Below are 576,716 nucleotides of genomic sequence, written 5' to 3' on the forward strand. Positions count from 1 at the left end.
CAGTATATCACAGCTTAATCCTTCTGGGATTGTTTAGGTTCTCCTCTGAGGGGTTCTCCAGCGAGTCTCTTTCTGGTTCTGCCAAGGCAAAGGAATGCTTGTCCCTGCCTCCTTGGCTTGGTTTTGCCTGTTTCAGCTTCTGACACAAAACGGCCCTCCTCACCCAGAGGTGTGATCAGATGTGAAGAAGAGAACTTTTCCACAGTAATTGCATTATTTGAGGGTTTAAAAGTCCCAAATCTCTGATAAATACAGCACTGAGAGCAAAAGCATCTGGTTATAGTGACATTGCTGCTCTAATACATGATCTTACTGGGTTAAAAACTGAGACCCTTAGATATTTCAACAACCTCTCACTAAGTTCAATGCAACTCTAACAAGAAGAAAGTACAGTGAGGACTGCAGAACACAAAAGTTCAATGTTATAAAATAATTGTACCAGAAAACCTCTTGCTGTGGGAGAAACTGTTGCCCCTCTTCTCCTGAGACAGGAGAAGGATGAGGTTTGGCACCTGTCCTTGTCCAGACTTCATCCCAGCTCTGGGTATGGATTGCTGTTCCTCCCTTAAAAGCCCCTCCATGAAAGAGGACCATTACAACCCACCCCAGAATAATTCAACCCAGTAAAATGGAGGGCAGTCTGCTACAAACACACAAAATAAAGGAAAGGAGATACCAGGCCTCCAGAGCTAATAGATATTAAATTTAAAAAATGCTGCACAAAGACCTTGCTCCTGTCCAGCAGCACAGCTTCAAGATGGATATTTCTGCAGCTATAACTTCCCTGACCAAGTGTTGTCCTGCTGAGAAGACAGAAGTGGCCCCATGGCATAGATTTTGCTATGTGACCTGTGCTGATACAACCTCAGGGTTGTCTTGACTGTTTCCTATGGATTCACAGTGCAGGTGAAAGAGTGCATTCTGAAGTACAGCAGCTCATCCTCTCTATTTGTATGCAATTTGAGGGACTTAGATTCTGGTCTGGCAAACACCATGTAATTTCTGGGTGAAGAAAGTATGAGCAGCACCTCAGAGAAGCTGAGGAGCATAAAAAAAAACCCAGCTTTTTTGTAGAGATGCCACGTGGTTTCTGACTCTTAGACAACATCATATTTGTAAAGCAAAAGCCAAATTTTAGAAAAATCTGAATTTGGAAGGCTAGGAAAGGTGTCAAGTAACACATGCAAACTGTAATCTGAAAATATATGATGAAAGGACTGTGAATAAAGATGATGCTGGAGGTGTTAAACAGGGATCTGATTATTTGTCTTTGCAGGTGACTATTTGTGTTACCGTACTTTTTTAAGTTGCTTCTGGACTTTTCCAATTCTGTTCCTCCAGTTTCAGCTGTCCTTTGCTATCCTGATACTGGACAACACACTAATGCCCCCTGATGTGCCAAATGTGGAGAGAGCCAGTTGCATATGCCATGCTTTACTGGAGGGGATAAAACCCTTGAAAAGCAGCAAAAATAGTAAATCTTTTAACCTTTTCTTCTTGCCTCTTTCTCTCTCTCTTGTGTGTAAAAGGCAGAATTAACACCTGGGAAAACATAGAGTCAATGGATGTGAAACTCCTGTTCTTAGCAAATGATGTAGAGTAGCTGCAAGACTTTTGGCACCTCTCTATGATGAAGCTTTCAGGAGAATTTTCTGCTGAGGGACCTGAACTATTGGAATTACACGTGCTGCATGCTCAATTTGCACACTTGCAGAAAAATTTTGTATTAGGCAATTGTAAAATGCACGTGTTTCAACCGTTTCTCTAACACTAGTATAAGTAAAAGCAGTGACAAAAGGGCTGCAGAGGATGACCCACAGGGGCTGGGGATTAGCAAAAGAACACATGAGAACCATGAGAGGTGTATATGCCTGTATTTTCTGTAATGCTCACAGCAACTGCCTAGTAAGTAACTGGCTGCTCCTAGAATGACTAACTGTGTAACTACTTAAGGACTTCTTTCTGCTGGGTTTTATGAAAGATTAAAACAAACCACATAGTTTAGAATAGAAACGTTCACTCTCTGCTGTCAGCTGCAGCAGACTATTTCAGCACATTTCTGAGTTTAAGCACACACACACTTCTGTTGAATGAGATGTAGCACTTAAAAGTGCATGCTCACATTAACTGCTTTGCTGAAGTGGGTTCTCCATCTGTCCATACAGAGCTGCACATCCAAAGTCTTTGCAACTTCACTTTGCAGCCATTAGCTTTGGCCCCATGGGAAGCTATTTATAAATATCTCAATTAATTAAATCAGATCTGTACAGCAGAAAAAGGAATCAACTAAATGTGGTCACTATGGCAACAAATATTTCCTGGATGTAGTTTTGCTTCTAATCAGCAATGGCTTCCCCATGTTCCTAACAATGGCAAAAGTTGTGGAGCTTTTCTTGTTTGATTGTATTGAATGTGTTCCTACGGAATAGGATAGTAAATCTAATGCCCAAGGACTTAAGACAAAGGTTTCTTTACAGTAATATTTTGCACTAGTTTGAAAATTATTAGGAACTTGGAACAGGGATCCACTGTTTTTTCTTCTTCTTACCACCTTTCTGCCCCTTCTCTCTACAGTGAAAAATTCTATGGGCTCTGACTCTGAATTCAGATATTAAAAGTGACTCCTTTACCATAACATCAGCTGAAAGCAAGGCTTTAAGAATTATGTCACAAAACAACCTGTTGCTTTCATTGGACAGTTTTGGCTGACCCCTGTGTCCGCACTAAACAGAAATAGAAAATAAAAGGTTCTGATAACCTGCCAGTCCCATCTGCAAAATAAGCTCCTGGCCATGTCAATCACAAAAATGAGGACTTACGTGCAGTACGTGGTGGAAATGTCCAAGTCATGTCTGTGCACGGTTTCTGAACTTGCTGGAAGTGTCCACAACCTCCTTGAAGTTTTGCAAATGTCATGCTTTGGGGATTGAGTCCTATGTGGGTTGTAGATATCTCAGAGGGTTTTGTGTGCTTGTCTCCACTTGGATGGAACTAAATGATACCAAGGGACTGTCTGTGTGCTTTTTTTTTTTTTTTTTCTTCTCTTGACTAAGTACACCAACATTTTTTAAATGGTTTCAAACACCAATTTTGCCCACTGCCAAATGAGAGGGCATTTCCAGGACAAGTCTACATTTCCTCTCTGGTTTTACTTCCTTTTCTTTTTTTTTTAAACAGTGGCCCCAAGGGTATGTGGTCACAGTGCCTGTCTGTCCAGGTATTTCTCCTTTCCCTTAATGACTAGTAAATTCATTGAGTGCCAACCAAATGCAGCAAAGGAGGTCAGTTGTCCAAGATGGTTAAATTTATACAAGTTTCACAAAAACAGTTCTTTCGCAGAGAAAAGAGACCCTTTCCATGTCCTGACAGTTAGAAAGGTTAGTTCACAATCTTGCTGGCTGTGCAAGAATCCACATTAGCTCTGGGGAAAGGGGTGAAAAAGTACATACATTTATGATAGTCCAAGTCATGGGAGAGCCTCCAGTGAGAGCTGACACCTATTTAAGACACTAATATCAATAAGGGCTCTGTATGAAAAATTTGTAATTCCCAGCATGCCTGACCTTGACAATCTCATGTGAGCGATGAGTTAGTTAATATTGATCTTTTAGTACCTCTTCACAGTTACCTATGCCTATTTAGATGTGTGGGTTTAGACTGCAACCACACTCCAACGCAGATCTATTTACTTATAATAATTATCATGTGATATTTTAGAAAATAGAAGATAAATCTGTTCATGCAAGAGAGGCATTTGGTTTCTTAAGATCAAGCCACACTCTTCTTCCACACAACCAAAACTGCAGAAGAGCCATGTAGAGATACCAGAGCAAAGGAAATCCATTCATAGAATCATAGAATTGGCTGGGTTGGAAGGGACCTCAGAGATCATCAAGTCCAACCCCTGAACCACCGTTGTGGTTGCTAGACCATGGCACTGAGTGCCACATCTGTCTCTTTTTAAATAGCTCCAGGGACAGAGAATCCACTACTTCCCTGGGCAGCCCATTCCAATGTCTGATCACCCTCTCCGTAAAGAAATTCTTTCTAATATCTAACCTAAACCTCCCCTGGCACAACTTAAGACCGTGCCCTCTTGTCTTGTTGAAAGTCATCTGGCAAAAGAGCCCAACCCCCACCTGGCTACACCCTCCTTTCAGGGAGTTGTAGAGAGCGATGAGGTCTCCCCTGAGCCTCCTCTTCTCCAGGCTGAACACACCCAGCTTCCTCAGCCTCTCCTCATAGGGTCAAATTTTGGGTTGTGGGTGGCAAAATTTTGGTGTGGTTTTTTTTTTTTGTTTGTTTGGCTGGTTAGTTTGGTTTGGAGTTTTGGTTTTTTTGTTTGGTTGGTTTGGTTTGTTTCTGGCTTTGGGCTTTTTTTTTTTTTTTTGTATCAATGCAAGAAATTCATGCTAGCAAAAGAACTCTAGTGGAAATAAGGTGTTTAGAAAGTCAGTAACAAAATGCTGGAACTGACACAACTACTCTCCTTCTAATCTTTAGCTTTCAGAGCCTTCCTGACACAAGTCACCTTCTGGGGACAGTAGAGAGAGCAAAGGAAACTAATGACCTCTCACCTACATTGGCACCCACAGCAGCAGTACCAGTGCCTCAGTCCAGGCTGCCCGGGAGCTTACAGCTGGACTCCTACCATTACATTATCTTATTACTGATACAGTTTTTAAAAAGAAAGTATTTCCAGTAGAATTAAATGCTACTAGACTTGTCCTACATTAAAGAATAAGCTCCCAGTGAGCTTTCCCCCAGTGAGTAAGTTGTTTCTAAATATCTCAAGTAATCTGTGGTTGGATTAAGAGGGTACCCCCACCCACAATACAGCTGTTTATTCAGGGGGTGACAACTGCCATGTGGGGTTATCTGACATTTGTTTTCTAATGCACATCTTCTCTTATTAGAAAAGAATAATGAAAATGTAAAAAATGCAAAGGAATCCTGGCAACAGAAGAATATCTAGTAAGAAACCACTTAATGAAAAACACATATAGTGCCCTGCATTGTGTCAATGACCACAAACACACACACATATATATATGGTAATTCTTCTAGTCCTCATTTGCCTAACAGCATGGAAACTGCCAGCATTTTAAGAACTGCTATCAGATAACTTGAAATTACATTAGACAGACTCTGCAAACAGCAAGCAGGCTCTTGTAACAGTATTCTCGAATCCAATCCTATGAAGTGTGGCATGGTTTTGCTATGCATAGATTTTAAGACAGCTACACACGACCTGAGTCTTTAAACTTCCGTGGTGAGAGAAGTTACACAGCATATTGCAGAGATGGAGGTCTGAGAAACTTCACACGATGAGGACTGATCTGACAATTTAATTTATACCCTTGCCAGTACAGGAGATTGTTTTTCCCTGCTTTTGTCTTCTTTTACTTTGCTCTCAATTCTCAACCAGACAGGTAAGAATACTGTTGGATGGTGCCTGGATTTCACTTTTGGGACTCTCTTCCTGACACTTCCAGGGTCATGGCAGTACAGAGAAAGCTCAAGCCAGAACCCCCTTTGCTACACACTAATGCAACACAGTCACGGGCAGTATGGATCTGAACTGCAGATACTCTGAAATCTCAAAAACACTTATGTATGTACTGAACTCATTATAAGGAATTTTATTATTTTCAAGGGGCTTTCTCATATGTTTAAGAAGATGTGTATTAGATGGGATGCCAGCACAGGCAAAACCACTGAAACTGATGCAGCATGCTCTCACAGAAAGGGAAGAGACAGAACAAACCTCCAAGACAAACTCTATACTTTCACCACACAACCAGACATCCTTTCACAAAGATTTCCTCCCCTTAAATAAGATTATGAAAATATTTTACCACCCCCCTGGATGTAATATCAAGATTTAAACAATTCTTTGCACTCACTGGCATTTCGCATGAACTTCTAATCTGGTTGCATTTAGCTTCTCTAGTTTTTTCAAGCTAACTGTTCCCCTCCCCTGTTTTAATAAAACCCAATTAACAAGCTTGAGAGTCAAACATGAACAAAAATCTCCCATTCCCTCTAAAGTATGGCATTCATGAAGATATCATGAATAAGTAAACATTCTCTAGTGTTCTGTTTCTTTTGTCTAGCTTATTGGTGTTGAGAAACCTTCTTCTTCATTTATTTATGTTGGTATTTTATTTCCTTATTGAGTTTCAAAGATGAACAGAGAAAAATAAATGCCAAGGAAATAGCTGATAGGCTGAAATGAGCAAAGTTTTCCCCAGTGAAGTTAAAAAAAAAATATATATATATTTTAATACCAAGGGTTTTTTTTTTCTTATTTCACTTAATACACCTGCTTTCAATATGGAATGCATGACATTCTTTGTATGACAGTAGCCAGCAATCCAGTATAGCAAAATCTATTTGATCAATGTGCAGGAATCCAATTTCTTCTTGTAATTCTGATTTAATGATATCGCTTTCTAGGCCCCCAAATGACTGTTGTAGTGTGAAGTTAGGCAGTCTTTCCTAGTCCAGGCTTATTCAAACGGCAGAATATGTACACATCAGACAACAAGTCATTTTTGCACAGACTTCACCAAGGTCCCAGGCAAACTTCTGCAACTGATCCAATATTTCTTATGTTTTTCCAAGTTCTCTGGGGAGTCAATGCACTGCAACATACTTATAGTCCCCACTTGGAAGTCAAAGTGATAGATCTGTTCAGAAAGTGGACTGATTCTTGCTTACCTGACCTTGCTAAACCCTTTAACAGATCTTAGAAAAAATATCAAATGTCAGAAAAAATATTGTTTAGACTCTAGTTCTCAAAGGTAATGAATTGGTACACCTCAGTGAAAATTAACATAGTTTGACAAATGCTGTTTGGGTAGGCAGGATGCTTACCTTAAGACTGAAGAGACAGTCTACATTTTGTGTCTTAGAAAATCCAAGCACTATGCCTAAGCCTTTTATGCAATTAATATGAAATTTTAATTGTTTCATGTTGACAGGGTCTGTTTTTCAAAGCCAGGAGAATTCTTTGGCAGAATTCAATCTAATGATCTTTATACATGGCTAACCAAAGGGCAATGTGGTATTGTTTCTGCAGCACTAAGTGTTAACATACTCACAGCAGTAGTATCTTAGCAAAGGCCCATTCCAGAGGTGAAAATGGAGGTATTAGAGTATGACACATTTTCTGTGTCCTACTTCATAATCTCACACCTTAGATGAACTGTGAAATTTAAGACTAAGGGACAAACATCATAAACCAGACAAACAGTACTATTTTTATTTGCATGACAAAGTCAGAAGGGTTTTTTCACTTCTTTTTAAAGGCAAAAGTGATGTCATTTCCAACCAAGGACAATAAAGGCTATAAGAATGCTAAAAAACCTCACATTACCTTACTGGGCTGCAGTAATGAGTGTGTAGATGTGACACTGACAAAACTCCCACTGCTCAAGCAGTAACATGCTCACATCTCCCCACAACCTGCTGCATTGTTTTAAGGTTGTAGCCCTCAAGGCTAGGATTCTTGTAATCTTAAGTTGTGCCAGGGGAAGTTTAGGTTAGGGAGGGTGATCAAGCATTGGCATGGGCTGCCCAGGGAAGTAGTGGATTCTCCGTCCCTGGAGAAATCTAAAAGAGATTGGATGTGGCACTCAGTGCCATGGTCTGGCAACCACAGCAGTAGTGGATCAAGGGTTGGACTTGATGATCTCTGAGGTCCCTTCCAACCCAGCCAGTTCTATGATTCTATGATTGTAAGTTAAGCAGAATTTTTGACAGAATTTGACTTTTAAATTTGTGGGACAAATATAGAAAGCAATGGTGAATCAATGCAAGCAGAGCTCCTCCCTTCTGAGTCACTTCTGCTCAGATACGGTAGGAAGGTGGGAGAAGTGCTGTACACCTGGAGATGTCACCTTACCAAGAGAATGCACTGCAGATGATCCTGACCTTTTGGTGCAGTGTGAAGGAAGCCTCCTTGATTTGTCTCAGCTGGAAGAAAAAGAAAGAAATCCCAGCCTGAAAAAATCCCTCTGAACCAGAGAAGAGCAACTGCTCTGATAGTCCTTGAGGAATGCTGCATCACAGTGGAGAGAGAGCTGTACCAAAGCAGTGGGTGGTGGGACTCTTGTGCAGGCTAATAAATCTCTCCAGGATCCTTCTGGAATGAAGGCACCTAACTACCATCACATTTTGCTACTTTTTTTTTAATAGAACACATCTAAACCAACAAGTGGAACCGTCTAAAAGCTATTGTTGTCTTGGAACTATTTGCAGTTGAAGAAACTAAAACTGCAAAGTAAACTGGATTTTAAGAAGCTCAGACTAAAAATACTTTGCAGCAACATATGGTATCTTTGTATCAGAAAACATGGTTGAACTAGTAAACAGGCTACATACCTCTACAATACAACTCACTAGTTCACTGTGGGTGAGACTGGCAACACACTGTCTACCCTAAGGGAAAAGCATGTAAATAGGATGGCCTCTAGCTAAAGTCCATCTTCCCTTCTAAATGCTCTCTTCCATCACTTGCAAAGGAAGCTTCAAGATCTAGTCTCAGTGTCCATGTCACATTATGATGGACTCCTCCAAGTCAAAAGACTATGGGTGAAGAAGACAGGGCACAAATATAATTAACCATTTCTTCCTCCCTGTGCCTCTGTGATCCAGATACCTTCAAGGAAAAGGAGAGGACAGTTCTGTAAAGCATTTCTCCCTCTCTTTCTCTGCTTGCTCTGAGACTATCAGACATGTCCCTGGGTGAGGACTGAGGAACATTTTGGACTCTCTTTTAATTGCTTCAGTGGTTAGATGAAAGGGAATTTGCTGAAAAACTCTGTTTCCCCAGTACAAACAATGCAGGGATAACAAAGTCCTTCGAAAAAAATACAAAAAACCAAAAAAACCAACAAAAATTGTCAGGTTGAACTTGGCAAATGAAGATGTGGTATTTCCTGGCTATACATTAGGACCTCTCAGTTCTCTGACAGCAATGTGCAAGTCATTCCTCTGGAGGGCTGAGAGTGCACGGAGGCACCAAGAAGGCAATTCCTGAATCCAGAGCTGAGGTACTAGGATATTCATGTGACATGCAATTAGTTTCTCACTAAGGACCTTCCTCAGCAGCAGTTCTACAACACGACTTAAGAACTGGAGTGTGTTTGAATGAGTCCTTCTCTGCATGTCTATCCATCTTTCCACTTTTTTTTTCTTTTCTACTAACCCAGTTCTTCTAACACATGAGCACAGTGCTATGAGGCTAATGTCAAGCATACAGCTTGTCGACTGGGAATTCAATCCCTTTACTGGCTTCTATCTTTCTCCAGCATCCCCATATTTCTGTTTCTGGTTTTTTTTCTGGCTTATCTTGACTGAAGGACTGACATCATTTGGTTTAGTTTCTTTGCCTTTACCAGAGGTCCACCAATTTAGACTGGCTGAGATTTTTTTCTTAACAATACGTACCAGTTCTGGTACATATTCTTTGTACCAATACTTCTTAGTTTGCATACAAAATATAAGCAAGCAATGAGTTATGTGTTTGTATCAGTCCAGGCTATGTGTTTATCAGGCAGATTTAAGCACCGTTTTTTCCATCAGGTATCACAGTGGGAGTGGGTGTGAAACATTTTAAAGATGTATAGGAATATGGTTAGCCCAGAGTCATCCAGTTATTACACCATACAAACCAACATCAATGGGATTTAGCAGAGTTGATAGATGTCTCTTTCATAGTTACCGGTGACTAGAACAGGTAAGTATGAGAGTCTAGTGTTTCATCTTCCAGTTTCAAAGCTTCAGCTAGTGTAAAAATCCATATTTATTCCTTCCCCTGCACAACTGCCTTGCCTGTTCACATAAAGAACTGCTGTTCTCCTGACTCTTAGCATATTGCATGGTGGCTATGGCAGCTTTGTGATTTTGCAGGTTCAGCCTCTGGCATCAGTGCTCCCTCCATTACAGCATCACAGGACAACTTCAGTTCATGCCAGACACACATTCTACCTGCTGACCTCTTCTAGCACTATGAAGCACAATTCAGTATAGCACTCATGATTTAGTATTCATTAGCCCTTTCTCCTTTCTTTTCTACTGCTTCTTTCCCATGTATTCCCCTACCAACAGCATGTGCTCTCTGTAACCTCCATGCATGCATTCAGCCTTCTGGGTACACTTATCATTCACCCCTGCTTCACCTGACGTGTCTTTTACTTTCCTATATAGAGGGAGTATGTCTTGCATTCACAGTTTCATAATTTTGTTTGCTAAATCACTGAAATTCTGTGTCACCTCCTCCACTGGCCTTTAGAGGGAAAAACATTCTAGTCAGAGAGACCTTAGTGGTCTACATGTGGTGATTTGAGCACAGGAAGGTTACAGTAGTCAAAGATCATGCAGATTGGTGCTCAGATACGATAGCAAAGTGGACTTTGGAAAACAGTAATATTATTTTCAGGGGAAAAAATCCCACAAAACTATGACGCGATCTGTTACAGTGGGACACACTATCAGAAGAGAGGTGGTGGCAACTTTGCCAACTAGGAAATTTTTAGCAGAAATCGACAATTCAAGAACTAATCATAGATGAAAACTGTACATCAGCAAGAAGAGTGAGAAGATGATGAGGCTTTTAAGTTTCTCAAATTGTGATCTGTTTCAGAACATGAGTGTACTGCCTACTACTGTACTTCATGCTTTCTCAGGCAGACTATTGCTCACATAACATACACTGAGCAGAGCAGAGGTTAGATATTCTTCTCATGTCTGTAAAAGGATGTGGTTGGTGGAAGTGCACAGATTAGCAGACAAAGCTGTGCCTAATATTATTAGCCAAATGGTTTCATTCATGGAGTTTTGGCATTACAGAACTTCAACAGAAATGTCTCACTGACCAAACCAATGACCTTATTGGCTAACAGAAAAATAATTGGTTTGGTTTTTAACTCTGTATACAAACCATGGAATTTCAGGCCCCAGGCATCCCAATAACAGTTTTAGGAAAAAAAAAAAACAAACCAAAAAACCCCCCCAAAAAAGTGTGTATATATGTATATGTATATATGAGTATACAGAGAAATTCCAACTGTGTGTAACTGATGGTGTAGTGAATGCTCTGAAGACCACTATTACTTACTGAAACAAAGCACTAGCAAGAATGAATGGTGAGCAACATAATCAGGGGTCTTTGTTAACATAATCAAGGGTCTTTGTTGTTTTCAGAAACCTAATGAATGAACACATGACATCTACTGGTTTCTGACATGACAGGCATATGGTGCTCATAAATAAATAAAAAGCATGATGATATAGTTACACTGATCCCAGTAAGTGGTAACATTTGGTAAGCTGGCAAGTTGTCTACTCTGTCTTACCTTGACAGAAAAACCACAAAATTTCTGAATGAAAACAATTAATTGTAACTGATAGCTTATGGGGCTTCCTCCACTTAAGTCATGCTACCAGGTTCCAAGAGAAACATGAGATCACTGTCTAATATATATATTTCAGATATGTATTTTTAAAGCATTACAATTACATAGGAGGTAACAGTTACACAGGAATAACAATTCTGGCATATCTGGGAGAGACTCACAGTGATATAGAAGAGTTCAGTAGAACCTGGGTTCTTACATTCTACTTTGCTTCAAAGCTGAGATCCTGAAAATGCCAAAATAACCATCTACAAGACTGATATGTTTTACAGTGACCTACTGGTTGTGGTACCTACCAGGACATGGGTGACTCAGGTTCAATTTCCAGAAGTCTTTATGGGTTGAGGAATCCCAGTTTCACATCTCTGCTCTACCTGAACTGTCACACTTTCACCAGTGGCATCATTACTGCAAAATTTGCAGGATATAGGAAAAAATTTCTTACGTACAAAGCCACAACCAGATCTCTATTAATAAGTAATTCTGGTGACCCACCCCAAATCACAAAATACATATTACCTCAAGCAATTGGGATAATGACATCAGTGAAGTTGTCTAGCGACCTCCTTGCAGGACAATAGATGTTCTACAGTCCATGTCTTCAAACCTTCTAACCCAGTAGTCTGAATGCAAACTTAAACATCCAGCATAGCCAGGTAAATGCTATCAAACCAACAGATAAATCTAAACTTGTTCTCATCTGAAAATTCATCCAGCTTCATCACTTTCCTGTGGTGCCTACAGGTTCCATTGATGAACCTAGTTCTTCCAACTTCACTGCACCAACCTCCTACCCCCAACTCCAGCACAAAGACACAAGCCCTAATCAGGCCAGAACAGATCTAACATGAGGTGCTTGTGGTCACCTCCTTAGGATTAAGACTAGCACATAATTTGGAGTTTACATACTAAGTGCCAAGTCCTTCACTTGGGCCACAACAGCTTCATGCAATGCTACAGGCTTGGGGAAGAGTGGCTGGAAAGCTGCCCAGAGGAAAAGGACCTGGGGGTGTTGGTCGACAGCTGCCTGAACATGAGCCAGCAGTGTGCCCAGGTGGCCAAGAAGGCCAATGACATCCTGGCTTGTATCAGAAACTGTTGGGCCAGCAGGACTAGGGGTGTGACTGTCTCCCTGTACTCAGAACTGGTGAGGCTGCACCTTGATTACCATGCTGAAGAGAGTCCAAAGAAGGGCAAAAAAGCTGGTGAAGGGTCTGGAGACCAAGTCTTATGAAGAAGGAGAAATGGTGCAAGGATACCTTCAGAAGTTAACTACAATAAAGACATTAAGGTGTGGGAGAGAGTCCAGAGAAGGGCAATGAAGCTGGTGAAGAGTCTAGAGCACAGTCCTATGAAGAGCATCTGAGGGAACTGAGGTTGTTTAGCCTGGGGAAAAGGTGAGGTGAGGTTAGACCTTATTGCTCTCTGCAACCATCTGAAAGAAGGTTGTAATGAGGTAGGGATCAATCTCTTCTCCCTCACAACAAGCAACAGGACAAGAGGAAATGGACTCAAGTATTCCAGGGAAGATTTAGATTGGATATTAGAAGTAAATTTTTCACTGAAAGGAAAGGATTATCAAAGACTGGAACGAGCTGTCCTGGGAAGTGGTTGAATGACCATCCCTGGAGGTGTTTAAAATACATGTAGATGTGGTACTTGGTAGAATTAATGCTTGGGCTTGATGATCTTAAAGGTCTTTTCCAACTAAAACTATTCTATGATTCAATGATTTTACAGTTTAAGAGAGAAGAATACAATATATTCCTGAATATTAAAGTGTTCAAATGGTCTTTGATTCATTTTCACATGATAGAGGTCATGTCTTTGTAGATAAACCTAGAGTTACAGTGATGATTAAGACTGAGAAACAGTCAGAAAATATTTTTATTTCTGAGGGCTGGTGAAGTAAGATACAGACAGGTGCTGGTAGCACCAAGTCGGCCCCAGTTTGATTATAAGATAGAAAACATTATTTATCAAAGTGTTAGTGCTGTTAGTTAATGCTGTAGTGCAAGTTAGGTGTATAGCTGTGAGAGCTACCTCTCCTAGTATAAAGCAACATCTGGCTGCAGGCAGGTTTGTGCCTTATGAGAGAAGGACCAGAAAAGGCTTGTTCATTACAGGAACCTGTGAAGGTTGCAGAAAAAGTAAGCAAAAGTAATGATAGGTTTGTTGTTGTGTTTAGAGCTGTGACAGAAGGACTCAAGCTAGAGCAAGGGCTACCTGATGAAGTCCAAAAAGTTTGTCCTTTGTTGAGATAAAGATGTGGGAAGTTAGGTTTTGTTTCTGAATCCTGGAAGACCTGCTGTTACTGTTAGACCAAAAGGCTAGGGTTTGGGTTTAGGTCTGCCAGAGTCATCAATCTGCTACTTGGGCTCAAATTTTTATTGGGCCATGTGTCTGGGATGAACAAGGTGAATTCCTAAATGCAGTTGCAATTAGCTCTGGGATAGCCAAATGTTGCTTTTCTGACCCTAATACAGGAGTTTATGTAATGACTGAAGAAACAGGCTAATTTACCATTCCTGCAGATGACACAAGGCATGCAGGAGCACTGGGCACAGCAAGGGAAAGGAAACGAGATGGGATGGGATGTTTGAGTTTAGGTGAAGTTCATGTTTCAGGTCCATAATGGGGCTGAGAAGTTAAATGTACTCATAAGCATTTTGTATGTTGCAGGGCTCTTCTGAACACTAACACCTTCATTTGTGCTAATATTTAAGTTCAGGTCACTGGGGCGGAGTTTAAGATTACAATTAACCCTTGGAACAAAAGGGCTGGAGTGTCAGGTTTAACACAACACAATGTTCCAGACCAACTTGAGAGCCCAGCTGTGAGAGATTTAGGTGCAATTAGCTGTTCTAACTGTATTCAGGACAAGGTTAAGGACTTGTCATAGCTTGAGCTGAAAAGCAACATTTACACTTGGATGCTGCTAGGGTTGCTAGGCCTCAACCTGACTTAATTCTAACATAAAACAAATTATTTCATCTGTAGAGCCTGAAGTAAGGTTTAGTGACAGCATGGCCTAGTATTGTACAGGCCATTAGAACTAGGACAACTGCTGAAAAAAATCACACAGGCTCAGAGGGCAACCAGACTACAAGCTTAGGGCTAAGTGTCTAACATTTGGTACCAAGTTTACATACAAAGGCTATGCAAAGTTTGGTACCAAGGCTACAATGTTTGATACTAAGTTTAGGGCCCTATGGCTGGTACCCAAGGGGCTGAACAGCTTTGTAAAAGTCCCTCCTGAAACTGATGTATTGCTTTTCTTTCTGATGGGAGAAGGAACTTCACAGGAAAAAGTCAAATGGAGGAAGCAGGATAGAGGAAAAAGAGACACCAGTACTTATCAAAACGTTGGGACCACAAGGGAATGGTTTAAAAGTCTATACACATGTGCACATCTGTTTTCCCCAATCTTTAACCTTCCTCCCATCCTTCCTGTCTCCCTGTGAGTCTCCCTTCCCCCCAACTCCCACAGTTCTCTGCCACTCCATGTCACACAGATGTTCCTTTTAGTTCCTCTTCATCCTTCCCAATCCCAGCATAGGGCAGAGACAGCAAGAGAAGAGAAAACAAGGCAAGCAAGAAGCTTTACATTTTTTTTGTTTTTTCATCCTGTGTCCAGACCAGTAACAAGAACCACAACAACCATCACAACCACAGCAGGAATAATGAATGGCAGCGCTGCGGCACCACATCTTTACTAGTCGGAGAAGGAGGTAGGTGAGGGTGGTAGGGGCTTCACCACAAGGCTTTGGGGAGGGGAAATAATCGAGGACCTCCAGCTCCGGGTGAGCCGGCTCTGTCCGCGGGCTCTCCGGCTGGAGATCCCACAGGACCCTGCCTGCCGGCACCTTCTATTTGCAGAAGCCGGGACACTTTTGAGGCAGACCCTTTGCCTGGGGACTGGAGGGGCCGGCTCCCGCCGCACGGTGGGGGCATCCAGCTGTTGTCGACAGCTGTATGCCAGCTCCGGCCGGGCCGCGGCCGAGCGAGGGGTCCGCCCCGCCGGCGTCCCCGCCCCTGCGAGGAGGAGGAGGAACCGAGAGTGCCCGACCCGGTGGCTTTTAGGGGGGAGGCCACTCAGTTGTTAGCGCCCAGGCCCTGCGCTACTCTTCCAGTTGCTGCATCTGCTCGTTTCCAGCGCTACGGCCGCCAGGCTGGCTGCTGCCCACCCTGCCCTCCTCCTTTTACCGGTACCTACCTCAAAACCTCCGGAGGCTGCGGGGCTCCGCTCTTGAAGGAGGAGGAAGCTGGGCTTGCAAAGGCAAAAGGGAATTGCATTCTAACTGGGTGGCGGGGGGGAAGAAGCGGGGCGGGGGGGGCAGAGAAGAGGAGAAAAAAAAATAAATAAAAAGACAAAAAAAAAAAAAGAGCGAGGCTGAGCCTGGCAGCGGGTCTCGGCGCCCAGGACCCGCACGCCCCGGCGGCCAGGCGTGGGTGCAGAGCGCGGCGCGGCGCGCAGGGCCCGGCGGAAGATGCACACGACGCAGAAGGACACCACGTACACCAAGATCTTCGTCGGGGGCTTGCCCTACCACACCACCGACTCTAGCCTGCGCAAGTACTTCGAGGTGTTCGGGGACATCGAGGAGGCGGTGGTCATCACCGACCGGCAGACGGGCAAGTCCCGGGGATACGGCTTTGTAAGTGCCGGAGCGCGGAAAAGGGACGAGGGGAGGACGGGGGAGGACGGCGGGGAGGCAGAGGAGGCGGACGGAGAGGGGGCAGGTGGGTGGCTGCGGGGCATGGCGGGGAAACTTCTGCGGGGGCCTCTATGAGGAGCCGGACAGCGCCGGGCTCGGAAGAAGGTATCGGGCATTTGGCTTTTTTTCTTTTTTTTTTTTTTCCCTTTTTTTTTTTCTTTTTCCTCGCTGGGGAGTTTAGAGAGAGGCGGGGGGGAGGGGGAGTACTGAAAAAGGAGATTGAGGGGGGAATTGCCTTATTTCTCGCAGCGCCTCCAGCGCGCCTGTTGCTCCCTGATACGGCCGCGCAGGGGGTTATCTGCCGGCGGCGGAGCTCGGTCCGCGCCCTCCGCCCTGAGCCCGCCGCGGCTCCCCGCGGAGCGCTGCGCTCCGCTCCGCTCCCCTCCGCTCCCCTCCGCCAGGGGGGCGGGCGGGCGGGGGTCGGGGAGGGGGCTCCCTTGTTCCCCAGACTGCCTCCCCCCAGAGCCGCTCGACCGGGGTGTCGGTGCCGCGGGAGAGAGGCTTCCCCTTCGCCGCGGAGAGGGATCTAATGCTCAGCCTTGCCCCTTAAGGTCACCATGGCTGACAGAGCTGCTGCTGAAAGGGCTTGTAAAGACCCCAACCCCATCATCGATGGCAGGAAAGCCAACGTGAACCTGGCGTACCTGGGTGCCAAGCCGAGGATAATGCAGCCAGGTGAGTAAGCGGCCCTGGAGGGCTTTTTTTTCTCTGTACCTCGTGTTTTTGAAGAGATTAAAACTTTAAAAAACGGTAGCGCTGCTGGGAACTTTCCTGAAGTACTCTCAGTGTTTGAGCGTGCTTTTGTCTTTTTAAATGGTTTTTAAATGCAGTGCGTAGTAAGTTTCTGCCCGTTTTTTACATGTGCCTTATTTAGGGGGAAAAAATTAAAAAAAGGCAAAAAAAAAACAAACCCCAAAGCAGTCATAGATAAAATATCTGCAGTTCCCCAGGAAGACCTACACAGCTCAGACACTTCATTGGTTATTCCTACTGCTGGGAATGTGGTGGCGCTGACCATTTACAGTATCATTGCAGGGAAAGATTGGCCTAGGAATTAATCGCTTCCAGTGTGTGCAGCCTTATTAATACAAACAGTATCTTAATGCAAACTTCTCAAGCAGATGGGAGCTATTATGCAGACTTTAAAGTGAAATGGCTCTCCCCAAGACCACATCTCAGCCAATCACACCTCTTAGCTGCTTCACAAACTGCTGCTTTGCAGCAAGAGAGACAGGAGAGCAGTGTGCGTGAACGTCTGTGCTCTAAAGACACAGTTCAGAAGCTGCTCTGAATTCCCATGTGCTCAGCCTGAGGATGACTTGTGGAAGTAATGAAGGGCCCATCAAGGAAAGAAGGGGTTTTATGCTTGGGCATTTGAGGAACAGAAATGAATTTAGGATTTTACTCCTATGCTAAACCCTCATGAGTAGAGCTGGCTTGGAATTTAAGTATGTATAAGGTGCACAAATATACTGGTGAGTAGAAAGTACCATAGAGTCCTTTAGAGGCTAAAGTTAGGGCCCAGAATGGAGCACAAAATAAAACGCGAACAACAACCTTGTATGAACAGACCCGGTGAACAAAAATTCTTGTTTAGAAAAAGTATTCTGAGCATCTCTATGAAATCGTGGGCTTCACCATTTTAAGTTCTGTATGCTTGTATGTCTGTGCATGTATATGTGGATTGGTATATTTTACTTTCCAATTTGTGGTTCTACAGCCTTTCAGACGTTGTTACTGGAGGTTGTTATTGAAGGCTGTTACCCTGCTTTTGTAACCTTCTGGATATAGCATAAATAAGTGTATATAGCATAAATAAATGTATATAGCATAAATAAGTGTCCAAAAGAACACCCATGCAGATAATGTGATGTGGTTTTTGTTGATAGGTTTTGCCTTCGGTGTCCAGCAGCTTCATCCAGCTCTCATACAGAGGCCTTTTGGGTAAGTCTGCTCAATGGGACCTCAAACAGGGGAGGAAAAATCTCTTTTTTTAAAATAAGGAAAAAATATGATCTTGAAGGCCTCTTGCAGTAGCAGCCTTGTAAACTCACCAGCAATGATGTTCTCAGACTTAAAAACGTATGCCCATAAATGCGCTCACCTTGTCGGTCATGTTCTAATGCCGCAGCTGAGTCAAGTTGTGTGGGATGTGTCCCCTCCACCTAAGCGGTCCAGTCCCGTATGATCCTATGATAAAACAAGGAGGTATGACTTGATGCAAGATTGCTGTGCCCCATTTCTCTTTTTTCATCTTGACTCAATGTTATTTATCTCTTTCTAATCTGACAGGGATCGTTTACAGTTAAGATAACTGATCAGAAGGATATGATGATAAGAGGTGGAATAGTTCTGTTTGGAATTAAACTCTGTAACCAGTAGACTCAAACACAAACAAGCTAAAATGGTGATTAACGATGCATGTATGTTTTTTTCATATAGTCAATAGACCTCCGTGTGCTTTTTTTATTTTTCTATTTATTACAGTAATGAAGTGGTGTTCATAGCTAAACTGTGTGCTTTTATTTAATTGAAAGAGCTGTAGTGAAATTTTTGGGGGGTCTTTTTAATTTTGTTTTTGTTGTTGAGGAGTGACTTTGCCATGGGGAGCAAAGGGCCTTTGTTTTTTTCCTTGCTTTCAAGCTATAGCCTGTGACTTTTTTAACCGTATTTTGTAGTGAGTGCTAAATTGTGTGACTTCTTGATTTTTAAGTAAATCAACGTATTGCTTGCATGTTCATAATTTTTGGGGGGTTTGTTCTTGGGAGGGGTGTGGAGCTCCTTATTAACAATGTGCGTCCATTTGGGCTTTCTAATTTGAGATACTTTGTTTCTTCAATCTGTCTTTAATAGGTAGCTCATTTCCCTTTTACTTTAGTGTACGATTCCTAAGTAGATCTAACTCTTGCTTCTTACAGGCATATAATTAGGAGGTGAAGTCTGCTTTAAACTTTCCATACAGTGTCACTTTGCTAATACACACTGACTGAGAAACTCATTGCAAAATAATGCATTTTGCTAATTAATGAGTAAGCTAACAATTAAGTAGGGAAAATGTGTCACAAACTTATTTTTTTCTTTGACTAGAATAACTACAGACTATTGTAACTAGCTGAAATTAAGCAATAATAGCTTATCAGCAGTTCAGTTTGTCAAAAGGATAGGAAACAGTTCCTATCTTCAAAAGTACAGGGAAAGGTGTTCCTACGAATTTTACGCACTTTAAAAAGATAATGTTGATTCTTCTGAGACCTGTGGGGAGGTTGTGGATAACTTTTTATCTCTTTTCTTTTTTTTTCCCTCCTTCTGATTATCCTCTACTGCTTTTTGTTTGAGTTCCTTGAAGTCAGAGGCAACAGTATATACACAGTCGAACTATCAGTTTAAGATGCCTGTGCTAAGGTAGACAGGAGGTGGGAGTGTGTTGTCTCCAGAGCTGTTCAAGCACTTGTTGCAAACAGAAACCAGTGGACTGCCACTAGGATCAGCCATGGAGTTTGCTGAGCACAACAGAAAAGGAGAACCTTTCGTTGTCTGTCTCTAAAGGACTGTGCAAATGTAGGGCTCTTTCTTGCTTTCCTTACCCAGAGCCAACAACAGATCATGCAAATTGTGTTTAGGTCAGGGAAATTCTTCTAGCAGGCTGAATAAGGTTTTATTTCTAATGCAATGTACATCAGTCTAAAGAAAGGGGATGTTAGTCACAGGGTCATGTATATATAAATTAATAATTTTTATTCCTTGCCTTTTGCCTTTCTTGTACAAAGATTACTAATCCTGCTTCCTTCTCAGGATTTCCAACAACCTGTATCTCTTCTAAAGAATGTAGTTCAGATTACGAAGAACAGCATTCATTAGGGTGAATATACATCTTCATTCATTATATTCCTTTGCAATAAGAAATACTGTTACGTGAATCTATTTTTATTGAAGAATTCACTTTTAAAGGATATCACATGGATTGCACTGAAATACGTGGTCACATTAAAGCTGTTCTTCCTCCTGTGCAGTTGCACTTTTTAAAAATACACTTTACTAATATTCTGTGCAAAATGGGTTTTAGTGGCAACTCACTGCCAATACTCTGCTAATCCATACACAAAAGCTCCCAAAGTTCTCTGATTTTTTTTATTTTTTTTCCTACCAGAGAGAAATAATTGAGGTACTGACATATTCTGGTATGATCAGTGTTTTGATGTGGTTCCCCACCTATCCAGCAAGAAACTGGAAAATAACAGATTATGTTACATTACTTTTTATTAAGAAGATGCAGAAGTACAATATTACGAATTAAGTACAACATTATTGTGGTGGAGGGAGCCAGAAACTAGATTAGCTTCAATGCATGAAGCTTTTTAAATGCTGGAAAGTTTTCTTTATTTAGTGCTGAAGAGATCAATTCATCCACCAAATTACATTTCTTCCTGTTCTACATTCAGCATCTGTCTTACTGTTGGTGTGTTTTGTAGAAGGCTGTTTGATCACAGGACTGGTTATCTATACTGCTATGTTTTCAAGATTGTTTATTGAAATACTGTCTCTAAATTCAGTAAGAGTTTATGGAGGGGGAAGGTCACCTTGTCTCCTGTATTGGCTTTTCTCATTTTGCTTATGTGTTTTTTACTTTAATATTGGTGGGGAAATATGGAGCTCTACAGAAATACTGGTGTAGGATACGACTCATTCTGGGAGAGATTTTTTTTTCCCCTTTATTTGCTGTCCAAAACCTTTACCTTGATCAGAATTATAACATGCCCAGTGTTTTTAGTAAGACCAGAATAAATTCAAAGTTATTAAGTTTATTATCAAATGGTTAGCTGATACTACTTACCTGGTGTTATCTTCCAAGAGCTGGACAATTTTGCCTTTCTTAAGAGAGAAGGAAAAGCCCTCTCTTGAGCTTAGGATCAAAAGACCCATATAATAATATGGAAAGGGGAATGAAGGTGGAACAATCAGAAGTTAACCTGCAGAATGCTAGGTGTCCTTTTAATGGTACCAGGCACAAATCTAAAAGGAATCATATTTAGGGTCTTTATATCTTTATGTTTACATAACCTATTTCTTCTGTAAGGAAAGCTGCACTGATGAAAATCTACTCTACAGTTACGCTTACAAAACCAGGTGATGCCATGCAAGGGCCAAAGCAAAACATTTTGTTCAAAGTTAAATATCTGCTTTCATAAGAATTTTATTGTTCAGAGTCACCAGTGTACTACTACTGCTGAATTTCTGTATTCCATAGCTCTCTGCATTAGTCTGAAAAATCCTTTCTTTCCTTTGAAACAATTAGCTTTCAATGTATTTTTGTTTATAGGATTATTTTTCAGGTCTTGTTTAAACACAAATGTTCTGTTTTAACAACAGTGAAGGTTGTAATGCACATGGCAAGAGTGTATGTCATTCAGTGTTGAATATTCCCATTTATTGCAGAAGCATAAAGCAATAAATATGTGTTCCAAAATAAAGTCTACTGCCAGGAAAGAGACCTTAAAGCATGTATAATGCTCACACTCTTAATTTCCAAAGTAAAAGAGGAACTTTTATTTAAGTTAAGGATATCCAGCATAACCAGGAATTGCATTTTCATCTTTTACCCTGACAGAGCAATAAAAGCAGTTGGGTTCTGAATGGCTGAGATCTACATGTGCTGGCTTCTGCAGTAGGGAGAAATTTACTTTGGCCATATAAAGCCATTTTACTCAACTCAAAACAGTTGTAGCATGACAGACGATCAAAAATAGCCCTGCTGCAGCTTATGCTGTCAATCATCATGTGTGAAATGGCATGGTGGTGAGGAGCCTGCACAGGGTTTATGTTTATCGTAGGGTAAGATGTGGCAAACAGATAATGTTTCATAACTTCACCACCTGTTAGTTTCTTGGCTTAAATAAAACAAGTCACAGGAGTTTAAGTGGAAGCACATGTATCTTTCTGTCTTGTTCAAGGATATGGCTGAGTGTCCTCCTGTCTTCAGAAAATCCCAGTAACATCAGTTCCAAGTCAACACAAGCAGCTAGACACGCTTGCTTACTGTCTCTTCTGTTCAAATTACTCTGTTTCACAAATGCCGTATGTAAAGATGCATTTGATGCGGTGTTAAAGTGACACTTAGTGATGCAGAAGAGGCTCTCGGTGACTTCAAATTTGGTTTTATCCCTCTTTCCATAATTCTTATAAAACACGGTGTTATCTTGTACTTGATCAGTGACCAGTACCAAATGCTTGTTTATGCTCATCCATTTTGTACGGAGAGCTCAGGTAATGGTGTGTATTGAAATGCACAGAGCCAGCTTAAGTATGCCTCAAATGCACTTCTGGCTAATCACTTCATAAATTAGGTGAGTGTTAAAAACCCAACTTACGGTTTTGTTTCATGTTTTCTTTCTTCCCAATTCCTATTTATTACTTTTTTTTTCTTTAATCTCTTTCTCTTTCCTTTTTTCTTTTTCATGTCTCCCTTCACATATCAGGAAGTGAATTTCATTGACATGTTGGGTTTTTATGATTGTGGTGTTCATGTCTTAAACATGGCAACTGAACATTTCTCTCTGCTAATACTCCTTTCAATCAATTGAGCTCTTTTATTCCTAAAAAAACCTAAACAAAACAACCTTGGCTGTTCTAAAGCCTGACTATAATTTATTTTAAACTATATTTTGCTGTGAAACTAGTGAACAGTGTCCCTTCTGATTGAAATGTTTCCTTGTTGATCACTTAAGTAAATCTTGAAGTTGTTTAAAGAATGAAACAAAAAATTAAACCCTTTCCATTACATCTTTAGATTTGTAGAAAAGAGGACAGTTTTTACTTTTGCAATTTGCAGATGTGTTTATAGTACGCTAAAAGGTTGATGCAGTGTTTAGAGTTGTCTGTGATGGTAAAGTTTAGTACAAAATTATAGTAAGCCTGCACAAGCAATTTTTCATGGATTTATAAAGATTCACTGACTAGAAAGGAGTTGCATATATGAATGACTACCCTGTGGAAATCCAGATGCAAGACAGGGTTATGAATGGAAAATGAGAATGATGCTGATACTGAGTATAGTAGTTTTTAATTCATGTTATATGGTAAAATACAACTATAAAATGAACTTGTATGTACACTTGAATGCTAAGACAATGATATGACCACTTGTCAAAACGAAAGAGCTAAGTAAACAAGCCAAGGAGGTGAGCTTTGTGACTTGGAGAAGATGGAGAAGTGCATACTGATCTGTTCAGAACGGTTATTTCTTAAGCTGTAAATTTGTTTTTTTTAACTTTTCTTAAGCACGAGTTCTATTTAGACTTAATCCTATGCCCACCCCCCAAAAAAACTCTATGCTGTATGTCTTGCATAGAAATAAACAAGCTGGCACAAAACAGGACATCAGTGGCCTGATAATCAAACAGGTTTGACCCTTGTGTCCTTACGAACTTTATAGAAGTGTGATGCACATGTACTTAGGAGTCACTGTTATGGATTTTAATAGCATCTATGTAGCTTCCCCTCAATGGCCTCTTGTGACGGAGTGAGCTGCACTATCGTTCGTTTGGAAAGTGTGATTCTTGCTGTGTTTACCACACTTGTGAACTTTATTTAAACTCCTTTGTCGCCTGTGTTGGTTTTTTTTCTTATTTTTAATAAGGGTGACTGAGGTTGCAGAGAAATTAATGTGTGCTGAGTCTGCATAGCAACTTAAGTAGGGTTGCCACAATACACTCTTCTCCCCTTCCCTGAGAAGACTTTACGTAAAGTCAGGGTTCAACCATTTTATTGCCTTATTGGCTACTGCCAAACTCATCATAATGATGCTGTCAGACTGCTCGGTTACTAATAATAAAAGAATTGCAGGAAATCATTTTACTATGAGTCGAGTAGTTAAGCGAGAAGCAGGGTAATAAAAGTCACTTACAGGTGTTTTGAAAACGAAACACTGTGGTTTCCAGATGTAATAATCAAGCTTGCTCCTTTAGAGTCACCTTAAAACTGACATCAGTAATCCTGGTCCTTCTAAAGGCTTTAATGGCATTAAACATAATATCCTCAAGCCACGTTGAACGCCGCTCTTCAACTCAGCAACGATGCTGTGCGTTGGAGCGATGCCTCTCTCCGGGCCAGCGAACCGACAAGCGCCCCGTTCACTCCAGTTATTGTGGCAACCCTATGCACATAACAACAACTAAATTGAGTTTGTTGTAGTTCGGAGTTATGGATGTGACGCTGAGGCGCCGACTCGCCTGCCAACTCTAACTCCTTCTCCCGTCTTTCAACAGGATACCCGCTCACTATGTCTATCCACAGGCTTTTGTGCAGCCGGGAGTGGTAATCCCCCACGTCCAGCCCGCGGCGGCCGCTGCCTCCACAACACCCTACATCGATTACACCGGAGCTGCCTACGCCCAGTACTCGGCGGCCGCTGCCGCCGCCGCCTACGAGCAGTACCCCTACGCCGCCTCGCCGGCCACCGCTGCCGGGTACGTGGCGGCGGGGGGCTATGGCTATGCGGTACAGCAGCCCATCACCGCGGCAGCCCCCGGGACGGCGGCGGCGGCGGCTGCTGCTGCCGCGGCTGCTTTTGGCCAGTACCAGCCCCAACAGCTGCAGACAGACCGTATGCAATAGCAGATGGACCTCTGAAGGAAGCTCTTTCTTTCTCTTCCTCTTTTCGGCCTTCCAGTAGAAGTAGCTAATCAGAGACAATTGATGTTAACTAAGGAGCTTTAAGGAAAGCGATGCTATTGCGAAACTAAAGATTTTTATTCCGCTGTCTTCATACAGTACGCATCCAAATCGTGTTGTTAGAGGGGAGGGGGTAGTGCAGCGTGGCTAGTTTCAAGTATCGAGCTAGAAGAAAATGGGGGAAAAAATACTGTACTGTCATGAAAGAGTGGCAGGGGTAGCGATGGGACTTGGTATTTTCAAACAAACAAGAACCAAAAAACGCAAAGGTGTACTTTTTACAGTATCAGGGAAACAAAACTGCCTTTTGTAAGTAAGAAAATGGTATTTGAAAAGTTTGAACCAGGGAAAAAACTGAGTCAGCAATATGTAATAATGATCTTTATCCAGTTGAAAAGGAAGCAAGCTTAAAGCACTGATTGTCCTTTCTAGCTTTCAGAAGTTGTCTTCGTGAGATAGTACCTTCTCACTGTCTCACTAATGGGCATCGAACAACCCAAGGAAGATGGCCGGCTAGTAAGATGGCGGACAGGCACCAAAGTTATTTTCTTCTCTGTCCTCTGGATGAGTGGAACTATGGAGCAAGTGATGTGGAAGTAAGGGGTGCAACAGCTGTAGAGACAATCAATAACACAGACAGTTCTGGACAGAACACATCACTCGTGCTCATGTGATGAGCTTGTCACATCCTAATCCCTCGCCCCATCCTGTTTCACTTTTGGGAAACTTTAACTGCTGGTGTCAGCTATTCTGATTCTAAAATAGGATCAGCCCTTTACTACGACAGCCTTCTCTTTCTATTTATTGCATCTATTCGTAACTTGTGAATAAAGGCAGGAAGAAAATTAATGAATTAAAACCTTTAAGAACTGTTTTAAGGGAATTTTCTTTTCTGAAACAATTTGTACAATTTTAGTATCTATTTCAGGATTATATTTAAAGTATTTATTAGCGAACATACAGTATGCAAGGCAACTTTTGTTACCAAGACGGCAGTTCTTGAAGGGTTAATGGTATGTGATTTATACTGTGCCTTAATTGTTATGATATTTAAAAAGAAATATTTATTTTGAAAGTTTTACTATGCTGCGCTCTAAAGAAAGCAACTTTAGATGTGACACTGTAAAATTATGTATTCATCTCATGGCATAAATTATTTAGTAGTCTTAGATGTAGCATATTAAATATTAACCTAATTAACTAAGGATGTTGACTTGGATTTATTTAATTCGGTATGTGCACTGTATGAGGGTACTCTTAAATTAACACTTTTTTTAGGTTTTTACATAAAATATTGCTAGTTCATTCTTTTCCCATTAGTTTTTCATGTAGACCTCTCAAATACATTACTACCGTTTTCTCACTCATCTGTATGTAGACTGACGATATCTCCCTATGCTAGAAAATGCTGCTTTACATTGTCCTGTGAAACTACAATACTTGCAATTTTTATTCTTGATTGAAATGGAATTTAATATTTTACACTGTATTGGATTTTTTTATACTTGAACAATTTCATACAAGGGAAGACAGGATAGCATTTTTATGGACTTTATCCAATGTCACTGGATTTATTTTAAGTATTCTGAAAACTAGCCAGTGTTATAATGTAGACATGACTCTCCTGTGCATATTATTTATTCAATATGTATATTGCTTTACAACATTTCAGATCTCTTAAACCTATTCACTTGTATTAAACAATAAAAAAAATGTCACGTCTCATCTAGTGATTTTTTTGCTCAGATTGTCTTAGATCTTGTTTAGTTAAAACTTGGGAGAGCTGGGCAACCTTATATGTATTTTTTCTCATCTGGGGGGTGAATAGCAACATATGGACTGACCTTAAAAACACAAACTGTATGAACTGTATTACGTGGAGGAAATTCTACAGAGAAGATGAAGCAGATCCATCCTGAGAGCTATGAAATAATTCAGAGCAGAAGGGACTTTGTGAGGACCCAGGTTACTTATAGCTTTGTCCAGTCAGATCTTAAAATCCTCCATGTGGAGACTGCACAACCCCTCAGCATTTGCCATCTCACTCCTTAATTATCCCCACAGTATTTTTTTTCCTTATATCTACCCAGAGCCTCCTCTGTTCATTTGAACCCTTCGTCTCTCATGCTTTGGCAGAGAGCCCAGCCCTATCTTTTCAGTAACCTCCTCATAGGAACTGGAAAGTTGCTGCTGTCTTGTGTAGGCTGAATAAACCCCACAGCCTCAACCTCTCCTCACAAGTGTCATGCTTCAGCCCCCAGCCATCCTGTTGGGTCTCCAATGGAATCATTCAAGTTTATCAACAGCTTTCATGTACTGGGAATGTCAAGACTGGACTCACCACGGCAGCTGTGGTCTAATGTGTGCTGAGTAAAAGGGGATCAATTCCCTCGATCCGCCATCTGTGCGCCTGTTGATGCAGTCAGATGTACTTTCACTGCTGCCACAGTTTGCCACTGACAAATGCAGTGGCAAAGAGGCTACCCCAACCCTCCTTTGTCCTCTTCAGCAGAGCTGCTATGAGACCAGCTATTCCCTGGTCTATGGAGGGAGTTAGTCCATCTGAGATAAAGAACTATTTGTCCTCACTGAATTTTATGAGGTTCCTGTGTGAGGTTCCTCGTCCTCTAGCAAGTGAAAACTGCTCCAAATGGCAGACTTGATCTCAAACTTATCAGCTACAGGGATGTCTGTGTTCATGGAGGCATTTAAAAGACTTTTGGACATGGCGCTTAGGGATATGGCTTAGTGGTGAACTTTGTAGTGTGAGCTTTATGGCTGGACTCCATGATCCTAGGGTCTTTTCCAACCTAAATGATTCTCTGATTGTGTAACTGCACTGCCCATTTAGTATCATCAGTCTGCAGACCTGATACTGCTGTGTCCTGTCGCTTCCTCCAGGTCATTGATAAAGTTATCAGCCAGGACAGATCCCTGAAACACTCCACTGTACCCAGCCTCTGGACAGAGCATGAGCCTTTTGGACCAATAACCCAGTCAGTTTTTTGCCTGTCTAGACTGAGCAATCTGAAACTGGATATAAGTATTCCATGGGAGACAACATGGAAAGTCTTGCTAAACTCAAGGTAGCCAACATCATCCACAGAAGTGACCTTTTACAATGCTAAAGAGAGCAGAAGTGAAATTAAAGTGGTAGAGGAAACATTTCTTTGTCTTGGAGTCTGACTTCATTTTACCATGGATGATTATGAGACTCAGTTGTTCAGAATGGGTACACTCACATTCTGGACTGATGCTGTCATGTTCTGCTCTTGCAGTGCTCATAGCCTGGCTGCTGAGAACTGTTTCCAAACTTCCTTTTGCAATTTGACCTTAAGATCTATGACCTTGCAGAGTGCAATGTAGTGTTTTTTCTGCTAAGAAGCATATAAACACCCAGCAGAGCGTGAGTAAGAAACAGTTAACAAATGCCATTTTCTACTCTCTTCTCCCATTTCCCTGCCCCAGAGAGAGTCTGCCTACAGGATGTGGTACCAAGAAGAAATTAGAAACAGAAGTCAGTCTTGAGTGGAAGACAGAGGATGCAGATGGCTTGGGAAGGCATGAAGCACAGTAACCTATTATTTGATATAGAAAGAAGGAGGTGCCTTTGCCTTTGCCTATATTTTATGCCCCTGACAATGTACTTGGGCCTCCCCCTGTCCTTGGGCCTTTCCCTGGAGGTGACAGACACGCCAGGGTGCAGCATGAAGGCCCTGGAGGGACTCTGTGCTGTGGCAAGCCACAACAGGAAGAGAATAAAAGTTTATGATTCAGTTTATAAAGGTCAACTGCATGCTGTCTCCATAACTTGACAGATAAAATTACTTCAGCAAAAATGTACAGCAAGTTCCACTAGCAAAGCTACCTTTGGGCATACAACATGAACACTAACCCTTATTCTTGCTACATAAGTAGCTGAACAGACCTTTGTATATAAAATACACCAAAATAACACCTCACCTACTTGAAACACAAATAGTTCATATTACCAGGACCAAAATCTAAAAACTGAGGCGTAGCAGAACGTCATTTTGAAATATGTGAATTCTCAGCAGAAATGTTAGCATTTTACTTCAGAAATGGCAAATAGGTAAGCAGCAAGAAATTGCACACAATAAAATTTCCAGTTGTGTTTCCAAAACCTTCCAAAGACATTTTGCACTGAAAAGTGACAAGTGCTGAGTTCCTTGCTGAGACCAGAAAGAGGGAGAAGTTGAAACTACAAACCCCATCATTAAAGAACGTGTAGATTTAAAAAGGTGTAAAGCCTTGAAAGTTTACACTGACAAGCTGGCTGTTGTAATTTTGTTGTAATTTTTCCTAACATTTTTATTTTCCTATTTCCTAGTGAAGAAACTTTGGCATTAGTAGCGTTCATTATAGCGAATTTTTACTGAATTTTTCAAACTTGGGGAAAGACTATGGTAGGATTAAAACATCATGCAACCATTCAAAGTAGTTCTTAATCTTGTTCATCAGATGATGAACCATTAAAAACTGAAAAATTCCTTAATTATGCTCAGTGCTTGATGAGAAAAAACATTCCATTCTGAACCTATGTTTCAGTTTTAAATAGCATGCACGTATGCTTTGAATTGTCTTCAGTTTCAATTTAATTTCCAGATTTTGGGCATGAATAAATATGTAAGCAGTATATTCAGGTTGCAAAGCATATTATTTTTGTTTTGTATTTTCCTTTGTGCTTGAGCTTCAAACCATACTTCCTCAAACTAGCAATAAACTAGGCTCTGGGCAAAGTCTAACTGTAAAAAGCTCAGGCCCATAGAAAAATTTTTATTAAAAATTTATGAGCAAGCAAAACTGAGGATTATGATGGAATTCGGCCTTGTAACTATCACCAAAATATACAATGCTGTGAACGGGACACAGTAAGAAGAGTAGGATAATGCAAGAGAAAGAAAACCACTCAGCTTTACACTACATTTAATACTACCATAAGGAGTACATATTGATTATTGCCTATTGGTTAGCAAGACTATTACAAGATGCATGCTAGAAGTTTACATCCAGCTGTTATTTATATATCCCAGAATACAAGGCGGGCATGATCTTTTAAGGTAGTTTACTACACTCATGCTACCACATTATCAGGTATAAGTATCCCAAGGAACACGTTACTTACCATGTTACATATTACATTTAACACACCAAGAAAATATCTAACAGTAGAAGCAATTAAAGATTTTTAAGGACTTTGAAAAGCACATGGTTATGTGTGAATTTACAAAAGGCTGAAGATTGGGCTTTGGGATTTGTTTGCAGATTCCTTTTTCCTCCAAAGCCCAGTCTGCAATTATAAGAAAAAATAAGGTTGGTCTAGTTTCAAAGAGTAAAGAAAAAATACAGCTACGAGTGTTCAAATATGTGAATATGTACATAGAACAGTTAGCAGCTTTCTTCAATGAAAAGAAAATTAGATCTGGAGTATTTTCCATTTCCATTTGCCAACATTGCTGAGAGAAGCTATGCATTTGAGATAGCTTACATTAACAGTATCTTTTATATATGCAAAATTAGGGATTAGGGAGGAGCCCAGCAAAGCCTGTTTCATCATCAAGCATCCAAAAATCAAAAGATACAGATTATCTGATTTAATTGGTGAGAGATCTCTGAGAGGTACATGCTTTAGCTCAGTACCCACATGTTAATCCTTGAAACAGACTTCACTGTGCCTGCTGCTTCTTCACCCCTCTCTAGATGTGGTTATTGTGGGTGATGTGCTCCCCACTTTTATACAGGTCAAGGGCTCTTTCAGGTGTCCACTCACTTCCTACACAAGTTTAAACAGGGTGAAATGTTTCAGCTACACTAACACCAGTCTTTCTTCTCAAGCTTAAAAAAATCTGGAAAAACCTTTAGAAAAAAGTTCTTCCTATCCACAAATCACCTGCTTCTGAATTTGTTGATTCCATCTGAACCAGAGCACAGATGTTAAAATACCAAAACTGACAGAGGTAAATCATAAGCAAAGCTCAAGTGAATCCACCAACTGTCTTTCAGCTGTTAAAAGAGCTTTGTCACTGCACTTGCAAAGGACATGAATCATTCTTTACCACACACTTGAATAACAGAACACATTTTTATTCAGCACTGCAGATAAGGAATTTTGACACTGTGAAAAACTTTGAGAGCTTTTTTTTTTTTTTTTGGGGGGGTCCAGATTTGTATTGAAGATTTTGTCACTTAACACTCGAAACACTGCAGTAAACAAAATTCCCTCCCAGAAAAAAATCAGGTAACTTAAAAATAGAGCATTTCTGTTTGTATCATTTAAAACAAAGAAAAAACAAATTAAATCCCCACATTTTTCACAAAGCAAAATATCCCTGCACTTATAAATATTAAGTTTTTTTCCTGACATGAACCACTACAATTGAATGATTTTCCATAGAAACACATCAGTATACTTCCCAGCTGCTTCAAAGGCAGAACCAATTACTTGTTCAAGTCTGTAGATGCCATACAGTTGCCAAAAATGGGGATTCCTTGGCTATTTCTTGTAACATCTGGAATCCATCTGCTTATTTGTTCACTAGTAATATTTCCGAATGCAGATAGAAACAATGAAAGTGCAGAGACAAATCTTGGTTGCACCGAGGATAGTGAGACAATTTGGGAATGTTCTATGCAGACAAGTAAACATGGGCAAGAGGAACAAGAAAAGCATAACCAAGTTGAAGCATAAGGTTTTTTCCTAGGTACATCCAAAGGTTATTTAAGTGATGGCCAGTCTTAATTATAATGTAATTTCTTCACATGGCCCAAGAAATGAAGGACCTTGGAAGTGGGTCATTCCCTTTGCCTATGATCTCTTCCTCCCTGTGGACAAGGTTAAGTAGCCCATTAGTGCAATAAGTCCACAATTTTTTTTTTCAACATGCCATTATGGGGTAGAGTGCATTCCTTAGCACAAGTGTGTGATGAAGCCTATATAAGGCAAATGTGGTCTTCATAAACCCAGTCTTGAGTATCACAGCATGCAAGTTTAAGCATCACTCTCTCCTGATTTTCATCACTCTGGCTTTCTTCCATTAGTGAACTACTTTATCAAGTAAGCTCTTTTCTCATTTTCTGTAAAGTGCATCCTTCCACTAACCTAAGTACCACCAGAATTTATATTTCACGTGAGAGGACAACGATCTCTAGGCTTTATTCTTCTGTAAATGTCACCGGTTCCACAGACACTACTGTATCTCGAAACTGGTTTTCCTCTGACCTTATCAAGAACAGTAATTTTCCTTCCTATTCTAACAGCACATGGGATCTTGCCAAAAGAAATCAGATTCTAATGTAAAGCTCAGAGAGCAGGGACTGAGTGTGAAAATAAGTGTGCCCATCAGATTTCAGAGAGGGACCATGTCAGAAGGGAGCTGACACGGCTGCAGTAGCTCAGCTGAGCAAGCACTGGAGAAGGACACACCACAGCTGAAAGGCTTTCTTGTGTGAATGCTTTGGTTCTGCTTAATAAAGGCAAGGAAAAGGACAAAGCAAGCAGCACTGTAGGGTCTTTCACTGGAAGAAAGTTGTGGTGCCCACTGTGACTTCAAAGAACGAAGCTGACTTCAAAGATCTTGTATCTTGTCTTCAGTGTAATGCAAACCATATGGAGAGCCTTGGTCTGATCCTGACGATGGCAGTGGTGCTTGGCAGCAATTCTCTACAAATACAGCTTGGCAGAGTACAGTGTGAAGGAGCCTGAAGGAATCTGACTTCCCTAAACTCAGGGAATGGCAGTACTAGGGACACCCAGACACTGTCTCTCCTCTGTCTTCTACTGCATTTAAGATACCATTTATTTGGAATCTGGCTGCAATCTATTAATGATATTTTACTATTTCATTTCTAACTGCCACAGCCATTGCTGCAGAGACAGAAGAATAGCAAGCTTTGGGTACAATTTGATGAGCTTCATACTCAGGGATTGAGGCCAGGGCCCAGATTGAAAACAGAAGATCTGCACAAATTTTTACCCTGAGAGAACTGCTGAAGGCCAGAGGAGTTTGCTCAAAATGGGTCAGAAGTACAGTCTGCTTGGTGGTGGCGGAAGTGCTATTACTTACAATCATCAAAAGGTTTTCATGGATTCTTGACATTTACTGTGGTATTTAATGCTCGTATGACATAGTATCATTGTCTGGAGTTTAAAAACTAAGAGCAGATCTTCCAGGTCTTAACTGGCTGAGGAGTGTAGTCATTGCCTATTCAGTGACTTCTGAGGACAAAGTCATACGTATGCCAACAAGAAAACTAATTGTTTCTCAGTGGGATATTGTTAAATCTAGGCAGGGTTACCTGCAAAGTCTCAGGTTCTGTATGTCATATAGGTAAAAGATTTAATGGTACTAACTTTCAATTCCTAAATCAGTGATAATCTCAAGAAAATAACTATTTCATTTCGCTGTTCACAGATCCTAGTATTTAGAGGATTACCTGTGTTTGCAAGAACATTTGGCTACCCCAGAGAAAAACTCATGAAGGCCTTGAGGCTGAGCAGAGCGAGCTGCACATAAATGCTCCAAACAGCCCTTTGCTTTACTGGGTATTAACACTGACTTGCTCCAAAATGTGTAGTATGGGAACACACTCCAACACCTGTGAGTGTTGAGTGGAAAGATAATTTTGCTGTTCAGTGTATTTGTGCTAGAAAGAAGAAAAGTGTAGGTAAATGTTCATGTTTGGTTCTTCTTCTGATAATCATAGAATCATAGACTTGTCTGGGTTGGAAGGGACCTCAGAGATCATCAAGTCCAACCCTTGATCCACTACCGCTGTGGTTACCAGACCATGGCACTGAGTGCCACATCCAGTCTCTTTTTAAATATCTCCAGGGATGGAGAATCCACTACTTCCCTGGGCAGCCCATTCCAGTGCCTGATCACCCTCTCCGTAAAGAAATTCTTTCTAATGTCCAACCTAAACCTCCCCTGGCACAACTTGAGACCATGCCCTAATGACTTGGTGTAGAGAAGAGGGGAAAAGAAACATTGAAGTGATGTTCAGCTTATTCCCCAAAATCTAAAATCTAAAAAAAATAGTATCAGTGGTGAAATCTCTTGTGCCATCTTCATTCTTGAGAAGTGGTAGAACACACACCACCTTGGGATTAGTTTTCCCTATGCCAGATATTTGTAACTTCCCCTGGCAAATGTCCTAGCTCTCTTTGTCTCATGTGGTGTTTGATCAGACTTGATTGTAAATCTTTTGACCTGACTCCATAATTTTTGTTATTTAAAATATTGACTAACTACTACATAATGAGTTATATTTCAATAATAATAATAACAATAGTAATAATAATAATTCGAATGTTTTTCATTAAATGCTTAGTATCTTTTAACCTGCATTTTTAAACCCTCACCCCCTCTCAATTTGCTCTAGTATTTTTCCATTCTCTGAGTCTACTTCTGTGCCCTCCAAAAATGCTGCTGCTGCTCTTCCCGGACATAACAGTGTAGGTCAGGCAGCATGAAAGCAACCAAAAATTTGCTGTCTGATTAGGGTTTTGTTGTGGTTGAAAAATAGTAATTCATTATGTTCATTCTCTCTTTCACTTCCCTAGTATCCTTCTCTGCCTGCTATTTTTCCTTCTCTCAGGCTTCAAGCTGAGACTGTGCTCTCTAATATTTTCTAGTTCATTGAAGGTCATTAGCAAACACCTTCAGAGTAGGCAGACAGCATGTTTGCTCTTTTCAAGTTGCTGTATTTCAGGTTTTGATGGTACAGAATATATTAAGATCTGCACTCTTCTTTTTACATAAGCTCTTTTTTCCTTATGAACGACAGAAAAGTAACATATACTGTCTCTTTGTTTTCACAGCTGAAAAACAGCGGAGCTACAAGTTCAAAGGTAAAAACATTTTTTGTTATACAGATATTAGCATATGTCTTTACATCACTGATACACACATCCAGGCTAGATTCAAATATGTGATCAGATGAAAGTAAATATAAGCTGTAGGTATAAGGAAATAAATGCAAAAATACAGGTGCAGTTGTAATGCATAAAGCCTTGAAAATCTGTCCCTCTGTGCATTTTTAGAGTTTACTTTCCAAAACCACCACGTTGTTATTACAAGATTATGTTAGACCCTGCCAAATTCTAGAGACTGCCAACTCCTCCAGCTAGCCCTCTGGAATACAAAGCCATCTAAAACTAATAGGTCCTACCCAGAATGAGATTTAGAACAACTAAAAACAACAGCTACAAGTGCATTTTCTTAACAGAGAATGGTATTCCACCAAGGGGTTTTCATATTCAGAATGATAAGCAGGGAAAGTCTTGATAATTTCAGAAAATGGAAAAATAAACTGTTAAAGTAGTGGCTTAAGAGACTGCTAACAAGTGAACTGGATTGTTCAGAGGTACCTCTTTTCTGTGGAGGAAACAACCAAAACCCAAAAAGATCAAGGAGGCGGTGGCACCAGAAAAGGACTCTTGCAGATTGTGCAGAAAGAGGTCATTTGTGAAAACAAGAGGAACTTATGAACACAGAGAGGAAAAAAAAAAAAAAAGTAATTTAGTCATTCAAGAGTGTTAGCAGAATTTGCATATCCATCCATTTCACAGGCTTTGAAAATTTGTTTTTCTCCAGCTGTTTTTCTTATCATTTTGTCATGTTTTCTCATCACACACAGCCACTTAGCTCTCAGACACTCTTGCTAGAAGACTGCTTCGATCTTTCAGCTGCTCTCAGGTCTTCCCTTTTAAATCTCCCAGCTGCCTCTCTTACTCCTAGTAACACTATGAGCCTACCCCATCTTGTGTGTTTTGGGTTTTTTCAGTAATTTCCAGCTGCCACATTTGTTGCTCTAGATAATTTTAATTCTCTGTCAGAATATGGAGTATTTCTGTGGGCTCATGGAATGACAGCAGTTTTCCAAAGCCTCTTTCTGCCCTAATTACAATGTCATTCAAGTCCTTTCACGATTTTCTTGTACCAAACTGAAAAATTATTTTTGCTCCTGGCTTTGAAGGAAGGTAAGGGGAGGACAACAGCATGGTGCTAAATCACCAAGGTAGCAAAAATACAACGATCTGTGATAAGATAATCAAATTTCACCTCTTGCTTTTTCACAGATCTCATGCATCTTGTTCCCTAAGGACTGCTCAATCTCCCACACTGTGCAAAAGCTCCAAAATTTAGAAAAAAATTCAGCTATTTTCAGCTTACAATTTGGAATCAGTAGCCCAACAGCATCCCCAGGTCTTTACACTCTTGAAGACTGCAGCCTTTGGAACTGACAAGAAGTTTTATGTATGTTTAAGAAACCTATGTTAGTATGTGTGAATCCTTTGATTTTCATGATCAAGAAGAAAGCTTTATATAGAAATTCTTCTTAACTGTCTGAGTTACAGTTTAGAGACACACCTGGTGGTTATACTTATGCATTCTTTTGCACTTTAAGAGCACGTAATGCTTTCCTGTTACTTTGGCTGTGTAAAAAATTGCCCTGAACTTGTGTGGTTGTAGGAAAATCTGACTGTCATCTAATAAAATACACTCAAAATTAAATGTCAAAGCTATTGTCCTCCCTTCTATCAATATTTTGGTAAAACTAAAATCAAATGCGGCCTTGTGAAGTCTTAAAAGTTGCAGAATTAACTGGATTTTCTACAAGCTCCTTTTTAACAGTGCCACTTCAATAAACATACTTGAAAGTTCAGATAATAATACTAATTTTAAAAAAACACAAAGACCTTATCTGCATGCCATCTGAGTTTCTGTCTGATTCATCCAGGGCTGTTCCTTTTTATTCAAGACCTTTCCTTATTCTGACAGAACCTCAGATTTACCCACTGGAGAGGCCTGGGTGAGGAACCTTCTCTGGAACAGGTGCCCACTGTCCACAGATAAGCAATGACAAAATGTGTTGGCATCCAGAACTTGCTTTGAAATAGGTCATGAACTCAGAAAATCCTTTTATAAACATTTCATCAGGCTCCAGAAAAGGAAATACGTTTGGGACTGCCTGAGAAAGGAACCATCCTCTACCACTGTTGAGGAAGGCTCCTTTGCTTATCCTCTTCCTCTCTCTGAAACTCCTGGCACAGGGAGAGGAAGAAGGACCTCTGGAGCTTCCTGATCATTCTAAAACTTGTAGAAGGAAAAAGGAACTGTACCTTGAAGTTCTGAAGAACACCACAACGAGCTTGCAGTTTGAAGTTAAGAAGGGATTTGGTCACAAGTTTTAAACAGAATCACAGACAATCTTACACTGCCTGAAAACTGTTTACCTCTCAAAGGGTCTAATGGCCTTTTCCACAGCACAGTGAAGTAATTAAAAGCTCTCCAGATACCTTCAGAGAACTCTGGACTCAGAGTCTCATGATTTCCTCTGCAGACTACATGAGTTTAATAAGGTGCATTAGCAGGTGTTTTCAAACACCCCTTAAGTCAGGACACCTGTGGAATCTTTGCAACACAGGAGATTGTTACCAGACCTAAATCACAGACTGAAATCCCAGGCTTCTCCCCAGTTTGATTTCTGGTGCTTCCAAAAAACTCTGACAAAAGAGAAAGAATTTGCAAGTCAGCTCATCAAAAAAACCAGAACAAAAAAAGAACCAAATTCTTCAATTAACTAGATCATCATCTAGCACACACAGTTCTTCATACCTGCCAAGTACTATCAAAACTCTAAAACAAACCCTATTAGTAAGAAATGTTGTTATTTGGAACAGGCTAGGCTGGGGTTGCCTAGTTCCAAAGAAATCAAATATGTTGACCATGACACAGCACTCTGAACTTTCCACATGAGATCACCAGATATCTTTGAGGGTGAGAAATGAGAATGGGATTATATATTCAGTATACAAAATACAGAATCACTTTCTATATCTAGGCTTGCATCAAGATAAATGGCAAGAATAGATTCAAGTATTTTTCCTCTTATAAAAATAAAAAGACAACAAGATATATGTCCTCTCTTTACTGCAAAGCACTATCTGATGATGCTAAATGCTGTAATTCTCTATTGTGTATTTTACCAGTGTTGAACACTGTAGTCTGGTGCAAAGCAGAACTTGTTTCCACTAGAGAAAACTGACAGACATTTTTACAAGTCTAATTTGACTCTAGGAAAATTAATTTCCCTTGTGTTGCTCTGTGGGTCAAGAGACTTGAGTTATTGTGAGAAGGAGCCTCTTTCTGCTGCTTGTAAAAGGATGCAAGGGGGACTACCTCACCTGAGGTAAAACTTGCTTTATGTAGATTCTTCACTCTAGCTTTGGCTCTCTGATTAAAACTGAACTAAATCCTTATGATAGTTTATAGAGAAAACCATAAAGTAACACAGCAACACAATAATTTATTAATGTATTGTATCAACAGCAATTATACTCTCCTGCTAACTCACAGAACAATCACTATTATCTTGAAAGATTTAAACTTAACTATTCTATCAAATATAGGCAGTAAGAAATAACAGTGCGCATAGCCTGTGTTTATTTGACATCACTGGAGGAAAATGTTCAGAATATGTTTCAAGAAGTTTCTATTTCAGAAAATTCAATGATTTTGTGAAAATTTGTATTTGAAAGTATCAAAATACCTATTGCAAAAAGTGGCTTCTCTAGTTTATTGAAGAAGTAAAAAATAAGCTAAGAAGAAAAAAAAATGAAAGAACATATTTCACTACATTTTTAATTGTCTGCAATAGTTTTCTCTAGAAAAAGTAATTATACCACAGTTCTGTTACATAGTCAATTTCAATGAGTTCTACAAGGGAGGTAAACGAGGACTTGTATGTGCTTGGAGAGAAGGACTGTAGTTTTGTTTTGGTTAACTTTCAAGCTCATCTTTCAATAAATCTAGTGTCAGCATCTAGTTAAACAGAGCTGACACAGCGTGGATGCTGTACAATGTTTATATTACATAAGATATATATTTCCATATAGCTTTTGCAAATGAACATTTGTAACTCCAAAAGCCACAGACTGTAAGTCAAGAACATATGTCACAGACTTGAACCCCCACCATCAAACACTAAGGTATGAAAGAATGGGAGAATTAACCAAATAAAGCAAACAATTTCACAGAACTGCATATGAATTTTATCTCACATATGGTATGGAATACCAAACATGTATGTAATACATTCATTTATGCACACAACATGTCTTTTTGGCATATTGGTTATCTTCTTTTAATCATCAAATTCTTTTAGAGTTGAGATAAAGTTGCCTGTTTCCCTTACACACAGGTAGATGAATAAAGTTGTCCAAAAGTTTTTTCTACCTAGCCTCAACATTCCTACTGTCCTTTTTGCACAGTATATCAGTTTGGTTTGATGACTTTTGCTCACTGCAGTGTGAATATATGCGAATGCATCTGTGTATGGATTGAGAGTCAGACAAAACGCAGAATGTAAAAGCTGGTAAAACACCAAGTAACTAACACAGCTGTGGTAGCACAAAGCTGCAAACCCAAACACCTCAGATAACTGTGTGCAGGAGGGGAATTTCAAAACTCCTTATCAGGTGGCCAGGTTTTGTCCTTGTGTAGCTTTCACTGAGTTTTCACATGCTTTTGTGGCTGTTCATTGAAAAAAAAACATACTGCTATAAATAATACTGAAAAGAGGAGCAGATTATACGAGTTCTTTCAAAATACTTGAGCTAGAATCATCACAGTTTTAACGGCTATTTTTAGCTGGCAAAGGCATGGGAACAATACAGACTGACTGTTGGTTAGACAAAAGACAGGTCAGACAAAAAAAGGTAAGAGGCTTTTTATGAACAAGAAGCCACAGAAAATCCATGTTTTTAAAAGATGGGTTAATTCAGAAGCTGTAAAACAGTGTAAAAGGATGTGGCCTATAAGCAAAATGACTGATAAAAAGTTTCAGTTCTTCATAAAGCTGCACTAGAAATTCAGAGCTGATCAGGAATCATGCTGTAAAATCAAACATTCCTTGAATTACTGAAACACAGTAATTCGTGTTAAATTTGTGTTTAATTTGCATAAATTTGAGCATTCTGTTACGCATCACCACTAGTCTATCATCACCTCTTTTCTGGACAGCCCCACAACTGTACTGTCACTGCATACAACCCACAGAGACACCCAAATGTTTGCTGCTACAACACATGCATAGAGCTGGTAATGGCCAATCCCATTTCACCCTGCACAACACCAGCCAAAGTAGCCAGTGGTGCTGCCAGACTGAAAATATCTCATTATGTCCTTCTGATAACAGCAAAGGACACAAATCCCACAAATTCACATCTGTCTTCTGAAACAGATGGAACTTGATGAGAAAAGTATCATAAAACAGTTGTATCACAAAACCTGATTTGAGTCAGTCAAGCCAACCGAATCATAGAACAACAGTCTACTGACATACAGTCCCCTGCTGGTTTTTTGCCACAGATGAGAACAATCTATCTTTATTCACTTACACACATTCATTTACACATACCTAGCTACTGATACATAGGTTTGACGACAAGGGATTCCTTAGAGCACATAAATCCTAGGTGAATGTATTTGTGCTAAGCTCGACACTTCAGAGCAAACTGACCACAGAACCTGCAGCAGTGACAGGTATCACTGGGACTCTCAAGTCCAAGTTATTCTTACGAAGTCCAGTGCAAAGTTCAGCCCCTAAGCTTTTGATCCACAGGATTTGGTCTGTGACTCACATAGGAATTTGACATATTCATACTTTACTCTGTTGTAAGCACCTTGACTGAGGCTTGTGAGGTTGCTAAAAAAATTGAGAGTGCTATCTTTTACTCAGATCAGTCCATGACTGATCTATCCCAGGTCCATGCAGCCTCAGAACTCCCACTTCCCAATGCCATACCAGTGCCCAGCATCAGAATAATATTAGAGAGTCCTGGAGGGCATGACTGGACAATGACCTGACAATATTCAGGATAGAAGCACCTGTCAACTGGCATTTATTTTTGTTACAGTAGTCACATAAATAAAGTTTTAAGTCATTAGCAGCATACGCATCCCTAGTTTCAGATTATATTTCAGTGAAATAACTGCATGAATGCTGGGTTGGATGTGTCATGGCCATAAATCAGCAGATCTCTGCAGCTTCCTGTACAGGTCTGGAGACCTAGAAGAACAGAAACTCTGACCTGAAACATTTCATATGTAAAAAATAAAAGGTGAGAATAATAATAAATAATTAATAAAATAAATAATAATAAAACATTAACAGAAAAATTCACGGGTCTCCAAAGACACATTACTGATTAATAGAGTTCTTGCACCAAACAGGTACCATAATCTAAGATGTAAACAAACACAGATAAAGGAAAGCCAGGGAAAATATGCTACCAGAGAAGTTTCATACAGTAAAATCTTCAGCTTCTATAGTCTTTCCAGTATGAATGTCTTTTTATCTCACGAAGAGCTGATTGAAGGAAGAGGATAGAAAGACCATGTATTTGTTCTGGCCCAAATTTAATCTTCACCTAAAACTGCCCAAGCCATTGTCAAAGCAAAACTGCAACTCCAAGCCACTCCCAATTGTCAAAACATTTCTATTACTATGTTTAAAATAACAGCTAAAGGCCTGTACCCCAAAAGTGCTTTCCTAAAATAAAGGAAATAGTGCTTAAAAGCTCTTTGGCATAGGAAATAATGAGGTAGTTATAATGAGCTGGCAGTAACGAGGTTATTTTTTGATCCCAGCACTGAAGCTAATTCAAACCATTGGAAGATCATTCCCTAATGGCCTTCCAACTTTGAGAGAACAAAAGACCAGCAAGCAGGAAAAGAGGAGACTTAGATTTGTGCAGAACCAAATCCTATGAATGACTCTAGGAAATCTGCACTAAAATTGTAAAAAAAAAAAAAAATGAGGTAATGTAGAGGGAGCCACAGGATGAATTTTAAGTGCTTCTAATTCTTAAATTTACTTCCATTGTACAGAAGTCACTCTCACTTAGTATGAAACTCCATTCAACACACGAATAGTGCCTGAAACAACAAAAAGCAGCAGCTTGGCCAAGTTTTCTAACAGATCTGTGGATAAGACCACAAAGCTTTAGTCTACAGGGAAAAGCAGTTGACTTGGCAAGTCTGTCTGTGGCATGCTGACCTTTTTTCAGAAAAGGTCACCGCAGAGTCAGGTTCCTGAACTTCCCAGGGATTCTGCAGCTCTGAAGCTAGGGATCTTTTAGACTGTAGAATCGTGATAGCCTAAAGCAACATGAATTATTAAGACTTTTTTTTTTTTTTTTTTTAATTCCCACAAAACCTTTTCAGAAGTCTCGGAGCAAACGGGTGTTATCAGTCCACATTTTTGTTGTTCAGCAATTGTGACCATTGCTGAGAACCTCAGAAAGTGCACATAAAAAACAGCTGCACTTCAGTAAAAGGCTGATGGTTTCTGGGTTTATGTGAGGAGGTCTGATTGTCTGTTGTCTGCTCTAAGCACAATGACAAGAGTTTAGCTTACAGTGCTATTAAGTTAGCTCTTTTTGTTCTATTCAATGCACTTGGAAAAAAAAAAAAAAGTGTGTGAATTTTTTCCGCCAGTTATTTTTAGTGGAAGAAAAATGCAGTATGCACCTTGGACCACAGGAATCAAGTTCTAAGCCCTGGCAGATTATAATAAGCTGATCCACTAAACAAATAGAAACCTTTGAGTGCCACAGCATTAAGATGCAAAATAATGACAGACTGAAAAAGGTTTAACACCCATATGAGGTTAAATCTTAAATCAAGTGTGCAAAGCATTTCAGCTTTTCAGGGCGTGGCTCACATGGAATGATCAAACCAGTTTTTAAAGAGGCAAAAAAACCCGTAATTAATAGTGATGATCTTAAAGAATCATAGAATAACTCAGATACAGAGTTGTAGATGAAATAAATCATCACATTATTATTAATTCCAAAGGAGAGAGAGCTTCTAACATTGTTGAAATTTGTGACCAATCTGTTATATGAAATTATGTTAAATTTTCTAAAATACATGCTTATTTTATGTACTTTATACACTTCATGTATTTATCTTTTGTTTTAGTTTTTTAGGGTACATTATACAAATGGTTTAAACAAGGCAGGAAAAAAAATGAAAAAAAAAAGGACTATTGATGAAATTAAAAATAATATTGGAAAAAAATATTCAGGGGAATGGATAGGATGATCTCTAGAAGTCCCTGCCAACATGAAGAATTCTGTGGTTCTGTGACAGATACTTATACATATTATATATATTACGTAACATGATATATATCATATACAATATTTACTACATAATACATAATTGCTATACATTTACATTAAATATTCTATATACATGTAAATAAAACTATCCTGATTATGTGCTTTAAATAAGGTTACAAACTAAAGAATTAACGAAGAAAAGCAACAAGAGAGAAAAAGGAGTATTTCTACATTCTTGACCAGATATTTTAATGGCACACTCTCCAATTCAATGTGTGTAACAACACCAGAAGAAACTCTTATGACTAGAGGTACTGGAATCCCTTACACAAAATAGATCACTTACATGTGTACATAGATACACATGACAAACCATGCTAATCTAATACTGATTCATCTGTACTTCTCATTCTGGGGCCAGTCATACCTTTCCAGCTATTCTGAAATCCATTAGCACTGCAGAAGGGGGGCTGGAAACGCATTCCGAGCAAACAAAGATTTTAAAAAAAGAAAGACTGCAGTTGCTTTTCAACCAAGAACTAGCACCAGGCAGAAATCTACTGTTGCTGTACAGAAACCAATTAATTGTGCCCCGTGCAGGTGGAGCGTGGGAGCTGGAATCCACAGTCAGTGAAGGAGGTTGCCAGGCAAGACACACACAGACACCCACACAGCAGCTGCTGCTGCTGCTCCTGTCAATAGCCACATCATCTGAAGGAGAAGAGCTTTCTGCAAAGGTGAGCTGATTCAGCTGCACACAGGTTTAAGGGCATTTTTCCTGTCATTTTCTGCTAATTATTTGCTGGATGACAGCAATCTCCTATTAAATAAAGGAAACATCTCAGTTGACTTCAGCTGGAACAGGAGCAGATGCTCAAAGACTGCCACCTGCCCTCTCAAATGAATCTCTAAACTGGTGTGGACTTCAGTTATCTTTGAAAAGGTGGGCATTTAAACCTGAGGCTCCCCGCAAGCAAAACTGGACTACAAACAGCAGGTGTTTTGCTCAGAAAGATTCCTGTGTGTGTGCTTCCTATTGCAAAAAACAGCTCCAGGAAACTACAGATGCAGATCATTGCTGCCCATCTCCTATTTAATGTTCATATTGAAAAGTACTTTTTAAAGAGATGTAAACACCTCTGAGGATCTGAGCCTTTGCTCATCATCCTTTCCCTTGTCAGTATCAGAAAACATGAATATAAATGTATGCGTATTTTCACTCAGATATGAAAGTAATTGGTCTAATGCCTGTTATTTGTTGGCATCCAGCCAAAAATCAGAAATGTAGCATGGCAGCTTGGAATCTAGGTTTTAGTTGTACTCCTGAATATGAAGGTTTGCATTTCAGAAAATTAAGACATTAAAAATGTTGTGATTAATGTCTTAAAACTGACTTCCAAAATAACAACTTGAGGGTGGAAAATGGTAATGAAAAACAGCAAAATAACTTGTAAAAGCAAATAAATAACTGACCCTTCTGCTCTACTTTCATTATCTGAACAGTAAATGACCATACAAGACATACAATCTTTTGGCTGCAGACCTGTATCACACAAAAAATCAGAACAAATCAACCTCAAACAACTCCCATGTGTGGAGCACATCAGGTTCCCTATCAAATTTGTTCAAAAAGACTAAAAGAAGGGTTGAAGGAAGATCTGCTATGAATACCATGAAAATTCCTTAAAAAGTAAGACTTCAGAATCATTTCAACCTCCTAGACATCATCACATTAACACTGGTGAATAAATAGTGATGAATGACTGAGGAAGAGGAGATTGTATGTGCTGTACACCACAACAGCTGATGTAGCTCAGCCTGTGTTTCCAAGAAAATTAATGTGGGGACCCTCTTCTGTTTCCCAAAAGATTTTAATCCAGTGTTCCTCCAACACAATTTCATTTTCCTTTTGTTAAGTGCTATAAAAAAGAACTCTCATCAATTCATTCCTTGCTCTTAGAAAAATGCAACCCCTGAAGTCCCTCCCTTGTAGTCTCTAATCTTGTGTGTACATAGATCATAAAAATCATAGAATGGTTTGGGTTGGAAGGGCCCTTTTTAGCTCATCTGATGCAGCCCCCACCTGCAGTGAGCAGGGACATGTTCAACTAAATAAGGTTGCTCAGAGCCCCATTCAACATGACCTTGAATGATAGATAGGGCATCTACCACCTCTCTGGGTAACCTGTTCCAGCATTTCACCACCCTCATTGTAAACATTTTCTTCACTAAATCTAGTCTAAATCCACCCTTTTTTAGTTTAAAACCATTACCCCCTGCCCTATAGTAATATGCCCTGCTAAAATGTTTGTCCCTATCTTTCTTGTAAACCTCCTTTAAGATCACAGAAGCCATAGACAATCCACTCACCTATCCTGAGGCAACCAGCCACAGAAAAGCACAACAGGTTTGGTTGATTATTAGAGGCTGAATGAAACTGGTGACTGGAAGAGTCCAGTACTGGTCAGCTCTGCTACAAGTAACAACCTTTTATATGCTGTGCCAAAGATGTGCATCCTTAATACTGGTTTGACTTTGTAAATATATTCTTCATGGTTGATACACAACTATTTTGTTTATTAACATTTAACGTTTTATAAACAACATAAGACACACAGGTTTGTAACAACATTTTATACCAGCTGCAATGCCTGTGTCTGTTTTATACTGGGAAAATGAGTTGGAGCTGCTCATAACAAAGATTTGGAGATATCCCAGTTCAGCAGCTGTGTTGTACAGGCATATGAACTCCTACAGACTGGCAGGTCAAGAGGGACCTGAACCTCACTGGGATGCTGAAAGATTTCTCACTGATCTGACATCAACTGTGGAACAGTAGTCTAATGAAAGACCTTAAAAATGCTTATGGGCCACAGATTCTCTATGAAGGTGTTTCTATGGTCTTTCCTTTCCATCTAAAATATTTATTTTATATTTCAACCTAATAGGTTGTAAAGGAATTTGGATAAAAAGCTCTTTTATGAATTATTAGTTAGTTCATTTGCAAATATTATAACTTGCATCGTAGTTACTATTGAAATTATATTGTACTCTATGTATTTCTTTTTCCCTTCAAATCCTACTTCTATTGTCAGCCATATTAGGTCAAAGTCAAATACCAAATCTTTGTTATATTTCTTTCTTTTCTTTTTTTCATATTCTGTAATAAGTAATTTACCTTTCTGGAAATCTGTTTACAACCAGTAGTGGTTTTTCAGAGCTACTGATATAACTGAACCAGAATCTAAACTGAAGTTCTTATTTATATCAACACTTCATATATTTTTAATGTTCATGGTCTAATTCATAAATCAGCCTCAGAGTGTTGTTTTCCTTTCCCTTCCTTTATGAAGACACGAGAATGGCACATCTGATGGGGAATTAGAAGAGAACTCCAAGATGAATTATTCAGGAGAGCAAACAACATTCTTTTCTAAAGAAAGTGATCGCTTTTAGAAATACAGTGCATCATGCACAGAGCCTGTGTAAATACAGGAAAGCAACAAAATAAGAATGAAATAAATTACTGGGTTTGAAATAAAAATATTATTTCTGATACCTAAATCACTGGTCTGTATTAATTCAAGGAAAACATTAATCCAGATATGTAGGGGAAGTACTGACCCTGTTAGTGCCAAAACACACACAGACTTAAGAGGAACCACGATTTCACCCCATCAGTGTGAAATATTTATAGTTCCTTCTAATCCATTTTAGGCATTAAGTTTAAATATTCTTTCTTAATTTTCTTTGCTGCTCCTTCCATTTTTGGAAAAAAAAAACCAAACAAACCAACCAACCAACCGACCAACAAACATAAAACCAAAAACAAACAAGCAAACAAACAAACAAAAAAATAAAAGGAAGAGAGGAAGATAATCTGGCTGCTCCAGTGGCTGACTTTATTTATCCTAAAACCCTTACACTTACAAAGTTCTTATAAAAGAACCTTTCTTTATTCAACAGAAGATATGAGAAAAATATGTATTGAGAAGGACAAATTTCAGGAAAGGGGGCTGGGTCTTAAAAAGCTCTCAAAATATTGTAAAATAAAAAGATGCAGTTCCATTTGCTGTGGAGAGTATGAAAGGTAGAGCAAATGACTGTACTGAGATCCGTGCTGCTGTGCCTAACAGCTCCTTGTACCTAATCCTGGTAGTGATAATTTGTAAAATAATAATTTAGGCTGACAAAACTGCATATTAATTTAAGTAAAGTACTGTACCTAAGGATCGTTGCCAGCAGTCTCATTTTGCAGAAGGATATAAAATTGAGGTATCCTCACTCTTCAAGTCCTTGGCTGAGGCTTAGGCTGAAGGACCAGAAGAAAATCCACAGCACTGTTGCCCCTGGCATTTCAGTTCTCTATTAGAAAAGCATAAAACACTTCAGTAACTTTCAAGAAATAAGTAAAAGATTCTAAAGATTCACATTTTTTTGGTCTCTAGTCTGTATTAGAGTAGTAAATGCATTTACATAAGATGTCTGTCAATAGCTAAATAGATCCTTACAGGATAAGCCTGAGCATGGTGAATATGACAAGGTAAAGGTTTTTATTTTCTGCCTGAGTAAATGACCTAATGAGGACTTTCCCCTCACCCATCCAGCACAAAGGAGGCTGGAGATGGACAAAACCAGCTAGGTAGAGCATCAACAGAAGTGGGTAGCAAATGCCACTCATTAGCAAATTAACTGTTGTGAAGGAACAGAGGAATTCTGTCTCTAAGGAGGTTTCTGTGACTTACTTGGCCTGCAATGACTGCAGCTGGGGTTATGCTACTTATGAACCACTGTCTGGATAAGAGCTCAGTCTCATTAAGTGCTTGGAACAACTCTAAATAAGTAACTGTCAGACTATGCATTGGTCAACTGCCCAAGCTGTGATGTGATTATATCCTACAACTGTTATCCTTGTAAAAAATTAACATGTCATCAGTTCATGTGGCTTTACCACAAATTTTGCACAATTTTGTGTTTTTCTTAAAGCAACATTTCCTAAAATTGGGTGATTGTGTAATTGTTTCAAACAAAAAATCAGTTTCTAGCCCAGTGATTTGTATAGTAAACCTTGAATTTATTACTTGATTATTACCCAAAACCTCAGAAATGGCAACCAAAAGAATCTCAGATATACCCAGGTTTCCAGAAGAAACTAATCATATTATCTGTCTGTCTGGATTTTTCAGTACTTCTGATGCACCAACTGGCTGGCCTTCCTTATGCAACAAAAATATTGACCTCAGGAAATCATTAGTAAATCATCCCAGGAAAAAAGTTTAGAGCTGGCTCTATGCTTTCTACCTCCAGGGGCTGAAAAAATATTTGCAATTTGGATTTATTGGGGAAAAAAGTAACCCATGGCAGAACCTCCTCTGTAATAAGCAAAGTGGCTCTTATGGAACCCTGGACAAGGGATTTTAACTGTTAGTAGAGCAGTACATGAAAAGGATTGATGCATTTTACTGATGTAGGTGCAGAAAGTCTTAGCAAACTCTGATCATGACATTGATGTTACACATTGTGATGAAAGAAACAGCAGCAGACAACAAAGAAAAAAGTGTCTTCTAGTAATAGAAAGCTGAAGCCACCACAAAACAGTTTCTAACACGAGATTTTCTTGCCTCCCCCATTTGCACACCGTGGAGGTGACCGGAGTTCCTAAGTATGCTGGGACCTTTGGAATGAGTCAGAGAAGCTGTGGAATGAAAAAGACTGCAGAACATTTTTATTAGTTTCTGACCCTTGGCAGTATATCAGTATGCTTCCATTTTCCTCAGGCACAGCTGGATTACAAAGCACTGACAAGGTCAAGAGTACAGACATTTAACCAGCTGCAATTATCCTACTAAGATGCTTCACAGCTCACATCTGGGGCTGGAATGGTGGCTAAGCATCACTGGAAAGCTCTTCTAGAACTCTATCAAAGCAGAACTTGATATTCAACTACTGAGCTGGAAGCAGCACCTCACTTTGTTTAGTTGCACCAATTTGTAACTTGAGGACACTGATAGTCTCTTAATGGATGATCTGCAACCTAGACTGAAAGGAAGATCAAGAAAGAGCTAAGAAGCTCAAACAGAAATGCTAATCCTTCTAAAACAGGGAAATAACACTGATCAATGAGTGAGAATTCATCTTTCCTTTTGACTACTGCTTCCACAGGTTTCATACCTTCAAAAAGAGTAGTTCAAGGTGACAAGGTAACACCACACTCACATACCTCATCTTCCTCTGATTCTCACTTAAATCACCCCCACTATAAGTTTCTTGCAAATTTCTGCCCAAATTCACTCAAAACCCGTATCAAAAACCAGTACTGTGTAAAACAGGATTTTCAGGAAAAAATACAGCAGAAGCCTGTGTCTCATGATAATGAATAGATAGGGCAATGTAAATACTTCCCAGAACTGGGGCCCAAGCCTACAATATTCACTGAGTAGCTTTCCCAAAAGAAGAGCTCCACAGAACTGAATTAAACCACAAAACTATGATTAGTAAGGGCAGTCACAAAGATTAGCATTTGTGAGATCAGGGCATTTTCCCCTTGGATTCAGCAAAGCCCTTAAACTTATACTGAATTATAAACAAGTGAGTAATTCCATCCCTATGCGACAAGCTGCTTAAATACAACTGGGATGCCTAAGTGCTCTGCTACACAGGGATGCCATTACTCACATACTTAATGATAAGCACGTGCTTATTATTTAACTTTTTATGTTGCCATGGCTAAAGAGAAGCATACAACTAATTAATGCACAATTATGAAATGAGAGTCCACACCCCTTGAGCTTACTGCATAAAGGAGAGTACAGAGAAGAGGTAAAAAAGCAGTAGTGACATCTATGAAACTAAATGTAATATGAATCTCCCTTAATCTTATTTTACAGGGGATCAAACTGAATTATGTCAGTTTCAGCCTTTTTCACACTAGTTTAAAAGAGAATAGTCCACTTCCTTGACAAAAATCTTTGCTTCTCTTCCCAAATGTCCTGACACTTGAAAAACTTCTCTTCACAAATCCATTCAGTTATTTAGCTATATGCTATTCTTAAAATTCTGTAGACTAAACAGCAGATATGTTAAGCAAAAGGCTATTTGGCATGTCCTGAATCCACTCCTAGCAATTCACATATCCAAGATTTTCAAGATATTCCTATTTATTTTCACATCAATAAGTGCTTGTGCAATTTTAGTTCATATTAATATTTTCTGCATTCCCCCAGGAAAAACAGACTTCAAGAAATCAAGGAAACGAGCAACAGTATTTGTGGTTTTCTCCAAACTTACCTAAGAATGATTTAGATGCAACTTGTATCAATAGGGAAATTTTACAATCACTAAAAATCAACATATATTGGGAAGATAAGCATTAACATTTTTAACAGCTGTCTGTGAAAAAATGTGTATGCAAATAAAAGACAATAATATTTTCTTCTAAGTAGGCTACAGTGCTGTCATTCTATAGAAATTTTCATAGTCTAGTTCTACAGCCTCTCATGTGTACTTTGGGATCCCTGCACAGCTTCAGAAATACATTATTCTATAAAACAGAATAATACATGCCAGCCTTGGCACAGATTGTCTGCAGCAGCAAAGCCAAAAAGTAAAATGAAAAAAATGAATTATGAAGTTATATTAAATGCCATACACAGTGCTTCGTGAGCTATTATATTTTATTTAATTGAGTAATTTCCCACAAGAGGCCAATTACTCTACATTTTGCATTAAGAAGAGGTCCTCAAAATTTCATGAGGTCTATAGCATAAATTAGAATTGTAAAGTTTAATGTTTTGATCCTGTAGTGACCCTGCCCCCACTAAAAAATACATAAATAAAACCCCTTAACTTTTAATGTTGCAATTACTGAGCTTTCTGCATGTAAATCTAAGCCAATATATGAAAGCATTTTTAATCTGAGGGCAAAGTACTCAGCCCCAAAGCCTAATCTTCTAGTTATCCCTTGCTCAGAGTTCCACTTGATGCCAGTGCCAATAATCTTCAAAATTTATTTTTTAATTGCTGTCTAAGCCTTCTTTTTCTTTTATGGGATGAAACAATAATGTCATCTTAGTCAGTATTTTTTTCACATAAAATATTTGCAAAGTCCAAAATTTGCACATCTCTCATTCCTTTCTTCTCTTTAGGGGGCTGTGTTGTTCAGCCTTAATTAATAACTACAAAGGTCTTTCCAGAGCTATCTTTAAGATTACCTTTATGTACACTGAAACTGCAAGGCTCTCTAATGTTTTCAGGTGTTACATCTGACTTTGTTGCTTGCCACTGGGTTTCCTCTGTATTATGAGATCAGTTTACAATTACTGGATCTCTCTTCTTTCCCTTCTAACTAAATTTTTTACTTTTTGTTGTTCCCTTTACCTTAGTCCTAGCCCTTGAAGTTTGCCAGCATTCTCCTGGGGAAAGCAAAAAAGAACTTGTTTATGAAGAACGGAATGGAAGTCCGGAGTATGTGTGGAACTTGTTTTAGACACGGAGGCCATCTGCCAGTTTGGTAGCCTCAGAATACTTTCCATGGAAAGGAAATTCTCAGTGAGTTTTCCCTCTTTTCCCTGTGTCTGTGATGTAAAAGGATGATATGGAGTGCTTTAATGTGCTCTTACACTAAGACCTTGAAAAACTTTATATAAGTTAGCTACATTATATTTTTCCTGAAACTGACATTCTACAGTAATTCAGTTGCATTTAGCATCCTAAACCTTCCACTTACCATGCTGAGACTGCACAGGTGTTGGAATTTCTTTTCTAAGTTGCATGGAATATGGACTTTGAGCTTTATCTTATTGTAGCAGTTTCACAGTATCTTAAACTTCTGTGGTTTTTTTCCAGAAATAGGTCTTCTGGGCTTGTTTTTTGCTTCTTTCAAGTACTTTCTGTCTTCTGTGCATTTTTGCAATCAGGTCTTCCAATTCCATACTACTCTTTTCCCTTTTGGAAGGTCTGGCAAGACTCTCTGGTTTAAAACCTTTGGTGTTGACTTCATCTGGCTGTTTATCCATGCCAAGGAGAAGAAGTTCTTTTCATTGTGCACAAGAAGGTGTATCACTGAATTTCTGCAATTTTCGATACCAATTGCATAGTCTGTGTTAGTGCGTTTGGATCCCAGACTGATTCTTGTGAGTCAGCTTACTTCTGCTTAACGTTGTCTCTGGGCATGTGAGGCCTGCGACCTGCTATCAAAAAATACAAGTTTCCTCAGCCTCCATTAAACTGCTGCACAATTAAAACAAATTCTTGTGTTCCATATGTTATAGTGTTGTCGTCAAACTATCAGAAATGGAATAAAGTCTGCTAAAATAAGCTATATATTTGATAGGGAAATAGTTTCAAGTCAACCACGTGGTTGACTTGAAAATACACGTGGTCTTTTTTATTCTCTCTGAACAATTAATTATTTTTCAAGAACAAACTGTTCCTTTAGAGGTGGTGAATTCACGGTTGTCTCCCAAGGCTTTGGCACAGAAAAACAGCTCTTCTGATATCTAAAGGTGAAGCAGATTTCATCTGGATGGCCAGCTGTCCCTTGGGACCATGTGGTGATGAGCACCACGTAACCGGACAACATTTGGCCAGGGGTACAGAGCAGTGTGAAGCCCACAGGGCCTGACAAAGGAGGCCTAGGCACGAGGGTTTGCCTCCTGTAAAAAAACTAAGTCCTGATTTTGTGGCCATACTTACTGCAGGCTGTAGCCCCACTGCGGGCACATCTCATTTTAGTCTGTCCCAGAGTAGTTAACGAAGTATCCTGGTGTCCCTGAGGCTGCCCTCAGCCTCCCCCTGCCATGCAAGGAGTTTGCTGGTTCCTACAGGGGCCACGCTCCCCTCTCCCAGCCCGGGCTGGGCCCGTGTGGTGGGGGCTGCTTGCTTCCCGAGCCGAGCCTGAAGGGCAAGCAGGGCCACCACACCTTTGGCCCTGGGTGCCCCGACCCTGGGTGCCTGCGCTCTCTCTCCCCTGCCCCTCCGCCAGGCTCCACCACCACGGCCATCTCCATCTCCTCCCAGGCTCCGGAGCTGCCGCATCACGGCCGAGAGACACCTCTGCTCCCTCTGCCTCTCCCTCTCTCTTCATTTTCACACTCCACCCACTTTTTGCTTTCTTTCTCCATCTCTGCCACCGTGCCTCTCTCTTTCTGGACTTGTCTTTATTTGGCACTCCCGGAAGCTACAGGGCATTTCTCTGCCTGCCTGCCCGGGCAGCTGATGTGACTGACTGACACCGGCTCCCGCTGAGGAGGAGGAGGAGGAAGAGGAGGAGAAGGAGGAGGAGAAGAAGGTAGAGCAGCAGCGAGGCGAGGGGAGGGGGGGGAGCGAGTGACCGGCCACGGATTTTCATTGCAGAGAGGAGGGGGGGAGGAAAAAAAAAAAAAAAAGAGAGACTACACGGGTCATCAAAACAGGTAACTCAAGAGCAGGCAGCGGGAGGGGCGGGATGCAAGTAGCGGCCTGAACCCCCCCAGCCCCTGGCAGGCTGGGGCGGGCCCGGCCAGGGCTCTGTGTGAACTGGGGGCTCTCCCGCCGGCGGTGGCACCGAGGGGAGGAGTGGGGAAGCGGTCGCGGTGGCGGCGGCAGCAGCAGCAGCAGCAGCAGCGGACATCTTGGGGCCGGGGGGTGGCGATGAGGGAAAGTCTTGGTGTTCGGGCCGGGGGCTGCGGCAGAATTGGTTAAGCGGGCAGTGCCCTGGGCACCATCTAGGCCAGGGCCCCCAGTGCTGACGGCCCGGGGTCCGCTCTGCATCCCCTCTGTCACCCGTGCCGGGCTGCGCCTCCCCCTCCCGTCCTCCTCCCTGGGTGATAAGCGCTAAGAGCCGCGGGGAGGGGGCGGGGCGGCGGGGGTGGGGAGGGGGTGTCAGGTAATCGGAATGGGGGGAAAAACCCGAGCTAAATACCACGGCAGATGAGGGATCCTTCTGTGGGGCTGAGCCCGGACCTCCTCCGCCAAGTTCCCGGTCGGCGCCGGCGACAGCCGTGCACGGTTCCGAATGGTACCGCCGGCTGTGCTCCAGTCCGGGTCCCGGGCAGGCCGGCTTTCCGTCAGGGTATTGGAAATGCCCTCTGTTTGTCAATGCAGAGCTGACTCTTGTCAAGCGATGCCAGTCTTGAACTCTCCTAATCAGCGTAAGGTGATCTAATGTTGAGGGAGGCGGCTGTGGAGCTGGAGCTGGGAGGTGGTGCTGGTGGGTGACTGGGCTCGGGTCCTTGGAGCCAGAGGTGTGTGTGTGGTGAGGGTGACTGAACAGCCTACAGGTTCCAGAGAAAAGGGTTAAACAGCATTCTAGGGCGAGAGAGCTGAAGACGGAATCTGTCCCTTTGTATAAAAATATGTGAAGGATTCTGCAAATACGAGACAGCTTTCCAAGGGGGCAGGGGGAAGGTAGGGATTGAAGAACTGAAGCTGAGATGCTGCCTTGTGCAGTAACTTGACATGGGGAAGGAGCGCTCCCCCAGAGACACAAAGACGAGGAGAACCTGCCATGACCCCACCTAAAAATGTGAAACCCTCCTTTTGCTTCGAGGGTTGCTGTAGATCTGTGTCTTCGTGTTACAGGATCAACAGCGAGGATTTTTAGCAAGTAAAATACAGGTTTAATAACGCATGCAGGCAGTCTTAAAAACAAAGAGTATCTGGGGAAGAAAGCTTTCTTTATATGCACTGCTTAAAATGTGGTTGACTTCCAATGATGGAAAATCTTTCCATAAAAAAACCTGCAGAGGCCAGTCCATTAGGAAATAGTTGAAAGGAGTCTGTTTAGCAGGGTGGGATTGATACTGTGAATTTGTATCGATTTATTCCTAAACTAGGCAAAAGTGGCAATGGTTCATGGACTGCCATGTTTCATTGTGCTGTCAATCTATAGTCAGGAAACCAGTCCTACTTCAGAAATGTAACTTTACAAATTATTTAGAATAGCAAAATTCTACCTATCTCATAGATAAAATGAGTTGGAGTTCAGTACAGTACTCTCAAAGCTGGCCTTTTAATACATTACCGCAAGTCAGATGTGCTAATTTTGTCCTAGCATTTCCTTTAAATTTTTCATTATGGAAATGATAACAAACTTTTTTTTCTGATTCTATGCATTTTCAACGCAAGAACTTTGTAATACTGCTTGATTCTATTTTGAGCAAGTTTGCACAAGAACAAAGGCAACCCACCTTCTGTGGTAAAGCTGGGCACATACAACAGTGTGGCCCTTTTAGGTCTTGGGCCCAACAAAAGTCCTCTTCTTCAGAATATTCCTACAATTCCTGTGCATCTTTCCCTTCAAATGAATGCTGCTCAGATGTGGGAGGTGAACAGATACAACTTTAGATGTAATCAATAAAATATATTTCCTCAATCAAATAAAAACTAAGAGGATGTGCATTATTTACTATTACAGTAGAACCAAGCTATGACATCTTTTTATTGTTCTTTGTCAGCTATGGTGTTCACTTCAGTGAAAAATGCTGTTTGATAAACCATAAGGAGCAAGAGTACTAAGATTACATACATTAAACTCCCCCATCACTAGATTTTACTAATACCAGAGTATAATTTTTATTAACAGTTTCAAATACCTTGAGGACCCTAAGTTAGGGGAAAAAAAAGACAAAGAATTAACATTCCCCCCAAGACTAAAATGCATGGAAATCTGAATTAGGAGGTATTGGAAAATAGTAGAGTGAAGCAAGGAGGGCTGTAAAGAAGATCAGTTGTGTTTGGCTCCTAGTCTTGACATTGACTTGCAGCATTATCTGGCTCAAGTCAGACAGTCTTTCCATGTTCCTTTCAGTCTGTGGCCTGTCAGTGAGAGTAACGATGCAAGAGGTTTGAACTCTACAGAGAAAAATTGTGACCTGCCAGATATGTTAAAGAAATATTCTTTGTGGCTCTTCACAAGTTTGAACATCCTTTACAACAGCAGTTAACTCAGTAATTGTAACTGCTGCCTGCTAGAACATCTGACTACATGAAAGAGAATATTCTTTACTTATTGTGCTTATTTGGGTAAAACAAAAAAAAAACCACCTCCAACAAAACAGGTACAAATTATTGCAGTTATTCAGACAGATGCTTTACTATGAACTCATTAAAAGATTTTGCTGCATTAAGCATCTCTAATATATGAAAATAATATTGATTAATTTCTCTGAAATTTAAGTGCATCTTTTGCAATAGAGAACTTGTAATTTTCCTGAGGTTTGGAGTCAGTTCCAATTGCTTGCCTGTTTTTGAAAAATGACTCTTTTTTTGACTGATAATCTTTTACTGACTCTTCAAATTAGAAATGCTTTGAGCTCTAAAGGCTCAGCTGTTCTTTGAGAATGCCACTATAGAGCTATACTAGAGTATCAACACCTTTCCTAAGCAGTGTGTATTGAAATGGCAAAAGCACAGGTAAGCATAGCTGCAGCTATGGCACAGATTCTGCTCATTTAGCTAGCTCAGCAAGGGTATGGGCTTCTTAAACCTCTGTGATCTTTGTCACCATGTTAGCAAGACCTTATGGCATAGACATGGCCTTAGTCCCTACACATTATGGCTACTGTTGTCTCCATTTTACCTGCGTATGTAAGGTATTCTGACTATGTAAAATTCCAGGGACTTACTGTTACCAAAACCAGGTCCCGTTGAGACTACTTTCCTGAGCATATGTTAATGGAAATTGCTGTGTCTGACCCACAATTTTTCAGAGGACAGCAGGCTAAAGAAATTGCTTTTAAAATCCAAAATACCAGTAGTAGTAGTAGTAGTAGTATGCCGGGAATCAAGGACCTAATGCTTTTGCAGAATGTATTAAAAAAAACCAACAGGTAAATGCTCAAATACATAATTGAGTAGCTTCATATTTTTCCAAGAAGACATGTTCAGATTCTATGCAGTAAGGTTACATTTTTTGTTAGTTTAATTAATTAATTTTTGGAAGAAATTAAGAGAATGATTCACGTTTCCATGTGTAATCCATCATTGTTTAGAGAGAAGAAACTGGAGAATAATTCACCTAGCAGCTCCAGGTCCTCTAAAACAACCATCATAGAAAAGGTGAACTTTATCAAAAAGATAAGGTTTTTGATCTTTATGGTACCTCACACAGAGACAGAGGAGGAATAAATAGCCACGTATTTCAGATCTTGCAAGTGAGCAAGGTTGCATAGATTATAATTAAAACTCAGGACCTCTAAGTAGCAACCAAATTATATCAAGAAGCAGAAAGGTCTTTTTAAGAGTAGGCAGCCCATTTCATTCTGATTCAGAAGCAAAGGTACAACCTATTGCAGTGCTAGCACTATTAAAGAATCAGTGGGCTGAATTTTATGATGGGAAATGAGCCAAAGCATTGAGTCGTCGTGGTCAGTAAAGATCACAAACAATCTGTGGGGCAAAAGGAGTGCTCAAATGGCAAGAAGTTTGCTTCAGCTCTCCTAGCTACCATCATGCTGGAAGAAGTGCCACAGGCTGCAGACTGAGCAGGGCAGCCTTGATGAGCCTGACACCACCAGACACAGAGTGCTGAGACCATAATTAGCAGCAGGATGTTCTGGTGAGGGTATAAATGCTAGCTAACTTGGCTAAAATCAATCCCAGCTATTCAAACACTGGTGTAATATGGATACGGATGAAAAGTTGGGTGTGCAAGTGTTGTGAAAGGCCACTTTCACAGCAAACAAGCCTGCTGCTAACCTTGGCACTGAATAAATCTACAGAGTCATCTTTGCAGAAGTAATTTAATAGTGTTTTTAGAGATTGAAGCACTGTTAATAGTTTCCTCTTTTGTTTTTCTTCTTCTATATATTCAGAAGCACTGAAACACTCTATAAGGGGTTCTCCTTTGTGGAGTTTACCCTTTCCAACAGTGCAAAGTCAATTTAGTTGGAACCATAGCATAAAGAATCTTACTGTTCAGTTATTATGAGCCGAACCGAAACGCTTCAATAAAATCAATGCCTGCATGCACTGTTTTCTTGGTTCAGCAAGGCAGCCTGGTTACATACTGTAATTTTTCTCATGAAAGGTAATTAAGTGGCTTGTAAAACCTTTAGGATGCTTACATGCAAAGCACCACGCTGATACATAGGAAATGAGGTGGCTAAGAACATGATGTTTCTGTTGATTGCAGTGATATGAAAATTCTTCATTGGAGGGAGAGAAGAAAATAAAACCAAGACAAAAGACTGAGCAGTGGTGACATAAAAAGGGAGCATAAAAAGAACAGGAGAATGCACTCAGAAACTGGGTTGCCTTGGTTATTTTAAGTCAATCATGCTTACACAGACTGTCAAGTCTTGACTGCTTCAGTATATCATTAAATAATGAATATGTTCTTTGTGATCTCAAAATTGATAAGACAGCCAAAATTATTCAGCAAGGGATAGGAGCTCCTTACAGAACTTACATATAATTAGAAAGTGAACTGATATTCCAGGAAATACTAAGCACATACATGAACACTTGACATATTTTATAGAATTCATATTAAACGATGAGAGTCCTAACCACAGTCTAGGCTGTTACTACATTGACTTGTAAACACACAGCTTGATGTGTGCACCCCTTTCTCACCCCTAATTATGGGACTAAACTAGGATGTAATTAGAAGTCTTAAATTCTTGAACAGTCGTAGGGGTATTTGTCAAAAAATGCCTCCATCTTTCCCTGCATGTTTTTGTTTAATTGGAGCCAGCCAAGACTTCAAACCAACTTACCAGTCAAAGTGACACACCACTCCTCAAAAACAAAGACATTTTTGTATTTCTGCTATTCCAGGTGTAACACTTACCTATTTTAACAAACAAGCAAGTAAACAAATGAATAGTCCAAATTCTAATGCTGGTTGATAAACAAGACTGTGTCTTTTACTAGGATTTTTTTTTTCCCCTCTATGCTTAAAGGAGAGATTGTAGGAAGGTTGTGCAGTCTTCCAGAGGAGGTTGTAGCAGATACAAGGACAAACAAGAGAAGGTGGTCAGCAAAGGCTCTCAGTTGAACCTGGGATAGTTTTCCTCACACAGAGCTTTACTGAGAGGTCTTCTGCTTTAATCCAGCTTGACATCAGTTGGACAAGCCTCTGCTTACATTCCTCTCATACAACTAATGGGAAACAAACTACAAACCATACAAGGTAATGTTTGTGCCTTGTCTACCAACACATACTTTCTTCTAACCAATACTTGTTTGCATTCTCCACCCAAAATCCTTGATGGTAGTAACCCAAACAGCTTCAGGGGCTCCTTGTTTACCACTCACTGAGTACCAGGCTTCTTCTGACCTCTGCCTGGAGAGAGCAACCCCTGAGGCTCCAGGCCAGTGGGGTTTTCATTGCCTGGAGTAGAATGGGGTGCAGCAGGAATTCAGGTCCGATGCCAAAAATGGCAAAAAGCCTGCCCAGTCAACACAGTTTAGAGTTCATACATACATTTGAATGGTGATACTGGATGACTAGCCATTTCAGGTTCAAGCTCACTGTGGGTTTTGTTTTTTTTTCCAGAAGTGCCATAAAATGCTTTTGTAATTTGAGGGGATGTTCATGAATGCATATGCATTTCTTCTCCCTTGATATATATATATATATTGAGATATATTGTACAGAACTTTTAGAGGACATAGTTCTTTGGAGCTATAAAATGTTTATGACTGTCTCTCTGATAGTACCAGCTATCACTCTAGGCTTTTGTATATTTTATTTCACATCTCAGTAGCAATTTATTGAAAGACTGTGAGAGAAAGCACCTGTGCAGGTTTCTATGCTTTCAATAAGACTGATTTTTCAAGCAGTGTAAGAATGTTAGATACAATTAAAATGCCACATGGCTGCCTGTATTCTCTTTTATGCATAGGCACCATTTTTGAGAGAGTGAGAAAGGAGAATAGGAAGGAGAACAATACAAAGAAGAAGTAAGGTCTGACCTGTAGCATCCCACATGATGAGCTCGAGTGAGACCTGGCTTAATTTTTCAGATGCAAAGTTATACTGGTACTAAGGGCAAAAAACCCCAACCAAACAAATAAATGAATGAGTCAGTTATTTTTCTCCTAAATTAAGAGTGCTAGGAAGTAAACAAATGGTGGAATTTTATACTACCCCTTGCTGATGTTTGTCAGAATAATACAATATTTTACAGGGTGGCATCATTCTTGTCTTCAAACCTGCTATTTTCACATGCCTGATAAGTCATGATGTGATTATTTTTTTCCTCTTATGCTACTATATTGCTTTTCTCTGCAGAGTCATTACATACTCTTTCTTCTTGAATTGTTCACAGAATTGTTCTTGTTGGAAAAGACCTCTAAGATGACCAAGTCCAACCATCAATCTGACTGTACCAACCATTATCCTAACTCAGCCAAGTCCAGTGCTTAAACCATGTCCCTAAGCACCACATTTACATGTCTTTTAAACACCTCCCTGGATGGTGATTCAACCACCTCCCTGGGCAGACTCTTTCAGTGGTTCATTACACTTTCAGTGAAGAACTTTCTTCCAATACCTAATCTAAACCACCCCTGGCACAACTTGAGGCTGTTTACTCTTGTCCTGTTACTTGTTACTAGGGAGAAGGGACCAACTACCTTTCTACAACCTCCTTTCATGTAGTAGAGAGTGATAAGGTCTCCCCTTAGATGTCTTTTCTCTGAACTGAATAACCCCACTTCTCTCAGACTCTCTTCATAGAACCTCTTCTCCAGACCCTTCACCATCTTTGTTGCCCTTCTGTGGACTTGCTTCAGCACCTCAATGTCCTTTTTTGTTGTGAGGAGCCCAAAACTTAATACAATATTAAAAGTGCAGCCTCAACACTGCACCCTCACCTGGGGGACAGTCAGTTCCCTAGTCCTGCTTACTACACATTTTCTGACACAGGCCAGGATGCTGTTGGCCTTCTTGGCCACCTGGGCACACTGCTGGCTCATGTTTAGCCAGGTATCAACCAACACCCTCAGGTCTTTTTCCTCTGGGCAGCCTTCCAGACATTTTTTCCTCAATCCTGTCATGTTGCATGGGGTTGTTGTGGCCCAAGTGCAGGACTCTACACGTCATTTTGTGTACATAAAGATACATGTTCTTCTATTGTAAGTCACATACAGTGATAACAGAAATAGTACCTGTATGTTTTGTCTTTAGATTGGCTGCTATTTGGGATGAGTATGTCAGGGAATTTTAGTCTACAGACAATTTTTTTACCCTTGATAATAGAAAAATGGTGCTTTGAGACAGCTGTCAATCTGAGGAGAAAAGCAGTGTTATTGTCCCAAGGCTTGTATGTAAAAAGAGATCTGCTTTTTGGTCTTTAGCATGCCTTGTTCTACCTGGTTTTGATTTCACTTCTCTCGGAGAAGAAATGACAGATGGTAGTATTACTACATACCTTTAGAGCTCCCAAAAAAAGGTATCAGTAGCAGTAAACATGGCAGATCTGTGGATTGTCCCCCTTCCCCCCCTCCTTTTTTTTTCTTTTTCTTTCTTTCCTTTCTTTTTTGGGCACAAGAGACAGGTAACAATGTCAACATTTAAATTATTGCTAGTAGATGTGGGTCAGCACCCTACCTGACTCTTAGTTGACCTTATTTTCAATGAAGGACAGTGTAACTCTCCACCAAGATCGCAACTGGATACAGGGACTGTGTGGGAGTTGAAGCATTGTTGCTTTTACAGGTAGTCAGCATCAGCTGTAGGAAAAGACAGATCATTAACTCTCATAATCCACTTTAAGATCAAAGCTTTAATTAAAATCCTAGTAGAGGTAAGACAGAGAATCCATGTTGGTGTAAAAATGTGCTTTAGTGGAGTGGAAGCATCCCATAGACCTATTTACAACCTCTTTTCATTAACATGCAAAGATTGCATTTGGCACTGTAAGTAGACCAGTCTTATTATTTATTTATAATATAATCTCTGGCGCTGTATCAAGCAGACAGTATCTTCACAGAGTCAAGCTGCACCATTTGTGTTCTGACTCCTTTTGGGCTGTGGCTTTGCAGCGTCAGTTTGACCACAAAGAGCACACGTGGAATGGTAAGTAATTAGGTGAACAGCTGAATATAGGCCAGGAAAATGCTGAAGGTTGTTGTAATATGAGCCAAATATGTGAATCCCTAAATATAGGCAAAGGTGTCACTGTTAAGATTGAGAACAGATGAAGAGAGTTGTCATGCTGTTGGTCAGTGGATCTTCACTTCAGAATAATAACATTAGTTCCAGTCTTGTTTGTAAAATAGATACCTAGTCAATTTATGGTAAAGTGTAAATATGTGGTTATTTTAGTTACAAATTATTTGGTCTTGTAGTTTTATATGCAAGAATGGCAGAAGTACGTTTTTGCTTTACTCATATATGACAGGAGTATCTGTGTCTATACTTACGTGCATGCATATACCTAACTATAAATACAAATACAATGTAGTCATAAATACATAAATATATGAATAAAAAAGGATATATGTTCTATATAAACATAATGATTAAATAGATCATATGTGTAACATTGCTTATAACAAAAAATGAAAACCTGGCATCACTAATTTTATGGTAAAAATTGTTCCTACTTCTGTCTAAAAAGCCTATAACAATATATTATTTCGTGATTGCCTTTCTGGTGGTAGCTGCTTTTAGAAGAACAACATTGGAGTTTTTCAGCAAATGGGAATAGAATAAAGCTGTGAAGAATATGGTGAGCAAAAGACTATGTTGCAGCTGGAAAGTGTAGCACAGAAATGTCCATAGAATTATTGAGTTGGGTTATTACTTTGAGCTTCTGCTATTATAATCCATATTCTTAGCATAATCCATGATACTATAATCCATATTCTTAGTTTACAGAGGGCAGTTTGTTTGATAGAAACATCACAGTTTTGATCCATCTCTGTTCTATTGTGAGATTCCTCAGACTTCAAGTCGAACACATTGGGTTTGTAGTCAAACAACTGGGTCCTTTCACAGGCAAAATCAGGCTTACAAGCCCCAAAAGTGTAAGCAAAGAGATCCTCTCTGAATTTTGACAGTGTTTATATGGACACTAATTCCATCCTCTTTTGGGGGTTTGCTTTTTTATTTATTGTAAATGGGAAAAACCCATAAACGCCAGACAAAATTTTCTCATGAGAAGGGTTCTCAGGAGGGTTTCTCACTGTAAAATTTTCTGCTTCGCTTTTAGGGCAAATGCAAAACTCAATAGGGTGAAGGTCCCACCTTGTTTGACAGGCAGCGAGACTCAGCACAAGAGCTCTGCATGGTTTTCCACAGTCCTAGTGGCTAATAATTTCTGGCACTTCAATTTTAAAAATGCTATTATTTTTTTTTATTTGTAAGAATGATTGATTTTAATTTCTAAATCAACCCCCTTCTTTTCATGCTACTTTGCTTTTTAATTATAACATTGAGGCATTCTCACCTGGGTATGGGAACACTGAAGCAGCATTGTTTGTTTTGGTTGCTGGTGTTGCATAGCATTGCACAGTTTATTGGAATCTATTATTATGCTTTGGTATCTCTGAAATGCTAACACTTATCAGGCCGTTCATTAGGAATTAATACATTTACACATATATTTCAGGGATGCATAGACTTCCTAGCCTACAAGCCATACAGCAATCAGTGTCTTGTGGCAGAGTGCCACAGGGTAGGGACCCCAGAGAACTGGGCCCCTCAGTTCAGGAAGGATATCGGGGTCCTGGAGCAGGTCCAAAGGAGGGCAACCAGGCTGGTGAAGGGACTCGAGCACAGACCCTATGAGGAGAGGCTGAGGGAGCTGGGTGTGTTCAGCCTGGAGAAGAGGAGGCTCAGGGGAGACCTCATCACTCTCTACAACTCCCTGAAAGGAGGCTGTAGCCAGGGGGGGGGTTGGGCTCTTTTGCCAGACAACTTTCAACAAGACAAGAGGGCACGGTCTCAAGTTGTGCCGGGGGAGGTTTAGGTTAGATATTAGAAAGAATTTCTTTACGGAGAGAGTGAGCATTGGAATGGGCTGCCCAGGGAAGTAGTGGATTCTCCTTCCCTGGAGATATTTAAAAAGAGACTGGATGTGTCACTCAGTGCCATGGTCTAGCAACCGCAACGGTGGTTCAAGGGTTGGACTTGATGATCTCTGAGGTCCCTTCCAACCCAGCCAATTCTATGATTCTATAAAAACCCACAAAACTGCTGCATACCAGGTTTACTCAGATGCCCCTATTTCTACACACCCAGGAGCAGGGCAGGGGGTGTAACCCTGCTGTGGGAAATGAGCTGAAACTGTTCCCAAGGATCACGTTTATCAAGAGCCATAGGTCACTTCTCTGCCCCCCTTTACTGTGTGTGTCGTGTAGCAGAACAAAATACAACCTTCAGTGAGGAACAGGCACATAAAATTTGTTATATTAAATGACAGGGAATTTAAACATAGCTTTATCTTTGCTTATATAACAGTTTCTCAGTCTGTAATGTATATAGCACTGTGTTCCCTGAGACATTGGCCAGTGTTCAAAATTGTCAATGCCTACACTTCCTCATATGTAAGAAAGCAGATAATCACGTTGCAGGGAAAGGAAGTAATGAGTGAGTTGTTAAAAAGTTAACCTATTTTTGTTGCATTTTAAATGAAAAGCACTGTAGCTGTAGTGCACAAGTAGGCATGTGTATTACTTTTTTCTTTCCAAAGGTTAATTGCACTTGATTTTAAATACCTATTCACATCAGGTACTTTGGTAAGAAAATATTTAACTGATGTGAAATCATAGAAGAAGAACAAACAGGAGACTTGACTTCTTGTGTAGTCTTAATAATAAGGTGTCTGAGTCTTACTATAAAACATAGAAGACTGAGGCAAATATCAGAATGTACTTTTTTAAAAGTCAGGAGTTATACATCTAAAGCCTGGCTGTCAGTCAGGTTAACTGGGTTTGTACTTTGCCTCTGTAACTGGTTGATGCAAATCACTGCAGGCATAAGTTTTTACCAATTACATTTAAAAATCTTTCAGTCATCTGACTGGGAGTATACACATATATTTGTCATGAATTGTCCACATACAGATTGTCCAAAGCTAGACTACCAGTGGCTTGAATCTGCTGTTTAGGATGAAGCAGCAGGGCTGAGTACTGATAATGTGCCCTGTCGACATAGATGCAAGTTACCACGTCAGGTGCTCCACTGCAGCTTCTGTATGCCAGGAAGACAGTGCTTGAAAAGAAAGAGTTTTACCATAGGAGCTGAAACAAGATAAAGCCACTTGATGAACAAAACTGTGACACGAAGTAAAGCGTGGGCTTTACTCAGAGGGCTCTAACACTGTTTTTCTCGTTAATGATTTTTTCAGAATGGCAGAGACTCATGGGTTGATGGAGAGGCTGGAGAAAGCAGTGACTCGGCTTGAATCATTATTTTCAGATTCACACAAATCTGGTGGAATGGAGTGTGATGCCATCAATGGAGTCAATGGAAGTAAGTCTGGTTTTGTGAAGTACCATCTGTCCATTATTAAAAAACTGCAATTAGTTCATGTGTTTGTCTTCTAAGAGGGAGTGCAGTCCCTCTCTTGATGAATTCTGTACCAAAAAGAAAGCAATATTTTAAGAAGTAATCTAGGCATGTCATGGGACAAACTGAGTTGTACACATAATTCTAAATATAGTCTAGAAAACTCAGTATTTGACTAGTCTCTTAAAGATACTGTTCATATTTCAAACTTCAATGCGCTTTCCATTTTAGCATTAATATTTTTGTAGATAACTTACCAGATGAAAATATCTGCTCAAGACAAATTAGAGGAAATTAAACATCCCCAAAATTTATAGCACAAATATTCCTGAACAAGTCAGCAATATAAACACTCAAGTTTATTTGACATCTCCCTGAATTGCACAGTACAGACCTACTTCATTTATTTTTTTAATATCCTTAATCAAACATGATTTTTTTCATAAGCATTTGCTCACTAAGGGCTACCACAAACCCTGGCCACTTTCCGTTATCTTTCAAGTTCTCACTTCTTAAGTGGATCTTCAAAGCACTACATTGGAGAACAGACCAAAAAAGTTTTTTTCATTTATTCACATCATATCACCAAATTGTGTTTTTTAACTTTTTTTGTTGTTGTTCCTGAAATTTACAGGGTAAATAACCTTATAAATTCAGCAGTCCTAATGCTGACTGAATAGGGGTGCCCTTTCCTCTCTGCAGAGCTTATTTTTTAACCCTGATGGGTATCCCCTTATTATCTTCATGCCCTTTGCTTTCTGTATTCCTTGTCCCTTTCCTATATTCTCCAGAATAAGAGCACATCCCGGCATGCATGTGTTGCTGTACAGAAGCTGCAGAACAAGCAGAGAGTTGCAGGCAGCTTCCTTACTGACACAGAAGCAGTTCAGTGTATGTCAGATGCTTTATTATCTCTGTCTGCTATCCCTTACCCAACAACACGTGCAAAGAACCTTCCCCACAGTCACGTATGCCATGGGCCTGTCCACTGGCAGCTGCTGTGGAGCAGCTGACTGAGCAGCATGTTTCTGTGGCAGGAGGGGAGCATTTTCCAGCAGGCTTCCACAGCAGATGAGTTACCCAGACACAGGAGGCTCAGTAAGAAAATGCATACAGTCCAGAGAAAAAAAACCTAGTCAGTTAGGAAACTGCAGCATAGTCATGGAGGAGCACAAGCTGTGTGCAGACTGACAAATAGATCAGTCACTACTAGGAAGTATACATTTTTAAAAAGTGCAGGCTTCAATCCTAGGAGGAATCAGTTTAGGTGAATTTCTATTAATCCAGAGTTCAGTATTGCAGAAACAGGGCTGCTTTCAGAACAGGAGATGAACTCACCACCAGGTACTTCCATGAAAATTGCCATATCCTTGCCCTAGCCTAAGAGGTCAGTCTGGTGAAAAGATTCACCCTCCAGGAAAGCAGAGCCTTAAACCCCAGCAGATCCCTACTGACAAACCTTGTTGGAGTGAGGTTATAAAACAAATCCACTAGGAGACTGCTGTAAGAAGCTGAGATGAGCATCATCATGGGGCACATGGTTGTTGGGAAAGTTTTTGGAAGAAAACAGGCATGTGAGCAATCATGACTATTAAGCATTAGCCAGAGTGAGCTAAGGGCCTTGAGACCCAGCTGCAAGGTTACTGAAAGATCAGCTATGGGCAAAAGATAAGGGAGCTGGCAGCAGAAAAGAAGAATAACAGGATGGGAAAGCATCACATAGACAGCACATGAACAGTTGCATTTAACCAGTTAGATAGTGCACTGCGGCATATGAAGAATGTGTTGTACCAATCAGCAATATGCTTATGTTATCAGCCTGACTGTGTATAAAAGGGTTACTTTCTACTCTCAATAAAGGGCAATACTTTGATTATATTAATCTGCGTGTTGTCCACTGATTCTCCCACACATGGTAGCTTGTCCCATGTCTACAGGTTGAGACTCGGGAGACTCGGGAATCAATATTTCATGATGCAGTTAGGAAAGACTGTACCTGTCTTGAGTTTGGGCAACTGTACTCACATAGTGACACCAACTTAATTCAGTGTGCCTGTGTCTCTGTGCTTTTGTAGAGATTCACATAACCCACACAGCAGCTGCAGAGCTGACAGTCTTACTGATCTCTACTTCTTTTTCTCCTTTAAAAACTGACATTTGAGAGTGTGACCTTTTTAAAGTCTCCAGTGAAAATGGAGATAAATTGCTTTCTTCTAGTATTACCTTCTCCCCTGTAAGACCATTCCATAATTATTGTAATTATTATAAAAAATAACCTTGACTTTTCAGTTCATACTTGTTCAGAAACAGCAAAATGATCAGGAGGATGGTAGAACTGTACCTTTACTGTTTTCCTAAATGGCATTACAATGGCAGGATTGCAAACAAATAATTTAGTTGCTCTGCACAGCTCACAGCAAATTCTAGTAAATACTCCTGGGAGTTAGCTGTATTGAATGGTAAAAAATAGCAGAGTTGCTTTCTAGTTTTGCATAGTACAATTGCCATTTGGTGAACTATTTAAAACTGCTGCAAAGTGGAAGGTTACAATGATTCTCTTGGACACAAGCACAGAATTTGACAAAGGACATAAATGGACTTTGGAAAGCATCACCACAACTGCAACCTTTTGTACACTAGGTCATTTGAGGGGTTTACACATAAACACTTAGAATGGAAGAAAGCCCAGAAATTCCTCAGAATTAAAGGTGAGTGACATAAAGAGAACAAAAGGAGCCTTGAAATCCCGCCTAGCTAACAACTTTTTGTTTTGTTTTTCCACACAGGCTGTTGCAAACTCCAATTGCTAGAGCCTTTCTTCTTCTTTTTTTTTTTTTTTCTGTCAAGGAGTCAGATGACTCTTGTGGAATAAAGAGGCTTTCAAGGTTATGAATTTGGACACAATTGTCATACAGTGCCAAAAAGTGAAAGCAGACTCTCTGGGGAAAGCCTGGTACCTCTTCAGAGCATTCTTCAGGCTTCATTAATGAGGGAGATAGGCTGGGAAGAATTTTAACTTTGGTCTCTCAGATCCTACAGATGCCATAAATTCACATGTTTGTTGCTTATGCTGGACCTGGCAAAGGTTCTGAGGCATAGACAAGACATGAGGATATGTCACGGAGTAAAGGGAGGTCTGGAAAGCATCCAAACCTCTTGCTGTTTTAAAAGGTACCACATAAAATCATTTAGAAGCCAGGTGCATAAGAAACTGAGCATCATCTGCATTTTCTGGTTGTCCACTTCATCATGAAATTTCTCTGTATACCATCTAGTAAATACCATTTTTATTACTCTGATAGAATGTACAGTCAATGAGATGTGTCATATAGAGGGTTCATTTGAGCTTTCAATATCCAGTGACAGTTTTGCAAGGTCAGACAACAAAATAAAGAGATTACAAAGCTACATCTCAATGCATAAATCCTCTGACAACCCATTCTTAGGACTGTATCTTACTGGAATTGCTTGCTATTAAAAGCCACCAAACAATACAAAGATCTTCAGGGAATGGGCGGGTGGTATAAAAATATTTGTTCAGTACAATGGAGATTTTTCCTAGAGGATAGTATTTAATATATGTACAAGCACTGAATTTTTTTAAGACAGTTATGCTTACCAGGCCACTAGGCCTTTAAAGGGCTGAGAAATCTTTATTTTAGCACCTGTTATTTTAAGACAAAAGAAGCTTTCCACTATACTGTGCAGAGCAAATCATCTTTGTGTTCCTAGCCAAGTTCTACCAAGGGCAAGGTTTTTTCTTTCTAGCTAGGAAAAAAATCATTGTACATATTTTTTTACTGATTTAAAAAATGAATGAGTACAGCAGACATTAAGTTACAGCAATTTCCTCTTTTTATGTTTTTTCTCCTCTGTCTGCTACAAAGGAATGTCCTATGCATGATGTACTTTATGAACCCATTATAATGGAATGCTCTTCTATAGGCATAGCACCATATGTTGAAGCTTTTGATCGGCTGCTGAATGGAAGTGTTGCTGAGTTTCTCAGGTACAGCAAGATCCTTGAAGGTGATGTGAAGACACATGTGAGTATTTACTCAAATTTTGTCCCCACGAGATAAGCATACAAGTCTTGGAATGTCTTGTGTGGTCAGTCTTGATTGCTGAGTAGAAGAGAATCTTAATTACAGTATTCTGAATTATTAGGTCTTGTAATAACCTGGTGTAACACACTGGGAATGGTTGGTTCAGGAAGGGTGAAAGGCTGTATGGATTTGTAAGAAGAGAATGCTCCCCTTCAACAGCACCAAGGGTTGAAGACCATAGTATGCAAAATACATAAATATTGGAATTGTTCTGTTGGGTGGTAAGCCCTTTGCAGGACAGGAACACAACTAAGAGCATGAGTCAACAAATAGTAGCAAACAATAGCTAGGTTCAAGCAATGATAACTTCTTGTGGTTGTCATCTAGGCACATGTGTCATCATTACAATTAATGTAAGGATTTTGTTGGTTTGATTATTTTTTTTTATTACTTACATGTCATTCATTTGGAACACATAGCCAGCTAAAAAATTATTATGTCAGACATTGCCAACTGAAAAATTGTTATGTCAGACATTTAAATGATCATTTTTTACTACATACCTCACATCAAAGAAGTACTATGCAGTGATTTTCATGATGAGATTACTTTGTAACCTTGTAATATCTGTGATCAGAACTTGTTTCTTTCCTGCTCTTTTTTAAGCCTGTCTTCTCTAGAGATGGCAGTGTTAGGATGGCAAAGGATGGACTTGTCTTACCTACACTGTGCCAATATAGATTTTGCAAAAAAAACTTACAGTAAAGAGCCAGGAGCAGTTTGGGCTGGATCTGAAGACTTTTTATAGTAGAATTATGCCATCCAGCCTTTCTCCATGTGCATGTTTCCAAATTCACTGCAGCTGCTGCTCTACATAACAAACACTGTAGTTAGAAAAACACTGTAGTCCTACAGCTACTGGGCCTTAGGCGGCGAGGCCAGTGTGAGTATTTTGCAGGATAGCCAAAGTAACCAGTCTGCTCACAGAGCAAGAGCCCTGGGATTGTTCTGTGAGCTGTTTTTTCTCTGTGGTGCTATATGTTGTTGGTAGGGTGGGGTTTCTGACCTAGTTAGGCCTAGAAAACTGGAGGGAGTAAGGAGATCAAGCAGTTCTAGAGGACCTCCGTGTTTCTAAGGAAATGCTGCACTTCGTTCTTATTTGAAAAAAACTTTTCACCTCAGCAGCTATATTATAGGTTACAATATGTGGGATTTGTCCTTAAAAGCAGTTAGGGAAAACTTAATAAACACAGTGTAAATTATCAAGTTTACTGAGCCAGTATTGCTCCCTGGAAAGGATTGGTTCTATCTCTGTTCACAATTTTCATGAGACACCATTATTTTTTCAGTTGATTTCTCAGCAGGCTAGGTCTGAGAGACACAGAAATACCCTTAGTACCAACACAGAGGTAAAAGATAGCTTTTAACATTCTGAATTACTAAAACCTTGTAAATATACAGGAGCTGTAAATGGTTAAATCCGTAAGTGTATTAATGTATGCATTTTTCACTATTTGATACTCATAACGAGTACAAATAAAAGATTGTTAATAATTTATCTGCCAAGTTTGTGGATAGTCCGCAGCATATTGTTGATGACAGTGTAATGCAAGCTGTGATATGGATTATTTGTTAGGACTATGAGATTTGACATAAAAGTCTTTCCCTTACCTAAAGAAACCAGTCATTCTGATTGCAGCCTCCTAAATATTCTGAAATCTTAGATGCTGAATTTACAACATGAAGCAGACTGTGGTTGCCTTATGCTCATGCTTATCACTGAAGCAACATCTGTGCTTTACCTTAACAAGTGGAACAAGGAGTGTTTTTCTTCTGGATGTCTTATAGACCATGTGTCCTTGGCATTATACTTGCAGCTGCTGTCTGTTTTACATAATGAGCTGAAGGGAAGGTTGTATTTTATTTCAAAAAACACCTGTTGCCTTGAAAAAACTCACATACCTGACTGACCAGAATGGTAATATGAGAAAAAGAGAGACTTCATATTATGCTAAAGAAAGGAGGGATTTGACATGTTGTGTTTTGTGCTGATTGCTGTAAAGATTGTGTGGTTTGTGTTTTTGGTGAAAGGAAGAATACAGCTATAGCTAATATCTGTTGGAGAGCCCCCTCCTATTTTTTCAGCATGCTGTACAGCTGTACTCTAAATAGTCTATTGAAAGATAACAAAATAAAAAATAGAATAGCTAGCTCCTGCTTCTCTGCTCTGCTCACAGCAGCACGATGGATTATACAAAGATTAGTTTTATCAAAGAAGTGCTCTGCTTTGACTCAATCTTGAGAGCAGCATATTTCTCCCTCAAAGTACAGTACATGCAGCAGTGAATTTCTGAGGTCAACTGCATTAATGAAACCGCTTTTTAGAAGACAGAGAGAATGGCTAGGGTTTTGGTTTTGTCTGTTTAAAATCTGGTAATAATATGGATATTTTTATGAAATATAAAGTTCCCTACAGGCACTGATTTTATTAAAAGCCTTTCTGCTGCCCATATCATAACTATAGAGCAGGTGAAGTCAGTGAACAAGTGAGTATGGCCAGGACTGCTGCCAAACAGCTGTCTTTGGCCTGACATACCAGTGTCTTGGAGGCTGTCACCAACTATTACAGGTTGTAACAGCCCTGAAGCTGATTCACCATGTGTGCCAACACTGAACTGAAGAATTCTTCTGTCAGAATAAGGGAAAGTCAAAAGCAGTATAAAATAGACTGTGGGTGTACAGCATAGGCAGTTCTCTTATGCCCAGCAAATATGATAGCACTGGCTGATTGTTGGATCACTGAGACGTAAGTCCCATCACTTTGTCTAGATGTGTCCATGACTACAGAAGACATGGCTGAGGATGACAAAGAGCTGCCTGTGGAAGACACAGTCTGCTTTCAGGTTGTGTCTCAGTGATGAAGCTGGTCAAGCAGGTTTTATGCACTCTTTGCGATGTCAAAGCAAAGCAAACAAGATTTTAGAAAGCCAAGAAATAGGTTTTTGTGATTTGTTTTTTATGAGCTTCTTCACATTGTTTTTGTTTATGTGATATCTCAAATGGTGGAATACTTTGGCTTCAGTTTGAATAATGTACCAGATGGGACAGAATGATAAGAAGAGAATGTACTAGTTCTGCAAGAGAAGGACAGATAACATAAAATTTCCATATTTCAGTATTTTATGCAATACAGAGCAGAGCAGAATTACAGCCTTCCTGTCAAACACATAAACTAATACTTGCCTTTTTTAATTGTTAATTTGTAAAAATCTTTTAACCTCCCAACCCCACCAGTTGAAAGGACAGATTGTTTGAGCGATTCAGTTCTGTTCCCTCTTCTCTCATCCAAGCTTGGAAAGCAAAACTACAAAAATATAGATACCTTTTTCCTCCTCTCTTCCATCAACTTCCAGATGCTGAAAAGCAGAGCTCAGACAGACAACCAACTACATTGTGGGTTTGGAGCTTCAGAAATAAAAAAAGCCTGTTGGTTAGCTTGCTGCTTATCGAGAGAGAATCAAAAACAGTTCATTACATGTATGACTACTTGAAGAAGATAGCACAAAGCAGCAATTCACAGCACCTTACCAAATATGCAGTTCTCTGTGTGCATGCAGTGATTTTTTATCATCATAAGCAGGGGAATTCACCCCATAAGCATGGTTTATATGCATATACCCAGGGAGTTTCTTTTCTTTATCTATTACATGAAAGCAATGGCATTCCCTTCTCCTTCCATGCATAGTCCATGTAAATCCAGGCAGACAGCTAAAAGCTGGAGTTATCGTTCATGAGGTACATATGCACTTTGCAAACTGCAGCTCTACTTCTGCCTGTCAGTGAAGTTAAAAAAATCCTATCTTCCTCATTTTTATCAAAGCGTGGTTTTTACACGTTATATAGCTGTATCTCATCTTTTGTTGTCAGAGATGTTGAAGAATTAGTCAATGACTTTCATGGCTCTGAACTTTGAGCAGGATGTGCTCCTGTCTGCAACACACCAAACAACACTTTTTTGCACTTTATCTTACCTAATCTAAACCCAGACTATTGAGCCCATTATTTGACTGATTCCTCATTAACAAGGCAATTTGCTTACAGGGCAACAGAATGCACAAGTATACTCTCATGTTCATCCTTTGTGTCCAGAGGCTGTGCTGTTTTAGGCATTGTGTTGAAAGTTGAATTAGAGCTCAGAGAGGAGGATGATGTCAACATATCCAAAGAGAAGCTTGCTGTCAGGCTGCATTCTGTGATAGGTATTTTCTGCTACATGAAATAAACACCAAATCAAGCAGCTATCACAGGACTGGAAAAAAGAGAGTCCATAAAAAAGAATACAAAGGCAAACATTTTTTATAGCATACAAAATGCACTCTGCTGAATGAAAGAGTGTAGTGTAGAAAACAGCACTGCTATCAACTGAAAAAGCTACCTTGGCTTGATACTGTGGTACTAATTCATCTATATTTCTCAGCCTGTACTACAAGGTACTTCATAACATAAACAATAAATAATGTTTAATAGGATAAGAAAGATGGAAATGCAATATACACAATGTAGCCAAGTGGCTAATCCAGAAGTTTCATTTTTAGGAGCTTTACAACTTTTGATTTTTCTTTTCCAAAGGACAACTTCACTTGTGGCCTAGGAATAGATATGACTTTCAAAATAAGCAGGATTTATTTGGTCTGGGGCAATGGTGGTTGAAGCTGTCTGACTATAAAACACCTGGTTGGGAATAAAGGCTCCTGACTGAGCTTGAAGAACCAATCCATTGCAAGTCCAGAACAACACCCCCTGAAAGAGAGGGAGTTTTTCCATTACTTTTGATGGGAGATGGATCAAGCTGTTGGTTTCTTTTCATAAACATTGCAGTAAATACTGCTTGCAGCTCTTATTATTTAAGAAGGTAAGGAAGAGATAAAAGTTGAACAGACTCAATTGAAAAAAAACATGCCATGGTGGCCAATACAACATTGACTTGTGCATTACACAAAAAACATGCATCTGTAAATTTAAGGTGGTAGTGGTGGGAATATGTAATGAGTATGTTCCATGTGGTATTCCCTTAGTCAGGAACACAAGAAATCAGAAACAAAACAGTCTAGGCTGTCAACAGTTCTTCATAACCTGTTTTCATGGGGCTTCTTTGCATATGGAGTAGTTCCTGACTAAACCCAGAAGTTGCTATGCTGATTTCAAAGTTGTACAGTTGATCAAGGGCCATATTTAGGGTAAAGGTCTAAAACTGCCCCCTAAAAAGCAGTGATTATATCTGTACTGTGAGATTTTCTGATCTCCAGAGGATGCCAGGAAAAAGGTATCAAAATTCTTTTAATGGGAAACCTTATATGCAACAGGAAACCAAAGAAAACTAAATCATGCTTGCCCATGAAAATGTTAAAAGATAACTTGCTTGTATGAAAAAAATTCTAGTTATGCAGGGCTTTTTAACTGAATAGATTAATTCAAAACAATATCCATTGTTCAGACTAGATTTAAGATCCATGTTTTACCAATTATTTTATTAATGATTGGAGCAATTAATCAAGGCATACATTATATTTTTAGCCATTTGAAGTCTAAATCAGAACTGATCATATGCTCTAACCCATGCTAATTTTGCTATACTCAGACTTGATGGTCTTCGTGGTCTTTTCCAACCTTAATGATTCCATTATATTATGACTCTAAAAAAGCCCTTTAAGAGCAAATTCTAGTTACTGACAAGAAACTTGTTTTTCTTTGTGGTTTTTCAGGAGAAGCAGTGTATTAGCCTAAAGACATATGTGTCTCACAGGTTGAAAACCTCTTTATCAGCCAAAGCAAAAATCATAAGGTGATAGAAATAAGGTGATAAAATTAGCTAAATGATGGGTAGCTTTAGTGTGTGGACCAGCTGCACTTGCAGCCTCAAACGTAGTGTCAGAGGATCTCAGTGAGACTGCTGCAAAGTCATGGCACGGGATTCTTGCCAGTGGGAGCCAGGGAGAAACTTAGAGGGCAGATTGGAGACACAGAGTAGGCACAGATCCAGGGTCTGTGAGGAACCCTTGATACTGGTATCAGACCTTTTTCTCTGACTCAAAACAGTCCAGAATTGAGAGGACATAGGTGACAGTCATCTCAACCACTTGGCCTTCAAGCAGTGAGGTCTGTGGTTCTAACAACAGTAATTTTCACTGAACTACTGGCAAATTAAACTACTTTGATCCATTAGGAGAACCAAGACAGAGGACCAAAGAGACAGTATCCCTGCTTTTCTCATCAGCATAAACCTCATGTGACTGAAAACTGTCTTTGCTGGCATCTGTGCCCATGGTTCTTATTTCTCTTGCAAGGAATTATGATTTTTCATGTTGCAGTAGCAACAGTATTTAAGTAGCATTTATTTCATGCTGAGAAATCCATTAATGTTAATTTTTTTTTCATTTTTTCTTTTTTGGGACACACGTATCCCATGCTTCATTGATGTCATTTGTTGCTACAGGCTATGAGCAAGTCTTTTATTAATTTTCAGTCTCATTCTTTCCCAAAAGCATGTGCACTCTTTTCACGCACCCTGCCTCTCCATCCCTGACTTGCTTTTATTTTGCTAGTTGGTGTTTGCAACTGTTTTGAGCGTATAGAAATGCTGGGCTTGGAAACTGAGAAAGCTGTTCATTATAGTCAGCAAAAAAACAAACAATGAGCTCAGAATCTGGCTCTTCAGTCAGTTTCTAGTAAAAAGGAGTTCAGTGAATAATGAGAATTAAGCCACAAGGGAAACCAATGTGCGGTTTGAATGTTGTTTTAAATAAGCTGGAAGTGCTGTCAGGAGTGATGAGGGTAGAATGTGGTCACAAGTGTATATTGCCTCTTTTTATTCAGTTTGAATTGTATAATCAATATGGTCAGATATCTGAATATTGAAGAGTCCATTAGGATATCCCTGTCACTGTCACTGCTAACTTCTCTTAGTCTACTGACATCCATAAATTGAACTACATCTTTTCATAATTAATATGAACTGCAAAGCAGTGGTGATTCTGCTTTTTTTTTCCCGTGAGTTTAATTGTATGTTTTATTCTAAATCTCAGAGCTATAATAAAAAGAGTGGTTTAGGATCTTGCTATAGATCTTTGAGGCTGTTGTTTTAATACATACTCTGTTTAAAAAACCCCCTTAGGGCCAATCTGCTTTTCAGCCATCCTCTGCATGTAGATAACTACCTTGCCTTTGAGAGGGGCTGGGGCCTCCTCTCCAAGTAAATGTGGGGTCTTGGAACTTAGCAGTTCTGAACAGGAAAGCATGGTTCAGGTAAGAAGAAACCTTAATTATCTTCATACATACATATATCAACTTTAAGCTTTGAACTTCCTTCCATGTTAGCACATTTTGATTGGGCTCTGGGATTCTTCTAAGGTAATGAAAGTGGAAGTGAAGTTACAAGGTGACAGATCCTGGAACATTCAGCCTTTGAGTTGCTTTCAAGGAGCTCAGTGAGCGCTACTGCAGAATGAGGTGGGCAATGTCAGTGGTTGGCCTGAAGTGTGTGCAAGGCCATTTAAACCCAAGAATGTATTTACCCAAGCTCTCTCTCTAAAGACACCGCAGTTTTTCAGAAATTAGTGGTCCAGACTTTTATTTCAGGGAATTTGGCATTTGTCAGACACAGAAAGCCAAGGAATCAGCTCCTCAGTAGGGTGCCCAGTGAACACCTGGCACCATACTTCAACGAGTGCTTTAACAGTAATTTACTGCCATAGCATCTGAAGTTCATAGAGCTGGTATTTGTTAAACCAGGGACACATGAATGACATCCTAAAGCCTGTGAAATCCTAAAGCCTTTTCTGAAATCTCCCCATCAAGTGTTTGTACCTTCACTAAGAAGTGCTGCTGCGGGAGTAGTGAGGTATACAGAGTGGGAGTGCTAAGCAGCAGACCTCAAGGGCCAGCAGGGCCTCTCAGAGAGTGTCTGCAGCCAGTGGAGGCAAAAGCATGTTTGTACAGATGCCAGTGAGACCTCCAAGTCCCTGAGATCTCTGTGGTTGTCTGATGTGCTGGTTCACAGTGTCTGTTCCATGTAGGAAATGTAGGTTTGCCTTTCCTCAGGGAAACGATGTCTCTCCACAAATAATTCCTCGACACAGTCAACCAGGCTCTCCAAAGAATTCTGAACTCAGATGTCCATGGAGAAAAAAGAAAAAAAAAGTAACCTGAATTTTAAAAAGGGTTGATCTTGATAATAGCAGAAGTTTGGACTTCATCTATTCACTACATTGTGTGTGGTTCTTACTTACATAAAGAATTATTGCATGCTTCCAGAGTAACAAAATGTAGCTCCAAGTAATAGCAGCACCTAGAAGCTTTGGAAGTGGTGAAACTTATGTACAGCATTTTCTACTCTTTAATAAAATCCTGAGATGAGCTGGGTTTGCTTTTCCATCTCTCCTTGAGAAACCTGCTTGCCTTTGCAGGTTAGTAAGGGTGAAGAGCAAAAAGAGCTCCCTGAGGGAAATTGTAGCTAACTTCCAAAGATGTCTGTTGGGGTGCTTTATACCTAGTCTCCCTAATACAATTTTTTTTTTAAATTACAAATTGGTCATGGGATAACATTTGACATGTGATATAAAGAATATTCCCATAACATCATTAGTTAAATTAATTTCCCCAGGAAAACTGAATCCTTTTCTAATTTGTCTTTCTTTTATAGTGTTGGCCTCTCACCTCAGGAGTACTGGGGTACTGCAATGTGCCAGTAAGACCTTTTATTGCTACTGCTGTGGATTCCTTTAAATGCAGATTCAAGATTGTATGTTTTACAGCGAGATGGCTTTGAAATATCCAGCAGATGACAAACTCTTTTGCAGAAAAGACAGCAGTCTGCTCTGATAAATAGTATACTTGAACTTTTGAACATTTTCAAAACTGTTCAGAAAAGAAAGGTACTAAAAACAAGCAAACAAAAGCTTTAGTCTGTAGATAAACCACAGCTTCAGTGATGTGTGGACTATTTTTGCACACAATTCTCAGTATCTTTCTATGCTGAACCTTCTGGAATCCCAAACTAACAATACACTATATCTATTTTTGGAACTTCCATTTAATATTTGACACGAACAGAGGTCCAGAGAGTTTCAGACTTTTGCCTGTTGCAGAAGAGATTTATAAAGAATCTGGAAGACAAAAAACCAGCCTGAGCTGCATCAGCTAGTGAAGAGCTTTGGTCTCGGCTTGCTTTTCTTTGGTGGATGTTATTGAGATGTTTGGGGAGAATATGACCTCCTACTGCTTCACTTGGCAATAATCAGTAGCCACAATGGCCCTCCAGCCAAATATTTGTATCTGTTTGAAACAGTGACAATTGAACAAAAAAACTGTTTCTGCTACCAAGATTAATAATAAATTATTTTAGAAGGCTGACATTTAAACAGTATTTACGTGGCAAAGTTAAGAGTCCCTTGAGTCCCTGATCAGCCAGATCAGCTCATGTGACTCAAAAGTGGGGGAGCTCAGAGGAAATTCTGGAACACTGGGGCAAATCTTATTGGTGCAAGGGATGCAGAACCTGTGTTCTTCAAACAAGGCAATAATTTTGTTATCAATATAAAAGCAACTATCATGGCTTTAAATGTCCCTTCAAAATTCCCCTGTACAGTAGATCCGTACAGTTCATATTTTATACAGAGAAATAAAATGGCAGCAATGATTTACCCCAAACAATATTATCATCAGCACTGAAAGATCTTTAAGACCAATATGGTTTGAGCTCCACCAGAGGTAAGAGCACTGAGTGGTTTAAGTCATAGTTAAGCTTACTAAAAGGTAAACTTAATGAACGTAGACACAAATGCTGTTCTGACACAACAGTTAAGTAATACTGGATAGCATTGTGCACAGTTACATCACACAGTATTTAATGTACTGGAAAATATAAACAGCTAGAGAGACCAGCACTGATCTAACCTTAGATTGGTACTGGACAGCAAGTAACAATGCTGAGAAATTTTAGCAGAAATTCCCTAATATAGCCATGGAAGCTGAAAAACACTGACAAAAAATAAAAAAAAACCCAACCAACTCTTAATAGAGGACAGCTGATTGGTGGTAGTCAAATGTATCTGAAAATAGAAAAGAAAATATCTGGAGTGGTGTCTGGCTACATCAAAATCAATGATGGCAAATCCCCCATTGACTTCAATTTTGACTAGAATTTCAGACCTGTTTTCTGTATGGGCCAGTAGGAGAAAGGTGACATTTTTCTCATTCCTCTTTTTCCAGTATAAGAAGTACTCTGGATAACTTCCACTGACTCTTCAGTATTTGTCCCAGTTTTAAAAAAATCTGTCAGCCAATTACCTGTACAAAATTAATACTGTGTCTTCAGCTGGTCTGGATAGTTTCTGTGGCAGGCCCATCCTTAAACGAGACTCCATTCTTTTTTCATTTTTTGGTTCTCCCTTCGAGCCACCAGCCACTTTGCCATTCCACATTGAAGAGGTTCTTGAGAGAAGACTGCAAAAGACAGACTGTTTCTCTTCCCCTGGTAGTACCATCCTTTTTAAAGAAAGACTGAGGTCTTTGCTTATAACAGAGAGCTCCTTCTGTAGTTGACATTTGCTATCAGTCATTATGTCTTTTGCTAGACCCAAAGGACCTGGAATTATTTCTGCAGAGACTATGATTACAACTCTGGGCCACAAAATCCCAGTTCTTTTCCTTTATGTCCTCTTCCCTATTTTGTTCAGAATAAAGTCATTAGGCATATTTTAGAAATCCAAACTGGATATAGGTGTTTATTTTGATTTGCAAATTATGTTAGAATGTATTTATATACAGTGTATATATGATGTGTATTATTGTCCAACAACAGAAGCCTAGTGAATTCTGATTCACTACATTAAGCTTTTCAATGCTATGACTCTATGAAAATGTCATTGAATATAATAGCATTTGACAAACTTGATATTTTAAGATCAACAGGGTAATTTTCTTGACTAAATTTCATTAAGAAATTATGTTTGTTTCTCTTACTTCTCTTTAGGTTTTAGTTTGGGTTTTTTTCAAAAAACTGAATTTACTTGTAACTTGATATAGGAATTTGTGTACCTGCTTATTCTTGTAGGTTGCCAAACTGTTGACACATAAATAATATTTTTATTACCAGAGTGATTGACAGATTAGATTGACTAAAACATTTAAGATGAGAAAGAGGCATATCCTAAAGTCACATCTGCTCTAAAGAACAGATTTTTGCCAAAGCAAACTGCTAGTTTAAGCTTCAGGTTCAGTGGATCTATGTCTACTCAGTTTGAAACAGTGCAAATAGAGGGGGAATAAATACTCAGACTACTTCAAGCAGGTCATGAGACATCTCTCACTGAGCCTCTAGCAATTTTTCAAGCAGTGGCTTCTAGGAAACATCAAAATTGTTGGGATTGTATTGTGCCAGGGAAGGTTAAACCACTTGCTGTTAAAAAGATGTTTTCTGTGTATGATTCCTTGATTAACTTCTGCCAGCCTAAGTGCACAGAGCTCTGCCTATGCAGTTACTGCCATGGTGACAGAGGTGTCACTCACTATAGCCATAGGTTTCAACAGGCATAGATTTAGGTTGATATTGCATAGTGTCACTCTCTGACTCTTCCACCCATACCAGTCACCTAAGTCAGCTATCAAACACACCTGAGGTAAAGAATTAAGACACCTTATTCCCCACATTTTGGGGGGAACTGAGATGGGTGAATAGAATGCCACTGTCCTGGCATTCGGGTCCACAGTCACAGGTGTCTCCTTCAGCCTCTAGTGCAAACTGCTCAAAGCAAGGTAGGAAATGCTCTGAGGAACTTGTTTCTTTCAAAATGTCACCTCAGCTGAGGAATCTGTCTGATTGTTACTCTGCCCACGCATAGTCCCAGGAATGCCAAAAGGATTACCCAGACATTTTAGATGTCAATTATCTGTTGCTGCAAAATGAGCCCATTTCTACATGCGGATAGATGTGTGCAAATTTGTGGTCTAGTCTACTCTGATAAATTTGCTCATGTTTCCCATGCATTTTTGATACTCAGGCTTCATTACTGTCATTCATTATAACTGAAAGACTTTCAGCTGATTTGTTCTGTGGCAATCTTTTGTCTGAGCTGCACAAATTGTTGAGAAAAATCCCCCTCAGTCCATTTTCACTCATTAGTCTTCCCTGGATACGGGGGTCTAATGAAAGTATCGCCTCCCTATAAAAAATAGTCCTGTCTGCTTAGTTACACAGCCTGTCTGCTAAATAGAAGGAGGTAGCAGTGAAGTGTCACATTTCAAAGACTACAAGAAAGAACTGGAATGGTGATAGACTGAACTAATACATTCTTAATGAGAAGAAGCTTTTCTATTACTTTGATGGGATGCATTGAAAGAAGTACCACCTGCTTTGAAACAGTAAAGCTCAGCCATTTTTAATGCCATTGGAGAAAGAAGTAAGTAACAGTGGCAGAAGTCTTATAAAATTCTGCCTGTAAAATGCAAAATCTGTGTCAGCATGATCCTTTTGATTAAGATGAAAACTCAAAGGTGAGAAATGCGAGTGCTCTGATCCTTACACAACTATAAGCTCATAGGGCTGGATAAATTTTGGGCATACAGCATAAGCCTTGCAATCAGTATTTAGTCCACTGACCACCGAACATTTCCAACATCCTATAATAAATCCAGTATAATAAGAAAATTTAAAAACCCCACGCTTTTAAAGCACCAGAGGTAACTGAAAGAGTGTTGCCAATGGGTTGGGTGCTCTCAATAGCAGTATATTTCCTAAAGACAGTTCCCAGACATTTTGAGAAAGTAGCTTTTGCCACACTCTGAAGTAGAGGAGAAGGTGTAATAAATATAAAAGAGTAATACGTGTCTGGAGAAGTACACCCTGATTCCACATCCAACAATAGTTTTAATGTTGGTCAGATGAGCAAGACACATGTATGAAGCATACTCAAAGAATGTCAGTCTTTTAGGAACGTCAGTGTACATCATCTGACAGTCTGTCTCCAGCTCTGACCAAATTCCAGTGCTTCAGAAGAAAGAGGTGAAAAATCATAGAAGAAACCAGGTGTAATTTTCTTCTCTGAAAGGAGAAAAACATTTTCCTGAGCCTCCATGAGTGACCAGTGAGAAGCCAAGAGCATGGATTTAATGCAGTGTAAACAAAGCACCAAACAGACATATTTTTCAAACCTAATTGATACTACCAGCTCTGTGTTTGCTCAAGAATACACAAAACAATTTTCTATATCTAAGAGCACTTTGCTCATGTTTTATGATCTGTTTGATTGCCTCTGACTTAAAATACTGTAGTTCTTTGTAGGAATTTGTAGGATGCCTTCTGAACTTCAGTTTTTGGATAGACAGAAATCTTATTTTAAATTTGAGGCTATGATCACACATGACCCAGTTTACAGACCAGTGATCACGTGCCAACCTTTCCATTTTATTCTTTTTCTGTTCTTTACATTCCATATAAGAACATCATCGTATTCCTCAGCCCTTGTGTTGCTAAGCAAAACAAGTGGAACTCTAAAACAATTTGTCTTTGCATGACAGCTACTCGTTGCTCTAAAATAGGTTTTCTGTGCATCAGTTCTGATTTATGCTCATCTTTATTTAACACAGATGACTACTGCTTTACACAGAATTCCAGAGGACGTCCTCTCCAATGGTACTAACACTTGTGTAGCTCTACTAAATATATTTTGCCACATCCATTATAGAACTTGATAAGCTTTTTCGCACAAAGCTTCCTTCCTGTCTTCATTTATACTTGCATTTTCCAGTCTTCAGCATTTCAAATTAATCAGTTCCATGTTTACACCAAAAATAATGCATTTATTTAAAGGGGTAAGGGGGAAGGAATGCTAGATTTTATCCTATTCATATTCCCTATCCCAACAAAGTTGCCTTACACTTCTGAAGTGATGAGTGCCCTCTTCTTGGGCGTATTCACACGATCCATTATTACATGCTTCTGTCATCTAGTACTATCTCCAAATGATACATGTTTAAAATCTTTTCTACCTGTGCTTCCATCTGCCAGGGTCTCCAGTACTCAAAAAATAATATTAACCCAATGACTTTGTCACACTAAGCTACATATATTTGACTTCCCTTTCAAATTATGTAATTCCCATTGATTTGATCATCTTTCTTCTTAGCTGTCCTTTCAATATCTTCCTGTACATCAACTTCCTTGAAACTGGGGAAAAGTATTTATTCAAGAACAGGTAAACTGTAGATCAAGAATATTGTAGGTATGCCCAACTTACCCTTCTAGTCACTGCTGTGGCTTCACTTAATCACTTTATTTCTTTATTATTCCAGTAGCGGGAAAAAATATACCTTTTATTTACTTCCCTGTGTAATACACAGTTTGACAAGGCCTTTATCCATCATTCATTTGCTTCTGTATTTATGCTGCCTGAAAAAAGTCATCCTTGATAATCCAAGGCCTCTTCTGACTCTTTGGGTGTGTTGTACCTGTCTCAAGTGTCTTTTTTTAGTTATTTGTTCATTCAGAGACTCTAGCCCTTTCCTGTAGTTTGTCCCTCCTACTCAGCATGCATAGATTATTTCCGTTCTTGACGTAAATACATCCTTTCCTGCATTCAAATCATTAAGTTCCTCCAGCCACTCATCTTCATTCACTAATATTTCCATTTTCTAAAAGTATGCCAGTCTAAAATACCAACCCTTAGCTATAGATTTATTTTGTCCCTCTTGCAATTTAAAAAGAATCTAAAACTATTCATAATAACTTCTTCCTAGTACATTAGTTTTTGGTCAGCTGTTCTGTGAAATCCCCATCACACAAAAACCCTAAGCTTAAAATAACATACATTTGGTTGTTTTTTGAATTTCTGTACTGAAAAGTCAGTCTTCTGAAAAGTCTGCGAATATCTAAACCGTGCTATTATTCATTATGTCTGTGTCTGAAAAATTTGTCTCCTGTGCTCACATTGTTTCCCTTATTATTTATTTCTTTATCTATTTATAGAGGTGATTACCCTCTTCCAAATCTCAGCCTGTCAGACCATAATATCCCCTTCTCCCCAAATACTGCCTCTTTTACCATCTTCCTTACAGTAATTTTCCTCCTAACAGATTAAGTTTTATTTATGCTGTTTTACTTTGCTACAGTTTCAGATTTCCCTACTTCCACGTATTTTAAGTTGCATCCACATAGGCCTGTATATAAAATTTCCTGGGTTTCTTTTTAGACTGAAGAAAAAGGAAAAAGAACATGAGCTTCCCCAGCCTTTCACAAAGTGATTATAAATGTCCTTATTCATATTTGAGTAATGTAACAGCATTTAGCTTGGTTTGGTTTTCATTTAGCAATATACATTGACTATTAGTAGTTCTTTTCTGTACCAGTGTTGCTTTCTCTTAGTCACTACTCATCCACTTGAATGTAGTATAGGTGTCACTGACATAGTGATTAGATTCCAATCACATCATTCATAATGTACAGAAAATGTGTAGAGTTCAAAAAAAAACCAAAAAAGACCAAAAGTTGGAACAATATGGAACACAGGGGAGCGTAGAAATATACCTCCCATCCACACAGTGGATATCCATGCTGTCAGATGCAGCTTTAACCTAAATTCTAGAGCTCTATGGGGGAAAGCTGCCAAAGAATCTTCAGCCACCATCTCTCACAGCCATCAATTTAAGGGTCTGCTCTCAGGGGAAAGACAAGGAATAACCCTCAGCAAATATCTAAAGCTCAGTTCTTAAACATCATTACAGCCTAAGTTGTGGTCAAATAGAAAGCTTGTAGGTTGTCATTCTCAGTGGTAATAAGTTGTTATCATGCACTTGAGTATAAATGTCACCATTAAAATGCCTAAACATTCTCTGAAATACTGAATTCCAATCCTCCTGTGACTAATCTTATAAACAGTAACCAAAAAACTGCATATCAACTCAATTTTTTTCCTAGCTGAAGAAGACAGGAAACCTAATCTGAGATTTCAAAAAAATTTACAGCTAAATATGTAGTGCACTAGCTTTCTTCCTGTCAGCATCTCTGTGATTTAGAAAACAACAAGAAACAGCAAGATTTGAGCTGTCATACTTGACTTCGAGCTGCCAAGAAGAAATATTGGAGGTTACAGGCTAAGGTTTAATTTATATTCTTCTTTTTCTTACAGGCAGAAATGGTACGTGCTGCTTTCCAAGCACAGAGATCTTTCCTGGTGCTGGCATCTCAATGTCAAGAGCCTCAAGAGGTAAGAAAAGTGACCTACAGTTTCAAGAGGCAGTGTATTAAAAAGACAGTGTTCCCCCTTGTTATCAATCCCTGCTTTTCCTTTTTATTTGTTACTTTATTTATATAGTGCACTTAGAGGCTTACTGTTCGTTTTATTAGTAAGGTGCTGTAATAATCAGAAAGCCATGGTTAAAAGTTAGGAACTTTTTCTGTACCAATATATATAAGATGATTGAAGAAACCAGAAGAGGTCTCCACATTACAGTTCTAAGTGGGATCAGTGTTTCTCTGGAAGCTGGAAGTGCCATGGAATGGGTTTTTGCTAGCCCATCAGGGGTGCTGTATGACAGACTTTGAAATTATAGTGTAAGTTAATGAGAGAAAAATCAATCCTGGCCATTGACTCATTATTCACCAAGTAGAGATTCGGGTTAGGCCAGTGCCGTCAGGAAGGCAAAGCATCTTGTCAAGGAAATGAGAAAGACAATTTATATCAAGTTGATGTTAGTGGCAACTCTTTAAATCCACCCTTCACAACTAGAAAGCTTAGGGAAGCTGTGGAGTTGTTATGAATCCTATTTGTAGTTTCTAGAGAGTACAAGGTTTGGGGCAATAGCACACTGTCATTCTTGGGAATAGCTATCATGTTGCCTTCTGTGGGACCATCCTTGAACCTTCCTTCTTGAGATGTGCAAAGAATGAAGATCTCACTTTCACAGCCTCTCAGTGGCCTTCAGTCCTGTTTTCTTCCACTAGCTCCCTGTTCCATAGTTCACGAAGCTCCATATTTTCTAGTCTCTGAACTAGCATAAATTATTGAAATGTTGCTGTCACTATTGTTTTTAGATGCACAAATTAAAAGTTTTTCTAATTAGTACATTTTATTGGCAAAGATATTCAAGAAGAAAAAAAAAGTACAGATATTCCAAGCAAGACTTTGTAGAGTTCCAAGCACGAAGGGATCAGCTGTTTTTCCAGCTGTCCCTGATCTCAAAAGAATAAAAGTGGGTCATGATTGTCAGAGAACAGGGAAAATTCCCATGGGTACAGGCCTCAAGCAGTCATTTATATTGGCTGTGAATACTGTTGCATCCAGTGGCCCACAAACTCTTCATGCTCATAAGTATTCCCCAGTGAGCATTTTCTGATGGCCTATAAGGTAATGCAATGTTCTTAAGTGTTGGTATTGTCCCAGGTTTGGTAAGAGTAAAAGCTCTGGCTCATTGTTGGGCCTCCTGTGCTCATGTTCTATCAGTGTTGTTTGCTCAGCTTTTCAAGTGAGAATGACCATGGCTTCTCTATACTTTTACCTTCACAGCTTTTGGACCTCAAGTCAAGGCTTTGAGATTTTTTTCAGCTGTGAAGTTTAGAAACCTTCCATTTTAAAAATGGCAATAAAATCAAGGGGAAGGAACAAAAAGAAGAAACGTAAAAAGAGATTCTTTAGCAATCTAGAATGACAGTTACAGAACCATTAGAGATCAGTACTGGGCCCAGTCCTACTGAGCATCTTTATTGCTGACATGGATGAGGGGATCGAGCCTGCCCTTGGTAAATTTTCAGATGACACCAGACTGGGTGGGAGTGTTGATCTGCCAGAGGACAGGAAGATGCTGCAGAGGGACCTGAACAGGCTAGATCGATGGGCCAAGGCCAACAGTGTGAGGTTCAACAGGACCAAGTACAGGGTCCCAGACTTTGGCCCAATCAGACTGGGAGAAGAGAGGCTGGAGAGCATCCCAGCAGAGAGGGAGCTGGGAGTGCTGGTCCACTATCGATTGAACATGAGCCAGCAGTGTGCCCAGGTAGCCCGGAAGGCTGATGGCATCCTGGCTTGTATCAGGAATAATGTGGCCAACAGGACCAGGGCTGGAATTCTCTCTCTGTCTGCTCAGCACTGATGAGGCCTCACCTCAAGTACTGAGTCCAGTTCTGAGCCCCTCACTTCAAGAAGGAGCTTGAGGTGCTGGAGTGGATCCAGAAGAGAGCACCAAGGCTGTGAGGGGACTGAGGGGAGAGTCTTACAAGGAGAGGCTGAGGGAGCTGGGGTTGTTTGGCCTGGAGGAGAGGAGACACAGGGGGGACCTTCTCACCCTCCACAGCTGCCTGAAGGGAGGCTGCAGTCAGGGGGGGTTCGGGCTCTTCTCCCAGGCAGGAGAGGGCAGCCTGAAGCTGCACCAGGGGAGGTTTAGATTGGATATCAGGAAGCACTTCCTCATGGAGAAGGTGATCATGGATTGGAATTGGACTGCCCAGGGAAGTGGTTGAGTCAGCATCCCTGGAGGTGTCTAAGGAAGGGCTGGATGTGGCACTTAGTGCCACGGTATGGCCACTGTGGTGGTGTTAGGTCATAAGCTGGACTTGATGATCTCAGAGGTCTTTTCCAGCCTCAATAACTCTGTGATTAGGAAAAGCAACAAATAAAAAAGCACTAGATTTTTTATATCTCTGTCATGGGAGGTGGGCAAAGTCTTCTTGTAAAGCCACATTGGTTAACCATTTTGAAAAAACTGGTTATCACCAGCTTACCCAGGAGAAGGAAAGAAGCAGGGGTCCTCCCCACCACACCCCAGGACCTCATTGATGTGATGTCATCTGGGCTCTGGTTGTATTTCTAGCCTAAAGCCACAGGGTCAGTGTGGAATCCAAACAGGAAAGCTGATCATTAGTGTATCAGAATGCAAAGAGCAGAGAAAAACAAATGAAGATGACAGCATATCTATAAATCCAAGAGAAAAGAGAGTAATTCTGTCATTCAGCTGTCTAGACTGTTTGCTTTATAATGTAAAGCTGTGAATGAGCCAGCGAGTTGCAATTATGGCATAGCAGCTTTGTAGACATTCAGAGACAGCGGTGTGGAGACTGAGGGGATTTACTGAGTTCCTGTCATGTTGGGATGTCATACATGGTGCCTTTAAAAAAAAAAAAAAAAGAGGGAGGGGAAAATGCCCTGGAAAAATAAACTAGCTCAGCTCTTGCAGCTTACAAACTAATGAATAAGGAATTCAAACAAAAAGAAAGCTCCTATATGTATAATAATCCTTAGCTGTGTTTTTGCTCCACAGAGAAATGTAGATTGTACAAAAAGCAGTATTTTTCCCCTCTATGTAAATGTTGAAGCCTTAGTATTCATTTAGCTCTCAACTCCTGCTATGAGTCACTAGCAAATATTTTTGAACAGTTAAGCTTGCTGAAGTTGGTTTTGCAGACTTTTGCTTCTTATTAATAATGTTGATAGTTTTTCACTTGTAATCTGTTGCAAGTGCACAGCCTTTATTATCTGTACATGTGAAAATAGGAGCCAAGAAGGTAATTCCAGCTGGCATACCAATCTAGCATCAACTGCAATAAATTACTTCACGGAGACTTCTGTTACTTTTTATGGTCATGTTCTATATTTGTATGTGCAGTGGAAGAGATCACATGACAAAACCACCAGTTGATATTCCTGTTTGTGTATGTCCCAGCTAATGGCTGCTGGATACAGGCTCATTCAGCAAGATGGGATTCTTCAGTCACCCACTTATTAGAAATTATTTTCTAACACCAAACTTCAGACATTAACACAAAAAAAATTCCCATTATAAATTGGTCACTATATATGAAATAGTACAGAGAAGATGGAGAAGGGAAAATAAATTGGAATATTGCTATATTAAATTTATTTTAATATTATTTATTTTAAACAACTTCTGTGAGAAGTTGTTTTAAAATGTATTTTGAGACCATATGTTTACATGTTCCTTGGGTAGATAGGTTTTAACATAAACCTTCAGAAAGTATTATGAAATTGTTTGGATCTGAATTTTCTATTCCCTGTCGTCTAAGCCAAATACAATTCTAACTGAAACATTATTATTTTTATGTATAATAATTTTTAAAGTTATTAGTGGTCCTGAGCAAGTTTATCCAATCAACATTTCTTTAAAAAAATTATGATCATGAATACTAAAGTACAAGATCACAGCTTAAAGTCACTGCTCTGAATTCTTTGTGAATGGTTGCTTAACATACTGCCTCCTCTTTTTGAGTGATTTAATTTCACTTTAAGAGTTCAAACAATTTTAAGAGTTGTCTTGAGGGCATGAATGATCTATTGTTCCCATACTGGGGACTAGTTAGTGAGATAAGTTTATCTGTGAATCAATATAAACATACCCAGGATGAGCATACTCATGGAAAGAAGTACTACAAACAGATTTAAATGACAGATGCAGTTCAGACTATAAATGATTATGTAATTTCCCATTTAAAAAATATGCTGAGTTCATATGACTGCCAGAGCTCATGGATTTAATTACTAACATTGTGCAGATAAACATTCCAGTTAAATACCCAGCTTAAATGTCCAGATTCAGCACACAGGTGGGAGAAGAGGGATGGAAGAAAGTGGGAGGCTAAGGAGAGCTTTCCCTTTTTTTCCTAGAAGAGGGAAAAAATACCTCTGAAACCCAGTGAACACTATTTGAATTTAGAGCCATGAGAATAAATCCAGGGGGTTTAAGGTTTCTATAGTCAAGCAAAAAATCTGTGGTAGGGGCAGAATAGTTGGGGCAATTTATTTGAAAAAAGGACTCCTCAGAATTTCTATATAGAAATGAAGGATGAACATTTACATTTCTCTGCTCTCTGTCAGTGTAAGATTGCTCAGTTTTTTCCTCTTCTATTTTTAAAGTACTTCAATAACAGGACTCCTGGGACTTGTTATTCTGCATACTATCAGGATTTGTTTTTCAATTAACTTGCTTATCTCTTTCCATTTCCCACTACTCTTCCTCATTCTTCCTGGGACCACCCTTACTTTTTTTCCAAAAACACAACCTAAATTTATACCTTACTTATGCAAATGAGTTTTAGCCAAGTTTTGCTGCCATCCTACTGAGTTTGTTGACTGCTGCAAACCTGCACCTCTGCATCTAGAAATAGATTCAGGAAGAATTTGGTTCAGTCCTTTTAAGGTTCTCAGGTCCCAAACTTACAGAAGGTGCCAAGAATGACATGGACAGAGCCTGAGAGCCCTGAGCTCCAAAAGGAACCCCCTCCCCCTCCTGTTTGCTTAAATCTTGGCAAGCTGTTGACATATTTCTGTTATCTGCAAGCCTACAACTGCCTGGGACATGTGGCCACAGCAGCAGCGAGGGACCGACTGACAGTTCTCAGTCCCCAGCCTGATGCCTTACAGTGCTTGCAGGCTCCTTTTATGCTGCTGTTTCAAACTCTTACTCAGTTTCAGACCCACAGAGCCCTCTTGACACCTGTTATCTCCTAATTTTGTCTCAGAGGTGCTCGACTACATTTAACCAGCCTCGAGCTCATTATATTTTCTGGTCATGGAATCATTGAATCATATAGGTTGGAAAAGACCCTTAAGATCATCAGGCCCAATCATAAACTTAACACTGCTGAGTCCACCACTAAACTATGTCCCTAAGCGCCACATCTACACCTCTTTTAAATACCTCCAGGGATGGTGACTCAACCACTTCTCTGGGCAGCCTGTTGTAATGCTTGATAACCCTTTCTGGTGAATCAATTTTTCCTAATATCAAATCTAAAACTTCCCTGGCACAACTTGAGACCATTTCCTCTCCTTGTTTCACTTGTTACCTGGGAAAAGACACCAAACACTCTCCACCAAACACAGGTAGTTGTAGGTAGTGATAGGGTCTCCCCTCAGACTCCTTTTCTCCCGCCTGAACAACCCAGTTCCCAAGATGCTCCTCATATGACTTGTGCTCTAGAGCCTTCACCAGCTTTATTGTCCTTCTTTTGACATGTTTCAGCACCCCTATGTCTTTCTTGTAGTTAATATCTGAAGGTGTCCTTGTGCCATTTCTCTTTCCTCACTTGTGTATGCCAAAACTCCCAGGTGAATTGCCCCTGCAGTGAAAAGATGGATGCATTTGAGATTCAGTTCTGCTCCAGGGGCAATGCACTCAGCTGTAAGAAGGCTCAGAGACACGCAGGAATTTGGGGAATACAAAAGAGCCGTGATCAGTGCTACGTTATCCAGCTTGCTGAAAGTAGAAATAGAGAAATGCACATTATTCCACACCTCTAGATTAGCTCACATCAACACCACCAGGCTCATATACTATCTTGTCTAGCTCCTTATCTGACATACCTGCTAAACTATGGATACTACAGACTCTTACTGAATTCTGCGGTGTCCTAAAATAATGTCATAAAATTGCCAGACAAGCTTTCAATCCATGTAGCAATGTTCATATTCAAACCACAGCATGTGAGATCCCACTAAGCTATGCCATAGGACCCTCCCTTTCCCATTAAGTATAATATTCTTTATTTCTGCAATACACAAATCCAAATCAGTGCACTCCTTTCACTGTGCTATTCGATTGTTTCCCAGGATTTTGGGATAGTGTCTGATCTTCTAAAAGGGAAAGCACTGGGGATATAGCTGACTGAAAAGCAGGTCTTTTGAGTTCACAAGTTTTTTGTTTTTTTTTCTAATTTTACTTTGGTCTAAATCAGATGGCAACCAATGATTTTGAGTTCTGAAAGTTATGCAGACTCAGGACTGCCTACTGAACTTGGCAGATCTGAGGAGATCTCAGGTGAAACCTATGAATGTCTAAGGCTGGAAGCCAGTATCATCTAACATGCTGCTCCTGGCACACAGCCCACGTGAAACCTAACTGGCCTTAGCAAAGGCTCATCAGATCTCAGATGTTGTGAATTAAACAGTTGTGGCTCAACAGAATACCATTTTCTGACAGAATGTTGCTACCTGGAGTGCCCTGGTACCTAGTCTGACTGACGTGGACTACAATCACAGCAGCAAATGTTGAGGAGTAGTGAATCAAAAGGCTGAAAACAGTTTATTTGTGTAGTTGTTGATTAGGTGTGGGATGTTGCCTATGTGTCTAAAGCAGGAGAACCCTTCCTTGTTGAGTATACTGCCCATGTAGAGCTACAGGAGACAGGAAAACAATATATAGCTCATTCAAGTCCATTTAAAAAACAGTCAGGGTCCTGGCCAAAAGTGCTGAGCATGATTCCACATTGCTGTAAACTGATACATGCCATTTGTATCAGACCTTGGATTTCTCCACGGGTTAGAAGCTGTTTGTCTTTCACCTTCCTTTCCATTTGGCCTTGCTCAGAGTTTACATTTCAAAACAAACCCAGAGATGGCCAAGCTAGTGAGTGATTTGTCGTGTGAAGTTACAGTTTGGTCTTCCCTTTTTTCCCCCACAAAATTGCTACATCTAATGTTGGCTGTTAGATTGAGAATTTATGTGCTATCTCAGAGGAATAAAAGCCAAATACCAATTAAGTCACTTTGGAAGCACACAAATGTGTCTAAGCTTCTGTGCTGATGAAGCTGACCAGGCATTTCTGCAGATTTGCCTCTCTGTGTCATAGCCCTCCTGTTGCACAGCAGTGAGTTAAAGTGGCAAAAACCCTGTTTTTACTGTTGACAAACGTATCAAACATTTATTACACCAACAGGTTGAGGATTTACAGAAAGAGAGAGACAAAACTAAAAAAGAGAGACCAGAATAAAATAGTGTCTATCTGTAGTTAGCTAGGAGAAGACCTTTGAATGCTGAATATATCAGAGGGTTATGAATGTATTAATCACACAGAAAGATCTCACTGATGGTCTCTACTGCAAATCAGAAAATGCTTGCAGAGTTGGATCAAGTTTCAACAGGTTAAACTGAAATTTTAAGAGCACAACTGTGGTACCAAATGCAAAACACCTTCTGCAAGGAGAGATGGAGATTGGCTGTTTTAAAAGGACAGTTTGATAGCTGCCAACAAAAGCTGGTAATTTTTCACAATGGAATAATGGAAAGGGGGAAAAAAAAAGCATTTCAGGAATCCAGATGCAGCACTGGAAGGCTTGAAGTTACCTGATAGCTTAGATTCACCTTTGGGGAAAAAAAATTTTAAAATCTGCTTATTTAAAGATGTTATTCCTCAGCCTTATCCAAGCACCGATTCCATTCACATCCCTGATAAAAAGCTGCAACAGAAAAGACAGGCCTTTCTTCCAACACATATATGCAAAAAAAGGATGTAATTTTTAAAGTGTTCTTTACAGGTTTTCTTTTACAAAATATGGGAAATTATAATTAATTTTAAACAATTTTAGTTCTCGAATCAAGGCAGTCATAGCAGAAGTGTATCTCACTGGCAGTCACTGAAGCTACCACTATCCTATTCCTATAGATACAGGATGAGATTCTGCTCATCTTGAATTGTAAAGATAGGCATGTTGTGTGAAGTGTCATCCTAGGGTCTCTTTACTGTAAATGGCAGCACCTTGAGAGTGCAGTTTTCACATCTATTACTGTCTTACAATATATAGTCTTCTAACATATTAATAGGTGGAAAGAATTCCTCAGGGACCTCCTCTCTCTTCATTTACTACAGAACAAACCAAGTCTAAGCTGAGAGCAGATGCTCACCTTGTAAATTGTTAGCACTGAGTGCAGCAGATGCTATGCATGACATCTTTCATCCCTTGAAAGGATGAAATGTGGGATGGGACTGTACTAGGCTGTTTGCAGAGATAATGACTGTATGCGCATTAGTGTTTTAGTTCACGGTGAGGCTATATTTTTCCTCTGCATCAGCCCCAGTTACTGTGCTGTGATTTACATGGTAGAGCAGTCGTAGGGTGAAAACATTAATTATCTTACTGATGAAGCTAAACGGAAGATACATTCCCAGAAAGCATCTAAACCATGATGTGGATCCAAAGTAGTCCTCCCCCGAAAAAAACCCCACAACAAATGTGCATAGCGTGAATGTTAGGTCCACAGCACCAACTGTTTTGCTTTACAGAACCGTTCCTATAAAGATGAACTATTTGCCAACATATACAAAAGCAGTGATCCAAATCAACTCCATGCTTCAAAGTGGCCTGTGAAAAATACAGTGTAAGATGGACATTTTGAACTGAGAGAAGAAAACAGCAGAAATGTAGACTGTTGAATAAAGGTTGTAGTCATGCTGTTCTGGGTGCAGCTGATTAAAACTAAGGGGCTGCTGATCCCAAGTGATCTCAGCTTTCTTTTACTCCTATGCCAAAGGTTGCCACTCCCTCAGCATAACTTAGAAGGGTTTTTGTTCCCTCACCATGTTTTTTTCATAATAGGTCAGGTTGATTTAAACACTGTACTTATCTTGCCACCCATCAACATAAAAATTCTTTAGTAAACAATCTTACCCCTCAAAACCATGTAAGATTAGCTTAGAAATACATAAGATCTTTTAAAACTGTATTTTTATTTACCTGCTGAGTTTTGTGCCTGTGTGATTCATGCTGGCAGGTTTCTGGACAATAGCCCTGAGAAAATAGATGTTTTCTCAAACTAAAGCTGCAATTTTCAAATAATCACTGGCTTAGGCAGCCAAAGTTTAAGCAAGACACAGTTTAGTGTGACTTCACAGGCAAGCTGCAAAAATCATAAACCCCAAAAGTTTGGTCATTCTCCTGAATTAAATCCATGTCCCTCAGTCCTGTTAAAGCTGTCATTTGGGGAACTTCTCATCTGAGTAGCACAAAAATGTGAAGGAGAAGAAAGTCTGTTTAGTGAGGTGTGTGGGAACACTGGTATGCCAGGCCATTCTGTGAGACTGGGCTGAGACTGTTCAGCCTCTGAACCCAAAGCCTAAGGCAGTTCTTGTTGCATGCTCTAACTTTTTTGGAGTGTTTTGGCAGTAGTCTCACTATTCTTAATTTTCTAATATGAATTATTAGACATGGATCAAAGGTGGCTGATTGTTTAGGTATTAATATTTTAAAAGACCATCTGGTTTTGATAATGATTTTAAAAGGATAAAGGCATACTGGGAATTACCTTCAGTGTTTCTAAGTTGTGCCACTGTTGCATTTTTAAACATTTAAGCAAAACTGATATTACAATAGTAATGGTGTTTATACAGAGACTCTTAAATTTCTGTTAAACAACTGTGCTGTGTCTTAAATGGCAAGAAATTTTATCTAGCACATGCCAAAGGCATGCTGAAGATTTTTCCAGCAGCTCTGATTCATCTTGAATTCATTTTTTCTTAGAGATACAGTATAGACAATCATTTTATTAACAACCAGCTGTTTTAATATTCATTGCAATAAAGAGATTATTCTCCTAGAACCCTCAGCACAACTGTTTCTGTCCTGTAGAGCCAAACAAGACTGATTACTGCCAGAATTAATGAGCCTTTCTGTACCCATATGGCATTTACACTATAATTCATCTGCAGTTTTAATCACTAACTAAATTTTAGAACTGACTGTGGCGAGACAGGACTCAATTAAGTGATTCCTTTGCAGGGCTGTATTCCTTTGTGTCCAACCTTCACACAGAACTTTGGACATAAGATGCTTGCTCAAACACCTACACACCAACACACACACACACATTTTGTGGGGCCAGCCAGCAGCCACTGCACAACAGGGTAAGTGCCCCATGAAGTAAAATAAGGTCCCTTTGCAGTCCCCATAACATCTCACATGAGGCAGGTCTGAGCAAAGCCTCACACCCTTTGTGGCTCCTTCTGGTGTCACTGCAGTGCCGTGTAAATGATTACTTACTTCAAGCTAATTTCCTTAGCAATCTATGTTTCACCTTTAAAACACCCACAGGGCACTCCTGTGAAATAAATCCACCACATTTTTGTAAATAGTTGATTTACTGGACAAGTGAAGTCATGTGTTCTGAAGGATAGAAATTCCGTGATAGAAAACCCTCAGAAAAGTGGTTGGGAGTTTTTCTAGTAGGAGTAGAGGGGCCCTATGGTATCGTTCAGGAAAATGTTTGGCCCTAATTTTGCCTTCTTATCTGTACATAGCGAAGTGTGCTAACAAATAAAACAGCTGTATTAGCAAAATTTCAAATATAGGAAGTTGAAGCAGAGGGAGGTAACACAGCTTTCCTGAAATCTTATGATAATTTAGTGGGAGAACTGCAGAGAACCCCCATTTACAGACTCCCAACTTCTATGCCCTTTCCACAGAAACGTGCTGCCTCCCAGTGCTGCCTAGATATACCAGGCATCTGTGGAGATGTATTTTTAGCCCTAATACTCTCTTTTGCTGGAACTGGGCCATAAAGATTCACAGTAAGCTAAGGAGTGTAAATATCCCTTAGACTTTATGGGAGGAAAACTGGCATATTATCAAAGCAAAACAAGCACTTTCTTAAATTTCAATTCGTACTTGAAAGATTTCCCTGCAAAATAAGAAAACCTACCAGCTGCAGCATGTTGTAAACAAGCAAAAATTAGAAAGAAAAATTCCTGTAGACTATCATGTTAGGGCAACACAATCAGATTTTAAGTCCTACAAATCATGGAGGTTTCAGGGCTTTTTCAGACTTAATAACATACACTGGTCATCAAGCCATCAACAGGAAATCTTTTCATCTCCCAGTAATTCTGTCAATATTTTTTTTCTTCCAACCCACTTTATTGTAGGAGAACACCAGATATCCCCACACATTACAGATGCATTGGCCTTTTTCAAAATTACCATTAAATAGTAAATCTGCATAGTTGGATCAAAATTGTTTTAAGAATGCAGAACCTCTTTTTGTCATAGATTTGGGAAGATGCTTATTTTAAGATGACATAAGACTCTTGTAGAAGCGTTAAAAGAAGGACATTACAGATGACAGAGGTCAAGCAGCACATACACACACATTATTTTGTGTGTGTCATGACAGCAGTAATCCTCAAGAACATGAAGACTAGTTCTCTCCAGCAGGCACTTAATTCCATAAACAAGTAGTCCTGAGAAAAGGTAAGAAAAAACAAGACAGCCTGACTGATTTCTGAGGGAAGTGCCAGGGATAATCAGAACGGTGCACTCTCTTTGGTGGGACACAGTATGGGTTCTGCAGGCACACTTCTGCAATAACAAATTGGATTGTTTTTACAGAAACATTTTCTGTAGCTGCAAGGTACAGCAGTTGATTTGCTTGTAGACTAATGACTCCTTGTCCCACACTGTGCTGTTTCTGAGTGGAAGAATTTTTTCCCAGAAAATGAGTGCTCTACATGAGTTTTTCAGAGACACTGGGCCAGTGTGATTAGCATTCACTTTGCACAGAAAAGAGCTTGGATGGCTTCTACATTCATTCTGCTTTTCTCTTCACGCACTATTCCCTCCTCTCAACAATCATTCCCTTGGATACCATTTGTTTCTGATTAACACAGGAGAATTTCCCCAAACCATGTCTTGCAGGCAGTGTGTTTCCCAGGAAATCCTCCCACATGACTTGCAGCCAAAGGAAATTACAACATTAAAACATACCAATAGGGAAAGCTAAAACTGAGATTGCCTTCAGTGTATTACTTTCTCAGTCTTGTTGCCAGATGATAAAAGGCTACTAACGTAAGAAGTGCTTTTGTGTTTCTTACACTCAAGCCAGTGCAAAGACTCTCAAAAAGTGATATCCAGAGATATCACATGAAAAACACAAGCATTCTGCTAACTCTCAGCTGTGAGGTCCCTGTGAGTCTTAACCTGGGCAGCATGTAAAAAAAGATGCCAGTGCTGAGAACTGCTTTTGCTTCAACACATTATTAATACTAATGTCTGTATATTTTGCCACTGCAACCAGAGAAGGGTAATTAAATTGTTACTTTAATGTAGAGAGTACACTGACCTTTCTGACTGTTAAATCAATGTTAAACCACAGGGTTTAACAATGGGATCACCTGTTGGAACAGCAGTATAGTTTGGGTTTTTTTTTCTTTTTTCAGAATGAGGTGGCAATGCTTCTCAAGCCAATATCAGAGAAGATTCAGGAAATCCAGAACTTCAGAGAAAGGAACAGAGGAAGTAATATGTTCAACCACCTCTCAGCTGTCAGTGAGAGCATTCCAGCCCTTGGGTGGATAGCAGTGGTGAGTGACACGCAGGATGGATGACTGGGAGGACTGTCAATGTGTTTCTGGATGGTGTGGCCCAGAATAGTTCTAAATCCTGCAGAGTTCTGCAGTCTCATTTGCATCATTTTTCAGTGTACTACACCCCAGGAGGTGTTTTGTAAAATACCTAATGCATCAGGAAAGGTGTCTGACTAATGTTTTACTTTCTTTCTCCTGTTGTTTCCTGCTACTGTGGGTTGATGGTCGTAGTCTCCTAAACCAGGCCCCTATGTCAAGGAGATGAATGATGCTGCTACCTTTTATACTAACAGGGTATTAAAGGACTACAAGAACAGGTATGTTGCCAAGCCCCAGTATCTGCTAGCCAGACAACAGGGCATTAGCCATACTAATAGGGTTCACAATTCCATTACAGAAATAATTTTGTGAACTAAAAAGCACTTGATAAAATCTGCTTATAGTAGTGTGTTATCCTCATCTTTGACCTGCATGATGTTGCAGCATGCTGAATAACAACAGCAGAAGCAGTGCTGGTTTTCACTCTCCACAAATTTGGGGAGTATATTTAATTTTCTTTCATCCCAGCATCAGAAGCTATCATGCAAGGGCAAACTTAAGTATCAACAAGTAGCTATCTAGCTGCTCCGCATCCTTGTCTCATTTGTGCACTCCTACTGTGGTTGTTCTTGCTCTTCACTGAAAAATATGCATTTAGGCTGCAGATGTGTACAACCGAGCATCTAATTCTGTAGCTCCCAATATTACTTTTTTCTGTACCATTGCATTCTGTACCAAAGAGCTCAATACATTCACAGAAAACTTCCATGAATGACATCTGTAAGCTGACAGAGAAGGGGAAAAAATACAGGTCCTTCCTATAACCTCTTTAAAAAGTCATGTGTAATTCCTGTTGATTTGGTACTTTTGGAGGCCAGATTTTTACTATTTTTATAACCCAATGCTGAACAGTATTTGCTGTTGAGTTTTTCCTCTTTAGTGAGTAAAATTTAATACATATTAAAACCTTTCATATATTTATTTATTGCATATGTATGAATATATATTACATGCTTTTGCATTACGTATTATATAGTCCTTTTAAAAAAATTATTATTATTTTTTATTATGTATTATTCCTGAAGCCTCAGTTTACCTACTGAAGGTAGTGTCTGCTGGGGGTAATTGAAACTTTTTACAGTGTCACATAATGGTATAGACAGGGTACATTATCTAGGTATTTAATTCTTCCCCTAATAAGGAATTCTTTTCCTGTTTTTCACTGAATCAGATCACAGTATCCTTCAAAGTAGTAGAAAGCTCTCCCTTGACTTCAGCAGGCTTTGGATTAAACCTGTTGATCCAGATCCTCAGAAGTATTAAGCATCAAACTCAGAAGGAAATAAATAGGAGGTAGACACACAAATCCTTTTAAGCATCCTGTGCACGGTCACCACTCTCAGTAATATTTATTTATAACTAAAGACTCCATGTTACAAGCAGTTTTCCTCTCTACATATTTCCTGTTTTCCCTCTACCGTCCCAGTGAAAGACTAAGCCTTCCAAATAATAATTCCAGAGGCAATTTGTACTTTAAAAATTCTTGCTATATAAATATTTTTATTCTGATGATATAACATGATCCAGTATTACCCTGGCTACATTTGAGCTTGGAAGCTAAAATACCTGACAGAACCCATGGATATTTAAACTTTTCTAAAATTTAGCAGCCTGAACCTGAATCTGGGTAGCTGCTGCACAGCCCCATATAACTTCAGTGCTTCTTCAGTTGACTTTAAGCCTGAGCTGGATGATGACACAGCCTTCCAGCAGGAAGCACTCTGTGCTGGAGAAATCCTTTGACCTGGTTTGTCCTTTGATCTCAAAGGACAAAGGATCTCAAAGCTTTCTAGTATGGTAGGCCTCAGTATTTTCTGCAGTGGTCTGGCTGGCTGCCATCTGACTGATTTGTCCATGGCTGTAAGGCAGGTATTGGGTTTTACCTGCTTTAAGCAAGAGCAGCAATGCTTGCAGGGTTTAGGTGCATTCATACATGTAAATATGTCTCTGTTTTTACAGTGACACACGTCATGTTGATTGGGTGAAGTCATATCTGAACATCTGGTCTGAGCTTCAAGCTTATATCAAAGAGCATCATACCACAGGTCTCACCTGGAGTAAAACTGTAAGTACTCTTTCCTTCTTCGTGAAGAATCGTAAAATACCTGTAACCAATTTCACTTCTAATGCAGGTCATAAGCTCTGGGAAAATAAATACTTAGACCAGGAACAGAGGTCATAGTCCATGGACTTCCCAACCAAGCCAATAAAAGTTTGAAAGACAGGTGGAGATGTGTCAGGCCACCATGGTACTGGTTTGGAAGAAGAGGGAAGAATTATTTGGGATTATTATAGCCATAACCACCAGCTGCAAATAGTGAGGAGAGGCAGACATGATTCTCCAAGCCTGCTACATTATAAGGTAGGAATAAAAGCAAACCCAGAAAATTTGGAGGACATGTCAGACTAAAGGAAAATTGGGGAAACATAACAGGGAAAGGAGAATGGTGGAAAGAATCTGTGCAGTGAGATATTTAATAACAGAATAAAGAAACAAAAACGATACATACCAAATTATTACTTCATGGATAGTTATCTTTACAAAAACATTATTTTATACATATGAAAATAATTTCTGAAATAGGTATAGGTAGAGAGATTAAATATAACAGTATTCCTATTTATGCTGTGTCTATTCCTATAAACATTTTCTGTGTTACATCCAAGATGCATAGAAACATTATGGCAATGAATACTGGTCTGTAAGAGGGGTATAAATACGAAGAACTAATTTTGAGTTGGGTATAAATGATGCAATGTACTATATTACTCTAACAATATGCTCATGTTATCGTCAGGTCAGGAGAATTGCTGAAATATATCAAAAGTATAATCAACCAGCTTTTTGCTGTTACAATCTCCTAAACTTACTAATGCATTCACATATTAGCACATGCAGTCTTTCACACCAGTTGATAATTTCTTCTGTATAGGCAAATATTTTTTTTTTAATTGAATGACTATTCAGGAGATTGATGTAGGTCAACAAATAATTTAATTTTCAGACCAAACCATTGTAAGAACAGAGGAAAGTGAAGCAGACCTTTTGGATGGAATGTATTTTAACATGGTATAAGGGTTGGAACACCTCTCTACTAGGAAAGACTGAAAGCCTTGGGGTTGGTCAGCCTGGAGAAAAGAAGGCTTTGGGGAGACCTTATTGCTCCTTTCAATATATAAAGGGGTTCTGTAAGAAAGATGGAGGAAGACAGAAGGGCCTGTAGTGACAGGACAAGGGGCAGCAGTTTTACTTCATGTGATTGTAAGGGAATTAGAACCTGGTAAGTTAGCAGGTTGTTTAAATAGCTTGTTGTTTAAATGTGGTTGAATATTTCCATGAAGCTTGGTACCAAATGCAGTCAAGGAAGCAATGAATTCCTCAAGTGATAGTTTCATTTTTGTTGCATATTTTAAGGTGAGAATGAAAGTCACGGATTCATGCTGTATGAAGTTAAGCATAAAGGTCTGCAGAATCAAGGCCTAGACAGAAATACAAGAAATATAAAAGCTGTAGATATATTCCAGACACGGTTGTTAATCATTGCACACAGCAGTTTCCACTTACATGCTTGAAAGGAAAAAAGGAAAAAAGGAAAAAGCAGTCATTTAGCAAGGCATTAAGAAATTTGCACATTAATGAAAGGGACATGTTGATGCAGAAACGCTGAGAGAAAGAGAGGGAGCTCTTGGTCTGTTTAAGTACACATTTAAAACTACATACCAATAATTTACCCTTAATATCTGCAGAAGTCAACAAAGCAATCCTTGAAGCTTTCTTTACAGAGCTATAAAGTAATATATTTGAATATTTCTATTTGATATATTTTGTAATATATTTGAATATTTCTAAGAATCAGGGGAAACATTAACCATGGCTTCTCTCAGAGCTGTATTCTCATAGCTTGACCTGCAGCAAAACCCTAGGAGCATCAGCCTAGATCAGACTATGCTTAGGTTTGAAAAAAATGAGGGGACAAGTTTTTTAGTGTGCAGTTGGCCTCTTCACCTGTGGATACTGTAGATACACACTGTGGTGTGCACATTTCTGGTGACACTCCATGGCAGTATCTCAAAGCTGTGCCATTTCAAGCCCCCCTCTACCTTTCTATCAAGCTGCATAGGGCATCTGCAGCCAACCTTGGAACAGATCACCAGTGCACACAGTAAAGTGTTCCTGTCTCTGGCACTAAGGACACAGGCGGATACTTTAGAGGGAAGAGGGAGAAATGTCTTCATAAGTTACAAGAAAGACACTAGAACAGGTGTAAAAGGTTGAAATAGTGGCTAAGCAGTCAGATCTGACAGTTACCGGTACCAGCTTTATAATAAATTTCTGATAAAAACAGATGCTGATGCTTACAGATTTCTTTATCTAACACAGTTCTCCTTATTCATTTTGGCTCTTTTGCCAAGATGTGTGACAATATTACAGTATTTCCTTACATGTGTAATTTTGTAGTTCATTTTTTTAAGTGTGAAGTGTGAGCCTTTTCTGGCACATGTACCTGTTGTGAGTATAAGTTCACTGTACTCACTGCATCTCAATTTAGCCATCTTGTCAAAGGGAACAATAGCAATTACCAACGTAATGGAGAACTGCAAGTTTCAATCTGCTACCAGGTCTGGCATTCTCAGATGTCAATGAGCCTTATGCAAAAGCTGTTATTACAATGAAATGTTTTAGATGCCCAGTGTAGCATTTTACCCATGCAGCTGCTTGCTACAGCTTTCTGACTTTCACATTAAGTCTACAGCTGTAACAGTAACCTATGTATTTTTTCAGTTTTTTACTGGTAAACAGTAAGTGCCCTTTTAAGTGTCCTTTCTCTCTCTCTCTCTATTTTTTTTTTCACCTAAGTAAGGCATTTTATTGAAGCATGGGTCTTTCTTCCCTCTACCTTTTTTTTTTAAGTGATGCAAGGAAAGGAACAGCTGTAATATAAGCTCACAAGAAATAATAATAAAATTTGTTTGCTAGAATGACTGCATGAGTAAGTTGGGGGAAGTGAAACTTCTGCTCCTGTTTCTTCAGGTTAACTTTGCAGTAAGAAAACAAGTGGTAATAATGACAGATTATGATAGCTTTCTGTACATTCAGTAAGCATTAAGAAACAAATCTTGCTCAAGGATAATTGTCTTAAATGTTTCCCTCAATTCCAGGTGGATTAGCAGTTAAGTTCTTTGTATACTGCAATCATTTAGGATTAATTCGGCAGCAGGATTATTTGCAAACAGGAAGTATTTACAAGCTAGCAGTGAATTACATGACAGTGTTTAGTTTCTAATACCAAATATATAATTAGATAGTACTCTAAAAACATTCTTTAAAGGCTGAAAGTCTCCACAGGCTCCACACTGAGAGGAACCATTGTAATTCCTACATTAACCTGACTGAGCACAATTACAGTAGTTTCAGTACAGACTCTGGCCATTTCATTCTTGTCTAAAGTATTAATCTCCAGACATTTTCATATAAAATGGCCCTGCCTCTCTTGTACTGTCAGAACATTTTCCTGTAATACATCGTCTCTCTACAGACTGAGGAGAACAAGCTACAAAAGACCAGCTTCTGAAGGAAAAAGCCTCCTATTATCCTTCCAGTATCTCCCCTATGCTGTGTTTAGCTTGACCCCCTTATCAAGCCAACATCATCTGGGCCACTTCACTAGAGCTAAAGGTCAAAACTGCAGCACCAAATTCCAGCTATAGCCACAAATGCAATCCCAGAGGCCTCATTCAGATAGAAGTACAGTCAGCATAGAAACACTGATTCAAATGCTGGTATCTTGGGTAAGATGTAGACATTTTCAGAATCCTGAATTTTTCTCAATTATAGCCTTTCCTCTTCTTTTCTGTCCCCCTTCCATTCCTTTCTTTCCCATTTGTTTTCCCTATTTCCTCGTCGAAAAAATTTGCATACTTTATCTCAACTGTTTCTTCCTCAGAGGACAACCAGCATTCAGGTTTTTTGTACACTGTCAGTTTAGAAATCAGCCACCCTGGCAACTCTGCAATAGTTGCCTCACTGGTGGAGACTTCCTCGATCACATCCACATCCCTTTGAAAGAAAGTGGGTTTACTCCCTTACTCCATCAATGGATGACAATATTTGCTTTTACTAGATATCAGTGGTGTCCTTTTAACATCAGAGACCAAACACCGTTCAGACATCTTAAGGAACAACCTGGGAGAATCTTGTTTGATAACGGGTATCAAACACAACCTGACCTGTGACATAATGCAACCTAGGTCAAGTGGAAAGGGGAAAGGAAAAAGAAAATATAAGTATGTAAATGGAAAAAGTATGTAAAATTGAGAGAAAAGGGAAAGGCACATATATTAAATCTTTGTTATATTGCTAAAGGGATTGGTCATCTTTTTGACAGAGTGCTTATATAAGTTAAAGATGGTTTAATGTGCTCATGGGAGCACTTGTTGATGAATACATTAGCACATAGCTCTCGAGTTATTTAGAAAACCTTGTCTGTGTAAAAGATTTCTGGTTGGGTAGCTGGAAAGATGTAAATACCATTTTAAATTCTGAGCAGGTGATAAGTGGCAGAAGGGGTTTCATAGTTTGAAAACTCAACAAATAATTCTGATGAGACCAGGTAACAAGAAAAGGGGCTGGCCTGGTTCTTGCTGTTTTGTGTCTTAACTTACAAAGATTACAGGCCCTGTAAGTCAGCTGTTTCATCTAGGAAATTGCAGCTCTTGGGGCAGCATAACCCTTTGCAGACAGGTGGCTTAAATACAGTAGGTAATAGAACTGTTGTGCTAAGCTACTTTTACACAAAAAGCACCTTAACAAGAGCTCTGTGCCTCTGAGTCACAGGCCACCTGTTCCCAGAGGCTGATACATGATATTTTGAGCTTCGTGATTCCTGGCTTTGGCTGTGCGTATGTATGGAGAGAACAATACAGAATGTTGATATCATTTTAGGTGTGAAACTAGGATTACTATAAAGGAGGAGGGGGAGACAACAGAGATATCTCTCTTTTTTTGAGAAGAATTTAGTCCATATTGGGATCTGCTACCATGAAAAGAAGGCTTTTCAATAAACTGAGAAAGGGTTTTTGTGCCTCTATCTAAGCCACCTGTTCCCTCAGCTGCAAATAGATACTCAACTCCTTTAATATTAACAACTAATAGGTACTATATATTGTACACAGCCATATATAGTTTATTTATATGCATTATATATGTGTTTATAATATGTTTGTCCTGAGTGAAAGTGACCACTACAGCTACAAGGAGTTTACATCCATTTAAATGCTCCACAGCAGGCAGGCACCATAAGAACTTTGTTCCCCTCAGTTTCCAGGTGCACTGGATCAACCTGAAGCTAGATAAACACAGAGGAACATCAAGCATGTTTGGACAGGGTCTGGCATATAAGCCCCTAATACCCCTAGAGATCCAAGCCTCTGACTAGAGGCTCTTTGCTGCTACTGAACTACAAATATAGTAACAGTGACATGGAAGGCTTACCCAGGGAATTGTTCAGCAAGAATAGCTCAGGAAATAGTGACATCTGTGATAAGACATAAAAAGAAGTTCTTACAGTTGTTGAGTTAGCTGGGTTTAACCTAAACTCATGTCAAGCTGCATATGGCCACTAAAATTACTGACAGCGTGGCATCCAGAACATGTGTGTTGGGTATGAACAGCATTTTGTTTTTCAAACAAAACCAACTATAGCCCTGTGCTCCAGAAGTCTTTAAGAGAAATGTGCTGTAGCAAGGCCCAGCTTCTCAGAAGCAAAAGCCTTTAATCATCTCTACTGTATTTTCAAGGAAATTAAATGATATTCAACATAGATTAATTTTAAGCAGGCAGCTACCTCAACATAAACAGTCATTTCTTTGTTCCAGTGAGCCAGCTAGACAGGCAGCAAGGAGAAGACTACCTCACCCTTCTGCCACTCCTAGAAGATAAAGGTAGAAGCACAACATACTTGGAGGCTGTACTGCAATCCTGCAAACCCTTGCCGAGTGATAATATACATTTATCAGACCCAGATCCATGAGCAGCTTCAGGCACTGTCAGTAAAGGAAGCTGCTGAACCCCAGTCAATGAGAGCCCCTTGGGCCTCTCCACAGATGGCTTTGGGCTATCCAGCAAGGAGCAAACCCTGACCTCTTCCTATCACCTCATTCAGAGCATGGTTTAGTGAGGGATTGAAGACAATTCCTGGAATGTTCCATGTCCTAGAGCTGATATTAAATGGCTGCAGGGTCCACATCTCCTGTTATCAACAGGACCTTACCCAGAGAATTACATTTTCTCCCCATTTCAGAAAGCTCCAGGAAAAAGTTTTAAAATACATCAAGTTCACTATGATACAAAGGTGGCAGGTTAAAAGTTAATGGCCTATTTCACAAAGTAAGACTGAAGCCATCTATTCCCCTGGTAATTTCTACTGGGACTTACTTGCAAATGATGGAAAAATGACCACACCAACATGTTAATAGCAGCAGTCAGCTACCAGGACTATTTGGTGTTACATCTATAGACATCACAGCACTGAGGACAGCAGCTGTTACTAAGGCAGACAGCTGAAATAAGAGGCAGCAAGGCAGCTTGCAAATAACTGCCTTTGCTAGTCAAAATGGCTCTTAATACTCTTTGTGTAAAGATACACTGTTAACATCTGCTTGAAGTTAATCTGAAGAGTTGTTTGCAAACAGCAATGCTGGTAAGCACCTGCTGCTATAGGGTAGATGAACTTTTGCAGGCATATAACATGATATTAATTCCCAGCAGCTCTCACAGACACCACCCTGTACAGAACAGAAATGAATGTGAAGAGTACTGTAGTTGGAATTGGATAGGACTATAGCAAGCATGGCCAGACACCAGAACAGTTTAAGAGTCTGATTCAGAAATATTCTAGAGCCTCAGGGTCTGAGTTGGCTTGGAAGGGTGACTAAGGAAAGCAAACCAGTTGCCAGTGATTTAGGCTGGAAACTGGGAGGCCTATGTATTAATACAAGTCAAAAGTATTCAAAACAGAAAGTTCCTGGAACCACTTCTCTAGGCTGGCTTCAAATCTGTCCTTTGCATCAGAACGTTTGAGTGCAGCACAGGTCCCATGTTTCTGGCATGCAGAGAATGCAAGAAGTGCAGAGTCTTTCCTACATTTACAGTTTGCTTTTGCACTTTCTGTTTCCTTGTTAGAGCTTCCCTCAGCCACTCTTCCTACAAAGAATTTCACCATGCATGAATGTTTGTTTGAATTCAGTAAGGTAAATTAAAATGGCAAAGAAGACAAGAAGCAGAGTGAGACTGAATCCCTCTTTACTCCAAGTCTCTGTACGCCTTCACAGTAATGAAACTTGTCTTTTATATGCTCTTCTATTTCAGTGGGGGATTATCCTACTGGAATGTGTCTGCCCATCATCTGCAGTGGAGCAGTTAATCTCTCCCTGTACTTTAGTGACCATTTTTCCTTTGACTTGTCCTTTAATTTTTGTATGTCCTAACTTACAATTGTAATTGTTTGCATTTTTCAGAATGGCCACAGATGGTCAGATATAGTTGAAAATATCATGATGCTTTGTTAGCTTATGTAGCTCTAACTCATGTCACAAACTAGATGAGAATTTCTCGTGTAGGTGAGAAGTTAACAACAGAGGTCTGGTCATCTCTTATTTCTGCGACTGCACAAAATTTAGAGAAAAAGTGAGAGGGGTGAATAAGACCCAGGTGTCCTCCAGGACCTTTTGAGGGTTCCTGTGTTCCTAATTAGGTCTAACTCATAATCTGTTGAACTTTGTGGAGATAACCACTGACTTTTTGGACGGACCAGTCTTGTAAACAGAAGAAAAGGCAGATGGGCAGCATGAGTGCTAGGCATAAATTTTTTTCCTACCCTTGAAAGCCAGTCAAAGGACTATCATGTCTTCACTCCTCAGGTCAAGGATTGAGATTTTTGACTAAACTTGTCTTTCATCAGTACAGCTCTAGAAGGGAAAGATGCTTCTGCGTGACCTGTGAATGCCATCCCTTTGACACCTCAGGCAAAGAGACTTGGCAGAGTGACCCAACACTGTGTGTTGGAGGCAGAATACCCAGATAACTTCTACATCTTTTTCACTCTGATGCATCTTTGCAGCCTTTGCAGAATTTCATTAGTATTAATTACAAATGAACATGCACAGCACTGTATTTATGCAGGTGGAAGCAATAAGGCATATTTTAGAAATGTGCCAATCTGGAATTTGAGAAACTGGTTTTTAACCTCAGATTACAAGTTATTAAAGCACTACTACTATTAATCTCCTGCTATAAAGCATACATTATTCATAACTGCCTGTTCACACTGCACTGTGAATGGTCAGTGCCATCTCTGGGTATCTGAATACTTTTAAAATGCAGTGCTCATAATTCTGGATAACCAGGACACAGTAGATTCAGTTGTGATGGTTGCAGGCAACAGACAGGAAAGATCTCTGTTGCACCTCAGTCAGCAACAGCTGATCCCCTTACAGTCGTTTTTTAAATTATAATAATTCACAGTTGTGCTGACTCTGCTGCAGGTAACATTACTGGCATGAGCAGAGGCAGGAAGACAGGCAATGTAAATTGAGAGTCCAGTGAAGAAGTTGTTCCCAGCCTAAAAAAATAACCTGTAACTACCAGGTATGTAGACAGACATGTACACCTTGACAATGAATGATAATCAGTTCCAAAAGGGGATTCTTTTCCTTTGTTTACATTTGATCAAAAAGATTTAATAGTATAGAAAAGAGCTCACTCCCTTAATAGATCTTGGATCCTTTCAGAAGCAGTCAAATTGTACCCCTACAGTTTCATTAGCCACCTAAATACTGAGCATTCAACCAGTCGTTTTTGTGTAATGCAATTTTAATATCACCAATGTGGCATATAATTGTGCTATGTATTTATCACTAATATATTCCATAAATTGCTCCTTTAAATGCAACAGCCCCTATATGTTGAAGTTGCGTGTGCCAATAGGTGGGGTGTACATTAAGAGGTTAACTAATGTTACCATTCCTCCTTATTCTAATTAAGGTCATAATGACTAAAAGTTTTGAATGCAGTTACTCAAATGCAGCAAGCTTCTTATTTTGAAAAAAGTATGACTGAGGAGCAAGAAAAAGAGCATAAGCTCCTCAGTCCTGCTCTCATCAGTTTGAGATTACAAGCTAGAATAAGTTTACTTTTTAAAAAATAGCTACATTTTTCACTGGCGAGACCCATGAACCAGACAGATACCTTGCTGTTTCAGTTCAGCAAAAAGAGTTGGCAACCTAATTTGTTTAAAATATCCTCTGAATCCAGCTAAGCAGTTTCTGTTGTCAGTATTGATTACCAGGGATGCATTTTTAACAACTTGTAGCTCTTAAGAAAGGTAGTCTATTAAAGGAGCTGTAACTCTGTAAGTCCCTGTCATTTTCCCATTATATCAGCCCACTTAATAAGTATTGGTGCAATGCACAATGTCTGTATAGCTAGCTAAAATAATCAGAACCAATCTCATTTTTCATAATGTCTCTTTTAAAATAGCCTGCTTTGCTGCAGAGAGTTGGGATCAGAGTGACACTCAGTGGCAAGATAGAAGAACTTGTTTTCAGTTTCTCAGATTATAACATCTATTATTAGGATAAAATTTTAATCAGATCATTATTGGTTCTTTCTGTCTGATGATATTCTATGTAAGTATTAACTGAGAACAAAACATGCACTTTTTGTTATGCGTATTGAGAGAAAGATTGGATTACTTACTTTACCAAGGTCCTACTCAGTTACAATTTGTGTTGTGATGACCTGTAATTGAAGAAAAAGAGAAAAGAATTTGAGAGTTTGAACTAAAAATTCAAACATTGAATTTCATAAAGAAGAGAGAGCTGAATCACCATAGTTTTACATTCTGATGTAACTTGAATCTTTGCAGATTACTTGAACATTCTGAAGAGTAGCATGTGTATCTGACAGTCCTCCCAGTTATTTGCATTAGATCAAAACATTTTCTATGTGTCTCTGAATGCACACCAGTATATGGCTAACTGAATTTGGTATCTGAAAAAAAGGGAGACATTTCCCCTTTTCTGTTAAACACTGGAATAACTTATGGAATCTACCATTTAAGATTCTTAGCATCAGTCTTGACAAGTTGATTGATAATGATCAATATGAAATATTTAATAGAAATATCTTAGGTGCAGTAAGGTAGCAGTGCAGAATCTCAGACTTGTCAGTCTACAGACTGGGGGAAGAGAGGCTGGAGAGCATCCCAGCAGAGAGGGACCTGGGAATACTGGTCTGTCGGGAAGAGTGCAGTGAACAACACGCAGATTAATATAATCAAAGTATAGCCCGTTATTGAGAGTAGCTGTAGCCCTTTTATACACAGGCTGATAACATAATAAAAGCATATTGCTGATTGGTACAGCACATTCTTCATATGCTGCAGTGCACTAACTGGTTAAATGCAACTGTTCATGTGCTGTCTATGTGATGCTTTCCCATCCTGTTATTCTTCCTTTCTGCTGCCAGCTCCCTTATCTTTTGCCCATAGCTGATCTTTCAGTAACCTTGCAGCTGGGTCTCAAGACCCTTAGCTCACTCTGGCTAAAGCTAAATAGTCAGGATTGCTCACATGCCTGTTTTCTTCCAAAAACTCTCCCAACACTGGTCCACTATCGATTGAACATGAGCCAGCAGTGTGCCCAGGTGGCCTGGAAGGCTGATGGCATCCTGGTTTGTATCAGGAATAATGTGGCCAGCAGGACTAGGGGTGGAATTCTCTCTCTGTCTGCTCAGCACTGATGAGGCCTCACCTCAAGTACTGAGTCCAGTTCTGGGCCCTCCACTTCAAGAAGGAGCTTGAGGTGCTGGAGCGGGTCCAGAGGAGAGCACCGAGGCTGTGAGGGGACTGAGGGGAGAGTCTTACAAGGAGTGGCTGAGGGAGCTGGGGTTGTTTGGCCTGGAGGAGAGGAGACACAGGGGGGACCTTCTCACTCTCCACAGCTGCCTGAAGGGAGGCTGCAGTCAGGGGGGGGTCGGGCTCTTCTCCCAGGCAGGAGAGGGCAGCCTGAAGCTGCACCAGGGGAGGTTTAGGTTGGATATCAGGAAGCACTTCCTCATGGAGAGGGTGATCATGGATTGAAATGGACTGCCCAGGGAAGTGGTGGAGTCAGCATCCCTGGAGGTGTCTAAGGAAGGGCTGAATATGGCACTCAGTGCCATGGTATGGCCACTGTGGTGGTATTAGGTCATAAGCTGGACTTGATGATCTCAGAGGTCTTTTCCAGCCTCAATAATTCTGTGATTGTTTCCAGCATTGCCTGCTTTGATGCAAGGAAAGGTTCACAGTTCTACGTTTGATTATGGTACCAGTAATTCTTCCTGAGCCTGTGGTTACCTGGACTCACTCAAACTGTCAGTATTCAAGGATGTCAATAAATAAAGAGTTATCAAAATGCTATGTTCCTTGAAACACTGTATGTTAAATAATTTCCATCTATCTCAAACAGGGTCCTGTCGCATCACCCATGTCTATGCGATCTGTTCTTACAAGTGGGTCATGCCTCTCCCCACCACCGCCACCACCACCACCACCACCTGGACCTCCCCCCATCTTTGATACAGAGTCCATAAAGGATGAAGGAACTGCATCTCGCTCAGCACTGTTTGCACAGCTTAACCAGGGAGAGGCAATTACCAAAGGTCAGGGGGAAAATAATCAAATTTTGGTCCATGAGTCAGACTATGTCAAGAGCTGATATATGTATTAACCTAAATTCCACTACATTTTTATTCCATGTTTAATCAGCTTAGATCTTTCTGAAGCTTACAGTGCCTCTGATAGAGGAGATTCCATACCAAAGCCTCCTTTAGAAGCAACAATATATTCAGCATACCTGAAATCCACACCATCTACTTAGAGATTTCCATTTAACTTTAAGGCAGCCAAGCTGGGCATCTTCAGTCCCCAGTAGGTGGTGAACTTTTTAAAGTTGCAATTGCAATAAACATTTATCCCCCTTTCTGATTTACATTCAGGCTACCAACCTGTGACAAACTATTGGGTGAAAAGGTATGGATCATAGGTCAGTGTGGAGTACAACATTAAATCTTTTTGTATAAATACTGGACAGCTGTAATTAAAGTGGATGCCTGTGAGTTTAAATACAAATGATTGATACATCTGCCCTTAACACTGCAAGGATAGGTCAAATATTGTCATAAATTAGAAAAAAGAATCACATTTTTATGTATGGAAAAATATTATGTAACAAGCTCTCAGAGCTTGCTACAGATGGAAGGGGACCAGAAGACTTTGTGGCATTTGTTGAGCCCATTCACAGTAAAAGATTATATATGAATTTCTAAAAATATGTAGGCAGTTACACTGTAGGTGGTTGCCCAGGCAGACCTTGAGGAAATGAAAAATGTAGATTCGCAGAATATTTTAACACCATAAAAAATGAAACTTTCCTGCTTAAATATGAACACCCTTAGTAGTGGAAAACAGTCTCTCTTTCATAAACATCCTTTTCTTTTACTTTTTTCTTTCCTTTTTTTTTTTTTTTAAGGGCTTCGGCATGTCTCTGATGACCAGAAGACTCACAAGAACCCAAGTCTACGCAACCAAGGTCCCCCTGTTCGTTCTCCAACAAAAAGCCATACTCCAAGTCCCACCTCTCCCAAGAACTCCCCACAGCAGAGCCATGCCCCTGTCTTGGAGCTAGAGGGAAAGAAGTGGAGAGTGGTGAGTTTCACTTGCTCTGCCTTGCTACCATTTTGCTACAGCTATTACTATTTTCTTGCATCTCAAGTTAATTCATTTATCTCTGAGAAATACATAGTAATGATATATTAAAATCATGTATTCATATGAAGAGGAATGTCAGAAGCAACGTATAAATTCCTTGCAAAATCTGAAAATTGAGAACTCCAGTTAAAATCCCTCCTTGCAGACTGTTTGTGCAATTGAGATATAACAGTGTTAACACAGAACACTTTCTCCAGCTTTGTTAACCAATGGAATTACACATTTATTTTTCATCACCCATTCCATGCAAGCATGTCTCCCATGCTTAAAAGTAGAGAAGTGCTTTCCTTTTGCTCAGTCTACAGATGGAAAAGATGCATTTGCTTGAAGTTTGGGAGTTAATTTATGTAGGCAAATACCAGATAGTATGAGTGAAAATATACATGAATGCATTGGTTAAAAGAGGGAGGAAGCAATATGCAATTTAGTAATGCAGAAGTTTATATACTCAGTCATTACTATGAAGCTGAGTTTGCACAAGGTGCAGTCACAATTTGCCTGTGCCTGGAATTTCCTTGTGGATCCCTAGACTTTCTTTGACATTCCTAGAGTGTAAATATCTTTTTGTGCTTCATAATGAAAGGAAGTTTCTTCACCTGTTAGTCCTTACTGTACATGGTAATGCCTGCACCTGTTCATAGTGCACTGTATAGACCATTCTGTGGCATCTGGGGTTAACAAAAACTTGCTCTGTTGTTCAAGGTGCCAGTCTGAACTGGATGGGAGCCATAAGACAGTTTTGTAACTGCAGTTTTAAATTATTGTGAGCATAATGTTTCTGCTACAAAATTAATGGGTTTTGTCAGGGGCTATGCCAAGTTCTTCAGTTCTGCAGCTCTAAAACAAACATGTCACCTAGGGGTGAATTAGGTGAAAGCAGGTTAGATTTTTAAGCTACAGGAAGGATATTGGTCTGTTGTATCTGAAGATGTAATGACTTGAGGATAAGTTGTACCAAACTCTTGACTGTTAGCTAGTTAAAAACAACTGATTAAATAAGCTTTCTTTTGAAACAGGAATATCAAGAGGATAAGAATGATCTGGTCATTAACAACACTGAACTCAAGCAAGTAGCCTACATTTTTAAGTGTAACAAATCTACACTTCAAATTAAAGGAAAAATCAATTCAATTACTATTGGTGAGTGAATAGCTCAGCTGTTCTTTAAATGCCAGTTTTGAAAAAACTGACTTATGTGATCAATAACAGATCTGAATCATTCCATTCACATTAATGGACTGATCATGTGAGTAAAGCTGCTTAGCTGTGCAGTGGAAGACTGGGAATGTTCATCGTTAATGTAGCAGGTGTGCATTTATTTGCTTATATCTTACCTTTCGTGTTTATTATTGCTTTTATTTTAGACAACTGTAAAAAGTTTGGCCTTGTGTTTGACAACGTTGTGGGAATCGTGGAAGTGATCAATTCCAGGGATATTCAGATTCAGGTAAACATCTATTTGAGAAGCAAAGATAGAGATAGAAGAGAAGCAGGACAACAAAAATAAAATAAAAAATCCCAAGGTGTAGCTACAAGAGATTTAAAAAACTTCCAGAAGCACAAAAAAAAGGAAAAAAGTGTGATTGTTGCATCCAAGTGGATCTCTGTATTCACTAAAATCTGCTGATGTATTTAGAAAATGCCCATTAAAACTACAGAGCATCACTGAACAAACCTGACCTGGTCCAGTCCCTTCTGGTTTCAGTGAAGCTGAAAGATCTATACACTCTAAGGACTTGCTTTTGGCCCTAATTTTCTTGCTTTCATGATTAACAGCTCTTGAAACCTCAGCAGTGCTTGTGGAAAAATTTCTGGCAGTTAGCTAATTGATTTCTAAACCCAGAGGACAGCTACTTCTTTTTTTTTTTTTTTTTTGTCAATGGCAATGTTCAAACAGACTGTCAAAGGACAACTAAATGACATAAAGTGAAAGTAGGTGTAGGGGTGTCAAAAATCTCCCCTGCCAGCAATGTGGCACATGGCATGAGTAAGTGATGTGATCACTTGCCTACAAAAGTTTTCTTAGATAAATTGTAAGCAGAGCTTCATCAGAAATCACCTTCCTTGTTCTTCTTGTGAGAAGAAAACACATGTATTTTAAATCTGTATGTTGCCATCTCTGTTGGCATACTTACCCTGTTCAAAATAAAGACAGTCTGCTTGACATTTACAGCATTTGACTCATCTCATTCTAAAGAGGTCTACCTGTACATGCTGTAGCAGTTGGTTGTGTCCAATTTAGATGACCTAGTCTCAAGAAAGTACTTTATGATATACTATTTTAAGCTAAAAAGAAAGGAAATGGAAATTAAATTGTACCAAATCTTTAAGCAAGGTGAGCTCATTTCCTTGAAGGGCTTTGCCTGCTGTATGACATTAAATGTAGGCAGTTCTGCTCTGTGCTTCAGAAATACTGGTCACAGCCACCAGAGGGGATAACAGCAAGATTGATTTTTATATTTTGAACCTTATGCAAGTGACTGACATTGCTACCAGCTGTGCACCATCTTCTGAGCTGTAAAGAGCAGTTTTCTTCATGATCTCTAGATGTCTTCTTGTGGTAGAGCTAGTTAGTTAAGGAAAAAGATCCCAGACATTTATGTGACTGGGTTTTTAAATAACAAGATGATTTACATCATTACTTCTGGAGCTATTCATTAAAGATGAAAAAAATAAGCTGTAATTCACCGTAATGTGCAGTAAATCCACAGCTTGTTAGTACTGAAATAAAGGGGAAATATCTTTTGTAAGTATCAAAATTCTTTTGATTAAGCAGTTTCTATGAATAGTGTACAATGCTTTTTGACACAAAGCTGAAAGTAGTTCCACTTAAGAAGGTAGAGTCTGGCTATACACAAGATGCTGCTTGAAAACAGGCAGCTTCTGCAGAGTATGCCAAGTGCAGAGCACTGCAGTTTTCTCACGATTTTAAGACCTGAGCTTATAATTTTCAAATACATGATATGTTAATGGAACAAATGTCAGTAATTAATCCTACAGGTTTTGCTATAAATAGTTACTTCAGTGCCATATTGCTTGGCTCTCTTTCCTTCCAGTGGTTTGGGTTTTTTTTCTTGCTAGATGTTTGCAAATTTTATTAAACACGTGCTCCTTTTGTTCTCTATTGAATGAGATCCCATTAAAAAAAAAAGAAATACAATTTTAAGAGGTGTTAATCACTACATAGATGAGGCTTCAGGATCAGAGTGGGATGTAAGAGTGCACAAACTTTTTCTTTGTTTGCCATCACATTTAAAGAACAGAAGGTGAAAATGTATTTTTAACTTGTGTGATAGGAGGCACTCTTTCATTAACAAATAGGTATTTTTCACATGCTGTTACTATTTCTTTTCCTTTTGATGCTTTGTCCATAGTATATTGCTGTCCCTGCTAGAGAGGGGAGCAGGATTAGGAATTTTTACTGACAACCAGCAAGTCAGACAGGCAGCCATGAAGAAATCTTTTGCTCTCTAGAACTGCAAATAAGAAAAGATTTCCCTTTCTCCCTAAGTAAATGTCGTGCTTGCTTTTTAAAGTGACATCAGAAATACCTTTAGAGATTTAATTAAATATATCTCATTACTGTTTTAGAACTGTATCATAGAATCATAGAATTGGCTGGGTTGGAAGGGACCTCAGAGATCATCGAGTCCAACCCTTGAACCACCATTGCGGTTGCTAGACCATGGCACTGAGTGCTTGCCTGACTGAGTAGCTTGCCTGACTGTAGTTTCTCTTTCCTATTGCAAGATGTAAAACATGGAAGAGCACTGAAGTCTTCAGAATATGTTCTATAACTCTTGTTGAGTAGTATTGTACATTGGGATCTTCCATTTGCCTTTACTGGGTTGGAGTTGAAATGTCTGATTTCTTAACCACTGATGAACAAAGTGAACATCACCTAAATATCAGCACAAAAGTGTCACTGGAATTAGAAAGAATCAGGGAATCCCTTTCATCAGGCTCTATATTAAAAGCTTGCTCTATAAGTTTGCTATTTTGTATGGGTCTTTTAACACCACCAAGAATTTTCACAGTGCCTAACAAATCAAATATAAGCATCATGCAGGCAGATGATGCACGGATAAGGTATTGTGGCCAAAATTAGACCTGGCAGGCAATGAGGATTTTATTAACAGTATCTTTGTGTGCATTTTAAGAGTTGATATTAAACAGATTTTATTTTGCAGGTGATGGGTAAAGTGCCAACCATTTCTATTAACAAAACAGAAGGCTGCCACATCTACCTCAGTGAGGAATCTTTAGATTGTGAGATCGTGAGTGCCAAATCATCTGAGATGAACATCCTCATCCCTCAAGAGGGTGATTATGTGAGTGAGATATTTTTAAAGCTTTCTTCTGTCTTCCCCACTAGTCTTGGTAGCTAATAGCATTTAAACTGCTAGGAAAGAAACTAATGTACCACATAGATTGCATCACAAAAAAATGATCCAAACCCATTTCATTTCTTTGTACCTGTATCTCAGCCATCAGTGCAGGAAGAACTCTATTTTCTGGAGTACAAGTAATTTCAAAGACCAGACATGTGGTTATTTCTTTCCATTTTGATAGATAATAGCTTAATCTCCTATCCATTCAGCTTTCTTTTTTGATATATAAACATAATCTCTAAAGAAACTCCGCTCACACAAGAGCAATCAAGTCTGAAGATGATGATGCTAAAACTGAGATAAATATAATGCTACTACAAATGAAATAATACAGCATAATATAATTTTTTTCTAAAGCTGTTGATACATGGGCAGCATCTGTGTTTTCAACGTATGTCCTTAAAAGCCACTTAAACATGCACCTTTTCCCAGCTCATTTTCTATTCTAGTAAGATATTCATACTATGGCCACCACCATTTCTAGTAAAGTTATGCTCTTCACACACTAGCAAGGGGTCGTGCAGACTAAGCATAATCTTAATAGCTTCCTAGTTTCCTCAACAGAGCACTATTGAAATTGCACTGAATGGTCATAGACAGTTCTTAAATTTCTCATAAGTCTTTTAGGCTGGAATTTTGTATGGTAGAGGGGTTTAGGCTTTACAAAAGAAAATGTAACAAGAGGATTATCATGCTTCACCTTTCCAAAAGTCACTGCTGGATGCCCAGCTTCTGATTTACTAAAAAGGGAAAGATGTTCAGCAGATGAGTAAAAAGAAAAAAAGATCAGTCTCACCTCAGCTCAACACATCATCTGAAATTAGGGGTTATCAAAACACCCATTTGAGGTCTGAACAAAAAAAAGGCCCTTCCCTTCACATCTTTTTTTGCTTACTAGAAACAAAGGCCCAACATCTCCCATCCTTTCACTGAATATATGAAATGGAAGGAGACTTTCTTTGATGTTCTGCTTTGTTTTGTATACCCCACAAGGAATGCTGCATCTTTTGAAGTGTATCACACTTAAAATAATAGTGTTTTTGTAAAAAGAATTTATTATTCTAATATTGCTTTTGTTCTTAAAATTAGTCTCCTTGCTAAATCTCCACATCTAAATCCTTCCTACTCTCTTCCAACCCAGACACTGATAGAATCTAAAGTAATTTCTGACATGAAGCTTATTTACTTAGCCATTCCAAATAATAGTGTGAGAGGGATTACTGCAAAGTAGTAGCATACCAAGGCTATTTGAAACTGGTTAGCAATAAGGGGTTTTCCTGTGTGGCATTGTAAAATAGCTTCCTAGGGTAATGAAGAAGGCTTCTCTCTAATCCTGGCATGTCTGAGCTATCAATGCATTCTCAGTCATGTAGCACTAATAGTATTCCACCAGTTTTCATGAGGTATCCACTGTTTATTTAACCATCATTGTTGCATTTGTTTCTTACCAGAAAGAATTTCCAGTTCCTGAACAGTTCAAGACAGCATGGGATGGATCTAAATTGGTCACTGAACCTGCAGAGATTGTGGGCTGACTTCCTCATGCCATACAGCACTTGCTGACCATGACCAGACCACAGCCAGCATAAACAAAGCAGTAATGTAAAGAACTAGAGGTAGCAGTAGTTCACACTGCTGTCATAGACCCTCAAGTGTTAGCTCTGCATGCTAGGAACAATAACACATCTGGCACGCTTTTGTTAGGCATCCCAGTATTTTTCACATTTCCACAGTGTGACTTCACTCACAATTTTAATTCTACATGATGTCATGTGAATATAACAGATTTAAGCCCCCACCCTCCAGTCACTTCACTGGTTTGAAATACTGTATACATTAAGCCAAAATACTGCATGATACACTTTGTTACCATCTTGCTTCAGTGCATTCCTTTTTCTGTTTCTGCTAATCAAGAACAGCATTAAGACTTTAAGATGTTTATTTTTACCTGTTAAGCACTTCCTCTATAATGCAGTAAAAATGTACCCCTAGAAAGTATGCAGTTCCTTGTAGTTCTGTGACAATCGTAATAGGTTTTGTTTTGTTTTGTTTCAAACAAGCAAAAGGACAACTTTCAGCAATGCATTTTACTAACAAAAGATTTTAAAAATTGATATTTTAATCGAACACTTTTCTAATATGTATATTTAGAAGATCCTGATGTTTTCTTGTGAGAGAAGATTTTATTATGGTCCACAGACTTGATGTTGCCCTTATTTCTTGCCAATTAGTAATTCTTTCTAAGCTAAACCCTTGCAGCAAATCACTTGAAGGCTTTTTGCTCCTTTTTTTTTTTGTGAGACAATCTCTCACTCTTTAAAATTTCACATTGTGTCTTGCATCCTAATTAGAAAAACAAGGGAGACCTTAATGTCCATTTCTTTACTAATAACATTAATTTAAAATATTGCTATTGTAGCTCATATTAATTTAAAATATCCTCCTGTTTCTCCCCCACATTTGTAGGACTTACTTAGTTTCAAATACTTCGACAAAGTAAAGCCATAGATTTATGTCATTCTAATTCTAAGCCCAAATAAAGGGGTTATTTCCTATCTAGCCCTTTGACCCTACTTTGTAGTCCCTATTTTACCTGCTTTTTAACAAAAGTGGAGTGTTGTATACATTTGTACTATTTCAGCCCACAGTACTAATAAAATGTTAAAAATTTTAAGTCAGTTTGTTTTCCATCACTTGTAATACTTTGTAACAGTGAAATCACCGTGAGATACTTGCAGAGCTAGTTATAAGCTAAATTTTGTGCCTAATTAAACCTTGAAAGTACATTAATTCTTGAGGGCTTTTAAGCATATCTTTGATTGTAAACCCTATAGAATACAACCAGTAGTGCTCATTCCGTAAGGTTTTGCTATCTGATGTTTAATCTATGTGTACAATGTGTTTGCTTTAATACCTACCATTTTTTTTCAACAGTAAACTTCTTTATGAAATAAAAAGGAAAATGTACTTGTTTAAATACAAAGACTTTCAGAGCTTGCTCCAAGTGCAGTGTTTGTCCTCTATGCATTCTCCTTCTTAAAAGCTGTTTCATAAGCTTAATTGAGAAAAAGTAGCTCCTCCTCTCATTTCATTAAATATTATCACTTTTGCTGCCATAGCCCACCTGACATTGAATAGTGGGCACTCTGCATGCTAGCAGGTAAACCTGAAGTTTCTTGCATTTGACTTAAGTGACAGTGAGAGAACTGAGCTTTTCATGATTCTCACTTCCAAGAGCACCTGTATCTTCCAGGGATTATGTCTAGGGAAATGATGGTGGCCTGGTGCAAGTTTATGTTTGCCTTCTATGTTTAGCTTTTCCCACTGTTTTCCTATATGGCTTTGGGTGTGCCCCTCCTATGTCAACAAACAACAAGTGTCTTATTTTATTTGGATGTGCTTCACATCTGAAAAATGGGCATTGCATACTTGTCATGGTAAAAGGATTTTTGAAGGATTGCTTAATCCTTAAATCACAATTCCTTCCTAACATTCATGTTTCTGAAATAACCAAGACCCAAGTACTTTTTTACTAGTTTCTCAACAGGAAGAAGTCTAATGCAGTAACTGCATGCCTGAAAGTCTGAACACAGAGTAGAATTTGTATGAGGGGAGAAGTTTAAAACGTAAGGAAGAAGTTCCTGCAGACCCAAGGTAATTGCTTCAGCTGGAGAAAAGGCAAGTAAGTCCATGCATTATTGGACAGCAGTACAACAGAACAGGAGAGAGACTTTTCTGAATATGCACAAACAGATGTTATCCGATGCTCTTTAGTCAGCCACATGACAAAAAATCTCTAACCAGCTTTTGCCAGTTCTGGTCCTCGGAAAAAATGTGTCATAAGTTTCCAGTAGATCTGGCAGTTCTTTTGCTACAACTTCTCTTTAGCCTCAAAACTATAGAGGAGTTATAAATAAACAAAATAAATCCGAAGTCCTGATTCTACCCTACATGAATTTCTTTACAATTAAAGTTAAGAACTAATTTCCTGAAAAATTGAGTATACCTTGAGATAAAAATTGTCAACAAGCTGCAGAATTATGACTTGATAAGTCACCTCAACGACGATCAGTTATGTCTACCCAGGCTTCAGCAGCAAGTTTGATCTGTTGACTGCAGCAAGGAATGAACTGCTAAATGCTGAGCATCCCTCAGGTCCAATTTATCATTTCTTTTTACTGCATGCCATTGCACAAGATATCCCCCATGATTTCAGTTCTACTAAAATTGTGCACTAAAATTGTGGTTATGCTGTAAATCAGTGCAGCTGTCATAACAGAAAACAGTGCTTTAGGTGCATATATTGATAGGGAACGAAAGCGTATGGTCTAATCAGCCAGTTCATTTTTATAAATTTGCATGGGTCATATATTCACCAATATAGATGCTGTGAATCGGACAATAAAGTACATGTAAAAGAAGATTTTTTTACTAGGTGTCCAAATGTAAAAAGCCTTTTCCTATGAAGGAAGGTTCTGTTTCTTAAATAGAACCTCTGTAAAAGTACTCAGAAGTAATGTGTACAAGTACCTCACAAAGTTCAGCAAGAGGAAAGGCAAAGTCTTGCCCCTGGGGCACAACCACCCCATATACCAGTAAATGCTGGGGGCTGTCCAACTGGAAAGCAGTCCTGGTGGTCACCAAGTTGACCATGAGCTGGTCAAAAGCCAAAAAAAGGTTGACAATGTCCTGGGCAGCATAAGGAGGAGCATTGCCTGCAGGTCAAAGGAGGTGACCATTCCCTTCAACTCAGTACCAGTGAGGCCACAGCTGGAATGCCGGGTGCAGTGCTGGGCTCCTCAGTGCAAGAGTGACATGGGCTTACTGAAGAAAGACCAGTGAAGGCTCATGGAGATGATTAAGTGACTGGAGCAACTCTCCCAGGAGGAAAGGCTGGGATGGTTGGGGCTGTTCAGCCTGGAGAAGGCTCAGAGAAGTTCTGTAATGTCTATAAATACCTGAAGGGAGAAGAGGATAGAGCCAGGCTCTCTCCTCAGCAGTGCCCAGTGACAGAACTAGAGGCAAGGGGCACAAACTGAAACACAGGACTTTCTCTCTGAACATCAGGAAACATTTTTTCACTATGCAGGTGGCCAAGCACTGGCGTGGGTTGCCCAGAGAGGTGATGGGGTCTCCCTCCTGGGAGGAGCCATCTGGATGTGGTCCTGGGCAACCGGCTGCAAACAGCCCTGCTCAGGGGGCTTGGACCATGTGGCCTCCGGACCAACCCTGCCAACCTCAGCCCTTTTATTGATTCTGTGATACTTCCTTAGTTAATCAGAATATTGTTTACCGAGCATTGATAAGGTCTAATTAGTAATCATCAAACGCCTGGAGGCAGTGACTGCAGGTGTCCACCAGGTGGCAGGAGACAGCGGAGGTCTCGGTCCTCCCCATCTTTGTCTTCCCGGCATCGCTGGGAGACAGAGGGTGCGGAGGATGCGAGTGCTGTTTGTCAAGAACTGTCAAGAAACCCGGATCTCTAGAAGTCATTCTGAGAACAGCGAGAGATTACTTCGGTTTTGAAATTACCATCCTGGTAAAAAAAAGAAAGGCTCGACTGGGATGAACAGGAAAGAAGAAAACACAATTACATGTTACCAATGGTTAATTTTATCTTCTTGGTTTTTGTTTTTTCTTTTTAACACTGCAAAGCATATCTCCATTAAAAGCATTTTACAATTACCATTTTACAAAAACTATCGGATTATCTCAAAAGTAATGTTTAACAGAGCTATTGAAGATAAAGGGGTACTAAATTTCAAGGCTGCATTTGAAAAGAAGAAATCTTTTCAATGTCCATGAGAACAGGGCACTTGCTAAGGCTTCCCTGTCCCACATTTATTATCCAGACAAACCATTCTTGTTACTGTTTTCTGAGCCTTCAATGTATGTGGATCTGCATTAGTTCCTGCAGTGTTACTGTACAAAATGCATTTTCATAAACCCGTGCATCACATTTCTTTCCCATAGATCAAGATTTGTCCATTTTAAATCCTCCAGGGGGTCCAACTCTATATGCATCCTTGGGGCACCCTCCTGACAAGCTATGTGACTCTAAAATGTGGAAGCAGCTGCCACTTTTTTCACAGGCAAATGTTCATTCAATTACACAACATTCTGTCAAGCAGTATAGTTACCAATATACAAGAGAGATTCAGTTCCCCTGCTCCAGCAGGGGATCTGGGCCCACTGCTGTGAAAATACTGCCCAGCAGTAGCTGCTGCCCTCAGGTTTCTATAAACAGGCCCCTGACATAAGAAGCAGTTATTAGATAAAAATCATAAATAACCTTCTCCAAGCAACATTGTGACTACCAGAAAGCAAGAACCAACTCCCTCTTTATGGTTGAAGTAATCCTGACAAATCTTTTTGGGTGCCAAATTTTTGTAGAAGAGAGAACACTCTCTAGTCCACCACCCAAAACTTGGTGGTGATCTTCTGGACTTAACTCTGCTTCCCTAAGTCATGCAGCAATGCCAAGAACCCTACCAGATCACCACTGACCACCAAAGATTCTTCTCCAAATCCCTAGTCCCAGTGCTGCTCCAACAGAGGAACACTCCTATTTTCTCTCTAGGAATACTAAAGAATGTGTTAGAGAATTCGGTAACTAGTAAGGCTTCTGAATGCCACTCTGCTGAGTGAAGTTGTTTTCTGGTTGCTCTTCATTCCAACTAGGTCAAGGTAAAAAGCCAGTAAAAGCATTTACACACAACTCCCCAGACAGTATCCCTAGTGGTAAACAGGCAACAACCACACTAAAAATCTTTGTATTCTAAGATAAAAGTGGAAAAGCTCATTTTTCTCCAGCTGATTTGCTATGGTATTTTATCAACTGTGATCACTAGGGTTCTGTTTTCTGTCTGTATTACAACTGAATTTCCATCTATTCAAAAATGTCTCTGAGGGGACCATGATAGCTTTTAAAGCCAACCTCTCCTTCAAAATCCTCAAGTGGATTAATCAGATTAGTTTCAGTCTAAAAGGCTAAATTGATTTAATTTGGGAGGCAGTTGGGCCATTTTTCTACACAGATATATCTCAGTGCTTTAATTTATACTTCCGTAAATGGGTTCTGGCTCAAGTTCCATGCTCTGTACTTGCCCCAGCAAGGTGTAAAGTTCTCACTCTATGGTGACTCAGTGTGTATGTTTCAGTAATGAAGAAACTATTTAATCAAAATCTGCTTTGAATTTCACTCTGTACATAAACATGCATACATGATACAAATGTGTAAATATCATTAATAGATGTAGGCTGTCAGGCACACCAATAATTAACCACTCTGGAATCACAAGATGTTATTGTTGATTAATGTCCAACAACTCTCATCCAAAGACATTTTAAAAGAGCTCCTATTGCTAGCACACTTCAGCATGATGCAGGAGATGTGATCTGCATCCCTCAAGAAGAGAGCTGAACTTTTTTGTACATCCAGAAGTAACTGTACATCCCATTGTACTTTAGCAATTCCTTGGTTTAAAATAATGTTTAAAAACCTGCCCTGAAAACTTGATGCTAGAATGTGTATCAAAAGTGAGCAAAGATACATCTCTGTAGCTCTGAACAACAGCTGGATTTACACCCCCCTCAAGAGTGACAGATCGGGCCATTCAGCATTATCTATACTTACAGAGCTTAAAATGGGATTCCAGAATCCCCTTAAAGCTTAACTATCACAATACCAGCTTTTAGGTGCTTACCCCCGTCTTTTGATCTAGTTCAAAACATTTCCTCTTGCCTAAATCTTCTAAAGAAGAGGATATTTAACTGCCAAGGCATTCCGCTACTTATTTTCATCAACTCATACAATGAACTACCCAAGATTATCTCCCCTCCTGACTCTGCTCACAAGAGAAAGCCAGATAAAGTATGGAGGAATCAGTGATGCAGAAGATCCTAAGTTCCCCCATATCATACAGCAATGATGGTCTTGTTGACCCTTTGTCACCAAATTAGGCTGTGAGTTCCCCACAGCTGGCAAGGACAGTTGTTAAAGCATCTCTATCATATGCATCGCAGAGTAGATTAACCTGAATGCTTGCAAAATTTGCAGTTTATTTTTTTCAGGAAGAAAAATGAAATACCAATTACTAAAAAGTTTGGGAATAAAGAAATGTTAACATTGTCTCCGTTACCTGTTACTCCCCTTCTCTCTGCTGTCAGTGACTCCATTTTAGCTCTTAACACTCAGCATAATTACATAGTGAGTTACAACTTGCTATGCCCATAATATGCTGATGGTGACCCTAAAATTTGTGTGTGGCTGGCAGCATTGTATGACACCTGCAAGGTCTTGTAATTGTACCTTTGGATCTGACCTGGCTTGTAAAACCTGTAGCCACATACTCATCCAAAAACAAAAAAACAAAAAAAACAAAACAACAACAACAACAACAACAACAACAACAACAACAACAAAAAAAAAAAAAAAAAAAAAAAAAAAAAAAAAAAAAAAAGAAAGAAAGAAAGAAAGAAAAAAGGCCTGATGCCATTCTCCTGAAGGAGAATTTTTTGGTGAAAATCCAATTAAAAAAAATACTAAGTAGACTTCAGCAGATGAAGGAAGAAGGAAAGTATTATAAAAGAAGCTCTGTTATGTTACTTTCACTGTCAGTTTTCCAAGCCAGTTTCCTTCCTTCCCTCCTTCCTTGTCCTTCCTAATCATGCTACAATGTGCAGTTTCCCGAATCATTTACCCATACCGGTTTCACACAGGTCTGTGTTTCAAAACACATGCCACTGTAATTAGAATCCTATCTATGTAACAAGTGCCAGCACCTAGTATAATTGCATTTAATTAAGATGGTATGGGTTATTTGCAAAGCACTTTTGTCACTCCACCTCAGCTTATCTGTACGAGAGACTCACACTGCAGACTGCTTCAGTTCTTCAGACACTTAGAGTTACATGGAAAAATACGTTTAGTTTTAGTTTCTGCTTTAATCTTTTAGTCTGTTTTAGTGTTTATTCAGAGAGAGGGGGAAACTTCCGGGTTTTTTCAGCTGTGCTATTTTCTGTGTTACAACTGGGTAACGCTCCACTTTTACAGTATGTATTAATAGCTCTTTCAGTACGGAGATATGTGAACAACTGTGTTATACATAACTCGTGGGGGTGAAGTGCTTAATAGTGCATAGGAACCTTAAAAATTAATTTGAAGAACCGCGTTTAAACTTGCTGTAGGGCTCCTAGCACTTTGCTCAGCACTATTTGCACGGGAAGAACATGAACCTGACGGGGGAAAACACGGAAAGCGGGAGACAGAAAACAACATCTCTTGAGAAAAATCAAAGTGTAGAAGGGCAGAAGAGAAGGAGCAGCTCGGCACCTTTTCTCCCTCAAAACAATTTCAACCCCCTTCCTATTAGCAACTTCATCCCAGAGGGCGGCTCACACCTGGGAGCGAGCGAGCGGGCGGGCCTGGGCCTAAGTCTGGCCGGGCCGGGCCGAGTGCCGCCGTTCTCCCCGACACCGCCCCGGCAGCTGCGTGTAGAACCGGAGAACCCTGGTGTTTATAGCAAGGAAAAATTACGTGCCTCCTATGCCTGCACGGCTGCCGGGAGACCCCTCAGTAGCTCGGCCAAGCACCGTACGCACCAGCTCTAAGCCGCCATCGCTCCCTCACCTCAGGGGTTGGCGGTCACCTCCTCAACACTTGGACCCGCCCGCGGCTTGGAACCGCGTCCCCGCCTCAGCCCTGGGCGATACCATCTCACGGGGGAGGAGAAGGGGGATGATGAAGGAAGCCCCGCTCTTTTCCGTCACAACGACAGGAAAGGGGTTGCTGGAGAGTGGTACGCTCCTGGTCAGTCGGGGTGCTCGAAGGATTCTGCCCGGTGTTCGCCCGCTTCCTCTGCTTCCCGCCCCCCTCTGCTTTCCTCCTCCCACCCCCCCCGCCCCGGTACATGGTAGAGGCGAGGCGTCTCCCCCGCGCATGCGCGGTGGGCGCAACCGCTCAGTGTCAGCAGGGTTGGAGGAGATGGCGGAGCCCGGTCCGGAGCCGGGTACAGGGCGGACCGGCACCGGGACCGGGGCGGCGATGATGGCGGAGGGCGACAGCGAGAAGAGCGACAGCGTCACCCGAGGGGAGGCCGCCGCTACCGCCACCACCACCTCAGCCGCCACCCCCACCACCGCCGGCGCTGCGTCGTCACCGCCGTGCTCCCCTCCGGCGGCCGTTGGGGGTGAGGGCGGCGGGGCGAAGCCGCTGAGCGCGGCGGAGTACGCGCGGCGCGTTCACCAGTGGTTGTGGGACTCGTACTGCGGGTACCTGGGCTGGCAGGGCTGCCTCCCCGCCCTCCTCGCCTCTGCCGCCGCTGCCGCCTCCGCCGCCGGTCCCGCTCGCCCCGCCGCCTCGCCGCCATTCCCTTCTTCATCACCGCCGGGGGCGGCTGCAGCCGCCGCCGCCTACTATAGCCCCTTCTACCTCTTCGCTCCGGCACCTGCCCACACGGCCACCACCGCTCCAGGGACCCGCGCCCCCACCAGCGCTCCCGTCGCCGCTTGGCCGGGGACGGCGGGCAGGTTGGCCCCTCTGCCCAGGGCGGCCTCCAGCAGCAGCGCTGCCAGCACCAGCGGCACCCCCAGGGAGACGGGGCGGCCGGCAGGTAAGTGGGGGCAGAGCAGGCGGGCAGCAGGACGCTGGGCTGAGCCGCTTCGCATGGGGGAGGAAGGGAGCGGCCCGCCGGGCCCACGGCACCAGTGGGGAAGCGGCTGGCGGCGCCGGGAGCCTCCGGTTTGTCGGAGGCTGTTGTGCGGGGTAAGCAGAGGGGTTGGGAACGGAGCCGTCGGCTTCTCCCTCCCCCCCTTCCCCTTCGCCCCTTCTCGGCAGCGGTTTCGGCTTCCGCCGGGCCCCTCCGACGCCGTTGTAGGAAACGGTGTCTGGAGGAGGAAGCTGAGGGTTTGCGACGTTGTGGGTCGCTACATTCTTCAAACCCGGGCCTGTAGCTGTGCCCTGTGAAAGGGGGTCAGCCCTAATACCGAGTTGGTAAATCCAGAACGTAATCCGTAAGCGGGTTTGAGAGGGTTGACGTGGGTGTACAGCTTAGTACTTGGAAGATGTTTTCATGGCTTTTTTCCAGCGGGACTTGGTTCTGGTGGCCACAGCTTTAAAAGTAGCCTGTTAGATGATGAGAGATGGAGTTAACTTTATCATTTTTGGTGGGCTCTTGGTGCTCAAATAAAATCATTTAATGAAATTGAAGCAGAGAAGTAAAAACGTGCTTGCATTCAACAGGCTTGCAGCGGGAGCTGGGATAAACAAATGCCAGTTTCTGCAGGCAGTGCATAACCTTGCTTCTGTTTATGTTTGTTCGAGAGTAAGACGAACTTCCTCTGGTCACATGGGAGGTTAAAACCTGGAACACAAACATTTATTTCCTCACAAATCTGGGAGTGCCTAAGTGACATTCCCCGAATGTTTGGTAGCAACTTGAGTAATGGTAGGAAGCCGCGGAGCAGAACACTGACTGCTGAAAGACTTTGGAGAAAAGCCAGAGTTCCTGTCTTTCTGTAGGGCAAAGTACAGCATTACGGGTCTGTAACATTTATGAGCTCAGCGGCCGAGTGTGAGGGGAGAATGTTTTTAGTTGCTTTTTCTTTGAACAGATGTTTTTAAACGAGGTTATAACACAAGATAGTGTTTTCTTTAATTGTGCCCTGCTTCTGAGTAATCTGTTGCTTATAAACAGATATTGCCAGTCACCGAAAATTATAATATGTCCAAAGGCTACACTGAAATGATTCTTGGCTTTTAACGTAGTTCTTCAGGAACTAAATCTATTAAAGCTAATGTAGGGCAAGACTAGCATTCCTGCTGCAGAACACGGAACACCTGGCCTTCTTAAGGGAGAGAACTCTGTGTACGACGTAGTGCTATGATACAATTATAAACTAAGGCCGTTGTTGTGCTGGTACTTTGGCTCCGTGTTGCACAGAGATGTATCTGGAACAGCTGAAGTGATTATAGCTCCTTCTTTCCTGCTGCAGATTATTACCCATGCAGCAAGCTTGGCAGGGCAGGTCATGTATCCTGGCCCGATGCCACAGCAGTTTACAAGCCCAGTGTGGTTATGTAAGCTGAAATAAGTGAGAGCTTCTGTTAATGTTGCATATTTTAAACTGCAGCGTCAAAAAATGGAACGGGTAACTGGCTCTTGCAGTTCAGTCTGTGTGCAGGTGTGTTTCAGAGCACCAGTATTAACAGCACTCTGGGCAGTAACAAGCTCTTTATGGGTGGTCATCAAGATTTAAGATGCTTCCTCCCCTCTCTCTTTCTGGCCTTACAGCAGGAGATTACTTAGTGCTCCTCTGCTGGGAACAATAGGGCAAAAAGTGCATCTGAGCCTCGGTTGCCATGTGGCAGACTGGTACAAACCATCTTTATTGCAGGCTTAATGGAAGATGCTAGGCTTTGAGCTGAGATAAATGTGTGTTGCATTTGGCTGTCTCTATCATGGAAATAGGAACCTCTGGCAAAATAGTGGATTTCTGTTGTGAAGAATATCTCAAATCACTGCAAATCTGCCAGAACATAAGGGTTTCCAAGATTTCTTAACATAACAGAGCTTAAATGTTAATTTCTTAGCCCCACTTACCTTCATCCATATTCAGTCATTGAATCTAATGAATGTAATTTATATTGGGCCATTAATGTCAGTGTGTTCATTTTAAGAGAGCAAAAGAATGCTTTTATCTGGTGCTGTATGCTTGAACCAGGATTGCGTGACTGGCTGTGCTCCCTTCTGCTTTAAAGAATCTTTAATTAGAATTTAATTGACAACTTGGGCATGTTTTGGAGATGTGACTGGAGACAAAATAGACTGTGTTTTACTATGAAAGCTGATATATCTGATTTTCCTTTTATCTGAACACTCAGATTTGCTGAAATCTGCTCTCTATGAAGCTATTTTAAATGAAAGAACACAAAATTTGATCCATCTTAAATGTATTCCTGTTCTTCAGCAGGGTGTAATCCTAATTATGAAGTGACTCAGAGTTCTGAAGGTTTAGTTTAATAAGGATATTATATCTTTAAACAATTCAGTGTATTTGAATTTACTCATACATTTTCTGGAATTTTCTTGAAGATGTGAACTGCAATCAAGATCTTGATTATGTTCTTGCAATGAGGTTAATGTGAAACGTTCTTGAGATGGTAGTTTTAAATGTGTGTTAGTGCAGTAAAATCTGGGTAATGTTAACTGTTTCTCTTACAGGTCGAGAGTTCATTATCCCTTCATTGGCACACAGGTTCATAGCAGAGATGGTGGATTTTTTTATTCTGTTCTTTATAAAGGCAACCATTGTTTTAAGTATTATGCATCTCAGTGGAATAAAGTAAGTTGAACAATTCAAAGCTTTGTTATATACAGCCTTAAGCTCTTAATGCTTTTCGAGGCATTGATTATATATATATATATATAAATATGCTTATGTGTATGATGTCAGTCGTCAAAAGCTGATGGAGAAGCATCACAAGGTTAACCTTTTCAATACTTTGTGATTTTTGGATCAGCTTATGGAAAAAAAGACTTTGGTTAAGTGTTTACACAGGCTCACAAACTCCTCACTGAGGATAGATTAGACTTGTAGTCTTACTTGGGGCAGGAATAATAAGATTTTTAAAAAGTCCTTTAGGATTTTCAAAGATAAAAATGGTACTGACATTTGTTTTTTCAAGTAGCCTTTAAAAATGTACTGGATCTGGCTGGGATGGATTTGATTTTCATTGTAGCATCTCCTGTGGTGCTGTGCTTTGTATTTGTGACTAAAACAATGCTAGCCTACAGCACAAAAATTCAGATCCTGCATGCGAGATAGGAATATACTTCTTAAAATACAGCCAGGTTGTGAGGAATGTGATCATGCTGCAGTCATTACAGAGTTTCTTTAAAAGTATAATTAATTGTGTCTATCAACTCTACACTAGACAGAGATTCGTCATGTTGTTCTGTAGCTCATTTAACTCCTCTGGTCTTGGGTTTGTATAATTAAATATTTTGGTCTGATTAGGAAATGAGATCTTGGTGCATAGTCAATAATTCCATTATGTTATAAATATATTTCTGAATCCAGGTTTTATGCTAAAAAGCCTTTCAAATGTTGACTGACTGTAAACTGATACAATACACATAACATCTTTCAGATACTTTAAGCTGCTTCTTGAAAGGTGTGTGGAAGAGGGTTAAACACAAAAGGATAAATATGCCAGTGTAAATAATCAGTGTTTTGTATGCTAAACTCTTCAGTTCTGTTTAGTTGTCGAACCCTCCAGCTCTAGCCTGAGAGTTTTATTTCTGTTTTTAGTAGGCTGATAATTGATACAAAATGAAGTACTGGAAAGATGGGGAACAATTATATGGCTTCTGTAAAATGGTGATGGAGAGGGAATCTCTGTCAGTTAATTTACAGTGTATATTAAACATTACTATTTTTGCAAGAGCCAGTAAGTTGCTTACAAGTAACTTTTCACAGCTTTCTGTGTTGGTTTTTTTTTTTGCTTATGGGACATGGTGTGCTAGAGGCTAGACTGAGGAGTTGTCAGGAAAAAAATGCCTCCTTGCAGGCTCAGAACAGGGCTGAGGTTGTACTGAATAGAAATGCAGGTTGCACCATGCTTTATTCCAGTCAAGAGGAGGCCAAGCAGTACAAATACAGATAGACTGTTGAGAAGAATGACTGCACATTTCTGTGAGTAGCTGTTCTCATTGAGATGGCTGAGTGAAAAATCCTTGCCTGAATACATGATGCAAGTATGGCCATTCCAGGTAGAGAATGCTGAATCTGTGGTTTATCTTGTGAAAAAATGCAGGTGACTGCAAATTGATGCTTTGTTAGTGCAAACAGTTGAAGGTTGCAGTTGTTTTAAGTTAAAAACTTCCTCTTGTATGTCAGGGTGCAAGGTCTCCCATGCTTGCTTAGGGGAGACTTGCACTTTCTCCCTTTGCTGCTTTTCCTTTTTCGTTGCCGCCTCCTCTGTAAGGCAGAGGCTTGGATGCCTTCCATTTCTACGGAGTGAGATGATCACACACAGAATCCCTTATTAATATGCCCAGAAGTGTGAGAATTTTCAGAACAATTCCACAGCTCATTACCTAGGGACACCATTGTGCAAAACTGGTAATAAAGAGTAATCGTAATGAAAAAGTCAAAACAAACTAGGCAGCAACTTGGAAGGGAACCCAGTGTTCTGAATTTCAGTGGCTTGTTTAGTATCAGAGAAGCCAAGGAGCTTTTGTTCTTTTACTAAGACCAGAGCTGAAGGAGTAAAATTCTAGTTCTAAAGTGGTAACCTTGGCAATGGGAGAAGGATGGTTTTAAAGTTCAGTCTCATTTTGTACAGGGACATCTCTAAATTTGCCATGCATTACATCATAGAAGAAATAGATGAAGATACATCCATGGAAGATCTGCAGAAAATGGTGATAGTAGCGCTCATCTACAGGCTACTAGTCTGCTTCTATGAGGTAATTACTCATTAACATTAGCTTCTGTAATTAGTAGTTGTTAGTTGTTTTAATGCATATTTTAAATAATTCTGTTACCATTGGCCTATAAAATCAGTCTTCTTGACAGTATTGTGGATTCTGTTGAAGCTTCTGACTTTCACGCAGTTCCGATGAAAACCATGTTTGCTGGACCAGTTGACAACACGATGTGTGGAACTGATATAACTTTTCTTTTGCAGATAATCTGTATTTGGGGAGCAGGTGGAGCAACCCCTGGGAAATTCTTGCTTGGACTGCGAGTTGTGACTTGTGATACATCTGTACTAATTGCACCCAGCCGTGTGCTAGTCATTCCCTCTTCCAACGTCAGCATGACAACGTAAGTGCTCTGAGCTCAGACTTTGCTTTCGGGTTGGTAGTCTAGAAAGTATGTGATTTGGAAGGAAACACACCAATTTTTTTATTAGGCTAATAAAATAATAATTAGATTGCAAGATACAAGTTGGATTCTGTCATCCAAGAATAAACCAGCAATTAATCATGTCAGTATTTTTCTTTGATGGTAAAATAAGCTCCTGTAAACTCTGGGGATTGAGTTTTGTGCTGTGCAAAACCGAGGTGCTAAACTCAGAAGTACACTACCTGCTAATCTGGGCAGAAAAGGGAAAATAAGACATGTTGTTCTGTTCTCATTTCAGGTCCACAATACGAGCTTTGATCAAGAATTTTTCTATTGCTTCATTTTTTCCTGCATTCATTACACTGCTGTTTTTCCAGCATAACAGAACAGCCTATGACATTGTAGCAGGGACTATTGTGGTAAGAAGAAACGGAATCAGATGATACTGAGATTTCCAGACTGGTTTTGAACATCCCTCTCCCATCCCAGTGAACGAAGATCTACTCCAAAACTGAAATTGAGTTGTCTATCAGAATCTTTTGCCCAAATTAAATGGGAACTAATTTAGAAGGTGAATGTTTTGCTCCAGTGTGATGCCAGCAGCTACTTTCCCAGGTATTGGAGTTTTCATAAATGCCAAAGAAGTCTGGGAGAACCTGTGTGTATTAAATCTGCAAGTATTAACCTCAGATTGACAATAAAGAAGGTGGCTGTATTAACTGCACAAAGGAGCTTCTTTCTTCATCACCCTGTGGAAAGCAGATACCTAGAAATACTCTACCTTAAAAGAAATGTTGCTCCTATGGTTTTGGATGTTGGCAGGTAACTCAGTCCTAAGTTTTCAAAAAAGCTGCCAAAGTCATATGATAAAACTCCGAAGGGAACATAACTACTGTATTAAGACAGGCAAATCATGTTTACTAAATTGCCATGTGTGTAGAGATATGAGCAGTGTTTATAATGTTCTTTTATTATTGCTTCACAGATCACACTCCCTCACCTAAGTATTTTCTCAGAACACTGATGTGAAAAGTATTTTGCATGATTGTTTTAAGCATTGTCACTTACTGCACATGTCAAAACTAATAAAGAGGTGACAAAGCAGCTGCTTTTTCTCTGGGAAGGGTATGTTACACTGCAGTGTTAGTGAAGTGGGGTGTGTAAATAATTTTGGAGCTATAAGCAGTACAGATCATGCTAAGGAAAGAACTTTTTTCCTTCTGTTTCAAGTGAAAGCATTTGTCTATTTCTTGCATATAATACCAAGCAGAACAACTGAATGTGTTCCAGGAGCATGCAGAAAACATTAACTGAAATGTGTTATGGGTGTAAATCTACAGAAATACAAATACTGGTTGTTTTCACTTTGTAATTCTGGCTAACTATTTGTATATTCAGAATAACTTATATACTGAATAAAGAAGCCTAATATTTTGCATGATTAAATAGCTTTAATTTGTTTATTTTCATGTTACTAGTATCTTGGGAAAGGAATATAAGCGTTACTGTTTTATTAAAATTTAAGTATGAGTTTGGAATTCTTCTAGCGCCCAGTTTTTGTGTGCTACTCCCTTAGTTTTAATTTGCCACTTGGCTGAATTTGCCACTACTTTAAATTTCAAACAATGGCCTGGTTGCAAGTAGAAATGTTTGAAAGCTTGGTTCTCTTATCTTTCTCGTCTCTCTTGTCTGATTTCATCAGTAATATGTTAATATTCTGCAATATTTTAATTTGAAAAAGAATGGTGTTCTGTGTATAAATATAAGCACCTGTGTGTGCATTCCCATCTTCATTTACAGTGATATTTCAGAACCAGATCCACTGCATTAATAGTGGGAGAACATTTTCCAATCAGTAACCTCTCTCAGTTACCTCACTACCTCTTTAGATTGTGACTTTCAGGTATTTCTGAAGAAAATATGCTTTCTGCTTATGCTGAGTTTTATCTTTATCAAAATACCTCATCATTTTGAGGGTTACTGTTGCTTTACACCAATGATCTATTATTATGAAAAAATAAGACTTTAGCATCTTCAATGTACAGTTAGCATTAGAGCAGTGTCGCTGACAAGTCTCACTGAAATAATGCCTAAGCAATAAATAGCAGTAAGGTGGACTGAATAAAGCACCTGCTGGAGGTTGTTCAGACCACTTGAAGATGTTTAGTTGAAACAGAAGCTCAGAGATACCACTTAAATGCTCTTTCAGAGAACTGCACTGTTGACTTAAGCTTAAAGTTGAGGCATGGCAATGAGCCTGACAGAAGCTAAGGCTGTTGGAATTAACTTAAATCCCTTGTAGGGTGAGCATTGCCTTTTTTAACAATACCATCCATTTTTTTTACAATTTCACTATGAATATAAAAGAACTTTTGTTCAATGTACTGTAGCAGTGACCTAGAAACCTAGGATTAGGATAGGGAGAGGAAGGGAAAAGCAACACTGCTGGTGTTTTTTTGCTACCAATTCAGGTTTAAGGGAAAGTACCCTGTTGGAGACATCCACCCCTTCCACAGAAGGTGAAGAAAAAAAGTGACAGATAAACACAGAGCCTGTCCATTAAAAAATGTATACATTATGCTGCTGTAAATGCTAGCTCTTAGTGTGTCTTTTTTACACAGTTTTTTTCCCAGTTGTAGGCTGAGTACTTGGCAGCTGACAGAGCTAAGGGAAAAAAAAAAAGTTAAATTTGTTGCACTTTTCAGATACAGACATTGGAAAATACATAACTGCATGTAATCCTTCCACAGCTGCAGTGGCAGGACATGACTGTGTGAAGGGCAGCTTACGTGTGTGGTTTTAAAGTCCAATTGTTGAGGGTTTTTTTGTTTACAGAAACAGCAACTGGAGCTCTCCCCATGAAAGAATTCCACACAACCAGAAGTTTTTCCTCCCACCAAGCCTTGTCCATGCTTAGAAAAGTATCTGGTGGGATAATGCCAGCACCTGTAACTGTACCAGTACCAAGAGCATGGGGATGAACAGCGGAAGTATCAGTGAAAAACCCCAGCAACACCTCTAGAGGCATTTAAAGCTGACATGTTGCACAATTGTAGCTGTAGAACCATAAACTGAACGCTTAGGGGTAGTTCAGCTGTGGTCCTCAGACAAACAAGAGCATTTCTTCTCATTTCACTAGGATGATGTCTGCTGTTCTCCAAGATGCTCCTCAAATTGCTACAAGCAAATAAAACCCAAATTACTCACAGTTGGGTGGACCTTTTCCTCCTCATTTAGAAGGGTTGTTAATGGTTTGTAACATTACCTTTTTCTTTTAAAAAATGGTATAAAAATTAACTGCAACTGGGGCCAGATAGACCAAGTAAAGCTCTCCTTCCTGACAAGGAACCTCTAAGTATTTTAAAATCCTCTAAAGTCAGAATTTCTGTCAAAAAGCAGAGGCTGGAGAAAGCACGTGACATCAAGTGCATCACCTTGTACAGTTAGGGATGCCTTTATCGAGAGTTAAAACTGCCAGACAATATTCCATATTTTTTATTGATGGCATTTATCCCATGGTTTAACATGTTAATTATACTGTAATAAACATGGCTTTAATATTAAACTTTTCCTTATTATCCAAAGTCACCACAGTCCATTTCAGTAAATATAAAAATATATACTTAATACTTTGTACAATACTGGTTTTTGGTCCAAACAAAAATGGATCAGAAAAGCCAATAAACTTACTTTAAGAATTCCCAATTTTAAAGATTTTCTAAATGGATTTAGGCAACTTTGAATAATGGGATTTACATAAAATCTGAGACAATACTAAACAAAAATGGCCATAACACACAAAATTAAGATTTAAATTTCACAGATTTGTTATGCCAAAAAAGTACACAGAGAAACAAAATTGTATTTACACGTTTCATAATAAAATAACAAAGGCGAGACAGGTGATAAAGGGCCGTAAGAATGAAAATATAGAAATAGCATATAATTATTAAATGAAGAACTACAGATCTAACAAGTCCTTAGCATGAATCATCCTTTAATCAGTCTTCCTCTATCAGAAAATTGTAGCGCACGATACACCCAAACTCACTCACTTCACACATACACCAGCACAAACTCAGCATAGGAATCATTCGTTATCAACACTCTCTACTCTATACAGCATCCCTCGCTGATATAATTACAATTTCGAGGCGTCAGGAAACGCGGATGAGCGCACATAGTGGTGCAGATGAGGAGGTATTGTACAAGCCATTCACTGTGCAGGCTCTACTCACGGCTACAGCCAGACCACGCCGAGTCAGTGAAACAAGTAACTTGCTGGAGTCTAAAATAGTTTTGCTTGAGAACGGCCTTGTTGCCAACTCTATTCGTTACAAAAAAAAAAAAAAAAAAAAAAAAAAAAAGAAAAAATTCTAACCGGGGGAGAGAGAAGGGAAGGAAAGGGCAGCAGAGTTTTATAATCCTTTAGGCAGCTCTGACTTCAGCTAACCCAGCATGAGGTACGATCCCAACAACTGAACAATGCAGGGTAGTAGCTGCTTCAGAAGTTGCTTTACCGATGGGGTGATTATTTTCTACGTCTAACTGCAATCTTTATCTTCCGACCAGAAACTGAAGATCCAGAGGCAGAGAAAGCATTTTTCCCATTAGTCCTATCAAAAGAAATTAGTAGTTCAGAGTTTAGGACAGTGTAGCTGAAAATTCAGTAGCAGCACTGAGTAGATACTCCAGAACAACTGTTTCATAGTCTTGTCTCACTAGTTATCAGCTGGCCAACAAATGGCATATGATGAACAGGAGGAAGAGAGTTCCAGAAAGCAAAAGCAATTACGTCTCTCTTATTCAGAAGGTAAGCAGCAGCATAATGGCCAGATACAGATCTTACCTTTCAAGAACAAGACAATTTCACTTAGGTTGATGTGCGATATTTCTGACAGCTGGGCTCCTTTAAAGAGACTGTTGCTTAGTTAGCCAGTCAGGCTAATGCACGGAAGGACGCCCAATTTAGTTTCAAACTCCAAGGTTCATCTGACCACCTCATGATTTAACAGCAGCAGAGGCTGAACACCGTCCACTGATATTACCCAAAGCTCAAGGGAAATTCTGATACGGTCTCTTACCCCATTGTTAATGTAGAAGGCTGGTTGAACGGAAATCCTGAAGAGCCAGAAGGCTGTGCCGGTGCTGCTGGTGCAGGAGAATTTGCAACAAAAGTAAATACTCCGGGGTTATTTGGAAAGTTGAAATTAGAAGTATTACTTCCAAACCGGAATACGGAACCTGGCAAGATGGGGTGGAAGCAGAAGTAAGAAAGTTGAAATTTGAGTTCATCCTTTTCAGAAAAATACTCATGGTCTTCCCACTATTTTTAAGGATTTTCTTTTTCACAGGTATGTGACAAAATTGGGGGGAGGAGGCTGCCCCACAAGTGCCAGAGCACTACAGGAGCAGTGTATAGAAGTTATTCACTGTAATGGAGAATCATAAAAGGATTCTTAAAGTAACATTGCTGGCACACTGATAATGAATTGGGTGCAAACACGTATTCAGTTTCTACCTGTGTATATTGAAGCTTATTAATAAAGTCTTAAATTATACTACTGAATCATGTAAACTTTTTTATTTAAGCAAGCTTTCTTGTGTTACTGCAGTCGATCTGGAGAGTCCTTTAATTAATGCTCATTTACTGTGCTAACATAGTACCTCATCGTAAAAAATATTTACCACTGAAGTAACTGACAAGCAACACAGACGGTCCAGTGAGTTTTTATCTTTAAATTGTTGCCAGATTAATAAAAGATTGAGTAATATGGTGTGCCATCTGAGCTATTGGTTATTACAAAAATTACAAACAGAGGCTATTTTCTTAAATTCTGGAGAGGAACAAAGGACACTTTTCTTTTGAAGTATTTGATGCAATGACAGAAAACACCTACATTCCAGCAGTCCATTTTTTTAGTAATGACTACTGTGGAACAGGTTTTTCTTACAATTAAATTAGAAGGATTGTTTTCTGCCCCCTTCCCACAGTATTTTAGACCTCAATAGTAAAAAGAACCTTATTTGAAGTCTTGACCCATAAATTCTTAGAAATAACACTGACGATACTCTTACACAGCAAAGCCCCCAGTCCAAGTTGCCAATGCCTGTTAATTAGATGCCTAAGAACTAACTTATCCAAAACCAGTAGTTATTGCAGCGCTTCTGCCATTCTGGTTTGTAAAATCTTCCCAGTGAATACTCTGTGTTTTTTAACACTTCTTTTAATCACTACATTTAAAGAAAATAAACACTCAAGAAAATAAAACATACGTGTGCAAGGCAGAAATCCTTTCTCCGTAAAATTAAGAATAAAATAAAAACGTCATCCTTGAGACTTAAAAGGGGAGAGGATGCTTGACACTCACCAGCACTGGGGGTACCAGAGCCAAACCCTGGCTGTTGAGTTGCTTGCTGTCCGAACACAGAGGGCTGGGTGCTGCTGGTCACAGAGCCGAAGGCGGGAGGAGCAGGCTGAGCACCAGCTGAAAACAACGGTGTTGACAGCGATCCAAAACTTGGAGCACTTGGCTGGCTGGACCCTTGGCTCTGGCCAAACGCTGGTGGCTGACTGGCACCAAATGCTGGGCCGGCAGCAGGCGCTGAAGGCCCAGAGCCAAACAGAAACGTAGACGACAACCCTAGGGAAGAGACAAGAAATGTCGGTATACACAGGGTTTTTTTTTCCCCCAAAAAAAAGAATTAATGCAGATATGTTCTAAAACCTCCTTTCCTCCCCACCAAGTCTGGCAGCTGAATACTACTCCTGATTTCAAACTAATTGTGTGAGCATGCAGAACAAAGAGTACGTGAGGCACAACAGGAACTGCACCTTTTCTTTCAAGAAACATAAAAAATACCAAATTACCTGAGTCAGACACAGTTAAATCTCAAACACACTGGTTGTCTAAACTCATATTACTGCATTAACATTAATGTTTTATAAACAGATTCCCACAAATAGTATGTTTTAATTTTTATTTACTAAAAGCTGTTTGTACTGCAGAGAATATTCACTCAAATTGTGGTTTTCAGAAGTGCAAAATACAGCTCCCCATCTATTAAGATCAGAAGAAGATGAATCTTTCCTGTCAGCAACTGCAACCCTCCCGGCCCAAGTGTTCAGCATTCTGGAGGCCAAACCAAGTTTGCAGTGATCTCTCTGAACTCAAAAACTTGGTTTAGCAGAGTAATGCTGTATTCAACATCAACAGACAACCTGCTTATTTGCTTGGCTGCTTTGGTGCTGCATGGCCAGAGGCAATGAAACAAAAACAAGCGACTGAACAGTGGCTCTGAACCTACACAGCAGATCTGCTGTGCAAAAGGGAACATTTTAAAAAGCACTACTGAAGCAACTGAAGCAGTCTTCGTGCAATAGGAAATGCTCTCTATTGCACCACAACTTGGAAAAGTTGAGTGTTTTTCTTTCCATCAACCAATATATGGTAAAAGTTAATACAGGCTTCTGCATTAAAAAACCAAAAAGACCCTGAAAGTTATTGATCTGTAAGCAGGTTAGATTGATCTGCTGGTTGTTATAATTTAGAGGACAGTTTTCTCTGCTTGTGCAAATTTAATTTCTGTGAGTGACAAGCAATCAGATTAAACTAGATGAAATCTCTCCTTTGCAGGTTCAATTTTATTTCCAGCATACTGTTAAGTTAGCAGGGATACAGATGATTTGGCAGATTTAGACTTGTGTCATACTGCTAAATTCATGAAGTTGAATAGTGACATTAAACATGAAGAAACTTCAGATTCTTATCTCTGTCCTTTCTCTAAACTGCTAGAAAATTAACTAACACAGGCCACAATGCATATTAGAAACCAACCCCTAAGCAGAAGCTGTTACACGTAGAGGCACTGTGTTTATATGTACTTTTGAAAGAAAGATTTTGCTCATCTTGACATTGTTTATAACACTTGAGAGTTTTAGGTATGACAGAGAAAAATCGGGAAAGCTGTAATTCATTGACATCTAACTGTAAGCACTGGACTGATATCGAGAGAAAATAAACTATCATTCTCATGGTGAAAAGTTCCCATACAAATTGAAATCCAGTAAGGGTTACCCTTTGCATAAAACAATGCTGTTGCCAGTTCATTCCTAAACTCCTTCCCAGACTGTCTAAGAAAAACTGAGCCCCAATTTATATTGTTGAATATAATGCTAAATGTATTTCTCTACTTCCATGCGTTTGGCCTAAACATTCTCCAAAGTAAAATGGTTAAGAAACTGTATTTCCTTGGGCCACTATGTAATGGCAAAACCAGAAGAGCATCTATTTTAAATGTACCTGTTGAACTTGATGTAGTTGTGGCTCCAAAGGTAAAGCCTGAATTTGCTGCATTGGTACTACTGGCTCCTGAACCAAAGACAAATGAAGCAATAGCTGTGCCAGTGCTGGAAGATGTGGTTGCTGGTTTGTTTTCTTGAGAGAAGCCAAATGACTGAGATGCTGCAGGTTCTGCAGAATTGCCAAAAACAGAACTGCTCACAGTGTTGCTGGGTTGTCCAAACACAAAGGGAGTGGGAACTGGCTGAGGATTTGAGGAAGAGATGGCACTGCCAAACACACTGCTGCTGTTGGCTGAAGTGGTGGGCACAGCTGTGCTGGAAGAACTTGAGCTCAAGAAGCTGAAGGATGGCTTTGCTGCTCCTTGATCTGAAAGGGAGAGCAGTACACATAAATCACCACAGAAATGCCAAATGATACACAGCAAGTGCACTCCTGTTTAAATCACTGTACAAAGAGCAGTCCTGAATGACACCCCAGCTACTATCCCAGATACTGCTGCTTGTGTAAGATCCAAATTTAATGTGCTAATTGGTGACATCCAGAATTAAAGGAATAGAATTGTTAAGAACAAGGACACCATTGCAGTCTAGCTTTCACTGGTTATTGGTTACAAACACTCAACACTGGCTGCTGTTACCTCAACCAGTATTAAGCAGTATTTCTGAACTCTTCAAACAAAAATATATGTCAGATATTCTCAGAAGAACATCAATCACCTGCAACAGTTTTATGGCTTTCCTCAATGGAGTATTGAAGAACAGTTACATTTGTACCTTGTTCAAAAAATACAGCCCTCTGCTTACAGCTTTCAGTCAAGCAAGGCTTTCTATTCACCAGCTTATCTCTTCCAGTTTATGTTCACTGTACTTAAGCACCTGCAAGGCCTGCTTTCAGGAGCAACAGAGAACAACCCACCATTAAAAACACTGTTATAGAGTACTAAATGCAGTTCCACAGACTTTGAATAAAGCCATCTTTTAAAGTCAGTTGTTGCTCTGCTTTCCCTGTGCTGCTGGTCTAAATTTTCATTACTAATTTGTGATATGGTTTTCAACTTCACAATTTTATTCTGTTTTTTTACCCAGAGCTATGGCCCCTTTTCATCTACACTGCTTTTTAAGGGACTACACCATTCCTCAGAATCCTTGTTAAAATCTCCCTTGTTGCACAAAGTACTTTATCAACTTTCCATGACTAAACCAAACTCCACAACTTTACCTGTCAGGTAAAAAACAAAACAAAACAAACCAAATTCAACCTCAAAACATACCCACATCCATCTCCCCTCCTCCAACAACTACAATACTCTTTAAAACTTGTTTGTTCAGTAGCAGTTCAACCTAAGAATACTGTGTAATCTTGCTCTCTAAAACATTAATATTAAGCCATACAAACAGAATATAACCATCAGAATTTTTCCATGTGGTGATGACCACTGAAGAACTTCAATCTTTCATACCAGACTTTCAAGAAATCAATGAACAGAAAACTGTTTAGTATCTCTGAAGTTATTTTGATACCTTTGTGGCAGTAGAGAAATGGTGATAAACCCTGCAGCATAGCTACAAGTTTGTGCGAGTAAGATACTCTCTGATCCCCTTTCACTGAAAAACAGTGTTTGTATGAGGCCTCTGTGTGGCATCACACTACAGATTACCAGCTGTGCAGCTGCCAAGACCACGAAGCATCTGTGTTCATACAGGTACCTCAAGGTGTGGTGATTTTTTTCTGTCTAAATCTAATGTTAAAACTCACTGAAACCTAAAAAGGATTTAAGAATTTGCTGTGTACTGTCAACACACCAACAACCAGAACTAAAAAAAAGAAAAAAAAAAGAAAAAAAAAGAGAGAGGCTTCAGGAAGCAATTAACCCTTTTCTAAAGCTCTAAAATGTATGAATGTATCAAACCCCATAGATTTTATCCATTATGGCTTTGGAGGGAGGTATTATTTGCTTGACAAAAGCAGACAGGCTAAGACAAAGGATGTTCCATTTACCTGCAGTACTGGTTTGTGCCCCAAATGCAAAAGATGGCTTTGCCTGCTCAGTTTCCTTCTCTGATGGTTTAACGAAACTAAAATTGAACGTAGGTTTTGCTGTACTCTCCTCTTTGGTATGTTCAGCTGTCCCAGCTGAAAAGACAGGTTGTGCCTTTAACTCTTCATTGTCAGCTTTCTTTCCAAATGCTAATGGAGCAGCAGAAGTGACAGAGTCCTGTTTTTCTTCTGTCCTTCCCAAAACAAACTGTGAGGCAGGTGTAGACTCTGTACTGCCAAAAGAGAAGCCTCCCTTTGTTGAAAGAGTTTCATTCTTTTTCTCCTCTGGCTTCTTAAATGCAAGAGCAGGTGATGCTGCCTCCTTTTCTGCCACAGTTCCAAAAGTGAAGCCACTGACTCCAGTTTTATTCTCATTGGTAGCCATGGAAGAAGCAGAACTTGTGCCAAAACCAAAGCCTCCCAGAACTGGTTCCTCTTTCTTTTCCTGCTGTCCCAGGCTTGATGTCCCAAACTGAAATGTTGAAGGAGCCTGACTGCTCGCAGATGGAAGTCCAAAGGTAAAACTGTTACTTTTACCTTCTTTTTTACTGTCGTCTGATTTAGAGTCTGAGGAAGAAACTCCAAATTTGAAGTCCCCTGAAGTAGTAGGAAACTTGAATCCCCCAGTCACAGTGTTGGAGGACGCAGATTCGGACGCAATGCCGAACTTGAAGCTCCCTTGTTCTCCAAATTTAAAACTTCCTGTGTTACCCAATGTATGAGAAGATTCAGAAGATGATGACTGGACACCAAATGTAAATGATGGCATTGCAGCATTTGTGGACACAGTAGCAGTACCAAAACCTGCAGAAATAAGCAATAACATTAATTTTGCAATATATGATGCAATTCATGTAGGTTTTAGCTATACTATTCTAGTCCTGAACTTCCCAGTCAAAACTATTTAAAAACAAAGCAAAACAAAACAAAACAACCAAACACAACCCCCCCAAAACACCCAACCCAAACCACAAAACAAAAACCACAAAACAAACAGGAAAAGCTCACACTTCCTCTCTACATATGCCATTTTCGCAATGGTTTTCTTCTAAACATCACCTGCCTTTGCAAAGTGTACTGCTAGCTTCTTTCAGTATCATGCTTTTAGTCTAAACTCCAAATGAACACCACCTATGACTTGTAAAGAACTATGTTACTATTACAAGCTTTTCTGGAAAAAGCATAGTATTTTTTTCTGGTAAAAGGGTGTGGAAACATGGACACATCACCACACTGAAGCGATAGTCCGAGAGAAAAAATTAACAATTTTTGCCGTAACTCAAAGGAAAAATAATTGTACTTTTAAAAAAAAAAAAAAAAAAAAAAGTGTGAATTGCAGTATGCACACTTTTGTTTTTCTCACTAAGTATTACCTTTGAGCTCTGCTTTGGTGCCTGGCTTTGCACTTTCACAGGCTATACATTTTGTGGCTTCTGCTTTGTTTTGGACCAAGCAGACCTCACAATCCCAGCTTCCTTCAGGCTTCTTGAATTTATCTAAATCCAGAAATCCTCCAGAAGAAGCGGAAAATGCAGAAACACTGCTACTGGTCACAGGCACTGAACTCCCTGAGAAATAAGCAAGATAGTTAGTCATCCTGCTTAAATGGTTGAAGTGAACATCAGCTTTTTAAGAAACACTTAAAAATTACAAAGCAGACAAGTGTAACAGTTAAAAAAATCAAACTATAAATGAATTTCAGTCAAACTCAGTCCAGGAATGTAAACAATAGAAGCATCTTGATTATTCCTTGTAATCTAGATATGATTTTAAGCACAAACTGAACAACTGACATTTAAAAAGCAACTGCAGTTCATACCATAGAGCAACATAACCTATTTCAGATGTAAATCAAAGGTACTGTACTCAACCAGGTCTATTGAAAGAACTCCTGGTGTCACGAGTAACTCATACTCAAAGTTAGCACCTCTAATGATAACTGTCAAGCAACTCAAAACTACACCATGACAAAAAAACCCAAAACAAAACACAATTAAAAAAAACTCAGAAAGACTTCCAAACCCACGACTCTGTGTTCACTGCACAAGCTACACTTTTTAAGAGCAGTAAAAACCTCCACAAAGTGGCCTGAAAGACAATGCTCGCCTTTCGATTTTTCTCTCCTGTAAAGTTCACTCGATGCTGCGCACCAACAGAAAACTTCAGCTCTCTAAGTGTGAGGACTCAAGTGGACATCCAGAAGGCATAAGAGCATCACATAATTCATAAAATCATACAATGTCAAGTTTGAAGTGACCTCAAGGATCATCTGGTCCAACCTCTCTAATACTATAATTTATATGAGATGTCTCAGCACCCTGTCGAGATGAGACTTAAAATGTTCTGAAGTGGGTGAATTCACCGCTTCCCTGGGAGACCAATTCAAATGTCTGACTGTCCTCATAGTGAAAAATTTACCTTGTGTCCAATTGGAAACTCCCCAGGAGCAACTTGTGCACGCTTGACTCCTTGTCATGTTTATCTAAACTTTTAAACCACTGACTGTGGCATTTAAGAGAGATAATGTCTCAAATTCAAAACAGCCGACAGGAATGCGTCTTCTCTTCCACGGCACATCCAGAAAATTTTTATCCTCCCATTTTACTTGCCTCATTCTTCCCTTGACAGATGTAATGTAACTGTGCAATTTTCTGTACTGTGATAGTCATGGCAAACCTCCTACATTTCAAAAATTCCTTCTTGCAATGGCTAGAGACTCAGACAAAAGTACAAGGTGATCACTCAGAGGCTGAAAGTCCACGAGAATAAGCTTCCTCTGATATGCATTATTTTAGCTAGAGAAATTAAAAATTATTACAAAAGGATGATTACAAAAGGAAGCCAATCTAGTCCATCCTGGATTCTCCCACACCCCCAGATACATTCACAAAGGTACTTCTTGATGTGACGGTATATTGAATCACACAAACAGCTAATGAAAATTAACCCTAAAATAATTATTTGTAGTTTAAAAGCAATACACTTGCCACACTCAAAATCAATTACAGCACATATAATGGGAAAAGAAAACAGTGCTGCACTGAAAATTGTGCCCCAAGAACAAGGTCAACCCATGTTCAGAAAGGCTACCACTAGCTTTCACAGGCAAACTTGAAAGTAAGATTTTGTTTCAGCTTAAGACAACTAGTTAACAACTACAATGTATTGAAATCTGGCTTCGTATTCCTGCTCAATTCCACACAAATGCTAAGTGGATAAGTTCTTGGCCATGTTCTGTAAATACCATTTCTACTTATGTTTTGAAAGAGAAAGAAACCCAGTAGTTTTTAACTACACAGAGCTCACGTTTTTCCCCAATGACAATGAGTAAACTGATTTCAAGTTAATTAAGGCATCCAGTTTAGCCACCTTTCCTCATCAGCTGCAAAGCAGGTTATATTTGCTTCAATTCAGCCTTGCACTAATACAGTTCACAATCAGTTTTGTTCATGTGATAGGCTGGAATCTGCACTGAGACCTCTAAAGTGCCTGTAACCATTTCTGCAGACAGGCACTAATCCATCCTGTCTGGCACACAGCCATGGCTGCTGAAAACATTTTGATATACAGCATATTTTATTCCGTAAAGAATACACAGAGGCTGAGATTGAAACAAAAGAAAAGAGAAGAACACACCTGGTTTATCGGATTGACAAGCTACACATTTGCTGTCTTCTGCCTTATTTGACACAAGGCACACTGTGCAGTCCCAAGAGCCTTTTGGCTTTTTGAATTTGTCTCCAAACCCCAGAGTAACTGTTGTGTCAGTGCTGCTGGAGGAGGATGTCACTGTCACCGAGTTGTCTGTGACCACTGGCAATGTCAGAGCAGGTGTTACTCCTGTGCCAGGCTTTGGTGTCTCACATGCTATACATTTTGTAGCTTCAGGTTTGTTCTGGACCAGGCAGGTATCACAATCCCATGTGTTGGGTGCTGTTTTAAATTTGTCTTCAAAGCCAAATGTCCCTGCAGTAGTGACTGCTGCCTTAGAGGTGACACATTGACTTGAGCTTATTGTCTGTTTTGTACTCTCAACTGTTGGCACTTTAGCAGCTTGACACGTTACACATTTTGCATCTGTGGTTTTGTTTTGTAGACATGGGTCGTAGGTGTCAGACTGCCAAAACGAGGATGCTTGTTTAGAGTTGTCTTTACCAGCAGAAAAACTACTTATTGCAGGCCTTGTATAAACCACTGTGCTTGTAGCAGGCTGTGCAGACGTAGAGGAGAGCGTCTTCACAGATGTAAAGCCTACAAAAAAAAAAAAAAACAAAACAGGAAGAGATAAAGCAATACCCTCACTACATGTAAGTTACTTATAATACTAAACGGTTATAAATTTAAACCGTGTCACTGGGTACAACTATAAGCCCTGACTAACTGCACAGGAAGTCCCTGGAAATCTAAAAGGATGAAATTTCATATGCTGCACAGGGACACAACAGAACATTTATTTAAAGCTTGATTTAACTCTTAATTTCCTATAAGGCTTTAAATACCAATCTTTACTGCTAGATACAAGTGGGAACAGTACTGAAGACTGTCAGCCACAGACTAGAAACAATCAAATTTCATTTTAAGACACCATGCCCACTTGAATCAAATTTCTACAGCTATTTCTGCCACAGTAGATGACTCACATTTACTTTAGTAGTTGTAGAGCTGTTGGTCCTAGGACCAATGCACGTGGTATTCTCCAACAAAGTACTTAGTAAGTAATAAAAATGAAGACAACAAAACAAGAGCTATCTATAACTCTTACACAAAATTCACTAGACAGACGCCAACTCTTTATTTAAAGGTGCCAATTTTAAAAGAAAACAAAAACTACTAACACAGCAATACTGAAGAAGATGCTACAGCAATAAACCTTAAGTAGAAGCACAAATTATTTGTGAAGCTAAAATGAGGTGGGTTTTTTACTTTAAATTATTATTACATTGTTTAGTTCTGTTATTTTCAGTTTTTGTGTTTGGTTTATATCTGAAGTGGAGTCTTTGAAGAGTGAAGATTTAGAACATACTTTTCTTACGCTGACAATGAAAATTGGTGTCACTTCACTTATAGTCCACTTCACTTATAAGTCCTTCCTTAAACAAAACAGTGTATTTACTCCCACTTAGCTCTTCCCAATCAAAAAGGCACTGTCTTTCTAAGTAGTACATAGACACGTGTCACTTTGTTAATGAAGTCCTGATGCAACTGAAGGTTTTTAGAAGTTCACATTCAATAGTCCTTTTCTTTAAAAAACCCAGCCATGTACACACACTATTAAAGAGTTGAAAACAACTGCAATTGCTTAAAAATAGCAACTAGAAAAGGGTTTCTAAAGTGAAATAACCCACTTCTGCTAACAGTTGACATCTGAATCCATAGTAACTGTTATCACTTAGAGCCAAAAGATCTATGGCTTTTGAAATACCTTTAGGAATGAAACCGTCTTCACTAACCTTAATTTCCAGAGATGGTGAAGGTGGGAGACAAATGCTTGTAAAGCATTTAATTTCCAATTCCATAAATTTTATTTCAAATTAAACACTGATTAGTTGACTAATTCTCTTTATATTTCATTTACTATTACATCCCAACATATGAAAGAGAAGCAACGCATCTGGTTTCAAGTTGAAGTTTTCCTTTCATCATTAAAAGCCACTCAGAATAGTACAGGAGGTACACCCAAGAGATACTGAGTCTAACATAATGCTCTCCTATGTTTGTGTTTATAGCTAATGTTGAATTAATTGTGATAAAATGGGGGGTTTTGTTGCTGCTGTGCTGTTTTGTTTTAAAATCAATGCAGTTACATGATAGTGTATTCTTTCAGTAATGTCTTAAAAGGAGATAATTATCTCACCAGGGCTTTTTAGAATGTCTAACACACTTCCTTCCTTTAAGACCTTCGCAGGTTTGGGGGCTCCATCATACTCTTCTTTTTCTTCCTTCTTATTGCTGGTGCTGTTTACAGTGGTGGTATCTTTAGAAACAAACACAAACAAAAAACCTTTTATAAAGAAACCTACTTAAAATACAATCACGGTTCCTAGAAAAAAAGAATTTTCTACTGCAATACTTCATATAAGAATCTTCAAAATTCTGCCTAGTTTGTAACAGTTTATAATTAGAATTTAGTTCAGAGCAGACCTGTCACTCAAAACATATTTTTCCTGAAATGGCTAATATGATCAGAAAGGACAGATTTACTACTTAACACACAAAAATGATAATCAGCACTTCAGATCTGAAATGCTAGAAGATCCTCACCTTGAGTAAGTAAGGATGTCACTGGTGTGTCACTGGATCTGGAAACCTCTGCTGATTTTACAACAGGAACACTAAATGTAAACCCAATCTGCTGTGGAAAAGAGAGATTTTTCAGAGGCTGAAACTGAAGAAAACCTTAATTATATTTTACACAACAAAATAAAAATCTGAAAACCAGTCTTAAAACTTTTGGTATACGTGCTTCCGGACAAAGTGTAAGCCAGAAATCTCCATATTTGATTTCCACATAATCAGGGCCAATTCTGCTTTATTTTGCAATATTCTACTAAAGACTTGAGAACAGGTTGAGCTTCATCCATCTTACTTACAGATAACGGAGGTAGCACTTCTGCCTCAGTAGATTTCACAATTGGAGATGAAAATCTGAACACAGGACTGCCAGCATTACTTACTGATTGTACCTGTATTTTCAAAAGAAGTAAGAAAAACATCCTTGTGAAACAATAGCAGCTACCTCAATTCACTTACAGATGTTCTGCAGTGAAGTTCTGACATCTCATGTTTGGTATTTATTTCTAACAAACAGGTAAGAGTTATAACAGAAAACAAAGCTTTCAAGTGAGGATATAGTACAACATCATCGAAACAAAATCCCACACACTAAGAAAAAAAAAAAACCTGGGATGCTACTTAGATCTAAATATATTAAATATATGGAAAAGTAGACCAGGCAGATTAAGAACCTTAAACTAAGACAGTTGTAGTCAGAGCGTTAGCAAATACCTCAGTGTGTTAAAGCAGTTATCTGCTTCAAAACATACAAAAATATTTCAAGTACTCTAGAACAGATGAACATTTCTCTTACTGCAATAATGTTCCTATTTTTGCATGCTAGACTCATACTCTACACTAGGCTTATATGACCATTAATGCTACCCCCTAATTTAGTAACCTAACTTGACATAAATACCCAACAAAATTTACATAGCTTTTGAAGCAGTCATACAACTATGTTAACCAAAAATCTGCAAGGTGTAAGATGGACAGAGGCTGAATCGTATCTTTATGCCTCCCCTCCAATTCAGAATAAAACCCCAATTTATTCAACAGGACACAAACTAATGTTGCTTAGCTTCATGAGCACCACAGAGGAAGTTAACATGCAACAAAGCAGATATATACTCATTCTTAAAAAGTGTATTCACCATGTAGAAAAACAAAAATTACCTTGCTCATTGTTGTTATTGAAACAGTGCTGGGTGACGATGAAACAGGACTACTGGGAAGAAAACTAAAGTTGAACGAAGGCAGCGATGCAGTACTGATGGGTAAGGGTACTTTTGGTAGTACTGGTTCCTCCACTTCCTAGGTGTAAATTTTAATTGTTGTAAATTTTAATTGTTTGCATTCTTTAAAAAAGCTGTACATTTTAGTTTCGCTTTTACAAGATGTTGCTCTCCTAGCCTGCCCCATCCTCAATTTCTTAAACAGAGAAATCTATAGATTAAGGCAAAGAAAGTTTTCAAAAAGAATCTTAAACTCCCCACCTCAGTCTGCCAGGCCATTTTCATAGAATCATAGAATTGGCTGGGTTGGAAGGGACCTCAGAGATCATCGAGTCCAACCCTTGATCCACTACCGCTGCAGTTACCAGACCATGGCACCGAGTGCCACATCCAGTCTCTTTTTAAATATCTCCAGGGACAGAGAATCCACTACTTCCCTGGGCAGCCCATTCCAATGCCTGATCACCCTCTCCATAAAGAAATTCTTTCTAATATCCAACCTAAACTTCCCCTGGCACAACTTAAGACCATGCCCTCTTGTCTTGCTGAGAGTTGCCTGGGAAATGAGACCAACCCCCACCTGGCTACCCCCTCCTTTCAGGGAGTTGTAGAGAGTGATGAGGTCTCCCCTGAGCCTCCTCTTCTCCAGGCTGAACAGCCCCAGCTCCCTCAGCCTCTCCTCATAGGGTCTGTGCTCGAGTCCCTTCACCAGCCTGGTTGCCCTCCTTTGGACCTGCTCCAGGACCTCGATATCCTTCCTAAACTAAGGGGCTCAGAACTGGACACAGTATGGACACATTTTGATTTATGGCAGACCAGTTTCCATGTGATTATATATTCATCACCTGCCCAGTTGGTATCTGTGCAGAGCAGAGGCACATGGCAGATTTACTTCTGTTTTCTGTTAAAAACTCTAGTGTTTAAAGTCCTAGAGAAACATCATCCTTTCTAATTATCCTCCCATTCCTTCAGTTGAGAGTACACTCTCAAGACAAATGGGAAAGTATTCCTCTTGAAAAATAGGGGAGAACAGCTGCACCAGTTTATGAAGTCACTACTGCAGTGAACTTAAAACAACATAATGTTTAAAGAAGTATGTAGGTTCCTTAAAAGAAACAAAAACCCCCCAAAAATCAAATCACAAGATGCTAAAAAAACAGAAAAGCCTGACTAGTAGCATGGAAGCTCACTTTGGTAAATCTAGTCTGCATTGTGCATCAGGCTGCAAATTTAAAACCCTGAAACCAGTGTGCCTTAAAAACTTCTGGTCTTACCACTGCCTTTAAAACTATTTGAATATCAAGGTTAGATGATGTAGGGTTTTCATGGGACTGGCCAATCTAATCATAATTTGCACAATAGTACCGAGATCCACCCAGAAGTGACTAAGCAGAAATTTTAAGTTTCTACTACAGAAATTTAATGTATCTTACAGCTTACACCTATTTCGCATTTTTGATTTGAAGAGTCTATTGCACTTCAATACTCAGATCATTTGTACTATAGAAACATTTGCCAGTATTTATTATTCATTTTGCATCAGCCAGAAGACTGATTTAAAACTTTTATATTTAATATACACTGGTAGGCAGCTTACATAACATCCAATCAGAAAAATAATCTTCAAGATAATCGTAATAGTAATATTACATGGACTTTCCCCACTAAAACAAGAAATCAAACTCATTGTGAGAGAGTTTTAAGTGCCAGAAATTGTGAATGATTATTAGCAGACACGCGGAACCTCATCTACTGCTTCAGAGTCTTGGCCTGTATCTTTCTACATTACTTAAACATGAAATAACAAATTAAACTTTGTTTACTTACTTGGCACTTTTTTCAAACATAATTCTTTTATAAAAACTCTACAAACTGCCACCAAAATTCATCCATTCAATTGCTAATGAGAAACTTTATACTATAAAGCAACTCCAAGAAAGCAGACTAAAAATTTCAAAAATATGAAACCAAAGTTGAGGCACTTGAATAGAAAAATTGGAGACTACCCTGAAACCCACAGCAAAACACCCCACAAAACTGAAGTAACATTATTATAAATCATTATGAGACAATAAACTGGAATACTTAAGCAGTGACTGCAGTAATCTCAGTGAGAGCAATTAACCTAAGAGTCCCTTACCTGTTTTTCTTGTCCAGGTTTTGATATATAGTGTACTCCTCTTTCTCTTCTCATCTTGCCACCACCACCACCCACTGCTTCTCCAGAGGACAGACCATTGGATGCAGGAGTACTGAATTTAGGGTAGGTCAAATTGCTGGCACAGAATAACAGTAAAAAGGTTGAGAAAATAAAAAAAATTAAAGGAAAAATAATCAACTTAGCAATTTTTTCAAGATATTTATATCCACTATTAGTGCTACAACTGTCACCAAACTGGAATCAGAAAAAGACTGTTCCACGAGCTGCTCAATGCTGGTTAATATCCAAAGTTCTAAACAGCAAATCTGCATTAATAAGAACAGCAGTGAGATGGACACACATAAGAAGCAGTCACAGTAACCATTAAGGAATGATGACTAAGCCAAAAGACCTGAAATAGAACAACTGTCTTAAATAGTTATTTTCTAATGTTTTCTTTTAATAGCCCAGACAGTAGAAATTTTGACTGCCAGTTCTCTAATCCTGTGATGAGGATGTATCTTTGCAGGGATATAAAACAACTAAAAACATACACAATAAAAGAGAGCATGTGAGTGTGCATGCATGTGCACAAAACGCTGCCTGCAGCTCTTATGGAATAGAGAGGCTTAAACTTAGTAAAAGTAGTAGAAAAATACAGTAAAAGCTTCAGAAACACCAGCAGAAGTGTTTGGGTGTGCCAACATTCCAAGACTTTTCAGACATGAATACAGATCCCTTTTGTAAGACACACAAAAGCATTTCTCTAAACATTACAGCAGCCTAGATCCAAACCAGAAAAGATTTCCTAATCCAAGTGGGAAGGGAAAAGAAGAAAAAACAACAAAAACACCTCAAAACAAAACAACAAACAAACCCCCTAACCACACCTCAAAACAGAATCGAACTAGGGAATAACAACAACAAAAAGCTGTGTGGCATGATAATGAAGTATCCCTGAAAAAACCCCTTACTGTATCAAAGTTTATCCTGTAGCCAAGCAGTCACTCATTACAAAACTACATTTGATCACACTGGAAGACACCAGGTCAAGTTTCCAGGAGACTGAATCTCATTATTGGTCTGAACTTGCCAGATACTTGCTAACAGTCTGCTCAGCACTGTAACTACTGAAATGAAGCCAGATCCTTAAGGCCATATGCTCAAACTTTCCTCTAATCCAAACTGACAATCAATTCAAATTCTGAGAGAAATCTTATGTCAAAACAGAGTGTTATTCATACAAATTACAGGCTGCCTACAATAGCCCATACTCCTCTTCCATTAACACTGTCAGATTTTAAGGGGCAAAGTTTCCTGTCTACAAGCGCATCAGTCCTATCTACAAATTCTGACACAGGTTTAAAAACTAAGTAGACTTTGGTAGGCTGGACAGAGATGTGCCAAAGTACTGCAGGTAAGCTGCATGAAGGAAATCTGGCCAGCTGCCTCTTATCAGTGCTCTGTTCCTGCTCCACACACAACAAAGACTGGTTTATGGAAGTTTTTTTTTAAGAAATCCATCTCTCTAGAGACAAAAGTAGGACATGGTAGTAAAACTTGTGAAGCAAATAAAAATCAGTTTTCTACATCTCCCTTCTACACGGAAAAAAAAGTTCTAATAAAGGGAAAACACTTTCAAAACTTGTAATTAAAATCTAACACCTGTTTGCACCTATGCCAAAACCTTGGAGCCAGTATCTTACAACCTTGAAAAACTGGTTGCTATGGAGTCAAACTACAAGACTCCAAAACAAAGGGCTAGTTTGCGAATTTTTTGCAAACCAAAAAATGCCCAAGGGCTCCTGTTTTTCGTGCAAACTCACAGAGCAGAATAGAGACTTCTCCATTAATCTTCCTCCACGTTTTTGCTTTTTTTGAAAAAAATTAAAACCCAAATATACTCCTGATCTATAGACCACTTCACTCTATAAATAATCCTTCAGGAAGAGTAATTCCAAAGCTTTCAGATTCAAGGCAATCAAATAAAGAGCTGAAACCAACAGCTAACAGCTAACCCCCTAATGAAAATCAAGATGTACAAATGGTTAAACTCTCCCATAATACAATTTTTCACTGTATTTTCTATTCCCTTTACTGAATGTTACTGCCCTTCCAGAAGAAGACAGATGTGAAGACTGTAGTGGCAAAGAAGAGTGCTTTCTTCTTTCAAACTTTAATATATTTGTCATACCTTTCAGATGTTTTTAGTCTCTGCTCTGCAGGAAAATTCTTCTCTTTCAAACCCTGCAAGTTAAGTTTGATTAATTTCAATATTTATCTGAATATATTTATATACTATACACAAAGCAAACAACTACTCATATTTTGTGCTGGGCTTGTTAATTTATACCACTAAATATAGTTCATCTACTTAATCTTGTTCCTAAACACTATGGCTACCCACTTTGATCTACAGCCTAAAAAAAAAAAAAGCCCAGATTTAACACACAGTATTAACATGTTCCATCACTGACAGCTTTGTGTACAAGAGCATATGAAAAGGAAAATGTTATTTCTCTAGTTTAATGTTCTTTCACTGAGCACTGTATGACCCAAGAGCACAGTCATGTTCTGAAAATAAGCCATTTACTGCTCCAAAAATGCAATTAAACCCATGAAATCTCAAAGTATTTCTCTCACAATGGCTCCCACTGTCTTGTTACTTCAAACATACTATTGGTACTCTTTGCCCAGAGCAAGCCCTTGAGTAGAATAACTTGTAAGGGACATTCCAAGCTTGTAAAAAGCAGGCAGATAAGGGACAAGAAAAATTACTTACTTTGTGCTTTGTATCTACCCTCAGGTGAATTTTGCTGGAATCAGTAGCTGGAGAGAGAGATGGTTTAAAGTACTGGGTCCGACTTGCTGACAGAGAGATTGACTTTGGTGTCATGAGTTTCTGGACAGGTGGATGCTGTGATTCCATCTTTGAAAGGGAAGCAGCAGTCAATTTATCTTTGCACACACAGAGATTTCCACAGCATTTATTGATGAAAAAAAGATACAGAACTATAAATCTCCGACCAGCCTCAGCACCAAGTGTTTGAAAGTATTGAAAGCATTTAGCTTGCAGAGGGAACCATCAAAAAATAATAATTTGAAATAAAAAAAAAGCTACAGAAGTAGCCAAAGCTTGAGAATCCTATTTAAAAATTTGGCAGTTAGCTTCATAGATAAAATAATACATGTTACTATAATAAAAATAATATGCTCCCCTGTTTTCCTCTCCTCTGCCCTCATGGCAATGATTTTTTTACTGGCTTAATCCCTTAATTTAACATTCAAAGTGTTAAGCAGCTAATTATACAGGCTTCTGGGTTTAGTTTTTTCTGTATTTTCCTCCCTTGAAGTTACACTTAAAAAAAAAAAAGTTGGAAAATAATTTAAAATAGTCTAATTCATGAAATGATGTTCTCGTATTTTGATTTGAAATACGTGCACTTAGAAGTACTGGTTTGACTTTCCTCATCAAAGCAGTTTCACAAACAACAGTTAATTTTTAATAGAAAGCAACGTACATTCTGCAAAACTGGCCTAATTGAAATGTGAAACAAGACCCAAAAAGGCTACAAGATCTACCAAAGGCTCCATCTGTGGTCCTAAGGATCACAAGAATCAGACTTAGGATGCATGCTATTATTTAAATTAGTATTAACAGAAAACAAGTGTTTACAATGCAGCTTAAATTTCACAGTATCTCCCCAACTGCTAATAAAATTGGATAGTAATAAAATTCATGCTGTACTACCTAAAAAACAAATCAAAGTAATTATTTCTAAAAACTATTTGAATAATTTTGTAACAATGAGTAAAATTTCTGAGTGAAGGATATCCCATTATTGGTTTTACATATAAACAGAATAAAACTAGAATTGGAAGAGTATTTGAGTTAGGAGGGACTGACAATCATCCTTCAGTCCAGCTGCCTAATCACTTTAGGGCCTTACACAAAGTTGAAGTATTGCACTAAGGGCATTGTCTAAATGCCTCCAACACTGACAGACTTGAGGCATTGCTCACCTCTCTAGGAAGCCTCTGCCAGGTTTTGGCCACCCTCTCAGTAAAGACAAGCTTCCTAATGCCAAGTCTGAACCTCCTCTGACTGATGCAGCCGGGAGCCATTCCCACGCATCCTGTCACTGGATCCCAGGGAGAAGAGCTCAGCACCTCCCTCTCCGCTTCCCCTCTGAAGAAAGCTGTGGAGAGCAGTGAGGTCACCCCCCAGACTTCTTATCCCCAAACAAGGAAACCCAGTGTCCTAAGCCACTCCTGACAGGACATGCCTTCCAGCCCCCCACCAGCTTTGGTGGCCCTGCTAAAGGTTGTCTGCATCTTCCTTGTAACCCTCCTCTAACTTCTTTCTAATATGCAATCTAAATCTCCCCTCTTACAGTTTAAAGGCATTATCCCTTGTCCTATCACTCCATACCCTTCTAAAAAGTCCCTCCCCAGCTCTCCTGTAGCCCCTTCAGATACTGAAAGGCCACTATAAGAATCATAGCATCATAGAAATGGCTGGGTTGGAAGGGACCTCAGAGATCATCAAGTCCAACCCTTGAACCACCGTTGCGGTTACCAGACCATGGCACTGAGTGCCACATCCAGTCTCTTTTTAAATATCTCCAGGGACGGAGAATCCACTACTTCCCTGGGCAGCCCATTCCAATGTCTGATCACTCTCTCCGTAAAGAAATTCTTTCTAATATCCAACCTAAACTTCCCCTGGCACAACTTAAGACCGTGCCCTCTTGTCTTGCTGAGAGTTGCCTGGGAAAAGAGACCAACCCCCACCTGGCTACAACCTCCTTTCAGGGAGTTGTAGAGAGTGATGAGGTCTCCCCTGAGCCTCCTCTTCTCCAGGCTGAACAGCCCCAGCTCCCTCAGCCTCTCCTCACAGGGTCTGTGCTCGAGTCCCTTCACCAGCCTGGTTGCCCTCCTTTGGACCTGCTCCAGGACCTCGATATCCTTCCTAAACTGAGGGGCCCAGAACTGGACACAGCACTCGAGGTGTGGCCTCCTTGGTCTCCTTGGAGACTTCATGCTGAACAAACCCAACCCTATCAGCCTGCCTTCACAGGAGAGGTGCTCCAGCCTTCTGATCACCATCGCCCTCGTCCAGACACACTCAAATAGCTCCACATCTTCCTTGTGCTGAGGACTCTTAGAAATGGAGTCAGTACTCAAGGTGGGGTCTCGTGACAGTGGAGCAGAGGGGCAGAATCACCTCCCTTGACCTGCTGGTCACCCTCCTTTTTGATGCAGAATAGTTGGCTTTCTGAAATTGCTGGCTCATGTCCAGCTTTCCATTCAGAAGTATTCCCAGGTAATTTTCATTTTCAGGGCTGCTTTCAATACCTTCATCCTCCATCCTGTACCAGTACCAGGGGGTGCCCTGATCCAGGTGTAAGACCATGTACTTCCCCTTGTTAAACCTCAGGAGGTTCACACAGACCCACTTCTCAAGCTTCTCCAGATCTCTCTGGATGGCACACCATCCTTCAGGCATGTCAACCACAACACTCAGTTTGGTGCCATCTGCAAATCTGCTGAGGCTTCACTCAATCTCACTGTCACTGATGAAGATATAGCAGTTGTTCAATTTCATGCCACTGATTGATTAATTCTCCATTCTATCAAGATCCCTCTGCAAGGCCTCTCACCCCTCGAGACTGTCACCAGCAGCTTCCTGCTTAGTAGCATCAGCAAACTTGCTAGTGGTGCAGTCAAATCCTGCCTCAAGATCATTGATAAAAATACTGAACAGAACTGGCCGTAGAATTGAGCCCTGAGGAACACTGCTGCTCACCAGCCAGATGTAGCCCCATTCACTGCAAGCCTTTGCACCCTGCCATTCAGTCAGTTCTTTACCCAGCACACTGTGTATGTAGCTGTTCATCCCACAGCTGGACAGCCTGTCCAGAAAGATGCTAGAAGGGACAGTATCAAAAGCCTTACTAAAATTCAGAAAAATAAATCTGCCACCTTCCCTTCATCCACTAAGCAGGTTACCCTACCACAGAATGGTAAGAAATCACTTAGACGAGAAAGTACAATGAAAAAAATAAAACTCAAGCAGTTAGATGTTTAATACACTAAGAGCTAGTCTTTCTGGTGCAGATCCACAAAATAAGAAAAATACCACCAAAAATATCTGCAACAGTTTTGCCTGAGCACTCAAGTGTTCTTTCAAACCTATATTTGCTTTAGCAGGAAAACACACATGGTCCACTACTTGGCACACACAATCCTCTCTCCCCTTCTCCTGAAGGACTACCCTTCCCCTGCCAAACTTTATGAATTCTAGTGTTATGAATAGACAATTCCTCTACTTTTACCCTGTGGCAGCTGTGCCGAACATTCGCCTGCTGACTGACGTCAGGCTCTACGCTGCAAATCTGATCTGCAGATCTTCCTTAATGCTTCAGCACAGGTGTAGCTCCACGATTTAACTGAGAGTCCATACCAGCTTTGTTTTCAATTATTTGGATAGTATTTACAGTAAATAAATTACATGCTTTACTCAACATTCTTGTAATTTAGCATATGGTGAAAGATGATACAGGAGACCAAGATGCTTGTAAGCTCTGAAGTAACTGTAAAATTAATTATACTTCTAATCAACAGATTAGCATAGAAACTTCTTGAGACTTTCTGTCCATTTTCTCATTAAAACAGCAGACAAAAAGTTTTCATGGAAGAAAAAACACACTCTTGTTCATTAAGTTGCCTAATCTTAAAAGGGTTTTTATGGGGTTTACAATCTAATAAACTCAATGCATTCCAAATTAAAGTGATTAAAAACATTACTAGTTTTATTTTTTAAAAACAAAAATTAAAGAAATAAAGACTCATCACAGCATTGTTACCAATTCAATGCTACCTCCAATTAGGAATTTAGGAGCAACAACATTTAACATTTTGCCTCCTCCTTACTTAGAGCAGTAATTAAAAAAAAAAACCCCAAGTATTTTTTTTCTGCTCAAAAGGAATATGGAACTCTGCACAAGGTCTGTATGCTCACTAAATCAATAATTTTCTATTTCTAACCATTTCCGCATGAGAAAGTTCTCCTAAACAGACAGATTTAACATGCAACTTAACCCTAAGTTGCAGGACAAATTTCCACACAACCAAGAGAGCTACAATTCATATAATGCTAATATTAACTTGAATTCATGTGCATGTCATCACTGAGGGTTGTGACATTTCTTCTAATAGCTACAGAGCATAGGAAGTTATTTATCTCAGACTAAGATGCTACTGGTTCTTACCTGTTTTCGTTTGGATTCGAAGCTTGTAATATTCAGCATACTCCTGTCCACAGGCTGGGGGGAGAAAAGAAGCCTAAATATTAGAGACTGACTTTTTTTTCCTAAGAGGGGGTTTCATCCAAGAAAAACGTGGGGGGGTTGCAATCAACTTACAGAAGACAGTGGACTAGAAACAGAAGACGGAATCCTTTTAGCATCCTGTGGAAAAAAAACATGGCAATAAATTAAACTGGACATTACAAAAGTAAGAATTTCATCCTATACTGGAACAATTACTTTTTTCTTTTAACTTTTTTAATAAAACAGATTAAAAATTGTGCCACCTACCGCCAAAGGACTTGACATCTTCTCCAATGACTGCAAGATGCGTCGTGCTGTGGAACTTGTCACACCATAGGACTGCACACTTGCTTGTTTAGCTTTCATTTGTCTTCTTACTGGTGGCTGAAAAATTAGCATTGCAAACGTTATGATGCTTGATCCTGAATTAAGCAAGCATGTATTTTATGCCCTATGGCTACACTGGTGATATAACCAATACTCTCATGATGACAGAAAAAATGCACTCACTGGGCATTCAAGCCATTCACTCTTCTGACTTTATAGAAGTTTATGTGGGGCACAACACAGTTTGCACACAGGAAAAAGAAAAAAACCCAAACTTATATGTAAAAGGTCATAAAAGGGAAGATTTTACACCTGCAGGGTGGCTAAAGTAGTAACAAGGAAAACAGAACTGAAGCAAAGGCTTGTGCTGTGGAAAGTACTTTCAGTAACAAAACAGACCTCAAGAGTTTCATGATGGTGTAAGCATACCATCTTAAAACCAGTTCACACAATCACCATCAGAAATTCCTAGTTTTACATCTCGTCTTCTTCCCTCCCTCAAGATTAAATTTGACAGCAGATCTTTTTACTCTGCTTTAAAAAGATAAAGATCTGATTTTAACTGAACCAAATCTAACCCTGTATTATTTATACTGAAAAAGTCAACTTCTGTTAGCACCACATGACTGAATATAATTCAAAAACTTCTTTCAGTGTGACCTTTTGGGGTTTTTTTTAAATTATGTTAAAACCCTTCATGTAACCACATCACGGTTACCACGTTGCTGTGTGAAGACAGGAAGCAGACCATTCAGCACACTAACAACATAGGTCAGACTTGCTGTAACACACAGTATCCAGCAACAAGCAAGCTAGTCTCTCTTTCAGAAGCCTAGTATTTTGGTTCCTCTTCTCAGAATGACCTACATTAATTTTGTAAAAAGTAAAAACGGATGACCAAAGAGGGCTTCTCCTTTACAGGAAGTTTTGAGTGGTCTTAAGTTTGATTTAACACCAAGTCAGAACAAGTCATGGGTTTTAAAGGATTCCTCTAAATCAGGAACTTGTAGGTCTCTTGTATCATGGTAGAGACAGACTGTCAGAATAGGCCCAGCAAACTATTATTTCAAGTGCCTTAAATAAAGTTCCTTTTGAATTCTGACTTTTTTCTCAAATAAAGGCCATTTTGATTTAAACACATTCCAAACAAAAAATATTTTACTGACGTCTTTTCAGACTCAGATTTGGATTAAACTTTTAGCTATTGAGAGTTGCTAGCAGTTCATTTTAGAACATTAAAACTCTCAGGGACAAATAACTTTTTTTCAAGAACTATCTGAATGATACCAAAAAAAAGATACTAGAAAGCATTTTATTTTTTAACTTGAGATCACATTTAGGACTGCATGCCTCTCTCTAGATAACAGAAAAGCAAAATGATCAGCAAAGCTGACTCTTGCATACTTCTGTTGTGAAGACTGCAGCTTTATACAATATACCATAGCAGGAGTGTAGGCATGCTTAATATCATCCCAACAAGTATCAGAAAGGTAGCTTTGCTAGTATAAACATAAGTTTTCAAGTTACACCATCATTACTTTTATTTACATGCTATTTTAACATAATAAGTGTTAGAGGCCAGGTTGGATGGGGCTTTGGGAAAACTGGTCTAAAGGAAGGTGTCCCTTCCTGTGGCAGGAGGCTTGGAACTAAGTGATCTTAAGGTCCCTCCCAACCCAAACCATTCTATGATTCATTAACAAAGTCACAGCCAGACAATAACAGAAAATTGAATTTTTTTAAAGACTCAGCAACAGAGGAAATCCCAACTACAAACACCTAGCCAGAACCTAGGTTGCTGCTGTCACTCTTGTGCATTATGGCGAGTATTTCTGGATAAACTGTTAAAAGAGAACAGAAACTATTCTGAAAAGTAGGAACTGTTGCCACATTTTCATCTCCCTGCTCACAGTTCTTTTCTTAGTGCTACTCCCTCTGTACTTCAATCACACTTTGCCTCACAGCACACCCCTATTCTCATACCTGATACGGAGCAATTCGTGCTTTTGTCTCCCTCGCTGCTGCAGCTGCACCACCGTAAGTGGTCTTTCCAGGGTAGAATGGAGAATCCCCAAGCTGGCTTGTCTTGAAGACAGAAGTGCTTCCAAGTGACTACAGAAAGGTATTATGGTAAGCTGTTAGTAAAATGGCTACACATTCAAATGGATGAAAATTAACACTGTGCAGTACTTACAGGAGAGGGAGTTCCAAAAGCAGATAAATTGAATGCAGGTTTTTTAGAGCTAGCCGCAGGTTGCTGTGAGAGGGAATGAGACCTTTCAGCCTCCGCGGACCAGAGCAGTGGTGCTGAAGTATTTTTTGACACTGTGATATCTGCCAAAATGACACATGCTACATGTAAATTGCCTTGTGTACATGGAGAACTTTTAATATTAAAGATTATGCTAAATCCAGAGTCTTCAGTACAGAAAATAAGTCTTACAGAAGGAAAAAATTCCCCTAACACTAACTAACTGCTCCAGCACTCTAACTTTCAGATTTCTTCAAACAGATCAATTTCACATACAAGATGAAAACCAAGTATCAAGTCTGAACTTGAAATCTGTTCCTAGAACTGCAAATACACTACCTTTCAGGAATCTTTCAAAAGCATGTACAAGTTAATAGTATGCTTCCAATGCAGAGCATTTTCTTTTTTCTTCTTTCATGGTAAAATAAAATGGAACTGAGTAAGCACTGGTGCATTTATATTGATACAAAGTTTTTCCTATGCCAGTTGAGGGTTGGAGGCCATCACAGGTCAGAATTGCTCAACTTTTAAACCTGAAAAACCTCCTGAAGCCTGAACTAACAGCATTAATGACTTGTTTCCATGTATGTTTTATGGAGACACTCGAAAGTTCTGTATTACTAAATCCTGGCAACATCTACTCTGAATTGTAAAAGTATGTTCTGCAAAAAACTTGCTGAGCATGCCTCGATCCCTCTTTGTAAGGGGACCAGAAAAAGCGGAGAGCCTGCTGTTTGCCCTTCTCACAAGACAACATAGGTCCTCATCTACAATGCTATTTTTTTCTTTTTAACTTTTACATACAAAATACCACAAAAGAAACTGTATTATTGACAACTGATGCCTTCTACCTAGAAAAGCCAAAAAAGCAGCCCAAAACTTGTTCAGTCAGAACAGTTCCTTTATTGACTCCTGGTGAAAAATCACATTTCTCTTTGTCACCTTTTTAACCAGCTGTCAGATATTTCATGTCATTCTTCCTTGTAGGCATTCAACATGGATGCAAAGCTATAGTGAGTCATCTTCAGTTCCTACTATCCCAATTCAAAATTTACAGATAACTTAGCTAAAAGTGTGTTTACAAGCATTGACTCCATGTAACATCAGGGCCTCATAAAAATATTCACAAGCATAGTTGTATTAAAAAGGTGATAGGATTATATACTTATAAAATACAAAAATTAATTTTAATTCTAACATCTAAAGCTGACACTCACTTACTTTATTTACTAAGGTGATGCGGAATATTAAAGTACTTTGTGTTACCAAAAAAAAATCAGTTAGAGAACATGAAAGTTACCTTTATCAGATGCTCTAGAGGAGAAGCCACTGGTTGTTGAGATGTTATCATCATCATGCTGAGAGGTAGAATCTTTTATTTCTTTGACAAGCGACAGTCCAGGACTGCCAATGCCAAGTGAAGATGTAGAGGGCTGACAATGTGGTACTGTGGAATCCAACACGGTACAGTTCAAATGGCTCCGATGAAGAGACGGCCTTGTTAACACATCTGAGAAGTTCAATGAAGATCTACTCGTGGATGGTTCTAAACAAGAACAAGTATACAATTAGCCTTCCTATAGGCAAGCTCACTGAAGCCAAAACTTGTTTTCTATCAACAGTCATACTATTGCCAAGTTCTATGCACAAAAATAGAGAAGCCTAATTTAACTTCTTCTTCACCCAGCTAAGGTTTCATCTAACTGCCTGATTACAGCAGCAGCACTGCTTGCAATTCTCATGTCACATTAAGAAGTAGTTAATGACGAGGTTTTACAACACCAAATTCTAAGCCCATGCTCAAGTGCTCCAACACTGGGTCTTTCACTAAATCCAACATACAAATTCCTTCTTCTGCACATAAAGCTTACAATCAGCTTTCCAAAACTTGAGGTTATGTGGCAAGTTACAGGCAACTCTGCAGTTGTAAAAAAGAATATTTAACATGAAAGTGTGTATTCGCAGAGATTTGTTGAGATTTTGTTTATTGTGGGGTCACCATCCCCCGTTCCAAATTCATAACAGGTTATGCTACAAGCAAAACATTATCTCCTATCAGTCAAGTTTTCAGATTTTGGCACAAAGGACAAGCAAGCTTCATGGCCTCAGTGGCATTTTCTTCTCGTGAACAAGAGGGTCTGTATACATTGCCAGAGTCCTGAAAAAGGTGGTCTGACAGCTCAACTTGATACACAAACAGAACAACCATTAATTGGTATCTTGCCAAATACCCATTTAAGTCCACAGTCTCTACTGGGAACATGATCTGGAGTCATCATCTTCTTGATAACTGCACCTAAGCTTAAACTAGCTAGTTCAGTTTCCATAACCAGAGCAGTACTAGTAATTAGCTCTCCAAAGCACTCATAGGTTTTTAGGACCATCTTGTTTGAGGTAAGGAAGGTGTTATCAGGCTGAAAGTTGGACAAGCAAAGGAATAGAGACTCTAGCACATTACTACCTCAGAGCTCAAGAAATAGGCTTTCTAAAATTATGAGTGCAATAATTTAAAAAACTCCACCTTATTATTAACTAAAGAAAGAAAAATTGCCCTACAGCATCCACAGGCTGCAACACAAGTTACTAAAAGTTCTAGGGTGTCCATCTGCTCCTGATTTTCTTCAAACTAGAAAGCTTGCTGTGCAGCTGTTCTCACTGAAAGGTCCTTTCATACTGTTCTTCAGGAAAGCCAGCACATGTTCCTCATTCATGAAGACCTCCTCTATTTCTTTATCCAGACTTACTAAAGCTACAGCCACACAGAAAGCAATACAGCTCCTTATTTACAACTAGATGACACTGGTGACAAAGGTATTTCCTCATTACTTTTTATACTGCCAACAGAAGCAACTAACTTTCCACATAGATGGTTATGTATGTGTGCTTAGATAAAACTTCTCTCCTTTTTTAAAATGAATTTCCACAAAAAAATCCTAGTTTAAGAGAAAATCATATGCACATTTACAGAGAACTACAGAGACAGATGTAAAACAGATCAATCTTTTACAGTACAGTGGAGCTGCAAACATCTTTTCCAAGGGTCTAAAGGTATTCAAAGACCCCATGCTATCAATGCCCACACCTTAATGTTACCAAGTATTTTAAAAAGAATGACGGCATAAACCAAGTTCCCCAGTTCTCCATAAAACTAACAAAGAACTTACTAAACTGACTAACAAGCCCAAGGGGAAGAAAAAAAAAAACATAAAAAAATCAGGACATGAAAAGGAATTTTCCTCTGGCACTCTAACATATGGTCTTTTGTTTTGAGGACAACAAAACAAATTAATGTTTTTATTACCCGAGGCAATTAGATAGAGTTTAATTCCAGACCTTCTAAAAAGAAAATGTAGCCCAGCACATTTGCAGGTGAGTATTATCAATATTTTGCACCTGGCTAATTGACTACCTTAAGTTTGCTGATGACTTCTAAGAGCTGTAGGACAACCTAGCAATTTACAACATTTACAATTTACAAAACAATTTACATTTACAAAACAACATTTACAATTTAGAGATAAGACAATTTCACAAACAGTTGTTGGGGTATTTTTGTGGTTTTGGTTTGGGTTTGGTTTTTTTTGTTTGAATGGGGTTTTTCTTGGGTTTGTTTTGTGAAGGGGCTTTTTGTTGGTTTTTATTTGTTTTGGAGTTTTTTTGTGTGGTTGGCTTTGTGGGTTTTTTGAAATTCTGTCAAAATGCTTCTTTCAGTTTTCCCTGAAAATTTAGATTCAAAACGAGAAATCTGTGAATAAATACAGATGGCCAGAGTACTAAATGATTTTTCACATACCTTCTAAATTAATTCTTGCTGCTTCAGGCGTGACTCTCCCATCAATCACTATGGTATCTTCATTTGCATAATCATGGTGATAGTTTACTGGATTTTCTTCCCGATTTGTAGATTCATTTGTATCTACACAATCATCTTCACTTTTATTGAAATACTTCTGTAGCCATCCTGGTACAATGTTTTTCATTGATTCTGTCACTCTGCTAATTATTCCCTGCTTGAAAGAAAAAAAGCACTTGTTAATGACAGAAAAGTGAGTCAACAGCATACACTGGGATGCAACCTTGTGCAGACCCTGAAGACAGACATTAGATAGGAAATGCTCAGGACAAGGATAAGAGGGGTTGGACTCTTGACGTAGGATGTCTCTGTTTCTGAGACACGCATGACAAAACTTGATCCAACACTGACTGAGTACTAACCTATCAGTTTTTGCACTTCCCAGTGACCTTGGTAATGTTAAAAATTCTGAAATTTCAGACCAAGCTCATCAGAGGAAGTTAAAAAGTCATCTGGAAATTCTATTTCTACATAACTTCTAATGTATGTACTTTTTTTTTTAGGACCTCCCTCGGTGTCTTCACTTGAAAAACAACAAAAACCAGAAGCTCAGCAGTTATCAATAGTGACAGTGATGATCGTAACAGCTGCAAAAATCAGTGCTCTTAAATATTTCTTATTTTTTGAATTCCAAACTGTAGTAACAATGCATATCAGAAAACCCCACCATTACGCTCTGAACAATCAGGATATCTTGAAAGAAGTCCTGGAAAAAACAGCTATTGATGAATACCAGATGTCTCACTGCAGTACTGTTAAATAGATCCATTTTGATCAAATTTCATTTCACAGTATGTTAAAAGTTTTCATCTCCAAAACCATAATATTCTGCAATTACTGAACACATAAAACTCATTTCCAATTTGGCAATTACCAACTATTTGCAATGCTTATATCCTCCATATGAGAAAATATTTGTTTATCATTTTGTTTTAAGAAGTCACTCCCCATCATGCCCACAAAACTTCAGCACACCTTCCTGCCATACCTCAACCCTGCACAGCAGATGGCTTACACCATGGAGCTCGCTCCTTCCCTCTCAATCTGACACTCACTACAGCCACAGAACCAGCTGCTAAACTCTGCAAGCAAATGTGAAAGCTAACTCAGCAATTTCAGCACTTTGGAAACTGAAGAGTAGAAACAGATTTTTGTAAACTCCACTGTCAGTTGCTAACACACATACCAAAGGCTCCAGCAAGGTATTCTGATGTTTTTCTGGGTTGAGGCAACAAAATTTTCGAGTAAAATTTTTTCAGGTGTAGAAAATCAAGAGTATTCTTAGAACATGTAATAGTTACAGTTTAGCTAACGATTGTGAAACAAGAACTCTGATGTATTCAAATTTCTTTAAAAATCTAGCACAAAAAAAGAAGTCCGTATAACTTCTTCAAATTTTTCATATGCAATATGCAAACACCAACTTACAGGAGTTATAAAACAAATTAGATATCACTCAGTCTGGAGCTAAGAGAGGGATGAGGAAAGAGGACAAAGAGAACGTAAAAAACAAAAAGCCCTTTTCACAGAAAGAAAATAGTCTTATTTTACAATTTTGAAATGCTTCATAATGATCTGTAATTTAATCTTGTACTTTAATCTTGCAGCCAGGATAAATATCCAGGGACAGTTTAAACCAGACAGAATACAACATAATAAACACATCCATCGTAATAGCCACACTAAGATGGACACAAGCATGGCACGCTCAAGATGTTGCTGCTATTCTACATAAATACTGAACCTCAGCTTTTCAACAAGAGCTACAAACTGCATGCAACACCAGAGATCACTAACACACTTCGGTACACGGTATCAGCAAAGAGGCAATCCCTACTTTACCTCCAGGCTCTTATTTCCACCTTTCCCTGTGACAAACAGTCCACCTTTTGGGGGAGCAAATATCTTGCTGCTATGAACAAAAGCATATTCGGAGCTCACAGGCATTAAAGTTTGCCAAAACGAGCAAATGGTCAGGACAGAAACTGAATCCAAGGCAATGCCCTTTCCATAAAGCTAAGTACTACTGCATTCAGTATTGCTGGAGAGTTTTCCTATCAGAGAATCTGTATTATTTTAGGCCTGTGTGGTTCTGTTGCTGAGGAAATCCTCCCAGGACTGAAAGCTATCAGAGACTCACAATGGAAGAAGTTGTAGGCATCCAAAAGAGTAAACACCCAGCCATTAGTAATCCAAATGAGTAACTGGAGGATCTAGCTAGACTAATAATTAACCAAGATGACATTTTACCATCAATATCTAAAACCTGACTGGTTTGACCCTTTCTTGCATACAAGCAGCCTTGCTAGCATTCTCTGCATCATCTGGACTTCAAGACTAAGCTGGGTAACACATGGTAACCTCCCAACCCTATTCAGGAGCTGCAACTAAATCAGCACAGCCTTCCCATAGCGTGTACTAATAGTCTGCTCCATCTGGCTTAGGCACAGTAGAAGACAACCACAGTTTTATGCTCCACAATACTGCTGGCTTAGTGACAAAGCAAAACACATGGAAATACACCTCCATTTGCTATCTGCAAAATGAAAATATTCATTAAAGGCACTGTGAAAGAACTATTATGAATCATCACAGACCTTAATATAAGAACCCATCTGCCCGCTTAAAGTAAGCCACACATCCCAGGTATGCCCATTCACACACACACACACCACAAAAAAAGAAAAGCTGAAAGCCAACCCATAAAGCACCATGGCTGCATCCCTGTTCCAGTCAGACAGCTGAGGTACCAATGACCAGCTACACTTCTAAAAATGCACACTCCATAGTCTTGCCAGGACATTTCAGCAAAATGTCATGCCTTACGCTGTAATTAATGCTGGCATTTAATCTTAACATAACTTTTAGTTTTCTTATTCTTCAACTTCAGCACATTGAACACTTTCTCCCTGCACATGTAATACAAGCTCGTCCTGTCAGGAGCAGAGCACTTCCTCTGCTTCTCCTGTGCCACCAGCCCTGTATTTTGTTCATCCCAGGTTCCCTGGTGCTATTATCTCCCCATACAGGCATCATTAATCCATCTAATAGGCTGACAGGGATACCACACATCTCATTCCTGCCATGAGATCTTCAGAGGTGAGATACAAAAGATGTGCCACAAGGCAACTCTAGCAGGCCTATTCCCCCAGCAAAGTCTGAATGGAATGCTCAGATCCCAAACTCCTCATGCCACAATCATGTGTCCGTCCCTTCCTAAACACCTTTATTCACTACAGCTCCACCAAACAAAACACTGCATAAAACCACTTCTAGTTCCCAACACCACATTGGGAGTGGAGGAAGCAGCACTGGCACACAGCTTGAACACTCATGCCTGCTTATTTCTACAGGCCTCAAAGCCACCAAACCTAGTATCATGAAAGGGCAGAAGATGCCAAGGGGCAATCCCAACAGCGTGTAGCAGCATTTTAGTCAGTCAATGTGTTTTAGTCCTTAACTGACTGATTTCAGCAGCTTGAGAGCTGCCGTCAGTACCAACAGTTGTCTGCTCATCTTAAATGCACTCACACTCTATGCTTATCCTAAAATATCAGCAAAAACGCAGAATAAACATTTTAAAATCCACTGCAAAAATCCAGTAGCTTAGGAATAGATATTTACAATAGTTTTACAAGTTCTGTGCATCACCCGAGGTATCTGCTGCTCTGCCAGATATATCCAAGTCTATGCATACAAACATTACAGCAACTCATACAATTACAGCTACTCAAGGCATAATAATACTTTGAGATGCAACTCTAGGCAAATGTTATGTAGTTAGAAAATTACTAAACAGTAAGCAAACAGCTATTTAAAATACCATTTCTTCAAAGGATTTCTGTAAAGAAAGAAAAGTAGGCTATGGTCACAGCTCAACTTCCAAATTTAAAACCAGGCTATTTCTCTGCCCAAAATATTTATGGAATGGGACAGTTTTCCCAGTTCATAAGGGTTTTTTCACAAAATACAGGGAGGAACACTCAGCAAAGACACACTACTGGAAAATTTAATTTTGTAACTGAGTTGACTTCAGTCTGACAGGCTTAAGCAAATCCCACTGAACAGCACAGGTTATATACTAACATCAATTTGTCAGAGATGTAAAATACACAACTGGATAAAAAAGTTTCCACTTGACTGTATGCACACCTCTGAAAAGCATCAAGTTTTTACCTGCAGGCCTCTCAGAGATTTTTTTGCTTCCTATTTCAGAGTTCAAGCTATTAAAACATATAAATCAGTAAATCTTCAAAAAGAATACCTGCACCTAATGGTGAAGTTTGCTGAGCTAGATAACCACTTCCAACTGCTGTAAAGTGCCCTTCTCCATCCCCCATGTTTACCTCATGACAGCTCTGGTTAGTAGCAGGCTAGACTCCTTACCATGTGAATTCATTAATCTGGCAAAAAGTACATGTTTCTCTACTGGTCTAATGAGTTCAACTGGTTCAGTGGACCAGAAATGGCCCAAGAAAGGAAGCAAGATCTCAGGACAACCAGGACACAAAGAAGAAGAAACAAAACTCTTTCCTTTCAATCAACCTATGTCTACAGTGCCACGGAAGAGAGTGTCCCTTTCTGCTCTTCACCTCACCCTTTCCTTCTGCTGCCACTAGCACATACACAGACACCTGACAAACTGTATCGCTGCTCTATCAAATAGACCTTGCCAAATATTCATCTGTAGGCTGTGACAGTGAGAATAGTGAATACAACCCTTCAGGAGCATCAGGTCACTGGTCCAGCTCACCATGAAACTGCATGGATGCTGACACAAAGGCAAGAATAAAGATGGGAACATGACTTGCTTGTCTCTTGCAGCAGCAGATACTCAGACTGGCTTAAACCAACTCTGCTTTTGCTATTTAGGGAGTGGTTTCAATTTGGATGTAGGACAGCAGTTTGATATTTCATTTAGAAAAAGTGATAATAAAACTTATGATTTAATATGAACAATATGTTACAAGAATGTAATTAATTATGTAACATTTGAAAAACAACAATTTTATTTACAGCAACTGGACTAGTTCAGATTTATTTCTAAAAATCATGAAGGGATTACAATTCCAGAGGCCAGAGTATTTACTTATTGCCTGAAGGGAGCCTTATTTTCCTGAGTCTAGTTGGCTTTAGAAAAAACATCCCAGGGAAATTCAGGTGCTGTTTTACATTTTGGCACTGCTTTCACATCTGTCTCCATCATTATCACTTTGATCTGGGTGCAAAAAGCCAGCACATGAGTTGACAGATAAATGAGTGTTTACTCCACCAGGTGAAATCCTTGTGATGCTGAATGGTTTTACCTGAAGCTTTGTCCACACCTTGTCAACATTACAATGCAGAGCATGAAGTACAAGTATCCTTTCTTCCTTCCTTTTAGGAAGAACTACATTAGACTCTAGTTAATCATCATCAGTGATAGGTACTGCAAATCAGCATACACACAGTGCTACACTTTGAAACAGAAACCTGCATTAAAACAAAACAAAACAATCCGAGAGTAAGGAGACTGCTTTCAGTTACAACTTTGGGAGTAGCTTTAAAAGAGCTCATTCTTAATCTAAGAAAGGACTCTAAGCACAGATATTATTTAACTGAAAGACTTCTATGCATTTATGCAGTGTGCCTGCAGCTAAGTTTCATAGACAGTATGTAGAATTAAATTAAATTAAATGCTCCTTTTCTTGTAAGGGAACACTATAGTCTAAGATGATTATTTTTAGTTAAAAAAATAACTAAACCAACATGGCATCAGGATAACAAATTGATATAACCACATGGACAAGTTCAAAGTTTTCAGAACTAAGAATGATAAAGAACTACATTTTCCATAGCACCAGGTGGTCTTTACATGGCCATTAGTACTAATTATCAGATTTGGCAAAGTATAGGAACATTTATTTTGTATTTAGGATTTAAATATATAGTTTAAGCATTATTTATAAGTATTCTCTATACAGCAAGACCAAATTCATTGCAATATTTCAACATCACCAAACATAACTGATAACAGAAAAGGCAATCTTCCTTCTTTCTGCATATACAGTAAATTAGATTTATGGACACAAAATCTTTCAAGGTATTATACTCTGTACTACTAATTTGCTACCTTCTATAACATACTAGACTCCCAGCAATAAATTTATCATTTTCAGTGCCACTTCTCCTAAAAGCATTCACAAACAAACGTGGTTATCTATGGCACATAGTAGGAAGGACATGTTATGTACATAAAATACAAGCAAGAGCAGGCAGAATTCTGCAACAACTCCTGAAGCAATGGCTAAATGCCATTCAAGGACAACTCAGAACTTGCTAGTGTCCATCCCCATGCCTAATGCTTTCTAGTGCAGACAAGGCTTCAGAGATAACTTGAAGCTTATTTCACAGAATGAAGTACCTACAAAATTTCTTTGCTGCCACTGTGGAGTGGCACTCCAAAGTAAATCACAGTCTTCAAACAAGATTTGAATTAAATTTTCAAATTAAGTGTGGTGCTAGCAAAAGAGAGCAAGGTACTCTCATGCTCCCTCTGAAATCTTCTCTATGCATACTTATCTACAAACTGAGCTAACACTATAATGTGCTAGTGGGTTTGCTTTACAATAAGTCAATCCTGCTGCACACTTAATGTTACCTACCTCACAATCTTAAAATGAATACAGTTAAAATGAAGATACCAAAGAACCATCTTAAGTTACTCTGTGCTCATCTTTTACCAAAACTTAAAAGGCTTGCAGACATTTAGACACAGACATTGCCTAGAAATTAAACCTCATAATTCATCTAAACCAGAAGACCCATCAATTACTTCAAATAGGACACATTTAATCTTGCTGCATACACTTCCTGACTAGATTTTAAAATGTAAGAATCTGTGCCTAGTAGAAACTACAACAATGACTCTTGGACACAGCTGCTTTAGCTGCTATTGTTATATTCTTTCACAATTTCAGTTAATATTCTGCAACTGTAAAGCCAAGGTGGGGTCACCTCAGCTGCAGGGCAGTAATCTTCAGTCATAAGCTGCAGTAGTGTCATTCTGGCCTTTGAACACACTACTAGTTTTTCATCTCCAATTTAATATTTTGTTATCATAAATATTAAACTGCCTTACTAGATCTGTAATCCAGTCTCAAAGAAAACATCATTTGAACAATTTAACTCTTTGCTGGGTCAACTTTAGTCTTGGATGTCACTGGAGCTTGAGCTTTAATAGGAAAGGAGACATAAGACTCATCTGCTTCAAAAAGCACACTTTGATTAAAATACAATCATAACTAAAGGTAAAGTCTGAGAGCTTCAAGCCCACCCACAGAACTCTTTCCAACAGCAGGGCTATGGAAACAACAAGAAACTACCTCAGCAAGGAACAGCAATATTTTCTACTGGTACAGGTACTCACAAACTAGCGTGTGCTAAACCTGCAACTGTAGGGCTTCAGTGCATATTGGTGTCCATGCATCTGTGGACACCATGTACATGGTGGACATATGGATGTCCACGTCCACTTTTTCCCAGCAAAGGTGAACAGAAAGATTAACATATGCTTACTTTAAAAAAACTGGTGGTCACAAATATGTCAAACAAAAGGCACAGTAATTAAATGCAACATGCAATTTGTGAGTTGCAGAAACCCAAAGGAACTCCCTCCCCTGAGAAATATTCGTACTGCTGCCCCAATATGAATGCTTTAGTTCTTTTGCATTTTTTAGACAAACGGAAGAAAAAAAAATGTCTGTTCTTGTCAAAAGAAGGGGGATGTATTTCTAAACTCGCCAACAAAAACAAAGTAAAGCAAATCTCATGATTAAGGAAGGATCTTTCAATTAGTATTTTCTTAAGAGTAATCTAGAAAACCACAATGACAAATACTGTATCAGCAAGATCCAAAACTACTTATACTACAGGCAAAGCCAACCTAGCTCATTCTTCCTTACCTTCATTCAATTTTAAAATGTCCAAGACAAATACTGTATCAGCAAGATCCAAAACTACTTATACTACAGGCAAAGCCAACCTAGCTCGTTCTTCCTTACCTTCATTCAATTTTAAAATGGTGCAAGTGGCTTTATGGGGTTCACAAAGTACTGACTCTGCCCCTTCCACTAACAATGGGACTACAATGATCTCCCAAAGATACCGACAAAGGCAGCGATAAGTAACTGTTAGTAACATTACCTTCAAGTGGCTCAATTATTGGCAAAATTAGTGTCACTTTGGCTTAAAAGCTGTATTTATATTGTACCTCAAATTAGACAATCTTAATAGCCAGATAAGACCTGTTTAGGCATTAGGAGAAAAAGCAGTACTATGAACAAAAATAAAATGAAACATGGAATGTAGTGGCAAGAAGGGAAGATACCTGGCATGAGAGGGGGGGAAGAAAGAAACAGCTTCAAATTTAGGGCTGCTGTATATGAAACTGTGGAGATAAGTAATTTAATACCACAAAATGTAATCATAATAATAATAGTGATAATGACAATAATGATATCTGCCTAATGGCTAGAATTCTTCATTCAAAAATGTTGCAGGTATTCAATAATTCTTCAGTACCAAAGATGTACATTGTACGCTACAAAAAGCAGAGGAGAGTTTTATTACATTGTCTTAGCAGTACATCTCAAGAAACATGTACTGAAGGACATTTACTCCTCCTTTCTCATGCTTTTTTAGATATTCTAAATATCTAGGTATTTAGATTCTACGTATTGTAGATGCACAGTAACTACACAATACTGGACTGATTACACAGAACATCAAAAGATAGCAAAAAACCCACAGAGTTTTTGCAATTTAACAGCACAAAAATGGAAAAGCATACCACGATACTAAAAAAAAAAAAAAAGGAACACATTTACAAATCTGGCAACAGCAGCCCTAGAGAAAAGCATCTTAGCTATTCTCTTCTTGACAGCAACCTTTCAATTTATGTAGATAAAATGCAACAGTGGAGGCATTATTTTGTCCCTCAAAAAGCAGCACAGCCCTGAAGACAGAATTAAAGGATGAACCAATGAAAGGATTACCAACCTAGAGAAATGCTGACATTCAGGTTGAAACCATGTCTGTGTGGTCCAACCACAACACTGACAGAACCGCATACACATAGAGGCTGCATGGCATCCAAAGGTCACCTACTCCAACCTCCTGCTCAGAGAAGAGCAAAGAGCAGCAGGTTGCCTGTGGCTGTATCCACCTGGGTTTTGACCACTTCCAGGGATGGAAGCCATTCTGGACAGCTCTTACAACATGTTAGCTATCCTCACAGTTAAGATTTTTCCTAGTATGAAATTAGAATTTCCCTTTTTTGCAACTGGAGTGCCAATGTTCTGTTTCTATAAACCTCCCAGAAATGTCCTGCTCCACCTTCTCTATACCATCATTAGGTATTTGCTCTTAAGAACACACCTATCTGCCATCAATTTTGTCACCCTCCACTAGACTTGCTCCAATATGTCAATTTTTTTTTTTTTTTTTAACTGGTGAGGCAAAGTTGGACACAACACTACAAATGCAATCTTGGAAGTGTTGCATAAAGGGGAAATACCACCTCCCTTGACACCCTTCCCACAATATTACTAATACTCTCCAGTATGCAGTTGACCACCTTCAGCTCAAGGACATGCCTCTGACTCAGATTCAAGTTGCTGTCCAACTGGTACCTGGGGTTGTTTTGTCCCAGATGAAGAACTTCTGTTTGTTATGAGGAACCTTAGGAGGTTCCTGGCAGCCCATTCCAGTGAAGGGCCCCAATGGCAACCCTCCCATTCAGCATTATGAGGCTGACATTCTCTCAGGCTTGGTATCATCTGGGAACCTGCTGAGGATGCACACCATTCCTCTGTCCCAGGTAGACATAAAGACATAAAATAGTATCAGCCCCAGTATCAACCCCTGAGGGGTGCTATTAGCAACCAGCTGCCACTGGAACATTGTACTGCTTGCTGATCATAACCCTTTGAGGTCAATGGTCCTGTTAATTCCCCAGACACTTTACCATACAACTGACAACCCCATAATTCACCAGTTGGACTACAGGGATAACAACAAGACGACGTTGAGACTCTTGCTAAAGTCCAGGTAAGCAACATCCACTGCCTGCCCCGTGTCCACTGAGCCGATCATCCCAATGTTATGACTTTGTTACACGATGCTATGGTAGCATGCATCTGCCCTGATCTGAAATAGCTCTGCTCAAACCTTTTCAAGCAAGCCAAATAGATTTTGAACTCTGTCCACTTGCAGTGCTTAGAATCAGCAGCAGCTCAGTTCCTTCATGGCAGGGGAGCAAGAACCGGTTTTAATTACTGACTGACGGAATAAATAACTCAGAGGAAGTGATGTGCTGCCAGCAACCAAAGGCAATTTGCAGTGTCCCAGCTAACACAGTCAATTATTTCATCTGCTTTTTTCTTCTAAGACACCACTCACTAATATTGCTTTTCTCCAATACTTCACTGCCTCCGAGGCTGTCATGACAACACTTTGAAAGACAAAACCCAGAATGTTAATAAAATGCTATAGCATCATGATCTACAATTCATCTTACAACTGACAGTACTGTTAGCCTAAATAAGAGAAAACTGACAACTTATCACAGTTTAGAAAGTTCTTCCCAACCAGGATACATTTTTGTTTACAGTAGCAGGAGAAAGCCTAGTACCACATTTAAACATGTTTCACTAATACAATTTGATATTGCTGAGACAGTGACAAATCCTGATGTTAACTCCTATCCTATTATTTTAAAATAAATCTTTAAATACACATTTAACTTTTCTTCAACTCTACTCATACTCTTTGTGCAAACTTACTGCTAAACCGAAACAAGAAGAGGGATGCATACAAATATAAATACACCACCTAAGCAGGCTTCAAGGTGCAATCCTACTGATAGGAGTTAAACCAATATAATTATACTTACAAAGGTCTCTATGAACATTAACATTTTTCTTAAATTAGTATTTTCCTGCTTTGGTTTTATGAAACGCACATTACTCAATATAATACGCATTAGCATGAGAGTTTCAAAATTTCCTCCCAAAATAAACCTGGTTTTATAAGATTCTTTCTGCCCACTGCCTGCAGTCACTGCCCACCACAAAAACCCCATGCACCTATCAAATAGTTTACAACTGTTCCACCTTTAAAACAGTGGCAGACAATAACGTCATGAGCTAGGTACTGCTGCATATAGTTTAAGTGCCCAATCCTGCAGGTATTCTGCCTGGGAAGAATCCTAACATGATGTGTCAAGTGATTTTGTGAAACTCTCCAATCCAGAGGGGCTTTCATGACCAGGACAATGTGCCTTTCGATAGCCTTTTGGTCCCCTCTTTCTGGTAATATCCTAACTATTTAATCACAAGACTAACTACAAACATGCAGAAACTTAACGCTAGTTTCATCAAGGAAAAGATTTTTCGACTATTTTCTTGTATATCAGTGTAGCACATCTATGTTATAAATATGCACTGGCACGTACACATGTAAGAAAAAACACAAACATATTGTTCCCCAACAGAAATTTCAATCTACAAATATTATCTCTAATATAAAACAGCTCTAAGCTGAAACTCAGCATAAACCTACAGGTTTAAGGGAAGGTTATCCAGACTCTTCAGATAACTGGTTATTTCTCATGCTTAAATATGCTTATATGACTTTGAAAGTACAGAAGAAACAAAGTTCTCTGACACATTCATTGAAATGGTTACTTATTAAATAAAAAGAAAAAATCAACACAATTACTTTGGTCTCTTCTCCTATAAGTGACATTTAGAATCTCTGAAATTTCTGCATCACCTGGATGAGAACAGAATTATTTCAGGCTAAGCCAGTACACTTGCACCCACAAAAGCCTAAGGCTAAACATACAACTAACAGCAAGGACATGCGGATCCTATAAACTGTTTAATAAGTCAACAGGGTGAACACTCATCCCTTTAACACATCCACACTTGTAATTCTAATCATCAGTCTACCTAAGTGACTGGGACAAACCAGCCTTTAGAAGCACTGGGGCAACATCCGGAAGATGAAACACAGATGTTTGACACAACAGCTCCCTCACTTGCATGTGCTTAGCTCTCAAGTCGTAATTTTAACCCAAGCACCTAAGCTCCTTACAACAGTAGAGGAGGCTGGATATTCCAGGATGAGATGGCCAAGTAAATAGGTAGCATGCTAAGCGTGGTGTAATCTAAAGTCAACGCCTTCATTGTGGAGCTGTCAGTATTTTGCTACTAGGGAAGCACAGTCAGTGGGGACACACACACACACCTTAGTGCTACTCCCAGAATGCCCAGTATAGAGATAAAAGAGGCTCTTTTCTTTCTGATGATTCCCACCCCACCAAGCCCCATGGTGGGTGAGCCTATGCCAGTTTTAGTCAGCAGTGCTGCTACTATTTGTTTAATACTGTAACTGCTGACAGTGCACTTTTTATAAGGCAGGGTGATAGCTCAGGAGGGGAAATACTACAGTTTAGTTCCTTCACTGGTGAAGGAATCTGTACCCATACCTCCATCTTCCAGACCACACAAGCTGCAAATCAATCTTCTCTTCCAGCTGGTGTCTGCTGTCCTCTCCTATTCGAGGCCGGTTTAAAAAAAGGCTCAATTTAAAAAAAACCAAAACCCACACACAAACATAGTGAAGCATGGCTTTAAAGTTTAATGATCAGGCACTTGTGGAGAAAAGGGCAGGAAATACTAGGCTTTGTGTGTGTGCTCCACGGAACATCTAACAGAACTAATAACTTCTGAAATCAAGGGTCAGAGCCTGCATGTCTCCAGTCTTTGAGGGCAGCGTCTTCTTCTACATTCTCTTTCTGGCTCAGTGAATCATGCATTCTTTTTCTGGATAGTAACACAGATTCAGTGAGAACTGAAGACTACAAACAGCTTGGCAACTGTGATATTTGCCCGGAAAGTGGAAGATGTAGGTTGCTCCCTCCAGGCAAAAAAGGAATCTGAAGCAGGGTCTACCGCATTCTGAAGAAATGCTTTAGCTGACAATCGTTTAAAAGCAGCAGTACCTTCTCTTCCAACTGTCTTCTAAAGCTGTCGCTGCACTTTACAGAAGACTGACTCTGCAGCACACGTTGGGCGTGACTGGAGATTCTCACCTGACTGAACTCCCCAGGAGACTATGGCAAAATAATAACAATCATGAACCAGGCATCAGGCTAATCACCTCTCACACTGGTGGGAAAAAGTTCAGATATCCTACGGACTTGAGAGCTTTTAGCTATAGTGTGTGCAGGGCTTAGGCACCTACAGAGCTTGATGATTAGAGACTGAGGGTTTTCAGGAACGCAGTTTTGACTGCAAGCACCTAGAACAGTTCTGTTAAAGTATTTCTTTTAACCTACTATTGCTAATACAGGAGAAGAGGGAACAGAATCAGGGGTATAACCTCACATCAAGATGGCAACAAGCACTTTTCATGTCTTTGCAAACTCCTTACTGAAAGACAGTAAACATCAAACCACTGAATACTTCTGCAGAGTGGAGTTTATACTGAAAATAAGAACACTTGTAAATTAATTCTAGTTTAATTTACCTATCTGCCAAGAGCTCATCTTTTTATGTAATGCAAGTTCGTCAGCTGCATAGGGTTAAAAACCTATCCATTATAACAAATGCACACCTAATATTCATCACTTTCTCTATTTGTTTACTCATTACAAATTTTTTCCCCAATATATGACTGTTAACTTGATCTATGTGTTTGATTTCCAGCATCCATTCTCTGGGCAGAATCCGACAGATATCCCCAAGAACATTTATACTCTGGCACATTGTATAAATAAGCCAACTGGAAAATTCACAGATATTACAGACAATAGAAGAGTCAGAAAACCATCTACGCTAATTATTTTAAATCCATGTGTAAGGTTTGAGTTATGTATCAACACATGCAACATGGTCATTTCAACATCATGCTATCATCCACGTTAAGAGCTTTCATCCTTTGCTAAGTGGAATGATCCTTTGTATGAGGCATCACCATGCTAGCTTTACAAGAACAACACTGCTCATCAGTATACTACCAAAAAAAATCCTCAGTATAGTAATTCCCAAAAAATAAAAACCAATTGAGCAACAACGCTTGCACAACATTCCCAATTGTGCACATAATATTCAATCCCCTGACTTATGTTATTGATTTAATATGTAAGGATTTTGGCTGAACAGTCAACCTCCGGTTCATAAATATATGTGGAAGGCATTTCCAGAGCACTGTCCCTGGGTGTCTTCAAATTTCTTAGCAACCAGTAATGAGGAAAGATCTCTAATCCTTTCCCTCCAGCCACTCTAGACAGCAGGAGATTTTTGGGTTGCAATTTACAAACTGTTTTTTGTTATCCATCTACTCTATCCTATAATAAAAAAGGGAGGAAAAACGCCTCATGAATTACATTTCCCTTGAACTGCCTCAGCACATTTAGGCATAGACAAGAGACTGAAGAAAGTACCAGATGCCGACCAAAGGGTTCTGCGTGCAGCATCCCACAAAACAATCTAAGATGCCCAACTACACAGCACCCTCACGAACTCATTTGCAATCTGAAACTTGTCAAGAAAGGCAATTATCAGAAGCGATGCTCTCAAATCTTAACAGTAACTACACTCGGTAACCCAGCATCAGTTTAACCGGGGGGACTCATTCTGAGGGGGGCCATGAAGGCAGCAAGCACAGATTATTCTCGTCGGTGCCCGCCCCCGGTTCGGTAAGGAATCGGACAGCCCAGAGACAAAACGCTTACCCCGCAGAGAGGGAGCCAGCCCAGCCTAGCCCAGCCCAGCCCAGGCACACGGCTGAGGAAGGAGCACCCACTCCTTCCCAGCCGCCGCCTCCTCCCGCCTTTGCTCCCGGCCGAGCGAGACCATCTCTCCCGGCCCGCCGGAAGACAAAAGGGAGGCAGAATCCCGCCGCGGCCCGGGGCTGCCGGCGGAGCGGGAGCGGGACAAGCGCCCGGAAATCCCACAATCCCCGCGGCCCCGGCGGGAAACCCTTCCCCGCCCCCCACCCCGAGCCGCTCCACCGGGAAACCCCGGCCCAAACCCTCGCACGTGGGGGGGGCAAGAGAGGGGAGAAGGGGAGAGGGGGGGAAAGGGGCGGACCTGCCGCACGGGGCCGCCTCTCGCCGCCGCAGGGGGCGCCAGGGGAGAGGAGGGGGCAGAAAGGTAGGGGCCTCCTTCCCTCCCTCCCTCACGGGGTGACCCGCAGCCTCCCGCCGCAACTCACCTGCTTGCCCCTCGCATACGGAGGCTTCGCGGTGCCCAGGTGGTACCGCCGGGTCCGGATCTTGCCGCCGCCGCCGCCGACCCCGCCGCCGCCCGAGGCCATGATGGGATCCGGCCCGTCCGCTGCCCCTTTACGCCCCCCACCGCTGCCCCGGCCCCGCCGCGTTCGCGCCGGGCCCGGCCCCGGCCGCCTCGTGTGGCCGCGCTCCTTCGCTGCGGCCCGGCCGCGCTCCCCGCCCTCGCTGCGCTGTCACCGTCGTCACCGGGATGCGCCCGGCCCGGCTCGGCCCGGCCCTCCCCGGTCTCCCCGCCGCTCGCTCCCGCCCGCCACGCGCCGCGCGGCCTGGCGCGGGGGCTCCGCGTTCTGCCCCTCCCCTCCCTCCCTTCCCCGCCGCGACACCTCCTCCCCCCCCGACACACACACACACCCTCCCCCCACCCCTCTCTCCCTGCGCGCGCGGGTGCGCTCGCTCACCGCCCTCCCTCGCGGGGGCACGCGCGCGGGGCCGCTTTCCCCTCTCTCTCTCTTTCTCTCGGCCGCCTCTGCGCTGCCGCGCGCGCCACCCGCCCTCTCCTTCTCCGCGCTCCCCTCCCCCCCCCTTTCACCGGGCGCCCGCCGGCCTCGCGCTGCCGGCCTCGCGCTGCCTGCCCGCTCGCGGCCGAGCCCCCTCTGCTACACCCCCCCCCCCCCCTCCTCCTCCTCCTTCTCCTCCGGCAGACTGACCAACCACACACCGCCCGCCCTCGCGTCACTAAACCGCGACCGAGACGTCAGAAACGCGGCGACCGCCCGGCAGCCCCCGCGCGGCCGGGCACCGCCCGCACGAGGGAATCCCGGAGAGCTGCGGGACCGCAAAGCGAGCGCCGCCGTATCCCGGTCCCCATTCCCGTCCCCATCCCGTCCTCCAGGGCCGGGAAAAGCCTTGCTGGGACACGCAAAGAAGGGGTAAGGGGCACGGGACACAGTTGCCCCCCCTTCGTGAAGCCGCGCCGGCTGTCGGAGCGTCGCGCCGTGGTGAACACCGCAAGCGGCAGCACGGGCTGGAGACGGGCCCCTCCGCCTTCCGCCCTCTCTCCGCCGGTCCTGGCGGAGCGACCTCCCCCGGATACAGTCTGCCTGCTGTGTGTCGGACGTAGCGACTGCCCCACGCACACCTCCGGAACCCCGAGGGACGGGAGTTCCCTTCCTGCCGGGGGAGCTCCCGGTGGCGGCTGCGGAGCGCTGGAAGAGCGGCTGGGCAGGCAGGCGGTGCTCCCGCGGAAGCCGCCTTGCGTTGGGTTTGTGTCAGCGGTGGAAACTACAAACTGCGGGTTTACAGCCGCTTTCCTCGGCAGGCTTACAAGCAGGTGATAAAAAAGCTTGAACTCACCCGCTGCTTCCTGGAAAGTGTCTATTAGGAATTCTTAAAACTTGTAATATGGAAGTATTTTGGTTTTTCTTCTAGTAAAAGTAAAGCTGAGAAAAACCCACGGCTTTACATCTGCCCTAGGAATGATGCAGCAGAGCAGAAAACCACTACCAGCTTCTCTGTAGCCCTCAGTAAAAATGTTCACCCTAAAAAGCCCACAATGTACTGAAAAAAATCACTGACATAAATGAGACAGAGGCACCCGGCGGTGTCAGGGCTCTGATGTCATGCCCACCCACTCCACAAGGTGTGTGTGTCAGAGCACATGCTTATCAAACTCAGGCAGACCAGCAAGGGCAACTCTGAATGCCCTGAATTAAAAATAAACAGTAACAGAGGAAAAGTGCTTTTAATTTTTGCAGGGATTTTTGTCCTGCCAAGTCTGTTCATACCTTTTTTTTTTTTACCTGACTGCAGCTTCTCAGACATCCTACATGACTTGCTCAATTTCTTAGTCTTGATTTCATGGACACTGAAAGGAGACAACCATTTCCAAAATCCCAGCAGAGCAGGATTCTACAGGTATCTCCCCTCATGAACTGCAGCTCCAGAACTCCCATCTCTTCCTTTCCTACCCTACCACCATAAATACAATTTTACATCTAGTTGGATGGCTGCCAGTGATAATCCCTTCCAGGCTGTGGGACACATTTCTTTAGAAGTGACCTGCAAGAACTAGCTCATCTTATGTAAACTGCTGAGGTTACAGCTGCAGAAGCTGTCAAAAGAACTAATCAACATAATAATAATCAATTTTTAAAAAACTGTTTTAGCCTGGATTTTTAACTCATTGTCCAGGAAACAGTTATCATGCTAAATTCCAACAGAGGGGAAGAGAAGCAAGGAAGAGCAAGATTTACAAAAGGATATCAGCTGTGCCTGTTGATAACTCACACTTACCAGTAGGTAGTACCCCAATTTCAACTGGGGCAACTGGCTAAAATCACTCTTGCACAGGACAAGAGACAAGTTTAAAACATTCCCTTTTTGATGCATGCAAAATGTATTAAGGCAACCTGTTAGCACGATTTTCACATACGTGTCAAAGGCAGCTACACTATGTTTGCTCTGTAAATTCAACTTCTGCTTTATTTGTTTTACTTCCATTTTAATTATTGAGAACAATTCACATGGTGACATGCCTTTAATGACACTCATGACTCAAATACTTCTTGATGTAGTCAAACAATGTCTACTGACATGAGTCACTCAAGTTAAATGGATGTTACTAAAAATGAGACAAAACAAAAGGCAAATATATTTCTCTCCAGCAGAATGATAGGGGTCATCACCATTTGATCAATCTTCCCTGTGAGTTATATCTCAAGTTACTTTGAGGTAGCACTAGAAAGAAGCTGTTGGTCCAAGAGCATCCCTGCAAAAAGAAACATTCACGGCTTAAGTACCATTTAACCCTTTTTTTTTTTTTTTCCATCTTAAGTACTCTTTACACCCTTTTTGCCTGTTTCTTTTTCCCTGATCACTGACCACAGGATTAGCTGCCCCTCAAACCATTATACTAAAGCCTTTCTGGTCAGAGAAATGAGAAAAAACAAACCCACTACTGTGCTTGAAGAAATCAGCAGGTTGATGAGTAAAGGCACTATCTATTGCAGTTAGGTGCAATGAAGAGTTTACAGAAACAATACTAGATACTCTTGACAAAAAACCTTCAAGCTTAAAAAAAAAAAAAAAAATCAAGCAAATACACTTCACCTGGGTAAAACAAACCATCTTTTTTTTTTTTTTGAGTGCTCCTACTGCAATCAGCTCTCCATAGAACTGAGGGTAAGCACCTGTGTGATCAGGTCTGCATGCAAACTAGGTCATGAAGGCCAGCAGCTGAAGCATACTCAGTAAAAACAAAAAACCAAAAAAAAAAAAAAAAAAAAAAAACAAACTGAGTAGTGCATTCTAGCAGTTCTGCTGCACTCTACTGTATTTGGGGTTCCTGGGTAACAGAAATAACATGAAATTCTGCATTCAGTGTGCCTTTGCAGTAAAAAACACGCAGTGCACAGATCATCTTGATCCCATGTATGCACTCCTAACGGGAGAGAAGATGCTAGTAAGGCTCAGGAGGCAGAAAATGAGGTCAGAGAGCTGCTTTAGAAGAGTCACATGGCTGCAGCCAACACATTCTCTTCCTCACCTTTCGTGTATGTTGACTGGAAGAAAGTAATACCCCCAACATTTATCTCAGGTTTGGAGAATTAACAGCCCAAACCCCCTCTTCCACTGTCTGACATAAACAGTGTCTTCATATGGGTACTTCGCAGTCCAAAACAGAAGACACAGGTGTATCTGAAAATAGTCTGTCATGCAGAGTGCAGGGACTTTTAACAGGCAAAATCTGCATAAGTGGGGTGGCTGATGACTGACCTTTGGGGTTTTATAGACTGTGGTGATACAGGAAGTAAAAAAAACCCAACAAGTTGCCACAAGTTACTTGCTGTAACTGAAGTGCAGTGCTAGGTGATGCTATGCAAGCTGCTTCAAAAGACCTGGAATGTGTCTTGCTGCTTTTGGTGATGGTACTGTCTACATAAAAAATCCTTTACTCAGGAGACCAGTTTGTACCACCAAGCTCCAGCACAACTAGGGACTACAACTGAAGTGGGATCAAGCCCAGTGCAGTTTCAAAGCTTTAATCCCCCCATTCAAATTCAAGGGGCCCACATCTGCTACCTTGAGTTTCCCCTCCCTACTGTAGTCCTCTTCCAAGCATCACTTTTCCATCCAGCTTCTCTATTATTCCACTTTTGTCATATTCTCATTAATAAATTCCCTACTATCACCCTCTGAAGACTCACCAGTTCACACAAGGAAAACCATTCACCCAAGAAATCCAGGTTCTTAGCTACCTTGCAACTAGCTCTCTGCAGAGAAGGGAAACAGTTGCTGAAACTATGATGCCACTCCCCCTGCATAGGTGCTGTCTCCTTTTTTGCTTTGTCTCTTCCTACATGTACATCTACAGAAAATCCAGGAAGAATTCCTAAATATTCTTCCTTAACAACTTCCTAAAAAATTCTATAAACAAAAGCCTTTTCGGTTTTAGAGCACCTGCATTCCAGAAGCAGAACTTTGAAAATATTCCTAACTGAAATTAAACTGTAGGAACTCTGCAATTCAGATTTTGTTTTAAATTTAACAGCATGCAGGTTGTGACCACTGTTTTAGTTAGTTACAGTGTCATTAAGAAGTCTGAGAACTTTATCCCCCTCTGCCATTAGAACAACTGTGGTTTAGCTTGTTCCCAAAACACACATGGTAGCACCACTGCCTTGACTACCTTTAGTAGCTTCTAGAACTATGAGCTATGGTAATTTCTGCTACCTTTTTTCTTGGAAGAGGATTCTTCTGTTTCCAGTCTAACTTACTTTATCATTATGCAGTAAGTAGTAAATACTTTTGCATATGCATAGACTTAAAATAGTCCCTATCACTGGAAAATACTTAATACCCTTCAAGATGACAACCCTTGAGAGAAAGCCACTCAGAAGTTGCTAGCTTAGCAGAGCTTTCTTCATTGCCATTTCCCCTCATCTCCCAAATACTGAAAAATCATCATCCTACTGAAGTTTTATAATCTCATCACTACAAAACAACTGAGCCCAGGGACCGAACAAAATAGACTTTTAGGATGGGGTGCCACTTTGTAAAGAATAGTTACTAGGATAGTACTTTGTTCTTATTTCATCTCCTTCAAACCAGAGTTATTTTCAGGTTTTTGAGCATGCACTATTATTACAGCAGTTGGTGCTGCCAAGTGTCAGTTGAGAAGACTGACAATAAAAAGGGCAGAAATAAAATTATCAACAGGGATCATCCTTAATCTTTGGAATGTCTGCAGATATGGCAGCTGAAAGTTTGCCCTTCTGAATGTTTGATACTGTATTGATAAAGCAATTCTAACTGACCTAACAGATCAAAGTAGTACAGTTAACACCAGCAGACAGCAGAAAAAGACTGGGCCCAAGTGTTCCTGTTGTACATCCTGGAGCATCTCCCAAAACATGTTATCAAAGCAAATGTGATAATTCCCCAGGAAACTGAGAAATAAGTGACAACTAGGTTTTGCTAGTGTCCTGATGCCCATACTCAAAACAGGTGAAGTATGCCTACTGCCTCCAGCTAAATTCCACAAGCCAGAAGAGAATGAGCTTCACATATATAAGTAAAATCCCTTGCTGGCAGGTTTGCAGAAACAAAATTTTATTTACACAGGCAAGTCTGTCTTAAGACCCCATTGAACTCTTTACATTTCTAGAATATTTACATGATTTCAAGATGCTCCAAGAATTGAGTGATGAACAAAAAAACAAAAATTACAGAACTGTCAAAAGCATAGCAAAAAAACCCAACCTATCATTGTGCTTTAAAACTTATGATCTAGGGGGTAATGTAGAAGAAATGTAATTTTAGCACCTTGGTCATTACGGTCATGCTATATAAGACACTTAAATAGCAGAGGGGATATCAGAAGTGACCGTATCCAGAGGCTGCCAGTGACAATTCATGAGGGAATCATAGAGTTCTTCACTTGTCTCCATAAATTGTCTGTTCATTTCATCAACATCAAAGTAAAGCTGTGGATCTGAAAATAAAAGCTTGGTAAGTACAAGCATCAAACCTAAGAAGACATGCACATAAAAACCTGCAGCAAATGCCTAATAAAATGGTTCAGATTAATTTAATAGATTTAATAATTAACTCAATAATATGCTTATTCACCTAGAATTTTAAAAAACGTGACAAGCCCGGTTTCTTTTGGCATTCATGTATTAGAATGCTAGAACTATACTGGTATATCAAGACTGATGACAGATTTGATGGTAATTAACCATGAAACTTGTCCCAAAATCCATTTAATTAATTCCTACTAAGGAGCATGTTACATAGGATAGATTTTCTGAACACCAACACAAGACACCTCTGTGCAAGAAACTATCTGCAAACATGTTGGGCCAAACAATCAAGTTTTGTACCAAATCTTTTATTGTAAGCAAAATCCTTGTTTTAGGGCCTGCAATATAAACTTTGAGGTTCAGAGTTTGGCAAAACAAAGCCTTTGCCTATTAATGAGTTCAATATAGAATATGCTTAGCAGAATCACCACAAAGATGTGACAAATTCTGTATTAGACCGTTTTGGAAGAACTGAAAGTTACAAGCAACCTACTGTAAAGTGTTGAAAAGGTCCCAGTTCTACTTTACACCTTGTACACTGTGAGCTTTAAAATCCTACCTCAGCTACAACCCATAGAGGTCCTACTACTTCCAAGACATTCTTCATCCAATAGTCACTGGCCTGCATTTCTAAAGGACACAAGTATTGCTAAAGTCAAGTTGTAGTGACAATCATAATTACCTTCAGTTAGTAGGTCATCGCTGATTTCAGTCATTGCTGCAGTTTCCTAAAAATAAACAAAAAAAAATCTTTTAAGTTTAATCACTACCGATTTTATAAAGCATCACAAATCCAAAATGCTTTTATCCCAAGCTATTAATTGCTCTCACAACTACAAAATAGATTTGGGGGGGAGGAGAATTATTCCACTTGGATTTTTGGTGTGTTTGTTGGAGGTTGTTTTTTGTTAAAGAAAAACATAGTACAGTTCAGGTTGAAAGAGACTTCTGCATGTTGTTATCAGTAAATTGGCTGATCCAAGGTAACACCATTTTTAATTTGCTTTAAGCAAAGTACATCAGAAAAACAGCAAGAGAGAAAACCTATACAACTGCATGCTCAGACCTGTTGGTTGGCATACATGAGTGATGGTGTTTAAGTCTCCATTTCTATAGATGTACTATTTAGGCATTTATAGAGATACCTCTGAATGAAGCTGTTATTCTACACACTAAGCAGAAAGCATTATTCCAGTTTTGTAATTTCTCTGCTCTTAGACAATTTGTTCAACTGGTGATTTTTTTAATTTTTTTTTTTTTGAAAGAAAGGTGGTAGAATCTTTACCTCAAAAACAGCTGGAGCCATAACAGCATCTCCTAAAGAGCAGTCTCCAACAGCTTGCATGCTATCATAGTGAGCATAGGAGCTGTAGTTGTAGTCAGCATAAGGATCGTAATTCCACTGTGAGGAGGAGGAAGATGAGGAGGAGGAATAGTAGTTCTGATAATCTTGGTAATAATCATTATAATTGTAGGACTGGTACCGCTGGAATTCTGCTTTCAGTCTGCAACAGGAGAAGTTATATCAAGCTAGAGTTTGAGAACAATGAACTCTAAACACACTTCTGAAGTTACACTAATTACCAGCTCATGCATTTCAAAGTTTAAAAGGAAGCTTTTCTGAACAGTTGCCTAAGCAACTGTCACAGAACATGACTGACAGTTAATAAAGAACCACATGGTGTCACCTTCACCAAAACCAAGAGTCATTATCTCCATGGATTAACTTGAGCCAGACACTTATCTATATTCATTTTGAGTATTTTTAGTGCTGTATAAGCAAGCTGCTGATAAACCTTTGTGCTCTGTTAAAAACAGATTTATCAACACCAGAGATATTTATTAAGTACAGCTGCATTCAGTCTTAATTAGCCTCTTTTGTTTGGTTCATACTAAATCTTACTATTTCCAGAGACAAAGGGGCAAAGTCAAGATTATCTGCTTCCGAAGCAAACTGGCAGGCAGCGTCAGATGTTCCTATCTGCCTCCATCTGCTCAACTTTAGTCCATCAATAGTTGCCAAACTATGTCAGGTGAAGTCAGCACTGCCATTATCCACTATGAAGCAAAAGCAGCAGGAAAATGACAAAATTCATTAGCTCTTAAGGGTAGAGGTCCTGATGATTATCTTCACTACTTTCCCTCTATTTTGTCAGGGACAATTTAATACAAATGAGAATAATCAATGCACAAGTGTTGTCTGTTCTAGACCAGAAACATACTACATAAAATACATTCAGATAACCCAGCTGCATATTCTAGAAAATTCTCTACACTGAAGAAATTTCCTCACTGATTATGTTGGGCAGACCTCCTGTATTTGCAGAGTACAATTTGTATCTCCACCTCACTACAGAAAGTCAGATCTAGTTTTTGGCAAGAACACAAACTGAAGGAGCTCAGGTGTTTCCAACATAAATGACTTGGTGACAAACTACTCAAATGGCTGGAAAATTTGGTGCTAGTATTCACACCAGTCAGAGATAGTAGATTAACAACATGTATTTTAATACCTACATTATATTAGTTTAATTACTATGCAGCTACACATACATTCTAATAAAGAAATTCTGTTCTCTTGCTACTTTACTAAAGAAATTACTGGATTATGTCCTAAACTTCTGCTTCTAACTCCTCTCCTATACGCATCTTCTTAAGACAGAGAAGTCTGAAAATAATGCCAAGATTCCTGTTGATAGCAGAAGTGAAGAAATTAATTGTTCCTTTGTGACCTTTTCTTACTTTCAAAAAAGAGAGAACACTTTTGGATAGTACTCTCTTGGGTAGGAGCATTTCCATTCTAAAGCAGAGGCAACATCTACAGAATTATCCAAGGAACAAGAAACTAAAGATACCCTTTTCACTACATAACAGAACACACAAGCTAACTTCATTAATACACTGGAATGGTTTCCCTGTATCCTGGATCGGAGTTTATCAAATTTGGTATCAAGTCTCCAACTGTTCAGAGACTTGAATTGCTTTAAATAACTGAAAGAACTGAGCCAGCAGAGTTAAAAAGCCTCCCAAAGTCAATTAACTTTAAAGTCCCTGCTGCCCTGATCACTTGAAAAGCAGGCAGTACTCAAAACAAACCATTCCAAAGCAACATCTCTTCTGTCTTCTGCTCCCCCCTATATAATTTATTTTTGTACTTAGCAGCTCCTTCCTCAGCCTACTGTAAAACTAGTGACATGCTACCTTGTCTAAACTAGAGGGAAAGCTCTAGAAGAAATGCTCCCTAGCATCCAAAGCCAGCTGTTGTCTTTTAAGCCCAAACCTGGAAGGTACTTATGAATGCATTCAGCTTTGCTACTGTTAAGAATTAAGGCTGGTTACAACAGCAGCTCAGCTCAAGTTACACAACCTTGCTAGATCTAAGAGATTCCCCCAGCAATCCTGAAACAGGATGATGAATCCATGGAGCTGAAAGATAATACTTCTGTATTTTAGGTTTTGTTGTGTGTACATAGTGTGTACAGCCATTATAGCAATGGACACAAACTTTACAAAAGCAGAACTATACAATTCTGATTATTTACAATTACTGTATCAATGCACAACTCATTTGTTACCTTTTAGAAATTCCTATGCTCAGCCGGATTCGTTTTCCCCCGAGGCCTGGTGCATTCTGGCAGTCTTGCAGTGCCCTCATCTGATCACCTTGCTCACCAAATCTGACAAAGGCATACCCTCTACAATTTTCAAAAAGGAGTAAATAAATACCAGTATGACTAATAGTAAAAAGCTAATTAATTAAATTTATCTTCTACAAAACCAGAAAATAGTTGCTACTGTGGCTTCTATTACCTAAGCAACTTCTCTGGCACATGCATACACACAAGATGTTGTTGACAAATTTAAAGCTTTGGCCAGAAGCAAAAACCTTGTTGATCACTAGAATTAGGATGTAAGTGGCTGAAAGCCAAAAGAACAATACATTTTAATTGGTATCTGTGTAAGTAAATAGCTTTCATGTTTCTGCATTTACAGCAGCTGATTTATCAGTTAGTAGTAACCCACTCCTAACCACTCTAATACCACTAACATTCTTTCCATACTTGCTTTCTCTAAAATTTCTTGCACTAGTGTATTACAGCCAGCATTTCCTGAAGAGGAAACTTGCTCATCCCTGCCTGGCCAGTGCAGCTTCTGATACGCTTTGTTTTCTAGTACATTCAGTCTCCCAACCCCTAAGATTTGCCAGGCCTTGTACTTTTCTCCCACATATAAACAAGAATTATTTTGTCTTCTGTACTGCAGATGACTAAGTAGACACACTGTTTATGTAAGCACAGCAGCACAGATTCACATTGCACAGCTCTCTTCTCCCACCACCTCATTCCTTTCACACGGATTTACATGTGGGTAAATTGAAGCTTATCACATTAACTGCTTAAACTAACCAAGGAATTCTGGAAATGCAAGGATCTATGCTACTAAAAAAAAGCTAATGCTAAGAGATTACTCTTTCTTCCTGCCACTCAAGAAAATGCAGGAACAGTTCCAATGCAACTTCTTAAATATTACTTATATTAGCGAACACATTGACAGCATTATACATTTTCACATGCATTACCTGGAATATCCCAGTAGATCTGTTGCTATTTTGCAGTCAATACATGAGGGGTATCTCTTTAGGAAATAGTCAAAGAGCTGGAAATCATCCACTTCTGGAGTAAGCTCCCCAACAAATATTGAATAATCCGGTCTTTAAAAGGATAAGAGAAAAACTGTCAAGTTCAAGAAAGGTGGGTGACTGCAGTCTTAAGGTACCAACATGCAAACAGGCAGTTACCACTGGACAAATGATCAAACTCTGAATGGAGTATTAACTGCAAAACTGTGCTGAGTAATGTACAGAATTGCAATCCCATCAATCCAACATAAAGCTCTCAGTTTTTCTGGGTCCATTTTACTGCTTTCACCAAAAAAAAGCAGCATTTCAAAGACCCATCTTATTAAAAAACTATTAGAAAGTTGTTTAAAGAAGATACTATTTCTCTGAACAGGGAGGATGAGGCACAAAAATAGCAAGAAAAACTACTAACTCAAGTTACAGCCATGATTCCAAAGAACTATGACTATTTTGCTACCACTTCTCAGTATTTATGTGAGGGACAGATTACAAAAAAGACTTTATGACTCTAGTGCCAGTGTATTTCCATTCACAGCACTCAGTGCACAGTCATCAAATGTGCCATTTCACGATTTTAAAAATAAGTGATGGCATTCACTTGGCACTATCAATTTTAATAAAAAAAAGGTCAAAGTTCCTTATTTCAAAAGGTCCTTACCTGACTGAAATATTTGTGCTACTAGGAACAAACTCTATTCTTCCTGGTTTTATTTTGTTCTTTTTCTTCCGTTTCTTCTGTGGTGTTCTCCACCAGCTGTAGGCCTGGAGACATTCTCTTTTTTTCGCCATTAAGTCCTGTTGGGAGAAAAAAAAAATCACCTTTATAGTATTTAGCCTCATTTACATTCCTCCCTCCCACTCCCCATCACCACAGGTGATTTCCCCATATTCACCTTGCCCTTGAAAGAAGCCTGGGGTCCCATTTCTCCCTCCGCCTCCCATGAGGGAAAGCAGCCTCTGGGGAAAACGCCTGGCAAAAATAACAGAGCCAAAGGATTGTATGAACAGCCATATTCCCCTGACTTGTCAAGCTGGCTAACGGATTGACAGCTTCCTCTGGGAATCAGGGAAAAAGCAGACAGCCCTTTGATGTTGGCCAATCCTAAATGTTAATTAGCTTCAGGACTGGACTGTGTTCCACTGGTGCTCCAGGCTCAAAAACCCCTGCAGCAGCACAGGCTTGAGTGACGAAGTGGCAGGGAAACCATTACTCTTGCCTAGAAGGGGTCTCAGCTGTCTCTCATCTCCCCTCACCTAGGAATTCTTCTTGTGAGATGCCTCTCCTCACTACCCAGCTGTGAATCACTCTCCCAGGCCAGGAACAACATGGAAGGAGGCCGATTAATGGAACGTAAGGAGAAACAGACCAGGAATAGGCACCAGCTTGGCTGAGGGAAAACTCAAACCCAGACGCAAGGCCAGGAAGAGGCATAAAAAAAAGTGCCTCTTTAAAAAAAAAAAAAAAGAAAAAAGAAAAAAAAAAGGAAGAAGGAAAGAGCAAGCAAAACCCCAAAACCCACAGTTTTAAAAGGAAGTGGGGCAATTACACGAAAGCGCAGGGAAACAACAGCTGTGTTAACACAGGCTGCCTCCCTTGCTTAAGATTTTGAAGAAGATTTCCAAAAATAAGAATGGTTGTTTTGCAGCATTTTTTACTTACGCAGGCTTTAAGGTTCTTCCTCTAGAACACCTCTACATATATCTTATATAGAGGCTTTTATGCGCAAGGTCCTTCAGAAGAACTTGCGCTCAAGTCATCCAAACTGCAAACCTTTAACGTTATGCGCCCAACCTGCTTCAGTTGATAATGATTACGTGTCCAGAGGACAGCCAATTGAAATGCCAGATTACAGGAAGAAGTTGTAGGTCTAAAAGAACACCCACCTCAGAGCAAGCTAGCTATTTCAGCTTTACATTTACTAGGAATTCTGAGTATGGTTCTGGAATCCACGTAGGCATTGCAAGCCTGAATTTCTGACCAGATCTTACCTGGCTTGCCATGGCTCAAATTATCTTCCGCCTTTCCCGGAGAACACAGCTGCACAGGTTCAGTCTACTGCGATCCTTCCGCTGAAAATGTGAAAGAGGAACAAAAAATTGAAGGATCTTGAACTTGGAATTGATTACTTTCCAAGACTTTACCCCACCTCATGTTTTTAATGTTGTTAATCCAGAATTTAAATCTCTCAAGTCCTGACTTGCCACTGTTAAAGCAGTGGAGATAAAAAGGATTATAGGCCAACAGGGTTATGCTTAGAAGTCATCTTCACTTTCTTAAACTGTAATAGTCCACAAAGTTTTCCCACTGCCCAAAGCACTAGAAAGCTGGAGAGCTTTTAAGTCGCCTACACCTTACCCTTATTTCTGAAATACCTACATATAATGCAGTAATTCAGTAAATGCATGTACTATAATGTTTAAAATCTCAACAAAGACTTCAATATGTTATATACAACTCCTTCCCCCCCTTTCAGGCACAGTAGAAGTTGCTTTATTTGTACCACAACTTATACAGCTGAAAACAAGCAGTGGCACTTTTTATGCACTGAAGAGCAAAAAAATAAGAAAGAGGGGGCACAGTATAGGTTTATGTGATCTTTCTCTGCACCTTAAGATGTGTTTTCTCTCAGTTGCCTCATGCATATACACATACATATTTCACTTGCTACCAGGGAGTTTGCAACGTAAATTACATTCTACTTCCGTAACATAACCATTGGATACCCTTCACTGAGAAGGAACATGTCTATTTCTTGATTTCAACACTTTTACATTCCCCCCCCAATATAAGCAGCACAAAAAAAATTTTTATTTGCAAAATAGTTTGCATCTACTTCCACACACAGTTTGGAAGCAACTACTGATTTTTCACATCCAGTATTGCTCCTTTTATGCAGATACTTGGCTGCTGGTTTTTTAATTTGTATTTCCATCCAAGAACTTATGTCATGCTTTACAGAGTGGCTGGTCAAATACATGTTCACATAATACAATAATTACAGCGTCTGTAGTGCATTAATGGCTTGCTCACACAGGGAAGCAGTTCAGAGCACTACTTCTGAAAACTGATTAGGCTAACCTGACACAGGATAGCCATATACCATGTAATAACATCCATGCATGGTGTTACTCAGGATAACCATACATTCCATCCCATAATCATTCTGAAGCCAAGAAAATAGTCAAGCACAAACAAGCCCTTATATACAGCCATATACCAGTAAGGTATCCTTTACTAAATCTGTGTTCACAATAAAGAATTACCACCAATTTTTTCCTGATAAAGGATGTTATTATTAATAAAAAATATCCAAACACTGATGTTCCTCTAACTCAAGCATCACTTTTATTAAAAAGAACAAACTCCCCCATGCTGTAAACACTGAATTACTGATTACTGAATTCACAGCTGTATAAGATGTTTTGTTTTTTTTTTAACTTACCACTCTTAATTCACGTGGACTCAACCGAAGGTGGCAGGCAATACAAAGCTGTTTGATTGCAAAACACAGCAAAAGGCAAGTGACGCAATCGTTTCTCACAGTCACCAGACTTTTTTCACAGAATTGTTTTTGCACTCTTTCCCTGTCTGATCTTGACTGTTGCCTCTCGATCGTTTCACTAAAAAACAAAAATATTTAAAAAGCAATTAAACCAGCTTGCATTAACATCGTATTTCTTACATCTACCTCAACTGTAGAATCATAGAATTGGCTGGGTTGGAAGGGGCCTCAGAGATCATCGAGTCCAACCCTTGAACCACCGTTGCAGTTGCTAGAGTTATAGACTGCTTGCTACTTAAGGTTTAACATGAATTATTCAAGTGCATCCTTAATTTTATTACACATGCGTTTTACCACCCCATTTAATCTGCGTTTTGATTATGATACTTGCACCGGTGAAAAGGTGGGCGACGCTATTTAGGAACAAAATCGCTGATAGGAACACAGCTCACTCAAGCTGCGATGACAAGCCGCCCTCTTTCTCCATTCATTTCGCTCACATGAAGAGCTGGCTCAGGGCTGCGGGATGGGGAAACCTCCCAGTGGGCCTCAGGCCGGCGTGGTGACCCCCGCCGAGCCCAGGCCCGAGCCACACGGTGCCGTGACGCATTTTGATAAGCCACAGGGCACGACGGGAAGAGCCACGGTGCCCGGCAAGAAGTGCGCCCCGCCCGGCCGCGGCCCTCTGCAGCGGCCACACTGGCGCCGAGGCGGCGCTTCCCGTTTACTGCGCTACGCGGCAGAAAAAACGAAAAGCGGGGAAAAAATAATGTAAAAATCCCTCTAAACACAGAAACAAAGGCAGTGGGGCGCCGCGGCTTCCTCCGACGGATCCCGGAGGTGGGGGGAGCCAGTTCACCGGGCGCTTCGGCCCAACGGCCGCCAGGCCTCCCCGCCCCGCTGCCCGTGAGGCGGCGGCTCCAAGGCCCCAGAGGGAAAGGAGTCGTCCCTCCCTCCTTCCCTTCACCCCACTCCCTCATCCCGTTGCGCAGTAGATCGGTTCGCGCTCCCTTGCCCGCTGATGGCCCCCGCACCCGGGCCCTCCGTCCCCGCCGCCGCCCCTCTCCTCCCCCGCCCCGATCCCAGCACTAACGCCTCTCATCCTCCGCGTCGCCATCGGCAGCAGCACCAACCCCGCTTCCGCCCCGACAGGACCTCCCGCCCGGGCTGCCCCGCGTAGAGCCTGACCCGCGGAACCCGTACCCCTGCCGCCTTTCCGGGCTTTCTCCCTCCACGGCCGCTATCGGAGGCCGCCGGCAATTCCCCAAGGGAGCGCTGCCGACCACCAGCCGCCGGCCTACCCGGGCGCGACGCGTCCCGAGACGGGCGCAGGCAGCACGCAGGACGGGCGGTGGCGGAGGGCGGCAGGGCCCCGTGCTGGCGCCACGCGTGGCGGATGGAGCTGGTGGCCGGCTGCTACGAGCAGGTTCTCTTCGGGTTCGCTGCGCGGCCCGAACAGGTACGGGATGAGGGCGGAGGAGGGGGAAGGGGGGAAGGAGAACGACGCACACCGTGGCCCTAAGCCTCTGCTGCCACCCCCCGCCCCGAGGGAACGGTATCACGGGAGCGCGCCCCGCTACTCACCGCCTCCTCTCTCCGCGGCCGCGGGGCCTGGCGCCGGGTGGGGTTTTAAAGGAGCGCGGGGGCGGGGCAGCTCCGGCAGCTGCAGGCTCGGCCCCTCGCTCCCAGCGCGGGGTGTGGGAGCAGCCCACGGACACCTCGGCGCTCGGCCCCGCTCCCCCTTCTCGGCCTTTCGGCGCGGAGCTGAATAGCGGGGCAGGGGAGGGATGGCGCTACGTCTTGGGGAGGGAGGGAGGGAGGGGTGGACAGGGCCAAGGTGGAAGGCGTGTCTCCGGTCTGAAATGGTGGAAAAAAGGAGAGTTTGCCCCTGCTGTCCGTGGGATTGATCTTTGTGCGAATGTTTTACGCATGCAGCTTCGTCTAAGCACAGCACTAACTACGACAGGCGATTTGCACGCTTAAATGTCTCAAACTAATCTAACATTAACTCAATAACATCCCATTACACTTAGTATATTTATATTTAGTAGTATTATGTGTAATTCCATCACATTTTTCATAAATACCTTTTCAGGTTTTGCTCCTTTAAAAAAAAAAAAATTTAGGGGATGATGAAGTTGAAGCTCACTATAGTAAGCTCTAGAAAGACCTGTTTATTTTGTATTTCATTGACAGTCCTGGACGGTCGTCCCTGATTTTACACATCATGCCCATTCTGCCTCGTTGTCAGCTGTAGCAGTGAATAACAGATACGTGGTCACTGGGAGCAGGGATGAGACAATCCATATCTATGATATGAAAAAGAAGACAGAACATGGGGCACTGCTGCAGCACAATGGTAAGGAAGTATTTCTTCTTCTTAAAAATCTTCCATGGTAGAATCTTACAGCTGTAAAACCAGCCCTTACAAGAAGAAAACAGTAATTTTTTTTTTCAGTAAGTCTTCAGTAGCGATGGTGTTGCAGCCATGATGGTCTGACAAGCAAGGTAAGGTTTTGAGCATGAACATCCACAAATCAATTCTGGAATTAGCCCACAAATATAGCTTCCTGCTTCCAGTTGTTTTTTGTTTTAACTCTTTCAGAGTTATGACCTACAAATGGCTTGTTAGCCATTTTTGGTTTAGAGGACAGTTTATCTAGACTATATCTACTCCCAACAATCATCTTTCCACGTGTCTGTCTTCTGTCACAGATGTGCATGAGCCACAGCTCATGTCTCTGTATGGGAGCAGGCTGCTCAGTTTGGGTTGTTTGTATCTCAGCCCTGGTTGTCCTTTTTCTCCTAAAACTGAGCAGTACATGGAGCTAAGACTGAATGTAGTACCTGTGTTCAGCTCACATATGGTAACTGTGGTACTTATGGGAAGCAGCACATGCAGTAAATTCAGCTGTGCATCAAGAGCAGGGCTTTGACAGAGGGGCATTCAGTACCAATGAAGGGAGTTTTGTGTCACCTGTGCCACAGTGGCTAAGGATTGTTGTTTCAAGGAACAGACCAGATGGAGTTCAGATGTGTATGGCCATAGGGGGGGCTGATAGAGCATTCGGGTTGAATATAACCCGAAAGTTGCCAGGGTGGGGCTTGTCAAGAAATACTTAGGAAGTAATTCAGATTTGCCCCAAGGCAGAGTACTAGCTCCCATGATTTGATGCTAGGAGCTTGTCTGGTAATTAATATGTTATCTCTGAAAAAAATGTTCAGGGTGTAAAACACTGTTAATAGCTCTCATTTGGATTTTGTAGGCACAATAACTTGTCTGGAGTTCTATGGGACTGCACATCTACTGAGTGGCGCTGAGGATGGACTGATTTGTATCTGGAACACAAAAAGATGGGAATGTCTGCAATCCATTAGGGCACATAAGTGAGCTTATATATATATATATATATATATATATATGTGAGTTTTCATTATTATTTTCTTTATGAATAGTATATGTGGCTAATATATTTGTGTTGGCTTTTTTTATTTTAAATCAGGGGGCACGTGACATCTCTTTCTATTCACCCTTCTGGAAAATTAGCTTTGTCAGTAGGAACAGATAAAACATTAAGGTGAGTCAGAACTGATTAATAAATACTGGAAACCACAGTTCATTTATTCTTAACAAATTGTTACAATTTTGTGTAGGCACTAGGGTGTGCAACACTGACAAAACATATTTGAACATCAAATGGTTCAATGATCCATAGGTTTGTCTTTTCAACTTCTAGGTACTAGTGGTATTTTAAAGTCTTTTAAAAACAGTCCTTGCTGTTCCCAGCCTCCTGTTATGCTCTCTTTATTGTTGCTTGTACATGTATAAATACATGTGCATTTTGAAACATAATTTATTTACATTTCTGAAAGCTGTCACGTTTTGCTCAGTGTGAGAAAAGTAATTTTTCACTTGTACATGTTGCTGTACATATGTGTTTCAACTATAGAAAATGATATTTTTAACAGGACAAAGTGATATTTGCCTCCTTCTGGGCGCTGCATTCTGAATAGTGGTTTATAAAATAAATATCAGCAATTCAGCCTTTACCGTGTGCAAGCGATGTAAAAAGTCATCACTTTCTTTTGCATTAAGGAAGCAAGAGATGCTTAAGAGCTTCCTTTGGATGCCTCATGTCAGCAGACAGGACTGCAGTTTCACTGTCCTGTTTTTTCACTGGAATGCATATTAACTATTGTCTTTCAGAACTTGGAATCTTGTGGAAGGACGATCAGCCTTCATCAAGAACTTGAAGCAAAGTGAGTTTATCAGTCTAAATCCACTACAAAGTGAAATTAGATAGTTTTCATTTTTTTGTTGATTAATTCAGTTTACTTTTTTAAGGAAAAAGTAGACTGAAATAATCAAAAAAGTCAGTCGCAAGCAGCTTTCAAACTATTTTTGCATATGCAGGCAAGCGTACGCAGCCATGTGTCCTTTATAAAAATAACAAATTACCAAAAGGAAAATATATTTACACTGAAGTAATATTATTTCCTTGAAATTTGATGTCAGTATATAGAAATAAATGCGCTTTTTTGGTTTTTATTTTTCTACTTCCTACACTTCTGATAATCAAAGATAAACATTTAGGAGCATAATTTTACTTGGTTTTTATAGGTTACTTGATTTATTTCCTGAATTTTTCTCAGGTTTAGGTAGAAAAAAGTGTCTAGCAGCTTCTAAAGATTCTTCCTTTTAGATTCTCAAACAATATAGAATGCAGTGTGTTCATGTGTGTACAAATTTATCAATATATACAGATGCCCATATAATTAAATGGTCCCCCAAGGGAGAGAAGTATGTGACTGTGATAACAAACAAAGTGGATATCTACAAACTTGACACAGCTTCAATCATTGGCACTATCACAACAGAGAAGAGAATTTCTTCACTTAGATTCATTACAGTAAGTACAAAAAAGAAGGGTGCTGGGAAAGCAACTCATTTGAAACACATCAAATTAATCACTCTTGCATTTCTTTTTTCCCATTCCCAGGATTCTATCCTTGCCATTGCTGGAGATGATGAAATGGTAAGGCTCTATAGCTGTGACTCTCAGAAATGCCTGTCTGAATTTAAAGCCCATGAAAACAGGTATTTTATATTTGTTTACTATTTAAGTATTTATGGTAATGCTGAGTACTCTGTAAAGTTCAACGACTTGTAATGCTCAACGTATTTTAGAAAGTAAATTTAGGTTCTAATAGAAAGTAAATTTATTATGTACTAAGTTCCTAATTTTGGGACAGTATGAGCACAAGTACTCTGCTTTCCATGCATGTTACAAAAACAGCAGGACATAGAATTAGAAATACTACAGTTCTAAATTTATGATCTAAGAGCAGTATAAAATATTTAGCCTAGAGATGAGAAGGCTCCAGGGAGACCTTATAGAGCATCCTTCCAGTACTTAAAGGGGGCCTACAGGAAAGATGGGTGGTACTTTTTATCAGGGAGTATAGTGATAGAATGAGGGTATGAACAGTTTTAAACTGAAAGAGATTTAGATTAGATGTTAGGAAGAAATTCTTTACTCTGAGGGTGGTAAGACACTGGAATAGGTTTCCCGGGAAAGTTGTGGCAGCCCCTCCATGGAAGTGTTGCAGGTCAGATTGGATGGGACTTTGAGCAACTTGGTCTAGTGGGAGGTGTCCCTGCCCACGGCAGGGGTGATCTTTAAGGTCCCTTCCCATCCAAACCATTCTATGATTGTAAATATGAGATCATTTTAGATGATGTCTAAATACATCTTAAATTTAAGATCTTCATATACTGGCATGGATCTGTCTTAACCTTTCTTTCAGGACAAAGGTCTTCTTTCACCATTTCCTTCCTTAAAGCTTTTGTTTTAATCAGAACTGTAGTGGGGTCTGTAGCACTTCTCAGACAGGACACAAAAGTGGTTTTACAGGGTTCCCATTGCTCCTCTACAAAACTTGATTGTCCTCAGCAACCAGATTTGGTAGTAGGACCCCTGGTCACGATTTTGGTCACTCCTTGACTGTTGCCCCCTTGGCAGTCGTGAGTCTGAATTACCCAGCAGGGCTATTTTGGTTGGAAGACCTGAAATAGAACCCCTACCTATACTGATTTTAATTCATCTAATTTTGCATTAGCTAAAATGTCACTGATATGCTTAATAGTGTGTACTTAGAATTATTAAATTGTTCTCAACCAAATCCTAACAATCCTAGCAAAGGCAAGTGTTAACTACTATAAATTACAGCACTCAAACCAGATGACTGTCCCAAGATTCTGCCCATCATTTTTGGGTTTTCAGTTCAAAATTACTTTTAGACTGTTTCCTATTCATCCATGTACTGTTCTGAAGTGAACTGCCATGCTATGTAGTAACAAAATATTACATTTTCTTCACAGAATAAAAGATATTTATGGTTTTGAGAGAGAAGGACAACATGTTATTGTTACTGCATCCAGTGACGGTTACATTAAAATGTGGAACCTGGACCTTAATAAGGTTGGCCTAGTAAAGTGCTTGTTGCATTTATGGAAAAATAACCGATAGTTCTGTTATAAAGATTAATTCTAAATCAGTGAGGAAATTTTACTTGTAATCTGGATGTCTTCATCATCTTCCATGTTATGTTCAATTGCGATGTGTATGTCTGTGCACGTATTTTTATGCACTAGTGTATTTTTGCATCTTTGTAATTTGTTTTTAAACAAACTATAAAATCTGATCATATTATGGAGATTTCATCTCCTCTTAATGTAAAGTCATGCTTCAGACCTACCAGACCAGACATATATCTAATGGGTTATATCTCTTCTAAGAATTGCTGATGATTTTTGTAATATTGATGACACAAACTCTATGGTTTGGGGGGAGAGTGGTTATTCACATAGGGGTAAAAAGTTATCCTTTTGAAAAATTCAAACACATTAATGTACTAGGTACTGTTATTGCCTGTATTTTCAAAGAGTTCTGAGTGGAACAGCTCAACAAGGAAGCATGTCTTACTTTAAAGTTTCCCATGTGTATTGTTTGCTCTGGGGTTTGCTCTTTTAAAAACATATTAGATTTTTTTTTTAACTTAATCCCTAGAAATTAGGGATCTACTGTATTCCACTATAACTTCCTCCCACTACTATGATGCAATCACTTAATTAAAATCAGTTTAGTTATACAAAAAATAACTTTTATTTTGGAGAAGTGTCTGAAATCATTAACAATTTTGCTGGATTGTCTGTGTCTTACCTAGTTAAAAATTATCCTAGTAACTTAGCGCTAAAGTATCCCTCTATAACCTGATCCCACTGATCTTGCTTATCAAGATATGTTCTAAAACTGTTGATAGTTCTTTGTATAACTGTCTGTGAGGAATGGTATCAGGAACAGGACTGTAACAACAGGACCATTATGCAGTATACAGTCTCTAGTTCTAAACATTTTTTAGGCACCAGATACTAAGTGGAAGGTGGGCAGTAAGACACTTTCTCACTTGAAATACTTCAGTAAACTTAAAAATAAATAAAATAATGAATAATTATCTTCTTATCTATTATCTCCAGATTAAAGATGTGCCATCTCTACTGTGTGAAGTCAACACCAAAGCCAGGTTAACATGTCTTGCAGTATGGCTTAACCAGGCTTCAGAAACAAAAGAAAATTCTGATAAAGCTGCACCATCACCTCAAGGTAATAGAACTGTGTGGTTTTGGTTGTTAATGTGACTGTGAAATAGAGTATACTAAGTGGGAGGTTTTTACTTCATGCATTAGAGAAAGTTTTGGTATCTTGAAGAACTGGGGATACACTACAACACTAGCAAGTGATGCAGATACCCTTACCAATCTGATAGTGTCTCAAGCCTGCACATGTGTTAAAAGACATAAGCCTCTTTTCAGTACTGTTACATGAAAGTTTTGTTTATTTTTGCTGGACTAACATACCAAGGAAGCCACTGTGCAGCTTTTGAGGCTGGTAAGAAAAGAACAAAGTTTGATAGAAGGGCGTATCTTAATGTTCCTATAAACAAAATGAGGCCTTGGGCCAGTGTAGTTGGGCAGGCTTCCAAAGTCTGACTCAATTGGGGTATTTTGCTATTGTTTTCCTGTATTGTAATCTATTTACATACTTGATCTTTAGATATTTTTGTATTACAGGCAAAACTAGCTTAAATGACACATTCCACTGTATATAAAAGAAATTAATTTATAATCCCATTTTTAAAACTATATTCAAATCAGTCTCTGTGCCCTTTTAGACTACAAAGACTGGGCAGAAATATCAGTGTAAATAATTTCTTGCTTCTTTTCAGCAGGTGAAAATGATTTTTCATCAATAGTCAGGAAAAAAAAGGTTTGTTGGAATGATAAAAGTGATAAAGCACCAAAAAGAAGAACAATTTCAGAGAAGCAAAAATTGAAAGTTCCTCTACAAAAAGAAGAAAAAGAAGATAAAAGTGATAAAACACCAAAAAGAAAGAAAACAATTACTCCAGAGAAGCAAAAATTAGAAGCTCCACTGCAAAAGAAGAAAAAGAAATTGAACAGGTCAGCATGAAGGCAGCTACTTTCTCTCCTGTATAAAAAGTAAAAACTGGTGTTGCTCCAGTTTTTATGAAGACACAAACTTCTCACAGGATATGTACCTTGGAACTGACCTGTTGTTTAAAAGTAAAGAATATTTTTACCCTAATAAATTAACTGTAAGTAGCAAAAGAGATGGCAACTTTTCTTAAGTGAATTAGGTGAAAATAAATACATATTATGTAATGTTTTTATTTTTTTATTAACAATAGCATACACTTTTTAATTAGCTCTGAAAAAAGCTAGGTAAACAAATAAAGCAGCTGCTCGTATCACAGTATACATTTTTGTCTCACTTAAATGCATTTTAAAAATGTGTACTGTTCCATTTTAGTGTTGGAAAAGTTAACTGTTCATTTGACTCAAAATATGACCTGCTTTTTTCATGCATAACCTTTTCTACTGGAAGAAGGAACATGTTAAAATTACTTAAAGTACTATGTATTCTGTTCATACACTCACAAAAAATGGTACTTTCTAGTTCTTGACATGGAGTTTATATATTGAGTTTATAATCAAAATGTTTGGGTTTTTTACTGTGTCCATCCTTTGTGCATTTAATTAATTTTAAAGTCTTTGCACCCAGTCTTTTTACGATTGAAATCTTTTGTGCAGAATATGATACATATTTTTAGGTGGGAGAGTTGGTATCAATAAGATTTTGCTTCCTCTTCCCCAAAGTGTTTTTCCAAGTCCTTCATCTGAGCTGTATTGTTAAAAATTATCTAACGTTTGCAATGTTTGTGCACTTAAAACCCTGTTCCCACTGACTGAGGAGGTCAGGAATTTGCTTTTTGTTTATTAGAAGTCTTACTGCCAATACACAGTGGAAAAAACAAAGTTGAGCTAGAGAAAACAGGGTCAAGTAGCTGTAATACATGTAATTACCAGAGTAATTAATATTTTTTCTGTTTTCGATGAGTAATTGGGAGTTATGTTTCATTCTGGTTCTTTGTAGTAATTCTCTGTTTCACCTTACTTGTGGAGCAAGAGAAAAGGTAGAGAAAAACAGAAAAAAGACAGTCATACCTGGACAGATTTATCTTCTGTAACTGTTTCTTTTATTTAGAGAAATGATTGCAACCCCTTGTCCAGTACAGTTGATTAATATGAGCTCAATTTAATTCAGCATTAAAGAGATCTCAGTTGTACTGGAGTTGGAACATACACAGCTTTTAACTTTAACAATACCCTGAATGTGTGTGTACACAAAAATGGGAAAATAATACAGAACTTTAAATGGTTTTTAGACTAAATGGCAGGAAAGGTAGCAAATCAGATTTTTAACTAATAACTAGGCTCCTGTAGTAAATATAGGATTTACAAAGTGTAAGCTTAAATAAGGGAACTCTGTACTTTCACTTGTGAAGTATTATGTCTTTTTGAGTGCCTATGTCTGTTCTTGACAAAACGGCTGCCACTAAGAAAATGGGTTTTACTGATTTAATTTTTAAATACATTAGCTTATGGCCACAGACATCACAATTACAGAAGCAAACTTTCACCAAAAAAAATCCAGTCTACCAGAATTAAAAGGCAAAAATTCCACAAAATTTTGCTTTTAAGGTTTGGACTTGCAAGTAAATATTAGACATTTGTAAAAAATCAACTTCCTGTGCAGTAACAAGGAATTATGCATCTCATGAGACTTGGAGCAATTCTTGAACTTCAGACAGAGAAGACGAGTCCTAACAGTATTTAAGGTGAAATACAAAAACAGCCCTGAGAACTCAGCTTTTCTGTACCTTGAGTGAACGCTCAGCTGGTAACCAGCAACAGGCAAAGTTTTTGTTGTTTCCTTGGAACATCTTCATCACATTTTCCATTCTAGTTTTCAGGGAACTGCTTAAAATGACATAGCGGAGGCAGCAGTGCAGAGAGAGATGTCAGCAGTGGGAAAGCTCGCTCTATGTCAGGAAGGGAGGGTGTTTGTGACACTGGTAGAGCAGATGGAGCCAGGGCTTCTGTCAAAAACTCTGACTCTATGTTTAAAACTTTTTATTGAGAGAGATACAAGTAAAGGCACCGTGCTGCAGCACACTGGGCAGCCGGGGAGCCGTAGCCCCACCGCCGGCTCGCAAGTTCGATAAAGTAAAACCGGTTCTTTTATACTTTTCATAAGCCCCTTCCCCTTAGTCTTTTAATCAGTTCATCATTGGTTTTCGTTTTGCGGCCTTTCTCAGCATTGGTTCTTGCTTCGCGGGCTTCGTTCTGTTGCTGAGGGGAATGGCTTCATGTATCGCGGGCTTCGTTCTGTTGCTGAGGGGAATGGCTTCATGTATCGCGGGCTTCGTTCTGTTGCTGAGGGGAATGGCTTCATGTATCGCGGGCTTCGTTCTGTTGCTGAGGGGAATGGTCACGTGACGTCCCTGTTTCGCGGGCCCCTGCGGTCAGCCCCTCCTCCTCTTTTTCTGGCTTTTCTTCCTTACAAGTACGCTTAAACATACACCCCAAAATAACAGGGTACAACATGCTATCTCAACAAACTGACCAAACAAACATTATTACATTGAAAGATACACTCAACAAAACAATAAACTACAATTTTAAACCCTTATTTTGTGACACCCGTAGAGCAGATGGAGCCATGGCTTCAAGAAACAACATCTGAATGAGCAGGGCGCATACCTCAGCTAAGCCCCAGGTGAGTTCAGCAGCTCCAGCAGCTGGGGTTTTCTTCCACTCCTCCTTCATCCCCTCCAGAGGAATGCCAGTGCTGGATTACAAAGCAGAACACAGTGAAATTTGAACTTCGTAACGGCATTAATAGAAAAGGGAACCCCATCCAGTGCAGCTTGGATCTTTGGTTGTGGCATTTTTCAGGGAGATACCTATTTGAACCACTTAAGGCCAGCAAGAGAACTAAACAGCTCTCCCGTTATCTGACCATTCAGTTAATACATAAAGATGGGAAAATTTGCAATTCAGCTAGAGAAAGCTGCATTCTACACAAAGCACAGGCCTCTTGATGGTTTGTGTTCTGTTACTATTAGGAACTGAAGCCCCTCAGACCTGGTTGGAGGAGCACTGCTTCTTTTTAGGTGGTTAAATATCCGTGTGAGGTAAGTGCCCAGCCAACTGGACTAAGTCAGGAAGCACCATTTACATTAAGAAAGCCAGTTTTAGCACTGAAAAAGAGTTTGTCTTTGTAGACAGTTGTAAACATCTCTCTTCGTTCTTTACACAGTAAAAAGAAAAATGCAAAATATTCTTTACGTTTTCCATCTCCTGCTGTTGTGTAACTTCTACAGAAGTTTCCTTCCTCCGTTTCAATAGCTGTGCTTGTAATTTGAAGATGACAGAAATCTTCTACATCTTCCTCTAAAAAGGTTATGCTGCCATTACCCATCGTTGGCTACTCAGATGTGCCTCATGCCACCCCAAAACCCAATGCCAAATTCTCAGGCGTACCACATCCCCCCACTTTTGGTAAAGCACTGGGGTGGGCTGAGTGCAGTTAGGAAGGAGCTGTGCTCCTCACTGAACAAATGAACAAAACCCCAGCGGCACCCAAGCCTTCTCCCTTCTCGGCTCCCAGGATCGCTGGGGCACCCTCGATACCCCTCGGCGGGGCCGGGGGATGTCCCAGCAACTCTGCAGGGAGGTGGGAAGGCACCCACGCTTCCTCCTCCAAAACCCGGCGCAGGGAGACGGCACCTTACTCTACCTTTTGTGGGTTTTTGTTGTTTTTATTTGAGCTAGGCATTTTGTGGTTTGTTCGTGTTGGTTTTTTTGTTTTGTTTTGTTTTTTTTTTGTGGTGTTTTTTGTTTTTTGTTTTTTTTTTCCCCTCTGCCGTCAGAACAGCCGGAAAAAGGAAGCTTTGGGCGGTGCGTTGTTCCCTCCCCTTCCCTTCCTTTCCGCAGGCTGCTCCGCCCCGGGCCGCAGAGGATCGGGGCTGCCCGGAGGTGAGTGGTGCCCGCCTTCCCTCCCTACGGGGCTTGGCCGGGCCGCTGGTGCTGTGTTCACATCAAATGGGTTTTGATCTCTAGGATGGGGTTTAGGCTTTAGGCAGGCCTTTCTTGTGGGGAAAAACAGACAAACAAACCACATCACAACTCTGCAAAATGCCTTTTTAAAATTATTTATTAAAAATTAAGAGATAACGACTCTCACCCCAATTTCTCTTTCAGCGTTCATCATGACCGTGGACTGGCTCGGCTTTGGCTACGCTGCCCTGGTGGCATCAGGAGGGATTATTGGCTATGTAAAAGCAGGTACCGCTCAAGAAGGCGCTTGTATTACCCTCCCGCAGCCCCCTCTCCTGCCTCTCAATAACTTATTGTGAGCTGGGCAGCTTTTTACGAAACCCTTCTGTCTCGAAGTTCTTGCTGATGTAAAGTCTGTGCTATGTGGTGATAACCTGCAGCTCTTGGGGCGTGGTGGGTTTTGGGTTGAGCTGGTGCTTTGGGCTGATAAGCTTACAATCTGCTTTGTGGTGGATGCTGGTATCTTGCTACTGCTTTGTGCTCTTCGGGTGAACAGGCATAAGTTTGCCACAGAAAGGCTTTTCCCTTGCTATTTTAGATACAAAACATTTATAGAATGCTTATATCGTAAAGTGACACAAACCACTATTTTTTTCCTTAGAGATTTATTCTTTAATGTTTGCCCAGAACAATATATTGGAAGCTGCAGACAGTTTTCATAAGGTTCCCCTCTGCAAGTATTGCTGAACAATGCAAATCAGTCCTTAAACTTCTTCCTTTTCTGGGCTCTGCATCATAAGCTTACCCTCTGACCTGCTGCTTTCATTTCCTGACACTTTTCTGAATTTGCTCTCCTCTGGACACATCCCTGCTGCAGGGGATTTTCTTTCAGCTTTGAAAATCCCTAAGCCATTTTAATGTTTGTGATGTGAAGATGCATTGTTAAAGGCAGTAAGAATCTTACCAGTGCACTTGACTACATAGATGCTAATGCCTATTCCAGTATGTTTTATATTGGTTTGTTTTTTTGTTTTGGCTGGTAAGTGGAGCTTAAGGCTGGAGGGATAATACTGGGAACTTAAGTAACTTGCTGCATCTCTACTTTTCCAATGCCACTGTGAAATAGTAGGTGTATTTTTTTATCCTCTGGCCCCATGTGGAAGGACATGGTCATGCTGAGGTAAGGAAATCCAGGTCAAAGGATTTTTTGAAGGGGGAACAGGCACTTGTGACTTGCAGGGAAGTGAAGTAAAAAAAAAAAAAAAAAAAGGATCCCTATTAATAACTTGGAGAAACTGAAAGAAAATGGAACTTTAATCCATAAAGCTAAGATGGTGATTTGTTCTTTTACAACCAGGCCTATTTACCCACATAATACAGTGGCCAGAAGTGGTGTTTTGGGAGGGACATGAGAACAAGGCAAGCTAAGAGTGATTGATTTTTCTCTCGTCATTAACTAAGTTCTCTGGGCCCCAGTGTTTTGAGACTCAGGAACTTACTGAGCCAGAGGTGGTGTGGTTTTCCTACTACATTGCTTCTTAAACAATGCCTTGAGGTAAAATCTCAGGATATCATGGCAATTTGTGGGCCCCCAGGCTTGTGGAAATAATTGTAGCTACCACATGGTCATTGCTAAACTGTTCTGTGCAGAGCAGCTACTTACTAGGATGTGCATCTTTTCCTTCTACGTGTACAGGAATATCTGATGCTTCCTGTCTTCTATATCCCTTGCTTTTAATACCAAAAGTGGGATGTAAAGTAATGTTTCAGCTGCCCCATTGATGACTTGAAAATTAATACTTTCTAGTAGCAATATGCAGTCCTCATGTGACACTGAGAGATCTTTATCCCTGTAGCTTTGTGATATTGAATCTTTTATAGATTACCTGAATAACAAAATATATAAAGAGTCACCCTCAGTAGCATTAAGTCTCCAATTCTTCATTAGCCTTATTGAGGGTGTTCAACACTCACAGTGGTCATGCCACTTTAGTACTTGATGTAATGTATAAATCACCAATTCAGATGTGCTACTCTTTATCTTCTGTTAGTTTGGGATTGTAAGTTATACTGAGGATTTGACCAAAAGTTTAGGCAAATGCAGGGAGCCTTATTCCAAAGTCTGCAGTTAGCTCTGGGTCAGATCTCAGGTGTACTTGAGAGAGATGACCTCTCTTATTTGACTCCACTCTCTTCTTCGACAACTCTTTATTTGTCTGAATGCCCTTCTGCCCCACTCAGTGCATTTGTCATTGTTCTGATCTTAAATCCTTACTGTTTAATCCCTCTACTGCCTCTCAAGACATTCTGATATAACTGTGCTGAAACAACACATTTCAATTTGCACAGAGAAAACACCAATTGTTTTGCTTCTCTTGCTTTTCTTTTTCCATCATAAATATATTAATGGTTTTGCTGTCAAACAATTAAATACTAATGCTACTTGTATCTTATGCAAGAGTATTTGAATGTGTTTCTTGGTGCAGATCAGCTTTAGTGTCTTAAAAGAGGTTAAAAAACCTGTCTAATCTTCTCTGTGACAATGAATGCCCCTTATTTTTTGTTATCATTAGTGTTTTACAAAACAGAAGCCCAGCAAGTTTCATTCTGAGCTTCTAATGAATGCTTTGTCTTTTACTTGTTCAGGTAGTGTGCCATCCTTAGCTGCTGGCCTTTTCTTTGGGAGTTTGGCTGGACTGGGTGCCTATGAGATCACACAGAATCCAAATAATGTTTGGATTTCTCTGAGTAAGTAGTCTAAAATTTTAATTGGAAGGGATAATATTTACTCTAAAGTAACTGGATACTAAAAAGTACCTAAAAGTCTTTGCAGAAAAGTTATTCCCCTGGCTCAATGAAACTGCCAAGTTCTTGTCTCGTTGTCAGGTGGTGAGGGTGGATAGCTTTAACTCTCTGGTCTTAGTGGAAGGCTGTGTGGGGCTGAAATGAATTGATAATGCAATTACATAGCAGACTTACCTTTCAAAGTCTTTTGAAAGCATAAATTAGTTAATTCTCTGAACTGTGTCCAGTTCTGGGCCCCTCAGTTCAGGAAGGATATCGAGGTCCTGGAGCAGGTCCAAAGGAGGGCAACCAGGCTGGTGAAGGGACTCGAGCACAGACCCTATGAGGAGAGGCTGAGGGAGCTGGGGGTGTTCAGCCTGGAGAAGAGGAGGCTCAGAGGAGACCTCATCACTCTCTACAACTCCCTGAAAGGAGGGGGTAGCCAGGGGGGGGTTGGTCTCTTTTGCCAGGCAACTTTCAACAAGACAAGAGGGCATGGTCTCAAGCTGTGCCAGGGGAAGTTCAGGTTGGATATTAGAAAGAATTTATTTATGGAGAGAGTGATCAGGCATTGGAATGGGCTGCCCAGGGAAGTAGTGGATTCTCCATCCCTGGAGATATTTAAAAAGAGACTGGATGTGGTACTCAGTGCCATGGTCTAGCAACCACAATGGTGGTTCAAGGGTTGGACTTGATGATCTCTGAGGTCCCTTCCAACCCAGCCAGTTCTATGATTCTATGATTCTACATGAAGATGCTCACTCCCTTTTATGAGCGATGGGGGAACTGTGTGCTCAGGTATAATGATTTGTCTGTGCACAGGGAAGGAGTGAGTTCCAGAGCATGTAGCAGAGGTTATTTGTAGTGTCTAAAGAAGCACATTTTAGCAAAGAAATTTGAGGAACATGTGCAGCAGCATATAGAGTGCATTGTGTGCTAGAACTTGATTTAGAATATTTATGTTTCAAATACTGAGGCATTAAAAAATGTACAGAATTGATTGATTCTCTTTGTCCATCACATGAGATAACCTTGTTTCACTTTTTACTTCATGTTAGTACTTCTCTCTGTTCTATTAGACTTGAGTTTCAGCATCTCTCACACATGCATCTCTGACTGGATTTTAAAATCTCTCATTTAAGTTACATCTGGAACACTGACTGCTGTCATGGGAACAAGATTTTACAACTCTGGAAAATTCATGCCTGCAGGGCTAATTGCAGGTGTCAGGTACAACATAATATTTTATTCTTATTTTTTACCTTCTGTGTGATTTCTTACTTGTTTAGTTAAACTGAGATGGAGTGAATAATATTTTGTATATAATTTTTTGTTTCTATACACCAGTTACCTGGAAGTATTTGAAAATTAATTGGCAAGTTGTCACTATTGTTTCATTCTGTGTTTTTCCTCGTATACAGTTTGCTAATGGTTGGAAGATTAGCACTGAAGATGCTGGAAAAGCCTCATGATAACTAACTGTTCGTTTTGCAATTTAATATCTGGATAAGAAAACCTAATAATGAAGTTGCATGAATGCAGAAGCAAGAAGATGGAACCATTTTCTATATCAAGAGAATATTTTCCATATTTTATATGAAGTGAGGTAGAATGTTTGGACATACAGTTTACAAGGTGCCATTTTTTTATATGATCTTGTAGAGCTATCATTGTGTAGTGAGAAGCTGGTCTTGGGTTTTCAGTGTATTTTAACACTCCCACTTTTTATATTCCAAATATACTGCTGGTATGTGTGAAGCAGAGGGGACCTGTAATTAAAAAAGTATCCATAAAGAGGCATCAGGAGTAATTGGCTAAGTACAACAGTGTATCTTGTACCTTACATACTGAGTAGTATAGTATGCTTTACCTGTTACATTCTGAGTTGATTCACTATGTCTGTAAAACATCTTACCTTTCCATTGTGAAATAACGTGAAAATACTGCTTTTCTACAAGTAAAATCCATTACAAACCTTTATTTGGCATGTTTTTGTGTAATTTCTGTGAGTGTGGGTGTGTAAGGTTTTGTGGTTTGGTTTTTTTTTATCTTCTAGTTTTATTCTCAGGGCAAGGCTTTGCAGTGACCTGTTATCCAAGTGCTGGTTTTTGATGATATTTAAAAATCACATTTAAAATGGAGGGGCAGAAGATTAAATTAGGAAGGAGCCTTCATTAACACTGCATTAAAGGAGTTGGAAAGGAACTCATTCTGTGGATTAATTAAGGGAGAACTGTAGTAGGCTTGATGAACTGTGATCTGTCTGAAGGGCCATATAACCAGAATAAAGTGGCTTAACATTAACACTATGTCATTCTCATCACACAGGCTTATTTGACAGCAGAATGGATCAGCATTTTTTTTTTTTTCAACATTTAGGGGAATGGCTGTGCCTCTCCAAATCTGTCTTTCCTAGGAAACCTTGGAGCCAGGAGAATTCCCGGTTCTGCTGTGGTGCCTGAGGAATGTAGTGTGGAAGAAGTATCAGTGGCATCTGGCACCCTTGCTGACCTGCCAATCCTTATTACTTTTCCTGCACTCAGGCTCTGCTGGTGCAGGCACACCTAACACAGGCTTAGGAAGGCAGAGGCAAGAATGTGAGAAAGGAAATTCTTTAGCAACTAATGCTTTAGCAATAGGCAATTATTCATATATTAGGATTCTAACAGTGTAACTTGTAGTGAAATGAGGCAACCAGGTGCCACTAATTGCCAGGGAGTGGGCATGAGCTTTTGTTAAGCCCACCTGTGCCTGATTAGGGTGGGCCCCAACTGCGCTCTAACAAAAAAAAACAAACAAAAACAGGGTGAGGCTTGAGTGGCTACCTTTTATTGGCCCCCTAATCCTGCTCATGCACAGTTGGGGCCCACCTTAATCAGGCACAGGTGGGCTTAACAAAAGCTCATGCCCACTCCCTGGCAATTAGTGGCACCTGGTTGCCTCATTTCACTACAATAACTTGTATTTTAAAGTGATATTTTATGTAGTGACTTTGAAGATTTTATTTTGCAAGCTCTATACCAGTGATCCTATTACAACTTTGTCAACTGTGTAACCTAATTATGGCAAAACACATTGAAATTAACTGGTATCTTATCCACAGTACTTGCCATTTCATAGTCCCTAAAGGAGTTTTTAACTATTAGTAATTATGTACAGAGCTGCATAATTGCTTCATTTCATTGGTTACTTCAAAGCTTGTATTTCTGGTCTGGAAATGCCATTTAACAGTATTGAGCCATAGTGACAGTTCTGTTGTAATGAATCAATGGAAACACATGTAGTGGTAAATTATAAATTGTCATAGAAAAAGTAGTAATAACAAGCAGATCTATAGATAGTGGGCCAATTGTGCTGTGTGTTATTAATTCTCTTAGCAAAAGCTATAAAAACTATAAAATTAAGTTCAGATTTTTGGATATATTTCATCTTGTAAGCTCTCTGTTTCCAGGTACTTTTTCTGTAAATAACCTGATCCATAGAGGATGGATCTGCAAGGAGCAACACTAAAAGCATGCAAAAGCATGTTTGAAATTCTAGTCTCACTTAAATCATAGTCACTTTTGACCATTCTTTAAGCAAAATCCAACTGGAGTTTTGTTTTACCTTTATATATTTCAAGTTGCACTATGTAATTGAACAGAAGTTTCGGTCCCTGATATATAATTTTGTAGAACCATTAAATTATTAAATACATTCATATCCTTTCTCCAGATTTGCTATGCTTTGGGGCTTATTTTCAGATAATCCTACAAGTTTTCTTTCCTATTTTATTGTGTAGATTTTGGTGGGTTTTTTCCCACTGAGGGTGCTCTCTATGTAAATTGAGATTATTACTTTTGCATTGAATTCACTGTGGCCTCACCATGGCTTCAGTGAAACTTGATGCTGAGTCAGCTTGTGTATGGGTATGATGTTTGGAAAGTGATTTAGTAATTTTCAGGAAGTGAACTGTTAAAATAATTGCCAGATTAAAGCTACACTGTTCAAAGCACATTCTGTAAATAAAACATATTTAATGTTATGTTATCAGCTGTCTGCACGAGCTGAAATGAGTACTGATTTTTTAACGAGGCACAGGAACAAGAAACTACTTTGACAGTGCACAGACTGGGTCACCAGGATTCAACAACTCAGAGTTTCATCATGCCTCCAGAACTCAACAGTACAGTCATGTCAGAAGAGAGTCTTAGTTACTGAATTCTCATTTCCCAGAGCAAAGACCCAGGTCCTCCACTCTAATAAGTGTTGCTGTCACATCTACAGTACCTGGTGGAAGGTGGATAGCGGTAGGGATATAGAAGCATACCTGTCTTTGTAATAGCAATTGCATACCTGAAGTCCTAGAAAAGCAGCATTTTTGGGCTCTCTTCAGTTCCTACTCTGGATGTGTTCAAGCTCCCTTTCTAGGAGAGGGCTCTGTACCTCAGGCCATGGGGTATCCCAGACTGCAGCAGAGAGCACAAAGTTCCTGGGACCCTGTGAGAGCATGAGCAACTTTATTAATTGTCTTCTAAAGCTAAATAGTAATTGGCAAAAATACAGAAACATCCTGAAGCTGAGTTTTTTTCACCATTCCAGGTTTTTTTTTGTGGCCTCCCAATTGCTCACGCTGAGGCAGCACCAGGCATGTTCAGTCTGGGACCCAAAGTTAAAAAACCACAGAATTAGTGGAGGTGTGAGTGAAGATTTTGGGGGGTCTCAAAATCTTGTACTCTTGTTAGACTTGGTTTTGCTTTATAAAGTCTTTACAGGTACAGCCCAGAAACCTCCAATACAGCAGTAGTGAACTGAGGCTCAACTGCAGCATTGAGTTGAGGGGAGGAAAAGGGGTCTTGTCACTCACCCATCCATACATGTCACAATCTAAGCTGCTCTTTCAATCAACGCGACATTCAAAGGTAGCAAAATCTCCTTAATTTAGTACAAATCCATAGTGTAGTGTAAGAATATAAGTGACATTACCCCACGAGACCAGGCAACTCCCTTTTACAGACTATCAAAGAAGATTGAGAGGAGGGTGGAATATGTCTCAAGTGAAATGGTTCAGCGGGGAGGTAGTGATGGGCTGTCCTACTTTATCCTTGCTCTAATACAGTCCATGACTGCTTTTAATGCAGAGCGTATCCCCGAGCTCCTGTTCTGCTGCAGCCTTCAAAGTGCAATTTGCCATGTGCCAGTTCTGTCACTCATTGTGCTGGCTGAGGGTCAGTCTAGCTGAAGCTAATATGGCCTGGAGTACTATGCAGTTATCCTTTTGTGGTGTTAAAATTGCTGGCTTCTTGGCATTATAGTTATGCTTTCTGACGGCATGACTTAATCACCTGGAAAAATGGGAGGGGGAAAAAAGGTCAGGAGAACCTCCAGGTGGTTGTGACAAAAGGAGGAAACTCTTTGTTCCTCCAGAATCCCTGCAAGTAGAAATAGCAAAACCTTGCATCAATGATAGCGTGGAGTTGTCTGCACACATCTCCTCCCCTGATTCCTTGAAATGCCACACTGGTGCAGACCAAAATGCTCATGCTTTAGTGACATTTCCCCAGCCCAGTGCACAAGTGACTCTGGGTGTTTCTTTTAGTCTTCTTGTGCCTCTTGTACAAAACTTTAAAAGAGAGAGAAAATTTTCTATATACCTTCCTTGTCTGTCTTGCACATTGCTGTCTTAGTGTGTGGCACAACATTTTCCCTCTCCCAGAAGCAAGAACTGGTAGGTCTGATACTATTTTACTGCTGGTAGATGATACAGCCTGTCTGTGTTTTAATTTGATGCTCTTTTAAAGAAAAAAATGTTTAATGAAAAAAATTGTGGCTTTGGTAATGAAATCGTGGGTCTGTTTCCCCTCCATAATTTCATTAAAGATCAGCATTTGGACAGTATTTTGGTTCTCTCTTGTAAGTATCATAACAAAATTGAATTGAGTTTTAGTACTAATACTTAGAATTGTAGAATATCCCAATTTTGAAGGGACCCATGAGGACTCCACACAGGGAGATCTGAAAGTGAAAACATGTATCTAAGAGTGTTGTAAAAAATGCTTATTGAGCACCAAGAGGCTTGGGGCCATGATCATTTCCCTGGAAATTATTCCAGTGCTTGATCACCCCCACAATGAAGAAAACTTTTTTTTTCTTTTTTCTTTTTTTCTTTTCCTTTTCTTTTTTTTTCTTTTTTTCTTTTTTTCTTCTTTTTTCTTTTTCTTCTTTCTTTTTTCTTTTCTTTTTTCTCCTTTTTTCTTTTCCTTTTTTTTCTTTTTCCTTTTTTCCTTTCAATTCTTTTCTCTTTTTTTCTTTTTTTCCCTCTTTTTCCCATCCTCCCTTTTCCCCCTTACTTTCCCCCTTTTGTCTCTTCTCTCTCCTTTCTTCTCTCTTCTCTTTCCTTTCTCCCTCCTTTCTGTTTATCTTTTTTTTCCTCTCGTTTTTTCCCTCTCCTGCCTTCTCCCTTTTCGAAATTTAATTTTTAGTTTTCACTTATTTTTTTACATTTTTAATATATTGTGGGGGTTTTTTCGCCCTGATTTTTTTTCTTTCTTTATTTTGTTTTTCCCTTTTTTTTTTTTTTTTTTTTTTTTTTTTTTTTTTTTTGTTTGTTTGGTTAGTTGGTTGGTAATGGCTGCCTGAGCTGGCAATGCGGAGGGCTTGGTTGGGGCTCCCCGGGATGCGAAGCCGGGAGAGGGCGGCAGCGCTGCTCCGATGCGGCTGCCGATCCACCCGGCAAGCCGGCAGCCGGGGGAGGAAGAGCCTCACCCAGAGAGATGGGACCCAAGGATAAATAACAATAAACAGTGCTTAGTTACTGCTGATGTTGTCATTATCTGACCTGAAACACCAAGTACGTTCCTTTGCTCACTCAGCCGAGTATGAGCATCTGCTTTATTATCTCTGAATAAATGGAAGGGAATGAAAGGAGGTGATCCTGGGGCAAAAGGCTTCTCTCGGCAAGTATACTACACAATTCCATACTAATGCTGCTAAGGGGATGGTAATAATCACATAAAGAATGAAAATAACCTCCTGCCACTATGCCTGCACTCCCTGAAGGAAATGGCTTTTTATCTGTACTAGAAGATCAGCCCAGCCTTTCACATGTGTGTGTTCACAGCAAGGAAAAAAAAATCTGGATGTTCAGTCAGCCCGAATCATGAGTGGAGGGGATTTAGCAAGACAGGCCTCCTTCTCTAAGCACTTTTAAGAAACACATGAACAACGTGGTTTTTCTAAACTGTTGCAGTAAATATATAATCAAGGAGAGGATGTTGGATACATTTCTTTGGAGGCTGTGCTCTTTCAGCAGTGGTTTAACAATAGGAAATGGCTGGACTCAAATTATCTGTTCTTACCTGAAGGCATCCCATTGGTGGGAGAGTTATTGGATATGGTGAAATTCCTTCTTGCTCCTCTGCTCTTCAGTAAACCTGCTTGCAGCCTCCTCTGGGGATAGGCCAAGTATTGCTCTATTAGTATGCAGCACCACAGCCAGCAGGGCAGAAAAATACACAGGAGGAGGAGAGAAAGTAGATGAAAAGCAGCAGGAGCAAAGTAGATGCTTTTAAATTCTGGATAGACATTTACCCCACTAAGATTCCTGGTGGTCTGGGGGGTCATGACAAGATGTAAAATATTCTGAGGTGAGTGCAAGTTTGGTCCACTTACTCAACTTCTGTTTCTGAAACAAAAATGAAGGTTAAACTGCAGGTAGGGAAAATATTTAGCGATGGGGCTAAGGACCCAAAAATCATGACAATGGGCATAGACGGACAACCTCAACTCCTCTGAAAGCATCCAGGTCCATAAAGCTGCTGTGAAAATTCTCTCTCTGATTCTCTCAGCAGTTCCATATCTACCCTGGTGTTTAAGTGTGCTGGATGCTCCATTCTGCACTACATTTATCTTACAGCAACACCTTCAGTTCCCAGACACTACCTCACCCAGCATCCCCGCAGCATTTACATCAGCTGAGGGACTGTTGCCAGGTTTTCTCCTCCATGCACCACAACTGCCTCATCCCTGCCAAGCCATAAGGACTTTCTGTTCTACTTACTTTCATAAATATAATCTATATAAATTTCTTTTTCTATAAATTCATTTATTTATGTGAAGAACATATAAGATAGTTTAGCAGCCAGTTCCTCAAGCAGCAGAGAGTCCCTGACCAACACAGACCCACCTTCAGCCACATCCTTCTCACAGCCAGGTGTGCATTTAACAATCATATTCACACATCTGCACAGCAACAGATCTTGAGTACCATGAGTGCACAGGAGTTCTACTTACACTTATTAAAAGCTTTATGTTTATTTATGCACTTTCTTGGTATTTATCAGTATATAACAATTATTTCTGTATATCCCATTCCCATACTCTTAAGCTAGCGGCAGCAGCTCACAATTATTCCTCTTCCTCTTATTGCTCAGCCATCAGAGTATCAGCTTCTCTAGGGAATGCTGTGTTACAAGGAAGGAGAAAACAGACATGGATTCTGTTAGAAGTATTTGATTTATAGAATATATCCCACAGGATGCCTTTCAGGACCAGGACTTTTCTCAAGAGTATTGTTTATATGGGAGCGTTAACTGTACGGTGTCACTTGGCTTGCTTTAAACATCATTCTCTGTAATGATTGAGCAAAATTCTTCCTAAAAGAGGATGCTCAAAGCATTCAAATCCTTCCCTATTAACCATAAACCAGGTGTGGTGCATATGTTAAAAATGCAGCAGGAATGAGAAGAGTTAATTATTGAAACAACCATGTTAAATAACACCTAATTAGTACTAATCTCCATTTATCCTTCTGGTTTTTTGTTTGTTTGTTTGTTTGTTTTTTGTTTGTTTGTTTTTTTCCACCAGAAGCAGCAGGTATACACAGAAGAAGAGGTTTGAAGGAAGAAGAAAGGCAGGAGAGATCAGCCTACTATTAATTGCATCTTGTTTAGCTGGGTCACTGCAGTTGGCTTCATTCAAATCTTTAATTGACATCTTAATTTAAAAATCAAGATGGCAACACCGTGCACAACTTGTGCTTGCTCAGAGTCATGCTATCTTCATTAGTGTCTCATTCTTTATCAAACATGTATTTTCTAGGCAGATAAACATTTAAACTCAGCTGTGACATTGCCCAGAGTTAAATTCAATCTTGTATTGCCATGCCATGCCTAGTTCCAACTTTGCTGATCTTGACAAAAAAAACCTCTCATAAATGCAAGTATTTCCCTACAGAAGTCAATGTAAGGAGGAGGTATTTTAGTGTTAGTTTCTCCTGAGGCTGCTCTAAAGTTTATGGAAGAGGAGGAAAACTGAAGCAATAAGCTTTCCTTCAGGTGGCTCTGGAAGCAATATTGATTCAGGCCTAGTTTAATCACCATGCCCGAGTAAACTTTTATTCACTAATCCACTCAGAATTGTTTTGTAAAGGAGATGCACTTACAGGATCTTCTCCCTGAAGACACAGGGCTCCTATGCACCCTTCACTCAACTGTTGCGAATGAATGGGTGCAAACTGGAGAAGGATGGGATGGGAGGTTTTTCACCCTGCAGAGGCCCAAGGATGGAAAACAGTCTGGAGTTCAGATCTCTACTGACTGATTTAAAAATTATTCTTCATGCATTTATTTCCATATTCAGAAAGAAAGAAGCACAGTTTTGCACCAGGGTAATTCCAAGGAGATAACTGAGAAAACCTGAACTGAAAGAATTAGCCTTTGGAAAGGGACTTGTTAAGATCATGGTGTGGCTGAGGAAAGATGCCTTTTTTGTGCAAGCCTTAACCTTCCTCTAAGGCAGTTTCAGAGAAGGGAATAGGGCTATACAGCATTTATTTACAATGCTCTGATATTCTGTTTGTGCAGGTGGTTGCCAGGGATGCTTTTGGGTGAGAAACTGGCAAATGTTGAGATACTGAACCCTGGAGAGAGAGAACATATCTGGTCTTGTGAATGAAGAGCGTCGTCTCATATGGGGACTTGAAGAGAAATAAGCTACTTTTTTTTTGGTTGGAGTGTATTTTTAGAAATGATAAAGTGCTCTAGAAATATGACTGTGGATGGAACTACTGACCCCTCCTTGCTCCTCATTTCAAAAGCCTTCCTCATATAAACCTACAACAAAGTGCAGAAGTGCCAGCAAGCTGTCTCTAGCAATAAATGAAATTCAGGTGACAAAATCAATTACGATTTCTTACTTCAGAACTGTAAAATGACATAATGGGTGCAGCACAGTGGAGTCACTGTAATGCATTAGAAACTTAAGCAAAAGATGATGTGAGGAAAAAGTAGAAATGGCTTTGTTCATGTGATGCACTTAATCAGAAATAAATACCAAAATTTAATCCAATGTAGCTGAAGTGGAATCTGACTGTTGGATAAAATGGGCTGAATTTGGTAATGGAGATTGTACCTCATCTCCCCCCATTCCTGCCCCTGTCCTTTAAATAACTCTTGCCCTGGTTTATGTAGACAGACCTCTTTCCCAAAGAAGCATCAAAGTGATAGCTTGCAGAAAAATTAGTCGCATGCTCTTTGAATATTTATACTTCTTATATCTGTAGTTTGGTGACTGGCCAGATACATAACTAAGACTACATATGTGTGTAAGGTTGTGCACAGCTGGAGCCCTGCCCAGTAAATAGTCAGGCAAAGGACCCCTTCTCACCTCAAAGTGGGAGGGGTGAGGTGAGCTTGACATCAAACCCCTTGATGTGGTGCCAGGGGGGGTTGCAGAGGCAGAGTTTGCTCCATCAATGCCAGTCTCACACATCACATGTTGGTTCCTGCATGCAGCAGTTCAGAATCCTTACGTATTGGTAATTGCTCCCCTGGACAAAGTGTCAGCCCTAAAACCTTCCCAGAGCAATGATAGGAGGGGGCTGGATAGAGGGGTACCAATGGCTGGCTGCACCATACTGCTTCTTGGGGTGCACCACTGTCCCTCGTGTCACCCTGGTCACTTCAGCCACCCCTACTCAGGACAGTTGATTTTTTGGTCCATACTCAGAAAAAATATAGTGGATTCAGCCCCTCACAGGGAGGAGGTACAGCCAACAGCAGGCTGCTCTTGCCAGAGCAATTAACTAAAGTTAATTATATTAATACAGAGCAATTAGCATTCCCATCATCTTAAAACCTGATGTTGCATGGCCTGTCCTTGGCCAGGATGTCTCAGACTTCCCTTGGGAAAACAGGACCAAGTGTGTTGCCTCTGCCAGAGTGATTCAAACTGATGTGTTTGAATCACCATCTCCCTTAGGGGAGAGGAAGGAAAAGATGCTGATTTAGACCAGGCCACTGCATAGGTGAAATCACTCTGGTAGCCTTCCTGAAGACCATAGAGCATTCAGTCCTGAAGCAATGTGATTTTTTTGAGGTGCTTCTGGCAGTGATCATGTTGCTAAATACTCCCCAGCTGTTTTCTGTTGGGGAAACAGTTCAGAAATATACAGGTTGTGAGCAATCCTGACTTACTTCAATTTAGGCCACATTGGGTTAATGGTTATTGAGGCCTAGTTAGAGGCTTTCTAAGAATGAGCTACTGGGAAAGAGATAACTTAATTGGCAACAGAAGAGGAAAATAATTATGTGAGAAGAATCTTTCCGTGAGAATGGAATGTGTAATTGGAATACAAAGCCACCTGCATGATAAGATGGTGTAAACAAGGCTTCTCTATATAAAGTGAGTGCAAGTTGCTAATAAACAATTTCATACAATCATATTGATGTGCACATGGAATCCTTAAGCCTCCGCAGATTGTTTTCCCACAGTTTTCCCTCATTATTTTTGCCATCATTGTGAATACCTGTGTAATTCAAGGCAGTCACACTTCCACACTTTGCTCCTCAAAAGGGCTCTGCTACAGACGATGGAGGTGGGTGTCTGTGTGTATGTGTGGAACAGTACTATGCAAAATGCAGCCCTCCAGCAGCCCAATGAGGCAGAATTATGTTGTGTTCTCCAGGCTCAGCCTGGCTGTGTCACCCCCTCCAGACTGCTGGGAATGGCTGCTGAGCAAGACTCACCCAATGGTGAAACATGAGTGGACTGCAGTGACTACAAATATATGTCTCTTTTTGATGGTATAGGTGGGCTTACTGCTGTCTCCCCTTGTTGGCTTGAAGTGTTTCTCCAGAGTTTCCCATAGGGAGCAAAAATGCAAAAGATTTCATAAAAATGGAAGGGAGGGAGGTAAAGGAGCAAGGGATAAAAGCCACCCTGGCCGGCTGCTTCAGCCCTGCAGTGGAGACCTTCCCTGAAATAGGCACCAGCTAAACCAGCCAACTAAAGTCATGAAGTTCTGTGTTCGTGCTGAGCCTTTCCTTTTTAAACATTTGCTGGGCTCTTGGGGGGAAGGGGAATGAAGAGAGATGCTGGAGCTGCATCTGCCTGGCTCTCAAAGGAAGGCACTGATCTAAGCATTTTCAATGCAGTTTGTTTGTATTTTCCCTCGTGACTGTGTTATATATACAAGGCTATACCTATATTTTAAGGAAATTTATCTCTGATGAGAACTAGAAAAGCATTTACTTAACAAATGCCTGCTTCTCAAGTATATCTCTGATGTAAGGCAGCGCGGAACCATATATATTTAAACTTGGAAGCTGTTTTTCTATGTACAATTAACATAGATTTCTAATGTATGTGGTGTCACTTCATTTGCTAGCTGCAAACTGATTCATAACTTCAAGGGAAATTTCAGTGCTGTCTATTGAACTGTGACAGAGACAAAGGAAATTTTAGAGGACAAATGAAGGATGCACTTGAAAACCAGGGCTGTTAATTGGTACTCTGCTCTGTATTGATCTTGCTCTTCTGCTTCTGAGTTTAACTGAGATTCTGCAACCCCAATCCAGACAGATTGCCTTTAAGTAGTGTTTGTCTGTATTAACCCAGCAGTATTAAACCCCCTGTGGTTCTGATATCCACCTTTGGAAACACCTTTCCTTTTCCTTTTTCCACCAGAGGTGCCCATCCAGCAAACATTCTGTTATTCCATACCCTGCCCTAAAATCACAGGAATTTGCCCATCCAACTGGTCCATTAAAAACTGCCCAGCATATCCCTGAAAGAAACACCCATATGGCTTGCGAAGCATCGCTTAGTCTTTTTGCACTTTCATGTTTCATTCTGCAGAAATGCTGACAGTGTTGTAGCTTCAAGTTTCTCCACACTAATTGCTGTGATATTTTTCAGTCTTTTCCTGCCAACCAAGCTGCTGGCTTTTGATCAGAAATCACATGTGTGCTAGAAAGAAGTGGATTGCTGTCAGCTGGCTCCCGTCTGTTTTGACATGGAGGGAAGGGTGAAGAGCACCACACGGGGCTTCTGCAACCGGGGAGAGTAAAGGTATAAGATACAGAAGTTATATGAAAATAGGTGGTAAACCCCCAACAAACAAACCCAGGGGCCCCTGTTTATACGATACTGGATTTGATTGGAGTTGAAATTTTTTCTATCCCTGGACTCATGGCTGAGCTGAGACTGACCATAGACTGCCCACCTTCCTGCTCCTCAGTGTCCCCCTCTGTGAGCTGGAGATAAAGATGCCAGGTTGTTTATAAAGTGCTTTGGGGACCTGTTGATGAAAAGCAGTAGGCATTATGTGAATACAAAGTGCTTGATTTGCCATCTTATAGAGCCACCCCTATGGGTGGAGTGGAAAGGCACTAATATATATGTAACAAATAGGTGAAGAAGCAGTCAGAGGTAAGTGAAGATAAACACAGCTCCCACTAGCTTGTCTGAAAAGAAGTGTCTCACACAGCCTGTTGGAACACAGCCTGCACACCAGATGACTTACATTTATGGGGATGTGTAGAGGGGCTATTCAACAGGGATGGCCAAGCTCTTCTGCAGATGAAGGAAGATCCATGCCGAGGGCTGTCATGTTTTCCCCTAGGAGATTCTGGTACAAAGATGTCCACCCATGCAACATGATGCTTTCTCAGCAGCCCCCCCAGGTTTCTGGAAAGCCATGAGTGTGTTGTGTGTGTATTGCACAGATGGTGTTTGCGAGCTGGGAACAGGCAGTGCCACCAGTAAATGTCAGACCTACAGTGTGGCCACACAGTGATGCCATGCCCACACGTGGGAACAGCTGAGCTTGTGGAGCACCCAGTGCATACCCAGTCAATTTCTCCCCTCCAGGGAAACTCATGGTTTCTAGGTATAGCTCTCATGCAGAAGCACCACCTGGTCTGTCAGATGTCCCTTGCCGTCTGGCAAGACAATCCTGGATAAAGGTAAAAACCTCCCTCAAATGCTGATTTGGCCTGGTATCCCTGCAAAGGCAACAGGAGACATCCAGACACCGTGAGGGACCGTATCTACTTTTATCCTGCTGTACTTCCATGGTGTTGGTAGCCTCAGGACTCACTTCTCTCCAAGGGAAAGTTGTTTATGTGTATATGAGCTTCCCACCTGGAAAACACTATTCTGGGCTTCACAGAGGAAGAGCTGAAGGGGTTTTGCCTCATGGCTGAACATCTGCTGGGGGGTTAGGAAACTTCTGGGCTTCATGAGCTTTTCTGCAGTGGAGAGGCCCAAAAGGCTGCCCCATTTAGGCAGGGTCACAGTCATGGGGACTCACAGTGACCCCAGGAGAGATGACAAATCCCTCATGCACCACTTCCAGACTGCCCCAACCTAACCCCTTTCTGAAGGGGCATGAACCCTGGTCCCCTGTTTGCCCTTCAGGAGCCTCTGCTGCTTCAATGAGCTGGGCTTTGGTTTCACTGGGAAGGGAGGAGAGCGGTCACCAAGTGTGGGGTTATCTCCATCTCCTTTGCTCTTCTCCAGACACAGGTGTTGAGTGGAGGTCATTTCTGATCAAAGGAAGAGGAGTACACAAGGGAGGGGAGGTTACCAAAATGCTCTCCAGTCCTGCTCATTGGCAGCAAACATTAAAATCACCTTCTTCCTAGGAGAATGGCAGGGAGTCCAGCTTTGTTAGGAAGGGAGCTATGGCAGGACTTGTGTGAAAAGGCAGGATGGCATGAAAAATTTCCAGACAGATGACAACAAGCTGAGTGGTGTTATCAATAAGCCAGAGGGACAGAATGTCATCCAAAAGGACCTGAACAAACTGGAGAGGTGGGCACAGGTGAACCTCATGAAGTTCAACAAGATCCAAGTGCAAGGTCCTGCACCTGGGTGGGAACAATCTGTACTATCAGTACAGGCTTGGGGATGAGGTTTTAGAAAGCAGACCTGCAGAAAAGGACTTGGGGATACTGGTGGATGAAATGTTGGACATGAGCCAACAGTGTGTACTTGCATCCCAGAAGGCCAATTGCATCCTGGGCTGCACCAAAAGAAGCGTGGCCAGCAGATCCAGAGGTGGTTCTGCCACTTTATTCCTCTCTGGTAAGACCTCACCTGGAGTATTGCATTCAGCTCTGGAACCCTCAGTACAGGAAGGACATGGATCTGAGGGAGTGGGTCCACAGCAGGGCTGTGAAAATGATCAGGGGGCTGGAACACCTCTCCTACAAAGACAGTCTGAGGGAGCTGGGATTGTTCAGCCTGGAGAAGAGAAGGCTCCCAGGAGACCTCATAGTGACCTTCCAGTACCTGAAGGGGCCTACAGGAAGGCTGGAGATGGACTGTGCATGGGCTTGTAAGGATAGGATGAGGGGCAATGGTTTTAAATTGGAGAAGAGTAGATTTAGATTGGATGTTAGGAAAAAATTCTTTACCATGAGGGTAGTGGGAAACTGGAACAGATTGCCCAGGAGGGTTGTTGAGACCTCATCCCTGAAGATACTCAGTGTGAAGCTTGATGAGGCTCTGAGCAACCTGATCTAGCTGAGGGTGTCCCTGCTTACTGCAGGGGGGTTGGACTGGATGACCTTTAAAGGTCCCTTCCAACCCAAATTATTCTGTGGTTCTATGACAGTTACAAGCATAGAAGCTGGCAAGATCACAGTTTGCCATGCAAGCTGCAATTTGATTAATGTGGCAGCTGTTTGATGGAAAATTAGGAGAGTTTTGAGAGTCATGAGAGGAAATTAGGCCATCTTTAAAGCTCTTTAAAAACTCAGTGCTACTCTTCCCCTGGAGGCTTATGAGCATACAGGCAACTTCTGTATTTAATCAATCAAGCAAACACAACACAGAAGCTAAAAATATTTCCAAGGTGCAGCAAGATGCAATCTTTATGCAATAAGAGACCAGAAATCTTTGTTTCTGGAAATCTTGACCTCAGCGTCTTGGTTTGCATAGTCCAAATCCTTCATTGTGTGATTCTATCCAGCGTTGAGGTCTATGGCAGAAACATTCCAGCATTAAGATCAGAGCACAATCTGACTGGCAGCTCTGGAAGTCTCCTTGACCTTCAAGGGATCTCTAAGTAGTTTGCACTGTCTGCCCAGAATTAATCCTAGTTGCCTCCAATGTCTCAGTAACCAATGTGTCTGAACTATGTGGAAATGAAGGTCCCATGGTATGAATTATCTATTTTCCCTGGTGAAAACAGGGTGGTTCTAATAAATAAATTCCAAAAAAAACCCGGAGAAACTTCTTTCCTGGGAATGATCAACATAAGCTGGAAGTGTGACAAATCTAATTCAGAAGGAGTAAACTTGGAGTCGGTCAGCAGTGCTGAGGATGCATGGGAAGCTTCTTGTTATTCAAAGTTTCACTGGGATTTTAATTCTTTAAAACTGTGCTTTTCTACCAGATGTGGGAATGCAAAATTAATGCAGATGCAGTAACCATGGTCCAGTGGAGAGTTTTGGGGCTAGAATTCAGAAGATCTGGTTTCTGGTTTGGGATGTGCAGACTGTGACATGGGAAAATAGTCTGTGCTAGATTTAGTAGAGTTTAATATTTTTGGCACTCACAAAATCCATCTTTATTCGTCTGTGCTCCCAACCTTTCTGTGCACTTAGCTTTCCAATGGTTGAATCCCTAGGGTAAAAACTTTTTAACTTCCAGTCTGAAAACTACCAACAGTCTATAAGATATCAGAAGGTGATCTGTGGAAGCATCACAATTTAAAAGCAAAATTAATTTGTGACCAATGACAACATGAACAGACAGACTGGGAAAAATATAAGTACTGAACCTCTCTAATTACAACTGACTGCAAAGCCACTGTGCTGACTACACAAAATAGCCCTTTGATTTGTTGCCCAGCTTCCAGGATGGAAGTTGCTTTGTATTTGAGAAGCATCATTTTCAACACGCAGCTTTTTGTTGCTGTCTATGCAGCCAAACACACATGGCTCTGATAAGGCTGAGCTGGATGTCTTGTGTTTATACGGCACCATGGTGCTCAAACTGGTGCTTCCCAATCTGTTCTGCATCTGAAATCAAAGTTCATCTCACCTTTCCCCCAGCAAATTTGGAGGTGATTGGCATTTCTCCTCTTATGCACAAATTCTGCAGTTAAGGCATTAGTTCAAGTTGTAGAAGAATTAAATTCAAACTTCATCCCAATTGCCCTGAGGGAAAGTGAAAACTCATCTCCCACCTTTTGGGAAGTTGTTCTTGCATTCAGTCTCCTGGCAGCCCTCAGCCTCTCTCTCCCAGTGGAGCCCTCCAACCCCCTACAGAGTAATTCCATTTTTCCTAAGCCAAGGATGACCTTAAAGCTCACAAGAGAGGGCTCTTGTTTGCAAGGAGGAGAGGTGACCTGAAGTACAGTCCTTGTTCAAATTAACAGCTCAGTGGTTTAGCATTGTGTTTGCTAACAAAGTTTTAAAGAAAGGCAGAGCACAGAAATGGGTAGCCAAGGCAATAAGTAAACTCCTGGAACAAGTGATGAACAAGGCTTTTTCACTTGGATCCTTTATTGCAAGTGAGGAAAGTGTATTTCCTTTATTTCAGTTTATTAACTTTTTTAGTTTGGTCGGTGACTTGTTCATTGGAAAGGAGAAATTAATTACGGGTTAAAAAAAAATGGAAATTTCTTTTTCCTACCCACTACCCTATGAATTAGGTGAGACAACGTGTCTGACAACTACTTGTTCTAGGCTTCTTAAGCACTTGTTAACAGTTTATTTAATGAACTACACTTTTCTTTGTTTAATAATGCAGTTAACTTTACATACAAAATGTGTTTTGACACCTGCTTCTTCTTCATTCACATCCAAATTATTTAATGTGACTTTATTTAATAATGAAAATCACTGCTGCCTTTTTGTGTATGATTATATCCTAATTTTTATCCAAAGGCAATTCAATAGAACTCCTAAGGAAAAAAAAAAAGTAATTACTTATGAAATACAGAAGCACCTGAGGGAACTGGAGTTGCTTCATCTGGAGGAAAGGAGTCTCAGGGGAGACCTTATAACTCTAAAACTATCTGAAAGGAGATTGTAGTGGGATGGGTGTTTTTCTCTTCTCCCAAGTAACAAGCAATAGAATAAGAGGAAATGGTCTCAAGTTGTGCCAGGGAAAGTTTATGTTGGATATTAAGAAAAATGTATCCACAGAATGAGTTGTCAGGCACTGGAACAGGCTGTGCTGGGAAGTGGTGAGATTATAATCCCTGGAAATATTTAAAAGATGTGTAGATGCAGTGTGTAGGGAGGTGGTTTAGTGGTGGACTTGGTTGCACCCACTTAATGGTTGGACTTGATGATCTTAATGTCTTCTCCAACGAAAAAGATTCTATGATTTTCTAGTATAATAAAAGGTAAACATTAAGTATTTGAATAAAAATATCAGTTGCTTAAGTATTTGAATATATACACATCACATGCTAAGTTAGCAAAACATGAAAGTATAAACTATAGCAAAGGGCTCCAGGTGCTACGGAAGAAATCTCAGTGGTTACCAACTACTAGGAACCAATTGTTCTTTGGAAAAATCATTAAATAGAAATACAAAACAGGAATAAAATTGGGAACCTTTATTCAAGGTCACTTGCTTTTTCCTTTAATGACAACTAAGATAGATTGCTTAAATCCCACACATATGAATAGCTCCACCCAAATGATTTTTCACAATAGGAGGTAGCCAGTTTACACGCTTCTGTGGTCACAAAAGAGAGGAGGAAGGCATGCTGCTAACAATATCACTGCTGGCTGCTATTCTGGTTCGTCTTCACTCACTCCCAGCCCTCCCTCACGTATGGCTTCCAGGAAATACATCTTTGCCTCATTCTTCTCCCTTGTGACTTTCTGAGGAGTGAGGCACTTTTCTGCCTGGCCTTTCCCCTCTCCAAACACCCATCTCTCTGCCCAGCCACCTGCTCTGGGCCCATTTGCATTGCCCACAGATCTCTCAGGATGGAGAGGTGCCATCAGGTAGGTCTCACCAGAAATGCCCTAGATTTCAATGGAGCAGCAAGTGGAGAGCCATGAGGTTTCTAGGTTAGGCAAGGAACAGCAACCTGCTGCATCTGAAGGGAGAAAAGAGAGCTGGAGTTTGACATTCTGTGAACTCAGGAGATGAAAAGCTAAGCACCCTTGGTGTATCAGTTCAGCTCAGAGAAAAGATGCTATTTACTATGGTCTTTATTACTTGAGATTTGTCTGCTCCTTCCCTCTTTTCAGCATGATGCTCAGACTCACTCCTGTGTTACACATCCTACCCACGTTTTGTAGTAAATCAACCCAGCCCAGATGCTGTGGTAACTCCTCTGGATGTCTTCGGGAGAGTTTCAAAATCCATCCCCACCACTCACTGCAATTGCATCATCTTGCAGGAAGAGGACTTTAGGAAGGATATCGAGGTCCTGAGCAGGTCCAAAGGAGGGCAACTAGGCTGGTGAAGGGACTCCAGCACAGATCCTATGAGGAGAGGCTGAGGGAGCTGGGGCTGTTCAGCCTGGAGAAGAGGCGGCTCAGGGGAGACCTCATCACTCTCTACAACTCCCTGAAAGGAGGGTGTAGCCAGGGGGGGGTTGGTCACTTCTCCCAGGAAGCTCTCAGTAAGACAAGAGGGCACGGTCTTAAGTTGTGCCAGGGGAGGTTTAGGTTGGATATTAGAAAGAATTTCTTTACGGAGAGGGTGATCAGGCATTGGAATGGGCTGCCCAGGGAAGTAGTGGATTCTCCATCCCTGGAGATATTTAAAAAGAGACTGGATGTGGCACTCAGTGCCATGGTCTGGTAACTGCAGTGGTAGTGGTTCAAGGGTTGGACTTGATGATCTCTGAGGTCTCTTCCAAGCCAGCCAATTCTATGATCCTATGACTCTATGATTCTATGATTCTATGATTCTATGATTCTATGATTCTATGCCTTGGGCTCTGTGGCAGCCCAGTCCTTCTGCCTGCTATAGGTGCAGGTTACCATGGTACCTGATCCCAACTATTGCCTCTAAATTCTGAGACAGTTTAGCATTGGGGGTTTTTTGTTTGTTTGTTTGTTTTGTTGTTGTTTTATTCCTTCAAAGTAAATAAATCAAATACTACTGCCATGATCTGCTGCCCAGGGGATAAAAAGAAATAGGGGGTGACATTGGGGACTGCTGAAAATTGTTAGCTACCAGTTAGCTCTACTGTCAGTCTGGTGTGGGGGACCAATTTAAGGCAGTTTTGTCTGCCTTGACTGAAAGGCATAACTGAAGGATTGTAGAGCCTTGTGATCATGCTTAATTGGAGAGTTTACCACAGAGAAGAGGAGGATTTGCACCCAGGTGAGACTGCTTTGAATATTAGGCTTGGGGTATTTGCTGTAGGAAATTAGTTAATATTTCCCACTCCCTAATTGTCATGAAAATGAGTTACCATTTAATTCTGGGCTATTTTTTATGCCACATGAATGGCACAGTAATTCCTTGCTCAAATATCTGAAATAATAAAAGCAATGCAAAGATGAAAACATCACATTCCGGCACTCATGTCACAGAGCTTCTCCTTCCCTTGACTGGGGATCTGAAATGTACATTATTTCAAGTGTGAAATGAATGCAAAAAAAGGCAAGCACCTTTTCAGGATGTGCATCATTTCATTACAAGTGCTTCATCCTTAATTTTGACTTCTCTTTCATCCTTGTCCAATCACTTTTACTAAAATGAAAACCATTTCTCTGTGGAATCAAATCTGTTTAAGTCTAAAGTCTGAGGGTAAGCTCTCTAACCCTGGATTTGTAAAATGGTTTGCAAATGTGATTAAAGCCAGTCTAGCTTTTCATGGTAAATAATAAAGAATTATGTATCTGACAAAGATATTCAACTGAATGCTGCCCATGATTGCATTGCTGTGTTTATGACCCTCCTTTGTCTTATCTATTGTTAAAACAATAGGAGCACAGTCATACAGTTTACAGTGTCCCACATATACTCTATGTGGGACACAGCCTGATGTGCATTGCATTAGATTTGTGATTCTATAATGTCCTTAATAAAGCTGCCCTACTTTCTTTGTTTCTATGTTTTTCTAATATTAGAAGTGCTGAGTGCTATAGCATAGCCTGATTAATATTAAAAGAAATATTCCTCTATTACTAAGCAATCCTCATTCACCCACTTTCTGTCATTTGTCCTACATTGAAAGACAATGTGTCCTTAAACACCGTGAAGGCATGTATGCAGCTGGAACACACCATCCTGTGCATTATAGGTGAGATGTGTAGCAACTGCAGCTCCCTGCTGCAGCTCTCACTCTGATGAAAAATCACATATTCCTTTCATGGGGGCTCATTTAATAAAGCACAGTTGCTGCATCAGTTCCTAAAAGTACCCATGTTAGTCCTAATGATTAATGCCTGAAGCGTGATGATGATAATATGGTTCGCTGAGCTGTTTGACTACTTTTGAAGAAACATTCTTCTCTTACATAAAGTCCCTTTGAAAAAGTGTATTTTCATTTCAAAAGATTAAGCCTTGCTTAAATATTAACAGGTATTTCTGGTGTGGAAAGTATCTGTTTATCTTGAGCTGGGAGTCAGTCTCTAGATGTTATGATTTCAAAGAATGTCTCAGAAACGTAGCCTCATGAACACCAGTGACCAGCTGCCTGTCTTGGCATGCAGATTTTGTGACAACAAGTTGCTCTCTCCTGTTTATCTCACTGGTGATGATTTCACCACCTGATGGATACCAGGAATTGTTGACTTTTACTCTGTTGCTTCGGGTATACCAGGGGAGGATGTGTTCTGACTGTTGGCACACAGAGGGCAAGGCAGAAAGAGGAAGGGGAAGCAATTAAGTCTCATTTCCAGAAGGAAGTCTTCAGCTTTGAAAAAGCCAAGAAATACCTTTGGCTCTTAGGAGAGAGAGAATTAAAAAACCATATGATTGTTTCTTTGTTATAAGGAAACCAGTGCTGCAAGCTTCCATTCCCCTGAAGCACTTAATAGCATGTCTTTCCCTGTGTTGATGGGTACATGAGGGGTGTCAGGGATGGACTGGCTTCCCTGTTTCCTTCCTGTGGATGACAGTCCTCACCTTCTTCTCTGTGGACAACATACAGTTCAGTACTCACCTGGATTGAAGAAAGAACTTTCAGAAAGAACCAAAAGTAATGGGTTTACTGTTGCAGATACAGGAGAATTTGCAAACAGCCAGTAGTCTAGAAACTGGAGTGGACTAAATTTACCCTTTGTGAAATTAAACAACACATGGTTGACTATTTTTAATTTACTGAATCAAGGTCACATTGCAGGTAATACAGGCCAGGCTTCAACACCTTCACATCAGTATGCTTGGCAAATCTAAAGCATGAGATTTGTTACATTCTCAAAGAACATTATTTTAAGGGAGCAATAGCTGTGCAGAGGCACATATCTGAAAGAGAACTGCACTAACCCTCTCTGTGTACTGACATAGACCTAATTAAGGCTTTTTTTCTCCTTGTTTTTTTGTTTTCTTTTCTTCTTTTCTTTTATCAACATATCAAAAAGGAAGGCTTGTTGACTTGCATTTCATCTATTTGTTCACATGAAAAATAATCACAGTACCAATCCAGACCTTTAAATGTATGTGCCATAAATTAAAAACTGAAGTGGAAGGAAATGAAAAAGGTTCTCTAGCTTGGATCATAGGATCACACTTGAGGTTGGCAGGGACTTCTGCAGGCAATGCAGTAAATACCTCTGTCTCAGTACCTTTCCCTCCAGTAGCCTAACAGGAAATAGTCAGGTGGCATTTCAGTGTGTCCATAAAGCTAACAGATCTGGTTTTGGACAGATCATGTGAAAAGCATTAGGCTCTTTACTGAGTATCATAACAAAAATTGTGTGTAAAGACTTGCCGTGGGCCACAAGCCTGCATTAGATCAGAGCACTCTCCAGAGTCTGGGTTCACCCATTCCCAGGAAACAGATTCTGTTGGGATTCAGAATCTTCTTAGCACACACAAGACATGGGCTTGTTTCAACAGGTAGAGAGAAATTATTGTCTGCCCTGCCTGAATCACTGTGCCTTTGTCAAACAGCAGCAGGTTTTCCATTGTGAAATGTAGTTGATTTGCAGTACCCAGGAAGGCTGTTTAAAAATTATTTATGCAATAGATGTATTTTCCTTTAAATCCTATTCCATAACTGTCTCCATTAAGGTTTGTTGCAAGTCCCAGCTACTTTCAGAGAGAGGACCCTTGAGAAGGAAGGCAATTGACTCCAGCACAGAGCAATATTGTGCTGTATTCCCACATTACAGAGGGGTTCCTACCAAACGGAACCCTTTGAAAAACCCATGCTGCACAAGTAGGCTTAGAAGTCTGGAAATCACAAGTGCTCACTTTTATGCACTCCTGCATAAGTAATAAAGTAATGATTCTCTGTTGTTTTCATCATAAAGCAACTTTTCAGCTGCCCTGCAAGCAATGAGAAATGTGCAAGCAATAGCAAGTCTATTGCTAAAATAATAACCATTTTGGCAGTGTATTACAGCTATTTGCACAGCACTTAACAAGTGTGACATGACACAAACTACTGCTTCAGCTCAAAACCATTTTTTAGAATTAAGAATTTCTATATGACTTATTCATACTATTACTTTTTTTTCCTCAGCAAAGTATCAATATGAGAATCCCCTTCTCCACGGGGCTACTTACATATTTCAGCAACTATGGATTTGCTAAGGTGACTTATAAAGCTTTAGTTACTTCTGCCCACTCCGTTGCATATGTCCAGGGTCTCTGGATGCTTGGCAAGAGCCCAGGCAGAGCAGCAAATAGCAAAGGTATAGGTGTGGAAAGCTAAATTTACTGTGGGCTGGAATCCTGCCTCCTGTGCAGATCCAATACCTGGTGTTGTGCTCTGGGTATGTCTCAGGTAAGTCTGATTTGCTGAAGGCATGTCAGGGGTTTCATCAGCAGGTGTGTATGTAGCATGATCTCAAGATTCAGTGCCCGTCTTGTGTGCTGTCTGGTGCATATTCCCATGTTTCTGTTGGGGGGGAATTACTAATGTCAAGTTTAAGGATGCATTACACCTTCACAGGGCATGGTTATACCCATGCAGCTATGCACCCATTCCTTCCTTTCATTAAGGGATCCCATGTCCATCTTTGCTAAAAAGATTCTCTATCTGCTTTCTCACCTAATGGAATTGCAACTGATGGGAGCTAAGGAAAGCCAGCTAGCCCCAAAATGTGTCTACCAGCTGAATGCCTCATTTCAGATGTCTAGTTGCTCTCAAGCACACCCAAAATGCAGACCTGACAGAACATTGCACTTGTTTTCTCTGAGCCTTGTTTCTCCACTTGTGATGTGGGAATACATACACTTGTCTTACTTCTTTGGATGTCCATACAAACAGTGGAAATTGTACCTAGTTAGGTCCTTCTGCATGCCTTAGTGAACAGAGAGGACAACCAATGCCTTCAGAGGGGTCTTGTTAGTGATGCGGTTTCTTGAAGCCTCATTGGTTTCCTTACAGCCCATCCACACTTGGCATGCATACACCTTCTAAAGAAAGGCTCTGGAAACTGGGAAAGAATAACTCAGAAAATGTACTGAACAGACTTGGAGAGCCCAGGTATGGTCACAATTCCCATTGACCAGAATGAAGAACATCTAAATAGATCATGAAACCTTTGCTAGCACACGTGGGTTTTTATTCTCTAGTTCTCTGTGTTGCACTTTGGACCATTTACTACTACAAATGTTAAAGCAGTTTCTGCCTTTAGATCCCAGAGCAAGAACTTCTGTGGGTTGTCTCAGTGGAAATTCATTCAGAGACACTAAAATGAAGCGTGTGGCTTCTCACAAGAACAAATTCCTGTCAGCCTGAGAAACTGCCAGTTGTATGGCATTAGATGTGAAAAAGGACTTGAGCAACTCAGCTCATACCTCCTTTCTTGTGCTGCAAACTGAAGCTGTGGATGAGTCAGTAGAGCTGAGTGGGAGTACCAGACAGGCCTGAATCACCACTTTTTCCTTGTCTCTGCGTTATTTCCACGCAAATAATTTCACGTCTCAAAGCCACAGAAGAAGCTGCAAAGTGGTGACTGCAAACCTCATACTTCAGAGGAAGACAACTTGCTAAATGAAATTCACATCTGCTTCATGTTTGAAGACACTTATTTATGTAAAAGGAAATGAGCTAATTAATCATAAAATGCTGGAACTTGAGAAATATTTTGAGGGATAGTAAGCTCCATTTCAAGGTTTCACCGAAGCTACATATTATTCCATTGTTGTTCAGACTGTATGAGAGATGTGAGAAATGCAGCTGTGGAGTCTGACAGAATAGATGTTTAAAAAGTCAAGAAAACATATTTGCTTTTAAGTACAGAGAAGCAAGACAGAAACAGTGTGGAATCCTGGTAATCTATCAGATGGATCTTCATCTTTCTGTTGAGTTCAGTAGGCTTTATATAGAAACCTCTGCAATATGTGGGAAGCCACCTTCACACATTTGGAGAGTAAATTGAGGACTTCTATCTACTAAGTGTTATCTGTATCTGGAAGACCACCAACTTTCTTTGTTTTACTTGCCAACAGATAAGTATACCAATGTCATGTATTCTTGATTCCTCCTTCTATACCTGTTATATATCCTTTCATATCTACTACTTTCAACTAAGTAGCAACTTTAAAACTAAATACAAAGCTAAGTCAAATAAATAAAAAGTACAAAAATAAAAGATTTCTGACTTTTATAGTCTCAACATTTATTTAAGAGGAAACCAATACAGTTCTACAGGAAGAACTTCATACAATATATGGAGTCCAACTGAGAAGACAGTTTCAAACCTCTGAAAACAATTCTTATCAACATTCTGTAGAAGAGCTATTAAGATTTCTCACATGAAATCGGGATGTACCTATATGTACTTTATACAGTATGGTGACATGGAGCTGTAAAATTAAACTGAAATATGTTAAAAGGGCAACATTTTGACTGCAACAATTCTATTACTTTCCTGCTAGCTGCTTTCATTTACAGAATGTAGAAACAGAAAAAAGGACAAGTGAGACATTTATGACTTTTTTTTCACATCCAACTTTGCACTAACAACATATTTCAAGCTAAGGAAAACCTCAAGAAGGAACAAAACTATTGCTTTTGTGAGAGAAATATTTGTGTGTGTATTTTTCTTGAATGAAGCTTTGGCAACATTAAGAACAAAATGCCAGCTCTCTTCATGAATCAAGTAGGCTTAGAAGTGGAAAAATCCAAAATAGAGAACACTGGAAACTTCGCAGTTCAGTGCACACAGCCCAGGGAACCTTGGTCTTGGTTAGACATATCTTCAAAGTGAAGCACTTCACTGCTGCCTTAACCTTTTTTTGCTTTGCACAAAAAGCCTTGCCCAGATTTGATAGTGCTTCAAGTCAGGAGTAACTGGCAGCAGTAATGATGTGGATTTGAGCACAGATTCCACCTGTGCTCATATTTGCAGTCACCTACCATGAGGACACGGTCTGCATTACTGAAAGGTTGGTTGTCCTTCACTGGCTTCCCCCCAGCCCTTTTCTGGCTGCTCACAAGGATAGGAGAGAGTAGCACAGGGACTGTTAGCTGAGAGTCACACCTTACTCCAGTATGAACCATTATGGGGCATATCCCCTGAAGTCCATGCAACCAGTAGGGGGGAACGCAACAGTACTGCAGATGCAACAATTCACATTTGGGGTTTCAGCTTGTTCAGAGACTGACTTGGCTAAATGGAGAGCTCAGAGCCAGGTGCCATTTGCTCAACTTAACTCTTCAAAGCTATGTTAACCTAACTGGAGAAAAAAAATTACATTTTAAAAAATAAAACAAGGAAAACTTGCTCTAGGAAAACAAAGGAAGTAGCAGAATCTAATAATTTCATTCCCTACCCTCCAACTCCCATTTTCTGTGCTTTATGGTAAAATTCTCAAAACAATGACCTTACATAGGTCTTCCTAAAGTGGCTTGTGCTTACTAAAATAGAAAAAGCTAAATAGTGATTAAATAGGCACACAGCATCTATTTATCTTCTACCTTCACATAATTACCCTGTTCCAGCAACCTGGCTACTTTCTCAGTGTTTATTATTATGCACAGACAAGAAATAACAAAGATGTCACAAAATGCTCATTCTCAAAATACCCTGCATAAGCAGGTTTGAATGTCTGAGGGAGAGCCCCAGTACAATCTTTGTATTTTAAAGGAAGGCAATACCGTTGTGGTTTTTTGTCAAATGGATCTGTTTCATGTTTCAGTTGTCAGAAGCCAAAGAGTATCCATTTCTTACGTTTCAGTATTAATAGTACATAGAAAGCAAAACATGTTTAACTTGCGGCGATCCTTCCAGACTCTGTGCTTTCTGTAATACTGAAGTGTTTTCTGTGAGGTGGTGGCAGGAAAAAATAACCCACCTCTCCTACAGAGCATGGGAAAGGAGTACTGGCTCCCTAAACTGATTTTCTGAGCACTGGAGGACGTTTGCAACACTATCCTTGGCACATTTCCAGGAGTTTAATATAGGAAAGGTTTCTAATTTCTTTTGTCTTTTCTTTCCTTTTCCTGTTCCCTTTCCTCTCGTCTCATTCCTTCCTCACGTACTTTCCTTACCCTTCTCTTCCTTTCTCCCAGGTACTGATGAAAAAGACAATACATGGAAAACCAGCATCCATATATTGGAATCGGGAAGTTTTGCAATTTTTTTTTTACGAATGAGGTGGACAGCACTGTAACTGTTTGGCATTCATTGGAGCTCCCCTGCTTCCAGACCTGCCGAATTGTGCAGAGCCAGGGCAGAGGTTCACCTCTGTAAAAATATGCTCTTGCATGAACCCATATGAAACCAAAGGGTGATGTGTCCTTGGCTGCTCCTGGGCCCATTGGGCAGCCCCTGGGTGTGCAGGAGCACTGCTCTGGAGGCCTATGGCTCAGCCTGAACAAGGAAAAAGGTGGGAAAAGCAGAAGCACTGCAGTGGAGCTGGGGTGTTTGCTCTTCCACAGGGCCGTGTTTCACTGTACAGTTCTTCCAACATGAACCAAGGTCCCAGTAAAGCTGGAGAGAGCTGGTGTTTGTTAGGGGTGCAAACAAGTGACTCCCCAGAACAGGATGGCTGGTAGGGCCTTGGCTGGGCGTTCAGGCTGGGTGGGTGTGGTGAGAGGCAGAGGTTGGGGTGCCGGTGTTCGATGCTGTGCATGGCAGGTGCCAGGGTTCCAAGCAGCTCCCTTCGTGCTTTTGAAAATCAAATTTCCAGCAAAATGTCGCAGGAGCAGACGGGCTGGAGGCCAATGGACACAACCAGCTCAGTTGATCTTGGGGATCTCCTGTGCATGTCCCTCATGGCACCACGGTCCCACTTCGGCCCTCCTGCGGGAGATGAGGCGCAAGGTCTCCCGAGCCAGCCGATACCTCGAAACCGAACCGTTAGGCAATGGGTACACCCCGGACCCTCGGATAACACCTGCGGTGCCGCTGGGGGTATCCCCAGGGCTGCTGCGGATACGACTCGCCCTCCCCAGGGCACACCGGGCGGGCACCCGGGGACTCCCAGGGGGCGCCCCGCCGCACCGCCCGCCGGTGCCGGTAACGGGGCGGTGCCGGGGCGGACCCTTGGCGGTCGGCGGCCAATGGTGCAGCGGGGGCAGTGCTGCCCGTGCAGGAACACCCGGGAGGTGACAGCGAGACCCCGCCTACCCCACGGCGAGCGGGCGCCGGCGGCGAATATGGCAGAGGAGCGGAGCTGAGCCCCTGCGCTGCCGCTGCCGCCGCCCCCCGCACTTGTTGGCCGCCTCTGCCGGGGGAGGGCGGTTAATCCCTGCCCGCCCCGCGGCCGTTAAGGGAAGGCGGTTAATCCCTGCCCGCCCTGTGGCCGTTAAGGGAGGGCAGCGCCGGCGCCTTCGCGGAGGAGTGTGTGATGGTGCGGGCATGGCGGAGCAGCCAGCGGCCGCGGCGCTGCTGAGGCAAGGGGCGGCTGGTCCCGGCCCCGGCGGCGGCGGCAGCAGCGGCAGCAGCAGCCGGCGGCGGCTGCCTCCTTCTCCTTGCCGCCCGGCGGCCGCCTCCCCCCGCCCCGGCCGGCTCTGAGGGAAGTAGGGAGCCGCCTCGGCGTGCCGTGCCGTACCGTGCCGCCCGCCCGCCTCGCCTCGCCCCCCGCCGCCTTGCCGCCGCCATGCTGCCCGGGGTGGGGGTGTTCGGCACCGGCCTGACGGCGCGGGTGATCGTGCCGCTGCTGAAGGCGGAGGGCTTCGCCGTGAAAGCGCTGTGGGGCCGCACGCCCGAGGAGGCGGAGGAGCTGGCCAAGGAGATGAGCGTCCCTTTCTACACCAGCCGCATCGACGAGGTGCTGCTGCACCAGGACGTCGACCTGGTCTGCGTCAACTTGCCGCCGCCTCTCACCCGGCAGGTCGCCGTCAAGACCCTGGGTGAGTGGAGGTGACCGGGGGAGGTGGGGGACGGCCCCGCTGCGGGGTCGGGCTCGCTTGGGTTTGGCTCTCGCCTGGGGCTGAATGAGAGGAACCCCCACCTTAGCGCGGAGTTTTCCCCTTGATTTGCTTTTTCCCCCACCCCTTTCATTTGGAGAGGGGCTCGCCGAGTCGCGGGTGCCCCGGAGCTCCCCGTGGTAGCAGGCCGAGGAGCGGCGGGGGGATGGCGATGCGGCATCCCGGTGTGGCATCCCGCATCCCCGGTCCCCGCCGGTGCGTTCACTGGCAGCAGGCATCCGCCCCTCCGGGATGCACGGGCAAGTCTGGGCAGTGCCGTGCCGGGCCTGACACCCAGCCGAGGGGAGTGGGCAGGTGTCATCGGTGTCGCGGTAAAAAGGAGGAAGCCAGGGTAAAAAAAGAAGAAAAGAATAATCCTGCATTTCTCTGGTGGTTTCCATACACGCCCGCAAGGGCAGTGGGGAGCCGAGCATCGCTCCCCCTTTGCGGACACCCCAGCTGCTCGAGGGGTTCGGTGTTCGGCTCTGCCTCCGGCTCCGGGTCCCCAGCTGCAGACCAGAGAGGGCGGCAGGAAGCGGTGACAGCAGGGGAAACGTTTTTACACCCGAAGCTTAATGAAGATCACGTACAAAGGGAAGGAGGGACTGAGAAAGTAGGCATGCACTGTTGTAAGCTTCTCTGGTTTCAAGAGTGCAGAAATGGGCCGCATCTTGCCTTCTCTTAAGTGAAGGTAAAGTCTGGGCTCTGTGCTTGCACCTCCGTGCTCTCCCATCCGTAACTCTGATGGATTTTAGTGGGAGTACCCGCAGAAGTAAGGAAGTCTTATTTTTTTTTTCTCCCTACAAGTGTAAATGGGAAAAGGTAAAAGTGAAGGGGAAGTGCTGTGTGTCATCTTTGTTGGAGAGTGCGCTGAGGTTATCAAGTCCGGGTGTCAGGTTTGGCTCTGGGGCTGCAGCTATGTAGGCTGATTGCTATCGCTTTCAGCCTCGTAAATGTGTGTGGCATGTGTCTGGCATGTCGTAGTGTTACATTGCTACTGGCATACTCATTAGTTACCTTTCTAATGCTGCTAATACCGCAGCTAGCTAGTGTTTTCAACTTATGAAATTAAACAATTAAGGTAATTATGGCAGTATCCAAGCAAACCTTGAGTATAGTTTTAGCATTTTTCTGAAAATAATGCTCACTGTTCCTTTCTGTACGTGGAAATGCTTGTCTTTCATAATACACTTTTGACTTTTTCCTTAACGTACAACACTTGCACCAGAGTACAACACTTGCACCTGACTTGTTTGCCGGGACGATGTGCAAATGGATTCCTAATGTAGTAATGCATATCCCACGGAACAAATAAAAGACAGTATCAGGGTAGCAAGGTTTCACATTTGACGCACATGAATTTGGTGACAATTGTGTCAGTTTTCCTGTGACAGTCTTTCCTGCAGGTGTTGCTCTTGGAAATGTCCCAGCTTGCCTGTGCTTCTGAAGGTAGGGGTCCCACAAGGCTTCAGTCAGACATAAGGCATCTGGTGTAAGAACAGGATTTCTTCTGAAAAAAAAGGAACAAAGTTGGTATGAATTTTTTTAGAGGGCTTAAAGTAATACAGGGTTTTGGCCCTATGTGGATATTTGCAGCCAAAGAAGAAAAAAAAATCTGTTCCTGAACATGTGCTGAATTTATGAATGATGCAGACAATTGATGTAGCTGAGATGTTACTGATAACAGTGAATTGCTGATTCAATCTGCTAGCAACAAACTAGAAGAAAACTGAGGTGTTTTCTCCCTATTCATTGGTACTGTACCATTCTCATCTCTCTTTCACTTATAGTTTATTTAGTTTCCTCCTATTCCCCAATGTTACTTTTTTAAATTTTGAAGTAGTGGTAAAATGTGTGAAAACATACCATGCGGTCATTAGAGAGGGATTAAACATGCTACAAGGTGATAATAGTCAACAGGATAGAATGTTTTTGGGTTTTGTTTTTTTTTTTAGTGTCTTGCTTGAATAATACTTAAAGTATTATTATACTTTAGTCTCTGGTATGTGGGGGCAATATTGTATAGATTAAAGAAAGCAGAAGCTTGAAAAACATTCCTTACCATGATAAGGAAAGGATATGCAAGGGAAGTTTTTTCAGCTTGTTTTTTTTTTTTTTGGGGGGGGGGGGGAGGTTTCCTCTTGAGATTTCACACAAGAAACACTACACAGCAGCTACTCATGGAATAGACAGGGATACTAGAGGTTTTTACTCTTAGATGGAAGCTCCAGAAGGACAAAACCCAATGCCATTCATTATGGCAGAAAAGGTTGAGAATGACATGGGTTATTTGTTAATACACCCAGGTCTGGCTTCTATAAGAGGGGAGGTATATCTAGCCTGGGAAGAGCAGGGACCAACTTCTCTTTTGTATCTGTGTTTTATTTTAAATAGGCTTGTTGCCCAAAGCTGTGTTTTCATTTGGGGAAATTTTGTTATTAGAAAGAGCCCAGGGAACCAGTTGGTGGTGTTTCTGTCACCCATCTAGGGTGACCCTCTGAATTTGCAGTGCATTCAAATCCACTCTGGCCTATTTCTGATGCAGGCTCCGGAAATGAAGGTGGGGTGAAACAGGTGTCCCTGCAGCTGTGTTTAACTCAGACCATGCAGTGGGAAAAACTTGGTTGCTTTGTTTTCACTGGTACATCTGACCTGTAGATGTATTGTTCCTTTAAGCATATTTTTGGCACAGTGGCCCATAACCCCCTATTAAAAAAAAAAAGTGTGAGTACACTCCCCAGCTGAGGAAATCACTGTAAGAAACTGTAGTTTCGTAGAAGCTGGGGAGGAGGGGGGGTAGGGGCAGAGAAAATGTGAGAAATAAAACCTTAAACTTCCCCTGTTAAACAGGATCTTGATTAGGGTCTTACTCTGTATATCACTTTTATTAGAAACTGGATTGATGTTGGCAAATCTCTGGAACAGACCAAGTCCAAGAGAACATTGGAAACTAGGCTAGTTTGGATGATGACTGAAAACACAAATAGAAGTGATAGTGTTTTATGTGAACTGTGTTGATGGCCTCACTACAGCTTGAAAGGAATCAAATTCCCAGTTTGCTCCTGCAAAATGGAGCTGATGGACCCTTTTGCTTTTCTGCCTCTCATCTATCCTGCTCACTTAGGAGCTCTCTTGTTTATTGCTGTTTGTTCTCAGTCCCTGTACTTGAGGCTGCTGGGCACTGGCATAATGCAAAACTAATGTCCTGACCTTCCAGCTGCTTGGTGGTCAAGAAGGATTGGTGGTTGAATGTTTGGGTAAGCATAGGGAATAGTCCTAGTGTTGAATAAGGGTGTTTGGCATGTTTGCTAGAAGTGGCCTGCTTTTCTCCTGCCTACATTCATTAGGAATACCGTTCATATCCCAGTCCTAATGAGATGTGGGAGGTGTGTTTGCATTCAGTGACAAAATATGTCACCAGAGTGCCTATTTGTGCTCAGCATCAGAAGTGTTACTGGTACAGATAATATAATATGGCCATCCACCTGGTTCAAAGCTGTCAAGTCATGACCTTCCACAATATAATCCCTCTTCCTCCTTCAGTTCAATATGACATTTTTCAGATCGTGACTAAAATAGTTACCCTGTGTGACTAAATAGCTGTAACATCAGGGGAAATGATTTACTGCAGGTGGTGCTGAGAAGTCTGTGATGACATTTCATCTGGAAGTTGAAGGGGAAAACACAAATATCTCTGAGTTTCTGGTCCTGTTGGTGCTTGAGTCAAGACAACTTGGCTAAAGAGAATTTATTCCTGAGGTTCATGTAAGTGTATCTGGGGAGCAAATGTTTTGGTTTTGGGAAGAGTCAAGTACCAGATGTTTTCAAAGTGTGTCTCTGGAGATGTTGCCCTTAGTTCTATTTACAGTAGTTTTGCTTACTCTGCCATCTTAAGTTAAGGTCAGGAACACTGAGCTATATGGTGAACATTGACTGTGCATGTTTTCAACCATATCTATACAGTATTAATTTAAAAAAATGTTTATATTGTAGTAGCACATGGTAGGAGTCCATTCTGCCTGGGGACTGTACGCACTAAGATTCCCCAGCCCTCCAGAGATTGTTCCTTTTTAAGGAGCACTTAAGTTCGTTGGCTGACTGGTGCTTCTTCTATACTTGACTGTCCTCATGAGGGAGTATCTTTATTTAGAGAGAAACAAATGTTACTGCTCAGATTCTTGCCTTCCCACCCCTTCCCAGGCCGTACCGGTATCATGCAGGCATGCGGTATAAACCCCTTGTCCTGAATATGTTTATAAGAACTCCTTTTTGAAGTACTGGAAATGTTATCACTGGATCTGCCTCTGAAGTGGAAGGAACATCAGCTGCAGTGAAGTAATTCACAGAACTGATGCAATCTCGTAATTAATTTCTACATTCTGCTGCACCCATGCAAATCAGGCAGAGCTTACATGGTTGTAGCAGTGGATAGTACTTGGTCTAGAGTTTGTAAAAGGGTTAAGATCCTTTGGGATGAGATGCTCTATTAAGAGAAAACATTATCATGATTATTTATTATTAATAGCAGTATAATATCTGTCCTGCAATAGTGAGTTTAAATTTGACCTAACAGCAGTGACTTTCAGCAGAATACAGTATTGTACTTGGAAGGCAGATGACTTTGCAGCATATTAATGTGAATTATGGTCATCTTAGAGCAAAAGAAAAAGTGAAGTGCTGTCTGTCTTCAATCAGCAGAATTAGAAAAGGGCTATGGTGCCTTTTTTGGCATGTATTAGAAAGTCAGTCTAAAGAGCCTCCTGGTAAATGGTTGCAAGACTTGTTCCTATTTGAGTGATGATGATATACCACAGAAAATGGCACCTAGCTCTTCCATTGACCTCTTCAGTGCTGCAGACCTTTAATTCCACTGTTCTTCCTGTAAAGCTACAGAGTTACTGTGGGATTTGGCCTCTGAGACAGCTAAGATAAAGAGCACTATTCAGGTTCCTAAAACAAACCCCTTGTTTTTTTTGTTCTTGCTTTCAAATCAAAGGCATATCTTCATTTTCCCCTGTTGTCTTGCTCTGTGTGAAAGTAACCACCAGTTCTGTTGCTGCAGTAGTAGAGTAAGTTGGAGGCCCAGTACGGGCCAAGTATGAACCTGGTATACTGGAATGCTGAGCTCATGCACTGATGACACACCCACATTTGCTTAGACTAAGGAAGAGCCAGTTGAGATTTGAGATTAAAGTGTTTATATTGAACAGTGTTAGGTATGGAGACCACCATTGTGATCCTGTTGGCTCAGTTTGTGTTGCTGCACTGTTTTAAAATGGAGTGTCTGGCTTCAGGGAGTTCAAAAGGCTACAAAGAAGAGTTGCAGTGTTGCTGCCTTGAGACCAGCATCGACAGCTGAAGCCTAGTGGGATGAACCTCTGGAGGACTGCTGTGAGTCCAGACTTGTGCACACTCAGCTGGGTGCTGTAGCGATGTGGAAAGCAGCAGCACTGTCAGTTTAGAAAGTCAAGGTCCTTCAGCTTTCTGCTCCTCTATCAGTAGTTACTGTGCTGTGTAGGTGGGTTGGCTGAAACAAATGCATGCCCAAGTCCTTTGCTGCTCTACTTCTCCCTGTGATTTAAACAGAAAAATGAGATGCCAGAGCATGGACACCCTTCTTCCAGCTGCTTGGCTGCTGAGGGCTTGGACCTTTGACAGTAAGCAGCAAAGGACATAAGGGCGATGCTGGCCTCAGCCACTGCCAATGTTTTATCTATCAACCTTTATTAGGCAGAGCCTATAGTAAGAATGGTGATATTTGGTTGAGAAGTCTGACTTTCATTTAGATACATGAGTCAGAGGGGGCTTTTGTTTTGGTTTAAATATTTAAGTCCTTAAGGCCTCTCTCTGTTTCCCTGCACTATTCTTTCAGCACTCTTCTGGTCTTGCATCGGTATTAGTAATGGTAGCAAATACAACTATTTTTCCTATCCACTGTGGTACTGGAAGAACTCTGCTCTTCAAAAATTAGTGCATTTTAGTGCCATTCCCATCTCTGGTCCTTTCAGGGCCTCCTTGTCAGTGTTAACAGTAACGCTGTGGCATTACCAATACCATAATATCTTGATCTGGTGTTGAAAAGAGCTGAAAGAGGTAAGTAGGTCTCTTAGGTGTGGCTTCTGATATGGGTGATGAAATTATGACTAATGTGTCAACTCTAAAAGGGATGGAAATTGTAAAATCATCTCCCATGAACAAAACAAGGATTACTGCATTGCTGCTAGAGGTGTAGGCACGCATGTCTTGCCTTGTGGCTGTGTGCTAGTGTTTTTAAATAATAGGTGAGTTAAGGAAGAATTTGTAGATAATTGTGAAGAAAGTAAAATAGGTTGGGCAGATTGCTAAGCTGTTGCCTCTTTTTCCAATTTTTTTTCTTAATGCCCTCTCATATCCAAGACTGACATTACATGATAAAGAAATTTGCTATATGATTCCAGACATGAATAGTTGAGTACAGCCTCTGACACAAACAATATTAGCACAGCCAATATTGGTGTTATCTACAGGCTACTGCAGTGCAATAACACCCTTCACTATTAATATCAGTTTGCCACAGTTATCCGGAGTTGCTATGAATTGTTCTGGTTTCCTCAAACCACCCAACTACTTTTTGTTTGTTATTATTATAATAAAACTCTTAGCTCACAAGAGAGAGCTGACAAAGTCAGGGACTTAATTTACAAGGTCAGCATGCATGCAATTAACAAAAAAACATTTCAAGTCTTAAGTCTTAATTTTAAACAAATTGATTTAAATTATTATATAATTAAACAGGAACAATCCCTTGTGTAGGTTCCCTAACCTAATTTAAATTATTTAGATTTAATTTAATCTATGTGCTTGGTTTGCACATAGATTTTTGTACCAATGTGATTACAGCTGATTTCTGTAATAATTGCTGCATGGCCATTAGAAATCCAGCTGGTGTTACTTGTGGTGCAGATGCCTGGCACAGAGAATGTTTTGGATTAGAAGGAACCTTAAAGATCATCCAGTTCCAACCCCCTTGCCATGGGGAAGAGCACCTCCCCCTGGACCAGGTTGCTCGAAGCCCCATCCAACCTGGCCTTCAACACTTCCAGGAATGGGAAGTGTTCCATCCACAGCTTCCCTGGGCAGCCTGTGCCAGTGTCTCACCACCTTCACAGTGAAGAATTTCCTCTTAACATCTAACATAAATCTACTCTCTTCCAGTTTGAAACCCTCATCCTATCACTAGATGCCCTTCTAAGAAGTCCCTCCCTGGCTTTCCTGTCTTCTGGAAGGCTACTGCCCTTGTAGCCCTCTGAACCACCCCAGCTCTGAACAGCCCCACCTCTTAATAGAGTTGCATAGTGGTATCTGAATTTGGTACAGGTTATTACCTCTGGTGTGCAGGCATAGATTTTCAGATGCATATATATTTAGAACATTCAGCTGGTATGTATGTGTCCATGTCACCAGTGTAGTTCAGCTCCAGATGTGTTGCTACAGCTGTACTCTGTATAAAGGTGATTGATGTATTAATTTAGGTGGCTTATTGTTGAGGAGTCCTGTTTGGCTTTTGGATCACTGAAACCTTCGAGCAGAAGTCCCAAAAAGATCTGAAGAGTTTTCCTGTGCTTCTTCAGGAGCTGTCTATGCTAAAAATGTAGTGGTGAAGAGCAGAGAAGGGTGGGCCTTGCTGCACTGCATAGCTGACCTGAACACCAGTGTCAGACATGCATCTGGCAAGTGTAAGCATAATTATCCTTGAGAGCTTTGGATGCCTCTTATAGCTGCACTTCCAGATGGTGGAACTGGCGTCCAGGATAGTGTAAACAGCAGGTCTGTATTAATACACAGGTCTGACGTACAGGATAGCAGGAACTTTAAGGGATTGTGTAGAATGAGAATTTACCCTGTCTTCTCCTTTGGAAAGAGATAACATCCTTAATTTTAGCCCAGTCAGGGCTAGTGATGAAAACTGCTATTTATGAAGCCTAACTCCTAAATATGATCATGGTAAAGAGCACAGAAAATGAGAATATGGTGTGAGGAACTTGGTTGGTAGAAGTATAAGAATAAACAATGATTTAACACAGGAGTAAAATTACTTTTATCATTTGCTACAGTGCTAGAGTTTGTCCTCAGGGTGAAAACCGCTGCCTTCAGTTCTGTTGGATCAGCAACACAGCTTCAGTGAAGCAGATGGTGTAGAAAAAAAGGTAGCAACTTTGTTTTGCATTCTGATGTTTCCATGGCTTTTATCAGCAATAAAGACCCTTGTTTTGGCACTTCCTTGCAGTGAATGTTTGGCAGTCTTCAGCTATTCCATCTGGCCATTTTTTGCCAGGAAATGACCAGAAGGGAGGTCATGGTTGAATTAAATACTGTCTCTAGCATACTGAGCTTCACATGGCTAATGAGAAGCCCTAATATAGAGAGCTTTTCAAAATCCAAGTGGAGTCAAGCTAGGAGAAAGAACTGTAAAATAACAGTTAACCTTACAGTGCTGGAGTGATGTTGCTTAAAAATGTTAATGTGAAACCAAAAGCTAGACTGGGAACTCAGAATTCTTCCTTGGTGTCTATACATATGCATCATTTGTATGTATAAAAATTAAAAAATAAACAAAGCAAAACACAACATTAAGGTGAAAATTATATAAATTCAAAATTGCTGGAAGTTCCTCCCCTTCCTTTACTTCCTCAGCCCATGAAAGACAATGCAACTTTTCTGTGGTGATAGGAAAGGGGAAAGAGAATAGCTCAGAGAACATATGAAACAGTTGCAGCCAAGCTCATGCATGTTACAGTAAAGTGCAGAAATGTGCCTAAAAGATGCGTGTAAAAGCTTGGGTTCTTCTATCGCTTGCTCCACTTCAAATGCAAATAAACCTCTACTGGATCAAAGGAAATAGTTGAAATTTATGATGTTGTTACTGAGAACACATTGTGGCTTGAAAGAAAAGCTAACTGCACCACAGGGAGAGGAGTCTGGCCTTGGAGATCTGTGTCTTCCTGGCAAAAGCTTCTCTGTCAATTTAGGAAATGATTGGTGGGAGTCTTGGGACACAGTACTGCAAACCTTTGCTTGCTTCAGTAGTCTCCTTGAAGACCAAATCCCTGATTTCATACAGGGAGTATTTGTCAGGCACTGTAATTCATGTAAGTAGGAATCTACTTGCCAACTGCCTTTGTACCAGCTCATCAAAAGATCCGAAGGTATAGCTACATCTGTGCAATTCCACATCTCAATAAAGTTGTTATGGCCGCTTGTCTGCAGGAATGAAAAATAAAGTAGAAAATATTTGGAGCAGAGGTACTTAAAAAGGTTTAGCCATAATCTGTGAGAAGCTGTGGCTAAATGGGCAAAACAGCTTGTAGAACTCTTGTGACTTGCTGCTAGCTTTGGAGGAACTTGACAATTTAGCGTTGTGAAAGATGCTTCATGGTTACACATTATGAGATGCCCTCGTTTCTGGGGCAGAGCACCAAGCACCACTCCCTGAGACTGGTTTGTGGAAACAAGGTAAGTCTCATCCAAATACATGAGCAGGTGTTCTCAATTCTGTATCTGTGATTAACAGAAGGGACTCATTATTTGTGTTGCTGAAGAATTCTGTTTAAAAATCTGTGTCGTGAGACGCTTGGTTTGCAGGGGTGATGTCTTTGCTAAGCTAGCCAAAATAAATTTGCACATGGTATATGGCTATTGGCATTGCTTGAGAGAGCCATGGACCTGAATTGTAATTCTGGCTATGATTTTTACTGGACCTCACCATCTAACCGTTAGGAAAAAAATACTAAGATGCATTGTATGTAAAATGAGGGAAATCTGTGTTCACAAGCCATCTCACTTCTATTTCATACATACTGATCTGTTTGTTTGTGAGATTTGATGTTAGCTAGCAGACTTACTTATGCCTTTTAACTATAGTGTTGTCTCAAAGCTCTCCATATAAAATTAATTGTGTTGGTACTGTGGTTGTCATTGTTTGAAATTACAAATTTATTCACGTAGGCGAAGGTGATCCTTCACAGGGCTTGATGTGCATGGATATTTTTGCAGCTGCTGAGACCATACCTGCTACCATCTGTGTGCAGAGAGATGTGACCTCTTGTGTGTCAGGTGGGGGCACCCCTTGGGGTGTGTTTGATGAAACTCCTATCCTCTCTCAGCAAGAGTGGCATGTTGAAAATAGGCTTGAGCTCTCATTTTCCATAATGTAGACTGTGCATCTTAATTAGATTGCATTCATTTGCCTTCCTGAAGCTGGTTTCATCTTTCATGATTCTCAAAAGTATGGACTAGGGAGTATGGAGGGGTTAAGAGATTTGCTGAAGCTCATGTGGGACACTGATGACAGGGACAGGAGCTGGGTCATGTCTGCTCTGTCACCACAGCACACACACACTGTGGCTGAACTCTGTGGAGTGGATAGTGATCCCAGAAAATGTGTGAGCTGCTAGAAGAGGACTGATCTGTCACTCTGGCTGGGGCTTTTCCCTGGATGGTTGTGCAGGTGGTCTAGAACCATGATGAGAAGAGAGAAGTGGGGACAGTGCTGGTAAACCAAATTCCCAGTGGAAAGTAAGCTCTACACTCCTCTTGTTGATGTCTCTTTTTAATGTGTACAGGGCAGTTTGTGAAAGAATTGCAAGGCTGCTAGAGGGTTTCCCTCTCTGGGAAAGATTCATGGGTGGGATTGAGTGATTCACAGCTGTGTTGAGTTTGAGGATTGTATCTGCACTGAATATTGATTATTAATGCCAGTAATCATATTTCCAGTGTTGGAGCTTTATTTAACAGATGCTACAAAAAAATCTGATTAAGCTAGCTTGCTATGAGCAGTGAAGGCTCAGTAGATAGGGGACTTGTGTGTTTTTTTAAATATAATATGCAATTTTTCTTTACTATTAGAATGCCCTCTGCATAGTGGGAAACCCCTTTTTTTCACAGATGGGCAGGCCTTTCTGGAAGACAGATAATAGCATACATGTATGTACTTTTTGGTTGCAAATACAAGCCTTGAGCATCACCTTAAGCCAATGTGAACAAGTTCAGCTTTTCAGCTGCTGTTAGAAGGTTCTCAAGTGTAAAAAAAACACTTACTTGCAGGTCTGGGCATTTTTTTCATCCCTGTAGAGTGCTTTTTAGGGCCTCTTGGTTTGGGCACAATCATGGAAGAGCACAGGGTGAAAGCAAGTAGGGTTCTGGTGGCTGCTGCAGTAGTGTGTGCTGTCTCAGCACAATTATACTTACAGGGAATTTGCACGAGAGGGAATTGCACTATATGGGGACACATGAAAGGTCTTTTCCTTTCTGACTACATCTGCATTTTAGTGCATTTCTCCAGGCTGGTGAGCTGGTGAGGTATTTAAAAGCATTTCTTTCACTTGGTGTTCAAAAGCAAATTATGGGGTGTTGCTCTAACTGCTGAATTGGATTTTGGCAAATCATTAAAGGTTTCCTTGAAGATGCTTAAGTGTAACATAACAAGTGTGATATTAACCATCCTTGTGAGCTCTTGAGAACAAGGAGTAGATTTTGAGGTTTTTTGCTTACTTTGGGGAGTAATTTCTCTTGAATTTCCTTTTGGTAAAGGGGACACATCAAAGAATTAACAGCACAGGAGATATCTCTATTGTAAGGATAATTTAATAGCATAGAAGTATGACATGATTTTTAATTTTTTTTACTCCTAAGGTGTGCATTTTAACAAGGCCCTGACAGGACATGGATTTGGCCCTTTATCTTTGAGGACCATGTGTTTCCAAAGGACTCTTAGCAGACAGCTGTTGCACTAATAAAGTTTCCTGGCTGGAAGTGTCAGATGTTTGGACTGCAGCTCTGGACCAGGGCAAGGATGATGTGTATTTCCAGGTTTTTATAATGGTCTGTTTGGTTGGAATATACTAACCTAAATTTTGTGTGGATTATGTGGTGCTTACAGCTGGGGACTCTGAGTGTTAGATCCAAGCAGATTATGTGGGTTATACTCTTGTGATTGCAGTGAGTATAAATATATTTATATTTTTTTATCTGCGTATCAAAAATCTCTGCAACAAACTTTGGATGAGCTTGTGCTTTGGGAGTAGGCTTGCGAAGTTGCTATAATCATTAATGGGGAGAAAACCAGGAGTATCATATTCTTTAAGACCTGTCAGTAAATTAAAAACGTATGAATTTGCAATTGAGTATTGTTAAAGGTATACATATCTTTAGTAATACCATTTCAATCTCTGTGTTTTTATTTCTGTTTTATTCCTGGGCTTGCCTAGCACTGTGAAGCTTGTTAGGGCCTGAAACTTGTATTAGGGAAATGAAAATTGTGGGTAATTGTGCTGCTTCAGTTTGCTCGCAGCAAGCAGTGGGTGTTTTTTTTCTTGAAAAAAATGAAAATAAAAATAGAGCCACAAAGAAAGAGAAGTCAGAAAATTAACATCAGACTAAGCCTCTGTAGCTATGATTGAAAAGTGGTGTACCGTGAGCCTCTCTTCTGATTTAATGCAGCTGTGCTGTCCCAGTCTCTAAACCTGTAATTACAAGATTGAGAGATGGATTGATGTGGATTGTAGTAAGGATATTAATTAAAATACTGTGGATGATGTGGTGAACAGTATGCCTTATGTGCTTTAAATAAAGGAAATAGAGAATAATTAATTCAAAATGCCATGAGTTGTCAACATTGGGTCTTATTTCTTCTACTCTTGAATGTTCAAGAAATTGTAAATTTCTTCATGGGGTTCAAGATAGTGAAAATATAGGGCTATAGGTCAAGTTATTTATGGTCAGATGTTAATTTTTATAGGATTAAACCACTTTCAGCTGGCATTTTGCTTTTCAGACATGCAAGCCAGAAACAAGACCTTTGTTGAGTAATCTTGGATATACCTCTGGATTTACTAGAATTTAATCATCAGTGTTCATGCCTGTGTCTCCCTGTGCACTCAGGCACAGAAATATTGAGGCAGTCAGTCGTCTTCATTCCTCCCTGGGATTAAATTATGCAGAAATGGAGCAGGTTAAAAACACTTTAGGCAGGTGGGGTTGGAAGTCCATTTGTCCCTGGTTCCTATTTTCACAGATCCTCCAGCCCTTAACACAGCTGCAAAAATCCTTTTGTCCTGTACTTTTTCATCTCTCCCAGGAGAAGTTTTACAGTGATGGGAAAATTCTCAGTGCTGTTGATGGCTGCAGGTGTCAGAACCCATTAATTTGAAGGACATCACCAGTGGGGAATTACCAGGGGTAGCATTAGGTTGCAGGGTTCTTCCAGGAAGTGTGGTGTTGTTTCAGGTTACAGGAGGAAGATGTGGATTGATGCGCAATAAATCCTTGCGTGCCCCCGGTGAGTTGCACACTGTTGTCATTGTGGACTTCCTCAGTACAGCAGTTTGTGTTTTGGTGTAAATGTAGAAAGGAGGTTATCTTCCTGGCCAGGACACCTGGGCATCTCACCCTCTCTGTTGGTGAAAAACAGTGGAATAGGCAGTGTCCTGTGTGCAGGGTCATTAGCCATTATTGCAGAGATGACTTTGACTTGGTGGGAGGCACATGGGAAAACTCAAGCAGATTTGCTTTGGAGGTCAATTGCTAAAAATCCACAGGCCTTGAAGAACTCACTATCTCTAAAATTTTTAGCCTTTCAAAATATTCCAAATTTGGCCCATAAGAATTTGAGCAGTAAAAGAGTATGTCAGGGCTCCCAGGCATGACTCTGAAGGATCTTCCACGTGCCTAAAACTGAGAGACTTGAAATTCTTCTGGTTTGATACTGGCAGAAACTCATCTCTTTAAAGCTTGTTTCTGTTAAGTAGTTATTGTTTCGTCCAAAACTCACAAAGAAAGTGGTCTACTGAACACAGTGTTACAAGAAACGGAAAGCCAAACCCATTTGGTTGCATTGTCTCAGCAAGAACTTCTGCGAGACTGAAAAAAGTGACCAAGATTTTTCAACTATTTTTTGGTTTTCCTGTGTAGCTTTATGGCTGATGCCTTGCTGCCAAGTTTCATATTGGAGCAGTTTTAAGATTAAGCTGTAAATACTAAAAGGTGGGATAAAAAGATGATGGAAGTGTGCAGTAGACCATAGCTGTGCTGTGCTGCTGCTGCCATCTGCAAAGCAGCAAGCTTCAGGCAAAACAGACAATACTGTATAGCTCTCTGTGTGACTGATTTTCTTATGTTCATTTGCTTGTGTTTGGCTTGTTAGCATCATTTGGAAGCAGAGGTAAAGGAGACCTATGGGCTGTTCAGTGGTTAATTCCAGGATTAGGGGTAGAAAGCACCTAAGCTGTGCCTCAACCCCCTCTTTGCAGGAGCCAGATGCTTGTTGTAGGGTCCTTGACTGTAACAGCACTGTATTAAGCCATGCCCAGCTTTGTGCAAAGTCTGATGCTGAAAAGGTGTAGTGTTCTTTGCTATTTCTTGTCTTTGAAAATGCACGCTCAAAAACACCAGATAACACTTGCCTGGGAGAGGAAATGATAAGAGGGGAGAGGCTGCTCTAGGGAGGGAGGCCTGAGTATGAGACACCTCCCTTGATAGAGAAGGCAAAAAATAGACAAACACAGAAAGTGGAGAAGTGTGCGTGATGCTGACAAATTTGGCCTGAGGAAATCAGCTGAATAAAGGCCAGCAGGGAAGGGGATGGTTGAGAAGCCAGAGTAGGAGAGGGGGGGCATGTTTAATACAGCAGTCTGTGCTACTGTGACTCAACTTGCAAAAAAACCCCCAAACCCAACCAAACGAACCAAACCAAACAAACAAAAAACCAAAGAAACAAAAAAAAAAACCAGCTCTTAAGCCCCCCCCAAAAGCCCACAACTAAACCAAACCAAAAGAACTGGAAGGGGAAAGAGGGTGTAGCTGCGTGGCTGTGGCTATGAGTCTCAAACTCCCTGTCTGCTCTCTCTTTTGCCAGTGGTGGGCTGTGTTCTCCATCTCCCTTCTGTGGGTTTCTTCCCTGGACAGGACTGGGTGGTGGTTGCCCTCAGGACGTGCTACAGGGGCTGCTGCAATGGTGGTGGTGGAGTCCCTGGCAGTGAGATGCAGCTGGGAGGAATGGGCTGAGGAAGGACTTTTAAGTAAGGTTGGCATTGCATTTGGAAAAGGTGAACCAGGAGGGATGGTGGAGGGGAGTGGAGGGAAGACATCATTGACTTTAGTGGGAGCTACAGTATCTCCAGCACTAAGATGCCATGAATTTAAGAATGGTCCTTGGAGGCAAAAGTGCTAGCTGTGTACTTTGGTGGGAGAAAAGGGTAGTGTGTGTCCTCTGCAGTTTTTTCAAGTGAGTTTAAACTTTCCAGAGAAATACACTGTCAAGATGTTCTCCCTGTGGAGATGAATGTCACAGATCAAGACTTTTGAGAAGTAAGCAACCTGTTTGGCACTGCTGAATCCACAGTGAGTTACCAAGCACTATTCTTATCAGGCAGGAAATGCTTTGGGCAGCAAATGTAGCAGCTTACTGAGAATATTGCTGTAGTGGTGAAGGATGGAAAGTTGGCTTACTTTTAGAAGAAGAGGAAGGCAAAGAGAAGTTTGTCACAGTTACAGGTTTTTGTTTATTAAACGAAGGTGAATAATAATTGTTCAGCATCAATAAGCCATGGGATATTTGATAAGATCCTTGTTTAGTAACTTCTGAAGTTTCTGCCAAGCACAGTAATGTCTGTGTAAAGTGACCTGTGATGTGTCTGCATGTCACATAGTCTCACATTCTTTCAAGTATGTGAGCTATCTTCTTCCAAAGTTGATTGCTGAAATGCACTATAGACAGGGAGCCAGTGTCACCTTAGCCTGAAGGCAGCTTGTGTGTAGAAAATGGCTAAAAGTCTGTTAAAAATCTGGACTGTTTTTGGCGAGGGCCTCCATGACAGCATTTTCCTGCTGTGCTCTGGGGAGGGGGTGGTGCTGGTAAGAGCTTTGTCAGGGCTTGGTCTTGGTTGTAGAACTTGAGTCTGTCACAACCCTGCCATCTGCCTTATTTTGCTGATACCACCCAGCTCCTGTTAGTGATGGTCTATAAAGACAGGTATTAACCCCACCTGCACTTTGATGCTGTCTGGCTTTGGCTGTAGTTCACCTGTAGTGTATTTCAGTTGTGCAGCAAGCCTTATGGTTAGGTGGCACAGGCAAAAATTTGTTGTCCAATTTGACTGGAATTAAATTCCCCAGTGGTAAAGAGATGCTGTCAACAGTATCCCTGCGGCCTTCATTATTGTTGAGATACAAGGTGAACTTTATTAACATAATACCTGAGGACACTGCTGTAGCTCCAGGAGTGTCCAGCCAGTGGCTTGTAGGTGGCAGGTTGCATATGGGCATCTTCAGACTGATCTGTGGCTTTGCTGGACCCAGGTAGAGAGGGAGAGTGAACTGAGTGGCACATTATCTGCTCAGCCTTGTTTCTCTTGGGTTAGACAAGGTTTAAAATTATGCTTTGGCTACAAAAGCAGGGCTTTGTGTCTGGAGGGGAAGGAGAGGGTAGGAAGAAGGATACTTAGGTCCCAATGAATCCTACTTGAAGGTCTTGTTTATTATCAGTCTCCAAAATAGGAAAGCATGACAGAAATCCTCTGCTTTCTCTCTTCCCAGGGCAATACTGCAAGAGGAGATTTAAAGGTATGATTTGAACCAAAATATAGCAACAGAACCAAAGCTGTGGGGATATGAGTGATGCTTTGTCTTAAGAGGGATTAGAGGTACAGTACAGCAGGGTTAATCTACCTGAAGTCTGTGAGTTAACTGTCTGTTAACTGCACATACATGTGTTCCTCTAAGTGCAAACAATCCAAAAGGGGGAAAAATACAACTAATTAGCATTTCAGGCTTAACTTCATTTGTACACTGCTGTAGATGCTACAAATGGAGGACCAAGGCACAAGACAGTACTTTTTAGTTATGTTCTAAAGAAAATATTGGGGTCCTTGGATTGAAAAATATTGAGAGCCTTTCACTTGCAAACTGTAGCTAATTGCTGTCCATTTCTTACCCAGTTCAGAGCCCACACTGGCATATGTTTCTGAACTTAGAGCTTGAAACACAGATCTAAGGGAGCTGTCACCATGGCTTGCTTGACTTGGCCCAATGAACAGCCTAGCCTTTTCCTAACATGGCTATGTCTAGAGCTTGCATGGCTTTGCATAGTTGAGCTATGTTTTCCTTCTCCTGGCTTCTTTTCGTACAAGTTTTTCTCATGTGAGATATTTTGGATTCGATGAGGTTTCCAAGGAGGAGCTGACATTACATTGCAAGGTTTGCTTCTGCTATTGCATTGGTTTACTGACATCATATCCCCTGAGGTCAGACCTCTGGGCTGAGAGCCAGTATTTAAAAAGATTTTTTTGCAGGGTGGAGGAATATTTTGTAATTTTACCCCCTATGAGTTCACCCTCTCCTTTTTGCACTCCTTGTTCGTTATGTCAGATTTCACCTCTACAACTTGAAAGAAAAAGTTGTTTTAGCCCTTTTATAATATTTCAGGCTTAACCATCTGCTTAGAAGGTGTTGATGGTGCTACATGCAGCTTGATCTCCTCCTGACTAATTTCTGAATTGCTGGTACATCCCTGTGTGTTGTTAAGCCATCTTTGAACCTCACTGTGTCACAGCGGTATACATGAGGAGTAAATCCACTGAAGTCAGTCAAGTAGTACCAGTGGGAAACTGGAGTGACCAGAAAATCATGTCTCCTTTCTTCTGGATTATGTATAGCAGAGAGTGAAAGATTCAAGTGAGCAGAGAGAATTTCAAAAGCAGCTTTTTGATTTGCCTATCAAAGCGTCTGTCCAAGTGTACTGAAAATAATTTTAGAGACCAGGAGCTGATTTGAAGTGGGTTGGAGGTGCATAAACAGATGGTGCATTATTCATGAGCTATTTGAGCATTTGTCCTCCTCCAGATGACTAGGATGTTCAGAAATGTGCTTACTTGCTTTACCTGGTTGACTAGCTTTTTGGGATGGCTGCTGGTATAATCAGACTGATTTGCACTGTGACTGACAAGCAGTTTAGAGGAAGCCCATACGAACTTACTTATGACTTGTTAATGTTATGTTTGCCAGACAGTAGTCAATGGGAGTGAAAATATGAGGCATGCAAAAGCAGCACAAAAGGGAAAGGCTGCCTAGGCTCAGGGGAACCTGTGCACTTACCCCATGGGCTTATACACATCTCAACCTTGTACCCACTGTATCTCTCTTGTGGAAAACAGAAACAATGGTAATTTTTATTAGAAACTGTTGATTATGGCCCCTTTCAGTGTATTTCTGAATCATAAGTGTAGAAAGCATACCTCACTCAGCAGGAATTCAGCAAATCCAGTAACAGGCTTATGACGCTGGATCTGGTGTGAGATGTTTTAGCTCAGCTGACTGTAACCTGGCCCTCGGATGAAGGGCTGTCCTTGTTCATACCAACAGCTATGATGTTAATGTGAGATGTTTGTGGAAGAGCTGGGTGTTGTATGTGGTTTCTTCTTGAGGCGTTTTGTCACAAGGAAGTTAAGTATACACTCAAACATAGACTTGGAGCAGTTGAGGTGGCCACAAAAGAGATCTTGGTCTGTGGCCATTACTTTTTCTGTCATGCTGTGTTTTTTGTTCCTTCAAGCTCCATTTCTGGCTGCTTCCTTGGTAGCTGTCCTCCTCTTTGATTTTAATCCAGCAGCAATGCTAAAATGACATTTTTATCCTTTCCCGTTCTCCACTGCTTATTTTACTGTCTATGCACTGAAGCTACAACAGTTGTAATGTTCATGTACCATGAGCAAAAAGTACTAAAAATACTATGATCAGACAGAATAGATTAATGTTGGCACTTAAATATATTCTACCAAGTATTATTTAGTGTCACATGTGTGACCTGGTATTTTAGCTGGCACACATGTGCAATAATGTTCTCAGTCCCAGGATTGCCCTTTCTTGCAATAGTCACAGTTTGTTACAAAGAAGTAAGAGTGTTTAGCAAGACAGCTGTTAAAATCATGGCATACTGGAAGAACTGGTTGTGTATCATCTTTGGTTAGAATAAGATGCTGTGGATTTGTCATAAAAAAAGGTATTAAGGTTTGGGTTTGTCTCTTACGCACAAACTCTTTCATTGCATCATACGTTCATACCTATTTGAGACAGACAAAGTTGTTATGGTCACCTAGGCAATGTCCTGCACAAAGCAGAGTTTCCCCTACAGTGTATTTTTGTGATATATCTAATATTAAATATTTTCTGGGGTAGGGATTCTGCAACCTTCCTCAGAAGGCTGTGGTTCACACTAAGGTCTCTGCTGGAAGATGTACTTTTGTACTCGGGCTATGTTGTCCCTTCTTAACTCAATGACATTATTTCTGTACAAGTCCAACTTTTAATACCTTAATGAATTCTCTTTAATCCTTTACATCCCATTCTTTAGACTCCCTTCTACTTTTATTAGACATTTCTCCATTATTATGCCATAACTCTCTTTTAGTGTGATTGCTGAGATTATCAGTTTACTAATGGCTTGCATAATCTTTTGGACTGTGTTCAGATGTCATTAAAATGGGTTGGCGGGTTAGACCATCAGGATAGAAAAGCTTGAACTTAGATAATCACCCTTATTGATTTCCAATTTAAGTCATATCCCAGTGGTGTAGTACAACCAGAAAAGCTGATTTTATGGTGCTTTGATTGCAGTCCATCTTCTTGTGTGTGGTGAAAAACAACCCATCAGAGGATCTCAACTGCTTAAAGCCTGGAAAGACAAAGCTAAACATGTCAGTGGTCCCTGTTGTAGAGCTGGATGGATCAGAGAAAATTGGAATGTGTTTTTGCAGACCTGGAAGCACTGAGTTACAAAGGAGCTGTGTTTTCACTCTCTACTGCTATAAGCAGCCAGCAGGATGTGATGTGCTCTCACTCTGCACTGTATGAAGGCATTCTGCCTGATGATGTTGGATCTGGTATGCCACTGATCACAGCCATGTCAGATAGGTAGACAGTAGCTGTGATTTTTCTTTTTTTAGCTCGTCAGTGAGCAACTCAGTTTATTCATTGCAAGCCTGCCAGCAGCTCTTGCCATTCAGATGAGTGGTGTTTTAGCAGCATCTGAGAGCTGGTGGAAAATGATGATTATCAGATGCAGCCAGTTAAAAACTAGCATCCACTTTGCAGGAACATTTGTTCTGCATCCTGGGCTGAAGCTGAAATTTTGCAGCATCAAGGCAGAGCAGTCTCACCAGTGAGGGATATAGTGGCCTTTTGGAAAACTTACTTAAATAATGGACACACTGAGAAGACCTGTAATAAGAAACTGATGGCTTTTGCTATGCAGGAAATCCAGGGTTTGACACGACCCCTTGAATGTGGAGATCTTGTTAGTGAACATTTTGAGGTTGTTACAAAAATACAGCTAGAGTGGATGAGGTTATGTTAAGCATTAGTATGGCAGCAGGCCCTGGGGATGTACAGGTGTACTCTGCAGGCTGTATTAATAAATTATAAACTGTATGGAAGATTGTGCCTGAGGAGCTACCTGCTGTGGGGGGAGATTCCCTCGGAAGAACCCCCTTGGATGCTCTGCCAGGCTTTGTGGAAGAGCCTCTCCTGTCTCTCTAAGAGGCTGTAGGACACCAATCTCATAACTTCAATTAAATTATCCATCCCGTGTCAATGACCTCAGCTGGCAACTGCCTTCCTCTCATAAAGGTGGCTGAGGGTTCAGTGAGCATGGACATTGATACCCCAGTGCTTTTGGGTGTTTGGCCCCTTCAGGACTGGATGCACTGATGTGAGTGCTGTGGAAAAAATTGTAGCTGCTATTTCATTTAGGAGCAAGATACAAGTCTCTGGGGATATGAGTATCATGCTTCCACTGGCCTTAAATTCACAGAACTGCAAAATGCAGTTGTTGTATTATGAGACCCAAATGTACCACATGAAGTATGTGTGGCACAGAAAACCATCTGCTTCATACAGGAGCTCATGTATAATTCAATTTTTTGTAAATATGTCAGCTTAATGCCTCTCTGGCACCTATCAAGAAGGCTCTGTTTCCCTTGGGTTAGTCAGACCTGACAGCTTTTCAAACTGGACTCTGAATTTTGTGACAAAGGGTGCTGAACTCTGAACATCAGTGACTAACAACTACTGTTGAATTCAGAAAAAAAAATATTCTTGCAATCAATGCAGTTTTTTGGTAGTTATTGTCAATTTAAAATCTTCATCCTTATTATGATGGAGAAACCCTTTACTTTTTTAGTAGAGTGGGATTACATCTAGGTATGTACACAAATACCAAGCTTTGATTATCCTTCCCTACAGCACAACACATACCATTTCTTTGGGTTGGTGGGTTGAAGTTGTTAGCCATCTGATTGTTAGACATTTATTTATAGTTTAATTACTATGTATATTTTCCTTCAGACTTACACGCAGGCTTCTGAATAGGAGTCGCTTGCTATTATGTGAGAGTGCACAAGGCAGAGTATTGTGCCATGCCACAAGATGCTTGGTGACTGATATGATACATGTCTGCTTTTCATTAAATGAATTGCCTGTGTTCTGTGGACAAATTCAGCTGCATTTATGTAAAGCCCACGAGAGTGTGTGATCTTGTGTGTTTAGCACTTGCAAGCACACCTTTTAAGTGAGAGCACTGGTCTTTTAAGTAGTTTGTAGAAAGCAGCAGCTTGGTTCAGTCACTGCTACTCAAAGGAGAAAAAAGTAATTCCCAAATGTACCTCAGGCACTATGAAAACAATGTTAAGTAACATGTTTTACTCTGGCTCAGTCAGACGCTGAGAACTTTGAGAGCTGTTGCATGGTAAATTGCTAAAACACCCCAGTCTGCGGGATGCTAATGGAGCCTGGGCTGGAGCCAAGGTCTGTAGAAGTCTAAGAGTTGTCCAGTGAATTTAGCCAACTTTGGACTGGGTTCTTGAATGAGATTTTCAGAAGCAGTCAGTAGTGCTCAACTCCACTGACCCTAATTCCTTTGGGAGTGGAGAATACAGGGCTGAGTTTTTCTGGCCTGCTGGATTTAACACTGTCTTTTAGGAGTTTAAGTGCACTGAGGGGAGGAAAAATGATCCCAGAATCGTAGCAGTTGGAAGGAATGTCTAGAGATGATCTAGTCCAACCCCCTTGCTATAGCAGGATTGCCTAGAGCACATTAGACAGGATTGCATCCAGGTGGGTTTTTAATGTCTCCAGAGAAGAATCTGCATTTTCAAGTTAGATACAGTATGTATTCTCTCAAGAGTTGGTTTTACAAGTGACTTAAACTCACTTTGTCATGCGACCAATATGGATATTTTTCCTGCACGCAGATGAAAGGTGGCAGTGAAAGGTGGCAGAGTCTGTGTTGCTGAGCACAGCTTTTTGGCTGGAGCTTGGAAGCATCTTGGGGAAATTTCATGGTTGTCTATGAGCAGTGAGCTAGGGCAAGAGATTGTAACATCTGGAAGCCCTCTCAAGTCACATCTCTCCTTAAGATCCTTTTCCTGGGCTCTGATTGCTGCTGCTGTCTTCAGACTGCCATTTATCACACTGTAACAGCCGGTGGAAGTTATATGGCAGCCTTTGGGCCCTGCTGTAGACTTTCATGGTAGTTCATTATTCTCTCTTTAATTCCTGTAATTCCTCTAATTGGGAAACAAAACAAAGCCTATCTGTAATAAAAACAACAGCAAGTCTTCCTGCAAATACAGCACAAAAGCTGGCTGGTCTTTCCCACTGAGGCTATCTGAATCAAGCAGCCTTTCCCCTATCACCTTCAAAGCCCTTTATTTAAGGAAGGACAGTGATTACTCAGCCCTTAAGGATAATGGCTATTTACTTTTGGAAACAATGGACTTGATGAACCACAGAAAATGACCGAATTTTTAGAAGTGCCCCATGGAGCAAACTAACTGGGTTTAGGATGGAAGTTTGTCCATGAACTTCATTAAAGTGACCTTTTGTTCTGAGAGAAGGTTTTTTGTTTTGTTTTTTGTTTTTAATCTTGAGGGCTGATGTGGCCTCAAGCAAGGAAATGTCAGGCTAGAAAACAATACTAGCCTTTAAAGTAATGACCACAGAATAAAGAAATATTTAAAACCTTCTAATTATTACAGATTCTTTGCCTTTCTTGACAGCTTGTTGTGATCACTTTGCATATGCTAAACCTATAGTTTTACTCTGTCTGCAGTAGGATTTTTAGCATGTGTTCATCTACATGTGGAAGATGGTTCCTGTTTCATGGAATCACAGAAGGATTTGGGTTAGAAGGAACATCTGAAGATCACCTAGTTCAGCTCTCCTGAAATTGGCAGGGACATCTTATGCTAGATGCACTTTCTCAAAGTCCCATCCCACCTGACCGTGAACACATACAGAGAGGGGTCATCCACATTTAGGTATTTAGACCTGTCTACTTAGGTTACAGTGTAGTTGAAATGTGCTGAACTTGTGTAGGCAAGGATAAGGGAAAGGTGTTACTGTGCTACCTAGCATATTCTTGAAAAACAGAATAATGCCTGGACTTGCTGTGGGAGCTGGCTTGATTTATAAACCGGATGTGGTGAGATAGCAGAACCCTTCCTGTCTCAATTCTCTTGATAGCCTTCCAACCTATGGGCCTCTGGAGCTTTAAAGATGTGTATAATCTCTACAGCCTGGACTGAAACAGTGGCTACTGCTCAGTTGTAAGCAATTCTAGAATTTGTGTTGGTTTATTTCTCAGGTTTGGAGATTCATTGTGTTTGGCCTCTCAAAAGAGGGCTGAATGGGGTACTTATGTACATGATGGTAGCTGTGAAATAATCACAGCAACATATGAAACTAAAGAAATACTAAAACCAAACTATGCAATGGCAAGAAGAATCACACGAGTAGCTCAGAATCAGAACTGGTAAAAAAAGCCAACACAAAATGAACAGTTTTGAGCCTGTGTAAGTGGTACTTTGTAGACAAGCGACTTGCAAAAAAACCTTATTGAAAAGCCCCATAAAAATCAGAGTAATCTACATTTTACATACATTTGATAAAATGGGGTGGCTAGAACTCTGGGTTTGACAATTTAGGTTTTCAAGTTTCCGCTTGCCCCCACATGCTTTCTTCCTATGGAGAACTGTCAGAGGCAGACATGGAATCATGGAATAATTTGGGTTGGAAGGAACCTCTAAAGGTTATCTAGTCCAACCTCCATGCAGTAAGAAGGGACATAGTCAGCTAGATCAGATAGCTCAGAACCTTGTCATGCCTCATTGTGAATATCTACAGGGATGAGGCCTCAGTTACTCCCTGGGCAATCTGTTCCATTTTCCCACTATCCTCATGGTAAAGAATTTCTTCCTAACATCCAATCTAAATCTACTCTTTGCTAGTTTGAAACCATTGCCCCTCATCCTGTCCTTACAGTCCCTTGCACAGTCCATCTCCAGCCTTCCTGTAGGCCCCTTCAGGTACTGGAAGGTCACTATGAGGTCTCCTGGGAGCCTTCTCTTCTCCAGACTGAACAACCCCAGCTCCCTCAGACTGTCTTTGTAGGAATTTTGCTTTCCTAAAATTAAGAGTCCTGACTATGCTTCTCATCTGTCTTATATCCCTTAGGAAAGTAAACTGCATTAGTGCAGCTAGTGCATTAGTTATGCATAATCACTGCAGCCCAGGCTACCTTCAAATTTAATATCCTTGATATTTAGTGTTCTTTCAACTGACTTTTGAAATCCTGGTTCAAGTGGATCATTTTTTTACATTCAGTTCATCTTCAAGACTGGGAGTTGGCTTGGTGACTACATCTGCCAGCTCTCTCAGGACTGGCATAGACACGCCAGCGTTGCCTTCTGTTGGGCCTCTACTGTAGTCTGCAAACCATAGCAATGATCTAATGTGAAATTTGTGATTTCTGTTTGAAACCAAAGTCTCTGTCAGTGCCAATATTGAGCTCTGGAGGATGGCTTGCAAGTGGATATTTTGTTCTTGTACTCTTTGCTTGCTAGCAGTTTTTGCTCAAAATGCCCAATGATTTTACTGGTACAGTGTGAGGGTGTGAATCTCATTTTTGCTACTGCAATTCCTCTCTCTGTAAAAATACTTCAAAAAACTCCTATACAAGTATATAAATGCATTAAAACTGTTTTAGACTTAATAGAATGAAGGCTCTTAAGAATCAGACTTATATTTCTGAAGGGGATCTTTTATTGGCAATAAATAATAATATATTATTGGCAATAAATAAAAATATTTTTCAATTTATAAGGTATTTGTTATTCATTTAGCATTGCAATCTTAACTGTCAGCTCTGGTGTAGAGTCAGGGTTGCCATTCAGTGCTTGTGGCTGGAATGAGTGAACTTTTCCCACTTCTGCTGCTCTTTGCCTTCCAGGAGACAAATGGGAGACTTTGGCAAAACCATATATGTTTTCTTTGTAGCTCAACTTTAGATAATTTCAGCATGGACAGCCATTTTTACTGTTGAATAGTTCAAATGGAATTGGGTGATCCAGCTTGTTTTCCTACAGTGAGTAGACTTTTAATATATGCGTGGTGTCTCTCACATGCTAATGAACTTCAGCAAGTAAATTCTTACTCTTTCCTGGTTAAACACAAGAATTAGATGTTTAGTAACTATATATTGACAGTTTCATTTCACACACAGCTTCCTCAGGGCTTCATGTTAAATTGAAGGAGTAATTCTAAACTACAATAGGCCTAATTTGATTGACCAAAACCCAGTAACTTTGTCATCTCTCTGTAGAAAATATGAATATGCATTTGTATGTGTATATAAAAAAGGAAGAGCATTGCCCTTTAAGAATTTTATGCACCTTTTGAGTAGATTTTAACTGTTTTACTGCAAATACTTTATTTTATTGACAGTGTACAGTTATGGTCATTGAAGGTGACCTGAGGTCTATAGAAACTTGCAGTATATTCTATTTGATCAACTGATGAAGTTGGGGTAAAACCAAGCTTTCACATGCATGCAATTTTAAAATTTAATTTGTATGCTTCAGGAGCCTTAATAAGTGAGACAGGCACACTGAAACTTCAGCAGACTTTCTGTTCTTTAGGTTTATTTTGCATTCTGGCCAGTGAACCATGCTAAAGCTCTTTCCACTTCACTGGTGCATGCTAGAAAAGTGTAATTGAGAGCTTATATAGTTTTGAGCAGACACTGCAGTAAAATTCGCTTCTGACCCTTTTTGCCATTCAGGCTTTTGCCATTCAGGCTGCTAAGTCACCTAAAAGTCTGGATTAAAAATCTTGCACAGTCAGAGCTGGTTAATCTATGCTTGTTTTATATCTGGGCAAGCTGAAAGTTCTCATTTTGTTATGTTTTTGACTCCTGTGCCATCTCCTTGCTTTAGGACCTTCTTGTTCTGTAGATTTGATGACATTTAAATGTGGCTCCATCCTTTCAACATGTGCAGAAGGTAAAGAAGATTTCCTTCAGGCAGGAGAAATGGCTCTCATATCTCAACTATTCTGGACTATAGCAGCAGAGGGCCCAGGCTTTTGAGTATGGAGGTTTGGAGCACAACAGTAACAGGAGCAAAAATAGGGTGAGGATCATAGTTTTCTGCCCTGGCAGCTCAAAACTGTCCCCAGATACAAAGATGTTTAATTGCATACCCTTAACCTACCCCAGGTTGGCAGCAATGAAGCTGGAGAAGCACAGAGATCAGCACGCCCTGTGCAAAGTCACCCAGCATCCTTTGGTGTGTGACAGTCTGTGCTGCTGTGATTTTGTTGCTGCTAGGATAAAAACTCGAGTGTGTCAGTATGTGTAGCAGTCATATTTGCCTTGCAGTGTAGATATGGCCTTGGAGAACTGTGGTCCTGGCTCCACAGGTGTGAGGGAAGCACAAAGACTCCAGTATCTGTTACAATTGTTCCTCTTTAAAATGGGGATAAAATTTAAGGTAGTTTAAAGGTGGGAATCCTGAGGCAGACTTTCTTGATTATTTTCATGCAGGGTGGTGATTCTATATGATGATATCATAAATGAGTTTATGACTCTATGGGCTAAACTGAGGATTGAGTTTTAAAGCTATTGTGAAACCTGAAATAGTTACACTAGCAGAAACAATACTGGTGCAGCTGTAGAGTTATAAAGATGGTTTACAACAGTGTGGTTTCTTCCTGAAAAGAGTGGAATAACATTATAAAATAAAGCATTGTACAGAGGTAACTCTTTTTACAGCACACAGACTGGGGAATCTGTGAGTCCTTGGGAAAGGTTTTAGAGTGACTCCAGAGTTTATACAGGTGGCTACTAAGAAACTAAATCAGAATACTTGTATTCTAAAATATTTATCTTGCTTTTAAATTTCAGATTTACACTTAGGTAGCAAAACCAGCAAAAGTAGTGGTGTGTTTTGTTTGTTCTTTTTTGCTTTTGGCTCTTTTGGTACACAGACTGCTTGTATCCAGAACAAGTGAAGAGGCACGTGGCCATATATTAGTACATACTGTGTATGTACTACTCATACATCATGGGCTCATCTATGGCCCATGAGCAGGACTCCACTGTGCTGGGCACTGTATTGGCGCAGAGCAAAGAAACTGATTCTGTCTGAAGAGCTTTACATCTCAATAGAAATTAATATATAACAGATGGATATGGATGGTACATGGGAGGGTATAGAGAAGACAATGGCATATTTTTTCATGACACATCTGTTCTCATATGAGTGGCACCAAAAGTTGACACAGCTGAAAATGGAGGATATGAGCAGTAGCAGTAGGAAAGATAGGATCAAGGAAAGCAGAAATGCTTGTTGGAAAATCTGATAATTGGGTGATAGCAAAAAGCTTCACAGGATGATCAGAAGAAGGAATTGATTCCTCAGTAACAAGTGAGGAATGATAGATAGCATAAGGGTAAGTGATAGAAAGCCTTGAAACCAAAGATAAGTTTGCAAGGATATGTGGAGATACCTGGTGTGAATATGGTGGTGCATGAGGTGATAGTGACAGGCTTGGACTGTGATCTTTGCACTCTGAGTGAGAGATAACAAGCTTCTGTTTATTGGGACTTGGAGAAATGGTGGCAGAGTCACTGAGATGTTTGGTGATAGATGCCTGAGAAAAGAAGAACTGCACAGAAATCAAATAAAAAGTAGGTGCAGGACATCTTGTCTACCTCTCTTTGTTAACAGGCTACAATTAATTAAATTTAAAGTGGGTTTTCTGTTAATTACTGCTCTGATTGCAGAAAGCTCTGTTTGGGAACAATTCCATTTTTCTATTTAGCTTAACTCATCTCAACTGGAACTGCAAAGAAGCATGTTTCTTGTCTGGAAGTGTCCTGCAGAGCTGAGGAACATCAGGAAAAGCTACTAAGAGAAACTCTGATTCAGCAATACCTTCAATGTAATCCAAATGTAGAGACCTGAATGAAGAGCGTATCCAAGATCATGGCTGGAGATTGAGGACCGAATTGTGTTGTTGCCAGGGTGAAAAGCAAGAGGTGGTGGAAACTGGTGGAAAAAGGAAACATCCCTTTGTGCCATGTTGTGGTTGAGCTGAAGATGAGATTTTGTGGGTGTGCTGTCTGAAAGGCAGGCCAAGAATTCAGGAGTGCTGAAAACGAGAAGCTTGGGTATAGTCATACATCTGTGTGTCATCAGTTCACATACTGCTGAAGCTGTTTGCTGGTAAGATTAGCCAGGGGAAATGTGTATGAGTATTTTATCAATGAGAACCTGAGTGTTGTATGTAAGTGGACCACAGAACATGGGAGAAAGTATTAAGGACTATATGAGTAAAGTAGGAGAAATCAGGTTTGGACAGAATTTTAAAAATTGTGGCTTTTACATATCCCAAGAGAGAACCTGAGCAATTGTATTAATACTGTTGTAGCACTGCAAGGTCTCATTAGTGATGCTGAATGCTATATGATTAATACTGTTACACTGTTTGTGTAATAAAGAATATAAGCAATCAGTGGTTATATTAGCATTCTAATCTTGGCAAACAATTGAATTAACATGGTGCGTGACACTTGTATACGATGCTTATTTTCTCAGTGCAAGCACTGCTGCTCAGTTATGGAAGAGTGCTATTTCTTTCTCCTTAATTATGTGAAAGATTTCAACAATGATATAAGTAAGTTTAATATTGTAGATTATTTATTTATCTTGCCTCCTAAACTCAGTATTTTGGGCAGGGAATTCAACAATCAAACTTATGGTTCTGATTATATTGCAGATGCCTCTCAACTAGCTAAAATTCTTGAGTTGCCAAAACTTGAAAGAAATGGGGCAAAGAGCAAGGAAAGCCTTTTCCTTAAGACTGAAACATATGTACCTTTTTCACAGTGTAAACCCCTGAACATTTTTACTGATTGCATTTCCTTAACAAAAGGCTGCTATTTTAGTGTAAAACCCATATTTTATGCTGAAGTACTACATAAGTTTTGAAAAAACAATTTTCTACCATCCTATGAGTTGAAGTACAAGCTTGGCTCTGTTTCTTTTTCCAAATTAAGCAGTACAGTGTTGCTGGTACCTCTGATGCTGTCTGGAGGTAGGGCATGTATCTTTATACGGGACTGTCATAGATGGATACTGCATGAGATGCAGAAACAAGACTTGGGTTTTTCTTGGAGGCTGGGGACCATATAGGACATGAAGGGACACAGGCATCCCAGTAAGAAATTGGGAGGCTGGCACTGGGAGCTGTTCTGTGACAGCAGAAATACAGGACTGTGTTGGGCTGTGACAGGAACCGTTAATGCTCACCATCTACCTGGAGAACCCAGGGCCATGTGGCTGAGATTGCTCTATCTGATTACTGAGGACTCCTCAAATGTATGGCAGCTTGAGGATTTTTTGGTAGATGATCCAGATTTCCTATGTATCCTGAAATTTATACAATTTTGGGGGCATATGCAGCGGTTTCACGCCAGCCATTTTTTCCATGTTGGAAGCAAATCCACCTCCTTCTGGAATGACTGAGGGGAAAAAAAATCCAAACAACCACTGCTAAGGAAATAATTCTGTGATCTTCTCCCGCCTCTTCTCCAGTCTTGAATTTAGGCATCTCACCTGCTCCTGTTACCAATGGAAGTTTCTGCATTTAAGAACTGAGCAATGTAGCATCATTTTGTTACCCTATGATTTCATTAAATAATACATTTTCCAAGAACTGAATAATCAGTTAGTCAAGTAGAAACTATAAATATGGGATGGTTCACTGTTCTGCTTAGGTGTTCTGTGCAAAACAGGTGTAAAACTGCTGCCATTTTTACAAGATAGCACTTTGTGCTCTGCTTGATCTATGTCCTGGTACATATAGCAGTACAGTATATATTATAATCCAGTTGTTAAAGACTAATGTGGATGAGTTCCAGAAACACAGGCTCATATTTGGAGATCTGCATAGTACATCAAAGCCCTTAGATGATGACTTGCATGAGAAACCCCTCTTTTTAGATGATCCTGCATTTACTGCTGGATTTCACCTTGGCTTTTCAAGAATGATCAGAATCTGTTAGGTGTATTAATACTGAATTAGGAATGCTAATGCCAGGTTACTTTACTGCTTCTTCTGATGAGCTTGGCATAACTCAGTGTGATCACAGCCTCTCATAGGTATGATATTTTGACTCTTATTGTCCTTCCTCTTTGTAATAATGTTTGTCATGTTCTTCCTCAGTCTGCTATGCCAAACAGACTGGTCATAGTTATAGTCCTTCTGGCTATTTTCTCTCAGAACACACAGAGTTGTGTTCTAGTTTATTTTTATTTTTTAAAGGTAAAATGAAAGGGAAGAGGTTGAATGCCTTCCTTTTACTGTAGATGTGCTCTTGTCTGGGGGAAGAGGTTTATAGTCCTTTAGAGAAATGTTCAGACTGAATTCTTAAGATTTGTTCCTTGTTGTGCTGCTGGATCTTCTCTGACTTTGGAAACCTTACAGAAAGTGCCTCTGAAGAACTGATTATTACAGAAATCCCTCACTGGTCAAGAAGCAGAAGAGAGCTTTGGGAAGACCATTATTGGTTCATAAAAAAAGAATAATTTCAACAAGCAATAATTAGAGGAATGAAATTTCACTCTTCACTTACCACCCTTGCATATTTATTCTACGGCAGTTGTTGGCTATTTCCCATGTAATTCTGTCACTGGTTTACCATTAATAACGCAGTTTAAATCCATTGTTAACAAACTGGTCAGGTCATTAAATTTTAGCATCCATTGCTCAGCCTTGCTTTATAGCGCTGAGGTAACTTCCTCTTAGTCAAGTTTTTGTGAAACTTTGGCTGTGATTCCCGTAGACTACAGTGGTGGCACCACGTTATGTCCCAGGATTCTCTGAGTCATGGTAAGATTTCAGGAAACTGCAATATAAATAGAGCTCTCCAAATGAGACCTTTACATCATCATCATGTGTTTCCAGTTGGGGGATAAATACTTCCTCATTCCAGTGGTGGTATCACTTTTCCAGACCCTCTCTAAAACTAAATATAGTCACAGAAAGTATCTCGGCATGCACACACTAAAATGGTTGAGTCATTTAAGACCTTGGAGAATCAGAGAGGATGTGCTGTGTCATACATCACTGATGGTAAAATGGGATAGCTTAATTGTAATTGGTAAAAAAAGGAGGTCTGGTCTTGAAATTAAAGTATAAGTTGGAAGGTCAGTAGTTCTGGTACATATGAGTGGATGTGCAGAGATGACTGTCTGTTTGTCTGTCTTTTGATCCTTAGACTTAAATTCTGCCCATCACCAGGACATCTAGGGACCTTCCACCCGGAGGAAGTTGCAGAGTCCCCAGGCAGCTTTGTAGCATTTCTGGTAACTTCCAATTATACAAGCTGAGCTCCACAGGCAGTTGTGTTCCCTTTTGCAGGGAATAGTAGTAAGAAGGGGGATCCTTTGGGCCTGATTTCCATGATTGCTGACCATGTGCATGCATTTCATAGAACAACTAGGGATGGAAGGGACCTTAAATAGCATCTAGTTCCAACCCCCTGCCATGGGCCCTTCCAACCTTGAACACTTCCAGGGAAGGGGCAGCCACAATATCCTGGACAGCCTGTTCCAGCATCTCATCACCCACACAGGAAAGAACTTATTTCTAATGTCTAACCTAAATCTATATTCTTCCAGGTTAAAGCCATTGCTCCTTGTCCTGTCACTACACACCCTTGCAAAAAGTCCCTCCACGGCTTTCTTGTAGCCCCCCTTCAGGTACTGGAAAACTATGAGGTTTTCCCTAAGTCTTCTTCAGGCTGAAAAACCCCAACTCTCTCTGCCTGTTTTCACAGGAGAGGTGCTCCAGACCTCTGGTCATCTTCATGGCCTTCTCTGCACTTGCTTCAACAGCTCCGTGTCCTTCTTGTGTTGGGAGCTCCAGAACTGGACACAGTACTCCAAGTGGGGCCTCATGAGAGGAAAATACAGGATGAGAATCACCTCCTTCAGCCTGCTGGCCACGCTTATGATGCAGCCCAGGATACAGTTGTCTTTCTGGGCTGCAAGTACACATTGCCAGCTCACATTGAGCTTCTCATCCAACAGCACCAGTGAGTTCTGTTTCTCAGGGCTGTTCTCAGTCCTTTTTGTGCACAACCTGCATTTATTCTTGTAATTGCCCCACCCATGAGCAGGACCTTTCACTTGGCCTCATTGACCTTCATGAGGCTGGCATGGGTCCACCTCTAAAGCCTGTCAGGGTCCCTTTGGATGGCCTCTCTTTCCTCCAATGTGTTGGCCACACCAAACAGATGGTCAGCAAATTTGCTGCAGGTGCACTCAATTACACTGTCTGTGTTACTGACAAAGATGTTAAACAGCACCAGTCCTAGTGCTGACCTTTGAGGAACATCACTGGTCTCCATTTGTATGTCAAGCTGTTGACCACTACTCTTTGATTGTGATCATCCAGTTATTTCCTTATCCACCAAGTGATCCATCCATTAAATCCATATATTTTGAGACCGGGCTATCACGCGGGACACTGTTGAATGCTTTGCACAGATCCAGGGAGATAATGTCAAGTTCTCTCCCCTTGTCCACAGATACTGTGACTCCTTTGTAAAAAGTCACCAGATCTTTTAGGTGTGATTTGTCCTCGGTGAAGCCATTTGCCCTTGGTGAAGAAGAAAACAGTCAAAACACCTGAAACAGCTGTGCTGCAGGCTTCCATAGGGGGTTCTCGAGTTCAGAATAGTCCAAAATCAATGTCTGCTTTTGGAAGTATTGACTTTTTTTAACATTAGCTTCCCATACCCTTTAAAAAAAAAAGGTATCAGGTAGGAGCAAGTGGGTCCTGTACAAAAATAAGCATTCAGGTCCTGTACAAAAATCATCAGCATTGATTAGATCAAAAGAACTAAAGCAGGGGATCGTGTCAATGAATCATCATTGTAACACAACCCTACCAGAATTTTAAGTGCTCATCCCCCTGCTTTAATTCTTTTGTCATTGACAGTGAAGGAGTCTTGCTAGCTGGTTTGATAATGCAATCCAGTCTCAGAAGGCAAAGAATAACCACTGTACCCAGGTTTTGTTTTAAAATTAAGAGATGGTTCCCTTCCAGTCTTCAGACACAGAAATGAAAAAGCAAAAAAAAAATCATTGTTTAGGCCTGAATTTGCCAGATGGCCAGGCAAGCTGATAACCTTGAGAGATGAGAGCTCTGCAGTACTGACCGCACCACCACCATAACATGGGGAGAAACGCCTTGCTCCACACCAGTCTTTCTAACTTTCCCTTGCCATCACCAGTAATTGAGGATAGGGGCAAAGATAATATTTTGCCTGTGAGAGGAGGAGAAAGTAAAAAAAGAATTTCAAATTCCAGCACATAATTGTAAGGCTAAAGTCATTACTGTGCTAATTTGTATCTTGATACACAGAATGTTTTCCTACTCTGCTTTTCCATAAATACTGGTGTTTCAGCTACCAGGGGAAAAAAAAAAAAAAGCATGTTAGGTGAGCTGAGAGTAGGTTTCTATGTCATATGCTTTCCAGACAAGACTACCAAAGCCTCTTTTCATATATGGTTCCCACAGACTTCTAATGATTTTTGGATGATATTTTGAGAGGATATATCTCCCTTTTTAAAAAACCCTACGAAATCTGAAACTTCAAGAGGAAAACTTGGGGGGGGTGGTGGGAGAGAGGAGGGTTGGTGAGAGGAAAGGGTATAACTCAATTCATCTGTAAACCTCGAAGACAACGTATTTTCCTTCCAGCCTGTTTTCCAGTTGTCTCACAAGGTGGAATCTAGAGACTCTAAATGAGTTGTGCCTGGGAGTACAGAGTGGGGTACAACACCAAAAACTATTTTTCTAATCAGAAGAACTGGAGAAAACCACTGCCCTGAGTATATCAGTGGATTGTACACTGACTTAATTGTCAGCTTCTGAAGTTTCACATCTTAGCTTGCAAATGTAAGGACAATTGTAAAAACAAGTGGCAGGGGATGATTAAGTTGTTTTCAGCAGGAACTGAATGCATCCTGCAATTACACTTCACACTTTAGTGAACAGTATTCACTATGAATCCTGCTCATAATTCACTTGGATTTGGCAAATACATATTTTGTAAAACATATACTTTAATTTACAAGGGATTTTCTGATCTGATTACTTTTTTTACAACAGACAGCAGGAGCTCATTCACCAATTTCTGAAATGCTGGCTTTTCAGTGCTGAAAGGTGCTTCTTGTCAAGCAGCACAAAGAAGTGCTGCCCATGCTAGCTGAGCCAAGGAAGGGAGTTGTACACTTGCTGTCATTATGGGGAAGTTCATGGGTAGGTAAATGTTAATTTTCCAAACCAGAACTTGGCACGGTAAAACTAATTTATTCTTCCTATGGAACAGAAAGACTGTAGAGTTGTTACTGAGTATAGTGATTTATACTCAGCAGGAAACAAATTTGGAAAAAGCAAACACAGTAGTGCCTTTGCCTACGGTTTCCACTTCTTACTTGAAGAAGCCTTACCAGTATTTATGTGTTATCTGGGTGTTGAAGTGAAAACATCCTCCTCCTCAGCCTTCAGGTTGCCCTGCAGTGATTGGTCTTTGCACTGCTTGAAAAGCTCTATTGTGTGTGAGGCATCAGCTTAGCACTTCAGATGCAGAGAGCCTGGAAAACAAACAACAAAAGCTTCTTGTGAATTGCCAAGAAACACTCTGCTAGAGTAACTAAACAGGGAAATTACCGTTAGTGTAAATTCAGCATTGATTGTTCAGCTCCTCTCGCAGGAAAGAAATTTTTATTGTTTCCTTGCCAGTGTCCTGACCTTTGACTCAGGTAGTGCTGTAACTGACTGGCTGCATTATGCTTATGTCTGATCTGTGTCCAGAGAGGTTTTGGGGAGGTTTGTGTTCATTTATTCTGTCTTGTAAGCACAGCCTGATTTATCTTAACAGCTTCTGTGTTTTAGTGTGTTGCATTCCCCCCTGTATGTACCTTTCTGTTTTCAAGACATCACTAGTGAAAGAACACAGCATCTGGCATGAGCTCAGGGAACATGAATATTTAGGACTCTCATAGTTAGCCCTGTTTCTTTTGGTGTTTGTTCTTTGGAGGCTTTTTTGGGATGTGGGGACTGCAGAACGTAGAAGCACATGATATGGTCAGCCCTGGATTATGGTGTCTTTTGTAAAAAAGTCTTTTTAGCCTTTAGTGGCACTCATTCTCTTGCCTCCTCTGGTTGTAAGGAGCAGGGAGATTTGCCACACACCAGGCCAGATTCAGAGCAGTGATCTAAACAAGTTTGTTATTTATTTTCCTGTAGCGTCTGTAGGCTTCTTTCAAGGCCAGAACAACTGTATTTGAAGTATGTAAATATATATATATGTGTACATATATTCCTTTCTCTGAGAGCTTATGACAATACTGGATGCAAAGACAGGCCAGGAGAAAATGTAAGTTAAAAAAAAAAAAGTAAATTTTAAGTAAATTTTAGCACAGGAACACGTATCCTGATACTGGAAGAAAGAAATAGCAGGAAACTTTCCAGCCATTCCTGTGGCATAGTTTTGCCATTATAGTATTTTTGGGGTAGCACATTCAGAAGAACCTGTGAGGATGGTAATTACTTACCACCTCATATGTGTGCAGACAGTATGTGCTGAATTATCAGGAGATAATCTTCTGCCTGTATTTCCAACTAGAGCAGCCTTAGTGTGAGCACTATATGTTTCCAGCAAGAGACTTTTATGAGCAAACCACAGAACAAAACAGCTAAAGAACCCCTTTCTCCATTCAGCTTTTGGGGAAAATCTTTTGTTCAAACAAAAGAAACAAAGCCAGTAGTGCCTGGAAGGATACTGGCTTCCTGCTGAGATGTAGATCACTTTTGATGCCATCTGGAAGATGTATTCTGGGAATGAAAATGAATGACTTGAGGAGCTGTGAGATGGGAAGAGTGGCTGGTGACAGCCTTTACATGGGGTGAGGGAGTGGTGGCTCTCTTTACACCCTGACAGTTCTCCAAGGGGAAGGGTCTCATCCTGTTAATGGAGAGGCACAAACTCCTTGGAATTGGGTCAAGTTGTAAAAAACAAGTTAAAGGCTTGCCCTTGGCTGATGGTTTTGGGTGACCATCTTGCACTGTGTTAGCACATGGCAGCCTAATGTGAACTTTTAGTTTAAATATAGAGCAAGAAAGTAACTCCTGCCTCAGATAGCTCACAGTCTTTATTTGTCACATTTTTGTGTTGGTTTTAAGATGGCTTTCTTGGTGATGTTGCTGTGTGAAAACCCTGCACAAGCTTTTGGGAAACAGGCTGATAATGCATGCAGCTGCCTCAGATGCAGGAACAGCAAGTGGGAGGAACAGAAAGGGAGAAAAATTTGTTTAAAAAAAATTTTTTTTTTTCCTTCCCCTCCCTTTTTGGGGAGTTCAAAGCCTATATGGGGGTAGGTGACAGCCTGAAGTCCAGTTAGGGTTTTGCATGCTGTGTAAACACACCAAGAGGCTGGTGCCAGCACAGAAGGGTACAGTTGTGGTAATAGAGAGGTCATGGGTGTAGTAAATGGGACAAGCAGTGGAAAGTCTTTGCTCTTCTGCCTTGCTCACTAGTTAGGATAAAACTAACTTAAGACCAGCTATGTTTGCTAAAAAGGGGCCTCCTATGGATATATTTTGGAAACCCTGATGTTTCTCTGCCTGGAGCAAAAAAAAACCCAAACTTTTAAATGTAAATGTATACCCAGTTCTTTTCACTTCATTCTCTGGTAATAGCTGGCTAATTTTTTTACTATCGATACTAAGCTACAAGCAGGCCTTGACTCTAGTGAAATCAGGAGAAAATGAGAAGGAAGACTTAAAGTTGATTTTTTTCCCTAATATTTAAGCTGAAGTTTACTTGACTTGGTCTTTTGGAGCCAATTGGACTCCTGCTAACCTATTTCTGTGCCCTTAACAGTGTGCTAAAAGATGAGATGCAGGTGAATGATAGCTAAACCAAGAAAAGAGAGAAACTAAGTTGTTCTTATCACTGATGTCAGTCATCACTAGATGGCTACTAAACATAAGGTAGCTCCCTTACAGGATGGAAAATGTTAGGTTTCTACAGTACATGTACAAATGCTTTGCATGCCAGTTAATTATTACAGTTGAAAAACCACAGTGATGGAGTCAGCAAAAGAACTAGTCCTTCACATCCTCTGACATCTGTTGAAGTCCTTTCTCAATGTCCTTCTGCTCTTACTGTTCAGAGCATGTGAGCTCTAGGCCTGGCAGGCATGTCTGTAATTAATGTTTCCGACTTCATCCTGATGCTGGTTGCAGTGCCATGGAGAACACGTGTTCCCATGAAGCTGGGCTGTCATGAGGACTGCTCAAGGGTAGTGCTGAACTTTCACCAGGCTACTGCAGTATAGGCTGGTCTCTGTGCAGAATAATAAAAGCAAGCCTTGTTGGAGAAGCAATGGAGCTGGGATTCCTAGGGTAGGCTGAAAGAAGGAAGAGCATCAGCCTGTTGGGACACCCACAAAGGGAGTTTATCAGGATTCTTAATGCTTTGAAATAACTAGAAATTTATGGTTCTCTAAAAGAGTACTCATCTGCTGGGGAGTTCATTCCCCTGGGACAGAGTAAAGGGAGAAAATGTTTATAGTCTTCTTTTGGTAAGCTTCATGAATGTTGTCTGCTTCCTTTTTTTGAATGCCCATCACCAGAAGCTTTTAGAACCCCTAGAATTGCAAGCGAGGTAATGTGGAAATCAATCCCAAATTAAGTGCCCCAAACTACCAGTCATCTAGCAATCAGGCAGAAAAAGACAAATACCTAACTGGGTCACAGCAACATTCATATCTGGCCATGAATTCTTCTCCAGCAGTGCCCAAAGCATGTGCTGATGAGGGAGAGCACAAGAGCCTGGCCCCTGTCTGCAGTCTGCTCCCTTGCACTCTTCTGTATCCACCACTCCTGTGTTAGGAGGACAATCCTTGCCTCTTCCTTGTATTGTTTGCTTATGGGTTTATTGCCTTTGGATTTGTCTAATCCCTCTTTGAACTTGCTAGTACTGTGACAGATGTTACAGGTCATCACTGTGGCAATGAAGTCCACAAATCTACTGCAGTCTCAGAAGAAATGTACCATCTTTTATAAATTTTAAATGATTTCCTGCTAGTTTCAGTGACTGCCTCCCTCATCTAATAGAGCTGAATTTAGTGCAAATCAGTTCTCTAAGTTCTTTATCTGCTGTCTTCATAATTTTGTAAATCTTGATCATAACTCCTGTTAGACTTATTCCTTTTGAGCTGAAGACCCCCAGTCTCTATAGCCTGTCTTGGTAAAGAAACTCCTCTGTCCCCTTAGTTATTGCAGTTGCCTTTCTATGTACCTTTTCTATAGCCACTTTGTCCTTGAATTACAGAAACCAGAAATTCCCCCAGCACATGGGAAGCCTGTAGGCTTCTTGGAGATGAAACTTGAAAATGGAACCAAAGCCCTGTAGCATTTACTGTGCAGAAGAACTATCACAGCTGCCTGTCCAAATATTTACTGGGCACAGAGCTGGAAATATATTTGTAAGACACTAAAATAAAAACATCAGTTCTTAATATATGTGCAATTTCATATTGCAAATATGAATGGCACCTTACAGAAGAACAGAGATAGAGTGAGTTGAAATAACAGCACTACCATACACTTTATGGACAAAATGGTTTAACACATGATCCCAACCCTGCAAGCATTTCCAGCTGTAGTGTTGCTAAGTACAATCACATGAAGTTGCCTGGACTGCTTGTGGTAGTAAGCAGCATTGTTGGTTCTGAACCTACTGTGGTTGACTGTGGATGTACATAAGAACATATATTGTTAAGGGCTTTTTTTAAGCCTTATTGTATTCTGTCAATATAATTGCCAGTGCCTTAAAAAGGCAGAGTAAAGGTTTACTTAATTGTGTGGGAGGATTGCAGGAATTTCCCCCTTGTGTACAAAATTGATAGCTAGACTGAGATAATGCTTTATGCAGTTTAAGACTAGGAATAGATCTGAAGGTCCCTAAACTTGACCATTCAGGTGATGCATTTCATAGTGAAAATTTATTTTTGCCAAGTTTTGTTGTGTCATTTTTCACTGCAGATGGAGAGTTAATCCTGAATGGGTGACTTCATGTGGTAAGGGCACTTTTTTGGTCTTGCTCACTGGAAGAGTGAAGGGATATCCCATATTCTTGCTCTGTGGTCAGTTTTGTGTGAATTTTAACCCCCACATCCTCTGAATGTTGCTCTTGTACTTTAAATCTTGTTATTTGTGTCTGGATTTTGGTACATGGTTTCCTTAAGACCTTAGGGACCATGGCTCTTGCCAGAGATAAGCTGTGAATCTTTACCCTATTGACCTATGCTCCAAGGATACCCATGGCTTTTTATTGGTAGTTATAAATAATTGAGTGTATCAAGTTTGATTTACTAATTGGCAAAGAAAAACTGGGAGCTTTACGTGTGAGAGGCGTTGAATTACTTGTTGGCATTCTCAGTCCTTTGTTTATAGGGAGAAGTGCCAGTATACATCAATATTTAGTTTGAATTTCAAAATTTTCTATTAAGGTAACAGGAGAAGTAATTTACAGTCAACTTTTTGTCTAATAAACTTTGTCTTAAGAATCTGATTTCCAGTTAAAAAGAGCAGCACATTTTCTAGGATAAATATGGTCTATTTTGGCACCTCTTTCATTAATTTTTCTGCCTTTTCCAACTTCATTATGAATGGTAATCCATCCAAAAAACTGCAATGGTTTTACTGTGCAGCTGCACTCCATGTGTAAGCAGTTTGGCTGCCTTCCCAAAATGGCACATTTCGACCATGGCCGTCATAAAAGCTGCTACCAAGGATTCTAACCATACTGATAGACTTGTGTTTGGATCAGCTTTATTGTATTTTGAAGTCAGGTCATATTCAAGAATATTCCTGGCCCCTGGCTACATGGTATAGTAACACTGAAATCTTATCTCTTGGGATATCAGCTGTCATTTTTGAGTCATTGAGAAATGAGTTTGATGATACCAACCCAGTCCTTGGTGAAACATTTGCTCATAGGACCATCTGCCCCTTTAATAGAGTTGTCATTTCAGCATTGCTCCAATTTCTTCAGCAGCTGCCCATTGATGGTAAAGTCAGATGTGGAGATGTCACAGAGGAGAACAGCAGAGCCTGACTGCAGCTCTGTCATTGCCTTCAGCTCATTCTGCCAGTACATCATCTCCCTAATTAATGAAATCCCCATTGCTTTCTCTAGCTGATCCACCCTTCAGATTTCTTCTTGAATTGTTTCCAGCCAGAGAAGGCAAGTCATGCAGTATCTCAGACCAGATGCCTTTTTCATGGCCTCTGCTTATAGTGAGCATCTTTCTGTGCCTGCTAAGATGGGTTTTTAGCTTGGCTTGGCTAACTCAGATTAAAACATTCACAAAGATACAGGAATTTAATGTTTCACATGGATTTGCATTTGTAAGTCCTCTTTTTAGACTTGATCTTGAAGTGATAATCTGTTTATTATTAGGCTTGCCAGACATCTGCCTTTCAGCTGTCCAAGTGAATTTTTTACAGAACTACTGCAAATCTGAGCTGCCCTGTTAGTAGCACCCCAACTGTACTGAGCCCCACCGTGACTCCTCCAGGGCATAAGGGACTGGTACCAATGCTGTGTGCTTTGGGGCATAGGCATCTTGTAGGCATTTTTATAACCAGTCCTGGTGTGTGTGACCTTCAGCAGCACTTCTCTTACAGATGTCCTCTGTTACCAGGCACAAATGTGCCAAATGAGGTGTTATGAAATAATGCAGAGTAGGAATGGCCGTTCCAATAGTTTGCACATTAGCCTCAGATGTGGGAAGTGCCAAGGAAGTGTGGAAGAAGCCAAGGAACTTTTCTGTCCTGCTACTGATTTTCTGCCTCCTTTATAGTGGATACCTGTTTCAATTAACTTTAGACGATCTCTGTTTAGGTGTCTGGTCTAGGAGTTATATATCTAGTCTCAAATGGCTACCAGGGCTCTGTAGGTGGTGGAAAGACAGGCACCATCCTAAATTAAATAAGGTAAAGAGCTTCCCGGTAGTTTAGTAGACAGTATGTATTTGTCTGAGTCCAGAGAAATTCCAGATTATTAGTTTAGACTAGGTGCATAACTTTGTGATGGCAGAAAGGGTCAGAAACTAATGCAAGGCTTGTAGACTCTTTGTGCCTCTTTTCCCAGGCTATACAAGTCATTAATGATTATCTGATGCTTCATAGGATGTAGTAGTTGGCAATGATGAAAGTGTCCAGAGATTTTGTAAGTGACTAAGTTATTCAGTAGGGAAACTTGTCCCCTTGTAGGCAAAGGTGACTCAAATGAAGTGACAGTGGGTTCTATTGAGTGGGAAATAAAAAGAGAACCTTTGTCCTCTTCCCAAACAGGTGGCTTTATAAAAATGATCAAGTCAAAAGCATAAGCACATTTTGTGGCAATCTTGACTCCATTTTCTGCTCCCCTTCAGTTGGAGTCTTTCACAGATTTCTGTATGTATACTGCCTGATCACAAATCCCATGCTTCCACCCAAGTTTGTGAGTAACTACATTTTTTTTCTTTTTTTTTTAAATCTCCTCTCTTCTGTAGTTCTTCTCTGACTTGAGTGCTGTCTTTGAGGACATAGAATAAATTACAGCAGGTCTGTTGATTCTTTGGTTTAGGTGCCGGTGGACTCAAGCTACCATTTCCCGTGACTTCTCAGAAGTTTTTGTTTGGTTTCTCTGTTTCTGCTTTTATGGTTTTAGCACTCACTGTTAACAAAATAGTTGTTAGGCAACAGTGCTGCATGCATTCTACCCTTTTGGGATAATAGTAATTCTTCTTGTGAAAGGATCTCTTACCTCCATTTTCTGGAGTTTTGTGAAAAATGCACTGTTGTCTTTCTGTCTTTGGGAAGTGTGATCAAGTTCATTGGGCGCAGCCACCAGGGAGCTGGTTGTCTCCGTGGTTAGCACTGTCCATGTGAGCAGGGAGCGAGTTGCTGTGTAGTACTCTGCAAACTTAATGTGCCCCACACAGTGGTGGGAGTCTTGAGGTTCTTGGTCTGCCTCGTGTTTGATCTCATTTAGTCCCGTGAGGTACTGATAAAGATGTACCTGCAGGTGGTTTAGCTCAGTACCTGCTCCTGAAAAGGAGTATTGAAGGCATTACAGCATTGTCTGATAGGTTTTGGCTATGTGTTTCATGACACCTGATTACCTGGAAGGGCTTTGAGGAAGCTGTGGTGCATGATGACTCGTGGGCCAGTTAAGAACTTCTTAGTCACAACTACTTGGTTTTTCCTTCTAAATCAGATTCATGTTGGTTTAGCTGACAATGACCCACCAGAGCCAGATGCTATATTCACTCACACCTCTGAGGCACTGTTTGGAAACAATCTCAGTGGTCTGGAGAAAAACTGTCTCTTTCTTTTAGTGTGAGATCCGGTGTGGAATGATAAATGTTTTTTTGCTTATTCTAACCTCATCTACATCCATAACAAAAAATATTTTTTAACAAGTTTTCTGTTTGGTTGTAAAAGCCACCCAAGATCTCAGACTTTTGTATCTGCACACCCCAGCAGGGCATGACTCATGGGCAATAGGAACTGCTGGAAACATTTTCCCACTCCTTTGTGTCTATGCTGATTGAGGGAACTGCTGAATGAAGTTAAGACGTCAAGTGCTTTTCCATAGAAACCTGCTATGCTGGCTTTCAGTTGTGCTGTTCTTAATCCCATTAGTTGTACTGCTTTCCTCACTGTGGACAGGAGATGTGACAATTCTTATTTACTCTGAAATACATTCTTAGTGGCATATCTCTACTATCATGAGGAGGAGGGAAAAGTGTTTTCCCTTTTAGGTGGACATGCTTCTGTTGCAAGAGCTGTTTTTAAAGAGCCTGGCAGATGTTATGGCACTTGCACAGCTGGAGTTGTTTTGAAGCTACCTGTAATGCTTGTCAGACCTTGTCCTGGTGTCTGCTGGTTGTTTTGCACTTTATCTTCTAGAAAACTTCCCCTTGCCAGACAAAACCCTGTGGCACACAGGGTAAGTAGGCAATGTGGTGAGTTGAAGAAAGCTCTGTGTTTTTTAGCTTGTTCCCTGTTGCATTTCACCCATAGATGCACACTAACATACATTATAAAGGGACACCTTAGACTACTTAATTCATTGAAGTTGTAGATTATGACCTGGTCTGATCTCAGACAGTGTACCTGTACCACCATGCCATATTCTCTGTTTCACTGTATTTTGTTATAACAGCACTGGGTCTTCCTTTATCTGAGGTGGGGAGCTGGTGAACCTGAACTCAGAGCTCTGAGATTTCTTCCCATTTCTCTGACTGAATGCTCCCAGGATCTCATGTTTTGGCATTTGGCCATAAACCCTCTGTGGCCTGCTATGACCCTGTGACTGCATAAATCAGCCCTAGAGTTTGGCTTCTGATCATAATTTTTTTTGTTTATTGTTTATTGTATTCCTAATGCAGTGATGTGTAAGGAGACAAGTGTTTCAGAAAGAGGATTTAGGTCAAGCTGAAAAAAGTTACTATTAAATGTCATTGATTTTGTTTTATATAACTAGGACTCGTCTTTTTTTTAAGTCCTTGTTTAAATATTTAGTGACACTTTTTCCTTTATAACTCAAGGGTCAGTGTCTTTATTAGCTGATTGTGTGGGTTCCCTTGCCAGCACACAGAAGTTGCCAATTTTTTCTTTTCATCTTACTGGGCTTGGCTTTACAGTATGTCTGTCCACAGCATTTGAGTATCATATCCAGATGATGGTCCAGTTCCTTTCAGCCAGGAAAGTCAGTGCTCACTGACTTTGTCTAACAAGCTTTTCTTTGGTGGCTGGGATACTCTTAAGCTGTTCTTGCATTTCTCAGGATGGGTCAGCAAAAGGCCAATGTGCTAGCAAAGTTTTGTTTCCTGTGTATGTAGCTTGTCTTCTCTGCTGGGCACCTTGTGCATGGATCAGCATCTCTGCAGTCAGAATATAAATCATTTTGTAGTCGGAACAACTGCATTTTGTAGAGTGAGAGTGTAGTATCAGCCCCCACTCCTACTCTGCTCCTTTTTTGTTTTGAGCTGATATATATATATATACTTTATCATCATGGCACACTGTGTTTGTCATACATTTTACCTTCAAGGTAAAGGCTTGCATTACTCAACAGTCAGGGGCAGTTTTGATGTATCCTTGAGCTGGATTCAGTTCTGTGAAAAGTAGAATCAATGAAACCTGATTTTTGCTTTTTTTTTTTCCTTTATGGAACTATTGAAATATTTTATCCCCAATGTTCCCAATAGGATTTGTAAGTGAAAAAACAAATTAACAACATTCTCACCCCCCAAAAAAAACCCGAAACCAAAAAGCTCCCCAAAAACCTTACAACATTTACTGTAAAGTTCACTTCCCTGTAAGTTGAAACCATTTCTAGGATGAAGCATTGCAGCTGTAGATGTGTGCAGAGGCAGTTCAGGATGCTGTGTCCTGTCTCCAGTTGCAGCTATAGAGGTGGAATTACAGCTTCAGCAGTGGACCTAGCCAACTTGACTGTTTCTAATACTCCAACATGAGAAATGCTCCATTGTTATGATTTATAATAAGAGATCTGAGTTTCATGTGGCTAAAACAGAAGCATACCAGTGATACCTAATTGTATGCCATGATAAAAACATTGATAGGCTCTGGCTTCCAACACAAACTGGTGTTTGATGAAGCACCTTCTCATGGTGGGTAGGGGGCACCTAGGTGTTCCTCCCAGGTCCATGCCTACACAGCTCTCCTCTGGGCCCTTTCAGAGGCATTGAGGTGGCAGAGTGACTGCAGACTTTATGTGCTCTGCTTGATAATGTAGCGTAAAGGGTTTGTCCACTTTCTAGAGCCACATGCATTTGTATGCACCAAAGCGATGAATGAAAAAGGCTTTAGGTTGTCTCAGATGGTTGCACAGAAACCATGCACAGCCAAAATTCACATTTGTGTGCATCAGGTTTTCTCCCTGTCATTGCTGTGTTTTGATCCCTCTGTGAAATGACAGTGGAGAGAGGCACATAAGGACAAGCAGTTTTTGCAGAGGAAAGTGAAGAGAACAAGCTGGGGGTGATTTTGTGTAGAAAATTAAATTAAGCCTTAGTGATGCAATGGGAACAGGATCTTGCCCAAGGAGGGGTAAGCCAGCCCCTCCTGCCCCCCTGCCTCATGAAGCTGGGACTCATGTTCTCCCCAAGTATATTTTGAATGTATGATTCAGAATTGGTCTCCCTCGTGAGCTTCAGTGGAAATGTCAGGTAAGTTACAGTGGTTAATTGTGACAGAGGAATAGCCACAAATTGGACAGACACTGCCCAGCTTCTCCTTGCTAAAACTATCTGATACTAATGAAGTGTTCCACAGGGAGTCAAAGCCCAGTGCTGAAGATGGGACTTCAATGCATAGTTCCTTTAAGGGAAATAAACAGTGCTTCCAGAGCGGATCCAGTCCCCTAAAGGGGCTTCAGATTAATGTCTGAGAAACCTTAGCTGAACTCAGTTGGTGAGAAGTTGTCTCCAGCCATTCAGGGAGACAGTCAACACCATTTAAGTTTTAATTGGGTATGGTATTCCTCTTCTCTTCCTTTCATAACCAGCATTTGGGCTCCTGCACTTAGAGCCTGGCTGTGATGTTCTGTTCGCGTTTTGGGGCTGACACAGCTATTTGGCACTCAGACCCAGGCGTCAGCCTGCATGGAAACATTCTTGCAGCAAAGCAATGCCAGGCTGTCTGTGCTTGACTTACTAATACGATCACAGTTTTGTAAGGCAGGCGTACCCTGCTCTCCTCATGCTACTATTCTCCAAGGTCTTTTCCAGACAGTTATGGCAACCACAGGTGACTTTGTGTCCTGTAGGGTCACTTCAGCAGTGAGTGTTGAAAGATGGTCTGATGCCTTTGCTGTTCCGGCTCAGGAGACAGTGGAGTTGAAGCTCTAACCAGCCATATGTCCCATCACATGCTTTCACACCTGAGTGAAAAGGTCTTTCTTGGTGGTGAGAGAGAGATCTGAGATTAAAACTCTTTACAGTATGTAAGGCTATGTCAGCCTGAAGAAGAGGCGGCTCAGGGGAGACCTCATCACTCTCTACAACTCCCTGAAAGGAGGGGGTAGCCGGGGGGGGGTTGGGCTCTTTTGCCAGACGACTTTCAACAAGACAAGAGGGCACGGTCTCAAGTTGTGCCAGGGGAAGTTTAGGTTGGATATTAGAAAGAATTTCTTTACGGAGAGGGTGATCAGACATTGGAATGGGCTGCCCAGGGAAGTAGTGGATTCTCCATCCCTGGAGATATTTAAAAAGAGACTGGATGTGGCACTCAGTGCCATGGTCTAGCAACCGCAACAGTGGTTCAAGGGTTGGACTCGATGATCTCTGAGGTCCCTTCCAACCCATCCAATTATATGATTCTATGATTCTAATGAGGGTATCTATTGCTGCTCCATGGGGATGCTGAACTTTCAACATCCTCCTGGTATTAGTGGATCACACTCGCTTCCCACCTATTAGGTAGGTACCTGATCAGAAGGCTTTTTCTGTCATACTTCTGGGCAGTAGAAATTGCAGTGGCTCCACTTGTGCATAAGAGCATCTCTGTATAAAGCAGGGGGGAACAAGGCACAGTCCTTGTAGAGATCTCTCCTGTAGCTATAGTCAATAAAGAAATGATTTTTCTAAGTTCACTTGGGATATATTGAAGTAGAAGCCACCAACATTGCCTGGTATATTCACTGCAGAGAAAGCGGTGACATACATCTTCCATACTATTTAGGCTGGAGGAAATAAACTGGTTACATCTAGTAAGTAGAAAAGAAACCTAACAGAGGCTGTTTTCATACAGTTAGATGGGGAGAACTGGACAGCAGAGCTCTGTTTGCACTCTGCATTTCTGCAGCCACCCTCTATCCTCTAACTGGGATCCCCTCCAAAAGTGCAGTGCTTGGCAGAACAGTATAAACAAGTGAATAAAAATCACGTAACTTTTAAATTCTGCTAAGCTAAGGTAGCAACAATGTGGCTGTTTACATATCTGCATGGGTGTAGTCATTAATCACACTGCATGAGGTTCATTTGTTTTCTCCTAGGAAGGGCTGTTTCACACTAATAATTGCTTCCCTATGAGAGCTGAAGGTGCTCTGCTCTGTCCTTGTCACTGGGAAAGGATGTGCTGGAAAGCTAAGCCTGTGGTAGATACTTCATGTGAAACATGGGTCTTGCTTGCCTCCTTTTATCTTTTATTCAGCAATACGTGAAATTATCTGAAGCTTTTTGGAAGAAAAAAAAATCCTACTTAAGTTACAGATTGTAAAATAAAGCTTTCCTTTCCTCTTGTAGATCCTTTCTTCCTTTTCTATACTCTGTGTAATATTGTCACCTTTTTTCCCTGACTTTGTACAGTAACGCCAGAAGCCAGAGAACCAGCTTCTTTCTTGCATTTTTCCCTTCTCTGAAATAGGTGTTTTGTTGCCTACCCTCAATTTTTTCTTACCTAGGGAGTAGATGAATGAAGATGTGTTGCAGCCTGGTATTTTGTCTGGATGTATTTGCTTGTTGTTCTTTGGAGGATTATTTGGATTGCAACAAAACCTCTTCAGTAATGCAGTGAACATGCACACTGGGAATATTTGCTTTCTGTAAATAAAGGAATGCATTAGAGTATTTTCTGAAATAAACATAAAAGAGCAAGAAATGAGCTTGGCATTGACATTGCTTCCCTTCAGCAGAGCGTGATGACCAAGTGACCAGATTTCTGTGTTTTGTCACAGTGAGAGAACCATATGAGGAAAGGATGAGAGGGCTGGGTCTGTTCAGCTTGGAGAAGGCTGAGGGGGATCTCATAAATGCTTATAAAAAGAGTGCATGTCAGGATGATGGGACCAGACTCTTTTTAGTGGTGTCCAGTGACAGGACAAGGGCCAATGGTCACAAATTGGAACACTGAGATTCAATGAAAATATAAGGAAAAACTTATTTACTGTAAGGGTGACAGAGCATGGGAGTAGGCTGCCCAGAGAGGTGGTGGAGTGTATCTCTGGAGACATCACTCACCTGGATGCTGTCCTGTGCAACAAACTCTAGGTGAACCTGCTCTGGCAGGGCAATTGGACTAGATGATCTCCAGAGGTCCTTCCAACCCCTAATATTCTGCAGTTCTGAAATTTTAGATGAGCCAAACCAACGCTGACAACAGAAGTTCCAAACCATACATCTGGAGAACAAAATACTATCTATAGACTTAGGGACAGTTTTGTTGAGAGTGAACAATGTAATCTTTTTCCAAAGAGATCCTTTTTATCCAAAGGATAGCCCAACTGAATGTGACTCAGAAAGGAACCATCAAAATTTCTTTGAAGCCCAGCCTCTTTTTGGTGTCACAGAGCCAACTGAAACCTGCTGTATTGTAAAAAACACTGGCTCCAGCACAGGCATGTTCTTTGTTCATACTTGAGTATTGTAGTATTAAAAATCATATTAAAGGAAGCCACACCTATAGCATAACAGTGAAGTTAAGGCTTGCCAAGCTAAAGAAATGCATGCTGTTATGATGACATCCTATAAAACTGGAAAACTCCTCTGTTAAATGTGCTACTGTGCTGCAAAATGGAGCTTGCATCACAGAGGCTGTTCCAGCGTGTTGCCACATTATTCTCTCCTGTCAGGCCTCAAGAACAAATACTGGCTGCATAATTTAGAAAAAGAATTTTTGAAACTAAACAATTTTGTGATGAACAAAAACTTATTTAAAGAATCTAAATATCCAGTCAGCATACAAAACACATGCAGTATTTTTGCAGCGCATGTAATAAATCAAGCAGCCTCCTGTCTCGTGGTTCTCTGAACTTCTGGAGATGTGATTAGCTAACTCCTGGAGCAGGTTAGTCTCTTTGTTCAGATCCACCAAGGTGGCAGTGCAAGTGATGCAAGCAGCACTTGACACAGATAGTGCTGTACAAAGGTTTGCTGGCTCTGTTCCTGTGGCAAAGGATCATCCCTGTAATGGATCTGATGATGCATCTGTATTTGATAGAAAGAGGGGGCATCCAAACTGAAAGCATAGATTTAGATTAGATATTAGGAAGGAATTCTTTACTGTGGGGGTGGTAAAACACAGACACAGATTGCCCAGGGAAGTTGTGGCTGCCCCATCCCTGGAAGTGTTCAAGGCCAGGTTGGGTGGGGCTTGGAGCAACCTGGTCTAAGTGGAGGTGTCCCTGCCCATGGCAGAGGAGTTGGAACTAGATGATCCCTTTCCAATCCAAACTATTCTGTGAGCTTGCTCATATGTTCTCAGATCATCTTTAAGAAAATGGGAGACCTATATGCATACACTTGCTTAAAGAAGGGGAAAAAGGGAACACGTACATACTGTTTTGCATTGATGTGCACTTGGAAAGTAAGGATTCGTTAATAGCTCAGGTGCCCATGTCCTAGAAAACTATTTTTGACTTGTTTGGGTGTTTCCCTTAACTTCTGCCTCAGGGGAAAAGCCAGCTATTGTCATGTCCCTGACAGAAACATGGAAGTTTGTGGGGCAGTGCTGTGTTTGGTATGATATGCCTACGACTGCCACAGAAATGCCGCTTCAGTGTATCCTGCTTCTACTTTTAGAATGTTTGCTCATAGGCTGGTAAACCTGGAAAAACAAAATGTTCATGATTAGGATAACCCATATTGTGCCTGGGTATGGCACCCAGCTTGTCCCTTGAACCTGGGGTCAGATGTTGAACTCTGCTTTTGCCCCATCCATCCTGCTGGGAGGATTATGGGAGGATGTTACTGATCTTGCCAAGACTGGTTTTGATGGCTGTGATGCTTCATGACTGGCATCTGGAGGAAGGGGGAGCCTCTCATTTCACTCTGGCTGCCACACTTTTAGCAGGTGTAGCAATGCATACTCAGCCATCGCTGGGCTGAATTTGGTCTTGGAGGGGAAACACATTGCTGACATTACTGCAGCGGTTCCCCTGAGCAGCCAAGTGCCCTAGAGTGTTGTGTTCCAACCAGGCTCACCTCACCAAAAAAACTGCAAATAGTTGTTTTGGCATCCTCCCTCTTGGTGCACTGAGTCATGGGAGTGAGCTTCTGCTCACTCACAGTGAGTTGGCTGTGGAGAAATCAGCCTCTTGCTGTGTTTGGCACTCTGTTAATTTCTAGTTAGGTGGGGTAAATATTAACCCTTAGCTGAAGACAGAGTAATAAAAGTGCATTGCAAATAATTCCTTGCATCTAGTGGCTAGCCCTCCAGAGGCTTTGCACGACTGACTGGCATCTCTTCACCCAGTCCTGTTGTTGCTGATGTGTATAACCATGGCAGGGCAGTGTTCTGGCCATGTTTTTCTAGGGAGTTTTTGTCTCAGGACCCTCCCAACATCTCTCTATGTGCTGGTGTACAGGAAAATAGCTAGCGATGAATCTAGCCTAAAGCTGGTACTTCCCTCTGCCTGCATGGCACCCATAGTCAAGCATGTGAAGGCAGGAGAACAAGAATTTGGAAGTTTTGCTACATGCAAAATCTCTGGGAAATCTCTGCCCCTAGGCAGTTAACCAACACTTCTGCTGCAGAAATTCGGTTTTTCCCTTACAGCTGATCATCAGTTGCTTTTAATGCAGAAAGTTGAGAACTTTCAACAATCTGCAATGTGCAAATATGGCTTTTTAAAAAGAAAAGCAGAAATGGATGGCAAAGTTGGATGGCAAAGCTAGAAGGATTGCATAACTCCTGCAGGTGTTGAAAGGTTACTAGGTGAGGAAGAGGCCAGATACGATTTCTGCTTTTGCCACTTTCGTAATATCTGTACCAAGGGAAATCACCAGATGGCTCTTTTCTCTTTTCAGAGGGAGGATGGCACCTGCTTAGCTTTGTGTCAAGTGCCTTGAGTTATCTGTGGTCCATAAATGACTCATGGCTGCTTTCAGTAATACTGTGGTTACCTGTTGGTTACCCTTGTTCCTATTCTGAAATACTCTTGACTCTTGATTTTTTTTGTGACAGTTTCAGGTAAAAACTTGCAGTTAAAGTCAAAGTAGGCAATGACAGTACTGAAGGATGAGATCTGCATTTTAGGGAGCCTTCTGTTTGGCATATGGGGATTCTCAGTTTCAGTTTAAATAGGCTGGAGTCATAAATGAAAGGGAAAATAAGAAGGTGCTTTTAGTAAATTTCCCTAACCTAAGCAGCAACAACCATATGAATTTGGAATCAGTCCATTGACAGGACCTCCCTAAATGGCAACCCTCTGTAACTAGCCAAGAGGAGTCCTTACAGCTTCTGATCCTCAGCTGAAATGCAAAGCTCTTGTCTAAATCCACTCTCACACAGACACATTTGTGTTTCTAACTGGAAACTTAATCCTGACTGAAGCACATCACAGATAATACAGACCTCCCAAGGAACTGCTTATCTGACCTGCATGGAAATTAGTCCTGGTGTAAGATGTGGGAGATGCTGTTTTACATGCAGAGATGCAGTGGTGTGGCTCTCTTGTGGCTGGTTATGCTGGAGTAAAGGTGACCTGTAGAAATGAGCCAAACTACTCTAAAGTACCTTTTATCAAGAAAACCATGTGTGTGCTTGGGGTGGGAATGGTATGTTTTTTAATGACTCATTATGAAATAATAATGAACTGTATGTAGACATGGCCTAAAAAAATTAAGAGTTCCAGACTAGCTTTCCATATGAACTTACTGAACTGTCTTTTGGGTTAATAAAACCTTTTAAAATTAAATTATTTTAAAGATACAAGCTTGTTGTGATGAAACCACTTGAGATATTGTACAATCTGTCTGCATAGCTATGCAAATTGGAGTAATTTCCATTTGACATATGCAGTGTAATTATTGAAAGCTTTTTTCCAAATTTATTTTTTTATGTCTGCTGTAGTTAATTCACAATCTCCTTTTAACATTGGCAGTTATAATTATTTGCCAAGAGCAATTCCTTGCTAACAAAAATCCAGTTTTCTTTAGCCTGCAGCTTTTCTTTTGATTTCATGATGAGGTACTATTAATCAGAGGAACCAGTGCTGGCCTCTGAGTATCCAGCAGGGCAGAAAAACACTGCAGTCAGAGAACAGAAATGCAAGTAATTATCCTAAGCTTCTTTGTAGCATCCCAGTCCTGGCGCCTCCTGAGTTGCTGTGTTTGAGTGAAGAGGTGCACTGTAAGAAGATCAGAGTTAACATCTCAGTAAGAATTACAGTGAAAACTGTCTGGGTCCACTGTGAGATTTCTCCTCCTGAGTTTTTGCTTGTGTTTTTTCTGTAGAGCCTGTGAGTAGAAAATAGTGTGTATTGAGGGAAAACTGTTGTTGTGTTGCAAAAATGTTTCTAGGGCTATTCTGCATAGGAATTTGAGCCAAACCTGTGACTGAAAAGTGATGCAGTTGAACAGTTTTAGGCTTCTAGCTGCATACTGTCATTCAGAAATTAAGCAATTATTCTCTTGAAAATGCCTTGTCCTTTCTACCCTCGTTTTTCTCAGGGATCAGTGTGTTACACAGCTTCTGAGAGGAAAAGCAAGTGCAAGCACTTTCTAAGAATTGCTGACCTACTTTGCAAGTATTTTATTCTTCCTTGAATCAGATGTGTACCTGCAAGAGTGTACGTGGATAAAAATTACGTCTGTTTCACCCACTGTGGCATAGGTCAAGTGCAGGAGAGCTCTCTCCCCTTTTAAGTTTCCACCCTGGAATAGTACTTCAGGTTCTCCTGGGGCTTCAAATGGATGAGGTCCAAATATAGCCTTGAAGCGAGCTCGGAGCAACGTAAGGTACAGAAACCTGGGTTGTCATGCTTCTCCAACAGCAGAAGGTCTGTCTTAAGGTGGCACAATGAAAGGAATTACCCATGTTAACCCATTTTTCTGGTCCAGCATGTACATGGCAAAACAAAGCCCACTGGAAATAGGGCTCGTTTTCCATTGAGTGCTTGTGGAGCATCTGCCACTACACGGTCCTGAGTTTACCATACAAATACAACACAACCAGGCATGTTTGATGAACATATAGTGATGAACACATCAAGTTGGGCTACCACGGTTGGCTAGATTCCCCCCTCCTGAACATGATGGGGAAATGTTCCAGTGTTGATGTGCTTTACAGCAGATTTTCAGTGCTGGGAAAGACTTCCCAGCCTTCATTAGAACAAATCATGGACAAGCACAGTGAAATATGGCTTCAGCTGCTACTGTATCATAGAATCATAGAATTGGCTGGGTTGGAAGGGACCTCAGAGATCATCAACTCCAACCCTCGATCCACTACCGCTGCAGTTACCAGACCATGGCACTGAATACCACATCCAGTCTCTTTTAAAATATCTCCAGGGATGGAGAATCCACTGCTTCCCTGGGCAGCCCATTCCAATGCCTGATCACCCTCTCCATAAAGAAATTCTTTCTAATATCCAACCTAAACCTCCCCTGGCACAACTTGAGACCGTGCCCTCTTGTCTTGCTGAGAGTTGCCTGGGAGAAGAGACCAACCCACACCTGGCTACCCCCTCCTTTCAGGGAGTTGTAGAGAGTGATGAGGTCTCCTCTGAGCCTCCTCTTCTCCAGGCTGATGTCTTGTCCAGGGCACACTTTGCCAGCATTAGCATGAATGGTGTTTTCCAAGAAAGCCTTTTGAGAGGATTAGTCTGCGGGTTGACTGCAGACAGGGCAATCTGGCATCCAGGCAAATTGCACTCGCTGAGTTATTGCTATATGAGTCAGCTGGCTGGGCTGCTGCAGAGTCCTTGGCTCTTTTGTGTTCTGTAGTCTGGGGAGTGATTAATCAAGCATCCATCTTTCTTATGGACCCAAGGTTGGAGGCAGGGAAGCACAATGTCAGTGTCTCAGATAGTTAGAATTGCTGATTCACTTTCATCCATTCTCACTGTTACTCTTCAGAATGGGTTTATGGTTCCTTTTTTTTGTGGTACTTAGATCTTGCTGACAGAAATGAAATACTACATGAAAAAGTAGACCAATTCTAAGGCTACTGTTGTGGAGGGGGGCAGGGGGCTTTCTAATTTGTTTAGAAGCTTCTCAAAGAACCTTAGAACTATGAAGTACTGTTGGATGAGAAGTTAATAAAAGTTAGTTTAAACCAAAGTTTGCTTGTGATCCATTCACTGTAGTTTCATTGAAAAATGTTGCTCGAAGGGCCATTGTGACAGGGAATTACAACTCAGGTAACTTTGACCTGAAGCTTGCTAAGGCCTGATGCCAGCTGCCTGGAAAACTCCGTTATTAAAATTCTTAATAACTTCAAATAAGAGCAGGGATGGAGCGAAGGAACCAGACCCAGTAATGGCTAGGGTTAGAGCTGAGCTACTCAGCATGGATTCAGAGTGGTGGGGGTCTTCTATGAAAATGTATTTTGTCATGACAGCATCCCAACAAAGGGATTTCATTATGATCAGCATTTTAATTAAACTGGTTTGATTTTCTTACGTGGGCAAAGCTTCTTCACCTGTGTGTTCTGTGGTTCTTTGCTGTTCTTGGCAAGATGTAGAAACCAGCACTGGCTTGAGCAGAGGACTTAGACTGGGAAGAGGAAATCAGAGACCAAGAATAAAGTCATGGTCTCATCTGTAAATAGTCTTAGACAAGTTTGGAAAAATACTGTCCTGCAGACTGACTGTTGTGTATATGCTTTTGTAATCTCCCAAATCCTGGTGAAATGGCACACCAGAAATGAGCGGATAGAAAAAGCAGCCTTGTGTCCCTTGGGTGAAGTTGAGAGGTTGTTCCAGCTGACCTGTTCCATCTTGACATCCTTTGCTTCCTTGCCTTTTCTCTTTCTCTGCTGCAGCCCTGAGAGTGGAGCAGTCCTGTCAGTCTCTCCAGTCCTGATGCTGCTCCTACTCTGAGCAGAGAGGGGATGTGCTGACAGGAGTGTGAGACCACTAAGAGGATGTTCTCCCCAAGATGCATTGTGCAACCTGGTGTTTGTCCTTCCCTGTACAACCACATGGCTCCAGAAATTTCAGTTCCACTGCTAGGCTCAGCCTTAAGGGCTCCAGTAGGGCTTGCCCAAAAATTTTATATTGACATTTCTAGTTTCTGCATCTGTATGTTTGAAAGAGAAGATATGATTTATGGTGCAAGCCTGTACATGCAGATGCACACAGGGACACATAGAGTGTGCATACAAGCACTACCAAATGAAAGGAGCAACACTGCTCACCTGCACATGCCATTTACTTATATTTATGTATCCAGACCAAGTTCCTTTTGCTGCGTATGTGTACATTTGTCTGCATGTGCTTATATACTGAAGTAAAAATTGTGTGTGTTTAATTATCATTGCTCTTTTTCACTATGCTATTGCATCCCAGCCCATAGTTGGATGCTTTGCTGTCAGTAATTAGTACAGTATTTGAGAAGGTAGGTAGTGATTTTAAAATTTATTTTAACTGCTTTTATCAGAAAATTAGGTCAAATGCATGCTCTGTTCATCTAACACTGCAGGGCTGACACATATTTTCTTCAACACAGAGATCCATCAAACTTCACTAGGCAGGAGAATAAGTAACTGAAAATATTGCAGAGAAATAAGGTAAGAAAAAATGTTTGGAGCAGAGTATGGGTTAAGTAGGTGGCAAAGCTGATGCCTCATATAATCATAATGTAGAAAACATCAAAGTAGAAACTGCATCTCACACAAAAAGATGGTATCACTGAATGTTTACTGAAGAAAAACAGTCCTGAAATATAAAGTGCAGGAAGAGTACAGGTTTGCTGCTCTACACAGTGATGCTATGTCAGACACAGATAGGGATCTGACACTGCAACTTGTACAGTTGGGTTTCTTTTAAGATTTGGATTTCCTGCCACTTTCACTGCAACTTGGCTGGCAAGATGTACTTTGTCAATGTTGATAAAGCTTTATGAATCCCACACAAATCTGCCAAAATAACAGCTACACTAAATACTTACTGCCATTAATCTGATGTTTATCTTTTGTCAGGGTTTTTTTGTACTTGATTATAGCTTGCTAGTTTTAATGGGAGTAGAAAGGGTAGGCAAGAGAAACATAAAGAAAATTAACTCTAATTATCAGCTGTTAATTTATCTGACTCAGTAAGCATAAACAATTCTGTGATGGGAAGGCGAGCTGAAAAAAATGAACTGCCTGATTTCCTAAGTCTTTACAACAGCTGGGCATTTAGTTGTTGTCACCTAACACAAAAAGAAATATTTAAATACAGATAATAATGCCTTAGGAGAATAGAGATTGACTGTAGGCTGTGATTGCCCTGTGATTTCATTACCATGGAAAAGAAAGGTATAACACTGGACTAATGGCATGCATTTTGCTCTAGAAGTTGAGTAGAAGGATTTGGATTAATTGGAAAAAATAAAGCCCCAAATACAGAGATTTTCACTGAGTTTTATTTAGTCCTAAAACTATTAAAATTCCATTGAAATTAATGTGTTTGCTTGAATGAGGTCTAAGTAGAATGGTTTTCTTCTCTGAGTTTATCTGAGTACATTGTGTGAGTCTTTAGAGTTATATTTTTTATTGCACAGGGAAGTGCTCATCAGGGATGTGACCCTACAGCTTTGATGGGGATTTGAAGGTGCAAAAACTGAATAGAAAATTGGGAAAGCCAGCGTGGTTTATCCCATACACTTTTTCCCAAATGCATATGAGAGCATGGAAAGCATCCAAGTAGGGCTCGGAGAATTTAAGTCTGAGCATGTTTCAGATGCCTGAACAGATAATCTCAAGCTGGGATCCCTGGAACATTTCCTTGTGGTGTGCAGGTAGCTGGTTTGTCAGGATGTCTTTGCACCATTTCTAGATTTCCCAGCATGGGTTTTAAAACACTTTAAAGAGTACTAAGTGCTTAATTTTTTCAGTCTCCAGTGTTGTTATTTGCATAAATGCCTACAGAGGAGAGATCAGAATGACATGCCAGGTGGGCTATAAACCAAGCATCAAACTCTATCCAATGTTAGGAAAGGCCTAGAGAATTTTTCTTTGCCTTGCAAACTGTTCTGGCACAAATAATAATGCGAGACGTAGTTGCATCCCTTGCTCTCGAGCACATTTCCTATCATTTCAGTGATGCAGGTGCTTTATACACCCAAATCAAAAGCCCCAGCTAGCCAAACTGACAGAATAAGCAATCAAAAATTCATATGTACTTATAAGCAAAATTACTGTCAAGTCAGCACATTGTCAAAATAATATTCTCCATATGAAGAGGTCGTATGAAGATATCATAAAATTTCTCAAGTTGAAAGGGACCTGTAAGGATCATCAAATCCAACTCCCTGCTCTTTACAAGACTACCTAAAACTTTGTGAAGCAACCCTGAGTCTAATGCCAAGCACAGAAGGATTGTATCTGCTTTGGAATGCCTTGAATACTGCTGCAGCAGCATTTATACCTACAGCAGCAGTAACAGATGCACAGACATGGCCCCAGTCCATAACCTTAATGACTACCTCCATGCAAATGAAAGTTAGTGGCAATAGTAATACATAATAAAAATTGATACCATCATTACAGTCTTTCATCCTGATGAACCATCCTGGTTCTGCTTAAATGGCACCTATTTACCTGCAGGCATTGTTACAATCTCATGGAGTCAGCAGTGGTATTTTCCCAACCTAGCCACCACACTTCAGTAGCTATCGAGGAAGAACCTAGCATCAATTTTTTATTTCAAGACAAACCAGTTCCTTGTTTTTCTGTGTCCTTTAGTGGTTTTTAGAGACCACTAACTCAGCTGAAATCACATCTGTAAACTCACAGCTCATGTTAACCTTCTTAATTATTAAGCCTGCTTGCCATTCTAGCACTGTTTGTGTGAGCTGCGTGTGTCTCATCTGCTGGGTGACACCTCACCTGCTGATGGAGATGCCACTCGTATGTCACTAGCAGCAGGGTGGCTTTGCAGGCTTGCTTTTCATTGTGCTGGTGGTCACTTGAATCAACTTTAGCCTACGGTTACAGGGCAGCCACGACAGAGGCAGTCACAGCTGGTTTTCTGTGTATTTGAATGTTTACGTTTTGGGTTTTTTTTTCAATGCAGTTGTGTGCAAAAGAGCTTACATCAGTGAGGATAAACTACCCTAAAAACTGGAAAAACGGAGTGGTACACCAGGGCCAGAAGTAGGTGTGTGAGCTGAGCCCCTCACTTTGGTGATGGTGTGCACTGTTTGTGGTGTGCATGTTCACTGCATGGAAATTTTTGTCTGCTATTTGTGAAGTGCCTGTTTTCCCAGTTGACTATCAAATGTTAACAGTGTGTGTATTCCTTTACTTCGTAATATTTTGGTGCAGAGGAAGAGATGCAGGGCTAGTAAAACCTGTATAAGCCATTTTATTTGCTGTGGCCAAATGTGCTGTTGCTTGTCAGCAGGGTGGTATGTTACTCCCTGTGTGCATTCGCTGTCTGGTTCAGCTGTGAAGGAAAATATGTTCCTTCAGTCACCGTTACTTTCCTTCACATTTACAGTGGACTTGGAATACACACATGCCCTGTTATAGGAATCAGTTCATAAGAGATGACTCATTATGCTATATAGTAAATTGATTTTTTGCAACAGCTCTACGTATCTGTGATTAACAGAGATTGCCTTGGCCAGTGTTAGAGCTGTGACTAATGCCAATCTTGTTAGGCATCCAGATTTATCTCCTTATTAAAAGTTTTGTTAAATTAGGATTCCTCATAGAAACATTGTTTTGCCACCAGGACATAAATACATTTCTCATGCCATGAATATGATAAATACAACCATTGCTCTTACTGTTACTATAATTACTGTATCACAATATTGACAGCAACATCATAGCAGACACCTCTGTATACTAATAACAAATCCTTGTCCTATATGAAAAGATTTTCCAGTGACCTGAATGATTGTTTTTATGAGGTGGCTGAGAAAGAGCTCCTCATTTCCCAGAGCAGAGCAGACTTCTATCAGGTTTTCCACTCCTGCTAGAAGTATACATATCCATATTTATCTAGACCATTTTCTGAGGCATTCAAAAGCTTTTAATCACTATGCAATTTATGATGCATGCATCTCCACGTATAGTGCATCAGAAAATAGTATCAGATCCACCAAATAACCTGTCCCACTGTTCTGTTCCTCTATTCTGAGTCCTCAGTACAAGAAGGACATGGATCTGATGGAGTGGGTCCAGAGGAGGGCTGTGAAAATGAGCAGGGGGCTGGAACACCTCTCCTATGAAGACAGTCTGAGGGAGCTGGGGTTGTTCAGCCTGGAGAAGAGAAGGCTCCAGAGAGACTTAATAGTGACCTTCCAGTACCTGAAGGGGCCTACAGGAAGGCTGGAGATGGACTGTTTGCAAGGGCCTGTAAGGACAGGTCAGGGGACAATGGTTTTATATTATAGAAGAGTAGATTTAGATTGAATGTTAGGAAGAAATTCTTTACCATTAGGGTAGTGGAAAAGGAACAGATTGCCCAGGACGGTTCTTGAGACCTCATCCCTGAAGATGTTCAGTGTGAAGCTTGATGAGGCTCTGAGCAACCTGATCCAGCTGAGGGTGTCCCTGCTTACTGAAGGGTGGTTGGACTGGATGACCTTTGGAGGTCCCTTCCAACCCAATTCTGTGATTCTATATTGGGCACCACCAATAGCAATGTAGATGCTTTTTTATCATCCCTCCCTCCTGTCCTGTGTCTAGGTGCTCATGTTTTTCTTTTTGCTCTCTTTTTCTTCTCCATTTTCTTTTTTTTTTCTGCAGAAAAGACACGAGCAGAGCTCACACAAATGTTGGACTGAAGCCTTTTCGGATGGGCCTCTGTAGACTGGGGATGTTGCTGATACCTTTGGGACTTGTGTGCAGCTCTCGGGGTGACAGAAATTCCTCTGGGCTGCCCCTTCCAGTGTCCTCCTTTCCACCTTGCAGCATTCTTCCCTTCCTGTTTCCTCTTCTCTCCCCTGTTTCTTCAGCCACCTTTGTGCTTTCCTCTGCTGCAGCCCCTGCTACTCCTTGTTCCTCTGGAATGATTCCAGGAACCCTCGTGGCTGCCATGGATCCCCTAGGGACCCTGAGAGGAGAACAAGGCTGTGGGCTTTGCCTGGGTCCTCTGGATGCCCAGGCTGCCAGTCCCTTCCCACTGCCCCTACACCCAGATAAGCTTCATATTAATGAGCACGGTATCCCTCTAGGCCTTGGAGTGGTGGTGTGGTGAGACAGACAAGCAAAAGAAGCCTTTTTGTTAAGACAACTGTTGGGAAAAGATGCCTGGAGCCATGGCATTGCCTGCTGCTAAAATCAAGCCACTTAAGTATCCTTATAGTTATCATCTGCAGCTTAGCAGAGAAGGGGCCTTTTGCAGAGCTGTAATTAAGAAGGGGTACTGCTCACTAGCTAATACTGTGCTGATTGAAGCACAGATCAAAAAAATAATGATTTATGGTGCTTAAGATTTCTGGCTTATCGTGCACATAGCAGGCGAAGCTGAATATACAATTGCTGTATCTCTGAGAGCCTGAAGAGGCACCCCAGCTATCAAAGCTTAAGATAAATGAACAGTGGCTGGATGAGCTACTGCCTTCAAATTCTCTATTTGCATACAAATTCTGAGAGTCATCCTCAGTGTTTTGTGTCTCTCCTTGGTACACATCTGCTAGGAGAACAAAATAATACCAAGCTGGTTTGTTCCAGCTCTGTACAAAAAGAACCATGACTGTGAGGTTATCATTAAGACAGTTCTGAAACAGAAAAAATAGTGGTTTTTTCTGTCTTGCAAAAATAGTGTTTTTTGCTTTCTCACAAAAATCTGCTCTTTGCTCTGTGGTTCTCCTCTGAAGTCAATAGTTCAGCACAGTTACAGCTCAGATCACTTATATTTTCTTCTGAATTTCTTAGGCAGTGATAAATTTGGAAGGGATGGAGAACTTCTTCATTACTAACCTCTGTTTTTGTTCAGTCTTCAAGTATTGCCATGAGTCAGTGTAGATAACTGGGATTTTTTTAGGTTCCGGCTAGATCACAGCTTCTTAATGTTGTATTGTTTGCAAATTTGAAATAAATTGATACAAGGGAATGGTTCAAATACCTGTGAAGATTTCTGAATTCATTATTACTGCAGGAAAAAGCAATTCTCTCTGGTTTTGCATATAGGCATACATGAGAATTCATTGAAGTAGAAAGAAATTTTCTGAATATCCAGCTGGGTTTCAGTAGTACTGTCTGCTAACATGATTAGTAGTGCAAAGAGATTTCTGTCTAGTATGGGAATGTGTGAAATACACAGTTCTAATGATACTGAAGTTAGAGATCACATCTTCACCTGTAAGGAACCATGTGCAGGCTCCTGGTGCCTAAAATAGTTTCTGAGGTTGTTTCTGGCCAAAATAATGTGTATTAATAATACAGCATATATCAGTGCAACATGTCTTAGAAGCTGTGAGTAGAACTGAGTGCCAAAGATGATTTCCCCTCTGATTCTGCACAGAATTCAAAGGCAGCAATAGCTGCTGTAATGGTCAAAATCTGAGAAGAAAATCTTGCCCATATTTATTCTTTGTAACGTTATTAACCATAATGTAGATTGTCACCATTTGGAAGATAATTTTGTATTAGCTTATTTAAAAAAAAAAAAAAAAAAAAAAGTTTAAGAAGATACTGTTATCTGATGTGTTTAAATCTGATATTTTAAAATATTCCATTCAAAATAACCTAGTAAGCGTGCTCTTTCACCCCTCCTCTATTTGCTGAAGCTCTCAGGCTATTCCTTGAGTGTTGACAGTTTCTTTTTAGCTTTAGAAATGTATTATTTTGCTCACTAATTTAGCTTTGTGCACCAAAACCTTCTTTTGCTCTTTTCTCACTTCCCTCCTGACCAAGGTAGTGATTGCTAATTAACGAAGCTTTCTGGTGCCAATGAAGGTTTTGATTATATGCCCAGACTCCAAATAGAGCCCTTTTTTATTTTCTTGTGAATAGGAGGAAAACACTGTATTGGGCTCTCATGTCCTGAGCCAAATAGATAGAGGACCAGTCTTGCTCCAGTAATTTTTTTTAATATTTTTTTTTTCTGTAAAAATGTTTTTGTCCCAATTTGAAAAGAGCAGATGTGAAAAAGTCTGACACTGCAGATTGCAGAATCGATTAAGCCTGTGCCTGTTACATCCACTCTACCCTCCCTGTGCTGTGGGCCCAGGAGTTTTACTCATTTTTAGACTGCAGTACAAGGATGTTACAGGGACAAAGAAACTTTGGCTGCTGGTAGGTGAAGAGCTGGATAGAGCCTTATGTAAAATGAAGAGCTGCAAACTCCAGGCATTTCAAAATCTTACTCTAGCTTCTTATCTTCCCCTGTGTTTACATGAAAAATAATTGCAGTACTGTTACCCTAGACTGTATCTACATGTCATTCACTTCTAGGCTGTTTGGCTTTCAAAGTTATTTCCATACCACAGGGCTTCCTTTTTCTAAAATGAAGGCTGAGGTTTGCAAATAAATCACATGACTTCCTAACAAAAATAGTTACTGTGAGATGGGTGACAAGCTATTAGATCATAGTTATAATTTTACTTTCTAGCATAGGGTGCTAGAGAAATCTTCCAACAAATGGTAGCACCAATGACAGCACAAAAAATTTCTTTTTATTTGCTCTGCTGCTTCTAGAGAGCAAACTAGACCAACTTTTTTAGAAAAGATCAATGTTTTAAAATAACCTTCTTAAAATAAATGCAGAGTGCTATCTGAAGCTGTTGAGGTTTGGCTTGGGGGATATATGTACCCTAGGAGATGGAAAATAGTCAAGGTGGACCATTCAGCCCTTAACCTTCCTTGTAGGACATTGAGAGTAGGAAGACACTAGTATTAGTTATGGTGTTGTGATGTGGACCTGCACTGAAAACTTTGGTTCATTCTGAACAGGAACGAAGCAGTTGGTGTCTTTCAGTCTTTAGCAACCAAACCTAGAATTCAAATTTTCTCACGTCCTTTTGCTCAAACTCATGCCCATTCACCTTTTCAAGGACTGATAGAGTGAGCTGTATACCTAAGAAATTGCCCTAGGAATCCGGTCTGGCATCTTCCAGCTCTACTATTATTTGTTTTTTCCTGTTTTCCTGCTGGAGGGAGATGACAGAAAGGTTCAGGAAAGCAGACCTGTTGGGGTCTAATGTGGTTGCCACCCCATGGTCCCATGGCTGTGGGCACAGGTGGCTCATCAACACTATGGCTCAGTGCTTGCTAATGCAGGTTCATTGTGGTTCTGGTCTTGTGTGCCTGGATCAGTGGGTTAGAGTGGGTCTGAGGGTGAAGCTCTTCATGACAGCTGTGGGTGGCATTCACAGAGTTAGCTTGCATTTCTGAGGGCTCTGCTGGGAGATGCATTGCTTGACTTCAGCTTTGGACTTGGGCTGTCTGGGAATGAGCCCTCCCTTATTCCATGCCAGGTCAGAGAAATCCCACATCCCATCACTTAACACCTGTTTGTCACCCCTTTGTCTCTTTCTGAAGCACAGCCAAGCAGAGAGTCTGGGGTGAAGGCTGTGCAGACTCCTCAAAAAAATGACATGTACTTAAATTATTTTGCTTCTTCATTTTACGTAAGAACTCAAGAAATCAATGTTCAGAAGTTGTCTGCTTGAAAACTGCAGCATTGCAAACCAGATTTCCTGATGCATGTGGGAAGGGTGTGTATCCTCTCATACTTAGTTGCTTATGACCAGGGACAAGCACACTGCACTTTCTTGCTGAAGAGGACTGCACTTCCCTGCTTATGTAATTAATGAAGCTTTTTCTGTCTGATGTGTTATGATTTTCAAAGATGTATGAAGTGCCAAAACACAATGATAGAATGACAAGTGGTAATGGTTCATCCTTTATATTAGAGAGTCTTGTCCCAAAGTGGACAGGATTAAACCCTAACCTTGAGCCAGGAAAAAGAGGTCAGTTCCCAGAGAATCCCCCTGCCGCACCTTAAGTCAGAACATACCTTTTTATGTGACTGTTGGTGACGGGAAGGACACTTTTCCTCACACAGTGCCCTCTGCACTGCCTGTTGCCACTCAGAGGGGAGGCACCTTTTTTCTTTCTCCTTTTGAGAAGGGAGCAGAGGATAGAGAGCAGAAAACCATGGTGTGTTGATCCTCCTGTTTCTTAATCTAATCACATGAACACACTGGAGTATTTCTTTATATGAAATTAAACAGACCTTTCATGTTCTCTCCCTGCCTCAAGAAAGCTAATGTGGCTGCTTGTAGATTGGCAGCTCCAGAGAAGACAAAGACCTGTAGTATTCATGGACTCAAGTGCTGAGTACTCCCATGATGAAAGAAGCTGCACAAGCTTTAACAGGCTATAAAAGCTTTCTGGGCACCAAGCAAAAATCTGTTTAAATCCCTGATAGGAATGAGAACACAGCATGTATTATCGGCATATGCACAGGGATGGGAAGGCTCTTAAAACATTTGTATTTTGGATTTGGTGTAATTAAAAGGTTTTAACCTTTTCAAAACAGATGAAATACTGGAAGGAGTAAGTAGTAGATTTCATTTTTCCCCATCTCCATACAAATGTTTAGGGCTCTTCCCTTTTCTCTGCATGTGTCTGACTTGCACTGATCCTAATGGCAATTTTTGTTGAATGTAAAGGAAGTAAAAATTTATAGGGTTCTCTTTCATATTTATAATCATCATATGGTACTCAGATTGTAACAATCCCAAGTGTTCCCTGCCCCACACAGGGAAGGACTGACCCCCCACTAAGCCCAGGATGCAATTCCTAGCAAAACGGATCCTTTTCCTCACAAGCACAGAAGTAGAGCTGTGTATCTTGAGAGATTAGTGTCTGTACAGACCCCAGCTAAAATGTGATGGGTGCCTGAGAGGCAGAATGATGCAAGCTGAATTGGAGCAGAAGATGATGCTTGCGGATCAGTAGGGAATGGGTCGGATGATGACATGGCATGCATGGGTTCTTTGGAGGGGGAAGTGACTATTTCAGAAAGATTTGACTATCAGGAAGTTTTATGTAAGATTTTCCTTATGTTCATAGCTGATTTGCTAGGCTAAAATCTCTCTGCAGAGTCTGTATAGTAGAAGGAGGACTATCACATTAGTGGTATGTATCAAGTGGCATAGTTGGAGCTACTAGAGGAATATAGGGCAAGTGGATGAATGCTTCCTCCATTATCGAACATGCAGAAAAAAATTATTCAGGAGCAGGAACAGAAGTGCTGTAAAGTTGAAAATGTCAACCCAGTCACAAGTAGCAGTCTGTAAAGATGAGAAGGAAAAGTGAGAAGGGAAGATTGTGGACACTCAGTAGGGGATTCTTGCCTCATATAGAAGGAAAATAGTATGTTTCTACTGAGCTGATTGAGTAGAAGGTGAATAGGAGCAAGTTGAAGGGAGATCGTTCCCTTCTTGGCTGTTAACTAGATGTGACTGCCACTTCAGTGGTAGCAGCCCTCCCTCCAGTTTCAGCTACTCAAATAGCAGCAGACAAAGACTGGGAATAGGCAGTGTGGATAAGCTGGTTATTTGAATGCTTGGACTGTGACCCCCTTCTTCTTCCAGTCAGGCTGTTAAATATTCATGTAAGGGCTCACACCAATCCCTGCCATCTGTCTGTATTTATATTATCCATCCAAACAGTTCCAAAACAGGTAAAATTTCATCCTCATAACAACAGGTCTTCAAAGAAAAAGGGATTTCTCACCTATCTGAAAGAAAAAGGAATCACAACACAAAGTGATTTAGCAAGTAATCAGATCTATTAATCTGTACTCCAGCAGACAGGATCCAGACTCAGGTCTTTTAAGTGCCAGGACCAGCTATAGCCCCAGACTTTCAAGGCAAAGATCCTATTTAGTGATATAAAGTTTTGTATATCTCACCTAATATTGCTGATACACACCCTTTCCACATGCACCAGCATTAAGCATTAAAAAATATCTCTACTAAACTAAAAAGGAAACTGAGAGACTGTCACTACATGTGTGTATGGGTACAGATTAAAAGTATTTGACAAGTAGAAATCAATAATAAGCCCGTTATTTAAGCATCTCAGCCTGCACTGCATAGAGGTTCACACCTTGATGGCCAGATAAAACAGGAGTGTCATGCAAGCTTCAGTAAACAGTGTGCCCATATGGGCAATCCAGCGAGGGAACAGATTGTCATAGCTATGTTTGACCTGTTTTAGAGCAATCGTGTCTCTCCCTTGGCACCATGGATGCAGTCTTGACATTTCAGTAGAAATGCTTTAAAAAAAAAAAAAATCAGTTCCATTGTTACAATAGCATGGCATTTTATGAGCGAGAAGCAATTTCTACATTTTAAGTCAAGTAGCAAGCCCAGTACTTCTCCCTCTCTCCAGTCAGAGCCTTTTAAACAGCCTGAACAGGAAAGCTGAAGGGACAAGACCATTGAGAAGATGAGCCCAGACTTTTCAGTGTTCTGTTAAGTTAATGTGTATGTGCTGTCCTGCTGTTAAGATGCTTCAGGGATTTGCATTCGAAGCTCAGGTTCAGCTCTCAGAAGCCTCTCTATAGGCAATTTATCACAGAAGAAATGTCTGTGAGGTGGGTGAGTAGGAGTGATTGGTTTTGTACCTGCTCCCAGAAAGTGGCAAATGTGGGGTAGCAGCAGACCACCTTACTTTAGCTTACTTTCTAATCTGTCTAGGCCCTCTAGGTGCATTTTGAAAATAAAAAGGGATAAATTTTCACTGTGGTGTTCAAGAAACTCTTACATGCACTTTGGAAACATGCCAGAGGGGATCTTTGTGCTTTTAACACCATATTGAAATGTTTTCTACTTTCAAGGGTCTTCCTCTTTGCCTTAGTCTTTAAGGATAGCCCTGAGGCTTCATCTTACTGAATTGATGTATTTTTGTTTATGGTTTGGTTTTTTTAAACTGTTTTTCAGGCATTGGAAAAAATGTCATCTGTGACCGAACTGCAACTCCCCTGGATGCTTTTAGGATGATGACGGCGGCTCATTATTACCCAAAGCTCATGAGCATTATGGGGAACGTTTTACGCTTCCTGCCCGCTTTTGTGAAGATGAAGCAGCTGATCCAGGAGGGTTATGTAGGGGAGCTGCTGGTGTGCGAGGTGCAGGTTCACAGTGGAAGCCTTCTGGGCAAGAAGTACAATTGGAGCTGTGATGACCTGATGGGAGGTGGGGGTTTGCACTCGGTCGGCACCTACATCATTGACCTCCTGACCTTCCTCACCAGCCAGAAGGCCGTGAAAGTGCATGGGCTGCTCAAGACCTTTGTGAAGCAGACAGACCACATCAAGGGGATACGGCAGATCACCAGCGATGACTTCTGCACGTTTCAGATGGTCCTGGAGGGTGGTGTGTGCTGCACGGTGACGCTCAACTTCAATGTCCCGGGAGAGTTCAAACAAGACATTATTGTGGTGGGTTCAGCAGGACGGCTGATTGTAATAGGCACTGATCTCTACGGACAGAGCAACAGCTCTCCTCAGAGGGAGCTTTTGCTAAAGGACTCCACACCAGTCAGCAACTCCTTACTTCCAGAGAAGGCCTTCAGCGACATCCCATCCCCCTACCTCCGGGGCACCATTAAGATGGTTCAAGCTGTCCGGCAGGCGTTTGAGGATCAGGATGACAGGAGGACCTGGGACGGGAGGCCCCTCACAATGGCAGCCACTTTTGATGACTGTCTGTATGCCCTGTGTGTGGTAGACACCATTAAAAAGTCAAACCAGTTGGGGGAATGGCAGAACATTTCAATCATGACTGAAGAGCCAGAGCTGAGCCCAGCATACTTAATCAGTGAAGCCATGCGGAAGAGCAGAATGTCTCTGTACTGCTAGCTTCTAGGAAAGAATAGGAACCAGACAGCTCTTAAAGGAAATGGTAATTCAGCCCCTGTGAAGGGCCTGGGAGTCTTAGAAAGAGCAGAGGATACAGGACAAGGAAATACAGTGTTTGGATCAACTACATCTGATGGTGGCTAATATGCCAAAGTGGTAAGGTCCTTAGAAATGCCCAAAACAGAGGAGACTTAAGAGCTGACGTAACCCAACTGTTTTAATAAAAGTATTAGCTGGCTGATTGGAAAGATATATCACAGACTCATCTCCTGCTTGCAGGTGCTTTTGATTATCCAATTGTGTTTACTGTGAAAGGTTGGGAAGATCCTTTTGGATTTTCCTTTCCTACCAGAGGGCTGTGAAGGTACTGTCATGTCATTAAATTTTCTGTATTATCTGACATGAATGGTTCCTACCATGACAGCTGACACCACCATGCTGTAGTACTACACCTCAAACCAACACACCAAACAACAGGACTTGTTGTGAAAGTGTCATGTGAGATGGAAAAATCTTGGCAGCTCACTTTTTATATAGTTTGCTAGGAACTTCTCTGTGTTGGTTTAGCTAGTTGTTTTTGTAGATTTTTTTTTGTTGTTGTTACATTTTGGTTTGTTTTATTTAAAGCACAATTCAGTAGGAAAATGTGTGGCTTATAAAACAAAGCAGTCCTCAACCACAGTCCTGGTATTGGCAGAGGGAGGGTATTCTGTGAGATAGTCTTCAGTGATAACTGCACAGATTTGCTGATTAAAATAGGTTGTGCAAAACCTACATGGATGGCATGTGGCATGACACAGTACTGATGGTGGGTTTTATTACAGAGCTGAACTCAGGTTAGTCTTATGAAGGCTTACACATGATTTCTTGTGTCTGGGACTGACTTTTGAGTGAATTCATCCTGCATTTTGTTTTTAGGTGGAAACAGTAGAAATCCAACCCCAAACCATATGATACTAAAGACATGTGGTTTTCTTTTAAACCTTTGTGAACCTACACTTGAGAGATACACACTGATGATTAATTTCATATAGCTCAGCCCAGAGGCTTTCACCTCCACCAAGTGGTGAGTGTGAAAACCAAAAGAGATGAGAAATTTTCCTGTCCATTTCCAGGGGAAAAAAATTACACAAAACTTCCACCTCTTCACTTCTTAAAGTGGCCATTAGCTGGTACTGTAGTAATCATTCCCTGTCATCAGTGCAGGGGTGGACAAACTCTTTTGATATGTTTGCCCTGTTCTTCTTTTTAATATTTTAGATTGCAGTCTTGAAATAATATATTCTTTCAAGAATTCAGTCTTGAAAGAATATAGTGAAAGGCACATAAATGATCCCAGTAAACAGGGATACTGATTTTCTGTCTAAAGCTGCTCCAGTGCTTACATGTTTACAGAGCTAGGTCCTCAGATAGGAAAGAAGTAGAACACAAGCATATAGCACTAGATTAGATTAATCTTGAGAAAACCTATTCAGGGTCTTTTGTTAATTTTGACTAGTGGAAAGAAGAGAACATTTGGACAAGCAGTAAAGTAGAAGAGAAAGCATGACCCTCTTTGTCAAGGCATTAGTGTTGCCATTTTAGGTTAGAAAGAGAACTGTCAGAATAATTTAGATTTCTTTAAAAAGCACTTAGAGTTTTGCTATTTTTAGGAGCACTAAGGATTTCTCTAGGGTTTCTTCTACAAATGACTGTCTGATTGCTGTATGCTCTTGCCTGTCCTATGCCCAGTTTTAAAGCTTTGTGTTTTTGAACAGAATGACAGCAATAGTTTGTTTCATCTCCTCTGACTTCAGCCGGGTGAAGTCAGGTGTTTTATCCTGATCAGCTGTGCAAGTCAGTACAGAGAGAGCTCCAAAGGCTGACTCAGTTAACCCTAAGTTAATATAGAAGGAGGTGCCTACTGGAAATTCCCATCCTCCCTGTTTGCAGAGAGTCTTGGTTTCTAAATTTTTAGGTGTCTAAACTTAGGAACCCAGAACTTACTGATTTGTTCTTAAAATTAGATGAGCTTATGTGTGACCTCTCATGAAATACTTCCTAAAGTGTAATAGTGTGGCTGATGAAGGAATAATGAAATACTACAAAACTGCACCCAGGTGGAGAATTGTTTCTATCCATGTTGTTCAGCAAGTTCTAGCAACTCTCTCTGGGCCTGACCAGTTCTGCTAAGACCTCAGGCAAGCTTTTTTCGATCCTTCTTGGAAGCAGCCCTTGACAAGTTTGGCTGTTTTTTCTAAAAACAGATTTCTCTGAAAACTCTTGAGGTGTTGTATCTATGCCAACAGAAATTTCCCATTATAATTGTCATGGTATACTATGCTACCCAGTTCCTGCCCTGAAAAATACACAGAGAAATACAGAAGTGAGAATTTGATCAAGAAATCATCTCTCTCTTCTGAAAAATGGAATTAGCCCCAAGGGGATCAAAAGAGTTTTCATATAGTAAGGCAAAAGCCATTTATTGAAAATAGTGGCTAGTTCAAGTCATGAATGCAAGCCTGGTAGATAATTAACCACATCTAGTTAAACATCTTCCAAAACTGGAACTAAACATGGGCCAAAATGTTTGTGACTCCTACTTCTAAGTGGTTTGGCCATTGTGCTGGAATTGTTTTCCATGTTTTTGCACTTCATTTTGGTTCACAAATGTTGACAGTTTTTCCTATCTGTATTTTCTCTTTTAAATGTGTTTTTCTGGGTTTTGTGATGCCAGCTGGCAGAAGAGATGCTGAATCCTGTTCCCCATCCCTGCAATGAACAGTCAGTCCCCAGGCGAGACACAGTGCATAGGGATGGTACCACAGAGCTCAACCTTTCTGCCCCAGACCTAAACGTTTAGGTGACAGGCATCATCCATCATCTCTGCAGCCTTATTGATGCAGACAGTGCTGCTTAACAGAAAAGAAAATCTGATGTATTGGTTACATAGCCATTTGATGCTACTATTAGTACTGGCTTGCAAATGTGTTGAATCCTGTACAGCTCTTTGTGAGACCACAGCGTTGGCCCCAGAGAGGCATCAAGAATGAGCAGGGCCAGGGTGGGACCTCCTCTTCTGACAGCAAGAAAGATCTTATGCCAGATTTAGGTGAAATTGTTACCTAACTGGGATGACAGCAGTAACTGCATACACTTGGGATGGTATGACAGTTTTTCCATTCTCTAGGAGGTGAAGGTGCTGTATAGTCAAGTGTAAAGATCCTAAACTTCCATCTAGCTTCAAGGAGTAAGGGATTCAGTTTACTTATAGAATGTGTATTACTATTCTGATAAATTGTTACTTTTCAATCTGGAATCTTTGGTGGCAGCATCAAGCCCTCTGCTCTTTTGGTACAGCTGGCTTTAAGAGTTTGGGCAGCAGATAGCAGAGATGAACTTGATTAAAATACAAAATGGTACCACTCCAGGAAATATAAATTTGGAATTGCACTTTTAATGCTGTTCTTTAATGCTGTGCCACAAGGTTTGAGATGAATGCTGCTAGAATTGGTGAAGCCTAATAGCCAAACTGTGGCTACTGCTGGAATTTACAGTAGCCCCCAAATGAGCTTGTTCATACATTAGGTAAGAAATGTTCATTCTTCTTCCCTGGGGCTGCTTTTGGAGAGGCTCTTTCCTTTGCCATCAACCTGTGCACATAGGATACTGAACAATATGGTCTATTGCCAAAGACAAGAGGAGCCAAAGGGTGAGCACAGGTAAAATGCTTTGCTGCTCAGCAGGGATCTGGGATGGTCATCTGAAAAGTGGTATCTTATTTCCCATGGGAATTGCATTGGGCTCCACACCAGGGGTAGGGAGACCCTACTCTGCGCAGCAGGAGGGCAAAACTGAAGTCCTTCTGTGTGCCCAAAGGGGAGTGGTGACTGCAGCAGCAGAGAGTGACAAGAAGGTTTATCTGTAATCTGCCACCTATACACTTGCACCAACAGTTAACATTTACTGGTAGCACAGAGAGTGAGGGCTGTGCCTGGCTGAGGGTGTTAGCAGCAGCCTTCTTCTGCCTCTGTGTTTGGGAGCCTGAAAAGAGACCCTGGGGAAAGCAGCATCCATCCTGTACTCCTGCTGGATCTGTGTGGATCCTTATTGCCGAACTCAGTGAAGTTCTACATGGAGGCAAAAGAACTCTGCAGGAGCTTAGGGTTTCCTATATTTAATATGCATGTGTTAAATCTGTAGTACTTAAGCTGTGTAGTTGAAAATACCAAGTTGAGGTTATATGTCCTTAACCGTGCAGCCAATATGGCAGAGAACTGGGGCATACATAGGCAAATTTAGGCTCAGGATGGGCTGCTGTAGAGTTCATCCTTTGCTTTGGCTGAAAGCATGAGAAATTCCTGCCCAGCCAGCACAGAGCAATCAGAGGCACTCTCCACTTTGTACTTAGTGTTTCCTTCTTTCGAATAGCTTTTGAATCAGTGACTGTACAAGTGAACAGCTGTCCTGGAAGTTCAGCCACTCAAAAAAGAAGGCTGGGACAACTGAATTTCTCTGTTACCTTGTTTATTTCTGTGTCCATACAAATGTGGAAAAGACCCAGAGAATTTTAAATTATTAATTTCTCTTAGAAAAATTAAAAAAGGAATAAAAGAGCAGATTTTATTTAATGGCTAAAGGTATACACAGTATCTTGATGATGTCATTGCAGGGATCCCAAAAGTACTTGATGATGGAATTTCTAATTGCTGGGAATTTTTAGATTTGACTTATTCAGTATAGAATTTAAAAAATTATGAAGTCTCTTCACTGATAAGTCCTGTATTTACGAGAGCTTAAAAGCACCAAGCAGACTTCACGTTAATATGCAAGACATTGGTGTGATGTTCTAGTGGCCCAGAAGTATGAAACTTAGCATTGGACTGTGTGACCTCTACAGTGCTCTCTAGATATTTAGAAATAGTTGTGAAATGGCAGGACTGTTCAGGACAGCAGTTTCTTGCTGTTGTTGTTGAAGTTGTTATTTGTGGGGAGCAAAGTGTGTAAATTTTAGAGACAAAGTATGACTGAATAATAATTGGCAGTCTCATCTGCTTTAAAATTTCCTCTTCTGAGCTGCTGGGTGAAGCCTGTCCAATAAAAATAATTTCCCCTTAAACAATAACTGCTTGCTTCCATTTGCTCATGAAAAGGAGAAATTTTAAGTAAATGGGACTGTACATAATGCTGCATTCATGAACTGATGTCATAACCTCATGACTTACTGAGTGTATGAAGCCAGACCCCAAGCAAGTAATGACTTTTTCAAAGCTGCCAAATCAAAGCCCTGGGGTTTGGGAATGAAGGGTATCAGCTTAGGTCAAACTAAGATTGCTTTTATTCAGCATTTTCAGTTAAATGAATAAACAGAATGGCTATGGTCAATCCAAAATTGAATGCAAAAGATGGTTGTAGAAGGTCATTTATGTTTTCTCCTTTGGGATTAAGTTCCACTTTTAAGGAATGCTGTTTTGAAATGAAAAGCTTTTTAAAATGTATCTTTTATTATGTTTTGGCACGTGTGATATTAACTGTTTGGGTGTGGGTCTTTTTTGTTTGTTTGTTTTTTGTTTATTTTTAAGTTTGTACTTTAAAAAATCCCATCCATTAGGTTCAGGCCGTTCAGTGAATTCAGCTGTCCTTTGGCAAGGTTGGCTCTGACCCTGCAGCGTCACGCAGTGACCCCATTTCTAGCATCTGAATCTGGCTGTCTGGGTTTCATTTGTGTCTCCTTGTGGCACTGGGAAAACTGGTTCATTACACAGACTTGGCAACAGATAATCAAGTTAATTTTTGCAGCAGTGCCAGCCATCATCTTTAAAAGCACTTAACTCTATTAACTTGTTTACCATGGTTATTTATGGCCTTCCAGCCATGTGCTGTCCATTACTTCCTTTTCTTTTTACACCAGCCATCAGACTCGCTTTGCTCCCCTTTCTATTTTTCATTCCATGGCAAGCCACAAGGCGAGTCTCTTATTTCCCACTGAGCTCATGCCCAGTCTGTGTGACACATGGCATAAAGGGTGGTGAACCTACAACTTGAAGTAGTTTTAAACACGGATTTATTACAAAATATGTTAACACTGCAGCTACTCGAGGATGTGGCATACGGAATGCCCAGCCAGGGCAGGAATCAGAGCTCCCTGCTATGCCATGCTTCACAAGTGACACTCACTGTTTCTCTGTACTAGTTTTTCTTTTATTTGATTTTGAAAATGAGAATATGTTCAGTTTGTTGCTGTGTCAATATTAAGTATATATTTATTGTTTTTCAGACATACATACATATATAAAAATGCTATATATATATATAATGTCAACGCATGGACATATGTACAGTAGATATTTTAAAGAGCTATTTATCAAGAAAAGTAAGTGTTATAAGTAAACAGAGTTTATATTTTATATATTATGTAGATAGGAAAAAAGGGGTTAAATTATAGTAGGACTTTTTTGGGGGGTGGGGGGCCTGGAGAAACGGACAAGGACTGGTTCTAGCATTTTAAATAGCCAAACTACTTTGTACGGAAGCTGCCTGCTGTGCCTCTCGGCTGCAATATCTGTTTGCTTCTTCTTCTGGAAGATGATGTGCATTGTTACTTTTACATTGCTTGGGAATGTAGTTAGTTTATTCTCAGCCAACTGGTATGTGCTGCTTAAAACATGGTTTCCTGCTGTTCTGCATATTTGCATTGATGGAGTAAAAGGATCTTAACTGGCAAATAAAGACGTAAAAGGATGTGATCTCAGCTGTCTGTTGTTTTTCCCCAGACTTGTGTTTTAGGGGGGTAATAACAATCGGCTTTGCCTGGTTTCTGGCCTGCCTGTTGAACACGAGTGTAAAATACCATGGGCTTTGTGCGTGGGGGCAGGGATAAGTGATGGAAAGAAGGATGTTTAACATTCGGCTGTTTGGAGGTTTAATGTTATGACAAGGACTGTACTAAGGGCTGCTGGAGTGATGTGTCTTAAGGAGACAGGTGGTTTTATTGCCAAAACAGGTGTGTCCAGTGGTATATCAATATGGGGCATTGGACATCCCTGCTGAGCACATCCTGGAGATCCTTTCTCCCGGATTTTGTTTTTCTCCTGGTTCCTTTTTCTCCTCCTTTCTCCAGCACAGCCTCCCCATCTCCCCACCAGTGCTTTTCCGGTGCTCAGCCTCCAGTTATCTCCCCATGCCTACTTGGTCCTTGCTCCAATCCACCAGGAGCTGTCAAATATTTGCACTTAGCCCATGCTCCTTGTATGAGGGTGTTTCATCAACGAGTTTGTTATTCCAACCCCTCTGATGCTAGAGAAAACCTCACTTGAGTATGAAGCAGAAGATAGTAGAAAGCAGTGGGAAATTCTAGGCTCTGAGTAAAGATTTACTGCCTCTGTGATGGATTTGTAAAAAGGACAGAGCATTTTCTAAGTTGCTTTTTCTATTACACAGCAAAGCACACAAAAAGATGTTGTATTTGCCTCATGCTCACTTATTTCCCAGGCACTGTGAAGGTGCAGTAAATCTGAGGCACAAATCTGTGAAGGGATGGGTAATCATCATCACTTACAACACACCCTCCCCCTCAGATCATGCTGTCTTGTGAAGTGACATTTGCAGAGTGAGTATATCATTCACTGCATCCCAGAAATTCAGCATGTTAGCAATTTTTACATGCTCTGAAGATGTACCAATGTATATATAAACATAAAGTACATTTTAATCAGTTTTAATACACATTATTTTCTTAGGCTGAAGAAGAGTAAAGCACAAGGCAAGGAAAAATCAATGCCCAGGTCTTCAGGAATTACATTTTAATGTTTGCCTTGCACTCATGAGCAAATGTAGTATAACCTTGCTCATGTGTCCAAATCACTGTCTCCAGCTAATCAATTAGGCACTAAAATAAAACAGGGCCATGTTTTATGGTATATCTTTTCCCATCAACTTCATAGTAAAATGAGGTCTACTTACATTTAATAGGTTAAAACACAGAAATCTCCGGAAAACAGCACCTTGGGGAGCAGTTACAGTGAAAGAGTATCAGAGAGACAGTGGGATTAGTAGTACACAGGTACAGCACACAATATATTCCTATACAGGTAAGTACAAATGCAAGAGTGTAAACATTGCACATTAATGAGGCTGCATAAATACTAAGGTAAATATTTTCAAACATGGTTTAGCATACTGAGACACTTAATGTGTACATTTTTGAACCCAAAACAAACTGCAAAAATGGGGGCAAGGGAGGAAAAACCTCTTGACATTTTCCATAAATTTGGAAGAGACAAGGCTTCCACAGCTCTCCTGGCTTGTTCTGCTGTTTTCTGGAGCCCTATTGATTAGCTGCTATGTACTAAAAACAATGGGTGGCTTGTAGCCATAAATATTAATCAGAAGAATGTTAAATGCATTGCATTGTTCTCTTCAGGAATCAAGAGCTTGCTGGGGTAGGGGTTATTAAGAAGTGTTGCTGTGCCAAAGAGAAGGCGCACTTAATGCTTTTGTTACTGATTCCTGTCAGGCAGTGGAGAGCTGCGGAGCTCTTTGTGTCGCTGCCGGGCCAGTGGAAAACTCACATTTCAGAGTGTCCATACAGGAGGCAGCAAACAAGAGGGCTTTTTGCCCCAGCTAATACTCCAGAGCAGCTCAAATAGGGTGAGATGGTGTGGCTCTTCCTAGAGCAGCCTTTCCTGGGGTTGGAGGCTGGGAGAATGGCTGCCACAGCCCAGCAGCACCCCGTTGCCTCTTGTTTGCCCTGCTCAGGCCCACATGCCTGTGCTGGTCACAGTTGCAACCATCATGCTGCATGGAAGGAGGAAATTTCCATCCCATGTCCCCAGCAGGCAGCCCTCAGTCACCAGGCCTGTCACCTGTCCCACGGCCCCAAGTCTAGTGCCCACTAATACTCATCTCCTGCATATGTTGCCTTTTGTTGTGTATTTTCCACTTGAGAGTGCTCAACTAGTGAGTTTAGCACCACAAACCTTGGTGTGGCACCTTATCTCTGCTTTAAAATTAATAATAGGATCTCCCTGAGCAGCTGCTGAGGGATGAGGCAGGGCTGCTGGCAAGTGCAGGTCACCAGTCCTTACTCATGTCCCCAGCTGCTTGTTCCTTCTTATCCCAGGTACTGCCACTGGGGAACATGTGCAACCATCTGGTGATCATGAATTTAGCTTAAAATTAACAACACTGGGTATTTACCAGGTTAGTTTTCAGACAGATCAGTTCCCTCATCTGAGTAATTGTTGACAGCAATTTATGCCAAACCACTTTAGCAGCAGAATGTAAATAGAAACCAGGTCTGCTGACTGCCAGAAATGTGCTTTTTTTCATTAGATCAAAGAGTTGGTAGACTAACTGCAGAATAATAAACAGGACCAAAGGAAAAGGGAAAGGATAGAGGAAAACTATTTTAGGTTCTGTATTTCCATACAAAGGAGTATACATGTAAGTAAATGTTTCTTAGGAAATGGGAGGTGCCCTCCTCCAGACGTGGAAGAGACATATATACTGATTCTTAGAGAAGCCTTTCAGAGTCTGCTCCAATCTGTTTTAATAACTTCGTTTTGCAGTTAATCACATCTTGCAAGTTAAAGACTTTTACAGAAACACATCCAGGCAATGATGACATCCTCTGAATGTAACCAGCACTGTCACTTTGTGCAAATAAAGTATGCAGCTCAGCCAACCCTGGAAAATCTCAGACCTGCATTTCAGGCTTTGAAAATGCAGAAGTAGTTGGAAATGCAGCTTGACTTGTAGCAAAATGCATTTTCTTTGGTGGCTTTTCCCTTTAAATTGTTAGATTTTTTTTTTAAACAGTTCTTTTCAGCAGTGCTAGTTGTTGTATGTTCTGGCAGTATTTGGATGAAAATAGGCCTTACACTTCTGACAGAACAAGAAGCATATCCACAAGATATAGGAATGTCCCTAGGTGCTGACAACTGACTGTCTATCCTATTAAGTTGATACAGACATCCCAAACGTGTTTTTTGGCTTAGATCAACTTCTATTCTTCTCTATCAACTCACTGGCACAGTTAGGAAGTTAGCACGCAGCAGACTATTCCCACTAAGTAAGCTTCTTGCAGCCACCTTCTTCTGTGGCTTAATGAAGTTAATAACAGGGCCATGGCCATTCCATGCCAATTGGCCTTAGCTGCATCTGCTGCTATGGATGTAGCTGAGAGCTGAGGACTGATCAGCAGAGGGTGTTGGTATAGCAAAACTACTGTGCTAAAAATGTGTCTCTACCTGTCCCAGTGGGAGGAAATTCAGATATAAACAGTGCCAAGCTGTTTCAGAACAACATTTTTTGTTAAAATGGACTATTTTCCCATTCATACTTCTATGCATTTTACTCGCAGGTCCCTGGAGAAACCACAGCAGAAACAGCTTCCTGGGGGATGCTCTGCCCTTCCAGCCACAGCCCTTGCTAGCTGTGAGTAATTGTTATTTATGCCTACAACAGGAACAGGGCCTCTATGGAGAATAAGGGACTGAGTCTCTTGCTGATTAGACAAAGCTCAGCTCTCCACTCACATTTGGAAAGCTTTGTCTGTACTGCTTCACATGTATAAGGGGCTTCATAAAGATCAATAAATCACCCTAAAATGATTGTTCTCATTTCACAGCTGGCAACATAGAGGTAGAGGTGATGTTGGTCAGATTGTTCTCCAATGAATTGCTCTTTTCTCTGAATTTGTACTTGGATTATGAGATTTGACCTCTTCCAGTGGCTGAAACTCAAAATCATATAATCATAGCATGGTTTTGGCTGGAAAAGACCTTAAGGATCATCTAGTTTCAGCCCCCCTGCCACGGACAGAGACACCTTTCACTAGACCAGGTTGCTCAAAGCCCCATCCAACTTGGTACTGAATACTTATAGGGTTGAAACATCCACAGCTTTCCTGGATGACCTGTGCCAGTGTCTCACCACCCTCACACTGAAGAATTTCTTCCTAATATGTAATCTAAATCACCCGCTTCCCACTTTAAACCATTACTCCTATCACTACACGCTCTTGTGAAAAGTCCCCAGCTTTCCTGTAGGTTTCAGGTACTGTAAGGCTGCTCTTAGGTCTCCCCAGAACCTTCTCTTCTCCAGGCTGAACAACCCTAACTTTCTCAGCCTGTTCTCATAGGAGAAGTGCTCCAGCCCTCTGATCATTTTTGTGGCAACTGTCAGAGGGCAGGTGACAGGAATTTCTTGTTCCAAACCAGTTACAAGCTCAGGTCTTTATAGAGTTTCAGCTTACTTGGAAACACTCTTAAAATTTTAATAAATTAATGTATTTTAAAATTTATTTACATCTTCTAATTTTTTAAAAGCAATTTTTGGTAAGATTTTTCTCCTTTTGTAGACCGAGTGGTCTAAACTAGCATTTTAAAATGCTTTCAAAACTGCAGTGTTGGAAGATTTGAAATGACATGCTGTTATTTTAATATATAGAATGATATTTGTATTTATACCAATATCTCAATTACTTTACAAGGAAGGTAAGTAGCATTATCTTCACATTGTCTGTTGGAAAACTAGAGACAGAATGGCAAAAGATGCTGCTCAAGGCCATGCAGAGCAAGTCCAGGACAGCCAGATACCAAATCCTGCTGCTTTAATTTCTAGTTCCCTTTAAGTAGTTCTTAAACCTAATTCTCATTCATTACAATTAATATAATTAGTCATATATAATTAGTGCCTAATATGCTGCTGTGGTTTGTGAATGCCAAATAAGCCAGTGTTGTCTGCATAGTTAATTTTTTCTATTTGGAAAAGTGCTAGCAACACCAGAGCCAGTACCACCACCTCTAAGTAATTACATTTTGTGTAATTCCATCAATGGAGGGGAAGGCTGGAGACACCACACTTGCCATGCATTGATTTTAAAACCAAAATGAAAAAATTAGCATCAGATATGTTTTCTGACCAGAAAAACATTAAAATAACCGATTAGCTTGAAAAAGTCCAAGTCAGTCAGCACAGAATCTGCCACTGTATTGTGAGTTTTGAGAAAGGAGGCTAGAGGAGTGTATTTGCCTGCAGCCTGTAGTTCACACTGCTCAGTTTGGCAAGGATTTCTGATCCAAAACCCTTCAGAGAACACTTCTTTCAGTTCTCACTGGCAAATTGTCAATTGTGATGGCTGCAAATCATTACCTGAAGTAGATTATAATCATCCTAGTGTAATTTGGAAATTTATGGGGTAAATTATACTGTGATTTTTACAGCTTTCCACTATTCTGCACAACAACCAGAAAGCAGGGCATTGATGGTACCTTTAATAATCATTAATGGGAATGCAGACCTAGAAGGCTGACAGAAAATCACAATCAGGAGGGAGGTGTCCTATCATAAGATAAACATCAGTTCACCATTCCAGTTTAACAGCTTGTCTTCATGTATTAGAACAAGCCTCCAAACCATATAATTCAGAGTCATTAATTAGTTGCTGCTCAATCCCTTAAATGAATGCACTAGCAAAGCCCTCTGAATTCCTCTGAGATCAAAGCCTGCTTGTGTACAAGACTCTCCTCCCCTTTTCTATGTCTTTCTGAAATGAGGTGATTAAGTGACTAATTATTATTTGGAGGTATAAGTGCTGTGTCTGTTGTGTTGCTTTGGTTGGATCTGATGCTCTCACCTTTATATTCATGTTCCCAGTGCAGCTGCTGGGCGAGGCTCTTGCCTTTTGAGCCTAGGGAGCAGGTTGGAGCTGCAAACGTGTCCATGGAGAAATGTGCAAGCAGCCAGCCCGATGGAACACTTGGAGCAAGTCCTGGCTGAGAAGAGTGTCAATGGTGAGCCATGCCTGCTCAGCTTCTGCAGTCCTGGCTGTTGAAATGGTACCTTGAAACTCTGGCTCAGCTGGGCAGCCTTTAGCAAATGTCTGGTTCAGATATGCCCAGGAACTGAAACGAACCTTCCCCGTCTCCACCTCAGGATACAGGAGTCAAGAGGAGTAAAATCCTTTGCAACTCCACCTTCAGTCCACTGCACTGTGCAGTTGGCCCATGTTGTAGAGAGTGATGAAGTCTCCCCTGAGCCTCCTCTTCTCCAGGCTGAACAGCCCCAGCTCCCTCAGCCTCTCCTCATAGGGTCTGTGCTCGAGTCCCTTCACCAGCCTGGTTGCCCTCCTTTGGACCTGCTCCAGGACCTCGATATCCTTCCTGAACTGAGGGGCCCAGAACTGGACACAGTACTCGAGGTGTGGCCTCACCAGTGCTGAGTACAGGGGCTGTTCAGGGGCTAAACATATATAGTGATCATAATAACTATACCTCATCCATATACCAAATCTCTTGATAAGGAACTTTAAAGGACACAATAATAGTTCAGGCTGGAAAAAAAATTGTAAAATCATCCAGTCCAACCATTAACCTAGCATTTTGCCAAGGCCACCACTAAACCATGCTCCTAACCAATCTTTGTCTCATTGTCACCTCAATGTCCCTCATCAGGTAAAGAATAATAAAACGGAGATAAGTTTATTCAGGACTTATTATTTTATTTTGGGGGTTTTTTTTTTTGTTAATATTGTTAATAATTAATTCTTTTATATTGCCCCTAATGTGCCATGCTCCTGACAGCACAGTGCATGTTTCTGATGCTATTTTAAAACTCACAACCCTTTTTCAGACAAAACCATTACTTTTATCCTTAACAAAGCCACTAATCATGTTGCTAGAAAAGTAATTAGGACAGGCACAGTTGATACAGAGGTTAAGCAACAAATCAAAGTTATATCCAGAGTCCATAGTACATTATCCTAAAAAATCACTTAAACAATTCTTAAATTCTATTTCTTCTACATTCAGAGCAAGCAACTGCAATTTGGTATTTGCTTCATACCTGTCTTGCAGTTTCTGTATATCCTGCAGACAAACCCATGTCACCTTTGCTCTCATTCTCCAGCAGGATGAGAAAACAGAGAAGTAGGACACATCTGAACTCAGCTTTCCAAGTTCATTTGCTCCTTTCAATGTTTTCAGCCCCATGAGCCTTTTCCCCGCTGCCATCTGGGGACATGTACTTACGATTTTACAGACAGTGTTTGGCTTGCTTGGAGACAGACCTGCACGTTTTCCTGCCATGCTAAAATGAAAGGCCAAATTCTCTTCTGCTGCCAAAGAGTTGTACGTTATTTTGATTACCCTAGAGTGTTTTGGGGTTTTTCCATCCATCTCACTTCAACAGGGGATTAAGCTTTGAACATTTATAGCTCGAACATTTGCATTCTTCTTTCAGATAGAATATAAACAGCAGAGTGATGCTATTTGGCCAGGAAAATGGGGCCAAGCTCTTCTAGATCCACTGATATTCATAATGAAAATGTTATGTGAACGTATAAGTAAATTGTCCTTTCCATTAACACAGCCCTACTCACCACCTGGGACTATTCATGCTTCAGAAGAAACAGGAGATGGTATCTTAGAAAAGCTGAAATGACCAAATTTGTAACTCCTTTCCTGAATATCAATAATTTTCTACTGTGATAGGAACAAGGGATGGTGCATTACCAAGCTGAAAATAAATGCTCATTTTGATACATTGAGTGCATCTTAAGTCAGTTCAGTGCAAATGATACCCATCTGAAAACCACATATATGTTACAACATGTATTATATTACCATGCGAATATGGACCTACATGCTGCGTAAAATCAACATTCCACTGCTTTGTGTTTTGATCTTCTTCTGGTAAATTCTCTCAACAAGGTGTGCTTCCAATTAGCATCTCTAATTCCACTGATAGATCAGTCATAGAGGAAAGAACAAAAGATTTTCAGAGACCTGTAATATTCAGCAGGACATCATGTCCATAAAATTATTCCACCTTTAGTAGCAAAGGCATTGCTTTTCATGAACAACCACAGACACAGTTCATATTTTGGAATAAAAAACATTACCAATGCCTGTTTGGCTTCCTTCTCATGTGTCTGTGCATTTCAGTGAGTAATTTACTTGTGTGATATAAACACATCATTACAGAATGCAAACACAGGAATATTCAAAGTCACAGACAGAAATAAGAGATGCAGTGTGCTAGCAGGTTATAATTAGATTGGCTCTGCTATCTGAGATAATCCCAAGCCAATTCCAAACCTGTTTCTCTTCTTTATGTGCTACCTTTTCTGATATTATTGCAGTTTAAAAAATTCAGTGTTTAGGTTATCATGGTTTAGACATACACCTAGGAAGGTATTGTTGATTAATGATGTATTAGTCAATCAGATGCATTATAAACAGAGTCCTTCACTTGCCTGATTCACACCTGCAGCTATTAATGATGAGATTCTTCTTTCATTTACAGTAGCAACAAAGAAATTCCATCTATAGGAATTAAAATCCTTGATATACCAGGCAAAGAAAAATAAGGTCCTTATTTGGTTTACAACGGTGAAAAATTTCTTAAATAAAATATTTAAGTAACAAGTCACCTGTGTGCATTGCAACACCAATTTACAGCACGTTAAGTCATTAGCCACTTGGAGTGCAGTTGGATGTGGAAGGGCAGTTATAAAGAAATATGCATGTTAAGTAAGGAAGTCCAATTTGGTGTAGGGATGTCTTCAGGGCTGCAGGTTAGCCATCTTTCTTTCACTGTATATGTGTCTCCAGGTAATAATCATTGTAATCATTAGCAGTTCATGCCCAGTCTATGCTTGTAATTTCATTTACATTTTGATTAGTCTCAAATTATATCCTTTAATTCATTTCCCACTACCTCAAATATAATCCTTTTTACAACCAATTCAGGTTGGGATCCCACTATAAACTATCATCTATATATTAGAAATTGTCTACAGACACCACTATGAAAACCTGTGTGTATAAGTAGCATGATTAAGAAGCTTTTTAAATGTTGGGTTGAGAAACTTAACAAGGGGGAGTGCATTAATTTTACTGGTTTTCGGGGTAGGTTTTGGTTTTATGTTAGATTTTTACGCAGCTAAATCAGTCAGCACCTCAATAGCAAAGCAACAAGGCCAAAAATGAACAATTACAAATCATAGAATCATAGAAAGTTAGGGGCTGGAAGGGACCTTGAAAGATCATTGAGTCCAACCGCACTGCCAGAGCAGGGTCCCCTACAGGAGGTCACACAGGAACGCATCCAGGTAGGCTTTGAGTATCTCCAGGGAAAGAGACTCCACAGCCTCCCTGGGCAGCCTGTGCCATTGCTCTGTCACCCTCACAGTGGAAAATTTCTTCCTTATATTTATATGGAACCGCCTGTGCTTCAATTTATAAATGTTGTCCCCTGTCCTATTATTAGTCACTCCTGAGAAAAGCTTGTCTCTGTCCTCCTGGCACTCGCCCCTTACATATTTATAAACCTTGATGAGGTCACCCCTCTATCAAAAATTATAGAGCTTTTATTGAATTTCAGTAGCTGTCTTCTGAACCGTGTGAGACTGGTTAGCTCACAACACCACCAACCAGATCTCATACGTAGGCAAGTGCCATCTATGGATAAAAGATGTATTTGAGTTGAAGAAGGCACACATTGCAAAAAATGGCAACAGTCTGCCACCTGCTGCTGTATAGAATTACTTCAAGAATCGTACTCGCTAGGCCTTGCACTGACTCAACAAAAATGCTCCCATATGACCTGGGTTTAACAAAAGCTCATCCATTCTGCAACAGCGTGCTTTTCAAAGAGCACGGGGCAAGATTAAAATAGTGGGATGTTTTCTCTGAAAAAAAGGCCACTTGACCCAGGAATCTGTCTTGAGGTTGCTAACCCAGGTGGTTTGATGTTCTTATTTGTTTCTGCTGCTGTGACGAAGCCACGTTCCTATTAGAAGCAGCTGCCTAGCTCTAGCAACTGCACAGTTAGAAGGCAGGCAAGATCACAAAGTTGTGAATAGTTGTGAATAAAAACATCGCCACCAACTAGAAATAAGACTCCAAATAAAACCGCACTATTAGTTTTGACATGGTTTGGGCAGCAGGGGTTGATTTTGTCTTGCACAGTGAGATTTATGTCCTTTACCTGCTGTGGGTGGCGACTCTAATACTTTGCTCGCATGTAGAAAAGTAAATCTTTGTTTTGAAGAATGTAGCTTCCTAAAGATCACTGCAAGTAAAACCTCCCTAGCTGTGACGGTGGAAGGGCCAGAATGCTAAGTATCATACCAATTACAGTAAATAATGCAGTGCAGGGAGCGTAATTATTTGCTGTTTGATATTGCTGCAGTGTTAACCTTATTCCCTTACTGTCCAGTATTACTGGAGGGTCTTGCACGGCACAGCTTTTTGTGGGCCACTCCTCCGCGAGTCATTTCATCCTATACAATTCCAGCCAGTTCCGCCACACTGCCCAGCCCTCTGGCGTCACCTTGAGACAGCCCGAGGAGAGACACTGTCCTTTCCCTCTATGCACCGTACCCCGAGCTGCCCTACGGAACACGGGGAGGAGCACGGACTGGCAGACAGCTCCGAAAACTAAGCGGCCGCCTGTTTGATCTAAGTGGCGGGGGTTGAAGTGGAGGATAACAACGGGAAGGGTGGGATCACCGTGGAATCCACGGAGGCACCGCCCGACCCTGCAACCACCGCCACCTTCCCGAGGAGACCCCGCCCGCCCCGTCCATTGAGCACGCGGCCCGACCGCTGGCCGGGCCCCATCCCGTGACGCAGCAGCTGCCGGGGCGGGTCCCGCCCTGCGCATGCGCCCGGCTTGGAGCTCCAGGGTGGCTGCCGCGCGCCCCGCCTTCCCGCCTGCCGTAGGTGCTGGGGGTTCTGGTGCGGTTCCGGTGGGGTTCCGGTGCTCGTGGTGTGGGCGGCGGGATGCTGTGTATGGGAGTAGTCCCAAGAGGTTAATTGAAAGGAGGAAGATTATTAGTGATGATAGGATAAGAGCTGTGTCCGTCACCGGTCCTCTTCTCATCTCTCCCCGAGCCCGTCTCCAGGCCCTTGGCTCCCGCCTCGGTTGTGGTGCGAGCACCCCCGGCCCGGCCTGGCCTGGCCCGGCCCGCAGTCCCGGCCGCCTCCTCCCATCTCGGGCGGTGCCCCAGAGGCCTCCTCTGCCCCCAGCGTGTGTGAGCGGGCAGGCAGGGAAGCCGTGAGGGATGGTCTGTGAGGGATGCCCCGTCTCAGCCCCGGCTTGCTTATAAGAGGCTGGGGGCAGGGTCCATGGCCGGCAGGTTGCGGCTTGGTTTCCGAGGGTGGTGGTGTCGGTGGGCCTGTGCCCCAAAACGGGTTCATCTTTTTTTCGGAAATGTAACACAAGAGCACTGTTGCAGCTCCAAGGGCCGGAACGGTGGTGAGGCCGCTGTGCGGGCCTTTGTATTTGAAGACAGATTTATTTGTGCTCTTACTATGCAGAACGCTGTCAATGAACTGGCTTGGAATTCATTTGCCCCTTTGTTGTTCCCAGTTTTTTGATACTGCGTGTAAAGGTTGGGACATTTTCACGTTTGCCTAACGTGAAAATACATATTCTGAATCTGAAAGGGGGGGAAAGAGGGTTCTTGCTTTTCTCCACTGAGTAAATCTTTCGTACTGCTGGTAGAGTGATGGTTCAAAATGGTTAAAAAAGTATTCCTTTCTTATCGATAGTGCTCTAATTTTTCAAATAATATTTGCTGGTTTTTGTCTGTGACTGCAGCCTTCCCCAAGTGGTATGGGCTGTTATCTAAATATTAACTTCAGATTTAAAAAATTGCAAATATTTCAAATGTTGCTGAATATAATGTGCTTTTAGACATTGCTCAGTGTAGACAGTAAATACTTTGATCATGGCACCCTTAAATGCACAGTGCGGGAATATCAGTCATTTTTGTAAGCATGCAGCGTAACTGGAATGTCTCACAAGAAATAAAAATATTTTTTTCTGTGGTTTTGAGATAGTAGTTGCCTGAGTTGAGAAAGCATTAGTTAAGTTCTTTTCTTCTTTATGTTTTTCTGTCTGATCTTGGCCCTGATACTACAAAGTGCTAAAAATGGACACACAGATGGGCCTGGTGGATGGGGTGGTACTGATTTAAATATGTGCATTCTTTGCAAAAGTGTGCCCTTTGTTAATGTCTGCAAATGCTTTGCTCCTGTTGTTTGCTCCTTGCTGTGTTTCAGCAAGGAGAAGAAAAATTTGACTGGAAAAGCTTTTCCGTGCGTAATTCTCACATTGCTTCTTCCTCAGGTTATTTTTCTCCCAAGTTTTGCTGCTGTCACTGGACTTAAGATGTGTTTATTTTTAGTTTTTGAGTTACAAAACAGAACTTTTTCATATTTCCAAGCCTCTAAAGGAGAGAAAATTGCTATTTTTAAGGCTGAACTGAAGTATCAGTTACATTTATTACAAAACAGTACTATCTGCAATTACCATTGACTCCAGGATAAGTATGAGACATTAATTAATTTCTTTTTCTAGTACTGCAATGACAAGGTCAAGACTGTGGTTGTTACAACATCATATATTTAATAACAACATGAACATTTGAATTAAATGCAAATCTGCATGTGATCTTCAACTTCAGAACAAACTCACCTAGCCTTATTCTTTCCTGTCACCTCTGCTGCTCAGGCCAGCATTGCTGTGCCTTTCTGCTGATTACCTTGTCTGGTGAGTATGAATCCTGATTTTAGTTATGGGTAACAGCTGTACTTGATTAGAGTTTCTGTAGCCAAAAATTCTGTCAGACTCTTCCTTGGGTTTTTTATATTGACTTTGAAATATGTTGTATCACATAAAAGACTTAAGTGTATCTCCAACTTTTTTTCAAATATTATTTTAAACTTTTTGAAAAGTTTTGTCATTTCCTACAGGAATAAAAAAATCCAGGTATTTTGCTTAGAAATTGGATATCTTTAGACCTTGTGTAGAGCCATATATTTTTATCATTGTTAGCGTGTGATGAAAAAAACATGCAAGATTTTTATATTCTGAGTTTTTTTGTACTACAGAGACATAAGCAGTCAACTTTTATCAGTGTGTAAAAGTACTTGACTTGAACACAGTAGGAATGTATTCTTGTAACTCTTAAAGGGAATTATTGTTTCTCCAAAAGGAAACAGTCATGGCTGATGACTCGCAGAGGAACTTTCGCTCAGTATATTATGAAAAAGTGGGCTTTCGTGGAGTTGAAGAGAAGAAATCACTGGAAATTCTGTTAAAAGATGACCGATTGGGCAAGTTGATTTCATTGTTTCCTCTGTTACTTTGGTGATTTGGGAATAGTGGAAAATGTTTAGTTGCTTTGCTTAGTGCTCATTTAAATAAGTTTTGCATCATTTACCATTAGTCTCTCAGTTATTACAGGCAGTCCTTTGAGCTTCAAAGATTTGAAAATCTGATGTTAAAAACAATGAAGATGTGGCTGCTGGCTTATTTCTTTCCTTTTTTCTCTTATTCTCTGTGCCCAAGAAACTGGAAGTTTTTAAATGATAACAGTTTTTATCTGGAAATATATCATCTCCTGCTGTTCATTCCATCTAACCTCTAAACAATGAAGATTTTGTTATTGCAGTTGGTCCCTGAGCTGTGCCACATCTCTTAGCAGAACAGAACATAAATATTGTCACTTTAACAAAGCCATTAATAGTTTTGACATGCCAACACAGTTTACAGAATGTCTGTAAAAATGGTACAGTTTACTTCTGGTGAAATCTAGGGTAGTTTTACTGTAAATCAAGCCAACGTATCTGTTTTTCAAAATGGTTGCAGGTTATAGGGCAAATTATTTTCTCAAATTTTTAAGTGGTGAAAGCATTTGTTGGTAAGATGACGTGAGAATTTTGATCTGCAGCTAAGAATTTGTCATACTTAGGTAGATCAGAGACTCAAACCTGTTGATAATTATATTTAGATGTACCTAATCTCTCCTCTTTGTTTCTCTACAGATATCGAGAAGCTTTGCACATTTAGTCAAAGGTTTCCTTTGCCATCCATGTATCGTATACTGGTGTGGAAGGTGCTTTTAGGTATGAAACATAGTATCTGTGATCCTCTGTATAAGTTATTTTTGTTGGTGTAATTTTTGTTTGTTTGTTTTGTTTTTTTCTTTAGGCAGTTAATGAAATGGATTATTCCAAACTACTTTGCCCACGGATACATGTTTAACATGCAATGCATGACAATTATAAAACAATATTCTATCCATAGTTTTTGAGTTTTTTTCTTAATTTTTTTTCTTTTTCCATTTTTCTACAATTTAAAAATTGTAGTTTCATATTTCTGATTATTTGGATTTGTAGCCTTTTTTGGGGGGAGAGGCTGTAAATGAACAGTGTGCATAATGTGCAAGATCTAATTATAAAACTTGAAAATCTTGGCAGTTGATCTAACAGAGTAATCTTGTTTAGTAAAAGCCTCTGCTGTTAGAATACTAATATTATGATGAAAAAATTGTCGAACCTTGTGTGAAGTAGCCAGCATCCTTCAGAATATTATTAGCAGGAAATATTCTGTAGAAGGTTTATATGAGTGACTCAGTACAAGATCACCTGGAGTACTGTGTCCAGTTCTGAAGCTCTCAACATTCAAAGGACGTAGAGGAAGTCCAGAGGAGGGGCCACAAAGACAATCAGAGGGCTGGAGCACCTCTCCTGTGAAGACAGGCTGAGAGAGTTGGGATTGTTCAGTCTGGAGAACAGAAAGCTTCCTGGAGACCTTATAATGGCCTTTCAGTACCTGGAAGGGATCTACAGGAAAGCTGGGGGGGGGACTTTTTACAAGGGCGTGGAGTGACAGGACAAGAAACTATAAGAGGGGAGATTTGGATTAGACATTAGGAAGAAGTTCTTCGCTGTCAGTGTGGTGAGACAGTGGCACAGGTTGCTCAGAGGAGTTGTGGATGTCACATTCCTGGCAGTGCTCAAGGCCAGGTTGGGTGGGGCTTTGAGCAACCTGGTCTAGTGGGAGGTGTCCCTGTCCATGCAGGGGGGTTGGAACTTGATGATCTTAAAGATCGCTTCCAGCCCAAACCATTCTATGATCTTTCAGCCAAAATTCTAGTAACAAAATGTGGTCTCTTGGCAAACCTGTAGCTCAATGTAGGGCCAGTTTGTCCATTTCAGATGGGATGATGTGTGAGTTGTATGATAACACATAACACCTGAGTTAACTGTCTGGAAAAATTACTTCGTTTTTGTAAAGGATTTTGTGTTTTAAACCCAGATGATTTATTTGAAGTACACATTCTGCCATTCAGTATATTCCCTGGGTGGATAGAGGTACAAGGACTTCTCTTCCACTGCATTTCAGGTGCTAACACTCGTTGGAAAGGCTAATACTCAGAATAGCAAAATATCTCTCCCTAAATGATTGTAGCAATGGTACAGTCTATTTCTGGTGGGAGATGTTTACATAATGTTAATAGTTTCACAGAAGAATTAGATCAGACTAAGGTTCAATCAGCTAGGTTCTGTGCTGTCACAGGTTACACGTTAGCAGTATCTCTGTAAACTTCCTGTTCAGGTATGCTTCATGATGGTTTCTAGAAATCCCTGTGTTATTTAAGCTTCACTTCTGTCTGCCTAAGGTAGTCTGTTGTGTTGGAGAAAGGCAGTTGTAGTATGTACATATAAAATCACAATGTTCACTCCCATTTTTGCATAATCTGGAAGTGTCTTGCTCTGTCCCAGGTTTGCAGCTGGAAAATAAAAGATAATTTTCTGTCTGTTGTACTTGTTACTAAAACTCAACCATTCCATGGTTTAACGCTTGGCAGGAATATTTTTTTCTTTGAATAGGAGATAAACGAAGCAGGTAGCCTGTTTCAGAACTGATTTTTAAAGGATGCTTTGTTCTCACAAGTTTTTACAATGAAAATGATTCTGTTTCACGAGTGATACAGAAGAGGCATACTTCTGTTTCAGTGTCTGTAAGAACTTATGTTTGTTGAAGCCTGTGACAGTTTTGTTGAGAACATTGGTGCAAGGCAAGATTGAAATTTGAGGGAGGAAGGATCAAGTAGGTTTCACATCTTGTCTGGAGTTTGTAAATAGTTTAATTTTCTGTACTTCTCTGCTTTGATACTTTTTTTCCATTTTTTTTTTCCTTCTGGGGAACTAGAAAAAATATTTGTATTGCACTAAGAAAGTAAAAAACATTACGTTGCAAAGTATTTGGGTGGTAATCTTAAATTTTGATCTATAACTAATTCAACTTATTTGGTTGATTTTACTTCTGAATGTTGTTTTAGAGAAGATTAATCTCTATGGTAGAGTGAGTGAAGAATTTTCTGGCAGAGATCTAATAGTGAATTAAATAATCCTGTAATGTACATCATCTTTGCATTAGTTAATTGCATGTATACTCTGGTTGTCTAAGTGTAGAATTTGAGAATGTGAACATCTAATGTATGTAAATCATTCTGCATAGACTTTCTTTTCAAAATAAATGGAAGCAGGGTACAAATATGCAACCAGTATTAAAAACTACAAATATGTGTAAGCAAGTAAGATTCACAAATTACAAAGTAAAGAATGATTGTTGGAATGTGAGAGTAAATTATTGTGTTATAATGACATTTCTTATCAGCATAATGATGTGGTATACCAAAGAGTGTTCATTTGCTGAAAATCTTGCAGAAGAGCTTGAGAAACCAGTCTAAGGGTAGATTTTGCCTATACTCAGTTAACATTTGAAATTTGTTTTTATAAATCTAATGCTAAAGTGCTCTTTTTGTTTATTGACTTGCAGTTTTATGGGATTTTCTCCATGTATTCTTTCACCAAGTTTATAAGCAAACTGTAATACCAGGTCCTATGTTTCTGTTGGCTGGAGTTGCAGTGGGAATCACATTAAGGCAAAGCTCTTGGAAAGAGAGTTTAGTTGCTGTTTTTGCTCTTCAGAGATGTTTATATTTTTTGTTTTATTTTATTGTATTTTATTATTATTTTTTTTTTAGGAATTATTCCTCCTCACCATGAATCTCATGCTTTGGTGATGAAGTACCGGAAGGAGCAGTACTGGGATTTACACCACGCTCTTTGTGTAATTCGTTTTATTAATGATTCTACCCCACAGGTAGATGTTTTTCTCCGCATACATCAACTGGAATCAGGAAAATTGCCTCGAAACTCAGCTTTTCCATTGGTCAGTTGTCATTTGAACAGTCTTTTAAATACAGTATTTTTTTTAACTTCGAATTATAAACCTGTGAGAAGTTGAACTGCAAGTAGCCCCCTAAATGCACATAGACAGATGAAGTTAAATGAATAGAATACAATTGCTAGTATAAGACATTTCAGTCAAGATGATTTTTCTTCCCATAAGTACTTATGTAAGATTTTATGCTTTAAAATATCTTTTGTGTGTTTTGCCTGCTAGGCTTCAAGCCTTTCGTGCTCTAGTAACCTTCAGTTTCTTTATGGCACTGAAATAAAAATGACGTAATCTTACTGGAGCTCGTAGATTCTTAAATGTCCTGGAACAAGTATAATTCAGAGCCAGTACAAGCAGTAATTTATTGAATATGGCATAAAATTTTAAAGTATTTGTTTTTAAAGCTAAACTTTAATGTACTGACCTTCTTTTCCTGTTAGTCTGAATTGATACAGGCTTCTGTCAGGTAATGCATGTACTCTGTAGTGTAGTGTGCTCATATACAGCCAGATGAATCTGGTTTGATGTTGTCTATCATGTGATGTTAAAAATAATGTGTGAATCTTACATATAAAGATCTATAATCTATGTAATGATCTATGAAAGACAAAGTGATGAGAAGAGACATGGGACTTTCTGAAGTGGACTCGGTCCAGTATTTAATGCTGAGTTATCCATGTTCGCTCTAGTCCAGCTTACTTGTTTATTTTTTTATCTGTAATAACAAAATCTGACATCAGAACTTTTAAAAGTTAAAAATAATTAAAAAAAAGTTGAAGTTAACATGGAAAACCTGTAATATTTTTGGACTGGAGGATTGTACCCAGCATTCTCTTGTCAGGGTGAGTGGTTTTGTGCTCTTACTGTTGCCTAGGAATGTGGCCATCCTACCCTGCAAGTTTCCTATGGAGAGATTTCCTTGATCTTGGCAAATAACCCAGTGGGCTGAAAATTGATTCTTTCTAGAGCAGTATAGCTTTCTCAGCAAGTGTCAGTGCATCCCAGAGCACTTGCTGTTCTCAATACTGTGATGGGGTTTAATAGAGATGGTGTTTAGCAGATTCAGATACTGGTTGTGTAACTTATGTTTGTATTGCTGCAGAAAGCATTTGTTCTCTTTTTCTGCTAGCCTGTTAGCAGAAATGACCTTCTAGTGTGGTCATTGGTCCCCTTAAACTTACAAGAGTTTACTGCTTTATAGGAATGCATGTGTTCTGTTGTGGAGCAGAGGGGGAGGGTAAAAGATGGTGTTGGATGGGTGTAAATATTTTGAAATGTTTGAGTCGTTTAGCAGACTTCTGGGTTTTGTACCTTTTTTGTGTCTGAAAGGAGATCTTAAAGTGGAATGGTTAAGTAGGGATATTTTTGTATTGCAGCAGAGGCATATCCTGGTATTATTTAGAGTATCCACATGTTTTGCATGAGCTGTAATCTGTGCAAAAGCTGGTGATACTGTAGCTTACTGCTGCTGTTGCATTTGGATGTGTATCTTGCTTGTTAACCTGCATCCTGATGTAGTCAGTACTGCTTGCCTAAGGAAGACTCTAGGTAACAGGGCAAATATTGAGGCTTTCCTTATCCATCCTTATTCATCTTCCCAGTTTGAAGGCTTCTTGAGCTGGCTGTTGGTGTGAGATCTAGTTGATTTAGATTGGCTCTCCTCCATCTATACTTGTAGCATTCCTGCAATTAACTGTGGTTTAGGCATATCTGTACTTTAGTTGAGAAAGTCTGTCCTCTGGAGAAAAGGTGATGACATGCCCATCACATGCTAAATATATTGTGGATAAGAAGTTACTTGTCACCTGGAAAAGATATTTGTCTCTAGGATGATGTTTAGCTCAAACCAAATTATTTTCTGTGTGTTGAAAGTAGACATACAGCTCATGTCTGCTTTTTTTTTTCCCCCAGTAACTGCAACATCCATGACAAAGGTGTTTGAGGAGCCTGTTTGGCCCTTTAGCAAGGTATAGGACGAAAGATCCTGCTGCGATGCAGTACAAATATGGGGGCATGGATTATTGCCACCTTGTTAGGATGTACTATTATCTCATTTGAGAACTTTGAATCAGAGTTGTTCCAAACTCCTCTTTTATGTTTTAGTTTTAGAAGCAAGACAAGTCTTGATATTCCTGGTTTAATAGGTATCTGTCACCATAATGCAGCTGCTGCCCAGTGTTTTACATATGAATGTCAGAACAGCTTTTTGTGTTTCTTGATTCCATTTTGTGTTACTAAATTACAGAGAAAATGAATATAGTGATAATTTAGATCAGATAGTCCAGTGCTTCTGTGAAGTGCACTTTTTTGATTTGTTTTCCAGGAGCCTGAAGATGAAGTGTTCCTTGCTATTGCTAAAGCAATGGAGGAAATGGTGGAGGATCCTATAGAATGCTATTGGCTTGTCAGTTGCTTTGTTAATCAGCTGAACAGCAAGCACAAAGATTCATTACAACAATTGGTAAGAAAAAATACAGCCTTTTTTTTTTTTTATGAGGGGAGCTATAAAAGAGAGAGGAGGAAATCATAAAAAGCATCAATATACAGAAACAACTGGAGCATCAGAGGTGACTCCCTTGGATTCTGTTCCACCAACTGTTTTAAGAAAATGGGAAGAGTGCTTTTTGTATTTTGATTGTACCAGCCTGTAGGACACATTGTGAAGTTAGAAATTGTTTTTGTTAATTACATAGTAGTTTTCTATTATATCTTAGGTGTGTTTTTTGTTTTTTTTTAAACATAGCTAAAACTTACGTTGTATCTAGTTGAATCGTATTCCTCATAAATTGGTCACTTCAGAATTTTCTTTATTTTAAACAATTAAAGATGTCACAAATACCAGAAAGTCTTCCTGTATGTCTGCTACTTTCTCTGCTACATCTCTGGCATCCAAATGCTGCTTGTTGGATGACAAAGCAAATTGCTTTGCTTTATAAATGGAGTGAGTGAGGTACTTTGTCTTCAGAAAAACAATATGTTTCAAATTAAGCTATAGTAAAAAGTGGATTAGAGTTATTTTGGCACTGATCGTTTAAATGCATTCAGAGAATATTAATTTTGAGCTTCTGTCTTCCTGGTTTATATAATTAAAATTTGATTGTGAAGAACTTGCATACTTAGACTATTTCCTTCATTATAAAAAAGCTTTTGCAATTCTTCAAATACACTGAAGAGATAAGAAACCTTTTAGTTAACAATATCCACTGAGATGACAGTATCTGGGTACCTGGTTTTTAGCAATCACTGAATGAAAATTTGTTGGAGAAAATTATGCACGTCCCTTGTTACTCTTTGGAACTAAGAAATACATTTTAAACCTCCCTCTTATGGCTGGAAGTGATACGTGAAATTATACCAACTCCTGTAATTCCCTTTGAAGGACAGGGGAGCATTTTTAAATAAAGCATGTCCTCTCATAACATAGAGATAGTGCAAAGTGTCTCCCTCCCTAAGTTTTTATTTTAGTACAAACATGGTACCGAGACTACAGATGGTAGAATATGGACAAATGAAGTGGGTTTTGTCCTTTGACAGCTGGAGTTGTTAGCTGTTTACCTAGTTATGACAGAAACCACAAAGGTACTCATGAATTTATGAAAATGTAGGTTATGTTACATTAGATTTTAAACAAAATGGGAATTATTATTTTCAGCTCTGTTTTATGGTGTTCTATTGGCTTTTCTAAATACTTCAAAGCTTCAAACAGGAAATCAATGTCCAGCTTTTAATTTATTGAACAGGGTTTACTCGCAGAAATAATTTTCTGGGTTTTGCTGCATTGTGTGTAGATTTATTTTTTTTAATGTGTGCTAAGGCAATTAGATTTGAGATGAATGAAACTCTAATTTACTTGTAAAGGGTAGCAGTAATTAGTGCTAGTTTAATCTCTGCATTGCCTAAAGCTCTCAAAGACCTTCTTTCATTAGAGAATACTGTGCATTTTCTAAATTCTGTTAGTGGTCAGCAATTTAAGATATCTGGCTTTTTTTTTTTTTTAGTAAAGTATGCAATTAACTAATTGCAACACTTGTGTTTTGGAACATCACACTTTTAGTTAAAATGATACAAATTCATTCTTTTAGCATGCTATTTTGTTTCAAGGTTTGGGTTTTTTTTAAAATTATTTTTAAGACTTACAACTGTGTGTTAATAATGGAGTGTGCTCTGATGTGAGTTATCTAAAATTTAAAAATTCTTTTCTCAGCCAAAAATTCTGGAGCAGTATTTGAGCATTGAAGATAACAGACTCCTGATGCATCTGAAAGCATGTACTGCAATGAGCAAGCTCCCTTATGATCTTTGGTTCAAGAAGTGTTTTGCAGGCTGTTTACCTGAGTCTAGTTTACAGAGGCAAGTTCCCTTTTTTATTTCTCTTTGTAATAACATTGTAATTGTAGCTTTTTGTCATCACTAACAGGCAAAGGGATTGCATAGACAATACAATTAATTTGTTTTCAACCACAAGAAAAATTTGATAAGTTACAAGGTTCAGTGAAAATTTTACACCAGCACCTCCAGGACTTCAGTGGCTAGTTTAGGAAACTAGTGTGCAAACAGAGAGCTTTGTAAAATGCTTTGTTAAAAATCACAGAACCATAGAATGGTTTGGGTTGGAGGAGACCTTAAAAATCATCTAATTCCAACCCCCCTGCATGGACAGGGACACCTTCCATGAGACCAGGTTGCTCAAAGACCCACCCAAGCTGGCCTTGAAAATTTTTAGGAATGGGATATCTGCAGCTCCTCTGGGCAATGTGTGTTGGTGTCTCACCACATTCACAGTGCAGAATTTTGTAGTGAAATGAGGCAATCAGGTGCCACTAATTCCCAGGGAGTGGCACGAGCTTGTGTTAAGCCCACCTGTGCCTAATTAGGTTTATTGGCCCCCTAATCCTGCTCATGTGCAGTGGGGGCCCACCCTAATTAGGCACAGGTGGGCTTAACACAAACTCATGCCTACTACCTGAGAATTAGTGGCACCTGGTTGCCTCATTTCACTACAGAATTTCTTCCTAATGTCTATATAAATCTCTCCTCTTAAAGTTTAAAGCCATTCCCCCTTGTCCATATAAAAAGTCCCTCCCCAGCTTTCCTATAGGCCCTTCAGATACTGGAAGGGCACTATAAGGTCTCCCCAGAGCCTTCTCCATGCTGAACAACCCCAGCTGTCTCATAGGAGAGGTGCTCCAGTTCTCTGATTGTCTTTGAGGTCATTCTCTGGACTTCCTCCAAGGCTTCCACATCCCTCCTGTGTTGGGGGCTCCAGAACTGGATGCAGTAAGCCAAGTGGGGTCTCACAAGGGCAGAGTAGAGAGGGAGAATAGCCTCACTTGATCTGTTGGCCATGCTTCTTTTGATACAGCCCCAGGATACCATTGGTTTTCTGGACTGCAAGTGCACATGGGTGGCTCATGCTGAGGTTCCCATGAAACAGCACCCTGAAGTCCTCTCCTCCATCCTTCATCCACCCAGTTGTGCTTGAATCACAGAATTACTGAGGCTGGAAAAGACCTCTTGAGCTCATCAGGTCCAGCCTGTAAGAGACTGTGCAAGCCCAGGTTCAGGACTTTGCACTTGGTCTAGCTGATCTTCATGAAGTTCAAGAAGCATGGGCCCACCTCAAGCCTATCAAGGTCCTTCATGCTTTATGGTGGTAAAGATGGTCATAATCTGAATAGTGACAGAAATCTTGCTTGTTTATTTGGTGCTTTGTGTTTCAGGAGTGAAAGTGGGGAACAGCTGTTCCCCACAGCTTTTAAAAAATACTTTAAAAAAAAAAGTATAATTTGCTAATTTACACTTATGAAAAAAGGGTTTTTCAGATAACAAGCTTTAAGATTAGGAATCATGCTCTCCAGTCTTGCAGTACTGTGGACTGAAATTTTGTATTTTCTAATGCTAGCAAGGAATATGGCTGAGAAAACATATTTTGAACCAAAATGGAAGGGGTTGGTGGTAGACCTGTAACTGTTATGCTGTGTACATCAGGGCAATTGTTACGTGGCAAGGTCTTCTCATCAAACACCCATAAAGTAGTAACCTCTGCATAGTGGTTGTGTGTGATGTAGTGGCTAAAAGATTTTACTACTTTTACAGCTACAAAAATTATGCAAGCCTTTATAAAGTGTTTGTTACATTTTTTAAAGCAATTGAATTCTTGTTCTTTGCCTGCATCACTTTCATATTTGCATTTTTAGGTTACTTTCAGCAGACAAAAATGAACCTTGTTTCAATGTTCATTTGTTTGAACTTAATGCAGTTTGTCATTAGAGGTGACTGCTCTACCTGGGACTAGTCAGTCTTTTCAGGCCTTCTTTGTGGTATTCTGAGATGTGAAATATCCTCAGGAACCTCAATACATGTCTTCTAGGAGATAGTTCTGTTTAGAACTTATCTGATTGGTGACCTTGCTACAAGGTCGTATGGCTATGAACTAGATCTGAAAGAGGAATTGGCATCAGAACAGTTTTGCTGTTGGAAGGTAGAGGGTTTTTTAAAATTTCTGTTTAAAATTGAACATTTTATGGAGCTGTGTCATCTTGATAGTGTAAAAGAAAAAATCTAGAGGAAGATTTTTGATTTCCATATTTCATCTTGTCAAAATCTTTGTTTTCAGTCTTCTACAATGTGGAAATTAGTTAATTTATATAAAATATTTTGTCTAGTTACTGTACTATTTAGCATTTTCATATACTGTTTAATCTTACTGAAGCAGAATATTTTGATGATCTGAAATTTAAAAAAATTTTTTTTAATGGAAAGGTTGAAATACTGTCTTTTTTTATCACTTTGGAGTAAAAATGAATCTGTGTTAATACTTCTGATGGCACAGCAGGTTCCCAACAATTCTTGTAGGAACACAGTAGAAGTGCCTTTTTCCTTGCCAGTTTAGGTTTCTGAATTACTCAATTGTAATCATAACAGCCTCATTTGCTGAGGAATTAACGTGCTTTATGGGCAATGTGTGACATATAAACTTCACGCTTAGATATGGATTTTAGAATCTAGAAGCTCTAATGCTAAAATGTCTGAAACAGATCCCAATGGCAGTGTGAGAACTGCCGAACATCAAAAACTGCTTACCAATTCTCCTGTGAGTTTTACTTACTTTCCTGTCAAGTGCAAGATTATTTGAGCTTAGTCTTTCATTATTTAATTTAACTTACAATTTCATACTGTATTTCTTTGAGAGGTTGATTGCTTTCTATAAATAGTAGCCTGCTCTGCCAGGCAGCTAAATTTAAATTTAATGGTTTTCAGTTTTTTTCTCTAATGTGTACAAGATTTCTATATGCTTTGCAGAAATTTTATCCAATAATGGTGAGATGAAGTTGCATAATACCAGCTTTACTCCTGACAGGCATTGTCATTCAGTATAAATACTACTTTATATCACATTTTTCCTAGCTTATCACAGGTAAAATTTATACACCAGCTTAATTTAAATGGGCTTAGAAAAATGTATATAGACAGTTTTAATGTAGAAACTTTTCCTTGGACCTTATTTAGTGCCTTTTCTTGCCCTAATCCACTTGACATATTATGCAACAAGCTTCTTGACAAACTTCTGAATGGTGCCACCCTGGTGAAAGAGAGACAGGCTGGTCATTTGGAAGGCACTGCATCCTCAGGGCTTTGTATCCCACCTGGAATGTAGACAGGGTGATTCCTGGAACATGAACAAGCCTGTATGCTAAAGAGGGACAAAGCGGCTTACTTGTCTCTGAAACAGGGAGAAAACTGAATCACACCTTTGTTTTATACTCACTATTTGTTGCCTTATTTGCTCAATATCTGCAACAACATTACATGGAAATCTGTAAGCACCATGCATGTGGAGCTTTCAAATGGAGCTGTGTGGGTCCTCAGCTGGAGAGCCCTGCTGTTAGCAAAGCTTTGTGACACGTCTGTGGCTTCAGCTCCACAGGCAAAATGGCACTTTGGCTGCCAGTTTATTCCAGCAATGTCACCCTAGATGATCCAGCTTCAACAGAAGTAATGCAACTTTGCAGATATAATTGTGAATAAGTCAGGCATTTCTCTGTGGCTCAATGTTGCCAAGCACGTATCATACCCCTGACTAACACTGTTTGTATTGTGCACTGAAGACTTGGCATTAGCAGGACTGATAGCCAGTGGGGTGGTGTTAGGTTATTAGCCTCTGGTAGCTTGTTTGTGCCATAGTATTTGATAGCTCCCTTGACCCTCATCATGTCCCTCCATGTCCAGTTAGCATTGGAAGGATACCCATAGGTGCAGGCAGAGGACTGAGTGTTGGTTGGCTTTAAACGTCTCTGGCTGGGATGACTGGAGCACCACAACCAGGCAATGAGGTTGAGGGTGCTTACCCTGCAGCCTAGGGAAAAAAAACTGTGAGAATAATGATAATATTTCAAAAAAAGAGAAAGCAGCAATGCTGTGATGCTTTTTTTTGTACAACTACACTGTCATGGTTGAGGAGCCTGAGAAAACTGCCTTGAGAACGCTGTGCCTTAGCAGACATAAAGACTAAGTCATATCTTGTCTAGAGAAAAAGCTCAGTGAAAAGTAAATGGCTTCATTTGCATAATCATTGGCACACTCTTTACCTTCCTGTTTATTTTTCCTTGTGGTTGTTACTCTTATTTCACTGTTCAAGAAATACCTACAGTGGTGTTCCTGTGGTTAATAGAATACTGTTATATTTCAGAGGATGATAGGCACAAAAAAACCCCTAAGACTTTAGTACATACTTTTCAGCATTCCTGAGTAGGGCTGCTGGCACTGTTGCATGACATATCTGTTAGAATTTTCCTGTCTCTAGGGGTATTAAAAACATTGTAAAAATTGCAATCTCTGACAGTATACTTCATCTCAAGTGTTTGTTGTTTCTGAAAAAGTGAAAGTAGAATACTTACTGCATCTCTAGTGATGATAATGTGTATGGTGACTGCTGTATTGGAATAGAATCATCAAAATACTAGTTTCCTTGAAACTGCTATGTTTTTTTCCATTCTCAGTAAACAATTTTCTGACAGTTTATGTTACTATTCCGGGCTTTACTTGTATAGACAAGGTGCTGACCACTGGTCTGTTTATCACAATGTCACACAGTAATTCCCCTATTGCTGTCACTGGTGGAGCTGCACTGAGAGTAACAATAGCTAGAAATGTTAAGGGGAAAAACACCACAGCAGACACAGATGGTTAGTGCTGACAACTCATTCACTTTACTATGCTCTCTCTTCCCAAATTTGTTAGACACCAGTGATTTAGATACTGCATCTGTTTGGCCATTGTTGAAACATTTGGTCTGGAATCAGACTAAATAGTAATGCATGAAAACAGAGTGTTTCCTGAGCATGAAATGTCACCTTCTGTAATGTAATGATGGAGACTGGAGTTGAGAGACTTGGAAGCAGAATAACAGAAGACAGGGTATTTTATATTATGCTTAGTAAGTTTATATTCAAGCTAACAGGAGCTTTAATGTGAATTTTACAATTTCCTGTTTTTTAGGTCTGCTTTTCTCTGTCATTCATAATTACAGTTCTGATGTTCATGAAACACATGGAGAGCTCTTCTTGTATTCTAACCAGATATATTTGTGAAGGAAAATGTGCTAGAGATAAAGAGGGATGACCTGTTGAGTGTGGAACAGGAGTGTGATCTCAGTTTTCTCATAGCCTCACATCAAGCTTCTAGACCTGACTTCAACATCAGTGTAATATTTACAATGATCACTTGTCCTCAAGTGCTTGAACCAAGAAGGGGAAGAAGTAAGATTTTCATCCTGGATTAATTATTATTCCTGCCCATATGGGAACTATACTTGTTTTTTAATCATAGTGAACTAGGGAAATAGAACTAAAATGCAAAGGGAAAAGAAATTGACAGTGTTTTATTTCCAACTGTCTGTGGGCTTTTTGTTTGTTTCCTTCTTTTTTAAGAACAGTCCTGAGGATTTTCCACATTCTTTTCCTCATTTCTTCACTGTGTGTTTACATCTGTATTTTTTGATGAATGGAGAGGTTGTGAAGATACTGTCAGAAGAGTTATGTGAATAGAAGGTTAAGAAACCCCCAAAGAACTGAGTCATGGTAGCACCATGGGAAACCAGCGACTATTCCATGTTAGGAGTTATAAAAGCTTTACAAAAAGAATCACAGAAAGGTTGAGATTGTCTCTCGCCTCTGAAGGTCATTTTGTCCAACCATTTCCTCTACTCAGGCAGGGGTCACTTAGAGCTGGTTGCCTGGGACTGTCCAGACAGCTTTTGAAGTCTCTGAAGAAGGGGACTCTGCCACCTCTCTGAGCAGCCTGTGCTGGTGGTCAGTCACTCATACAGTGAGAGAGTATTTCCTGATGTTCAGAGGGAACCTCCTGTGTTTCACTTTGTGCCTGTTGCTTGTGGTCCTTTCACTGGACAGTCCTGAAAAGAGCCTGGCTGTTGTCTTTGCATTCTCCCTTCAGGTATTTGTACACATACATGAGATTCCCCCCCTGAAGTTGTCTCTTCTCCAGGCTGAACAGCCCCAGCTCTCGTGTAGGAGACATGCTCCAGTAATCTTCATGGCTCTTTGTTGGACTTTCACTTCTTAAATCCTTGGTTAAAGCTCTTCAACTCAGCTGTCAGTTCACATTATGCCTTGGCTTTGTTCCTGTGGCATTTCAGCCTCAAGGGCAAGTTCTTCTGAGAGAGATCATAAAAATTGTGTTGTCTTTGGAAGAATCACAGTCATAGATCCAAGTTTGTAGGTGGGCTGCAGATGTTTTCTAGTTAGTGTTACTGTATTCAGAGATTATGGAGGATATTATGTGATCTTTGTCCCCCAGGTTTTTATTTGGAAGGAGAGATGCTTTTAGCAAGTGCCCAGAAGGAGCAATAACAGCAGTCCTCAGAAAGGCTTTCTGACACAGCTCCTAAAATTCAAGGACTAAAAATAATGCAAGACCATAAAGGCTGCTGTCTGACAGATGGCTTCAAACTGGTTTTGGATAATCTTTTAACCCAAGTCTGTTGAGTTGAGCCTGAGGTAAAGCTGCTGGATGAGGGATGATTTCAAAATGGTGCAGGCTGTTTTAGTAGTGTTTTGTAGAATCCCTGTTAATATTCATCAGAGTTCTGTTGCTGAAGTACTTGCAGCATTTGGAGACCTGCCCTTCAGGTTTTGTTAAAACTGAGGTTCAGGTATTATTTCATACAAGTGATAGGAGTGCTTCTGTAATTCTGAGAGAGTCTGTGCACAGTTGGATGGACTGAAAGACTTCATAGTTGTTCCTTGTGCCTAATTTGAACATCATGATTATGTGCTGCTGATATATTTATATTTATATTATACAGCAATGAGCTGGAATATTTAGCTTCTTGAGATCTAGTAGTTCAGTATTTATATCCTTTTGAATTTTCATCTACTTAAGTGCTTGAAAAGTGTCTTCTTTAGGCATGCTAATAATAAAGTTTGTTTCCTTTTTTTGCACTAGGAAGAATTCTCACCTTTACACTGTAGGATAATTTTGTTCAAGCTACTAAAACAAAATTTGTTTTTTGTATTTGAGCTTGTAAACAGTTCCATTGCTAAACAAGAACACACTAGTGCATTACTGCTTGCCATTATTCTGTTCTGTATAGATCTATGAGTTGATAAATTATCTTTTATTTACATAGACTGTTCTAGGAGATTAGGTACAGAAGCATTACAGTAATGTTTAATGATTCCTTATGGTTTTTAATTTATTTTTTTTTTTAGAGTTTGGGACAAAGTTATTAGTGGGTCCTGCAAGATTCTTGTTTTTGTTGCTGTGGAGATACTATTGACTTTTAAAATGAAGCTAATAGCATTGAATACTGCAGAGAAAATCACACAGTTTTTGGAAAATGTAAGTACTCTATTGTGCTTTGTGTTACTTTTTGTGGCTTATAAAAGTGTGTTTCAGCCTTGCAGTCATTTACCTTTTGCAAACAAACTATAAGATATTACATTATTTACTGAAAATAGTGTAGGAGTGCCAAGGTGTCGAAAGAATGCACATGGATGAGAATAATAGGTTTTTTCTACCAGGAGGTAAGGCTTTCATAGAAGGAAAAGATTTTTAGTCTTTGGAGTATATGTGTAATCTGTTTGTACAGATTTGACAGTATTCCCTGTGATAACTAAAGGATTGTTCTATAAAAGTAAGTGCAGATGAGGTCAGGTTAAGTTAAAATTTGATGAGGCTCTGTTTCTGGCACCTTCTTCGCTCCATGCCTGATTGAATCTATAGACTTAAGTTTTCTATTGATGTAAGAATGGGGTCATGAACCTGACCCTGAACTTCCCTTCTACTTGTACTAATAGGGTACTATTTGTAGTAATGAGCATCACAACCGGGTTGTGAGATCCCAGTGTAGCCTAGGTTAGATTAGATGAGATCCTTTTTGGTTATGGATGGCCAGTATGAGTTCTGCCTGATGTCAGGTGAGAATTGAGATGCCTGAGTGGTCATCTTTACTGTTTTATAATGGAAAGCTTTTTGTCTAAAACCTGGAGCTAATATGGTTGCATTTAGGCCTGAGGGATGGTTGGATGGTTGGGTAGGGAGATGGGATTCTGGTTTAATTTTCTGTTTGCTTTTTATAAAGACAGAAAATCTGAAATGGAAAAAGAGTATTTATTTGAAACAAAATAGTCAAAAGAAAGTACTCTGAGAAGGCATCTTGCCCTTATCTTTTGTAGATCCCTCAAGATAACACTGATGCTATTGTCAGCAAAGCTGTTGATCTGTGGCGCACTCACTGTGGGACTCCAGTACACTCAGTCTGAGCACTTGCTTCACTTACGACAACTTGGGAATAAAAGATAGTAAAAAAGACATTTTACCACTCTCCCTCCATTGTTATGTGATGTTCTTCTTTTCATCTTCTGTTTAAAGATGCCGTTGAATGAAATAATAGCATGGTGACTGATATGTAAATATTTTTCAATAAATACAGATGGAATGGAGATACCTAGTGGCAGTGTGATCATGTCCAGACTGTTTCTTGGCCAACCAGCTACAGTGTTCTTATGGCACAGTGTGCTCTCTCGCTTTTGAGGAAGTAAATCTAACACCTGAAGCAAGGTAAATAGACTTACTTGCAATTTAAAAATGTTTTATATACCAGCTTATACTTGATATAAGTAATTACTACTTGGAGGTGTTTTTAAGGTGCATTTTCTAAGTGCTGGTCTGCTGGAACTCTCTGGTGAACAAACATGCCTTTACTAGAAAAATAAATATTTATAATATGTATACAAATATTATATATATATAAGAATATATATATTATTAATTTTTATATATTATATATAAATATATATTTTTATACATTATAAATATGTATATATAATATTTATATAAATATTAATACTGGAAATTTTCAGGTAAATGGTCTAGAAGAGGCATCACAAATTTGAAGTAGAGGACATCACAATGAGGAGGGGTGATATGCTTTTCTGAAATGTCTTAAAATACTTTATATGTCAGCCAGCTCTTTATGGCTGTATTTCCTTCCTTGATGTTCATGGAAGGTGCTCTAGAGAGGTGGATCTGTCCAGTCCTAAAATGTGACTTTGGCCAATAATAAACAATGACTCTGAGTGCTTGACTCGAAGTTGTAGTAATTTGATTCTTATTTGGTTTACATTTCAGAATAAATTTAGCCTAGAAATGTAATTCATAGTGTAAATAGAAGTAGAGTAACTAGCCCAAGATAGAGGTTTGCAGGAGAACTAATATTTTTCATAGAGAAGGGTAAAATTGTATTTCTCCATCTTGCATAGACAAGAGAATTGTACATAAAAACGTGTTGCTTGAATTGATGCTTTTACTAAGCTAAATGCCAGTATGTTTCTTGTGCTTGAAAGAGTGTGTTTAGCTTGCACTTACTGCAGTGCAGACTTGAAATGCTTAGAAACTTGTTTTGTTTTAAATTAGGTCAGGTTTACCTTCTGACACATTATCTGGGAAAGCTTGGGAATTAGTTTTGGTTACACCTAAAAACCTGGGTAGGTATGTGGTCTGTGCTAGATTCTGAGCTGCTGCTGTCAGTGTTCCTGAAATGCCTGAGTTTACCCAGTTTAAAAAAAAAAGCATGTTTGTGTCTGCTTTGAAAGCCACTCCTGTGTCTCCATGGTCATATAATCGTTTAGTTCCCTTCAGATAGGGTGATGTGAGTAGGAAAGAGCACATATATATTCTGTGAGTAGCAGCACTGCATTCTGGAACAGTGCACAAGTTTTTCAAGTAGTGGCCACACATCCCATCTGAGAGATTGCCCAGTTGAATGTTTTTCCTTCAGGCTACAGAGGGTATTGACAGAACCCAGAGTTATATATGCATTATTCAGGCCTTTACACTGCAAATTCCTTGCCTGTTAAAAAACCAAGCACTTGGTGTTTAGCAGCTTCAGTCCAAAAAGGGAATCAATAACTCATGTTCTGTGAAGAGAGATTTGCTGAATAAGGATTAGAAGTGCCAGTTAGTGTTATTGCATCCAGACTTGCCAGGGAGTGTTTCTCCAATCAATATTTGACTGAAGGCTCAAAGTTCTTTCTTTTTTTTTTTTTTTTTTTTTAGTTTTAATTTAAAAAAAGCCTTTCACCATCAGTAGGCAAGCCCTTTAGCTGCAGAGATGAGAGACAGAGATTTACTTTTGTGAAGGATCACAGAAGGGTTGATGTTATCAGGAACTTTTTGAGGTCAACTTATGAAGCAGAGCCACTTGGAGCCAGTTGCCCAGGCCCATCTTCAGATGGCTTTTGAAGGTTTCCTAGGAGTGAGACTGCACTGCTTCTCTAGGTGGCCTGTCCAGTGCTCCATTACCCTCACAATAAAAACCTTTATGTTTCCACATGAGCAATGGTAATTTTGCTTAAACATTTCAGCTTATGTAAGGTGGATCTTTAAATGCTGTTTCACCTCAGTGTCAGCTGAGGTTCGTGTGCAGCTTTTTCACCTTCCTCTTAGAAGAAAGAACAAGAGTGCTCCTTTAAATGGAGTGCATTATTTATTCTGGGATGTGCTGAAGGAGGGGAGCTCTCCAGAGAGTAGATAATGGTTTAGCTCCATGCTTCTTTCACTGACATATGTGTGTATCTTAATAGATCCGTTTCCAAGCTTTCACTGTGGCTTTATGAGAGATTCAGTTTACACAGAAAACTGAGTTCCCAAAAGGCTGGAAGTATGGACCTGGGTAACTTATGCTTGGTTAAGTTTTGGTGATGTCTGCTCAGTTGAGCGCAGTGCTTTAGCTCAGAGATGTAATTCCCAAGAGAGCAGGAGGGCAGCTTTGTGAGCTGTTGCTGTCCCCAGCATCTGATGATCTGAGGAAAGATACCTTTGAAGTCCCAATCCAGAGCAGAGGCCACCATTTTGGAAGCCTTGCCCTATACCTCCAGCAGCTGTAATCAGCCTGGAGTTTGGCATATGTGGCCAACAGTTGCTTTTTGACCTCTTAAAGTAAAACACTGCAGTAGTTGTGTCCAGCTGGGCACTTTAGTGGGGCAGTCCAAATTTGTTCATCTACTATGGACTACTAGTTCCTTACACAGATTGTTTTGAACCTGTACATGGTTGAGCCTCCTACTGAAATCTCTGGTTAATTAATGTGGGGTTGGGATTACCTTTCTTATTTGTGTTTTGTTAGCTCTGTGGGGTTGGGATTACCTTTCTTATTTGTGTTCTGTTAGCTTTATGCCATTCAAAGGAGTGTCTTAACAAGTCATCTGATGGTCATTTTTACTGAGAAGTTTGAAAATGACACTACATTATTTCTCCTTGACTATCAGAGTACGTAACTGCTTGCTGCATGTTTGTTTCTTCAGACAGAACTAGCTGCTAGGAGTATTTTTTAGGCTTTGGGTTTTTTCTTCTTTTTTTTCCCCTGGAGACAATGCTGAAACATTCACTTTTGATAGTAAAAGCCTCCACTTGCCAAATATGTTCATGGGCTTTGCAAACAAGAAAAATAAGCTTAATTTGGTCCAGTTCTCCCCTCAGGCAGTAATTTATCTTCAGAGAAGTTCAGAGCAGTGCCACATGTCCGTGCTCTCCCATGTTGTGTGCACCAGTTCTTTTCTAGCTGATGTCCAAATGTGATGGAAACTCCAGATAAGAAAAGTAATGGCAGATGGCAGAAGATGATGCTTGGAAAATGGTAAGGAATTTGAACTCTAGAAAAAAAACATGAGAGTAAGGAAGAAAAAGCAGGATAGTGTGGAGTGAAACTCAGCTGAAATACAGTATCTCAGAGACAATCCAGAGCAAGTTGAAGATGATGTCTTTCTGAACACCAAAGCTCCTAACCACTCAGCACAAATGTACAGAACAGCCCAGGCTTGTTCACTCTTTCACTCAGGGAAGAATTTCACACTCTTGTTTCAGACTTTGTTGTCTGGAAGCCTTGTTCCAAGGAGTGAGAATGTGGAATGGGTTGAGGAAGATGATGACAGAGCAGTCTCACCCCATCCCTGCACTGAGGGCACTGACTTGTAGCCAGGTACTGCCAAGCAGCAGAGCAACTTTGTGCAACCATGGCTGGATGTCTGCATGCCCCTGTGCCTGCATGCACACTGCTCTGTGGGTGCTGGCAGGCTCATGTTTGGCAGCGTGGGGCTTCCAGTGCCTTTGCAGGATTTGCTCAGTTGCCTCAGCATGTTTCCCTGTGCCTTCTGTCCCTGTGCCCCCCACCACCCAAAAAAATAATGTTGATGTGCACTGGCTGTTATTTTGGACTGCAGATCAGCTCCCAGGCATGTGTGCATGATGTAAAATAAATCCATATGTATGGATTTAGTTTTTTGCATTCTAATCTGGTTGCTAAACAGCTAAGCCTATCTCCTACCTCTCAGAGTTAATGTATCCATGTATGCAAAATTTAGACACTCAGCAAATAGATATTACAATACTACTCTGCCCTTGTAAGGTCACATTTGGAGTACTGTGTTCAGTTCTGGGCTTCCCAGCACAGGAAAGACAAGGAACTAGAGAGAGTCTAGTTGAGGGCTGTGAAGATGATTAGGGGACTGGAGCATGTGAGAAAAAGCTGAGAGATCTGTGTCTTTTTAGCTTGGAGAAAACTTAGGGTGATTCTTATCAGTGCTTATAAATACCTAAAAGGCAGGTGGCAAGAGGATGGGGCCACTCTTCAGTGATGTGTCAAGATAAGGGGCAAAGGGTACAAATTGTAAGTTCCATCTGAACATGAGGAAAAATTTATTGTGTGGGTTGACAGAGAGTACTTGAACAGGCTATCCAAAGAGGTTGTGGAGTCTCTGTCTCTGGGGACCTCTAAGTAAACCTGCTTGAGCTGAGGGTGGACTATATGATCTCCAGAGTTCCTTTCCAACCCTGACATTCTTTGGTTTGACTCTGAGTGCTGTATTTTATATCCCATTATTATCAGGGAACATGGGAAGAGAGCGACTGCAGGGTGCACTGGGTTGTGAGTTGTTTCTGTGGGCCTACTCTGTTCGGTTCTGTACTCAGTTTTTTCTGAAGTGGTTTGAAGCAGCTGGTAAAGATAGCATCAATTGCTGAGCTGGTTGCCAGAGGCTCCCTGTTTAATGGAGAATTGATTTTTTTTTATTTATTTTTTTTTTAACCTCCTCTTTGTTTCCTGCCTAAAGACAACATCAGATTGCAATTTGATTGTTAGTAATTACAAGGACTTCAGTGAAGACACACCTCACCAACATCTTTCTTTTTAAAGGGGAGAAAGTACCCATATATAACCAAAACACTATAATGCCACTAGGGAAGCTGTAGCTTGTTGTGGGTGAGAGGGATCATCAGCCAAAAACTAGGATGGGGGTTTTTACTACATTTATTTATCCAAACCTCACTGGATAGCTACAAACTGTGGCTACCAGAATGGAAATCTATACAAACACACACCAGTAAGAATTGTCAGGAGGTCAGTGAAAATTTACCCAAATGAAAACTAAACAAAAAAGCCTGCCACTGGAGTTTCGGTCATGGTGTGTCTCAGGATCAGCAATGCAAAGGAGCAGAATTTGGTCAGTTAAAGTATATGGATCTTTCTTTTTTGTGTAATTGAAGTCTCTTGTTGGCATCAGGGGAGGGGAGCAGTTCCCACCTGCCAGTCACAATGGGAGTGCTGGGTGCAAGTGGTTTCTTTGGGGTCAGACTTTTTGCACCAATGTGAAAACTGATCAGCTGAAGCAGAGCTGATACCATCCATGCCTTTCGCAGAAGGTACACACTTACTCTTGTGAAGAAGGTTTTGGGGTTTTTTTTGGTCCCTTTTTTCCCCTACACAGAAGCTGCTGTTTGTTGCAACCTGAAATTCTGTGCAACCACTGTAACTTCTCAAGGTAAAAAAAAAGGAATGATAATAATAAAAAAAAGATGTAAAGGTGCTATGAAAGGTGCTTTCCTGGATGTGCAGGAAAGTCTCATTTGCTGAACAGGAGCAGCACTTGCTGGTACTATGCAGGGGCAGCTTAACTACATGGTGTTGCATCCTGGACAGAGATTTGTCAGGAGGGAAAAGAACTGGGCACTGCAACATACTGACTTGGGCAGGAGGTGGTTTGTGTGTGTGTGTGTGTGTGTGTGTGTGTGTGTGTGGTGTCAGACTTGTTCTTTATTAGCTTGGTGCTGGGTACAACTCCAGCAGTTGAGGTGCCAATCATCTGTTGCTACCTTCACTGGACCAGCTGACAGAGCAGAGTGGCTCAGCTGGTACCACAACCCATCCATCTGCTCTGGGAAGGGCATGGGCACTCTGTCACTGCAGCTGCACTGAGTTGGGCGGGCAGCAGGAGGGATGGTATCCTCAACTGCATCCATTTGCTACACTGTCAGTCACTGGGACAGAGGGGGATAAAACACACAGGCACAGGGAACACTTTTTTTTTAAATGAATTTTTTTAAGAAACTGCATACATCAGAGACAAACAATAATTTAAGTACCATGCAGTTTCAGTATGTACAAAACCTAGGACATAGATATCCAGTTTAATTTTTTTTCTAGTTATTTACATCATTTTCATACAGCCATAATCTGTTAAATTACAATACTGGAAGAGCACATGATTGACAGCCACCACACTCACTCCTATACAAAGACAAACTATATACATACACTTGGATATCAACTGGAAAATGCAACTGGTGCAGGAGTAACTGGGACACATGGGAACACAGGTAATGTGCCCGTCACTTCCTCTTTCTTTACAGAAGTTGTTCCAATCTTGAGCAGACTGAACACCTGGGAAAAATCATTTGTCCCTTTTTTTTTTTCTCCTGATTTTTTTTTTATTAGCCTAGTCAACTCCAATGGCTTTTTATACAAAATGATTTTATTTGCAGGCACGTTAAGGAGCCCCCATTCACATGTAACTATGGGTTAATGTCTCACCCTTTATTTTATAAGTGCAAGCTTTCACCACTTTTTCACACTAGCTTTCACTAGGCTTGTTGGAAGTGCTCTCACTGTTGGTTTACAGTGTTTCCTCTGTACAGATGACACTGGAGAAATAAAGGGTGAGTTTGGTGACTAGTTGCAGTGATGACAAAGTGCTGTAGATACAATATTATTAGGCTGAAATATATTTGTGTAATGAACTCACTACCTTGTTTCAGTTAACATAAATAGTAAAAAGTCTATGACTTTCTTTTTCCCCTTCTCTTCTGATAATGTCTCGCATGTGAACTTAAAGAGTGTCTAGGAAATTTTCTAGACACAAAACCTGGCCTGAGCCCTGCCCCAGGGAGCCTTCAGCCTGAAACTTCTCCAGTTCATAAGTACCCAGCCAGTGGGGTGCAGGGTGGGAGAAGGCCACAGGGCTTCCCCTTGAGTCAGAAATACATTGCCAGGACCCTATAGCCTGCTGCTGGTGAGGCTCGGGGGGGGTGATACTACCCTCGTGTTTCCTCACCATCATATTTTTTTTTTCTTTTTTTCAAACAATCAAAACTTCTGTCTAGACACTTGGGAGCTGCTTTTCTCATCCCACCTGACCAGTCCCCACTGTCCCCCACTTTCCCCCAGGTTTCCACTTCATCTTTCCATAGGCTGTAGGACAGCTGTCACAGTACTTGCACGTTTTCAGTATGAATACATTATCAGGATTCAGTATGTTACAGCCAAAATGATTTTCTTCCTTGACCCTAGAATATTATCTCTATTATCAGCTCTGGAGATGGAGGATTGGAATATCCATCTTTTGTTCTGGTTGATTTTTTCTATTCTTTAGACCTGATTACCTTCTTTATTACTACTATTAATTTCTTTATTACTATTAACTACTCAAAATCTGAATGAGGACTGCCATGAACTGTGATGTTAACAGAGCCTTAGCAGGAGTGCCATCACCTTTATGTCCTACACATAATCCAGGCTGAAGGGGAGCAAATCAGGACTGTTCGGGTTGTTTCGTTGTTTTTTATTTTCACCCTTAATAGAATCACAACTACTTTGCCATTTAGAGATGGCTTTCACAGATGAGAAGACAAGTGCTCAAAACCCCCCAGATTTAAAAAAAAAAAAAAAGAACTAGCTGTTCCTCAGGCTGCTTGCAGCTTCCCATGGATGCCTGCAGTGGGTGTGCCAACTGAGGATGGGCATTGTTCTGGCACTGACAGGTTGTTGAAGAATGCCTTGCCATGAATTTGCAAAATACCCACAGCCAATGAAGCTAAAAGCCAGATGAAATGCCAGTTCTACAATGCTTACCACAATGCCAAACAATTTATATGGCTTCTTTCTCCTCACCCTTCCCCTTTTCAGTAATAAGCTCTACTTTTAATTGGGGAGAAATATGGCAGTTCTTCCACTGTGTCCTGGTGTCTGCTTAGCCAGAGTTAATAAAATTAAAATTAAAAAAGAAAAAAAAATTTAAAAAAGCAGTTTTGCTGTGCATGTAGTTGCCCTGCAGACAGCATGAATCCTGAGGCAGGCAGAGGGGTAAGTGGTCAGCAGGGACCTGCCCTGAGCCCATCCAGATGAAGGCAGGGTGCTGGGGAACATGTGGCTGTCACCCAAGGCTGGGCTGCTACAGCTCTCAGCCAGTGCCCAAGGGTTTATTCAGGCTGCCAGACTGGCAGGTGTGGGCACTGCTGGGGTCTGTGCCCACAGGGGACAGTGGCAGTACCCAGTCTGCCCATTCCCCTGGGGACTCCAGCACTGACAAGAGGCTGACAGCACCAGTTTGCTACTTCCAGCTCTTTCCTCTTCATTTTAAACATAAAATGAAAAAAAATAAAATAATAATCTCACTTTTTCCTTCCAGCAGCCCACCGAGACTTGAGATTTCTGTTGCTGCTGCTCTTTAAATGGACTCTCTTCCTTTCTTTCCTTTTCCAACAGAACCTCTGAGCTAATGATGCCAAGGCAGGTACTGGGATCCATCCTGGGACCGTGAGGTTTTGTTGCTCTCCAAAGCAGCTGCAGAGCCCTTTCCTTATACAGTGTGTGTGCAGTCAAAAGCATAGAGTTTTGTTTTCCCTTTTTAAAGCTGTGATGCAGTCCTTTTACACATATGTGAATGAATTTAACAACACAAACCCCAAATCTTATTGAAAATAACCCCAAAGGGGTGTATGCCTGGCTAGTATGTTAGTGCTCTGTCTTTGCTGTGCTGAGCTGATAACATTGCACATCAAAGGCTTTCACCACTGATGAACTTGCAGCTAAAGCAACTGTGAGCTGGTGATACAGGGAGCATCATAATGTGTGTTTCTTCTGAAATAACTCCTGAGTTCTGGTGAGCACATCACATCAGAGGCACGATGCCTCAAAAATGAGGCACCCGAAACCAGCTTGGATTTTTTACTTTCCTTTGTAGCATCTTCCATCCTGCAACAACAGCTGGTTTTTATTTAATAGTTAATAAGCCATAGCAGTGCGAGGATGGCCATAGAAGAGAATGAAACGTGAAATGCTTCTGCTTGCCTCTGATGGAAAGCAAATTTGTGAGGTATTGAGTACCATCACTGAGCATAAATGTTAGTGTTAGCCTCGCTGCTGGTGTTTGTTGGGCAGGCTGGATGCCCAAGAAACTCCTCGGGCTACTCAGTCCTTCTGCTTTACTCCTGCTACCAGAGGAATGAGATGGAGGCCTGAGAAGAGGCAGGAGTGTTGGCACGGTGCAGCACTGGCCATCAGATGCTTGTGAGAGGCTTCTTGGCCCCTGATGAGGAGAGAGCAAAGTTAGCATGGCATCAGGGGAATGTAGAGGGGGAGCAAGCACAGAGGAGTGGATAGGTACATGGAAGACAGGGAGAAGAAAAAGTAGTAACAGAAATAACAGTATAGTAAAAAAACTTTGGCCTCTGTTCAAACTGTCAAAGCAAAATATTATAGAAGAAAAAAAAGGTGTCCTGAAGTAATAATCTGGAACTTCTTACAGTAATGTTGCTACAGTGCTTTGGGCCACTGGTCCAAAAAAATGGCATAATAATTTCTTGTTAGAGCTGGAAAGGAATCCTAGACAATGTTTGCCTCAGCTTGCTGGCATTACACTAGTTAAGGACTTGATTTTGGAAGGTGCTGGCCTAGGTTCAGAAAGCACTTTAATGCATGCAGCTTCAATGAAGCTTGTCAGACATGTTCTTGACTTAGAGTGAGGCTGTTTGCATGCTTACTTAGTGTTAAGCACATACTTAAGTTGGCAGCTAAACCAGGCCCAGAGTGACCAGCTCTCTGAGCTCTACTTGGTCAGTTTTGTGTGTTAAACCACTATAATAAAAATAAATAAAAACCAAAACAGAACACCTCTGAATTCTCCTGTCTTTATGCCTCAGCTCTGGTACCATGACAAGTCCCACCATCCATACCAATGCACCAGACTCCTCCTGTTAGGCCATGTCACACAATCTGTCATGTTTTCCACAGGATGATTTTAGGATCAATTCTTCAAACACCTGATACAGAGAGGAGAGATGTCCCTCACCAAACCCCCAACCAAACCAAGTTCCTCCTGTCATGTCCCTCTGCAGAGCCAGTGGGAATCTCGGCCTTTCTCCTTGCTGGGAACGTGTCAGCCCTCACACAATCACCAGGCTTGGGTGTCAAAACAAACTACAAGCTGAGCGAATGCCATGCAGTGACCATGAAGAGATGGGTTTTGCTTGCTTGTCCTCAGCATTCTTGTCGCTTTTATTGCTGATGGGTTCACAACTGGATTTAGAAAGTTCTGCTTGCCAGAGATGAAAATAAAGCAGTTGGTAGAACTGAACCAGCCCTCAGCGGGGTGTCCTGTTCTCCACAGGTGATGCCTTTTTTCTGCTTGGGAGCCGAACAATGCAAAAGCTTCTCCAGGGAAAGAAATGCCTTCCTAGTCAGATGATATTCACAGGTGAGCTGGCCCGTAGAGGAGTTTTCCTCCTGTACTGTCCTCATAAGGTGCTCGCAGCCTGAAAGTAGTGTTTGGTATAAGTGCTTTAGTGCCACAGGTGCCACTCTTCTGGAGACTGCACCCAGGCCGTAAATTCCCTGAACACCATCTTGGGGCTCTCTAGAATTGATGACAGAGGCTTGTCAGGATGAAGGGTGCCTGAAGATGAAATGGATGCACCACCAGCTGGGCTTGAACATGTATGGCAAATCCACATGCTGGGAAAGTCTTATTACATAGATGCCAAGTCTTGGCACAATTCCCACCAGGGGTATTTTCGGTTACTGAAGCTTGAACCAGCAGGTTTGATGATGATGCAATACCCATCACATGTAAATACAATTTTCCTTTTTTCATATTTATTTTTCTACTCTTTTTTTTTTCCTTTTTTTTTTTTTGTTTTGTTTTGTTTTGTTTTGTTGTTTTTTTTTTTAGAAAAAGGAAGTTCAGAAGATTTACATTGTACGTAACAGGGAAGTGAATAATACCAGCACTTATGGTTCCTTTTAGTTATGTTTTGAAGATGGAATAGTAGTCAGAATTGAACTGCTACGGTCTATGAAACCTAAAACCCGAGGGAAAAAAAAAGAAATTAGTAAGATAATATCCTCTAATGCACATTATACATTAAACAAATGGAGGCTAATTGCTACAGTGCCACAATTAGGCAGCTCGATTCCTGTAGCACCAACATCAGCCACACTATGAACCCAAATCAGACATTAACACTTTCTTGGTCATTGCCAGTTTCACAGTTCACAGACATAAGCAGTTTGCACCAAAATTTACCAAAAACACTTTGGGTCCATCCTGTGTGATCCCTGAGTAAGTTATTTCACATCAGCCAATCCTCTTTCAGAGCACCCCATACCTAATTCCACAAAAATTGTCTGGTTTAGACAAACCTTACACACTTTAGCCACATGCAGTTCAAGTATGAGATATTCATTAATATCAGAAGCTAAACAGACAAGTAGAGTTAAAGTGGCCACCTTTCTGCACCCTGTATCAGGAGGCTTGGGTTTGTAAGCTCTGCAAGTGTATTTTTAAAAAAACTTTGATTTTTTTTTCACTCTATCATGAGTTAATGTGTCCCACTAGTAAAGCAACACTCACATTCTTTGCTAAGCTCATGCCACTGCTTAATGACATGAATAGCTCATTACCTTGCTAATGATTTTATAATGGTGATTTATCTAAGTTTGTTTAAGGGAATTACTCTTTTGTTTAAGCATGTTTCCTTCAAGCACATATTTCCTGAAGCCACTTGTGTAACCAGTAAGTCCTGCTGAGCTTCAGGAAAACCCTTACCCCAATTTCTTTTGTATTAGCTATCCCTTATATAGCTGAGTATGTCTGGTACAGACTTGGTGAGTCAAAGCCACTTGGTGGCTTTCAGACACAAGCTGAGTCACCTCAGAGGGTCATTGCTCACCCCAGCACTGGAAGAGAAGCAGAATACTGCCCAGAAATCTGTGAAATCTGGTGAGACTTTTGGAAAACTAAAGCAGTCTCTTACATCTGTGGTATGCTAAAGGCCTTATGGAAATAAATGGAACCCTCAGTGGAGCTCAACTTGTAGCAACACCCCCTTTAAAACAGCCTCATTCTTTCTGAATTTGTCACTGCCATCCTGGAGGAGTGAACCAAATGTCTCTCAGAGACTCACTCACTGAGGTCAATAGGTCTAGGCCAACTTAAAACCCTAAAGCTGCTTCCAGCCCAAAGCAGCTGGATTGTCTCCAGCAGCACTCAGCTATTAGAAAGCCTGGTGCAGCCATCCTAGCATGTGCTAGAGAGTAGAAGTGAGATCATTTCTGCAAGGGAACAGATGCATAATGCATGTGGTGACTTTTAATATAATTATTAATTTATACACATAAAAATCCCCTCATACAAAATTAATTTTGCCTTACGCTTTTCCTGTATTTTCTTAACAGTATGAACTGCATTTCTTATGTGCACCTAGCTGGTGAATGTGTTCATACCAGGGCAGCTCCTGTTTTGCACCAGATGTCACTGTCACTTGTCTTCAACACCTAATCCTTGTCTCTTAACATCTAACAACGAGTAGGGGGTTAATGCTGATTTGTCAAGGCCTGGCTTCAGCTGAAACACCAGGAGTCCAGCTCCTCTTAGCATCAAAGCCAGAGCAGACTCAGCAGAGGCTGTGTGAGGGATGTGCCCTGACCTTCCAGCGAGCCTCAGCCCTAGCTGGTGGAAGGTGAGGGCTGTTAGTTTGGGGTCATGGATAATTCATTCAGCCTCAACCTTTTCAACTAAGAAAAGCCTGAAAGCTTAAAAAATGAGTGCCTCTTGTAATGCTGATCTTGCTGTTTCCCCACTGCATCACCTGTTGGTGGGATGTGAAGTACAGGACTGAGAGATTTGTGTGTATGCTGTGGAACTGTGCTCAGGGGGCCTTGTGTGTGCACTCATCCACACCTTGCTACGTGCTGGCTCTACAAGAGCTCCCTCCTTCAGTCACCAACACTATTTACTTTTGATACAAGAAGAACAGATATGCAGCTCAAGGATGATGATTTAAAAAATAAAATGAAAAGAGGCTACATTTTATTAAACAGATGGCGTGTGCCTGCACACAGCCATGTAACGAGGCAAAATGACTTTGTCTGCATGAGTTTCTCCTACAGCTTGTAATTCTGGTTTAGACCTCATGGTGTGTTCAATGGGTGTTGGAGAAAGAGATTTTTTTCTGAAAACAACAGTATTTATTGATAATCATAAAAAATTAATCTCATCTTACCTTGTTAGATGCCTACTTAATTCATGAACTTCCATTTCAGAGCTTTTAAATTCGTTAAGCTCTTTTCGAATGGCTGCCTGCAAAGGAAAAATAAACTCACAAATGTATAAATGAGGGAGATCAAAATAAGTTCACTTTGTTTTCAAAACAGTATATTACAAGTGAAGCAGATAGTATCAGAGAAAGAAAGAAAAAGACAAGACTTTTAAAAAGGGAAAAGGAGCAGAACATGTTCTAAATCATAAAGGAAAGATATAAATGCTGCAATGGAATGGCTCAATTTAAAAACATATCATAGACAACAACATAGATACAGAACACAATTCTGGCTTTTTAATGTAAACGCTTTCATGTACAAAATCCAAATAAGCTTTAGAAAAAAAAAAAAAAAAGGTGCCAGAGTTTCTCAAACACTGTGACCTTTTTCAGAGCTGGACTGTGAGTAAATTTTGCCTCAGTCTCACCAGACTTGTATTTGAGATGTCTCCTGCCTTTATGGAGTCCTGAATTTCCTTGGATGAAGTTACCTAAAGGAGCTGAGCTTACAATGAAGGAGAAGGGCTCTCTGTCCTCCTCACTGCCTTAGATTGTTCCCCTCTGCCCTCCTCCCTTCTGACCCAGCTGTGCCATTGACTGATCTGATTCCACACATTAATCCAGCAGAAAACTAACCCCAGGTGGTTGTAGTCAGCACCTACAGAGGACACAGTTATCTAGAGCATCTGCAGTTGTCCAGGAGGGAAAAGAAAACCAGGGATGACTGGCAAGAGGAGAAATGTTGAAGAATAAAGGAGTGACTTGGAGGGACTCAGTGCTGTGGTGGAGAGGGCACTCAGCAGAACTGGTTCAAGTGCCAAATACCCACGTCAAGACTTGTGCAGTCCTGTGATAGTTGCAGCTCACAACTGAGTGTTAGGAGAGGACAAACAATGCTCCCAGAGGTCCAAGGTGTGTGCCCCTCCATTTCTGTGTGATCCTGAAATCATCACCACCAGCTGCAAGTGGCTGCTCCAGCTGATGGTATTTGTGTCTGCTGGGCATTTTTCTTGATGAAGGAAATCTAAACTAGCACCAACAGCATGAGCCCAAACCAGGGCTTTTGCAACAGTCAGTGATGCAGTCACCAACTACCTTTGCCTTGATGAGCCCTAAGTGATACACTGTCTGAGAGGGATCTACAGAAAAGTCCCCTTGTACTATTTCTGCACAGCTCTGTTTTTTTAATTTGCCTTAAAAATGTCTGTAAGGCTCTGCCTCCATCTACAGGGACAGAGCAATAGCTATGCAGCAGCTCAGGGCCTGCCTTCAGCAGATCACTTGGTTGCTTAAGTGACTCTGAAGGAGGACACATGGGCTGAAATCTATTCGCCCCTGCATCCCTCATGTGTTAGAGAGATTGAGAAATGTTCTTTTTATTCCTCTAACAGTCAGACCTCGTGAAGATGAAGTCAGACTGAAGGCAGTTCCCTACATCCAGCAAAAGAGAGCAAGAACTACTGACAACAGGAAAAGCCCATTACCAAAATGTATTTTTGCAATAAATCCAGCCAGTGCTGACCCAGGAAGATGCAGAAATCAGAATATTGCCCACATGACCCAACCCCCAAAATGAATGTATGTGCTTCCTTATGCCATAAGGGGCATTAATGTTAGAATGACAAACAATTCTTCTGCTTTGCTGAGAAAAGGTCCATTTGGAGCGTTTAAGCCCTTTGCTCTGTGTATGGACTTAGCACATGCGTTGATAAAAAGTAGCCTCAAAGTAGAATCACAAATTCATAGAATCATAGAATGGTTTGGGTTGGAAGGGACCTTAAGGATCACCCAGTTCCAACCCCCCCGCATGGGCAGGGACACCTCCCACTAGATCAGGTTGCTCAAGGCCCCCTCAAACCTGGCCTTGAACACTTCCAGGGAGGGAAGTACTTTGCCTTAATACTGAAGTCTCTAGCAGGCTACATTTAATAGCTGTATTTAATACTTGTTTTCACTGGATGCAGCAGGACCTCTCTGGACACCAAATATTCTCCTTTCCCAGCTGAAGTTTCTTCATGTTTTCCATCCTATACAGGGATTTCTCAAAGGCTGCAGAACCAGATGGAGTTCCCTTCCTCATCTACCAACTGGGAGGATATAATTAAGCCAGCTCAATACGAGAACTGTGCATGTCCTTTGGTTACATTCTACAAGTGGAATGGGCTGCCCTTTGCGGATAAATGCCAGGGCACCATAAATGAGTGGCATGGTCAGGAATCCTGCTCCTGTCTAAACACTGGACATCATGGTCTCCATCTTGGCATCAGTCCCACAGCAAAGAAATAGTCAGGTACCTGGTAGTTCTTAAAATGACATGGGCATCATAGAGTGACTAGAGCATGGGAGTCATTAATTAGCCTTGTAGCCCTCTTTCCTTATAGTGGCCATAAACTGTTTAAGTTTTCTTCCTAAGGCACCATTAAGACCCTCAGGATATGGCTGGTAAAATTTGCCAGCAATTTAACTCCTCTGCCACCAGTGCTTTCACCAGACACACCACGTAGTGAAGGCCCCACTGGTTGTCAGAGGACAGCACAGTCAATACCAAATAAGCAGCATTTCTTCATCTGCAGGTCTCATGCAGGTTGCTGCTGATGTCTTGAAAGCACTATCATCACATAAATTAATAGAGTATTATGGTTTTCTCATACTTCATAGTCTTCCTTTAGCCTTTTTCTTTGCCTTGTCATATAAAAATCTCAGTAAACCCACTGCATGCCAGATGGTTTTGCTCCGTATCTGTGTAGTCCTTGTCAAAATAGGGTTTGGTTCCATGACTTTCCAGTTAAAAGTGCATGCTGCTGGGTAAAAGGCACTCATAAACACAACTGCAGCTTATACAATGTCTTTTGGAGATTCTTTGGGATCTGCTCTTCAGTTTAATACAGTAGTTATTTTTGCTACAGTGTATTGCAAACGGATGAATGATAAGTGAATTCATAAATTCCTTTGTAGTCAACTGGAAAAAGCAGTCAGTTATGTTAGAGAGAAAAAAAAGAAAGTGTTCACATATTTTTTTCTAATTTCTTCTTTTTCCATTTCCCTTACATTTTGGTAACTTTTTCTTTCAGTAGGAGTTTAAAATTTCTCTGATTTAACTAGGGAGAGATATCTTCTGTATCTATTTTTCAGTTTCAACACTTCAAGACTATTCCTCTAGGACTTATAAATTTTCTAAAATCTAATCTTATTTTGCTAGTTTTAAGCCACATGCACAAGAAAAGTGTGCTTAAGACATACATTTTATAGTGTAAATCTTGGAGTCTCAATAGCTTCCAATAATCTTGGAACTTGTGTGAGATCTCTAGGTATCAGTATCAGTGGTGTCTGTGAACTACTCAGTGTATTTCATTTCTTTATTTCAAAACATCTAAATACAGTATCTATTCTTTCCTTCCCCCCTGCAAATACTCAGCAGAACTTATTTTACATACTTTTTGACAGAATGTGCAACATTTGGGTTCTTGCTCACTCCTTTAGAATAACTCAGAACTCTTAGAATTGGATCCTTTGAAAGAACCACATTTGGGAAATGCAAAAGAATGTGTATCACAGCTCATCTAAGATTTAAAACAAATGATTTAAATACATTTTCAGATGAGTCCAAATTACTATACAAGCTTTCTGCACAGAGCAGAAATCCTGAGTAAATGTCCCTGTCATAACACACTAGAGAGAAGTTACCTGGCTTTGGTGGCAGGTGCTTTTGCCAAATATTTGACCCTCTGCCATTGTTGCACCCAGGCCTGCCCTGTCCTGGCACAGCAGTTCTGGTGAGTGCTGCTGTCACACTGCTCTGCTAGGTCTTGCAGGAGCTCTCACCTGGCAGCATTACATGGGAAGACCAAAGCCACCAAACAACACAGCTGCCATTGAGACCTTTCCTCAAGGACCCTGAGAACTCTCTCCTCTCTGTCGTATCATGCTGCTGGGCTTGCTCCCAGTTTTCACACATGTAGGAGCCTTCTTGCCAAAGATTTTTGACTCGAGCAGCAAACTTCTGAATTGTAATAAACCACAGGTGGGCTGGGAAGGGACATCAGGTGAAGGTTTGGGACCTGAGGGATGCTGTGACATGCTCTAGATATTCAGATCACGGCTCTCCTGAAGCTGTCCCACTTACTTTGTCAGCGGCTGTGAGTCGTGTCCATGGTTTGTCTGCCCTCCTGTCATAGTCCTGTGCATCTGCCACTTCTACATAGTCACTGAAACGGATGAGGATCTTCCTCTCACGAAGCTCTTCTACTGTGGGCCTTTGGCTCAGCTGCAGGGTTGAGGAAGGAAGGCAAAAAGGCATCAGGACACCGCTTTCTCCCAGCAGAGTGTTGCTTGGAGATTAATTTTACTACAACCATAACTATAAGAGGGTTCATGCATTCCCAGTACCACAGTTTTTGTGAGCCTTTCACAGAACTGCTTTGTGGGAGATAACCTTTTGTTATATATAGTACTTTGAATACCATCCCACCTTGCTGCTGCCCACTCTTGTTTGGGAAGCAGCTGTGGTAGGAAACCCCTATCCCTGGCTGAGGTTGATCCACCCTGGCAGAAATGGGATCTGATAAGGTCTCCCAGTGCACTGATGTCTCAGGAGGAGATGAAGAACACAACAGAGCTTTAAAACTTTCAGTGCAGGCTGTACACTCCCCAGCCTTGAGCTGCTCCGTGTGTGTCTGTGCTGCCTGGGAAGAGTCAAGCACTGAGGAGCTCCTGCCCTGAATTATGGGCAGAGGGTGACAAATGTCTTTCCTTACCTGGCAGAGCTCCGCTGCCTGTGTTTGTCACACAGCTTGTACAAGCCTCCTCTTATTTCTTCCATGAGTTTCACACTAAAAGCCCTGTTTTATATACCTATTGCTCAGATCAGCCATGCACTGATCAAAGACCTATGCAGTGGGTTAGCAAGAAGCATGATGCTCTGAACTCAGATTACAGGTTTTGGGGACCTTTTTTAAAAAACTAAATGTATACAGAGTAGAGATAACTTTTTTTTTTTTTTTTTTTTTTTTGACAACAGGACAAACCTATCTGTGAGCTAGAATACCATGTCAGAAAAGCCAGAGGGCACAATAAAGGAGATCGAAACATATATAGATTTAAAAATGGTATTTTTCACTCTAGCAGAACAAATCTGCCTCTTCAGCCTGCAGCCTTGATACCTATACCTAAGTCACCAGCCAAAAACAAACTGTGATGAATAGATGAGCTTTTAACAAAAGCAAGCAAACTAAACTGCTAAACCATGCTGGGAGTATATAAGCACAGTGACACTATGAGTGAGGCTTCTCTCTGTCCTACAATTAATCTTGAATATGATTTCAAATTGCTAGGTTATTCTAGCAGCCCTAATACTAGAGAGTTTGTTAGAACTGATGCATTATTACTGAGAGACCACAGCTAACTACTGCTTCCAATCATTTAATATCCAAGCTCTGACTATGGGAATAGAGAATCTTTATGCTTAAGTATTATTATGACTACACCCCAAAATTCAAAAGATATGGGTGAGACTTCATCTTTACTTGCATTAACTGCTTCTCTTCTTCCAACAGCACCAATTAAAGATGAACCACCAATATTATCTGTACCTTTCTCAGCTTTTATCAGTTTAGGGCACAGCCTAGATGTTGTTTCAAATTAGGATGGATTTTTTAAGAAATAAAATGTCTGATTATTCGGAGTATGATGACAACCAAAACATGACATCCTGTAAATTAAACTCTGTGTTTCTAAGTGGCTACAAGGGAAGGAGTTCCTATAAGATTTCCAAACTGGAAGAGGACTTTCATGAAATAATGGGCTCTACTTCACAGCTTCTCTCAGCTCTGGACATTAGCTGGCTTTTTTTTTTTTTTTTTTTTTTTTTAAGTTTTTATGAACCTGATTTATTATCAAGTTTTACACAGGAGAAAGGGAAAAGGCAGGTGGCTGTTGATCCACTGAAATGTGCCATGCCAGGCTGATGTCTGGGTGGTTTGAAGAGCACAGAAGCACCAAGAGCCATAGAGTACTTTTGCCAGCAATGGGAATTCACTGCTAGTATTGACCTCAATGTTGCCCTGCATCTTAAACAGCTAATCTGGCTTCCTTGGTGTGGGTTCAAATCAAAGAAATGATGGTGTATGATGAAATGAGACAAATCTTAGGTAAGATCTCATGCTTTCCAATGCACAACAAGCAAATCAGATGTATCACCTGCACGTTTTACACCACTGAAACTCACTGCAACCCTTCATTTGGATATGAAGAACAGTGCACTGAGTTACATATGAAAAAATGTTAAGGGCATGAGCACATTATAGATTATTAATGTGCATTTTTCACTCTTAGGTGATGCTCTCTTCCTCCTTAGTCATACAGCTATTACTGCTTATTATTTATTTTTAGATGTTCTGCCTTTGCTTCAGGACCTTACAATCACTCCAATTCCAGATACTTACATGCCCCATTGGAGTGGAGGGCAGTGCCTCCACCCCCACAGAGTAAGTGGAAAAAGTGAAGTACTGAGACTGAGCAACCAGCTCAGGAGGCCTGGGGCAGAGCAACAAACAGAAAAAAGATCAAATGACCCTAAAGTCAGCGCTCTGGCTGTGAAAGAGAGTCCTGAAATTTTGTACCACATAGTTCATCTGTTGTCATAAATCTACATGTATTTACATATAAAAATACAAAGACACAAAATATATTCAGTATATTAATCCAGAGTGACAGCCTGAACATACTAAATGAAAAGAGGACAACCACACTGAGTGGTTTTCTAAAAACAATTAATTAAAACTGAATGGTTAAGGCACTGCCCTGCCTCTTTCTCCTGACACTGCAGCAGTATCTTATGAGTGGCAAAGCACGAAGGTCTTTTCAGCATGTCTGAGCTACCCAGATCACCCTTGACTCTTAAATATCTAGAAAAATATCTGTGTAATAGACTCTGGGTGGCTCCACTTCAAATGTCAGTTCAATATCTGTTTGCAATAAGAGTACAGCTCACCTGAGCTCTCACCTTGGAAGTTATTTTTATGACCTGTGACCTGTGGTCTCTTTGATCAAAATTGCTTAATGATAAACAATCTTTCAGCACCTGAGAATGAGCTCTGCTTCTTCTAACAGGCAGAAAAAATAGGGAACATTTGAAACTTTCAGTAAAAGGACGTGGTAAAGGACAGTATGCAACTGCCTGCCCAAGGCAGTGGTGCTCCAAGAGAGGAGGCAGGGATGCTGTTCATTGAGCTGGACCCTTTTTCACTTCTATTAATGTCAAAGGGATGTGCATGTGTGTGTCTGGACTTTTTCTGGTGTGCCACCTGGGCATATAAATTTCTCCTCACCAGTTTGTGAAGATTCTTGAGCTGAGGGAGCAGGGTAATTTTATGGCAAGTGACCTCATTATTTAAGTGTGAAGAAGGGCAAAAATTCCTTTCGAAGTAAATGGATTTGTATTAATGCAAAGTGAGGACAACACCTCCCGTGTCATGAAAGGTCAGATTCTCCTCAGTATATTCTGGATCACTGGAGATAAAATGGGCATGTTTCAAGCTTTGATATTAAGCCAATTTGCAAGGAAAGGTTTAACACAAAACCCCTTTATTCTCAGCACAGGAAATGGAGCAAACCCAAGCACTGCCACCAGGTAAGGTGGAGGAGGACGTACTCTTGCCAGACTAGTCTTGGGATTTAGTTAAATATGAAATGCTGAGTTTGTTTCACTTCAGTCACAATGAATCTTGTTGTCTGGTCACTTCCTTGTTATCTGCTTTTCTACCTTGTTAAAATATTATTGGTGTTATTTAAGGAAGAAACCAAGGTGAAAATTTACAGATCCTTAACTAGCAGCACACACAACCCCCCACTGCTTTGCTTCCCACCTTTTGTGGTAAGACATAGGAGCACGATGCCCCAGATAATTTCCCCTCTTACTATTAATGCAGTTTATCCAAATTAACTGCTAACCTTTAACCTTTTTTCTTCTCTGACCTTTCTCCTCCCTGTGATGAGTCCCACCTCTTTCAAGAGTTCACTGTTTTGAAACAGCCTGTGCAGATGCAAGCCAGCAGAGGTCAATTGAAGAAAAGACTGAATAGCAAGACAATTCCCAGTAAGGCACCAGTGAACTGAGAGTTTAAGTTGTACCAGGGCAGGAATTTAAAGAGAACAAACATTTCGGATTATTGTATGGATTTTAGGAAACAGCTCATCATTGTGGCTGTTGATACTACAGATGCAGGGTTTTTTTTTAGTTTTGGAGCTAGACTTCTGGGAAAAATTAGCTATTGACAGTGGGGGATAGGAAGCTCTGCACAATGGCGAGCATGATGCTATTTGAGAGAAGAGAAGGTAGGAAAAGATGACTTTTAGTGCTCTTTGCAAGTGATTTGTAATATGTTCTGTTAATCGAGGCTATGACTCTCTCTCTGTAATGAAAGTCCTCAGGGGGAGTTCAGGCTTGTGTTAATTGCCTTGGTGCTTGGCCAAATTCACTGTGGTTCAGAGAGGATAAATTCTTAGTAGTAATTCTTGGGGGCCCTCTTCGTGGAGGGAACTCACCTGCAACACATCTCCCAGAGGGAACTCTGTGCATTAATATTCCTGGAATGGGCCTGTGGGGCAAGACCAGTGCTCAGAGAAACACCCTCCTGATGTCCCTCCAACAAAGCTGCTCCGTGGGCCCCGAGGGGCAGGGAGAGGGAGCACGGGATGGCTGGATGTGCATAACCCATCCATGGGCATCTCAGGTGACAGGCAAAAACTCTTCACCTCTCCTTCCTTAGGGAGGAGGGAGATGAGCTACAGAGAAACTGTACCAAACAGCATTTGCCTCCATTTTTCTCTTTGAATGGCAGCTAGTCCCTATCCCCAGTTAATTTGGAGTTAGATTAATCTGAGAGGATGAAAAGTGCTTAAAGGGCAGCTTTCTATAGGTCACCTGTTTTTTTTAATTTTATTTTTTAGAAATTGCCTGTCCAGATGATGAATTCAACTGGATATTTATTGCTGACTTTAATAAGACATCTAGACCTAGCAAGGTAATCTTACTTATTACAGCATGTCATGTTACAACTAATCATCATAATACTGTAACAAAATGTCAGCACTGAAAGAATTTTAGGAATAGGTTTTTAATGGATGAAGTGGGTTGTTCCCTTGGAGTTGGAATGACACCATCAAAAAAACTGGGGTCAGCAGCAGCTGCTGCAGTGCAAGGTCAAAAGTCCTTTCAGTGGCTTCTCCAGAACCCCTTCCCTTCTTATTACCAACTACTCCTGGTTACAAGGAGGCAACATGGCACACTTTTCCTTATGTTGAATTTACCCTGTGGCCATGTGTGTACATTAAACCTCAGTGGAAAGAGAAGGGTCTGCTGGGCAAAACACTTGCTGTGCTCAATTAAACTTCTGCTTGATCTGAGGTTCAGAGTCCTTTGGTAATAAGACTTCAGCATGAATCGACAGAAGGAGTCTGCACTCTGCTGTAGACACAATGACACCTCTGGGACCTGCTCATGAAAGACAGGGCTGGGGAATAACAACAATTTTTGCTGGATTCACTAGGTGGTGGGTGTTTCTAGTTGGTATCTGTCCACTTTATTCACTTCTTCTAGTGGTTTCTGAGCTTTTATGACAGCATGTTTGGTAACTGAGAACAGGCTTCAGGACAGGCCCAGGATTCTTTCTTTAAAATTATGTGTGTCACTAGAGCAATTTACAACAGCTAAAAAAAGATGATCAAAATCAAACAATGCTAATGGATGTAGCTGCCAACCTCACAAACATGGGGGAGGAAAATCCTTACTAGGGAATAAGCAAAAAAAGGCTAAAAGAAACGTGACCAGAAACAGAGGTATAAACACTGAAGAGCTGACTGCCAGAGGCTCAGACTGATGCTGCTCTCACCATTGCTACAAATTAAAAGTTCAATCAAGACAAAAGAAGAAATCCTGTAGAAGACTGATGAGGTCTCAGGGAGCAGATGCTGCTTCCATGGCATAGCAGCCTGGACTACATCAGCAACTGTGGCCTCTGCCTGCAGCAGAAAATTCATGTGCTTTGTGTTTTTCCTACAGAACAGCAGAGGATGGGAAAGGCAGGGCAATAATGCCAGTTGGGTTACCCAGCCTCCATTTCTTAGGCAGAAGATTGGGTAGAGGTAACTTTATTTTTTACCTACTACAGCTGTTCATCAAATGGCATCAAGCTTTTTTATTAGATTTCTTTACATCTTTACCTGTCAACATACAGGGAAATTGAAAGCCTGGTAAAACAGTATTTCCAGCCTTTGGGAAGTACCATGAAAAAATCTTCAGTGCCTTATTGTTCAGGCAGTGCTATGAGGAGACACAAGACTATTCCTGCCATTGCTGCCAGAAATTAAAGTGTTTGAAAAAAACAGTATCATAGCTCTCTGGGCTGCATTCTTAGTTCCTGCAGACACCAGGAGTAACTCCACATTAGTGACAGAAAAATTTGCTGGATTACATGAACTGAGAATAATGTGTGAGATTTTAAGCCATCAAATAAAACAATCCAGCTCTCTGAATGCAACCTTTGCATGTATATTTAAAGCCCTTTTCTTGTAATTATTTATACCATGAAAGCTTGTGATCACTTAGGACTAAGCCACCTAAAAACGTACAAGTAGGGGTTGGTGCTGCTTCACAAGCATGTGAGTTTTCAGGGGGCTTTCTCCACCTCTGGAAACAGGAAATATGCCAGTGGTGAAACTGAGTATCTGCAATAACAGGATGGATTGTTGGCTATGGATGCTGGGGAATCTGTAGACTGAAAAACTGCAAAAACTGAACGTGCTGCAAAACTGAATGTGCACATCTGAAATGACTGTTTTTCAGTTGTAAGAGCAAATGACTTTCAAATGAGAGGAAACCCAAAACCAAACTATGCATCTAATACACCATTTTGCAAGTGCTTGTCTCTATTCAGTTTAAATGCCTCAAGTGATAATCCTCTTTTTCCAGGAAAAGTTTACTTCCTGATGAAATGCTATTTCAAAGTGGAATCTTCAAATACAATCAGCATTGTTTTAACTTTGCTCCTTCTTTGTAATGGCTGCAGAAGCCATTACACTCACAGGGAGCAAGGTTTAGACCAATGGAAGGCTTTGTATCCTTTACAGTTCAAAGCTCCTTCTCTTATAAAGACATCTTTTCCCTAGTTTCAAAACATTACCAGCAATAGCCCACAAAGTGGTTCCCTTCACTGTCTGAGGACTTACAGCCAATACCATTGGTGATATAGAGATTTAAGACTTGTTTCACACTCTACTTTTGAAAATGGTGCAGAGGAAAAAGAAAAAGGCAAACAGTTGTGCAGTAGGGAGAAAGTTACAGTTGTGCCACAATAGGATCAAAGTTGCTTCTCACCTTACGTGTTAATCTTCTCTTTATCTCTCGTTTTTCCTCCTGCTCCTCTTGCTCATTCCGGGCTGTAAAAGATTTACAAGGATCTCAGGCTGTGGACTCATCAGGCATGCACAGTATGCAACAAAATAAGCCTCTCCATCAGCACATTAATATTTCAGGACCTCAGTGATGCACAGCCTGTCCCTCTGGGGCTGGTGAACTTCCTTCACCCGTAGATACCTCATTCCCTCACATACTTCACGAAACATCTACAGCCTTCTTCCTTTCCCTGTCTTGGCACCTCTTGTGTTACTTTCTAGAAGGGCCAGGCAGACAGCCAGCTCTTTAGAAACTGTTATCTCCCTGCCCACAGGCCTGGTGTCCTCAAGGGGTTTAGTGACGATACGGTTGGATTCTGCAAGGCTGCAAGGTCAATGGTTGGAAAAGAAACTTGTGCTTTTTTTTTTTCTTTCTAACTTTTTTTCCCATCTACAGAATTATTTCTCTGCAGCTACTCTTCAGAGAGAATGGGAAAAGAAATCAGAATAGGGATTCCAAGCAAAATTTTCAACTCCCCATGACCAGAGCACGGTAAGGAGAGAGTGTCCTTCTGTCATGGGCTTTCACAGCATCTCACTGGAGCATAAAAGCATGTCTGAGGACAATCCAGTTTCAACAGGAAGGCAAAAGGTCACATTACAAGTGCTTCCCAGGGCAAGTCTCAACCATTAGCCCTCAAAAGGTCAATAACATTTGAGTCTACTATTCTACAACTTAGGAGCAGTCTGTCATGCCTGTCTTCCCAATGAACTTCACTGAAAGTCACTAACAGCCCAGGTTTCTAGGTGCTCAGCTCCTCAGTCAGTCAGGATCTGTTTCTACTGCTTCACTGATGGCTGAATTGCTCCTTACTCCCATCACATTTGTGCATAACAGACAAGAGCAAACACAACTCTTCAGCTTTTCCAACGAGTACCCTGTGCCCCTGGTGTGATTCTCATCTTCACTCAGACAGGACCAGCTCAGGCTGGAATAACTCCCTGCAAGGGAGATCATGGACTATGAAGGCCAGTTTGGGATAGGTGGCTTCATTTCAATTATCCAATTAAACTGAATTAAACCCAAGGGGGAGTCCCACATTCCTCTCTGCTGATCCTGTGGGAGAAGCAGGCACCCCTGCCAGAGTGGCAAGCAATGCTGACAGGTCTGCTGCAACCTCCCACTGGCTTCAGTAGGAGTGGACAAAGTGCCAGTCAATGTCGTGACGTCTTATAGTATGTTTCTGACCTTGAAATGACATTTTACCAAAAATACTGCTAATGTTTTCAGGAGGAAGGAAATTGATACTGGAGTTAAAAACAAATCAAAACAAAACAAAACACAGAAGACAGCAGGGAGTCACAAACGATTTTAAAAATGATAACTGGAATGCCTAAACTGATAGGTGTATTTCCCCCTCTTTCAATGGTTCCTGTCCTTAATGGGATGGATTCTCTTCTAGTAACTGCTCCTCTAGCAATTTTGCTCTTCCCTTTCTGTCTCAAATTCAGAGGAGCTGATCCTGCAAATGCCTGCTCTCCAAAGCACAGCCACTTATAGATCTTTGTACGATTAAACCAGAGAGACATAGCATTAAACAGAGCCCACGCAGAGTCAGGACAGAACTGCAAGCAGCCAAGAAGTTATGTATAGAACTTAGATATGGCCATTCCTTTTTTGTACTTGGCATATGATGTCTTTTTTTCTCCTTATTTCTCAGCCCAGCCACCCACCCACATCCACAGACAACCAAAGTGGGCTGAAAGCCTTGGGTAGGTACAAGATGGCAATTAGAAATACATTTTCCTCTGAAACAAAAAAGTTATATTGTTTTAGCTCTTTCTTTAAAGTTAATTAAGCTATGCTATTCTTGTGAAGCTACAAAACCATTCCTTTATTTTACTTTAAGTATTCAGGAGAGGTTTTGTTTCCCTAGACCTTGGTGTGTGAGGGTTAGTGGGTCTGAGTGCAATTTTCAGGCCTGATTTCTGTGCCAGTGTGAAATGTACCCCAATATAGTCTGAGACATTTGGAGACTACCTAACCATCACTTTGGTAAGAAATCTATGCAGGGCTGAATACGCTAGTCTGACCACTGAAGTGCTTGCATCTATCTGAGAAGCAGGACAGGGGTGGTAGAGGACTGGGATTCAGGCACCCTTCCTCATAAACCCGGCCAGCAAGTATTAGCTGCAAAAAGTGTTCTTTAGTCTTCACACTAACCCAGGTCAGGACTCCTCTTGCTACGTGTCTTTGACTTAAATAAGAGTCAGTGAATTGGGTATACTTAATTGAAGGAGCTTTCAAGCACCAGTGTCCCTGTTGTTGGTTTCTCTGCTGTGGCTGCTGTAATCTTACTGCTGCTACCAGCAAGCAGCAGGACCCCTGCAATGGATGTTCTGCCCTTGCAAATCATCAAACCTGACCATTTCATAATTATTGCAGTAGCACAGAGTTAGGAAGTGCTCATCTCATGTTTAAAGACTGGATGTCCAAGCACATTTTGCCTTATATCTTCCCATCAGAATAAGCAGTAATATGGTTACACACGTAACAGGACCATCATGATACCAGACATGACATTTGCATTAAGGAGACTGCTGTGGAAATGCTGCTTCCTCTGCCTGAGAGGCTGCTTGGTTTTCTTTGTTATATGGATACATTTGTGCCATGAATGGGGCTTTTGCAAACAGCACGACTTGGTTATCCTGAGAATTTACACTCTTTTCATTATTGTTTCCTATGTCTCTCTCTAGGCTCCATTAGATTTTTTTTTTTTAATTCCTTTTCTCATAAATTTAGGGCAAGGACATAAAGTGGCGCTGTACATAGCAGACACTATATTTACTTGCTTAATAGTGAAGCATTTTTATGCTTTCTTTCTTTTAAATATGCAACTTTTAATTGTTTGTTCCTTTCCTGCTGTGCTTCACCAAAAGTTGAGATGCCTTGAAAATGCCACATTATTTTTTCATGTAATTGTGAAGTTGTTTGTCTACAAAGACACACATGTTTTGGAGCAGATCAGTCTTTAGGAACCAAGCTACAAAAATTCCCTTTAGGAGATACAGTATAATTCTGGTTTCAGCATATTTCAAACATATCCATGTCATTTGAGAGCCTTTATTAAATTCAAAACGAAACTTCTGTGACTCAGGGGATAATTTCTCTGAAATTTAAGAAATCTTCAGGTCGCTACACGATTGCTGTGCTTGGCAATGTGTCCTTTAGGAATCTTTAGGATGCTCAGTGCTGGAGATGCTGCCTCTTGCCTGCCAAAGATTCAAACTACTGCTACCAAAGCAGCTGCCTGAGACCCCCAGCTCCCCTGAGCCACCCTCACCAGTGCTAGGGTGGTGTTTACTGGTCACGCACCAGTGCCAGGTGGTGCATGACACATTTTGGGTCCTGCTGGTGGCAAGTCCCGGGATGACAACGAGATGCTCAGAGAATTGGCCTCTGTCCTCCCTAGCCTGAGCTGGGCATCAATCACATCACAGGTTTCCCCTGCTACCACCCTGTGAGACAATCACCTGGGGTTGCCACCTCTTTCCCCAGCTTCTGCCCCTGACTTCTCCAGTTAGGAAAAGGCAGAAGGAGCACAGATATCAATGGAGGGCTGGCTTCAAAAAAGGTTTTCCTGGCAGCCTTGGCTCCCCCTTGACACTCTACTGCCCAGTCTTTTCTCCTGTTTGCACTGACAGGGGTACCTCTTCCTACATGGGCTGCCACACGTAACATGAGCAGATGAAAAAACCCTGCTGAGCAGTAACGTTGTCATTAACTTGGTGTAAATTTTATTTTGAAGTCTTTAATGAATCAATGCTGCTAATTTTCAGAGAATTATTCTTCTACTACCACACTTCTATGATTACATACAGTGCAGCTATTTGAACAACAGGAGAAGGTAAATTAGGGACCTTCCTAAATATACATGGTATTTTAAGGTACCATTTAGAATTACTTTTTTCTGTAGTTTTTTTTTTTTAGATTCCCTGGAATGACTGAGTTACTAACTTAAAAAGGGGAGAACTTGTTTCTATGGTTTGCTGTTTCCAAAATAACACCAATTAGATAAATAGCTTTTAAAAAACTTTTATATTCAAACCACTTCAATGGCAGTAAAAAAGCTGTCTTTGCTTTTGTCCCTACTCATTCATTAGATTATGAGGTTTGTGCTAGACTCAGCCTTGCTTTCCTTGAAGCTGAAGGCAATGTATCTACTAACTTAACTCAGACCAGGTTCTCTAAATGGTATTTCATCCATTTAAAACATCATTTAATGCTCTGAGTATCTACCAGAGGTTTTTGGCTGGTTTCAAGGAAGAGTTTCAAGGGAACATTTCAGGGAAATAATCCAGAGTCACACTGGTTGGTTTTGTTTTTTTAAAAAATGAATAAAGGCTCCACCTAGTCTAGATTGCTGTGAAGATTTTTAGGAAAGTAATCAAGCCATGCCAAGTTAGTCTTTACTAACTTATAACAGGATGTTCATCTGTGTAAGAGCTGGATAAAGGCTTTTCAGAATGACAGAGCTCAGTTTGGAACAGGACTTGCAAAAGAAATTCAGTGTCTGGATTTTTTTTTTTTTGTTCATCCTTGCAAATTTACTGACTGATTTTCAACAATTGTTTCTGCAGCTCTAGATACTGCCACAGACTTGCAAGCTTATTCACAGCTATGATGCACTTTATTATTATTAACGATGCAAGCACGGAATGTTATAAAAAACAGCCAACATACATCAAAACTAACCCAAACTAGCTGGCTTCAGGTTAAACATGAGTGGTACCAGGACTTACGTTTCAGTATGTTCCTCTGCTCCAATTCTTCAGCTGTTGGCCTCTGGCTCAGTCGTCTGCGAAAAAAGTCCAAGATCAGTTTTTGGACCATATCACATTCTCCTCAGTTCTCTGTCTTGAAGAGTTATTTCGGGGTGTGAAAAGCAGAGCAGAAAGCACTGACACTGCTCCATTATGTACTTGGTACATCCAGACCAGGCGTGACACAGACCATGCTTCGCTTTCGCAGTTTCCTCTGTTTTCAGCTCACGAGAGACAAAACACGTTATGTCATCTCGGGCATGACTCTCCCACCCCTACCCCAGGCAGAGCTGCTGAGAGCTAAGCTCCACAGATGGCTCCAGTTAATTTCCTTCCTCCCATGCCTGCTTCCCAACTTGCACAAGTATTTCTAGCTAAGACCTGGCTACCCCTCTTGCTGCCCTCTCCCCAGCCTCCTGACTGCGCCCTGTTTGTTCAAACAGTGTTTGAGCACAGGCAGCCCACAGAGAAAACAAGGGATGGTTTGGCAGCACTGAGGGCAGAACAATAGCAGCCCTCCTCCTCTGCACCCTCACTTCCCTCCTCCTCCTCCTCCTCCTCTCATGGCTTTTATTAAATCTTACACCAAAGGACCAGCGTGACTTGCTAGTCAACCTGCACGTAATAGGGTCACAACAAACACAATCTAATTACTAATGGGGTCCCTGAGCATAGAAATGGTCTGAATATTCAGAAGACAAAGCCAGGGAGAGAAACACAAAGGGGTCTTTGGAAAGCAAAGTAAACCAGAGAGATGACATCAGAAGTCAACACTGTTGGGCCTCCTCATACTCTCCTCTGAGTCAATGGGAGTTTTGTCAGTGATGCCAGTGACAGGACAGAGCCTCCTCTGCCTTCGGACATGGTCATGCAGTGATGCTTCCAACTTGGGGGCCCCAGCTTTTGCCAGTCAGCTCACTTGTTCCCCTGTGAGGTACTGGGTACTATAGGAAGCATGATACGAACACTGGCTGGCATGGCTTCATCTTCTGTGATGAAGCCTTCCCCCAACCTGAAGCTCATTGAAACGCGTCTGTCTCTGCCAGGCTGGATGAGGGATGTTTGACAACAGAGAGGCTGAGTCACTGCTCGGTGATAAGCACACATTCCCAAACCCTTATCCAGAGCCTGGAGCTCACCTGTATGCCAGGTCCATACCCCAGCCCCTCCCAACCTGCATAGTGCACAGAATTACAGAATGGTGGGGGTTGGAAGGGACCTCTGGAAGTCATCTGGTCCAATCCCCCTGCTAGAGCAGGATCCCCTAGAGCAGATTACTCAGGAACACATCCAGGTGGATTTTTGAGTGTCTCCAGGGATGGAGACTCCACAACATCTCTAGGCAATTTGTTCCAGTGCTCTGTTAGCCTCATAGTAAAGAAGTATTTTCTCGTATTTAGGTTAAAACCAGGCCTGAAGCATATGGGGTGGGTTAGAGCCCATCCCCTACACCAGCTACACAAAGGCAGAAATGCAACAAACATCTGACTTCAGAGAGCCTGAGGTTTTCCACCAGCAGAGGCAATACCAGCCATACATCCTTTGGGGCCATTTTACACCACAAAAACAAAACAGCAGAAGATGGCCCTGTACCAGTGGAGCCTTTGGAATCATTAACTTTGTCTCTTTCCCATGGCAGATGGAACAGTCTCTCACTGGAAAAGGGTTGAAAGGGACAGAAACTCATCTTTAATTCAGAAGTAAAGGATTTCTGCAAAGTACTTTGAAGACAGAAAAAGCTATTAAAATGTTTGCTATTACTGTCTTTAAGATACAGTAGCTGTTACTAATGGGAGACTTCACCTTAGGACAATGAAGCAATTAAAAGTACTTTATTTCTAGCAGCACATAAGAATCAAAGAGAAAAAGCTGCCACTCTTAGCAGGATTATGTGGCTGCAGGAGTTGAGTTATACAGTGTTCTTAATCGTGAAAAAACACCACGATGCTTTTCAAGAGGATGCAGCAGAGGGTTGAAAAAGGCAGACTCCAGCCATCCAGGGGGTGGCTGCTTCTATATAAACAAACATCACACATGTAAGAGGAGAAATTAGTCTGCCCAGATTGTTCCTGAAAAGGTCCTCCCCTTTCCAAGAATACAGGAACTGAGGGACTCAGCTAACAGTTCTGTCAAGTACAGTTCACACTGGAGCATTTCTAACAAAGGCAGAAGTATTCCCTATCTACACGGGTGATTTACAAAAAAGGACCAAGTCTTCTGTGTGTTTACTAGGGTACCTGCCATGAAGAAGATGCATTTAAACAAAGCTTGCACTTCACTGTATCACTGCATCCACAAAAGAGGACAGAAATTTCTCCCAAGTATGCTGTTGGTATTTACATGCCTTCCCTCCTCCTGTGCTGCTGAGAGATCTATAGATTGTGGGATTACTCCTCGTACCCAGTAGAGTCCCTAGTGAAAGTCAGCCAAGAATGCCTGTGTTCCCCCACTCTCAGTCAAATTATTTTAGAGATCCCTTTCTAGAGATCTCCACCCTGTTCAGGTTGCAGCGTGCTCCTGCCTCAATGATGAACACCACTTTCAAGAGATGAATTTACATGGCAAAGAAAGCCAAGATACTTTTGATAGATACATTCTAGAGATCTGAAGCTATCTGCATTCATGGGTTGTTGAATGCTTCTGGACACTTACAAACCCAAGAATTTTTGATAGCAAGACTTAGGCATCAGGAAAAGACAAGGTAGCTTTGTGGAACAAAACCATGAGTAGTTCTTAGAGTGCAAATGGTGAAGCACAGCTGCAGAATAAAGAAGATAATGAATAGAAGCTGTGAAAGTGCCTGGGCTCCAGTACTGGTGTTTGCTTTCATCTCCATGAACTGTGGATACATCCCTACTTCCATCATCCTTTTGGACTGACTGAGCTGGCTCCAGCTTCTTTCTTGTGAATCCCTCCTTGAGCTGCTCAAACAAATCCAGCCTCTTCTTTAGCCTTTCCCTTCCAAGCTCTTACATTTATTTCTTCATATCTTGCTCTTTTAATTTCATTTCTTCTCTTGCTGCTTCAGTGACTTCTGCAGCCAATCTATCTTTGGGCTTTATGAAAACTCTACCAGTTCCTTAGAAGAGCTTATTTTTAGCTTTTTCTTGCCTTTTAACCTCTAGGTTTACCAGATGTTGAGCCAGATGTTAATGTTACAATTTTTAAGAATCCTGATACTAGTTACTGATCCTGTAAATCAAGAAACATAAGTAGCCATTGCTTTGTTACCATGGCTGCAAAGATACGGGTTTTTCCACACCAAATTTCAGCATACCATCTTCAGTTCACTGCTCTGATCTTGGCAAACACCAGGCGTGATACCTCCTCTCTTCCACCTTCCCTCCTCTGCTGCCCAGAATTAAAAAAAAAATACTAATGAAGCCCACCTAGCTCGCAGGGGTTGATTTCAGTGGTTTGATTGCTGGATTGCTGCTGTGCCTTGCTTCATTTAACATCACAGGGGCTGCATGAGGCTGTCAGGAGGCCAGAGGTCAGTCAAGAAGTGTCTCATTAGCAGCACAATCAGAATCAGTGGGAGAAGGTGGAGGTGAGGAAGGAGCCTGGTGCAGCACCAAAGAACAGAGCTGCCTGTGAAAACTGTAAGAATTGAGAGGGATGTGAGCTGCTGCTGCTGAACAGGAAGGTAACTTGGGCTGTTTCATCGGGCTGTACCAGCAGAGGTGTCTGGCCAAGGCACAGGCAAGGCAGGCCTGAAAAAGTAACAACATTTACCAGCACTTCTGTGCCTAAAATTTCTTGTGTGAACATGCTTGGCCATTCATCCAGTTTTGCAATAACCTTCAGACATTCAAGGGGACAGGAAAATTTTGGGTTTGTTTTGGTTTTTTTTTTTTCTTAATTTGCTTTGCAGTGCACTGCCTGGTTTATACTTAATATGTTTTTGCAATATAGTTAATAGCAGCTTTGTAAATACAGTGACAAAGGTTTTACTACAACAAAAACCTTCCTAAGATTTATAGTGACGTGAAGAAAGCCTTGTTAAGTTTTCACTAAAAAATAATATCCAAAAGAGATTGCCAGTGAAAAATAAAACAGTTTTCTCACATTTTGAGAGATAAACTTGACAGAAAACTGATTTTCTGAGCAGCTCTTTGTAAGGACATTGTGTGTGGATTTCTTGTTTGGTTTTGGGTTTTGTTTGGTTTTTTATCTTTTAATCTTTAATTTGCTCTGGGCTGGGCACCTCATGGTGAATGAGTAGGAGTTTTGGGGTAGGAGGGACAACTGTGCAAAATAGATTGCTGTAGATACAAAGTATTGGCTAGTAGGGGTATAATCACTTCAGGGATCCAGAGGAATGACTGATGGATGCTACAGTTTGGAACCTGCCCAGCAAACTGAGAACTCAGAATGGGAAGTTTCTGCTCAATGTGGCAGTGTTCTGGAAGAGCAATAATAGCAAAAACTGCCTGTACATCTCCCCAGGCAATATAAAACACTTAAATGAAGTGCCCACACAGTGATGCTTACCCTGCTCCATAACCAGAGGGCTCTCAGGACAGAAAGCCAACTCACTGTGGGACTGAGGGTCAGGTTCTTGCAGGCCTTGTGTCTGGTAGCACCTCTGCAGCAAGGAACTCCTGGCTGCCTTGCCTGTTGCAGGTTTTTTTGTCCTTAGTTTCTTGTATTGTATTGATGACCTCTGAGAAAGAGCTGGTTAATGACTTCCAGCTCACTGTTGTGTGAACAGGACAGTGCTGGATGGGTATTTCCTGAGTATCAGGAATTCACCTTTGCCTCTGCAAAGAGGGTAAGAAAATCTAAGAGCTTAGTATTGGGGTCATCTGTATGCTTAATGGCTGAATATAGTGCAGGGCTTGCTGGAAAATTATGCCCCATATATTTGCCAGGCTTGTTAACTCTCAGTGTTTGCAGATACCAGAGGCAGAACCCACCAGCTCTTAGAATCATAGAAATGGCTGGGTTGGAAGGGACCTCAGAGATCATTGAGTCCAACCCTTGAACCACCGCTGCGGTTACCAGACCATGGCACTGAGTGCCACATCCAGTCTCTTTTTAAATATCTCCAGGGATGGAGATACTGAATGGTGACATCTGCCATGCATGACTCAAGAGCAGGACCAATTGGCACACAGGTCACAGGTGGTGACAACTGCACATGAAGCAGTATTCTGAGTTGCCTGGAACATCACCAAAACATCTCGGAGACCATCCATGCTTCCGCAGCTCTTCCTGATGACACTCATCACCCAGATGTAGAGTAAATTCTGAGCACAGTGGGGCATAACTTCTGGAGCAACTCCTGAATTTATTCTGTAGATGTGAATCTTTTTACTCCATGGCAAAGGGGTTCACAGCATCATAGAGATTCCTCTAAGAGAGGAGTAAATCTGAGCTGGGCAGGTGAGAAGCCAGATGCTACAAACTGGTCACATTGCTCTTTAGTTTGAATAACTGAGGATGTCTGATGCCAGCAGAACTGTGCTGGTTTACATCAGCTACATAATTCATCATGAGGGAGTAAAGAATCTTACTGCTGCTTAATTTAGCTTGCCTTTTCCAATAAAAAAGCTGATAGCAAAGCAATGCTGATGAAGTATAGGCTACCAGGGGCTCTTTGCACTCCGATGTCAAATACAGAAAACTGGAAGAGAAAGATGGAGAGGAAGAAAATCTTGAATTTGTTTCTGCCAGTTAACTGTTAGCAGGGGGCAGGAATGAACTACTTCCTTTCCTTATGTCACTGCACTATGAGCAAGCCTGAATGAAGCTTTCACTAAAGTATCAGCCCAGATATTGCCAGCCAGTCTCTAGAGTCTACAGAGAACTATCTTTCTCCTAAAAGGATTTAGAAAATGGGATTAAATACAGTTTTATCAATGAGTGAATAAACTTAAGGCATATTAAATAGAAAATCCCTACCCAAAGAAGCAAATATAAGAGCTTTACACCATTAAAATGCCTGTACTAGATTCCATTAAGATGTTGGCTAATTTGTCAGCTACATAATCTCTTGCTTTAAGCTCTCTTTCCTGTGTGACTAGTTTCCTGGTAGCAGTCACGATAATACGCCCTATAACTCCTTTTCCTGCAAAGTTAAGACAGTAAAACCATAAGAAGTGTTAGCCAACATTTAGTTACCATGTAATGACTGCTCTCCACTTCCCTGCTGATTTTAAACATTCAGCACCTGGGAGATGGTGGTGATTCTGCAGCTACAAAGCAGTCTGTGGCAACGACAAGGGCAGACCAAAGTGTGCAGAGATCTCTGTTCATCCCTGGGAAAATGGATGGAGGGTCACTGAGATGGAATTTAGATGAGAACTAGTTAGAGAATTTTGGTAGGAAGTGATTGTTTTTGGTGAATGTTTAAAATCTGGTAGGTATCAGTTAAAGATAGCAGCACTTTCTGACAGTGCCTTGCTGGCACGGTACTTCTGCATCTCAGTTTGTTCCCTGGACTGGACCATCTACTCCAGTCCTGTGTCCTGGAGAAGAGAGGCAATGCTTTTGCTCAGCCCTTCTTCCCAGTGTACTACAAGAAATGCAGAGCTGTTTGCCACATGAATCAACTAAATAACAGTTCTCATAACATGTATCCAACTTGGCTCTGCAGAAAAAACAGATTTTTCGAATAAAATCAATAAAATTATTCAGACTGTGTGATTTATTCTCTAAGCAGTCTTTTATACCCTTCAAATTCTGCTTATGCCAGAATTGGTTTTGTGTTGAGAAACAGCTTCTGTATAAACTTTCAGGCTGTGCCTGGTCTAGATTGCAGTGAGAATATTCAGGAAAAATAATCAGCAAATTTTCTGCTTGCTCAAGCATCTGTAAAAATCCATGAAAAATATAACCAAAATATAACCAAGCTGGCCCTTTGTATAAAACTCTAGATGTGACCAACTGGTTTTCTCATTCTTTAGCCCATGTGAACCCATTTTTGACTCATAATTCAAATAATGTATTTTTTCTGTTTCAGCTGACTGAGGCACTGTTTTAATATGATTTTGATTTACTTCTGGGAAAGTTACAAGCTCCCCAAGAAAGAACAGGCTGCCCAGTTAGGTGTCCTGGGGAAGGAGAATCTTATTAAAAATTAGATTTCAACAATTCTTTGTTTGCATTAGGCCACAATCTTGTCTGACATACGCAGAACAAATTTCTTTAAAATACCCAAATAAAGCAGAATCATCTTGGGACATGAATGCTGCACTTTGTTAAAGGAAATAAAGGAATTACTAGATAGTCCTATGACTCTGAGTAGAAACAGTGTGAATAGTGACAAACCCAAGTCATCAGTCTTTCATTAGCCCACAGTATCACAATGCAGACACCTACATTTCCCCAAGAAATTTCTCTTTTCTAAAGTTGAAGCCTAAGTAGCACTAGACACACATCTTCAGATTTCATTCTTCTTTTCAGTAATACTAACTGCAAAATGCCTACTGATACGTGGAACACTGCAAGATCATCTGTCACACCTAAAGCTCTAAAATGGAGCCTCCTCTGTTTCATTAAGATCAAACCTTTTCACCAAAAGCTTGTTGTTCACATAAAATATGACCATGAAAGTTCAAATAATTTAAAAAAAAGGCATGGTAGAATTAAGATCATTATACCACATGAGCTTTGAAACTTTAATTCTCAAATCTTTCATCCCTAATTCCAAGAACAAAATATCTAACACCTGAAATAGGGAATAAAGAAAAATCTTTTTTAGAGAAGGGAATTTGCTATGTATCTAATTGAAGAATCTATATCCTCAGCAATAAAAATGGGATGGTTTTAAGTGCTAGAAATCCAGAGGGAAAAATGTACTAAAGCACTGGTTGGAAATCTAAAGCATGCTAGAAAAAACAGATGGATATTAGAACTCATTGTAATAAAGACGAAAATGTTCTGAAATGTTATCAATTGTCCTGTTGTCTGTACAGCATTGTGAGAAGACACTTGCTTCTCTAAAGGTAATAATATTCAACCAAAAGATGATTTTACAAAGCTAAAGGGACCATAATCTACAGTTCAAGGTCAATCAGTGAATGACTGAATAAAATGGCACCACAGAAAAAAAATCTAAGCTGTTAAGATATGCTTGCATTCTATAGGCATTATTGTGACTGGTTTGTTTTAAAGTATCTTCTCTTCATAGTAATGTGGTTTTTGTCTGTGAACAATCATATTTACAGCAGTGAGTCTTTAATGATGCATTTTTGAAGGAAAAATTTAGATGCTAAACCTTAGAAGCATTGTATGCCTTATTCCTCATAGTAAGTTACTTTCTTTTTTCTGGTTAAATACAATATTCTTTTGTTCCAAATACTAATTTTTGGAGATTTCTCCTGCCATCTTCTGCACTTAATCAGTTTTGATGTGTGACCCTGTATTCAAAAGATTCACAAGAGACTGGATTACCATTAATGTATTTGCAAAGGAGTCCCAGTCTGCTGCTGCTGAAGGGCTCAGGGAAGCTCACATGGCTGAGCATGGTTTGATAGAGGAGTAAAGCAGCTACTCCTGCGCATGTCTGGTGGCCTTGGATGGCAGAGGAAGTGATGCTTTAGGTGGGAACAAGGCCTCTGGGGACAGTGAAGAAACCACGGAGCTTCCATGGAGCTGAGGGATGACAAATGGAAGCACAGTCCTACAACTCAAGCCTCCTCCAACCCTTTAAAACCCAGTGCCCCTCTCCTCTAAGGTTCCCTTTTTGAGAAATCTGCTGCCAGAAAGTTAAATTTTGCCCATGCTGAGAAGCAGCTGCTGGCTCTGTGGAAGAGTTAAGGTCTGAAGCACATAGTGGAGGAAGCATCTTCCCTGTATTTAGCTGGCATGAAGATCAGACCTCCTGATGGGCCTCTGTGGATGACAGTGACTACATGGTGATTATATATGGACCACAGTGACTGTGTGTACATTAGCAGGTATTTTACACATCCAGCACTGTCAGTGTGCAATTTATCTAACTAAAAGAGCAACAGCTCCCTATTTTGTTACTCACATACATGCTAACACATCTGTGACTCTAAAATATCAAGCCAGGGGCATTTAAATCAAACAGACCAATTCTGGTTAGCAGTCCAAATAATCTATAACCATCGTGGCAAATCTCGGACCAAAATGCAAAAAGCTGTTGGTTTTAATACAAGGGAAACTTGTGCAGGGAGCTTCAGTAGCTTGCTCGTGGCAAGCTCAACACTTACATGGACAACCTGAGAAAGTCTCCTGTGCTACTGCAGCGGCTACAGACCACTAAAGGAATGGGGAGAGAGGAATTATGGATGTCCTCTGAATGTATTGGTTTGCTATAGACCATTTTACCAGTGCCAGCATGAAGAGAGGCAAACAAACAATACTAAGAAAACCAAATTAATCTCCAAACAGGCACTTTACATTGGTATTGTGAATGTAAAAAAACCCCAACTTCTCCACTTTCTGAGAAATGAATCAAAAGCTAAACTACTCAGTGAATTGGAACAGAACAATACAAGAATTCCAAATAAATGCTTCTTTAAAAGAAGTTGACAGTGTTAGCAATCCACAACAACAGTAATTCAGTTTCTAGGACAAAAGATGCATAGGAAACAGCACAGTGCCCACACATTTTCTTGTTATTGAAGTGGAAAATTCCAGGAAGTGAACAAATTTGAGAGCTTTAAGAGTGATTAACTGTGTTGTGCCAGTGGGATTTCAGAACCCCAGACTGTGTGAAAGGCAGGTGATAAATAGCAGGGACTTACTGCAAAAGGCCATGGCCTAAAATGTTCATGTGAAGATTAAGAATTAGGGCTGGATGAAGTGTTTGTGGCCAGCAGTAGAATTGCTGAAAAAATGAGTTCCAGCAGGTCAGAAACTATCTGAGAGGTGAGGTCTTAGTGAGTAGGCACGAAACGTACTTTTCTTAAAAAAAAAAGCATTAAAGAATGCATTGAATAAAATGCTAGTTTTCAACTTGTAATAAAAATCAACGTAATGTAATGTAACAATAAATTTGCTATTTTTATTCACTTTTCCCTACCTACTTGTTAATTATTTTGTTCCATCTGAGTACGAAATACAAAAAGTTCCCTTGTTCAGCCAACCCAGTAGACACAACTGTTTTTGCAGTACCTGCTATGGCAGCTACAAGCACAAATCTGCTGAAAACAGGACACAGAGAGCTCTCCCCAGCAGCAGCATTGCAATGCCTGGGTCATTCCTAGGCCTATAATAGTCACATCTGGATCTGTGATACCTGCTGATAAGGCTGGGTCTTTGCATACGTTTCCCAACACTGATTCTTTTGTATCTACATCAGTGTTTGCAAATTTATTTCTTACCTTTCTAGAGAAAAGGCCAAATCTACACTGATATTTGCCCATTATATAAATTTCCACCTCATTCAAGAACACAACCTGCCCTGTTCTAGCTGCTGTTTATTCAAGATCTTCACTGCCAGAGTCGGCCTCTGCCTCTTATGGTTCATCGAAGTCCAGAAATATTTTTTTTAGAACTGTAACCTCTCATGGCACATCACTGGAAACATGCTGCACCAGAGGCAGAAAATACCAAGAATTAAAAAAATAAAAAACCCTTTAAAAACCCACAACTTGTTCACCTGGTTAAAATTAAAAACCCTTACACCTCAGGAAACTGCACAGTTATTTTGAAAAGGTATTAGCCATGATTTGTGAACAGTTATAGCACCACTTTTAGGTTTAAATCCAGTGGCCTAAAATCATGATAAGAGAATTCTCAGGAGAATTCTTGTCCCATCTACATTACTCTCCAAGTTATGCCTCTCCAAGTTACTGAGATGCACGTAATTACCCAGAGGCTAAAAATTTCGACCATAAAGTGATAATCTTTTTTTGTTGTTGTTGTTTTGTGTAAGTATTTCCACAGCAAAACAAATGGAATGTTACAAAGAGGCTTATTGCATCAAATAAGGAATTAGCAGCAGGAACCAATAATCTCCAAAGTAACAAAGACCCTATTTCCAGGCAAATACTCTTAACTTCAAAATAAACAAAAAAATCCCTATGAAACAAAACACTTCCAGAGGGACAGTCAAACCCCATGTGCCATGCTGAATAGCTGCAGGTTTTCTCTTCATCTTCTGCATAGTGTGACATCAACTTTTCACATTTTCTCCTCCAAGTTTTGAGAGCCCAGCTCAACCTCTACTGAAGTTCCTCCACTCCTGGTTTTCCAACAAATACCAGGTGCCTGTACTCTTGCCTGCACAGTCCCCAGCCATCCCTGACACTTTATCAATGTAAAAATTGATACTATCAATGCTTCACTACCACAATCAAGCTGCTAAGGGGAAAAAAACCCCAAAACTAAACTGTATTCTTTCTATTATTTGTGTCCTTATTTAGAGCTGATGCTGAACTAAGGAGGGGAAGGGAATGTCCAACATCTTTTATCTTTCTTATATGTAATGAGGGAGAAACCTGTTCTGACCTAGCTGACCTAAAGAGACATTTCTCCTTTATCCTTCAGACATTTCATTTCTTAAACCCCATTGTGACAGCATTGTAGATTTCCTCCCTGTCATGTTTCAAATTAAGGTGCTACTAAACCAAGCATTTTTGCCATTATTTGTCCTCCAACTAAAGACTGCCTTGAATTAGTAGTTGTTTTTAGCTCTTCATAGGCCTGAGCAGTTTATGTATGTAGCTGGCATTCAGGCAGAGGCTGGAAAGAGTTAGTATTTAAAGCACCTTGTATGCAAGATGAGCAAAGTATGTCAGCACATGGCTGCTGACCTGCTATAGAAGAAACCTGAATTCTGCTGGCAACACTCAGATGACAGGACTGAACCCTGGGCTTTCAGCCACCCTAGTTTTGTGGCATCCACTTGTTTCCTCCATATCCACCTGCGGTGAAGGCAAGGAGAAGGGGCTTGGAGGGAGGTAACAAAAGGAATTAGCACACTCGTCCTGACAAAAATCCTTTCTGAGAATGTACTGATGATGCACAAGGTGTTTGTAAAACTGGGAACTGAGCCTACTGCTATGAGAGGCTGCAGATTGTTGCTAAAACATGCTGGGTAGGATGGCCTGGACAAACAGGTATAGTGCCTGCTTCCCAAATCTGCCCAGCTTCATTATTAGCTTAAAACATGCAATTTCTCATGCATCAGCATTGAGCTTAAGTAAAAGAAGAATACGCTTTCTCAGACCTTCCTTCCATCCTCTACTGGCCACAGCCATGTGGACTTGTGTTTTCCTTTACAAGTATACTGAAACTATATCTATTTCTTACAGTTTATTTGGTGTTTGACCCACTCTCATGACTGGAGATTGCCTAGTGCTAGTAATAACTTTGCTCCTCCTTGACTGCAGTGGTGCTCTGCTGAGCCCAGCTAATGAACACCAGCTGCTAAGGGAGAGGGAAAAAAAAGTCTCAAAAAAAAAAAAGTCTCACAACTACTATACTCTACATTTTCAAACTCTGATGAGCAGTGTTTCTGGCAAAATGTGCATGAGATACATGCTTCCAACCTATTTTCTTACTAGAGCCATTAGAACACCGCTGTACTTTGCACTACTGGCAACCACTGCTGTTGCATAGATAGTAGACACCACCACTGCAGTCTGTCTGGGATGTTTCTGAGAGAAGCAAGATTCCAACTTCCTAAATTGAGAAAGAACAACACACTGCTGTTCATTGTCTCTGGATCCACTCAGGACAGAATGTTTTGAAGGCAGATCTTAAGATTCTGCCTTGGAAGAGCTAGAAAAGGATAAAGGAGCTATACAAAGGTGCAAGGAATTGGAAAAAATCTTGGCAGTGAAACTAGGACTCTGGGGTCCACCTATGGTAGAGGTGGACTGAGGGAATGGGGAGGTGTAGTGCTGGGACAAATGCTTGTTGGGGGAAGCTGGGCATCTGGAGTTGATTTCCATGTGAATACAGTGTGCCTGTGAGATGTTCTTGTTTAGAAACTGTGTCCTGGTAATTTTTTCCATGGAGAGGAGCATGAGGAGTCTGGTCTCCAGGGCTAACCCCATACTCTCTTGGAACTGAAGTGAGCCAGCAACTTTTATGGTCTACATGTCATAGCCAGGCTTTTGTCAGAGCTTGTGACCTGACTAAATTGTCTCTGTTGGCAAAGCCATTGTGCAATAACCCAAAGCAGAATAAATTTGTCAAGCATTGCATCATAATAGCCTTATGAGATACTTTCAAAGTAACATTAGACAGAGGGGAGTGAAGGTAGTCAGGATTCAAAAGGCACACAAAAAGTCAGCCAGCAATGGTGTGCACCTCAAAAAAGCGAAGGTGTTGCTAACTTTGTCAGCCCTTTTGATACCTTGTGCTATCACAGAATGGTGGAGGTTGGTAGGCACATCTGGAGTTCATCTGGTCCAACACCCCTGCTCAAGCAAGGATCCCTAGAGACAGGCATTTGAATGGCTTCAAGGAGGGAGGGAGACTACAACCCCCGTGGGCAACCTGTGCCAGTGCTTGGTCACCCTCACAGTGAAAAAAAAAATGTTTCTCAGCCAGCACCTCCTGTCTTTCAGTTTGTGCCTGTTGGCTCTGGTCCTGTCACTGGGCACCACTGAGAAAACCCTGGCTCCATACCCTTTGCACCCTCCCTTCAGGTATTTAAACACACAGATAAGCTCCTTCCTTGAGTCTTTTCTTGAAGCTGAACAGTCCCAGCTCTCTCAACCTCTCCTCCTGGGAGAGTTACTCCAGTGCCTTCATCATCTTTGGGGCCCTTTGTTGGACTCTCTCCCATATCCCCGTATCTCTGTTACACAGAGGAGCTCAGCACTGGGCATAGCACCCCCAGTATGGCCCCACCAGGGCTGAGCAGAGGGGAAGGATGACCTCCCCTTCACTTGCAGCACAGGATACTATCAGCCTTTTTAGGGCATGTTGCTGGTTCATGTCCAACTTGATGTCCATCAGGACCCCAAAATCCTCTTCTGTCAAGCTGCTACTCAGCTGATTGCCCCCTAGCCTGACGCATGTGGTTGTTCCTCCCCAAGTGCAGGACTTGACACTTGCCTGTGTTGAACTTCATGAAGATTCCTGTCAGTCTATTTCTCCAGGTTGCCAAGGTCTCTCTGAATGGCAGCAGGACTTCCTAGTGCACCAGCCACTATTCCCAGTTTGTTGTGATCAGCAAGCTTGTTGTGAGTACACTCTGCTCATCATACAGATCATTGAAGAAGGATGTTAAAGGGGACTGGACCCATTACTAATCCCTTGGGGAATACTGCTAATTATTGGTTTCCAACCAGACTTCATGCCACTGATCAACTTCTGAACCCAGCTATTCAGACAGCTTTCAATCTGTCTGCCTTTCCAGCCCATACTTTATTAACTTCACTGTGAAGATCTTCTGGGAGGCAATATTAAAAGCCTTACTGAAGTCTACACAGACACTATGTACGTCTTCCTTCTTATCTGCCAGGCCAGTTATTTCATTGTAGAAGTTCATCATGTTGATCAAACACAACTTCCCCTTGTGAATCCATGTTGACTCCTCCTGATGACTTTCTTTTCCTTTATGTGCCTGGATGTAGTTTCCAGGATTAGCTGCTCCATTACCTTCCCAGTGATCGAGGTGAGGCTGACTGGCCTGTAATTCTCTGACTCCTCCTTCTTGAATATAGGAGTGACATTTGCTTTCCTCTAGCCTTTGGGCAGTTATCCAAGTAGCCATGATCAGTCAAAGAAACATTGAAGAAATTGAAGATGTCACCAAATCTTTAGTACTACTGGGTCAAATTCATCCTTCCAGACACACTTTTACACAGAATAGTGAGGCAGCATTGTTTGACACATGCACTAATTGTTAAGACATGACATGTATAGTGACAAGTGCACCCAACTGAGAGAAATGCAAGGAACAGTGATGGACATGTGGGAGAATCAAATCTGAGGCAGTCAAATGTGCAATGATCAGAGAGGATGCTGAGATGAGTGAGCTGTGATGCCCAGGATTCCTCCATGGATGCCTTGAACCTTCCTTTCACTGTCTTTGTATCTGCTCTAAAATGCTTCTGAGATGGAGGCCAAGTATCTTGAACCAAGGTGGGGTGGAGGGGAGCTACTAGTACTACTGAAATACCAGGAGAAACAAGACCCTTAAGAGAAGAATTAAGTGAATACAAAGGGAAATAAAAACACCTCCCAAAAAAGGTGTCACATGTGACAGGCTTCAGAAGCAAAAATCACATCTTTTCACTGCGGCAGAGTCTTTTTTTCATCTGTCATCTTACATTAGAAAACATGATGGAGCTCTTAACTCACTGGAATTAAACAATGTAGTGCAAGATGTTGGCAGCTCTTCTAACTGAAGAATATTAGTCTTTAATTGGTAGCCTGAGGGGGATGATGAAATGAATGGTGGAGTATCACATAGTTCTATGAACCCTGCAATTGCCCAGGTCCCTCTATGTCAGCAAAAATATCTGGCCCCCAAAAATGAAGGGTTAATATTCCTGGCCCAACCTGAGGGTCAATGACACCAGGCATTTATACTCAGTTGTTACTGGGACAAGGGATGGAGTCTCTGGGGATGTTCTGACCCTCGGATATCAGCTTTACCCTCTGAAAGAAGCAGAGGGAGATTTTAGGATCAGCTGGAGAATGCCCTGATGGGGAGACTCAAAAGGGTACGAGACTCTCATCAGGGAAGTTGCTCCTCACTTTTTGAGACTGATGTGCAGTGTGTCCATAAAACTGTCTCCAAACAAACTAACTCCTGTCAGAGGGGCTGCCTGCCCTCTTTCTTTTACAGCCGAAGCTTGGATACTGGGGCAGGGAGTGCTCTAGGAAAGCCAGGGACAACAGGTTGTGTGCTCCAGCTTCCCAGTGTAGCCAAACAGGCTGAAGCACCTTGTTCTTTATGCTGCTTGCAGGCTTAGCTGGAGATGGGAAGCTGATGGGGCAGTGAAAAGACCTTTATAGGAGATGGCCAGGGACCTTGACTTCCAGCTTCTGTGAGGGTCTCACAAGGACAGCATTTACTTACAGTTTAACATCTCCCTGCATGCTCCCCAACAACCATGCTGCCATCTGCCATCCCACCAGATGAATGTCCCTCAAATGCTGTTGTCCACCACCCCACCAGGTCACTGAGGTCCCTGTGCATGTGCAGGAGAAGGGGCCCTGTTCCCCACAGAAGAAGTGGGCTGAAGCCTTTGCAGCTCCTTCTGTTTGAGATCAGGGTCTCCTGCTTGCAAGGCTGGCTGTTAAATCAAAGCTAGTTGATTGCAGGGATACAAGAAGACTGTTTCTGTCTTTATTACTGCAACAAAGAAAGTAATGAAAACTTTTCCAGTATGCTGAAAACCTCAAACATTCTGCAGGATAAATAGTTCAGCCTGGCATTTTCAGATGCTTGCTCATTTAACAAGTACAATGTACTGAATGCTTGTTTTATTAGTTACTCCTTAGCCATTACTGTTGCTGCCTCCTGAGTCCAGGGCTGTCAGTGAAGTACCAGGTTACTAAATTTGCCTTGGTGCTAACATGCTTTCCCTCTAGTTTGCTGGTTTGAAAAGTGTTTATCATCAGAAAAGTAAGCAATGAATATTACAGGCTGCATACTTAGAGACACATTAATGTGGTCTACTGCATCAATGTTATTAACATAAATGGTAATTTTACACAGTCAGGTCTGAGGCTAAGGACTTAGTTTAATCCCCACATATGGTCTGTGTGGTGCTTATGAATTCCAGTGCACTGAAATATAAGCATAATCTGTGCTTGCCTCTAAAAGACCAGTAGTAACTTTCCTGCACACAGGCAAAACAGTCCCTGCTCATGTCTAAGTGATCACTGTGTTAACATTATGTTCTAGGGAAGACATGCGAAATTCCAACCTGATAGTTATCAGGTGTAACAGTAAGAATATTCATTTTCTTGAAACTGTCCAAAAGACAGTTAATCCTATATGAAGCAAACTTATAAAACTTTAAATCCTACTCAGTAGAGGCCCTGCACTTCAAAAAGTCAACTGTTTACTCACATACAATAACCTGCATATGAAACTCTTGCATTTTTGGAGACAACCAGATGACCATGTATGCAATTTAAAGCTTATTTCTCCAGCAGTCCTGCTTGTGTTCACAGTTATAGTCACAGTGCACATTTATTTATGAGCACACATACATATATATTTAAAAGCTGATTGGAGTCAAGATAAAAAACTGGGTTTATGTGTTTGACTGCCTTAAAAGGATTACCTATGTTAATCTCCTGCACATGTGTTGCCAAATAGGTCATAATACACCAAAGGGGAAAAGAAATGCAAAATGTAACTTCTGAGAGAGGTTAAATATTTTGTTCAAAAACCAATTTCTCCATTTTACAATAATCTGCCTAGAAGGTGAAATTTATTCCTGCTAGTCTGCTGCTTTTATCTACTTGTATTGCCAACTGATTTGTTTCCTTTACAGAAATTACAAGGTCATCCAAGCTGAGCAACTGTTGTGCTTGTGATTAACTCCTCACAATTAGCAGACACAAAATATTAAGATTTATGGTTAGTTTTTTTCAAGGTGGAAATTTGAGCTAGTTAATAATGGAGCCAGCAAAAGAAAAAAACCACAACAATAACAAACCACCTTTGTTTTCTTCTTTTAGAGCCAGTATACAATATTTTGGATCTTCCTTGCTTGTGTTTGTTTCACCTGTCTGTATTAATATTTGTCATTCCTTTACTCAAAAGAGAGCACTGAACAGACTCCACATGGCCTCTTGTTTACTGGAGAAATAAAAGACTATTCCTATTACAGACACAGGTTATTTCATTACTGTCACAACCTTGCATTACATCACAATGAATTATTTTGCTCTGCTGTAAATTTGTCTTCCCTTGAGGTGAAAGGTGATGGTGGTTTCAAAGCAATGCCACAATCAATTCGGGGAACAAAATACAGGATACCACACCCCACCGAAACTGCAAAGGAGACTAAGGAAGACTAAATTTTTTTGTCTTTGCTGCATTGACAGCAAGACCTCAAATACAGGCTGTGTCAGAGAGGCTTGAAGGGGAGGATGGGAAGCTGAAGGGGAGACTGTAACCCTGTGATGTATTATGCCTTGGTTTCTGCAGAGAAAGGATGGGAGAAACATGTCGGAAGGACATCATGGAGTGACCTGCCCTGCTTCCATGGGAGCAGGCAGCAGGAGCAGTGACAGACCCCAGGAATAACAAATACCTTCCTGGGATGGCAACATCTCTGATTGAAATGAACTTCTGACATGGAGAAAACACTTTCCATTTCATCAGTGGCCACACGGGTGCCTCTGGGGTGACCTTTCCCTCAAATGCTGCTGCCTACTGACTACTATTAAGAGCATTCCTCTCCTCAGCAAAGCATTCCTCCTCTTTTTTAGTGGCACTAAGAAATTGTCGCTGCACATTTGGAACTCCACCTTCTATCACGGAGAGACACATCCACCCAAGGGCAGACTATACCCTCTCTGAGAGGCCCTGAATTTGTACACAGCAAAACACCTGCTGGCCCTGCTTGAGCTAAAGTGGTGGCAGCAGGGATTCATCCCATCCTGAGGTGGAGCTGCGACAGAGGAGAGGTCATACTGCCAAGACCCATCCAGATCACACGTCAAGGACACTGTCCATCCCATAAACAAGGGAGCATGTAGAGGCAATGTGTTTTGTGGTGACATTACCCACTGTCACCTCCCCCCTTCCCTGGATTGCTCTGTTGACCTTTTGCCATGGCAAATCCTAACCATAAATTACTCAGATAAAGCAAATCTATGCAAATGTATGTTGGTTGTTGAAAATCATATGAAAGCTAGGGTAATAGCATTACTCTAGAGAAATAGAGTAATTTGGGATGTTAGACATGCCTTTTTCTGTGATGAATGATCATGTTAGCTATGAAAATTACTAATTAAAAGAGGCAGGTCCAAACCCTGTTCAGAATGGAGAATCCCTGTCCCACTGAAACACATCTAAAGGAATCCTGATATCTGGGTGTTTTTTCAAAAGCAAACAAACCTTGCTGTCAATGAGGGTTTGTCAACTAGTGGAATTTACCAAGGTTTGCAGGCACATATTTATATCTGGAGACCAAAATGTACTTTAAATAAAGACTCACATATATATGCACACATTTCTTTCAGTGGTTTGCCTGAAGTTGAGATACCTGTCAAAGATGCAGCCTTCACAGAGCATTTTAACTACAAAGCCACTTTTCCTTTCAGCTCAACAGAGCTCTCCATGACATCAGTCACAGAAAAAAGGGCTGACAAAGGCCTTGAGAGCCCATCTTCCATCTGTACCCCTTTACAGAACCCTTCTGCTCATAGTATTTATTCCTAATGGCTGAGCCCAGATGTGTAATGATAACTTGGTTTCAGCTTGTTGCTCATAGATAATCACATGCTTTTGCTGCCTTTCTCCTGATGCTGAGGACAATTTAGATAGCTCCCTTGGGGTTTCTCACAAATGTGCAGCTTCCTCATGAAGTAAACTAGAAGGGAAGAAAAAAATCTGCTGTTTTCCCTAGGTACCATCGTGACTAAAATTCAGGCTCAGTCTGCTGTGACTTTTTTCAGTCACCTCCCATTCACGCACCTAGTGCTGTCACATCGCCCCCTCTAATCCAGGATTTAGATGAGCTTGTTCCCCACAATCCCATTTTCTGTGTGATTTATCCCCAGCTCCCAGCATGGGAAGAGGGAAGCTCAGCACAGAGAGGCATGGGCAGGCACTGGGGGATCAGCTCCTGCTTTAGGCACTTGCTTGCCTCTCGCTTGTGGGAGTGAACAATAAATGTGAGAATTGCAGACGTCAGAGGTAATTAGGAAGAAATTATTTCACGTTACCCAACCAAACGAGGTCTGTGAATAAAACCTAATCCTGCTGTCTGCCCATGCTTTTTATCCCTAAATGACTGGGAGATGAGGAGGGCACAAAATGCTCTCTGCAGCGCCGGCTAGGGAACAGCCATGAGGAGATGCAGCCAGGCTTGATGGGGGCCATCTTGCTGCCATCCTCTGGCTGAGCAAACCCTCCCCTCCACGTGACTCCAACGCTGTTTAAATAAACAAAAAGCAGAATCTCCTGACAGACTGATCTTTTAGTAACCAAAAATGGTCACTTCGAACTATCCAGTCCCCTCCGGCCTCTGAAGGAACTGCTGTCCACTTGAAGCTCAGTGCAAGCCTTGCAGACCAAGCTCTTCTCAGTATTGGTATCTCTGTCACCCTCACAGTGATGCTGAAGATGCAAATTGTTTCCCAAATAGTCCATTTTTCCCTCTCTTCGTTCTGGTTCATGTCTCTCCTGCTGTTTATAAACATATTGTATTGGTCTTTCTCCTGAGTACTATCACTCATGCAGGGGGACACACAGACAACTAGCACTTGATGTGCAGTAGTCCAAAAACTTCACAGCAGCTGAGTGCTGTTTCAAAAATCAATGGCAATTTTTTATAGTCGTGGAAATTTACCATGTTTATTTCATTACTGGATTTCTGTTTCCAGGCAGTATGTTTCACTACAGCTGAGAAAGAAGTAATATTGATCAGGGAATGTGTAGCGTAGATTACCTTTCTTATCAAGGTAGTAGGTGACCATCATCTCTCACACCTGCTGTTCCTTAACAACAATCTATGACTTTCCATGCTACATTTCTCAGACACAGACATCACAGTACAATTTGCAAAGCATCAATAGGACTATAAAGGAACCCAGCAGGTCTGCGTGCCCGTATCTCACAGGTACACATTTACAGCCATATGCACACAGATAGTGTCTCTGTGATCTATTTTCATACTCTTATCCTTTGCCTCATGATACTTTTTTTGAAATAATATATTATTTATACTGCTTCAGATGAAGATTTTTCACTTGCTAGTGCAGGGACAACATCCCATAAAGTACTGTAGTGAATAACTCTAGGGTTATTCAACAAACAATCCAGAGCTCTACTGTATATCTGACAGAAGAGTTTGCCACTGATTCACTGCTTTAAACCAGCAGAACATATAACAGTGACACACTCACAGGATTCAGTTGAACAACAGGTTCCATCACTCAAAGTCACAGGAAAGGCAAAAGGTACTCTGTGTACACTGCAATAAATTACTTTCTTCTTTATTTGTTTCTAATGTAATTATTTTCTATATAATTATGTAGTGAGGGTTTCTATCCCCCCCCCACTGCCTCTTCACACTGGGCATGGTCTGGGGTTGAATGTGGCTCCTACAATCGAAAGCTTTTGGCAGCAGCACAGCATAAAATCTTATTGGGCTGCAAAAATCTTACTGGATTCCTTGTGGCACCTGTCAGTGAGGGTAGCAGTCCCCTGACATGCACTGCTTGCCTATGGACAGCCTTTATGTGTCTCCTCTGTTTTGTAACCTGTAGCCAGCCTGCCCTCTGCCCAGAGCTGAGTAGGAGTATGCTGATGAGACAGACATGATGCTGATCAGTAGTAATACTGTAAATTCCCTTAACACTGATTATTATCAATGCGAGGATGATAATAATACTGGATTAACAGATTTTTTTTTTTATATGATTAGATTATCCTGTTCCTGCAAGTGGGAAAAGCCAGGATAGAGGCATTTCAGGGAAAGCAGACACTTCCATGCGTTCTGGAAAAGCAGTGGACCAAATATCAGCTTTAATACCCTTGTATCTAATTGCTAGAGTCAGGAGGCTCAGAGACTCAAAAAAGATCTGAATGCTTTAGAAAACCTCTCTTGTAGATGACAGGACAAATCATTCACAGACTAAAGTCACACATTTTTTTCAAGGTATGAGAGACACTTTATGGAAGGTGTGCAAAGAAACCAGGTTCTCCTAGCTCTAGGGACTGCAAAGTTCTCAGCAAAGCCTGGTGTACTTTCTATCTATACAGAAACAGATAGATGCATTTTCTCTAAAGGGCTCTTCTGCTTCATAAATAATATATTGATTGAGGAAGGCTGTGCAGTCTCTTTTGACCAACATTATGATACCTTGGTGAAACAAAAGTGCAAGGACTGGCACTGAAGCACTCTGTTGGGAACAGTTTTGCAGTCTTGGGAGACCTGTGGCTCTCCTGTGCATCACCCATCAGTGCTGGCCCCCCTCTTCACCAGATGCTCCTGAAAGGCCATGCCTTTATCATTGCCCCTGGGAGAACCATCAAGTTTGGATCCAGAGCCTGTCTGACTCCTTGCTTCACAGTCATAGCTCAGATATGCCCCACTTACCCTGATAGTCACTGAAAGCTAAATCCAGGTGCTCCTGACTTCTGCTCTAACCTGAATAACCTGGGGACTACTTCTTCCCAGTGAGTCCAACACAGCTACAGAGAGAAGGCAAGAAGTCTGTCTTTTCCCTCTGCCTGTTGACTTTCAGAGTCCTGTTTTCTCCTTTCTCTCTTACAGTCACTTATACGCACCTCTTGAGCAGCTGTGAAGCTATGCAGGCACCAGAGGGATAAGGAGGAGAGGGAGTTTGGGAAAAGATGAGAAGAAAGGAAAAAAAATCATACCCACCTAAAGATTTAGTCAGAGCAGAATGTCTGCATTTTACAGTAGAAATTAATGGAGCTGTAGGGGGTTTAGCAGCCAAGAACATGTCCTCCAGCATGCATTTACTATCCCCAAGCCACATGTGGTTATGAGCTGAAGTTCAGCATCTTAATTCACTGTCTGCTCTTAGCTTCATAGTAGGTATCACAGTTTAGAGTAGTCCATTCTGATTTGGTCAGAGGAGGAGGCCTTCTAATTAGTTGCTGTATCTGCTGTTTAAAGACTGCCCAGAAATAGTCCATGATGCAGTGACCTTGCTCATGGGGATGGAATTCACTTGACATGAAATCTCCTGCCTTTGCTAGGACATATTTTAACACCTTGTGCCAAAAGCTCCATTTTTTCCTTGTATCCACATCTGCTGAGACATGACAGGGGACCCACACCAGTGAAGAACTACATAAATGTGAAATGTTTCTATGACAGGTACAAAGTTCCTAATTTCATGAAAGAGCTAATATTCAGGTGTGTAGTGGGCCACATTCTCCTTTTAAGACACAGTCTCTGTCACCTCACCCCCACAGCTGGTCTGGTTTAAGGCAGAGTAGTGTTCTCCCAGCATGGCAAAGAGGTGACATGGTGAAATCTGCTCTGGACTATCTCTACCAGTTGGTGGACACAATAATAAAGTTGTAACAATTTTCTGGGACTAATTTGAGGTTCAGAGGTTCCAAGCTAGGTTTGAACATGGTGAGAACAAAATGTTCTGAGCCAAATTGATTCCTGGTTGGACTCCAATAACGCTGTAAGAACTACATCTGGGATGATTTTGGTCCCACTCAATATGTCATAGAATCACAGAATCATATGGTCAATCTCTCAATATGCCTGGCTGTAAGCGTCTTTAAAAATTACATTCTCTGTATAGTATTAGATTTGATCTGCCAAATGTTGCAGCCAATGAACTATTCCAAACTACTGCAAGAAAGATGCATAAACACTGTACCCTAATGAGCCTCTTGGTAAAAACTAATTGATCCATTACAGACCATAACTATTTGATGAAGTTTTTATTCTGCATTTTTTACTCCTGTAAGTAGCATATGTGATTTCAATGGCTAGCTATTTTAAACCATAGGGAACCATTGGTGGAACAGTACAAATCCCTCTAAAATTCAGACTTGCCAGCTACAATTATATTCTGCAGCTAGCATCTTCTCTAAGGACTATAAATGCTTCACTACTTCAATTCTGCTTGGCATTTGCATCACTGTGTGACAATTACTGAGCAATGGCAAAGGATAGATTCAGTAATGAAGTCTGGACAGTAAAGAAATCCTGTCCAAAATGAAATGTTCTATTTCAATCTAATATTCATCAGTCTATGCACATGAGTACATCACATTTAGACATAAACACTGATAAGACAGGTACCTTGCTTTTTGCTGCTGAAACATCTGTGGCCTTTTTGTATATTAGAGGTGAGGAAAGTTTCTTTCTCCTCATTCTTCTTGATTGTTTTCAATGACTCCAAATGGTAAGACATTAAGTTGTAAATAATAGTAATCAGAAGGTCAGACTGGCAACTACATTACTCCAGATAAGGAATGTTTGTGAAATTCTACCAATTTCAGTGGTGTTACACTGGTAAAAAATGAGAATGAAACACTGGTAGCTATTTTTTTAGCTTATATATACACAATTTTAATTATCTGAACTCTAGATTAAGCGTTGTACCTCAGACTGAATGAGCAGAGATGCAACTGGAGAAAATAATGATGACACTGTGAGAATAAGAGGCTTACACAGGAAAGGTTCTGGGTATTGCCAAAATTAGTTACCCTTGTTAAAAAGAGATAGCCTGAAGAAACATTCTTTAATGGGGAAAAAGAAGGTTTTGGAGAGGTGAGATATAAAATACTTATAATAAAAATCACCTGGGGCACAGTGAGCTGTGCACAGTCAGTGTTCGCAAATAACACTATTTACCTTCAGCAGACAGAGCTGTAAAACTTCTGAGAGAGTTAAATAATTTAGGCAAACAGGCAACACAGCAGAAATACTGTTGAATGTCATTGCAAGGTCAAGCAGCGCACAGTAAGATACAGCAAGAGACAAAAATTTCAACTCTTCACATTCTTCAGAAGGGTTCAGAATTCACTGCATAAGCACTGGGACATAGCTATCGTGCTGCTCTTTGGGACTCTGAAATCCACGTGAAGCTGCAGCTTGCAGTAAGAAGATACTAGGCTGAATAAAGACTGGACTGAAAAATCATAGTACCACCAATGGTGCATTGCCATCTTGCATACACTGGGCATCTGCTGAGGCCCTTCAGCAAGAATACTGAAGAATTAGACAGGTTTCAGAGTTAGTAAAGCCTCACCCGTCATGAAGACTTTCAAAGACAAGATGTGGTTAGTTTATTTCAAAGACATGATAAATGAGACCATAGAAAAAGTACATAAAATGCTGAAAGAGATATTTACCAGGAGCTCCTTTTCTTCCTTTCTCTATAACATGGTAGCAGTGTTCCACTCTTATCCCCTCCAAGAAAAAAAAAACCCACCAAAAAGACATCAACCAAAATATGCAAGAAAATTCCCAACAACTGACTGGTCTTGCCCATGTGGTTTTCTCAGACTCACACTGATGTGTAACTAACAGCATTCACCAGCTCAACACACCACCAAGTTGATAACATAACAGTATTAAATTGATTACAGAAGCCATGACTGGAGCAGAGGAGGTTCTTAGACATTTCTACCTGACCTCAGTTTACTAATTCTTGATAGAAATCTTCCACATTAAATGGCCATCCCTCTATAACACATTCAATACAGAAAACCAGAACAGCTGGTAACACTGTTATGAAGAATAGAGTCCATCCAGGGTAAAACTGTCCCCACTGACCCAACAAAAGAAGGTACTGAAGGACCGAGGCACTTTGGATCAGGAAAAGACTCAGCTACTTACAGGAAGAGAAAATTATACCTCTGCCTTTTGGTCAAACTAATAGCCTTTCAAATGGCACCTGGAGATACATTCCAAAATGCTATCAAAGCTGAATGTTTCCTAGTGGTGCGCTGAAAATAACCAGCTCCATATAGTTGATGCTGTTATTTAAGACAACCAAAGATCCCACTGGATATGCCAGGAAAACGAAATGAGGTGTTGTATGGGAAGTTGTATTGGAGCAGAAATAGTGTTTGGAGTCTCTTTGTTCCTCACGCGTCTTTTCCTCTTGAACATCAGGAACAAACATACCTCAAATGTTTACAGACTAAGGATAAAAACTACAACCCACCATGTATTTCCAAAAGTAAAAGTTAGAAAAACATATGTTCCCTACCTTGTTAGCTTAGTCCCGATCTGCTGCCTGAGTTCAAGCCTCTCTTCATCAGTCTGCATGGGGAGGATGTTCTTTTCCTCCAGCTCTCGCTTGGAAGGCCTGTTGCTTAGTTTGATTGCTAAAGAGTCCTTCCTGCAGATTTTCCTTGCCAGGGAACCTGTGGGAAAGAGGAGTGGTTGTGCCAAAAGAGGTGTCATCATTTCAATACAGCATGAAGTAGGCAAATAAGTGGTAGCCAAGGCAGGATGTGAGGCTCTCATTTAAACTGATAGGGACTATGGGAAAAGGTGTGTCAATTATTTCATGTGCTCAGTTTATTTCATTGTGCCCACAATTCACAAGGAAAACCTGAATTTGGTAGTTACAGATGGAAAAGAAATTAAATAAAGCTCCATAGAAGGGAGTGGAGAAGAAGGGGTTGTTTCAGAATGTGGCATCTGTATGTATGCTAGTGGCATCTGTAGCTTTCTCTAACACACTGTTTCTGAACCATGTAATGCAATGAATAATTCAGCCTCAGAATCTGGGCAGGCAGCAGAGCTATGGAATGTGGAATGAGAGAAGCGTTTCTCTCTTTTGCAATGTAATATCAAGACATCCAAGCTGGTGCTAGAAGGAATGAAAAGTCAATCGCAAGTAGCCCAGATCTTTATATACATTAAATGACACTGCTTCTCAGGCAGTGATGGTGGCAGACACTGTGAAAACCACTGGCCTTTCATGAATCAAGCTTGCTTCCCTAGGTGTGCATCCAAAGCTTGAATAGGGAAGACAGACACAAATAGATAGAGAGACACAAACAGACAAACCCATGAGAGGTTTTGGGCTTTGGCAGTAGAGTGTGAGATATTGCAGTTCTGCTCTGGTACTTAGTTTAAGAGCAAGGACTGCTTAATTTCACTTGTGGAGTAAGGGAGGATTCTGAGGAGATGAAATATGCCTGATTTAGAAACTTCTTTGGATGGGTTTTAAAAAGGGTGACTTTTGTTTTTTGCATTGCTCCCTGTTTTCCAAAGAAAAGAAATCCAAGAGCCTGAAACTTCAGCTTGGCCTGCAGGATGACACGCATGTTGTCATACACAAAACATGCTATTTTACACAAAACTGGAATGAGTCTTACTTGTAAATAATGAGTTATCCTCTTCTTCATCTTCCTCTTCTTCCTCTTCCTGTCTTGTGTAGAGGCAGGAAGAATCTTCATAGTCAGCTTCATGAGGCACATTTTCTTTATTGTCATCGCATTCGATCACAACAGTTGGCACTTGTCTCATGTCTGGAAGGCCCCCTGGTCCTGTTTTTGTAACACTGTCACCTGTGTGTAAACCAGAGCTGTTGGGAAAGAAAAGGAAATGAATAAGCTAAAGGAAACAGCTCAATGGAAGACTAAGTTGCTTCCCTCACTGTATCTAGGAAAGCAGCTGTCCTTTGTCACTTTTTGCAAAGAAATGAGGATAGAAAGATCTTTATGAACAGCAAGATGTGTTTAAAGTGAGTGTACATTAGATTTAATGTACAACACTAACTAGGGAGAGGCAGAACAGCATGGTAGCCAGGGATGAGAGCCAAAGATATACAGCAAATAAGAGTCACAAGGGTTAGTGGGAACTGCACCCGCTACTGAGAGTGATATTATGTCTTCAGCCCAGGATATGTGTGACCTCACTACTGGCATGCAGGCAGTAAAAACACTTGTCCTACCCAACAAGTGTCTCACCAAAGGTGGAGTAAGAGAGTGGGAGGAAGTATTGATTGTAGAGAAGGATTGATGAAAGACTAAAGACTGAGGGAACCCATGACTTACACTGTTTAGGCAAGATGCTGATTACCTTGAGGGAAAGACCAGGGCACAATCCTCTGAAGGGAAGGGAACTAAGCATGTGAAACTGAGCTTGGAGATAAGAGACTTTTTAAGCTGGTGAGAGTAATAACTGAAGGGATTTAAGCCCTGGGAAGTTTGTTTGCTAATGGCTCAGCTATATGTTGTGTGGGCTGTAGTGACAATATCAATAAACTAAAGGAAACAGCTCCATGGAAGACGAAGTTGCTTCTCTCACTGTATTTAGGAAAGCAGCTGTCCTTCATCACTTTTTGAGAAGAAACGATGTTTATGACCAGCAAGATGGGTTTGTCACTGTAGTGACAATATATCCCTTCTCCTGTCCTGGATGCTCACTCCAGCCAGGCACTGGAGATCAGTCTGACTTGGAGCTGACATGGTATTTCTTTTCTCGAAAAAGTGTGATTGATCATTTCCTGCAGCTCACTAGGTTCTGATCTGTCATCAGTCCTGCTACCATCCAGCTCAGTTCACGTGTTGATTTCAAAGCCCTTTCCCAATGAACATTTCAATGCAACCAGGGAAACAGGACCATGAGGAGATGAAGATCAAAGTCGAATGAAAGGTTAAAGGAAAAGTCAGGAACAGAACCAAGTTTCTCTAGTTACTTTTATTTCATAGCTCCTGTTGCTTTTGTGATATGAAATTAGAACGTGGAACTGACAGGCAAAAATGATAGATGCTCACTGTGAGTCAGCAGAAACTGCTCCCTCTTAAGTCCTAACCAGGGCAACAGCTTTATAAAAGGTGGGGAACATTTTCCTTTCAGCCACCCTTTCTATGGCAAACTCCTAATTAACCTACAACAAGAACAGAGATGTGAAACCAGATGTGCTGGCCAAGCTGCACTTGAGGTTTCAAATCTGGGTCAGACCTTCCTGAGTGCTGAGTAGCCTCAATTCCCTTGAATATTTTAGCCTGCTCAGAATACCTGTGCAGGTGTTCTGCATCTTGAAAAAATGTTGCATTCTTCCCTTTAAGTCAATTTCTACTGAGTCAACTTGAAATGTTTCACTTCCTTCAAAGTAATAATTCTGTTAATTGCAACATTTACTATTGCAGACTAACCAACAACGAGATGTAGAGCTTTAGTGGATGCCTTGCAGAGAGGCACTCTGTTCCCTTAAGTGGTAATCTGTGTTTAGTGCCACAAAACATGGAAGATTCATTAAAAAATGACTTACAAATCTTTGCATTAGACTTCAATAAATTTGACAACAAATTTTTTTTAATCCCAAAGGTGGTTTTAGAATTCATCAGCTGAATTCTCCTCATAACACATAAATGCACATAACACAGTGCAGAACTTTCAATTAACTTTTAACTTCTTGCTATGCTATATTAATTTTAATTTTATTAGCTCAATTTTTTAAATCCGTTTCCTCTGTAAATTATTTTTTGTCTAACTCTTTTTAAGAGAAAAGGTAGGAAATTAAAAAAAAATTGGGAAATAAATTTCCAAGATAAACTAAATGTGGTGAAATTCTGTTATCATTGCAAAAAAACCCCAAGACAATAAAAAAACCTTTCAGTGGTGAGCACAAAGCTAATGCAGTTAATTTAGAAACAATACATACACAAAGAGTAAGTACAAGTTCACTAAGAACTCTCTGGAGGTATAAATGAACAGAGCCAAAAGTAGTTCAGCATCCAGGGCCATTTGGTGCTTCCCTGTTCTGTGATGGATGTATGTGGGTTACAGACCCATCCTTATGGACATGCCCACAGGGTAGCAGATATCAGAATGGTTCAACAATTTCGATTACCAAGCAGGTATCGGGTGGCAACAAGATTTACAAATTACCATGCTAGATCTTTATTTGAACTAGTGATCTAGAAAAAGGCAGCTTCTCCTATCTCGTGATAAATGTTCTGAATCATCCACTTCCTTGATAATATTACTGCCTATTTTAAGCCTCTCATTTTTTCTGGTGTTTGTGTTCTTGATTAAAATCAGCATTTTCCACAGCTTTTTGATGGTATCAGCTGTCTAAGCAAGGCACTTATGAAATACATTCAATATGCAGTATATTTAAGAAAGGCAATTCAAGGTCACTGAGTATTTCCATTGTGTATAAATTCCTCTGAGTCATTACCAAAAACCTGACATGGTCAGGTGGTCTAAACCACAAAACTTTTTAGCATTATTTTCCAAAAAGCATACTTTTACTTCAAACAGTCCATTTGTAATTAGCTTCATGTTTTGCAACAAAATTAGAAAACAAAGCTAAAGCTAAGCAAATTCTTGTTTTACAAAGATAGATGTATCTTAACACATGGGTTTGAATAATCTGTAACTGACTAGTACAAGCACTTGCAATTCCTGTTGCATCATCTTTATATGATCAAACCAGGAATAAATTTACACTGCTAGGGCTTTCAATGTTTCTAGTGAGAAAAAAATGTAATGAAAAATTGGAATTTAAGCATATGAGTGACTCATGTTGCAGACAAAATCTAAAAAGAAAAAAAGTGAAATCTGCCCTGTGAAGTCTGCACTGTAAAATCTTGTGGGGAAAAAAAATTGCATGCTTCTTATCTGTGATCCCAGGCTCTTTGATTTTGGAATAATGAGTTACATTTTTATCAGCATGTTCTCAGATCCACAGTACACTCTTCTGTACTTACCAGTTTAAACAAAAATCTGAAAAAAACTTCAGACCAGTGTATATACATTTCTACAATACAGGCGTATGTGTGAGAGACAGAGAAGAAGGCAGAATATTGAGTGTTTCTATCCTTAGGCAATGCTAAAGTTTAGACAAAACCCAATTCTCTAGACAAGTTTTATATAAGATAAACGTTTCCTGACTCAAATATGTTTTATAAGATTTACCAGACTCTGGCAGGAATGCTTAATGCATTTCATTTTGTAAATCTACAGTCTGAAGTTGAACTGGGTGTCCCAGAGCAACTGGTTTCACACACTGTCATTTTAGACATGGTGATTTTCCACTGCTCTGCCACAGATGCAGTTCTTGCTCAGGGTGAGGTATTGCCACTTAATAGCTCTTCAGTACCTATATGCTGAACAAACTGAGGCCTTGATTCACCTGCCAGTGTACAAGAGCCCTCAGAATAACTGAAATTAATTGTTGTCTTACCAGACAGACTGAAAACTATATGGGCAAGGCAGAAAGTAGGACTCTTTCAGATAAAGAAGCTGTCTCTTTAGATCAAAATTAAATATATTTTCAAGTGGCCCAAGAGGGATTCTAAAGCAGCTTCTGCTGCTGCTCACAATACACAGCTTCTGGACATGGTCTTTCCTCTCAAACTCAGTTGAGCCAGGAGTATTAAGCCTTTCAAGGATTTTGGTGGTAGAGCTTATTAGAATATCACCAACTATTTAAACGCATTCTGAAATGGTAAAAGTGATGCCAGAATCCAGAGTTTTGCTTATACTTGAAACATACATTTAGGACTGATGGGGAAAATAAGCTGCAATATGGCACAAATTGGAAATAGAGATCACAGAAAAAAAGTTATATGGAAATTACACTTTTCTGTTTCAACTTAATCTGTCTCAAAACCTGTAATTTATCAGGGAAAATAGAGGCCAATTGGTAGCACAAATGACATGTCATAATAGTCATCCTATGACCAAAGAGAGATTGCCCTTCTGAGAATAGGTTATGAATAGATTTTGAGTACCAGAAAATGTTGGCAATCAGAAACATTATGTGTGCAAATGAACTTAATGATCTGTAGTGTCTGTAATAAAACTTGATAAAAACCCCAGGAATTAACTGCCATTTTAAGTCATAAGAACAACTGGGACTTGAATAGATGTTACAAGCTTTAACATACCTGAAGACATTAATTTATTAACATGTAACAGATCTAGGTGAGGCAGTAACATGCAACCACTCCTGCAGAGGGGCAAATAGTTAGAGAAGCTCAGAAGCTTCTCAAGGTCAAACACAGCAAAGTAACTTCTACTTTCCAGGATAGTACGGAGGGACAGCTCATTTTTTTCTGGCAAGCTTCTGGCTCATTGGCGAAGAACTGATTTCAAGTATCTGTCTTTAGATGATATTAGACTATTTGAATTTCAAAGATCTCATCTGGTAAAGGAAAAAATCCAGATTGCTGGAGGAAGGGGATGTTGTAGTCTTTTGTTCTTTGTTCCTGTCCATACTTACATTCCTGGTGGAATGAAGAGTTACAGGTCTAAGAGATGTTTAATGGAAAAAATGTGCAATTGATAATAAATTGGTTATGGATTCAGTGAACACCAATGGAGTTTAGTGGACATTTCTGAAGGAAAAAACAAATTTAGAGTAGATAACTGATCTGCACTTGTCTACATGATCCTCCCTTTTCAAAACAGAACACTACTATAAATAATCCCCCCAAATTACCAGACTTGGCAGCATTATTCCTGCAGCATCACGGCAATTACTCTAAAAGGTTGCAGGTTTCTTTTGAGATAAAGACTGAGATTAGCAAAATTAGATGAATTTAGCATTTCTCAGAAGGTGCCTCAGAGACATGTCATTCTTTCATCTCCCCAAAATTACTGACCCCACAGTAGTGACCCAGAAGCATGTTATCCTGGAACCTACAGTAAAGCTCAGGATATGTCTGCATATTCTATGCATGCAACAGATGTGAGCACATGACCAAATTTTAAATAGAGGAAAGCAGATACAGGATCTGTGCTTTTAAAAAGCCCTCAGGACTTCTGGGATGAAGTGTCCAATGACATACCACATGACCTGTGGTATGATTTCCATTTTGTTTAATACAGATTTTATACAATTAAAAAAATTAGAAAAAATTAGAAAACAGCAGCATTTCATGCAATTAATCATATACCAAATTAGATACCTATATTTTACAAATTTGCAAAAATCTTAAGAAGAGTTAGCAAATTTACTAAGATCTAAATGTAGCTTGAAAAAGAAATTTAAGGTCTTAACAGCAAGTGTCAGCTGCACAGACTCTTTTACCTGTAAACACTATGAAAATAAATATTGCTGTTGCAGAGGAAACAGTCATCACCTATTTTCTCTCTTGTGAATACAAACATTACTGATTCCTTTTGAAGAGGAGAATAACTGAAGTACTTGCTACTTTATCTCATGATTGAAATAATAGTTAATTGATGCAAAAATACTGAAAAATCAACCATCTGCAATATCGTGAACTAGGACCCCTTGTCATTTTAAACATGAAGTATCAGTGCCACAGCATTTTCTTATTTTATTCTGCCAAGGGAGGCAATTGCTTCATATTGGGAAATGCATACTTGCTTATTGAGATTTCAACAAGCAGCAGCGTTTCAGCTGCAAATTAATAGCTAAAACCAAACAGCATCACCTTCTTTAAATCAGTTAACTCTATTTGTAGACATAAACTTGATGGATGGCCAGAAACGAGAGCATTCATTGCTGTGGGGCAACAGATGCCACATTAAAGTCATATTCTAAGAGATGTCATAGGGCTTGGGATAAGAAATTGCTTCTGCATACAGTGTGAACCAATTCAGAAAGATATCCAATTCATGCTGGGGATGGCAGGGGGACTGCAGCCCCAAAGGAGCCTGTGGGAGACCCCAGCTTCCCTCTGTGCTTGGTGCACCAAGCTTTGGGGTTATGCAGATGCATCTGACCAGCCCTTCTGGAAATGCAAGAGAGACGTAGGGAGGCACAGGGGAGTAATGTGGATAAGCTTTCCAAACCTACCATTACATCCCCTTTTACCAATGGGAATAAGAATCTCCCTCACAGCTTCAGCAGTTTTCCCCAGCAGAGAATTCCCTCATGCTGCAAAAACATCACCCCCCCTCCTGGATATAACCACAAGGGTCTTGCTGTCCTGGTACTAAACTGAGTTAGCAGTGTGGGACAGCCTCTGGCTCCCTGTCCATGCAGTAAGGAGGATCTGCCACCCCTAATCAAATTATATTTATCTATGTGCTGTAATGAAGGTAGCATTATCACAAGGAGGTATTGGGACAAATCATTAGGCATTTTGCCTGTTAGAATAAATATTTCAGCTTCCTGTCTAACAGAAGGATGATATGATGCTCCTAGAACAAGCTGGCTACAAAGCTGCCCTTGGTACTAAATATGAACATGTAATTTTTTGGACTACCTTCCCTGTTCTGGGTCTTGCTCAATTTTCCTCTACAAGATGAAATAAATTTTCAAAACCTTGCTGATCTTGCTGTCTATGAGAACAGCTTGCATTTATACAGCATTCTTCATTTACTCAGAATATTTGAAGCAGTGTTCAGAGATGCACACAAGTGACAATAATAAAAACCAGCCCCAGCGTGGGTAAGGCTCTTCTGATCAAATGTATTACTTTCCTCCAGATACAAAGGAATAAGAAAGTAGCTGCTGTGGAATGGGTTAAATACTTATTTTAAGTTTAAACATATAACTTAATCTAAAATAATTAAAATAGTCTATATAAACTCCTTGAGTGGCTAGTAGGAATTCCTCAAAGGTTGTTTTGACCTAGCTGGTAAAAATAACCAGATGCCCTGCTTTAGTGGTACATTTGGTTTTTAGTGTCTCTTTTGAATCTTTTACTTTTTAACTTTTTTTTTTTTCTTTTTTTTCCCCCCCAATCCTCACATAACCATAGCTTGGTAGCTACACACTCTGCAGTATTTATTTCAAGCCAGGCATGGCTTTTGAACATCTTCTCCGTCATCTGTATTATCTAGCCCCTTAAACAGGACAATGGGGCTCAGGAAACTTGGTCTTTTTCTACTTTCTGCCACAAACTTGTCAAACAAGCCTGGAAAGGCTCCTTCCCTATCTCTGTGGACAAATTCAAGTACTACCAACATAACTCAAGCGGTGATATTGATACTGAGGTTAGCAGGAAAGAGTATACATCAGTAAGTAATTAAAAAAATTTGATCCATTACCTTTCTAGCCTCTGCATGGTCATGGCTAGTGTCTTGTTGAGTTCCTCTATCATCCGGCAGCCCGAAGGGTGAATGGGCAACGTGCTGGACCCAGAAGGCAGGTGCTGGCTGTGGCTGCCATACTGGAGCTGGTGCTGGTGAGCTGCTAACTGGGATGGCAGGACAGTGTGATGGTGCTGAGTCAAAGGCTGCTGGGAGCTCTTCTGTGTGGAATAGGATGAGAGAGAGAGGTCTGGCCCCCCTAAAGGCATGCAAATCATGACTTTCTTTGGAGGTAGTGGAGGCGACAGCTTAACTGGCAAACAAGGCAGTTTCACAGGAGCACCAGGATCTAAAAGAGAAGAAAGAGAGGCCTTGGTGTTAATTTTCATGGCAGTAAAATGGAAATCATAGAATCTGCCTGGGCAAACAGGTACTGAGCCTGTCAGCCAAAATGGGACCGTGCATCACTTCCCTGCTACAACAGATCATAGAATCATAGAATTGGCTGGGTTGGAATGGACCTCAGAGATCATCGAGTCCAACCCTTGATCCACTCCCGCTGCGGTTACCAGACCATGGCACTGAGTGCCACATCCAGTCTCTTTTTAGATATCTCCAGGGATGGAGAATCCACTACTTCCCTGGGCAGCCCATTCCAATGCCTGATCACCCTCTCGGTAAAGAATTCTTTTTAATATCCAACCTAAACCCCCCTTGGCACAACTTGAGACCGCGCCCTCTTGTCTTGCTGAGAGTTGCCTGGGAAAAGAGACCAACCCCCCCCTGGCTACACCCTCCTTTCAGGGAGTTGTAGAGAGTGATGAGGTCTCCCCTGAGCCTCCTCTTCTCCAGGCTGAACAGCCCCAGCTCCCTCAGCCTCACCTCATAGGAGCCTCACCTCATAGGTGATAACTGTGCACAGCATGGGCTTGGCGCTGTCTTTAGAAAAAAGTACCATTAGTTTGCAGCACTTCCACAAACATCCCAGGGCTGTGCATGCCCCTTAAGCAATGCATAACAAGGCTTGTGGCACACTTTGATGCTTTAAAACCCTAATCCTCCAAAACAGCCCTGTGAGGTAAGCACAATGTCTCCTGCTCAACAGGCATGAAAATAGAGGCAGAGCAATTTGGTGCCTGAAATCCCAGGATGAGTCACTACCATAACCATCACTGCTGGAGCAAAAGCTCAGGGATTCCTGATCTTTCTCAGCCACTGCAGTGCAATTACTACAAGTCACACTTCTTACAGCTTTGTAATGTGCAAAACATTTGGTGTTAAAAATTACATTATAGGGCAGGAGAGAAAAGAAAATGGGTTTGAACACTAGGGAGCTGTTTGGAGAAACAAAAGGTGCAGCAGCAGCAAATGATAAAAAGCAGAAGATCACTAGGATTAATGTAGTGACAGAAGACTTGGCAGGTACTTTTCTCTAGACTCGTGCACTGAATTTTAACCTTTTTCATTGAATCATAGCTGACCTGCCAGGCAAAGACTCCTCTCTGCCAGGATTCAACTGCAGGATGGTGGGTTTTGGAATCCTACTCTGGAGTGTTTTCAAAATGCAGAAAAAGTCATGGGAGGGCATACAGTTCTCAAGATAGGTTTGGGAAACAGTTATAAAGCACACTAAGAGCAAATATATACAGTATGAACTGCAATTGTGAGCTTCTGTTTAGGAGGAAGGCTGGGCCTTTTTCAGCCTGGAATACTGCTGATATTTGGCTCAGTAATGCAGCTTTGTGAGCAAAACTTGTGTGCTCTTTGGCCTCTTGTTTCTTCAGATCACTCTTCTTCCTGTAACATGGTAAGGGAACTGAGGGGCTGGAATCTTCTTTTAAAATGAGAAAGCTTCAGAGTAAGATGTTGCTGTACAGGTTTCAAAGACCATAATCCTCCTGAGTGACACCAAATTCCTGAGGTCCTTTTCCAAGCAGCTTTTTACTACTGACTCACCCCTTGTATTCTTCCTCCTGGCCTGGGTATTGCCTGTACTCATATCCATATCTAATAGTGAGGTTGTACAGACTGATACTAGGACTTCCAAGCTGTAACACTTCTTAAAAATGATATAAGGGTAATAATGTTGAAAGAAGACCATGCATGGACCCAAGCTAAGATATGTGATTAGACTTTTTTTAGTGCCATCCACAGTATCCACTTGATAACAGTGTTTCGCTACACTAGGAACACTACACAGACAGTAAGTGTTCCCTTTCCTCAAAGGACTTATAGGATAAAAAGATAAGAGAGGCTAAGGGTCTACAAAGATGAAAGAGAAACATAGAGAGAAGTGTTCTTTCCATGTTGCAGAATGGGAGAGTTACAGAGAGTAGAACCCAAGTCTTCCAGCTTTCAATGCAATATTATGTTCACTTGGTATGTTGTCTCTTGAAGGCAAGAAGTTTTCTGATGGCATCAAGGCTTAAATCTAACTCATGGGACTGTCAAATCACAGAGCACCACCCTCTTCTCTAAAGCAGATTGCTTTTTGCAATAAAAGAAAGCATAAAAAAAAGACTTTAAGGATTTTCTGTTCAAGCACGGGAAGGACTCAGTGTTTTTCTTACATACACATTATGTTTCCTTTATATTCTGCATAAAAGAACACACCATCCTCAATAAAAGGTAAATAACAGAAAAAGTAAAGAGTAAATTGCATGGAGCCTGGAGAATAAGGCTCCTATGGGGTTTGTAGTATCAAAATGTTTCCGTAATTTTGTGATTCAGGCAATTTTACTTCTACAGTGGGGTCTGAATTACAAAGACTAGACTGAGATCTGCACTTCCATTTTTAAAGTGCAGGTTTGAATATTAATTTTAGATCCTTTTCTGGTGTATCTCAATTAATGTTTTCATCTGCCAGTGCCTGGACACCCCATCACTTTCTGTATGATGCAAGTGAGTTGTTCTTAATGGTGAATTAAAAAAGTTCCCAACTGCAGAAATCTCCTCCTTCTGACAAAAGAATAACTGAAAGTATCAACTGGGTTTGCTGCCTTCTGTGATCCTGAAGATTAGGGTACTATTGTATGCTGGGAATGAGTATAACGTGCCAAATGGTTCAGCTATAAAGCAAACAGGAATTCTTCCATCTTTCTTCCAAAATATAGTGAAAAATTCCTTCCCTCTGTTATGCAAGCTTCACCTAGACAGAGGCACTGCAGCTTTGGATGTGCACAGAAGAACCAGTCTATCCTAATTACCCGTAAGTAGTCACATATGCCATCATGAATCAGAAATGCATAGTCTGGTTTCCACTCTTCACAACAAAGGCCTGGAGATTTAGTTTCCACTTAAATTTAAAGAAATCTTTCACGTCAGCATGTCTGCAGTGCTGGATGACTCCACTGGACACTTGACAAAAATCTTGTCCATTATATTTAACAAAAGGCTTTAATCAGACTGACTGTGTTTCACCATCTGTGTGTGTCTTGAGCCTGTCTAATACTTAAATAGAGCCTGAAAAGGAACCAGAATCATTAAATCTACTTGTCTGCCCTTCACCTTCAGGAGAATTCTACTTGCCTGTTTTTAAAAACAAATAAAAATGGCTAAAGGCAGAAGGACCGCAGTGGACGGGGAGCTTGATCTGCTCCTTCAGAAATGTATGCACTGACATCAGTGACAGAGAACTTGTAGTGCACATTTTACTGTGTGGTAAGATCACTGAGTCTGCTTAATAAATGAGGACTTGCTCAAATCCAAGGGCTCCAGGCTTGCTGCTGGACTCTGTGCTACCCTCATCTGGAGTAAAGGAGAGAACAACTTGCCCCGGTGTGTAAGAGCAAGAGGATTATGTTTTACTTTCCTCTGTTTTAATTTCACAACATATGTGATGTATGAACCATGGGTAGAAACAATTACTGTCTCCAGCACGGAATATACAGCAAACTTTGACATCTATAGATAAATGAGAAGCTGGACAGTGGAAATGTGAGCAAGAAATCTGTGATAAGTGTCTTCTCAGTGGAACATTACCACAGTCTTAAACCATTGCACAAAGCACTCATGTGACAGAAGAGGAGCAAACTGTGTGAAGCCAGGTGTGCAAGTCTGAGTAATCTCTTTTGGCTGAGGTTCTTCATGCTCAAGAGAATAATGAACAGTTTTGCAAGATGTTGGCTCTCAGTAGGGTTGTGACCACTCAGCACTGTGCATGGTTAAGTAATAACTGTGCCAGAATAGATGAAAGAGATGTTAGACATAGAAACTGTCCCACTGCTGATGACAATAAATTACTTAAAATATAGTGTGGATGCCACAGTATCTGCTCTCTATCACACCTACAACAAAGTTAGACCTTACCCCTTCCATATGGATAATTTTGCTAATGCCTAAAGTTGCTGCATTTCATTTAGGGCTTTAAGGAAATAGACAAATATAATTCTGTTTGCTGCACAGGTGGTTTGCTCATGTCTCATTTCCCTGATACGTCTGTGGTATGCCGGAGATACACACCAAGTACACCAAGTTTGATGTTTCCTAACTAGTGAACATGTCTGGAGAGTTGTTTGGCACATGTTGCAGATAGGGTTCTCTTTAAATTGCATCCAAGTAATTAATTCTGTAATACAACAAAAATGTGCAAAACCCAGTGTAGCCTGCTGAGGGAGCTCCCCAATAGAAATGGGGTGATGTGCCTGACACTTGCTGGTAGCATTTAGACAAATAGCTTTTACTTTTTAAGGTTTTCTCTCTGGGAATCACTTGTGCCTGAACAGCAGGAGTATCTGTTCTTACTTCAATGAGGTTTTGAGCAGATTCATAAAGACAAGTTAAAAATTCAAAGATTCGCCATGCATCTTCTGCTGACTACAGCAAGATCTGCAGCTGTGTCTTCAGGGAAGACTTGTTACTGAAATTCTTTGCTGCTCCTTTGCACCACAGATGCATTCAAAATGAATTTGGAGAACACAGGCAAAGCATGCTTAGCCTAAAGGCTGAAAAGCACAACTCTGTATGAAACCTCATGCAGAGCCTTGAAGAGGGTTTCAAAGATTTCCTGAGGCCTGGATGTGTCAGGTACTTCCCTCCAGATAGCAGCAGGCACAGGAAGTATGGAGAGAAGCACCAGAGTCCAGGTTCCCATGAGAACCTGGGGATGCTGGTGAAGGAGAGCTGCATCCCTCAAGCAGATGATGAAAAGAGAATTCTCCATTGCCCTCACATGAATGAAACCTGTCTTCATGAATGGAGCATGCCAGAGCAGGCAGCAGGAGGAGAGAAGCAAGAGAGAAGGAAGCTTGTGGAAAATGTCTTGGGCTCATCTAGAGGAGCCATCTAAGATACATGACACTATTGCTGTATAAATTAATGCAGAGACTATTTATTGGATAAATAGCAGTTTCAAATACTCTTATAAGACGTTGTAACTAACAACAAACTGTGCTGTGGCAATGCAGCAGGAGACTAGGCATCCAGATACTCACACCTCAAATACACACAGGTGTTGTTGAGATCCAAGCTTAGTGGCATATATTTTATTCTCTGATGTTTTAGGGGCCAGCAGAGTAGGGCAGAGATCATGCCCCAGTACTCCTCACTGGTGAGGCTGCACCTTGAATACTGTGTGCAGTTCTGGGCCTCTCACCACAAGAAGTGTGCACCACTGAGATGCTGGAACATGTCCAGAGGAGAGCTACCAAGCTGGTGAGGGGCACAGAGAACAAATCATGAGAGGAGTGGCCGAGGGAATTGGGGATGTTCAGCTTGGAGAAAAGGAGGCTGAGGGGAGACCTCACTGCCCTCTACAACTACCTGAAAGGAGGTCGTAGGAAAGGGTGTGTTGCCTTCTTCTCCCAAGTGAATTATTACAGGACCAGAGGAAATGGCCTAAAGTAGTAGCAGGGGAGATTTAGATTGGTTATTAGGAAGAATTTATTTACTGAAGGAGTGGTCAGGCACTGGAACACCCTGCCCAGGGAGGTGGTTGAGTCACCATCCCTGGAGGTATTTAAGAAACACATAGATGTGGCACTTCAGGGCATGCTCTAGGGGCTAAGATTGTAGGGGGTTGGGTTTTTTACTTTGTTTGTTTTTTCTGTGACTTTATGGGTTACGGATGTTTCAGTTGTTTGAATGAAAAATATCAAATTAATTCAGAAAAGATTACCTATGCTGGTGAGAAATAACTGCTTAATGAATAAAGATCAAAAGGAGTTATACAGCAATGGCTATATTGGCTATCAAGTCAGATGAGACCAGTTATATTGCCACTTTTGGCTGTTAAAGATTTTATGATAATATGGTGACTTCAACTTAGCACTCCAATTAGATTTGGTCCCAGGTGATTCCAGTGGTTACTCCTATATTTTCAGTGAAGTAATATATATATAAATATAAATATATATATAAATAAAATATTTGTCCTAGTGCCTGGGATCAGCATGTGGATGCTGGAGAACTAAAATGATGAAAGAATCTTTATCCATGAACACTGTCCAATAGTAATCCTATCTGAAAACCAGCAGTAGGCTCACCAGGGGGTAAATGGCCAACAGCAAATGCAGAGAAATGAAACAACATTTAAGGATCACACTTTTCCCCTGGGGTTTCCCGTCTTCTAGAGCTGCACAGGCACTTCCACATCCAGTGCTGTGATATGGACATTCCCTGTGGAGGCAGTGTCATCAGGAACATGGGAGATGGCATAAGGCAAAGTATGGAGCACTTTATGCAGAGGTGATGGCACCACTCCCAGTGGCTGCTCTGCACTCTGCTCTTGGCTCTGTCCCCATTCCTCTACTGCCCTGTCCCCACACTACCTCAGCCTCTAGAAGCACCATGCCAAGGTTGCATGATTTGTATTTGCTTGAGGGAACCTTGCCACCTTTAAAGCACCCTGTTTCTTTTCATTCTCCCCCAAATTTCACGTGCTTTTATATGTTTGTTTTAGGTCTGCTGTTTTACATGCATTTCTTATTGAGGTAAAGGCCAATCTTTGTCTTGGCACAGGCAAGTATATGTCTGAGATGGTTTGCAAATGCTTTCAGAGGTGAGGAATGTTTCTTTTCCATTTCTAAAATCTGTATTAAATCCCTTGCCAAACCCTGCAAGTCAGTCTTCATACCTTTATTGAACAACTCTGGGATAAGGTCACAGCAAGAAGGTGGTCAGACTTGAAGGAGGCTTTTCGTTCCACAAGTTTTGTATTTAACTTTTTTTTTTTTATTGCTGACCATGCCTGTAGTGATTTTATGCTTGTAAAAAACATGTTTCTATTAAATAAATATACAATAAATGTACAATACTTATATGACTTCAGACAGAAGAGGCACATCTGCATTTTGAGATGTGTTCCTTAACACTTCATAAGATCACACTTCCTCTTGCAGTCTTCTTGAACAAAGCTACCAGACCATTTAAACCACTATCACTCTCCATTAGCCATGCCCAGTATGTCTTAGTTTGTCCTTCAACCTTCTCACATAATCTTTAGCAGAAAAATGGGTATGTAACAAAAGCAGAATAGTCTTCACCTCAAATGCCAGAATTCAGGCTTCACTTGTTTTCTCACAGACAAGCTGAGGATGTGTCTGGAGTAATTAGTAGAAGAATAGCATTAATTCTGCTTCTTACTGATGAGGGTGCTTCATTAAGATTGATTGCTCACTTCCAGAGATTATACACAGCTAAAATAATCACCCATAGAGAATACAAGGCACTGAACAACATGTACATCCTTTAGACCACCAAAGTAAATGGACTCTTAAGAAAAAGGATTTAAAACTTTCACTTATAAGGTATAAGTGAGGCTTTCAGTTCTACCAGGAATAATTGTCAGTTAAATTAGGGCCCTATGACTAAATCTGAACCTCTGTTCCTTTTCCCTGGGGGTTCTATATATACATGTACAGATTTTGTCTATATGCACTTTATATGAGTTTACTTAGGACTGTATAAGAGACTACTAACAGGCACCATAAAGTAAGAGAAGTCACAGTTTTTTTTTACTTTAATTGGAAAGTCATCACCATCAAGCAATTTACTTATGCTGATAGCTCAAGCCCAATTCTACTTCACACAAAATTTATAGTTGGAAAAAAAAAAAAAAAAAGCAGCACACCAGAAGCTCTCCATCCTCTGATTCTTCTGTTTTATCTTACAAATGAAAAGCTTATGAATGAAGAACATTTAGAACCTTAGTCTTTTTCTATGCTATTCCTATTTAAAAAAAAATTCTTCTACATTGGCCTTATTTCTGAATAGTTTCCTGTAATTGGGACAGAGTGTTACAGGAGATCATAGGAAGCTGGTATTGTCCTCATCTGAAGCCATTAGTACTGCTGCCTAGCTCTCCAGGCTGCAGAACTGCCCATTCATTTTGTAGTGCAGGGCACAATATTAGCCATTATTTGTAGGTTTTGGCAGGCAAGAAAGTAAAGAGATTTCACATAAAATGAACAAAACTATACAGAACAAAAATGTGTGGCTATCCAAACAGAAACATGAAGAGACTACATAGAGATATGAGAGAAAACCAGAACATGCTATTTCCTAATGAGCTCTTTCCTGATATATACCTTGACCTGAATAAAATGAGTATTAAGTTTCAGGGAAAAAACCCCAGCATCTGGAATGTATCAATGCAGACTGAGCATTTCTCACATTATCCCTGAAAAGATCAGGGTAGCATTAATATAAAAATATTGACTCAGTGAGAAGAACAGCAGCTCAGTACAGAAGATACTTCATCTTAAACTCAGGATTTTGAGGTGCTGCCTCCTGGGCTGCAGCTGCAATTATGAACATACTCTTAAAAAGGTGAAGGCATGCATTTAGGGATCTGGTTTGCTCTGTAAAAATGTAGGCATCCTTTGCTTTGGTGGTTTAAATGAGAGAATGAAGAGAGGAGATGCAACTATTCTCCTTCCACATGTACCTAGAGCTTTGAATCCCAAAGACCCAAAAAAAGGAGCCTGTAGCGTATACTGTTGCTAGCTGCCATGAAGTGAGAGAGAAACTGCAGCACAAACTGCAGGGCACCAACATACTGGTCACTGGGAAACAGAGATGCCCACATCAGCAGGACTCACTGGAGTAGTCAGAGAAGGGGTGGAAAGGGGAGGAAAATGGCAAGAAGCCAAGGGACAGAATGGCCTGTGTAAGGATGAGGTGCCAAGTTAAAGGCAAACATGTAGAAAGATATGGGGTTGATATGTGATCCTGTGTTGCAGGAGACCTGCCCATTAGGCAGTTGAAGGGAGAAGCAAAAAAAAACCCAACAGGAGAAAGCAAAACCCCCTCTGCAATCCTCATGCCCTTTTTCATTAAAGGCATTGAAAGATATCCTGGTTTTATCCTTACACTTCCTCTACCACCATAGCACATCCTGCAGTTTTTGTGGTGATAGTGTGTCTTGATGAAAAAGAGTGAAGAGTGTTAGGAAACACAGCAGCAGTCTTAGGTAATTCCAGTTAAGAAGGGAAGTGCCCTGAAGCAACCTTGATGAAGGTACAGTCTGAAAAGGCTTTGTGATTCCTGCCATAGGTAGAACACAGATACATTACCAATACACACAACAACCACGTGCAAACAGTGTTACAGAAGGAGGAAGGACATTGAGAACCTTTCTGTAAGGACAGCTTTTTCCTATAAGGGAAAGGGTGGTTCTGAGGGTCCAGGAACACCTACTTACCAGTTAAGTGGCTGGCAATCCTGGCAATAGGTTTAGGAGGCAGGGCAGGGGGCTGTTTGAGGAGGGACAACTGTTTCACTGGGGTGTCCTCATGGTCTCCAGGGAAAGCGGCAGATTTTTTGGGGGGAAGTAGCAGGACTGACTTAGCTGTAGGATCTTGGGACAGGAGGACGCTGGATTCATTGGATGTGGGGCTCTCTTCAGACACTGGAGGACACAACCACATCATAGACGCAACAACGTTATGTGCAAAGCAGCAGTGGATACAGCCATAGTACAAGAAAAGCAGCACAGCAATGCAGATTCAGAAAGACTAATAGATTTCACTGAAACATCATATGGCACAGAAAAGGAGGGAGAGAGAAAGAAAGAGAGAAAAAGAGAAACACTAACACATAGCTACACAACAGCCAAACTTCACATTACCTTTGACAGAAGCCAGCTCCCTTATGTGAGGCTGAGACATATTCCCACATCTTGAACACAAATTGAGAGCTTTAAAATGTCACATCTCAGATGGTCTGTCACCACAGCTTGCTCAGGACTAGATAAGTTAGCAGGTGGCCTCTAAACTTATCACAGGGCCTACTCCATTTCTAAGAGGCTGCACAGCTGCTGAAGGCCTTGGATGAACACTTCTACCAGTCACTTTTCCTCACTTGACCTTCATTCACAACTCTCAGCATTAAGTGATGCAGAAAGAGGAGCAAACTAGATTTACAGTGTTGCTGTCCCTCTGCAAGGCTTGGGAAAGAAGCACAGAGAGCCTTCCTATGGTAGGGCAGGTGGTCATGTTAGCTACTGAAGGCTGCGAGGTGTGAACATCACCCAACACCACGCAGTAGGTAAGGGCACGATGATGTATCTTAAGGCTTAAAAATGTTGTCAGCTCTGCTCTAGTTCATTGGCACAGCTGAGATGTAGCTGGAGAGTTAGAAATCTACTCTTAAATGTTGGCAAACTGCAAGTTACTTGCATAGTAGAGGTTACATCTACACCGAGTCAGTCAGAATTTCTCATGGGACTTCCCCTTCTTCTACATCAGAAGTTCTTAGCCTTCAGCAAGGATTTCTCAGGGCTAGACACCTAATGTTAGAAGTCAGAAACTCATTTAAAACAGCTTAGCATATCTACATCATAATGTAAATGAGATATTACCTGTCCCATCCATGATCTCTGTGGTTGGGAGCACCTCATATGAGCAGGGTTCCCCAGGTGCTGGTCCTGATTCCAGTTCTGCTAGGGCTGGCAGTGATACTTGGCCGGAGCTCAGCACTTGCCCAGGACCCAGAGGCTGCCCATTCTCCAAAGCTCCTTCTTCATTTGGTATGGAAAGTTCATCTGTTCATGGTTGGAGGAAAGTGGAACAACAACAGAAGATATATAAGTAAGATGCAGAAAGAATTTTAAATAAAATCTGTTATCTCTGTCAGCTTACTTGAGGAATCTGAACTGAGATCTTGTATGTATACAGAAAACACAGGGATAAGGATCAAAATAATGTCTTGCATATCAAAAATCCAGCTTGTGCAGAGCAATTTTTTGAGATGTCAGGCTGCAATGTTCTGCCCTCAACAGTTTTACAGAAGACCAACAGCATTTCACTTGTTTCAAGGGGTTATTAAGATCTGGAAATAATCTGTCAAATATCTGCGAAGTATCTGTTTTCTTTGCTTTTTCTAGACTGGTCATTATGATCTATGGTCTAAGCTGGATGGTTCCTGGCCATATTCCATCTATGGGGACATGAAGCCTCATCCACAAAATCTGTTTTTCATCTTTCTCTGTTGAAGCTGGGAAGTGAGGAATGAATGGACTGGAATTGAAGCTATGAAGATTTATTAGAGAACGCTAATATGCACAGCATATAATAATAATAACAACAATAATAAAAAATTATAATTCACTTCCCTTACATAATTTTTTATGTTCTAAGGGGTACATAAAACCACAGAAGTGTGTCCCTGTTTTACACGCAAGAGAAAACATTACAGCTCCCAGCATCCAGAGTTTAAGAAAGGGAGGGAATAACTTTTAGAGCTGCCTTGTGTAAGGTCTTGATACTGGAATATGGCAGATTCCATTTAGAAAGCCTGTTGTTAAAGTTATTAATAGTCTCTTCTCTACCAGCAAAATTTCTGTAAGAGAAGCTGGTATTTTCTTTCCTATCAAGCCACTTTACGTTAGAAACAATACAGTTCAGAAGTGAGGGATCAGATCATTCTCTATGGTGTCAACCACCTTGATTTTTTTCTCAGACCTTGTTATGCATAGCACTTCGGTACCTGGAGGCAATGACCACATAGACAAATCAATTATAATTTTATAAAGTGTTCAGCCCTTGTGGTTATGAATGGACACCTGAAAATATAGCTGGAATGTGACTTGTAAGACTAAAAACAGCAAGCAAATACAGGGAGCCTTGTTTTACTATGCATTTAATGTTTTTGAAAACAAACTGAAGATTTCAGGATCTAGATCTTGATTTTCGCTCAATGTACGAAGCAGAGATGTACATCATTCAAATGAGTGCACATTTCCCCCTTCCAGGACTATAAAGTGCTTAACTCTTTGGAAAAAAAGACTGATAAGAGAAAAAAAATTAAGTCTCACTAAAGTGTCGGAACACAGCAATTAACAAGTCTGAAAATACGTTAGCTGATAAGTATTCAGAATTATGTTTCTGCCTTTTACAGGTTCTCTATGTCAAGTGAAGATGGTCTCCTGCTTATTTTGGAATTACTAGAAATGCCAATGTCTTGACTTTCTTGTTTTTACTGGAGGCTTTCTGAAGGCCTAGAGAGCTATTATGGTAGACAGCCACATCAAACTAGACTGAAACATGACCCAACATCTGTCATAGTTTTCATAGCAAACATCTGAGCTGGCTGAAAGGTGAAAACACTAATCACAACCCAGAGTTTGGGCCAATTGTTTGCAGCAGTCTCCTGCAGTGGTCATTCAATACAAACCTGGTTACTTCCTTAGGCAGCATAAAATCAACCAGGCAGTATTTAAGCTGAATGTTTTTCATCTTAAGTGTTTGGGTGGATATGCTGTGTATTCTGTGCTTGCTCTGTCTCCCTCTCTGTCTCTTACAAACACACACTTTTACATGTATTTGGGATAGGGGCTCCTGCCATCTCAGTTATCTGGTTCCAAGAAAGAATGTAACTATTTCTTATGTGGAGCAGCTTATGCAGAGATTGTGTCCAGCAATATTCCTCAGTTAAGTGCAGGACTAGTAATTTAATGCAGGAATAATCGTAACTGTGAGCAGACAAGAAACATACATGATAAAACCAATAACATTTAATTTTTGTAGGGATGCCTGCACATTCTAATGAAGTTGGGTGCCAACTGTAAACATGCTGAGCATCTTGAAATCTTTCTGTCTTAAATGCACCTTGCACTTCTCAAGGTATACTCAGCATGATTTAAGATGACATCATTCAAATGACCCATTGATGATTTATGATTACAAAGAAGTAAAATGTGACACAAAATTTTGGCTTTTACTTTTGTCACAAAACCAAGCATGACTACTTTCTGTACTGACTGTGTAACTTGTTTTAATTTTCCCTCTGAATAACTCCAATCTTCATTTAGAATCTAAAATTCAGTCTTGGACTTGACTGAAATCAGCACACATGCCACAGAAAAATGGCTGAAAAATACACCCTTAATCAGATCTCGCTTAAAGAAATGCTACATAGGGAGCAGTTCAAGTAAAAGAAACTGATCAAAGATATGGATAAAATAGAATAAGTTAATGTTAATTAATCCTGGATCAGAGACATGCTTGAAAACCAGATATAAAAGGTAAATTACTTATTATTTTTGAATTACTAAAAGCTGACATACAATGGAAAAGAATCCCGGTAACGCAATTATTACATAGACACAGATGAATTAGTCTTCAGGAACTGGCTATTAATTTATTTTTGCACAGTGATAATGTATCTCATCTTTTGTTCTCACACTTGCTAAATCCTTTGCTGTGTTTTCACAAAGCCAGCTGCTACTTCTAAGTGGAGAAAGACTTTCCCTAAATGCATGAGCTTTGATAGTGCCATCAGAGTGTGAATCAGATCGATCTGGAGGGCACCAGAGAGTAGCTTGATGGCTGCAGCAACAGGAACACATAAAGGCTGCTCTTAATTTACTCAGGAGTCTCCCCACACCTGCAGCCACTGAAGAAACAGGACCTGAGAGAAAATTCTCTGATGCAAAAGCTAGGAAGGACAGAGAAAATCTCATGTTCTTCTCTGACATTTCCCCCATGGGTCAGGGGATGGGAAGTATTCTGGCATGCAGTCAAGACCTGTCCATAGGGCTGCTTCCGAGCCTTTGTCACTCCCTTAGCACAGCAGCTGGGATGCTCCTTGACTTAAATGTCTAAGCAGACTTCTGATTTTGTGGGATACTGTGGGGTTTGAGTCAGGCTGTTATATGGCTGTCCTCCCTGCTTCCAGAGGACTTCAAATCCTTTCAATATACTGAAGCTGCAGCACAACTGGCTCTCAGGTGGCTGTCATGCCTTCCTCCTTGCTGCCAAAGCAAATTCTTCAAACATGCTCGCCTACTGCCACAAAAGCTGCCTAAGCACGTGAGTGCAACCCTTCCAAATCCTGTCAGGATTTAGGTAACCTCAAATTTGAGTCTAAATCTATCATCTTGATCAGTTAGAGAGTACAAATACACAAAAGAATAGAAGATGAAGACTGGCCATGCTTCCTTGCAGAATCATTGAGACATCATCTCTGAAGTTACCAACTAGTACACACCCATGTTCAAAAATTCCTCACTACAGGCAATCTTATCTATATTCAGATAAAATAGGAAGAGGTTATCAAAATAATACAAGTAGATTCAATTCTTTGACTGGCACCATGGAACAGCTGGCTGTTCTAAAGACAGATATTTTTGTGACAGTTGTGCCTTCATGTCAAAACCAAAGTTTATCTATGTGTGGGAGAAAGTGTACAGCAAAAATGTGAACTCTCTTGAATGCTGTGGTACGTTCTGGGTTGCAGGTGGAAGTTTTATTTTTAACCTCTTGGCATTGCCTACCAACAAACTATTAGAACTGCAGGTGCCTCATCAGGCACTTCAACTTACAATTTTTCCCAAAGTATATAGTATTTGAAAAAATTACAACCTTTGCCCACATTCTTAGAAGACTCAAGTAAAGAACCCTGGAAAGAGAAGACAACAGAAACTGATTCAGTCATGAGTCTGGCCCTTGTGAAGAAAAGACATCTCTGCAGTTCAGTCTGGAGTGAATTCACTTGACTAGTTCAAGGTTGGGGGTCACTGAAGCAATAAAAGTCTTTCTTACTTCCCAAATATAGCAGATGGACTACATTGACTCTCCCCTATGTGAACATTGGGACTTGCTGTGCTCTGCTTTTACCTGCTGGATGACATGAAGTCACCTGAAAAGTCAGGAAATCCTAAAGCAAACAGGTCGGAGTGTCATTGTACTGAATAGGTGAAAAAACTTGCTAACTCCACTTTTCTTCAACATAGAAGATAGGATAAAACCAATATTAAATACACTGACAGCTTCAGAATTTTTGTTCTTGGGTCAATCTATGCACATTAAATTTCCATTTATCAGTATGGATTTTTTTTTTTTTTTAAAGAAAGAAAAAGGCAAAACTACTCACAGGCTGATTCTGTCTGCTTTCTCCACCCCTTAGGAAAGGGAAACAATGAGATTTAACATTACAGCTACACCTATTGCCTGTGCACAATGCCTGCTGGCACAGAAGGTGATACCATCATCAAATAAAGCCTTCTGCTATGAAGTGCTGAATTCTGCTGTGTGTTCTTGAAGGATTAGAGATTACCTAACAGGAATTACCAGGAAAATGCTACTTCTGCTTAAGGTTCACAGTGAGATAAAATATCCTTTGTTAGAATTACTCTTGGATTATTACACCAATGAAGGAAATCTTGCTTTTGTTCTGCAAATCCTACCTTGCTCATATCCTTATCCTTGCTCATCAAAGCTACTTGATCACTGCTACTGTACTTGTGTATTAGCACTTTCTTCTCTGCCCTACCTTTTTCTTCCAAGAAGTATCAATTCTTAGCTTCCTGTGCTTGCAGCCAGCAGGAAATAATGAAGGATAGTGAATAAGGAGCCCAGCTGTTTTGCATTACAGCTTCCCTTTTAGTGGCTCCTGACAGCGAAAAGTCTGATGTCTCCGCTTTTTCCACTGGAAATAGGATGAAGCAGCATGTGTTTCAGGACATTTTTTTCTGATTTCAAAAGGTGAAAATTGACTATATAGACAGATTAATTTATTTTTTTTCAGATGAGGACCTCCAGACAGCTTAGCATTTGCTTCACAACATCACATAGAAGATTGCAAATTAGAGAATTATTTGATGAACAGGGAAAGTTGCAACACTTTGGTAGCAACACTGAGAGCAGGGTCAGGCTGCACAGGAAAGCTTCTTCCTGGGAATACCTATAGGCTTGTGTGGGGACAAGTCAGAAAGCAGCTACATGTGGGATGTGTGGCAGTGATGAGGGAAAGCTCACTCTGGATGGTGGTGAGACTGAAGTCTGATTTCTGGCCCAGCTGGGGCACTGGATAGGGAGCTATGCCACACACTTGGTGTGACAGCCTGCTGTGCTTTGCTGGCCCTTGGGATGCCTGCCTCATGCAGATCTGATCTGAGTTACATGCCAAAAGTGGAAAAGCCAAAGAAGTGAGAAGGGCAAACCTTTTGCCAGGTGTTATTTTATACCCTGAAGTTGCATCTGGGATGACTTCCAAAGAGCAGGCCATAGTGAGAGCACAGGCAGTATTAGATGTAAAGGATTAGAAGCATCTAATAGAAATAATGGATAAAAACTGCAGAACTTAATGACAAGCAGCTTTTTTCTTTGGTTGTGCAATGTTTTTTATTTTTGTCCACTTTAAAAATTAAACGGGTCAGGTTAGTAAATTTTTAAAGTGTCCTTTCACAACAAGCTAGTTTAAAAAAGCAAGTAAGCAAGTAGCAGATTTAAATCCTCCAGGCTTTATAAAATAGACCCTGTTTCTAGTATCTCTGAAAATTTATAACTTCCATTGACTTCTAACAGTTTTCTGCTGATATAGTTAAAGACTTTTTGACTTTGAATTAACAGGGCTCTAAAACACATGTAAGTTTTTATTGAAACTAAGAGGCAACTCTGTCATGTCTTTATATAATCTGCCGAAAAACATCACCTTAGTTGTTGACAAGGGAAGCAGCAAGACAAATAAAAGGTGAGGTGAAAGATTGACACATATGTAATAAATGCCAAATATGTGTTGCATTAATACTGTAAAACAAAGGTTTTTGTAAAACACTGGTGTTTTCCATAAAAAAATACATCACCAATTCAACAAATTAGTTACCGTGAATGTGGAATTACATCTTCTGAGTGGTTGCACGAGAATGTGCACTGTTCTGTGCCAGTCAGTATCCAAAATCTTTAAACATTTCCCTTTTCCACAATAGTTACTCCCACAGTGACTCATACTGACCATGATAACACATGTAGGCACAGACCCACTCCATCTCTCTGCAGTCTGGATGCCTTGCTGGTTTGCAGTGACTGACCCCTGCACATTGCCATGATTTATATTTCTACTTCTTTACAGTTCTGATTAGCTTCCAGTTTTACCTGAATATCTAACTATCACATTCCTCCAATGGAAAGGGCAAGTTCATGGTAAAACCAAACAAGATGTGCAAAGACCTTATTCTGCTCAATCTTACAATTCAGGATTGGATTGCCAGTTCTTAATTGTTACAATAATATTTGGCCAATCAAGTATATGGGATATCAACTTAAGGCTGTGAAAAGAACACTTACCTTTATCAAAAATTTCTTTCAGCACTCCTCGTTTTATAAGCTCCTCTCTGCTTTGCCTCATTGATATTTTTCTTTCCAAAGCTGTAAGCAAAAGAGAAAGGTCAATACAAACAGAATAGAAGGGAAGTAATTATTTTAAAAGGCTCTGTGGCTTTTAACTCGTTTAAGAAATGCTTTTTCTCCTCTTCAAGTCAGTGGCAAATTAGCATCCCAAAATACAGGCTACTGGTGGCCACCCAGAGAACCTGCCCACTGCTGAAGTACAGCCATTACTGACAGATCTGTCTGTGCTACAGACTGACCAACTTGAGGCCATGCCTGCATTCCCACTGCTTAATTCTGACACAATCCAAGCACTGCTGTGGAGAATTAAGAGAGAGCAGACAGAGAAAAAGGCAATTACTGTGGAAGCTGGAAAGAGAAAAGTAGGAAAGGAGGCAATGTGAAGGATCACACTGGTGAAAGAGGTGGCCATGGACTAGCACCTCTGCTGCCATGAAGCCAAGGCTTGTTTGCCACTATCTCCAGAGAAAGGAGATCAAGGCATTTAGGACAGTGCAAAAAAAGAGCTGTTTAGTAAAGCCTCCTCCTCCCTGGAGGAGTGCTTTCTCTCCTAGAGGGTGTAAATGAGGGAAACTCCATGAGAGCCACTGCAATTTACACCAGGTCCACACAAGGCTGTTCAGTCCTGTACTGCCTGCTTGGAGACCGTGGTCACTGAGGCAGCAAAACGACAGAGAGAAATTACATGTTTGTTTAGTGCAGTGGTAATTAAAACCATGTCCAATTAACCAAAACACCACAAAGGACATGCATCCAGGCAAAGAGCTGAAAGCCAGCAAGCTAGGGGCACAAGAAGTGATGTGCGGGAGCGGCTATGACTGCGTGTGCTCTGTGAGAAACAATCTTGTCCCTGCCAAAAAAGAGGCAGAGTCAAGGGCGAATCACTTCTGCCATATGCTCCCCTATCAGACCCAGCACAGATGCACGCAGACACAAAGGAACTGGGACTTAGCATCTTCAGTCTGCCTGAGGCAGATTTAAAGCAAGAGAGGCTCTGAAACCCTCTCTCCATCCCTGAAAACACAGGAGTGTAGCCTTTTCTGGCCCTGCTGCATGTTGGCTGTTTCTGCAGGGGCAGAGGATACTTGGTGGATTAGCTATGCTTACACTGACACACTGCATTCAGCAACTTATTTACTGCCAGATATGTCTGGCTGAGCATGAAGGAGGCAGTCAGCTCTGCTTCACTTTCTTTTTCTATGTGATAAATTTAGGTTTCCCAATTTCTACAATCAGTTTTGAACATGTATTCTTCAGGACAAAGAAGGCCAGTAGGTACAAACACTACCTAGACGCACCCTCTGACCTTCAGCATAGATCAGAATTAGCGCCAGGTCCCTGTGCTGAGGCACAAGACCCCATACTCATTAGCCAGCCACATGGTACAGTTTTATTTTTCAGCCTGTTAACATAACAGCCATTTTCCAGAGTGCCTTAGCCTCATCTGAAGAGAAGTGCTTGCTGGCTTCCAATGAAATTTTTATTTCTAGGTTTCTAATATACTTTTGAAATGAAATACCCAAAAATCAGACGCTAGAGTCATGTTGCAGACTGCTCTCCAACCTGCTTTTCCCTGCACTGAAGGGGCCTTGTTCTGGTATGGTATTTAAAGCTTTTTCCTCATCCTTCTTAAGATTAACTGTTCTCATCCCCTCAAAAAAACCTCAAAACAAAACAGAAAACCCAAACAACCAAACTAGAACAAGCTACAGGTAACTCCCAAATTTTCTTCCATTCTTCTTTAAGAACTTCCAAGTTGTTAAAACCCTGACAATTTGGTGTCACTCAGCACCTTTTCCAATAAGTCTGGGAAAGTATAATTTTCTGTAAGTGTATGCAGCAAACAGTCTTTTTGAGGTTGTTCTGCAATGGGTATTGAGTTGGGTGAAACTACAACAAAGCAGTAGTTTCTGTATAAAGACAGCAGCACTGCTTATAAAATAAAGATACGGGTAAAAACTGCTATTTCTGTACTATACCTTAAAAACCTTAAAAGCAGTAAAAACTGCTATTTCTGTACTATACCTTAAATAGCCAAGTAACAGATACACATTTTGCATACAAATGCACAATTGCTACACACCCCGACTCACCCTCCTGCCTATTCAGCAGCTGGCTATGCAAGGTAGGAGTGTTAAGGCTGAATTTCTGGCTTGGAAGAGCCATCACACAATTAAAGCAGTGGTAAGGAACGTGGCAATTTTGTGGACTGCAGTAAAGGCTTTCAGGGGACCAACTGCTCTAGGAGGGGTAGCAGGACATTTTGAAGAAGCACAGAAGTACCTTTCTCAAAACAATTGCTGGGCAAGATACTCAAGTACTGACCAAGTCTTCTTGAAGTCATGGACTGTTTTTGCAGTCTAGGAGAATTTTAAAGATAGAACATACTTTTACTGGAAGATACAAGTTCTTCAGATGCTCCCTTTTAGTTGTAATTCCCTTCTGCTCAAGAATGAAAAAAAAACCCCACAATCCTCCGATTTGAATCCCAGACTAAAACAATTTTTTGTTTCCAAATCCTTTCTAAGTAGGTACAGGACTTAAAGTATTAATTATTTCCTTGCTAAGCCAGTTTAATTAATAAGATATTTAGAGGAAGGGCATGCTGGGCTAAGAGCAGCACTGAATGATAATAACAGATGTTATACTAAAACTACAGAACATGCTGCCTTCCTTTAATACAAATCTTCCTCCAAAACAAGTCTCACACATTTAAATTCATAAACTGCTACACTACTGCTGGATCAGGTGGAAGAAAAAATTACAAGAGCTTAGATGCAGAACTCATTACAATCTAACAGCCTGAACAATGAAATGTTTCACTTAGTCTGGATTTCTCTGGCAAAGATTGTGTATTATTTTAAGGAAGGATTTTCTTTTCAAGCAAAAAGCTGATACAGAATAAATTCATTCACTCTCTACTGAGAAGTGATCCATTCACAGCAGAATATAAATAAAACCCTCTGAATTAATTCTTGATTCATGAGAACCTTGTGAATTCTGCAACAGGGAAAAATGAAACATAATTAATACTTAACAAAAGATGTATTACTTCATTGGTGAATTTCCTTGGTGATTAACCTCTTTTTGTTCATTCGTACAATCTTCCAGGAGATTAGAAATAAGCACTAAGCCCTTTTTATGGGGTCTACTTATGCCAGAAACCAGTTTTCTAAGAAATTCATCAAGTCACCAAGAAACAATCAGTTACTAGCTTATAGAAATGATCATATGGGTACTTTATGGCATAAGCATACAGACTTTGCCAGTGTGCTCTGCAGTGTGCTGTTTCTTTTAAGTTCTGAAGAACTAACAGCAGGAAATGTTTTTATTAATGCTTCTGAGCTGGTGTTTTTGAACTCCTCCCTCAGGAGCAGCACCCCTCTGCTGTTCAAGCAAAGGTTTTCTCTGTGGCAGACCCATTAAGATCAGTAAAGCCCTGACAGGGTCAGGAGGATTTCCTGCCCCTTCATTCTGGAAACCAGTCACACTTTTGTCTTTATTCCTTTATTAAGCTGTTGCTCTCCACGATGGCAGTGATTGTGGGCTGCTTCTCCAGCTGAGAAGGTGAAGCTTGCCGCTGCCTCTGTGCCAAATGCTTCTGCTGCTCCATTAACCAGCCTAAGAGGTGTTTACATAGTTAGGAAACATAACCTTTCTGTTCTTCCCATCCTTCCCTCCAAGAGAAAAACATCTCCGATGAACTCTTCTGCATATATATGAGAATAAACTAGTCCTCATTGCATAACTTGTCATGTTGCTGCATAAACCAAAAGCCAGACAAAAAACCAACCCCTTCTGTCTCATCTGACAACCAAAACTAAACCCCAGCCTTTGCCAGCCCGGTGGTTCTTAAACTTGCCTTTGTCTTAAAAATAGCACTAGGGTTTGCTTTGCATGAGTTCTTCCTTTGGAAGGCCACTATAATTTTAATGAAGATTTTAGGAAGTAAAGGTCGTTACAGGGAGGGAGCTTCAAGCAGAAGCTTTCTTGTGCATGAATTATTTTTGGATTCAACAGGCAGAAATTTGCTTTGCTAATAATTCCAATCTGAATAATTACAAATGAGTAAACCAATTGCTTGGCACAGTGTTAAGATAAACAACCATCAATATTTTGTTTAGACTTGTAAGGAAGGAGAGATTTTCATTTGTGATGGATTATGTATTAAAACATACTTCATCATCTTGAAAGTCTTCCAACTACACAGACTTTCTTGATAAACAAATGGAGCAGGATTAATCTGAGACAAAAGTTTACCATGGGGGCTTCTGCCTCTTGAGTTGCCCTCATACATAAAGAGCAAGTCTCAGCCACAGTTGACCTCAGACTAATGAAAGCATCTGAAACAGGCTGAACTGCACACCTTGGAAGTGGCTCTTAGTTTTTACCTTCCATTAAGGCAGCCAAGGCTGAGTAGTGAGATAAGAATTAGGGCTCCACTCCTGGAATAAAAATTGATTCAAGAGGGTAGTTTCAAGAAAATAAATAAATGCTGCTGTAGATAAAAGAGTTGGGGAAAATTTTGTAATTGTGTCAGTTCACGCAGGGGTCCGTTCATTTTGAGACTCTTGCTATAGCTGTGAATGACACCCTGCATTGCTGCTGTGAGCTTGTGGCTTGCCCAACACCAAAACACAGCTTGACTGAAAGAACAGTGAAAGACTGAAAGACTGAAAGAAATTAGCTTTGCTCAATGCTAAATATGAATTTTGCTTGGTTCCAAATATTCATAAGTCTCTGGAAGCCTAAGGGAAGAAAAAATATTCCCACAGGTTTCTGAGGCTTTAAGATTTAAAGTTCCTTACAGAAGTTTTGCGTCTCTCTAATCTCAGACTGGGTCTTCCTGTAACAGTACCATCTACAAAAGCTGACTCAGATTACTATCTGGTAAGGATAGATAAGGACTACCATTTTGTCTGTAATGTCCACACATGACAGTTCTTGTTCTGGCTGTAGTCCAGCACTCTTATTTTTTGAGATTACAAAATAAGTGAACATCACTGGAGAAGAGATATGTGGGTACTAAAAGTTAAATCTAATAAAAAAAGAAAAAAATCCCACTTGGTAAATGAATAATGTAGAAAATGTCTATGATGTGCTATAAGACAAATTAATTTACCAGGAACAAAACTCATAGAACCACAGAATTTTCAGGGCTGGAAGGGACCTTTAAGATCATCTACTTCCAACCGCCCTGCCATAGGCAGAGACATCACTGATACCACAGTGGATGAATAACTCCAATCACTCTAGAAGCAAACCAGTATAATTATTATAATTATAGAGGTGGAAAAGTAAGGTAAAACCACACTGAAACAACTTGGCTTGTCATCAAGTCACTAGATTAGTAGCAAAGCAACAGACAGTGGCCAACACATTATGCTAAGAAATTAACATTCTAGGCTTAAAATTTGTTAATCTAAAATTAAGACAAAATAATAGGAAAAAGAGGTAAAACTCACCACCAACTCTTATTTATTTTACTTTATTTTGTTTCCAGTCTTGTAAGTACAACTGCATTTATTTTATACTTTGTAGACAGTTCTATAGCCCCCAGCTCTTGGGGGAGAAGGACATAGAGCTCATGGAATGAGTCCACAGGGCCATGAAGGTGATCAGAGGGCTGGAGCACCTCTCCTGTGAGGACAGGCTGAGAGAGTTGGAGTTGTTCAGCACGGAGAAGTCTCCAAGGAGAGCAGCCCTATAGTACCTGAAAGGTCCTACAGGAAAGCTGGGGAGGGACTTTTGACAAGGGTGTGTAGTGATGGGACAAGGGGTAATGGCTTTAAACTGTAAGAGGGGAGATTTAGATTAGACATTAGGAACAAATTTTTTCTTGTGACTGTGGTGAGACACTGGCACAAGTTGCCCAGGGAGGTTTTGTGTGACCCCTCCCTGGAAGAGCTCAAGGCCAGGTTGGATGGGGCTTTGAGTTACCTGGTCTGGTGGGAGGTGTCCCTGTCCATGCACAGGGGTCAGAACTAGATGATCTTTAGGGTCCCTTCCAACCCAAAATATTCTATGATTCTGTGACATTATGACTATTTAAAACCCAGAGAAGACAATATTAGCACACAGCTAATTGCTTTCACAGAAATTCAGATCAGTCCGAGACACCAGTCCATCCCCAGGAGGAAGCACTGGACTAGGAGCATGGCAAATCTTTGTTCGTGACAGGCCTGTGAAATTGTACAGTAAAAACACACACATTCCTTTGAGCATGCAGGATCAAACTGGAAATTCCTAGTTATTAACTGGAAGAGTTTAAGAGGTGTAATAGTTGCCACACCTGGTAACTACAGAAAAACTGAATTCCCTCTTGCTTACTGATGGTGAAAGAAAGCAAAACTGGGGAAAAAGCATAGATCAGCTTTAATAAAACTCTAGATTTACTCTCATAATTACTGCATGTAAACTACCAGAAGACTGACTCAGGAGGCAAAAGCATGTAAAGTCAAATCTGTAAACACAGAACCACAGGAGCTGAACAAAATACTGCAAACCACACTAAGCAAAGAAGGTCACAGTATAGTAACACAACCAAGAACTCAGCAAACACAAGGAAAGGCACAGAAATAAAGTCTGAACAACTCTACAATAATTAACTAAAGAAATAAAAAATCTAAGCTAAGAGTGGACCGTTTTTCATAGAGAAGGACTGAAAAAAATCATTGAAATCAGATGTCTTCTGAGGCAAAAAACTAAACTTTAACTAGATCCAAAGAATTCCAACGTAACAGATTTTGCAGGCCAAGCAGAGCACAACTGGCAGAAGATGAATACATGAAAACAGGAGATAAAACAAGAAATCTTTTAAAACATAACAAAACGTGTGTGTTTGAAAAAATCTGAGAAAATGGGAGTGAAAGAAAATGAGACTATAGACAGTGTTAAGCATCCTAAGCATTACCACCATCTACAGCAAATCAACAACAGCAAACAAACATCAAAACAGAACTCCAGTGTGTCAATGAACTGTGATAGTCTACCAATAGTATTTTGAAAAGACTCACATTTTCATCTTCTTTCTACAAAATTGCTTTTCTTGTCACATTTGAGAAGGATTGTACAGCAGGTTAAAGAGAAATTCAGAAAGCCAACCAGAATATTGGAAAACCACATGCCTCCTGTTTTTTCTCTTGCAGCACAGGATTTTCATGAATTCCCAGGTAACACTAGGTCAAGAACTAGAAAGCTGAGCCACCAGCAGGTACTGTTTTCCACAACTTAATGAAAAATGAGGCTCTGCAGCCTTATTAAAGAAATCAACAACAAGGTAACACAGCATATCTTAGAAATACACATGCTCTGCAATTACAGTGTCACTACAGAACAAAAACATGCCCTGGACATTCTGAAGGTATAACTTAAGTATCAAAAATGGTAATAACAGGGTGGTACTGACTTATTTTAAGGCTTTCATCCAAGTAAGAAACAGGCTTGAACAGCCCATGCTGATGTCCATACATACCCTAAGGAGCTATAGCTAAAGATAAATTAAGCATAGCTATTACCACCACAGTTGTTACTGCAATGAAGCTATGTCCAAAGTGCCAGTGGAAGGCATATAACACAATCCCTATAGTAGGAGATCCATTCCTGTTTTCATATGGACCGCTAGGAGATGAAATTATGGCTTTTCCTACAGGCTTCTGCATTGCAACATGCAAAAGCTGAAGCATCAAAGAAACAGCAAGAACATGGGTTCTACTCATCAAGCCTTTGCAGCCAGGCACAAGTGGTGCCATCTGAAATTACTATAAAGAAATAAATATGCAGGAACACCATCACTACCAGTTCATCCTCAAAAAATTTTGCTTCTAAGTGACTCAAATTGCTTTAGACACCTCGCTGTCTCAGATTTCTGTATATACAACAAACAATAACTATGCTAAAAGCAAATTAGTGAAGAGCTGGGCTAAGTACCTGAAGTATGTTTTGCTTACCCTGAGAAGATGGTACTCAAACACCACTGCAGCAGGGATCTGCAGTGTGATCTGTAAAGGTGGAAATGCCTATTTGCAAAATTCTGCTGCAGAATACTGCAAGGGACCTTCCACAAAGCCAAAAGCAAAGCCTACGCATGGTAGGCATCGCTAGAGTAAGAATTCCTGTGGCTCTCCATAGCTGAACAGAATTCTCTCCAGAACAGAGTTCACAAGTGGGCTATAAATAACTAGGCAAGCTGCTGCTTTTGGATTTGCTCCTCATCAGACAACACATCCAGATGGCAAAAGAGAGAGCACAGTTTAAAGAAACAAGTCCAGCAGGTGTCAGGAAACTGGATTCTCCAGTGTAACTTTTAGAGGGCAAAGGAGTCAGTTTTCCTGCAACAGAAAGAGTGAAAATATCAAGATAAGACCAAAACAATGGTAGGCTGATGATAAGAAGAGAAGAATACTTGGACAGACCACCAGGAGATGACAACCAAACTACTGGCCAGGATTTGGCCCCTTTGTTTACCAGCTGGGAGGAAGGACCATCCTGTTGACAGAGAAGAGAGGACAAGAAGCATGACTCTTCCTAAAGTAAGAGCAAACTGCTGTGTAGATTTTTCAACAGCTTGTGTTTACCCTACAGCTGTAACCTTACAAATATATAATACCAGGTACCCACAGCCAGAGAGATATGTGAAAGCAATGGATTATGGCCTAACAAACTCTGATTTTGGCTTTATCTGCTGGATGATTCTATTTCACCAGATACGGATCTGGTATAAGTTAAAAAATACCTACCCATCACCCAAAGTGTGTTTTTACATGTACAACACTGCTTGAGTAAATTACCATACAGAAATAGTTCTTCCACTTATGCTGGAGTAATTAGTACATAGCAGCCTCCCAAACAGACATACAAAGCAGATGGATAATTGTATACCTATGTCTGCATGCACACCTAGTTAAAATAAATGTTACTGAGCATACCTTACAACTAAGTAATACCTACTTAAATTCAAAGTTGGCTTAGCACCTTCTGAGAGAGAAGCTATTAAGATTTCAAAGACTTCCTAAAAACCATTGCTCCTGTTGTATGCACAGAAAACCTCAACCAACCACACACAAATTAAAAATGCATTTGTTATTAGAACGAACTGGCATCAACCCTTCATCACAGACCTCTGCTAGGAGCCAAAGTGGAAATAATTCATTTAATACTTGATTATAGAAATGACTGAATCACAAAGCAATTGTGAATTGCAGCTGTCACATCATCCAGCAGTTATCTTTGGATGATATTTTCAGCTCATGCAATGACACTATCTGGTTGATAAATAACAGACTTAATGTTCAAAAAACACCAACCTGTATTTAACACCATTTACACAATATAGTAAAACAGTGCAGTCTACTTTCTGGTTTGGAAGCTGGCAATAATTACAGTAAAGCTACATGTGACATTTCAGTGTAATTTATGCATTTAGAGTCTTGGTCTGATTTTTTGTGCTTTTTTTTTCCTGAAGTTAATTTTCCCAGATGTGGGAAAATTTGCACTATTCATGGTCATCCTCTGGAATCAAAAGAATGAAAAAGGAAGAGACTGGGATCTCAGTTACAGTAACATGAGAACAGAATAGCTATGAGAATTTGCATGGACCATCCTGCCTTATGGTATTGCTCCATTATTTCACTAGGAGATATTTTTAAAAAACCCTATGACAAAAATGGTTTTGTGCTCCTCTATAGCAAATGCTAAGTTATCTGAGAAAATCAAGCATGTTTACACTTGGCACTATATGTTATTTTAGTGCTTTTTATGTGTTCAGAAACATAGTTATAATGCTGATCTGGGATGGGGAAACAGAGTTGAAAGTACCAAACACCTTTATACATTAATAGTTTTGAACTGAAATACCAATATAAGAAGCAAATTCAGAAAAGGAAGGACAGTGAAGTAAAAGAGATACAGTAATAGCCTAGAGACATTTCCTAAAGTGCAATTACATCAAAAATGTAGATAGTATTACATAAAATAAAAGTTTAATGGCAGTCTAATACCTCAGCATTCTAGTGTGTTTCTTCTGTTCAGTACTTAATAAAGTTTATCTGTTAAGGATACAAAAATTCGAAGAGAAAATGGGTAGATTCACAGATTATCTAAGGTTAAAAGCAATAGTACTGAAGGATTAAGGCCATAGTAAACAAGCCAAATATTTTCACATCAGTACTAACCCTGAGGAGCTTCAGCAAGATGGCAAAGTGAAATTCTTCTTTATGAGGAACTGTGGAAATCTTTTTAAGTGAAGTGTCACTTGGAGAATGTTTAAAAGAAATCAATAAAATGAAGAGTAGTAAACTGCCAAGATTAGAGTTCCAAAATCCCTTTCTTAAAGCCAATGAAAGAATTAAAATTGCATGAGAAGAAGAGTGAGTATCCTCTACAGGATTAATAACATTTACAAAGCAAGGAGGAATGCCCCATACATCAAACAGAGGGATGTGGTACTGCTCACTTCTTCACAAAGACACATTCCAGGAAGTCTGGTAATAGGGTGGAGGCAAAATTTGCTGACTGCAGCCAGAACTAAGGCTGACTGCAAGGAGCTACAAAAGATCTTGTGATATTAAGTGACATGTGACAAAATTCAGCATTGTTAAGAGCAAAAAAGACATTAGGGAAAAGGCAGCCCTAATTATACACACTTAATAACAGCTAAATTAGTAATTCTCACTCAGAAGACAAATCTTAGAAACTCTGCAGAGAATTCTCTGAAAACATCATCTTAATGTTTAGGGCAATACAAAAGGAAACGGAAATTAGGAATTATTAGGAAATAAGAACAGCATCTTTGTGCTAGAGCTGCTGCTAATGCAAGTCTGGTTATCTATCTCCAAAAAGACACAACAAAACTAAAAAAAATAAGGAAAAATTGAAAAAAAATGATTAAAGGGATGAGGTATCTTGTAGAGCTGTAAAGAGTAATAGTAAAACTGTGGTTTTTTGTCATCTCTTCTTTCACACCAAGGGCTTGGTCCCCTGATACTCAAAAAATACACAGTACTTGTAACATAGGCTGTGCTCTGCATGAACCAGATGCTCCCTTTAAGTAAAATCAAGGCATAAAACAGGATAGCCAACATCAGAATGCATATTCTACATACCCTCTGGTTGCACCTGCACCAGAGAGGACTCTGACATAGCCTTTCAAAGCATCCCCACAGCTCTTGCACTCTTTCTAGTCCCAGAGATGAGGTGAAACTCATGCCAGAAGGGCTTTTGCCTTCTGAACACATGGAGTGGTCTTCAGCAGCATTGGAACCCCTGCTCTCATGCACCACGGTTATGACCCATCATCATCCTAAATCTGAAGCCATAACAATATAGAGAGATTGAGTCAATGAGTCTGCATCATCAGCTCTCAGGGCCATGGGCCACCCACACTAGAGCAAACAGCATTACAGCAAATTACAAAACAGAAGTCTGGGGAATAGGCAACTGATGGGGAATGCAGCAGAGGTCTGTAACACCATGAACAGTCATCTACTCATTTATAAAATGTCAAAAACGAGGGTATCCAACAAAACAACCCAGGCCCATCCAAAAAGAAAAAAAAAAAGAAAAAAGAAGTGCTTTTGTGTACAATGTCTTATTTCACTGTGGAACCCACTGCAATACACACCCATTAAGGCAAAAAGAAGTGTAATTGGGTTCAAATGACAGAAAGCAATGGAGAACAACTCCACACACGGCTCCCTAACCTGGTTGCAGCTTTTGGCTGTGAATTTCTGAGGGCTGGAATCTGATTTGTTATGTGAAGGGACAGAGAAACACTTGCCTGCTTCTTGCAGATGGTTTTGCTAAACCTAATTGTTGGCTGCAAGAGAAGATTCTGGGCTACATGGACTTTGATCTGCTTTGTCTGTCCTTGAGTGTATTTGTCTTTAAATTATGTGCTTAATGAATCAGCAGAAAACACCCTTGATCATAAAACTCTACACTGCATTCAATTACCTAATTGTTGAGAAATGTGCAAAAGTGTCTCATTCGCCTTTGAAAGGAACTTGTAGTTTATCTCCTCACCATTAATATTTTTTTGGTTTGCTTGTTCTTAATCATTAAATCAGACCTGTTTAGCAATACAGAGTTCAACATGCTGGCAGCTAGAATTACAAAAATGGCTTGAGGTTTCATTGGCTGTACAGGGCTGGTTGCAAAAGTGGCTTACTAGGTAGTGTGGCATGTGGGCTTGGAAAGAACCCTTTCCAGCACGGGCTTCAGGATTTTTCATGTCCTAATTCCAGAGAAAGTTAAGAATTTATTTTTCTTTTTACTTTTTTACGTTCAGATCTAGGGAATCATAGAATCATAGAATTAGCTGGGTTGGAAGGGACCTCAGAGATCATCAAGTCCAACCCTTGATCCACTACCACTGCAGTTACCAGACCATCCAGTGCCACATCCAGTCTCTTTTGAAATAGCTCCAGGGACGGAGAATCCACTACTTCCCTGGGCAGCCCATTCCAATGCCTGATCACCCTCTCAGTAAAGAAATTCTTTCTAATATCCAACCTAAACCTCCCCTGGCACAACTTGAGACCATGCCCTCTTGTCTTGCTGAGAGTTGCCTGGGAAAAGAGACCAACCCCCCTCTGGCTACACCCTCCTTTCAGGGAGTTGTAGAGAGTGATGAGGTCTCCCCTGAGCCTCCTCTTCTCCAGGCTGAACAGCCCCAGCTCCCTCAGCCTCTCCTCATAGGGTCTGTGCTCGAGTACTTTCACCAGCCTGGTTGCCCTCCTACAGGAGTGCATGCTATATTTCAGGTAGGGCAAATCTTAATTATTACTGATTGTTTTCTGACAGTGCAGTACCTGAAGTGCTAATGGAATGCAAATCTGAAATCTGAATTTTGCCCCATGTAGGCCAGTGACCTGACTGTAGATGTTTCTTAACAAAGAGAATAAAGCTAATCTGTTCTGTAGATTTTGACTAAGGCTTCACAGAAAAAACAAAGAGAGGCTGCAAATCACTGCTCCATGTAAAATTACGAGTTTGATGGAAACTGACACTAACTTGAAATATCTTTTCTGAAGATTATAAAAATGACATTATATTGTTATAAATACATTAACTAAAATATTAATGGAGTAGTTTGAGAATTCAGATGTAAGTGCAGAAATAATACAAGTTAATGATTAAATCTGCCTAAATATTCTTCTATTCTACTTTATCTTGGTCTTTTTTTACATCAGTAAGATTTGGGTGATTTATTTTTGTGAAAGTTCACTTATTTCTGTTGCATAATAGCAATCGATGTCAGTCTATTTCTGCTATCATAATTACTTTCTGTGGAGATGGATGAAATATCATGGATTTTAATTGTAAATGAGAAATAAGCAGCAGGAAAAGATGACATTGATAATCAGCAAATATTGCAAGGTTACTTGAAACTAGTTAAGGACAAGGCATTTGAATTTCCATAATAAAGTGCAGGCTCTCAGAACATGGGGGTGGTATACATTTTGGATGAATACATTGTGAAGAAACATGACAGTTACATGTGATGGCATCTTAAATACTCAAGTAAAATGATTATACAACTCATGCATGTTATGAATTTCTTACATATCAAGGCCTACAGAAAATCCACTTCTGGTATTCACCTTTATTACTATGAGGTAAAAAAAACCCATCATAGCAGTAGTACATAAAATCAGTAGGTGTTATCTCGAACTAATATATTTGGCAGATAAATGAAGGAGAAGCAGGTGTTCAAGTGTCTGAATGAAAAGTGGCTGGAATTATCCCCTTGACATAGTTCTTTAAAAGGAAAGAATCAAACTGCATCTTTCACAGGAGACTAATGAATCTTTTGGAGAGAGGAAGGACAAAACAGACAAAAAATAAAATTCCTGATGCAGTATTTTACAACAGTACTCCTACATTATTTTGTAAGGCTGGCACTCCAATCTGCACCTCCGCTGTGTAATGAGAGCCTCATAACTGTCTGTGTGTAATGATGCTGCCTTCATACAGCATTTCCAAAATGACACACTATAAAATCTTTGCCTCTTCTGCCTTAGTATCTTGCAGCAATTGGCCTGCATTAAAAACAAACATACAAAAAAGAAAAAAAACACAACTTAAAAAACCCAAACAAAAAACCCCATGGACCCCAAGATGATGGTTTTATGAAGAAACAAACTTTTAATAGATTGACTGAATTAAATACTATCTTATGTACTGCTATTTATAACTAAGTTGCTGCATTCTGCAACATGAAAGTGAGAAGCAGCTGTTTATAAAACAAGATTTCTTTCCCTCTCTGAGCATAGCTGAGCTACTAATTTCAGAATAATATTCTCAAGACTTCCATGCTATTAAGGACAACTTTTTAAACACCAAACAAGTATTGTGGCATCTTATTAAGATGATAATTTAGGTGGACTGTCCTATTCTCGAGCACAGACCCTATGAGGAGAGGCTGAGGGAGCTGGGGCTGTTCAGCCTGGAGAAGAGGAGGCTCAGGGGAGACCTCATCACTCTCTACAACTCCCTGAAAGGAGGGGGTAGCCAGGGGGGGGTTGGCCTCTTTTGCCAGACGACTTTCAACAAGACAAGAGGGCACGGTCTTAAGTTGTGCCAGGGGAAATTTAGGTTAGATATTAGAAAGAATTTCTTTACGGAGAGGGTGATCAGGCATTGGAATGGGCTGCCCAGGGAAGTAGTGGATTCTCCATCCCTGGAGATATTTAAAAAGAGACTGGATGTGGCACTCAGTGCCATGGTCTAGCAACCGCAACGGTGGTAAAAGGGTTGGACTCGATGATCTCTGAGGTCCCTTCAACCCAGCCAATTCTATGATTCTATGGACAGCAGAGTCTCAGACTGTCAGTGGATTTATACTGATTGAGCAACAAAACACTGAGTGACAAAACACAATAAACCTTGAGTTCAAAGACACTGGAAAGATCTCGTGGTTTTGTGAAAATTAGTACATCCCATTCTGACCCACCCTGATGTTCAGAGAGGAGTTCACATCAGCTGTTTAACAAGGCAAAATCCAAAATAAGCTCACCTGCTGTCTTACCCATTTATTGTACCTCTTTAAGCCACTGCTGCTGATGTGGTGGTCTGATAATTAGGCTAATGTGATGTGAACTCTCTTGCTTTTAAATGGATTTGTTTCTATGTATTAAAGGGCTTCGCTTAGCAGGCAATAAATCAAATATAAAACTGAAAATGCACCTGGTTTGGAAATGTTCTCCATATTGGTTAAACTAGAGACTTCCCAATCCTTTCATAAAGGTGAGGCAGCATGTGCAGTATCTGGCTTTTACTTCTGCAAGCCAAGTAAAGCCATGATGTAGAGCTGCATATTTCAGAGTTACACATCAGTGTAATGGTCTGAGGAATGCTCTAATAACATTGTGAAAAGACGAAGTTTTACCGAGAACTTTTTATACCTCCAATTCCATTTAAAACTTCTCCTGTTACATAGTAACAGAGAAATAATACAGTTCTGTGTCCCATTGAGGGCTCTGACACCAGAAAGACACTGGCAGAAGCAAGTCCAGGAGAGACCCACCAAGACTGAACATAATGTGCAAGGGGGATCCAAAGGAGCTGTGCTGTCACTACCTATTGTGTGGGTATGGCAAAGGCAGAGACAGCCTTTTTTTGGAGCTACATGGAGAAAGAACTAGGGGCAATGGACAAGATGCAGCAAGGGGAATTCTGGTCAGATAGAAACAACATAAATCCTCATGCTAAATATAGTTAAATGTTGGAACTGGTTTCCAAGAATCTCCTTCTCCTTTCCTTGTATTACTTAGAAGCTGACTGGGAAATCTCCAGTAACTCCAGAGATGGCCCTGCTTTCAGCAAATGCTGGACCAGAGATCATAGATTCATAGAATCATAGAATTGGCTGGGTTGGAAGGGACCTCAGAGATCATCGAGTCCAACCCTTGATCCACTACCACTGCAGTTACCAGACCATGGCACTGAGTGCCACATCCAGTCTCTTTTTAAATATCTCCAAGGATGGAGAATCCACTACTTCCCTGGGCAGCCCATTCCAAGGTCTGATCACCCTCTCCATACAGAAATTCTAATATCCAAACTAAACCTCCCCTGGCACAACTTGAGACCCTGCCCTCTTGTCTTGCTGAGAGTTGCCTGGGAAAAGAGCCCAACCCCCCCTGGCTCCAACCTCCTTTCAGGGAGTTGTAGAGAGTGATGAGGTCTCCTCTGAGCCTCCTCTTCTCCAGGCTGAACACCCCCAGCTCCCTCAGCCTCTCTTCGTAGGATATTTGCTTAAGTCCCTTCACCAGCCTGGTTGCCCTCCTTTGGACCTGCTCCAGGACCTCGATATCCTTCCTAAACTGAGGTGCCCAGAACTGGATCCTTCAGACATCTTCCAGTCTCTATCTACCCATGATTTCTACTTAAGAAAAAATAAAATCGCTGGAGTATGCAGGGACATACCACACTGATGGCTCCTGCTTATACCACTAACTGTGTATATGTGTATATATGTTATGACAGCCATCAGGTTCCCCTGCTTTTGTATTAAAATGCCAAAAGCCTTAAAACCCACATTGCTAAACCTTATTTATGTTTCTTTGTTTACAAACAAAAGCACACCACTTCACCCCATCTGAAATCAACTGGAGTCATATTTCTTCCCAAGTTTGAGCCTCTCCTCGCATTGCAGCACAGCACATGCCCTAAAAGCATCATACCACACATCACTCTTGTCCTTTCAGCAGCCCTGTGGAACACAGTAGTGACAAACCATTAACACTTCACTTTATAAAGGTCCAAGTTTATAACCTTTAGAGCAGAAGATACCTTATGTTCAGAAATGAAAGTATCTTTACTCCCAGTCATTGCAAATTTTAATGAAGCCAAATTTAAGCCCATTTTGTAAGCTACTATTAAGCTACTATTTTAACAACCAACAAAGTTATGCAGCAGAATCAGCAATTTGATAAGGGAGTTATGAAATCACCAACGAAACCTTTCAGACAACCACTGACCTACACATGGTATGAATAACAAATGCCTTGGGTTTGGGATAGGAAACAACACCTTTAAGGATCTTTAAGCTATCAGCTGGCTTCTGAAGATGGGTAGAGCTGGGGACAGAGTGGCTTGAGAGCAGCCAGGCAGAAAGGGACCTGGGAGTCTGGATTGACAGGAAGCTGAACATGAGCCAGCAGTGTGCCCAGGTAGCCAAGAAGGCCAATGGCATCCTGGCCTGTATCAGGAACAGCGTGGCCAGCAGGTCAAGGGAAGGGATTCTGCCCCTGTACTCAGCGCTGGTGAGGCCACACCTCGAGTTCTGTGTCCAGTTCTGGGCCCCTCAGTTCAGGAAGAATATCGAGGTCCTGGAGCAGGTCCAAAGGAGGGCAACCAGGCTGGTGAAGGGACTCGAGCACAGACCCTATGAGGAGAGGCTGAGGGAGCTGGGGCTGTTCAGCCTGAAGAGGAGGCTCAGGGGAGACCTCATCGCTGTCTACAACTACCTGAAAGGAGGGTGTAGCCAGGGGGGGGTTGGTCTCTTTTGCCAGACGACTTTCAACAAGACAAGAGGGCACGGTCTTAAGTTGTGCCAGGGAAAGTTTAGGTTGGATATTAGAAAGAATTTCTTTACGGAGAGGGTGATCAGGCACTGGAATGGGCTGCCCCGGGAAGTAGTGGATTCTCCATCCCTGGAGGTATTTAAAAAGAGACTGGATGTGGCACTCAGTGCCATGGTCTGGTAACCGCAGCAGTAGTGGATCAAGGGTTGGACTCGATGATCTCTGAGGTCCCTTCCGACCCAGCCAATTCTATGATTCTATGATTCTACTACCTCACTGAGCTGATCTGTGTAATTTCAATGGACCCAAGTAGCAGTTTCCTGGATGTCTTTCTGTAGCAATAATGAAGTAAAACTTTCTGTACTGAAACCTCTTTGAATGAGACTTGGTACAGGCCTGACACTGTAAGCAGCTAAATGGCATAACATAACTTAATTCTTATTTGTGTGCTTTTTTAGAAGAGTGATCCTTCCTTTAGCAGTTGTAGGGCCTTCTGCAGTGAGTTCTCCCCCACATTTACTTCTCCTTTGCACTGCAGTTTTCCATGAGATTTCATTTGTTTATCAAGATACGTTTTCTTTACTTTTTCTTTTTAAACAATTTAAAAAATATTATTTACCCCAGCAGTTCTCACAGCTGCTACCATCTGAAAAAATATTTGCATTAGGCAGCTGTACAATGCAGCTGCATTTTGACATTAAGTCTCTGAACAATGGTCATCACCAGTCTGAAAAACAATTGCTTGAGAAACAATGGTCTAGATGATACTTCTAGGTTAATGGAGTTGACCATATGTATTTTGTAAGTAACGAATGCAGAAGTTCAGGCAATTCCTCCCAGTTACAGATACAATAATTAGCACAGCTGATAACTAAGGTTAGAACTTAAAAAGCAAAATATTTCAGTCCCTCCTAAGATTCCAGGCACAATTATGTGATTGGACAAGGATATGAGACCAGGAAGCACAGAGACTTTTAAACCAGAAAACAAGAAATGAAGAAAGAAATACATTATTTCAGCTTCTTGAAATGAAATGCAAAGATTTGTTGGGCTTTAAGGGAAAGTTCTTTAAATCTTTGCTTTATTGGAAAGTGTAAACCTATTCATATTGTAAGCCACGTGGATGAACAGGAACTTACTATGAACTCAGGTTGCAGACCTGGTATACATCTTCAGATGCCTCTCCCATTGGTATCAAAGTTTTAAAATCCAGAGATCTGTAAGTGCAGCTCCCTAGACTGAGTAATCTCTTTTTCTCTGTTCCCCAAAACCCTTCAGATACAAACGCAGTCTAGAAGAAATACTTTAAGAAAATAGGAAAAGTTCAAGAGTAGCTGACACTTGGGGAGTTTATCCTGCCTTTGGGATGGGATTTACTTGCTGAAGAGTACAAACTAGCTGTCATATTTTTTGTTTTGTTGTATATTTTTTAACAAGTACTGACTGAAAATAAGTAAGATGTCAGTGCTGTAGTATTTCTAAGCTTCAAGGGTACTACTTCAATCAAACAGTCCAGGCATGCCCATGAATATGGGCAGGATTTCAAGACTGCTTTGTGATACTTGAAACTATAACTATGCATAATAATTACTATGCAAACTGACATGAACCACAGAAATATATTATCCACAAAGCTATGAAATAAAACAATTCAGAATGAAAAGTTAGAATTAAAAAAAAAAAAAAAAATCCAGAAAAAAAGTAGAAAATAAAAAAAAAGATGGGTTTTTTTTTCTGAGATTCAGATGACATATTAGGGTTATGAAGGCTGTATCTGAGAAAAAGCCAAGGACCAAACATGGTGGAGAGCAATGCATGAAAACCACTGAGCTAATGGTGGTTTCTACTTTGAAGCATACTCTCCAGTAATGCTTAAGAAGCAAAACCTGGAAGGACTTAAAATATACCTAGCATCATCTTGAATATTTTGGAGCTCAAATAGCTTTTTATCTTGTCTTTTAGCCTCAAGAGGAAGTTAGGTAGGTGTGACTGTTAAGAATTTCTGCAGGAAAAGATTCAGTCAGTCTTATAGTTGGAGTGGAATCATAGAATCATAGAATCATAGAATCCTAGGGGTTAGAAGGGACCTCAAAAGATCATCTAGTCCAACCCCCCCTGCCAGAGCAGGGCCACCTACAGTACATCGTGCAGGAACGTGTCCAAGCGGGTTTTGAATGTCTCCAGTGAAGGAGACTCCACGACCCCCCTGGGCAGCCTGTTCCAGGGCTCTGTCACCCTTACAGTAAAAAAATTTTTTCGAATATTCAACTTGAACCTCCTGTGCTCCAATTTACACCCATTACCCCTTGTCCTATCACTGGTCATCACTGAGAAAAGCCTAACTCCATCTCCCTGACACTCACTCCTTACATATTTGAAAACATTGATGAGGTCACCCCTCAGTCTCCTTTTCTCCAAACTAAAGAGACCCAGCTCCCTCAGCCTTTCCTCATAAGGGAGATGTTCCACTCCCTTAATCATCTTAGTAGCTCTGCGCTGGACTCTTTCAAGCACTTCCCTGTCCTTCTTGAACTGAGGAGCCCAGAACTGGACACAATACTCCAGGTGCGGCCTCACCAATGCAGAATAGAGGGGGAGGAGAACCTCTCTTGACCTACTAACCACACCCTTTCTAATGCACCCCAGGATGCCATTGACCTTCTTGGCCACAAGGGCACATTGCTGGCTCATGGTCATCCTCTTGTCTACCAGGACCCCCAGGTCTCTTTCACCGACACTGCTCTCCAGCAGGTCAGCCCCCAACCTATACTGGGACATTGTGTTGTTCTTCCCCAAATGCAAAACTCTACACTTCCCCTTGTTGAACTTCATCATGTTTCTCTCTGCCCAACTCTCCAGCCTGTCTAAGTCTCTCTGAATGGCAGCACGGCCTTCCGGTGTGTCAGCCACTCCTCCCAGCTTAGTGTCATCAGCAAACTTGCTGAGGGTACACTCTATACCCTCATCCAAGTCGTTGATGAAGATATTGAACAACACTGGTCCCAGTACCGACCCCTGAGGGACTCCACTAGTCACACACCTCCAACCAGATTCTGCCCCATTGACTACAACTCTCTGACTCCTTCCTTTCAACCAGTTCCTGATCCACCTCACTACCTGATCACCAAACCCATACTTGGTCAACTTATCTACAAGGATGCTGTGAGAGACGGTGTCAAATGCTTTACTGAAATCAAGATAAACCACATCTACCGCTCTTCCATCATCTATCCACCTAGTAATTTCCTCATAGAAGGCTATGAGGTTAGTCAAACATGATTTACCCTTGATAAAACCATGCTGACTGCTCTTGATGACCCCCATGTCCTTGATATGCCTGGAGATAGTGACAAGAACAAGTTGTTCCATCACCTTTCCAGGGATGGAGGTGAGGATGACCGGTCTATAGTTACCCGGGTCCTCCTTCTTGCCCTTCTTGTAGACTGGAGTGACATTTGCTATTCTCCAGTCCTCAGGCACCTCTCCTGTTACCCATGACTTACTGAAGATGATGGAGAGTGGCCTAGCAATGACCTCCGCCAGCTCCCTCAGCACCCTTGGATGCATTCCATCTGGACCCATCGACTTATGGATGTCCAGATTACTCAGCTGATCCCTAACCCAATCCTCATCTACTACGTCAAATTCCTTATCTATCTTGACTACTTCTGGGGCTAAATGAATCTGGGGCTCATGTGGAAACCCTGCAGGAGTAAAGACAGAGGCAAAGAAGGCGTTCAGTACCTCTGCCTTCTTTATATCCTCTGTCACCAGGGCTCCCATCTCATCCCTTAGTGGGCCAATATTGCCTCTAGCGTTAGTTTTACTAGCTATGTATTTGAAAAAGCCCTTTCTATTATCCTTAACCTGACTTGCAAGGTTAAGTTCCAAGGAGGCCTTAGCTTTCCTAATTGCCTCCCTACATCCTCTGATGACAGTCCTGTATTCCTCCCAAGTGACCAGCCCCCCCTTCCATGATCTGTAGATTTTCCTTTTCCACTTAAGTTTTCCCAGCAGTTCCTTTTTTAACCATGCTGGTCTCCTAGCTCCCTTACTAGATTTCCTAACCATAGGGATGCTCTGATCCTGTGCTTGCAAATAGTGGTCCTTGAATATTGACCAGCTATCTTGAGCCCCTTTATCTTCTAACACCCTGTCCCATGGGATTTCTCTTAACAGTTGATTGAGGAGGCCAAAGTTTGCCCTGTGGAAGTCCAGGGTTTTGGTCCTACTGGGTATTCTGTTCCTTCCACACAGGATCCTGAACTCTACCATCTCATGATCACTGCAGCCAAGGCTGCCATTGACCACCACTTCTTCGACAAGGCCCTCCTTGTTGGTTAGTATAAGATCCAGCAGCGCTCCTCTTCTAGTCGGCTTGTCCACCATCTGCATTAAGAAGTTATCATCAATGCACTGGAGGAACCTCCTAGACTGTGAAAGGCTGGCTGTGTGAGTCACCCGGCAGATATCGGGGTAGTTAAAATCTCCCATGAGGACTAAGGACTGAAGTTGTGAGGCTGCTTTCAGCTGCCTGTAGAAGGCCTCATCAACCTCTTCGCCTTGATCAGGAGGTCTGTAGCAGACCCCCACAACTGTGTCACCCACACCAGCCTGCCCCTTAATTCTTACCCACAGACTTTCAACTTGCCCCTCATCAGCCCCTGCACAAAACTCAACACATTCTAGTTGCTCTCTCACATAAAGAGCAACTCCACCACCTCGCTTCCCCGCCCTATCTTTCCGAAAAAGTACATAACCATCCATGGCCACATTCCAGTCATGTGACCTATCCCACCATGTCTCTGTTATCGCTACCAGATCATAACCCTTAGCCCGTACACTGACCTCTAACTCTTCTTGCTTATTCCCCATGCTGCGTGCATTAGCATACAGACATTTCAGGAAACAAACAGAGCACACTGGTGGGACTAAATCCTTCCTAGACCAACTGCCTTTGGGCCCTGGTTTGTTCTTCTTGTGTTTGTCCCTAACAGACCCAGTTTTCTCCCCTTCCCCCTTCACATCTAGTTTAAAGCTCTCTCAATGAGCCCTGCTAAGTCCTGCCCCAAAAGCCTCTTCCCCCTCTGGGACAGGTGCATCCCACCTGTCACCACCAGGCCAGGTGTCTCATATAGCATCCCATGATCAAAAAAACCAAAACCCTGTCTTTGGCACCAGTCTCTTAGCCACTCATTGACCTGTAGACTCTTCCTATATACCTCCCCACCCATTCTTACAGGAGGGATGGAGGCAAACACTACTTGTGCTCCAGACCCCCTAACTAGCCGTCCCAGGGCCCTGAAGTCACTCTTCATTGCCCTTACATTTCTTGTGATAATTTCATCACTGCCAATCTGAAAAATCAGCAGTGGATAGTAATCAGAGGGACCCACAAGATTAGGGAGTTTCCTTTTAACATCTCTAATCCGAGCCCCAGGGAGGCAGCAGACCTCCCTGTGGGATGGGTCCGGTCGACAGATGGGCCCTTCTGTCCCCCTCAGAAGGGAGTCACCCACCACAACTACTCTCCTTTCCTTCTTGATTGAAGAAGTCCTAAGGACACGGGGTGACTGACGAGTCCTAGGTGGTTCACTAGGTGAGTCTACCTCTGTAACTACATTTTCATGTCCCTGAATTTCCAAGGCCTCATACCTATTCTTCAAGGGCAATTGGGAGGGAGGAGGGGGTCGGGAGGATTTTTTCTTGCCCTTCCGAGGCCGGACCTCCTTCCATTCATTCATGTCTCTTAAGGCCTCTCCTTCTGTCTGGTGGCAGGAGGGGTGGGGATCCATCATCTCCTCAACCTCTCCCGTCTGCCCCTGCCTCAGGGTGTGATTCCACCAGTCTATTTCCCTCTCACATTCTCTAATGGATCTCAGTCTCTCAACCTCTTCTGTCAGTTTAACCACCTGCCTGAGGAGATCATTTACTTGCTCACAACGCACACATTCGGTGTCACCAGTTCCATTTGATACCAGTGCCAGGCACAGGCATTCACTGCAGCTAGAGACTTGCACTGCTGCATGCCTGCTTGGGAGCTCCGTCTGAGTCCCCACATTCTTTTTCACTGTGGTTTTTGTCCGCGTTGTGACCATGATGTATCTATCTACTAGTTGCTCCCTGTCTACCCACGTGCCTGCCCTCTGGAAGCTAGCTGCCGCTCTCTGCTCTCTGCTCCGCGCTGCCACGTGCTTACTCCTGCTTTCTTTGCCTGCGCATATCAAAACAGGCTTGCTGCCTTGGCAAAGAAGAGAAGATAATTAAATAATTATGATATTGTATTTTCAGAAAATTATTTAATGACACGCTATTTATTTAGTAAATGGATAGATATGGACACGCCAGCTGGCTGAGCTGCATCTCAACATGTTATAGTCAGCTCTGACTTTTTTATTCCAAGAGTAAAAATAAGGGCACAATTTAGGTAACTAATTAATTCCATCACAGAACCTAATTCTGTTCTCATTACCTTTTAAAATCTTAGATGAAAGTTCACTAGAGTTCATGTGCTTATTGGAGATATAAATTGATACAGCAGGGTGCACATATTTTTGCATTACTTAAGTTATTTTAAATAATGGTGTAAGTTTTCAGTTAAAAAAATAATATTAAGGGGGAATCTTTTCTTAAAACAATTACTGTTGCTTGATCTACTTGATTTTTTTCTTGGTACATAAAAAGGTCTGAAAAGACATTGAGGTGGTAAGTATTTCCATATTGGGTGTTTTTTTGGTATTATTTCATCTCAGAAATATCAGGTAAAGAAATGCTTGTTTATCTCTGGTTTTGCTAATGAACTTTTGAGGGACTGAAATTATACTTGTTGTGTAAAACTGTTTTTTAAAACTGTTTTCTTTCCCCAGAGTTAATTATACATGTCTAATTATCGCTAGGAAGAACAAACTTTTGAACAGATTTAGTAAACAGTTCTTGCCACTGTTCTTGAGAGGACATAAGTTAAACAACTCAGGAAAAGTATCTTTCAGAGCAGATAAAACCTGCATTTTAATGCACGATAAAATGAAAATATAAGTGCATAACAATCTCCAGCTTCCTTTAAGCACAAGAAAATGGAAAAAGAGGTCCTCCTCCTATTGTAGGTCATTTTTACCAAAGACCAGACAGCAGAGTTCAAAAGAAATTATGTGATGCATTTGATTTCCCACATTATTTATAAATTTTTTTCCAAGTGACTTTTTGATTGTATTTGGCTCTATCCCTTAATTTTGTCCTGGCAGGCTGTAAGCAGAGCAATCACAGTAAAGTAAGCATTAGGTACAGACTTTGACAACACAATCAAACTTAAAAAGAAAATAAAATGGACACATTAAAATTCCTTTGGGTGCCACCTCTTTCATCAGAAGAATGGCAATACATCCTCAGCCTACATAAACTGATTACTTAATCACCCCTGAAATGCAGCCAGTCCTGGGGTGGGAAGTAGTTATTGCTGTGTGCTAGCAACACAGCACAGCTCCTTTTGAAGGAACCCAAATGAAAATCATCGGCTGAAACTGCAAAGCATGAAAGGGGAAGGCTGAAATAACTGCCCGGGGTAGAACTTGATCCAAAGGCTATGTTAGTGGTCTTGATTTTTGTAAAAATTACTAAGGTATCTTCACTGACTGCAGGTAGGTGCTGATGCTTGCCTTCCTCTGAAACATAATCCTTAGCACTATGACTTTCCTTAGCCATGTAGGAAAGCTACCATTGAGGTTTAGAGAACACAGGGGACCCTGTAGCCATTTAGTAACACTTTTCACTGCTCTGCTGGTTTCTCTAGAAAGGATGTAAATCACAAGGGACAAATAAACATGGGAAACCTAATCTTCACTATGGAATAATAAAATCTAGATGTTCCTTCAGACAAGCACAGAACTTGCACCCCAGTATCCCTGTTTTGAAGTAGGTGGTGATGCTCCTCTTCCTTGTGGCTTAGCCTTGAACAACACTGCTCTAGGACTGGGCATGTACATTGACAACAGCTGCAAGGGAAATTTTCATAGCAACTCTCATGTTGTGGAAGATAGAGTAGGTACCAGAAGCTGGGAAAAAAAGACCAATTTTGGCTTAGATATTTTAAGAGCTTTCTACAATAAAAGCTGCATATGAATTTCCATGGGAAAAAAAAAGGATGAGCTAAAACTGTTTGGTGAAATCTGTATTATTTATGAATTTGCCCTTGATGGAATTCATTAGTTTACCAAGTTTGCAAAGCAAATACCTTGATAATGCAAGAAAGTTTTTCCTAGCTTTTCGCAAAGTGTACTTGAAGGAAAATAAGATATAATGCAGTTTTCTAAAAACTATGAATAAATAAACATATAAATATGGGAATTTTCCTTCTGGCCTGTTTTGCTGATAGTCATATTTTGCTTTTTGCAGTGCTATAGTCCCCTAAATATGTTCTCACATCCACATGGAACTGGGTGCTGCAGCCTTACTCAAAGTAACAAATGAAGAACACGATCATCAGTGGGTGTTCACTGACTGTGGACTACTGGGAACTCCCATTTGTGTTCAGTAAAGGATGTGATGGTGATGTTTTCCACAGTACCACAACAGTTTTGTGGGTTTTTTAAAATAAATATAATAATTTCAATGTTTTGCTGAAAAATATTTCTTCAAGCCAGCTTTATGAATACAATAAAATACTTTCTTTAAACTGTAAAATCCTGAAGCTTTGGAACCTGACAAGGGGATGAGTCTGTCTCAAAGTCTAAAGCTATCAAATTCCAGGTGAGCCAACATCTTCTTACCAGGAGAGACAAATATACCCAAGAAATATCATTGTTTCTTTTCTCTTTGCTGAATTTACACTTTTTTCAGGAAGATTTTCCTTTCTTGTTCTTTTGCTTCTTTTCCTCTCCTTCAGTCCCTGGAAACAGACATCAGCTACACAGAGAGACTGCAGAAGAGGGGAGGCAACTGCTTTGCCAGGCTGATAAAGTAGGTGCTTAATCACTTTGCTTAATCTGGGCTTCAGTACTCACTTTTTTCCCCAGGCTTCTCAGCTTTTGTGAAGTTTCATGAGGTTGTTTTCCTGGACTTATAAATTACAGCACAACCCAATTCTCTTATGCTGTGAGGTGCTATGCTGTAATTAATAAAGCATTTGCATTTCAACAGCAGCTTCTGTCAAGATCAAAGAGCTCAAATATTAGAGCAGTGTCTTAACATCCCCTCTCTCTGGAACTATTCCTATTGGAAATCTAAAGCAAACTCCACATCTGTGCTTGGTGCTTGATCCATGGATAAGGCTCCCTCACCACTCTCAGGCAGCAATGCCAGATGATGAAGCACTGTTGCCCTTCTGCACCACAGATCTTGCAGGATGGAGTCTCACTGCCCTTCTGCTCCACAGCTCTTGTAGCAATATGCAAAAGGATGACCATGCAATACTTGACCCCCACAAAGCCACTCCATTGCTTAGAAAGTGGGAAGATGAGTCCTGTTTTTACTACCACTCCCAGATGGCATTTTAACTTTAGTTGTGACTCCCATAATTTTCTGTGAATGGAGGAACTGATTGTACTGGTTGAGTGATTACCATCATTATCTGGTTAACTTTGATGGCTGTACCCATAAAGCTGGCCAGTAAGTGACTGCACCCTCACCTTCAACAAAACTGGTTTCATACACATCTCAGAAATTTAGGGACTGTAAGATTAAGTCTCTTGTAATGAAAGCATTGTTTCCTTTGAAATTATCCTTCCTTTGATGAGTAAAAATACCAGGATGACTCTGAAAACATTACAAATGCCATGTCTAAATGTACAAGTAAAACACAAAGCTTACTGGGAAAACTCAAACATGATGTTTTTCACCTGAATACTCATTTAAGGAAGGAAAACAAGCCTGTAACATTTACATGTTCTGTTTCAGCTAGCTGAAAATTACCATCTTTCCATCAAACTTTAAAATTTGTGATGCCTCTGCTTTCTCCAGCAGAATTTAAATGAGGAACAAATGGCTTCAACATAAATAAATTAAAACGTTCAAAATGTCTAAGAAGCCTTTATGATCAAAGACAGTTGGTTCAAAAATACCTTGGCAAGGCTCTTTCTAATCAGAAATATTAACCTTTCTGTCTGGAAATAATCATAGTGATTCCCTCAGATAGGTTTCTAATGAGAGGTTCAGTTACAAGGAAACCAGTTCAAATGAGACAAGAGATGAGGTAGAACATTGTCCTAATAGGAACTGCTTTCCCTTAAGAGCACGTTGCCTTCATGTAACATTCTCATTTAAAAAGACCATGTCACGTATCTCTGTCTGAGTTCGAATGCTCAGGCTAAATGCTCCCACAGTGTATTTTACTACTCAGCTGGAGGAACTGAATACTGATAGATTTTATTAGTCCAACAGAACAACCTTCAGAGAGGTTTAGTTATGTGAACTCTGTTCATCAAGGACATTTTGTAAAGCGGTAGAAGGCCGAACTCCCTAAAGGCAAACTCCATTCACTGGGAAGAAAGCACTAACTACTTCCCTGTATGGAGAGGTATTGCTGGGGTGGTTAAATGAAATACTCTGAAGCATTGCAACCAAGTTCAACTGGACCAGGAACCAAGTACACCAAGGCAAAAATAACAGAGTGCAGCTTTCAGCTGACTTCATCTGTGATTTTGTTCACTTTGGAACAGCATAATTTGCTAACTATTAACTGTAGCCCCTAGCCTTACTTTAGTACTTATTAGTAAAAATATCTTAAACTTAATATAATCTTAAAACCCATTCTGTTTTTAATTACTTTATTATTATCCTTCCTTATGGAGTGCAGTCATACAGTTCACATCAACACAAACTGTTGCAATCCCTCTGTTCTGTTGAAATAAAGGAATTTAGGAAAACAATCTTTTGAAATTCCAGAAAGAACATTTCCAAAAATCTTACGAAAACATCTCTGGGAAAGAGGCATTTAAGGGCTCAGGAGCTTGGTTTCACATTCTAACTATAAATGGCATCTTTTAGTTAAACACCATTGTGTTTATCTTCTGGAGTGAGTTGTGTAGGTCATAACTAAGTTTTGGAAAAGAGGGAGAGGGCACTTGAGAGCAAGAACTTGAAACTTCATCAGCCAGGTTAAGCCTGTCCTAAGAAGCAAGTTAAAAGGCTACCTCTATACAAAGATGCCCCTTTTGCCAGCTAGCTGGTGACTGCTAGAGCACAACCATCCACTTGTGTCCTCTTCTCTAGAGATTTATACTTAATGGGTGAAGAGGAAAGAAACAGGTTGTGAAAAACCAGCAGGAGGGAGGTCACAGACTTGACTTCTCTCTAGAACTTTGCTGTGGTACAGACTCAGAGAGGAAAGAAGCAGCAGCTAAATCATAGAATCATAGAATTGGCTAGGTTGGAAGGGACCTCAGAGATCATCAAGTCCAACCCTTGATCCACTACTGCTGCAGTTACCAGACCATGGCACTGAGTGCCACATCCAGTCTCTTTTTAAGTATCTCCAGGGATAGAGAATCCACTACTTCCCTGAGCAGCCCATTCCAATGCATGATCACCTTCTCAGTAAAGAAATTCTTTATAATGTCCAACCTAAACCTCCCCTGGCACAACTTGAGACCCTCTTGTCTGGCTAAGAGTTGCCTGGGAAATGAGACCAACCCCCGCCTGGCTACACCCTTCTTTCAGGGAGTTGTAGAGAGCGATGAGGTCTCCCCTGAGCCACCTCTTCTCCAGGCTGAACAGCCCCAGCTCCCTCAGTCTCTCCTCATAGGGTCTGTGCTGGAGTCCCTTCACCAGCCTGGTTGCCCTCCTTTGGACCCGCTCCAGGACCTCGATATCCTTCCTAAACTGGGGGGCCCAGAACTGGACACAGTACTCAAGGTGTGGCCTCACCAGCGCTGAGTACAGGGGCAGAATCACTTCCTTGGACCTGCCGACCACACTTTTCCTGATACAGACCAGGATGCCATTGGCCTTCTTGGCTACCTGGGCACACTGCTGGCTCATGTTCAGCTTCCTGTCAATCCAGACTCCCAGGTCCCTTTCTGCCTGGCTGCTCTCCAACCACTCTGTCCCCAGCCTGTAGCGCTGCATGGGGTTGTTGTGGCCAAAGTGCAGGACCCGGCACTTGGCCGTGTTGAACCTCATCCCGTTGGAATCAGCCCAACTCTCCAGTCTCTCCAGGTCCCTCTGCAGAGCCCTCCTGCCTTCCAGCTGATCCATGCTCCCCCCCAGCTTAGTGTCGTCTGCGAATTTGCTTATGGTGGACTCAATTCCCTCATCTAAATCATCAATGAAGATATTGAACAGAACTGGGCCCAACACTGATCCCTGGGGGACACCACTAGTGACCAGCTGCCAACTGGATGCAGCACTGTTCAGCACCACTCTCTGGGCCCGGCCCTTCAGCCAGTTCCTAACCCAGCACAGGGTGCTCCTGTCCAAGCTGTGGGCTGATAGTTTTTTCAGGAGGATGCTGTGGGAGACGGTGTCAAAGGCCTTGCTGAAGTCCAGGTAGACCACATCCACAGCCTTCCCCTCATCCACCAGTCAGGTCACCTGATCATAAAAGGAGATCAGGTTGGTCAGACAGGACCTGCCCTTCCTAAACCCGCAAATAAGCCCTAAAATAATCTTTTCCACAGTCCATGTCAGGAATCTGCTTCTAAAGGAGTGCAAATGCACCTCGTGCCATGTTCTTGAGGGTCTCAGAGATGTACCTGCAAGTTACAGCAAAGCTCAGTAAAATACTCTGACTCTCTTGACTCTTTTACTGGATCACGATGGCCTCGTGCCCAGTGCAGACAGGGAAGCTGTAATTTTGAGTCTCCAATGCTTTCACTGGGTAGCTGAAGTCTATAGCCCTGAAAAAGCTAATAAATTTGCTAATTAACAAACTTACATCATATACTGTGTAGGAATTAATTTCAACAGAAAGGACACTGCACTGGTGATCCCACCCACTGGTCTGACTGATCATGGGATTTGATGACTTACTAGAAACATTACCAGACTTACTAATTTTCAAATGTTTTCCACAAGCCGTAAGGAAAACAGGATTAAATAGGGATGAAAGGGACGTAGCTACTGACAAAGCTACTTTAGAGGCAATCTGGACTTTTATGAGACTGTGGATAGATACAAGACACCTCACCACCCCAATCTTGGTATGCCTTCCTGAAACAATTTGTCTTTAAAATATGACAAACAGCTAAGCAAGCATTACATAAAAAGATGTTGCCAGATTTCCCCCCCCTCCTAAACTTTTGCCTCACAATACTAAATACAATTATAAAGCATTTGCCAGACTAAATATTAAAGAGGTCTAAAGCTCCATCTCTTACTTCTGGCAATGAAGAGCTTAATTTAATTAAAGCCATGATCTGAATGTGGCTGCTACTTCTAATCCTCAGCAGTTTTATTGTTACGTTATGCAATCCTAATTAAAGATAATTTTAGACAACAGGAAAGGTTTCATTTTAATGACAGTAAAATATATACAATGTACTTGCGGGTCTATTTACGAATTATTTGTAAAGGTTATTTTTAGCTAATAGTTTTCCATACATAAGCTAGAACTAAGCATTCCCTCAGAGAAATACCTCATTTTAATATTTGCTATTGTAGTGCTGTCACTGCATGCTTGCACTTTGTGTGCTACCACTTAAAAGCAAGGCTCCCTTCAGTGCTGCTCAGTAAATAGAGCAATGTAACATGCAACCTATGCTTCTTGGTTTTAGTGCTCAACTTAAAAAGTCTTAACTTTCAGAAAAGTACTAAATATCTACAGAGAGTCTTATGAAGGTCTCTGACTGGCCATCTCATAGAATGTGAGTGCTCAAAAACACTATTTAAAAACCACTACAACACAATACTCCAGGAGAAAATACATTTCAGTTTTATTTTTAGGAACTGAAGAATAATATCATGGAATTAAATCCAAAGCCATTTCTCAATACCAAGATCTCCCTGTGGGGTGCTGCAGAGACAGTAATTTTGGTAAGAGTGTCAGAATTATTGTAAGTGTCAGGGAAACACTTTAGTCACTCCAGATGCCTCAGGGCACACAGGAAGACCTTGCTCTTTTGCTGCAACTGTCCAAGACCAAGGCCAGAACAAAACCCGTGAGAATAAAGCTGCAGACTCCTTCTCTTTTGGTACACTGGCTTTCTATTATAAATTAAAGAAAGAGTTAAAATAAAGGTATGGAGTAAATGGGATGCTATTATTCTGTGAATGATAGTCACAGTTGGAGATAGGATCTACCAAAAGAGGTTCAAGATGGGTGCAGTGGGGAGTGAATGGGAGATATCTGTCTATTTTTATTGTCCACTGTGGCCAGTGCATCACTGCCTGGAAAAGCAGCTGCAGGGGCTGTGTCCTGTCCTTTGAATTAAAAATACAAGAGTTACTGGCCTTAAGCAGGGGAAAAGTGCTGTAAGAGGACAAAACTGTCTTCCTGAATTCACTTTGCCCTTCTACAGACACAGCAAAAACTGTCTGCTAAGACCAGGTCTTAAAGCAGTCAAGTTTCCTGCTCTCCAAACTTAACTGCCATGGAGGTTATCATCTTCCCATTAACCTACACTTCTGGGTTTTGGGGGATCAGCTGGGAGACTCACTAATTTGGGATGTGCCTGTGAGGGCACAGGGGGATGTCCCTGCTGCATGCCCTAGTCTGGGCTGGCAGTCCCCTGGTGCTGCTGGTGATGGGAGCTCAATGCTTTCTGCTGCACAGGAGTGGGGAGGGCTGCAGGACATTTCATGGCCTAAGGAGGAAGGGAGAAATCGTTTGAGGAAGTGTGGACAGGAGGAAATGGTGGGGAGAAAGCAGGCAAGAGCAAGAGCCAAAGGGAAATTCATGGCCTAGTTTGAAAGGGTGAGGTAATCAATGTGCAGTCAATTCACTCATTGGCATGAGACCCTGTCCCACAGCCTGTTCTGCTCTGAGTTTAGACAAAGGCTCCACAGGAAAAATGTTGAGTTTGCGCAGGCCTTTAATGTTATCTTTTAAGGCCAGCTACGTAAAGCGTGGAATGAAGAAAAGGCTTTCTCAGGTTAGTTTCAGTAACATGAACGAGGTTTTTATGTATATGAATTCCTAATCCTAATATGCCTTCATTAAGGAAGAGCTGCCATTATATGAATTTCCAGAAGAAGCGATGAATAAAGCAATGGAAATTGGTGAGGTCCCTAAGGCAAAATCACTCATGTGCCTTCCTGGTTTTCCAGTCAGGCAGCTAAGGAATCTGAGCCATTATAGTAAAAGAAGTAAGGCATTTCAAAACACTGTTTTTTTACCATGTGTTTCTATAAGTCACATCCTTGTAGATGTTCTGGTCCCTGCTGTCACAACCAATACCTGTAATATTGATTTTCTTTTTAGTGAAAGGAAACCTTTGCGCTACAGTAAACACGACTTCTCTATTTTAAGATCAATACTCTAAAAAAATAAAGTTCAAATTTCTTTTTGTGCTTTTATTCTTCCACCTGTCCATTTTCTTTTATGACTGTCTCTTGTTGCCAGCCTCAAGATGGAGGAGGCAATTGCCTGGCTTGAGTTTAAAGTAAAAAAAAAATTGGAGTCTTATTCCTGTCAGATGCTAGACATGAATAGAGCCCGAAAATCTGAATTTGAAAGTCAAGCCTATTTATGTGATGACCATATCGAACTGTGGGGTTTATTTCATCATGATTTTTAATTTATCTTTTGTGACTACCCAAGAATGCTCTGCCAGTTTATTTTGCTGTTAGGGGTCAGAGTTAAAAAAAAAAACTTCTCTCTTTGTAAGACTTAGCAGGCATATGAAAAGATAGAGCTGGGTTGCAGATAACTGCCTACATTTAATTGCATTAAAGCTACTTCAATGATAGAGAATAGGTGCCTTAGAAAAAATAAGAGAACTAGGCTGCTAGACCTTTCATAAGCCTTACTGATAAAACTGGGCTGGGGGAAGTTAACCGAACATTTTGATGACAGAATTCCCAGACCCTGTGTGCTTCTCCTCTCTTTCTGTCTGGATCTCAAGCACAGACTATCATGATGCCAAATATTTCTAGTCTTAACTCATTTTATACTCATATTTTGACATAAGTTTTCAGTTGACAAAAAAATCTCCATTTAAATTAGTTACCAATGGGACCAAGCAGAATTAACTTTTGATTTAATTGGCACATTCTTCACGTTTTTTATAGCCAGCTGCTGATTGCTTCTTTACCAACTGTTTCTTTACCAACATCAGTTCCAGCATGGAGAAGCCCTTGGACCTTCAAAACATTGCTTAGTGACTTAACCAGAGATTAACCAGCTTTGCTAGAGCCTGACATGGTTTCGAAGTTTTGACAGGCAAGGTTACCTGCATGTTTTCAGTTGTAGGACAGGTTGAAATCACTGGGTGAAGGCTAATGGTAAAAGTTCAGGGCATCCAGGCTGAGGTGCAGTGTCTACTTAACAAGGCCTAAAAGGTCAGAAGGGATAAGATGAAGGCTGGGGACAAGGAACTTGCTTTGCAGAGAAGCATGGCGATCTCCAACCAGATACAGTACATGGCACTGGAAGCATTAAGTGTGCAGTCCCAGAATGATATCCCACTGATAGTTAACATGGTACAGCCACAGCCTACACCAGACAGGTTGGAGATCAGCAGACATGGAGAGCCTCTCTGCATTGCACAGCAGACTGGCAGCAGAGCTCAAAGCATACTGGGGTTTTCTGATTCTCAGCCCAGCTGCTTAGTCATCACTCCAACTTTAATCAACTTCCAAGTGCAATGGTGAACAAAATACAGAAGCAAGTCCCACTCTTCACTGCAGTTTCTGCCAAAACTGAACTTCGGCTACAAATCTAAGCAGCTGTATAACTGAGAAAAAGCCTTTGGGGTAGACAGTGAAAACCCTACGGAAAGAGAGGAAAATTACAGGGGAAAGAGCCCTCTCATTGCTCTATGTAACTGAGGGGAGATTCTGCTGATGAGAGCCCAGACTGAAAGCAAACAAATACTCCTTACACTGCCACCTTTTCCTTATGCATGAATTAATTTAAATTCAGCTTAAGATGACAAAGAGCTTTCAGATGTCATGGGAGGAGGTGTGCAGTGTCCTGACCACTCTTCATTTGCCACTAGCAGGGTCCCAGCTCTGGCTTTTGACACCTCTTGTGTGCTGCTCTCCTGGGCTCTCTTATGAACTAGCAGTATTAATGACTAGCATAGCCACCTGAGGGAGATTTCCTTGCTGAATTTCATTTACATGAAACAAATCTGGTTAAGATGAATGATTTCTCAAGAGCTATATTCTGTGCTGAGCACTTCTCAAGTACAGAAAGCTGTACCCTCATCGTATACTGCTTAGCTAAAACCTTCAGAAGGAATTCTATTGGAAAATGGCAATAATATCTACAGTGATTTATAAAGTCTTGCTTAAGAGTTACTTCTACAGCTTCCATGCATTTCCTATATATTCAAAGGCATAAAACAAAACATGCACTTATTTTTAAGTGAATTTACAGAAGTAGTGGAACATGCTTGAACTGTTGTGACTGGAGCTCAGTCAAGCTCCCCCTTCCAACCTCTGTCTTCATTTCTTCAGGTAGATCATGGAGGAGTTGGCACAGAGCAATGCATATGCGTGTTGGACAGTCTGTGCTGGCGCAGTCAATTGTGCTTGGTACCACGAGCCAAATGCTGTTAAGTCACACAACTATAAGCAAAGTGGCCATTACATAAATCAGGCTAAGCTACAAATTTTGTTGGTAAAACAGTTGAGACTTAATTTTGTCTCAAATGGCCTCAATTATATTAGGTAAAGTTCAGATCTTTGGCTAAAGCTCTGGTGACAGGATTTGGTAAACCCTGTCTATTTGTGTTACTACAAAAATCTCTTCCTATATGAAAGTATGGATGTATCATCCAGCCAGCAAGCTAAATCTGCTTTCTATGGGTAATCATGTGAGTGAAACTTGGTTGTGAAAATATTTATGAAAAGCAAATGCCAACAGGCAGATACACATTACTGCAATAAATGAAAAAATAAACTGATATGTTTTTCCAGACTAATATTTATGAAAGTTAGATATGCTGAATTTTAATGCTAAAATAACATATCTATGCTTATGATTGAGGAAAATTTGCTAAAGATGGGCAGTCTATGACACAAAGTGCTCTTTAAATAATTTGCAATCAGAAGATATTAAAGATACAGGTGAGTTGGACGAGGAAGGCTTGGATGGTTTTTGCAATAAGTGAGTGGATGCTCCAGCCACCTCGGAGGAATCAGAATGGAAGCACCTGAACTTGAATTTTCCTGTGCTTTTCTGCAGCAGAATATAATGATACAGATGGGCAGAGGCAAGGAACCCAGCTAGCTGTGCTAAGCATGGCAGTAGAGGCAGAAGTTTGGGAAGCAAAAATAAACAGCAGAAAGCAGGATTTCCTGTTTCCAGCAAAACTGCAGACACAAACTAATCCCAAAGTATATAGATTACATATTCTGATATGGCCAGCCATGTACTTTCTGACAAATAATAATATGATTATTATAGATAAATAAAACACTAGAAGCATTTGTCTGTTCATAACATAGAAGCTGACATTGTTTGCTCAACTGAGGCACCCACTGAGGCATCTACTGTATATACATGATGTGACAGGCTTGGCAAAATGTGGGAGAACCTTACATTAGAAATTCTGAAGCCCCTTCATCTCCATATTGGTATTAGTTCTGCCTCCCTTAAATTACAACATAAACATTATCTTGGGATTTTTCCTCCAGGTTCCAATAACACTGTGCAAATAGTCTTGGAAATGGCAGTCAACTGACAGAATGTTCTGCAGAAATCTCTGAGCTTCAAGATTACACACTGAGCTTTCTGTGTCAGTCCCGTATAAACAAACAAGTGTAATTTGTAACACCAATATAATCAAAAATCACTGATAAGTTTGCATCAAAAATTCTTAGAGCAGAAATGCTTCTCCCCTCACCCTCCAGCTTTGCTCCATTTATTTCTCTGAGCTCTCCCAATACCTTCGCCTTGAAGTATCTCTGTTAAATCTCCAGTATTGTGCAATACATGCTTTGTATCTATGTAAATACTGTATGGAAATGATTAATCTATACACAGAGAATATTTTAACACCTGACTTTATGGCTTCAACCACAGCAGCTGGGTGCAGGACAGCTGCTGCTGAACATGGCTTGTCCAAGGTCCCACCAGGAATCTCTGAATAGAGAATGATTTGAGCCAGGCTGCCCATTGCAAACCAACAACTTATATGCAGAAAAGATATCTGAAGCATGAGACTTCATTGATGAAAACTGCCCCCAGAGGATTTTCACTTAAAAATCAACAGCAAGAAGGAGCAGTGTCCACTGATTTTAACAGTTTTGCCAGTTAATTTATTCTTTGAGGAAGGCAAGTTCTGCAAAGGCTGATGCTCCCGGCTCTGAATTTCATGGAGCTTTCTCCACACAAGATTCAGATTAATTTTAATATGCAAATGTAAATCAACTTGCAGAAGCTTGGATGAAGATATTACGGAGTCCAATTTTGATACTGTTGCTATATTTTTAGTCCCCAGATTATAATGCTGTTGTCTGAAAATATACTTAAATGGATAATGCTCAGCATATTAGTTTCCGAGTTGGTGTTTTTTGTTTTCATTTGTTTGTTTTGATTTTTTTTTCTGTATTAATCAATACCACTTCTGCACTGTCATGAGTGGTGCACTTAAAAAAAATGATAGGACTATAATTTTCTTTGCAATAGAAGCATTATCCTGACTATACATCAAAAGAAACAAACAATGGGCATAGTTGTAACACAAATACCAGAAGTTCCAGTCGTAATGAATCAGGTATGAAAACTTCATGGTAACTGAATATTCATCACTTTAATACATTCCAGACCTATTGTGCATATTTTGTCATTGTGAATTTAGATATGAACTTCACCAGAGTTCAAGGAATATTTGTACCCAAACTTGTGATCTAGGCACATTTGTTGCTAACAGCATTAAAAATTGATCTTTATAAATACATAATCATATTTCTGTGACATGGAAACTTAAGTGGTTTGTGATCTCCTGATGTTCTTCATAAAAGGCTGCAATAAAATGTTTGGTCCTTTTCTGAAACAACCCTACTGTTGTGGAATACTTTTGACTAATATTAAAATAACACTGTTAACATGCAAGGGTTGTAAGGTGTGTGTATACACAGAGAGCTATAGGGAAGCATGCAACCCAGTTCAGAAAAGTAGGATTGTTGTCTCCTTAAAAAGAACTGTGGCTTTTCTCTTTCTAATACCAGCCAGTTTTCCAAACAAGTGGTTGTTTGTCTCTCCTGATGCAAGCTTTTTGTATATCCCCCAAGCTGAAGCAGAATCACAGATCCTACGAGGACTTACCTGTTTTAAATAGAAAATTGCAATTATTTTGGCAAATCCTGTAACTAGCAGATGGTATTACACCTACTGTTGGTCTGATATGGCTCTCAGTACACCCACCAAAGCAATTAAAGAATCACAAAATGGTTTGGGCTGGAACGGACCTTAAAGATCACCTAGTTCCAACTCCCGCGGTATTGACAGGGATACTTCTCACTAGATCAGATTGCTCAAAGCCCCATCCAGCCTGGCCTTCAAGATTTCCAGAGATGAGGCACCCACAACCTCCATAGGCAACCTGTGCCTGCCTCACGGTGTCTTCCTAATGTCTAACTTAAATCTCCCCTCTTCAGCTTAAAACCATTATCCTTTCTGCTATCACTCTGTGCCCTTGTAAAAAGTCCCTCCGCGGTGAAAAAAATCGAATGATTTGAGCCAGGCTGCCCATTGCAAACCAACAACTTATATGCAGAAAAGATATCTGAAGCATGAGACTTCATTGATGAAAACTGCCCCCAGAGGATTTTCACTTAAAAATCAGCAGCAAGAAGGAGCAATGTCCAGAGAGAATCACCTCCTTCGACCTGCTGGCCACACTTCTTTTGATGCAGCTCAGGATATAGTTGTCCTTCTGGGCTGCAAGCACACATTGCTGGCTCATGTTGAGCTTCTCATTAACCAACATTCCCAAGTCCTGCTGTTCTCAACCTATTCTATGCCTAACCTGGATTTGTGCTTGCGATTGCCCTGACCCATGTGCAGGACCTTGCACTTGGCCTTCTTGAACTTCATGTGTTAGCATGAGCCCACCTCTCAAGCATATCAGTGTCCCTCTGGATGGCATCCCTATCAGGCAGGACAGAGAGCTGTAAACAAAGGCAGTATTTCTACTTTACCCTCCTGTAATTTATTGAAAAAGAGGAGGGAAAAGACATGATAAGATCCCTAACAAGAATGTTTGAAAACCTGAAAGCTTTTCACTAGTATTGTGATAAACCCAACTCAGAAATACCATGATGAATTTTGTGATGGAGCACCAAATTTAACTATTCCCATCTTAATTAAAACATTTGACAGAGGTTCAAGTAATAACTGGTATATGTATAGCTTTGACCAGAACTGTCATTGGTGAAGCTCTCCAGGGGTTTCAGAAGTGCTTCATTAGCACTCAAGTGATCTAATTAATTATACCTGCATTATAGACCACTAAAAACTGATGACACAAAACCACACCTAGGGGTGTATTTTTAAAGGCCTGCCATTCTTAATCAGGAAGGCAGTTTGATTGTTCAAATTGCCAAAAGGATGGCAGCTCCTGAAATCCCTTATACCTTTATGCTCGCTGAAGCAACATCAGACTGTTAATTTATATCCCTCCTTTAAGTCATCAGGAACAGGTTCAGGCAGCCACAAACTGCAAACAGTTTTGCTGCAAACAGAATCACTCCAAAATGGCTCACTGATGTAAAACAGCCCACAGTAGCCAGTAGAAACAGAACATGCAATCACACACACATCGAAACATCTGAGATTACTAAAACAGTTTTCTCATGATTTTCACTTCCCAGTAAGCCACCATGCAGTGTTAAGAGTTTATTTTCTGACTCTCCACAGACTGGTGCTGGCAGGACTGAAAATGGTGCCTGCCTGGGTTGTTTTTTTTTTTAATACTGACTCTTTCCCACAGATTTCCCCACATTATGAAGCCCCTTTGAGCTTAAAGCAGAATAGCAGTGACAAGCTATTCTGTCAGATCCAGTTTGTGCAGTTTCATCTGCCTGCATGTTCCCATAAAGGTCTGAAGTCATTCACAACCCAATTCCTCTGCAGAGCTCTGGCACTTCACTGAGTAATGCCTGAAAATGTCCTGGGCAACTCTGAGGTGTGAAGCAACATCCAGACATGCAAAAATACAAGGAACTGTGGTGAAACTTTCAATTTCTCTTCATCTTTCTGGGCACTAAGTATCTCAGTTGCAAATAATTGGGAACAGGAATTGTCTACCTGAAACTCTTTATGGACTCTGAAAATCCTAGAGAGGAGGAAAGAGCAAATGCCTGTGCACATTAATACACAGCCGGAGGAAGCACAGTAACCCTGCTGAATCACGTATGAGGAGATTGGAAGGATTAGGCACTTTCTTATAAGGTCCCAGATATCACACAACCACTTTACATCTCATTATCATCACACCTATTTCTATATCACTAGGAGCTCTGCAAATCCAGCAGAGCTAGAGGCTTCTCATGTCTATATTTTTGGGGAGCAATAATAAAATAAGAAAAACGACCTTAAATTACTCACGTCTCATTTCATAGCTAGAAGAAGCTGAAAACAGAAACCTCCTAGTATTATGTGCTCCATTGCTTTTGCCTCGACTCAGAGTCATCCAATCCATAAATTCAATTTAAAAGAAATATAAAATATGCTTATGTTTACATAACCAAGGCTAAAAGTGTTCTACAAATGGGCAAGAATGGGAATGGATTTTAAATTATGCGTTAAAAATAACAAGTTAAAATAAACCTGGAGAGTAAGAACTAGAAGTTACACCATTTTACACCTGTCCAACTTGTTCCAGTTTACTAAGCTGTATTTATACTTATTACCCGAGTAAGATGCTCTGGATGGTTCATTCCCTTAGCTGGGTGATTACACTTTTCTCAATACATTTAACATTAGAGAGTAATTGCTCACATCAATTGACACCTCGCACATGCTGACAAAAATATAATTTACGTGCTACAAATCTTCAGGGTACAGATTTTTGACTAGGTTTTTAAATCTAGAAAGAGTAAAGTAGGAATGAGTGAATATAAGCACACGTGAGTACGCAATAATCACATGAATATCCACTGGATACTTATTCATGCCTTGTTTGTCTTCCTTCCTTCTTGAGTCAGCCCCTACTCTCTTTCCTCCTTTGTGAGTAGTACACTGTCTGCCCTGTGCTTATCTTTAAGCATTGAGCACAGGCTCACTTCAATGTAGGAGTCAGCTTGAAAATTAAGACATGTAACTGAACAGACGAAGATGAACAGGAAGAACGATGCAGTCTTCAGCAATATTTACGCTTTTTAGTTAAAATGCCAGTGTTACCCAACCTGACTGGTTTAAAAGGAAATACCTGGGCATAACTGCAAGCAAAATTTGACCTGAGACATTTGGAATAAAGGTAACAAAGTGCAACTTGATGTTTTGTAAGCATAATTATTATTTGTGGCTTTGTGTTATTCAGGTGGCAATGGTGTTAACTATTAACTAAAAATGGGAAAGACTACACATAGCTCTTTTAAAGAACACTACAAAATAAAACTAAGTGAAATCTTAGCCTAGCACTGCTCTGTGGCTAGCATCACTTAAAGGCAACCTTTGTATATCCTCTCCTAGCCCACCCACTGGGCTGTGAGACAGAAGCTGAGAAAATGCTGTGAGCCAAGGACCTGGCCTAAGCTGCCTGAGATACTCAAAAGCAAGTGCTTGCAAGCACAGCTTTGGGCAAGGTCCTGCTGGTTGTCTCTTAAGAGTTTCTTCCCTGTGGGAGTCATTCTCTGGGCATATCCAGGAGTTCTGCAGGCATTCTACCTGATAGTAAAAGGGCTGAAATGTGAGTGATGAACCAGCCCTTGCTTCTTGTGCATGCTTTGTCTGTGCCACGAGCAAGGTTCTCTTCTACTGTCAATGCCTGCAGTGAACACAATATCATCAACATCTGTCTGGGACAGCTCTTGAAGGAAGAACGGGAGACCCAACTTGCATTGTGTTGAGGAAGTTGGTGTCTGAGCTATGGATTCTCCCATGACAGAGGAAACCAAAACAAAATCCTTCAGGGGTACTCTGAGAAATCTCAAAGCAGACAGTACTGAAAGAATGGAAAACAGCCCAGGATTTCATAAAATACAGTGGACCACTGGCTGGAGTGGATATCCTAAGGCATGAAAATTATCTCGGGCAGATGGCAAGACGACGCAGGTCAGCATGCTCACATAAACCCAGGACTGGTTACAATTTTTTAGAATCTTGTCAACTGGTTTATTTATATTTCCTAGCCTAATACTTAGTGACATTTAATTAAAGTGGTGTTTGGATTTAAGCATTCCACTGCAGTACTAGCTACCCACTCAGTACGGTGCCGCTCTCGTCAGAGACACGCTGATTGGGGTTTGCACAGCACTTGCTGCTTCTCCACAGAGGGCTGATTGGTCCCATGATGCTCATGCTCTTCCTGATTTCCAGCTGTTCCATTTCATTAAGAGACAACTAAAATTGCCTCAGTGGTTTTCCTCATATTACTTTTCCACATAAGCAGTCGGTTTGATTACCATGGGGATGCCATGCAGTCAGGATGAGAGGTTGCTCTTGAGACTCTCTTCCTACACAGAGGCAGCCCCACTTCAAAAGACTTTGGGAAACACTCTTATGAGCAAGTAACAAATGGAAATAACAAAATATCTTCTGGAGACGAATGAGACCAATGCATTTTCATTATTGAAGCAAAGCAAAAGAAAAAATTAAGCAAACGGTGATATATAAATCAGCACTTTGTAAACAATTTCCATTTTGTTATTCAACAACATAATTTTGTTCCACAGCTATCTCCTCTAATAAATGTGCATGGATTTTTTTTTTTTTTTTTTTTGTTCTTTCCTTGATAGCATTACTTAAATTGGTCTTTTCACTAACTGGAATGCCCTGGATATGCAGCAGAAAGCCTCCTGCCTCCACCACATTTTTACTCAGGGTCATGCCCATTGTGACAGAAAGCAATGAGATTTTACCACCAAGCTTAACAGACAAAAAAGTGCTCTACATCATCTACTGCAGGGAGGCAATGTAGTGAGGGACAGCACTCAAACACACATATAGATATTAAGGAAAAAAGTAGGACGTAAGGATATATACATAAAGGTTGTGCAGAACTAGCAGGTGTTAGATGAATAGGGAGACTCTACCCTACTTACTACAAATCAACTATAATACAGATCTAAAGGTTCCTGAATATTAGCCCTCTTTTTATCCAGCTTCTCTGCAGCACAGGAGACATCATTAGACCAGCAGCAGGAGTACTTCACTTCGGCCATACCTTGCCACATGTGCTTGAAATAGCTATCACTTCGTTCATTTTAATCTACAGGAGTTTCAGACCAAGGATACACACCAATTTATTATAATATGCATATCAGTGCCTTGTTTGTTATAACACTGGCTAAGGGAGAGCTCTGCTGTTCTGGAGATACTGATGGGTTTTATTATATAGCACAATCCTCAAAGCTCAACTCTGCTTCTCCCGTTTATCTGTGCAGTGAACTACAATTTGGCATAACTTCAATTAGCACAGAAGGGCCACGTCTCAGCTCTTTTCCCCTCTCATTTTTCTATCCAGTGCATTCACAACATTCATTTTTATCACTCCCCCTTCTAGGGATGCAAGAAAAGAAAGCAGACCAATATAACATATTGCAAGTCAGGGTATCAAAGGTACTAAAATACACATGGTATTTCCTGGATGAAATCATGTTACCAAGACAACAGATACCACATTCCAAAGTCACTCTCCCTCAGTGCCCATAATTCCAGAGATAAGTCCCTGAAGAACTTGGTTAAACACAACTTCTTTTTCTCAGTGGTCGTTTTGATGATCAAGATCCCAGGATGAAGATGCCATGTCTACCGTGAAAAGCTCTGAGTCAGATCCATTCAGCACAAAAACCAGTGCCTAAAGACAAGGAAGACACTGTAAAATTGCTACCTCTTCACTGGCAACAGGGGCTCAACTCTTCTGGAATCTAAGGTTCAGGCTGCAGCATGTGGGATAGCCCATGGGGTTCTGTTAGTGGATCCCAATGGGTGGGAAGTAGAGGGAGGAGGGGAGCTGGCTTATGACCTTCTGCAAGAGAAGCTCAGCTAACCCCCTCTCAACAGATGCAAGAATCCTAACTAAAACATCTTGATCAAAATGTGAATTAGCTTTATATTTGTTAATTCAATGACCAATTTAATCTCAGCTCTGCGAGTTCAGAAAGGTGCAACACTATGACACAGCTCAGATTGGCCTTGATCTAAAAGCCACTCAAATGAAGGGAGTTAAGTCAGTCTCACAACCCTTGCAGTGAATTCAGAAAATAGACTAATCTGTTAGACTAACAAATGGGGAGATTTTAATTGGTTTTGTCAGCTACTTGCAGCACATTTTAGCCTGCAGGAATGTTGTCTGCACATTAATGCCAGAAATACCACAGCATTACTAGCCTCTCATTTCAGCACAATGCCTTTGCAGATTCAGATGCAAAAAGTCAACATCAATATTTAGAGGTACCCATTCCAAACTACAAACTTTCTGGAGCATAAACATCACATCTAAATAAAAGATAGTGTTTGGAGTTGGTAACTACAAAGGACGAGTATATGTGCTAGAGCTCCTGGCATCAGTGCTGCCAATCTGAGGGTCTCCTGTGTTATGAAAAACAGTGGACATCTGACTGACTCTAGGGCCAGTTTAGAGCCATCACTAATTAAGAAGAGTAGCTGTCACTGACTGCATTCTTTTATTTTATAGGACAATACACATGACTTTTCTGTAATGATTTTCACTTTTTTCCTGAACAGGGTTCTGCAAACTATAAAGACATGTGCTATATACTGGGGACTACATATACCAAGAAATACTCTAAGTGTATAGTAGTAGGGACTCAGATTCTACCTTCCCCTCCTTTACCTCTGCAGAGAGACAGATGCAACAAGGACCAGAATGCGGCAGGGCCCATGTAGACTCAGTGAATTATACCATTGTGCTGGAAGAAAACCATTCTCCACAGGTTCTGGATGGATTTAGGTCATTGCAGTACACCCATTCCTGGTGATGGTAGTGGGCTAAGAGCTCTTCATATATTAATTACTTCCAGTCAGAGGGAAAAAGAAGCTGTAGCTAAAGCTGAATGAGACTACAGAGATAAGGCATTATAATTATCCTCTAGTTAATAAGTAAATAAAAGCTATAAAAGATTTACAGTCTTTCAATTATCAGATTATCATTGGAGAATGCAACATCTGTGCAGTAGCAGGAGACTTACAAACGGCAAGGGTTATGGTGGGCATTCACCTCACCCTTTTCCACAAGAAAAACAAGTAGACCATTTACTTATTCTACAATCAAGATACTCCTTGCCTTTGACATTGTTCTTTACTAGATAATTAAGACAAAAATGTGATATTTTCAGTACTATTAATCCAGGGGCTGAGCAAGACATGATCTGAAGAATGATTACTGAGGTTTGTGCCCCACTAAGATCAAATATTCCAAAATGTCACTTTTTTGCATAACTCAGAATTTTAGATCTTGGCTGATTTTGTGTGCTTCCTAACCAACGGGACAGAATGCAAGTTCTTGAAAATAAACCATAAAGATATAACCATTTCCAAAGACATCATCCCAGGTAACCAGGATGAGGATGGCCAAAGCCTGGCTCATTATGAAATCTACTGGAATACTGAGGAAACCCACTTTCACTTCTCAGTAAGCAAGATGTATCAGACAAGCAGTTCCAGATGCCTCTGTACAAACCTCAAGATCATCTAGAAAATCATAAAAACTTCTGGGGAAGTTGTCATGCCTCTGTTCCACACAGCCTAACACCTGCCCTCTCACCCTGCTTTACAGAGGAAACACCCAACTTCCCTAATAGTTTCTTCATTCATTTGCCTACAGAGAAACCTCCTTCTCTCTAGCTCAGGGGTCCCATCCAAACCCAACAAATGCCTGGAGAGTGCCATTCACACCTTGTCTGACACAAAGGGGTTTTCCACCTGGTTTACAGCTGGAGCTGTGAGGCAGTGCAGAAATCATCCTACAAGGAAAACTGATATGCTCAGTGGGACAGTGCTGTTGCATTCAGGATTGCCACTGCAGCTCCAGAAGTGGCTGTCATGATTGTCTTTTCTGTTGTCTCCTTTTTTTTTTTAACTTGTTGCTCTTCCCTACACCACTGGAGTATGGGGCTTTGGAGTGCAGCTCACAAAGAGTTTCCATTTTTTTTAAAAAGGGAGAAAAAGCTTTGTGCTTTTCTGATGAAAATACTGTAACTATGATACAATTAGTTACAGGTAAATACACTTGTTAAATTTTGCTAGTATCTAATTCCTATCCTCCAAATAACACCATGTCAGTAATAGCTTCTCCTTCCTAACTCTTTTTCAAAGGAAATGGAAAGGTGAGGACACACAAAGATTCTCCAATTATAAAATCCCTGATTATTTCCATAGACAAATTCTCAGAAGTTCCACATCCTGATCCATGCCTTATTAAGAAAGGTACATTTGATGAGAGGTGTTCCTCATATTTCGGAGTCAAGAGTGATGTTGCTAAAGGATGCCAAACCCAAACTCATTGCCCAGTCTGAAAAAAGAATAGCTGAGGTATCCTTTTCTGTACCAGCCAGCCAATGCCTAATTTCTCCCACATATTCCTATTTCTAGCAGCAGTAGCAACTTTCTTGCATTAATCTGCCCTAGTTGACAGCTTGACTGTTTCTAACTTTGGTGGCAAGAAAAAAGACCCTGCATTTGTTATGTTTCTAAAGTTCAGAGAAACTGGAAGGCTGGTTAGACAAAATTGACTCAAATTGCCAATCCTAGACTTGTGAGCAAAAGATCCAGGAAGGAGCTACCCATACAAAATCAGGTTTCCTAACTTCTCTTTCTCATGGAATCATTGAGTTATTTTACCCCACAACTATAAACCAAAATCCTCCACATGAGACGATGTACAAAAAGCCACCAGCTAGAGAGAAAAACCACCACCACTTAAGCATATGTAAACTTCAGTCCAAATGCCATCGGAATATTTCGCTCACAGCCAACTGCATATTTTTTTAACTGATGTTTAATCTACCTATAGCATATTTTCTCATGAGATATGAAATTGGAAGGAATGCTACTATGACTACTTAATACAGGCTTGATTCCATGCCCATGAAAATCAGAAAGAATCCAATGATCTTTTCTACAGGGCTATCAGTTCCATAAAGCACACAGGCTATCAGAGGTATGCCAGGACTTTTGAAAATGTATGTGCCAGCATAGAAGCTTAAATGCAGTATTGATTCCTGATGACTGTGATAGAAAATTCATGGGCTTCAAAGTATCTTGAGACAAAACTTTAATATAAAAGACTGCAAGGGTGAGTTCTGAGTACATGTGTGCATCCTGGAAACGTTCTGACCTACTGGCACAAAGCTTACTACTGCAAAGAGCTGAGCACCCACTGAGTCCCAAGGTCTTCTTTCTCAGAAAGGAGACTCTTGCTAGCAGAAGTGTTCATGGTCTCTCTATATGAGCAGAGGCTTCTGTTTCTCAGCAGCTGCCTGCCAGGCACTCTGCACCCGGTGAAGGCAGGGGAAGAATTCAACAGCTTCAGCAGGAAGAAAATCAAACCCATTGTCAACCACTTTCAGCACAAATGCACATCACTGCCTTCAGACAACAGCACAAGCCAGGCATTCTTTGGACCTCCCTCAGACTCCTGCTTGTGTTCAGATGCTTCTTCAGTTGTCAGTCCCATACTACTTTTAACTAAGGAATTAATGAAGAGCACGTGGAGACTGTGAGGTCCCTGAAAAGCACAGGGAGGTGAGGGATTGGCGTTTTGAGGCTCAAGCAGTAGCTAGCGGCAAATGTAAACTCTTTAACAACTTCTCTTTTAAAATAGGTACATTATCTTGTTGGTTAAGTTGAAAAAGTATCATTTGCTACAGCAAAAGGATGGTTTAAACTACCTGTTTTGAACAACAGAATTCTTTGTGACTGTGTATCTACATAGAGAGATATATAGAGAGCTCAAGATACAAAGGACTGAGGGTTATTTATCAAATCAAAACCGTTCTAAGAGGAACTCTTAAAAACTGAGGTCTGCTCCTTCAAAAACGTACATGAACATATTCAGCTGCAAAATAAGGGACTGAGATATTCCATTTTTCAGCATCAACTCATATACTTACTACTCTAGCAAGAATAAAAGAAATACTGCATGATGTTCAGTGTCATGGATCTGTTCTACCATTACTTTTATCTATAAGTGTGGACATCTCATAGATAATAAACAACTTGTATGCAGTTAACAACAGATAGTATTATATCTTTGGCCTACACACATAAATGGAAACTAAAGTAAGTTTTCTTTTTTAGTACTCCAGGCCTTATACAGACAGCATACTAAAGAATTGAAAGATTCCTCTGAAAATTGGTTTCAAGAAAGTAAATTATAAATAGTCAGAAAATCTTTAAATTTCCTCAAAAGAGTGAGTTTAATTTCTAGTAACAATTTGAGATTTTTTTACACGTCTTTTTTCTACAGTCAAATGGCAGGGGTTGTTAATAGTCCTTTTAATTACTTGAATCCAAGATAGTCTCTTAAATACTTGAATTAGTGAGCTGCAGTTCTGAAGAACTGCACAGATTGACCACAAAAAAAGAGGAGACTTGATGAAATTGCAAGTAAGTCCTACAATACTTGGCATGCAATAATCTATAGGTATTGTTCATTTTTGGAAGAGAGCAAAACCAGCTACCTCCTCCCTTACATGCTCTAATCACCATCTCAGGCTTCTTTTGCCTAGTCTGCTCTCACCTAACAGATCCTCTAGATCCCATTTCTTGCAGCAGCTAAAGTTACCTGACTGACTCTCTCCTGTACAATAGCTCCTGTGGCTACTTACACGGGCATCCAGAAAAACCAATCTCAATTATGTACTTCAAGGAGGATCACCAATGCCACACCAAACATTTGTGTGGACATTTTAGTTCAAAACTGAACAGGCCTTAATGAATTAAAACAAAATGAGTAAATTTATGAATTGAATAATATCCACCCAAGGGTTTATGTATTTACAGTTTAAATAATTTAACTTATGATGTATAAACAAGCTCTACTATAAACAAGACTTACACCAAGATTTATAAGAAATACTACTTCACCAAGCTATCTTTGATTCCCAATGTGTAATCTGATTCCCAATTCATGATCTGATGTTTACTATCAAACCTCCATACACAAGCCAATTCAGTTTCTTTTTCCAGTAACTATTTATTATTCCTCAACATATTATAGCCCCATGAGCCCTGTAAGCAGCTCATGCAGCTAATGTTTTTTTGTCTGAGTGACCACCCCTCATGTTTCTGATCCCCAGGGACATGGGATTCTCATCCCTTCTGCCAATACTCTATGCCTTTAGCTGTACATGGCTTTTTAATGCAGTTCACAGACATGGAAACAAAGGGCAGCTATTGTCATTAAAAAATCCCATTAGATTAGAGTCATTGGGCTGCATGTTGACATTACTATACCAACCCATTTCTCAATCACAACATGGGTCAGATGTCAATTGGGTCACTGATACAGTTAGGCACTGGCCTCAGGGATTCCTGCTCCATTTCCTCCCCACAGGAAACACCAAGCAAGAGCAAAATAGCATTCTAGGAATAAAACTTCCTGAACAGTGCTTCCAAGTGAAGGCATCCAACAGCTCATAGCATCTCACAGGCATCTAACATCTAACAGAAGGCATCTACAGATGCTTTCAGAGACTATTCGGAACAAATCATATTCCCTCTGACCAAAAAATGGTGGAACCAGTGGATCCACCAAGCAGCCCACCCCAGCTGAAGCCCCAGGACTCTGCTGAATCACAAGACATGTACCTGCACAACATGGATTACTGATTGATGACAAATTTCCTCAGCAATATCCAACGGCTGTTACTTTGTTGGATTAATATAAATTACCTTGGGCAGGAGTTACTTAAAAGCAGGATCCTGTGATCAGCCAGCAGCATTCTGCTGAAATGGACCTGCAAGCTTTTGGTGTCCCTGGGATAACTTGGTCCTACAGCTGCCCACTATTGCTCAGTCTTTGTTCTCATCACCGAGCAGATGTCTTGTGGCTTCACGTCACTGTGAAGCATTGTTATTTTACCCAGCATCTTTAAAAAGGGGGCTGAAAACCTGAAGAACAAAAGCCAACAGTCTGAGAAATACTAATTAATTTCCACGGTTCGAATGCAATCTAAAAATAAAAAGCAGCTTCAACGCCTTTTTGTTGTTAAATGAAAGCATTCTGAAATAATCCGTAAGGACGCAGTCTGAAGACTGTACGTTCATGAGTCATGGTAATAGCAGCTGAGGATATGCAACAATTTTTTACACAAGAATGAGCTTCTTCCAAAGATGCTCATTTTCCCTCCCCCTGACCAGATATTCCATTATTGTTGATTTGTTGCTAAAACACTTTCAAAAACATTTCTAGTGAATGATGTTCTCTAACCTATTTACCATGCAGAAGCTTATGCTATTAACAGCATCTATTTTTCAGTCCTCAGAATTTGCTATAAAATCATCAATGGATTAATTGTATTATTAGATTAACAGGAATGCATTATCATAGAATTATGTTGCAGTAATACAGTTTGGGCGTCTTCATATAATCTTCACAGCATCTGGAAATGCAATTAGCATAAAGACCAAACAGCCTCAATAAATGCCCCTTTTCCTGTAGGAAGGGACACATTTAAGGGCCTCACCACACATGCTCCATTAGAGCTGGCATGGGGTTAGAATAATTCCAAAAGGCATTTTTCAGTCCAGCTAAGCAAAGTCCACTTCTTAAACCCTGGAAAAGTTCTGCAGTAGACTTCAGGAAGACACAACGATGCTGCTCGTAGTGGAAGATGTGCTCCCAGGGGAGCGATTATATACCCGTTTTTGAACCAGGAGCTTCTGTTTGGCAATTCAAGTATAAAAATAGACAAATGCTTTAACTGCCTTCTGTGTGCAAATCAGATCTGCAACTTCCATATGCATCTGAATTCTTGTTATCTTAAAATGAGAGATCTAAACCATTCCTAAGTCCAGCAATAAGGAAACAAACATCACCCACTGCTTTCCATTTCTATGAAGTACCTTCTGTGGCATAAGCTTTGGGCTGGTTATCTCATTGCATGATTGAAAATTATCACTGGCTTAAAGATGATAGGCTACCCAGAAGCAAGCAGATACACAGGCTAATTTCATTTGCTCTATAGAAAGGTAAAAGATCAATTTATTTAAAAAGTTACTTACAATTTTACATGAATTTTAGCCAGCTTCTCAAAACATTGAGAAAATTCTAGTGCACGTAAGAAGAAGCTATGGACAACTGAATTTAAATCTATAATATAATCTTCCAAAAGTAAGAAGATAGCAAGTGTGCTATTTTGGAACGATACAAAAATAAAACTGAATATGGATTCTAAGTTTTAATTTAGTCCTTGAGCTCAAGCAGTGTAGTATTTCAGTAGACTTCAAGTCAAAGGCTTTTTTTCCTATCTGGTTACTTTATACTTAGAATTCAAATTTTTAGCTATACTTGTTAATACCTAGCTCAAATTTGAAACAGAAATGTAAACTTGAATTAAAACTCTTCCAAGATTCCCCTAGAAAACACTGAAATACATTTCCTGGCATGTCCTTCAGATAAAGGTACTTGCATTCAGTGTGCATTCATGAATAGCCCAAGTTCCTGCAAAATGCTGTTATCTTCAAAGAATGACAATTTGCACCTCCCTCAAAAACCCCCCACAAAGCAACATTTGGTAATTCTGAAAAGGGGTTGCATTGCTTTTATTTTGTACAAAATTTGAGCTCCTTTTTGGAAGGCAGGAGTATGTTTTACATCAGTACCATTTCTTTCACCCACAATCTTGACAAAGATCAGTGATTTTCATCACAGCCTTAATGCTCTATGAGCTGCCCCAGCACACCAAAAAAATTTGTCTGTGACCAAGCATCCATATTGCCTGCTCACTGTCTTGCACCAAAAGGGCTATTGGAGATACTAGTCAGATGAACAGGCTTTGCCATGGGTGAGAAGACGACTCTGGGGTATTTCAGGCTTCAGGGCAACTTTAGATCCCGCTACACTTTAGGGGAGACCTCTCTTTCCCAATGAAGAGTCAGAATTCTTTTTCCAAGTCACCAGAATAAGAGGCTGAAGGAAATAAAACTATAATTACCTCAATTCTCCATACTTAGATATAGTCTGGCCTGAAATTATAGGAGGAACTGTAACTGAAATATCACTACCTTTCTCATGGGATAACAGTAGTTATTAGGTAAAATTCAGGAGCACAGAACAGGACCATAAAGTGGTTTAAAACAGTTATCCTTGTTAGCCAATGATCCAAACAAAACCTGTGCCAAAGTACAGGCTGAAAATTAGACCTTTGCGGACAGGTATCAATAACTTGGTAAGCACCTGGAAAAACCACCCAAAATCTCCCTCCCCTAAGCTGCCCCTCCAAAGGCATGGGTAAGGGAAGGAACACCTGCAGGCTGTGCTTCTCCTTTGCTTTCCCAGGCAAAGGTATTACCCAAATAACACAACTAGTTTAACATCCCCAGAACTTTACATGAGAAAAAAGGAGACAACCATTGGCAAAGTAGAAGGGAGTAGGAAGGTTCAAGAGCAGCACTGGCAGCACATTTTGCAATTTCTACCACCTGGAATATTCTGGAAAGCCAAGTTCAAAATATTTACCTGTTGTAGTTAGAAATAATTGGCAGCAGGAATAAAATTATCTTTGGATGGTTTATGAACAGCAGTTCCTCTAAGTGCACAGATCTACCACATTTTGTTTTCTTCATATTATTCAACAGAAACATGGAAAGTCCTTGCCTGTAAGTGTTGCCAAGTTTAAACAATCCCTCTGCTGACTGAGAAGCTTAACTTATATAAACACATTGGCATATGAATTTTTACAGAGCACTTTTTAAAAAAGCTGTGGTTGGAAAAAACAAAGCACTGAGGCTTAGCAAGTGAAAAAAATAGCACCTGAACATAAAGAATGGCTGCTTTAATACAGGTTCTGGGAGAGGGGCATCTAAAGCTTGCATTAATGGATTTTGTTTTGGCAGCCTTTATTTTCTTAAAATGGCTTGAATGAAAGTAGATGGAAGAGCATGTATGCCCTTCCTAAAAAGCCAGCTGAAAACCCCTAGATGCTCCCTTCTGTGGCACTGCCTGCACTACTGGACTTCAATCTTAAGATCCATTGCACAGTTACTCCAGTTAAACATTAACTACTAGCAAGAAAATACTTTAATTCTCTGTACATACAACTATCCTTTGCTTTGGTCCTTGGGCAGCAGATCAACCCATGAATCTGCCCTGAAAGTCCTACTGCCCCAGTCTCCCCCTGGCTCATCCTGACTGGCCTCTTGGCTCTTCTGATATCCTGGTCTACTTTGTTAAGCCTGTCTTTATCCCATAAAACTTGCCAGTCTTACACCTTGAGATGGGTTCCTGAACCTCTACAATATTACACTTAGCAAATGAAGATTTAAATAAAGCAGGAGCAGGATTTAAATAAAGCTTCTCTCCTCAGGAGGGCAGCCCAACCATGAGGCTGGCAGGTCACTGTCACACGTTTCTTTGGCCACGGGACAGGAGGTGGTTGTCTAGATCACCTACAAGTTTTAGGGATGGGAGCTGAGGCTCCAGAGGACTGATCCATCCTCACTGCCTTGTGGAAGAAGTAGTAGGTATTTCTAGGAGGAGAATCTGGGATATGAATGAAGAGAGATTTCAAAGTACCTTGGAGGAAAGACTGAGTTCAGCAGATTTCCTTTTCTGTCTTTAGTACTACTGTTTGTCTCAGACAACTTGGCAATAGAGCTGATGTGGAACTTCCTTCTGACATTGGGCTTTTTCTGCCCATTGTACAGGGTGCCTATGTACCTAAACCAAACATTGCTGAAAACCCTTGACTCTCCCACTTACAGCTGAGCTTTCTATACACCTCTTAATTTCTTATCATCTGCTGCTTTCCTTTTCTCATTCAAACCAGTTTCCTTCAAGTACAAGTTACATGCTTCACCCTCCCCTCTGCCTGAGCACTGCAATGCAGGGAGTGAGGATGGGGGAAGACAGATGTACCAATTCTTTTCTTTACAATGAAGGTCACCAGAAAAGTGAAATGGTGAAACAAGACATTTTTCCCTATTCAAGCTATTGCAAGCAGTCAAAATACTTTTTTTTCCTGAAATGTTGCAAGCAGTTGACTCTTGATGAATACAGTGATAAAAAACTTCAATAATATTTCAAGTAAGACCAGAACTCATCTTCCCTCAGGCTTCTTCATTTCAGAAGCATCTCCTTCTCCAAAACATTGCCAGGAAATGACATTTCACCAGCATGGGTATGGCATTGCAATAAAACAACAGCACACCCAGGAACTGCTTTCAAATTCACATCGAATTGAGCACAACAAGATCAAGGTATTAAAAACAATGACAAAGAACTGGTTAAAGAGACAGTCAGCATTCTCTCCTGCTATCTGCTTTGCTGATTCCAAGAGAGCCCAGTGTGGCTTTAAAAATCTTGTGCATCCTGCAAGAGCCATCCCAGCTGCATACAGCCAAGAAACATACTCAGGCAAAGATAATTTACTGTTTCTTCCTAGCTTCTTCTTCCATGAAACTGCTCCTTATCAATTATAAGAAACTGCCCCATCAACTCATACGATCTTGCCATTTAGAAGTTTGTCTGTGCTCCTGAAGCTGGAGTTGTCAGCTTTGTCACACTGCTCATGGCCATAAGGGGCTCTCAGCCCTCTGTGGTAATAAAGGTTTTCACATGTTCTGTTCAAGATGAAATTTTAGGTGAGTTACAAAAATGCACCATGATTTTGACTACTGATTTTTTTTTTTAACAACGTGGTTGATTTTAATTTCTTCGTGTAACTCCCTGTATATATAATTTCACCAGCAGGGATGTTTATGTTGTACTGTGGGAGTTTCAGTGTCCATCAAAGAACTTCCATTAGGACCTTCTGTGGCAAAATTATTTGCAGTCCTAACAGTAAAAAAAGCTTTGTGAGGAGAGGAGCTTCACTTCTGTCTAGAATGAGGAGAGAGATTATGAGAACTAACTTGTTACTGGTCCTGCTGTGGTACACTTGCATTCTTCACACAGTGTAATTAATCTCCCTTCCCATTTGCTCTGTGTTTTAAGCCTGTCCATAGGTGGAGCCCATCTGCACTCATGGTGCATGTCTCAACCAACCTTCTTAGTACTCCACCTGCCAGCAGAAGAGGTGGCTCAAATCAAAGCCTAGATGCTGTCTCTCCTGACACTTAAAATTTGCAACAGCAGGGCACCCCATGGCATCTCTTCTACCTGTTCTGGTCACTCTGACAAAGTACTTAATAATAATGCTAAAAGACAGACCAACTACAAGGCATTAGATGTCTATAGCAAAACCCAAGACTGTCCCCCTCATGACTGCATAGTTCCTACAGGAATATCAGAACCAACTTAACCTACAAGCATATGAAATATATGAAACATTGTTTTCACCCTCTGCTTATCAGTGACGATACAGGAATGAAGGTGGAGGATGCAGGGCTTGTTATGCTCCAACATCATGACACAACTTTTGGTATGCTGAAAGGAACCATATATAATAAGCAGAACATTAAGGTCCTCCATCAGTCAAATTACAGGTTTTCTATATCACCCCATGCAATTATCAAGTGTCAGAAAATAATTTTTCCTACTACATAAAAGGCTATTTTGTCTACTGACCATTAAACTAAAGCATACATCTCTGAATAAATTATAAGAGCTTTTAGCCTGACATAGATATGGATACAAAATGTTAGCACTTGGAAATCTCAAGAAAAAGGCAACATTTCAACCACACGTATCGGCCAGACTCTCTTTCTTCCAGTTCTCTACCAGAAAAAAAATCTCACAGTAATTTCAAAAGAAGTTTCAAGAGATAAGGTCCTGTTTCTTGACCCTTACCACTTTCAACATTTAAAATAACTCAATCTATTTTTGCAGTAAACAGAAGCCTAATAAAATACTGTATTAGTATTTATTTTTTGATAATTACTGGTGTTCCATGCAGGTGGGAAAGGTTGGTTGCATGCCTGTAGGACACCAGTGGGAAATATTTCTTTCTAAGCATCACATTTATCAGTGCACTAGAAGAAAATAAGCCTGTATTAGGAAGTTTCATGCTGGCTCTCATTATGCCACCTCATGAGCTTGTCTTTTGATTTATTATAAAAATAAAATATATTTTCTCAGTGAGATCAGAGGTATTAAATGAGAGGTCATGCAAATGCTGGCAGAAAACCACTAGTTTTCCAGTGCAAAATCTTTTGTATTACACATACTAGGTTCAATTAATGGTGATGATTGCCTGGGTAGTCTATTAGGATCCTGGTAGATTCCTATTCCTCAGGGTAAGGGATGATGGAAACTGTGGGGTCTCCAGCTCTGGTACAGCCCAAAATTAAAGCTCCCCCAGTGTTTTCTGCAGGGTGCTCAGTGAGTTGACACCCGTGTCATTTTTGCTGCAGTTAGTAGTGGGGGAGCTGACAAGAATACCAATTTTGCAGAGCAGCTGCAGGATACTGCTAGCTTACTAGAAATGAAAATTTCTTTTAAAAAAAAAATAACAAAACATTCAGCTGAGATCAAACCGGGTACTGCAATCAACTAACATTCTCTACAACCTGGAGACTCAGCTTTTAAATTGCTTCTTCAGTCTCTGAAGTCCCTCTTACTGGGAGAGTTGATCTGCTGTTATACCTGGCAAATCTTCCTTCTCCTTTGAGAAAAGGAAATACATGTTTTTACTCTGATTTTAATCACTGTGTAGTTTCCAAATGCTTCAGTAAATGGGGCAAATCTATGTAACACTTCTTGTAATGCCCAAAGCAGACTGTGCAGGCATATTCAAGGCAGCTAACCCATTTGTCTAACAAGATGGAAAAAACATGCAAATAAATACTAGGCAGGCATCTGCAGCTCATAATATGTCCTGAACTGCTGTGGTTATCCTCTTAGTAGTAACCAACTAACTCAGCATGCTGGAACTAGCTCCAAAGTAGTTGTCACTAGAGAGTCCACATATCTGCAAGAGCTACACAGTTTTCATGGAAATTCTGCTACACTGCACTATGGTTATGACTGATACATAACATGAAAGATGAGCCTTTTGTTTTGAAGAACCATGTCTTTTTTGGTGACAATAGCTTCTCAGCTGTCAAGTCAAAAATTACAATCATCAGTCAGAGCAATACAGCCAACTATTCCTGATCATTAGTCTCTGCCTGACAGATCAGGGGGCAGCTTAAACACTACAGAGTAAAGAGCACCTTGAGGTAAGAACCCAGAAAACTCTGATTCTGCATTTAACCTCATGCAAGGATTTGCACTTAGATAAATGAGACTTCCTGAGCAACGGAGGGCCATTTTCATGGGTACAGGCTTTGGGGTGCCAGAACATACAGTAAAGTTTTGCCTAAAAGCTTCCACTGTGCAATAAATCAGAGAGCAACTGGGCTGTAACTGTAGCCTCTTCTGGAGAGAGAGATCCTCACTGTTTTCTTTCTAGTTTCAGTGAAAACAACAAAAAATCAGAAGAAAATACATGTTTTTTCACAGACAGTCCAGGCTCAGGACTTGCAAAACCACATGTAGTAATTATTAGTCATTGTGGACAACAAAGAAAAGAAGACTTGTGAATAGATTGCAAAGCTTGAAAACAAACACATCAGGTACAAATGTCTACCATGTGCACCACTGCCTGCATCTGGCATTCTTCCTCAGACCAATATACAATCAATATATGTATATATTTTTTTTAATTCTTCATACTTATTTTTTAAATAAGGAGAGTCTTAAAGCAGGAGCATTAGCAAGCAATGGCAGAAGGAGGGGGTGTGGCAGAAAGAGGGGTTTGTTTTTCTCAGAAAACAAGTCACACATCTTTCCTGCCCAATGGAACAAATAATTCATGGTTACGCAAGTTCCTCAACACAGCGTCAACTCCTTTGTCATATATTTTTCTTGCTGCACTATTGCACTTCAAGGAGTTTCAACACAGCTAAATCCTCCACTAGCTTTATCTTTTTCGTATTCCCATTTCCTCTCCTCATAATCTGCCAAATCAATGCAACAAGATTTCTTCTGGGTTACCTTTAGGTCTAGTAGCAGGACCTGAATATACAGTTTTGGTGGGCTACTGAATTAATTGCAGTGTACCCAACGTGTCATTTTGGGTTTTTTTTACAGATCATAGGATGGTTTGGTTGGAAGGCACCCTAAAGATCATCTAGTTCCAACCCCCTGCCATGGGCACGGACACCTCCCACTAGACCAGGTTGCTCAAGGCAAGACCTGGCCTTGAACACTTCCAGGGAGGGGGCAGCCACAACTTCCCTAGGCAACCTGTGCCAGCATCTCACCACCTTCATAGTAAAGAATTTCTTCCTAATGTGTAACCTAAATCTCCTCTCTTCAAGTTTTAAACCATTTCCCCTTGGCCACTCGCCACACACCCCTGAAAAAAGCCCTACCCCAGCTTTCTTGTAGGCCTCCTTTAGATATTGGCAGGTTGCTATATATATAAAAACTGGTAACAAACATCTTTTAGAACCTGAGAAATGTCTCCAAACCAAGCTTCAGCAACCTTAAAACACCTATAAATTAGGGCTGCACTACAAATTCATATTAACAAATTAACCCGACCACGACTGTTACCTGCTGAAGTGTGCTTAAATTTCTCACTCTTCTTCTTCCTCCATTTCCATGGCTTAAAAAGTCTTCCAAGAGTGGCAAATTTGCTTCTTCTTCTGATTGGAGGCGTGTGTGTCCCAGGGACTAGAGAATCTGAACGCATTGCAGCCAGTCTCTCCACTTCCTCAGCTGTAGTTTCAGAAGAAAAGAAGAAGAAAAAGGAGGGTAGTGAAATAAATGCTTTAATAAATTATCAGAGAACCCTACAGATTACAAAAATTAGTAGTTACAGATTGAGTAATAGTTACAGAGATGAATAAAAAGGCGAAAAATTTTAGTCTGTCATTTTAACATTATTTTCTTTAATTGCAGTGGAATCTATCATCTATTGTGAAGATCAGTATTAACAATCACATTCAACATAAAAATGGATCATTATGATAGCAAACTTGTAATCTTTAATAAATTTTTCAGCATCACACTAGACATCAGGCAATCTGTCCACCAGCCATTCCTGGGGACACACAAGAGAAAGCTTTTAAAAAAAAAAAAAAAAAAAAAGATGCAATACTGCTTAAAAGAAATACTGCAAGCTTTTTTTCCTTTTTTTTTTTTTTTCCCCATGTAAAGTGACTTTTCCTTGAACTAGTATTTATCAGGAGCAAGGACCTTGACAAATAATGACTCTACAGTATCATTACCATGTCCATTAAAACTGCCTGGGTTACAAAAGGGGCTGCATTAGCAATTTCCTAGTAATAGAAAGGGTGCTAAGTATTCAGAAGGTTCCTTCCAGTCCCACTTTTCTGCCCACTCATCCCCTTCCAATTTTTATCTTTCAACATGGGGACTTGGAGATATTTAAGAGGCCACACCTCAAACTGAATCCCTTAAGGGTGGAGGTTACAGATTTTCACTGAGCTCCTGTTTTAAAAAAAAATTCAGCTTTCTGCAAACTTTACACTGAAATACCATGACAGTCTCAATACTTAAAAAAAAAAAAAAAAAAAGACAAAACAAAATTGAAGAATTTAAGTTACTCTTCCTCCCCAGCGTGAGCAAGCAAAGTCTGAGGGTGGTCACTTGGTGCAGTTACATTGCATGGTGTTTGCACATTTGCAGGGAAAATGTATGCTGAGAATTTTGAGAAATAACATCCCCATGATCAGAGGCACAGAGAGAGGCAAGCCAGGACCATGAAGGATAAGACAGACATGAGGAAGGTACCAGCAACCCAGGGTCAAGAGTCTTCCCATGCCACAGCTGCCAAGGCTGCAATAAGTCCTCCCAGTCCTGGGCTGATGCATGCTCTCTCTTTCCTATAAAGAAAAGCATCAGCAAAGGAGGGGTTTCTGGGTTTTTTTATTTTTTTAAAATATATTTTGAATATAATTTCCCAGACTTGTGTCATAATGTGGCACTGCCAGTAAAACCCATCAGAGTGGCTGGCACACAGAAAGTCTGGACTCTTAAAAACAGAACATCTGTCACCATCTCTCCCACTCTAAAGGCAGCAGCCCAGTGTTTCTATTTCACCTCTGCTATATTAAGTATTAACCTCAGTCATGAGCACAGGCTTGGGAACCTTATCAAGAACACAGCTCTGAAGGGCTGAGCATACCTACTCCACACTGACAGAATCACCAGAGATCTTGGCTGGCTAATTCTTAGGTGTCTCAATGGGATTTTTTTGGAGGTTTTAAGTATGCTTGTATAGATGACTTTTCATGGGAACAGCTGGAGATGCATCTCTAACAGAAAGGAAGTTCTATTATCAGAACTCCAAACTGAAATACTATTTGAGCCCTTGAGGTTTTTTGCAGGAAGGGTTATTGCTATTGCTGTTTTATTTGTTTTCAACATTGGCAACAAAGTCCTTATTCCTGAAGAATATCACTGCCAGATAGAAATGCCTGTAACTTTCCAGGGATAAGAAAAAAACACCAGTCAGAAAGATAAAGAAAACCCACCCACACCAGTGGAAATAGTTAAAAGCAATAATTCTTTGGGGTAATGGAGAGAGAGAGAGAGAGAGAGATATTTCTGAGAACATCTTCTTTCCATTTAAAGCAGAGGAAAAAAAGCATTTCTTTCTGTTTCAGCTCTTTGTCCACAGCTGCCTAAAGAAATGCATTCTTATAGAGAGAACCCCCTAGAAGGCTGTGTCCTGTACAGGGGCTGGACATGCTGCATCAAGGCTGGAAATTGCCTGGCTATGCTGAACAAACCATGAAGGCAAAAAGAAGAGGAAATCAGTAATTTCCTTACACTTTCTGATTTCACTGGAATCAGAATGTGATCCACCACCTCACTCTACATATAAATCCAAAAGGAACCATTTCTTTTTCCCTCTCCTCCATTTTAAAGATGCCTCTAGTTAAAGCACAGAAGATGACACTGTGTTGTAATGTGCTGGTCTTTGCTGCCTTACCTGGGGAATACAGTGTGTAAAAGTGGCCCATTGAGCAAACTGGGAATGATACACTACTGCTGCTGAATTAGGCTTCCTGCTGCATAAAACTCCAGATGAAACATAACGAAATTCCTCCTGCTGTTCACCCTCTCTTCTTTTCCCCATCATTGAGTCACCATTTCTGCTACCCATCTGCCTTCGTTACCACATCAGAGTTCACAGAATCACAGAATGGTTTTGGCTGGGGCATGAGGCATGGGCAGGGACACCTCCCACTAGACCAGGTTGCTCAGAGCCCCATCCAACCTGGCCACAAACACTTCCACGAATGAGACATCCACAATCTCTCTGGGCAACTTGAGACAGTGTCTTGCCACCCTCACACTAAAGAATGTCTTCTTAATGTCTAACCTAAATCTAGCCTCTTCCAGTTTAAAACCATTACTCCTCATCCTCTCTCTACATGCCCTCATGAAAAGTCCCCCACAGCTTTTCTGTAGCCCCCCCTTCAGGTACTGGAAGGCCACTATAAGGTCTCCCGGGAGCCTTTTCCAAATAACTCTGAGAACTGACCCTACCTGGTACTGCTGAGGCCATTCCCTGGAGAACTGACATCTCTTAAAACCCCCTCTCCTTTCCTAAAGCACAACCCCTCCGTCCCACACCAGCTGTGTTCTCAGTGTCCCCAGGAATGATATTCCTATTCAGGGTAAAGGAGTATGAATTCACCATCATGCTAAACTAACACTGGAATCAAAAGGAATTTACCCAACGGGCGGGTTCACTAAAAGCCAAACAGAGCATCAAAACCATTTTCCATATTTTGACTTCTCTTTCCTGAATTACAGCGTGCTCTCTCACGCGGATCTGTCTGTGTGACTCCAGGAGTCCTGCTGTGCTCTCCATCAGCCATGAATTTAGACCTTTTCCTTCCTCTCCAAACACACACAACCACACACACACAGATTATGCATTTAACAGCTCTTTTCCCCTTCTCTTTCCTGTTTCTAAGGACTGCTTCATTTTTTTTCCTTGAAAAATACTCCAAGAGCACTGCTAATTCAAATAATAATCACTGGCTAGGAATGAACCCCATCAGCATAAAGCCATGACAATTTTGATACCGCAAGAATAAAAGCAGGCCACGATGAGAGAAGTAAATGCCAGATTTGCACTCTTCTTTGCTGCTGCACCTTTCACTCGAGCTGGCTGAGCTTCTCTGCTTTTTTGGCTCCTAACGATTATTGACTGGCTGTGGGCTGCAACACCCACTGCTGACAGCAGGCTTCGTGGGCTGGTTTCACACTCTTGGTGTTCCCAAAAAAGGTGGTACTTGCACAAATGGAAACCAACTTCGGTTTTCCACATTTATTTATTTTTTGCCTTCAAAGAGGAATGCAGTTGTGGCAGCCCCAGCTTGATCAGTCTGCTGCACTGGGGAATGAATTCCATGTGCATTAGTGCCTGTAGTTACAGCACTGAGGTCTAATCCTGAGACCAGTGCCACAAATGTGATGTTTATGGGTCACAGCTGCTGCTGTTATTCTGGGCTTTTGGGAGCTTGTTTTAATTTTTTTTTCCAGGATTCAACACATTTTGCCTAGACAGAGAGCAACCCTGGGACCTACACTTAAAGCAAGAAGGCAATGCACTGCACTCCCCTCCCACTTTCTTCTGCCTGAACTGTCATCCCAGAATAGCAACAGAAAAACTAAAGCTGAGAGTTTTTCATAGGCTGGCAGGCTGTGAGACAACCCTCAGGATTTTACCATAATCCTTAAGATACCTGAAATGCATATAGACTGAAGGGCTTAAGTGAGACTTGTGGCTATAATGAGAAAAAGCACCATAAATAAAAATATTTTGCATCCAAGTGTTGTAAAGAAATTTTACAAACACAGTTGAAATATACTACAAAGATTTAAAACAGTAGGAAGTCTGAAAGCTAATTTATTCTCTTACTTTCCATACCCCCACCACTCCCCTCTTCTTTTTTTTCATTTTGAAGCTAACACTGGGATTGAGGGGCTTTCTTGATAAAGTTACTTTGAGGTTTGGGGGCTGTAATGTACTGCATGGATACCAGACATGGATGAAATGAGCAAGTTGAAAAAGAGCAGTTCTTCAAAAAGCAGTTCTTAAAAACAGTCAATTTATCAGACAAAATAAATAAAAGAAAGGGAAAAAAAAACAAACAAAAAAAACCCAACAAAACAGAGGCCAGACCATCTCAGACTTATTCTGGAAGGTCCAGTAAGAGATAACATAAAGGTCACCTACTTTTTGGATTTTAGACAGGTAGCAGGCAGACCAAAGTCCCTCCCAAAGACACTGTAACTTACTAAGTTTTCCTGGAGAACAACAGCCAGTTTTCTGTTTCATGTCTGTCTGGGAATCATGGCACCTATTATATTGCTGATATATCACATACTCAGTTTTCACTTCAGCAAAAAACCAGTTACTGCATTTGGGTTCAATGAGCAATTTCACAGCTGAAGGCTGAACCCTACCCATCCCATCTATGACCTTTTTAGGTTTTCTCTCAGACCGTTTCTTAACAGACATAAACGATTCTCTTAGCAGACAGTTAACTTCACAAAGTTAGATTTTAAGCCTTCCTAGGAAACACCATTGCCTCCATTGTGCTTTTGGTTTAGCATCTTCATCAGTGTTCTGGATGATGGGATCAAGTGCACCCTGCTGAAGTTTGCTGATGATACCAAACTGAGAGAGGAAGCAGACACTTCAGAAGGGAGAGCCACCCTGCAGGAGTACCTGGATAGGCTGGAAGAGTGGGCTAATTTCAGTAAGGGCAAGTTAAAGTCTTGCACCGTGTGAGAGCACAGTCCAAGAGAGCAACACAGGCTGGTATCTATGCTGCTGGGGGGAAGCTCTGTTTCCAAAGGAACCTGCAGGTCCTGGTGGACAAGCTCAACATGAGTGAACAGTGTCCTGCAGCAGCAAAGAAAGCCAACAGGATGCTGGGTTGCATCATCAAGGGTATCACCAGCTGAAACAAAGAAGTCATCATCACTCGGTGTTTGTCAGGCCTCACCTGGAACAGATGTGGACAGGCAGGAGAGGGCCCAGAGAAGGAACACAAAGATGATCAAAGGACTGGGAAGCCTGTAGTATGAGGAAAGGCTGGGAGAACTGGGCTTGTTCAGCCAAGAGAAAAGAAGCCATAGAGGTGAGCTCATTGCCATTTTCTAGCATTTAAAGGATGGCTACAGAGAAGTCAGAGGCCCTTTTTTAACAAGGAGTCACTCGGAAAAGATGAGGGGTAGTGGCTGGAATTTACTCCTGGGGAGATCCCAAATAGACACAAGAAGAGATTTTTTCATAGCAAAAATGACTGGACATTGGAATAATCTCCACAGGGAACTGGTGGATTCCCCAACACGGGACACTTAAGATTTAGCTGCACAGAGTGGTCATCTTGTCTAGACTGTACTTTTGCCAAGAAAGGTTGGACCAGATGGTCCTTGAGATCCCTTCTGACTTGATATTCTATGATTTTGCTACATTTGTGCAAATCTGTAGTAACAGGCTGAAAATTATCTTGGCCATAAAAATACGATTGACTAACTATGGTAATTAAGTAAAAATAAAGTTAACAATATAATACTCCTTATTCTCAATCCACATCTAACCAGTCTTTATGCTGCAGATTAGTTTCCAACTCCTGCTGAGAGGTTTCTTTTGAACTCTGCACCCCAAGTACCTTTCACTTCAGACTGCACAGATTCTAGCAGCTTTGTGCAACACAAGATGTAGATGCCTCATGTGTCTTTTTGAAATTACAAGAAACCTGAACAACTACGCTAATTACTGAGCACTTACGTCTTCTCTTTACCTGAATGGGAATACTTTCAATTTAAGAAGTGCCTTGTTTTTCTTTCAGGAAAATGGTTCAATTTCTGCTCTTCTATTATCATCTGTTTTGTTATTTCACTTTAATTTCTCTCTGCACCTGGAATTAATTTTCATCAGCCCTCCCTTTACTATTTCAATTGCCCATTTAAACTCTTCCTAACTTCTCAAAGGCCTGTTTTCCAATGAAAGACAAAGCATGGCATGCAGCAGTCTAAATGCAGTCTTGCCAAACGAGGATGATTGCCTCTTTGGTTGACAACAGCTCCCACTTGGATGCATGCATTTGCAATGGCAACAACTGGGCTGGTGTAGTGGGTTTATGAGCCATGAAGAGGCTGCCAGTAGCTTTTCTTTGCATGCTAAGCAGCACTCACATCTTCCAAACCCCAGCCAGTTATTCCTGCTCCCCAGGTGTGCAGCATTTTGCAGTTTATGTGCCCATAAACTGAATCTCTCACCCTTTACACTTGCCTGTTTCAGCACAGTTACCAGACCATGGTATGGCTCTGCTCTCTGCTGTGATCTTTCTCAGTATATTTATTTCTCTTGTTGGAAGACAATTGCAATGAGTAGCTTTGGAAGTCCAATCCACTTAGGACCCTGCTTTCGACTTCCCCACATTTTGAAGTAAAATGTTAATTATGCATGCTGATTCCAAGCATAAAAAGCCAGCAGAAAGCTGTTTTTAAATAGTTCTGCAAAATATACATCACTACATGCATCACTCTAACCATGTCTTTATTGACATAAAGTCTTGCAAAACACCAAGTATTTTTTATATTTTAACACAGTACACAAGATTCTTACTTGCAACAAAAGCACTCAGAGTATGCCATCAATAGCTACATAATCTCCTCCTATAAACCCTGCAATTATAGAAAATAAGGATTGTTAGATTTCACTGATATTAGCTGTTTTGTCTATATCTTATTGCTCTTATTACTCACTGTGTTTTACATCTCTTAAGTGTTTATTACATATAGATTCAGGGCTAAATCAAATAAACAGAACTGCATCTCCCCATTTCTATGCACCCATATACTGGAGCAGAACCCACAGGTGAGTCCTGGGTATTACATGCACTAGGCGGAGACCAAGCAACTCCAAAATGGGACTCAGAGAAGCCAATGCAAGTGGAGAACAACCAAAAGCCAACCAAGAGAAAAACAGGGACAGCAAAAGCAAACCAGATACCCTGCTTTTCTTGGGGCTACAGGAAGACAATTCCACAAGTACCAGGAACTACTCTGGTAAGAAACTTCAGCTTGAAAGGAAGGGAAATCTTAAACTTTTTAAATGGCAAGCAGAGAGGAGATGGCACAATTTGTGCTTTTAAGAAAGCAGAGATGGTGGGATGAGATGCAAGAACTTTTCTGTTAGAGCAGCTAGAGCACTTACTTGGGAGACAGGACAATCCTCCTCTTGAATAAAGTTCAAGCCCAAATCTCCCATTTTCCTTAGGAATGCTGCTGCACTTCATACTCTGATAGATGGGAGAGTGATTCCCACCTCTCTTACCGTTGCTATAAAGAATTCAAGACCTAGTGGGTCTTAAAGAAAGCATGAGTGGAAGCAGGGCTCCTGATAGGGCACTCATCTGTCAGCATGAAGAACCTGTTCTAAAGTTACACCTGGGCTTCACCCAGGATTAAATAACCCAAAACTTCTGCTTCACTCATGGACTGAAAGAAGGAGCTGGACACAGCTGTGCTTTGTTGAGAGCCTGATCCTGTCCAGCTATAAACAAAGAAGAATAAAGGGAAGTGAAGACACTGCCTCCTACTGTCCCTGTTGCTCCTGGTAGAGGATCTTCTATCTGTGGCATGAGGGGTGAGAGGAGAGATGCTGTCTCCTAGATCCTCTTCCCTGAAAGGAGGAAAGGATAGATAGGTAGGTGGCTTCCTGTTACCTGAGCTGGTAATAGGATCCCAGGGGGATCTATGTTTCAGCTTGTAAAGAACTGTCATAAAAAAACTCCTGTTCTGGTGTGAAGAGCAGCTACAAACAGAATTTCCCATCTAGGGCATCATCTCCAAGGCATCTTCCTCATATTGTCATCACACTGCCCTACTAAAAACTCATCTACTGAACAAACCTGGCCATTTCTACGTAACTATGGCAGAAATAGGCTCTTGGGGAGCTGTGGCCTGGAATGATGTGTGACTTGGAGCAGCGCAGCCTCTAAGTACAAAAACATTGAGAACTGGATGAGCCCACATGCAACTCATTCACAAACTGCAGAGAAGATGGAATTGACTTGCATACTCACAAGCTGTCCTCTATCACATAGCATTACAAAAATACAACTCCTTAGGCCTCCTTAAAAAGTATTTTTCAGAGCCTACAAGGAGATCTCACACCTCATACCAGGAGATCTCAGGGGTCTTGACTGTATCAATGCAGACACTTGGGTTGTTAAGCAATCTTTGAGTCACCCTTAAAAGTCATCAAGTCTAGAGTCTCATCCATCCAAGTGCTTTCTGAAAGCCACAGCTATGGGTGACAGAGAAGCAAGCTGTCTTCCTCCAGGTGAAAATAGCTCATAACAGTTTTTCCTATGTTTTGTTTCAGTGAAGAACTTTCTACCAATTAAAAGCAACTTCTTGAAGCAGCTGGTAATGATTACATTTTCATGGTTGGCTTTATTCCTTCCACCAGCCTGAACTGGAAATTCTACTCAGTTGCAAAATATAAAAGTAATCCAGGAGAAGGATCTGGTCCATGAAAGCCCATAGCTTTCATGTGAGCTTGTTGCTCCCATTTTACTAGGCTTCTGCTACCAGGTGATAATTTTCCTAATTGCCATGTAGACAGAAGCTTGACACACTTGTTAATACCAAAAAGCACCTTGCTCTACCCACCCCTCACTGGGAACTGGGGAAGTTCTCTGCCTTTCTAAAAACAAAACAATAGTGCTGAAGGCTGGGTGTTTATTTTGAGAAAGCCTGGAAACAATATTTTAAAAGCTTCTTGGTTTTAGGGGACTTTTGATGGACTGAGCAATTTCTGATCTTCATCTTTTGAAGTTCTCATAAATAGGAAGATCCAATATTTTTACTTCATTTTACTGTGCACTTTGGAAGGCATGTCTTTAGACTACTCAGAAACCTGATAGAAGCATGTCCTCTTTTTAAAAGTAATCTCATTCAGGAAATAGCATTACAGACATTAAACTTTCTAAGCACAACAGGACCATCTCATCACTATCATCGTAAAGATAAAAAAATTATTTTTTAATTACTTTAATGGCTGTGAGAAAAGGAACAAAGGAGATCATTTAAGATCTAGAAAGTGAAAACCATTCCCTTGCAAAGTCTATATTGCTTCTCTTGGGAAAAAGAAATTTCTATTTCTGATCTTTAAAGAAGTTGATAGGAAGCTGGCCAAGTGGAAGAGAGTAATTATACCAAATGGCAGATTTATAATGAGCATAAATATGAGTTAAAAAAAAAAAATCAATCACAGCCTAGCAAAAAAAAAAAATCCCTATGTTTCATTGGACTCTGAAAAGAGGCAGTCTGTATGCATGTTCAGGAATGTAAAATAAACCTTTTTGCTTTGAGTACCTACACGCAGTTACATATGGTCTTCACTGACTGTCACTGTAATGGGAATTCTTTTATGTTTCAAATGATGATATGATACAGGCTTGAGTTTCAGAGATGAATACTTGGAGAGGAGAAACATAGCCACAGCTCCTTCAAAGTAATGAATAAAGCATGGTAGGTTGCTGGTTAAAATACATGGAGTATTTCTGTGTGGTTTTCATAGCTGTGATTTCACTTTTTTCACCCTCTTTTTTTAGCTTCAAGTTCTAGGGTGTCTCATGCTTGCAGAGCTCTGCAAGCTATTGCTGTTCCTCAGTAGATTAAGAGGAAAGCCTCTGACTTTAAAAACTGCTGCCCATCAGGTAATCAAACTGCTATATCTATCTAAGAAATGTTACAGTCAAAGGAAGGATCGGTGCATGTAGCTTCAAGTTCATGAATAATTCCAAATTCAACAACCAGAAATAGCTCAGAAAATGAGAGTTTAGATGAGAGCTAAGGTGAAAAAAAATACTACAGGGAGCCAAGAAAACTGGATCATTGAAAAGGCTATGAAAGAACAGCTCCAGCAGCTTTATGCAAAGAAGTAATTCTTACAGAGAGAAATGAATGAAATCCTGACTGTACCAAAGAGAACAGCAAACGTCACAAGGTGTAGGATTATTTTACCAAGCCACCTAGTTACTGGACGACCATTTTGGGAATTATGGATTGATATATTTTTTTCCTTGGGCATATAAAAATGTTACAACTGAAGGTAAAACATAGCCCTCCGCTCTTTGCTTGTAACTAATGAGCAGGAGGAGTGAGGGAAGATGAAGTACATTATGTGTAATCCTTTTCACATGAGGCTGAAACATGCTGCACACATACTAAAACTTACCTCTTTTCTAATCTCAGAGGACTAAAGAGGGATGATTCTGCCACTTTGCTCTGGTAAGACCTCACCTGGAGTATTCAGCTCTGGAGCCCTCAGTACAGGAAGGACATGGATCTGATGGAGAGCATCCAGAGGAGGGCTACTAAATGATGAGGGGGCTGGAACACCTCTCCTACAAAGACAGTCTGAGGGAGCTGGGGTTGTTCAGCCTGGAGAAGAGAAGGCTCCCAGGAGACCTCATAGTGACCTTCCAGTACCTGAAGGGGCCTACAGGAAGGCTGGAGATGGACTGTGCAAGGGACTGTGAGGACAGGATGAGGGGCAATGGTTTTAAATTAGAGAAAAGTAAATTTAGATTGGATGTTAGGAAAAAATTCTTTACCATGAGGGTAGTGGAACAATGGAGTAGGTTGCCCAGGGAGTAGTTGAGGCCACATTCCTGGAGATATTAAAGGTGAGGCTTGGTGAGGCTGTGAGCAACCTGATCTAGCTGACTATGTCCTATGTCCCTTCTTACTGCAGGGGGGTTGGACTGGATGACCTTTGGAAGTCCCTTCCAACCCAAACCATTCTATGATTCTATGACTGTATTGACCAGAGTTGTAAAAGGCACCTTTCCAGCATGCTAAAATTCACCTACAGAAGCAGAAATTGTCAGAGAAGGCCTGCAGCAAGTTATGGTCTTAATGAGTATTTTCTTCTGTATTGATGGGACTGTGGTGTTCAAGAGAGGATCCAGTGGCATGTTGTGAGCTCTGAATGCGAGCAGAACACCCCAGCTTTATGAGGGGCTGTGCCTGTATGGAGCCTCTTGACCCCAAAATTGGCCATGAAGTTCATTTCACAACACTGTGAAGGTAACTGTGATTTCATCTCAATACAGTAGTAGGGCCCAGCAAAAACTTGACATTTCTTACAATTAAAACAAAGTAATCTTCTTTCACCCCTTCCCTGTTAGTACTGGAACAAAGCAACAAACTGATGACATTTGACTTCCCTAAATGCTGAAAGTTTTCTCTCAAAGTTAGCAAGATTCTTCAACCAAACAGATTAAAAAGAAAAATCACAAATACAACAAAAGCCTTTCTGAGCATTTCTGACAATAGAAATTGCATTTGTTCATATGACCTACAGGGAACAGTGTTCTCCATTTTAAGTACCGTCCTCTTGTGGACAAATTATCTGTACAATGTCACTGGTCTCCTCCAGTCACATCAAATGTCAGGTAGTGGTGGCAGCTCACAAAACCTGCACATGCAGAAGTGCAACTGAACAGAAGTCTTTGCAAAGCAAACTCGATTTTCCAAAATCTCTACTTAAACAGCATTTGCTTTGAACCTGCAGTCAGAAACTGGCCTAAGTACATCTCAGACATCTGGCTGATGTAAAACCTCAAGTTTTACAAGGTTTGTGATGATGCTCATAATGACAAATCCCACAAGAAGAGAGAAAGCAGATGCTTTCAGGTACTTACACACAAACAAATGGAGCCTGGTATGCAAGAACTGTAATAATGACACACACAAAATGAAATAAATGAACAATCACAGAAGGGAAAGAAGATCATCTTCATCTGTCTTCTAAACACAGGTTATAGCTGTATTAGCTCTAAGCTGATTTTAAAATTACCATGCATTTCCATATAAACCTGCATCATTTTATTTGTTATTTATCATGCAGGGCCCCATGTCCAACGAAGGCTGAGAGAAAGAATAAAATATGTGAACCCCAAGTAATGCCAAAAACTGTCTTCCCTCTATGCAGTGTCAGAAAATGCATTAGAGAACTGAAGCTTCTCTTGCTGCTGAGTGGACTGGATGCTCTGACAACTTAAGATGAATAGGAGAAAGAAGGATCAGTTCACTGGAACTACAGGGTCACCCTGTTTGCTTTCAGGGTCATGGGTTTCCATGCACAGTACAAGCATATTGAGTTCACAAGGAAAATGGTGTTTCACACAGTTTACAGAAAAGCATAGAAAGCCAAACCCACATTAGTACCTTGAGTACTCTCCTAGGATCAAAATGCTGGCCTTATTTCAATGAAGCACAGAAAAAGAAGAAAAATACCCCATGAATTCTACCCTGTTTGTACATGCCATTTAGGAGGAGGACTTTAAGGCAAAGGAGGCTGCATAACTGAGCCTCGAAAGTCCCTCCTTACTTTCCCATTTATATATCTTGTCTAATTGCCTCCAATGGCTGCTAGAGGAGCCAAAGACTGGCAGCAGTAGAGAGCAGAGAGTCAGAAATTGCTCTTCCCAATTGAAATTATGCAGGAGGCAGCAAATCCAATCTTACATGCCACAGCAGACAGCTAGAAGACAGCTCCTCACCCTTATGTCTATAAACCAGCAGACAATTACTTTGGGGCTGTAAATATTAATTAAAACTTTTACTGATCTCACTCTATTTCATATCAGGGTAAAATTCAGATGCAAATAGCACAAGTTCCACATAAGTCTGTGCATTTGCCTTTTCCTTCAGGTTGCACCCAAATTTCAAAGCTATTTATCCAATAAACCCACTGTGCTAGTGTAAGGAGAACATCCTGTATTACTAGTGCATGGGAAGAGCCAAGGGAATAGTCCTTTCAGTGCCGGTTCATCTTCTGGTTCAAAAAGTTTCCACTGATAGTCCATCCATCCATCCATCCACCTGCCCACACACCCACTCAGATGTCTGCATTTACACTGCTGACTGTTCAGTCTGAGCATCTGAGATTTTAGCAGTGTTGACATTTCAAGCAGATTGAAAAGCAAAATGAGAAAGTAAGATGCTATAGAGCTCTACAGCAGCATGACACACATAATCTGTATCAGTTAAATTTCAGCTGATGTAGAAGAATTAACATTTCTACTGAATTTATTTATTTATTTACTTCACCAAAAGCAAGGCTGACTAATGATTCTCCATGTTAAAAAAGCACTGGAGCTGTGCATGTGCTGCATCAGATAGTCTCTGAATACTGGAAATGTCAAAGAAGCTGCACCCAATGGATATGTAAGGAGGGATAATGCCAATGCCTCAATCCTTATGACAAGGACTGCTGATCTGAGGGACCATGAATAAGGTCCATGTGGATGTGAATCTATGGATCACCAATACTTCAGAGAAGCTTGCTAATACATGTACCATGGATACAGCAGACCAGTGGCAATTCCAGACCCAGCCCATTTGCCAGAATGCAGTTAATGACAATAGTAGACGAACATTTCTTGGCGCACGGCGCTTCGAAGTCAAGCAGGTGTTCCTGCCAAGGTGCACAAACAGTGCTCCGATCTTGCCACCTTTAGACTTGGATAAGCCTTGTTCAGTGCTTCTGCTCCAGACTCAGGTAACCTCCTCCTCTGGCTGCTTGAAAGTGAGCTGAGCATGCATTAGGAACCTCACCTTTTATTGGCACCCCAATCCTGCTCATGTGCAGCTGGGGTCAGCCCTAATTGGGCACAGGTGGGCTTGGCACAAGCTCACGCCTCCCACCTCATAATTAGCAACACCCAATTGCCTCATTTCACTACAAATGATTATTCTAATTATTTACCGAAAGATCTCCAATGCATTCAAGTCTGCTTGCCAACACTTCAATCTGTTGATTCTCAAATCTGTGTTAAAAGGGTAACTAACATTCAGGACAATGCTATTTTTGTTGAAGCTGTACATCTTTCAGCCCACTGCTGAAGATAAAGAATATTTTTATCAACTAACAATTTCTAATAAAACTTTGACACGTTTCTCTTTAAATGACCTGATATTCTCAGTATTGCCATCATTACACTTCTGTGCTTCCAGACTTCTACATGGAAATATTTAAAATACCAATAATCAGTTTCTCTAAGGAGGCAAGGTGAAATAAAAATCATACTCCACTACTGAAATCTCCCAAGATAAATTAAATAATTGGATCCACTTTAATTTTATTCCCTGCACTCCTACTGAACAAAGCCATTAGACTAATGGCCTGAAAAATGTCACACGAAAGATGACAGAGGGTAAGATCCTTCTCTTAAATAATGATGGGGGAGGGCATCTGCTGAACTGCAGCACTAAGCCCATGCTCCTCATCTTGGGCTGCATGGCTCTGGGCAGGAGGAAGGAGAGAAGACTTGATGAAGCTACAGCATGTAGTTTCAAAATTACTGATTTTATATTTGATTTATGTCATACTGTGTGCTCATTGTTTTTCAGAGCAACAGTAATAATTAATCTTTCTTTAAATCTAAGCATCTCATCCAAAGGTAGAGGTTCTGCTAGGTTTGTCTTGTCTTCAGTAGGCCACACCCAAAGCCAGGTAAGTCAGGGAGAGGTAACAGTGACAAGACCAGACTTTATTACTCTCTCCCTAATCCTTCCTGAGACAAGAAGACTAAAAGCAATAGGTCAGTGAAGAATCATATCACATCACAGAAGCCAAAAATACCAGCAAGAGAATAGTTTGCCAGCTTATTGCGATAGCAAGAACATTATTATTTTCCAAGAAGCATGTGAATCAAAGTCACAAAGGAAAAATGACTTCACCTCTTCGCAGCTTTGCTGCATCCACATAAATAATGGCAAACATCAGAGTACCCTCCGGTTTCTCAAGAAAGCAACTCCAGCATCTAACCTGGGCTGGCTTAACCACAGTTCTGTTGCTGCCCTTCAGCTGGCTCAGTGCCCCGATGCTGGGGTTTGGCCTGGGAAGATGTGCAAGACCTGGCATGATGGGTTTAAAAGACTACAAACATATCCCATTAATTTTAGGCATTCTGGCAGATCGTTAGCAAGGTGGTACCACAAACACACCGTGCTCCTGAAATACATTCTAACTGGAGACTGCATGAGGTGACAACCACAGGAAGCTGAATTTGGTATTGTCTGATTACAAACAAATTTTAGGAGATACACAAAAAGACTGATACATTTACTTACATCCATACAAGAAATTCTTATAAATAAAAAATTAATGTAGAATGTCTAACTTTGCTGCTGAGATAGCATCAATGTTACATATATAACAGCATTGGTGTAACATATATAACCTATACTTAATAAACTTAATATACTTAATATAATCTATCCTTAAAAGGATAGATTTTAAAATGAACTCTAGTACTTTTAATAATACCGTATTATTTCTAAACAGATACAGGTATTATAATAGCATGAATTGATGTAAGTAGCAGTGGTTACAAACGGGAAGATAGAAAAAGTGAAACGAGATGAAAAGAAGAGATATCACATGGCAGAATACTACATCAAATTACTTCCTCTGATCTCTTCCCTACATATCCAATATTTCTCTGCTGCTTAGCTCTGACTGGCAGTGATGGTATTAATAAATAAAATTCCAATAATGGATTCTTTTTTTCTGAGAATCTCACGATTTAAAAAGGAAAGGAAAAGTAAATCTTTCCTTTAAAAAATGAGAGATTTAAAAAGGCAAACTACACCAACCACCTTTTAAGTGAAATGTATGTAACCAAGTAAGGGAAGTACTCAGAAAAAACAAAACAAAAATTGAAAACTAACTGCCCACTGGGGCAGTGACTAAAGCTTAAAATAGGACACAGGGATAACGCAATCAGGCACAGAAAGGCAAACTTGTTCAGCCAGGTCAGTGTCAGATTTGAAGTGCACTGGTAATAGCAGAAAGGGAAGAGAATCTGCTTTTCCTTGATCTGTGCCATCATCCTCATCCTGACCCTTTTTAATGCACTGCCTCCACCCTTTACACATGGAAAATTTGTGCGTTTTCATCACTTATCAAATAATTCTGTATTGTAAATCTGATGTATCTAGCTTGAGACAGGAGAATCAAAACTAGGCATACTACTGAAGATGACCATAGCTGGAGCACAGCATTATTGTTGTTAAATACAGGAAACACAATGTGTTGTTTTCATTGTACTTAATGGCATTTTGTTTGCTTTTTTGCACACGCAAAAAGGAATTATTTTTCATCACATGTTCAGTGCTACCACTACCTTTGTATTTAAGAGGTTTGCATATCCCAAGACTTAAAACTTTGTTCTCAGACTAAAGAGCAGGATGGTAAGATTCTATCAAAATGACAGCTGAGTTGCAGCATTGAAAAGGAGAGATATCAATGAGAAGAGACAGGACAGAAACAGATGGATCATCTGCTCTCTAAAGACCCAAAGAATTGAGGTGTCCTCTTATTAGTGTACTTGTGTCAACACTATGTAATAAAAACGTGAGGGATGCTGAACTCTGTACCAAATCCATATTTCTTTGTTGTTGTCTTGTGGGTTTTTTATTGTTTGTTTTTCCCCGCTAAAACTCCTCAAATCAATAACAGGGACACAGAATTCCTAGAAAACATGACTGACATTTCTCTGGTAGAGAAACAGTATTTTTCACTGAAAAACAAGGGATTTAAACACCTGCTTGCATGAGCTTGTGTACACCATTTTCCCCCATGCTATCTGATTTACCAAAATGAAGACCTCATTTACTACCTGTATTTTTTCTCCACTTTCAGTCAATAATGTGAATTATAGCGCAATGTTAGACAAGGCATCTTCCAGGGCTCTTCAAAGTAAGCCCAGACCTCTGCTGAGGTGAGCCTGCTGTGCAAGCCAGGCCATAAACTTCCCAGTGCCAGCACAGCCTTGCCTGGAATGGTACATAGCTGGCTTATTTAATGGCCAGCAGTTTTGCTACAGGTAGTTTAACTAAATATGAGCTAGTCACTACTATGAGCTAGCACATGAGCAGTTATTGACTTGCCCCAGGCTTGGTGTCTCTTCAGCTTTATTTTGGGTTATGCAGATGGGTATATAATGCATGTGGGGAAATGGAGATTTAATCCCCTCAGTCTTTCTCCATCCCTTCCCTTTTATTGCAGACTAGCCAAGTGAAGTAAGTGCTAGTGGTTAAGGAAAGCCTCACACCTCTGGTCAGTCCTTTGCATTTGCTAGTAAGCCAGAGATAAGTCCTCTTACAGCACTAACTGACCTTTTTCTTCCTCTTCTTTATTCTCCTTCCTGCCTGCAGGCTATACCCAGCCACACCAGCACACAGCAGTCCTGTTGGTCCCTGATCTCAGGACAAAACCACAGGTAACTGGTGAGTTGCTGTTAGTCCCCAGAGTGCCAGACACCGACACTGGGAGCAGGGTACTAGGACTCTACCCTCCCCTCTCCCTTGTAAAGGAGATAAACAGTCATGTCCTGCCTGCCTTGGGGCTTTGCCATCTGGAAGTTACCAGGAGTACGAATCACACCTTCTTCCTAGAAGGGGACATTTATTTTCAGCCCACAAAATGCTGAGGGCTTGTAGCTAACCAAGCACAGAGTGATGCTGGTGTGAGCAAAGAATCCTTCCCAGCTCCCCAGCAGCCTGGTGGGAATGTGGAATATCTTTGCTTGACTTCATCAAATTTCTCTGGCTTAGCACCATATTCACCCAACCCAAACACTACAGAGTTCCATTGACAAAAATAAACTAATTTTGTATTTTGATCTGTGCTCTTAAGGCCAAGTACGTCACTCAGCAACGAAAGCCCATGCCTTTCCCTCCTCACCTCTTTCTTTAATGCAACTATTCCTCCGAGACTAAAGACACACATTGCATAATTGTATCAGCTGTTAAAACCTCAAACATGTTTTTCAGCTTCCCACACTTCACAGCAAGGACCAGGTATGCTGGGGTTTTTGCCTACTTTTCCATTCTGTGTCTTTTAATTCTTTTTCTTCCAAAACGTTTTACGATTTTTAACAGGTACAACTGTAAATAGCTGCAATGCCCCACAGCCACATACTGTGCACACTCTAGAGACGGCAATGGAAGAGCAGTTACTGTTTGAAATAATGTGAGAACTAGAGGAGGAAAGCTTATTTTTACATACAGATCTTGCAGGTCTTATGACTTGTCTAGAAGATAACTATTTCATTTAATAATTACTTTTGTGGGAAGTGAAATAATCACCCTGGAGACAACCTCTTAAGTGATGATAAAGTTCCTGGTTGAAAATAGTAACAATCTTCAATTCCAGGTGGGAATCACACACACACACAATCCCCTCCATTTGAAAAATATATTTATGGAAGCTCTAGAAGGAGAGCAGCAGTAAAACAAGTGTCGGAATTCTTACAGCAACAGTATCTCAGTCCATGCTGATTTTCATGTATATACAATTTCATTAATAATATTTGCTTAAGCAGTAAAACCCTAAAGTATAGGAGCATGCAATAAAAAGACTGGGTCTGAGTTCAGAATTAAACCTTTCTGTTTACCACTTCAGTTACTCCAGCTCTTATCAGTTAGGTCATTTCTAAATACCTTTAAAAACTCTACAGTTCTTTCTACCCACACTAAAGCAGAGATGTGTCTAAATCATGCTGTACATGCAGGCTCACCCCTCCACAGGAGACAGATTTGCAGTCAGCTGTCAGTCTATGGACACTTTTAAAAAACTCCAGCCAAGTCTCTTCTCCCTCTAATTGTTCCTCTGACTACTGCTCCCTTGCTCACCAGTCATGCCATCTGCTATTATCCAGCTGTGCCACAAACCTCCCAGGGGCTTCAGTAAATTCTCAGTTTACTGAAATCAGTAAATTGAGAATTGCTCTGTACATACCAGGAGATGTTCAGCATTACAGAGTCTCAGTGCACTTTGATCTCTTGTAGTTCCAGCTCCTTCTGCTCTACAAGCTTATCAGTTACTTCCCCACATTCATCTTTTTTCATTCCCCTTCATGCTCCTGGTACTTTCAAAATACCTCCATTTGTGTTGTCTCCTCATTTCTTCTCTGTCTTTTCAACTCTTCTCCACGCTGCTTCTCCCATCATCTCCATTTCAGCTCTCCTTAGGCAACATTCAGAACTCAACCTTGACTTCTTTTTTATTCCTGGAGATGACTCCTATCTTTCTACACTCGACCTCTCCCCCTTGGCTCAACCTACCATGTCTGATTGCCTCTCTGGCATCCTGTTCTAGATGACCCGTGGACACTCAAAGTTCACAGGATGAAACCACACATCACATTCTTCCATTATAGTTTGACTATGTCTCCATTTCCAATACCATTTCTGCTGTTCTGTCACCCGAATTCTCAGTACTGGTGCTTTAAATACCCCTCTCTGTTTTCTATTTTCCAACCAAATTAGCATTACATACATACATCGCTCTCAGTCCAATGGCTAAAGTGTCTTCCACTTTGATCTGCATTACAGTAACCTCCTGCTTCCATTTGAGCTTCTTACTTTTTACCTCATCAAAATGCTGCATACACACAAACTCCCTTTATCCTTACTTCAGTGAGCTCCTCTGAATGTCCAAATTCCTTCACTGATTTCTTTACAAATTACATGACTTCCCTTCCAAGATACCATATGATGCAGCACCTGCCTTCCTCTTTTCCTTTGGTTTCATGGCTCTCCCTTCTGCTAATCTCCTAGTCATTACTTTTGCTAGATTAAATAGTGGTCTTTGAAGGATCTCCCTATGTTTCAGCATGAATTTTCCTTTTCCAGTGTTGCCAGTCCAGTAGTACCACAAGAATGCAGACTAGGAAGATGATGAGAATCCAGGACTCATAAGTGTATTTGGAGGGTAATTCAGCATTATATCTATGTATCCCATTGGCTTGCCTGTGCTATAAGGACTGAATACTGTTCTCTTGGTATAGAATGCCAATAAATGTTATAGTTGCTTGGGTCACAGGGCCCACACATTACTTTTGGATCCACTCCTGAAGTTTCAGGCCTGCAAGACCATGTGTAAACTATAAATAGCTTTGAATAGGAGGGTGGAGATGTCCACATTGCAAAGGTATATATGCACTTCCCTTACAAAAAGTACTCAGCGGTCCCTTTTCAGGCTACTCTTCAGGCTGTGCAACTGTGAGGATGCACAGACATCTCGTGATCCTGACAGGTTTCTCTCTACCAGGGCTGGCCACAGGTTTTTACCTGATCTGTCCTGCTGATGTTACAGTCACGTATTTTTCAGTTCATTATACCATTCTTTCCCCCTAGACCTCTAGAACAGGTACCAACAACAGCAAAATTGCTATTTCTCAGTCATAAAACAAGTATCAGCCTAGCCAGTGAACATGCTCAGCTAGCATAGCTAGAAGTAGTTTCTTTACTTTCTGACAGAAACTCACAGCATGCAAGAAAGGATTAAGCCCGCACTAGTATTACATACTTCCAAAACAATGACCAGAAGTTATTTTCATGAGGTGGAATGAAATCCTTCCCCACAGAAGGCAGGGGTGAAAATGGACCAGTGCTCTGCAAGCCTGCTGGCTGGAAGCCTCCCTGGTCTATTCTTTGTCTCTCTAGGGCTACTAGATTATCTCCTGTCAGGAGGCATACCCTCCCTTTGGAATATCTAAAGGTTTGAAGCTAAATGATTAAACGCAAAAAAAGGAAGTAAAGTCCTCAAATACATAGTTTTTATTCTGTTAAAAAGTGCAAGTAACTGGAGTTACACATTTGTAAGCATCCATGCATACACATGTGTGCTTTAAAAGGGAGGAAAGCAATGTTCTTTTCTTTCTGCACTGAGATTTCAAGTACAAGGTTGCAAAAAAACCCCAGCAAGAGATGCTGATGCAATTGAGTTTTAGGTCAGTTCAGTTAATCTTGGAAAGTATATTTATAACAAATGGCTTCATTTGCTTTTAAGGATAAATAAATCATGCTAGTAGTGTAAAGTACCTGCTCCTGCTGCACACAGTCCTTCATTTAATATCTGTGGGTCTTGCTGTCACCAGCAGTACAGCAAGAAGAAAGAAAACACTCTACATTTTGCATCACATTCATCAGATTCTTCCCTCTGCTCTAGTGGCATAAGCAGTAAGAGTGCTTAACCCACGGTAGGTTTCCAGGTTTCTCAGGCTATCTTCTTCGTTTCCACTGAAATCAATCCCATTCAGCTTCAGCTGATTTTTAATTGAAGGAAAACTATAATCACACTATCAGGATGCTAATTCTGAAGAGACACCAGCAAAACCATAGTTATCTCATTAAACTGCAGACCTGTGGTTGACAAAGGACACTCAGATCCCACATAATATCTTGTTCTTTTGCATAGTCCAAATGAAAGCCACTTTGGCTAATAACAACAACAATAATAAGTCCCAGCAACAAAAGCTGAAAAATTAAGTGCAAACAACTACTGAGAACCTCAGCTCAGAAAATAACATTTCATATTCACATTTATCACGAAAAAAGCTTTTTCTGACCTTGAGAAAATGAGACCTGTCTACCACGTCTGTTAATAGAGAGTCCTAAGTCAAGTGCCTTCGTTCCTAAGTAACATGTTAAAACCACAGAGCAAAATGAAGTAAAATAATATTGAACAAGAACACGGGGTAACATCTATGAGGCTGTTTTTTCCTCCCTGAATGTTTCTCTGCCTCTTTTAGTTCTCAGCTTCTCCTAATTGCTGACTGGCAAAATCGAAATAATTTGTCACTGTTGCTTTCAAGTATTTGCATTCCCAGAAACATTTAAAAAAACACATACTTACCTGTAGCAACACCTGTGATTGATTACACCGTCACTCTGAATACCCTCTGGAGGTTTTGCTCAGCCCCAAAAGGAGAGGGGGAAGGGATGAGAACAGTTGCCTGATGAAGAGCACTATATTAATTCCCATAAAAATACAATTTCCCTCATGCATCTGACACCATGGTGAAAATCACACTAGCTGAATTTCAGGTAAACCAGTCCTTCCGAATACTGAGTTGAGTCAAGAAAACTCTACTGCAGCACAAAGAGGAAAAAGTTGATGTATCAAGGCAGAAAACCCCAATCTAAAATTCACAGGAACGGTTAGAAACCACAATCAATACACACAGAATTTCTATAGCAACTAAGAAAGAAAAAAAAAACCAAAAGCAGCCAAACAAAAAAAAGAGTTGTTTCCTTAACTGTTAGCACAGGGCTTCTGTGGCAACTGAGGGGACTTGTCCCTCTTGGCATCTCTCTGGTAGACACGCTGAATCGATGCCCTGTGCATTCCTGCCACGCTCCCTTTCCTCTTTCCCTGGGACCTGTGGAGGGGCAAGCCGAGCATCCCAGTCGGAGCACACACATGTCCACACACCCCCCCTGCAAGCAAACGCGCTCCCATTGCCTCTCTCCTACACCCACAGGATCTCAGCACTCACCGTCACGGGCTTCCTCCCCGCGACTGCAGTTGCTGCAAATGTGTTTGATCTCCTTGCCTATGTGACAGTGTATCACAAAAGAGACATTGTTGTTAGTGGTGCTGGCGGCGGGCTCTTTCAGTGGCTTCATCCTCACTAGATAGAAAGCTTTCTTTTTAGGTTTCTCTCCACTCATGTCTGTAACCGAGCCCTGCCCGCAGCCAGAAGAAGAAAAAGCAAGCATCCCCGCCTGCCCGGCGTGCGTGCAGTCCGCCATCCGCTCCCTCTCGCCTCAGCGCTCAGCTGCCACACACACAACGGGGATGAAGGGGAGGGCTGGGGGAGAGCGGGGGGAGGCGGGAGGCAGAGCAGGCAGGGGCGATGCTTGAGCCTCGCTGCCCTCCGCGCCCCTGCTCCTTACCCAAACCACTTGGGCTCGGCTGAGAGGATGCTCGGCACGGCCCCGCTCCGGCCGTACCCGCGACCAGCCTCGCCCTCAGCCGCAGGCGACAGGCATGTTTGGCGGCAAAGAGGAGCCTGGCACAGTTTTGGCTGCCTCACCGGCTGCATGCCCCCAGGAGTCTCCCTTTGCTTTCCTTTCCCACCTCCTCCTCTTCTCCCATGCCTCCCCCCTCCTCCTGTTATGGCAAGCTCCACATCCAGAGGAGCCCGCTGATGGGCAGTAGGAGCCTTCTGGGATGGCGGGCACGGCCGCTGGCACTGCCCGCGCCCTGGTCCCTTGGCAGGATGCACTGCCGTTCCCCAGCCTGGCGAACACAGCAACCTCGCCTTTGTGCTTGGGCAGCGTGGCAGCCTGTCCTGCCATAATTAATATTTTACGCACAAAGGACAGACTGCCAGCAGGCTAACAGCGGGCTGCCCTCGTCTCCCCGCCTCACCTCAGCAGACAGCTTCAGCTCTGAGGGCTTGAGGCTTCTCAGTCTGGAGTGACCCAGGAAAACCAACTCCCCTCCTGCTTCTCATTCTTACTTTTTCTCCCCATTTCTTTTTAAAGACTGAGGAAGAGCCTGGCCTGGCCTGTGCTGGGCTTACAATGGCAGCCACTGACAGCAGCTGGCACCTCCCTGGTGCCTTCAGCCCAAGTGCCCCTGCAATGGGCTGCCCCTCTTAGGCTGAGGCTGACCAGAGTGCAGGAAAGTGCAGACAGTTTGAATTCATTTAAATTGCTTATCCGGGGGATGAATACCCCCTTCTTTGTCTTGTTTGCCTCCTGCTCAAGATGCAGCTGCTCTGAAGAGCAGCTCCATCATCCCTGGGTGCCTGCAGCCTGGGCAGCATGCTTCCAAAGCTCCCCCAGCCTCAAAGGGATTATAATTTCTGTCCAGACGCTCTGTCAATCCCTTGCTGCACAGCTGCTCCCAAAATGTGCCCTCTGTTTTCAGATCACAGTAAACAGCCCAGGCTGCCCAACTTGCCGAAGAAGCAGCTTCAGGATCATGTCTGTGACACAGAGAAAGTGGGGAGCAGGGCTAAGGATGCTTGCTTCTAGCAGGCTTCAGGAAGGAAAGCCTGGAGAAGAAATAATCTCAGTTATTTTGGTAGCTATTATAAGAATGGGAGTGTTGCTCCCTTAAATCTTCAGCAAGCTATCAGTTTGGCAGGCAGTAAGTGGAGAGAGAGAGAGAGAGTGCAACTGGGGCAGACAAAACATGGCAAAGAATAACACCATTCTCCTTATTTTTAGCCAAAGCCCTTGCTCCCTGCTACAAGAAATCCACTCATTCTGCAATTCTTTACCATTTCCACATATTGTTACCATGTGCTTTACTGCAAGAAGAGGCCAAACCAGCCCCAATTCTTTTCGAGTGCACACGAAACAGTGAGACTTTTGCCTAAAGAAAGATGGAGTAGAAACTTAAGGATTCACTGCCATGGTTTTCCACTTTCTCAAATGCATGCACACACACAGAAACACAGAAGATGCATGCAATATAACTGCTGACCTACTTGTTCTGCCTCAAAGGACCTCAGCCTCAAAGGACCTGATTTTGCATGTATTGCTCATCGAAAATTCCCACCATTTCATATAAGCAGGAGGAGAAGAGGGAATGCAGAATTATCCAGGAACAAGCAGGTGAATTCCCCAGCCATGTGTATCATGCAGTTATGAGTTAATGGACTGAAAAGCCATCCCTTTGAATGCCTGATGCTAAGACACTGCTAAATTACACATTTGGAAAGAGAAAGCTGAGAAGAGTTTGATCCCTACCAGCTGCACAGCAGTTCAGACACTTGCAGTAGATTTCCCTCTAACTTATTCATTGTCTTTGAGAACACCTTCAACTTGGTTAAGATTCAGAAAATAATTGGGTAAGCAGAAGACATGACCATAGTTCACCTTCTGAACTTGCTTGGAGTTCACAGCTTTTGGTCACTCGCACTGCTGCATTACAAAAATGGGTCAGGAAAGGAAAGCACACCCAAATGTGAACATTTCTGAATTCGGGAAATGTGAACAATAAAGAAATGTGGGGTGAACTCAAAACTGGAATACTGCTATCTCAGGGCAGTATTGGGGCATTGGGCCTCACCTGTTTAAGGAAAGGAAACTAGAGTGATAGGCTCAGCAGAGCTGATCTTTTAAGGCAAACGGTCTTGTAGTTCAGGAACTGAGTAGCACTTAGGACATTAAAAACCGGGTCAAGTCAACAATCTTGCCATCTGCCTCTGTGATCTTGGAAAAATTAGTTACAAGGTCTTGATAGCTCAGTTTCCTGGCCAAAAAAGGAGTAGTGTTGATGTTTCTGTTTTTCAGACAATTTTTACAAAATCATATTTCAAGGTCCTCTGAAGGTGTTTGTATATGACAGGAACACTTACACAGACTGTTTAAATACAGAGATATACTATTTATAGCAAAATGAGAAGGAAAACAGGAGAAACATGTTCCATCAGGCTTAGTCTGGTTCACTAGTTTTAGACTTAAGTTTTTCTGTTTCACTGGATTTTGTTTCAAGTGTTTATCCCTGCTTTTCCAACTCTGCATTTGTAGTGACTCTCACTATTTCCCAACCCCAAACAACTTTTAGAGAGGGACAGGAGCAACTCCTTTCTCAGACAGTGACTGGAAGAGACTGTAGGTCAGGTTGAAAGTTTTTTAGTGACTCTGTCCAGCCTCATATGTACTCTGTACTACCAAAGAATCATCAAATGCTGTGGCAATGGGCAGAGTTTTTGAAAGCAGATCCCAGGAGATTGCAGATGCCCAGCTACTCTGCCATATCTGGGGACATTTGGATAATTTAATAAATGGTCTGGTGATAACACTTGGCTCAATGCGGATATGAACCCCAAGTTCTAATGGATAAACCCAGTGCATTTTTGCTTGCAGGTGTTATATATTTTGAATGCAAACCAGCCCTGAAGCCATCTGCTAGTATGTCTCTTGTAACACGCACTTTGCTATAACCTGCAAATTGCCTTCATTCCTAAGAGCTGCCTTATAGAGAATCTGAATTTGCCACAGCTAATAAAACAAAAATATGTTTAATTATGATCTGTGTAATTACAGTGAAAGCTGCCACTGCTAATCAGTTCCAGGACAAATAATGCAAAATGAACATACTACTGAATTCCTGCAGAAAATCACTTGCTTTTCCTTGGTTTTAAAGAGAAATTAAAAAAAAAAAAAGGGTAGTAGCTTTTTCATTGCCTCAAAATGTGGCCACAAACCTTGGCATAATCTTACTGTCCAGCAGACAACAAAATCAACGAAGGGGATGTTAGACAACGAATCAACAAACTTAGATTGTATTCCCAGCCCACATTCACTTCTATAAGCTTGGGAAATCATTTGTACTGTTAGTATACTGCCCTATAGCCTTTGCCATTAGGGAGAGTGCCACTTCCACTGTACATAAAAAAGAGACAAAAGCAGCATCCCCTTTAAACAGACTACTGAGATACAGACTTCTAGTTACACCAAAATCTTTAAGGCTTCACTGTGTCTTTCCATTTTTTTCCCTGGACCATATCTCCCCCTGTCACAGATCACCCGACTCAGTCCCTTTTCTGTGCCCTCAAACAATGTCCATGTAAACAAAAAGTGATGTTGGAACCAAGCAGCCAAAAGCAGGGAAGCTTTGGGCTGCATTCTCCACACCACAGAAATCAAGATTTATTCTTACCTCTTTTTTCAAACTGTTGGATTGTGCAAATCATCACTTAGGCTACCCCTGAAGTCTGCCCTAAGCCTCTCAGATTTAAAACATGGAGGTCTCTGTGGATAGGCTCCCTCCTACTTCCAGAACAAATAGGTGGGCATTGGAAACCACGTGAAAGCCACAATCCTTCAATACAAAGATTGTGTTGGAGAGCTGTAGCCTTTCCCTGGAGAAGATGTGGCTGACTGAATGGCACTGTGCAGGTGAAAATGCTAGACAAATGCAAGTGTAACAAGGCAGCATCACTTCTCAGCAGTTTAGTCTTTTTAAAACACCGTGATTCATTTGTTTTACGGTCTATTTAGGCAGTGATGTTTTTGCAGGGATGCCCCAGTACTTGGCATTTTTTTCCAAATATTTCCCTTTCCCACCTATTTCCTCTGCCCACCGTACTATGAATCCCAGCAAGAAAAAAAAAAAAAGAGAAAAAAGATAAATTAATTACCAGCTGCTCTGGTGATTAATGCATACATTGATGTATTACACACATGGAAACAAACCGAACAACTTGAAGAGGAAAATGTGTACGCTTTGATCCACTGACTACAGCAGAGGAATCAACCACTAACACTTGGATGTCACTAGTCAGTCACAGACGCAGGGGATGGATGCTCTTTGTTAGCATTCTCTGTTCACTGTCAAAACACACCCCAAAACCTACCATAGGAGAGGTGGCATTTGCTACAGGAGTTCATTGCTAGGTGGAGAATCCTTCTTGCAGGAGACAACTCATACTTGGATACCCAAATATTTGCTAACAGGCAATTAATGCAGCGGGACTCTGGACCACAGCAGGGGCCCCAGGGTGCTGGGCTGACAGTATTCCTGTGTATTTCTGCTTACTGCATGGCACATCAGCAGAACTGGGAGGGCAAGGAGGAGGGAGAATCAGCCTGAGACTCCTGCAGGCCAAAATAGAAGATGACCTTTTTAGTTCTGCAGCTATAAACACATTCTTTAAGCAACAATCCCAGCTACTTCTCACAGACACAAGCCCAAGAGAGATAGGTGATGAGTGCTGCACAAACAGAAGCAAACTAAAGGGAGAAGAAAGAAAGGAAAATACCTTTTCCCCAGCATTCCTATGTTCAGCAATGCTGCTGAAGCATCACACGGAACATTCTTGCTCTACTTGCAGGGCTCTCCATAACATATACATGCCATGGTGGAGCCTTCTCCTTATTTAGGAGAAGCCCAGCTTTATTTCAATGTGATACCATATGGTGTGACAAAAAATGAACAGAGAAGGTTACACACAAAAACCACATAAGCTTAGAAACACGAGTTTGCTGCAAGTGTGAAGAACTGAAAATAAAGGACTCCTAAGGATAAAAAGGAATATGTCATCCTAACAGGCAGGATAGACAGAAAGCTGCTGAGCTGTCACTTTAATGCCCAAAAATGTATGTGTAATTAATGCACAAAGGCCTGATCAAGCTAAAGGTGAATACCAGCAAGGAACCAGTATGAAGTCTGGCTGAGCAAGAAACCATGAGAGTTAGATGACACTCAAAGGATGAGGCAGCCTTTATGCTGAATTTACAGGTGAATTTCTAGCACTAGATACTCAGTGTAAGTCCTAGAATTAGAGCCATTAGTCACTACAGTCCTAGAAAGGTCGTTAGCCTCCATCTTAGAAAATCTACTCTGAAAGACATAGCATGCCCTGGTATTTTAGTGACCTGTTCCAAGCACGTTTCAGGTCCTGCATAAGTGGCTTATGAAAGGCTACACCAATTTTACTTTGATAATACCCACAGATAATACATACAGATAAAGCAGAGGCATGAGTTGGGACTCAGTAGCTGTCTTGTACCCTCAGTTTAGATGTAGCTGCAATCTTGAAGTTAACAAAAAGTAGTTCCAAAAACCTTGGTGCAGTTGAGAGACTAAAACCTATGGGGGAATCTGAATTAAATTCTGGGTACCCAGTTTTATAATTCAAATGGTTGCACATCTTAACTTACACCAAAACACATTATGTTTGGTGACTTAAACACTCAAAACATGCATCAGTTTCCTTGCCAGCTACCCCCTGCATGACACTGAGAGAATAAAGTCCAATACACACTGGACTTTCACAGACACACAGAAAATACCATTTTCCTCCTGCTCATGAAGAAACAGCTCTGCACTTTTTGCTTTCCTCACCCCAAATCAAAAGCTGTCTTATGAACAGGTGCAGGAAAAAAAAATAAATTAAAACCTCCATAAAACCAAACCTACAGTAAGGTATCTGGTTGCATTTATAATTCCTCACAAGGTTATGTTCCCCCACAGCATGCTAAAAAAAGCTCAGTGAAGGGAGAAGGCAGAGATTGCCTCTGTGTATTCCAGTGCAGATAGCAAGCCCCTGGGGAATAACTGTATCTGATTTATTCTTGTCAGAAATGCTCCTAGTCATGAAACAGGGAGGGAGATGGTCTAGAGGAGAAGTCCAAGCTGTTGCAGTAGACAGAGACAAGCACTGGCCACTTCTGGATGGTGAGCAGGCAGTCTTTGCTGGAGTCTCTTGTACACAAAGCTCAGTAAAGCAGGGCAGGGTCATGACCTTTCAATTTTTGTTTTCTTGTTATTTTCTCAATACAGGAATAAAAGAAATACTGCTGAGGAAAAAAAAAAATTACTTGCTATTGCTAATGCCTGAAAATCTTGGGTGATCAACCTGGAACACCTGAGAAAACCTCAGTCTTTCTAGATCTGCCACTTAGGATATCCTGAAACTCTGTCCATTTTACAGTGTTAGCATAGACATGAACATCATGAAATACCATGGGTCTAAGACTTTACAATCCCTATCACAGGCACTCAAGGACTGAGCCACACACATTGCTCTGTCTGCCTTGGCTCCAGGAAGGTCCAAGTCATCTAGCTGTAAGGAAAATGCAAGAAAATAGGTCAAACTGAACTTTCCATCACAGGCAATAGCAGTGAAGTCAATCAGCTTGCACAAGCATTGCTCTCAGCACAAGTTACCCCCACACTTCTGTCTACATGACTAATCAAATTAATTCCTGATGATACCAAGTAGCATGGCTTCCCTAACAATATACACAGACTAAAATTCCCTGCTGATAATCCTTACTTACATCGTTGCTTCTCAGACAAAAATTAGAGAGAAGGATCAGAATGCAGAAAACTCCGGCAAAGTAATATATCCAAAATAAGTAGAAGTATGGCTTGAGATTGCTAGACAAACCAAGATATTTCAAAGCATTTAAATGGACAGCTATTATCACAGAAACTACTTGCTACTGAGATCATCAGCCTACAGAGGACCAGGTTATGATCAGCACATAATAGGGGTGACTGGATTTTTAGCTTTTATAAATGACTCATCTTAAGTCTATTGCTTTTAGCTCAGTACAGTTTACTTGAAGGTCAGGGATATGACTGTGCATGAAAGCATGTTCATTTAGGGAACACCATTATGGAAAAAAAAAAAAAAAAGTAAATGAAGAAGAGGAAATTTGCAGACTTTGCCCCAAATAACACATTTGCACTAACATGGTTTTACACTCTTATCCAAACTTTCCAGGCCAGTGGTCTGGGACTTCCCATGTCTCTCATGGGCCTCTGTGTCAACCACACAAAACTAGTGAGTTTTCATTTCAATTTAACTGTTCACTATGGCTCCTATGGTTTCCAGTGCAATTGTGTTTGAGGAGACTTGAAAATCTCACAAAATGCAAAAGCTTTGGGAGATGGATGTGTGGGGAAAGCCAGACAACAGGTCCAGTAAAGTCAAACCCTGATCAAGTTCAGATGGAGGATGAGAGTCTGAGCTGAAGGAGCAAGCTAAATGTTAGTGAGGTCTAAGAGAAGTACAAAAAGCAGGCAGGGAGGAAGAGATTCAGGAGGGAACATGAGGTGAAGGGAAGGAACATTCAGTTGGAATAGAAAGGAGATAAAGGGAAGGAGGAGAGAGATGATTAGGAAAGCCACGAATAGACATTTAAAATTTCAGTGGGCCTTTGAATGGACAGACCTTCCCAATTTTCAGGGCCTTCTCCATCACTGAAAAGCACTGTGTAATGAGCAGTGCAGAAACCTAGAGCATCAAGGGTAGCTGCAAAGGACAATTAAGGTACATACACTGACAGAACTGTAGGGGAAATATTTCATAAACATCAGTCTCCACTGAGCCTAAGAGCAGCACCCATTGTCCATCTCCTCACTTCAATAAACACACACATTTTTCTCAAATTAGCAAAAAAGATAACTTAAATCCCTAGGAATAGCATGCAGTTTCTATATATATCTCCCAGTGAGCTAGCAGCTTGCAGTACTTATAGGAAGCAAGAAGCTGCTGACAATATAATAAGCATCTTCTGCCATCTTTTCCTCCTTCAGCAGAAGCACAAGCTCCTTTGAACAGCAAAGAAATCTGCATGAGGAGTTTTTCACTTCTCTCTCAAAGAACAGCAGCAAAAAGAGATTCTTACTCTCCTCCATTTAGCCCCTTTTATTTTTATTGCAGGCCAGTCATTTTTATCAGACTCCTTATTTGTTGCTTCTCTTTTCACAGTAGTCTGGTATGAAGCACAAAGCACAGAGAGAAAAGCTTGGCTTTACATCAGCCTCATGTCCTCATTTCCCTTCCATCCCCAGTTTACAAAAACCTGGCTACTCTTTTCACCACCACCAGACAATACACGTGCCATCAACAGATCTTGCTGAAAAAGGGCCATATTAAATAGTGTTTGCTTCCTTAAAAACTTGTATAGCAGTCAACAAGAGAAGCTGCAGTGTGCTACAGGATCTGAAGAAAGAGCTGTATAATCAAGTTTTTGCTGAAATTCTGGAACATATTTTAATGTGAAATTTGCTAAGCTCTTTAACATATGCCCATTGAATAATCATAAAGCCTCAAGATTCAGACTGGATTTTAGTAATTTTTCAGTGCCTTTTATAAAAGGAGAAAGTATTAATAGCTAAAACCTAATTCAGCTTTCTCAATTATGCATTGCCATGATGTGCAACTACATATCTATACTATTACTTGAAGTCTTAGCCATGTTGTGTGTAAAATATTCATAAGAAATAAGAACTTATTTCTAATATTTGTTATTTTTTTAGGTTTAACTGCACCTGCATGACCCATAATGCCTATCTGCCAAAACTTAAGTCTCCAGGGGGCAAAGGTAGCACAGAAAAACAAGATTTTGCTTTTACCAAACGTTTAAATGCGAGAACATGTGACTGAATGTTGAAGCAAGAAGTCTGAAGTACAATATACATTTCACTCACAGTGGAGTAAAAGCAGGAAAACAGTGGTAAACCCCACTGCAGATCTTTTCTTATTACTTTGTATTACAGACACTCCAAGGGGTCCCAGAAGAGCTCAAGACTGCAGTATACAATGCACTCTGACATTTTAACAGACTTTTTGTCCTAATGATCTTCTTCAGGATTTCTCTATTGCAGTATTCCTCTGAGCTTAAACCATCCAGATTCAGGACTCTCGTGCTTCAAGACTTTGGTTAAGCTCTAGGAATGTGTCACGAGGCCAATAGCAGATGGAAGCTTTCAATCACTGTATAAGTTATGACTGGAAAACTATCAATAAAATGTACACTAAGAGGCCAAAAACATCTATGTTCCTTACATCACTGTGAACAACCAAGACCCTATGGTTCAAAAGCAGTTATCTACTTGTGGTAGTTATCTCTTGTGGTGCTTACACTGAAGCAGATGCTTCTGCATAAAAAGATATTTTCCCCATGCCATAATAAGTTAAGGCTTAAAGGTAAGAATACTAATTACTTACAACTAAGCATAAGATGAAATTGCCCAGGGAGGTTGTAAAATTTCCATCTCTGTTGGTTTTCAAGGCTGGAATGGGGAAATACCCAAACAATATGATCTTACAAGACCTGCTTTGATCTCCAACCTCAATTATCCTATGATTCTAAAACATTCAATCAGTAATATCTTCTTCTGACTTGCACAGCTTTGTGCTAACAGTCACAGGCTGTCTAGGGACAAAGACAAACTCACATGGGTGTGTGAGTGTACTTTTGCACTCTGCAACTGCAAAGTGACCAAGCTTGCTTGTCAGAGTAACAGCTTTCAACCACTTAGATGAGATATTTAAGGGGGATGTGACCACACGACAGCCCTTCAGGAAGAAGCTGACTAGTTGTGCTTATGGAATTAAACACAGCTTTTCAGTCTTCTTCATGGAAGCCTTTTGGTTTGCTTACTTGTGTGACCTGCAGCTTCTCTTCTTGAGAGATCTCATGCATAGCATGTTACAAATAGCTTTTCATAACGAGGCATGTTTGTTTTTTTTTTCTTTCCTGGCCTTATTTTGCCATTTTTCTAGCTGCTTTGAGAAATCCTGAACTGCACACATTTTGCAAATTTTCCTTTCCTGACAGAAGTTGCTCCATCACCTCCTAACTGCCTGCACCTGAAGGAATGTTACCATCACACACTGGTTGCCAGAAGACAACTATCTTGGGAAACACAAGTACCACAGGAGAAAGAGTTGCTCTGGCTTCCTGAGGCACCACCCTCTTCTTGTCTACACAGAAACACAGAGAGGAGCAATTGAAAGGGTTTCTCACTGTTGATAATACGGGGCACAAGCTGCAGCTCCATGTGGGAGAGGAGAAGGAATTTTGTCAGGCCAACCTAGCCTCCCAGTGGAGGAGGAACAGAGGAACAGTAATGAGGAACAAGAGTTTGCTTTTCTCTTCCTCTTGTTCTTCTGACGAAAGCAGGACTTAAAAGCAAAGAAATGGACAAGATAAAGAACACAAGTTGTGGAGAATGAAGCAGCTTATTATAAAGCTATTATGAATAGCTGGCTTGCTGCTTAGCTAGGGGACAACGAAGTTAGCAATTAGAGATGATGAATGGTTGAAGGGGTTTTATAATGATATCGAAAGATTTTCATCTTTCTCTCAGACAGGTTGAATCCAGGTCAAGTCACTACCAACTGAATGTGAATGCCATCTGATTTATTTCATCAGGCTGCGTGGAATGAGCTTGGGTTCTTGTAAGCTCTTTGGGACAAAGGCTTATTCATAAGTAATTATCTGTAATAAGCACCTCAACTTGCATGAGGAGGTGCTTTATACAAAGTACTGTTCAAACAGCCCGCTCTTGAAAAGGTTAGGATTCAAGTACATAAAACTGTAAAAGTGTCATTTAAGTATGACAAAGACAGCATAGCTTGTCTGAAGTCTTACAGAAAGTATGTGCCAGAGCTTTCTTTGAAACTGCATTCAATTACAAGACAGTTCTTCCTTCCTGGGCATTTAGAAGTTGCACGGTGCATGCTGGGCATAACTGCAGTCTATATAAAGCAGGGAAGAATAGAAGGTGCCCTTTACTAGCCACCATGTTCATCAGCATCTTTCAGGAATCTGCTTTTGTGCTCACAAATTCCCCCAGTGAGACAGAGAAGGCGTGTTTGCTAGCACCATGGAACAGCATTAGCTTCTGTCTCACTAGCAAGAGCTATAAACAACACTGTCTTCACACAATGGACAGCTGCCTTTCCTACTGGGTAACTGGCAGAGAAGCACTGGGATTTGCAAATCACAACTGGTAGTTCAGCTCCTTGCCAGCAATTTTCAGTGACTCAGAATTATGAATCCTCTCTTTTTTTTTTTTTACACTTTGGAAATAGTAAATGGAGTACCTGAGAAGAGCAGAGGTGGTGGAGAATGGAGAGAGTTCAGGGGCCTAAAAGAGGCAGGAAAGCTAGAAGAAAGAAGGACTCTAGGCAAGTAAGTCGAGTATGGGAAAAGAAATCAAACAAGGTGAGAGAAAATGGTGTGACCCATCAGGGGGGTGATATTGATGCAGTCCCTTCTCATGGCCACTGACCTTGAATGAACAGAAAACACCACACACCACAGTGCTTCATCTAGCACACTACTTAGCAATGTTACTCTGCTGCACGTTCTGCTTTGCATCTGCAAAGTGAGGCCATGGCAAGCATTTGCAGCAAGATAATCATGATGAGTAACTGCACTATGTTAACCTTTTTAAACATGGGGTTCTTTGGGTTCCTAGAATGACTGCCACAAAACCAACGGGGTGGTGGGGAGCTGGGGAGAGGTTAGCCAGTCTTCAGTTCCCCATTCCAAGCTGTGCATTCATGCAAATGGATTTTGAGTTTTGAGAATTTGTCCAAAGTTACAATAGTGATAATTATAAGAAGTTTGAAGCATGGTGTTTAGAAGTAGGTCTTCAGGACTTGTGAATGACTCCAGGGCAGGAATGGGCTAATTCAATTAATATTAATCAAAGCATCTGAGGGAGGAGGTGGCAGGAAATGTCCCCATGGCTAGAAAGAAGCATAGGTTTGTGAGGAGAGACAACAGAAGCCTAGCTTTGGATGGTGCAGGGGAAGGTGATGTCTCCTCCTTCATTTCCTTCTGTCTTCTCCATGGGAAGAAGACAGAAGGGGAAAAGACTGCAGTTTTAGTCAGGAGAAAGAATTAGGGGCTAGCTGAGATGCTAGAGCTGTCACGGAACTTTACTCTCATATATACTCCTGTGTTCAGTTACCTTATCTTCATGATGTTTTGTTCCACTGTTAAAAGCCCATAGATCACATAGATCTGTTATCTTTACATTCTGCCTCCTGACACATTTGATTCTGAATATGCAGCAAAGCATTTTTGCTGCACAGTAATTACGACATCAGGACCTTTCCACAAGCATCAAGATTTTTAACGCATGGCACCAGGATATCCAAGGATTTACAGTTCTCCAGTTTCTGTGCTGGTGATGCTAGGTTTGACAAGATGATGTATCATCCTGAAACACATAAAAGAATACCAGCTTTTTGGAAAATAACAAGTTAGACTCAAGACCCTGAGGATCCTGTGACATGAAGGGTAACGTCAACAACTTCAGTTTTAGTTCACAGGCTGCGAAGTTGAGTGTGGTCATTCAGATAGAGAACACAGAGCTCCACTGCTTCAAAGCAGCACTTCATAAAATACACTTTGCCTGTATATAGTTGGTACTTATAAAGTTTAAGTCATTCTTCCATGCGTCAGTGTAAATAGGAGACGCTGCAAGCCTGCCTGACTCATTTACCTCTGTTGACAAGCAGCACAGCACTGTTTGAGATGAGTAACACTAATATCAAGATCTTTTAGTCCTAAGGGTACAAAACTACTTGCCAACATTCTGTAAATTAATAGCTTCCAATTGTCTATTGGTTGGGAGGACGGGCAGAAAAAAAAAAGTACATGGAATGAACACAAAATCTTGTTTAACCATCATTATAAGGATGATTATAGAGTCTTTTTGCATTTTTCAGCTGGCTCATGCATTGCCTTCTGATACTTTGGCTACGAAAGGTGCCTGGATGATAGGTCAGTTAAAACTCGGGCCTTTTAAAAATGTGAAAACATTCTTCAAACACAGTTACCCTAATAAAGATTTTTGATAACGCAAGCCTGGGAAAAATAGTTTCTCAGGAAATAATGGATCCACACTTGGGTAGACTTAGTTAAAACCAAAGCAGAATAGGGGAAAGTCTCAATGCAAAGCTTCGTGTTTGGTTGCTTGGTATACCTTTAGAATGTTAATCTCTGTAGATTAAAACATTCTCTGTAGATCACTGTGCTCACAAAATGCAACATAGTGGAATCCAAAACAAATATAGTGAAACAAACCCTGTCAGAGACATTAATAATGCTTCAGGGAGTATGCTGGCACACTTTCATGTGCCAGGTCAATGAAGCTTATTCTAAGCAAAACATCTGGAGCACTGTAAATCCAGCTTTCTTTAAATCTATGCTGAGCTCTCCTTCATTTCTTTAAGTTGCCATTTAATTACAGTTCTGATCAATGCCATTTTGCAAAACCATCTCCTGCTCCATTTCCCTATTAACAGTTAAAACTTATTTTTTTCTCTCATTCTACCCAAGGCTGTTTATCAAAGCAGAGCATTAAAATTTTAATTTCTGATCACTAGCACTGATTTTTGATCCAAAACCAGAATTTAAATGTTGATACATGATGAGAATGCTTTAAAATTTATTCATACCTTCCTCTGCTTCCCCCCCCCCCCTCAGGGCTGGATTGAAGCAAACACTTTAAAAATAATATTTAAGGTTAGATTCATATCTAGGCTAAGGAATCTTGTTTCTTAGGCTTTTCAAAGGGAGTCATTCATATCAGAATTGAAATGGAAATGGGAGGAGTATTTCCAACCCACTAAGCTGGTAAATAATTACTCAAATAAGATTCAAACAGAATTTGGTGTTTAGATGCATTCAACTAAGACAAACTGGGCATTTTTGGAGAATACACTTCCTTAGCAAAAACCTAATACTAACTAATTTTGGCCATAAAATACCACACAAACAACTTCTGCTTTATTTCATTGAAAAAATGCAAGCAAAGAACATTTCTCCTATACTCAATATAGTGTACCTCATCTCCTGCTGTGTTTTCAGCCTTAAGGTTTGTGAACATCACTGGTTCTGAGGCCATGCCCTAAGTTCTTTCACCCTCAAAACCACACAAACAAGCCAGACACACTTAATCCCTCAGAAATGTCCTTCCTTTACTTTGAGCCCTTTTCTAAAACAGATGTCTCAGACTGGTTCTGATAACTCTCCTCCTGTATGCACTGAAATTTCACTTTGGCCTTATGGGATGTTCTTATGGGATGAACATCCTATTGAATCTGTGTCAATTCTTCAGCAGCTTTGCCTTCCCCTGTTAAAGCCATGAAATAACCACTATAAAGATAACACCCAGATCAATGTAGAATTAAATTTCCCTGCCTTATTAAGCTGGATGTCAATACATTCAAATGTCTTTTGCATTTCTCAGTATGAGCACCAAACACAAGGGGCAGCTCATTGAAAAAAGAACGTATGATTTCCTGGAAGTTTATACTGGGTAGTGAAGGCCCTTCGTATGTCTTGCGTTAGATTTCAATATTACTTTACAGGTGCAGAGTGAGGAAAATACACTGCTCAGTTTCAGCAAAAATAGCTGAATTCAGTCCCTAAGTAGCATTAGCCTGTTACAGTGCTGCATATTAGGGCATCACTGAAATAGCAAAAATCTCTCCAGATACCCAAATATCTAAAGCATAGCTAAACTGCATAGAGAAAACATTGAGCCCTCAAAGAAAATATTAGTATTTATATAAATAAATTTTATTTTTATAAAAATATTACTATTAACCACAGTAAATCCTGGAAGTCTCAGACAAGATATGAGGGCTAGCCACTATAGTAAAGACACAGAAAGAGTCCCTGTCCTATTACAGACAAACAGGTACTTATTTTGTTGAGAAATAGCTGAGAGACACAGAAACGGTTTGCAGAAATTGATGGGATTTCTGAGATAGAGCTGCAAGATCAACACCAGAAGAGAGAAGCATCATTTTTACGGAGGCTCCAGTCAGTCTTTGTAGACACATTCACTTAAAAGTGTCTCAATCTATTTGGAAGAAGTGGCTGCAAGTTGCTACTACTAAGGCTAGGATCTACATTTGCTTTAAGAGAGACATATCCACAGAAGGCAATGTATTGCTACACAAGTATGCATGGAAAATTTCAAATTGCCTGGAAGAAGTCCTACGGTAGCACATTGTGCCATACAGACATCCTGTTAACTGGTGGTGAGAAGCAGAAGATGCCAGAGCTGATGTTTGCCAGCTGCCCCAGGATTTGGGCTAATGGCAAGCAATTGCAGTGCCTATTGAAAAGAAACACTGAATGTCTCTGGGCTGTGGCAGGCTGTATAGAGGCTCTTATGCTAAGATGCAGCAGCAGCATCTCAAAGGTGGCTTTCTAGGATATTTGCCTTGTTTCTTTCCTTTTCTAAAAAAGAACAACTGAACCATATTCTAACACTTAGAAGAAGCCTCCCATAGATGATGTTTCAGTATTATACAGAGTATTTTCCTATTGCACAGACCTTTGTTTTCCACAACTTTGTAGTAGCCTCCATGCATTACATGTAAAAATGCATACATTGTTTGCTTACGGTGTCCCTAAGGGAGCAGACTTACTGAGGTCTGAAATATCTTCATCCCGATTGCTGCCCCAGGGCTGATTGCTAGCCTGCCTCTGCCATTCACCGAAACTGAAAGTCAGCTGGCCAGAGAGAAAGGCTCCTTCAAAGAAAACATGTTTTGCTGAAAACGTATGAAAAGAAAAAAATCTATAATTATCCAGTCACATTAGTGTCAGTGAGATCCTCCCAGCTTTCCAGCCAGGTACAATTAGGAATTGTTTTAAACCACCAGTGACTTAATTACAGCGGCAACTTTCCTTTATATTTCACAGGAAATGTATGAGGTGGTGGGGGACATGAGAAACTGTAGAGCAGTACTTTCATTTAAAAGATAAGCAGAAACAATACCAGGGTGAGCAGCATACACCTGACTCCTGCACGACTCCCCGTAGCTCTCCTCCCTGCAGTGCCAGTGACTGCAGAGCCCCCCTGGAGCAGGATGGGCACTGCAGGATGCCTCCTTCCCCTCTGTGGGCACATGACTTGCTCACAAAAACAGACCTGAAGGCCCAGTCAGGCTCAAAACTTATCTCTTCCTATGAGCAAAATTTTACCTAAGTAGCCAAACAGCATGCACTAAGGAGCAGCAGATGCAATCTAGCAATGCAACTACCATCCACTGCTAACTCCAGCTAGCAGGCAGTACTAACTCCGGGTAGTACATTTGAAAGTGGATTAAATAAGACAGGACTCCTGTCAGTAACTGGTTTTCACCTTGAACACTTCCCTTAGATAATACTTAGTTGATACTTTCCTTAGCTTGTTTGTCTCCTTTTTTTTTTGCCCTCCCCAAGCTTCTCACTAGCAAAGATTCACGACTTCACTGTCCCTCTGAAACAGGGAAAATGGTGGGGGCAGCACTGCTAAGCATAGCTACGATTTATGTATCTATACGTGAGCCCTACTATTTATCTTTGATTTGCTGCAGAAGCACAATTTTAGCATGGTATGAGGTACTAATTTATATCAAGACAATTGATAAATTGATGCCTACCATAAGTGCTGGCAACATAATGCAGTACCTCAAGCTTTTGCGGTTCATTATCATCTCAAAAGTGCTCAGGTCTGCATTCAATTATATGTTGCCAGAATGCAATTTGAGTTTCAAGTAATGATACTAGACTTCTACATCCTGTCAAGTAATGCCAACAAAAACATCGCTATTGAGTTTCAACTGGTGACCCGCTCCTTCTTCCTCTGGCAGCTGGGTATTCACTCCAAGAAGCAGAGATCTGTGTACCTGAGGTGGAACAGCCAACCTACAGCTGTCAGAAAACCACTGCTGCTTTGTCAAAAATGAAAAATGTAACCACTTACATGCAATCTGGATTCCTCTTTTCTAAGCTAGTTGGAGCAAGGGCCTTCACTGAGGGAACAACCACCCCATTCAGATGCAGGGAAGTCACCTTATTTTGGCACCCCAAAGGCAAGTGTGTTGCTCTGAGAACACGTTCTCTCAGTCTCTCAGCAGCAACCTGTCCCCACCATTCAAACACCTGGAGCACCAGTCAATGCCTACTACATTCCTGCCACCCATTAGCATCAAACTCAGCGCAGAAATCTATAACCTAGTCCCCTGAGCTACTGCTTCAGCTTCCAATACCAGCTGAAATGAGTTACCTTTTCCAGTGCTTTGCCAATTACACTCTACACCTGCTGGGAGAAAATTTGTGTCTCTTTTAAGGAGAAGTACATTGCAAACCATTTCATAGCACAAACTATATTCTTGAAATTGATGTTTTCACCGTTTTATCACATGTAATCTCTAAGGCTTTGACACAATGTAAGTTTCCCTGTAATAACTGAACGGAGACTTCAAAAAGATTTTTGTTTCCCTAATAGAATGTCACCACATCGTGATTAATTTGCATCTCCTTTGAGGTCTCAAAGAAAGATGATTTAAAAAAACCCACAAATATAAAAGGCCAATCTGAAGGTCCAGCTTTTCAAATATGATGAGCAACTTATGGAGGCACAGCATGATGTGCAGCATGAAAGATTTTTAAAAGCAAAAGGTGACACTTTTCTCAAAGGCATCCCCTTTTATGATGTGTCCCAACAGTCACTTGAGCAAACAAACAAAACCACAATTGCTTGGAAAAAGTTAGCCTAAACCCCACCAGTTTTAATCTTATCTTTAAATACAATTCCTGAAATCACACCATGAACTTTACAACCATACAGCAGAAAAACAGCTCAATTTCAGCAGACTGTGACTTCTGGAGAGACAGAGTCACGTCAGTGACAGAAGCAGGGTTGCAAGAGCAGCAATTATAACAGCAGTTCTTCAGGGAAAAGCAGCTTGTAAGCAAGGAAGCTTGGATACAAAAGAGGTCAAAACCACTCCAGAATTACTCAGAGGTCTCAAAGACCTGAAAAACAACAGGTCAGTTTTAATGGCTATAAAAAAACTCAACACAGCTCTCTTGAAAAGTTATGCATCAGAAATAAAAAGATGAACACATGCAGGGCTGATTGCTGGTTAATCACTTCTACAAAACAAGCTCCAGGGCACCCTGTAGATAGAGGGATGGACACAATCCTGATCCAGCTAGGAAAGAGCTTGGCATACAGCACAGTCTCTGCCCCATCCAAGCATCAATTTGCTGGTGATGGTTTCTTTTTTTTTTAAAAGAAAAAACCCCAACAAATCACTGCTCAACACCATGGCATCCAGACCAAATGCCTCTCATTGCTTCTGCTACTTAAGGCATCCATAAATAACTAATAAGGATGTCAGCACTTATTTCTCTCTGCAGATGGCTTACTATTTTGGCAGAAGGGGGAAAACCATCACCTCAGGCCTAAAGGAGACCTAAGCAGAGGTTAGTCACTTCTGCTGCCTTGGAGCTACCACATCTACATGGCTTGTCAATGGGACAAAGCTTCTTTTCCACTGAGATAAATATGCGGAACACCACACTAATTATCTAGACACCCTGCTAGTGTAAAATAGCATAAAACTATCTAGTTCAGCATAGCTACACCATTTATGCTCACCTGAGATGTGCCTTAAAAATAGGAGTAATAAGAAAAAGTCATCTGGACACAAAGCCCATCTCTCTCCTTAAAGGTTGCTCACTTTGCATCCTAAGCACAAACATGTCTGTACAGATGAAACCTCCCTGGCCCATTTTCTCACTGTGGGGTAAGCATTTGGATTATGTCCATGAAAAACTAGAGGAAAACAGGGAAATTCAATATATAGGTGCTCACAGCTCGTGTTTAGCAGAGTCCACTGGTCTCTCAATGCTAATAATTTTACCACCCCTCCTTTAATGCTCATTTCAAGACCTGAAGTTTTCTCCTGGAGATGTAACTCTCATATGGGTCAGGTCTCCAGGGAGTAGATTAATTTGGCCTTTGGGAAATGGGGAAAGTACATTTGGCTAGTTACATCACTTGGGTCTTTTCACTTTATTCTGTATAACTGCTTACGATAGCAGGAAGAAGAGCCACTTTTTTCTTTATCTTTTTCCCTTCCCTAAAAATGTGGTGCTGCTCTCCCTTCCCCAGCCCCCTAATCTTTATTCCAAGTCACTTATTTGTGATATTTCACAAAGATATAGCACTACTTTCAGGATCTTTTAAAACTATAATTAATTAGTTAATTAAAATCAAAATGCCTCAGAAGCCTCATATGCTTAAACACATACCATTCCTATTGACTTGTTTCAGATACAGATACAATGTTAAGCAGAGAAGTCATCTACTGTGCCCGATGCATCTACATGTTCCTGATTTACCCCACTCCCTCAAACAAAACAAAACAAAACAAAAAACCCAAAAAAACACCAACACAAAAAGCCCACCAAAACCAACAAAAAACCCCCCACCAACAAAAACAAAAACCCCACAAAAATAATACCAAAACCCAAAACTCTCTCTTTGGCTTTCTGGATCAGCAGCACGCAAGCAGTAAAACTGAAAGAAATCTCATTAGCAAGACATAATAGTCAATTATAGTAAGCAAGATTTAATGTTAAGTACCTCAGCCTGATTAATCTGCAGATATTTTTGTTAGTGGGAAAGGTGATCTACAAATTTCAAGTCTTAGTTCATTTCCACCACATTAAGCAAAAGGTGGAAGAGGGAAAGTAACAAGGGGACACAGATTCATTCTGTACAGAATTGCACTGACTTTAAAAGTAGTCACCCTTTCATTCCTGGAAAGGCTCTGACCATGCCAAATATATTCAGACTCTGAGGATTTCTCCTGGTCACCATTTTCTAATGGGATATTGAAGGGTTTTGGTTTTTGTTTTTTCAGTGTTTTCCCAATATTTGTCTAAGTGTATATAAACTAATAAAATGAAAGCTCCATGCTTCAAAACATTTGGGGTTAGATTCACACTTGAACAATCACACTTGAGTGCCTGGGGGCAAGACACACCAAGGAATGTACAAATTTTCAGCTCAGCCTACCCTTACATGTGAAAAAAGGGGAATATTTTGGAAATACATAATTCTAGCCTGGCCTTGCTTCCCACTTCTTAAGTGTAAAAAATAAAAAAAGGAAAACCTGCAAAGCTTTTGTATGAAGTCACAGGGAATATCCCAAATCTCTTCTACAGCTTTAAATACTCAACAATCTAAATTTTTCCAAAGAGTTAAAGTCTTTTACACTAAGTGGCAATGGAATGGAGAATCATTTTAACATTGAAGTATTAAACTGAGTGACCTGACATCCTGAGGTCCCCTCTGATCTGCATTATTCTGTGATGCTAACTAGCATTGCATTATTCAAAACCGAATTTTGATAGGTTGAAAAACAATTTGGGGAAAAGTTGTCTAACTTGGAGATCCTCAAAAAAAATAGATTTAGCAAAAAAGCATAAAAATTGAGAGCAGTGCTCCAATTTATTTTGGCACTAAGTAAAGTATGGGCAATCATGTGGGAAATTTTTTCCTATTTCGCTGTTGTGAAACAACTCAAAGCATTACAAAAATTATTTTCAAGCAAGAATATTCTTTGTTCCATAGTATGAGCTTCTCGTCTTTCTTGTTCTTTGCATCTGATATGAGGAGGGAGAGGAAAGAGCTATTAAACAAATCCCATCTCTCAAAAATGTTCTTCCTGCAAGGAGGTGTTTTTTTCACTACAGCTGCACTCCAAAAAGTCCCTTGCAATACCACTAGTACGGAGGACTAACAATCATGTACCACATTTTATTTTCTGTTTCCATGTTTAATTACAAACTAACTCACATGTAGTTCCAAGATGACATCACCCACAACCAAAATCTGCCCTACTCTGATGTAGGTTTACACACAGCAAAACCCTGAATAATAAATACTAGAACCAGCTTTAAAAACTAAAGGCTAGAACACCACAGAAGCACTGTGCAACTATCCAAGCTAACATAGGGCCAGATCATACCCTGCTCGGAAAAAAGAAACAATTAAAAGAGAAAAGCTGTTACCTTGCTTTACTGGAATGAGTTAATGGATAAACGTTGAAAGATTTGGTTTGCATTTCCAGCCATTGTCCAAACTTCCTCCTGGATATCTGCTAAGTTGTTGAGTCTTTTCAGGCTTCAGATGTTACTGCTTTCCCACCTGGGTTTCTACTGTGGTTTTAGATGGCTGAGATTGAGAGGTGCCTGAGGACTGGAGGATAGCAAATGTCACTCCAGTCTACAAGAAGGGCAAGAAGGAGGACCTGGGTAACTATAGACCGGTCAGCCTCACCTCCATCCCTGGAAAGGTGATGGAACAACTTGTTCTTGTCACTATCTCCAGGCATATCAAGGACATGGGAGTCATCAAGAGCAGTCAGCATGGTTTTATCAAGGGTAAATCATGTTTGACTAACCTCATAGCCTTCTATGAGGAAATTACTAGGTGGATAGATGATGGAAGAGCAGTAGATGTGGTTTATCTTGATTTCAGTAAAGCATTTGACACCGTCTCTCACAGCATTCTTGTAGATAAGTTGATCAATTATGGGTTTGGTGATCAGGTAGTGAGGTGGATCAGGAACTGGTTGAAAGGAAGGAGTCAGAGAGTTGTAGTCAATGGGGCAGAATCTGGTTGGAGGTGTGTGACTAGTGGAGTCCCTCAGGGGTCGGTACTGGGACCGGTGTTGTTCAATATCTTCATCAACGACTTGGATGAGGGTATAGAGTGTACCCTCAGCAAGTTTGCTGATGACACTAAGCTGGGAGGAGTGGCTGACACACCAGAGGGCTGTGCTGCCATTCAGAGAGACTTAGACAGGCTGGAGAGTTGGGCAGGGAGAAACATGATGAAATTCAACAAGGGGAAGTGTAGAGTCTTGCATTTGGGGAAGAACAATAAGATGTTCCAGTATAGGTTGGGGGCTGACCTGCTGGGGAGCAGTGTAGGTGAAAGAGACCTGGGGGTCCTGGTAGACAAGAAGAGGCCATGAGCCAGCAATGTGCCCTTGTGGCCAAGAAGGCCAATGGCATCCTGGGGTGCATTAGAAAGGGTGTGGTTAGTAGGTCAAGAGAGGTTCTCCTCCCCCTCTATTCTGCATTGGTGAGGCCGCACCTGGAGTATTGTGTCCAGTTCTGGGCCCCTCAGTTCAAGAAGGACAGGGAAGTGCTTGAAAGAGTCCAGCGCAGAGCTACTAAGATGATTAAGGGAGTGGAACATCTCCCTTATGAGGAAAGGCTGAGGGAGCTGGGTCTCTTTAGTTTGGAGAAAAGGAGACTGAGGGGTGACCTCATCAATGTTTTCAAATATGTAAGGGGTGAGTGTCAGGGAGATGGAGTTAGGCTTTTCTCAGTAGTGACCAGTGATAGGACAAGGGGTAATGGGTGTAAATTGGAGCACAGGAGGTTCAAGTTGAATATTCGAAAAAATTTTTTTACTGTAAGGGTGACAGAGCCCTGGAACAGGCTGCCCAGGGAGGTTGTGGAGTCTCCTTCACTGGAGACATTCAAAACCCGCCTGGACACGTTCCTATGTGATGTACTCTAGGTGGCCCCGCTCTGGCAGGGGGGGTTGGACTAGATGATCTTTCGAGGTCCCTTCCAACCCCTAGGATTCTGTGATTCTGTGAGATTCAAGATCAGTTTTTATCCATGATGAAAGACAGCAAAGAATACATAGAGCAGAACGCCCATTTTGTTTCATACCATAAACACATCACAGAAGCCAGAGGCAGGGACTGGGAGAATGAAGAACCACTCACTGTCAGAGATTAGTTTGGAAACCATCCATGGAACCTGCAAGTGCACAAGTCCATGGAACCTGAGGAGATGCACACACAGGTTCTGAGGGAACTGGCAGATGAAGTTGTTAAGCTACTGTCCATCATATTTGAGAAGTTGTGGCAATCCACTAAGATTCTGACTGACCGGAAAAAGGGAAGCATAGCCTCCATTTTTAAAAAGGGAAAAAGGAAGACCTGGGAAACTACAGGGCAGTCAATCTCACATCTGTGTCCGGCAAGATCATGGAGCAGATCCTCCTGGAAATTATACTAAGGTACAAGGAAAATGTGGAAGTGGTCAATGACAGACTACACGGCTACATCAAAAGCAAATCATGCCTGACAAATCTGAGGGCATTCTATGATGAGGTTACAGGGTTAGTGGACAAGGGAAAAGCAACTGATGTCATCTACTTGTACTTGTGCAAAGCATATGGCACAACAACCTTGTCTCTAAATTGGAGAGACATGGACTTGTAGTGAAATGAGGCAATCAGGTGTTGCTGATTACAAGGGAGGGGGGGGGCTCCAGTGGCATAATCAGGCTAGCACAGGGTACTTACACGGCAGTACAAAGCCAAGAAATGCCAAGGTTGCGAGTTCGAAAGCTCACCTTTTATTAGCCCCCAGATGTGGCAGACGAACCTTTCTTGGGGAACGGTGCTTCGAAGTCAAGCAGGTGTTCCTGCCAAGGTGCACTAACAGTGCTCTGATCTTGTCACCTTTAGACTTGGATAAGCCTCGTTCAGTGCTTCTGCTCCAGACTCAGGTAACCTCCTCCTCTGGCTGCTCGAGAGTGAGCCGAGCATGCACTCTGGAGCTCACCTTTTATTGGCACCCCAATCCTGCTCATGTGCAGCTGGGGCCAGCACTAATTGGGCACAGGTGGGCTTGGCACAAGCTCACGCCTCCCACCTTGTAATTAGCAACACCTGATTGCCTCATTTCACTACGTGGACTTGATGGGTAGAACAACTACCAGATAAGAAATTGGCTGGACGGTTGCACGCAACTTGCTACAGTCAATGGCTTGATGTTGAATTGGAGATTAGTGATGGGTGGCATTCCTCAGGAGTCAGTATTGGGATGGGTGCTCTTTAGCATCTTTGCTGGTGACATGAACAATGGAACTGAGTACACCCTCAGCAAGCTTGCTGGTGATACCAAGCTGTGGTGCTGTCAACACATGGGAGAGAAGGGAGGACATCCAGAGGGATCTTGGCAGGCTTGAGAGGTGGGTTCATGCTAACACATGAAATTCAACAAGTCCAAGTGCAAGGTCCTCCACATGGGTTGGGGTAAGTCCTAATGCAACTACAGGTTGTGCAGAGAACAGATTGAGAGCAGCCCTGAGGAGAAGGATTTGGGGGATTTGGCAATGTGTGCTTGAAGCCAACAGTATCCTGGGGTGCATCAAAAGAAGCATGGCCAGCTGGTTGAGAGAGGTGATTCTGTCCCTCTACTCTACTCTTATGAGAGCCCACGTGCAGTATTGTGTCCAGTTCTGGAATCCACAACATAAGAAAGACATGGAGCTCTTGGACTAAGTCCAGAGAAGAGCCACAAAGACGATCAGAGGGCTGGAGCACCTCTCCTATGAAGACAGGCTGAAAGAGTTGGGGTTGTTCAGCCTGGAGAAGAGAAGGATCCAGGGAGACTTAATAGCAGCCTTACAGGACCTGAAAGGGCCTACAGGAAAGCTCGGGAGGGACTTTTCACAAGTGTATGGAGTGATACGACATGGGGGAATGGCTTTAAAACTGGAAAAAAGTAGATTTAGGTTAGATATGATGAAGAAATTCTTTAATGAGGCTGGTGAGACACTGGAACAGGTTGCTCAGGAAAGCTGTGGCTGCCTCATGCCTGGGAACTGTTCAAACACAGGTTAGAAATGGCTCTGAGCAACCTGGTCGAGGGGGAAGTGTCCCTGTCCACACAGAGGGGTTGGAACTAGATGATCTGTAACGTTGTTTTCAATCCAAACCATTCTATGATTCTGTGATATACTTGACTGCTACACAGCTCTATAATCATGGCACCCTGTGTGAGCAACCACGCTCCTTCTATTCCTGGCCACTTTTTAGAACAGCTTGACCAGAAACCCAAAGAACAACTTCCCATACCCTCACTTTCTTCACAACAAGGAAACAAGATAAATACCACTGCTTATCACTAAGAAAGAACTGCAGACTAATTCCATACTTTAAATCTACGCTGAGAAGTGCTACAGAAGTGACCTGTCTCTGTTACAAATGCACTGCCTTCTTCACCTACAGCAGAAGATTGTTTCAACACTTTCCAGTCTCAGATCTGGGTTTGTCCCTAGCTCCTCTTTGCATCCTGGCAGCTGTTGTAGTTCTGCATAATCACGAAGCGCAGAATAAGCATAAAACTGACTCAAAATCTCAATTTCCAAGTGCATTCTCTATTATCTTTCTGAATGAGCCTTTTCTTCTCTGTCCACCTGTGTTCTCCCACTCTCTCCTGTAGTTAAGGGCCTGCCCAGTTCAGTGCAGGTGAAAAGAGACTGGGTTTGGCAGCCACCAGGTACCAATGAAATACAGCTGCATTTTCTATTCTCTTGCAATCCATTCAAAATCACAGGTCAACAACAGAGTTAAAAGAAAAAAAACAAACCAAACCTAAAACATCAGCAGAACATAATTTTGCCCTACCTCAGCATTTTCTCACCCTTTCCTAAGCATCTTTTCAACCCAGGGCTGAGAAAAGTACCACTAGGCCATTTCAGGTCTTCTAGATAACTTTCTATGCCACCTCCAGTGCATGTGCTGTTATTCATCACTTACTGCAGCTCTCAATTTCGGTCGGATTTGCAAGTCAATCCTCTATCTGTAAATCCCAGATGGCTCAGTGATTTTTAGCACAGCTATTGATCTCCTCATTCATACATACCGGCTTCTGGGCAAACACACCCAGCTGTTCTCATCAACCCCATCTGACTGCCACAAGCAGAAAAGAGGACTTTGTGAACCCAAGCGCTACCCGCTAATAATATCGCCACTTGGAGAAATAAAATTAGTCGGGAATAAGCATATGGTTTGCCTACCTGATTGAGATCACAGGGCTGCTGCTTCCCCTCCCTCTCTCTGCAACAGCTGTGCTTTCAGCAACTGAGCAACAGCCTCCCTAAGTCTGCTCTGGAAACGCACACGCTCCACACACACCCCTCCAGCCTCGCCGTGCCAGACAGCCCCTTCTCCTCTGCTGCCAGCCAGCCGAAAAACAAGTTGCAATTCAATGGCCAGCTCCCATATGAAAGGAAGATACAGAGGTCAGAACAAACGATGCAATTAACCGTCCTAAAAACAGTGCAAGGCTTTTTGTAAAACGGGAACAATCGGCTTTTATCTGCTCCTTCTCACCCTCCCATATATTACCTATAAATGAGGAAGGGTTTTAGCAGATCCCTGAATCTTTTATACCAGCTGCTCTCTTCTTCTGTCTTGCACCACTGCAGAACAGCAAAAAAACTGATTTAGGCTCCTTGGCGATGCTCCACGAGGCAGCAATTCTTACCCACCGAGATTTCTGAGGAACTATTTGTTCTGATAAATGATAGATGAAACTAGGTTTGGAGACAGTGGGTTGTTGAAGGGGAGAGGAAACAAACCAAAGGTCCAGCTAGCTGTCCCTCCCTGCCCATGCTCTTCCCCTCAGACCACTAAATCAAGCCTCCATGCGGCTGCAGCAATAGTAGGAGACTTCAGACAAAGTGGAATGGGTATTGCATTCTACTGCCACTCGTTCACGTTTTAAACACTATTTGTTGAGCTTTTTAACATGCAGTTTGTCTCCTTCTGCAGGGAATTACTCAGCCAGGCAGTCACATGGCTGCAGCAGCACAATTAGAGGATTCAAAGCATACTAAGCTCTTCCAGGGTTTTTGATCTGGAAATCGTATGGGATGGGGAGACAGACAAAACCAAATTATATCAAGGAACCAGTATCTTCATGCAATTAGCAACTTGTAACTCTCCCAGTCTGCACTCACCCAGGGCTTGATGTCACAGAAAAGCTCCAAGTTATAGAGTGGTGCAAACATCACGTAACTTAGAAAGTAACCCATTAGAAGGTGAAGTTGAAAGTAAGCAGGCAGTAACATGCCCTCAGTGAGGGGTTGGCTGTTTGAGAGGATAGGTATGAATGTGAGTTTGTCAGATTTAATGGGAAAAAAAGTTTAAATAGTATAAAAAGAGTTGAAACTTAAGTCCAAAGTACTCACGCTTAGGGGCGAGGGTGATGGATGTTGTGATGGGGTGGATTTGGTGTTGGACTCCAATCTAAATGAAAATTGGCATGCATGAAAAAGGCTCAGAGCAGAAAGCTGATAGAATATACTGATTTATATGATTTTACTTTCCTAAAACTATCAACTTGTGGATGTCACACATAGCACTTGGTTAAATTTGTATCTTGCTTTAATACAGAAACCTTTACAATAAGGAGAAAAGGGGAGCTTAATACCACAGTAGCATCCCTGCCACGGGGATCTGAATCAAAATCTTGTGAAAAAGCCAGCATCATGTACCACAGTTGCCCCACAGAAACTGAACAGGTAGCAGCAACTCTTTTGGACTTGCACAAGTGCTACTGAGTACTTTCTGAATATCTGACAGTCATCTAGTGAACATCTTTGGTGTCCTACCACACACCATTGCTCAGTTTTCTTTTGAGAGGCCTGTGCTGGTCTGCTCCAGCAAAGAAAACAGCAGGTCTTCAGAGATAAGAAGTTCTCCCTTCGACCCAGTGTTTCAGTTTCCAGCCTCATCTACATTGTGACTCATGTCAGTTGCTTATTACAACAGCTTCAAAATGCAAGGCACACTATCATTAGGGGGATCAACATTTGCTGAAGAATCAGATGTTTCCTCTTGCCAGTTTCCTCACATGCAGTCTGAAGAAAAACCAACCCAGATCTTAAATCTTAACATTTTAAAACCAGTAAAATATAGAAGAGCATTCTGTGTGACTGCACTTCATTCTGTGTGACTGCACTTCTAGACATTATGGCTAGGTTGGTCTATTTTTTTTAACCCTTTGTGCTCTAAAAATAAGCCTCATCAAACACCTGTAATTCTGGCATGTTCACATGACCCCAGGAGTGGGTTTTCCATGAGGAACTGCAGCACGGAGTGAAGCTACATGCTGTGCTCCACACAGGAAGGCAGAACACTTGGGGCAGCCCTCATCCTCAGTGCAGCTCCATCGTGTTCACTGAACTCAGAATGGTGTGCCCAAACCAACTGTCCTTGGTGTCTCTATGGTAGAGTTGAACATGAAAAATTAAAAACCATTTCAGGAAATTCGTGAAAAAAACTTTAAGATGATCAAAGTGGAGAGTGGAAAAAAATACAGTGTCAAGGGGAAATTACATGTTTAACGGAGACAGCAATACTTTTACCTCACTTTGCCAGTCAGACTTATTTTTAATGCTGTACCTCTGTGAAGGAAGCCCATAGAATTATTCTTCCTTTCCTCAGTATAATAACTAAATCCAGAACCTTGTCTACTTCAAACTCTGTAAAAATTATGTGAAAGTAATGCCGAGCAGAATTTTGATGACACAGAGACATTTACTAAAGATGAAATTTGATTAAGGATCCCCAAGTAATGGGGCATTTCATGGCACTATCAGATAGAGGGAGTTTCTGAATTCTTCTTTTGTTGTAATACTTTGGGTAATTTATTAGTAAACCTCACATTGAGTAATGTTTCTTATAGGCAACTTAAATGTAGGTTTCAGAAACAGAGTCCATAATATAAATACACCTAGCATAAAAATGCTGTATTTTGGAGAAAAATCATGCACAAAAGAAAATGCTTTGGAAACAATAGTAATATTTAGATAATGCCTTTCATTTTCCAAAACACTCAGCAGAAAGAATAACCAATTAATCCTTTGTAACACTCCTTTGAAATTCAGAGATCACTAATTCTCCTTTTTCAGATAAGCAGACTGAGACAGCATAGTAAAATTATAGACTTAAGGCCATAGTGAAAGCAAAAACTAAAAAATCAAAGGGGTATTGATAGTTAACATGTTTTCAGACCTACTTCTAAAATCATTCTTCATAAATAACTCATCACTTAAATAAAGTATGTACTGAGATCCTGGCACAGGTCTAGTGACTGTAACAGGTTTCATTGGTGATCCCTTCCCGCTGGTTCTCTGTGCAGCACCTACCACACTGCAGCCCCATTCCCACGTGGCTATTAGACAGTACTTTAGTACAACTAATTTAGCAAAGACCTTCAGGCAATGGGTAGCATAAATGAATACAAATTAAACTTTACAGCCTAGCACCATACAGGGTTTCAGCTATCCACTCAGAGCCACTGTCCAGAAGGTATGCATTTGGATGCCGCGCTGCATCAGACCATACAAAGTGTAAATTCTGTATGGCACACACCTTTACACAAGCAGTCTTATTTTTAGAATAGTTACTTTCATGATCACATATTAGAGAAGTTATTAAAAATGCAGCCTTATTCCAAATCTACAAAGAGAAATAACTATGCATCTATGTGAGGAATAAGCACATAATTCATCCACATCCTTTTTAATACACAGACAGCTATACTATGGCAAAAGTACAGGCAGAGTTGCTTGGCTTGACAATGTATTAGTCTCCCTCATCCAACCAACCTGGAGGCTGTATCCAGAGCAATAACAAAAGCAGGAGAATGAAAATTGCCAGTCCTCAGTATCCTTTAAGAGGGGGCAACAAATGTGACCAATAGCTCTGTCAACTGCTATAAAAAGACGTAAGGCTGTAGACTTACAAGAGCCAAGCAAGTGGCATTCAGAAAAAAACAGGAGGAAAAGGCAAGTGAGATTTGGCTTCAAGGTCAAATCTAAAAGTGACAGTAGAAAAGCAGTTTTAGACACAGGGAGAATTCATTTTTCTGTGGTTACCTCCATACCTTGGTTAGGAATTCTGGACAGTATCTGGGAGCTAAATGTTACCCTCTGTCTAACTACAGACTTGCAGGGTGTCTTCACTGAATAAACTTCCTAAAAAATCTCTGGAATGCTTACCTAAAGCTCTTTGTAATGACAATAAGTTCAAGAAAATCCACATAACCCTAACTGTGAGCCTAAATATAGACCAGACTAATTTGCTCTCACCTCACTGAAGGTTTGGAACTGGCTACACACACAAAAAAACCAACAAACCAAAACCCAAAAACCACAACAAACAAACAAAAGAAAAACCACACCAAGAAAAAACACCAAAACAAAACCAACCAAAACTGGGTGAAAAATCACTCAGTTTGCAAGTAGTTCCACTGCATTTTGGGCTGTTAAGGTAGTGAGTGAGTGAGAGAGAGGGAGAGTAGCAAAGCAGCATTACCTTGACAAAGCTATTATCTGGCTTTGACCTGGAGGTGAATGCAAGGATCATCTGAAGCATCTCAATTGCCAGTCCTGGTGGTTCTCACAAACAGCTGTATCACTGATATAATTTCAAGATATGTGTATTTTTAGAACTTGCTGCATGCTAAACAAGGGAGGTTTTAAATGGGATCAAGGGTGAGCAGCTGAAAAGAGCTGCTCACACTTTTCATAGAATCATAGAATCCTAGGGGTTAGAAGGGACCTCGAAAGATCATCTAGTCCAACCCCCCCTGCCAGAGCAGGGCCACCTAGAGTACATCACATAGGAACGTGTCCAGGCGGGTTTTGAATGTCTTCAGTGAAGGAGACTCCACGACCCCCTGGGCAGCCTGTTCCAGGGCTCTGTCACCCTTACAGTAAAAAAATTTTTTCAAATATTCAACTTGAACCTCCTGTGCTCCAATTTACACCCATTACCCCTTGTCCTATCACTGGTCATCACTGAGAAAAGCCTAACTCCATCTCCCTGACACTCACTCCTTACATATTTGAAAACATTGATGAGGTCACCCCTCAGTCTCCTTTTCTCCAGACTAAAGAGACCCAGCTCCCTCAGCCTTTCCTCATAAGGGAGATGTTCCACCCCCTTAATCATCTTAGTAGCTCTGCGCTGGACTCTTTCAAGCACTTCCCTGTCCTTCTTGAACTGAGGGGCCCAGAACTGGACACAATACTCCAGGTGCGGCCTCACCAATGCAGAATAGAGGGGGAGGAGAACCTCTCTTGACCTACTAACCACACCCTTTCTAATGCACCCCAGGATGCCATTGGCCTTCTTGGCCACAAGGGCACATTGCTGGCTCATGGTCATCCTCTTGTCTACCAGGACCCCCAGGTCTCTTTCACCGACACTGCTCTCCAGCAGGTCAGCCCCCAACCTATACTGGGACATTGTGTTGTTCTTCCCCAAATGCAAAACTCTACACTTCCCCTTGTTGAACTTCATCATGTTTCTCTCTGCCCAACTCTCCAGCCTGTCTAAGTCTCTCTGAATGGCAGCACGGCCTTCCGGTGTGTCAGCCACTCCTCCCAGCTTAGTGTCATCAGCAAACTTGCTGAGGGTACACTCTATACCCTCATCCAAGTCGTTGATGAAGATATTGAACAACACCGGTCCCAGTACCGACCCCTGAGGGACTCCACTAGTCACACACCTCCAACCAGATTCTGCCCCATTGACTACAACTCTCTGACTCCTTCCTTTCAACCAGTTCCTGATCCACCTCACTACCTGATCACCAAACCCATAATTGATCAACTTATCTACAAGGATGCTGTGAGAGACGGTGTCAAATGCTTTACTGAAATCAAGATAAACCACATCTACCGCTCTTCCATCATCTATCCACCTAGTAATTTCCTCATAGAAGGCTATGAGGTTAGTCAAACATGATTTACCCTTGATAAAACCATGCTGACTGCTCTTGATGACCCCCATGTCCTTGATATGCCTGGAGATAGTGACAAGAACAAGTTGTTCCATCACCTTTCCAGGGATGGAGGTGAGGCTGACCGGTCTATAGTTACCCGGGTCCTCCTTCTTGCCCTTCTTGTAGACTGGAGTGACATTTGCTATTCTCCAGTCCTCAGGCACCTCTCCTGTTACCCATGACTTACTGAAGATGATGGAGAGTGGAATAGTGGCAATGCAAGCCAGGTGGAAATGGTGTGCTTCAGAAATGAAAGTTCTGGGAACAGGTGAGAATGGGAAATGAAATGACCAATACAGAGTAGAGAAAATACCATGCAAGGCCTAATACAGTTCCCCTGAAGTCCAATAGGGCAACTTCTACACCAAGCAAGATCAGGGAGAAGAGCTACACAAAACCCCTGTCCATGAAGCACACAGCCTTGTATGTCAGAGGAAGAGCCTGTACTTCCTGTACTGCAGGAAGCTGCAGTGATACAAATAAATCACCAAATACAGGTTTTAAGTTCTCTATCAGCATGGCACTGAGGCAAACCCTTAATATTCATTGCCTGTGTACATCTCATGTCCCTGAGGAGAATTAAGTGTGAAGTATGGTTTGTGGTTTGGTCTCACAGAGATGGAGTCAGATGGGTGTAGCAGCAAGATGCATAGAAAATATTATTCTTTTGTCTTTTTAAGGACTCAAAGAGACCAAAGAAGTCATTTTTTCTGACCACCCACTTAAGAAAATTGTCATAAGACATGGATAGAACATGCATCTCTCCAAATACTCTGAGCTTCTTAAGCAAGAAAAATACCTAAGGACATCCAGATTGTTGAAGAGAAATATTTATGCAAACATTTTTTATTTCTTTCTTCTAGCAAAGTCATGAACAGAAGCCTCTTTTTTTATTCTTTTTTTCTTTTTTCTTTTTTTTTTTTTTTTCCCAGTACCAAGAGCCTGAAACCATTAACTGGACAAAAATAGGCATCTGAGCACTAACAAGGGGAGATTTTGGAAAGCCAGTGTGTGGGAGTGTCCTGCCTTTGGAATAGATCTAACTAATGGAAACACAATTGAATACTGCACTGGCCAAGTTTGTTGTCACAAATGAACCCAAAGGGCTGGATCCAAACTCCAGTTTCAGGAGGTGAGGATTTGACTCATAGGCTAATTCTGGAGCCTGAGCCTGATCCCAGGCATGAATCTGTACACAGAGGGAGAAGGGATGTAGGTGGGATTCTGAAATAAGCACACAGACTCCTCTGTCATCTTGCAAAGTTGGCTTCAATTCCTTCAAGCAAAACCTACCTCCTAGCAGACTTTATGTTATTTTTAGTTTATGAACCTATTAAACTGTAGGATCATGCCTAAAGAAACACAACAAAATGCTTGTAAGTAATCTCTGTTGTATTCAGTGTAACATCAAGCAAACACTTTGCATCTCAACACCAATCAAAGGGCCATCTGAAAGACTTACCTGTGAAATTACTGACACTGCCATTTATAATAATTTACCATATGAGCAAAGAAGAAAAAGAAATATTTAAGTCTTCCTTTCACTACTGTAAGGACATGAAAAGTAACAATCATTCAAAAAACCCTGTTAAGCTACGTACCGTGGGTTATGATAAAGATGGAAAAAATGTTAGAAAAGGGAGTATACCTTGAGACAATAGGTTGAAGAGGCTGAACCAAAAATTCTTTGGTATTGCAGACAAAATGAAACTTCTGATATTTTGGAATTAAGATCCAAACTGACTTCCTACTATGGCATTTTTAGTGTATCTTTGCTTTCTAACAGCTCAAAGAAATGCTGTTATTCTCTTATTTAATGTTTGATAGCACAGACTACAGTACTTGCACAGCTAATGAAGAAAAAGCCATTTGTAAGCCTCAAAAGTAATGTTCAAAAGAACTGACACAACTTTTTCCTCAGTAAATACAAAAACCTGAAGCAGTAACAAAAGTTTACTTAAGATTAATGCAATGTATATGATGCAATTCCCACTCAAGGTATCAACTTTGGAAAGAAATGTCTTCCTCCCATGTATTTGCAAACCAACTTGAGGACTTGGAGTACTGCTTTTGGGAACCCTGTTGAACTAATGGCAGATTCATCTTTTCTCCTACTGTAACATGTCTTCCTTTAGTCTGTTGCCCTTTGAGATTTGAACTGAATTGCATGAACCTCTAGTATCAATACAGCCTGGGGTCTTGGAGAAGGATCTTGCCAGGCAACCTTGACACACATTCACACATCCAGCCATAATCAGATAATGGTCTCTCAAATCCTTTCAAGAAGCCTCTCAGAACACATTAAAGTTGAAGAAGAGTAGTGGGTTGCTTGTTTGGCAAAACATGAACCAGTTTATGGCCCCAGTTCCCAGTCTCCATCCTCCTCTGCACATTCACTACTGAGAGCCTGGAGCTCTGTACGGGGTCACTTCCTCAACGAGGTCACTTTTGCAGCCATGTCAACCCAAAGAGTCATCTCCCTTCCCTCTCACCATAACCTCAACCTTATGAATTCCTGTATTCACTTTACTGCCCCAAGATCCCTTTGTTACTAATAAAACAGATTTTTATTTTTTTTAAAACAGTAGAAGTGATGTATATTCCAAGGTGGTTGCCAAAACTGTGAAACAGAAAATTATCATACCACAGTGCCTGAGGGAGGAAAAAATATACACAGAAAAAAATTTGCCACAACCTTTTCATTCAGAGAGAAATAAAATTAATGGACTACAAAGAAAACCACATCAAAAAGGTGTCAGGTTCTGCACTGTGCCTCAAAGAGGCATTGAGTAGATTGCCCTGTTAAGAAAGAAGAGAGGTTAAAGCACCTGTATAGCAGGGAAAAGAGAACTCACAGAGCAGCAGAAACTGCTGATTTCTTTTCTCTTGAAAGCTCTGCAGCACTGCAAGCTGTAGCTTTTGTCTCAGCAAGCCTTTGTGTCCTTTTGGTCAGGACTTCAGACAGGCTCATTAAGACACAATGCTTTATGGCCATGCTCCACAGTGCCTGTGTTTCAGGAAAGCCTCTTTCTGCAGCTAGTGTGAAACATCTGGGCCTTGCCCTGGAGACTTAAGTTCTTTGGAAGTCTGACGTCTCAAACCATTCTACTGCTGATCATCTTTTACACTAAATGTCTCCCTCAAACCAACACCTAGCAGAATTGCATCTGAGTGAAGAACACTGGAGTATCATCTCTGCCCTTTTCTAACACGAAAATACATCACTAAGCAGAGCCCCAGGATGGCTGGGGGGGAAAAGCTAATTTCAACTGGTGGAGGTTTTTAATAGAATCATAGAATCATTAAGGTTGGAAAAGATCTTCAAGATCACCGAGTCCAATCATAATCCAACTACCACATCACTAAACCATGCACTGAAGCACCACATCTAAATGCTTCTACACCTCCAGGGATGGTGACTCCACCACCTCACTGAGCCGCCCTTTCCAATGTCTCACCACTCTTCCAGTAAAGAGATTTTTCCTATTATCCAACCTAAACCTTCCCTGGCACAACTTAAACCCATTTCCTCTTGTCCTATCACTAGTTACTTGGGAGAAGACGTAAGTATATTTGTTGTGCCATGGAAGAAAAAACTCCCACTATTTCATTTTGCCAAACCCCAATTCTCCGCAGGAAAAAAAAAAAAAAAAAAAAAAGATCATGGGCCAGGACTGTGCTGTATCTCCCTGTCTACAGACACATTTATGGGTGACAATCATCTTTCCCCAGTCAGGTGGGCCAGGGACTCCACTCCTCTCCTGCATGCCCCTCATCCCAGCTCCAAGAAGAGAGGATAACCCAGTGCCTGAGCAAATGGCACTGACAAAGGAGGTGCCTGCCTGCAAGCTGGAGACCAGCGCTGCCTGTGCTCCACAGTCTCAGCTCCTTTAAAAGGATGCCAAGAAACCAGACAAAGGAAACCAGAGAGATTTCCAGCAAATCTTTGCTTGCTTTCTTGTCCGTTTTGAACATTGTAATTCTGATGAACCAGCATTTACAGGTAGAAAAAAAAGGAACAATTTTGCTGGAGAGCTTCTGGGTAGTCTGTCATGAAGTCATGAACCTGGGATGCTTTAGCTTTCTATTTCTTTTAATAAAAGTAAGTGAAACATTTAGCCCACAGGCATACCATCACGGGCTGGATATTTCACATAAACAGAAAACCCAATGTGATTTAAGAGTTTTGAGGTGAAGATTTCTCATCGTATTTGATGTAGTAGGTACAGAATTGGCTGATACAATTTTAGAAGCACCTAAAAGTGACCCAGTACAGCTTTCCCATTTATAAGACTCCTGCACTTTTCAGATCTGATACTTTAGGTCCTTACAGAGGTAGAAGCAATCACTATAAATTTGACAGTGACGCTGCAAACCCTGAGACTAGATCAGAAAGACTGTGACAGCAAACCTTAAATCTGTCACTGGCTAGAAAACCTCCACCTAATTCTGAGGGCACCACAGGATACATTTTTAGCTCTATTATATATTAGTTGGTTGGTTTTCTGCAAGTCACTCTACCTTTCCCTCAGCAAGCACTTCCATTCATCTCTTTTGCCATCTTGCATGTTTGAATTACAAATTTTTAAGACAAAGACTGTGCTTGGACTAAAGCTACTTAGAAACTCCAGTTTGCCAGAACTTCTACATTTTATCATAATATTACCACTGCAATTAATAAAGACTGAAGGCTGATTATCACATCATTCCAAAGTACTTGGGCATGGTGATGCCAGCTATCAGGTAAACAAAACCAGAAGTTTTTTGCTAGTGCAGACTCTTTAGAACTAATTCATTATTTAGAATAGTTACATGTACGATAAAAAAAGATCTCATCCTTAAAAACCTCTGTGGCAGTCACTGTTTAGGAAGAAGTAAGATCCCCAAAAGACTTTTCCTGAAATCCACTACACAAACCTTTTATGAAAAAAGCCCATTAGGTGATTTTCAAGATTAACTCTATGCTTGTTGAAAAAGTATGCATTTTGCCCATGCAGTTTCAGAGGAGACTTTAAACATCCAACAAATTTTCTTGAATCTCTCAACAGCACAAGAGTGGCACTAAGAGATGTGTGATGTCCAGATCATTTCAATTAGAGGTTATTTCCAGAACCTTAAAGCTCTCCCAAGGGATGCTGCATGGGAGGGCTGAAGAACAGGTACAGACCTAATGAAGGAAGCTAGAAGGTCTGCAGGAGCTCTGGGCTACCTGTTCCCACAACAGCTGAGGTCTAATCTTGTACCTGGAAGAAGAGAACCTGCTCTGGATCCTAATAGCATCACATGGGGAGGGTGATGGGGAGCCTCCAGCAGAGACCCCGTGTCCAAATAAGAATATGACTTTGCCCCATTGGCTTTACAGCATTAGCAAAGCTCAATGCTGCCTAGCACAGCAAATAATATGCCTCAAACCTTGCAAGCTTTGCTTGCAAGTGTGCTGCTTTCACACAGAAGGTCAGGAATGCCATAATTTCTGTATTCTCCTTTGCATCTGATAAAAAATTACAATATAGCAAGAGCCCTTGCCCTTCTCTTTCTTCCGTTTAAATTGATCAAAGCTTATTTAGTACAACTGTAAGAGGTTGAGGTCATTATTTTGCTTTGATAATTGCTCAATTGATGAAGTTATAAAAAAGCAAACTAAACATTTCAATTGTCCTACAGCAGCTCAGACTCAAAAATTTGTTCAGCAAAATGAAATTAATTGTTTCGGGGTGGTTTTTTGTGTCAACTGTTCTTTCATACATTCCTTTTAGAGCTTCTTATCGTAGGGATAAATCGAATGAACTTTGGCTGCTTTGCAGAAGAACCATATCCCAATTAAAATTTTAGCTTAGAAATGTCTAATGGCATTTCCTTCTTGAAAGTCTGAGATTTGATTTTGAGAATAATCATTTAGATTTAGAGCACATTCATGTCAATTAACGAGATTTGCTTCACACTGAACCTAGAGCTCCAGTCTCATAAGCTACTAATGACAAAAAAGATCTGAAACATCCTTCCTAGAAGTGGAACGAATGTAGCAGTTTAAAAATGTCCAGTGCTTGATTAAATATGATGGTTTTAAACTAATTAAACCACTCATCACACTCTCCAGGGCCCATATCCTGTAAAGAATTCAATTGGACTACTTGGGTAAGCAGGAGAACTCACTTGTTAATGTCTCTGCCTGTTTTGCCTTTTATAACATTCATGCTCTGGTAGATGCACCCACACTTGTATGTTAGTTTTAAAAGGATATGGTGGTGATAAATGTTTTTTAATAAAAGAAACTGAATTATTTCCACCATAACTTTCTTGATTTACTTCCATGGTGAATTTCTTTCTTTCTTCCAAATCCCATTTGGAGGTCTTAAAAAAGATATATTCCTGGTGGGTATACTCACTATCTGCCAGCATGCAACCATGTCTTAGAACAGATATGTGAATCTATGTTCCTGAATTTAATAAATTATCAAATATTATAAAAGCAATGTTATCTGATGACTTCAAACAAATTTCTCATCTGAGTTCCTTCTAAGTGATATGAACAAGGGTAGAAAGATAATCTGATATACTGTAACTGCTAAAATTACCTGAATATAATATAGGATAATGGTCAAAGATGCCAATAAAGACAGAAACTGAAGCACATTACCAAACATGCATTTCTTGCACCCTGTCGTGTCTAAAGTTTATGAAGAGACTTTCAGTCTTTTTTATTTCTTTGATTTTGAATTTGTGATCAGACCAATAATTGCGTTAAACCCGGGTACAAATAATCTTTCTCTATACAGACTGGCAAATAACCATGAAACACCATTTTATGTGCACAGAACAGGTGTTTTCTGGTGTCCTACTTTAATCATTAGAACCATTTACAATGAACAATTTAATGCCTTCAAATGGCAACATGAGACCAAATTTCTGCAAAAGACTTAGCTATTTAGTCACCAGACTCCACTGAGCAGCAGCCATAAAGCAGTGTTTATTGCTATGCCTGTGGAGTGGAAACTACATTTGTGCAGAATTTGACTCACCTATGAGGTCCAATTGCACTCTGTACAACAAAGTGAAATGCTTGACTCTGCATATATCTACTGGATGAATACTTGCTTATGTGAAGCTATAAGCCAGCATCTTCTCATCTCTGGCCATTGCTGTTCTTTTACTTTCTAGGCATCTCAGTGTTATTTATTATTTACTCCCTACAAACACAGTCTGTATTTAATTATTATATGCTTCCTTAGTTTTATCAGTCACATACCCTAGCATTAGACAACCAGCAAAGGATGCTATTATTTAACAAATGTTGCCCCCTAGCAGATATCGAAGAATTACAAGCTCTGCCTGTCAAAAACCAGCATTTGCCTTACAAAGATCCAGCAAGTTAGCAAAGAGTTTAAGGTATTTACTAAGATTAACAGTAAAGAAAAATCATCCTGTGAATAATTTCTTTAAAGATCTTAGTGAATACACTCAAGAAAAGTGAGATGCTAATTAGGGTCACAATACTTCTGGCTGTAAGTGATGAGAATGTGTCTTGCAAGAATACAAAGGTTCTGCTTAAACACCAAGGTACGGGCACAGAGGGGTTTGGGTGTGTGGAGACTTGGCATTTCTCCAGATGCTCAGCACAGCCAAGCCACAGCTCTCCTGAGACTTTCCCAGGCTCTCTCTTGACATCCCAGCTCATTGAACCAGGTGAGAGCATAAGGACTGAATTTTAATGGGAAAAAGAAGAAACTACAGAAAACAAAACCCTTGTCCTTGGAACTGTATGGATAGTCCTGAAAATGTGAGCTCTCCTGTCTCAAATGCCAGAGCGCAAACAGAAAGCACCACAAATTTAGTTTAAAAATACATCAGGAAGTTTTAGTGTCTTATGGGGTTGGTCCCACAGTTTTGCCACTGATACTGGAATCATCAGAGTGCCCTGACAACAGTCAGCTACAAGCCTGAAGCTCTCACTGGTGGCAATGTGCTGGAAAAGAGGAGAGGAAAAACAGAGTAGAAAAGAAAGATGATGAACCTGTTAACATTCTTTAATCCTCCCTAGAAGAGGGAGAGAGCAGAAGAGAATTCTCCCTTGCAGCCTTTCCAAGAGTTATATAAATAACTTTATTAGGACACACAAAATATTGTTTATTGAACATAGCTTTGGAAAAGTAAAAGACCTGAAAGGAATGCCTTGGATTTACACCTTCCTCTTTATATTCCCTCTTCCCTTGAACATCAGTTACCACTTAATGTCTGAAACTTGGTTTTAACTATTATCAGCTTTTAATTATTATTTAATATTTATCCTGTGGTAGCACCAATAAGCTGCACATCTTCCATGACTGTATAGTATTGCAATATGCTGCATTTTTTGGAAAATACATGAAGACACTAAAAACAAGAAGAGTGTGGGTGTGTTACAAGTGCTGCTTGCTGGACTGCAACTTGGCATTTCTATTACTTCACGCCAGCAGATGTCAGTGCTACATCAATTATTGGGTGCACCAGCCCATAGTGGCACTTTTCAAACCACACAGAGCTGGGTAAGAACATACCTGGGCTTGGACATGAACACAAAAAATATCCACGAGTCACACTGCAAGAAAATTTCCTTTCACATTGTGGAGATGGTGATTAGTCTGTCCATGTTTTAAGGGTTTTGCTGAGTTTGGCTCACTTTGTTCCTTTGAATTTTCAAGTTCACTGCTGGTAGAAAATTTCATTAATCCAAGGAAACTTGATTACCTTCTGAACATTAAAAATAAATATAATAAAGCTTACTGATGAAAGCTTACAGAAGGCTGTTCTCTTTAGGGAGGGAGAAAAAAAAGAAATTCTATGAAGCCGTAAATTTCCAGCCACTACCCCTGGTGGTGGCAACTACAGAAACCACCCTTTTTTCAGTTTTGTAATCTTCTCCCAAATACTCATCTCCAGTGATCTGAGACACTTGTGAGATCCCCAGAATAACCAGCTTGACTTGATTGAACGTGAGAGAGAGAGGGGAATAAGCACACTTCAAGCACCACCCTCTGGTGTGGAAGCACTCTGAATTCCCAACTACCACACCTGGCAGCCCCAGAAACAGAGAAAACAAACAAACAAAAAATTTTTAAAAAGAGCAGATGATCAGTCCCTAAATGCTGATCTTATTTTTCCTATTGTGCTCAAAGCATCCAGGCAGGTCTCTCTTCCCTGTTCCCCATCAGGAGGGTGTACATATTACTGCTGCATGGAAGAATGGCTGTTTCAGCTAAGCTTTTCATCAATTTCTTTCAAATAAAGTGCTTGCTTCCAAGGAGAAGCCCTGTTCTATGCACAATGAATATTTGAGACATCATATATACACTTATTTATATTTTAGAGACCTTGCTGTTTTTAGCAATAAAATATATTATTAGTAAGTTTAATAATGCTATTAATAATTCACAGGGATGAATACAGTACCTAGAATATACTTGGGAAAAATTACTGTGCTCGTTTGTCAACACACTAAACCACCCCAAAATCATCTGGGATGTGCACAGAGCTGAATAACTTTGAAAATCTGACTATCCCTGATTGTAAGCAAGGCAAGCTACTGTTGAACTCATGAAGTGGGTTTTTTTGTTTATATTTAAATTACCACAAAATTATGAAGCTCTTTCTTAACTGATCATCACCCCTCTAATCTACTAATTATTCTACCACCACAATAGACAGAGTACTCTATACAGTCTGATACTCCTAAATTGCTTTCATGTTCAGTTACGTATAATTATACAAACAAGTCTAAAATTGATGATCTATGCATATAATTATGGATTCTGCAACTCAGCATAGGCAAATAAAGGAAACTACCCTTATTATGACAACATTTTCTAATAGTCAGGCACTGCAAATTTAATTGCGGTAAAGGGTGGATTATACTATTATGTAATTAGTAACAAAACTGTTATTTCAGGGCAATTAAACGATAATGTGGGCACTGGAGCTCCCTTTTAGAGCAATCTTCTTGTCAGTTCTGGTGAAGGAGCCCTACACAATTCAAAAGCTGAGCATGTCAAGTTGGACAGTGCTTTCTTCCTTAAGGATGGCTAAAAATATTGCGAGAAAATGATGTGCAGAACAGAACTGTTAAAGTGACTCCTGATGGCATCTGCACTACACATTGTAATTTTCAGAAACCCATTTCAGAGTCTTTCCTCCTATTTTGTCCATTTTACCAAACTCCCAGAGAAAGAAAGGCCAGGTTCGTACTAACAGAGATCCAAAGAATGAACAACATCTCTGTTTTCTTTTTCAGGAATGAAGCTGCTTCTTAGCAGGGAGAAAATTGCCTCAAATTTGCAGGAAGATAAGATATGACTAAAGGGCCTTAAAACAACTGAAAGAATAAAACAGGCAATGCAGAAGAAAGGTAAATTCACAGACCATTATGTGGAGATAAACCCAGGTTCAATACAATCTCTCATAGGCTTCTTCACACTGATTAGTTCTTTAAAAGAATTTATTTTCTAGGACTGAGTTACAGGACTATAACTTGCAGTCTTCCAGGAAAGAAAACTGCCGTAAGAAAGGCTTAACAATTGTAACTTGATTAATAAGACTTGGTACAAGTAATTCTTTGAGTTGTCAACAATTTTAATATTCTTTTATAAGGCAACATTTCACATTTAACTTGCACATACTTAGGACAGTAGCAAAGCTGCCACTAAGTTTAACAGTGCAGGATCACATTCCATGGACAAGATGAATTGACTTGATTTAATCTTATTTTCTGGATCATTAAAGCATCAGGAAACTAATTGCTCCCTTTTTTTCCCCTACATTAGCAAGCCTTCTGATGAGAAAAAAATTGTTTTCTAAACAAATGAGTATGCTGTCTTACTATAGGGAGAGGCACACTTTTATCCACATAGAATGGTAGCAGAAATTCAATTCCCATTAATGGTAGCTCATTTGCTAATGAAAAAAATAACCCTCTGTCATGTAATTCTTTACATGTAACCCTGTCATGTAATTCTTTACAGGGAAGGTGCTCTATTCAAAAGATATAGCAAGACAAGATATAGCAAGACAAGAGGGCATGGTCTTAAGTTGTGCTGGGGGAGGTTTAGGTTGGACATTAGAAAGAATTTCTTTACGGAGAGGGTGATCAGGCATTGGAATGGGCTGCCCAGGGAAGTAGTGGATTCTCCGTCCCTGGAGATATTTAAAAAGAGACTGGATGTGGCACTCAGTGCCATGGGCTGGTAGCCACAGTGGTAGTGGACCAAGGGTTGGACTTGATGATCTCTGAGGTCCCTTCCAACCCAGCCAATTCTATGATTCTATATAATTTTAATTTTTTTTCCCCCTGCATTATTGAAACAATTTTCTAATCCATATATCAGTCACGAAACACTGAAGGACAAGGCTAGATGCCCCCAAATGAAGCAAAGTGAGTTTCCCTCTGCCTTCAGAAACCCTCGGAGGGCTCACTGGCTTCTAAGGAAGTAGAGAGCTGTGCTACAGGAAGACACTGGACAGTGGCAACCCAAGGAGAGATGCTATGACAACAGATATCTCATTTAATAGCTAAACTAATGGAATGCCTTCTTGCTGCCAAAAGCCATCCATCTCCCTACTCCCTCTCTCCCTGTGGGCAGCTCCCTTGAGCTGCTTCTCTTGCGTAGCTCATTAATCTGGAAAAATTAGTGCTACAATAACAAAAAGCAATATCTTGTGAATAGCCATGGTAGCACAAAGAAAGCAGGGCCTCGTGTCAGAGCTGGCAATGAGGAAGAGTGGAAATGAAGTCTGGGTGGGAAAGAGTCATTAGGTTAGTTCTGCTGCTCCATGAAACCTCCCTCTGCTGTGTGCTGGTCTGTCACAATCTGCAAAAAAAATAACAGCTTTGCTGCAGGACACTGATCACACTGGCTACAAAAAAAATCCAACCTCTCACCCCTAAAAACAAAAAAGGAGTAAAAACCTACACCAAACAATACAGTTTTAGTAGACAATAGTTACACCACGATACAAGATGTGTGGTGAGAAGGCCTGGAAAATAAATTAAGTCTTAAGAACTGCCAAGACCAGCCAAGACCATCTTGTATGCAATGTCTGGCCTGACCACAAGATGGAGATGAAGATTAAAAATTAAACTAAAATCTGACCACAGCAGAACTGTATCCATGTGCAGTCACTGCTATTGTCACCTAATTGAAAAGCAAGGGTTATTATCAGAATGGGGATTTCTTAGCTCTTGCTCTCTGCTTGGCAGCCTGGGATGCAATCAGTACAAAGTCAATTTTGTACTGACATGTCACAGTGGGGTTTCATTTGGTGTGGAATAAAGGACTGCAGTGCTGTGTCAGAATCACCCTTTGATTTCTACCTTGGATTCTGGATCCATACAGCACAACAAGCTGTGATCAGTTATGGTTCCCTCCTCCTGGCTCTGGGGGATGATTATTCTTGAAATAATTAATTGGTAGACAAGAAAAGCAAAGATCTCCTAATTCACGAATGTTTTAAATCCGTGCAATAGAAATGTCAAACTAGTTTAGGAATAATTAGTCAACAAGTTGCTCCACACGGAATTGGAGTGAAGCACAATGAGAATTATTACTGTGCAGAACCCCACAGAGCTGTGAATGCTGATGCACCTTTAACAAAACAGAAAGGATCTGCAGGGGGAACAGATTTCCCCTTTTTTGTATCTTGTTTGTGCAAGACAAAAGCTTAATGTCAAGAGCAGGAACAGCCCACAGTAATGTGGGTTCACACTTTCCCAAACATTATGAGATTTTCTTCTTAGATTGAGATCTAAGGCCTCCACAATCTAAATAGTGAGGTTCCCTCACACACCGAACAGGGAAGGAAACTGAGGTACAGAAAGATTAAGACCCAAGATCCCCAAATGCGTAGGGATGCTCTTCCAAGAACATAAAACCTGCAAGTACTTTCTTGTTGTCAGGTTTGCTCTTGCACATATCCTAGTTCCATGGTGCAATGAGACAGCCCTTGGTTTCCTCTATTTTCACAAATAAATCCAGGGAAATCCAGGCACGCAGGCTCATCCTGAATGGAAGAACCAGGAGTCTATCACATGCTGCTTGTGACAGAATCCTACCACACAGTTTAGTCCAGAGGCACAGATAAAGAATGAAGCAGTGATGACTTCCAGGCCTCTCCTAGGCACTCACCTACTCTTTGAGCACAAGTAATAATGTGATTTCCTGATTTTGAAAAATCTCTGTTTGTTACTATAGTACCCCTTTATATTAAGCCTGGAATAATATGCATTATGTGCAGCAAAGACTGCAGCTAAACAGGACACAATCCTCCCAGCTAACATGAGCATAAGTGAGCTCAGATGGGAAACAGATGAGAAGCATTAAATTGCCCTAAGCTTTTTATGGGATGCTCATGTGCATTAAGAGTTTAGTTTTAAGGTTTTTGCAGATGAAGGGCCACATATGAATCCATTGTGTGCCTGACAGCTCAGCCAGAAACCCTTTTTCCAACATAACCTTCTAGGTACACCATTTATGTGTTAACATGTTTCTCTTTCTGCTAAACATCATTCAGATGTACAAGAACTTCAATGCATGAGTGGAAATGAGGGCTCAGTAGTGGAGAATGGTCTGACACCAACTGAATGATCACTGTAAGACTAGGGGATTTCATGAGGACAGGGCAAGCCTTTTTCTAGTGTAGAGATCCAGGAAGCAGTGGGAACTCCCCCTGCACATTACATTAAGGGTGTCTTTCACTGGTATATATTTACAATCAGCTTTTAAGCCCAAGATTATCCTGGTTCGCCATTTATAAGTACAGAAGGCTGGAGACAAGGCAAGGCAGTGAGCAATGAGAAGACTGCAGGTCATGCTTTAAATTCTCTATACACAATAAGCTGGCTACATTTATCAAAACTCAGGTCAAAATTGCAATATGCTAGGGAAATGGGGCAGAGAATTGTTCTGCTCATTGTCAGTGGAACTGAGCAGCACAACAATCAGATTAAGGTGCTTTTGGACATGCATAGTTTTTCCTCCTGAGATAGCTGAGTTGTAGCTTGAAATATTTCTCTAAGATGGCAGGTGATATAGATGCTAGCACAAAGTCAGTAAATCATTTCCTCACATACTCTCTTTCCTGCAATAGCTGAAAAGAAACATGAAGAGAAAATAGCTGGGGCAAGTTAACAGAAGGAGAACACTTTTTCATTTTAAACACTTAGTCTGCAGTTTTCCCCCAGTAGACACAGGCTGAGATGGCTACCAGCACAAGAGACACAGAATATCCAGTATGTTCTGCAATTATTTTAATTCCTAGGGGCAAAGAGGAGGTGTCATTTTATGGTACCACTGCTGAAACATGCAAGTCCTAAGTAGTTCTAGAAAAGAAACAGGGGTCTCAAAACTGGAAACCAGTTACCAGATCCTCAGGTGGCTTACATACATATACACTACTTTATTTCAGAGAGCAAAGGGTTCTAATTTCTTGTGGTGAGAAGACAACAGCTTCCTGGTTATTTCCACTGTTGGTCTTGGCTCAGTTTTGAGGAACAAATTCGGATGAACCAGCCCTGGCATCCTCCCTCAGTATTCTGTGCTGCCTCACCTCTAGTGGGATGCTGAGTCTTCCACAAGCCTTTGGCAAGCACTTCTCTATTTGTGTCCACATGCTGAGCTACACTCATATTGTTTGCAAACCTTACAGCCTTCCTTCAGAAAAGAGGTACCATAGCACTGTCACCAGCTAAGGTTCTTGCTAAAGGACTCTGTTGGCTGCTATATGAAACCATTCAGAACTCCAATGCATCCTCCATTTTTCAGCAAGAAAACTACTCCAAAAAAAAAGCTCACACAGCTGCAGCATCTTGTTAAAATCATGTTTAGTGTGACAATCCAGGCTCCCCTTTGCTATTTAAAGCAAAAAACATGTTTTTGCATATAGGTGCAGATAATAACACAGAGACACATCAATCAAACTTCACAATAACCATCTTACTTGACATGCCTGAATCAGCCATCACTCAGTGAGAGAAAAAACAAAGTACCTAAATCTAATGTCTAATAAATAATGCATTTTGGTCCCTTAAAGACAGACAGCTACGCCTTGACAGAAGGATCACCGGATGCTTTGTTTTGTTTGGGTTTTTTTTTTATACATTTTTTTTTAGTTTAGTTTTTCCTTTTCTCAAAATCAGAGCATAAAAGTGAATTTTAAAGATTCAGTTGAAATTTTGGCTAAAATTTTGAGTCTTATATAACTCATTTTCCTATTCACTATGCCAGAACTAAGAGTTGATCATCATTACAGCTGTTTTAATTGTAACTTACAATCTCATATGTCTGAGCCCTTCAAAAAGATGTTTGATGTACTGCATTTAAGAGCCAGGTGCTAAGACAGGCAAAAGGTGAGGGAGGCAGAAGATGGGAGTAGAGGAAAGCTGAAGAGAAACATTTTTTATCATGTGCTTTTGCACATGTCTGAAAATCATGACTGTGAGAATCGTGCTGGATTTAAACTACAATTTTTATGGAGAATGGAAATAATCAGAATGGAAATAAATCAGAAGTCTGTTTGAATTCAGCTTATCTCCCTGTCAGAGATTTTCATGGAAGCTGTGTCTCTTTACGAGAGATGAGGACAGCTTGCATTTATGCAATAGGCAGTGGTGATGAAAGAGATGTGGAATTCAGACACTACTGAACTAAAAGACATCAGCAACAGCAATCATTCAGGAAAGCCAGGCATATGTCCATTTTATAAAATTAGATCAGCATCAAGACTTTGTGGATTGTTTTTTTTTTTTTAAATTATTTTTTACAAGTCAAAGCAGGCTACTGGATACTGTAAATACAGTAAGCCAGGTTTGACAAAGACCACAAAAACTTAGAAGTACTAAAAAGTACTACTACTAAAAGGTTTTGTATATCTGCAAAATTATCATGAAATCTAATTTGGTAAGCAAGAAGCCTGAGCTAAAAAGTTCCCATTTAGCTCTGAGTGTCTTAAAATCTCAAGAATTTTCAAATCTGGTCTCTCCATTTGGTTCATGAAAGTAGTTTCAATTTCATAGTACAGATCATTGCAATAAGAAAAAAAACCGCAAAAAGGAAAAACAATTAATGCAAATTTTATCAGATTAATATGTACTGTATACTTTTAAGTATGCAAATCAGTCTTACATAGCCTTTTATTTATTGTAATCTCTCACAAATATTTATTGTAACTCAGTAACTGGATGAACACTGTGACTTGATGTGACCTTTCAGTGACTGCATATGACTACTAATGAAATGCATATAAACCAAGTCTTGATTATTTAGACTCAACAGCCTTGCTTTCAATTTCTTCCAATATATAAAAAATTGAGAGCACTTATTAGATACAGATGTCATGGCTCATTATATTTAGGTGTAGTGCACTGGGTCTATTTGGTGATAGGCTGACTACCCCTGAAGCTGCAATTTCAGTCCTGGTATAAGACCTTGTGTCAGGAACTGCTCATATTTTTCTTTTTCAAGAGAAGCTAGAGATAGAATTTGCATAGGGAATATATCTGTTTTGACAGACTCTTTTACCTGTTTTACCTGGTTTTATATCCCTGTAAAAAATAATACTGGGAGTTGCTGTACACTGTATTCAAACTAAAAATAAAATTGTCAAAGACAGTAATTAGATGTTAACAAGCTAATGAGGATTTACACACCAAGAATGGACTTGATAAACTTGATCAACTAAAATTCCTGGTTTGTTTCACTTGGTTAAGAATACATTCTAATTAATGTAGTTATTATTTGTCCCCTCCTCTCACAAAATGGATCACATCTTCTGGAGGAACCAAAATGATGGTAAAATAAAACTGCTCGAGGGGGAAATTTGGCTTTGTGGGTGCTTGTAGAGAGAATCCCAACCCCCAAGATTTCATCTACTTTAAGAACCAACTACTTTTATACAGAGCAATGAGGAAGAGAGCACTCAGTCATATACGAGAGCTTGCAATACCTACTACCCACAAATTTTGTGAACTTCCACTGTCAAACCATATAACCATGTGGCTGATCTGAAGCAATCACTCTCAGACTGTATGCTATTTCTATGAAGCATTTGCATTGTGCCTTGGTGGTACTTTGTATGTCAAGATTTAAACAAAACCACTTTTTATTAATCAGACTGGCATCTAGTCCTTCATGCCATTGCTTCTGAAAGAGACTTCATAAGAGTATTCTGTTAGCATGACAACTGACTCTTGAGCATTGCATCCTACCATTTAGTTTGAAAAAAGCCTCCAAGTCTTGCACTGCAATTGCAAACTGCAGAAGCAAACTACGGAATCTCAGGGAACAGATGAGGCTCAGGAGCACAACCCATGCTGTGAAGAGTGGAGAGCTCTGCAGTCATGGATGATGCCACCGTTCAAGGAGAATGAAATTAGGAGAGGCCCTGCACCAGAGAAATTTGTGAGTAATCACTGATTTTCCTTGCTTTGCATCAAAAGTAGTGAGGACTCATTTACTTAATCTTTGTAAGATGTCACAAAGAGAAGACAGATTTATAGAATAAAGTTTCACATGCAAAATGTGATTTAATAGCAGGATTCCATATAATTCAGGTTCTTTCATGACAAAGACATGGACTAATACATACATGGACTAATCCTGACAAAAACAACTAGTTAAAATTAAAAAAGAATGGAATGATGGCCTAAGCAAATACACTCATTAGCAACTGAGGAAAATGAGAGATTTTCACAAATAGGAAAAAAGCATAGGGGAATTGGGTTTTAAAAGCTTTATATGACAACAAAAACATACATGAAAGGCCTTGCTAGTGAGGGATGAGGAAAACAGTTGGCTATCTTCCTTCTCTGGATGTGAGTGATGCTGTAGGCGAGCACCACTAGAACTTTAATGAGTGCAGGCAGAAGTGAGTAGCATGTGGTGATGGACACTTGTGAACCTGCAGGCAGGGGCTGGTGTGAATGGAAGAGTTAAAATAAACAAACCAGATTTATCTCAGAAGAGCTTCCCAACTACTCTAAGAAAATCTCTCCTTCAAACCCTGCTGCAGTGATGTAAAAGAGGGTCAAAGCACAAAATGAGAGAAGTAAGAGAAAATAAGGAGAAGGAAAAGAAAAAAAGCCTGTGTTGTAAAAATTGAAAAATGAGGGATTATTTGCCCCTGCAGAAAATAAAGGAGCTCAGTCCACACCACACAGTGATAAGCTACACTATGAAAGCATTGGAGATCTTTCCTAGTTGTTTTATTGGGGACAAAAAAAATGCAGTAATTTTTAGCTCTTGGAGTTACAACAGTATGCTAGTGCCTAGAGAGACTGTGATGAACACTGCAGAGCCACATTATAACACTCTCTGTGCACTCAAGCATTCACAGTACAACTGTAAAACTGATGCAGATACAGAAAGCAATTGTGGATAACATGCCCAAAATAAACACCGTAAATGTCGTGCCAGTGAACGCGTGTGTGTGAGCACACGTGCACACCGAAATGCCTGATAATCAGCCAGAATATTACCAAGAAAAAGGTAAATTTGACAGAGAAATCTGAGAAGAGCACTAACAGTTTTGTGCAGCTTTGGGGAAAGACTCCGGTGCATCACAAAGAGAGGAGGAGAGAGCTCAGAGGTGTTTGATAGAATGTGGGACAGATGAGAAAGTCTGGCTGCAGATCCCAGCTATGGGAAGAGCAGTTGCAAAAGCAGCCAGGCAGGGAGGGTGGAAATTCAGAGTGCTTCCCCAGGTCTAACCCACACGTCTCCAGCTGGTGCTGGCTCCTTCTCTCCTGTCTCCTTCTTCCTCTCCACTTCACTTCCTCCCTTGGCCCACTTTTCTTTACTTTTCCAAAGCAGGGGAGCTGACTGCTAAACCTGAGCAGCCCTGCTTAACACAAAATATGTCATAACCATCCCCTTGAGTGCCATCATGTCGTGCAACGCGCCTGCCTGTTTCTCCTCTCTGCATCCATCTTCCCATTTATCCTGGATGTTCCTTAGATTGCTTGGCTTCTCAAGTGCTGATCACACAGAGCTACCCACCCACCTCTGTTCATGGCTTCTGGTTATAAGGCACAGCTGATAGATAACACATGCAAAAAAACCCCAACCAACCAACCACCCAACCAAATTGTTCTGAGAGAAGTCAATGGCTTAATAGTAAATAAAAAGTGGCTCCACAATGAGGTAAATCACTTGTGGAACATAAAGTTTTCAAAGAATGAAGCTGGGAGGGTTGGAAACCTGAGCTAGGAAAGGAGGATTATTTCTCTGTTACCATAGACCTGCAGTAGATGGTCAAGAAAGTACTTTAAAGGATGAAGATGCAGCAGTTAAGACATGAGAGAAGACAGGATAGGGTTTCATTAGTGCAAAAATGAAAAGATCCCCAGGAGAAGTATTCTTGGGTCATACTAATTGTGATGTAGACAAAGAAGCTTATAACTACATTGGTTTTGTGCATCTCTTTAAGAAAGATTATCTGAAAAACGTTTTGGTAGAGAAATTTTTGCATTTTCTCTTCTTCAAAAAAGTGCAATCTCTCTGTATACTAATTAAACTATATAAAAATTTGTTAGTTTATTCCCCATATCCATACTGAGAAGAATATAACAGAGTGAAAAGTATAAATCAGACTTGAGCATAGACAGAAATGTTCGACACATTTTAAACTTGTGGCATAAAAAGATGTTGACCTGCCAGGATACTTCTTGTAATGACTGCTTGGAAGGCTGACCAGGGCTACATCAGGCATGATCCAAATTAACTCTTTAAAATACTTTTTTAAAGATGGGGAGGTTGGTGACACTGCAGAATTTCTGTATGACTATCTCAATTTTGTCTGAGCTGGACCCACCTCTTCTAAACATGTTCTGTGGGGTCTAATGAGTTAAAAGGACTTTAAAAACAACCACAACAAAACAACTGGGGAAAACATCAGATTCAATTCAGAAGCAAAAGCAGAGGTTATCTTCTGAGTCATAATTATCATACTACGGAGTGACAGTAGGGCAGACAAGTGAGTGGTGTTGCAATGAAACAAAACAAAACCATTGGTATGTCAGACTTCCCCAGTTGTTCCTAGCTTTAAACCAGACACTGTTCATCTTCAACTTCATCCATAAACTAGTGTTCCTAAAAATGTGTTATGTTTAAAGAAAAAACAAAACCTAATAACTCTCTGCATCAGCCCACAAAGCTTATTTATGCACCCAGAACATCCCAACCGTCTCCTGAGGCTGATAACCCTGTGGGTATGGCAGGGAGAAACCAAATAGGTTTCAAATTCCAGGCATGGGAGATGAAAATAGCAGCCTTTCACACTTTAAGATCAGATTTATTTTTTATGCATTTCCAGCTCTCATGAACAGTTATTCTGCCATGCAGGCTTCCTAAGAAAACAAACAAGATCCAGACATTGCATTTTATTAATTTTGTGATTAAATTTTTCACACAGAGAAACCACCCCATTAATCTTGTGATCTAAAACTGAAAGAATACCACACTTGAAAAGACATTATTTTAACAGTAGATTTTGTAAGATGCTATTCCTCTTGCAAGGTGATCATGATCTGGAGTAAAGGAGCATGAACAATGCATAGGTTTTAGTTTTGATATCTGTTTTAACTATGGCTTTTTATCTCTATTCTTGCCTGTAATCCTGAACTCCCTATTTACTTTCCACTAGTATTTGAATTCTGGGTTGCAGATCATCCTTTTTATAAGTACAAATATACAAAGCTAAATTACTCACGAGCCTACTGTAGAAATACCAGGCTCTCCTACCCCTTTCTTCTCTTCCTAATGGTCAAAAATCCCAACCTCTACAACAGCTGTATTTATGGCATCCTGGTAGCAGTTTTCAGTAAGGGAAGTTAAAACTCAGAACTAGCAGAAAGAATAAATCTTTAACTCCAGGAAATCCTTCATTTGAGCCAACAAAGTCTGTTGTTGTTTCCCAAAGAGGCTTTTGATTTCCTGGGCTGGGAAGCCCCTAGCTTTTCCACAGATTATGTTCACTCAGAAACGGTTAGTGCTTTAGTTACAAACATTTTCCTTTGTTAATGCAGGAGCAAGTTCCATAGCCTTCAATGCATTTTGAAGATGCTGTAAAGGCTATGTGGTTTTTTTAATTATCATTAGAAACACGCTTGTCAAGGCTCAGTGCAATCCTATTTTTATTTAATTCCTGTTCTTATTTAATTCCTATTCTTATTTAATCAGTTATCTTTAAATATGCAGTGTATTTGGTAGTAAGCTACAGAACAGAATAACTGAAGCCCCCATGAATGACAAAGACCGGGTATGTAATAAGGAAGATTAAATGAGCCCCAAGATGTTACAGGTTATTATACAAATTAGACTTCTAAATTAAGAGCAGGAGTGAGAAGGAGGAAAATACAGAAATACTTCTAGTGGTTTTTAGATCTAGGAGGCCATAGACATCTCACAATTTCTTAAAATTATGTTTTCTGTGAAAATATTACCTCCTAAACTGTTTATCGTATGTGTAGACTGCTCATTCATATTTTCCTTTGGTAGGCCCAAGACATGACAGTCAAATATATGTTGAACTGATTTAATTTCCTAGGTTGAAAAGCTTCATAATACAAAGATATAACCAATAGAAAGATTATTTCAATTCTTTAGCAGATAAGGCTTGATTATTAGATGAATCCATTCAGAAATGGGCAATCTGGAAAAGACAGATGAGTACACATTACTATCAACTGTGGGACAGGCAAGGGTGGAGTGATCAAGCAGTGGGGGATGGTAAATATTTAAAGATTTACCTCTTCAGGCCAGATGAGCATCAAGCAGTTTATTTCAGCCCACCCACTCTTCTTCATGCAGGATCATTATGCAAGAGAGGAGGAGGAGTGTGTGCACAGAGATGAGAGGGGGAAAGCGTGGATGTGCGAGGAAGATTTGATAGTTCTTCCCAGTTTTACTTGGGTGTGAAGTAATGCAAAAATAGAGTTGCTTTTTTTTTTCTCATGGCATGTTCACACATTTGCACTATAGATCAAAAACTTGAAAGGCAAGGGAATTAAGGAAGGAATTAAGTACTTGGAGAACTTTGCCAAATGGTGGTTGCTTGAGAGCTTAAGACTTCCCATTGTATGGCCAGCAGGAAAAGTGACTTTACATTACCAACCAAGACACAGAGGCTACACAGAAAGCAGCAAAATGCAACACAGCATCTGGTGTGCTTCACAACAGCCCAAGAAGCCATGGGATAACATGCATCACCTATGCACAAGCAGAGTGTGTGCTGTATGCACCATTTCCTTCACAAGCAAACATCTGTCCAGCTTGCACTCACACCTTAACCCAAAATTTAAAGCTGTCATATATCCAAAACTGACAAAGTGTTCTCAGAAGGATGGGAGAGTCGCTCCACATGCATTTACTTTTGGGTTCTCTGGTTAAAAGTCCAGCACAAGTAACAAAATGGAAAACTGTCAGGAGACAACAGGAGTCTCTTGAATGAGACATGGGAGAGACAGCCTGAAGTTCCAGCACAGTTGGTTGCGGGTGATGGGGTTTCTTAGTTGAATGCTTTATCTCTGCCATTTCCTTGACTTGTCTGGTTATGCTACACCAGACTTGAGTTCTACAGTGGCCTGACCTTCCCCCTTGACCGTATGAGAAATGTATGCCCTGGGGAAAAAAAGTAAATGCATGAATGTCAAGCTTTGCAGTTTTTCTTTGGCTATGGGAGCTTTTGGCTCTAGTTTGCAAGTTTTACATCTTTGTGGTATTGCTGTTTCAAGACTATGTGAAAGTTCCAAAAAGGCTGTAGTCTCAATTACAGCTGAAATAAGGAAATTCAGTATTATGTCACTTATCCTCCTTCTTTGCAGGCAACAAGCTGTTACCTGGTAACCTGTAACCTTAGATTCAGGCACCTGGTGGCTCCTTTTCTTCACATACCCTTATGAATGAGATGTGCAAAAATACAATTTAATTAAGGTCCATTTGCAGTGGGCTCCTGCAACCTGGCAGTACTTACCACCTGTCATAAATGAATTCTGCTCAGCTTGATAAAAAAAAGTAAAATTTAGACCTAAGGAGGGTAGCTGGTACAACAGGAAAGACAGTTTTATATTTGCATTGAGATGAGCAGACTAACAGTCTTCCTAGCCAGCTGATACGACCTGCATGAAGTCACCTGGAACATGTTATCACTTTCATAATGGTCTGGAAAGTGGAGTGAAAACATCTATCTATTAAATTATGTAGAGTTCTAAATTGATTTTTTTTTTTTAATTGCAGTGCAGATAAAGAAATGGTTCAAATGAATCCATAGCAGGTAGAAACATGGGCAAAATAACAGCACATGATCTGTCTTGAAGAAAGAGTATGGTATAGGATATTCTACAATAGCTTTACTGAAACTGTTCCACCTCAATGACCTCATTAGATACCTGTTGTGAAAATGGAAGGATAAGCACATTACCCAATAGCAACAGCATTCAGGCAACGAACCTTTTAAGCATTTTATGTGAAAGACTTAGTAAAACAAGAATTCCAGTTCTCCTCATTTTCATCTTCCAAAATCTCCTTAAGCAGAGCAGATGGAAAAGAGACCTAAGTCAAAGCTGTGATTACTGCATGCATCTGCACTCCTATTACAGAACTTTTCTTTGGAGCTTGACTGAGACAGAACTCCGATTGCAAAGACCCACATTCACATTGAGACTTGTTACAGCATCACAACTCTAGTTTATATTCTGTACTTACAAACTGAACTTAATTCTTTAACATCCCTTTAATTGTTCCCCCTGACAGTCCCTCATTTATCATCATCATCATCATCATCATCATTGTGTTTTGAAAGTGTTGAAGGTGCTAGCCAAGATTATAAATCTTTAGTATCCAGCTTTTTAACAACGGTGATTATTTAGGTAGTTAATGAATGTGTTCCTCTCTCTTCATTTCTCTTTCCACTTTCAGTGCACAAGTTGTTAATTACTGACATCCTTTATGTGGGCAAGAGGACCTGGCTGTCTCTTCAGCACTTGCCAATAATTCTTCAATTGAAAGGGGAGGAAAATACCACTGAAATAGCTTGGAGTAGACTTTGGCAGCCCCTGTGCAACAGCTGACTTTACATTCAGGCATAGAACTGAATTAATTTCATCCAAACCCAGAACAAAAGCAGGGATAAATCTGGCCAACTCAGTATACTGGAGCACATCACTGCCCGTTTCCCATACTGGTAATGCATACGTTAACCTCTTGGGCAGAGGCAACACCCTGGTCATTGGGGAGGATCCCAATGCAGCCAGGACTGGCAACTCTGCTTGGCAAACAGTGTTCAACATATGAGTGGGAAGGTACAATATAGATACCACGAAGGTAAACAATTTAACTTGGATCTTTAAGACATAGAAGCATACTCTTATCACTAATATCCTGCTGGTTATGCTCTCCAGGCTAGAGCAGAACAAAAATGGGAGAAACCTAAGGGAGAAGGACAGATTCAGAGAAGAAAAAGATGTGTGTTTCAGGCAGCTCTGGGCAATAACATAAGCCAAAATTATTCAGGCCACTAAGATTCATGCTACTCTAATTGCTCAGATTCTTATTCCAAAGAGTCTCCTTGAAACGTGGTAATTACTTAAAGAGAAAGCCTGAGAAGTCTGAGATTCTCCTGCAAGGTACTTCAAAGCAGATGCCTACAGATTTGAGAAGCAAGTGGTTATAGCTTTCTTCATTTACCCCTGCCTGACAGTCATTCTTGACAACTATAAACACTCATACTATTAATAATAACAACTAGCTCCCATAGTATTATTAATGCTTAACTCTTATGCCATAGCAAGCTCCTCTAAAATGCTTTAAAATATGCATCAGCTTGTTTTGAAAGCAGGCTGTTTCTCTACACAGTGACCAGAAATCTAATTAGAAAGACCAGCACTGAGAAAGGACTGAAACAAAATCACATATTTCACCTGTCATACCGTGTAGCAGCAGCCTTTCTCCTTAAAACCTTTTTCATCAGGATATAAAACACCGCGTGTTCTTATAATCACTCTTCTTAAGAAAACAATTGCAAAACATTTGATATTTATTTGTGGTCTGATTCAATACGTTAGTGAAGTCACTTTCCATTGTTTCCCTTGCCTACTCACCCTCCAGCTAAATGCCCTCATTACACAGGGTGACCTAGAGCTGATGAAATGGAGGTCCCAGTTCACTCCACAGTCACAATCAAAGCTTGAATCCCCAGCTGAGCCTAACACACACACAGCACTGCCCAAATAGGAGGAAAGACAAGAAATGAAGTGTTAGGTAATTACAGTATGGCACAGGTTTGCTGCAGAGATAAAAATTCATGGTTGGATGTGACCAAGTTTTTGCCTTATAAAGTGTCACTAAAATTTTCCCTAAGAATACATAAAGTATCTGTTTGGTAGTTTAATTTTATAGATGCCTATTGGTAACATAGCCTGTAATACGTCTTTCTGGATGAGATTTTCAGAGCAATGCATTCTTCTGTTGCTAAAGAAGAAGAGAAGGCTTGTGGGCCTTAAAGCTTTCCTGTTTCTTCTGCTCATCTAATAAAAACATTTTCTCTCTGTGCAAATCTTACCTTGCTTATAGTCAAACAAAACTGAGTATTGATTTTATGCTTTCTACTGTCTGACTGTAGCAAATTCAGTTTTGCACTGATGTACTTAGAGGAACATACTCCTAAGCAGACAGGGATTTGGATTTTTGCTGCATATGATGGAATGCTGCACCACGAAAAATATCTGGAAACATGATGTGAATTTAGCAGTTTCCACTGAAATAAACTATTGCATCTAGGACTTAGCTGCCCAAGGCTTAGCTCGCACCTGTCAATGGCACAAAACCATAACTGAAATGTTATAGAAAAAAAAAATAATAATCTAGTGGCTTTGTCATATCTATCACTATTTAACCACACCAATAACTCGAAACAAAAAATAAAAACCACAGCTGGCACTCTTCTTTCATTAGCTGTAGAGGCAATCACACCATCACTGACTGCACTACTAGGAGCAAAGGATACTTCAAGGAACAGAACTTAAGTTTCCTTCACAGGGTTTTGTTTCTTTTGTCTGCAAATGGGAAAAATGATAGCTTATAGAAAATGCACTATGGAGTCAAAATTATCTGTACAATGATGTGTAGAAACACAGCTTCTTGGTGATCTGTGATAATGTGTGGACAGGCAAGAAAGGGCTAATGAAAAGGGGGGAATCACAAATAATTTTTGTAATTACACTTGAAAATGTCCATTTGAACCAGGGCAGACCACTGCAAGGAGACCACTCCACATCACTGGAGATATTTAAAAAGCGACTGGATGTGGCACTCAGTGCCATGGTCTGCAGGTAACTGCAGCGGTAGTGGATCAAGGGTTGGACTTGATGATCTCTGAGGTCCCTTCCAACCCAGCCAATTCTATGATTCTATGATTTAAACCACAGCTGTAACACTGGACTGCACAGCCTGTGAGAAACCAGGTGCTATTAGTGAGAGAGCATTCATTGACTAAAGCTCAGTCAATCTGAAGTCCTACCAAAACTAAGGGAATTACTACTATTTCATTGCCTGTAACAAACTTAAGAAAAAAAGCAGCTGACTCTATTGTGAACCTCCGCAAAATATTTGATGGCAATAAAAACGAATTATTTATTGCAATGGGGAACATCAGATCGTGCCACTATTTCTTTTTAGTAAGATTGAATATTAAAACGAAAAAAAACACTTCACATGTCTACTGTTACAATATATTTAAACTGTGTCCAAGCAATGATGACCTTTGTAATAGTTAAAAAGTTAAAAATAATTACATTTTATGAATATAACATGTGTTTCAAATTTTAACAGTATGAAGAATAAAAGGAGTGAAATTAATAAAGATACATTAACACTGTTCTGTTAAATAAGACTACAGAGACCCATCAGAGCTGAGTTAGAAAAGACTGTCCTATTAACAACCTTTAGATGAAAAATGTGACCAAGCAGGCCTGTAAGAAATTTTGAGTAAGAAAATAGTAATTTTATTTTATAGTATGATTCTTACTAGTCTGGCACCTTCTCTCTAAGGTACTTGGCATAGTCTGTTTCCAAGAAAGATCAGGTGAAAGAAGTATACCCTAACACAAATCCCCATAATGAAAGCACATGCATCTGTACTGCTGTTAAGACAACTCATTCTGTTTTGAACAAAATCAGCCAGGATTTGAGGAAATAATAACCCACATAAAAGCAAACACAGCATAAGTTTCTTTTCTAGAACTTTTAGACCTAAGAATATGAGCAGAGCATAACCAAAAAATGCCAGTTTAACTCAGTAACTATATTACATACTTCCTGAATGAATCAGCTGGTTTTGAACACAAAATATATTTTTTAATTAATTTTTAGTTATTTAGTAATTTATAAATTACTAGTAATTCCAAGCACTCTAATATTAAATAAAGCTATCTTTAAAGGAGTAGAAAACTAGAAATTATGCTTTTGGCACAAATGCATGATACACTCACATCTTTAGTAGTGGTGAAACTGGTTTCCTCTACATGATAAAAAATGTAGAAAATCAGAAAAGGTACAGCAAAAAACCGAAAAAAACCCAAAACAAAACAAAAACAAACAAAAAAAAGACATTCATAGTCACAGAGTAGATTCCACATACAGAACAATTAAACAGACCAAGACTCATCAGGATCTACACAGATGAAGGAGAGATGACAGACATCCATAAAATCCTCATTAGCTTGCAGAAAGTGAATACAAAATGACTGTTCACTGTTTCTTCAAATAGAAATAAAATTAAACCAATAAGATCAGCATGTGGCAGGATAAGAACAGCAAAAGGAGGTGTTTTTTTATGCAGTGCACAGTTCAGCAGTGGGAACTACATGCAATGGAAAGAGATGCTAAAAATCTTACCAAGTTCATAAAGCATTCAGACAAGGAAATGGAAGAAGAAAAAAAGACACCTATCAGGGGCTATTAAACATAGAAAAGCTTACTTGCCTCATAGAGACTGTAAGCTACAAATCTCTAGAGACCAGTATGATGCACTGGGGATCTCTTACTATACACTTACATCATTATTATATCCTTTCCTGGGCACAAGCTATTAGGTGGTATCAAAAAAACCCCAGAAAACGAAAGATGAGGGTAAGTGGACTTTGTCTGTAGCAGTATGCATGTTGTTAAGTTTATCAAACATAACAATATGAAATGCTGATGTGAATCTCAGTTGCACTTATTCTTTGACTGACAAGAAACAGGTTAAAAACATCCATTAAATCACATAAATTAAAAAAAAAATTACTAAAAATTAGGAACACTTAGTATTCATTCATTTGGAATGAAATTATGTAGACAATTATATCATTTGCCAGTTTAGCTAAGTAACCCCAGCTTTTAGTTCAAAAGCTTTATTGAGTCGTAAATCAATATAGTTTGAACGGTCACATGTGCCCTAAGAATGAATGCAACCTCTGGAAAATAACTAGCAAGTCGAAATGAAACAGAAAACAAAAATGAATGATTTACGTAGATGATTTCTGCTGATTGATTACATAATCTATTTTAATCACAATGTCAAATCCATCAACTCTGACTGTAAATACATTCCTTCTGTTTAGAAGCTACTTGTGAGAAATACCAATTCAAAAACTTCAGCAGACTGTCAAAAATAATACAATGTTCCTAGGCACTAATTAATTACAGGCTGAAAAAACAGGAGTTGTCAGCACATTTTCTCCAGCAGCTGTTATTGGAGTTCTTAAAAGATAAATCAGCAGTAGCAACTTCACTGGTTTTATCAGTGGCCTCAAGAAATTCAGTTTACCTTGGCATTGCGTGGTTTTCTTTCACCTTGCCCTTCCCAATCACTTAAAAGTCTGGTGGCCAAAGCTGTGAGCGAGTAGTAACTTTAGGAGCATTAATCCTTCTGCAGGGCAGAAAAAACACTTGGAAGATCTGTTTGGCCTCAGCTTTGGATGGTCCCAGAGGCATCACCATGAGCAGCTGCCATACCTGTACTGTGGGGCAACGCAGACCCAAGTGGCTGAGATTCATTCTGATCAAGCCAGACCCCCTCTGCAGCATCAGTGAAGTTGGCATTGGCTCTGGTCCAGAGACACCGCAAATGGGCCACCCAGAGCAGAGGGGACAGACAGCAGCCTCATCTCTACAGGCCCCACAACATGACATATCACCATGCTGGACAGTGGGTATGGAGCAGCTTCCATTTGCACTATTTGGCTCTCTATTATTATAGAGATTATATTATTATTATTATTTGCTGAGAAGCAAACTGCCCAGTGGGCACGATCTCTGTGTTGCACTGATTCCTGAGTAAGGTCAAGAGTTTATCTGGGAGAGCTTTTGCTAGCCACGGTCAAAATGGTGCAAAAGAGACCCTTCTTCTCATTGGGATCATTGGGGTCACACACTCAAAACCATGTCCTTTTTAACTAACTTGTGTAGAATCAACCAGAGTGCCTAGGAGTGAGAAAGCTGCAGGGAGTTTCCACTTTATACTGTGCCCTCCTTCAGCAACAAAGACTTCAGTGACAGTGAGCAAGTCTATAGAAAATCTGACTTTGCCCTTTTTGTGCTGTGAGACCACATGCAGTGATTAACTTCAGATCAATTCTCTCCATATCCCCTGCCCTGCTCAATTGCTATCACCTGCAGCAAAATCCAGTAAAAATGATAATCTGCTGAAAAGGATAAAGAGAAGATCATTTAGCAAGAAGGAATATTTGCAAGGACAAAAGAGGCAGCTGGGTGCTTTTTCTGATGCTCACTAAGAGCTGAGAACATAAATCTCACTTAAGACCACGGCCCAGCCATTAGCTACCAAGCCCCTGCACCCACACCATCACAGGCAGCAGCAAACTCCTCTCTGAAGAACATTTGTTGAAGGAAATGGGCAAACATATCGGGTGCACATGCTACATGATGAGTCTATTACAAACCAGTGGTGTTTTCTTGTAGCAAACAGGTGCAAGTCTGCCTCTCTGAAGGGACAGTACAGAAATGAGACTGACACTCTAAGAGTGTCTGCACAGAGTGTTACTCTGGGGAGGACATGAGGGACTGGCCTTCTATTTCCAGTCATTACCATTACTTTTCTCCCACATTCATTACCACCATGCTTTAGAACAGCATCTGCACATGATCACAAAAATAGAGTCAAGTGTGCCACTGTCTTTCCTCGTGTGTGTTGTTAACTTCAGTTTTCCAAACTAGCATTCTGGGTGCACATGCAGCTCCATCAGCATGAACAGATTTATTTCGGGGCTGTACTGATCACTGTGCACAAACAGTGGCCTATGCCATTTGCAGGCAGCAGCATTTGCACAAAGTGGGAGCACAGCTAAGCAAGCATAAATACAGGCACGAGGATTTCAAACCAAAAGAAAAAAAAAAAAAAGAAAAAAGAAAAAAATTACTCCTCTTCTTTCATTGTGGGAGTTTTTCCAGACAGAAGAAGATGTGAGGAAGAGGGTTCACAGTGGTGTTAGCCAGGTGTGAAGTAATATGATGTGTAAAGGAAAAGGGGACATGTAAGTGTGATGAGCTATTTTCTTGAACACTAAGTGACAAAGTATCCAGACAGAATACTAAAATAGAGAGGAACAGTTGCTTTTTTCTTGGGTTTTTTTTTCAGTACTTTGGAAAACCAAGCAAAACATTTGGTTAAAAGCAGCCCAGGAGACAAAAACTCTACAATAGCATATTTATTTTCTCAGCTACTCTGCAGGCTACACTTAAAGGAAGGAGACTCCTCACTGTTATCAGGGAGATGTGCCATGGGGTTTTGAACAGACCAGGGAAGACATTTTCTAGTAAGCCACAGCAACTGCACTTGATGGGTTTTGGAGCATTTGGTCTCCTGTATTTATGGGATATCATTACAGCCCTGACTGCTTCCGTGCCAGCATGCCAGTCTGCACCAGCATGGAGCTTGTTTCCTCAAGCTTCTGTTCTCCTCCTCCTCCCACAACTGGCTGCCCATTTTTACTTCCACATCACTAGGAACAGAGTTGGACTCTCCTCTGACAACTTCTTTGCTTGAGCAACAGAAGGGTAGTTTATGGACAGTACCTTGAAATCCTATTGCAGATGGTTATATTGCATACTCATGTCATTTATATTGGTTTTTATTCTCACTACTGTGCCAATCAGCCTTTCAAAATCCAGTCAATTCAGCACCCTGAGCAATTCTGAGCTATTTAAAAGCCCTGAAACTGTGTTCCGTAACAGCAAAAAGTCAGATGAGAAATCTCTCACCAACTTCATAGTAAGCATCATTAGCAGCAATAAACAGCTCCTTCAGCATCTCCTTCAGCCTTAGATTTCCCATTGAAATGCCATCATAAAAATGTCAAAACCCCCAAACTCGGGTGATGCAAGTTTCCTCATTTGATATATCTGTCCCTGCTGACTCTCAGTGCTGCTAGAAAATAATGACTGCTGTGATCTACAAAGCTTCTGAAGGGAGGGTGCTGGGGGCAAGGTGGAGGAAATCAAGCCTTTTTAGTAAATCAGTAACTGCACATTTAATTGATAGATAAAGCAAGCTGTCAGACTGGCATAAATTGTGCCTGCTACTGTCACAGCAGTTTCTGTGGATAAGCTATTTACTCCTGGTATCAGGAGAACCCCAGGACTAGGCATCCCTTGACTAGAGCTCTTCAGGAGATGATCAGCTAACAAATAATACCTGCTCAGGTCTTCATCCTGGTCTTTAATTTTGTTTGGATTTACAGTGCACGGCCATTCTAGTCCCACACTTGCACTGCTGGTTAAAATAGAATACAGAAGAAGTAGCAATTATTTTATTCTGTGTATTCAAAACTGAAAAGCATTTAAAAGGAACTTATTTGTATGTGGTTTGATGAAACAAGTAAATGCTTCAAGTTGTACCTTCAGCTTGTGTAGACTGGGCCCAACACAACTGTGCTGATCTAAACTAGTGATGCATCCCACCTTTTATCCTCAGCAGATCACAGTTCAACCAAGTTCATATTAGACAGCAGCAGAACTCTTCTTCTTGGATAAGATAAATCATCAGATAATATATATTTAAGTAGCAAGGTGTCACAAAAAAAAATCCCAAATTAGCTTCTCTGTTTCATATAGATAAACTTTTCAGAGAGACTCTGATAAAAGAATCAATTCTGCTGAAAGACTGTGCCTTGAACTGGAATAAGATTTCTCACTGAGCTGAATGGGCAAAGGTTTTTTTTTTAGCTGGAAAATCACTGATTGACCTTTCCCATTATCCTGGGTTTGATGCCAGCTTAAGTACACAAAGTTGAGAGAGATTTTTAATACTGCTTTAAAATTGCAGCCCAGTGTGCATTTTAGTCTATGTTATATACTTCTGTATGATTTCAAGAGGAAAAAAAATAATGGAGTAGGCTATGGTCATTGATTTTTAAAATTATTTTAAACTAAGAACAGTTCTCATGAGGAAAAACAAAAGCCTTTTTATTGTCAGGGGGAAAAAATGTGAATTTGATGGTGCATCAGAAATTCACTCTTTCATAAGACTGACGATAAATACCATCCCATCCCCTAGCTAGTACAGCCTTTTCCCATTTTTCTCTATCTTTATTTAAGCAGCAAAAAATTTACCTGCTATAAATGACACAGCTGAACCTCAGAAGCTCTATACAGTCTTCCAGATCAAGCAGTATCACCCACTTACTACTGGCTTCCAAGGCATAAGGAGTAATTTCATATTCTCCCTTCCTTGAGGAAAGTAGGAAAATAAATAATCAGGTTGCTTTTAAGTTAGAGCTAAGTAATGAATACAGTATAATCCAGTGCTATTCTCTTCATCATTCATTCAGACACTTCAGGACATCACAGTACTGCCAAGAACCACAAAAGCTAATCATGTTCCATTTAAAAATCAGAAATAACAGCAGCATCCCTGATTATGAACCAGTATTCATAATCAATCTGAAACTTACTTCACAACAAGTTACTCTAGTCATTATTTCTTTAAATATTTTACTAACTTCAATGACAGGCTTTTTTGGCTGAGGAAAGAAGTTGGTTGAGCTAGAGAACTCACAAGGAAATCTTAAGACTGGGTGTTTAAATGTCATCCTTGTCACATACCTAAAAAGAAGTGTTCTGTCAAGAACATCCCAGGATAAACATTTGGTCTTGCAGAAGTTAGTGGAAGAAGCTTAGCCCTTGATTTCAATATGTCTACGAATTAACCCAAAATCTCTGGGTAGGTCTGGCACATTCAAGATGAACTGATTTTTTTCTGAGAAGGGGGTGTGAATTATTTGGTCACAGCAGATGCGTGCTCTGAGAAGTGTGATGACTTTTTGAAGGACTCCCTCCCCTGCATCAGGTCACATGATGAGGGATGTTTCCAAGTGCCTTTAAGTCAAGCAGATTTTTGCAGAAAAACCCAAGAGTTTTATATAATCCTCCAAGACACTAGTTTGCTTATAAGAAGAGTAATTAAAGTTTCATTACAGTGAATTATAGTTTTCATGAACCATGTCACCTAATAATGAAGAGGAAACACTTGAGATGAAAAGGCAACATCGTCTCTCACAAAAATTTTGTATGCAGGACACTGAACCTAGACATGCTGAATAGGCAGAGGTGCTGAAGAAATGATTACTTGAGATATCATTACTGGAGTGTATTGATGAAGTGGAAAATAGAGCATGAGGAAGGGATGCATGGGAGGCATAATTACCATTTTGTGTCTGTCTTTAATGGTACACTGTAGCACTGTGAATAAATCCACAGCTTAAGTGCCAAGGTAGAGATACTGAAGAGATTCTCCTGGAACCATTGTACACATACCCAACACACACAGAGCTGCAAGGACCTACCTGTGCCTAACTGAATCCACCAATTTCCAGATGGTTGCAACACCTCTTCTATGCTAACCCACATAGCATAAAGATGATTATATATTGGAACAATGTTCATCTATCTACAAGCATCGTCATCTGCTCACTTCAGTAAGACACTAGGCTAAATGTGAATATAAAACACCAAAATAAAACCTTACCCAGCATAATCCACAAGCAATTGAAATCAAATTCTTCTGGAAGTAACATATACACCAATTTCTTACTAAAAAAGCTGATCTCTGATAAACATCTTGGTCTCTAACCCACACAGCTGGGCATCCATTTAATTCTCACTCTCCATTTACACCTAGAAAATCATTTCTTCATATATAACACAATAGCTGAAGGTCTGTGCTTTAGCATCTGCTGCTTCTATGTGCTCAAATTTTAGTGAAGTACTCATCAAATGAGAAAAATGTCCTCAGCTATTTAAAGAGACTGAAAATGACCTTTACCTTGGCTTTGCTCCAGGTTGTGAACTATGCCATTCTTCAGCCAACTAAAGATTTTAAAACTGTTTGCTTATTTACTCAGGAAAGCTTTGACTTGGGGGAACTGCAGTGGTGTTTCACAGACTGTCATCCTGGAGGATCTGAAATGTGGGTCTTACATGACTGTCAAAGAAATCGACATTTCAGAGTCAGAGGGGA

The 576,716-nt window shown here is 40.7% G+C and overlaps 11 protein-coding genes across 35 annotated transcripts; 8 read left to right on the forward strand and 3 right to left on the reverse strand.

Moving 5' to 3' along the window:
- Positions 1–15,482: 15,482 nt before the first annotated feature.
- On the forward strand, positions 15,483–26,533 carry RBM24 (RNA binding motif protein 24). 2 transcript variants are annotated; one of them, XM_030444386.1, is made up of 5 exons: positions 15,484–16,081; positions 16,693–16,816; positions 18,031–18,085; positions 24,403–24,603; positions 25,241–26,533. In XM_030444386.1, the coding sequence occupies exons 1-5, from the start codon at positions 15,914–15,916 to the stop codon at positions 25,260–25,262; spliced, it is 570 nt and encodes a 189-aa protein (XP_030300246.1). In that variant the 5' UTR covers positions 15,484–15,913; the 3' UTR covers positions 25,263–26,533. The 2 variants fall into 2 exon arrangements, with proteins under 2 accessions (XP_030300245.1, XP_030300246.1); XM_030444385.1 differs by having other exon boundaries at positions 15,483–16,081; positions 24,403–26,533.
- A 26,527-nt stretch (positions 26,534–53,060) lies between these two features.
- CAP2 (cyclase associated actin cytoskeleton regulatory protein 2) lies at positions 53,061–120,551 on the forward strand. Of its 3 annotated transcripts, XM_030445276.1 has the most exons (14): positions 53,077–53,250; positions 58,914–58,916; positions 65,246–65,370; positions 69,352–69,452; positions 85,631–85,708; positions 98,434–98,577; positions 98,812–98,897; positions 100,639–100,744; positions 112,186–112,378; positions 113,248–113,423; positions 114,503–114,626; positions 114,851–114,933; positions 117,677–117,817; positions 119,329–120,551. In XM_030445276.1, the coding sequence occupies exons 3-14, from the start codon at positions 65,247–65,249 to the stop codon at positions 119,410–119,412; spliced, it is 1,440 nt and encodes a 479-aa protein (XP_030301136.1). In that variant the 5' UTR covers positions 53,077–53,250; positions 58,914–58,916; position 65,246; the 3' UTR covers positions 119,413–120,551. The 3 variants fall into 3 exon arrangements, with proteins under 3 accessions (XP_030301137.1, XP_030301136.1, XP_030301135.1); XM_030445277.1 differs by lacking the exon at positions 58,914–58,916 and having other exon boundaries at positions 53,061–53,250; XM_030445275.1 differs by lacking the exon at positions 58,914–58,916 and having other exon boundaries at positions 53,078–53,374.
- Positions 120,552–127,823: 7,272 nt separating this feature from the next.
- On the forward strand, positions 127,824–135,530 carry FAM8A1 (family with sequence similarity 8 member A1). Its single transcript, XM_030444060.1, has 5 exons — positions 127,824–128,490; positions 131,101–131,221; positions 133,227–133,350; positions 133,572–133,711; positions 134,031–135,530. The coding sequence occupies exons 1-5, from the start codon at positions 127,863–127,865 to the stop codon at positions 134,173–134,175; spliced, it is 1,158 nt and encodes a 385-aa protein (XP_030299920.1). The 5' UTR covers positions 127,824–127,862; the 3' UTR covers positions 134,176–135,530.
- A 1,680-nt stretch (positions 135,531–137,210) lies between these two features.
- Positions 137,211–182,874, reverse strand: NUP153 (nucleoporin 153). 3 transcript variants are annotated; one of them, XM_030444058.1, is made up of 22 exons: positions 182,753–182,874; positions 167,429–167,642; positions 164,936–165,181; positions 163,579–163,718; positions 163,368–163,496; positions 161,325–161,441; positions 161,151–161,195; positions 160,998–161,051; positions 156,506–156,652; positions 155,918–155,970; positions 153,724–153,859; positions 151,525–151,662; positions 150,666–150,758; positions 150,337–150,427; positions 149,930–150,049; positions 147,712–148,326; positions 145,449–145,643; positions 144,037–144,879; positions 142,036–142,404; positions 140,104–140,376; positions 138,817–138,976; positions 137,211–138,348 (listed from the first exon to the last, which is right to left on the reverse strand). In XM_030444058.1, exons 1-22 carry the CDS (start codon positions 182,852–182,854, stop codon positions 138,264–138,266), a joined length of 4,365 nt encoding a protein of 1,454 aa, XP_030299918.1. In that variant the 5' UTR covers positions 182,855–182,874; the 3' UTR covers positions 137,211–138,263. The 3 variants fall into 3 exon arrangements, with proteins under 3 accessions (XP_030299918.1, XP_030299919.1, XP_030325516.1); XM_030444059.1 differs by having other exon boundaries at positions 150,337–150,424; positions 167,429–167,645; XM_030469656.1 differs by having other exon boundaries at positions 167,429–167,645.
- On the forward strand, positions 182,853–184,698 carry LOC115597811 (serine/arginine repetitive matrix protein 1-like). Its single transcript, XM_030444655.1, has 3 exons — positions 182,853–183,212; positions 183,470–184,098; positions 184,578–184,698. The coding sequence occupies exons 1-3, from the start codon at positions 182,853–182,855 to the stop codon at positions 184,696–184,698; spliced, it is 1,110 nt and encodes a 369-aa protein (XP_030300515.1).
- Positions 184,699–185,218: 520 nt separating this feature from the next.
- LOC103531486 (tRNA selenocysteine 1-associated protein 1-like) lies at positions 185,219–198,760 on the reverse strand. 8 transcript variants are annotated; one of them, XM_030444817.1, is made up of 11 exons: positions 198,578–198,760; positions 196,934–197,111; positions 195,480–195,560; positions 194,384–194,460; positions 194,149–194,285; positions 193,431–193,562; positions 192,427–192,546; positions 190,137–190,356; positions 189,534–189,579; positions 188,592–188,760; positions 185,219–185,535 (listed from the first exon to the last, which is right to left on the reverse strand). In XM_030444817.1, exons 4-10 carry the CDS (start codon positions 194,411–194,413, stop codon positions 188,624–188,626), a joined length of 822 nt encoding a protein of 273 aa, XP_030300677.1. In that variant the 5' UTR covers positions 194,414–194,460; positions 195,480–195,560; positions 196,934–197,111; positions 198,578–198,760; the 3' UTR covers positions 185,219–185,535; positions 188,592–188,623. The 8 variants fall into 8 exon arrangements, with proteins under 8 accessions (XP_030300677.1, XP_030300679.1, XP_030300680.1 ...); XM_030444819.1 differs by lacking the exon at positions 198,578–198,760 and adding an exon at positions 198,295–198,366; XM_030444820.1 differs by lacking the exon at positions 198,578–198,760 and adding an exon at positions 198,197–198,280.
- Positions 198,367–205,819, forward strand: PAK1IP1 (PAK1 interacting protein 1). Of its 4 annotated transcripts, none has more exons than XM_030444813.1 (10): positions 198,367–198,452; positions 199,190–199,352; positions 200,260–200,380; positions 200,497–200,571; positions 201,201–201,253; positions 201,758–201,903; positions 201,994–202,091; positions 203,376–203,475; positions 204,531–204,657; positions 205,280–205,819. In XM_030444813.1, exons 1-10 carry the CDS (start codon positions 198,390–198,392, stop codon positions 205,522–205,524), a joined length of 1,191 nt encoding a protein of 396 aa, XP_030300673.1. In that variant the 5' UTR covers positions 198,367–198,389; the 3' UTR covers positions 205,525–205,819. The 4 variants fall into 4 exon arrangements, with proteins under 4 accessions (XP_030300673.1, XP_030300674.1, XP_030300675.1 ...); XM_030444814.1 differs by having other exon boundaries at positions 205,283–205,819; XM_030444815.1 differs by lacking the exon at positions 198,367–198,452 and adding an exon at positions 198,475–198,548.
- A 3,575-nt stretch (positions 205,820–209,394) lies between these two features.
- Positions 209,395–214,241, forward strand: LOC103531510 (transmembrane protein 14C). 3 transcript variants are annotated; one of them, XM_008497162.2, is made up of 5 exons: positions 209,395–209,456; positions 209,682–209,765; positions 212,124–212,225; positions 213,404–213,491; positions 213,683–214,241. In XM_008497162.2, exons 2-5 carry the CDS (start codon positions 209,690–209,692, stop codon positions 213,738–213,740), a joined length of 324 nt encoding a protein of 107 aa, XP_008495384.2. In that variant the 5' UTR covers positions 209,395–209,456; positions 209,682–209,689; the 3' UTR covers positions 213,741–214,241. The 3 variants fall into 3 exon arrangements, with proteins under 3 accessions (XP_008495384.2, XP_030301216.1, XP_030301218.1); XM_030445356.1 differs by having other exon boundaries at positions 209,429–209,504; XM_030445358.1 differs by lacking the exon at positions 209,395–209,456 and adding an exon at positions 209,504–209,559.
- Positions 214,242–241,582: 27,341 nt separating this feature from the next.
- On the forward strand, positions 241,583–316,957 carry GFOD1 (glucose-fructose oxidoreductase domain containing 1). Its single transcript, XM_030446546.1, has 2 exons — positions 241,583–241,935; positions 309,306–316,957. The coding sequence occupies exons 1-2, from the start codon at positions 241,683–241,685 to the stop codon at positions 310,223–310,225; spliced, it is 1,173 nt and encodes a 390-aa protein (XP_030302406.1). The 5' UTR covers positions 241,583–241,682; the 3' UTR covers positions 310,226–316,957.
- A 10,684-nt stretch (positions 316,958–327,641) lies between these two features.
- On the forward strand, positions 327,642–347,217 carry LOC103531483 (TBC1 domain family member 7). 7 transcript variants are annotated; one of them, XM_030446553.1, is made up of 9 exons: positions 327,642–327,936; positions 329,732–329,770; positions 330,216–330,336; positions 331,048–331,128; positions 334,059–334,246; positions 336,579–336,716; positions 338,460–338,605; positions 345,985–346,114; positions 346,951–347,213. In XM_030446553.1, exons 3-9 carry the CDS (start codon positions 330,225–330,227, stop codon positions 347,035–347,037), a joined length of 882 nt encoding a protein of 293 aa, XP_030302413.1. In that variant the 5' UTR covers positions 327,642–327,936; positions 329,732–329,770; positions 330,216–330,224; the 3' UTR covers positions 347,038–347,213. The 7 variants fall into 7 exon arrangements, with proteins under 7 accessions (XP_030302413.1, XP_030302410.1, XP_030302409.1 ...); XM_030446550.1 differs by having other exon boundaries at positions 327,642–327,932; XM_030446549.1 differs by having other exon boundaries at positions 327,649–327,951; positions 329,579–329,770.
- A 10,800-nt stretch (positions 347,218–358,017) lies between these two features.
- On the reverse strand, positions 358,018–487,312 carry PHACTR1 (phosphatase and actin regulator 1). 2 transcript variants are annotated; one of them, XM_008497130.2, is made up of 12 exons: positions 487,159–487,312; positions 428,640–428,720; positions 421,934–422,116; positions 420,776–420,982; positions 411,154–411,484; positions 403,548–403,756; positions 402,428–402,584; positions 376,613–376,668; positions 371,793–371,854; positions 364,545–364,685; positions 360,386–360,462; positions 358,018–358,183 (listed from the first exon to the last, which is right to left on the reverse strand). In XM_008497130.2, the coding sequence occupies exons 1-12, from the start codon at positions 487,295–487,297 to the stop codon at positions 358,168–358,170; spliced, it is 1,659 nt and encodes a 552-aa protein (XP_008495352.2). In that variant the 5' UTR covers positions 487,298–487,312; the 3' UTR covers positions 358,018–358,167. The 2 variants fall into 2 exon arrangements, with proteins under 2 accessions (XP_008495352.2, XP_030302415.1); XM_030446555.1 differs by lacking the exon at positions 420,776–420,982.
- Positions 487,313–576,716: the final 89,404 nt, after the last annotated feature.

Source organism: Calypte anna, chromosome 2 (assembly GCF_003957555.1).
Source record: "Calypte anna isolate BGI_N300 chromosome 2, bCalAnn1_v1.p, whole genome shotgun sequence".
NCBI lineage: Eukaryota > Metazoa > Chordata > Aves > Apodiformes > Trochilidae > Calypte > Calypte anna.

Coding starts and splice junctions, on each gene's coding strand:
- RBM24 (XM_030444385.1), top strand. CDS start 15,914: ATGCACACGACGCAGAAGGACACCACGTACACCAAGATCTTCGTCGGG. Junction 16,082..16,692: donor AGTCCCGGGGATACGGCTTT/GTAAGTGCCGGA, acceptor TTGCCCCTTAAG/GTCACCATGGCTGACAGAGC. Junction 16,817..18,030: donor GCCGAGGATAATGCAGCCAG/GTGAGTAAGCGG, acceptor TTTTGTTGATAG/GTTTTGCCTTCGGTGTCCAG.
- LOC103531486 (XM_030444817.1), bottom strand. CDS start 194,413: ATGGGACCCCAGGCTTCTTTCAAGGGCAAG. Junction 194,286..194,383: donor AGGCTTCTTTCAAGGGCAAG/GTGAATATGGGG, acceptor TTCTCCCAACAG/GACTTAATGGCGAAAAAAAG. Junction 193,563..194,148: donor AGCACAAATATTTCAGTCAG/GTAAGGACCTTT, acceptor ATCCTTTTAAAG/ACCGGATTATTCAATATTTG.
- NUP153 (XM_030469656.1), bottom strand. CDS start 182,854: ATGGCCTCGGGCGGCGGCGGGGTCGGCGGCGGCGGCGGCAAGATCCGG. Junction 161,052..161,150: donor TTTCTAGTCCACTGTCTTCT/GTAAGTTGATTG, acceptor TTCTCCCCCCAG/CCTGTGGACAGGAGTATGCT. Junction 138,349..138,816: donor CCTTCTACATTAACAATGGG/GTAAGAGACCGT, acceptor TTCTTTTGATAG/GACTAATGGGAAAAATGCTT.
- FAM8A1 (XM_030444060.1), top strand. CDS start 127,863: ATGGCGGAGCCCGGTCCGGAGCCGGGTACAGGGCGGACCGGCACCGGG. Junction 133,351..133,571: donor TACTAGTCTGCTTCTATGAG/GTAATTACTCAT, acceptor TTTCTTTTGCAG/ATAATCTGTATTTGGGGAGC. Junction 133,712..134,030: donor TCCAACGTCAGCATGACAAC/GTAAGTGCTCTG, acceptor TTCTCATTTCAG/GTCCACAATACGAGCTTTGA.
- LOC103531483 (XM_030446553.1), top strand. CDS start 330,225: ATGGCTGATGACTCGCAGAGGAACTTTCGCTCAGTATATTATGAAAAA. Junction 334,247..336,578: donor GAAACTCAGCTTTTCCATTG/GTCAGTTGTCAT, acceptor TTTGTTTTCCAG/GAGCCTGAAGATGAAGTGTT. Junction 336,717..338,459: donor AAGATTCATTACAACAATTG/GTAAGAAAAAAT, acceptor TTCTTTTCTCAG/CCAAAAATTCTGGAGCAGTA.
- GFOD1 (XM_030446546.1), top strand. CDS start 241,683: ATGCTGCCCGGGGTGGGGGTGTTCGGCACCGGCCTGACGGCGCGGGTG. Junction 241,936..309,305: donor GGTCGCCGTCAAGACCCTGG/GTGAGTGGAGGT, acceptor ACTGTTTTTCAG/GCATTGGAAAAAATGTCATC.
- CAP2 (XM_030445277.1), top strand. CDS start 65,247: ATGGCAGAGACTCATGGGTTGATGGAGAGGCTGGAGAAAGCAGTGACT. Junction 98,898..100,638: donor TTAAAGGACTACAAGAACAG/GTATGTTGCCAA, acceptor CTGTTTTTACAG/TGACACACGTCATGTTGATT. Junction 114,934..117,676: donor CCAGGGATATTCAGATTCAG/GTAAACATCTAT, acceptor TTTATTTTGCAG/GTGATGGGTAAAGTGCCAAC.
- LOC103531510 (XM_008497162.2), top strand. CDS start 209,690: ATGACCGTGGACTGGCTCGGCTTTGGCTACGCTGCCCTGGTGGCATCA. Junction 209,766..212,123: donor TATTGGCTATGTAAAAGCAG/GTACCGCTCAAG, acceptor TTACTTGTTCAG/GTAGTGTGCCATCCTTAGCT. Junction 213,492..213,682: donor GGGCTAATTGCAGGTGTCAG/GTACAACATAAT, acceptor CCTCGTATACAG/TTTGCTAATGGTTGGAAGAT.
- PAK1IP1 (XM_030444813.1), top strand. CDS start 198,390: ATGGAGCTGGTGGCCGGCTGCTACGAGCAGGTTCTCTTCGGGTTCGCT. Junction 199,353..200,259: donor GGCACTGCTGCAGCACAATG/GTAAGGAAGTAT, acceptor TGGATTTTGTAG/GCACAATAACTTGTCTGGAG. Junction 202,092..203,375: donor TTTAAAGCCCATGAAAACAG/GTATTTTATATT, acceptor TTTTCTTCACAG/AATAAAAGATATTTATGGTT.
- PHACTR1 (XM_008497130.2), bottom strand. CDS start 487,297: ATGCGTTCAGATTCTCTAGTCCCTGGGACACACACGCCTCCAATCAGA. Junction 422,117..428,639: donor GAAAGAAATTTTTGATAAAG/GTAAGTGTTCTT, acceptor AACCATGAACAG/ATGAACTTTCCATACCAAAT. Junction 364,686..371,792: donor AGAGAAGATTAACACGTAAG/GTGAGAAGCAAC, acceptor TCAACCCTGCAG/CTGAGCCAAAGGCCCACAGT.
- LOC115597811 (XM_030444655.1), top strand. CDS start 182,853: ATGATGGGATCCGGCCCGTCCGCTGCCCCTTTACGCCCCCCACCGCTG. Junction 183,213..183,469: donor CTCTCTCCCTGCGCGCGCGG/GTGCGCTCGCTC, acceptor CTCCTCCGGCAG/ACTGACCAACCACACACCGC. Junction 184,099..184,577: donor CTCGGCAGGCTTACAAGCAG/GTGATAAAAAAG, acceptor ACCTGACTGCAG/CTTCTCAGACATCCTACATG.